Source organism: Muntiacus reevesi, chromosome 4 (assembly GCF_963930625.1).
Source record: "Muntiacus reevesi chromosome 4, mMunRee1.1, whole genome shotgun sequence".
Lineage (NCBI taxonomy): Eukaryota > Metazoa > Chordata > Mammalia > Artiodactyla > Cervidae > Muntiacus > Muntiacus reevesi.
This window is the reverse complement of record NC_089252.1, coordinates 80,686,399-81,165,124: the sequence shown is the minus strand read 5'-3', so window position 1 is coordinate 81,165,124 and position 478,726 is coordinate 80,686,399. Positions and strand designations below refer to the sequence as shown.

General features: G+C 43.6%; 1 protein-coding gene, 2 long non-coding RNA genes and 1 other non-coding gene across 15 annotated transcripts; 2 read left to right on the top strand and 2 right to left on the bottom strand.

The window, feature by feature from the left end:
- The first annotated feature begins 11,589 nt into the window (after nt 1-11,589).
- ITPR1 (inositol 1,4,5-trisphosphate receptor type 1) lies at nt 11,590-357,344 on the top strand. 6 transcript variants are annotated; one of them, XM_065933257.1, is made up of 59 exons: nt 11,590-11,812; nt 12,684-12,759; nt 39,711-39,818; nt 44,226-44,296; nt 138,904-139,019; nt 148,050-148,136; nt 150,147-150,305; nt 152,123-152,221; nt 153,447-153,530; nt 153,629-153,775; nt 158,601-158,696; nt 160,641-160,685; nt 165,256-165,410; nt 171,480-171,579; nt 172,734-172,894; nt 173,566-173,707; nt 175,473-175,631; nt 178,269-178,441; nt 179,710-179,829; nt 180,558-180,752; nt 183,035-183,286; nt 183,953-184,094; nt 184,660-184,813; nt 186,580-186,767; nt 190,180-190,318; nt 190,959-191,017; nt 193,630-193,791; nt 193,907-194,077; nt 194,807-194,872; nt 196,008-196,145; nt 201,246-201,371; nt 203,913-204,113; nt 205,619-205,870; nt 207,726-207,851; nt 210,374-210,502; nt 218,877-218,997; nt 221,178-221,362; nt 225,241-225,389; nt 226,299-226,410; nt 245,199-245,331; nt 247,449-247,639; nt 276,414-276,594; nt 278,515-278,768; nt 285,679-285,879; nt 287,734-287,844; nt 290,275-290,370; nt 293,398-293,520; nt 294,855-294,959; nt 297,984-298,176; nt 303,592-303,714; nt 310,574-310,749; nt 314,959-315,123; nt 320,999-321,194; nt 322,730-322,822; nt 323,879-324,018; nt 324,596-324,761; nt 327,699-327,859; nt 346,674-346,835; nt 355,993-357,344. In XM_065933257.1, the coding sequence occupies exons 3-59, from the start codon at nt 39,727-39,729 to the stop codon at nt 356,077-356,079; spliced, it is 8,130 nt and encodes a 2,709-aa protein (XP_065789329.1). In that variant the 5' UTR covers nt 11,590-11,812; nt 12,684-12,759; nt 39,711-39,726; the 3' UTR covers nt 356,080-357,344. The 6 variants fall into 6 exon arrangements, with proteins under 6 accessions (XP_065789329.1, XP_065789331.1, XP_065789333.1 ...); XM_065933261.1 differs by having other exon boundaries at nt 11,591-11,812; nt 190,959-191,013; nt 193,626-193,791; XM_065933259.1 differs by lacking the exon at nt 12,684-12,759.
- Nucleotides 290,378-298,556, bottom strand: LOC136166668 (uncharacterized). Of its 3 annotated transcripts, none has more exons than XR_010662975.1 (3): nt 298,082-298,556; nt 297,663-297,852; nt 290,378-292,455 (listed from the first exon to the last, which is right to left on the bottom strand). It is a non-coding gene; the product is annotated as an uncharacterized lncRNA (long non-coding RNA). The 3 variants fall into 3 exon arrangements; XR_010662976.1 differs by having other exon boundaries at nt 290,378-291,558; XR_010662977.1 differs by lacking the exon at nt 290,378-292,455 and adding an exon at nt 296,063-296,578.
- On the bottom strand, nt 346,678-386,762 carry LOC136166667 (uncharacterized). 5 transcript variants are annotated; one of them, XR_010662971.1, is made up of 5 exons: nt 386,486-386,762; nt 357,455-357,716; nt 354,005-354,116; nt 350,056-350,530; nt 346,678-346,814 (listed from the first exon to the last, which is right to left on the bottom strand). It is a non-coding gene; the product is annotated as an uncharacterized lncRNA (long non-coding RNA). The 5 variants fall into 5 exon arrangements; XR_010662974.1 differs by lacking the exon at nt 386,486-386,762 and adding an exon at nt 386,288-386,354; XR_010662973.1 differs by lacking the exon at nt 386,486-386,762 and adding an exon at nt 359,127-359,161.
- A 62,251-nt stretch (nt 386,763-449,013) lies between these two features.
- TRNAG-CCC (transfer RNA glycine (anticodon CCC)) lies at nt 449,014-449,086 on the top strand. The gene has a single exon. It is a non-coding gene; the product is annotated as a tRNA-Gly (tRNA).
- The last annotated feature ends 29,640 nt before the right edge of the window (nt 449,087-478,726 follow it).

Sequence of the window (478,726 nt, the reverse complement as noted above, 5' to 3'; positions counted from 1 at the left end):
AGACCCCAGTTTGATTCCTGGGTCAGGAAGATCTGCTGCAGAAGGGATAGGCTACCTACTCCGATATTCTTGGGCTTCCCTTGTGGCTCAGCTGGTAAAGAATCCGCCTACAATGCAGGAGACCTGGGTCCGATCCCTCGGTTGGGAAGATCCCCTGGAGAAGGAAATGGCTACCCACTCCAGTATTCTGGTCTGGAGAATCCCATGGACTGTATAGAGTTGGACACAACTGAGTGAGTTTTCCTTTCACTTTCAAGGCAATGGGGGAGGTTCTATAATGATACAAATTGGACCAATGGGGCAATTGAGTCTTGAGAGTTTGGGTAAATTACTTATCTGGAAAGGGGCCAATACAGGTCTTGCCCAGAGTCATGGGGCTTGTAAGTGGACTACTTGGATTGGAAAGTGGGACTTGGGTTTCTGCAGTGTGATGGTAGCACCTCTGCTATTTGTTACTTGGTGACACTGCCTCAAACAGTGGTGGTGGCACATTACATGGCTACAAATGGCTTGGGATTAGACAAGCAAATGATCAGGACTTTAGATAGTTCTAGATATTGGGCACCCTCAACCTCACTCCCAGGATCTTACTTTCTGTTGAGCATCTCCTCTGCATTTCCCTCTGTTCTCTCTTAGTTCTTTTTGCAAACCTCATCACTTTGATTTACACAGTGCTTCTCCAACCCCTGTGACCTTGAAAATTTAGGTCTCACAGTCATTTACCAATATCTCTCTGTTTCTTTATTTAAATCTAAAGAACATCAGTTTTGGTAAAGATACAGGATACAAAATTAGTATTCAGAAATTTCTGCTGTTTCCATATACTAACAACTGTCAGAAAAAGAAATTAATAAAATAAGCACATATTTAATAGTATGAAAAAGAATAAAACACCTAGGAATAGATTCATCTAAGGAGGTAAAGACCTGTTCTTGGAAAACTGGAAGACAGTAATGAAAGAAATTGAAAACAATCCAGAGGAAAGATCTGTCATGCTCATGAATTGGAAGAATTAACAGTGTTAAAATGACCATACTCTCCAAGGCAACCTACAGAGTCAATGTACTTCTATCAAAATGCCAATGACATTTTTTCAGAGAACTAGAACAAATAATTCTTAAATTTGTATGGAACCACAGAAGACCCTGAATAGCCAAAGCAATTTTGAGAAAGAAGCACATGTTTCTAGCAGGGTATTGCATCCTATGAGTGAAAAGTTTCCCAAACTTCCCAAACAGACTTCTTCTCTATGGGAGAATGAAGGGAACCTATGACCTCATTCCCCTCCCCCTGCCCCCTGCACATAGACTTTTAAGGCAAACTCTACTGTTCCCTCATTTCCCCAAGATTTTTCTGCTCTCACTACATTTTAAATGAGATAGTAACAAAAAATAAGATTATAATTTAAATTATAATTTAATTATATATAATATAATTTAATATTATAATTTAACATTTAAATTAACATTATAATTTAAATTATAATATTAAATTATATTATATATAATTAAATTATAATTTAAATTATAATCTTATATAAGATTATATTATAATTTAATAATATAATAAAGTAAGATTATAGTTATAACTTATAATTTGAAATTATAATTTAATTAAATTAATCAAAATTTAATTACTTGCTGATTAAGAATTATTCCATCAAATACATGACAGTATTTCCCCTCTTTTATTTTGAATGTGGATTGACATGTCACCAAGTGCCACTCTGTGGCTTCAAAACATGGTTCCAAAATAGGTTAGCATTATAAGAAGTCTCTTTTTCTCTTTTCTTTTTTAATATTGGTGCCTCTTCCCTTGTGATCATGTTCTGAAAATAAGTTAAGTGGAAAAGAAATAAAGGCTAATTTAATCTAAGAACCTAATTTCTAATACTGATTTGAGGTCAGAATGTACACTTCTTTTTAAAAAAAAATCAAGGGCAACAGACATAATATCTTTATAACAGCAACTTTTCACCCTACTTCTCAAGCAAAGTGAACTTTTTCAAAACTGGGTGAACTCAGACATTTTGGTCTTTCAGAAGGTCAAATGATCATTCAGTTTTGTACAAGTTAAAAATAATTAGTAGGGACTTCTCTGGTGGTCCAGTGGCTAAGATTCTGCACTCCCAATGCTGGGGACCGGGTTCGATCTCTGGTTGGGAAAATAGATCCCACAATGCCATAACTAAGAGTTTACAGGCTGCAACTAAGAGGCCGGGTACAGCCTAATAAATAAATACTTTTTTAAAAAGAAAAAAACATTAGTAAATCCTTACTGGAATCATTTTTTGGAAAGATCAAATCTATTACTTGTTGCTATATGGAATTATTTTCATGGAGCCATAATATATGTTGTTCTTTTTCATTCAGATAGAAAACAGTATATCTGGAAACTCAGAATGGCCTTGCTTTTCCTATGAATGATATTCTTTTAGAAACAATAATCTTTCTCTTTCACAAATCTTTATTTATTTTTGATTATGGTAGTACTATATGCTTGTTGAATTTTTTGTTCTAGAGAACACTTATCTGTATAGAATTGCTCATTGGCATCAAAGATTGTCAGTTTCATCTATTAATACTTCTCACAGTACCTAAGGTATTGAGTGAGATTTTGACTGCCTCTAAAATAAATGTACTGCTTCCTCCTCATATCCCTAAGTAGCAGTTATAAATGTAATTTAAAGGGTTTGTTTGAGGGAGAGTTGAATAGAGAAACTACTCACAAGAAGCTATTCCTCTCCTTCACTTGTTATATTATATTCAATATAAGTGTTTCCATGACAAAGGATCATCTTGATAATGTGCATATTTATCAAGGGAGAAATATTCTCTTCTTTAATCAGTTCACAATCCTCAATGGTAGTAAAGTAATTAAAGAAGGCCAGAGGACATGGACAGCATCAAGCCAATCTCGGTCACAACTGCTGGGTCTGCAAAATATTACTGGAGAGAAGAACAATGAAATAAATGGGATGAACGACCATCTGAGGGCTACAACTTTGCTTAAAAAGCAGCCAGACTTCCTATTTGTTACCCTCAAATTCTGCCTTTGAAAGTCTGAAATTCCTTTGGAAGGAAGGTAATGATAAAGAAAAAAACAGGGACTTCCCTGGTGGTCCATAAGCTTAGACCCCACATTCCCAATCCAGGGGCCCCAGGTTGATCCCTGGTCTGGGCACTAGATCCCACATGCTGCAACTAAGACCTGGCAAAGCTAAATAAATAAATGCTGCTAAGTGACTTCAGTTGTCTAAATCTTTGAGACCCCATGGGACTGTAGCTCACCAGGCTCCTCTATCCATGGGATTCTCCAGGCAAGAGTGGGTTGCCATGCCCTCCTTCAGGAGATCTTCCTGACCGAGGGATCGAACCCGCATCTCTTATGTCTCCTGCATCGACAGGCAGGTTCTTTACTACTAGTACCACCTGAAAGTGAAAGTGAAAATCGCTCAGTCATGTCCGACTCAGCGATCTCATGGACTGTAGTCCATGGGATTCTCCAGGCCAGCATACTGGAGTGGGTAGCCTTTCCCCTCTCCAGGGGATCTTCCCAACCCAGGGATGGAACCCAGGTCTTTCACATTGCAGGCGGATTTTTTACCAGCTGAGCTACAAGGGAAGTCCAAGAATACTGGAGTGGGTAGCCTAGCCTTTCCCCAGGGGATCTTGCCAACCCAGGAATTGAACCACATTGCAGGCGGATTCTTTACCAACTGAGCTATCAGGGAAGCCCCCAAATAAATAAATAAGTAAATAAATATTAAAAAAGAAGAAAAGCAGACAGCAAAACACTTTGTATTCTACTCAGTTTTTCCCTCCCTTCTCAATGCCCAGGACAGAACTCAGTAGATAGATTATGTGTGTGCTCAGTCGCTGAGTCATGTCCCACTCTTTTGCAACTCCATGGACTGCAGCCCACCAGGCTTCTTTGTCCATGGGATTCTCCAGGCAAGAATACTAGAGTGGGTTGTCATTTCCTCCTCCAGGGGATCTTCCCGACCCAGGGATCAAACCCATGTCTCCTGAATTGGCAAGCCTGTTCTTTACCACTGAGGCACCAGGGAGGCTGGTCCTGGAGTACCCATTAAATATCCGTTTGGTACTGACCGCCAGCTACTTAAGCAGTCAATAAAATGTTTCTGTATAAATTCCTCTATTTGACCCCCATGCCTCCAATCCCACTTCCCTTGGCTGACCCCCCACCTCACTGACCTGTTTCATAAAGGATTAACCTCAAACTCTCCATCTTAGTTGAACTCATGATGCAGACTACCCGTATCCTAAAACTACAATTAGAGGAAAATACTACTTTAAATCTGGGAACAAAATTAAGTGGGAACAAAAGGAAGTAGTTACTCTCTTGAGTCTGGATATGCTGATGCAACACAGGAAATGCAAAAGCTGCAGGTTCTGCTTGATTGGTAACTAAATTAAGTAGATTTCAGTACTTGCTTTAGTGACCAGGTCTATTGATCATTAAATAACTTTCCCAGGACAAGGGAAAAATGAAGCCCATAAAAATTCTTAAGTTTTCCACTTCTCTTTTCTTATGCATCATTTGCTTTGCTTTCCTGGTTGACTTGAAAAAACCCTAGGAAGGATATATTGCGATGAATTACTCATAATTTGGACACCTTTGACACCAATTTGCCTAGTTATAGTAACTAACTTGTTTTACATTTTACTTAAAAAGCTAAATGGAAATTTAAAAATAATTTGTTGCACTTAACTATCACCTTCAAAGGTATGAAACAGTTTTCCAGCGTAACTGTGAAATGATAGCAGAATGGTCATAGAAATAGCTAAAATTTGGCAAGATTTTAGATCATTTTTTGAGTAAATAGACAAGCACAAATATATAAACATGTTTTTTTTTAAGATCGCATAAATATGTATGTTTTGAGAGTAAGTTTCAGAGACCATAAAATGCCACTTTTAAATACTCTAGGGTACATCTCCTAAGGACAAGGGCATTCTCCTCTATAACCACAATACCATTATCACACCCAAGAAAATTAGTAATTCCACATGCTCAGTCACTTCAGTTATGTCTGACTCTGCAACTCCAGGCTCCTCTGTCCATGGGATTCTCCAGACAAGAATACTGAAGTGGGCTGTCAGGCCCTCCTCAATAATTTCACAATATTCTTTTTTTTTTTTCATTTATAATATTCTTTAATATACAACCTAGATTCAAATTTTTCCAGTTGCTGAAAAATATCTTCCATAGATTTTTTTGTTTCTTCCAATTCAGGATCCACTCACTGGTGACATGTTGTATTTAGTTGTAGTATTTAGTTGTAATATTTGTTTTAGTCTTTTAAAATCCAGATAGTCATCCTGCTATTTTTTTTCCCCATGACATGGATTTATTTGAAGAGGTTAGACCAATGGCCTTGTGAAATGCCCATATCCTGGGTTAGTTTGACTGTATGATGAAATATTTTGGGCAAGAATGTTTCACGTGTGATATCATGGGCTTCTTATAGAACCATATCAGGATGTAAATAGTGTTTGCTTGTCCCAGTATTTTTGATAGTAAATTTTATTACTTGGTTAATGTTGGGCGGTTGCCATATTTCTTCACTATGAAGGTTCACCTGCATGCATGTGTGCTCAGTCATGTTTGACTCTTTGCAACCCTATGTATGGACTGTAGCCTGCCAGCTCCTCTGTCAATGGGATTCTCCAGGCAAGAATACTGGAGTGGGTTGCCATGCCCTCCTCCAGGGGATCTTCCCCACCCAGGGATTGAACCTGTGTCCCTTATGTCTCCTGCATTGGTAGGGGAGTTCTTTACCACTAGCGTCTCCTGGGAAGCCCCAAAGGTCCACTTACCCCTTTCTAATTACTGGATAGTGCGGAGGCTGAGTTTTACGGACCATATGAATTTATTTTTCCCCATCAACATTTTACCCAGGAAGTTTGGTATTTATTGATACTGCCTAAACAGATGTTTACTGCAGAAGCTGCAAAATGGTGATTTTCTAATTTTATTATTCCTTCTACATGTATTAGCTGGATACTTCTATAAGGAAGAGCTTTCTGTTTTTCTTTTGGCAAACAGATTTCCTTTCAGTTCAAACACTAGGATAAGATAATAAGGCCTTTCCTAAGGTTTCTTCAGGTCCCGAGATCTAACTTGGCTACCAGAGTAGTTTAGGATAATAGTCTTGCAGATGGGAGGCGGGAGACGGAGGGAAATGTCTGAGTTGATAATAAAGCCTTTTTTCTGCATGTGTCACGGGAAGATAATGGGTAAGAAAGCAATGGTGCTTTTGATTTGCTCACAGGGTTCTTGATAATATTGGCAGCAATAATCTGAGATGGTATAGCTTTCACTTTCATATAGTTTAAAGTGGTAGTAAGTACTTCATTTTTGTGTTCTATAGCTATAATGTTGCCTCCTGGATTTTATATCATTGACAATTTGCCCATATTCCCTCCACATGCAAGGTTACTGACAAACAGTAAACTTATATATGTATTTATTTGTTTGCCTTGGATCTTAGTGGTGCACACACGATCTTGCTTGCATCACGTAGCATCTTTTGTTGCAGCACACAGACTCAAGTTGTGGTGCACAGGCCTAGTTGCTCCATGGTATGTGGAATCTTAGATCTCAGTTCCCTGACCAGGGATCAAACCCATGTTCCTTACCCTGCAAGATGGACTCTCAACCTCTCCATCAGCAGGGAAGTCCCCAACAGCTTCTTTTAAACTCCAGAGATAGGACAGCAACTATAGGGCCTCTTCCAGTTCGTCCCTTCTCTTAGCCTCAGAGGATGCCCAGAGCCTCAGCCCAGGAAAAACATTTTGCTTTTCCTATAGCTCCATGCTTTCATGGTGGCTCAGATGGTAAAAGAATCTGCCTGCAATGCAGGAGACCCTGGTTCGATCCCTGGGTCGGGAAGATCCCCTGCAGAAGGGAAGGGCTACCCACTCCAGTATTCTTGCCTGGAGAATTCCGTGGACAAACGAGCCTGGTGGGCTACAGTCTACAGGGTTGCAAAGAATGGACACAACTGAGCTACCAACACTTTTTTCCTAGCTCTGTACCAAATTGTTCTCTCTCTTGCTCTTGTCCAAATGCCAACTGTACTTTTTCCATCTCAGATAGGGCTGCTGTGTGTTTCTGGGTCATTTCTTCTGGCCATCCTTATGGTTTCAATAGTGAATTAGCCAGTAAATGCTGAGCACCTACTCTGTATGCAAAGCTGAGGTAGATGCTACCCAAATATAGGGATCTGGTCTCTGTCTTCAAAGAGTTTATCTGGTTGGAGAGACAATGTCACAGAAAGATGGAGTTAAAAGCCAATCTAGTCTTGCAGGAATATCTATGAATGAGTGCGGGGGGTGGTGGAGGCGGTGTTGCTATGAGGAATTCCAAGAACTGGTGCTAAAATTGTGAGCATTTGTGTTGTGCTGGGGCAAATGTCCGTGGGTTTTGAGATTCTCAAAAAGGGCTGTGAGTACATCCTTCCGCCACAAAAATAAAGTAAGATGCTTTGATAAAACCCAAATGAACTTTTTGGCCAATGCAATACAATCTTTTACCTGGGAGAAAATGGGGACTAATATTGCCCTAATAATCTGAAGTTTGGTTTGGAGGTGAGTCCTGTTTCATCACAATCAACATTTTCTCCATGCTTGTTGACAACGTTGTCTTGGTACAGCTAGGGTGAGCTTGCAAAGCCACTCATGTCCAATGACCTGTGTGATCTGGTGAAGCTGGCAGAACAAGAATCATTGGCTTCACTCTATCAAAATAACTGACCGGCCACAGTTACATGCAGCTGGGGGCCACACCCTTTTTTTTTTTTTTTTTCCTGATCTTTGCTTTCTCCAGCATATCTTGCTCTCTTAATCAGGGTAGCATTTGAAGGTGGGCTTCTACGAAAATTAATTCAGTTGCAGTTTTTAGCTAAATGCCACTGACGAGAATCTGTTTCTATTTGTAGGGTTTCCCTGGGGTAGCTGGTGTGCTAGTTTTGGACGTTCTTCAGATGTCTGCTTAGTCTATCAAGGTATCCTTACTGCAAAGCCCTCCTACATCCCCGCATAGGGCATTTTCAAGGGCAGAGTCATAAATGACAGCTTTCAGGGCTGGTCGTCATCTCAAATTGGATCTTGAGAATCAGATTCTTGGTGCTCTAGACCAGCACTGTCCAGCTGCGTATGATATAAGACTTATGCATAATTTTGAATATTGTAGTAATATAGTAAAAAAGTTTAAAAGGAAACAGATGACATTCATTTTTTTATTTCAAATAATGCTCTAGTAAATGTATTCGTTTAAATAGAATTAAATATCTAACATAATTTTAAAAAATTGAAATATAATTTATATATTGTATAACATTAAGGTATACAATGTGAGGTGACATTAGTTTTAATAGTTACTTTGTTTAACACATATCCAAATATTATCATTTTACCATGTGATCAATATAAAAATACTGATGAGATATTTTAATTTTTTTGTCGTATGTGTTTGAAGTTTAGGGTGTATTTTACACCTTCACATCTCACTTACAAATAGCTACATCTTAAGTGCCCAAATGTCTAGTAGCTACTGTATCAGAAAGCACAGATCTAGAAAATTTTTCTAGGAAAAAATACAACTAAGACTAGTAAGCCCCCTTACCTCTCTGGATAGTGGAGGGTGAGTTGGGCGGTGGCCCTTTTATTGTGATATCAATCACCAGTCATACACCATCACAGAGAACTTCTGAGCATCATTGCAAATTTATTACAACTACCTTCTGGTGACCCAGTAGCTTCCCAACTTGCGGTTAGTTGCATAATGTTGAAAAGGACTATTCATACATACAGGTAGAGGAAACAGTCTGTGACGCAAACGGGCTACAAGGTCTGTGCCCAGAAAATATGTTCATCTAGCTTGCCACATGCCTGCCACACCTCCTGTCAAAACACCTTTTTAGAATGAACATTTTTTTTTTTTTGGCATATGTAAAAAATACACAAAGGACCAAGGCTTTCTGAGTTAGGGATGGTAGGGAATACAACCATGAATAAAAGATGGTCCCTGCCTTTAATGAAACTTGTCTTCTCGATGGGAAGACAGTGAAGATAACAGTTAAAGGTCAGGTGTCCACAATATGGTGAGGATGAATATTACCCAACTCCAGTCCTCAGACATGACCAGGTTTTATTAAGAAAACCCACTTTAAAATCCCACTGTTTTTCTGAGTTAGAAGCACAGGAAATAATCACCCTTTAAAATTTACCAGTTATGTTAGCATAGAATGATTTGTTGAATTTAAAACATAGAGCCACAAACCATTTAGAAATGGAACAGATTGTTTTCATGAAGGAAAAGAAGAAAAGGGAACAGATATGTAAGGTGTGGATTCATTTTTTGTGACAGGTTGGGGGAGCTTCTTGCTGATGGGACTGGTAGCTTGAGGCTTGAGGCACAAGGCTGTGGTCCAACAACCAGAGGATGATGTTGAAAAAGAGGAGGAGACAAGAGAGAAAGTGATAACCATTCCTGCCTGATTAAATGCTTACATGAGCAGACGAATACAATGTGTATGTTCACATTGGGGAAGCTGTGGATGGCAGTAGTTAAGAACCAAGGATTGGGAGACTTCCTTGGTGGTCCAGTGGTTAAGAATCCCTTGCAAATGCAAGGGACATAGGTTCAATCCCTGATTGGGAAACTAAGATCCCATATGCCACAACTAAGACCTAAGGCAGCCAAAAAAAAAAAAAGAAGAAGAAGAACCAAGGGTTGGGAGTCAAGACAGGCTACCCCCCTATGTGACTTTGGGAAAGTTACTTAACCTCTCTATGCCTCAACTTTCTCATAAGTAAAAAAAAAAAATGTTCATTATTAGGATTTGATGAGAGACTGTACATGAAGAGCTTAGAATAATGCCTGGCACATGGCATGAATCCAATAATTAGTATCTAAATTATTATTATCCAATAATTATTTTAGTTTGGGCATTATTATGTCAGTAATAATTATTAGCTATAGTGCTCCCCTAATTTGTTCCTGAAGTCCACAAGCATGTGGACCCTGTATCAAACAATCCTGACAGAAGATTGGCAAATTCTAATGATTTTTCTCCCTCTCCGATGGCAAAACTAGGGCAAAGAGATAAAAAATGACTTGCCCAAGGGCTCAGAGGCTGCTCCCAAAATAGGGAGAGAGGCCATTTAAAGTAGTACTGATGGATTTCCCCAAAGACAAGGAATTAGTACACTTATAGAGAATTATACACTTATAGGCTGGAATTGGAATCCAGGCTGCACTACTTAACTGATGGTGTCATCTTGGGAATTTATGTGATTTCTTTGAACCCTCAGTTGTGCCTCTGTCAAATAGGGACAATAAATAAGCCAGGGGTTGTTAGAACTCATGAAAAGTGCATGTGGACTGGGCTCAAAAAAGTCAAAGTTCTCAATTATTATTATTGCTGTTGTAGCAGATCCTTTGCGGTGGTAGGCAGTGCCTATCCGGAACACCGTGGAACACTCAACACCATGCCCCAGTGCCTGGTACCCAGTACACTCTCAGGAAATGTTTGGAGAATGAACGCACATCTGAGGCTCGACTTGCCCACCTTCCCAAAGCGGGAGCCTGAGCAGGTAGCCCGGGATGTCCAGGCATCACTTAGCAGTGAGCTGAATCCCCTTTGTCCCCGCAAGCCCCTGTAGGACCTGCTGGAGGGCGCCTCGCTTGGACGTGCATCTTCTTGTGAGCGGCTCGCTCCAAAGCCCTTATTTTTCTGGTTTGCGGTTTATTTACTTAAGCATTTACAGCTCCCGGGAGCAGAGGGGCTGCTTGTAGCAGGGTCAGGACTGAGGTCGCGATTCGTTTTATTTTCTGCCCCTTAATCTCAGCGCTGGCAAGTCACAACCTGGCTCCTTTATATGTGCACGGAGACGCTTGCGTTTCTTTACCTCCTTCGGGGCAAGGAAAGACACGCGCAGTTTGGGTTCAGGAAAGCGCTCTCAAGCCTCTTGCCTGTGTTCCCACTTGCGTTGCTCCCAGACTTAGATTTCTGTGCAAACCCGAAGAGAGCGGAACAGCTTAAATAAAGACAACCTCACGCCTTTAATCCTTGACCGCAAACACTGGAGTTTTTGTGCCCTGGATTTCTGAAATTCTTGGCTGGGGACTCAAAGCGGGGGAAGGGTGGGTAACAGCTTGTAAAAACTTCCCAAAGCAGAAATCCGAGCTCCTCCCCGCCCCCTGCTCCCAATGACACCTGGATTCTAGAGAAATGGGGCAGCCGAAGGAGGAGCGTCCCCAAGGGCTGGCGGCGCCCCCCACGGGTGGTTTTGAGTCGCGGGTTCCTAAGCCAGCGGGTTCTCGGCGCCGAGCCGGGTTTGAAGCCCGGACTCCCTGCAGGACGCCCCTCCCTGTCCCCGTGCGCGTCTATTTAGAGCCCATGGGATTCTGGGACTTGTAGTTCACCTTTGCAGCCCCAGGCGCTGCCACGACCCCGGACTCGGACTACATTGCCCAGGGAGCTTCCCGGCCTATATAAGCTGCCAGGAGCTGCTTCGAAGTGCAGTAACCATGTGGATGTGCTGCTGAAGCGTTTCCTCTAGCTCGCTGGGGTGGGAGGAGAGAAGGAGGAGGTGGTGGTGGTGGAGGAGGAGGCAGAGGGTGGAGAGAGAGAAATCGCACGCCGAGAGGAGGTGTGGGTGTTCCGCTTCCATCCTAACGGAACGAGCTCCCTCTTCGCGGACATGGGATTACCCAGCGACTGCTAACCCCCTCTCCTCGCCCGGCTCCGCCAAAGTGGCGTGGCTCCCCGGGCACTAAGGTAGCGGCTGGGGCCGGGCAGAGGGCGCGGGGAGTTGGTACTGTCCCCGGGAGCAGAAGTTTTTGCCTCGCTCTCTGGGAGTTCTTGGTGGATTTGCATGCACTTGCATGCATTTTGGGGGTTCTTTTACTGAGGGCATTTTGGGGGTGTTCATTTGAGTTTAAAAAAAATTCTCGATTCCATCGACTGGCTTTGAGGCTACTCATTCTGGGTTGTAAAGGCATTCCCCCAAGTTGGAAACTAGCAGCAGCTGCAGGAAATAGTGTTGTTTTTTGGCGGGGGGGGGGGGGGGGGGGAGGTGGAGAGGGAGGTGGTGGAGATGTCCTATGTGAGTAGGCTAAAGGAAACAATCTTTCTTAAAATGTAGCCTTCCGTTGTGCTGCAAGGGAGAGGAATGCATATGTGGGGGCCCCAGTGGGGAGGTTTTAGAAAAAAACGGAAGAAAACACGGGGAGCGGTGAGAGATGAAGTGTGGACGAAGCTCACGCCCGATGGGGATGCGGGCTTCGGATACTTGGCCTCCGCTCCTGGAAGCAAGTGCTTTGGGATCTGCCAAACACTTCTCTTAGTTTCAGCCCCCCGGCGCGTTCGAAGTTTGTGCGTAGTCTCCCTTGTCAGCTGTATATTGGAAACAGATGAAATGACCTGTAATCTTCACCTAAGTGAACCCACCAACCTGCCTGTCAAATTTTTGGTGGTGGCGGCGGCGGCGGCGGTCCTGCGTGTGTATGTGTGTGTTTTGGGGGGAGGAGGGTTGTCTCTCCAGGAAGGCGGCTAACTGAAAGTGGAAGTGTAGAATTTGAAAATTTCTATTAGGGACCCACTTCTGTCCAGTCTCGCGTTCAGCTTGCTTTCTTTCTCAATTACTTAGGAGCTGACCACGGGGGAGCAGAACTCACACCCCTGGCTGGGCGTGTTTTGGCAACTGAGTGCCTGACCTGGGTCAGGTGAGTGCGGAAGCCTGAAAGCTGTAGTTAATAATGAGTTTTGGTTCTAAGCCTATTTTAAGTTCTCACTAAGAAGTCATGGAGATGGGGAATAGGAAGAGACAGGAAACTCCATGCTGAAGTCTCTGAAATTTGTCGCTGCCTGTGGTAAGGGCTTTAGGGAATGTATGAGATCCAGGGGGCAGTCCTGCCTGGTACTTTTGGCCCTGACTCAGAAGTGAAGCAGCCTGAAGCTTTATGGGAGCAGGGTGAAAAAAAGAATTAGATGGAACGGTAAAAGGGATGCCCACTGATGACCTCAGAATTGAACTTGCCAGGAGGTGTGCTGATTATTTAAATTCTGAAAGATGCAGTGCATTTCATCTGCCAAGATACATAAGCAAAATTTATCTGCTTCTCTCTTTCAAAAATAGTCACTTTCCTTTTTTCCCCCCTTATACTGTGAATATGTGTTTAATCAGAGTAGGTTGTGTGGCAAGAAATTAAAGTGGTTGCTGGCAAATTGAATTTGAAAAAGGGAAGTTCTTGAAGCATCACATAGTAACATCCAATCCTTGATGCCACTTGAGCATCAAGGAATCTGGTGGATTCCTCTGGTTTAGGTGTCTGTCATGGGATATGAGCCGAGAACGCCATTTATCTGTAAACGCAAGCATCTCTTATGTTTTCTCCTGCAAATGTTCAGACTGCACTTCAAGAGAGGGAGGTTTTACCAGGTGCACAAATGCCCATTGCTGCAGATTTGAACATCACAAGCTTTTTCTTCTGAAATGGTCAGGGACAGGATAAACAACAGGGTAATAAAGGTGGGTGGGGCCTGGGTCTTCATAACTTATTTAACATTCTAAATATTTAGCTGTTCCCTGGGCTACAATCTTTGGGCTTTTCTAATTAGAAGAGAAGTCAGACACTTCATTATAGTAGTATTGTGCTTTTGTTTCCTGTTGATAAGATCCTTCGGAGTGCTAGTGGAGTGGGAAGTATTTGGATGTGTGAGGTCCACTTCCTTTTTGGAGTTCTCTTGACTCGCATGGCTATGTGGGCATTCATAAGGCCAAGGATTGGGTTCAGTTCTCTTCAGAGGAAGCTGCAGGCAAGGAGAAAGTGATCCACAGAATCTTCTCTCTGGTTGCTAAAAATGAGAATAATACACATGAAGTACTTGTAAGCCAAGTCCACAGCTATACATCATAGGAAACCTGTTGAGTCAGGTACAGGTGAAGAAGCTGAGGTGCAGAGAGTGAAATCACTTGTCCAGTGGATGCAAGCTATAACCCCAGGCTTTGGGACCTTGCCATTTCCCACAAATGCATCTCAGTTGAGGGGGAATATGAGGGTAAGTAGGAAAAATGGTAAATGTATTGCTATTGAAGAAATAACTCTTGATTGTGTCCTACCAATGATAAAGGAACAAAGTGACCTTGATGTGGGAAGAAAACAGTGTAGCCATAGGTGTAAAATGAAAGACTGGGTTTTTGAGGAGGTCTTAGGTATTGTACTGAGTTCATTTTAGAAAGCTGTGTGCTGAAAGCCTACATGAGGAGAATAAAAGAACCCAAACTACAGGTAACATTGTTTAGATTCAACATTTGGTTTATTTCACACCTGAAATCCATCTTGATCGGTTACATCAAGGCATCTGAGTAGGTTACAAGAATCAGGTGTTGCTCTGTTGGAATAATTTGTAAGTTTGAATTGCAGTGAATCTGAACTGTGAAATGTTGATTGTCTTCTCATATACTCTTCAGTTTGCTTTGTGGCCAATTGCGCAAGAACACTTTTCTTTTTCGTTTCTTACTTTCACTTGCGTGTGTGTATGTGTTGAAAGTATAATCTGCTTTTTGAATAATTCAAATTGAAACAATATCCTATCAAGATTTCCTTCTTATCAGGCAGGCAAAGTTCTTCATGCTGTAAATGAAATACTTCTGGTCTCCAGGAGCATTGAGACTCATAGAAGTTCTTTGGGGTTGACAGTGGTGTTACCTATTTAAACAAAGTGGTTGCCTTCTGGAGAGAATTAGCATCTTTAGGAAGGAGAGGTGGAAAATTTGCTTAGAGAAGAGAAAGGTGAACTGAAATCAGATCCGTTGCTTTATATCTCAAAGTATTTTCAACCGAGGAAGACCATGGTCTTAAAGAGAGAAAGAAATTTCTAATACCATGGTGTGCAACCAACTGACTTGCACAGCAAAAAATCGTATGGCTTTTTAGTTCATCTGTAATGATCGAATGGAAAATCTGATTTGTTTATGAGCAACTCTTAAACCAAAGTGAAACAACAGTCACCAAATTTGAACAGTAGAAAAAACTCAAAATATTAAAATTAGGCCTGTAGTTAGGTTTTCAGGTAAAGCTGTCCTTGCATACATCTGATTAACAAGCCTATCTAAGGCCAGTGTCGGTCTTCTTTGCTGTTGGTTTGATCTTTTAAAATAAAACACATTGTTTTCACAGGCTGTTTATTAACTAAGTATTACTACATAGTTGTTGTTGTTGTTTTTTTTCAGTTCATTTAGGCTGTTTTAAGTTTTTGCCTGACTCTTGATGAAATCAACTAAGGCTTGAAGTCAGTGACATGAATGACATAATTTCCATGATTCCTACCAGTTGTCATAGTGTTTGTGGTTCTGAGGCTATTGCTAATGAGGATGAGCTGAAACCACCATCCACTGAGCTATTCCTTGTATTGAACTATGTCTGATTCTTCCCTAAGCTGGACATAGTTTAAGGCACTTGGTGTGATAAATCTTTTCTAGCAATTCTAATGCTTAATAAAATTATGGTTAAACTATTTTATTCCTTCATTCAAATTTTTTGAGTACCTGCTATGTGCCAGGGTGTGTTCTAGATGCTGAGGTTACAGCAATAGAAGTCCTATACCTTTTAAGTTTATTTTTTACATTTTGGCTGCATTGGGTTTTGTGATAAACGAGCTTTCTCTAGTTGCAGCATATAGGCTAAGTTGTAGGTGGGATCTCAGTTCCCTGCCAAGGAATTGAACCCTCATATCCTCTGGAAGGAGAGGCAAATTCTTAATCACTGGACCACTAGGAAAGCCCTTGAGAGTCCTATTCCTAAGAGATCTTAAATCCTACTTCAGGGGAGTCAGCCAGTGTATAAAACAAGTATTATAGTATGACAGGTAGTAAATGATTTGAGGAAAAATAAAGCAGAGTAAGGAGTAAGAGAAAACAACAGTGTTGGTGAAGAAGTGGATAAATTGGGACCCTTGTGCACTGTTGGTGGGCATGTGCAATGTTGCAGCTGCTGTGGAAGACAGTATGGCTATCCCTCAAAAAATTAAGCATAGAAATTACCAGATAATCCAGCAGTTCCGCTTTTGAGTATATACCCCAAGGAATTGAAAGCAGGAACTTAAACATATTGGTACAGCCATGCTCACAGCAGCATTATTCATGATAGCCAAAAGATGGAAATAACCCAAATGTTCACAGAAAGATGAGTGGATAAATAAGATATGGTATATCTGCACAGTGGAATATTATTAGGCCTTAAAAAGCAATGAAATTCTGATACCTGCTGCAACAGAGATGAACCTTGAAAACATTCTGTTAAGTGAAATAGAAAGTAAAAAGCGTTAGTCATCACTCAGTCATGTCCGACTCTTTGCGACCCCATGGACTGTAGCCCACCAGGCTCCCCTATCTGTAGAATTCTCCAGGCAAGATTACTGGAGTAGGCGGTCCTTTCCTTCTCCAGGGGATATTCCCAACCCAGGGATCGAACCCAAGTCTCCTGCTTTGCAGGCACATTCTTTACTGTTTGAACCCCCAGGGAAGCCAGATGCAAAAGAGCAAATAGTATATGGTTCCACTTTGAAGAGGTCCCTAGGGCAATCATATTCACAGAGGCAGAAGGCAGAATAGTGGCTGCCCTGGGTGGGGGTGCTGGGGAATGAGGAGGTTAATGGGCACAGACTTTCCTTTTGGGGAAGATGAAAAGGTGCTGGAAATGGATTGTGGTGATGGTTGCAGAACAAAGTGACTGTACTTAATGCCTCTGAATCATGCACTTAAAAATGGCTAAAATGGTAAATTTTATGTTATGCGTGTATATTTTACCACAATAAAAAGGAAGGGTAATAGCAACAGAACAGGGTAAAGGGGATCTGGTAGTACTGTGGTAGGGGTTGGGAACCGGGAAAGAGCTCATTAGTGGAGATCTGAAGGAAGCGAGTGGGTGAGCCAGGTAGGTGTCTGGTGGGGGATGGGTGTTCCAAAGGGCCAGAGCCGCAAGTGGCAGGTCCCTAGGGTGGGGGCAGGTGGGGCGTGTTAGAGGAAAGGCGAGGAGGCCAGAGTGGCTGCAGCTGAGGGAGGGTGCTCACGTTCCCGCCAGGGGGATCAAGGACAGAATGTGCAGGGACCAGGTTTTTGCTAGTTAGCCGTGATTTGTTCCCTGAGGATTTCTAAACTCGCGCAGAATTCTCCGTGGTTCTCGGCATCACTGAACCACCTTGTCCTCTCCAGAGAGACTTCGGGAGGCTGTCAAGATCATATTGGAAGTTGATGTTGGGGGGTAGGTGGGTAAAACCCAGATTTTTAGACTGTCTAGTTAATCACCCGATATGTGTGGAACTGTAATTCACTTCAGGAGGAGAGGCATCTTTGATAAAATAGGCGAAGTTACAGTTGGCTTAGAGAACAAAAATGTTCTAAGAACCTAATGATATTCCTGGGGATTTATCTGCGTTATGAATCTTTTTTGCCCCGTGGCCACCCTACAGTCAGTCTAGTTTCATTTTAAGGAATTACACAAAGAGGATTCATGCTCTGCTATCTAATATCCTTGGGGAATATGAAGTTCCATGTAAGTGATTCTCCTTGATGAGTGACGTCAACCCCTCCATGTGTACAAACTTGTAACAAGGATATATGTCATTACTTATTGCATAAGATGTACGTATTCAGTTGTAAAACATTAGGGTATATAAACAAAAACAAATATAAAAAACCCAGTCACTCCTAGTCCCACCAGCTAAGATGAAAATTTCAGAGTTTCCTTCTAAGTACAGACATAAAATTTACGTGTATGTTTAAATTTCATTAAAAAGGTGTCATGCCTCCTGTTTGGTACCTTGCCTTTTGCACACTCTATTGTGAATGTCTTTTCTTGTTAAGGAATAGATGTCTGAGTCATTTATCTAAAGGTACTTTTGATGGGATTTCATTGGAATGAGGACATGTATGGAATCATTAGGGTAGAAAAAGTATATCTTTCAGGTTCCATCACCGTGATAGAGTCCAGGTTTTCTCATTCATTTTGTACTGTTTTTATAACTGATTCACTTTGGTGTACACCTGAAACACAACTTTATATCAACTATGCTGCTGCTGCTAAGTCGCTTCAGTCGTGTCCGACTCTGTGCGACCCCATAGACGGCAGCCCACCAGGCTCCCCCATCCCTGGGATTCTCCAGGCAAGAACACTGGAGTGGGTTGCCGTTTCCTTCTCCAATGCATGAAAGTGAAAAGTGAAAGTGAAGTCACTCAGTCGTGTCCGACTCTTAGCGACCCCATGGAGTCCAGCCCACCAGGCTCCTCTGTCCATGGGATTTTCCAGGCAAGAGTACTGGAGTGGGCTGCCATTGCCTTCTCCGATAAATCAACTATACTCCAATGCAAATTTTTAAAAAATTAGGGAGAAAAGAATTTAAGAAGAAAACTAAATGGGAGGTAGGGTACTATTCAAATGTCAGTTTTCATATTATGGAGATAAAGGCTAGTAATCTTTCATTTAAATAAGGAATTTCTCATTTGTTCTCATTTGGTGTTCAAAGTCACCAAACCCTGGGAGGGGTTAGGGCCAGGCACTTAAAAAAAAAAATTATTTATTTGTCTGCATCAGGTCTGAGTTTCAGCACAGGTGATCTTTGTGCATCGTGTAGGACCTTTTGTTGCAACACTGGGACTGTTTCCTTGTGGCCCCAGGGCTCCGGGGCACTCAAGCTCAGTAGTTAGGGCTTGCGGGCTTAGTTGCTCCACAACATGTGGGATCTCAGTTTTCTGACCAGGAATGGAACCTGCGCCCCCTGCATTGCAAGGCAGGTTCTTAACCACTGGACCACCAGGGAAGTCCTCCAGGCACTCTTGTGTTTGTTGGCACGTAAAAGGAAAACTGTACTGTAGAAAATTGGAAACACAGGTAGTTGTAGCAGTCCTAGTATTATGAACCCCTCTTTACTCTTGACTCTTCACCCACCCTTCATAGTTTATCAGTTCATCACCCATCTTCTTTTACTGCATTCTCAAACATCCTCCCATCTCTTCTTGGATGCCATTGAAGGAGATCTCAGATATACTAGTTCATCTGTATTGTAGTATATATTGCTGGCATTGGGAGTCTTTAAAAAAGCATAATCACAATACCATTATCTATCTCAAGGGGGAAGAAAGCAAATTTTAAAAACTAGTCTGTGTTCTCACCTCTTTGATTTAAATAAACTTATTATTTCAACATGCATATAACAGATATTGCATATTTAACAGTTTGTTTGAATAAGGTACCAAATAAGGTCAATATATTACAAATGATTGATGTCTCTCTTAATTTGTATATTTCCTTGTTACCTCTTTTTCCCCCCCGTGCATTTTTTGGTGGTTATTAAAGAAACTGGGTGATACCATTTCCTACAGTCTGGATTTTGCTGACTGTATCAGCATGATGTAGTTGAATATGTTCCTCTCTCCTGTATATTTGTTATGTTTAATTTTATAGAAGTAGGGGCTTGAGACAAGTGCTCAGGGCTGGTGCACTGGGAAGACCCAGAGGGATGGGATGGGGAGGGAGGCGGGAGAGGGGATCGGGATGGGGAACACATGTAAATCCATGGCCGATTCATGTCAATGTATGGCAAAAACCACTACAATATTGTAAAGTAATTAGCCTTCAACTAATAAAAATAAATGAAAAATAAAAAGAAGTAGGGGCTTGATCAAAGTCACTTGCACCCACCAAGTCTGTTTTGTGAGCTCACTCAGGGGAGTGTGTGATATGTTTGGATATACTTTCTTGTGATTAACATCAAATGATGCTTACTGCTTCAACCTGTTAGTTCAGTTGAACTGTGAAGCTTCTATTTTTATTTATTAGCTGGAATATTTTGTGAAATGAAACTTTCTCTACTTAGTACATTGGCCAAAAAGTTCACTCGGATTTTTCTATGTGATGTTATGGAGAAACCCAAACAAACTTTATGGCCAACATAATATTTACTCCCCTAGGGCATGTTGTTGTTTAAGTCCCTCAGTCATAGCTGACTCTTTGTGACCCCATGGCCTGTAGCACACCATGGGAATTTCCAGGCAAGAATCCTGGAGTGGGTTGCCATTTCCTTTTGTAGGGAATCTTCCTGACCCAAGGATCGAACCTGAGTTTCCTGCATTGGCAAGTGGATTCCTTACCACTGAGCCACCAGGGAAGCCCTCCCTAGGGTATAGTTAAAATATATAAACAAAAGATCAGTACTTCCGCCTCCCTGTGTGTTTTACCAGTTTGCAAAGGTAGCGAGTTGGTTCCCTAGCATGATCCATGGCAGTGGTTCTTCGTGGGGGACGTGAGGCCATATATGGGGACATTTTTGGTTGTCGTAACTGGGGAGAAGGTGCTCCTGGAATCCAGTGCTTAGCGACCAGGGATGCTACTCGGGTGCCTTCATTCCATCTCACAGCCCTGAAGGAACCAAAGGATCCATTCCGAAGTATCAGCAGTGCCCCTGTTGAGAAAGTCTATACCAGGATGACTGATTTGTGTGGTTTTTTTAGTATCATAGTGAACTCGTGGATTTAAACATGTTTCCTATGCTTCATTTTGTGTAGTTATCCTTACTGATACTCAGATTATCCATCTCTGCTCAGTAAGAGAGAGGGTCCTCAAATCGATTAAAAAGACACCACCCCAGTGGTCTTAGACTTCCTGCTGCTTGTATGAAGAGATGTTCCAGGCTCATTCCCTGTATTCCTTGGTGCAGACCTGTCATGAGTCGTTTATCCAAGAAGCCCTAGTTCTTTTGAGTTCTCTTCTCGTTCTCATCATATGGGTCAGAAAATAAAATGAAGGAAACTTAAAAGCTGAACTTTTGCTTTTTAGATCTGATCATCATTTGTTAGTGTTTTATTGGAGGATAATTGCTTTACAGTATCATGCTGGTTTCTGCCCCACAGCAACAGGAATCAGCCTCAGGTATACATACGTCCCTCCCTCTTGAACCTCCCTGCCATCCCCCATCCCATCCTGCCCCTTTAGGATGTCACAGAGCACTGTAAAACCTGAGCATTTTTATTTTTTAGAATTTATTTATTTTTAATTGAAAGATAATTGCTTTACAGTATTGGGTTGCTTTCTGCCAAATGTCAACATGCATCAGCCTTAGGTATACATATGTCCCCTCCCTCCCGCCTCCTTCCCCATCCCACCCCTCTAAAACCTGAACATTTTTAATGAAAGCTTTTCCAAAATGTAATTGATACATCCTTAGCTTTGGGAAGAAGAATTCTAAACACACTGTTTGCAAATTGGTCTCAGTTTTAGTATGCTGAGGCTGAGATTCATTTCTCCCCGGACAAGCAGGAATGTTACTCTTTCTCTACATCCATGTTTTTCAGACTGTGGCCCCATTAAGAAGTTGTGACATCTCTCTGGTGGACCTTAATAGGCAGTTTCTTTGACAAAGTAGACCAGAATAGAAAACATCAAAGTATGGGTACTTAAAAGAACTCTGTGTGTGTGTGCGTGTTGCAACAGATTTCTCGTTTTCTGTACGCACACAGCATACACACACAGAATAAACATTGGGTTGTTAAGTTCAATGTATTTCTCGTGAGTCGCTGCCAAAAGTCTGAGAAACCCTATCCAATGTCCTACGTCATGATGGCTCCATTTGTGGCCGCCAGACCTGCATCACTGGCTTCAGACTGAGAATTTGTTAGAAATGCAGACTCCGAGGCCCCACCCCAGGTCCACTGAATCTGAAACTGCACTTCAGCAAGATCCCCGGGGGATTCTTAACGCATGTGAAAATATGAAAAGATCTGTGCCGGATGGCGCTTGGCAGCCCTGTGCTTTTTCAGAATTTATTTTTGCAATTAACTTTGTTTTTGCATGGCTAGCTTTTACCTGTTGAAACTGATTTTTGTCCTTTTCCCTCACAGCCTTCTCATGTGCAGTTAAGAGGAAAAGTAGGTAAAATGACCAACTTAGGTGAGTGTATGGAAGTCTGGCAGGATTCTTGATAGTAAAAATGGGAGCTTTCGGTGCTTACATTGAGACAGTTTTTCAACTGGCTGTTCAGACAGAGGTAGAGACCAAAAGCTGCACATAAAAGCTACTTAGGATTGTGAAGCTGTAGATATAAAGAAAGTTGTATTGTAACCGGTTGTTGCAAACTTTGAAGAACTTTCAGTTTATAATGTTCTCTGACCCTTAGAGTCAGCAGAACTTCTAGACTGGTATAGTGTTGCTCATCAGAAAAAGATGAACAGATGAAAAAAATATTACTAGCCTCCAAGTTCTTCAGTGTTCATTTGCATTTCAGGAGCAGTTTTATCTGGGAAGTGATTTTGTTTTGCAAAACCAGCTTGAAAAACTCCCCATAACCCCTTGACTTGCACGTATTTCTGAACAGAAAAAGCTAATTGAACACCCAGACTTGGGGACATTCACCTATTTGCCTGCCATGTGTACAATCACATCCTGTCTCTGCCTTTCCCCATGGGCTTTCTGCCGCTGACCCTGTCCCCGTCCCCAGCCCCTCTATCCACCTTGCCAGATGCTTCTCTTCTCAGACAGCTCTTCCTCTTCTGGGAAACCTTCCTTGAAACTTCAAAGTCTTTGTCATTTGTGGGACTTCCCTGGCAGTCCAGTGGTTAAGATTCGGTGCTTCCAATGCAAGGGGCTCAGGTTTGATCCCTGGTTGGGGAACTAGGATCCTACGGGCCAGGTGGTGCAGCAAAGAAAAAAAGCAAAACAAAACAGTCTTTGTCATTTGTGAGGCCTTGGCACTTTCTATCCGTGGGCCTTTTTGATTTTGATTCCCCCACTGGAGTACCTGAAACTTAGTAAGCATTCATAGTTACTTGTGAATGAGGTTATTTATCTACGTTTTATCTCCCTTTGAAGGTTATAGGCTACTACTTTTTTTTTTTTAATTAAAAAAGTTATGTTGGGGCTTCCCTGGTGGTCCAGTGGTTAAGACTCAGAGCTCCCAATGCAGGGGGCTTGGGTTTGATCAGGGATCTGGTCAGGGAACTAGATCCCACATGCAGCAACTGAAAATCCCATGTGCTGCAACTAAGACCTGGAGCAGCCAAATAAATAAAAATAATAATTTTAAAAAAAATGTTATTTTTTTATTTTGGGCTGGACTGGGTGTTTGTTGCTGCAAGGGCTTTTTTTCTAGTTGTGGCGAGCAGGGGCTACTCTCTAGTTGCGGTGCTCGGGCTTCTCATTGGGGTGGCTTCTCTTGCCGCAGAGCACAGGCTCTAGGGCACTCAGGCTTCAGTAGTTGTGACCCATGGGCTCCATAGTTGCAGTTCCTGGGCTCTTAGAGCACAGGCTCAGTAGCTGTGGCACATGGACTTAGTTGCTCTGCAGCATGTAGGATCTTTCTGGAACGGGGATTAAACCTGTGTCTCCTGCGGTGGCAGGCTAATTCTTTACCACTCAGCCACCAGGGAAGCCCTGTAGGCTACTTCTTAATCTAATTTTTTGTATCCCTCTCTTGATGACGTAAGGGTTTCCCAGGTGGCTCAGCTGGTAAAGAATCCACCTGCAATGCACAAGACCCTGGTTCAATTCCTGGGTCAGGAAGATCCTCTGGAGAAGGGATAGGCTACCCACTCCAGTATTCATGGACTTCCCTGGTGGCTCAGCTGGTAAAGAATCTGCCTGCAATGTGGGAGACCTGGGTTTCCTCTCTGGGTTGGGCAGATCCCCTGGAGATGGGCATGGCAACCCTCTGTGATATTCTTGCCTGGAGAATCCCCATGGACGGGGTGCCTGGTGGGCTACAGTCCATGGGGTTGCAAAGAGTCAGACACGACTGAGCGATTAAGCACACACTTGATGACCTATTTCCTGAGTTGGCCTGTTGCTTTGAAAAACCCCATCTGCCATGAAGAGTAAAGTAAGGACAGGGCAGAAAGGTCTTCAGCAGTTCCTTGGGTTGGCTTTGAAGACTTGTTCAGCGCAGCTCCCTGGAGGGCGTTCGGCTTGGGAGGTTGGTGGTGGTTACTGAGGGGAGTGGAAGTAGGAACGAGGCAGTGAATGAGCTGGTCTCAGGGTGAAACGGCGCTGCCTTGCTCAACTGAGGGATGGGGACTCCCAGGGACTGGGTGTCACCTGCCTGTTCAGTAGAAGCAAAACATGTGACATCTGTGCATCTGTTTCCTCTTCTGTAGCATAGGTGTAAAAATACCTGCTTTGGGGCATTGCTGCCAAGTTGTAGAATAATAGATGGTTGCACATGATCTCAGAGATCAGAACAAAACCAAACCTTTCCAGCAGAGTGGTTCAGCCCCCAGGGGACATTAGGCAATGTCTAGGGACTTTTTTTGTTGTCATGGCTGAGGGGGAGAGGTTGCTAATGGCTTCTAGTGAGTTGAGGCCAAGGATGTCCCCACACATCCTACATCCTATAGTTCACAGGACAGGTTCCCCCACAACAAAGAAATTTTCTACACCGCCCCCCCTTGCCCGCCCCCCACCACCCGGCCCATGACAATAGCCTTGAGACTGAGAAAGCTTGTCCTGGAGTGATTTTTCCCAGACTTAGTGAGACTTTTATCTCACTCTAAGGATATTACCCTAACTTGCTTTTTTCTTTCTTTCTTTCTTTTTTTTTTTTTTCTTTCTTTCTTTTTGTGTGTGTGTGTGTGGTTCAGTCTGTGGGCAGAGTGGGGTCTTCTTAGGCCAGGACTGACTTTAACTTTTGAACCAAATAAACACTCTCCTCATCCCTTCCCCCCAAGCACTGCCCTTGGTTCCCAGAGCCCTGTGATCTGCAGGCTTTGGCTACTAATCGGATGTGTGACCTCCATGAAATCACTCAGAAGGTGTTTGTTTCCACCTATAAAATGACTAATTTTGGCTAAGTGACCTCTCCGCACCAAATGTAAAGTGCTCTGACTGCCAACTTTGAGCTCTCAATGGCCTTCTGTTACGTTGGCCTTTAGGAATAGGCATGGAGGTGCGTGTCAGCACTGACATCTTTTCTGAAAAATAACTTTGTAGATCAGGTACCGTTTTTGGGAAGAGTGTATTTAGCGGACATGTCTGTGAAAAAGCAGGTAGGTTTATCTCTGTGTGCGTGTCAGACATCTGAAAGAGCAATATTTAAACTAGAGAATGGCTCCGAACTTCAGATTTATGACTGTTACTTCTGAGATTGTCACAGAGGGCCCTGCTGAAAGTCGAAATCTCTGAGTCGGTGACTTCCTTTGGGACTGGCTGAAAATGAAAGCACAAGGCGATTTTCTGTGCTCCGGGGAGAAGGGCTTTGTGCAATAGAATAAATTATCTCTTGATGGGGACACGCTGCGTGTCTGAGGGACAGTCTGATTAGCCGCTAAAGGGAGAAGAAGGCAAGGAGGGGGCTGCATGGAAATGTGGTTGGTGGCGGGTCATCTGTCCAACTAAAAAACGGGGTGCTGCTCATCCTTGTTTCACAATACAGATGATATCGGCAAAATAGCTTTGCTCAAAGGAAGTTCCAAAATTAACTGTGAGATTCCCCAGTAACAGATGCAGAGGTGATTATAAAGAGAACCTCTTCTTCTCTTGCAAGAGTCCACAGTGAACAAGATAGGTTTTCTCTCCCTCACCTCCTCGCCAGATTTACAGCCGTATTACCATATATGTGCCTGGGCGAGGGTGTCTCACCATGACTTACGCCTCTCTGGAGGGAGCGTCCTTGGCTACTAGCCAGAGGTTGATCAAATGCTCGCCACTCTTCATTTTTCTGGGCATACTGTTGCTTTTCTTCTGAAAGCCCTCGTGGTTTGCCCAGCTTTGCCCACGGTGGGGGACTGCTTGACCTAAAAGTGTAGTGATCCCTTTTTGTGTTGGTGGTGACTATGGTCCCTCACGTTTCCATGGGGCCGGCTGCCTGTGACCTCTTGGATCTCCGGGCATTTTTCAGTCTTTGTACATGAGCCCTCTTCTTCATAGCCTGACTTTAAAGGGGGCTTCCCTCGTGGCTCAGACAGTGAAGAATCTGCTTCAAAGGAAGCTTTATGACTTTATTCTTTTTAAGCGATCATTTTTAAAGCAAGCAGCAATGAAACCAGTCCTGAAAGACTTAGGCAAGAGCCCTTTGTTTTTAGGGGGCGGAGGTGATGTGGATATGCCAAGAAAGGGCAGGAAGGGCTGGTGGATTTCCATTGGCTGCATTTTTTCAGCGGAAGAATGACTTTCCAAGAGTATGGTGCTTTGGGGCCAAGTGACAAAACTTGGTGATGCCCCGGTGGATGGAGAAGGATTTTGTGGGTGTCGTGTAGTCGTCTGCTCTTCACCTGGTGGTGCCTGGGTGGTTCCGGTCTTACTTGAAATAGCTGGAGAACCTTTTGCTGAAATCGGCATTGGCATATTCAGATAAACGCCATGTCTCAATGTGTCCCCTTGTCTACGTTCATTTGGACTTGCTGGTTGATAGGCTGATTGTCAACTGATTATGAGCCCTAAAAAGTTTAATATAAGTGGTTTATGAGAGTAGAAAAGAGAACAGATCAGAAAATGTTAGGTAGCATAACAGCAAATAGAAATGTTTCCTTTGTTTTGCGTCCTGTGCCCTTAGTCCATTTATTTCCTTTTTCTCATTTAATCCTCAACACAATTTTATGATCCCCATTCTGTAGATGAGGAACTCGAGGCCCAGAAAGAGTAAGTATAATGATTAGGTCAAGGTTACAAACATCCCATCACAGTTGTAATAAAGTCACACATTTTACCCTGGTTAAATCCCACTGGAACTGGCTTCTTTTTTTTTCTCTAGCCTTACCCAGTAGTTTCCATCCTTTCCCCATTAATGCTCTCAACTTTGTGGCTGGTTGTCTGTTTCATGAACTTACCAAACACTGCTCTGCTATAGGGCCTTTGTACCGTACAGAGCTATTTTCTCTGCCTGAAATGCTCTTCTGCCGGTTTTTTTTGCATGACTGCCTTTGTCTTGACTTTCAGGTCCTACTTGCAAGTCTCAACTTGTCCTCTGACCAGTCATAACTGGGTGACAGTTTTAATTCTCTGCATAATACTTACCACTGTTTGACTTGATTGTTTTATTTTTTGTTTACTGTGTTCACTAAAATATGCATGTCATGAGAGCCAGGGACCTTGACTGTCTTATTTGACCTACATCTTTAGCATCGGCTACTTCTACTGTTAAGTCACTTCAGTCATGTCTCACTCTGTGCGACCCCATAGATGATAGCCCACCAGGCTCCCCCATCCCTGGGAGTATCCAGGCAAGAACACTAGAGTGGGTTGCCATTTCCTTCTCCAGTGCATGAAAGTGAAAAGTGAAAGTGATGTCACTTAGTCATGTCCGACTCTTTGCGACCCCATGGACTGCAGCCCTCCAGGCTCCTCCGTCCATGGGGTTTTCCAGGCAAGAGTACTGGAGTGGGTGCCATTGCCTTCTCCGTCTTTAGCACCTCGAGTAGGGCTAATATGTAGTAGGTACTCCATGTGTTGAATAAAAAGGATTTAGGTTTCAAATCAAGGGATCCTGTCTAAAGCCCTGGCTATTAAGTTGTATATTTTGCATTTTTATCCTGTTCTATCCAGTTTTTCATATTTATGCTGTTTGATTCCTCACTGCACAGCCAGCCAGTGCCAGAGTAAATCTTAAAATTGGTACAGGCATTTTTTTCAAACTTTTGCATTTTGATGCTTAAAAATTAACTGAGGATATGTTGAATTGGTTTTCAGGTCTCCTGTATCCTACCTCTCTGTATATTCATTCTGTTAATTTTTGAGAGTTTGATACTGAAACTCCAGCTAAAGATCTTATCTACTTAAAAATAATTATAGTGGAACTATATGTAACCTTGTTCTGTATTTTCCAAGTCTCCTGTAAATGTGTTTTCATACTTTCTTAATGTAAGAAAAAAATAGGTGAGGACCGCAAAGAGCTTCTATTGACATAAGTTATACCAATTTGTATTTATAATATTCAGAATGAACACTTAGAAAATTCGCACAGATAATATGAAAAGTAAACTTATTTCACATTAATACAGTAACATATTTTTTTATGGGCAGTAATTATATTTTCCAAAACAAAAATTCAGCGAGAAGAGTGTCATTATTTTACTTTTTTTTTTTTTTTTTTAAATGCTTTTGTTGTTGTTGTTGTTTAGTTGCTAAGCCGTGTCCAACTGTCTTGTGACCCTATGGACTGTATAGCCCGCCAGGCTCCTCTGTCCATGGGATTTCTCAGGCAAGAAAACTGGAGTGGGTTGCCGTACTTTCCTCCAGGGGATCTTCCGGACCCAGGAATCAAACGCACGTTTCCTGCATTGGCAGGCAGATTCTTTACCACTGAGCTACCAGGGAAGCCCAAATTGCTTTTAGATCTAGCTTAACAGAAGGTAACTGAACTCAGACTTGCCTCTGCCTCCAATTGTTGTGACATCACATGTCTTGCAGCTTCTGGAGATTTCCACTGTGCATGAGAAAAGGCAGTGACACCTTGGTGTTCTTACGAAAATAGTTTTGACTTTGAAGATCCTCTGAAAGGGTCTTGGGAGCTCTTAGGAGTCTCTGGGGCACCAGTAAAAGCCACTGGTAGGATAGGTAACGTAGGTTTTTCAGAAGGTTGGGTGGTGGCATGGAGCATTTGAGAGGGGAAGCTGAAAGCTTAAGTGGCAGGATGCAATTGAATGTCCCTGTCTGGGTATTGTATCAGAGCTTTCTATTCAGACATAAATGCACGGGAATGCATTTAAGCTGTCCTTGCAAAAGCAAAGTTGCTTCCCAGCTAAAGCTCCTCCTGCATTGCGAAGGGACACTGAGAACTTGGAAGGCAGTGGGGCTCATGTTCATTATTTTTATTTATTTATTTTTTTATATATGTATGTATTTTTTTTTTTTTTTTTTTTTATTTTTCATTGGGTTTTGTCATACATTGATGTGAATCAGCCATAGAGTTACACGAATTCCCCATCCCGGTCTCCCATCCCACCTCCCTCTCCACCCGATTCCCCTGGATCTTCCCAGCCCAACAGGCCCGAGCACTTGACTCATGCATCCCACCTGGGCTGGTGATCTGTTTCACCACAGATAATATACATGCTGTCCTTTCGAAACATCCCACCCTCCCCTTCTCCCACAGAGTTCAAAAGTCTGTTCTGTTCTTCTGCGTCTCTTCTTCTGCCCTGCATATAGGGCCATCGTTACCATCTTTCTAAATTCCGTATATATGTGTTAGTATACTGTAATGTTCTTTATCTTTCTGGCTCACCTCACTCTGTATAATGGGCTCCAGTTTCATCCATCTCATTAGAACTGATTCAAATGAATTCTTTTTAACGGCTGAGTAATATTCCATGGTGTATATGTACCACAGCTTCCTTATCCATTCATCTGCTGATGGGCATCTAGGTTGCTTCCGTGTCCTGGCTATTATAAACAGTGCTGCGATGAACATTGGGGTGCACGTGTCTCTTTCAGATCTGGTTTCCTCGGTGTGTATGCCCAGAAGTGGTATTGCTGGGTCATATGGTAGTTCTATTTCCCATTTTTTAAGAAATCTCCACACTGTTTTCCATAGTGGCTGTACTAGTTTGCATTCCCACCAACAGTGTAAGAGGGTTCCCTTTTCTCCACACCCTCTCCAGCATTTATTGCTTGTAGACTTTTGGATAGCAGCCATCCTGACTGGTGTGTAATGGTACCTCATTGTGGTTTTGATTTGCATTTCTCTGATAATGAGCGATGTGGAGCATCTTTTCATGTGTTTGTTAGCCATCTGTATGTCTTCTTTGGAGAAATGTCTGTTTAGTTCTTTGGCCCATTTTTTGATTGGGTCATTTATTTTTCTGGAATTGCGCTGCAGGAGTTGCTTATATATTTTTGAGATTAATCCTTTGTCTGTTTCCTCATTTGCTATTATTTTCTCCCAATCTGAGGGCTGTCTTTTCACCTTACTTATAGTTTCCTTTGTTGTGCAAAAGCTTTTAAGTTTCATTAGGTCCCATTTGTTTATCTTTGCTTTTATTTCCAATATTCTGGGAGGTGGGTCATAGAAGATCTTGCTGTGATTTATGTCAGAGAGTGTTTTGCCTATGTTCTCCTCTAGGAGTTTTATAGTTTCTGGTCTTACATTTAGATCTTTAATCCATTTTGAGTTTATTTTTGTGTATGGTGTTAGAAAGTGTTCTAGTTCCATTCTTTTACAAGTGGTTGACCAGTTTTCCCAGCACCACTTGTTAAAGAGATTGTCTTTTTTCCATTGTATATTCTTGCCTCCTTTGTCAAAGATAAGGTGTCCATAGGTTTGTGGATTTATCTCTGGGCTTTCTATTCTGTTCCATTGATCTATATTTCTGTCTTTGTGCCAGTACCATACTGTCTTGATGACTGTGGCTTTGTAGTAGAGTCTGAAGTCAGGCAGGTTGATTCCTCCAGTTCCATTCTTCTTTCTCAAGATTACTTTGGCTATTCGAGGTTTTTTGTTTTCATTATTTTTAGATGAGCAAGATTACACCAGCCAGTCCAGAAGTTCTGTAGTGGGGGGGGGGTCATTAAACAATGAGAAAGCGTGGGTTCCTCTCCGTGTCTGAAAACAGTCTCTTCAGATGCAACTTCCTCAATGGCTGTTACTCTACAACCCCTTACGTGGTGGCGGTTGAAGCTTCTGGATTCAGATGAAGTTGTTTTGTAGGATAGAAGTTAGATTGTCTTTAAGTTTTATTGCCCATGGGTTCTCTCACAAATGGTGTTAGAAGTTTCAGGGTGAAGCTGTTAGAAGTACATAAGATACTCCGTGCTAGCCAATTTCAGTGTTTAAGAAGGGCAGTGAAGTGAAAGTCGCTCAGTTGTGTTCATGTGCAACCCCATGGACTATACTGTCTATGGAATTCTGTGCACCAGAATCCTGGACTGGGTTGCCTTTCCCTTCTCCAGGGGATCTTCCCAACGCAGGGATTGAACCCAGGTCTCCCGCATTGCAGGCGGATTCATTACCAGCTGAACCACAAGGGAAGCCCTAGATGAGTGCAAACGCAGGCCTCTGGGGAGTAGGTTGCATGTGTCTTGGGTGATGTGTATAAGATTGTCACATTTAAGGCGATTGGGCAATACAGCACATGGGACAGGTCATTAGGAAGTGAGTGATGGAAGGAAGAGGGCCGGCAATATGAGGGAGTTTCTACCTGACACCAGAGCTTGGAAGGGCCAGACTTTAATTAATTTATCTTAAAATTATAATTGAGTATAGTTGATTTACAGTGTTGTGTTAGTTCAGGTATATAGCAAAGTGAATCACTTATACATATATATCCATGTTTTTCTTTGAAGATTCTTTTCCCATGTAGGCTATCACAGAGTATTGAGTAGAATTCCCTGTGCTATATAGTAGCTCCTTGTTGATTATCTGTTTTATATATAGTCATGTGCATATGTTAATCCCAAACTCCTAACTTATCCCTCCTGTTTTGGAAAGACTGAACTCAAGGGCAGTGTCAGTGGGTTTCTTTTTGTCCCCTGATGACCGAAAGGCTGTTTAGTCCCAAAGATCAGGTGGCTTCATCTTAGTGAAATAGGAAAGACTTGCTTCTGCAGTCAGTAAAAATGGGGGAGTTTGTGGTTTGGGGGTCTGTTCACTGCTGTGAGGTCAGGATTCTGATTTCCTCTTTTGTCCATCCACCTTTGAGGTTTAAGTGATAACCTTAGTTCATTTCTTGGTTAATGAAAGTGTTCTAGTTTGGTCTCATTTCAGAAGTTGCTAAGTTTTCAAGTCTTGAGTTGTGAGTAGGCGAAAGTTGAGATTATTTTTTTTTTTTTTAGAAAAATGAGTATAAGTCATTAGTTAAGTGTGTACAGTAGAAATAGATGGAAGAAATGACAATAAGTGAGTTTCTACCACAAAGCTTTTAGCAAAAAAAAAGAAAAGAGAAATCCAAATCTATCTTGAACTGCTTAAAATGAAATAAACATACTTCTTTTTGGATGAGGCCTGTCTCAACACCAAAGTGGAAGAAGGTTCTAAATATTGAATTATCATTCCTTTGAAGAGATTTCCACCCCCACCCCTCTTCCAGCAGGGGCCTGGTTTGATGTTAGAGGAAGGGGAAGCAGAGTCGAGGTCCGGCTGTCTCAGGTATTTTGAATCTGGGGGCCGAGAAGCAGGACCTTGGATGACCTGTCTGAGTGTCAGCCACCTGATGGGCCTGCAGAGGACTTTTTTATTTCTGGGACTTGTGTTTATTCGGGTATGTTTCCAGCAGTGCTGACAGAGTGAGAAGGGTCTATCAAGTAGGAGAATCACAAGTTACAGGCAATAGGGAGGGAAGACTTCGAAGGAAGAACAGTGAATGTTCTCAGTTCAGTCTCACTTGAAAATAAAAAAGTGAGCCCTTAGTAAAGGCCGGGTATTGGGCTGAGCACTTCGTGCGTGGTTGTTGGTTTGTCCTTGTGATGACCCTGATGAAAGGCAGGGTCCTGATGAGAGATAGGAATGCTACCCTCCCCCCCCACACACACACACTTTATTTTTTTAACCATGCACAAGGGAGTTGAAATTCAGAAGTTATATAAGTTGCTTAAGCACACACAGCAGGTAACTGATGAAGATGGAATTTGAATGCAGGTATTCTAGGTTGATGTTTCTAGCCTTTTTGAACATCCAAGGGATGGTCAGTGGGAGACAGGTACTTCTTTCCAGGGATAGACATTAGACGTTTTGTCTCTGGCTCCCAGCGTCTCAGAAATGTGGTGGAAAGAAAGGGCCAAGAGGCCTTTCTTCTCTGTTTTTGATCCAACAACATAAACTTGGCTTTAATTAGTTTTAGAAAAACAATCCCCTAAGAAACAGCGTAATTTGTTTTAGGCAGCAGATAAGTTGTCGCTCTAGTACATTGAACCCAAATTTGAGTGCTTACATGGCCCGGGCAATGTGCACGAGGCTGGGAAGCAGTGGGAGCGAATAATTCTGCTGCCCCGGCCCTCACGGCTGGGCTGTGCTATGCTTACTTACTCAGTCGTGTCTGGGCCTTCTCCAGGCAAGAATACTGGAGTGGGTTGCCTTGCCCTCCTCCAGGGGATCTTCCCAACAGAGGGATCGAACCCAGTTCTCCCGCGTTGCGGGCAGATTCTTTACTGACTGAGCCACCAGAGAAGCCCTGCCCTCCTGGACTCATGGTCTAGTGGTGAACACAGGTAAACTAGCAAACAAGTGAATATGTGATTTTCGCACAGTGGGAGTGGGCCCAGATAGTGTAATTGAGAAGCGATATAGAGAAATGTGTTGCCAACATAGAACTCAGGTTTGGGGTGTCAGAGAGGGCTTCCGGGAGGCAGTGACACGAACTGGGACCGTAAAGGTGACTGGGAGTTAGCCACAGGTGGGGGCCAGAGGGAGTGTCAGGCAGCTGGAGCAGCAGATGCCAACACCCGGGGAAGAGACTGTGTACACAGTATGTTTGGGGAATCTGGAAAAATGCGTCAGCGCTTGAGGGTAAAAGCAGTGAGGAGTGTCCAGAGAGATGAGGAAGAGATAGACAGGGACCAGATTATGGAGCGCCCTGAAGAAACTTGGGAAGGTTTTAAGCAGAGGAATACATGGTCTGCTTTATGCTTCTAAAAGGTCATGCTGGCTGTACGTGTAGAATAATGGAGGTGAGAGAGAGGAATAGGATAGATGATACTATTTGCAAAGCAGAAGTAGAGACACAGACATGGAGAAAAAATATATGGCTACCAAGGGGGAGAAGGTGAGATGGGAGGAATTGAGAGATTGGGATTGACGTATGTGTTTTTGGTAATATATATAAAGTAGATAACTAGTGAGAATGTATTCCCAATGTGTAGCACTGGGAAGTCTACTTAAGGTACTGTGGTGATGTTAATGGGAAGGAAGTCCCGATGGGAGGGGGTGTATGTATACGTATAACTGATTCATTTTAGTGTGTAGTAGAAACTAACACAATGATGTAAGGCAAATATACTGTAATAAAAATTTTTTAAAAATGAAACAATAAAAGATCAGAATGAAGCCCAATTGAGAAATGATTTTGCCTGAGATTTGGGGGGTGGGCAGAGGAATTTTTAAAAAGTAGAGGCTTCAAGAAATATATCCAAGCTTAAAATCAGTAAGATTTGATGTTCATTTAAATGTCATCATTTGTATATTTGACATATTTACTAAGCACTTACCACGTGGTCAGCACTGGTGATAGTAATGCAGTGGTATGCCAAACAGATCCCAGACCGATCTGGACTTTTATTAGGGCAAGAGATGGAACAGGCATGAGTGTATTCTGGATCTGAGGGACCAGCACGGGCAGAAGTCCTGTGACAGGAATAAGGTGAGAGAGGATGGGAGGTGCCCCCAGACTTTGTGGAGGCCGATGATGTGAGTGTGCAGGAGAAGAAGCAGATTGGGCGGAGGGGTGAGTTCTTCTTGGTCCATTGAGATGCTGTGGGCATTTTGGAGCTGAACCCCACTAGGTCTCGGCCAGGAGATACAGACTTGTGGCTCTTCGTGGTACAGAAGCCACTGGGGGCAGCAGAGTGGACAAGAAGACCAGGGAGGTGTAGGAAAGGCTGAGAGCAACACAGGCTGTGTGACCTCGGAATCGGAGGACCACCACCCCGAGTTTCTCTTCTGCAAGGGGATCTCTGAATTGGTGCATTTTTATTCCTACCTTTCTTAACGCATAGAATCCAGCATCCTGTTTCTTTCCATTCTGCTCAGGGAGCAGTTTCAGGGGACAGTGAATTGAAGCTGGGCCAGCGGGCAATGTGAGGCTCAGCAAACCTGCCACAGCTCCATCTGCCTGCGGACAGCACAGAGGCTGGAGTGATCCACCTTTCTTCACCCCAGTCAAGCCTCTCTGGGAGAAGCCTATTTTAGGAGGTGCATTAACTGGTCAGAGCAGTGGCGGGAGGTGGAGGTGGTCTAGAAATATTGATAATTTTCATAGATGGCATGATTTAACTTCCTGCCAGATATCAGGTTGGCCAGAAAATTCACTCGAGTTTTTCCATAAGCACTTATGGGAAAAGCCGCATGAACTTTTTGACCAACTCAGTACGTGCATTATAAAGGTGATCTCACGGAGCCTTATGACCACCTGCTGAGGGAAGCACTCTATTTGTCCCCCTTTTACAGATGGGAAAAGTAAGGCTTAGGGAAGGTGTGAATCTGAGGAAGCCCTACAGAGGTGAGGGTTGGAACCCTGGCTTCTGAAGCCAGGAGGAAGTGTCAGGAATGCGGGAGGATGCTGACAGGGAGCCACGTCTCAAGGAGAAATCAGAGTGTTCATGTGTTCAGAGGTCTTGGAGCATCAGAAGACAGATCAGTAGCAGAAATTCTGGGAGGCGCTTGTCACCGTGTGGAAGGAGTGGGGACAGGAGTGTTTGCCAACTACGCTGCTTGAACCTAGGATAGGCCTCATTGCTGGTGTCCACACGGAAGACACGACCATGCCTTAAGCGACGTGGTGGGGGTGGGGGTAGTTCTATTATTGGGCGAGACATGGAATTACAGGGTTTACAGGGTTGCTTCCGACCTTTATTCTATGATTTTGTATATTTGGAAAGTTCAGAACGCTCTGTGGTTGGGAATTTTAGTATAATTCTACATTGTTCAGCTTTTTCTCAAGGGGTGAATTAGGCAGGATAATTACCTTCCTTAACGTAAAAATACGTCATCATAGGACACAAAAGAGTCCATTTGTGTGATACCCTGCTGATTTCTTATGTAGGAGATCCTTTCCTTTATTAAATTTGATTTTTTAAAATTTATTAATTTTTTCCAGTTTTTTTGAGATATTTGACATGCAACATTGTATAAGTGTAAGGTGTGCAACGTTGTATAAGTTTAAGGTGTACACCATAATGATGTGATGTGTGTATCTATTACAAAATGATCGCCACAGTAAATTCAGTTAACATCTGCACCACAATTATACATTTTTTTTCCTTGTGAAGGGAACCTTTAAGATCTACTCTTGATAACTTTCAAATATACAATACAGTACTATGGCCTACACTTGTCACGTTGTACATTGCATACCCAGAAGTTATTTTCTTAAACCAAACAGGAGAAATTTAATATAAAGAATATTTTTAAAAATTGAAATGTAGTTAATTTGCAGTATTATATAAGTTTCAATTGTACCACATAATGATTCACAATTTTGAAAGCAATTTGAAGCCCTAAAATCAGGCAGAAATAACAGCTAGTAGACAGAGAAATGGTTGGAGCTCTGGAGCTGACCTGGGCTTGTTGTCATAGATGTCTGCTGACCAACTGCGAGTTTCTTAGCAGCGAGCCCTAGGTGTCGGATGTATCAGGGTCCTGCAACTCAGGGGCACGGTGGCACCGGCTGTTCTTCCGTTAGGTGATCCCCAACCTCTGTGTGAGTGACACGGGCGCCCTGGGTACAGTGATGAGGAGTTCAAAGGCACCACGGGTCCAGGCTCTCCCATGCTGCTTCTGAACAACAGGAAGTTATCCAGAGGATGGCTCCCAGGATGCCTTTCTACCTCCTCCCCTCCAGACCCCAGAGGCCTGTTCTGTTGACTCTCCTGGTGTTTAGTTCCAGGACATCCCTGATGGCCGTGCCCCTCCTTCCTCCCTTCTACCCCCTCCTCATCCTCCTCCTCCTCCTCCGCTTGGCTAATGGTAGGTGAGGGGAAGCTTCCAAAGGCTTCCCACCAGACCAGAGAGGGTCTGCCTGGTCCTTTGTGAGGCTACTCATTGTTTGGGACCCTGGGGAAGAATCTGTCCCTGCTCCACCCTCCTCTTTTTTAACTGGGATGCCTGGCAGATTGCTTAGTTGAGGACCATTAACTGTGGTGGATGCATTAGCCCACGTTTTCAGGAGGAAATGTATGCCTGAAGTTTATTTGTTCAACTATCTACTTAATAAGAATGTTGATTAGGAAGAAGAAACTTCATTTCCCCCCCCCTAACTTATCAAGGTATTATGTGGCAGCAACAGAAAAATTAGGAAATACCAAAGAAAAATTAGCAAATAGATTGTGCACATAAAAGAAAATCAGTTCTCCTTAATATTGTCACCAAGCATAAGAATGGTTAACATTAATCCATGCTCCAGGCATCGCCAGTGATGAACAGAGTTATAACTCTGGCCTTCCTACTTGTTGATTATATATGTCTTGGGCATCTTAGCCTTTTGGCAGCTCAGTTTCCCAACAGCAAAGTGGTAATAGTGGTAGTTCCTGCCTCATGCTGTGGTCCTGAGGATTTGAGAAGATTTGTAAAGGTCTCAGCCCGGTGGTGGGCATGATTATGCTTGCCAAATGCTAGCCATTATTATTAGAAATGGTGGCAGTGCAGAACTTTGCTGCATGGGCCTGGCGCCCAGACTTCTGTTGTGATTATCAACGCAGGCGATACTGAGTATGTCATGCTTTGTCATTCCAGGACACTGAATTGTGTCCACTGCTTCCCGTTCAGGACCTGAAGCTTCTAGTAAGGTGACCAGGTTGTGATCAAAGTTCAGAGGCTAGTAGGCATGCTGCTGTTTCCCAGCCTGGTCTCCCCTGGGGCCAAATACTGATTCAGAGGGCCAGGGGAGACTGAGTCACAGTGGACAAGACCGTTGCCCTCCTCCCGAGCGTGTATCTGCTCACCTGCGTTCATCCCTGTCCCTGGATCCTTCTGGAAGTTTCTAGTGTGAAGACACAGGTTTGGTCTGACTCAAAATTCAAACAGAACTGGTTTCTCAGTAATCAGTCCCAGAAGTACACTGACTTCCTTACCCTTTATAAGACTTTTAAATATAAGCGCAGAAGGGAAATACTAATGTCCATGAGTGGTTTTGTTCTGGGTGCCTTTTTGGGATGTTGTTTAAAACAGGGGTTCCCAGCCTCCGGGATCTAATGCCTGATGACAAATGTAATAACAATAGAAATAAAGTGCCCAATAAATGTTATGTGCTTTGAATCATCCCCAAACCATTCCCTCCTCTCCCCTCCCTGCTCCATGGAAAAATTGCCTTCCGCAAAACCAATCCCTGGTGCCAAAAATGTTGAGGACCACTGTTTTAAAACATCGGTTTGCCTATAGGTGTGAAATACACAGTTAAGAAGAAATGACAGGATGACAGGTTCGATTTCAGAGAGTGAGATGTGGCGAGCTGTGTCTCTGCACGTTGTCTGTGTATCTTTCCCCAAGGTCTAGAGATGCTGGCTGTTTCGTTTTGAGAGCTTGTATTTCTCAGTTGCGTGCAATCTCTCTGCATAAGTTCATGTTCAACGCAGTGCTCTTTATCTCTTGCAGCATCTTGGCTGCTGGAAGGATAAATGAGTTTTTCCTCGCTGTTTCTCACAAGCAGCGAACTGAGGTTCTTTCGTGGTTTGTTTTCAATACCTGCCACTCCTGCTAAGGGAGGAGAAATGCTTCTTGAGGCTTCCCACTGATCACTGAGGCATAATTCTTCTGAAAAGAAAACTTGGCACCCGGAAAGCAATTTCAGGAGAGAATACTTTTCCACGCCATTCCAAGTCTTGTGGCGTGGTGGGGTGAATGCTTTCTGGCAGGGAAACTGGAGTAAAGAGATGGGCAAGGATGTTTAAGGGGCCTAGGTTCGGAGGAGAGGTCTGAAAAAGACCGAGGTGACCCTAAACATCTATACTCCAGGTGCCTGAGGAAATGATGAGGAACTACTGCAGTTCATACCAGCACACACTCTTGGCACAAAACTGAGCTTGTTTTTTATTTTTACTTTGTGACTACACCGTGTGGCACGTCGGCTCTGAACTTCCCCAACCAGGGATCGAACCCTTGCTCCCTGCAGTGGAAGCCCAGAATCTTAACCACTGGACCGCTAGGGAAGTCCTTGAGCTTGTATTGTAAATGTCAGTTTAGATTTCTTTATAATTGACTCCCACTCCTCAATATTTAGGGCCCTGATGAAAGCTCTTTCTTTGAGTCATGTCAGTATTTTTGTTGATAATTTGTGTGTGGTGTTTGTGTGTGTAGTCATTACTGGGCTGTGCAGAGATTTACTGAATTTATGAACATATTCTAGCACTGTGTGTGTTCCTGACCAAGCTTCTTAAGGGACTGCAGCCTCCTCCTTAGCTGCATCGGAATGGTTTGGACCAGGTGCTGAGAGTCTTTCTCCCTCTGCATGGGTTTTGTGGTGAAGGAAGAGAAGGAAAGACAATGGAATAGCATTTGCGTGAAGTGTATAGGTAGTTGAATTCTTAAAAGGCCTCTAGAGCTTTGTGGTATTTATTACTAGGTTTCCTCATATTAATTCTGTTCCTTTGGTACCTCAGCCCCAGGCCCGGCCGGACCCAAGTTTTATACCAGGTGTTTCCTTCTGCCAGAACACTCCCTGAGGCAGATTGAGCATGTTAATGTTTCCTAAGTCAGACTTTCCAGCTCCTGATCATTGCAGAGCTCTTGGCAGACTTCCCTGCAGTCTTTCTATTCACTATTTATTATTGAGGGTCTTCAACTTGGAGAGTTGGATTCAGTCATGGTTTTGTTAGAAACAAGCCTTACTGTGCTTGGAATACCCTGAAATGGAAGGATGGATGGGGGAAAATGCGGCTGCATATGTCCTGCTTGGCTCAGCGAATTGCTTGCCTGTCACACACTGATTTAAATTTGACTTTTAAGTAGAATGCTTTGGAAAATTGAGCTAAGCCAATTCTCAGTGACTATCCCACCCCCCGTCCCGCCCCGAGCATTTCTTTCCTTCTAATAATGTTGCATATTTTACTTTGTCTAGGATTCTCAAGAAAGACATGTCTGACAAGATGTCTAGTTTCCTACACATCGGAGACATTTGTTCTCTGTACGCCGAAGGATCGACAAATGGATTTATTAGCACCTTGGGGTAAGAGCACCTGGTTTCTTGTGTGGCAGGGTTTGTTTAAGACATCAGAACATCACCTTCAACACTGGGATTTTTCTAGGACATGCATGTTCCCATTTTATTTGAATTTTCCAGCAATGGTTAGAATCACAAATATCAGATCTCTTAATAGCCAGGTTTAACCTCTTATACAAAAATGCCATTTGCCCATCACTTTTGCAAGAGTGAAATCTCATCAGTTAGGACTTAATTCAGAATTATTATAATCGCCTCTTCTTTCATATGTCAGAGGGAAAGTGCTAAGTGTGTGGGATGAATGTTCATATTAGTATTTACGGACCCCAGGGAAGTGCTTTCGCTTTGTAAAAGCTCTTATTTTTAAATGGTGACTTGTTTGTTGTACAAGTAGAGACCAGAACTTCTCAGGTGTTTCTTTCTCTTCTTTGAGGCAGAACTTTTTCCGCTTCACATCGCTGTGTGCATCTGAAAGTTACAAATGGCACCAAGTTCTTTAAATCAGATTTCTGGTGTTCTGTTCTTTCTTCAGTTGTTTTTTCCCCCCAAGTCTGTATAAATACTGTTCCTAATGTATTCATTTGATTATCTTTTGCCTCCTCCTCCTCCTCCTATTGTCTGGAAGAGGAAATGAGAGGTGAATTAGTCCCGAAGGGCAGACACAGGCAGAATGGGGAGTGAAGGTGGTTATCTCTGTAAGGGTTGTACCTGGTCTGTAATGTCTTTGCATGAAAAGGAGTGGTGGGTGGCATTGTGGTGTTTGGCAAGAGCTGGTCTTAAATGTGGGGGCGGGGGAGGAAGGCAACAATTTCTCTAAGAACCTCATTGTCACAGCAGCCAGAACCATCCTTTTAATCAGACTTCCTATTTAAAGTATGCTGATTCTCTGGTATTTTGTAAAGTGTTTTCCCAGGCGCTCATTCATTCACTCCAGCCTCAAGGAACAAGTTATTTCAGGTAAAGAATTCTATAGCTCAGCTGGATCTCTCTGAATAAAGATTTTATTTTCAAAAGTCATCCAGTAAAAACGAGTGATCTGAAGCCTTTTTAAAACCTCTTTATACTAAAGACCCACCCTTCACAACATACCTTCTGTTGTGGTTCAGTCACCAAGTCGTGTCTGACTCTTGGAGACCCCATGGTCTGCAGCAGACCAGGCTTCTCGTCCCTCACCATCTCCTGGAGTTTGCCCAAGATACCTTCTGTAGCTTTTGGCAGAGTCCTGCTGTCTGTGCCTCTGTTTTGTCCTTCTTTTCTTCTTGGCTGATTCCTTGCTTTTTCCATCTCTAGTTGAATCTTGCATCGTCTTATTTTTCTGCAATAATAAGTAGCAGCGGTAACTCCCTATATGAATCCTGTCAGTGTTTATAGCTCTGTGCTATGTACTGTACATCCACCATCCCTTTAATCCCCAGACAGCTTTTTACAGTTAGCATTATCATTACTGCTATTTATGGGGGCAAAAATCTCTGAGCATCAGAAAGGTGAAGTCCCCCACCAGGGTTTCACAGCCACAAAGACTGAGAACTTCACGACCAGCGCTTTTAACAGTTGCCCTTGGAGGGGCCAACTTCCCCTTCCCAGCTTGGCTGACCGCGCCTCTGTGGCTAAATTTGCTCACCCCCATCCTCACGGCCTGCCCACAACTCTTATCTGAACACCTTGTTAAGCCTCAGACCCACCTTATGCTCCATCTCTGGTCCGTGGCCCTAATTTCTTTTAATAGTCCCGCTACCTTTCCTAGGCTCACTTCCTGTCACTTGCTGAATCCTCTGTGCCAGCCCCTAAAATCTTAGTACCTCTTTTTCTTCCAGAGCATCTCCTCTTAGATTTCCTATGAGGTACAGAGCTTTGGAAGAGTTTTCCGTAAGTATTGTGAACAAATTGATAATAAGGTTTTCCCCTTTAACATGAGAATGACCCCTCTTTTTTTTATATTAAGTTTTGGGCTCTAGTCTTTCCTTTAGATGAATATTTTATTCCCTTGGTTCTCTGCACATACTTGAGGATAACTGATGTAGAAATGGATTTGGAAAATAAAGTTTGACCTCTTTTTCCTTCTCATATTTTTTACATTTATGGAGCGCTACTTGTGGATGACGATGAGTGACTGCCAATTTTTGTGGAATCAGCATCCAGCGCTATTTATGTAACCCAGCCCCATTTATATAGATGGAAGTTACCTCCAAATGGCTTTATTGACTCACTGAACTTTAAACTCACCTAGGGCCTTGGGAAGCCCAAGTGTGTGGCATGCAGTGTCAAGAGAAGTACTTCTCGATCACACGCGAAACTTGTGAAAAATAAAGATTCTTGGATCCCGTCCTGGAACACGGCTTTAGTAGGCCGGGGGAGGATGGGCACTTGGTATCACTATATTTAAGAAACAAAAAGTCTCATGCACATCTCCCTACTTGGGAATCCTTGAGACCAACTCTTCGATTTTTACAGATGAGGACCCTGAGACCAGCAGGAGTGAAGTGGTACAGTCCGTGGCATGCTGCTAGCAGGTGGCTGAAGTTCATTTTCTTCTAACCTAGACTGGGACGCTTTCTCCTACCCATACCTCCTTGTCTGAGAACTTGATTAATTTACCAAGCCCTACGCTGACTTCCAAGACACGCCACTCTACTCCCCACCCCTACCCCAGCTCCTGCCTACACATATTAGATCTGGTGGCGTTTCCTTATTTATACTTGGAGGGGCCCACGGTTTGTAGGGGTTTATGTATACACTCTCTGCTCTTGATTTGTGTGTGAACGTTGAGACTGTGACCACACGGTCCCTCTTGTTAATGAAGAGAGCCTTTGTCTTAGAGCCGAAGGAGGCAAGTTGCTGGCAGACTATTCTAGATACTTCGATTCATCCACTAAATAGATACCAAGTCCCCAGCCTGGTTAGGAAGTGTGCTGGCCCTGGGTGAAGGGTAGAACCTTCTGGTCACACAGCAGGCAAGCTTTCTGCCCTCAAGGATCTTGTAACCTAGTGTATCATTTGTGTTTCAGCCTGGTGAGAAGGGGAGTGGTGGGGAGGGACAGAGGCCAGGCAAAGAGAGCTGGGGCAGGAAGGACCTGGGGACTTCATGAGAAGATAGGGATTCTGATTTAGGATCTTGAAAGATGTGTGAAAGAATTTTTAGGATGTGTTGGCAGATTTTGGAAAAGAAGCAGTGAGAGTTAAGGCTGGTTATTTAATGGTAACTTGCCTTTAGGATAAGACATAGATTAATAGAAGAACCCTTGGAAAACCATATTAGCTGGTACCAGGTTTTGTGACCACTTGAAAAATGAGATAATCCTACCAATACCAGTTCTAGGAACTTGGAAAAGTCATGTGAACTCCTCAGAGCTTCAGTTTTCCTCATCTGTTCAAATAAATTTCTTTCTGTGTTTTTTTTTTTTTTTTTTTTTTTACAAATCAGTTCTTCTAAAGGCGTTGTACAAGTCAGATTGATCAGTTGGGATTTTAAACATGGGGTCTTTATATGTAATTTGAGGCAGGCTATTTGTCTGTAATTTTGTGCACTTTCCCCACTAGTCCTTTGGAAGCTCCAGAGTCCTCTCTTACTCCCATGCCTGTGTATGTAGGCTTCCCTCCCCTTGAAAACGCTCCCTTCTTCTTCATCCTCCGCCTCCATTTTTGTCTCCAGTAATTCCCAGTTTGGCCTCTTGCACAGGCAGCTTCTCAGATAGCCTCAGGCGCAGTGAGTTTCTGGCCGTATTTTGTCCTCTTCTCTTAGAGCCTGTAGGTTATATGCTCCTTGTCAGTTTGTCTTTCTGGCTCCCGCATGAGCCAGCCTTGAGCTCCTGAAGGGCAGGGACCTGCCTCCCACCCATGTTCACATCCCAGGGCCTAGCTCAGTGCCTGGCGTGGAGTGGGCCCCTTGGCTACCATTGCTTGGGTGCAAGGACCTTTTGCTGTGCCTCCGACCTGAACTTTAGCACATGCTGAGCTTACATCGGGGCTTTCCAGGTGTCTCAGTGATAACTCGTCTGGTGATGCTGGAGATGCAGGTTCGATCCCTGGGCGGGGAAGATCCCCTGGAGGAGGGCATGACAACCCACTCCAGTATTCTTGCCTAGAGAATCCCAGGGACAGAGGAGCCTGGTCGACTACAGACCATGGGGTTGTAAAGAGTCGGACCGATTGAGCATACATATGCTGTTACACACATGTTCAGGTCTCTTCTGGATGCGGTTAAGGGAAAAGAGCCACAGAAAACAGTAGCTTAATATGTCCATTGCAGAAGCAGAATCTTGGGCTCTTGAAGGAGGTTTCACACTCTGGCTGGAGACTAGGGCAGCCTAAGTTTTACATAGGAACAGCCCTGAGTATTTGAGTTTTGCCTAATGCTTAGGGTTTTATTTTCTTAGACTTGGTTTGGTGCAACATTTATCTTTCTTCTCTTTGCAGCCTGGTTGATGACCGTTGTGTTGTGCAGCCAGAAACCGGGGACCTTAACAATCCACCCAAAAAATTCAGAGGTAAGTTGGGGACCATTCCAGAGTGGGTCCCTTGCCTCATTTGAAAATTCATGAAGTCTGTTGCTGTGTGTAGATATAGTTGTTGGTTTTATTTAAGTCAGTCATAGGTTTATTTGCCTACATATTTTTAAGATGTATGAGGCCAGTTTCAGGCCTTCTGAACTCTTAAAAGGCATAAATAAGTTCATTGTCAAGATCAAGAAGGCTTGTATTAGGACCTTCATTTTTTTTCACTTGAATACATGCTGGTAAGCACGAATTCAGTTTAAAGCCTTATACTTGTGTTCGAACAAGTAGGATTTATGGATTGGGTCACAAGGAACATGTGGTATTTCATCGGAACTTGGTGTTCCACTGGGACCTTTGCTGTCCTTATTATTACACTTAGCTTTTGAGTTAAAAGGCATAGGTGGGGCAGTCTTCCTCCTGATGGCCTTGCACTGTTGACTTTCTTTAGGGACCTCTTGTGTTCAGTGTCTTCCACGGAAGGTAGATTAGTGTATTGCTGCTGCTGCTGCTAAGTCGCTTCAGTCGTGTACAACTCTGTGTGACCCCAGAGACGGCAGCCCACCAGGCTCCCTTGTCCTTGGGTTTCTCCAGGCAAGAACACTGGAGTGGGTTGCTATTTCCTTCTCCAATGCATGAAAGTGAAAAGTAAAAGCAAAGTCGCTCAATCATGTCCAGCTCTTCACGACCCCATGGACTGCAGCCCACCAGGCTCCTCCATCTATGGGATTTTCCAGGCAAGAGTACTGTAGTGGGTTGCCATTGCTTTCTCCTAGTGTATTGAAGGAGGTGTCTAAAATATAGTTGGTATCTTAAAATGAAAAACATTTTGTTGTTATTTTTTGCTGCTGTTGCGGTTAGCGCATCTCAGCTCTGGCTACGTAGTAGAATTATCTGGGAGAGATATTAAATTATATAGCTGCCCAGGGCCCCTCTCCAAACGAGTTAAAGAATCTCTCAAGGTTGGGGGCTAGGCACTGGCATTTTTAGGGCAGTGATTTTATTTACAGCCAGGGCTGAGAACCCAGTGGGTTAACTATTTGACTGATGGCCTCTGTCCCAGAGAGTTTTAAACCTTGCTGTTTGCAGATTGTATCTTTTGAGTCATGACTTCTTTTTGTTCTTACGTGATTTAGAAACTGTTTGAGGTTTTTGAATAAAATCTCCAGAAATTAGAATAAAATAGGAGACGTTTGGTCAGATGGAGAGAAGCCATTTCGAAGGTGTTCGGCGTTGCGCTGCATCCAGTTGGCATGAGGCTGCCAGAAGCATGTTTTCACCTGGGGGAGGGGGCTGGTAGGAGTCCGTTTAAGAAAAAGAAAATCATTGACATAAACCTATACATTTCTGTTGCCTTTTTCTTCTCAGTTCCTGCTCCATGTCACCTTCCAAATCAGAATCCTGAATGCAGCAGAAAGATTTGATCCAATGATCATAATCCCATCACTCACTTGTAGAATTAAGCCCTTCCTTCTGAATTATATAATGTGCTGCAGTTTTACCATTTAAAAGAGCCAAGCATGAGGGACTCTGTGCCAGCATTGAGTGTGGCCACACTCATACATACTGTGCCGAGGGCTCTGCCAGCATTTCTAGGGGGTCTGCTCCCCCTGGGAGGGGATTGAAGCCCTCGAAGGTGGAGGTTTAGTAGCTTGTCTGGAATCATAGAGTTGGTGATGGATGGGGTAGGAGGTGGGATTCTCAACTTGGGCTGAGAAATCACCAGGGGGACGTTCAAAAACACCCACTTTTGAGTTCAACCTCCAGAGATTCTCATTTAATAGGCATTTGAGATATTTTGAAAACTCCCTGATTGAGGTCTCCCTTGCAGCCTAGGTTATGAACCACTGCTGTTAGGGCCTGAGCTACAAACCCGTGGGTTTATTATGTAGCAGGAAGCTGGTCCACACAGTGCTTTTACAGTTGGGACCAAGTGGAAGTGATGTGGAGCCTATTACCTGGGTCCAACGTGAGCTCCTATCCTATTTTGCAACCGGGCTCTGGGAGCTGGGAAAGGAAGCTGAGAAAGATGTTAGCATACTGTTTAAAGTTAACCAGTGGCTATCTGAATATAAGTTTAGAACATTACAATAAACAAGATCATAGCCAGGGGAAGTCAGAAGAGATGTGTGTTTTCCTAGCACTAGAATAAAAATGCCTGGTGCTTAGATGTATGTCTGGTGACCAATTGAAAGATTTTTTTTTTTTTTTTTTGAGATAAAAGTGACAGTCCTGTAGAGGCTATTTGGAAAGAACCAAACTGGCAACCCACACCAGTATTCTTGCCTGGAGAATTCCATGGACAGAGGAGCCTCGCGGGCTTGGGGTCTCAGAGTCAGACGTGACTGGGTGACTTTCACTCACTCAAACTCTGTTTATGGCCTGGCTTGGTTCCACCAGTGGTCCTGTGACAGAGACTTGATTTGTTGACTGTCTTTCCCCATAAATTAAAAATAAAGTGTTCTAGGTTGTGAGGTTTTGTACTTGTGGGAAATCTGGTTCAAAACATGCTTGCAGCAGGCTTTGTGAATGTAGGTCACGGCTGCCTAAATTCCTCCTGGTGAGTGGGAGGCCGTCTGCACACAGGTGTGGGGCCCTGACCCATCTCCCGTTGCAGCCACTGGAAGGTCTCTTGCACCCTGGAACCTGGGTGGTGATTTCCAAAAAGCAGCCCTTCAATTGTGGTGTAGTGTTTGAAACATTTCTCTCTAAAATAGAGAGAAAGATGTTTCTTTTGAAAGGTATTACTGCCTTTCCAAATACAGATCTGTTTTGAAGGTTGAAGTCATTTTGATGTTTAGAAATGGTGCGTTGGGCAATTGGGTGGCATTTCTGGTCCATTTCCTTGCTGTACCAATGCACCCTGAAATTTACCAGACACATATGGAAAAGTGAGATGCTGGCAAGTGGCTGGTTAAAATGATGGAGTCTTTACCTGAGCGATCAACCAAGCTACACTTAGTCATTTGAGTTTGCTGTTGCTTCATTGCCAAGTTACTTCCTATATTGAGAGCCATTTCTATCATAAGTAAATGGAAACCAAAGGCCTATTGATGTAATACTCCCTGTGGCTTCTGACTTGGGGTTTTAATTATGGGAGCTTCTCTTAAAATCTGTCAACCTAGCAGTTAATAACGTAGGCTGCAGGATTGGGCTTCCAGGGTTCAAATCCAAATTCTGCAATTTTTTAGCTCTGTGACCCTGGACAAATGGCATAACCTCTGTGAACCTTGCTTTTCCCGTCTGTGAAATGCGAGATGGTATTAGTCCCTTGCTCAAAAGGTTATTGTGACGATTAAATGCGTCTTCCAAATTTAGTAGGTCCTTAGTCAAGGGCTTGGGAAGCCTTAGTTACTCCTGTGTTTTCATTCCCAGTTTTCAGTACAGAGCCTGATCCTCATAGGTGGTAGCAGAAGAGACAGAAGCTGTATGTGAATAATGATAAGAGAATAATTATATGTGGTTCGTCTTTTTGTCTTTAAATGCTTTGTGGGTAGCAGTGTGTACATGGACCACATGGGCCTGGATTCGAGGCCCAGTGTTCCATATACAAGCTGAGTGACCCTGATGGATTACTTAAATTTCTGAACTTATTTCTTTGCTTATGAAATGGAGGGAAAATAATTCCTTCCTCATAAAGATATAGGAAGGAAGGTAATATGGCTAAGGAGCCAAACAGAGTACTTGGGTACATGAGGCTTGCTCAGGTGACTGGAAGCTGTTATTTTTTCACGGTAGATGCTGATGAGTTAAACTGTTGAACATGCTTCTTTCGGATGAGTAAAAGTACACTTCCAAGTGAATTGCTTTCTCTGAGATTCCTTTGAATGTATCTCCTGCCCCTGATGTTGTTGTTGGTAGGAAGATTGGCTGCAGCTCTGTTTCATGGAAGCCAAGGCATTTTCATTATCTGAATGAATTTTGGACCATGTCCTTGTCCTCTCAGTGATGAGAACTGATGTGTAGAATCATTCAATTACTTTAGTCCTTTTGTTAATGTGGTACCATTTTAAAGCGCCCGTGTCAGTGGAAGGTAAGGCAGAATCTCTTTTCTTCCTCATGGGGGTCATTTTGCCCATAGTCTGAAAATAGAGAAGGCAAACATCAGATTGAAACTGGGAATAGAAACTTTGTGGTTAGTGATTTCCTTTCTCTGGATTGTCTTTTCCTTTTCATTCCCACCCATCCCTTCCCTGTCCTAAATACGCTGGTATCTTCTACAAAGAGAAGATGGAAGCTAACAACCACCGTCCATTTCCATCCTAGAAGGTCGCTGTTTTAAGTTGAACCTCTAGTGTTGTTGGAGTAGAAATAACTGGGGCTTCTGGGAAACAAGATCAGCTTTGGTGGTGATGATGATGACATTTATTGTGTAATCCCTTTTTTCAGATCGGGGAAATCTTCTTGCCCTCAAATCTTGATCTTCTCCATTTAGGTCAAGAGGCTAACTTTGACCTCACGTTCTTGATCTTGTACGGAGGCTATGCTGTCAATGTTCCCAAGGTGTGAGAGATTTTTAATCTTGTAGTTAAACCTTTAGTTTTAGAAGAGAAGCTGTTTTGAATGGTAACTTGGAATTAAAGATGTGGGGAGGAGCTTGGGCAGGGAAAGGTGAGGAGAAAGGAAGCATTCTGATATTGTTTGGTGGTTCATAGGAACTGAGAAGAGCTCAGATATCAGGCTGAAAGTGTGCATATTCTAGATCAGCATCTCCCTTGTCCTCTGTGTTTCCTCTTTCTCTCCTAATCAAAGTTGGTTTCAAGTGCAGTAATCCACTGTGTTAATGTGTTGTGAAAATGAGTCAAACATTGAGGTCCTTCTGTGTTCCAGCTGCTGGCCTTGATGATGAAGAGAGGTAAGATGACTTGAACACAGTCTCCCTGGCTTTCAGGAGTCTTTACAAGTGTCACAGAGAAATAGACCCACATTATAAATAATAGTACCACATTATAAATAACACTAGGGGCTTCCCAGGTGATTCATTGGTAAGGAATTCACCTGCCAATGCAGGAGATGGAAGAGACATGGCTTTGATTCCTTGAGTTGGGAGGATCCCCTAGAGAAGGAAATGAGAACCCACTCCAGTATTCTTGCTTGGAAAATCCCATGGACAGGGGAGCCTGGTGGGCTGCAGTCCCTGGGGTCACTGAGAGTTGGACATGACTGAGCACGTGTCACATCAACGTTGATAGAGCATTTACATTGTGCAAGGCACTCCCTGTGAATTCTCTCTTTTAATCTTTGTAACCTTCCTCTGAGGTACAGATATGGGTGTTCCCATTATACAGATGAGGAAACGGAAGCCCTGAGAAACATGGTCAGTTAAATATCCCTTCTTAGAGTGATTGTTCTTCATTCCACAGACATGCCTCCTATGCACCAGCCGTTTATACTCCAGGGAAGAAAGATCCATTCTCAAGGAAGTCAGTGCCAGTTCATAGTTAAAATCTTCAAGGAACGTGTTGAGAGTGATTTGTTGTCCACGTGACAGCTATTTATAAGGGAGTGGGGGCCCAGCTAGTGAAATACCCTTCTGTAAGTTATGAAAGTCACCCCTGTTATCTAGTAGTTCTTTGGGGCAAAGTAGATGATGCCACTTGATGAGTGTTCTCTCCTGAGCTTTGCAATACCTCCTCAGCCCAGGGTGTCTGTTTTATGCCTGATGCCTTTTGGGCTGACGAGGTGGAGGAGCTGGCGCAGCATCACATGACTTGTGAGTGTCAGAGTCAGACCAGAACTCCCTTGCAAAGGCCTGAACCCAGGGCTTGGTTCTCCCTCTCCCCGGCAGACCCTTCCCAAAGCACCAGGGTTCCTTCAAGCCATGGTCCTGTTCCCTGCCGTCTCTAAATGAGAACAGATTAGGTTATTACTTCTCTGCTGTCTGTCCAAGCTCTTTTTAACTTTAATTTAGGACCGTATGAATGAGGAAGATGGAAGCCTTGGATGCTTTGATTTAATGCATTTTTAAACTTTTTGCCTGTCACTGGGGCAAACTGTGGGGTATGCAATCTGTGACCTGCAGCATTCTTTGAATTCTATTTGTAGTGCAAATGAGGGTCTGTCTCCTGAATGAAATGTTGGCTGAAGACTCCTGATAGCTCAGTATGTGTGCACTTTAAAACAAGGACAGCGTAGGAATCATGGTCTCAGATAATACTAGGATGAAGAAGAGTGTGTTGGTTGGCTATGATAAACCACTCTGGATCTAAAGGCATGGCTGTGAACCTGAGAATCAGACTTAAGGTCTTTTCATTTTCATTGGACTCTTCTGTAGTCGTAGAACACTTGCACAGTCAGCCTATCTTTTGGAGGGCTTGTGGATTTATTTATCTATTTTTGTCTGTGCTGGGTCTTCATTGCTGCCTACGCTTTTCTCCAGTTACGGTGAATAGGGACTGCCTCTCTAGTTGCGATGCGTGGACTTCTCATTTCAGTGGCTTCTCTTGTTGCAGAGCATCGGCTGTAGGGCACATGGGCTTCAGTAGTTGTGGCTCATGGGCTTTAGAGCACAGGCTTAGTTGCTCCAGGATATGTGGAATCTTCCCGGACCAGGAATTGAATCCATGTCTCCTGCATTGGCAGGCATATTCTTTGTCACTGATCCACCAAGAAGCCCCTCCTAGTAGCTTTGAAGAGGGGCCTCAAATAAGAATGACATTTTTCATGATCAAGTGATGAGAAGTATTTGCATACCAGCAACCTACTTATCTTACTTACCTTACAAACTGCCGCACAATTGCACTCATCTCACACACTAGTAATGCTCAAAATTCTCCAAGCCGGGCTTCATCAATACGTGAACCGTGAACTTCCAGATGTTCAAGCTGGTTTTAGAAAAGGCAGAGGAACCAGAGATCAAATTGCCAACATCCGCTGGATAATCAAAAAAGAGAGTTCCAGAAAAACATCTATTTCTGCTTTATTGATTATAGCCTTTGACTGTGTGGATCACAATAGACTATGGAAAATTCTGAAAGAGATGGGAGTACCAGACCACGTGACCTGCCTCTTGAGAAACGTATGTGCAGGTCAGGAAGCAACAGTTAGAACTGGATGTGGAACAACAGACTGGTTTCAAATAGGAAAAGGAGTACGTCAAGGCTGTATATTGTCACCCTGCTTATTTAAATTATATGCAGAGCACGTCATGAGAAATGCTGGGCTGGAAGAAGCACAAGCTGGAATCAAGATTGCCAGGAGAAATATCAATAACCTCAGATATGCAGATGATGCCACCCTTATGGCAGAAAGTGAAGAGGAACTAAAAAGCCTCTTGATGAAAGTGAAAGAGGAGAGTGAAAAAGTTGGCTTAAAGCTCAACATTCAGAAAACTAAGATCATGGCATCTGGTCCCATCACTTCATGGGAAATAGATGGGGGGAAAGTGGAAACAGTGTCAGACTTTATTTTTTTGGGCTCCAAAATCACTGCAGATGGTGATTGCAGCCGTGAAATTAAAAGACGATTACTCCTTGGAAAGAATGTTATGACCAACTGAGATAGCATGTTAAAAAGCAGAGACATTACTTTGCCAACAAAGGCCCATCTAGTCAAGGCTATGGTTTTTCCAGTGGTCATGTATGGAGTGAGAGTTGGACTGTGAAGAAAGCTGAGTGCCGAAGAATTGATGCTTTTGAACTGTGGTGTTGGAGAAGACTCTTGAGAGTCCCTTGGACTGCAAGGAGATCCAACCAGTCCATCCTGAAGGAGATCAGTCCTGGGTGTTCATTGGAAGGACTGATGCTGAAGCTGAAACTCCAGTACTTTGGCTACCTGATGCGAAGAGCTGACACATTGGAAAAGACCCTGATGCTGGGAGGGATTGGGGGCAGGAGGAGAAGGGGATGACACAGGATGAGATGGCTGGATGGCATCACCAACTCGATGGGCATGAGTTTGAGTAAACTCCGGGAGTTGGTGATGGACAGGGAGGCCTGGCATGCTGCGATTCAGAGGGCAGAGTCGGACACGACTGAGCGACTGAACTGAACCTACTTCTGTGATGATAACCTGACCAGAGATTTAGGGCGAGGTGGGGAGTGGGTCCTGTAGGAAAGATGTAGGAAAACCAGTGGCACTGAAGTAAAGAGCCCACCTAACCTGAGAGCTAGCATCTGACCCAGGCTCTGCCACCAGCCGCTGTGACGCCGTGGGGGAAATCACCGCCTTTCTCCAGGCTTTGGTTTTCCTATCTGTTCAGTGGGCTTCAGCTTGAAGCCGTGATCAACACCAGAAGCAGGCTGGTTACCATTTCACAAGGCAGCACAGGTGTCCAGGAACCTCATGCTGTCCAGAAATAGGTTTCTGTTTCTTTGGAATTATAGGTCTTCTTTGTCAAGAGAAGACAAGTGGATGGAAGCAGCCAGGTCTTATTCTTAGGCCAGGTGGGGACACGGCCAGGATCTTGGGTCACAGGGTCACCTGGACTAGGGTGATGGTAACAAACTCGGCACTCAACTTTCTTTCACATGCGCTGTGCTTTGCTGCCCGTTGTCTAATGTTGCTAAGCAACATTATTTCTGCTTTTTTTTTTTTTCCTTTTCTTTTGGCAAGGCCTTGAAGGCATGATCCGGTATCTTATTTAGTGTTTAAATACCCACACACCAAGGGGAGGGCCGCCCTTAAATTTTGTTTGTTCTTTTGATTGTAATCCATGACGGGCCTTTCGCAGTGGGACTCTGCTTCTGCCTGTCGTGTTAAATAAGGCCGAGAAATCAGTCTATTTAAGGTGCTTGTCAAGTATATGCCTTGAGGCACATTCAAGCTTTTGTGTGTGCGCGCAGCTGCTTTGTGGGAAAAGGCTCTGGCAACTGGTTCCGTGTTCACAAAATCAATTCAAATTTAATAAAAAGATTAGTAGGTTTTTTATAATCTTCATTTCAGATTTACCCGCTTATCCCAATCTTGCACCAACAGACTCCATCTAAAGGGAATAACACTGTAATTTAAATCAACTCCCCAGGAGACATAGAAGGCTCCCAGCATGTCACACAGTCACTGGTGTGATGCCTGCCGCTTGATTATACTGGAGTCCCACACACTGCACGTGGCCCTTGCTGGATTCCTGCCTACTTGCTCAAAGCTTTGAGATGCTTGTCTGAAGGCGCTGGGTGTCCTGCGCATGGGCAGAGGGAAGCGTTTTGCTCCGTTGCCTTGGATGGCTTTGGTTTTGAATAGCTGAGTCACCCCTGGAAAGTAGACCTTAGACCCCTGTTATATATTCGTTGACTCACAATAATCTGTTCGCTAATGGAGAGCACATTTCAGCTCAGCATGCATAGAGTGCTTCCAGAGTAAGGGATCTGTTTTCTTTGTCATCTAATTGAATCTCGGGTCTGCTGTTGTGGGTCCTCCATTGAGGGCAGAATTAAAGTAGACAGGGAGCACGTGTAATTGGGTCATGTTTTCATACTGTTGTACAGTTCTCCTGAAAGCACAGCCTTGTGGTTGATGAAGGACTTTCTTTTGGCAAAGGCTTCTATAACCTGTCTTCAGAGCGTTGATGAAGATGTGCAGTGAATCACTTGAGTTTCTGGTAGCATTTTCCCTTCCTTTTTCTTTTTTGACATTTGAGGAAATGAAGGAGATTTAGGAAGTCTCCTGGGGTCAAAAAAGCAATTCCATGTCAAAGTTGGGCTTGGGATACACCTTGGATCTCTTCCCACACTGTCTTTTAGGCTGTTATGTTTGAACAATGGATTTAAAAAAAAATTTGTGTTCTATCATCTAGTGTAAATAATGATAATCTAGTTTCTATAAGTGCAAATAATAGTGAATACCATGTATTGATATAGTGATTACATACGTTAATGAAATTTTATCTATTTAATTTTGATAGTTTCCTTTACGTACATTATTTAGCCCTCATTACAACCCCATAAGGCAGCTACAGAGCCATGAAGTCGTCCCCTCTTATAGATGAACTGATATACAATAGGTTGAGTGGTGGTCCAACTTACATAGCTCAAAGTGGCAGAGCCAGGATTTGAACCCAGACAATGTGACATCAGAAACCTTCTTTTTAATACCTACTCCAGACTATCTTTAGAAAGAGATGGGCCTTCGAGTATTCCTTTGCAAAATTACTGAATTCCTTCTTAATCGGTTTCTTCCTCTTTCTTGTTGTTCAGTCACTCAGTCATGTCCAACTCTTTACGACCTCATGGACTGCAGTATGCCAGGCCTCTCTGTCCTTCACTATCTCCTGGAGCTTCCTCAAATTCATGTCCATTGAGTCGCTGATGCCGTCTCACCTTCTCATCCTCTGCCATCCTCTTCTCCTTCTTGACTTCAATATTTCCCGGCATCAGGGCCTTTTCCAATGAGTCAGCTACTACTGACTCTACTTCTGCTTCCTCTCCTACCCTGAAACATGACATTCTGAGATCTGCTGCTGCTGCTGCTAAGTCGCTTCAGTCGTGTCCGACCCTGTGCGACCCCATAGATGGCAGCCCACCAGGCTCCCCCATCCCTGGGATTCTCCAGGCAAGAACACTGGAATGGATTGCCATTTCCTTCTCTGTCTGAGATGTGCTACACAGGAGCCAATGTCCTCATACGAGAGGTACAGGCTAACTGCCTACTTAGCAGTCTTGAGTATGGTGTTTATCACAGCTGTCTCCTGTTTTTGTCTCTGCAGCTAGATTTTGGAGCACCTGGAGGGGCCAAATCTTTTGCCCTGCCCTCCTGGCCCAGTGCCCAGCATAATGCCAGTCTTTAGTTAAAAGCTGGTTGAAAAGAATTCCATGCTTGTTCTAAAATGGTTTTCACTGTTCCCAGCTCTTGCAGTGTTTTTGCTGAGGACATTTTAGGTTAGATGAAGGCTGATTTTTTTTTTTTTTTAAAGCAAGGGTGCCTGATGCCATCCTATAATCTCTCCCCAAAGTACCTGAGTCTGGAAAGCTTTCACAGATTTCTTATAGTAGACTTGTCTTCTCCCTGGAATGTGGACTGACTTCATCATCTGAGGGTATCTTCTTCTTGACACCCCCCACCCTGCCCCCATCCAGTGTTGGATCTTTTTTCTCTCTTGTGCTTATAGTTTTGAGATTACCTGACTTCATTCAATACATGATCATGAAAAACCATAATTCCCTTCCTTCTTTGTGCCTGGCCTTCTGGCAGAGTCATGGCACGCCTTTGCTCTTGACTGTTGGAGCATCCCTGTGGCGTGGTGGTGTATCATCCCCATTTTACACTGGGTACCCTGAGCCCAGAGAGGGTTAGTAACTAATCTGGACTAAGCTGGGGTTTGAACCCATGTCTGGAGGGTTCTTGACGGTGTCTCTACTCAAGCACTTGAGTGAATTAGTAGAGTTGTGCTTCTCCAGACATGTCTGGGGCCGCTTAGCACCTGCTGGGGTTCCACATTTAAGTCATACTGCTCCGTGGGGAAAGGAGGGATAACCAGGAGGATAGGATTCGTCTCAAAGTGATGATGTTCACACTGAACTGCGAAAAATGGGAGAGACCATGAGGCCTTTTAGACTAGTTGGGTGACAATATTTCTCGCCTAAGTTGCTGCCGTGGCCTCCTTGCTGGTTTCTGCACTTGCCTCTTGATCCTTTGTGTCTGAGTGTGGGGCCCGCCCCATCTGTTCCCCATGGCCATAGGAATCAGTTCAGGTCTCATGATGTTACCTGGTTGCTTGCCACCCTCAGTGGTTCCCCACTTGTGCTCAGAGTAAAGGACATGCTTTTGGGGTTTACAGGGTCCTGCATGAGTCACCCCGCTTACCTCCCAGCCTCACCTGCAGACCCCACTCCATGTTCTCTGCTCCAGCCACACTGAGTCATTTCATCCTGGCAGTCAGGGAACGTGCTCTGCACTCTGGGCGTTTCATGTCCTTTATCTTTTCTCTGAAATGATCTCCCCATCTCCATCATGCCTCCTGGGGCCCCCCATCTTCCTCAGTCCCTGGAGCCGGACAGCTTGGGTTTGACCCTCAGCTCTGGTTTTTGCTGTTCATGTCACCGTCAACCTCTCAGTCTGTCCATTTTCTCATATGGAAAATGGTAAGATTCTTGTTTGTGTCTCATGGTGTTTTGATGAGAATCAAAAGAGCCAGTCCATGTGAAACACTTAAGGAGTACCTGGCCCATATCAAATGCTCTAAACAATTGGCTGTCATGGCTGGGTTTTGCCTTCATTGCCCCATTCATTGTGAGCTCAGAAACCATGCCTGTCTCCTCTAAGGCTTTGCACAGGCCCTGGCCTGCACTAGGTTCTTCCATATTTGTAGAATGAGTGAGGAAAAGAATGTGCATCCAGGGATCTTGCTAAAACTCAGGTCCTAATTCAGTAGGTCTGGATGAAGCCTGAGGTTCTGCAATTCTGACAAACTGCCATGCTGATGCAAGGCCCTAAGGGACAACGGCCAGTTAGATTCTCTCGCTTTAAGACTGTCACGTGGACAAGGGATGTTCAGAGCCCAGAACAACAGAGAATTAGGGCCAGCAGAGGCCAGTGACCAGAGGCAGAGTTTCAGATTTTAGGAACATGCTTCTGACTGTCATCAGTGCTGAGTGATTGCTCAAGGAAGAGGCCCGCTTCAAAGGACTGGTTTCCCCCCATTCACAGGAGACTAAGCATTTGTCAGAGATGTTGGAGACAGTTTCTGCTGTGGGACAGAGGTTAGGTAGATGATCCCATCTGTCTATGTTTTCCCACCGAAGGATCCAGCTGTTTCTTCTCTTTCTGCTTCCCATGGAAGCACTGTGTTTGGGGACACTGGGTCAGCAAACAGCTGGGGAGAGTACAGGCATGCTGTCCAAGTGAGAAGCTCTCAGAGAACCAACTGTGTTCCTTTCATTTTGTTGAAGACCATTGGTCATAGTGGAAAGATAGGATTATTGAATATTTGAAAAGGTGAGCAAATATAAAGAAACTTACCTGTCTGAATCAAAATCACCCCTAATCTGATTTAAATGAATAGGTAAGATGTATTGGGGGGTGGGGGGTGATTGTTGGCCTTGTGGTTAAGAAGTTCTGGCTCTGGGGTCAGGTTTGGGTTCAGGTCCCTCTGCCCCGCCTCTCATGAGCTGTGTGACTGGGCAAATCTGTTAACCTTACTATACCTTAGTTTCCCTGACTGGTAAGTATGGTTCATAACAGTACGGAACTGATGGCATTATTTTAGGGTGAAGTGAGGCATGTAGGGAACACAGCCGACTGCCTGCCTTGTACAACCTAAGCACCTAGTAGCTGAATAGCTGGTGTGACTAAATTTGCAATTGCCAACTTTCAGGACATCTCTTAGGAAGATCAAACACTGCCCTTCAGACGTTGATATATCTGTTTTAAAGCTTCAGGATGTGGAGTGTTCAGAGGTATCCACTGCCAGACACACTTTAACCTTTTTGAATTTTTTATACTTTATTGAGCGAGCTTATGATCAAGAGGCGCTCGAGAGCTGTAGCCTTTTGAAGAGGAGCCATCAGACCTGTCTCTGCTTGCACAAGCCTCGATCACAGCCTCAGTTACTGATGGGGCCTTTGCTGGAGATGGCAGGCCCATCTTATGTATAAAATTACAGGCCCAGCCGAGAGGAAGTTGTGTTTATCTTCACGCAAGCAGCAGGCATTCCGGCCACTCTTGACAGACGGGAGGCAGATATTGCCAATCTGCTCTTTTCCTGAAACTCCCCACCCCACTGTGTGTTCTTTGTGAGTTCAGAGGGCTGCCTGCCACTTGGCCTGCAGGGGGACATTTTCTACCTGGCTGCGAGCACAGTTGAGCTCCCTGGAGAAAGGATGTCCAGTGGCTGCTTCCTCGGTACTATTGGCTGAGGCAGGGGCCAGCGTGGCTCCCAGAGAAGGCAAAAATTGTGCTTGTGTCCTCTGATTTGGGGAGCAAAGTGGAGAGTGGCCACAGGTGTGGGGAGAAGAATATGTCCCCTTAGAGAGTCCCATCTTTATCCCCCTGACAAAGCCATAGCTGGAGGTCAGTGCAGAAAAACTTCAATAAGAGCAGTTGCAATAATTGAGAAAATAAGTTGAGCAATTATTTCTCTTATTGACATTTAGAAGTTCCTTTTTTTTGGTCTGGTATTTTTCCGGGTACATTTGAGTTCCAATTTGGGTGCTTCTGAAATGTCTGGATATTTTGTGCTGCTAAAATTACATGTGTCTAAAAATGTTATCAGCGATGACACTTATGTATAAGCTCATTTGGACTTCTGCTAGCAAGTTTCGGAGACTGAGGTCACCCCCTCCCCATAGCCATTCTCAGAAACATGGCATTTTCAGGTAAAGGTAGGAAACAAAATGATCCAGCCTGGTTTAGCCGTCAAGTAAGAGGCCTGCTCTTGAGAACTTTGCTTCCTTCTTGTCTACAAAGAATACTGGGGTTTTGTTGCCATAGTTTCAGTGAAAAATTTGACCTTAGCTACAATAACATACAGTTAGAAAGAACTAGCTAATCGGTTTTCTAAAATTAGTGTTCTCTAGTACATAAACCAGTAAGAACAGAGTATTTAATTAAATATTACACAAGGATATAAAAGCCCAGGGGAATTGCAGTCACTTGATCGGGGCAGAGAGAGGAAGGAAACCCATAATCGACCTTTACTGGTCTCTTGCAAGCTAGAAGAACTTTTTTTTCTTTCTTTCTTTTTTTTTTTTTTTTAATGTTAGCATTGACTATTTTCAGATCTGTTAGGAATGAATATATAAAGCTGAGAGAATGAAGCAGAACATTCAGCATTATTTCCAGTTGTCCTTTGTGGGGTACAGACTCGCAAGGAAGAGCTGAAAAGGATGTTGGGCCATGATTTTCTCCAGGACACTTGCTGGTGGTCTCATAGTCAGCTTGGAAAGGAGAGGCATGTGGAAGGTTATTTACTGTCTGAATTCTTAGCCACAGGGTTCTAGACTTCAGTTCCTTTGAGTGCTGAGTGTGTGATTAGGGGACCAACACCCTTTGTTCTGTCTACCCCACAATTAGCCTTTGACTGATTGGGCACCCCCAAAATGATCTGTATGTAGATTATGCAAGATTTGGCATTTCTCGTCACCTACCTATTAAGACCCCTGCCTTAGCTGGTCTTTTGGTGATGGCTGAAAATGTTACTGATACTGTGTCAATCCAGAAAGCTGTGTTAGCATTTCTGGAGTGAAGTAGGTTTCAGGTTCTGTGGTTTCAGGACATTTATTGGGATCTCTGGGGCATCCCTGTAAAGTGGTAAAGAATGCACTCAGTGGTGAAGAATCCACTGGCCAGTGCAGGAGATGCGGGTTTGATCCCTGGGTCAGGAAGATTCCCTGGAGAAGGAAATGGCAAGCCACACCAGTTTTCTTGCCTGGAAAATCCCATGGACTGAGAAGCCTGGAGGGCTACAGTCCAAGGAGTTGAAAGAGTCAGACATGACTTAGTGACTAAATAACAGTAATAACATTTAGATCCCTAGTTGACATTCTTGTCTAATTTTTCCACTGCCTGCTGTGGATGCTACAGAGGTGCAATTGAGTTCATCTCTTTGCCAGGTTTGTTACTGGTTGAAAACATGGTTCACGGTTTTCTGGAACTTCCATTGTTGCATCTTCTTATCAATAACATTGTGATGATTATTCTCGATCAGTTTCATTTTTATGATTTCAGCCTTTTCTACCTGAAAAAAATTCCTGTCATAGAATTTGAAGCCTAGGCCATATTTAAGGGGCTATTAAATATAAACTTTTTCCATTTGATTTTTTTTTCACCATTTTGCGTGTTTCTGTATTGGTATCTTAACTATTACAATGGAAAATATGTCCTTGGCAAGACTCTTAGAAACGTAGTCTCAAAGGTCATTGGATTGTGCAAGCTTCTTGACTATTTACGAGGTCATCTACCTGAACAAATAGAAATGGTCCCTGCCCTTAAGGAATTTGCAATCTTATGTAGAGAGATGAGTGAGGACTGCTTTAAGGATTATTCTTGGAAAATGTTGAATCGTAGATATGGTTTTTATTCCCGTGATGTTCATTGTTTCCATCAGATCAGTATGCCCACATCATTTGATTTCATCTTAATAATAGCTTAAGAAAAAATGCAGTTAGAGAGCTTTCTGAAAAGTGACAGCATAGATTTTAAAGTACTTCCAACTGACCTAGCTTTCACTACCCATGTGTTCTCAAGCCTTGTCGTTAATGTGGATAGCTGAATTGATGATAGTTAGCAAATACACCCCACTCCAGTACTCTTGCCTGGGAAATCCCATGGACAGAGGCGTCTGGTAGGTTGCAGTCCATGGGGTCGTTAAGAGTTGGACACGACTGAGCGACTTCACTTTCCCTTTTCACTTTCATGCATTGGAGAAGGAAATGGCAACCCACTCCAGTGTTCTTGCCTGGAGACTCCCAGGGACGGGGGAACCTGGTGGGCTGCCGTTTATGGGGTCTCACAGAGTTGGACATGACTGAAGCAACTTAGCAGCAGCAGCAGTAGCAAATACCATTGAAGAAGTTGAGTGCCTGTTCGGCTGGCGGAATGGTGAACTAGTCAGAACTCTTGGTTGTAAATAATAGAGCCAGCTTGGATTAGCTCAACATAAAGGGGCTTCCCAGGTGGCGTTAGTGGTAAAGAACCTGCCTGCCAATGCAGGAGACATAAGACTCCTGGGTAAGGAAGATCCCTCGGAGAAGGAAATGGCAGCCCATTCCAGTATTCTTGCCTGGGAAACCCACTGACAGTGGAGCCTGGTGGGCTGCAGTCCATGGGGTTGCAAAGAGTCAGACACAACTTACCCGCTAAATAACAAAACAAAGGGACTTTTTACTGGCTTAAATAGCTCCTTCATTGCATGAAGGGCCAGGGGTACGGCGGGGGCTCAGAAATAGCCCCATTCAGGCCCTGAGTACCTTCAGCAGCCGCTCCTTGTCTCTTCCTCTCTCTGCACATCAGTTACTTTGTTCTTCCTTGTCCTCATCTCGTTTTGGTGTCAAGGTTATACTGTGCTACTGTAACACATTGTGCAGTGTTCCCTGTTTCTCAGTTCTTTGGGAGAGATTGTGTAGCATTGGAATTACCTCTTCCTGGAAACTGTAAAATCCTTTATGTTTTCTTTATGGCAAGATAAACAACTTACCAGTAGACCATTTCTTTATGTCCCTAAAGGGCTGTTTCTCCTTGGGTCAGTTTAACAAGTTGTCTTTCTCTAAGAATGCAGCCATGCCCTCTCCATTTTCAAACCTATAATATCCTTTTATTGTCTTGTTCATCCCAGAAGTGTCTGGTTTGGTCCCTGCGGTAGGTTTAACCGTCTCCCTCTCTCTCGTAATGTCCACTTTGTCATCCCCGGAACCCATGGATATTGTACCTTATTTGGTAAATGGAACTCCACAGACATGACTACATTAAGGATCTTGAGATGGAAAGATTATCCTGATGCAGTCACAAGGGTCCTTATAGGAGGGAAGCAGGGAGGTTGGGGTGAGCAGTGGATGATGTGAGGATGGGGTCAATAGGAGCTTGCCTGACTATGAACCGGGGAGTGCAGGAAGCTGGAAAAGGCAAGGAAGTGGATTCTCCCTTGAAGTCTCTGGAAGGGATGCAGCCCTGCTGAGGGTTTTTTGTTTTTATAATTTATTTATTTTTTAATTGAAGGATAATTGCTTTGCTGAATTTTGTTGCTTTCTGTCAAATCTCAACATGAGTCAGTCATAGGCATACATATGACTCCTCCCTCTTGAAGCTCCCTCCCATCTCCCTCCCCATCGCACCCTTTTAGGTTGATACAGAGCCCCTGTTTGAATTTCCTGAGTCATACTGCAAATTCCCATTTGCTGTCTATTTTAGATATGGTAATGTAAGTGTCCGTGTTACTGTCTCCATACATCCTACCCACTTCTCCCCTTTCCCCATTTCCGTAAGTCTGTTCTCTGTGTCTGTTTACTTTTAAATTTCATGATACTAAGAGCATAGACGTGTGTTACTCTAAGCAACTAAATTTGGTAGTTTGTTACAGTATCAACAGGATTACTATAATAATATTCCAATATTATATATTTATTTGCTCTCTTTTCTGGATAAGTATTGGCATGTTTGGGCTTCCCTCATAGCTCAGTCAGCAAAGAATCTGCTTGCAATGCAGGAGACCTGAGTTCGATCTCTGGGTCAGGAAGATCCCCTAGAGAAGGAAGTGGCAGTCCACTCCAGTATTCTTGCCTGGAGAACCCCATGGACAGAGGAGCCTGGCAGGCTATAGTCCATGGGGTCGCAGGAGTCGGACACGACTTAACGACTAAACCACCACCACCATTGGCATGTTTTACTGTTGCATCAGTCATCAAAGGGGCTTCCCTGGTGGCTCAGATGGTGAAGAACCTGCCTGCAATTCAGGAGACCTGGGTTTGATCCCTGGGTTGGGAAGATCCCCTGGAGAACGGAATGGCAACCCACTCCAGTAGTCTTGCCTGGGAAATCCCATGGACAGAGGAACCTGGCAGGCTGCAATCCATGGGGTCCAAAGAGTTGGACACGACTGAGTGACTAACACCTTGCACTTTCTTAGTCATCAAAAAAACAGAGTTTGGCGTTACTGATTCTATAATGGGTTGGCCTTGAAGTTCATTCATTTCTGCCCCTTATTATTGTCTTCTTTCTACTGTCTTTGGATTTATTCTGCCCTTCCCTTACTACTCTCTTTTTTAAAAATTTATTTTAATTGAAGAATAATTACAATATAGTGATATTTTTGCCGTGCATCAACATGAATTGGCCACAGGTATACATGCATCCCCCGCTTCCCACCTCCCTCCCCTCCTTGTCCCTCTGGGTTGTCCCGGAGCCTCGACTTGGGGTACCCTGCTTCCCTTTACTGCTCTCTTAGGTTGGGTAAGTAACTCCAAGTCTCGAGCCCTTCTCACATTGTAATTCAAGATCTAAAGCTGTAAATTTCCTTTAAGATTACTTTAGCTGTATCCTACATGTTTTGAGATGTAGTATTTTTTACTTTTATTGAATTTTAAATACTTTCTTGGATCTACTATCATTTCTTACACCTGAGTTGTTTAGAAGTATTTCACATTTTCAGTTATATGGGGGATTTCTGGTTCTGTCTGTTTAAAAAAATGCTTTATGATTTAGTTGTATGTTGGTCAGACAATATGATCTGTATACTATCAGTTCTTTAAAACTGGAGAGCCTTGCTTTATGGCTTAGCTTGTGACCTATTTTTATACTTATTCCAGTGTGCTGGAAAGAATATGCTTTTTCCAGCCTAGAGTGTAATATCTATTATATGAGTTCATTAGTTTTTTGGGGTTTTTTTCAGTTGTTGTTTTTTGTCTTTCATCTTTTAAGACAGTTGTTAAAATTTCCCACTGTTAATTTTCTGGAGTTATAGAACTACTCTACATCCTATTTGTATTGGTGATTATATAATATGTGTATATGTTGAAACTTGTAGAACTATATGCCAAAAAAAAAGTGAATTTTACTGCATGTAAAAATTTTAAAAGGTTTAAAAATTTCCCACTATTACTGTGGATTTGTAATTTTGCATTTTGTTGTAATTTTTAAGTTCTTTTGGTTAGATTTTTTAGTTTTTAGTTTAGTGACATTATGTCAGTAAAGGCTAACACTTGTAAAATTGTTATAACTTCCTGGTGCGCTAAGTGTTTTATCATTATGCAGGGAACATTTTTATCTGTTTTATGTCTTGAGGTCTGTTGTTGTCTGTTTCTAATAAACCCACACCAGAGTTGTTTTAGTTAGTATTTATTTGGTATAACATTTTAAATTATATCATATGCTTTGGAGATGTCTCTCATAAGCTGCACATAAGGAGATTTTTAAAACTATTCTGACCATCTTTGTCAATTAATTAAAATGTTTAGTCCATACACATTTGTTGTAATTACTGATGGTTTTGGATTTACAAACTTAGTTATTGTTTTTCTTTCTTACCTCATTTTCTTTCCCTTTTTTTTGCCTTCTCTAAATTTCATGGAAGGCTTTTTATGTTATCCATTCCATTTTTTCCCCTCTGCCAAGTTGAGGGTTATACTTTATTTGTTTATTGTAGCAGTTACTCAAGATAGTTTAATGTGTATCTAATTAAGCCTAATGTTAATAACTATTGCTATTTTCTGCTACAAGACAAGGACCTTGGATTTTAGAACATTTTTATTTCTGTCACCCTCTCTGAGTATGCTCTTTCTAGTACCTTATGTTTTATCTAAGCTTGCATATTAGATATGTTTTTTATATTGACTTATAAGTCTTTTTCACATGGACTTATATTTTAGAATTTATCAAACTGTCTATCTGGGGGTAATTGTCTCTCTACCTCAGAAACATTCTATAGAATTTAGAGTGTATTTTAATAGTAAAATCTCTTATTTTCTTTGAATATACTCATTTTTTTTGGTTTGTCTGAAAACTTGGCTTTTATTGTCAAGTGATAGTTTTGTTTGGTATAAAATTGTAAGTGGGTGAGTACTTTGTCTTAGCATTGCTTTTTTTTTTTTTTGAAGGGGGTTCCATTTTTACTGTTAAAACTAATTGGCAGAAACTTAGTATTTTTCTCTCTGATTGACTTTAGGATCTGCTCTGTCTTCACTTTTTGGAAGTTTTTTATTGGTTTAATTTCAGGTGTTGATTTTTTTTATCCTGCATAATACTTGTTAGATTCCTAGATTGGGGTTATATTTTTTATAATAATTGTTGAAAATTCTGAGCCATTTTCTACTGGAATACCTGTTATCCCACTGTCTGTTGTCTTTTGGAACTTCAGTTGGATTATGTTTCTTAACCTCTTCATCTTTCCATCTTTGCTTTCTAGCTTGTACTCTGAATGGTTTTTTTCTGCTCTGTCTTTGCTAATTCTGTTTTATTCTAATCTGTTTTTTTGTTGTTGTTCTTTGAGAGTTTGATTTCAGTTCTGTCAATATTTTTCACTTCTGAAAGCTCTCTTTGTATCTTCTAAAAATATTTAATCATTCCTTCATATTCTGCCATATTTTCCAGCCTCTATTTTACTTCTGTTGCATAAAAAGCAGCATAGGTTGTTTTGTAAAGACAATACTGAATTTTTAAAATAATTGTATTTAGCTTATTTGTTTCTTTTTGGCTATACTGGGTGTTTGTTGCTGTACAGGCTTTTTTTTTTTTTTTCCCTCTAGTTGCAGAGAGCAGGGTCTATAGCAGCAGTGTGCAGGCTTCTCTTTGGGGTGGTTTGTTGCAGAATGTGGTCTCCAGGGTGGGTGGGCTTCAGTAGTTGCAGCGTGTGGGCTCAGTAACCGCATCCCCTGGGCTCTGGAGCACAGGCTCAGGGGTTGTGGCACATGGGCTTAGTTGCTCTGTGGCTTATGGAATCCTTCCAGATCAGGGATCCAGCCCATGTTCCTTGCATTGGTAGGCAGATTTTCTACCACTGAGCCAGCAAGGAAGTCCAAATCATAGTTTTAAAATATTAGATCTCTAAAAATTGTAAGAGGTGAATTCTCTACAAGTCTTAATCTATTTTCCATAGAGGCTGGTTGTAAAACTGATATCTTATTTCTCTGTATGTTTTGTGATTTTGACTATTGCTTCTGTTTCTTCCCCAGTATCCTGTTTTCATCTTATTGGTCAGTACTGGATTCTATACTATTTCCAGCTGCAAGGAATTTGGGGGAAGCAGCCTGGGAAATAGCTAGGGTAGACAATGGGACTTGTATAATGTGATATGCTGATTGCAACAGAGGGCTCCACATGGTTTTCCTTCCATCTGATTTTTATTGTTTTTGGTGGTTAAAGAATACTGACTTTTATCAAGAGTAAATATTTCAATGTATCTATGTATAAGAACAAAGTTTTTTCCCAGTTGAAGTTAACCTTGTAAAAGCATCTTAAACGGAAACAGGCAACCAAGTGAGTTCACCAGATGCCAGTATCCACCGTTAATGGTTTGATTATTAATGAGAGCAGATAACTTAATGAGTGATAGCCATTTGATTTTCTTTCTTTTTTTTTTTTTTTTTGGCTGCCATATGAGAGGTATGCCCCAAGTGAATAATTTTTTTTTTCTTTTTGTTCGTAATTCCTTGGTTCGGGTAGAAGAGTGGGACTAGGTGAAGACAAGCTTTTCATATACATGACTGGGTTTACACTGGCCAAGTCTGGGGGCCATCTATCTCAGTTATTTTGGAATGACACTGCCAGTTTGCAAAGGGAAATGGATAGTCATAGATCTTGTCGCCATCTGTCATCCCTCTTATGTGATGGCGATGTTGGAGGGTCATTTTGTGAGCTTGCCTTTTGGTTTGCTTTCGTTGGAACAGGTTCATAGGGACCAAAAGCTTACTTACAGTATCCAAAACAATTTGGTCTCGGATCCTCAAAAAGATTAAGCTGGAGAGAAAAACCTAAAATAAATTAGATGATCTATTTCAAGTTCAGTGTGTTTTTCTTTTTTCAACTTGAGGAGGAAGTAATTTTTCTTGGAAAGCGGTAGGGAAATCTTTCCTTTCTCATTTCTAGTACTTATGTATGGAGGCTGCATATGGTATAGAAAAGAACTTGGCTCTGGAAGCATCATTATTGGGTTCAAATCCTGATGAGTATGTGATCTTGGGCAAAGTATTTAATTTTTCTGTCTTGGTTTGCTCATGAGTAAAATGATAACTTTAGAGGGTTTAGGAGACTCAAGGGTATAAGAAGCACTGAGAGCAAAGCCAAAGGCACTATAAGTGGGTACCCAGCACTCAACATTATTATCATGATGATGATAAGGGTTCCCCCCTCCCCCTTATTTTTGAGTTCTGCTTCTGAGTTGGGAAAGGAATTCTCCATTTTTTGTGGAAAATAGAGTTGGAGAGCAAAAGATACCTTCTGAAGGCACCATAAGAACACATTAGAATTTCTTGTGTCTGAGTGTGCATATACTCAAGCCTTTCATTCACCTTTGTATGTTCTGACCATCATCTCAACTCGGCAAAGATGATACATTATAATAATTTTCTAGTTGAGGGAAGATGCCCGTATAGGTTATAAAACTTGCCCAAACTCAGAATTTTAGCAAATAGTACATATAGCATGTCTTGCTGCTAAGAGGGAGCTCCTGAACCTTTCCTCCGCTCAGAAGTTCTTGCCTCAAGGCTCTGCCTTGACTCAGGGTCTCACTTGAACTGAGTTCTTCTGTCCATTCAGTAGCAAATATGTGTTTGGCCTTCAGCCCACGAGTCTGCACACTGTATTATGCTTTTGGTTGTTTCCTCTTAGCCTTAATCTCCACAAAAGGATTGCATGTCTGAAGACAGTACAGATAATTCAGTGGCAGAGAGGTAGAGTGATGCTTAGGAGTCAGTGAACTAAGCTAAGCATTAGGGCAACTTTGACTCTTCTCTTCGGAATGACGTGTGCTATAGCCTGCAGTACTGACCCTCCTGCAGTTCATGTCATGTGAAGAAATGATGCGCATAAGACATAACCAGGGAGTGAGGGGGCTGCCTGGGAGTGTCCAGAAAGCAGCCTGGAATTACGAGTCAAGGGACCCGAGTCCTGGCCTTTGCTCTGTCCCTGACTATCAGCGTGGCCTCAGACGATGCTCTTGACCAGTCTGGGCCTTTGTTTCTTCATCTGTGACGTGAGAATGCTGGCCAGGAGAACGAAATGTGACAAAATTTTATTGAGTGGCAATCCCATGCAAGGCCTGAGCTAGGCACAGTTTGTATTACAATTGTATTTACAACTTCTTAAATCACTCAGGTCCCCTCTATGTCTCTGATTGCTTTTAATCTCTAGTTGATGAAAAATTAGGCCTAACATTTTGTTCTTGTATCTCGGTTGTAAGAAGCACGTACCAATCCCTCCGGTTTATCACCTGTGATTTCTTAATGTGGATAAACCCCATATATGCAGTTAAAAAAAAACACGTGGCTAAGAAGTTTTAGCAGTGTCTCAATTTACCCAGAATGGAAAGCCTTAACTAATAGAAGCAGTGAAAAAACTGATTTTCTTATATTATGTTTTCTGGGTTCCCTACTTCTGTGTTCGCATTGTTGACATGGATTTGCCTCTCTTCCTTGTGCTCTGGTCCAGTATGACTTCAGAGGACTTGGCCATGTTGGTACATGGTGGCATAGTGGTCATAACAGAGATTTTACAGTGGAATCTGGGTTCAAATATTAGTTTTGCCATTTACTATGTGCTGGTATCTCAGGACTCAGCTACTTAAGCTATAAAATATAACTCATAAAAACCCTCATTTATTGAGCACATATTATATGCCAAGCCCTGTAGTAAGTACTTTCCCATACAATTTAGTCCTCACAATTGGCCCATGAGATTTATTCCTGTTTTACCTTTCAGAAAACTGAGATCAAGTGTTAGTCACTTTTCAGTTCAGTTGCTCAGTCATGTCTAACTCTCTGTGACCCCCATGAACTGCAGTATGCCGGGCTTCCTTGTCCTCCTCTCTGTCAGAGTTTACTCAAATTCATGTTGATTGAGTCAGTGATGCCATCCAACCATCTCATCCTCTGTTGCCCACCTTCTCATCCTGCCCTCAATCTTTCCCAGCATGAGAGTCTCTTCTGATGATTCAGCTCTTCGAATCAGGTGGCCAAAGTATTGGAGCTTCAGCTTCAGCATCAGTCCTTTCAGTGAATATTCAGGACTAATTTCCTTTAGGACTGACTGATTTGATCTCCTTCCAACCCCCTTCCTACCCAGTCACATTGGGATATAAGTCACTCTCCCAAATCCATGCGGTTGAGCTTCAAATGTACCAGTGTCATCTTCCTCCTTCCTACCCTGCAAAGATTTAGAGTTGTAGTGTGGTGGGTGGCATATGAAACAGGTTACCAGACCATTTCTTGGCAGGAGAGCCTGAGATATCATTTAGATAATTTTACTTCACTCTATTAAAGTCACATTTTCTTCTGTACCCACTTCTGACGCACATACAAGCCTGGCTCTGTCTGGGGGCCTGCCTGTGACAAAGTCATCCTACTTCTTATTTCCCATGTTGAATCAATAACCAGACCCTTTCTTAACTTCAGGCACTGGTCAGGGTCATGCAGGGTGATTGAGTGAGTACTGGTCCAGGGATTGTTAGAAAACATCATGTTTTTATTCCTTTAAATGAGATCTGTCCCCCGTCCTGCCCAGGTTTATCTTCAGTAGTAGATAAAGTTAATAAGACCTTCATCTGACTGTAAATGGCAGACACTGCCAAGATTCAATTGCAGTTGAATTAAAACCAGTGGAACTGAATTTGCTTAATTAATTGAGAATTATGTCTCAGTTAGTGTTCATCATCGGTTTTCTGCCTCTTGATTGTGCTGCTTTCAAAAGCCAAGTTTGAAATTCCTTTTCCATGACATGTTCTAGCCACATGAGTCAAGAATTTGAAGTAAAAGAGAGGTATGCCTGTGAGTGAAACTAGGGTATTCTCATCTTTCTAGTAGACACTCAGTACTTTACCTCATTTCTCGGATGGCACATCAGTTTAATATAGTTCATGAAGGTTTGCTTTGATTTCCCTCATGCGGAAAATAAATCTCGGCACCTTTTCCTGAAGCCCGTATTTCTTCTCTGGAAATGTACAGGTAGCGATGAAGGAAGCATTTGACCTGTTAATTGGAGTTGTGCTACTCACCTTTATACTGGTTACTTCCATCTTTCAAGGTGACACAAAAGACGTTATTGGGGGAGGAGGAGTGTCTTGCTCAAGTCATAAATTTCTTTTGGGGGCTAATTTTGGGGCTAATGATTAATATATCTTTTCATCTTAAAGTAAAACTTCCCAGGGAGCACAATCCAGTGTCACAACCTTGAGGGGTTGGGATGGGGTGGGAAGTGGCAGGGAGGTTCACGATGGGAGGAGACATATGTATACTTAGGACTCATTGTTCTATGGCAGAAACCAACACAACATTGTAAAGCAATCATCCTTCAATTAAAAATAAGTTAAAAAAAAAAAAAAACTTCCCAGGACCCCACATTCCCTAAGTCAGAGGGAGAAGTTTCAGGGAAGTGTTTGTTTTTATACACTTGGGGTAAAACTGCTCCAGTTCTCACCTAATCTGTAAACCCTATTAAGAAAATCTAGGTTGTTAACTCGCTTTTCTCAGCAAAAAAAGAAAAAAACGTCTTCTTGAAATGGAAAGCCGATGGGTGGTTCTCGTGTTTCTAAGGAATCACTTTTCAGGAGCACATGGCTTGTTTTTCTTTTTGGTCACAGAGGGCAAGTAACACAGAACACCCTTGGTTGTCCAGTTAGCAGAAAAAAATTCTTAGTTTCTCTGGATTTTCTGATTTTTAGAAATCATTGGTTTAAAAGAGAATTCTAACATGAAAATATTTTTTTAAAACAGTTTTCAAACACTAACTTTCTCAGTAGTAAATGTTTAAATATGGTGGTTTGCTTTTTCATAATTGACAAATGCACTGACATGGCTATATACTAATCTTTCTGTTTTATTCCAGTAGTTTTTAAAATTGAAGTCACACTTAAGACTCACCAGAGCTGTTTAAAGCAGAGGTGCGCGAAATAATTTTTCTCTTGCAAAAAAGAGAAAAAAAAACTTACAGGTTTCTGAAATCCTGACAGTTCCATAGCAAAGGAAGGATTCAAGTGCTGTCTTCATTTCTCACAAACATCTCTACTGAAGTTGGAGAGATCTTTTTTTTTAACCTGAAACATTATGACTTTTTTTTTTCCTCCAAACTCTATCTTGGATTGCTGAGATGTAGCAAATTGTCAGTGTTAACTATTGGTTTCCTTCTCTGGACCATTTCTCTGCATTTTCTCTTGTGGAGTTGAATCTGGTCTAGTCCATGCTCTATACCATGTGGGCATTCAAAGGAAGGAAATGGAAGAAGGGAAAGGAGGTGGCTATTTTCTACTAACTGAAAAGCCAGCGGTGGTGGCTTTTTCCCTGCCCCCAAGGAAAAAAAAAATCAAGATTTTCTTCTTGAGACATCCCTTCAATGCCCGTGTTTTCTTTGCGAGGCCGTTTTTTCTTGCTGATGAAATCACTGTCTGCAGCATTTCCTGTGCCTTCCATCTCTCTCTCTCTATAGTTATAACATTCACCTGTCTTTGAATCAGCTAACAGCTTGGCACATATCAGGTAGAAAATTGTTCTTGGGGAGTGGGTTGATTTCTGGCTATTAAAAATTCCCCAAGACATCATCATTCTCTGAATAGGGCCACCTTGGAGTTTTCTGGTACCTGTGTTATTAATATTTAGACCCTGCTCCAAAGGGCCACAGATAGCTCCTTCTATACAGTTGGAGCCCATTGAGTATAGACGCCCCAAGCCCAAGTGACAGCGTAAAGACACTGATGTATCTGCCACCTGAGTGCAGAGTAACCATCTAACCCACTGACACGCTGGCTGCTACCTCACAGGGTTGCAATGATGATTTTATTGGCCATTGCAGATAAATCATTTAGTGCCTGGTACATAATAAATAATTGAAACTATTGGGTTTCTTGGGTCTGGTGCATAATGTTCCTAAACTGTTCAAAAGCAAAATAGAAAACCTGAGCACGTTAGCAGACCAATTATCTTTCAGTTAGATTTTATCCATGATATGAAGACAAGTGACATGCTTTGCCAACATGGGCTTGAAGTATATTTGAAACATTGATTTGGGGACGTTTGAGATGACTCCCTTGGGAGCCAAAATTGCTGGAGAAAAAGAGGACGACCGAGACCAGAACAGGGCTGTCTGGCCTTGTGTTTACATCTTACACTGAGCGGTTTCCCCACTGTGTGGAGCAGACAGCGCTGGAGGGCTTGTGTGTATGTGTGTAAGGGGGTGGCGACTTGGCAGAGGAGATACCAGCTGTGGCGTCTCACAGCAGAGGTTTGGAGGCCAAGGACGGGGCTCCAGGGAAGTCCCTCCACCACCGAGTGTGTTTTTTTGGTTTTGTTCTGGCCTTGGTCTGCACACAGAAAGAAAGGAAAAAAGATAGAGACCAGCTGCCGGAGTCTAGAAGGGAGTAGTGGGACTGGGGAGAGTGTGTTAGAATCAGCCAGCATCGTCGTTTTTGGGGGATGAATCTCTTACTTGCCCCTGCCTGTTGCTGAGATTGAGAGATGGGAAATCATGGGACAATTCACAAATGTCTCCTTAGAAAAACACTGTCTCCTCATCGCTTCAGTGTACAGGGTGTTTTGTGAGGACAGAGCTTTCTAATCTCTCAAGCACTGCCAAGAAATGCTTAGGCTTCTTATCTAGAGAGTTTATTCCACGTCTTAATTATAAAGGATTGAGTAGATGTTGCACAATTGACATTGGTCCTTGCCCTTGATAAAAGGTCGTAAGAGAGCTAGCCCCAGCCTTGGCCAGTGATTTAGCACCAATGCAATAAATACTTCTCCAGTTCTTGATATATTAATAATATATGTTAATTGAAGTGGGGTAGATAAAAAGATAATACTCCATGTGCAGTGCTTTTATTAGTTTCTAAATACTTATTCTCTTATATGAATGCAGAGTTGGAAAATCAAAGAGGTCAGTTCAGTTCAGTTTCAGTTCAGTCGCTCTGTCTTGTCCGACTCTTTGCGACCCCATGAATCGCAGCACGCCAGGCCTCCCTGTCCATCACCAACTCCTGGAGTTTACTAAAACTCATGCCCATCGAGTCGGTGATGCCATCCAGCTATCTCATCCTCTGTTGTCCCCTTCTCTTCCTGCCCCCAATCCCTCCCAGCATCAGGGTCTTTTCCAACGTGTCAACTCTTTGCATGAGGTGGCCAAAGTATTGGAGTTTCAGCTTCAGCATCAGTCCTTCCGATGAACACCCAGGACTTATCTCCTTTAGGATGGACTGGTTGGATCTCCTTGCAGTCCAAGGGTCAGGTCGAAGTTATATCAGTGGTAAGTCAGAGTTACAGCTGCTATTATCCTATTCTTTTTCTCTTCTGTCTGAGACATGTTCCCTACTCTCAATCAACTTAACTTTTAATAGAAAAGATAATTTGGCAGACTCCCGTATTTAAATGTTTACAAAGTACATTCTGGAGGTACCGTGTTGTAACAGATTGACTGTAAATCTGGATCTCAGTATAGCAGCAGCAATCCTATTTGTACTTTTTATCTGTTTTTAAAGGGTACTTATCACACTTTTAATGAAAAAATAATTTGAGTGATGATTTATTCTATGTGTACCCTCCGTGGCTACACCATGGCCAGAGGTTGATCTTTCTTGTTGACCTGAAGATTCCCAACTCAAAATGGAGTATGGAACAGGTCCTCAACAAAATCTTACTGAAATCTGTAAAGAACATAGAGGAGGTACTATTTATTGACGTATCAAGTGCCATGGGAGCATAGATGAAGTGTGGGGGGAAAGGGTTATTGACAAAAGTAGGGAGACTTTGAGAGAAGACATGCTAAGCTAGATGATGAAGGATGGATGGGAGTCAGAGATGAATGGAATGACAGGGGCTGCGGTACATCGAGGGGAGAGGCATCAACTCTCTCAACTCTCTCTCATAAGAGCACTAACCCCATTCACAAGGGCTCTGCCTCATGACCCAGTCGCTCTGCAAGTCTGTCAACATTGGGTATTAGGTTTCAACATACAGTTTTCAGGTGATACAAACTTTGAGACCACGGTAGTCTATGAACAGCAGAGTTGGCGATAAATTGCATTCTCTTTGGTAGGAACGACGACTCACTGTTGTCCATGAATCTGGCATTTCTCAATAAGGATGGGAGCAATACAGCATTCTTCCTATAATCAGAAGAGAGTACAATGTTTGACACATTACACATTTTCCAGGGTTTGAGAGAATAAATTTTTGCCCAGTTATGTAATCAATACTTTCCTTTAGGAACATTAATCTGGTAATACGAGGTATTGGCTGAGTTAATAGATTTGTGTGTGTGTGTGTGTGTAATAGCATGAATCAATTAATACTTTTGATGCCTGCTGTGTTAGGCGTCATGGTAGGAGCTGGGGATATAGAGTGATGAGCTCGTTCGTGGGTTGGGCTGGGGAGACAGAGGGCTGTAGGGAGGTAAGAAAGCTAGATGGGTGAGATCGCAGGTCTCATCAGCGAGATATATGGAGAGTAAAGGGGACTGAGGTTCGGGTCCACTCACTAGTGACCATGAATCATGACTAGTGTCAGTGACAGAGCGTTTCTCTCATTGGTCATTGGGAGGGTGATGGAAACGTGTCCCTGATTTGCAGTGGCAGAGGCGTGTCCTCTTGTTTGTGGGTAGATTAATTGGGTCACATGTGTCTGTAAATATATTTCTGATTACAATCCACAGAAAAAGCAAAGATGGCAATAAAAGAGCTGTTGCTTGTGTATCAGTTGATAGAGCAACTCTCTCTCTGTAAGAACACATGGTGCTTGTGTGGGGGCTGGGAGTGAAGAAAGATTTTATTACCAAGAGCATGATCTAGGGATGGAGCTGAACCCACACAGAGTGTGTTTCCATCTGGCAGGGGTTGTGCTTTTGAAACAATGTGCCCTGTTCCATAGGGTTTTTTTTGATAAATACTGAGTAGAGTGGAGTATTAGAGAATTCAGTGTTATTATTTATAGAAAGCTCCAGAATCCCAGAAAGTCAAAATCAGGGGATTTGAGGGCTGGGAATTGATTGCAGAGATTGCTGAATCCAGTCATCCCTCATTCTCCCTGTCTTTTAAGTTAAGGAAGCTATTCTTGTGTGTTTACTAAGTTAGGTGGTATATCCAAGGTTGTACAACTAATTATTATAGCACCTCGACCAGAACCTAGGTCCTCAGAGGTAATGGATCACTCTTCAGCAGTTCAGTGTCTATCCTTCCAAAATGTTTTCTGTCCTTTGAAAAGCACATACAGGTATATAAACTTGTACCTTTTTATGAGTTGTCTTCAAGTTGTAATTATTCTTCTGCAACTTGATTTTCTCACCTGGAAGTATTTCTTTAACCCGTATTTTTAAAAAGTCAGTGCCTATTTATTTTCAACTGTTGAGGATCATTCCACAGTATGGATATGTCAGAGCATGACTAAGCATTTGCTGAATGATATATCTGTATCTATATGAATAGTACTGCAATTTATGTATCAAAAATTTATACAGCCCACCCTCTGTGTCAGATGCTCTACTAAAATTAACTAATTTAATCTTTTAAGTGCCTCATGAGGCTTATCTGTTTTACAGATGAGGAGACTAAAATAGATAAGAAATTAAATAATTTGCTTAGCACTCATGGCTTGAAGCCAGGATTTGAATGAAGGCAATCCAGCTCCACAGCCTGTGTTTTTAACCACTGCACTGTGCTGCGTCTTACATCGCTCTGTGTTCACATACACAACTATTTCTGTGCATGAGTAGCATAGAAATAGAATTATCAAAGCAACTTTTTTTATGAAGAAATGACCAAACATTCAGACACAAGATGGCTTCTGAGTTTTTTTATTACTGGAGTATAATTGCTTTACAATGTTGTGTTCCTGCAGTACTAAGAAGTGAATCAGCAAAGCTTATACATGCATCCCCTCCCTTTAGAGCTTCTCTCCCACCCTGTGCTATTTTTTAAAACGTATTATTTTTTAAATTTTTTGGCTGCGTCATGTGGAATATGGGATCTTAGTTCCCCGATCAGGGATTGAACCTGTGCTGCATGCGATGGATTCTTAACCACTGGACCTACATGCTTTTTATGACCTCACTACTCTTAGTCCCCACAGCACCTAGTCAGACAGAATCTCTTACTTTAAGAAAACTACAATCTGGTAAGGTTTTTATGGCCTCAGATCACTCAGTCGCTCTTTTATTTTTTCAACTTTGTTGACGTATATTTAACGTAAAACATTGTGTAAATTTAAGGTGTGTAAGTTTAAGGTGTACAACCTGTTGACTTGATAGGTTTATATTTTACAAAATGTTACCACCATAGCCTTAGCTAACACCTGCATCATGTTGCACGATTACTATTTGCTTTTTTGTGGAGAGAACATTTAAGATCTTACTGCCTAGCAACTGTCCATTATATAATATAGTATTGTTAACTGTCATCACCCTGCTGCACATTGCATCCCCAGAACTTATTCATCTTACAGCTGAAAGTTTGTACTCTTTGACCAACATCTCCCCTTTTCCTCCATCCTTTAGTCCTAGTAACCACTATTCTGGTGTCTATTTCTATGAATTCAGCCTTTTTAGATTCTACATATAAGTGATATCATACAGTATTTGTCTTTCTTCTTCTGATTTACTTCACTTAACATAATGCACTCTAGACTCATCCATCTTGTCCCAGATGACAGTATGCCCTACTTTTCCATGGCTGAATAGTACTCCATTGTGTGTGTGTGTGTGTGTGTACATAGAGACATACACACACTACATCATTTTTATCCATTCATAGATTGATGGACACTTAGATTGTTGCTTTATGTTAGCTATTGTGAGTAATGCTGCAGTGAACATGGGAGTCAAGATAACTCTTAAACGTAGTGATTTTGATTCCTTTGCATATGTACCCAGAAGTAGGCTGCTGGATTGTGTAGTAATTTTAAATTTTTTGAAGAATCCCCATATTATTTTCTGTAATGGCTGCCTCAGTTTATGTTCTCACCAACTGAGATCACCCATTTAGTGAGTGACAGATGGTGGCTTGAACCCAGGTTTCGCCAACTCCAGAGCCTCAGTTCTTAATACTGTTTAATTTCCTTTTGACTGTGGTCATTTGCGCCTCCAAGTGATGAAATATTTTGGCTAAAGCTTTGATTTGACTTTAAAATAGTCATATGTGCCTTTTTAGCTTAATTTTTTTTCTTTCTTTTGCATTTGAAATTAAGCTTATGAAGTAGGAAATGGCAACCCACTCCAGTACTCGTGCCTGGAAAATTAAATGGACACGAAAGCCTGGAGGGATACAGTCCATGGGGTTGCAAAGAGTCGGACACGACTGAACATGCACACCCTCTCTTATGAAGTGAAATAATTCTGTTTGAGATTTCTATTTCCTACAGATTATTTTTGCAGATTCAGTATTTTTCCCCTCTTTCAAAGTTATAATGCATGGGTACGACTCATAAGTTTGGATGAGGGTAGGGTTGTTCTCTGTTACTCTAAATGTAGACATGAATCAGGAAATTCATGTGAATATACTTCACATCTCTAAAAATGCAGTGGTTTCAGCATTCATTGTAAATTCACTGATGTTCATAAATGCATGGTGTGAATCCACTGAGTTTTAACATAAGCTTTGCTAGAACTGCATAAGCTTCTCCCGTCGCTCCCCACCTCCTCACCTATAAGAACATTTTCTGCCCACTCTGAATAAGTTCATAGATAAGTTTGAACAGTCCTCAAGCAAGTGAACTTCTCAGTTCAGTTTAAAAATGGGGAAAACAGGCTTTGGAACCTATTTTTTGAGTGAGAATTTCTTCTTTCATGTGACAGATTTAGTGTGTATAAAACATAGGAAGAAAAACATCTTAATTGGAATTAAAGCCACCCTGTTGAATGCTTGATATGATGGTTTGAAGAAAGGGAAGGATATGCTAAAGGCAAATCGTGTGAGAAAAAAAGAAAAGCGGTTAGAAACTCCCAGGAAAAAGTAAAACTGAACTGAAAATGAAATATATTCATGCTACTTTATCTGATACGCTTTGAACAATATTTATATGATCATAGTAATAAAAACACAGAGTCAGTCTGTAGGCAAAGTAGAAAGACCATGGTTTAAAAACATTATCACTAATTAATCTTGGTGAGGTAAACATTATATAAGGTAGATGATAAGAGATGGAAAGACACGGAGGAGCACAGGAATACAACAGGAGACAGTTAAGAGCTACTGAAGGTGGAGCAGCAATTAAAAGGGGCTACATTTGAAAAATAAGTTAAACATCCACAGGCAAGGAAATACTGAAATAGTCTTTTTAAGAGAGAAAAACTACTAATAAATAATAAGCAAAAAGAGTTAAAGAATGCTTCCTATCTGAGAGACGTTTAGGGAGGGTGGCTTCTGATGAAAAATGAGGAATTTTTGCTTTTCCTTAGGATTTTTAGAACTTTTTTCTGGTGGAAACTTCCAAATCCCTCCAAAATAGATACAGTAAATCCTCTGAACCTGTCTGCCAGATTGAACACTCCATGTTTTACCATTTTTATTTCATTTATCTTTTTTGTTTTTTTTTCCTTTTTGGCTAGGATACTTAAAGAAAAAGTCAGGCTGTTTCACCTGTAAAACAGTTGTATCTCAAAATAAAAATGATATCTTAGCACAATATTGTTACCACACCTGATACAACTAACAATTTCTATTACCTTATTTAATTTTCTGATTTTCTAAAAAAAAAAAATGTTTTAATAGTTACAATGTTCAAATGAGGTTCTGACAAGGCCCCCTCTTGTACATGGGCATATATCTTTTCAATCTCTTTCTAGTCTCTTAAGACTAGTTCGTTTTTGTTTTTTTACTATGCAGTTGACTTAATGAACAATATTCAATATTAAATACATGTGCCTGAAGCACTTTTAGTACTTTGGCTACCTGATGTGAAGAGTCAGCTCATTGGAAAAGACCCTGATGATGGGAAAGATAGAGGGCAAAGGAGAAGGGGACGGCAGAGGAGGATATGGTTAGATAGCTTCACTGACTCAATGGACATGAAATTGAGCAAACTCAGAGAAACAGGGAAGCCTGGTGTTCTGCAGTCCATGGAGTCTGCAAAGACTTGGACATACCTGGCAACAGAATAGCAGCAACATGAAATTGAGTCAATGAACAATATTTGACATTAAAAATACGTGCTTGCATTAATTTGACAACCTTAAAGCTTTATATATTTAAAAGCCTTAATATGTTCTCCTTAACTTTGAGTCTATTTTTAGTAAAAATGCCTTTGTAATGCTTAAACATCTCTAATGCAGGAGCGTTTATTTAGCAACTATTTTGGCAGGATTCTTTGCTTACAAAAGTGAATAAAAATAATTTTTTTCCTCAAGGATTTTCAGATTAGTCATCGAGGGCAGTTTGTGGACATCCCTGCTGAGGCATTTTGCCATATGGAATTGTAATTATTTTTTTAAGCTAATAGCTAATGGGCTCCTTACTAGGTGCCAGCTACTAAGTGCTTTAAATATATTATTTTATTTAATCTTTACTCTACTCTTTGGGAGAACCCCCAGTGTATAGACAGTGGACTTGAGACCCAAGGGGACTGAGTAGCTTTGTATGGGGTCATCTAGGTTAGTTTGTGATTCAGACTGTATATAAATAAAGTCTTTCTGATGCTGGGCCCTGAGCTTTTAATCCCTACATCATGCGGGGCCTCTTAATTTTGATGTCCTAGTCACCTCTTCTAACAGACCGCATCATATATTGGTTTAAAGTATGGGTTTTGGAGCTAGACTGCTTGGTTTCCATCTTGGCTCTGGTACTTAATAGCTTTCTGACCTTGAGTGAGTTACATAATCTGGGTCTCAGTTTGTCCATCTGTGAAATGGGGATAATAATCCTGCTCCATAGGCCATTATGAGATTTAATGACTTCTTATTTGTAAAAAACCAGGAACAGCATGTGTCACATACATAAGCAAAAAATTAAATAACTGCAGCTGGAAACACTGTGCTTGACTGAGCGTGTGAATGGAGAGTTGGCTGGTGGAGGACAAATCAGAAAACGGAGAAGCAAGTAGTGGGCAGTATCGTCTTACAGTTATCGCATCAGGGAAGGAATCTCTTAATGTAATGAGCTTCTCTGTTAGATTCATAATATTTTGTTGGTAGATTTCTTGATACTTAATGTTCCTGTCAGTTTTTCTAACCATTCCTTTTCCTTTTGTTTTTGTCTTCTTCTTTCAAATCATTTGAATCATCAGGAAGCATAAAAGGCAACTATTATGTTAAGCTTTTGGTGGAAGGAGAGAGAATGGGGTTTAGATTTTCTTGTCAAAAAGAAAGAAAGAAATCTTAGTCACGTTACAGAGTTGAAGTCTCAAATGTTCTGGAGGCACAGATAAGCTATAGTGTCTGGAGAGCAGATGCAGGTGGTTGGCCTCTGTACATCATCTGTCCCCAAAGTCTCCTGAAGGGGAGCAGTGGGTTACAATGTGACTAGGCAGGTAAGGACCACTCCAGAACTCCTTACTTGGTTTGACTGACCTTTTTAACCTGTTGAACTTGGCTAAAGCGTAGTTGTTTATCATCTGGAAGACTAGAGCAGTATGGAGACGAGTGAATTGTTTCTAAGACGGCACTTTCTGTGTTGCAGATGTAGGCTGAGAGGACTTTAGGTCACGTGTGGATTCTGTTGGAGGCGTACACAGAACGAGGTGGAGAGGCTCGTGTCGAATGCCTCCTGGTCCGTTTTCAGCAGCTGACCTGGGTGCTTGTGATGTGCCGATTACTGTTGTGTAATAGGTGCTGCTGCCGCCAAGTCGCTTCAGTCGTGTCCGACTCTGCGCCACCCCATAGACGGCAGCCCACCAGGCTCCTCTGTCCACAGAATTCTCCAGGGAAGAACACTGCAGTGGGTTGCCATCTCCTTCTCCAACAGGTGTTAGTGAACATCAAGTATCTTTTGGATACATAGTGTCAGATGGAGGGAGGCAATCTTTTCGGTCTAGTAGCTGATTGTTCCTGAAATTGGTAATGATGTGAGTGAAATTGGTAATGACGTGAGTGAAATTGGTAATGACGTGAGTGAAATTGGTAACGACGTGGGTGAAATTCTATCTTAACAGCGGCAGAAAGTGACCTCATTGGGAAGGACAGTGTGGAATTTCCCATTGCCCACCTTCATTCTCCAAATGGCGTATGACCAGTTCCTGTGGCCATAATGGTCCTGTGACTGAGTGGTTAATGATGGCTCCAGAAATCTTGTCTTGACTTGACTTTTTTTTTTCCTAACCCCTTGAACCTTGCCTAGTACATAATTGTTTAGCATTTGTGTACTTATCAAGGTACATATTGCTTCATGCTTACTAATATCTTTGAGTCTAGTGTGATAAACTGACCAAAACAGGAAAAAAAGAAAATAAGAATGTATATTAACTTTGTCTCTGATTTTTGGATCTGGTGTGAATTTGGGACAGTCTTATATTTGCCAGGTGGCCAGTGGTAAAGAATCCACCTGCCAAGCAGGAGATGGCAGGATGTGGATTCAATCCCTGGGTTGGAAACATCCCTGGGAGATGGAAATGGCAACCCACTCCAGTATTCTTGCCTGGAAAATTCCATGGACAGAGGAGCCTGGCAGCCTACAGTCCATGGGGTCGCAAAGAGTTGGACATGACTGAGTGCATGCACTTGCCTAAGGGTTTCTTTGTTTTATTCATGACACTGGTTTGTAATATTCATGGTTTAGCCTAAATGACGTAAAGGTTTATTAATTTTTTTGACTGTAGCTTTAAAAGACATGAGTAATAGACTTGCCAATAACTATTTTAAAATAAAACAGATAATTGTTTTTCTATAAAGGTCACATTCAGGACTCAGAGCTTGTGACTCTGAAGATGGCTATTTTTCTTAGGACAATTATTTGGCAAGTTGAAATGGATAGCTCCTAAGTCACTGACATTTATTCCACTTTGATTTTAATGCTCATTTACTTTCTGATTGTATAAAACATTGGAATTTAGGTGCATCTTTTCAAGATGTCATGATCTATATTTCTTTAATTGGTGTTTTTAGAAGAAAAACTCTTAGGTTGAAATATGGTTTCAACAAGTAGCTTTGCCCTTTGAGTTATAATAATCCCTAATTTTATTAAAAGCTTGTTTTATGGTAATCATGAAGTGAAGTGAAAGTGACTCAGTTGTGTCTGACTCTTTGCAGCACCATGAACTATATAGTCCATGGAATTCTCTAGGCCAGAATATTGGAGTGGGTAGCCTTTCCCTTCTCCAGGGGATCTTCCCAACCCACGGATAGAACCCAGGTGTCCCACATTGCAGGCGGATTCTTTACCAGCCAAGCCACAAGGGAAGCCCAAGAATACTGGAGTGGGTAACCTATCCCTTCTCCAGCAGATCTTCCCGACCCAGGGATCGAACCAGGGTCTCCTGCATTGCAGGCAAATTCTTTACCTACTGAGCTGTCGGGGAAGCCCTGTGGTAATCATATATATATATATATATATATTTTTTTTTTTTTTCTTTTAACTTGATGGTGAGTGAAAAAAAATACTGAGTGGGTGAAACAGTTAGACTAATTATTTAAGCTGAGATTACTTAGGATATGTGATGTGTTTATATTACCCTGAGCAAATTGTTTATAGGAGGATCATTTAAATATACATTTCCAGTATCTTAGCTTTTACATTTGCCAGCTCTATAGATGTTGAGACTTTCCAGAATCTTATCATTGTACCAGCTAGTGGTTCTCCCTTGAATAAACTGCAGGACTTTGCACCTCACTGAAAATAATTCACCTTTGAAGGCAGTACTCAATTATTCTTTCAAAAAACGTTAAGTGCCTGCAAAGGACTGTGTGCTGTGTTTATCACTGGGAATGTAATATTGAATGAGACAAGTCTCTGCCCTCATAGAACTTAGATTCTAGTGGGGGTGAGATTAACACCAGCAAGTAAGCAATAAATAATAAACTAGGTACACAGGAGACTGCTAAATGCCATAAGGAGTATAACATAAGATGGTAGAATGCACTGTGGCCGGGATGGAGTGGTGTGGCCAGCCCTGAATAGAGTGGAGAGGGAATCTTCTAGAGAAAGTAATGTTTGGGTTGATATTAAGAGGGACCAGCCACGTGAGCTGATGAGAGATGGTGTGCCGATACCAGGAACACTGAGGGTGAAAGCCATGATTTAGGTGCTAACAACGTTGGAGAAATAGTTAGAAAGCTAGTTGTCAGGAGTCCATCACCACCACATCCTAACTGATTTCCACTAATGGGAATGGGCAGGACCCTTGTTGCTGTGTTTAGTCACTCAATCATGTCCAACTCTTTTGAGACCCCATGGACTGCAGCCCACCAGGCTCCTCTGTCCATGGGATTTCCCAGGCAAGACTTCTAGAGTGGGTTGCCATTTCCTTCTCCAGGGTATCTTCCCAAGCCAAGGATCAAACCCATTCTCCTGCATTGGCAGGCAGATTGTTTACCATTGAACCACCAGGGGATCCTTCACAAGACCCTGCAAGAAGTAATTTGATCCTTACCCAGATGTTGAGAAGTATTGGGTTGGCCAAAAAGTTAATTTGGGTTTTTCGTAAGATGGTATGGAAAAACCTGAATGAACTTTTTGGCCAGCCCAATATTATGTACATGGAGTTTTGCTAAGCCTTACAAAAGTTCAGGTGACTCAAGTTTGATTTCCTACCTAACTGGAGGAGCTTTTGCCCCCACCCCCCAAGTCGTGTGGATTTCCAGCACCCCGTTTCCTGTTTGGCTCACTGTTTCTTTGGCGAGGGAGGAAACGGCACCAGATTTGTTCATCCATTGTGCTTTGGGTAACTGTGAACCGACAGACCAACATACTTGCTTTCATGGATTGGTGGGTTCATGGTTGTTTGTTTGTTTGTTTGTTTGTTTTTTAACAAATTAGAGCTTTTAAAGAGCGTATGTTAGTTTACTAGCACTGTTGTAACAAAGCACCAAGAAACATACTGCTTAGACAATAGAAATCTATTGTCTTACTTAAATTAAGGTGTTGGCAGCTTTCTGAAAACTGGGGAGGAAGAAATCTGTTCCCATTGCCTTTTTCTCCTGGCTTCTGGTGGTTTGCTCTTTGGTATTCCTTGGCTTCTGTTGTAGCACCCTGCTCTGTTCCTTCATCACATGGCATTCTTCCTCTGTGTGTGTGTGTCCCCAAATATCCCTTTTTTATGAAACGCCAATCATACTGAATTAGGGCCTACCCTGCTCCGGTCTGACCTCATCTCTGCAGTAATCCATTTTCCCAAAAAGGTCACATTCAGAGGTGCTGGGGGTTAGACCTTCAATGTAGGAATCTGGGGCAGGGGACACAATTCAGTCCTCAACAGGGCTGTGTATAGTTTGCCTGAGTTCACTGTTTCTCACAAATGGAAAAATGAACGATGTCTGCAGATTTCCTGAAGCTGTTTAACCCATTTTTCAGTTCAGGCACTGGGAAGCCATGGCTCCTTTTTGATTTGTAACAGCTTAGTGTTTATTGGGCACTCACCAGGGTCCTTTGTGCTAAGATCTTGATGCGTGTTGCCTTATTGAACCCTTGTACACACTCTGGAGGTGATTCTACAATCAACCTCACTTTCCCTGGAGGGAACTGAGGCTTAGTTGTGTAAGGAATCTTGGCCTCTGTCGCCACAGCAGCTCTTGTTTCACCGCCATTTTTCATACTCATCTTTTAAAAAATATTTATTTGTTTATTTTTGGCTGCACAGGATCTTCCTGGCTGTGCTGGGTCTTCGTTGCTGCACATGGGCTTTCTCTAGTCATAGTGAGCGGGAGCTGCTCTCTAGTCTCGGTACTTGGACTTCTCGCTGCGGTAGCTTCTCTTGTGGAGCATGGGCTCTAGGCATGCAGGTTTAGTTGCAGCACGTGAACTTAGTTTTCTTGAGGCATGTGGGATCTTCCTGGACCAGGGATCGAACCCATGACCCCTGCATTGGCAGGCATATTCTTAACCACTGGACCACCAGGGAAGTCCTTTCATATACAACCTTAAACTGCTAGCCTTGGTGGAGGACTGGGAGCCACCAAGAATGCTAAGAACACTTCTAGGTAAAAGGAGTTTCTTGTCTCCCTCATTCTATTCTAGGTAAAAAGAGTTTTTTGTCTTCCTCATTCTATTCTGCAGCTGTTCCATGCCTCCCTTGGTCTTTATACTTGAAAGATCTTCTGTCATTGTGCATCAGGGCTGTGAAGATTAATTAGTTAATATTTGTGAAGCACTTTGGAGATGAAAAGCTCATGAACGCTAAGTAGAATTAAATTTGGTCTCCTGGTGCCAAGAAATAAACAGCTTTTTCTTGCCTGCTTGGGGTCAAGGGGTCACCTTTAGATGCAGGAGAGCCTGTCCAAACATTGAACAGCCTGTATTGATTACCACTCCCCACCCGGAGGAGAAGGTCTGAATGGTACCCTGATTCCCTTTGAACCCAGATTGGATTCTGCAGGCTATTGAACTGTTGCCTCTCGGGAAAATAAAAAAGGTGATCGATATTGAAACAGGTTTTAAGTTTTAACAATTTAAGGGAGTTAAGTTGAGTGCAACCCCAGAAATTCAGAGATAAATGTCCAAGTAGTGTGAAGAGTGATTAAGTATATTAAGGCTGGAAGTGACACAGTTCAGAACATGAGGTTGCCATTGTTTCTTTCTCCTTTTCATTTGTTACAACTTTGGCCCAAGGTGTGTGCCAGAGAGTTCCGAAGTCTAACCCTTAATGATTTGAGTGGCTCAGTGTTGGCCCTGCCTTGCCCGTTGTCCTCCCTGGTAGCCAAAATCCTATACAACAAACTGTAACGTATCCTCAGATGAACTTTGGCAAAGAGTGTTTGGCGATGGAGGAGAAGATAAATTCACAGAACAAATAACTATAAAAAGGCATGACTTGTAAGAATTTATAAGCCACATTAGGAGACAAACTGGAAACTGAATCTTGGACTTGTAATGACTATTCTTTCCTTCTCCTGTTGGATAGATCTTCTGAGCACTGCCCTCAATTTAGGTATTTAACAATTGCTTTTCCAAAGGACAGTGTATTGAGTGAGCCCTGACTGTTTATCAACAAGCTTTATTTATTTATTTATTTATTTTTTGCAAAGGATCTGTTTTCCCAGAATATATTGACCTTTATTTCAGTGTTCTCTATGAGCAAGCCTCTGTCTGTTGAATTCAGCTCCTAGAACCTCAGCTTTGAATGAATAAATAGGTAAGGTGAGGAATCAGTGACTCAGTTCCACCAATGAGACTGGATAAGGTCAGAGTTGGGAGTGGAGAGAAATAGCCAGTGGTATTTGGGTCAAGAGACAGACAGATACACATACACATACTGACTGCACAGGTAGAGCTATTTCCCAGGTTCTTCACCTCCTGAACCCAATAAGAATGGCTCCTGTTCACTTTCCCCTGCATTTTTCCATCTGTCTAACCTGTGTGACTCTGCCCTGGTTTGGGCCACTACTAGATGTTCTCCATGGGTTTCCCTGGTGGCTCAGTGATGCCTTTGAATTGTAGCGTTGGAGAAGACTCTTGAGGGTCCCTTGGACAGCAAGGAGATCAAGCCAGTCCATCCTGAAGGAAATCAGTCCTGAATATTCATTGGAAGGACTGTTGCTGAAGCTGAAGTTCCAATACTTTGACTGTTTGATGCTGAGTCATTGGAAAAGACCTTGGTGCTGGGAAAGACTGAGGGCAGTCAGGAGGGCAAGAGGAAAAGGGAGTGTCAGAAGATGAGATGGTTAGACAGCATCACTGACTTAATGGCCATGAATTTGTGCAGACTCTGGGAAATAGTGGAGGATAGGGAGACCTGGAATGCTGCAATCCATGGGGTCACAAAGTGTTGGACGTGACTAAGCGACTGGACAATAGCAATAACAGATACTCTCCTGGCACCCACAGCAGGTTGAGACATTTTTCTTCGCTTAATTTCTCCTCGGGAGACTTGCATGCTCATTAGATTGCTTTCTTATCCAGTCTTCCCTCTGTTCCCAGTTCAGCTCTCTTTCTCCTATATGTGTATTTTGAGAGGTAATTCGGGATAGGTGCAGATTACCTGAGTTTGAATCCTGGCTCTGCCACCTGGAACATGTATGTAGACTTTGGGGAAGCTATTTAGCCTCTCTGTCTCAGTTTCCTCATCTGTAAAATGGGGATATTAATAATACCTATTTGATTACAGGATTAGATGAGATAATGTGTTCAACTCTTAGGGTGTGACTTGTAATGTATTCAGTTAGTGTTAACTGAAGAGAAGGTATATTGTCCTATTTATTTCCTTCAATTCTTACCTGGGTAACATTGGACAGTCACTATCTATTTTGCTTTTGTGGTTTAGTCATTAAGTCATGTGTGACTCTTTGTAACCCTAGAATGGTAGCCCGCCAGGCTCCTCTGTCTATGGAATTCTCCAGGGAAGAATACTGGAGTGGGTTTCCATTTCCTTCTCCAGGGGATCTTCCACATCCAGGGATCGAACCTGGGTCTCCTGCATTACAGGCAGATTCTTTACCAACTGAGCTTTAGTTCTTCCTTTTTTATTTGTTCCTGTACCACTGGTGATAAGAAGAAAAGTCCTAATTGCTGATAGATCAGTTCCTTGTTGAAACTTGTAATACTCCAGGTTGAAAGTGAAAAGGTAAAGCACAATAAGATAAATTCTCTTTTCTGGTAGCTTAGTGTATCAGGAAAAGATACACAAAGTGTAGAAAGTTCTGGACCCCAAGAACAAACCAAGATTAGAGGCAGAACAGAGGAAGACAGTGTTGAACTATATGGAGTAGATTTGGGAGCAAGGGTTGATCATGGAGGGCTTCACTGAGGATTTGACACTTGAGCTAGTTCTTTTTTAAAAATATTTATGTCTGGTCACACTGGGCCTTCTTTGCTGCATGTGTTTTTCTCTGTTTGCAGCGCATGGGCTTTTCATTGCAGTGGCTTCTCATGTGAAGCTTGGGCTCTAGGGCGCACAGGCTTCAGTGGCTGTGGCATGTGGGTTCAGTAGTTGCAGCTCCCAGGCTCAAGAGTTGTGGTGCTTGGGCTTAGTTGCTCCGAGGCATGCGGAATCTTTCCAGATCAGAGATCACGCCCATGTCCCCCGAACTGGCAGGGGGACTCCTCACCACTGAGTCACCAGGGAAGCCCTTGAGCTAGCTCTTAAGGGAGGAAGAGGCATTTTCTAGTCATGCAACAGAGGAAGAATTCCAGGAGGAAGGAGCTTCACAAGTAAGACAGTGGAGATACAAAGAGCATTGGGAAGACTTTATACAAGCCACAGTGATGTATGTGGCTGGAGGGAAGGTTGTGGGGTCATGCTCCAGGGAAGGTGAGGCTGGGCGATCAGACACCCAAATCATGGAGAGTGTTGTGGGCAGGAAATCAGCTTGGCCTTTACCTTTAGTCAGGGTTGCAGTTAAAGGACTTTGGCAGAGGAGTGAGTCTGCATTTATATTTGCATTTTAGGTGGACAGCCATACTAGCATTATGCATAGGCTGTGTGGGGGAGGAATGATTTAGAAAGCCAACAACTGTAATCTTGCTGTATAGTATGAATGAGAGATGGTGAGGGACCTGGGCTGGCTCTCTCCTGTGGAGAGGAGAGAAATCAAAGAAATACTTTGGTGCAGGACTCAGTATCTGATGGGTGTGAGTGCTGATGGAGAGGGAGCCTCTGGAAACATTTCCTGAGTTTCTGCCCTGGAAGCTTGGTGGAGTGGTATGCAGTTCACACCCGAGGGAGCGTGGGAGGAGAGGAGGAGGTTGTGTTTAGGGTGTGTGCAGTTTAGGTTGTGTTCTGTAACCAATAGGCAGGAAAAAGGGGACTTGGGTGTGAGATGGGGCTGAATTCAGGCACACGTTCAGAAGTCAGTAGCAGATGATAATCACAAATTTGGGGGATAGATGAGGTGGCATTGATAAAAGAAGGGCAGAAGAATAAAACCTGGAAATTCAAGAAATAGCAACATCTGGGGGAAGTAAAGAGAAAGGAGGGGAGAAAAACAACCCAGGGGCAGATGCAGTGGGGGAAATGCAGAGCATCTGGCAGAGAATGAGATCCTGGGTGCCAGGAGGGATCAGAGGTTCAGTAATGAAGGTTCAACACCATCATCACCCCCGCACACCAAATACATTGAAGTGAGAGCTTCCCATTGGATCTAGCAGATGTGTGGTCACTGGGAGTCTGTGGCAAAGCCATAGCAGGGCATGGAGTGGGAAGAGCAGGATGTTAAAAACTCTATATTCTTTTTACAAAATTGGGCCATGAATGTGCGGGTCCTTACTCTAGAGTTTTATATGGAAACTTTTGGGTACAAGTGATGTTTTAGGGAAACACAGAAGACACAAAACCATCATAAGCTTTGTGAACTGAGATACAGTGAAAACTAGCCATCCTCTACTCCTGAGGTCCGTACTGTTCTTTAGGACCTGCACCTCCTTTTGTGTTTATTTCTTGTCTTTTCCTTCTCCTCCCTCCCATTCCACAGACCTTTGTTGAATACTGATTATATGCCAAGTACTGGGAGCTGCCAAACTGAGTGGAGACAATAGCCCTTCTCTGGAGGTCTTCTCTGAGGGTGAAGATAGTGATATGCATTAATGGCGATGGAGTGTGTCTTGGGCTAAGAAGGGTGGTGATGGCTTCAGTTGGGGTAGGTCTTGCAACATGGGTAGATGGTAATCAGAGCACATCAGCAAAGCCAGTCGAGCCTGCAACATCAAGAAGATTCAAGAGGCTAGAGCTTGAGTGAAGAATGCGGAGTTGTGTGGCTGGAGTGGAGGGTGCTTGGCTCTCAATGTCAGGAGTTGTTCCAGATGAGGCCGAAAATACTGATGAGGGCTGTATGGGGCAGGTTCTTTTATGCTCTTTTCAAGACATGAACTTTGGAAGAATCCTTAAAAACATGAAATTGTTTAGTCAGAAAAAGTCTTAAAAATGATTACAGTTTGGCTTAAAGAAAGTTAATTCTGGTGATAATGTGGAAGAGGTGTTTTCTTACATTCAGTCTTTCATATAAAATTTAAAATTTGATTTTAAAAATGTTTTGTTTCGAGCATTATGATAGTTTATATGTATATGTGTTGGAGAAGGAAATGGCAACCCACTCCAGTATTCTTGCTGGGATAATCCCATGGACAGAGGAGCCTGGTGGGCTACAGTCCATGGGGTCACAAAGAGTCAAACGCGACAGAGCAACTCACACACACACACACACACACCTATATATGTATACATGTCTATAAAATGTATTTCTTATACTGTCACATTATAACATTATAGCAATATTTTTATACATATTTAAACAGATGATATTCTAGGTTTCTATAAGCAAAGCCATTTTTGTGACCACTCTTTTTCTATAGAAAAATGAATATGAATGTCAAAGGACAAAACTTTGTGAGAACCATAAGCTAAAAGAGCCTAATTTCAGATCTCTGATGTCTTTTAAAAATGTTTACCTTTCTCTCTGTGTATTATGAGAAATTACAGAACTCATGATCCCTAAACTGGAAACCTATGGTTCCATGTGTTTGCCAGCATAGGTAACAAAGCTGTATTATGGATGCCTTTCAAAGGTTGCATGAATGTTTGGATATTTAAGGAACAGGTCTTTGAGCTTGTCATGGAAGTCGCATAGTTTTAGAAACCAGTTTTTAACCTTAAACTTTGCTCACATTGAACTCTAGAATACTGTGGTTTTTGAAGACCAGCTGCTGAATGCATTCAGGCATATTTAAGTTTTCTGAATGGCTATTAAAGACCTTAAGACAATCAGACTCAGGTTCAAGGAAAGGACTTCCTGTGGGAATTTAATATTTTTAAACTGTGGGCTGACCACGGACTGGTATTTATTGGCATTCTTGACTCCAGGAGTCCCAGGGATAATATCTAAGGGTTTTGTTGCTATTTATTTTTTCTCTTCTCCCAGCTCTACAGTTGAGCTACCCTTCAATTTGAAACATTGCATGTTTTCACACTTCAACTTTGAGGCTTACTATTTCAGTGTACAATACAAATAGTTACTGAGGGAAAATGACAAAATTTCAAACTTGATCTGAGGCAAATAAGAAGTTGTTAGTCGACCTTCTTTCAATCTTCATAAGTTCTTGAGCCTCATGACGTTATCAGAATAAAAGTATGAACTGTTGAAATATTAATTCCAATTTATTGAGAATTTTTGTACTTCTTATAAAAAATAGGTTTATGTATTTTATGTTCACAACTCTATGTACATAATTTCTTACAGTCTGTGAATATTATTTATGAGAGCTGTACTAACTTGAGTTTCCTAAAATCATTTTCTAATGTTTTTGGAATCGATGTACATTTTGACGTAACAGTACAAATAGACCGTGTAACCACTCACTGAAGATAAATGATGTTTTTATGCTGAAAGAATGAAACTGTTTCTTGTGTTTTCAGCCATGTGTATAGCAAATCATGAGCTGAAGAGTTTGAATACCTCATAGTCTTTTTTTCTATTATATTTCTTTAATGGAGCTTTTCTGTTTCTTTTTTCTTCATTTTTTAAGAAAAATTTTCAATGGAGGATAATTGCTTTTCAAAGTTTTGCTGGTTTCTGCTGTACAACAACACAAATCAGTCATAATTATATATATATATATATATCTCCCCTCCCCTGTGAGTGTCCCTCTTTTCTCCTGTCCCACCCCTCTAGGTCATCGGGCCCCCTGTGTAATTCAGCAGTTTCCCATTATCTGTCTGTTTTGCAGTTAATAGTGTACATATGTCAGTACTGCTTTCTTCCACCCTTCTTCCCCTGCTGTGGCCACAAGTCCATTCTCTACATCTGGGTCTCCATTCCTTCCATGCAAATTGACTCATTAATACTATTTTTCTAGATTCCATATATATGCACCAATATACAACATTTTTCTATTTCTGACTTATTTCATTCTAGATAGCAGGCTCTAGGTTCATCTTCCTCACTACAGCGGACTCAAATTCATTTTTTTTATGGCTGAGTAAGATTCCATCACATCTTATTTATCCGTTTACCTGCTGATGGACAGCTAGTGAATACCTCACAGTCTTTTATATTATTTTATTTGTTTCTCTCTTTATTTATGCCATTTCTTTTGCCATGAACTGTAAAATCATAGGTAGTTCTCAAGTAGTTGGGGGTAGATCAGTCAGATCGTGAACCACCTAGATATTTTCAGAGGTCCTTTTTTGTTCTGTCAATTACTTTTTGTCCATATTTGGCCATACTGGGGGCCAAGTTTGTCCTCATTTATCAGTGGTGATAATTGTGAATAGAAAATAAGTCAATCCAGTCCAATTAGCGTTATTGTCTGAAAGTGGAAGTGTTCGTTGCTCAGTGGTGTCCTATTCTTTGCAATCCCACCAGCCCATGGGAGCCCATGGGACTGAGGCCATGTAGGCTCCTCTGTCTTTGGGATTCTCCAGGCAGGAATACTGGAGTGGGTTGCCATTTCCTCCTCCAGGGGATCTTCCCGACCTGGGGATTGAACCCTGGTCTCCCACATTGCAGGCAGATTCTCTGCTGTCTGCACCATCAGGGAAACGCTATTGTCTATGATGTATCAGTTATCTTTACTACATAGTGACTTGCTCCATAGCAATTAAAAAGCCTTAGGGGCACACAGGGCTTCCCAGGTAGCAAGGTGGTAAAGAGTCGGCCTGCCAGGGCGGCTGATGCAGCTTCAATTCCTGGGTTGGGAAGATCCCCTGGAGAAGGAAATGGCAACCCGCTCCAGTGTTCTTGCTTGGAGAATCCTGTGGATAGAGGATCCTGACGGGCTAGAGTCCATGGGGTCACCAAGAGTCAGACACAACTCCACAACTAAACAATAACAAGGAGCACACAGCAGTAAGTGTTGACTGCTCATGTGTCTGGTGTCCCAGAGGTCCTGCTGATCGGGTGAGTTGCCTGTGTGCCTAGGTTTGGCTGGCTGTAGGATGGGGTGAGGTGACTTGGCTCTGCCACACCCATCTCTCTTCTCCATCAGTCTTGGCAGTAACAGTGGATCTAGAGAACCAGCCCCAGCGTATAGATCCGTAAAGCCTCTGCTTACATCATGTCTGCTCGCCAAAGCCCATCACTCTGGGCTGGGCCCAAAGTCAAGAGGCAGCCCAGGGGCCAGCCCACCCATGGAAAATGTGCCCTGCAAGGTTATAAGGCAGAGGGCATGGCTCCAGGGAGAAGTGAAGAGCTGGGGCCAAATGTTGCAATCCGTCATGTAAAATATAGAATTTTTGATTGAGACCAATTGGTTTTACGTCTTATCCATCACATATATTGTCTGCTTGCTTTAACATTTTTTAAAAACATATTTATTTGGCTGTGTTGGGTCTTTGTTGCAGTCTTTTCTTGGGGCATACAGGCTCTGTTGCTCCACAGCAGGGCTCTTAATCCCCCAACCAGAGATTGAATCCACATCCCATTCACTGCAAGGCGAATTCTTAACCACCAGACCCCCCGGTAAGTCCCCTTCCTTTAGGATTACATCAGGGATTATTTGGTGGTAAAGAACAGAAACTCATTCAGGTTGCCTTGAAGTTTACTGCAGACAGAACAGGCAAGCTCACAGACACAGAAAAATAGAAAACCAAGAACAAGCAGTTCTCGCAGGTACTGTGACGGCTAAAGAATTTGAGGCCATTTTGTCTGTGAGAGCCTGAATAGCTTCTCTTCTCTCTGTTTCTCTCTTGCTCATGACCCATCATGGACTCCTCAGTGCCAATTTTGTGGCCTTTCAGTTCAAGCACCCATCATATCTCTGTCTGAATCTGCCAGTCTCAAATTCCTCTTCCGGCCTCCTGCTCATGGATTGGTGGTTGTTGGGTCTACTCTCTCTGTCTCCCAGGGCTGAGTTCTCAGATTTTTATCTCTGTCTTCACTCCTTCACCTACTGAGTTGGTTTAGTCCCATGACTGTAAACACTGTCACAGTGCTGATGACTCATACATTTCTGTTGCCAGCCTGGACTTCTCCCTTGAACTCCAGACTCACGTAGACTGTATCTTATTCCACATTTCCACCTGGATATATCTTACAGGCATCTCAGACTTAGTCCACTTGGTTTTCTCCTTATAAACCTGCACTTCTCAGACTTTATCAGTAAATGGTAATTGCAGTTTCCCATTTGTTTAAGACTCTTTTTCTTGGAATTTTTTTTTAATGTTTGGTCATGTATTTATTTTTATATGCATACACTACAGTTCTAATATGTATATAGTATCTATATTATAAAAGGAAGCAAATTTGCAAACTTAATATGATACAGATGAAATCTGAGGTCTTGTTCTTTAGGATGCTTCGTAATTTCATTTATGGCTATCTTAAACACAATAGATGTTTATGTGTGCCTTAAACATGAGTTTCATTTTTCATTTTGTGGTAGTTTACACTTAATGTAAACTTTACCCTCCTAACCATTTTTATGGGTAATAATTCTGAAACTCTGTATCCATTAAACAAAGATTCCCCTTTTTTAGCTCCTTCAGCCTCTGGTAAGAACCACTCTACTTTCTGTTTCTATGAATTTGACTACTTTAGATGCCTCATAGAAGTGGAAACATTTTTTTTGTGACTGACTTCTTGACATACTGTCTTCAAAGTTCATTCATGTTGGAGCATGTGGCAGCAATTCCTTCCTTTTTAAGACTGCTTGATATTCCACTGTAGAATAGATCACACTTTGTTCACCTATCCATGAGTGTGCGGTTGCTTCCGCCTCTTGCATACTGTGAATAGTGCTATGAACATGGGTGTGCAAACATCTATTTCAATTCTTTTGGGCATATATACCCAGAAGTGGGATTGTTGGATCATATGGTAATTCTATTTTTAATTTTTTGAAGTACCTCTGTACCATTTTCCGCAACAGTCACCCCATTTTACAGTTCTACCAACAGTACACTAGGGTTCCAGTTTCTCTTATATCCAATAATTGGAGTCTTTGTTAACTGTTCCCATCTTAATCTATGTTAGATGGGTAAGGAAATCTATCAGCTAATCCTTCTGGTTTATGTTCAGAATATATCCCCTGTCCAACTCCTTCTCATCTTGTCCATCACTGTCACTTTTTCTCTAATCACCATTGGCTCTTGTGTGGACCACTGTAGTAGTCTTCTAGTTCCCCGGCCAAGGATGGAACCCGGACCGCCTGCTTTGGGAGCTTGGAGTCTTAGACACTAGACCCCCAAGAAAGTCCCCAGAATGGTGATTTTAAAATGTAAGCCAGGTTTTATCACGGCTTTTTCTCGTAACATTTGCATGGCTCCTATCAGACTTTGGATAAAATCCAGAGTCTCTTCCTTAGTGTATAATGTCATAGAAATGCTCATCCCCTTACTTACATGGCTTCAGACACACCTCTTACTGTGCCGAACAACACACCAAGACTGTTTCTGCCTCAGGGCTTTTGCCTCTGTTGTGCCCGCATCCTGGGTGGCTTTACTTACAGACAATTACTTGATTCACTTCTTCCTTAATTCAGTTGTCTGCTCAATTGTGACCTCTTCAAAGAGGCTTTCCACAACTCCCTGATCAGAAAAGGCACTCATTGTTGACCTTCACCGAGCACTTAGCACTCTGACATCACGTGTGCTGTGTAGTCGGTTGTGTCTGACTGTCTCTAGCACCGTGGACTGCAGCCCGCCAGGCTCTTCTGTCCATGGAATTTTCCAGGCAAGAATACTGGAGTGGGTTGCCATTTCCTACCCCAGATGACCTCCCCAACCCAGTGATTGAATCTGCATCTCCTGCATTTTTACCACCTGGGAAGCCCCTCTGACATCATACTGTACTTATTTGTGATAGTATTATTAGTTTTCTCCTCCAGGAGAATTTGAGCACTTCTCACTGGGCATCTGCAAGAGTATCTGGCGCTTCAGAGATGCTCAATAAATATTTGTTGAATGAATGAGTAAGAGAACACTCTGTACCCTTGTATCTAAACAGCTTTGGTCATGGTGATAGAGATACCTAGTGTACACCTGGTGTCCTAGTTGGGGGCTTCTAAGGAGAATGCCTGTAGTTTTTCTTCCTTCTCCAGCTGATTTCACCAGCTGTTATCCCCTTGATGACTGTTGCTCAAGAAAGTATAGATAAATGCCTCATGCAATCCCTTACGGAAAAAAAATTCAAGAATTGGTGGGAATTGTTTGCTGCTGTCCTCTTGGCCCCAAATCACCTTTCCTAAGTTGAGTTTTAGTTGCTCTTTATTACCTGCAGTCACATTCCCTGCTGTAATGTGGGGGCAATGCCTCATTTGCACAGTGAATGCCGAAAATGGGTTTTAAAACAGAAAGCAAAGCCAGAAATTCCTCTGCATGGGAGATGGTAGTTTGACAAGTCTTTGAATTACATAATGGAATCTCCTCGTACTCTCTTTATAAAATATATCAAACTGTCAAAAACAATGAGCTTTTCTTCCCAAGTTGTTTGGGATATTCCTGGCACTTCTAGCTGCCATCCTGTCCTAGAGGGGCTCTGGGATTTAGAATTATGTGTGGTACCTTTGTTTTCCCCCAGCTGGGTTTGTGATGAAGTTATTCTGATGGAATCGCTCGGTTGATTCTAAAGGATGTGCACATGCTCGCTGAGCTGAGCGCTTCTACCTTAAATGGTCTTCCATGCTGTGGAAGCGAGCTTCCAGTGCTTCGTTGCAGTGACCATGTCATAGGGTTGGAACATGATCTTTGTCTATTCGCGCCTCCTCATGGCTTTGAGAAGTCTCTTTCAGTCTTACTAGTCTGTTAGAGACACTGATATTTAAACAGGGTCTGTAGGCTCCTGGGGTCTTTGGATAGGTAACCAGGGGTCTGTCAGTTTCGAAAGACGGAAAGATGACTGCAAACACTGTTGTTAGTTTCTCAGTTTGGGCGTTGCTTACGCAGCATGTTCACTTTGTGAAAATTCAGCTCATCTGCTTATGGGTTGTATACTTTTCTGTGTTTTATATTTCAATATAAAGACTCTCTTAAGAAAACAAACCAACCATGCTTCCTATCTGCAAGAATATCTCCTCTTGGTGGAGATATTCAAGTAGATCATCACATACTCAGATTAGTGCTGGGATTAACGAAAGCCTATTATAGGAGCACAAATACAAGGGTTCAGTCTCATCTTTTAATGGGATGGAGGAAAATCAGAGAGAAGATTTTAATGGAATTTATTTATTACCTTTTCTTGGTTTCCTCCATACACGATAAGATTCATATAGAGAAAACAAGAATAAGTTGGTTAGATTCTAGTGCTGTGGTAGCATGCTTAGAAGATAAAATGTTGCTTAAAAAAGCAAAAATTGTGCTAAAAATATCATTTCCTTCAGGGAACTTGTTGATAATCAGTCCTGCTTCATTATTGGCATGGATGAGTGAGTGTTGAAACACTTGACTGTGGGTTGGTTGTCCATTGGTGTGTTTCGTTACTGTGAAATAGTTGGTATTAATGACTAGCAGTGACCCTGTGTTGGAGGAGAGTGGTGTTTGTTAGTGTTGTGTGTGTTAGGGGTAGTGGAGAAATAGTTGACATTTTAAAAATGTTTTTGTTGTTTAGTCATTTATATATCCAACTATTTACAACCCCATGGACTGTAGCCTGTCAGATTCCTGTGTCCATAAGAATTTTTCAGGAAAGAATACTGGAGTGAGTTTCCATTTCCTTCTCCAAGAAATCTTCCCAATTCAGGGATCGAACCCACATCTCCTGCATTGGCAGGCAGATTCTTTACTACTGTTTTTGAGTACTGTTGACTGTGAAAGAGTCTCATCGGACAGAATGTTTTTACTGTTTCTTTTCATCATTATGATTGAACAGAATTGTAAGAGGCAGTACTTAGTCAGCTTTCCAAGGTGATATAAAGCTGATTTCTCAGGTGTAAGTGTAAGTGCTTTGAGCTCATAGTAGGAACTGACAGGCAGAGATTGGAACTATTGGACAATCGAGATCCTTAGAGTAGAGAGCATCCAAATTGGCCTTTGAACAGTGGGCTCCAGACATGTGGGTGCGGAAGAAATGCCTTGTTAATGTGTAAAGTAGATTCCTAGGTTCTGCCCCCAGGTTCTGTGGGTCTCCGAAAGGAAGCCCAGCATTGAGAATGTGTGGGCGGCTCACAGAGGACTCTGTGAGAAGTGATGACAGGAAGTGAAGGTAGGGGGTGAGAGGAGGATTGGTGGAAGGCAAGTGCTTGGAAGAAGGAAGAAAAAAAAACTGTTCAGTGAGGAGGCAGGCTGATTCCCAAGATAGAAACAGAGACTGTTTCTGAGAAGTAAATGTGGCTATAGTCTCTGACTTTGCAGGGACTGATGCTGGAACAGATAATAGCAGTGGAACCCGTCAACCATAGGATGCTACGATCTGTAATTGTTGACTTTATTGGAAGGTGGCTTAAGAATAAGGTTAATATTTAAATGAAAGTGTCACTCTAGAGGAATGTGTGCCTTAAGACATCAGACCTGAAACTAATCTCAGAGTAGCTTCTTGTTCTAACCTATCATTGGAAGGAGGAAAAGACTGGGAGCCCCAGAGCCAGGGAAGTAACTTGGTGGAGAGGTCAGCAGAACTTCGACTGAAATTCAGAAATAGTTTGATGAGGAACCATTCCACTTACTTGTTACACTAATCAGACACTTACTGAGCACCAACTACATGCTCAATCTCCTGGGCAGGGCCCTGAGATTGGGCTGTAAAAGAAAAAATGATAGTCTTTGCCCTCAAAGAGTTTGTAGTCTAGCAAATGAGTCAGTTGTAGAACAACTGACTTTCTTCTGAATTTCTTCTACTGTGGTTCTGTCTCCCATGATGACATTTAAGTAGAGCAAGGTTGTTTTATTAGGAAATAATTTTGCATTATGCAGCCCCCTACTGATTACAGTATTATTATTATTTTTTATTACAGTATTATTGAAATGAGGACCTGGGTACAGAATGAGCCATGCAGCCCTCTCAACAGCTGCATTGTTAGAATGGCAGGTTGCTGCTTGGCCCTGAGATTTTTGACTTAATGCAAGCTTCTGTGATGTAATGGAGTATTATATGGCTCTGCTACTTGAAATGTACCATGCAAGACTGTTACCTGGGTGTCTTGTTAAAAATGCAGGTTCTGTGTGTTGAGAGTGAGGGCTAAGGTCCTGCATTTTCAGCAGACTCCCCAAGGGTGCTGATGCTGGCAGGAGGTGGACCAAGCTGAATAGCAAGAATCTAGAAACTTGGAGATATTTAGAGGCTCTTCTGAGTCACTGAAGAGCTCCTCCAATGTAAGTAGTTGGGTTTTTGTTAGTTTGGATCAACTGTTTTTTTTTTTTTTTCCCTAGCTTGTAATTATAAATAGGTCCATTGTAACTACAAAAATACCTTTGCTGTTGAAATTCATCCAGAAAAACAACTTTATGATGGCAAGTCCTTTCTAACGCATTTTCATTGAAAAAAATTATAGCCTCATTTTGGAGAAAACCAGATTTCTTGAATTCACCAACTATCACATTATAGCAGCACAGACTGTAATTACAAGTGTGACAAATGTTATAAAGTAAATTGGAAGAACCCTGGGGATATCTATATTGGGGTGCTCTATATGTGTGCATTTGGATAGAAGCCACACTCATTTCTTTTTCTGCTCCCCATCTCAATCCTATATTAGTACATAAGTTAGCACATCCTGGTGCAGAAAGTCCTGAAGCAGAATAGCATTATTACCTGAACCTCTTCCAATAGCCAAAGCCAGTGAAACCACACATTCTGTACACATTTTGGAATATTAGCCCTTTCACTTCCGACTCATAGTTTGTTTATAACAAGCAGAAGGAGAAAAATTATTACTCTCAGATTGCTATCATGCTTGACACTATCGGGCTTTTTAAAGGTTGTAAGTGAATAAATTGAGCTTTTGTGTAGGCGTGTTTCTTTTTTTAAGTTGTTTGATATGAGAGCAAAACCTTAATTGCAGAAGATTCTATAGAAAACAGATTCTCTCTGGAATCTTTTTAAGAGTGATTTTCTCATCTTTTGAGCGACAGTATTGAAGAGTACAAAAAATTGTACGGAGATTTTCTGTTTGACCTTCTTAATTAATTTTCTTCCATTGTGTGTTGGCCTCCATGTTCAAATTAGAAATTTCCATGGCTGATTACAGGGGCATAAATGCTGTTGCTATTCCAGATTCCTTTGAGACTTAAAATTACAGAACTTGTCGATATCTTTATAATGAGAAAGGACCTTGGTACTTAACATGGCCCGGTGGTTCAGCAGTCTGTTGTGGGCTCAGCTGTGGAGTGACTGACCTTTGAATTCTGCTTCTTTAAGGATGTCCGTGTTCAGTAACCTTCCAGTCAACATCTGTATGTGAGATTTGACCATATGCCCCCTCCTAAAGACCGTAATGAAATACGTAGTACTTCCAAGGAACGGCAGAAAAATGAGAAAATGACCACATCTCAAAAGGTTTTTCTTGTTGTAGACTTTTTTGGGAGGAGTGCCTTTTACATTTTTCTTGTGTGAGCATGGAGTCCTTATTACTGATCTACGTAGAGACAGACCAAATGAGGTAGATGACAGTGAACCTGACATTGTCATTGAGAGGACAGAACTCAAGGGGTCAAGGTATCTTTTGTTTTGCTTGTAGTTTTGAGGCTTCAAACTACAGTCTATGCTTCTGACTGTAACAAAAATTTGATTCATGTGACACTGCCAGTTTTGATCTATGGAGGTATTTCATTTGGTTCTACCCAATTTTATATTATTCCATGGGTGTTAGACCTGAACATTTTGATGCTAAGACGCTCCATTTGTGCAGTGACTAGGAAATGACTGTCCTGTGATTAGTCACTCAGTCGTTTCCGACTCTTTTCGATCCCAAGAACTATAGCCTGCCAGGCTCTTCTGCCCATGGGATTCTCCAGGCAGGAATCCTGGAGTGGGTGTCATGCCCTCCTCCCAAGGATTTTCCCAACCAAGGGATCAAACCCAGGTCTCCCACATGGCTGGTAGATTATTTTTACCGTCTGAGCCACCAGGGAAGCCCATGAAGTGCCTCCCAGGGTTCAAATTGCCTGGGTTTGATTTCTAGCCCAACAGCATCAGCTGTGTAATATTGAGAAGGTTACTTAACCTCTCCCAGCCTTGGTTTTTTCTTAAAGATGTGTCCCTCTAAGGATGAAATGAGATGATGTTGTGAAGTCCTTACATAGTACATAGAACATTGTAAAGCACTTAATAATATAGTGCTACTGAGCATTTGTTGAACTCTATTAATATTGAACTCTATTAATATGCTTTTTCATATAATACCTTGTTAATATCAATAAATATTTTTAAATACTTGTTTTATATATTATATAATTGTTACATATTATATAGCTTTAATGTTTAGAATAATAGGTTAGCATCTATTAGATCATGTATATCCTGTAACTTGACCAGAGCAGTCTTCATGGAAAACTTGCCTCCTTTCAGGATGAATGGTTGTGGGGTTGGTTGGGTGTTGGCTTGGAAGTGCTTACAGAGAGGAAATATTGGTCAGTCACTGAGTACATCCTTCTTTGGTGTTTTCCCTTTAACAGAAAGTCTGTTACTGATCTGAGTTCCTTTCTGTAGGAAAGTTCACTTTAGACAGTGACATTGAGCTTGAGTTTTTATTTTGATGATAGAGAATTGAAAAGTGGCATTCTCAGAAGGTACGGTGGGTTCTTCCCAGTGTTATATGAAGTGAGGTTTGACACAGACCTTCTTAAAGCGGAATTATTTGCCTTCAAGTACCTCCTGCCTTCTGCAGATGTACAAGAATATTTTGTCTGGATTGGGTAATTAGGTATAACAGCATTTGGAATGTTGAATCAAGCCTTTTTTTTTTTTTTTTTTTTAAGCCATATGATATGTTGCACGACCTCCTGATGGAGAATCTTAACGATAATAAGCGTTAAGTGAAGAGGAAGGGTTAAGGTTCAAGTCAGTTAAATAGAAATAGGTTGGTAAATGGTTCAGAGAAGTGGTTTTCAAATTTACTCATCCAGTTGTTCCTTAGGACCCATGTCATCCTTTCAAAGGGAAGTCAGAACAAGAGAACCCCACAAGTTCCCCACATTTTTCGTTATAAAAACTCCCAAGCCTAATTAATCTGATGTTCGTGGCTGGAAGACTGAAGCGCCACAGGGAGGTTATAGATGAGAGAATGGAGAGCTCACTGCTCTGGGCTTCTGCAGCTCACGGATGTGGTGAGTGAAGGAGGTGGCTTTCACCTTTCTATGCCACTGACTTGTTAATAATCCCCCACAACTGTCTTTATCCCCAGCCCCTCGCAGGGACAGAGTTTCGCTGACTGAACTGATGAGAACCGATTCTTTCTGTGGACAAGCCACAGGGACTGAACTGAGCATGCTCAGCTTCTCCCAGTCCTCTCATCCCCGAGTGGGACCTCCTCCGCCAGCAAGAGAAATCAAGGGGGACTGAGAGAGGCTGCGAGTGTCACCCTTGGGAAGATTCCCCTACAGAGGGAAACACCAGGCAAGAGGAATGAAGGTTCCCACCTTATCCAGCAAATATTTATTGTTTCTCTAAATACTAAGCAGTATGTTAGATGCCAGAGCAGTTCGTTAAACTCTGTACCTCTGGACTCTGTAACTCTTAAGATTTAAATGTGTTGATCCTGGATTATAAACCAGTTCCCTCTCCCCCACAGACTAAACTGAAACATTTCAGAAATACTTCAAATACTCCCTGTTTCAGGCACTGGTAAAAATTCAAAGTAATTCCCCCAAGAAACGTGTAGAAGCAACCCAGATCTATTCTGATAGCCCAGTCATCTTGCAGAGTGTTTTTGTTGAGGCAGCATCAGTGAAGTGCGAGGAGGAATGTCAACTGACAGTCCTTCCTGAGCTCCGGAGAGGTCATGAGATTCCTGTCCGAGGGGCCACCTGTATGAAACTCATCGACAGTGGCACTCTGCTCATGTCCCAAGGTTAGTCTGATTGGAAGGCTCAAAACTCTGAGGAAAGCCTTCTTTGTTGTTCCCAGACTGGTGTTGTATTAAGTCGGTCATTTTTACATAATTTTAGATTGCTTGCCATATTCTATATAAACCGCTTTTAGGAAAATTTAGCTTGGTTGTGGTAGTCTATATTGGGAACCGTCCCTCCTCAGTATTAAATGAGTCTAGGACAACAGGCAACACCCACCCCATTACAAGACTTTTTATGAAGCAAACATCTATTTTTGCTTTGTGCAGACTCCACTGTATGAAGGGCTGAAAATAACCAAATGCTCAGAAACCAGTTGTGATGCAAAGATGACTGTAGGGGGAACCGTGTTGTTCACTGCCCTGGTTATGACTGACGAGTATAGGTCAGAAATTGTGCCCTACAACCAGTTTTGCTAGGTCATTTGGAGGTTTTTTCCTGGTGTTGGAGGGACCTGCAGTTTTCCCTGTGGACCTGAAATGTCATCTTGCCCACATAAACTGTTAGGGAAGCTGAAAATAATTTAGACAGGCAGGCTTTTTTTTTTTTTTTTTTTTATTGCCAAAAAGAAATAATTTAGTATTTGAGTCTTGAAGATTTTTTGAGTTTTTTTTTAAGGACTGAAAGAGAAATGGAAATAAACAGACCACAGGTTAGTGTAATCAAGGACAGGATTGTTAATGCCTTTTCTGATCTTCACCACATTTCCTAAAGCTGACACTGTTTCTTTTTTTAATTTTTATTGGACTACGGCTGATTTACAGTGTTGTGTTAGTTTCAGCGGAGTTTCAGATGTAGATGATGCCGTTTCTTAAGCTCTGCCACGTGCGAGGCTTGCAGACTCCACTGCGCTCTTCCTGGGCCGAGTCGTATCCCCAAGGAGTGTGTTTGCTAGTGTTCTCAAACCAGCATCAGAAATCAGGCTTTGAACACAGAGGATATACGCTTTTGATTTTTTATCAAGAAGGCAAATTCCCTCTCCCCCTAGCAAATATGCAAGCTTTCAGATCCAGAAAAGTTGGAGCGAGCCAAAGGGAACAGCTGGTTATTTTAATGCCTCAAGGCTGTTCCTGCCCCATCTAGAGCACAATTCTCTACCCCCCGCTCGCCCCACTGCCACAGTCTGAGTATTTGCAGGGGGAGCCAAGATGATCCACTTCTCTGGGTGCTGTGGAGAATGGCTACTTGCCAACTCCGTGTCCCCCCTGCCAGCAGAGGTGCCTTTAAAGATGGATGGAGACTTGGGCCCCTCTCTATAGCATTGTTTTTTGTTTTTAATTTTTTTAATTGAAATATAATTGAGTTGCAATGTTGTATTAGTTTCAGGTATATAGCAAAGTAGATCAGTAATACATATACATATATCCACTCTTTTTTTTTAAGATTCTTTTCCCATATAGGCCATTATAGAGTATTGAGTAGAGTTCCCTGTGCTATACAGTACATCCTTATTAGATACCTATTTTATATATAGTAGTGTGTATATGTGAGTCCCAATCGGTTTCTCCCCCCGCCACCTGGTAGCATGTGTTATCTCCAAACTTCAAGGAAAAGAAAAAGATCCCAGTTGATAAATGATTGGTCCGGTTGCATTAGAAGGAAGTGACCACAGAGGACTCACATTCTGGATTTCAAGGGCCTAGATTGGACATGGCATTTTCTCTGAGTCTCTGAACCTTTTCATGACTGTGAAAGTTCCTTACCATCTGTTGGATTTGCATGTGAGATGATGAGCTTTCAGAAACGTAAAGGACTCGAGGAAAGTGAAAGCAATACTAGACATTCTGGAAAAATTTATGGAATGTGTCCTCCTTCTGCCCGTGCTGTGCATAGGGTGGCTGCCTCCTCCACTGTTAAGAAGTCTGTCCGTGAACTTCGGGCTGGTCACCTGAAAAGCTGCAGAAGACAGTGGCAAAGTGTAAATCACAACCCTAAGGAGAATTGTTTTTATCCCCAGCCCTTATCTGAGCAAACGCTGTCTCCAATATTTATTTAAAATTCATCTTTGGCATGTAAAAGACTCATGGTATTAGGGGGGGGAAGAAAAGATTTTATAAAAATCAAGCCATTTCTCCCATAAAGGAGATGTGCTAAGATAGGAAATTGGATTTGGAACTTCTTTGGAAGCAAAGAAAATGCAGTTAAATAAATGTTTAAACACAGGTAGTCTCATAAGTACTTTCACTGGGGGGAAAAAAAAAAAAAGAAATTTCACCAGATAACCTTATCTACAATAATGTCTAATTATGTCAAATTTTGCAATAAAGGTGTTCACATATGACATAGAACAAAAAGTTAGGATTTGAATTACACCAAAGACTTGTTCAGTTTGAGTTCCTTGTTTCACAAGAGGACGTTCAGCCGCTCAGCAAGTTTGAAACTTCTGAAAGTGGCAGAGGCTGGGATCAGTGCATTTACGGGCCTCTCCTTGGCAAAGGATTCTTCCCTCTGTGGTTTCTCTGCATTTTCTCTCTGCATTTGCAATCCGTGCTGTAGGATCGGATCCTCACATTTCTGTCATCCAACTGGCTAGTTTGAGGAAAGATCCAGCTTTAGCCTGCACTTCCTTGGCTTTTCGCTTTCACTTGCCTTATTTGGTAAAGCTGTGGGCTTCGTTGTTCCTGGAAAGGGCTGTTTCACCAGTCTCCAGGACCATTTCCCACTGGCATCTAGCTCAGAGCTGGGAAACAGAGCTTGCCTGCCGCTCTCGGGTGTCTCCAGAGCTGGGGCAAATGCAAGGTTGGCGTGTCCTTAAGAGTCCGCAGTGTATACAGGGCTGGTGGTGATAGATCCCTCACTGGTGAGATGTTTGTACGTAATGTATATAGTGCAGCGTAAACTTCCCTTTGAAAGTGGAACTCCGGAAAGGTGCTGGCTTTCTAGCTTTGTCCAGAGCCTGAGATGGGCACGCCCTTCTAGTTTGCCCCGGTATCTTGTCATCTAGATGACCTTTCCCCCAATTGTTATTTCCGGTTCTGCTTTCTTCCAGTGCTTTTGGGGTTTTTTCCTATCCCTTTTAAGGATAGATGATTTTGCTCACCCGAGAGTGCCACATCCCAGGTTTTAATAGAGTTCATGGCTTAATATTATCTAAGTACCTCTTTTCATGTTATTTTAAAGGGAAACGTACTCTTATCATGTTGGTGGTGTATGAAGTCACGTTCTTAGCACCCCCACCTCAACACCTTCCTTCTGACAACACATCTTTCTCTTGTTTCTAAGTAGTATTGTTTTTAAAAGTAATTAACCTAACTTTTAGAGAGATGAGAAGGTGTGGTTTGGTTCTTGGAGCTTAAGTTTGTTTTGTGTTTTAGCCTAAAAAGGAAGTTTGTGGACCCCTAGTCCTCTGAATGATAGTTACAGTGTTTCTGATAAAAGATGAGGATGGAGCGGGGGAGGAGAGGAAGTAAGGTTGCTATAAGCTTAATCCTTTGCTCTTTGCCAAAAGAACCCTTGATTCTTGTTACTGAAGGTTTTTGTTTTTTTAAGTAGAAGGAAGCGAATTCATTAAGACTTTGGAGTGGGGGGCAAAGGAAAAAATTTTTTTTAAACCTCCTAGAATGCGGAGGCTGCCCCTTAGTGGGAGAAGCAGCAAAACTCCCGAACTGAGCTCACTTTCATTTTCAAGAACCTGTTGGTGCAGCATTTTTTCATCTTTGCTGCAGAAAGGCAGGCTTCTCTTCCTCCTCAGCCTGCAGTTAATTTGGGGGGCAAGTGGGAAAGTAAGGGATACTCACTGCCCAGGGCATCCCAGAAGGCTAGTGGAGAAGCACATTTGTGCCATCTAGACCTTTACTGGGACAGAAAGCCAGAGGGAGGGAACAATAAGGGCAGCCTCTGAATCACCAGAGTTAAAACTGATCTGACCTCGGTCAGAGTATTGCTCTCCTACTACCCAAACAAGTTAAACGGATGTTAATCCCTTACCCTCCACACGGATGAATTCTGGGCTTTTCTTTGACCGGACACTTGTTTTGTTATTTGTTAATTTTTGACTGTGCTGGGTCTTCCTTGATAATTGTGGACTTTCTCTAATTGCGGTGCATGGGTTTTTCATTGTGGTGGTGGTTCTGTCGTTTAGTCATGTCTGACTCTTTGCAACCCCGTGGACTGCAGCACGCCAGACTTCCCTGTCCTACACTATCTCCTCGAGTTTCCTCAAACTCATGTCCAGTGAGTCGGTGATGCCATCTAACAATCTCTGTCGCCGCCTTCTCCTCCTGCCCTCAATCTTTGCCAGCATCATGGGCTTTTCCAATGGGTCGGCTCATTGCGGTGGCTTCTCTTTGCAGAGCCTGGGCTCTAGGGCATGTGGGCATCAGTAGCTGCGGCATGTGTGCTCTGGAGCAGAGAGTCAGTAGTTGGGACACATGGGCTTAGCTGCTCTATGGCATGGGGATCTCTCTGGACCAGTGATAGAGCCCACATCTCCTGCATTGGCAGGCTTATTCTTTACCACTGAGCCACCAGGGAAGCTCCGATCCTGCATTTCCAACAAGAGCCCAGGTGATGCTGAAGCTACTGGTTCACAGTCTTTGTTTCGAGTAAGCGGTGCAGAGACCAGTGCATCTTGACTCTGCTTCCTTTCCTTTTCAGATTAATTGAGTTGTATCTCATTATGGCCAAAATGTGTGGCATCCAACAGCCTACTGGAGGTAATTGCTCCTGGGATAAATCTGAGAAAAAAGGGAGCCAAAGGGAAGGATACTGAAAGAGAAACTGCCTTAGTTGGGAAGGGACTCGAGAAAAGGGCAGGTATTCTTAATTAGAAGCTTAGTATCTAATCTTTGTCACTGAAACCTGCACATCAAGCTGCCTGGAGTCTTCTTGAAGACAGTTTCTAGCTGCAGAGGTTTTTAACACCTCTCATCTAACTGTTAAATAGCCTGCTGGGATCCAAAATAGAAGCTGTGTAGGGAGAAGCTCCCTAAGCATACCTCAGCTGCCAGGCATGCTCTGTATTGACTTTTTTTCCCTTGATATGAAATCAGTCATGTCTCAAAGTCCTCCAAGACATTTGGTTCAGTCTGATATCTAATGTTGACTCCTGTTGAGCATCCCCATCCAGTGATCCCTAGCCCTGACTGCCAGCAGAATCATTTAAGAGCTTTCCATCCTGTATGGAATAGATAACTACAGTTGCTCCCTCCATGAACACCTAAGATATTGATGCAAAGCCTTGTCTCCTTCAATTTACTCCCTTCCTGACCCTAGCTCTTATCGGATGGTACAGATTTTTTCCTCTGTGTTTTCTCACATATGTGTGTATCTTTCTTAAATCTGTTATTAAGTCTGTTATTGAGACTGTATTAAAAGTCTGTATTTTAATATTACACTGGGTTTTTCTTTCTGTTTTGGCCATCTTGCGTAGCATGTCGGATCTTAGTTCCCTGCCCAGGGATTGAACCCACACCCCCTGCGTTGGAACCAGGGAGTCTTCACCACTGTACCACCAGGGAAGTCCCTACAGTGGGTTTTTAAATCTCTATTTAGAGCAATAGTGAAGTCCTTTATTCACCTGGCTTTGCACATACCCTATTCGCCACCTATTATTCACTTGATGATTGCTGTTCAAGAGATCCGAGTGGGAAAGAATAGCTCTATGCCTCATCCAACCTCTTACAGGAAAAAAAAAAATCAAGAATCGGTGGGGATTATTTGCCTAGCTGTACCTTCCAGGTCTCCCTATATCTCCCTCTTTCTTATCATCTTAGTCTGGTCCAGGCCTCCGTACTTGACTCTCGTCTCTTCTCTCCCTGTGTTCATTCTTTCAGTGATCTCGCACGGTCCTGCGAGGTTAAATAGGCTGACCAGTAACAAAATGTTTCTCCATCCCCCATGTACCTCCCAAGGACTGAATATATAACTCCAACTTTCTCAGTGACTCTTCTGTTTGATTGGCTCTCAGAAGCATCTGAAACTTTGAATCTGTCTCAAATAACAGGTTCGTCTTCCCCAGCTCCCTGTGTTGGTGACGCTTCTTGCTCAGACCACATCCTCACACTGTCTATTGCTCTCTGTCCCTCCCACATCAAATCTTAGCAGCAGAGATCTTGCTCTGCTGTCTCTCATATTCCACTCCTGCCTGCTTGCCACCACCTAGCCTACAGCTTCCGTCATCTGTTACTTGCACTGGTGTTTCTCAGGCTTTTCCATGGATGTTAATAGCAAGAAATACATTTTCGCTTGTAACCTAGGGAACATATTCCTATATGTCTGCATGTCTGACTGAAGCAAAAAGTTCACACCATAGCACTTAAATTTACTGTTTGCAGTGTACCCTGACAATTCCTTTTCTTTTCTTTCATGAAAAATAAGGTAATTGAGACCCACTGATTTGATTTCATGACCGAGTTTCAGTTATGACCCACAGTTGGAAAAACACTGGTCTGGATCCTTGCAGTTGGAGGTGATGTGCAGAGCCAGCGACCTTGGCATTTACCAGGAGCTCTTCAGTAATAACCATTTCAGCCCCTCTGCAGGCCCACCAGGTCGTACTCTGCGTTGAAGGGGGTCCCAGGTGACTTGCCAGGCCTTGAAGTTTGAATGGTACCGTCTAGAATGACTGCTCTGGTCTTCCAGTAGCTCTCTGTCTTCCAAGCCTTGCCCATTGCCACCCTCTCCACTGTGCATGGGGCTGGAGTGGTCCATAGAAAACTCATTGGGGTCAAGTATTGCCCCTGCTTACCGGGCTTCTCAGCTCACTTAAAATAGAATCCTACGGGATGCTCCATCAAGCCAGGTTCTCAACCTTGCCTGGAGGCAAGATAGCCTGGAGAAATAAAAAAAGGACAACAAAAAACCCCTTAGTGCCTGGGCAGCATCACTGAAGAGCTGGGTCAGAATATCTGCACGTGTAACCAGGACCGAGAACTGCTATCTGATGGGATCCAGTTCCTGCCTACGTGCGGCTCCCCGGCTCATTCAGCCCTGACCATACTGGCTGTTTTACATTTCTGTGCACACAGTGAGCTCGTTTCTGCCCCACAGCCTTTGTCCTGGAATTTGTGTCTCTCTCCTCTGTCCTGCAGGACTCACACTTCGTTCCATCATGTGTCCCTCATGCATAGATGTCACTACCCCAGAGAGACCTCCCTGACCTTCCTGTCTGATGACCTTGATCCCTTTAGCTGCCTCACCTCTCTTCATGCTTTATTCTTCTTCATAGCAGTTGTTATTCCTCATACTGCGTTTTCCATTGTTTTCTGACTTGTTCACTCTTTTCCCTCTCTAAAATTTAAGCTATGTGAGGAGAGAGACCTTATCTGTCGTGGTCATCGCTGTGTCTCTCGTACCTAGAACAGTGTCTGGTCCAAAGGAGATGCTGAATCAACATTTGTGAATGAATGAGAGGAGAGAAAGTGGATGATGGTGTCATGGTTTTTCTGGCTTTTCACCACTGAATCTGCCCTTGCTGGTTTAAGACCGTGAAGCAAGACGAGTGCCTCTTTTTTGTGACTTTGGTCATGTCCATGTGTTTTTTTTTTCCCCCCAGCATCACAATATCCATCAGTTGACTCTCCATGTATTTTGATTCAGGATGCTGTTTCTTTGATTCTTTCTAAGAAGTGTAATAAAGAAAATGAATGAATGGCAGGATAACCTAATTATTTCCCTCAACTGACTTGACTATGTTCAAATCAGCAGATCTTTGCCTTGAATTGGTTTTGCTTTTGAGGGGAGTGTTTGGAAGAGCTTTTCATTCAACCTGAGCATTTAATTTTTTTTAAGAAAAGCTTATGATGGAATAAGAGAAACCTACAGCACTTACTCTGGCTTGGGTTTGGTGGTGAGATATTTATTTAAATGATGGTTCTTTCGACTTGAGTTTTTAAAATCCTCATTTGGAACAGTGTCAGTTTAATAGATCTGACATAACTCTGTTACATAATCAGACTTTTTAAAGATGCAAATTGAAAAGGCATTGCATTTAGGGTTTAGAACTTCTTTTATGTTACATACTTTGAGGATTGGTCTTCCTGCTTTTGATCTCTTACCCTTGATCCCTCCTTCAGTAGGTTAATTCAGAGCTGGGGCTCTAAAGAGTTTTCAGCTAAAAACAGAACACAGTGAGGATCATGTCTTTGTGTAATAATGATAAAATTTGAGTTGAGGTCAGGGGACTGTATGATTCTTATGTAAACATGGCTGGTGCCTCCCTATCCTACCTGGAAATGACGGTCAGGTGTAGGAGTCAGTCTGTGTACTTAGGTTGACCGTCCTGTCTTTATGTTACATATTTAATCATTCTTGGTCTCTTTTATGCATTTTGTATTTTCATCTCAACACATTGGTAATTCCTTGTACCTTAAGTGTTTGCATCAAATTTTGCTCACTACTTATAAAACATAAAGCCTTCTGTCTACAGTGAGATGCGTTTCTGGTGATTTAAGGGAAGTGGTGACTCTTGCTTTCCTTTCGTGGCCTTTATATGAATCATAATCCTTTAGGATCAGGACAACCGGAAGTCCCACTTGTGTAGGGATTTGTTGGCTGATGTAAGCCAGCTGGAGCCCAGCGGCTGAAATGATGCTGTGTCTTCAGGGACCGTCCTCACTGCTTTCCCCATAGTTTGTCTCTGCTTCCTGGTGTCTTGGCCCCAAGCCCAGGCAGCCTTTTCCTTTGTGGTGTCCAAACTGTGACGTGCAGCTCTGGATTTGCAGGCTTGTCTCAGCTGGGCCTGGGGAAGGAAGATATCTCTCCCCATTTTCTCCAACTGGTTAAATCCCACCCGTCAGAGGCCCGGACTCCTAGCCCTGTGACCAGGGTAGACCATCCCCTCTTTGACCAGAGGCCCATCTTCAGATCAGAGAGGTTGAGTGAGCGCCACCCAACCACTGGATTCTGGTGTGTCTGGAGGCTGGTTCCCCATGGAAATGAATCATGTCGTCGGAAGAGTCGGGGAACGGGCTTAGCTGTGCCTGCTGTGAACCACTGATTTCTCTGGTGTCATCGTTGGAAAGTGACCCATGGTCTGATAGCGTAGGACATTCTGTGTGTGCTGGGGTGAGAGCTTGCTCAAAGCCAGGAGACCTCGACTCTTGTGACCCTTGCTCTGGTACTTGGCACCTGTCTGACAGTATTGATGCATTAGCTGTAGCCTCCGCAAGTGGATTTCGTTTGCATGTTTGTGAACTGAGACATATCATTTCCCTTCTCTGAGTAAGTGTTACTCTTACTTATAAATGACAGGCTGAAATAGGGTCACTCTTCACTCTCAAGCTTTACATCATTTAGACTCCTACCTCCATTTTCAGAGAAGGAATGTGAGAGTCCCCATGAGTGACCCGAGCCAGTGGCAGAGTCTGGCTTACATTTAATACTTGATCTAAGAGCTGAGATTAGAAAGAAGTGAACACAGCAGTGAGGTGAATGATGACAGATTTTTTTGCCTAATAGCCTTGAATTGGATTCAGCATCATAAATCGAATAATTCCGCTTAAAGTTCTGATGCTACTTCCTTGGGAGAGCATAAAAATGAGTATGATGGCCATGCTTCCTTCCATTCAGGCATAGAGAATACTGTAGGAGAGAGGGCGACTCTTCTATCGTAGTTCTATTAGAAGGCATGAGAAAATAAATACACCTCGGTGTTTATATGAACAGGCTTGTGTAATATTTCAGAAGTACGGGGAGGGATAAATTGGGAGCTTGGGATTGACGTATACACACTACTGTATATAAAATAGATAACTAATGGACCTGCCGTATAGCACAGGGAACTACTTAATACTCATCGTGACCTGTATGGGAATAGAATCTAAAAAAGAGTGGATATATGTATAACTTGATTCACTTTGCTATACACAGAAACTAACACAGCATTGTAAATCAGCTCTAAATTAATTTAAAAATTACACCAGGGGAGCCCAGAACAACAGCACGTATGAGATGTGTTATTAAATGATGCACAGGATGAGGTGGGAGGTGAAACTGGAAATGTGGCTTGAGGCCCCATCACTGTGGGTGCTGGTTTCAGGCATTCAGATATTTGCTCTTGGTCTCTGAAAACTGCTGGTAGAGAGAGCTATGGTCAGCAAGTGTTTCAGAAGGCCACGCTGCAGGGTGCGGTGGAGACTGGAGCTGTATTGGCTACCAGCAGAGTCCCCGTGCAGAAGATGGGACTGAAAACCAAGGCAGAAAAAGCCCTGAAGGTGGGGTGTCCGAAGGTGGAAGATACATGCGCTGGGACCTCCTTCTTGGCTTTGGGAGATATGAGGGAGAGAGAGAGATGTTGAAATCATTTAAATATTCTTTCCTGATTGACCAGGAGAAGGCGGTAGAGCTGTGAATGAAGGCAGATGGTGAGGAGAAGAAACAGATTTCGGGTGGTGAGAGGGGCAGGGAGTGGTCTCTCACACTGGTTTCTGTCACCGTGGCCATGAGGCTGATGTCAGCTGCCCGTATCCTTGAAGGAGCCGGATGAGGTGGGAGCAAAGGTGGAGAAAAATACCAGGCACGTGCATTCTGGTCTGAAGTTCAGGAGAGCTCTTTGAGCCGGAGATGGACGTGTGGCTGTCTTCAGCCAAGACTCTGCACCGCTGAGGATTAGGTCCGGCTGTTACAGAGCAGAAACACAAGTCACAGATGGATGCTGTGGTGGCCTGCGTCCCCTGGGGTCCCCACGTGCTCCTCCTCGGTTTTGTGGGCATATGCCTCCTATAGCTCAAGCCCCCAGTTTATCAGGGGAGGAGTGTCTTAAGGCTGCAGGAGCCACTTCGCTCTAAGACATGGAGAGCTCAGAGTATCTGAGAGTCTCTGCAGTTTCCCACCCTCATCAGGGACTGACTGATCCAGAAGAATGAAGGTCTAGCAACCTAGCCTCAGGACAGGAAAACAGGAGGTATTGTTCATACCCCAGGGTTCCTCATAGGATCTGGGTGAAGCCATCCTCTGTAGAACTGGGCTTAAGAGTGCTCTGGGATGCTTTTCTCTCTTTCCCGTCTTGCATCCCCCGCTTCATTATGGGTTTATTTTGGGAGCATTTCCTTAATAAATCATTTGTATATGGATCCTTGTCCCAGTATCTCCTTCTCAGGGACCCAGTCCAAGGTAGGGGCTCATCTTTTTTTAAAAAAAACTTTTTATTTTGTATTGGGGTGTAGCCGATTAGCAATGTTGTAATAGTTTTAGGTGAACAGCAAAGGGACTCAGCAATACATATACATGTATCCATTCTCCCCCAAACTCAGTAGGGGTTCATCTTTATTTCAGGTGAATGAAGTCCAGATAAAGATGTTCCAGGTCTGATGTGGTAGTCATGTGGTTAATGAGAACCAGGCCACTGGTGTCTTTTTACTCTCCCATCCCTAGTATGTGCCTGTCCGCAGATTATCACTTTATCATAAGATGGCTACCCTTGCTCCAGCCATCACATTGACATTCCAGGAAATGGGAGATAGGAAAGGGCAAAAGGAAAAGGCAAAAGGAAAGGGCGCCTACCCTCTAATTGAGCCTTGTTTAAAACCCTCAGTCAAACACCCCTCCCTAAGACCATCTCACTGGGAGGCTGGGAAATGTCTGGGTGTGGTTTTGTGTGTTTGTTTGAATCTGGGTCTATTGCCATCCCAGTGATAAAGCATTCTGTTAGTGAGAAGAAGGGAGTGGTTACTGAGTAAGCAGCAAACAGTCTCTGCTGCAGAAATTAAATTAAAAACTGAGCTTGTAGATGGTATTGCCTAGGTGAGGAGGCTTAATGTACAGAGAGGTTAAGTGTTTGGGCTCTGGATTTAGTCCTGACTGATAGACCTGTCCCCCGCTCTCATGGTTACATGATGTATAACTTGAGCCAGTTGCTAAGCCTCAGGTTCCTCTTCTGAAAAAATGAGGATGGTGATAATAAGGCAGTGTAGCTAAAAAGAGGGTTGTGAGATGTTCTTAAAGTAGATACCGTATATGAAATGTTTCACATAGTACCTGGTATGTATTAGTTATTTGGGGCCAGCATATGTGGGAAGCAGGGACCTCAACTTAGAAATGTTTTTAAGAGGGAAGAAGGGGGTGGTAGTGAAGAGGCCTGAAGAGGAGCAATGAGACAGAGAGAGGGGGCTTGGAAATGGCAAGTGAGTAAACAGTTCCAGGGGAGGATGAGGGAAGGTGTCAGATGAGGCCTGGACTGGGGAGGATGAGATCTGAAAAGTCAGTTGACTTTAGCCTCTAGGTCACTGATGATCTTTGGGAGAATTTTAGAAACGTGGCTGGTGCATAATGTTCTTTTGAAATAGAAGGGCAGGTAAGACCCTCATTTTGTCAATGGTCAGTGCGTGTTTTTCTTTGGAATTTGCTTAAGCATACCCTGCCCTGCCATCCCCCCACCCCAGTGATTACGTTGAAACCAGAAATTAAATCCAGATCCCTGCTTATGAGAGCCTCGCTAGCATGCCAGTTTAATCACTTAAATTGGCACTGGTATCTGTATCTTGCTTGTAGGTAAGTCTACAGTAAAACTCCTTTATAAGCCAAGAGATGAGAACAATATTCTTTAGGTTTTCTTGTGAAGAGTCTACCTTTGTGGTTGAAAACCAAGTTCATAAACAAATAGATAAAATCTTTGTGTGAGTTTTCATTCCTGCTTTTAAGGTATTGCTTTTAATAATGTTTATAACTGCCCTATGTCACCATCTTTGATTACAAATCTCAGACTTAGTAGTCAAGTGAAATGATACTCTCTTATTTGTGTTAAGTGGTGTTTGTACTCTGCTGATCTCGGTTTTATAGGTGGCAGAGGTGGAACATGGGGTTTGTTTATGTTCAGGGGAGTTTAGTCACTGGTCACAGATGGGTTTTCAATTCTCCAAAGCAGGCCGTTAGCCTGCTGAAGGTGTGAAGTGTCGCCTTTCCGGTTTTGGGTTCTGTGGGTTAAATGACTGCCTCTTTGCTAGAATCCTTTTAATTTTGAAAGATGGAAATCTCTCTCCTCCTTACAGTTTTAGCTTCTTGTGATCAGAACTCCTCATTAGCTGCTGGGTCTTTCCACAGTCACCTTTCATTTGCGTACCTTGTCAGGGTTTAAACCCAGCAACTACTCCATGCTTATTACACAGGACAAGACAGAAGTCACTCAGTGGGGAAATGGGAATGTGCTTGAAATTGACATTAAAGCAACTTGACTTCACAGTGTTTCTCTGGGTCAGTGAAAAGCGCGTAACTTTTAGAGGCTGGTATTCTCAGTGTGCTGAGGTGTCATCAAGGGTTTGCACTTAGTTTATTATATTTAGTAAGCCTGAGGGAGGCCTGTAGAGCACTATGTGAGTAAATGAGCTCAGAGACGATGAGGACAGATGAGGAAGTAGGAGGACGTCCTGTCTGAAGGGGTCTTCTCACTCACCTCCAGCCACTTGTTGCCGTGCAGAAATAGGAGAACACGTTGCCAATTCTTGATTTTGTTTGTCTTTTAATAAAAAGATGGAGAGGAGGATTTTTATGTGGAATTGCCTCCTTTTAAAATTGTGGCAATTAATAGGAGTGTTTGAAACACTGAGCCAGCCAGAGAGAACATGGTCCGTGAGCCGGATTTGGCCTGAAGTCCACCAGCTGGCGACTTTGGCTTAGGATAATGCTCTTAAGTGAAGCTACTCTTGGTTCAGCAGATGCGTTCTTAAGTCAGAGCAGTGAGCAGGGTCTTCTGGGGTGGGGAGTGGGGGATATGTAGGTGATGAGATGTCACTTGACCCCTGTGGAGCTCACAGTGCAGTAGATCAGTGAGGCAATAATCCCGGGATGTACCTGAGAAGCGTTGTGAGAGAGAGTGGGCAGGTGTTTCACGGGATTTCCAGGTTGGCGAGATGACTTCCGGCTGGCATCACCAAGGAAAAGGGGCATTTGAGTTCTGTCGGGATGGGCCAAGGAGCTGTTCTAGGTACTGAGGAGCACAAGGAATGGGGCGGACGTGAGACCGAGCTGTATTCAGGTCCATAACTGGGTTTGGCTAGAGGTCAATTCATGATTAATCTTTACCTGGGGGTTCTGATGTGTTCTGATATGGGATCCTGCTTAACTATGCTCATTGCAGGCTGCTCCTCCTTGCTCAGCGGGCCGTTTCTTGCCGTGTGGTTAGACTCCAAAGTACACAGAGTCACAGTGGTCATCTCCCTTGTGTTAATCCCTGTGTTTGGTTTTGCAAACATCTGCAGAGACCCACGCATTGGGAGGTTGATGGTGTTAGTTGACTTTCAGATTGAAAGCACAGTCTCCATAAACCATCGAGCTCGCTGGTCATGTGTTTCTGTGACTGATTCCCGCTGAATCTTCTTTTACTTTTATTTATTTGAAAAATCACTTGTATTTATTTTTAAACTTTGTAGTTTATATTGGAGTATAACTGATTAGCAATGTCATAATAGTTTCAAGTGAACAACAAAGCAACTTAGCCATGTGTATATATATATGTGCATGGATACATACATACATGTATCCATTCTCACCCAAACTCCCCTCCCAACCAGGCTGTCGCATAACATTGAGCAGAGTTCTCTGTGTTACGCAGTAGGACCTTGTCAGTTATGCATTTTCGATACAGCACCATGTACGTGTCTATCCCAAACTCTCTAACTAACCCTTCTCCTCATCCTTCCTGCCTGCAAATGTAAGTTCGTTGTCTAAGTCTGTGAGTCTGTTTTGTTTTGTACGTAACTTCACTTGTATCATTTCTTTCTAGATTCTGCATATAAGGGATGTCATATGCTATTTCTCCTTCTCTGACTTACTTTACTCAACATGACACTCTCTGTGTCCATCCATGTTGCTGCAAATGGCATTATTTCATTCTTTCTAATGGCTCAGTAGTATTGCATTGTATATATGTACCACATCTTCTTCATCCATTCCTCTCTTGGTGTACATTTAGGTTGCCTCCATGTCTTAGCTAGTGAACATTGGAAATCTTTTTATTAGTGAGGCAAATAGCACGACCTTTCATGTCCTAGGTCTGCATGACTGTGTTCAGCCCTGGATAGCAACGAGTGCTAAGCTTAAATTCTCCTCCCGGTTCAGAGGTGTCCCTTTCTTCTCACCCCTGGTTTCAGGGAAGCAAACTCGACTACCACCTGTCATGGCCCTTATTCTGCACACTTCCTATGGATGTTAAATCCTCTTAAAAAGGTCGTGTGATTCTTGAGGGCAGCAGAGAGGTTTTCTCCCTACTTGGTTCTGTGGGTCTGTTTCAGGAAAACTCAGCTGGACCAGAGGATTAAAAAAAATAAAGGTGGAAAAGTTTTAGGAAACACAGTTGTGGTCTACCTTTCAAGATGTTCACAAAACGTGGGAGTAGAGTGAAGGCTCTGTCATGTCTTAATAAAGAAATAGTTTTAACTTTGTCCAAATGAAGTTTTCCAAAAGAATGTCTGAGTCCAGCTGTGGATTTGGAGTGTCTCAGCTCAGGAGTGATCTCACGTAAGGTCCTTAACTTCCCTGAACCCCACTTTCCTCTGGGAACATTGTCAAGTAACCAAGTGTCCTGGTACCCTCTCTGGCTGTATCTCTTTCACTGTGTCTCCTACAGAGCGGCTTCTAAAACTAAAGGTAGTATTCAGGTGTCATCTAATTAGTGCACAGGATCATTAGTACCGAGTTTCTCCCCCCAGCCACCATGTTTGGTGCTATGTAATGCTGATGCATTCAGCTCATATCCCTGTATTGCTGGTATCTTACTTAGTGAATTAGAGTTTGTTCCCCAACACACACAGCTTTACACCTGAATCCGTGTTGAGGTGTGATGAGTTTTGTTTTGTCTCTTCCTCTGGCCTGTTGAAGCCTGTTTGCTTTCACCAGTGTTCTTAAGATCACTCCAAACCTCATGTCATCTACAGCTTCAGTATGAAGGAAAAATCTATTTTTGGAGAAGTCTGTTGAAGTGAGGCGAGCTCTCATTTGGAGAATAATACTGGTGATGTGTATGGGGAATTTTCTAGGTATAAACATTTCATCGTGACTGCACCCCTCAGATGTGGATCCTTGATGATTATTTTACACCCATTTTACAGGTGGGGATCTGGGCTCTTAGGTCGAGTAAGTCACCTGAAGTCCCAGAGGAAGGAGGATTTAGAGCTGGTGCTGAACCCAAAGTCTGTGTTCACAGCGTCTCTGTCCACATTTGCAAAGCAGCAACCTATGGGCTGACTCCTGCTCTCACTAGTTTTTGTTTAACCTGCATGATGTTTTAAAAACTGAGTTTGGGGTTCATAGATGCAAACTATTATATATGGAGTGGATAAGCAGCAAGATCCTACTGTGTAGCACAGGGACTATATTCAATATCCTATGATAAACCATAATGGAAAAGAATATGAAAAATAATGTGTGTGTGTATGTTGAATCACTTTGTACAGTAGAAATTAACACAGCATTGTAAATCAGCTACACTTCAGTAAAATAAATTTTAGGAAAGAAAAAAAAATGAATTAGTTGGTTCACCCTGAAAACAAATTGCATGCTTTACATAAAAACACAAAATTCTGGTTTGGGGGGAAAATTGAGAAGATCCAGCCAGCTTTAATGAGTATTCTCAGGTGGCAAAATGGTCAGAAACTGGCAGTTTTTTTGTGAGGGGGAAAGCATTCAACAGCTTACTAGCATGCCTTCTTTTCCTGTGGTCCTTACCTTCTTAAAATATCTTAAATGGTTCCTGCAGGCTGTTGGGGTTGTGATGCCATACTTCTGCGGTCAAGAAAAGTAATGAAAATTTTCAATTGCAAGTTGAAAATGCAATGGAAATGAAAATTACTGAATGAAAATAATTGACTGAAGCCCTCACCCACCCAGACAGTGGTGGCCATACAAAAGAGTATTTTACAATACAACTTTTTTTTACAGTTGCAAGCCCTCAGGGCCATGGCGTTACTTCCCTGGCACTGGCATGAGTCAGATGTCCTCTGCCCTGAATTGATCTTGGGCTTGACAGTGTCAGATTGGCATGTCAGCATGCACTATTTTGAGCTGGTGGATATAGTTTTTGTGTTACTGTTGTTTTAAATTGCTTTATTGAGGTATAATTGGCAGAAAATAAACTCCACATTTTAAAAATGTATAATTTGCTAAGTTTGGACACATGTGTATACCCATGAAACCATCACTAAACTAAGATATTAACCACCCCTAAAAGTCTCATCCTGCCTCTTTTTAATCCCTGTTCCCTCCTTTACCCCACCCTGACTGCTACCCGTGGGAACTCTGCTTCATCACTGTAGATTAGTGTGCATTTCCAAGAATTTTGTGTTGAAATGACATCATACATCATGTACTCTTGTCCAACTTCTTTTCATAACACCACACCTATCTTAAGATTCATTCATGTTGCGGTTCTATCAAAAGTCTGGTCGTTTTTTTTTTTTTTTTCCCCCACTGCTAAGCACAGTCCCATTGTATACCCCAGTTTATCCATTTAAAGCAGATTTTTGGACATCATGACCCCAGTTTCTGGCCACTCATCCTGCTCCCTCATAGATTGGGATTGGCATCCAGGATTTCTGAGGTCTTACATAATTCTGTGATTCTAAGGAGAAGCCAGCCTTACGGGTGGCCTTGTTGGGGGAATGTGCAGATGGGCTCTTTGAAGGTCGACAGGCTGGAGCTCAGAAAGAACGCCTTCTCTACCGACCTTCCTGTTTTGTGTTTTTTTGAGAAGGGTTGAAATAGCTTCAATTTTTGGCTTCTAAATTGAGAACACTTTCCTGGCATTTGTCAACTATATGTTGCCTGTGTAAAATGATAGTCTGTGGCTGTTTGAAAATTGTAGTGTGGAGATTATGGTGTGAAGGTTGGTATTCTGCGTATATAAAGTTAATGGTGGTGGACACATTTCTTGGAAAAAGGTCAAGATGATAATCAAAAGAGCTAGCTTCTGTCACCCTAAGACTGTTTTGCTCCCCAAGGATGAGTTCAACAGAACCTCAGTAGCCATCACAACAAAGGGATGGAGAAATAAAATTGAGAGTCCCACTTAATTTCTTGGTTGGATAGTACAGCTCGTGAAACCACATCATAATTTTGTGGCCTTTGGAGAAATTCATTCAGTGTTACAAGCAGCGTTTATTCCTGGAAGAGAACTTCATCAAAGGTAACTTCGCCAAGTATGTTGTCATATCCATTGTTAAAAAAGTTATTGACAGTAAAGAAAAGTAGCCTGGGAATCTAATCTCATGCTGCCTTATATGTCAGCGAGACCCATTCTGAAGGCCTTCCTTCTTCTCCCTGTATTTGAAAAGTTGGGTTTTCAGACCCAGTATTTCAGCTCACATTCTTATATACTAAAGTGCAGTATAGCTGGTGTGTATATATGTGTGAGTGTGTGTGTGTGTATGTGTGTGTGTGTATACTCAGTCATGTCCAACTCTTTGTGACCCAATGGACGATAGCCTGCCAGGCTCCTCTGTCCTTGCAGTTTTCCAGGCTGCAGTGGGTTGCCATTTCCTACTCTAGGGGATCTTCCTGACCCAGGGATTGAACCTGCATCTCTTGAAGCCTATATGTGTGTGTGTGTGTGTGTGTGTGTGTGTGTGTGTGTGTGTGTTTAACTTTCAGAGAAATGATGCTAATTTTAGATTTTCAGATGTCTTTAATTGTATTTTTAGACTTTCTTGGTGTTTCTAGAACTTTTTTGTTTTTTAACAAATATATTTTCTTCCCTTTTATTGGTGGTAGTTGAGTGTGGGAAGTGTTAGGTAGGCATTAATTGCCTGTTAGAAATAAAGGAGAAGGAAACCCATGACTGGTGTAAGTCAGTTAATTTTCAATATAGTTACTAAGACCAAAGGGGTAAATGATCAACAACTGGATTCCCAGATACACAGGAATGAAATTGGACCCTTACCTCACACCATACACAAAAGTTAATACAAAATGAATCAAAGATCTGAATATAGGAGCTGAAACTATGAACCTCCTAGAAGAAAACATAGGTGTAAATCTTCACAAACTTGGATTAGGCAGAAGTTACTTGATGCGATACCAAAAGTATAAGCAGCAAAATGAAGAATAGGTAAACTGGATGTCATCAAACTTAAAACTTTCAAAGGACATTATGAAGAAAGTGAGGAGACATACAGAAAGGGAGAGAATGTTTGCAAATCATTTTTCTGTTAAGGACTAGTATCTGGGAACTCTTAAAATTCCACAATTAAAAAAAAACCTCTTAGAACTACATAGCAACAAATCCAGTTTGAAAATGGACAAAGGATTTGAACAGAAATTTCTCTAAAGAAAATATACAGATGGCCAATTAACACATGGAAAGGTACTCATATCATCAATCATCAGAGAAGTGCAAATGGAAATCACTAGTATGACTAAAGTCAAAAAGGTGGACAGTAATAAGTGTTGGGGAGGATGAGGAGAAACTGGGACCCTCATACAGCTGAGACTGAAAATCACGCAACCGTTTTGTGAAATAGTTTGGCAGTTCCTCAAAAGGTTGAATATAGTTACCATAATAGCCAGCATTCCACTTCTAAAAACATGCCCAAGAGAAGTTAAAAAAAATACTTGCATAAAAACTTATAACTGAATGTTTCTAGCAACATTATTCATGATAGCTAAAAAGTAGGAACTGCTCAAATGTCCATCAACTGAATGGATAAACAAAATATGATATAGCCACACAGTGGGCTATTATTCAACCATAAAAAGGTTGACTTTACCAACAAAGGTCCATCTAGTCAAAGTTATGGTTTTTCCAGTAGTCCTGTACGGATGTGAGAGTTGGACTATAAAGAAAGCTGAGTGCCAAAGAATTGATGCTTTTGAACTGTGGTGTTGGAGAAGACTCTTGAGATTCCCTTGGACTGCAAGGAGATCCAACCAGTCCATCCTAAGGAAATCAGTCCTAGGTGTTCATTGGAAGGACTGATGCTGAAGCTGAAACTCCACAACACTTTGGCCACCTCATTCGAAGAATGGACTCATTTGAAAAGACCCTAATGCTGGGAAAGATTGAAGGCGGGAGGAGAAGGGGAAGACAGAGGATGAGATGGTTGGATGGCATCACTGATGCGATGGACATGAGTTTGAGTAGGCTCTGGGCGTTGGTGATGGACAGGGAAGCCTGGAGTGCTGCAGTCCATGGGGTCGCAAGGAGTCAGACACGACTGAGCAACTGAACTGAACTCAAAAAGGAATGAAATACTGATACATGCCACAATGTGGATGAGCCTTCTAAACATTATGCTAAGTGAAAGAAGCTAGTCACAAAAGGTCGTGTATTTTATGATTCCATTTATGTGAAATGTCCACAATTCATAGAGACAGAAAGGAGACCAGTAGCTGCTAGGTCCTGAGGGGGGGAGAGGAGAGTGGACAGTGACTGCTAATAGGTTTCTGAAATTAGACAGTGGTGATGGTTATACCAACTCTGAATTAGTAAAAAATAAATCAATAAATAAACTATATACTTTAAGGGGGCTTCCCAGGTGGCACTAGTGGTAAAGAACCTGCCTGCCAGTGCAGGAGATGTAAAGAGATGTGGGTTTGATCCCTGGGTCGGGAAGATCCCCTGGAGGGGAGGGCATGGCAACCCACTCTAGTATTCTTGCCTAGAGAATCCCTTGGACAGAGGAGCTTGGCTACAGTCTGTGGGGTCGCAAGAGTCAGACATGACTGAAGTGACTTAGCATAGCACGCGTGAACTTTAAAGGTGTAAATTTTCTTGGCTATGAATGATATCTCGATTTTTTTAAATGGGTACATATTGGTATAAAACATTCAAGCTTTCTAGTAATGAAACATATGAAAAGAAAATAGAAATACTAAATGAAGTAATAAAGTATCAAGTTTTGACTAAACAAATGAAAAAAAAAAGAAGTAAAGGAGATGGAAATAAGGCAAAACCTACTTTTCAGATGACAGTTTTCAAACGTGTCTGAAGATGTGTTCTAGGGGGGAGATACATTATAACTCAACAGTGGTTGTGGAAGGCACATGTGTCTGCTGGGCCGTTTGGGACACAGTGATGAATAAGCCCCCAGACCTTTGTTCGCAGGCATTTGCAGAGTTATGGAGGTGGGAGGTGGGAGGCAGGTCAGGAGACAGATGAAGTCAGAAGTCTGCCGAGGCACTGGGACAAAGGAGGATGCATTCCTGTTGGGGGGTCAGAGCCTTTGTAAAAGCATTAGCTGAAAAAAGTTACAATGGATTACTTGGAGAGTTGGGTGTGTGTCTCCTCTGCTTGGGGAGGGGGTGGGGGTGGCTGACTCCAGCCAGGGAATATATGGGGATGAAAGAGGCTGTCTAGCTCTGTTGACAGTACAGTAAAAGAGCGTTTCTACTATATCGGCATCATTTCCCTGGGCAAAGAAGGAGTGATATTTCCATTGGGCACATAAGGGCCACGTGTGAGTGTGTTGGGGGGAGCTGATGTAGGGGTTGTCTGAGTCAGAAAGGGGGCTCCATGGAGGAGAAACATGGGTTGATGGGTTGGGTCTTCAGTGGCTGGAAAGGGGTTGTGACTGCCCGAGGAGATGCTTTTCCCCCTGAAGAGGGAATACAGAGGAGGGATGTCAAGCAATGGCAGGCTAATCTTCAAGGTTCCTATTAAAGTGCCAACCAGAGCAGATGGATGCCATGTGTCACCAGATGTCGCCTTAAGAAGCCCACAGCATCTCTTATGCAGAACTCCAGCTAGAGTTGAATCTTGAGGAAACATCGGACAAATACCTATTGAGGAATACTCTATTTTTTAAAGTGGGGAGTTGTGTTTTTGAAAAATGTCATGATCATAGAAACTGAAGAACAACTGTAGTCACATCAGAACTAAATGCAATCCCTTGTCCTAAACTGGACTCTGGACTGGGTCAGGAAGTGCTGAGCAGGACATTATTGGGCCAAATGACAAAATGCAAGTGTGGACCATAGATGAGATGCAAGTACAGGACCAACGTTAAATTTACTGCAGTTGATAATTGAGCTGCAATCATGTTAGAAAATATCCTTAGTCTTAGGGAATGGACACTGAAATAAATTTAAAAAGGGCAATAATATATGTAACTTACTCCCAAGTAGCGCAGGAAAGTATGTCACAGGTACAATATATACCATACGTATGAAATATTATATATTATATGTGTACATACAGAGAGAACATGAGTGATAAAGCACATGGACAAAATGTTAGCAGTAGGTGACTTTAGGTGAAGAGTAGTCTATGTTTTATTACTCTTGCAACTTTTATGTAAGCTTGCAATTATTTACAAATAAAAATCTAAGAGGAAGTGCTCGTGGAAGAAGCAGCTCTACATATCTGTCGATCATGCAGGACTGGAATGTGATGCCAGCTTGATTCTTCCAGCTAAGGAGGGACTAGTCTGCTCTCCTTGTCCTTCGTCTCTCTCCAAATCCCCTGCATCCACCATGGGGGGGACCAGAAAGTGAGGTGGGCACGATGGGGATACAGTGGGAAGGACGGGGGTGTAAGTGAAAAGCCTGGCTTGAAATAATACTGGCAGCTTTAACCATTGTAAGTGGTTAGGTACTGTGAATTTCTGAATTGGTACTGTTGGCAACTGGTAATTGTCGATGTCTTGCTGTTTTTTAAAATGTGATTAGTTTATCATTTTTGGCTGCACTGGGTCTTCATTGCTGTGCATGGCCTTTCTCTAGTTGCGGTCAGTGGGGGCTACTCTCTGGTTGCAATACACAGGCTTCTCAGTGTGGTGGTTTTTCTTGTTGCAGATCATGGGCTCTAGCGCATGCTGGATCGGTAGTTGTGGCACATGGGCTTAGTTGCCCTGCAGCATGTGGAATCTTTCTGGACCAGGGGTTGAATCCATGTCCCCTGCACTGTCAGGCGTATTCTTAACCACTGGACAACCAGGGAAGTCCTGTGCATGTTTTTTTTTAATATCTAGGGACAGAGGAAATAATTTTTCCCACTGAATAGATGAGTCTTTAATGTTCCACGCACCTGCTACACAGGTCATAAGGGGAGGAGAAGGGGACGGTAGAGAATGAGATGGTTGGATGGCATCACCAACGTGATGGACATGAGTTTTAATAGGCTCCGGGAATTGGTGATAGACAGGGAAGCCTAGTGTGCTGTAGTCAGTGGGGTCACAAAGAGTTGGACACGACTGAGCAACTGAACTGAAGGGAGAAAACATTGGGATCCTGGAGGAAGGAGCAATGACAGCATCATGGTGTGGGGGTAGGATAGCGAACAGGGAAGCCTCCTCTGGGGACTTGGGTGCTTTGAGGTGAGCTGAAAGCGTGAGGGATGAAGAGTAGGCTAGTCAGAAAATGGCCATGGTGCTGACGCAGTTAGTGACCTGGGAATACAATTTCAGGCGGAGAGAACAACTTGGTAAAATTACAGAAGAGTGACATATGGTGCATGTTTGTGAGAACTGTGTTTTGGAATGGTGAGAGCTGGGTGCTGGTGGAGGAGCACTTTAAAGAAATGAAACTGGGGAGATGGATGGGCCAAGCGAACGACCACCCATCCTCAGCTGATGTCCTTTCTACCACACTGACATCTGAGGCATCTGAACGCTTTGTTGCCAAACACCTTGAAGGATGTACTGGCAGGACTGGGCATTCCCAGTGGCTGGCAGTGACTTCAGGCTCTTAGAATGTTGCCACTCAGAGCGGCCCCCAGGCCGGGAGCTTCTCAGACCCCTCCCCACATCCATTCAATCAGTGCCTGCATGTCAACAAGATGTTCAGATTATTGGTCTCCATATAAATGTTTGAAAAATGCTGCTTTGAGAATTAATTTATTCTATGTGTTGGTGTTCCCCAGGGTACAGCTGGGGACAAATCACATTAGAATCACCTGACTGATTTCACATAGTGGGCTAATCTCTTGGTCCATCCATATTGTTGCAAATGGCATTATTTCATTCTTTATTATGGAAGTAAGTCAGGCAAAGGCAAATATTATATGGTATCATTTGTATGTGAAGCCTAAAAAATGATGTAAGTGAACTTATTTACAAAACAGAAATACACTCACAGACATGGAACACAAATTTATGATTACCAAAGGGGAAAGGAGGGGGAAGGATAAATAAGGACATTGGGATTAGCAGATACATAACTATATATAAAATAAAAAGCATGGACCTACTGTATAGCACAGGGAACATCTTGTAATAACCTATAAAGGAAAAGAATCTGGAAAAGATACACATGTGTAACATATGTATAACTGAATCACTATGCTATACACTTGAAATTAACACAACATTGTAAATAAACTATACTGTCATAAAAAAACAGAAGAATCATTTGGAGAAGAATCACAAAGAAGAATCACATTGTTAAAAATAGGAATTCCTTGGCTCCAAACCTACAATGTTGTATTAATTTCTACTGTACGGCAAAGTGAATCGGCCATATGTATGCATATATCCCCCCATTTTTGGATTTCCTTCCCCTTTAGGTCACCTGACAGCACTGAATAGACTTCCTGAGCTATAATGAGTAGATTCTCATTAGTTATCTATTTTATACACAGTATCAGTAGTGTATGGAGAATTCCCTGGTGACTCAGTCAGTAAAAAATCCACCTGCAGTGCAGGAGACCTGGGTTCGGTCCCTGGGTCAGGAAGAATCCCTGGAGAAGGAAATGGCAACCCATTCTAGTATTCTTGCTTGGAGAAATTCTGTGGATGGAAGACAGTCCACAAGATCACAGTAGTCGGACAGAATTTGACAACTAAACCACCACCATCAGTAGTGTTCAGTTCAGTTGCTCAATTGTGTCCGACTCCTTGCGACCCCATGAATTGCAGCACACCAGGCCTCCCTGTCCATCACCAACTCCCGGAGTCTACCTAAACTCATGTCCACTGAGTCGGTGATGCTATCCAACTATCTCATCCTCTGTCATCCCCTTCTTCTCCTACCCTCAATCTTTCCCAACATCAGGGTCTTTTCAAAGGAGTCAGTTCTTTGCATCAGGTGGCCAAAGTATTGGAGTTTCAGCTTCAACATCAGTCCTTCCAATGAACACCCAGGACTGATCTCCTTTAGGATGGACTGGTTGGATCTCCTTGCAGTCCAAGGGACTCTCAAGAGTCTTCTCCAACACCACAGTTCAAAAGCATCAATTCTTCAGTGCTCAGCTTTCTTTATAGTCCAACTCTCACATCCATACATGACCACTGGAAAAACCATAGCCTTGACTAGACGGACCTTTGTTGACAATGTAATGTCTCTGCTTTTTAATATGCTATCTAGGCTGGTCATAACTTTCCTTCCAAGGATCAGTAGTGTACATATGTCAATTCTAATGTCTCCCCTTCCAAGTCAGTTTTAGAAAGAGAGCTCTAGCCATCAGGTAGAGTTTCATATACAGCAAGCAAAGAAGGTGGTTTCATGACATGAAAAGAGTCAGGAATGCTTCCCTCCCCACCACCTACTTAGTTCATTTTGTCAGTTTGGGTCACTTGAGCACATTGATTCTTAAGAAGAAGGGAGAGGAAGGTTTAATCCTGTGGTTCTAGGGGTGTGGGGGGAGCATTCTTGACTGTAAGACCTGGAAGATGGTATGCTACAACACCTGGAATATAGAGACCACAGATGCTGCCAGGGTTCTCCCAACAGAGAACTAGAGATGATGCCCAGAGTGTCAGGACTGGCGCTGAGAAACCCTGGTGTGATTGTTTTGAGGGGAGGGGTCATCTTGAGGTGACTTCCTGGAGAATCGCTGCTCTAATAAGTCACTATTTTGCATGGAAATGTGTCATGTCTTTCAGGCAGGTGTTCCAGAGGAGAGAAAAAGCCCAACAGTCATTTTTCTTGAGATATTTTGACTTGAAAAGTCTGTTTGATGGTAGGCTGTGTTTGCTAGGATTAAAAATGTAAGTCAAGAAAACATAAGTCATGATATAAATGAAGACAGTAGGTTTTTTCCTGTATCTAGGTTAAATATGTGACATCTTTGAGTGACTCTTGATTTGTTTTATTTAGTTCCTTTTCACTGAATTAGGGTGAATGAAAGGATCCCTTTGGAAGCAATCTCTTCACTGTGGGTATGCTTTAGTATGAAAAAAAAAAATTTTGTTTTAAATATATGTATCTAGGGAGTGGTCCATCTGTTGCCTGGAAGGGGCTGGGTGTTGGAAGCACAGAGGGACCCAGAGCTGGGTCACTAGGTCTGCAGTGGTAGACCAGGAAAATAAAGGTAAGAGAAATGGGGCTATGTCTTCTGTTGGTTGTTGGTGTCCACTTGCCTTCTTGCCTCTCTGTGGAGAAATGAAAACAAGCCAGCAGTGACAGCTTTGCTCAGTCGGCTAAGGGTGCCTTGAACACCACATGGAGAACATGGGCGGGAGGGCACGCGTGAGGTCAGGGTGATGGCTTCTCCCCCGGGTGGGGGCAAGAGAAGGACCGGCAGGTTGGCAGTATTAACCTTTCTCTTCTAGATCATGGACCTGGTCAGGAAGTCTGACCCACTTCACAGAAAAGCAGGTTAATTCTGGGGGTGATGTGGTTATACATTACAGATTTCTCCAGCTTCTCACTCTTCCTACATCATCCATCCCTTTTCCTGCCCTGCCCACTGGCCTGAGCAGTAGATGCTTCAAACACCCTGCAGTTACCTGTCAGCTCTTCTGTCTTCCTGAGGACCCTCAGGGACCAGGTTTTCCAGCACACAGAGGCTTAAGAAATGTTTGTTGAGTGAAATAGAAATCAAACTCGAGAGAAACATGTACAGTTTCTTCATGTTATGGGAATTTCTGATGGCAAAAGTATTTTTCCAGGAGGATCTTGGAATGACCAACCCAACAGCTTATGTAAATCTTTTCAGACCAGATGTTCAAGACCTTCTGAATGCGCTTTTGTAGATGTGACATATCCTCAGAGGTTCACACGTGCTGTAATTTTTGAAATAGCCAAGGCTGTGCACCATGAGATTGTGTTTTCCTCGAGAGAGACTGAGCATGTAGAGTTCTACACGGCAAGGTTTGTAACCCAAAGTCCCCAATTTTGTTGATTCATGTATCTAACATAGAGCTGGTCATCGTCTCTGTTTGCGCATTTCTTAACTTTTTGACAAGTCCATCCAGCTGGTTACTCATTTCCAAAATATACTGGTTTTCAGATAGGTTGAAAAATTACACCAGATTCCATATAGAACAGGCTTTTCTCCTCCCCCTTTCCTTTCTTTTCTTTTTTTCTCTTTCTCTCTGTCCCTCCCTCTTTCCCTTTCTTCTTTTTTTCCTTCATTTCTTCTCTCCTCTTAAAAGTAGCCTTGTTTTGAACTTGGTGAATATTTGATGGAGTTTTGTAGAAGGTTCACACCTGAACATACATTTCATAGATGATTTTGAATATACAAAAATATATTTTATTAAAAAAACATGTAAAGCACATATACAAATTGAGAGAATAATAGTTTGATGAACCTCCATGTAACCTCTGCTGTTAACAATTCATAGTTCATCTCATGTCATCTTTCTCCTCCCAGCTCACTCTCCCCAATTATATTGAAGCAAATGTCAGCCATCGTGGCCCTTCATTACAGATTACATTTTTCAGCTGCTTCCTATTAATGGTTTAAAGCCATATGAATAGAGCAGGGCATCAGTGGGGGAAAACCAGAGTCCCTCTGGGCATCAGGCTTGGGGCCAGGGAATGCTCACTGCCCTCAGTGTCCAGAGTGGCATGCAGTGAACAAATAACGGAGGCCCTTTGGGGAACCAGTGATGTCATCTCTCTTCCGCCCTTCCTCGTCTCCATTATGTACCAGCAAACACCCAGCCCCAACCCTGGCAAAACAAAGCATGTTTTCACAGCCACGGAAGTCAGACACTATTGTTGACCTTTTACATGAAGGGAAAGCTTGGTTTTCTATTATCAGCAAGACCATCATCCTCCTTATTGTGAGAACAACCACTACTTCATTTTTTTCCCCTTAAGGTATTATACACACACACACACACACACACACACACACACAGATGCACAAATCTTAAATCTGAGCGATGCTCAATTTTTAAATCCAAGTGTACCCCCATGACCCTCATCTAGATTGAGATAGAACATCTCTAGTACCCCAGAAAGTGCCCCTTCTCCAAAGGGCACCTCAGAAATACCCCCCTTCCAAAGGTAACTGCTATTCTGACTGTCTAGCTATTGATAACTTTTGCCTCGTTTTGAATGTCATGTGAATGGATTCATTCAGTATAAATGTATTCTTTTTGCCTTGGTTTTCTTCATTCCAAATAATGTTTGTGAAGTGCATCCACGTTGTTCCGTGTAACAATAGCTTGTTTCTACTGCAGCATAACCATCCAGCATCGCACTTTTGTGTGAAGACGTAATGTGTTTATCCATTCTGTCTTGGCAGCTAATATTTGTTCACTCTGTGCCATGATCTGTACTAAGTGCTTTAAGTGAAGTAGTTAATCTTTTAGGTTAATTTGTGTTACGCATTATGACTATTGCCCTTGTATAGGCAAGAGATGAGCTAATTCCCCCAGAGTCATACAACTAACATATAATAGAGCTGTTTAAACCAAGTCGTCCAGTTTCCAGACCAATGCCCAGCTCAGTGCTTCCGTGTTGGGCTTTCTGTGACTTGTCTGACGTGATCTGTAAGCTTCCACAGACTAGAGCAGGTCTTCGGGCTCTGTGGTCCTTGGCGATGATCTGTTTTCTAGAGGAAGACCTGTGGACACAGAGAGCTTTAGTAACCTGGCCATGACTGCTCAGCTAGTGAGTGGTGGAGCCAGGGCTGGAATCCTGGTTTCCAGATTCCCTGTCTCTTATTTTTGTTGGCATTTGCTTATTTATTTCACCAGCAGAGTGCAATATGTTTTATCACTCGATGGGTCAGCTCACACTTTTGATTGCAAACAATAGAAAATGACTAACCTAAGCCAAAGAGGAAGTCATTGGGAGAATATTGATCACTCGCAGAGTCAATAGGGCCACAGGGAACCAGGCCGAGGTGCTGAGAGAAGCAGTCTCTTGACAGTTCCCCGGACATCCGGCCCTGCTCCCACGAGCAGTCTTTAACTTGCGCTGGGATGTCGTATCCATCTGTGCAGGTGCAGAGGCCAGGACAGAGGCCCTAGCTGTCTAAGTGGAGACAGCTGCCTGTGTTCCCTGGAAGGGATTGCTGGTCCCTTCTTTCAACCACAATGGGAAGTGGCCTTGCCTTCCCCATTAATTTTTTACTTTTCTTCTCTGGGTTAAAGTTGATCTATATTCAGTAATCCTTGCAAAAAGGTAAATCAAAATTGAATTGGCCAAGCTCAGTGATGACCTAGATGGGTGGTATGGTAGGGAGGTGATATATGTATATATATGACTGATTCACTTTGTTGTTCAGCAGAAACGAACACAACATTGTAATGCAGTTATACTCCAATAAAAAAAAATCTTTAATTGGCCAAGCCAAGGAGGTCAAAAAGGGAAGTTTCTCCCTACATTTCTGGTTTTTTAGTGTGTTTATGAATGATGGTTCTGCAACCAGGAAAGATGATAAAGTTTACAGGATAGTAACCGTGGGTGTCCTCAGTCTAAAAAAACATCTGGTCACTTAACGTGGGAAAAAATTACCTTGTTGTCCTTTGTCCCTCAGGAACAGTGTCTGTTTTCTGCAGACAAGTAATGGAAGGTTGATTTGGCAGTTCCATTTGGAAAATGTCACCAGACTTCAAAGAGCCGCTTCTGTCCTGACTTGGGAAATGTGGTTCGCATGCAACAGGCACAACATTGTGCTGTGCTGGCTTCCTCTTTAAGTGAAGTGGACTTAATTACTTGTTTGTGGAAGGCTTTTGTTGGAAGTAAGAGGTTTTCCTTTTGTGAACTGCCACTGAAGACTGTTCTTCCACCTTGAGTATCCACTCATTCATTCATTGATCCTGAATTTACTGAGTACACTTGAGACAGGATGATACAGAAGTCTGCTAAGATGATACAGAAGTCTACTAAGATGATAAGTCGTGAAACTGTTGGTCTTGTAAGTCGAGTTGGGAAAGTCCTTAACACCCAACAATTCTTGTTTTCCCCTTTCATTGCTTTTTTGGACTCTTAACTCCCTTGGTGGGAAATTAACATTCCCCTTTCTCTTTGTTGATCACACTGTCAGTGCCTTCTGAAATGTTTATTCTGTTGCCTCTTAACCTTTTTCAAAAGAAGATATGTATGATCAACACTTAAAATTTTTCTTATTTGAGTTCATGTAAATTTACCCTTGATTTCTCCCTATATAAAGTTGCATTTATGTATGCTGGTTGAATTAAGTTTTTTGTTTTTTTTTTAAATAGCTTGTTGACTGTTGGTCTCTTTGATCAGTGAGGTGGGTTACAAGAGCTCAGATTCTTTGCAATAAGGGACTGTGTTTGCCTAGTTAACTGCCACCACGTCAGCCAGGGGGTGGGGTAAGAGACAGCGAAACGGATGCTTGGCAAATGAGGACAGACTGCAGCAGGGGTTGGTTCCGTCTTTAGCAAACTCATTTCTTCTTCCTGAGCATTCAACTGAAGTGCATTTCTTAGTTCCTGGATCATGGCGGGGTAGAAGGGTCGTGTGATTGGTTATCACTGATGACCTGTGAGCACGAGTTTAGTATTTCTTTCAGGCCAATGAGCTCAAGAGAAGATGTGCCTTTTCATGAATCTTTTTCCTAGAGAATCCTTCCACATACCGAAGTGTGAGATCTGGTGACCTAGGAGAGATTTCTCAGAAATGTTATATCTGGCAGAGAGTTGCTGGATTATATTGTAGATTATATGTTGCCTTTTGTCACCCTGTAGTGTAAAATGATATCTCAGTATGATATTGAACAGTGCTTTAGTATTAAAAGGTCATTTATAAAAGTTAAAGACTTTCATGGGTACATGGGTTGGAGGAGGAATTGCTTCATAGATACAGGTTTTCCTCTTGGGAGTGATTAAAATGTCTCAGAACTTAGAAGTGGTGATTGTACAACATTGGGAATGCATGGAATGCCGCAGAATTGTTCACTTGAAACCAGTTAATTTTATATGAATTGAACCAAAAAAGTCAAATATTGATAAAGTGCAGAATAAAAATAACACTCCTATGTCTGGCACCTCACGCCTTCCCACTTTGTAGAGGCAACAACTTAAAACATGTTGACATTTTCTTTTGGTATTTACCACTGTATTTCTGGATGATGTGTGTCTCTTCATGTCTGTAGATTAATCTCTTTTAAATATCACCTGTTCATGCCCTGTTATTATAGATGAGGGTGGCTTCTGACATCTCCTTGTGCACCCTCCATCCTCCAGGTAAAATTATATCACATCTTCTGGCTAAATTTATATCTAGTGTTAGCTTTTTATGACTGTAAGTGTTGTTCACTATTGAGCTAAAGACATACTAGATTTTTTAAAAAGTCATTGAAGTATGGTTGATTTACAATGTTTTGTTAGTTTCACGTATATGACAAAGTGACTCAGAGATACGCACATACACATATTCTTTTTTAGATTCTTCTCCATTATAGATTATTAAAAGGTATTGAATATATAAACAAAGATGGAAAGAGGATCCCTCCATCGATTGAGTCCACCCATCCATCTTCTTTCTATGTTCATTTATTCCAACTTGGGAAGATGTATTTACGATTCTTAGAAGATGAACTTGCATTTTTTTGTTTTTAATTTTCATTGTATTGGGGATTTGTTGGGGGAAGGGGAAAAGGAGAGGGAATGTCTTTATTCTGTCCTCTGAAAACTAACTTCGTATCAAGTTCAAGACTTTGTAAGCCTCAGTTAACATATTCTCTAGGTTTAGTTACATCTCCCGAGCCAGAGTGGGTCACTGCATTGTATTCGTCTTACTGATTTCCTCAACTCTCCTCTCCTCTCTCTGGCACCCCATCCTTCCTTCTCTTCTGCCCCCATCACCTTAAACTACTGACTGGCCTGTATTTTCAGTTGACGGACGGCCCTCTGAACATTTCAGCTTGGTTGTCTCATATGCATGTCAAACCAAGCATAGCCAAAAGAAGATTCTTGACTTCTCCCCTTCTCCTCTAAATCCACCCCTTCCCAGCTCTCTCTTCATGGTAGGCACCATGACCAGGAAGAAGGCTCCCATAGAAACATAAATCAGGTTCTTCTTTGCTTAAAGTCCTTTGCTCCTTTCCCACTGCTTTTGCAGGACAGGCACTGCCTCCCCGCGGCCCACCTACAGAACAAATACAAGTGTCTGCCGTCAGGGACCTTCCATTCTAGAGTTCAAGGTTGTGGAGGACAGTGAGGACCTGGGTTTCAGCTGTTCTTCCGGCAGACTTTATTTTCTCACTAAGTCTGATGTGTGTTCCCTCCGAGGTTGGCTGCTTTGCCTTCTCACCCCACCCCGGGACCGCTTACATTAAGGTGGGCTCCAAGCACCCTGTGCTCCCCTTACTCCTGTCTTCCCCAGCCGAGCACCACAGTCTTCGGGTCACGGTTAACACATCTGCTAAGCAGTTGAGTGTTCTCCCTCCTGCTGAGTTCTAGAATGCTCCCTAAGCCATGGAGGACCACCTCTGGCCCCTCTCCAGGCCACGCGCCCTCTAACACTTACCCCAGCCCTTCCATTCAGCTAACTCCTCCTTTGCCGGCCCAGTGTGTGGCATCTGCTAAAACATAGGAATATTCCAAAGTAATCTTTTGAAAGCTGAGTTTAGTTTATTCTTCAAAGACCTGAAAAAAAAAAAACCAAAAACACTTGTCACATAAGAGATCTTTGTGACATTTCTTTGGGGCGAAATCAAATTGCAGAGTGTGTATGTGTGTGTGTGTGTACATGCAGATATATAGACACACATGCATACTTGCTTCCCCCAAATAGGTACAACTCTTGCACTGGATTTCCTGTATTTATGCATTTCTATACTTAGCACAGTATTAAGATCCAGCAGAACTTTCATTTCGTCCTGTTGTGCTGTCCAAATAGCAAAGGGCAGTACAGAGCCCCTGAAGTGCAGAATTTCAGGTTACTTTAACATCCCATTTGAATTGCTTAATTTAATTTTCACTTTGAATCAGTTGCTAAGCAACTGGGAAGGCAGGACCAAATCAGCAAGGCTAATTTGGTTCTGTTACTAGTGTGTTAGCATCGCTTGTATTTACATAGATGGTTAGTTGTAAAAATGCTTAACCCAGTACAGTGCTCTGTTTTATCCAAGAAAAATAGTTGCTTTGGAAGTTACAGAAAGACTTTGATTGGATTGATAGTGCTTCCGTTCACATTCCCATCTTAGGTGAATGGGAAATATCTGAAATTTTGAGCCTGTTGGTAGTCCATTGGTTTGTTAAGTGGGGTGCTTGACTTGGCTGTACTATGAACAGTTGTAAAAGGATGCTATCCATTGCATGTTAATTCCCTGATATTATAGATCCGGTTGATCCTCAAATCAACTTAATTAAATTATTGAGAGGGTGGTAATGCATACCGTTTAGCTATCATCATATGAATTGTTTAAGAGGAAATAAACAGACAATTTTCTCAGTATCTTCTTACTGATGAAAATTGAAATTATTAACCTCAATTGACCCATAAAGTAAATCATATATCAAATATGAATGCTGGTGACTTAAATGTTTTGAATGTTTTTGTATGATGTCATACGCTTATCAAGGAAGTCGCCATGGCCCAGTACACATATGCCACCCTCTATCCTGTGTCAAAGATAAGACGTTTAATGCTGGCCAGGGGTCTCATGGTTGTGTGTTATTGTTCTCAGGGCAAGTGGAGAGTTCACATAGTTCAAACTGGTAGAAAAACTGTCATTCAGTGATGTTATGAAGTTGCCACTCATAGAGTAAATAACAATGACCTGTGACTTTCATTGGAGATGGAGAGAGCAGTGCTATCTTTTAAACCAGTTTCCTGGCCTGCCCTTTGTTCTGTAAAGACCTGGATAGCGTCTTTCACATGTAGATGAATTGTATTCTTGATAAAGATGGCTTTTATATTTACCTTATAGCTACTTGTGACTACGTAGAAGTATGTAGTGAAGAAGGAGATTTGTAGAAATAGGAAAGTACCTTCTATTTCTACAGTTGCATGATTTCAGTTTTTTTCTGAGTGATGTCACGTATTTGTACTGTGCTTAGTAAAAGTTCATTGATTCCAACTAGAAGAAAGGGTGGTCTGAATTAGAGGAAAGTCTTAGTGTCTATGGGCTTCCCAGATGGCTTAGTGGTAAAGAATCCACTTGCCAATGAAGGAGACACAAGAGACGTGGGTTTGTTCCTCGGTCCAGGAAGAGCCACTGGAAAAGGAACCCACTCCAGTGTTCTTCTCTGGGAAATTCCACATGAACAGAGGAGCCTGCTGGCTCCAGTTCGTGGGGTCACAAAGAGTTGGACATGACTGAGCACAGATACTTAGTGTCTATGTATTTGAGAGCAAATAAGTATTTCTCACTTTGAGATCGTTGTTTGGCTAACACAGTAACTAGGTACTTACTTATCCTGTCAGAAAATGTTTCTGTGGACAGATAAGAATTAGTGTACAGTTAGACTGAATTTCTTGAAAGGCTTGGTCTGATCTACTTTCTGAGCACAGTTCTTCCAGATCTGGGTGTTCATTCCAAATTTATTTACTCTATAAATACCATTTGAAAATCCTTTATATTAAATGATAGAATTTTTAGGAAGTGAGTATAAATTTTAATATTAGTTTTTTAGAAGTTATTTTAAAACTTTTTTGATGGCATATCCCTGTGAAAAATGTTACACAAAAATATCCCTAAACTTTGTGTATGTATGTATGTTTAAAAGTTATATACATGTGTTACTGTACTAATGTATACTTTATAAAAACAAGCAGGAAAATAGACAATGAAAGAGATTACGATTAAACAAAATAATGTGGTGTCCTCTTAATCATGATTAGCGCGTTATCAGATATACCTTAAGGCACATGAATGCCTTGAGTAAAGTTTATCATTAGAGGCAAAATGTTAAGTATTTTAAAACAACTTTTAGTATCTGGGTGTCTTTTTTTTTAGACCTCCTTAGATCATCATTATTTTTCCTTTTTCTTGTTTGTGGGGTTTGCACTGCTAGTGTCTTTGATGTTTTTATTTCATTGCCGGCATCTTTTGAAGCCGCTAGTCCATTTTGTGAGTTGGTTCTACTGTATGTGCTAAGTTGCTTCAGTTGTGTCTGACTCTTTGTGACCCCATGGACTGTACCCTACCAGGCTCCTCTGTTCATAGGATTGTCCAGGCAAAAATACTGGAGTGGGTTGCCATTTCCTTCTCCAGGGGATCTTCCTGACTCAGGAATTGAACCCGTAACTCTTATGTCTCCTGCATTGGCAGTTGGGTTCTTTACCTCTAGCTCCATCTTCTACTACATAAAACAGTGTAAAAAGTCACAATCCCAGGCATCCCTAAGCGGAAGCATATCACTGTGTACTGAGAGAGGGACAAGGTATAGAATGTCTGCGTGCAAGTTTGTCTAGTTTCTTCCTAGTCCCCAGAGAATTAAAACAACACTCAAGAAACCATTGCCCAGGGAGGTGCCTCCTAATAAACTTCTATTTTTCTAAAAATTTTGTTGAATTGATGAGAGTTGGATTTATATCCAGAAATGCTTGTATATGCTGTTATTGCATATGATGCAAAGAGCTGAGTTACTGGAAAAGACCCTGATGCTGGGAAAGATTGAGGGCAGGAGAAGAAGTGGGTGACAGAGGATGAGATGGTTGGATGGCATCACCAACTCAGTGGACATGAGTTTGAGCAACTCTGGGAGATAGTGAAGGACAGAGAAGTCTGGCCTGCTGCAGTTGATGGGGTTGCAAAGAGTCAGACACAACTTAGTGACTGAACAACAGCAGCTGTTGTTGCATGTAGTGAGAATATTGCCTTTAAATTTGTTCATTATAAGGGAAAAGAGATAACTCTAGGGCAGCATCAAGAGTCCTGGATTTGGACTCTGAGTCCCAGCTGTGCTACTTACTGGCTGTGTGACAACAAACAGTTGACTTTCTAAAAGTTTCATTTTCCTCATCTCTGTTCTCACATGATGGTGATGAGAATTAACCATCAAAGGAGAGGTTTGTAAAAGGGCTTTGTAACTTGTCACTTGTATTTACATATAATTTATAATGCTTTAATGAAATAGGAGAAAGTCTTTTCCATAGGTTGAGTGCATATACATACGTCCTCAGTGACAATTTTTTGCTTATTTGTTTCACTTCTAGATTGCCTGTTTAAACTATGTCCCATGAATCGCTACTCTGCCCAGAAGCAGTTCTGGAAAGCTGCTAAGCCAGGAGCCAACAGCACGACCGACGCAGTGCTGCTCAACAAATTGCATGTACGTACCGGGGTGGGCCTGTGGCGAGGTCTCATGAGCTGCCATATGCTTGTGTCTGGGTGGAATGGGTTGGGAAAAGGAGTTTTGCAGCCCTTCAGCTCTGGATACTGACTTCATATGTTCTTTGATAAAGGGATAAAAGAGATCCTCTGTGATCCTAAGGAAAGGTGGGTCTTGGTCATCCTGAGATGTCTTGAGAGTTACTTTTCTCGATCATTTCTTTTTTCTTTTTCTCAGCCATTTCCTTTTCAGAATGGCTTTAAGTAGAGTACTGGTCATGAGCACAAGCTCAGCAAGCGAACTGCCTAGATTTGAATGCTAGCTCCACCCCTTACCAGCTTGTCGTCTTGACTGAGTTACTTGGCTGTTTTGTGCCTCTGTTACCTCATCTGTAAAATGGGAATGATAATAATATCCACATCAAGAGGTTGTTGTGAGGATTACATGAAATGAACCATGAAAGGTTCTTGTCAACAGTGCCTGCCACATGATAGGTGCTCACTAGATTTTAGCTACTATCATCATATTTATCTTGTCTATTGGTTGGCATATCAAAGAGATGCTCACACATCCACTGTGCTGTGTGACCATAAGCAAATTTTTGAGCCTCTCTGAGCCTGTTTCTCCTCCTGTCAAATGATGACATGATTCTTCTAGTGTCTAGATGACCTAATTCTTCTGTGAGGCTTATCTTTGTGGAACTTCTTTGCAGTGTGGAGAAGAAAGATATGACATATATCCAATGTGATATTATTGAAATTTCAGTCCATTCCACATCCCCCTATTCTGCTTTATTTTTCTGCTTGTCACTTCCCATGATCTTTCCAATTTATTTATTAGCTGTCTACACCGACTAGGATATAAACTACACAAGGACAGAAATTTGTGTCCGGTTCACTGTATCCCTCTCCCTCTTGTCTGCAACATGTGGGGCACTCAAATATTTGCTAACTGGATTTTTAAAAATCTTTCTCGGGCGATGATAGTCAAGGACGTACAGTATCTGTGAGCACGTGGGGCTCATGCCTGCCCGGTTTGCGACCAGTAAGTGGCAAAGTCACGGCCAGCTGCACTGGGTGAGGTGGGACTCACGGAAGGGACTCCTTTACTCAGCATATGGTGTGTTAGATGGGGCTGAGGGCTCTGGGCATGATGAGAAGGCCGGGTCCCTGATCTCCCTGAGCTGAGCCTCTCGTGTGAGGACACACACGCACACACTGGCTTTAAAGTGAAGTGCAGACCTTGTGGCTGCTGTGCCCTCTGAGGCATCTGAACTGTCCTCACTATACTCTGGCCAGACTCGCTCTCTTTCCTTCCGTTGCATTTGTTTTGAAGCACAACAGACTCTTACAGTCTCAGGACATTAGCACTCACAGCTTATCCTGTTGAGAACGTCCTTCTCCTGACTTTGCCTCTGCTAAGATCTCTGCCTCCTTCGTCTCTCGGAGTCTCTCTCCACCTCCTCATCTAACCCTTGTCTTACTTGCTTCCCTGCTTCGTGCACCCTGTTTATATCTTTCTCGGCACTGATCACAGTCTGCAATTATGTTTAATAGTCCCCTTAATTATCATCTGTCACTCAGTTGAATGTCAGCCCCACAAGAGGAGGAGCAGTGTCTGCCTGGTCTCCCACTGTATCCCCAGTGCCGTGTAATAGCGTTTGGCGCATAGTAAGTGCTCATGAAATATTTCATGAATGGATCAAAATGACACTGCTCAGTGACGGTGGTAAAGCTCTGGCAGTGTCTTACCTTCTGGGAGCTTAATAGCTGACTAAGAAATAGAGGTAGTGACACAGCTGTGGCTAATACTAATATAGGGCAAACCACCAAAGCTTTGTGAGCACCTAGAGAGAGCTTCACTCATGGCTCAGTGGTAAAGAATCCACCTGTGATGCAGGAGACGCAGGTTCGATCCCTGGTTTGGGAAGATCCCCTGGAGGAGGGCGTGGCAACCCACTCCAGTATTCTTGCCTGGAGAATCCCATGGACAGAGGAGTCTGGAAGCTCCACAGTCCATAGGGTTGCAAAGAGTCAGAAATGACTGAAGTGATTGAGCATGCAGAAGGAGCTCCCAAATCCTCTCATGTGAATAAGGGTGAGTGATATGGTAGTCAGGGAGAACTTCCTAGAGGAAGAAGAGGTGACAAGTAAGCCTCACAATGAGGCATCTTTGGCACTGAGACGGTAGGAGAAGGAAAAAAAGCAGAAGACCGAGATCACTTGGGAGGCTTCCAGCACTGCATCATTATTTTAACAGTTTTAAGGCAGATATTCTCAGCCTCAGCAGACCCATTTCTCTCTCTGAATAGCAGATATTATTAATATGTAACTGTATGAACAGGAAATAAAATTTATAAGTAATATAGCCTCCCAAGATACCAAAGTTTGAAAATGAATTGTGAAGGTAAAATGAAAGGTATTTTATTAAGTTCCTGCTCAGGCACAATCATTCTAGAGGACATAAGAAAATAAATGCTTGTACCTGTCTGTATAAACCCCGTGAATAAGGCAGCCAAAGACTGTGGCTGATGTAGGTCTCTAGTACCGGTGGCCCAAAAAGCATGTTTTCCATAATGTGATTTTTCAAAATGGTTAGCAGTTCTTCATAATGTTACGAAGAATGCATAGCACACTCTTCTCTTTATTAAAGAACACTCCCATTTTTTGAAAATTGTTAATAATAACTTTAATTAAACCATGCAAAACCGTGCTTTGTGTGAATGTGTAAAGTGGAGTTAGGAACTTGGCTCAGAAATGGCAGATAGCCGGGACTTCCCTGGTTGCCCAATGGTTAAGACTCTGCCTTCTAATGTGGTGGGGTGCACGTTTGATCCCTGGTCAGGGAACTAAGACCCCCCACTTGCCATATTGAGCAGCTAAAAACTTTAAAAAATAAGTAAATAAATAAAAAGACCTTACAAAAAATCAGCTTTTTTAACTCCTGTGACTATCCACTGGAATACCAAATTGTGTGGGAGGAATGATGCTGCTTCCTTGAACGAAACTGCGCTATGCATTTCTGGCACGCGGCATCCCTGGCTCTTGTCCAGAGTACCAGTAGCGATCCCCTCCTCCTCTAATCTTTGTGATGATCCAGGGTGCCCCCATAATTTGTCCTGGGAGCATGGGAATCATGTTGAATGGGTAGGAAGGGTTGCCCAATTCTGTATATCTCTCAGGAGAGCTATTTAGCACGCACGCCTGTGGGATTTTCGTGGTGGAGACAGTGCATGACTTTAACTGTCCTGGCTCTCCTTTTCTCTAATAACAATGATTATGTTCAGTGAGTTCTTGCTGTTGTTGTTTAGTTGCTAAGTTGCATCCGACTCTTTGTGACCCCATGGACTGCAGCATGCCAGGCTCATCTCTCTGTGGAATTGGATAGCCATTTCGTTCTCCAGGGGATCTTCCCAACCCGGGGATAGAACCTGCGTCTCCTGCGTTGGCAGGCAGATTCTTTACCGCTGAGCCATCAGAGAAGCCTGAGATCTCCTCAGTACATCTCAAACTGTTTCTTCTCCTGCACTATTTACAGCAAGGGTTGTAAGTTGAGGTTCCTCGTGGCCAAGCAGGAAACCAGTTGGAACAAAGGGGTCTTGGTGGGCCAGCTCGCTCAGTGGCTCGTGCCTGTATGCAGGTCTGGGCACACCTCCACCTCCCAGCTGCTGCTGCATGGGAAGGTGGGCCTAGAGCTGCCGTCACATATCAAGAGAAACTAAGGACCCATGCTTTGATGTGTTCTCTCTCAATTTTTAAAAAATGTTGGCAGCTAATTCCATTAAAGTTTAAAACACACATTCAACACCAACACCAGAATGGCTCGGGCAGGGTGATGTTCTTGGCCACCCATTCGCAGCCTGTGATACACGTGTTGTTTCATCAGCAATTCCTTTTCATGCTTCTTCCCACAAATGAACCCTGAAAAAAACCACACAGTTGAAAACTGCAATCCTAAAGGTGACCGAGAACTTTGAACTCCTTACTAAAACAAACAACAAATGTTCTCTTTCATGCTGTTCTTGCTTTAAATAGATTTTAAAAGGAAACCAGCGCTGTCCTCTGATTTAGGATTACTGACGTGACTTTTGGGTCTTAGTTACTCTGTGCAGTTCCTACTTTCCTTGCTTAGTTGGATATTTTTTGCCCCCTTGTGTCTGAAAGTCATTCACATGTTCTAGTGTCGTCATTAAAATGCTGTATTTTGGGAAGCCACTTGCCTTTGGGGGTGGATGGCTGGTCTCCAGGGGGTTTTCATTTTTATTTTTGTCAACTACTGTGGAGCACCCCAATCAAAGGTCAGATTATTTTAAATTAATGCCATTTAAGGAATTAGTTGTCTAGACCACTTTGACTTCCTTTTGCCTAGGCTATGCAGCACGCCACCAGCTCTCTGAAGGACAATGACATCTAGTGGCTGGTGGCTGTGTGTGTCTGTTCTTTCAGAGAGGACTGGATGCTAACCCCCCTGGTCATGATTTCCCAAGACTCTTGGCAGAATGAGGTTCCCCCACCCTTCGCAAATCATGTCATTTGTTCTTCGGGCCTTGACTACATTTCCTGACAGCGTTTTTGTCTGTTACCTTGAAATAGCACCTACATTGTTTTGGTTCTGAGAAATGATCTGTTACTTTAAGCTGGAAAGAACCAGAGGAGTGATGGGTCTTTATTGTCATCTGAAGCCTGGGTCTTGCATTGCTTATTTTCAGAAGGCTTAATTCAATATCATGTTATGTAATTCAGAGTTTTTTGACCTTAAATACCCTTCTCCCCACTGCTCCAGTGACCTCTCTGTGGTAATGTAATCATGGTTTTTCTATTTCTGAAATAAAATAACAGGTGACTGTGATGGGATTGACCTTGATGTTGCTTAGGGAAACACGGTAATGTCTGTTTTGAATAATGGTGGTAGAGAGCATAGCATAGAGTGCCATTTCTTCCTTAGAAATTCGGAACTGTCCTGAAGTCATTGTGCAAGGAAAAGAGCAATAGGTACTTGTTTTATTGAGATTCTTAAATATTGAAAGGGTAACACATTTAAGGTGGCTTTTTATTTACTTTTATTTTTAAATTAATTTTTATTGGAGTATAGTTGCTTTGCGATGTTATGATGGTGTCTCCTGTAGAGCAAAATGAATCAGCTATATATTTTCATATATCCCCTCTTTTTTGGATGTCGTCCCCATTCAGATCACCACAGAGCACTGAGTGGAGATCCCTGCTGTACACAGCTTCTCATTAGTTATCTGTTTTATACTTCGTAGCGCATATATGTCAGTCCCACTCTCCTCCCAGTTCATCCCGCTGCGCCTCCCCACCCTCGGTGTCCATCCGTTTGTTCTCTGCATCTGTGTCTCTATTTCTGTTTTGTGCGTAAAGCTTTCTAAAAACCCAGGCTTCTTGCCATGGAGATAGGATGAAGATACTTCTGCAAAAATGACATGTGAGTATTGTAAGAAGTGAATTCCAAAAACACATGAGTAAGAAAAGGGGAAAAAAAATGGTACACTCTCTAAATCTTACCCCTCAAAGATAATCTTGGTTTTACATTTGGTGTGTGTCCCAGGCTTCAACCCCCTATTACTCCTGTGTCTCTGTATCTTAAAGTATTAATGGGGGCATGCTGTCTCACTTCTCTTTCTTTCACTTGCTTGTTTCCCCACTTACTATGCCATGAATAAATAAATAGCTCTGTATTTTTCATGGCTACTTGATAACTCCATGGTATAGCAGGACTGTAATTTTAGAGAGCTAATCCCTATGGAGTTCAGAAATACTTAGGATCCTGACAATTGTTTTCCATTCTGGGGGGAAAAAAGTGGTTATGGCCTCATGTGGCCTCTTACTTCTTAGAAGAAATTCCTGGAAATAGGATGGCTAAGTCAAAGTTATGCCCATTGACCAACTTTTTGGTGAATATTGCCAGATTATTCTTCAGAAGGGTGGTACAAATCTACTGTCTTAAAGTGTGGACTCATCTTTAGAATACACTTGATCAGTGGGCCTGGGTATAGGTTGTACCTGACTTCCTTTTTATCAATCTTTTGCTTTACCTGTTGAACTAAAAATCGTGATGGATGTTTTTTTCTGAAAGCCAAATTATATGTCAGTTATATCCGTAAAACTGAGGAAAGGGAACTAATTTATTTCGTGGAGGGAGGTACTTAAAGACTGACTTGTGAACTCAAATGAACACATATACAGTGTTTATGCGCTTAGTAAAAGAGGACATGAATGGGAGAGTTTTCTCCTTAAACAAAGAGCCCTTATAGCAAAACTGAATTCTTAGAATGGTTCATAAACTTAATTCATGGAATGTTTACTTAGTAGTTATGTGTGGGCTTGGTGGTCATCATTAAGTCTTTTAATAGAGTTTCAGATATGATATTTGATATTCTTAGATGTTTATTTTCCAGTTGTATATTTTCACTTCTGATTTTACCTTTTATATGTTTTTAGGGAAATACCCTTTAATCTTTAGAGCTACTGGTGTTTAATTAGTCTTAAATATGAAATCTGGGCCTTCTTGGTGACTAATCTGACATTTTCTTTTAGATATGCCGGTAACCATTGGATTACCACTTTTATTCTTAGTCTGAGCATAGGCAGGAACTTAATATTTTAGATTAATATTTCTTAGATTGAAGCCACTGGAAATCCTTGAGAGTCAGAGGAATATCCATGAGAATATTCCCTCTTAACCAGGAGCCCTTACATTATTTAAGTCCAAGAAACACTACTTTAAGATCCTCTAAAGGTGAATCCTTTCAGTGTGACATGTTGAGCAGAAAGGAAAAAAAAAAAAAAAAGCCTGTTGGGAAAATGTTGTTTTATTTTTCTTAATTCATTGATTTTTCCACCTTTGATATGTTTTTTTTCTTTCTCCAATTTCCTGTCCTTATTAGCTGAGAACTGCTTGGCAGAAAGAATAAATGGCTTTCTCCAAAGTATAAACCTGCCCTCTAAGTAGATTCAGTCCAGTGGTGTTTTTTTCTTTGGAAACTACCTGTGGTTACTGTAGAGCTCTCTGGAGAGGGTACAGCTCAAGCATGAAAACAGGGAGAAGGGAGGTGGGAGGAAGTGAAGGGAAGGTGTTTGTGGAGAGGAAGAGAGAATGGGGTAGGACCGTGCCCAGGGCAGTTGCATGCCAAGGATGGCTATGGTGTCTGCACTGCTATTGTTTCTGAATGTGTCTTGAAACCAGTGAATATTATCTTTGTGTACCTGAGAACAGCAGACTGGTAACTAATTCCAAAAGAGCAAGAGGGAGCCTCTGAATAGACCATTGTTTTAAAGGGTTGAGATACATAGGGTAAAGTTGTAGTCATCTATACGAACATAGGCAGACCCTTACCTTCTTGTAATGTAGCTTCTTTCTGGTTAAGGATTGCTGCCTGCAGCTTATTTTTCTCAAAATATATGCCTTCCTAAAAATACCTATCTTCCCGGTAGAGGCGGAGTAGATGCTGAGCTTAATGGAAATGGGAAGATTCTTCATCCAGCCAACTTCCCACTTTTCAAAATTTACATCATTAGGACATTACTTAGTTGCAGAAACTTGTGCATAACAATCATGCTTAAAATGTATTGAATGCCTGTTTGGTGTCTAGTATGCATTTTCTCTCATCTCCATGATGAGAGAGAGGGGGGGTGCGGGGGAAGGCTTATTTTGTCCTCATTTTGTGGATGAGACTGCTGAGTGAGGCTCGGTGAGATTAAATAACTTGGCCAAGATGGTAAAGTTGGTCTTAGGTGGAACCAAGAGCAGGCTTGAAGGGTCCTCTGGGAATGGGAACCTGGGAAGGAAGCCCATTACCCCGTGGTATCTGCTAGCATCTTGTCTCAAGGCCAGGAGGAGACTCTAGGAAGAGAACATTGGAAGCGGTTCTGAAGGATACTGCTGGTCATCATCATGCATTTATCACCCATCAGATTAGAAGAAATCCCTGTTATTTTACTTTGGTTTTACTTATTCTGGGCTTGGGAGTCGGGTTGTAACAGCAGTTTAATTGCCTAGGATGAAACTAGCTCCCCTTGAGCTTGGTTATAACATGTTAACAGTCCTTACTGAGTTCTACAGGGAAATGAAGAAAGAATGACTGTGAGGGTTGGTGGCCTTGGCCGACTGTTTTGGAAACCCTCTATTCTTATCATGTTCCCTAGGCTGCCAGGGTTGGGGCTAGTAATATCTCCAGCATCATTTGTGACTGTATCAATCTGGAGTTTACCCAAATGTGGGTGTGAGATTGTCTCTTACTTAATAGCTGTGTAATTTTTTTTTAATGACAGTATTAAGCAAAATTTCAAATATACATGGTAGTAGAGAAAACAATATAAACTCCTTTTGTAGCCATCATTCAACTAACTGTGCATTGTCAACCAAACTTTTTCATCTCTCTGAGTCTGTTTCCTTCTTATTAAATTAGAATAATCATCTTCTCCTCAGGGAACTACCATGAAAATTACATAAATTATAATTGGTATATAACAATAAAAATTAACACTCCATGAATCCTTCTGTGATGAGATACTGTGCTAAGTGATTCCTATGAGATGAGAGTGCTGTTTTTATTTTCATTTTACAGAAGAGGTAACTGAGGCTCACAGATATTAAATAACACATCCAGGTCAGAAAACCAGTATTTAAACCCTGTTTTATTTTACTCCAGAGCTATAAAGACAAGCTTTACATATCATAAAAGGGCTATGCAATTTCCCTTCTAACCTTACCCTGTTTTCTTTAAAAATATATAAACTTTTGACTTAGTCTTACCCTAAGCAGATTATCTATGAAGTCCTTAAAAGAAAGAACACATTTTTGAAAAGTCAAAAAGGCCAACAAGCCAAGGCATAATGGGTTGGATTGTTAAACCCCTTGTTCATTGCACTTAGCCTCTGGGTGTACTTAGGTATTAATATTTACTTATTTCTGTGGTTCCTGTATGAACTGGCTATGTTGGTTCTGCATCACAGCAGAGAAATGAAACCCATTGTTGCCTCTTTGTGACCACTCTTCCTCCTCCGTAAACAGCATGCTGCAGACTTGGAAAAGAAGCAAAATGAGACCGAAAACAGGAAATTGCTGGGCACCGTGATCCAGTATGGCAACGTGATCCAGGTAGGTCAAAACCACGCTTCTGTCACGGAGCTGGAGCCTTACAAAGGGTGAAATGAAAAGCAAGCGCACCAAACCCTTGGGACCCAAAGAACTCCATGGAGACAGCCAGTTTATTGGAAAAGATCTGGCGTTTCTTCTGATTGGGCTGGGCTCTTGGGTTTTTCAGTTGGTTCTTTTTCAGTGTGAGAGTCCACTTCTCTCCTTGGAAGCTGTTAATTGAGGCTGTCCACATTTTTTAGATGGGAAGCTCCTATCTAAAAGAGGAGCCTGACTGTTGAGGTCTTGCCTAACTTGCATTCCTTGAAAGTTCCTCATATTTGGAAAAAACTGATTCAAGGACTGGTCACCAGAAGTAATAAGAGCAATTCTGTATCTTCAGGTAGACTCTTTGATGAGTCTCAAGTCTTACCTAATGGGTCATGAGGTTTACTTGTTTATCTCTGGTACCTTTAAATTTGAAAGGATTAGACACAATTTAAGAAATAGCTACCACAGGTTTTGCTGGGAAAAAAAAGGTCCACCTGGGTCTGTCCTTGCAGAAAACAGTCTGTGAGGAAGTCCAGTGCCAAATATGGCTTTTAAAAAACCATTAAAAAATTATAGTTAATTTTTGATGTTGTGTTTCAGGTATATAGCAAAGTGCTTCAGTTATACACATACATGTATATATATATCCATTCTTTTTCAGACTCTTTCCCATTATAGGTAATTACAAGATATTGAATATAGTTTCCTGTACTGTACAGTAGGTCTTTGTTGTTTATTTATTTTATATATTGTAGTGTGTCTGTGTTAACCCCAAACTCCTACTTTCCCTCTCTTTACTAATGCTAATATTAAATTTACAACTGACAGAGGAATTCCTTCCCGCTTTTTATCCTCTGAGATTTAGGGCAAGAATTCTTGCCATGCCTCAGGTGTCTTACTAGCAAATGGTAATAATAATGGTGTCTACTGCCTATAATGATTGACAGGTACCTGTCACAGAGTATCCTCTGAGCACATATTACCTAATGTTTCTTGTTTCCCCAAGCCTAGGTCTTGACATCCACCAATAGGTAATATCTGGTTACAAACCAACCAAATCCAACACCTCAGCAGGTGCATGGAGGATCAGGGCTACTCATCAGAGTAAGAACGAAGGCTTGGGAATGTATTCATTTCCCCTTGTGTATCATGGCTAGGGGGTGTCGGAGGCTCATGGATCAGACAAGTTACTCCTCTACTTCCAGTAACTCTGGCAGTGTTTGTAAACCTCCTGGGAGTGTTCTAGAAACTATCTGTGAACCTGGAAAGAGGGATATTGGCACTTTGCAGTGGTATCTCCTGCTAGTCTTACCATGTCTCCAGAGACTGGACAAGCTTTCATATTCCCTTTCATCTTCTCTTACAGCCTGTTGAATTGGGAAGCTTTGGTCAACTCTTCCTGGTCTAGACTTACTATGGGACATTTCCCATCTAGATCTTCAGTCTTTCCATCCCTTTCATGTACCCACTTGCCAAGTAATTAAGAATAGAGTGCTTAGAAATTCAAGGTGGAAATCTGTAACAGTCATGTTTTTTCAAATGAATTGACGATCCCCCTAATGGGGTCCTCTATTAAACTGAACGGTGTCTCTTGTTCAGAAGTGCCCTTCCTTAGCTCCACCTTTGTGTCAGGGCATATTCAGACTGCAGTTCTTTAGACCCTTTACGTGGGGTTAGACCCCTTCCTGCTAACCAATGGCAAGAATGCTATTCTATCAGACAGCATCCTTACCTGAGTGACATCCATCTCGTCCCACGCTGTTTTGGGAGGAAAATAATTTTCTTCTCCTCTTCCTTCTACTCCCTTCGCTCTTCCTCTTTTTCTAGTCATCCCCTTGCCCTAGGCACTTCTGTGGTTCTCTAACTTCACAGGCAGCTCAGTGGTGGGAGGAGTGTTTGATACATATTTTATATGGCTGAGAGAGAAATGGTAAAGATTCAGAGACATGCTGACAGGCACCTTATTCTCCTGGTGGTTTTCAGCTACTGCATCTGAAAAGTAATAAATACCTAACTGTGAATAAGAGGCTTCCGGCCCTGCTGGAGAAGAATGCCATGAGAGTGACATTGGATGAGGCCGGAAACGAAGGGTCCTGGTTTTACATTCAGCCATTCTACAAGCTGCGATCCATCGGAGACAGCGTAAGTGCACGTTCCCAGCCCCGGGAGTGCTCTGTGCCAGGCCTCCGACCATAACTGCATGCTTGAGTCAACTGGGAGAAATGTAACGTTGGAGCCAGAGACTTATCCTGTAGGAGGAGAAGGGACTCACTATGGAAACCAGTGTTTGGGAAACAGGGAAATTTGGAGTGAAGTGTGACCTACATGCAGTAGCTCTATTTTTCCTACTGGGCTTCTGAAAAAATTCACACGAGCAGCCCATTACCTCGATAACTTGACCACAAAAGCTGGTGTCCTGTATTACCGTCCTGGGGACTATCCCCTTCTTCTAGAGCAGTGGTGGAATAGAAATGCTTTGCTATTTAGGAAATAAAGTTAGAACAGAGGATGGAAAAGAAGTAGATTGGTCAGAGAAGGGGAGTGGATTTTAGGATTAGCCTCAGTTGCTCTTTGTCAGTAACTCTGCGGGTTCTTCATTTCATTTCAGTGACTGTGGTTGGTTTTGAGCTGCCCCTCTTCTGGGTAAGGGAGGTCATTAAGTTATAAAGCCCCAGAAATCCTTTCCAGGGCCACTTAGAACCGTTCTGATACTTACTGTCTACCTTACCGTGCGCTTATGTGGTCGTATATTTACCTATCACTATGTATAAATGCTATTAGCAATATTTCTAACCTTGTTAAGATTCTGAAATAGTTGTTTCGACCAAAAGAAATAAGTGTTTAAACTGTGTGAAATCTTACCAAAATGCTCAACTAGCCTCCACCTGAAACTGGGTTTTGCCATTTTTTTTAAAACTTAAGTATACAAAGTCTGAGTAGTTTCAAAATGTTTTACTTTATATGTATGTGTATTAAAGTATATACAATATACCTGAAGCATCTAGTGCCAGGACACGCCACCCACCCCCACCCCAGGCATTTGGTATACAGTAGTGATCATCAACTGAATGTAAAAGAACTAGTCCAGAAAAGCTTACATTTCAGCTAAAGGTTTGGATTTTTTTTTAATGTATTTAGCATAATTATATTGATTTGGAGGTAGAGACAACTTGGTAGTGTGTCTTCCCCAAATGTATCAAACTGAGAAGAGATGGGTTTTACATCTTAGGAAACCGTCCTTCCCATTCTTTCTCCTTCCGGTTCCACAATGAAAGATAAGGAAGGGTGCTTTGTTCTGAACTTCCTTTCTAGCGTGTCCTTTAGAAAGTGGAATAGAATAGATAGTATCAAGCCATGTTGAACATAATGGGGATAAGATTGTTTGGTGTGGGTAACTTTTGTCTTAGATAAATAGATACGTATATCTGTGCATACATGCATATATGTATGTATACACACATGCATATACATATATATCTACATAAGTATGTATGACCAGGTCATAATAGAAAACATATTTCTTAATATGACTTTTCAAAAAAGTCTAAAAGTCATTGCTTTATAAATGTATAGCTTTATTCTCTCAAAGGTAAAGACTTACTTCAGCAAATATTCTGCTTCTACCCCTAAAACTTAGTTAGAGCTTATTTATGCAAGTGCCTTAACTGAATCTAACAGAGGTAGGACTTTTTTCTTCCTGCTTAGACTAACTTTGAAAGCATCTGTGATAATCAATGACAATTGTGGGCAAAAATTTACCTTTAGTCTTGTAAACATCACCCGCTCCTGGTCAGGGTCAGGCTTTTAAAACTGTGCCTTTATGCCAAATCATTCTACCTGCTAGAAGCTGGGCCTTCTGCTATGCAGACACTTACGGTTTCTCCCAGGACTAGCCCCTGCTCACTCCACAACTCTGACATGCTTTTTGTGAAACGCTCTACGGGTCCTTTCCATTTCAGGTGGTCATAGGAGACAAGGTTGTCCTGAACCCCGTGAATGCCGGCCAGCCCTTACATGCTAGCAGCCATCAGCTGGTGGATAACCCAGGCTGCAATGAGGTAAGAGAAATCCAGTTACTACTTGTGAGTAGCGTGTGCTCTGGGAGCCCTCAGCCTTCCTGGGACCAGAGGAGCATGGGTGTGCTGACAGTGACTTGAGCCCTGACTCAGGACAGTGTACCCATTTTGCAGGTGAGGAAACCAAGACTGAAAGCCAGACTTGTCCCAAGAGGCTGTGCAAGCCAGCTCAGTCACTGGGAGCTGATAGTCACTTCAGGACTCAGTTTGCTAAGCTTTGTATCACTGGGACACCATTTTTCTAATTTCTTAAACCAGAGGAGGCTCCCTTGTACCTATTCGTTTTGGCCAGAAGAGCACCCTTTTCTAATTGGTCTTCTAAAGAGAGAGCCTTTCACTAATTCCCCTACACTGGCAGCTACGAACACCCCTGCAAGAGAGACATCTTGCTTTTGGCAGTACATCTACTTAAGGTAATTGGCAATTACAGGACACAAGGACCGTAGCTTGATTGTGACATGAATATTTTCTTAATGATGGAGGACACAAGGTCTGGAGTCAGATATTTTGGATTCAGATCCTGGATCTGTCCTTCTCTACCTCTGTGACTGTAGATTCATTACTCAGCCTTCCTGGGCATCAGTTTTCCTACCTCTGAAATGGACGTGATGGTCATTGCTATTTTTCAGGGTGGTGGTGGTGATTGTTTACCCACTAAGTCTTGTCCGACTCTTTTGTGACCCCCTGGACTATAGTCCACTGGATCTTCATCTGTGGGATCTCCCCGGCAAGAGTACTGGAGTGAATTGCCATGCCCTCCTCCAGGAGATCTTCCTGACCCATGGATCCACCCTGCATTGCCTGCACTAGAAGGCGGATTCTTTACCACTGAGCCACCAGGGAAGCCCTTTTAGGGTGTTGCTAAGGATTGAATATATTAGTGGATGTTGACTCGGTGCATAGAGTGTCTTTAGTGTACAAACAGTGTCTGCAAACAAAGAAGATGTCATTCTGGAAGCGTGAGAAACTTAGTTCCCTTAGCCACAGCTGGAATATACATAGTGATTGGTAGAAATTATCCATTTATTACCAGAGACTTCTAACAGGTCAATTGAATGTGCAAGTTCTATGGTCTTAATGATGCCAGTCTTTAGGCTTGGAGGACTGAAGGACAATCTTGTTTCTTGGACAGAGATGAGGCCCTTTGGGGCAGGAAGATACAGTTGTTGAGGGATATGTGAAAAAATAACTCTAATTTTCTTTCTAGGTCAATTCCGTCAACTGCAATACAAGCTGGAAAATAGTCCTTTTCATGAAATGGAGTGACAACAAAGATGACATATTAAAGGGGGTAAGATGGATTCGTGACTGGCTGGGCAGCTCTTGGCTCGTCTTCACTTCTCTCTTCAAATGTACTGTCCTTAACCTCCTCTGTGTGTCGTCTTTCAGGGTGACGTGGTGAGGCTGTTCCATGCTGAGCAGGAGAAGTTTCTCACCTGTGACGAGCACAGGAAGAAGCAGCATGTCTTTCTGAGAACCACCGGCCGGCAGTCTGCCACGTCCGCCACCAGTTCAAAAGCCCTGTGGGAGGTGGAGGTAAGGCATGGGGCAGGGCGGGCAGGGAGACAGGACTCGTGGATTTATAGGAACAGTCAGATCCAGGTACTTCAACCCACCTGTTCCAAGGACAGGGAATGACTTGGGATGACTTAGAGAAACACACACATCACACCATATCAGAAGGATGCAGGGTAAGCCAACTCCCAACTGAAAATTTCCAATTTTCTTTCTCTGGGTCATCCTATCCTCTCTTGCTTCTGTATTTTTCTTTCCCTTGCTTAGTTACCTATCACAGCAACAAGTGCTCGAGTGCCTAACCAGCATGAGAGTAGATGACTGCATATTGGTGACAGGATGAAAAGATGCACATCTGATAACTGGATGGTGAAGGTGATGGGAGGCACATTCCTTGTGGTCTGGAGGTGATGAAGGAGTTTGAGGTTGGGCAAGGGTTTAAGAAAGACTTCCTGAAGGCCCTAGCATCTGAGCTGCTACTAACAGGATGACATGCATTTCAGAAGGAAGAGATGAATGGAGTAGGTCACTTCTTGTAAGATACTAATGTGGACTTGGAAATGGGAGGCAACCTTGGTTTAGAACTCAGTAACCTCATTTGAGGAGGAGCAGAGAATTGTCCTACAAAACAAAATAGAAACCGTTTCAGAAGACCAGATCCTGAAAGGCAATATATCCAGGCTGTAGGAAATTGGGACTTGATTCATAAATCAAAAAACTATTAAGAATGTTAGAACCCTACAGAAGTACTTTAGAAACTTAAAGTACTGCATCTTCTTCACTTGCAAATTAGTTGAAATGAATGAAACATGCAACCTTTTGAGGAGAGTTTCTGCAGTATAGACTTTGAAAACTTTGGGTACTTACAAGTCTGCTTCAGAACATCTGTATTTTTTCTTCTGAGAAGAAACAGCCGTCTTAATTTTTACTCCCCCCAAAACATTTTCCTGCCAATATTCCCTCTGAATAGCCTAGGGAAACACTGAATTTATTCCTTTTTTTATTTTCTTCTTGAAGATTTTAGAAACATGAGTGCCCCTTCACAATAAAAGAAGGAAGACACCACCATGCATTTTATATTCCTCATCATGATTTGGGGTTTTCATTATACATCTTCAGCATATTCCCTGTCAGTTTTACATAGTGTTAATCTTTTCCCATGTGAGGTAAGAACTTTACAATGGTATACAGTTGAATCTTGAACAGTGTGGGGTTAGGGACACTTGCCCTCTGCGTGATTGAAAATCTTTGTATAACTGATAGTCGGCCCTCTGTGTTGGTGGTTCCTCTGCATCGTGAATTCATCCAACCATGTAGAACTGTAATATTTAATCTTGAAAAATCCATGTGTAAGTAGACCCATGCAATTCAAACCAATGTTGTTAAAGGGTCAACTCTACTTCTCTTTCTCCCTTCCTGTCCTTTTGGTATTATTCTCTTGTGTTTTACCACTATATGTATATATATGCTATAAACTCAATAGTGCATTTTTACTTACTTTGCCTTGTTTAAGGAGTCATTTGTATGCTAAAAACATGAGAAAATGAGAGATTAGGAGTCTTTTATCTACATAGTTGGATTTCCCTTGTGGCTCAGCTAAATGAATCTGCCTGTAATAAGGGAGACCTGGGTTTGATCCCTGGGTTGGGAAGATGCCCTGGAGAAGGGAAAGGCTACCCACTCTGGTATTCTGGCCTAGAGAATTCCATGGACTGTATAGTCCCTGGGGTCGAAAAGAGTCAGACACGACTGAGCGACTTGCATCCACATAGTTATCATCACCAGCACTTCATTCCTTGGTGTAAATTGAGTTTTCATCTGGAATCATTTTCCTTCAGCCTAAAGAACTTCTTTATCATTTCTTGTAGGGCAGGTCCACCACTGGCCAATTCTCTCAGCTCTCATTTGAAAACAAGATAATAGCTTTATGTTTGTCTGCGGAGATACCTTTATTTCACCTTAATTTAAAAAAGAATTATTTTTCCTTTTTTGAAATAAAGGCTGCATGGAGATACAATTCATACATCACACAATTCACAAATTTAAAGTGTATAGTTCTCCATGGCTTTTACTAGATCCAAAAGCAGCCCTGGACTCCTAGCAATCACACCTCATTTCTCTTCAGACTTGCCCGCTCCCCACTTCTGGTAACCACTGCTTCACTTTCTATCTCTGTAGATTTGCCCGTGTTGAACATTTCGTATTCATGGTATCCTACAATATGTGGTCCTTTGTATCTGACTTCTCTTACCTAGCATATAGTTTTCAGAGTTCATCCAGATTACTGTGTATATCCATATTTCATTTCCTTTTATTGTCAAATAATCTTCCATTGTATGGTTATGCCATTTTTACCATATTTTTTTTTTCATTGGCATTTGGATTGTTTCTTCTTTGGGGCTGTTGTGAATACTGCTGCTGTGAACATTCATGTACAAGTTTCTTTGGGGAGTTTCAGTTCTGTCTGGGGTGGAATTGTGGGGCGTATGGTAACTTCGTTTAACCTTTTGAGGAAAGGGTACACTGTCTTGTTGACACTATTATATGTTCCAGACTGCAGTGTATTAAATTCTCATTTCTTCATACTGCCTTCATTCACAAAGGGTATTTTTGTTAACCATGAAATTTTATGTAAACAGTTTTTTCTCTTCATACTTGAAGATGCTAATCCATTGTTGTCTTGCATGCATTATTTCCTGATGTAAATTCACTGGTGTTCTTTTCTTCTTTGTTCCCTTTTGTGTCTTTTTTTTCCCCTGAAAGTGAAAGTCACTTAGTAGTGTCTGACTCTTTGTGACCCCAGGGACTGTACAGTCCATGGAATTCTCCAGGCCAGAATACTGGAGTGGGTAGCCTTTCCCTTCTCCAGGGCATCTTCCCAACCCAGGGTTCAAACCCAGGTCTCCTGCATTGCAGGCAGATTCTTTACCAGCTGAACCACAAGGGAAGCCCAAGAAGACTGGAGTGGGTAGCTTATATCTTCTCCAGCAGATCTTCCCAACCCAGGAATTGAACCAGGCGCTCCTGAATTGCAGGAGGATTCTTTATCAGTTGAGCTATCAGGAAAGCCCTAGCTTTTTGCCCCTTAGCTACTTAAAAAAAAAAAAAAAGCCCTAGCTTTTTTCCTCTAGCTACTTAAAAATTTTTTTTCTTTTTATTTCTGGTTTACATTTACCTTATTATTATGTCTTGATGATTGTGTGAATGTGTATATGTGTATTTATGCTACTTTGAAGTCGTTGACTTTTTTGAGATCTGTGCATATGTATCAAAATGGGAGATTTGAGGGTTACTATTTCTCACGTATTTTTCCAGCCCCCACCAACCCCCATGGACAAACCGGATTCTTTGATATTGTCTGACAGGTCACACTTTCCTGGTTCTTGCCTGTCCACTGCCTTATGGTAATATACCACACATTGCGATGTCACTGTGTTGAGTATCTGGATTCTGTCGCCTTCCTTTAAAGAGTATTGAGTTTTGTTTTGTCAGACAAAGAAAGTTCTGGATTGCTTTGATCCTTTGGAGGTTTGTTTCAAAGCTTCATTAGGTCATGTGTACTGTAGCATTTGTTTTGGGGGCTGTACTAGCCCAGCTCCTAAGATATGACTCTTTCAATGTCTATACTGAATATCCCAGGTGTTCAACTAATCAACGCTCTAGCTGAGTAGGTCAGAAACCTTCTAGCCCTATGTGACCTCCCAGATTGTTGAGCTTACAACTTCCCTCTCATTGTATATTCAGCCTTGGGCGGGGAGGGGGAAAGTCTCTCTGTACACACATGCAGCTTGATGTTCAACCAAAGACTATAGGAGGCCCCGTGCAGATTTCTGGAGCTTTCTTTCTGGGGAGCTCTGTATTCTCCCCTCAGTCTCCTTGAATTCCAACGTATCTACTCAACTCACTGAGACTGGTGTGCTCTGTGTGAGCTCTCCTTCCTGATGCTTCCATCCGAAGAAGACCTCCCAGGCAGAAACTGGAGCGGTCATGAAGATCACTTCTTTCCCTTTCTTCAGAGAGCACAGTTGTGAATTCTGTGTCATCCAGCATCAGTACCCATCTGTCATCCAGCATCAGTACCCAGCTGTCATCCAGCATCAGTACCCAACTGTCCTCCAGCATCAGTACCCATCTGTCATCCAGCATCAGTACCCAACTGTCATCCAGCATCAGTACCCAACTGTCATCCAGCATCAGTACCCAGCTGTCATCCAGCATCAGTACCCAACTGTCATCCAGCATCAGTACCCAGCTGTCATCCAGCATCAGTACCCAGTTGTTTTGTGTATTTTATGCAGTTTTCTCATTGTCTGCGGCAAGCCCCTGTACTGTGTGTAGTGTCTAATTATGTATGGCACCAACTCCCATTGCCAGTATTCCATCCTGAGCAGACACTAGTTACATTTATTGTTATAGTAACTTGTTCCAGGCACTGTGAGTGTCTGGCTTCAGAGCACAGACCTGGGCATGTGTCACAGTGCACGGGTGCATAGATAGGTTGCTGTTACTATTTTTCATGAGATTCATTTTTGTTTGCTTTACCTTTTCTGGGTGAAGTCCAGAATCTTAACTTCTTCCCTATAATCAAGGCAAATGATTTGAAAACCAATTGAACTTTGTTTTACAACTGTTTCATGTTAATTAGGGGACTCTACTTCTCCTTTGGAGAAACATTACTTAAAATTACACGAGACACTTGGAGCAGTTTTATTGGAAGATAATAATTGTTTGTCAGCTAGTAAACATCACTCCTGAACTATGACTTCTGTGTAATATCTCAGATTCCGTGTCATCCTTACATGGGCTGATATTTCTTCACTCCTGTTGATCATTTCTTCTCTTGCAGGTGGTCCAACATGACCCGTGTCGGGGAGGAGCAGGGTACTGGAACAGCCTCTTCCGTTTCAAGCATCTTGCTACAGGGCATTACTTAGCAGCAGAGGTAAGTGGCAGCCCTGTGGTTTTTCTCTTTCCATGGTAATCCACTTTTTTCTCCCCACTTACCTGTAGCCATTGGGTCGTTAGAGGCTTAGGGTGCTGCTCTGTTACCTAGCTTTTCCTTCAGTTTCTCTGTTTCCTTCCACCTCGTTTCCTTGCTTATGGACAAGAAGCAAAAATAATGAACACATTTTAACACTTGACAGGGATTCTAATCAAGATGTGGGGAGAAGATCAGTTAGAAAACAATGCTGTCATGAGAATGTCATGTCCAACATGGTGACTAGAGTTAATAATACTGTATTGTATATATTTGGCTCTTGAATGATGTGGATTTGAACTGCACAGGTCCAGTTACCTGTGGTTATGGCAGCCCATTCCAGTATTCTTGCCTGGAAAATTCCATGGACAGAGAGCCTGGCGGGCTATGATCCATGGAGTCACGAAGAGTCGGACATGACTGAGCGACTGAGCACATTCTTCAGTACTAAATGCTGCGTAACCAAACAGTCTGTGGCTGGTAGAATTTGAGAATGCAAAAGAACTGCAGCTGTGGAAGAACCGCAAATTTGGAGAAAGTGAAAATGTTAGTCATTCAGTTGCGCCAAGCTCTTTGCAACACCATGGTCTGTTGATGGAAATTTCCAGACAAGGATACTGGAGTGGATTGCCATTCTCATCTCCAGGGGATCTGCCCAACCCAGGGATTGAAGCCGGGTCTCCTGCATTGCAGGCAGATTCTTTACTGTCTGAGCTACCAAATTTGGAGGGTCAACTATAAATTATGTACCCATTAACTTCAGCCTTGTTCAAGGCTGAGATGTATTTGAAGGTGGCTAAGAGAACAGATCTTAAAAAAAAAAAAATCTGGCTCCATTTTGCTCTTGCATACTATTCTCCCCACATCTTATTGTTTACCAACCCCAATCCTAAGGTAAATGACCAAGACTTGGCTGTAGTGAAACATGGTATGTAAAGCTAGAAGCATTAAAATACATAAAGAATTGGGTGATTTTATAGAGCTTGCTTACTCACAGGATCAGTGGATTTTACAGGATCCTTTAGTTACAGGAATATAAAACATCAAGGAAGTGTGTTTTAAATGCCCATGAAGGATATTTGAGGAAAGGCAAGACTCAACGCTGAAGCATGGGAGGAAATTTCCTTTTAATTTTTATATTAAATTAAGGAGCCATCTTATTGTGTGACAGCTGTTGCACTTTACTCTGATCTGCTAGAAGATGTACGATGCATATTCATACCAGATTCTAGCCGTACATCAAAAGACACCTGCTGTTGGCTGGTACCACTGGTGAGACTGCTCAAGAGATTTGCAAGGTGATGTGTGGGCGTCAGACTGTGGCAACTGACCTCAATCTAAATGTGCCAAAGCCTCTGGGATGCCTGACACTTGTGTGAACTGATGATTTTGAAATACTGAAGAGCCAAAGATTAAGACTAAGTTGAAATTTATAATGGAGCCTTAGGAAATGGACCCAGCTAACCAACTCTGAGATGTTGATGACATGGTTTGCCAAAGATCAATGGTTGTTGCATTATCTGTTATGTTCTGGGGTGAATGTAACTCTTGCTGAAAGCCAGACCTTTTTTTTTATTTCTAACTTGAAATAAGCAGGATTATCAATGACTGGATACTGATCTTTTATTTATTTCAGGCTTTTAACTGTTGCTTTGCTAGTGGATTCTTTGTGTTCCTCTGTCTACACTTGAGAGCCATCTGTTGGTTACTGGTAGATTGTTGTTCCATATGTGTTGTAATCATGTGCCGTGTGTTGTTGTTGTGGCATGCTGGTTTCGGGAACAGAGGGAAGGGCCAAGTTCTTAGCTGTCCAAAGATGTTCACAGGCCTTGATGTCTCCTGCAAGCAGGGCCGCGTCCTTGAGAAAGCAATGGATGTTTTAATTTCCTAATGATTCTTTTTCATCAGGTAGACCCTGACTTTGAGGAAGAATGCCTGGAGTTTCAGCCCTCAGTAAGTATGGGCAAGAGCCTTCTTGTCTTCATCTGGTAGGGTGAGGCCATGTGATCTGGAACCCCATGTAAGAAACTGCCCCCTGTGGTCACTAAGTGCTGGGGAAGGGGAGACCTACACTGCCCTAACAGAGGGTCTTGTTCTGTGCTTCCCTTGAGGGCAGTCATGTACCCTTGTGTCCTGATTGGTCCAAGAGACTGTTGGTCATGATATTCTTTCTGTGTGCTTAGCAGGGGGTTTCCATCTCTAAGTTGCAGAAGTTCAAGGTATCTCTTGGAATACTGCTAGGTTGAACACAGTGATGGTCTCTGTAGAGCCAGCCTTTTTTACATGAATGTTGTGTTGCTCTCGACCTGAAGCTATGACTCGCTCAGATTTCTTCAAGGCATGAGCATGTAGGGTAGACACTGTTGTTCAGACCCTGGAGGTAACACATGAGGCTTTACCTCTGGTTGGGCACTCAGTGGTCTAACTCTCTGTCCTCTCTGCAAAGTCAGAAAGAGATCTTGTTACATGATTTAGAATTTTAGTGCTGGATCTTTAAGCTGGATCTTTCTTTGGAGGCCATATTGCCAATTAATCCTGATACGGAGAGACTTGGGGTTTTGGTGTCCACAGTGTGAAGCGGGCAGTGGTTGTGTTAGAGGGAAATGATGGTTGTTATTAGTCATGGAGTTCTCTTGTGGAGTGCTTCATTCTGGCCTAAGATGAACAAAACAGAACCAAAACCAAATAGTTGCGGCTCTGTTTGACATTGTGTGTCCATGTGATCATCTTGATGATGAATACGGTAGGTGGTATTAAGGGTATTATCTTTCAGTACAATTCTGAAAAAATTGGATGTCAACATTGTGCATTAATGAAGGGAGTTAAGATATAGATAACACACAATGTAGCTGTCTTCGAAAGGGTTGTGAATTCTGCAGTAAGCCATGAGCTTTCTAGTTAGCTTGGAGCAGAGGTTAGCTTTTCGAGAAACGCCGAGTTCTTGGTGAGAATTCCTGCCCTTAGTTAGTTCCTGGACTCGCTGGCGGAGTTCATCTTCTCTTTCCACTCCTATGGGAGCACCGGAGGGCCCTGTTCCTGCCGTTCACGCCCTTCACCCTCGCTACTGGAGCCCATTTGGAAAGCTGACCTTCCATAGCTGCTGTGAGCTGGACAGAACACTGACCCAGTCGCGCTCTCCACCCCGTGCAGGGCAGTCTCTGCGCATCATCCCCGCATGGTCCTCACCGATCATTGCTCCAGCACTTGGACTGGAAGGGGCCTCCGTTTTCAGAAGATAATTCATCCTGGCACCTTTCTTATTTTGAGAGTCAAGATGGTCTTTGGGTCACTCGCCTCCGTGGGTCTTGGTGGTGCCATCTGAGGCTGCTCAGAGTAAGACTCCCCTTGGAGGTGACTTTGAGGGGGCCCTGTGGCTTCTTTAAGTGTGAGCTGATGTCCAAGTGAACCTTGAGATCTGTGGGAAACGGGACTGCTCTCCCAGCCTGTTCGTGTGTGAAGGAAAGACAGGCATGTGTGCAGCGTAGAGTGATCGAAAGTAGGGCGGAAGAGAGAGACAGACTTGGGTTTATTCATTTCTATCTTGTTTGTTTTATTTGTTTGGCTCTACCGGGTCTCTGTTGCTGCCTGGGTTTTCTCCGTTGCGGTGTGCAGATTTCTCCTTGCGATGCCTCCTCTCGTGCAACATGGGCTCTAAGGCGTGCAGACTTCAGTAGTTTCAGTTCCCGGGCTCTAGAACTCAGGCTCAGCAGTTGTGCACAGGTTTAGTTGCTCCGCGGCATGTGGGGTCTTCCCAGACCTGGGATGGAACCCATGTCCCCTGCATTGGCAGGCCGATTCTTAACCATTGGACCGTCAGGGAAGTCCCAGACTTGGGTTTCAATAGCAGTGTGCATGCTCTGTTGCTCAGTCATGTCCAACTCTTTGCAACCTCTTGGACTGTAGCCCACCAAGCACCTCTGTCCTTGTAATTTTCCAGACAAGAATACTGGAGTGGGTTGCCGTTTCCCACTTCAGGACACACTGCTTGTGAGCTGTATGGTTCTGGACAAGTTACGTTCCCTCTTTGAGATCAACTTCCCTTATCTGTACATGCGGACAGTACGCTCGTTGTAAGGATGAAGTGAGATGCTATGCAGATGAAGTGTCTGGCCCCAGTAAACACTTGGCATATTTGTGAGTTGCAGAGGATAATAACCGTTTTCAGTGCCTTTCCCCCACCAGTTTGTCTGGGCTGCCCAGCAGCTCCACGAAGGAATTAGAAGGAGTTAGAGCAGGTCTTTCCATCTTCGTTTGATGCATGAGGAAGCAGGAAGTGGTCCTCACTGGCCACATGCCTTGGGGTCTCTGGGAGTGCAGCCAGCTATCTCCTCTTTCGTGTTCCTCTATGCCAGGGCAGTGCGATGTGGCAGAGGGCCTGGCTGCAGATCTGGACTGCATTGCTCCGGCTGCTCAGGTTGTTGCATGAGTGGGGGTCCTCATGTGGAGACGGGGTGCCGGGGAGCTCATGGTGCACCTATGAGCTCCTGCCTCTGGAGGGGAAGGTGTCCACGTCGGGAGGGTCCTTCACCCTCTTCTTGGCTGGGACACTTGGCATTTGGGGAGAGGAAGCTTCTCATTCTGCTTATTGAGTGTGTATTTCCTGAGCCTGGTACCCCAAACCTGTGGTCTTACCTGGGACTGCACTCAGCCTTGTCGTTCTCCTCTTTCTGAATCCAGTGGCCTTCGAGCCACAGGCTTGATGCCACAGGGACAGAAGGAACTCCCCGAGGATGGCTGTGGTCTGCCGGCCTTGTGCACATGCGCCTCTGCCCCCACTAGGTGGCAGACGCCGACCGCACACAGCCAGCACGGGGACGCCTGGCTGAGCCGCGGGCCACGGGCAGCGGACTGACTCATTGCAGCTGTCCTCCTCCTCTGGATGTGTGGCCGGTCTGCAGATTGACTGCCAGCCTGTAGCTGAGCCCCATGGCTCACACCGGAACCAGCTCAGGGTTTTTTCTGAGAGAGGTGTTTGCAGCACTGGTTAGAAGAGGACAGATTCCATTCAAAGTGACTTCTCGTGAGTGGGGCTCGGGGATGCTCTGGTGTCCTCCAGCCGATGTTTGTGTGAGTGTAGATAGAAGAACCACTAGAGGGTTTGTTCAGATGGAGGTACAGGGCGTGAGTGCTTCCCAGGTGTCTCACTGGTAAAGAATCCACCTGCCAGTGCTGGGGACTCGAGTTCAATTCCTCGGTCTGGAAGATCCCCTGGAGAAGGAAATGAAAACCCACTCCAGTACTCTTGCCTGGAGAATTCTGTGGCCAGAGGAGCCTGGAGGGCTACAGTCCATGGGGTCATAAAGAATCAGACATGACTGAGCGACTCAACAACAGCAACAACAGGGTGTGAGAGCAGGGATTGTGAGCGGGGGGAGACAGAGATGTGGGCTATTAGAAGAGCTGTTTGCGTTTTCTTTTCTTTCTTTCCTTTCGTCCTTAATTCACTCCTGTATCCCTCCCTTCTTTCTTTCCTTCCTTTTTTTTTAAACAGGCAAAGGTTGGTGCCTCTGATGGACTATAAAAGCAGACTTGCCCAGAATACTAGAACTCAGGCCCCATGAAATGAAATTCTCTCACACTCTCTTCTTTGCCTGTTAGATTTGCTTTTCTTTTCTCCATTCCGTTTGGAGAGGAAGCAGGACCTCAGTTCAGCCCAAGCAAAGCAAGACGGAGACAAGGGAAATGTGGTTTTCCTAGTAGATGCTGGTGGATACCGTCATCTTGCAAGGATGTTAAACTTCAAAAGTAATCTGGTGCAGAGTCACAGGGCAGAGTGCGACCTTGGGAAGCCTGTCAGAGCAGACACCAGGCTCGGCATATTACTGCAATCTTCTTCGGCAGATGGGCTTCAGAGACTGGTTGCATCTTCACAGTTTTGTGGGAAAGCTTTCATCGTTGTTCATCAGCCTTCGTTGTCAGAGATTGTCTTCAGTCTCTGCCATCTCCCGCACGTAGCAGGAGAGGCCCCTTTTCTCCCTGGATGGTCCTTGGCCATTGATTAATTAGGAACACTTTTTCAGGGCTAGTCTGACATCTCAAATATTTCTCTTGGCCACACGGGGATAACTGCTTAGGAACACTTGGATTCAGGTTTATTTCATTGTATCTTTTTTTCCTGGGAAATAACTGTGTCATCTTCTTGCTAGACATTTCACTAGAGGTTAACACCACCACTCATAAACCACACCCACAGGCTAAGTTTTCTCAAAGTGTTTCTCCTCTCTCCCACCCACTGCCCAAGGGTGTACCAGGTACAGCACTCTGCCCATGGACAGTTATATAGCGTTGCAACACCATGTTGCTTGAGCGTTTTTATTGCAACACAGTGAGGCAGGGTGTAAACATTCTTGGCATGGGTGGCCAGCTCTCATCTTTGGTGACCGCTCTGAAGCTGTGGTGCTTCTCCTGACAACTGCTGATGTTCACGATCGCTTCTTCCCCGTTCCTGTGGCCAGTGCAGTGGTTGTAGTGAGGCAAGGGTGTGGTGTGCAGAGTCCTTGACTTGATGACTTTTCCTCCCCAGGTGGACCCTGATCAGGATGCCTCCCGAAGCAGGTTGCGAAATGCCCAAGAGAAGATGGTGTACTCGCTGGTGTCTGTGCCTGAGGGCAACGACATCTCCTCCATCTTTGAGCTGGACCCCACGACGCTCCGTGGAGGCGACAGCCTCGTCCCGAGGTAGGAGTCCAAAGAGGCTTATCACAAGTGAGTTTGTGCTGCCTGACTGGGTTTCTTGGAATCCAGAACATCATCTTCTTTCTTGGAGCTTTCATACAGGATTTGGTATAGGATTTGTTCTGGTTGCCCTCTGAAATGATACCTGATATTTTTTTTTAAGCGGCTCATTGGTTGTAAGTTCTCAGTAGTTGCCTGAGATGTGCTATGTTTAGGTGAACAAGCAAACCCTTAAGCTCAGGTAGCTGAATATTTCTAGTTTTCTTTACTCTCTTGCTCCTTTTCCCAAACCTGAGAGATCTCCTGGTGAATTGAATAAACCCTTGAAAAGAAATTCTAGAAAATGGAACATTTGAAATTTACTCAGTCCATAGTAAATTTTATTGGAGATATTGAGAGGTCAGGTCAGTCTTCTTCAGTTATTTTAATTAACTTTTAGTTTTGTTGCATAAAAATGCATTTCTAGGGGGAAATAACTGGACCATAAATGGAACAAAAAACATACTCTAAACAAAATGAACAGAAGTATTAATAGTGGCTAACACTTGAGTGCTGACTTCATGCCATTTGTAATGCTAAATTCTCATATATATAATTTCATCTTCATCAAAACCCCTGTGAGATAAGTAATATTATTTGCCCCTTCTAAGAGGTGAAGACAGAGGCTCAGAGAATTGAAACAGCTTAACACAAGTAAGCGAGCCCCATTGCAGAGCCCAGAATCTTAAACAGTTAAGACAGACAAGGCTGTTCTGGCAATTCTGACTCTTCCACACATTCTTGGGTTGAGGAGGTCTCACTGCCAGTGGTAGGTTGTATACAAGGCCTGTCTCCCTGAGAATTCCCATGTGTTTCATTATTCCTGTGTCGTTGCCATTTAATTGTTCAGCCAGAGTTGGGCTGTGAAAGTGTTAACTGCAGCCTGGGTGCTGTTGGAACTGGAGGAGAGGCTTCTCTTGTCCTGGGTCCTCTTCCTGTCCCTCTCGGGGTGATACACTGAAACAGTGTCCACACAGAAGAGACCCTCCCAGGGAGGCCGTTGATTACCATTCGGTACAGTGATCACTGGTTCCTGCCCTCTGCTGGGTCATGAACGCCTTGAGAATCTGGGGAAAACTGAAGACGTCCTCCTATTAGATCCCAAATATGTGCACAGCTTCACTTACTCCCAAGTTTGTCCCGATGTAGACTGCTTCTAAAGAAATGTAACAGATATATTAAGATACAATTCAGGTATCATACAACTCACCTGCTTAAAGTGCTCGATTCATTGATTTTTATTAGATTAGCAGAATTGGGCAGCCATCATCAGAATAGATTTTAAGAAAAATTTCATCACTGCAAGAAGGAACCCTGTACCCGTTAGCCGTCATGCTTATTTCTCCATCCTCCATTCCCCAGTCTTAGACTAAGCTACATTCTGTCTCTATTGATCTACCTGACATTTCATATAATGGAATCGCATGTGGCTTTTTGTGACTGACTGTTTTCACTTAGCATTGTACTTTTTTTTTTTTTAAGATTCAACCATTTTGTAGCATGTATTCACTTCATTTTATTCTTGAATAATATTCCATTGTATGGTTATGGCACATTTTATTGATTGACTTATTAACTGATGGCCATTTGGGTTATTTGCCTTTTTCTGGCTGTTGTGTGAATACATTTTCTTTTCGCACGAGCCTGTAACCTAGGAGTGGAATTACTGGGTCGTGTGGTAACTGTATGTCTAACCTTTTGAGGAACTTCTAGTTTTACATTTAGGGTGTTGTGTTCTCACCAGCCATGTTTGAGGGTTCCAATTTCTCTCTGTTTCTCTCCAATGCTTGTTTATGTCTTTTTTTAAAAATATTTGAGCCATCCTAGTCAGTGTGCAGTGGTATCTCGTTGTGGTTTTGACTTGAATCTCCCTGATGGCTAATGATGTTGATAGTCTTTTCATTTTTTCATGTTTTATTGGCCATTTGTATTGATATATCATTTTTGGAGACATATCTGTTAAGATCCTTTGCCCATTATTTTTTGCGCTTAAAAATGGGTTATGTCTCTTTTCATTATTGTATCAGTGTTCTTTATTCCAAACCCCTTACCAGATAGATTTGCAGGTATTTTCTCCTATTCTGTAGATTTCTTCACTTTCTTGATGGTGTCTTGTGAACCCCAGAAGCTTTTAATTTTTAGTCGAAGTCTAGTTTATACACTTTTTCCTTTGCTTGCTAATGATTTTGGTTTCTTAAGAAACTGTTGCCTAATACAAGGTCACAAAGATTGATGCTAGTGTTTTCTTCTGAGAGTTTTATAGTTGTGCTCTTTTCACTTAGGTCTTTGATTGATTTTGAGGTCATTAAAAAAATATGGTTTGGAGTAGGATAGATAGCTTTTGTAAAGTGTCCTTTCTCACTGACTGCCTAGATAGAGATAGGGACTGTAGAATCCCGTTGCATTTCTGCTAAGTACTTTTCTGTATGTTGTATTCTCTATTCCGGAAGTTGTTGAGTGGATTTTTTTAGGCACCTGGAAGACAAGGGAATGACTTTTATTTTATTGGCTATGTGTTTTATTTTGTAAGGGATAGCAAAGAACAGAACCATGTGATATAAAATAGCCATCAAATATTTCATGACATCCCCTTGGTGAATAGGAATCAGGTGCTAGTTGGCCACATTCCCCAATGGGTTGGAAATCCCCATGATCCCATGGGAAGGGGAAATTTGAACTTGGTCAACAGGTCAGCTTGCCAAACAGCTTTGGTTGGCTCTAGACCCCTGCTGCTCTATCCCTTTGATTCATTACTGTTTCTCTGTTGGAAAACATTCTTTGTGGGCAGTTGTCCATAGACAGACTGATTGTAAACTCTTAAGCAAGGGAAACCTTGTGTTCTCCCTGCAAAAAGTGTCTGGCATGGTCTACGAGTGTGTTCATTAGCAGTTTGATCTTGCACTTGGTCTTAGCTTTCCAAACTTTTATCTGTTCTTGCTTGGCCACCAATCTCAGAGCCAGAAGTGAACAGGGCCTCTTATTCGCTGATTCAGGGCAGTCATAAAAAACTGTTTGTAGGAGTACACACTCATTTCCCTTCATCTTCAAGCAGTGCTAAATTTTATTTTTTTGAAGATCAGAAAGTCTGGGGCTAGATACATGAAAGTACCTGAAATATTACCAGTAAAGAACTTTTTATGACAGTCATTGATTAAAAAAACCTTCCAACCAAAATAAAAGGGATAGTGGCAAATCCTGGATGTAATAAACAAGATAATAAAATTGCAATATATGCAAATGAATGCATTAAATAAACATTAGGAGAGCATCCAGCTTTGTGGCTCTTTTGAAATTGTCCTGACTTTTGAACTAAAGATTAGGGATGAGACTTTAAATGAATAGATAGAATGTCCTTGGTATTTTACATGAACTTTGACGTACAACTCTAGAATGTAATCAGTCATCCAATTAAAAGCTAAAACTCAAGCTTTGCTTAAACTTTGAGAATAAGAAAATGAATCCGAGTTCCTCAGAAGAAAAAATGCAACTCTCTGTCAAGTTTCTTGTGCATGTTGTTTAATTTATATTCATGCTATTCAAAGTCAGTATCGCTTGTAATGTTCAAGACAGTTAAAGTGAAGAAAGGCAGAGAGTCCACTAAAGAAATGTGATTGCTTCCACATGCCTCTTTCTTGCCTCTTTCCCAGGAACTTGGGATGCTATTGTTTAGAATTTTTTTTAATGCAAATCACTTCCATGCTCCCCTGCCTGCCCTGGTCCCTCCAGTATTTTAAGTTGCAACTTAAGTTTCCTCTTAAAAGAACTGTGTATTCCATGACTCGAAAGCCTCCTTAATGTCTTCCTTTAAAAGTCCTTCAGTACTTACCTTGACTCTTTCCCATTTTTTTTTTTTTTTTTATTCTTTCCCATTTTAATGCTTTTTAATGTCCGTCTCCTGTTACTTACATTTGTTTGTTGTGCTTTCATCTCATCTCATTAATGCTACTGTGGATTCCTTAAGTGCATGATTACTTCTTTAAAAGAGAAATTGTGAAATGATTCATGCTCACTGTAAAAAGAAACAACACACTACTCTATGTAAAATAGGTAAGTAATGAGAACCTAATATATAATACAGGGAACCCTACTCAGTTCTCTGTCATGACCTAAATGGGAAGGAACTCTTAAAAAGGGGAGATACGTGTGTGTGTGTGTGGCTGATTCACTTTGCTATGCAGCAGAAACTAGTACAACATTGTAAAGCACCTATGCGCCAATAAAAATTAATTAAAAAAATACCGTATAAGAAATAACAAAAAATATTTTTAAATATTTTAAAAATTATTTTAAAATCTCATGGAGAACCAACTGGGAAGTTAAAAAAAAAAAAGAAAAACTCACCTAAAATTTAGCCATTCAGAGATAACTGCAAGAAATATTTTGTTTCTCTGTAGTTTTAGACAGGTCTCTGGACACACAGATAACCTGTATATTATTTATCACAAATGAATCATCAGCTATTTTTAGCATTTTTTTTTCCTTTGAACAATATGTCCTGTTCATATATCCAAGTAAATGAATATCAATTGTAACCATTTTAAAGAGTGTACTATTCTGTCTTATATACTATAATTAACTATTTCATTACTGAAACATTGGGTAGTTCATAAGTTTTTGGACTTGCCAGGTGACGCTACTCGTAAAGAATCCAGCTGCCAATGCAGGAGATGCGAAGATTTTACTATTATAAATAATGCTTTCTTGAATATCTTTATGCTTCATTTAGTACCTGTGCTATAATCTCTTAAAGAAGAAATATAAAAATGAGATTGCTAGGTGAAAAGATAGATGCATTTCAAACATGTTATACAAAGTGCCAGACTCTCTTCCAGAGTTTAAAGTGTTGACACTCTTCCCATGAATGTAGAATTCATCTTTCTAAGCACTGGGGGAGATTCAAACTCCAAGATCTTTGGAATATGATACAATAAAGTGATATATTGTTTTAATTTGTATTAGTTGAGAAAGTTGAATGTGTACTTGGATGTTTATTGGTCACTTAAGTTTCTTTATTAAATTACTGGTTTGTGTACAGGTTCCATTTTCATTTCCAGTATTCATGATTGTTTTTCTTACTATTTTTCAAAATCTCTTTATATATCTGGATGAATACTCTTTTATTCTGTACACTCATCTTTTATTTTCCCAGGTCATTTTTCTTTCAGTTTTTTTCATGATGGGTTTGAAAAATTTAAACTTCAAGAAATTTTTGCTACATGTAAAATTTAAACTATGTAATAAGACATATCCATCTTTTACTTTTGAGGTTTAGAAATCTTGTTATGTGCTTCAGAAGACTTTCTGTCACACAAGATTATTACATTTTCATTTATATTTTCTTTCACACGTTTTATGACACCATTTTTTCCTTTATTGGTGCATATGAGTAGCTCCATTACTGCGTTATCTTTCATGATAAGCACTAATAGACACTCAGTAAATACGTCCTGTTACTCTTGTCTTATGCTCAGTTCGTTCTGGGATAGCCATTCATGGGGTGTAATTTTATGCACAGCATACCTCAGATGTTGTAGATTCAGTTCCAGACCACTGCAAAAAAGTGAATATCACAGTAAAGTGAGTCACACAAATTCTCGGATTTCCCGGTGCAGTCGTATATGAAGTGTGCAATAGCATTATGTTTAAAAAGACAGTGTACATATCTTAATTGAAAAATACTTTATTGCCAAAATGGAACCGACAGACTTGCATGATGAACAGACTGTGAATTTGGAAGGAAAACACACACACACACACACACACACACAGAGTATCTGTGAAGGGCAAGAAAACAAAGTGCAATAAAATGAAGCATGCCTGCATTTAGAAATACAGCACAACCCAGTCACATGAGAGTCATTATGAATGATGTGCACTTGTAGATACATCGGAATGTATAGTGGACCAGAACCATTTGCTCTTAAGTTTATGTTGTCCACTATATGTAGGAGAAAACCGTTTTGGTATCCTTTCTTTATTCTTATAGGATGTATTCTAGGCCACCGTCCCTGAAGTCCTTTTTCTTCCCTTTAGAAACTCCTATGTCCGACTCCGACACCTGTGTACTAACACCTGGGTTCACAGCACAAACATCCCCATTGACAAGGAAGAAGAAAAACCCGTGATGCTGAAAGTAAGTCCACGAGCTTGGCTGTCTCTCTTGGTCTCATGATTCTTGATGAAAGGGCTCCTTTGAGGGCAGACTGGGGCGTATGGATCCCTGAAATAGTTGTTGCTTTGGCAAGAGTGTGGTTGTGGACAAACTTGTATGTGATGAAAGAGTTCTTTCCAAGGGACCTGGGTAAAGCAGGGCCAGGGCTTTGAAATAACTAGAACCTTTTCTTTTATTTCATGGCTTCTGCCCTAAAGGTTGAGCAATTGTCTGGATTTCTTGTCTGTCTGGAGCCTGATTTTGGCTGAGGGAATGTTTGCTTGTACCTTGAGGTACATCACATACCTAGTTGGTTTCCTCCAGTCTTTATTATTTATTTCTTCATGTATTTATTTTTTTTTCATGTATTTAAATATGCACTTTTATTTCTCAAAAGTTCCTCCAACCTAATTTCTCTCCCCCTGAAGCCTACCCCTCTTTTCTGACCTTCTCTAGGATCGTAGAGCATATATTCACAGACATAGGGTTTTTCTGTTTAAAAAATGAAATAATACTCTCCCATAATACTTTCTGGTAATGGGGAAGATTATTGGAATTTTTTTCTTCCATTTCCATGAACATTGTGATGTATATAGAAAAGTTGAAAGAACAGTGCAGCCTCTACCCTTAGAATACTCTCAGGATCAATAATTACCATTTTGTATATTTGCTTTTTCCCTATGAATATATAAGTATGTTTTTAAATTACAAACATCTCAGATGTGCTCTGTAACAAATGAAGCATAAAATCATAGTACTACCCCATTTCCTGCCTTACTTTTCTTCCTATTGCAAATCTCTAGAGCTAACAACTGTTGACATTTTGAGGTTCATCTTTTCAGGTGTTTTTCTGTGTCCAGTTTATTTAACAGCAAGAGAGCTCCAAGTTTAATTGCCCAGAGTTCCATAAATCTATCATTTGAGTTTTATCTTCCCCTCTCAATCCAGTAGAAAGTGAAAGTGTTAGTCACTCAATCACGTCCTACCCCTTGTGACTCCATGAATGGTAGCCCGCCCGGCACTGGAGTTGGGCTGCCATGCCCTTCTTCAGGAGCTCTTCCCGACCCAGGGATTGAACGCGAGTCTCCCGCATTGCAGGCAGTAGACTCTCCCACAAAGCCCGTCTTTCGTTTCAGATTGGCACCTCTCCCGTGAAGGAGGACAAGGAAGCCTTTGCCATAGTGCCAGTCTCTCCTGCTGAGGTTCGGGATCTGGACTTTGCCAATGACGCCAGCAAGGTGCTGGGCTCCATCGCGGGCAAGCTGGAGAAGGGCACCATCACCCAGAATGAGCGAAGGTGAGGGCTCCCTGCGAGAACCGCACATGCTCGTTCTCACCCACCGTGGATTTTAAAATCCCTGGTGGAGAAAGGAGTGCTCTGAAGAGCTCTGTGGGAGAGCTCCAGGCCTTAGCCCTTACGGGTGGCTTCAACTTGTGGTTTTCAGTAGTTGCTCTCACTATTCTGGAGGTCTCTAAACAGTACAGGTCTCCTTCCTTCTCTGTTTTCCTGCCTCCGGCTTGGTCTTTGGAACTGCCTTACTAACTGTCAGTGGTGGAGGTTGTGTGTGTTGGTTGCTCAGTCATGTCCGACTCTTTGCAACCCCATGGACTGTAGGCCGCCAGGCTCCTCTGTCCATGGGATTCTCCAGGCATGAATACTGGAGTGGGTTGCCATTTGCTTCTGCAGGGGATCTTTTCTACCCAGAGATTGAACTAGGGTCTCTTGGTTTATCTGAGATAAAATATAATGTCTAATATTTTGTGAAGGCAATCATCTTTTTGTGGACAGTGAAATATTGTCTCTGTTTCAGTTACTGGTAACTGGCCTTAATTGACAATTTCAAGGAAACTGGGAAGAATGGGTTTCCTTCTCTGTGACTGGTTGCTTAAGCCTGAAATCGTCCATGGTGGTTTTGATCTGTTAAACATCAAACACTTACCATGTCTAATTGCTTCTTTCCTCCTAAGATCTGTAACCAAGCTGCTGGAAGACTTGGTTTACTTCGTCACTGGTGGAACCAATTCCGGTCAAGATGTTCTTGAAGTGGTCTTCTCCAAGCCCAACAGAGAACGGCAGAAGCTCATGAGAGAACAGAATATTCTCAAGCAGGTCAGTGAGAGGTGACATACCAGCTTGGCTCTAGGAAGAATCCATATTATCACTGGTCTTATAAAGGAATGTAGATGATTTCTACTGGGGAGCCTTGATCTATTGACTTAAAAAAAAAAAAACAGACAATTTTTTAGAGCAGTTTTAAATTCACAGCAAAAGTGAGTAGAAAGTATAAAGAATTCCCATACCTCATACACACATACAACTTCCGCACTTAGTAGCATCCCCACCAGAGGGGTGCGTTTGTTACAGCTGATGAAACTGCACCGACATACCACAACTGCCCAAAGTGTATAGTTTCCATTAGGGTTCACTCTTTATGTTGTACATGCTGTGAGTTTGAACCAATGTAGTACGGTACAGTCCATCACCATCATATCATCTAGTTTCATCACCCTAAAAATCCTCTCTGCTTTGTCTATTTGTCCCTCCCTTCCTCCCAGCCCCTGGCAACTGGCCATTGATCTTTTTATTCTCTCCACAGTTTTGCCACTTCCAGAACGTCATATTTTAACAGAATCATAAATCATACCCTATGTACCTTTTTCAGATTAACTTTTTTTCATTTAGTAAGTTTCCTTCATCTTGTCACAGTTTGATAGTTCACTTGATTGTTAACACACACATTGACTATCAGCTGTGTGCAAATTTACCTTTTGGGAACTCCAACAAGAATTGCAGTTGACAGGTTTATTTTCCTCACAAATAATACCAAGGGCAGTGCATCCTTAAGATTATTTAATATATCTGGAAGATTTGGAGTGTATGATAAACTCAGAAGGCCTTTAGAGGCTCTTATAAGGACCACTATAAATCACCAAAGAATCCTTCCATAAAGAATGAGTAGAAAACGAAGTTAGTTCACAGAAAATACGTATATGATGTAATTTGGTATAAATTTAAATAAACTAGAGTATAAGGGAATTAGAGGGAGGAAAGTAACAGATCCAACGTGGATGAAACACACAGAAGTGTATACCATGTAGTTCTCTAAAACTGTTGGAGATGGGGCCGCAAGCTTGGCTTGGAAATTGCTGGCCACTAGAGCCGAAAGAAAAACATGTTAGTCATAAGTCCTATAATTATCCATAGGAACTTGGATTTGAGATTTCTTTCTCCTTTTAAACTATGGTTGGACCAAATTCATTAATACTCCATCCTGTTTCAACAAGAGTTTCAAGTCTTGAAATGAGCTATGCTCTGCTGTTTGATGTGATGACTCCCAGGTTAGACCTCTGGCTTAAGGCTCGTGTGGTTTTACACAATGGTGATACCTGTAGGGTCTGAAACTGTGACTCAGTGGAGGAGCCTTTATCCAGCACTGGTGGTGAGCATATACTCATGAGCTGACGGTTACTATCTACTTTCATCATTATAACACCCTTGTGAGCTAGGTATTATTCTCTCCATATTACTGCTGGGAAAACTGAAGGTTACCTTGGCCATGATGCATACCTGTGGAAAAGTAATAAAACAGTGTAATTTGGACCTAGAATCTACTGATTCCAGGGTCTGTGTTCTCAAGCACTGGTGGGAACTCCACATTTTCAAGTATTTGAGAACCAGTTACATTCAGGGAGACTGACTTCACCGAGGAGCCTGTCCCAGTTGACGGAATGAACACAGATGTCAGGTTCATGCGCATTTAGACAGAGAGACTTTCCTGTGTAATCCACTCACCCTTGAGGTTCTGTTCTTTCCACAGGGAGGCTTAGCCGTGAAAACAGTAGGTGACGGCAGTTTCCGTTCTTTTCACCAACAGATCTTCAAGCTGTTGCAGGCCCCGTTCACAGACTGTGGTGACGGCCCGATGCTGCGTCTGGAGGAGCTGGGGGACCAGCGGCACGCGCCCTTCCGGCACATCTGCCGCCTCTGCTACCGCGTCCTCAGACACTCCCAGCAGGACTATAGGAAGAACCAGGTGCGCGCCGAGGACCCGGGGTGCCGGGCAGCGTCCCCCCTCGACTTCACTTACTTCCTCCATGAGTTCTAAGTGTCACGTGTATATATTTATTTAGTGGCTGGAGACTAGTTCATTGTTCAATTTGCTCTTCAAAAGGAAACATTTTTTGCAAGCCTGGGAAGATGTGTGAATTGAGAAGGATTCATCAAAATTCTCCTTCTATAGCACCCTTGGAATGAGATTTTTTTTTTTGACATTGATATTACAAGTAAAATGTTGTTTTTTTTTTAACTTTTATTTTATATTGGATTATAGCTGATTAACAATGTCGGGATAGTTGCAGGTGGGCAGCAAAGGGACTGAGCCATATATGACATGTATCCCTTCTCCCCCAAACTCCCCTCCCATCCAGGCTGCCACATAACATTGAGCAGAGCTCCCTGTGCTATACTGTAGTAGGTCCTTGTTGGTTATCCATTTAAAATATAGCAGTGTGTACATGTACAGTATCTCTTACGGCACTTTCCTGGAAGGTGTAAGGGTGCAATGAATGGTTCCATGTGCTTTTATTGGAAATTGAGTGAAATCTTTTCTTCCTGCCCCATCCATTCCCTGCATCTCTGCTGGTAACTTCCTCTTTGCTTTGGTTCTGGCTCGTGTTTTAGACATTCTAAGTCATCATCTACTGTCATCAGACTAAACACCCAAACACAAACAATATAGTCTCTCTATGAATTAAACCTCTGTGAGGGTTCCAAACACCTGGAGATGCTGAGGAATCACTATGTCAGTGGTTGTTAACTGGGAGCAATTTCGCCACCCCCCCCCACCACCCCACCCTGGGCCAGGAGGACGTGTGGAAATGTCTGGAGATGCTATTGAGTGTCACAGCTTGGGAATGCTACTGGTGTGAAATGGATAGAGGCCACAGATGCTATTTAACATCTGGGCAAGCCCAGCCCAGACCCCCACCCAGCAAAGAATTATCTGGTCCAAGAAGTCAGTAGGTACTGCTGAGGTCGAGAAACCCTGCGTTCCATAAACTACTGTAAGTGCACGGTAATACTTCTTATAATACGGACTCCAGTCCCTGCTGTGTGTTACAAAAGGTTTTGTTTTTAAGTTTTGACCGCCACTATATCTGGCCTTTAAATTTAAACTGTTCTCTGTAGTGAAAGTTTTTTGTATGTCATCATAAAAACAGTGTTGGTCCTAAGCAGTGCTCTGTGGTATTAGATACAACTTCCTTAGCAAGTATTGGGCAGGCCAAAAAGCTTGTTTGAGTTCTCCATAAAACGTTATGAAAAACCTGAACAAAGTTTTGGTCAACCCAGTATTTCTAAATCATTCACTTTGCCTTTGCTACTGTTTAGATATAAAGCATCACACACTGGTGATGCTGTGTTTATTCGTTAGCATAGATTGCATTGGGCACTGTGGTTGGTTTAAACCCACCTCTCGTGTGAGTACCATACGTACACCATACTAGTGCTAAGGAGATTTCATTCTCTTCCCGTGACAATGCGTCAGAATCTATAATGTGTGACAGGACCTTTGGCTTGTACATCAGAGGACTGGACCAGTCCTTGTTGCTGTTGTGATGCGTGTCTTGGCTTGGTTTTTTATGGACCCTGTGCCTTTTGGCATTAGTACTGACATATCCCTGGGGACTGATGAATTCTCAGACATGCATCCTTACTGAGTGAGGGCTGAAAAGTGGCCCATGTCTACTCTGCTAGTCCTTAGTCACTTTTAAGATTTTGAAATTAATGAATTAAAATGAAACCAAGTTTCCAGGGCCTTTTGAACTTTGAGTAAGCAGTCTATCTTGGACAGGGAAAATATCTTTGAGTAACAACAAAGTATTTATAAGGGGCTTCCTGGCATTCTGAAATATTTCAATGGGACATCATACCTGATCCCAAAAGAGAAGTCAGAGATGTTTTCATATGTTCTGTGAATGTAATTGACTGTTTTACATATTCCTGGGCTTCCCTGGTGGTTCAGCTGGTGGTGAATCTTCCTGCAATGCTGGAGACCTGGGTTCAATCCCTGAATTGGGAAGATCTCCAGGAGGAAGGGAACAGCTACCCACTCTAGTATTCTGGCTTGGAAAATTCCATGGACTGTATAGTCCAAGGAGTCACAAAGAGTTCGACTCAACTGAGTGACTTTCACTTCACTTCTTCACATATTCCTAACTACCAATCTGACTTTAATTTTCATCCCAGATAAGGAAAACACAATAGAGTAATAACATTGTTCAAAATATCCGGGTAGACTTAACCATGTTTATTCAGCAACACAGGGCAGTGAGGCACAGTTTAATCCTCTTGAATGAGTAATAAAATCAGAGCTGGAAAACAACTCTTGACCTTTAGAAAAATAAGTCACCACGTTAAAATTTATACTGTGGACTTAATAAAATGCCCATCTGTAAATTCAGGACACATTACTTAGTGATACGTGTGTGGCAGGTTTAGTAAACTAAAGGATGTGAGAGAGTTTGCGGCTATCGCCGTGGGTTGGGAAGTTGGGGAAGGACGCTCCCCTGTGATTTTCCTCAAGGGGGGCAGCTGCTGCCCCTCCGTTACTCTGCGCCTCACCACACTGCCTCCAGCCCTCCTTGCTCACCTCTCTCCCCTCCCTTCGAAGGAATACATAGCCAAGCAGTTCGGCTTCATGCAGAAGCAGATTGGCTACGACGTGCTGGCCGAAGACACCATCACCGCCCTGCTGCACAATAATCGCAAACTCCTGGAAAAACACATCACCGCGGCGGAGATCGACACCTTCGTCAGCCTGGTGCGGAAGAACAGGGAGCCCAGGTGAGGCGGAGGTGGGCTTGATCCGCAGAAGGTGTCCCTGTGATTAGGATGCAGGCACTGAGCTAGTCACGGTGTGGTTTGTTTGTTTGTTTGTTTTTTAATTAGATGTCCTTTGTTTGGGCCTGCTGGGCCCCAGGTCTTGATTGAGCAGGTCTTGAGAGGCACTTTGAGTCATGGAAAGAGCATGGTGTGGAAATGAGACCAGGGTAGAATCCTGGCTCCAGAGTTTACCAGCTGGCGACCTTGAGCTTTAACCTCCTCATCTGCTAGATGAGTTGTTATGAAAATTATATGAAGATAAATACATGTCAAGTGCCTGGCATTTATATGTAAGTGACAGCTATCGACCCCTCATTTACTCTGTAGCACCCTGTGATGACCAGTCAGAACTTCCCCAAATACCAGTAAGTCTTTTGCACACCTAGTTGTTACCTGAGTGTGTGTATTTAAAGTAGTGAATTCTGTCAGATATTGCATTCTTACAGATCCCACTCTCCTGTACACTTTTCTCTCTCTTTTCTTCTCCTTTTAGTTAAGATCCACCCCATGTCAGGGGAAGTGGGAAATAGTTTACAGTGTGGATATTAGAAACAGTGATGCTAGAGAGCTGAAGGTGTTACTATGAAACTGACTCCTCCCACCTATAAAAACAGCTAACGTCTTATAGACCCTTCTCATATGCCAGGGACTGAACTGAGTAAGCACTTTACATGAGTTAGTTCATTTAATCCTCAGAAGAGCCCTCTGGGGTTAAAGGTTACCCATTTTTATCGATGAGAAAACTGAAACATGGTTAGGTTAAATAATTTCCCCCAAATAACAGTACATCTCAGAATGTGGCGGGATATGAACAGGAACCAGGATTCTGATTTAGGCCTCAAACATCAGACCTGTTCCCACTCTGGGTACCCAGCGTCATCACCATGTCTTCCTTATGTGATCTTACTTGGTTGGTTCTTCTGTTCATTTTTGCCTCATCACCTCTTCCTCACAGCAGTCACTCCCATCCTTCTTCTTGTGCTTTTCTTTTTTGCTTTTCCCCTCCTTCCTCCCCTCTCTCCTTCCCTTCTTCCTTTCTCTTTCTCTTCCCTCCCTCCTGGGTCTGGGTAATTGGTGATACCGTGAACACAGATGCTAAAACCCAAAGCCTCTCTGACTTGTGGTGAAGGTAACTTGGGTCTATCCTCTGGAGGGAGAGCCACGTCCCCAAGACCTAACCCTTGCTCTGGCTACAAAAAGCATTTGGTTTGGTTTCTGTTTCTCCACAGATTCTTAGATTACCTCTCTGACCTCTGCGTGTCCATGAACAAATCCATTCCAGTGACTCAGGAACTGATATGTAAAGCCGTGCTGAATCCAACCAATGCCGACATCCTTATTGAGACCAAGTGAGTGGGGGTCGGGGAGTGAATATAAAGGTGAGAACGGGATTTAGATGGAGAGCGTGTGCCTCAATGGTTGTCTGTGCCGTGGGGAATTAAACCCAGCCCCTTGGTTTCTGAAGTCAGGTTGGCTGGCCTTTGATTGTCTTCATGCTAACATCTTGGTTAGAGGAGTTACTGGATTTGCTTTGGCTGTGGTGACCTCCTCTGTATGGTGATGTCACTTACTTTGCTTACTGATTGGAAAGTGATGTGGGCTACTGGGGAGCATCTTACACACCCTTGATTTCATTTTAAGAGTTGAAAGTTCTCCAGTTAGGATCATCAGGTTTAATTTTAAAGGAGATAATTCATTGTCAATATTAAGACATTGTAGGGAGGAGCTTGTGAAATTACCACTATTCAAAAAGTGTTCATTGGTCCATGGAAGTTTGGAAAGTAGTAATTGATTCATTTGTAGCAGGGGAGCATATACTGCCAGTAACATATAAATGTTAAAAAAAAGAAATGTTTTTTAAAAACACTAAATTATGCCCTAAACTTGTGATTTGTGGGTGGGGGGAGGGTCTCATGCTTAACTTAATTTTGAGCTTGGGCTGAATGCTAACTTTCTCAACCTTGGCCTTTGACATTTGGGGCCAAGTAGTTTGGGGCCAACGCACAAATATAGTTGATTAGCGACAAGTGAGGATTTCAGACATAATGAGTTTTCCTGCCTCTTCCTACGTTTTCAGGTTGGTGCTCTCCCGTTTTGAATTTGAAGGCGTTTCTACCGGAGAGAACGCTCTGGAGGCAGGAGAGGATGAGGAAGAAGTATGGCTCTTCTGGAGGGATAGCAACAAGGAGGTTCGCAGTAAGAGCGTCAGGGAGCTGGCGCAGGATGCCAAGGAGGGCCAGAAGGAAGACCGAGACGTCCTTGGCTACTACAGGTGCGCGGGCCCGTGCACGGGCGTCCTGTGACGCCCTCTCATGAGACAGCCCATCAGAAAGACACGTGTGTATTTCAGGAGTCTGTAGAGTGTAAGCTGTCATCGATACTTACGTAGCAGGGCAGTGATACCGGGGCGTGGCTTGGTCACAAGGAAGCTGAGTGGCTGCATTAGCCCCCTCTCACAGTTGTTGGTCCCTACACAGTGTAGAACGTGGATGTAGTTGGTAGTAGTTACGAGTCAGGCTGTCGGATCACCTCTGTAGCTGATTAATAACATGATAGTTGCATCACTGTCAGGGACTCAGCCATGCATGTACATGTATCCATTCTCCCCCAAATTCCCCTCCCATCCAGGCTGCCGCATAGCATTGAGCAGAGTTCCATGTGCTATACAGTAGGCACTTGTTGGTTATCCATTTGAAGTATAGCAATGATACGTACTAACTTTTTGACTTTGGTCCAGTTATCCACCTCTATGTCCCAGTTCCTTTATCTGCAAAACAGAGACAGTAATGTCAACCTCATGGAACTTTAACAGGCAGAGCTAGGAAATCTGTATGTGTATACACACATCTGTTGATGTCTCTGTCTGCATACACACACACATTTGTTTCTGTATTAATGTATATGAGTGTAATAAAAAGCATGAGTTCACATCACTACTTTGAGCTCCACCCCAACACCCTAGGGTTATTCTCACCTTCACCCTCTGTATCCACAACTCCTTCTTTGGACAGTGAGAGCCTGGCGGTACTATCCCTGCCGTGTTGATTGGTTTCCACCTCCATCCTGGTGTTACTTGGTCCCAGCTGTAAGACCTGTTGACTCTGCCACCTCAAGGGAAGGGAACCAGTAAACACTTTAAAAAGAAAAGAAAACAGGAGATGGACGGAGAAGTGCTAGCAGCATTTTTTAATGAAAACAAAACTCTGCAGTTCCAATGCCCTTTGTGACCCTCCTATAGTTTGTTCTCTCCATTCATGCAGGTGGTGGGTGACCTTCCACACTCTATGTATGTTTATATTTTACATTTCTGTGCATTCATAAATAACACATAGTATTTTACTGAGCCTTAAAATTTTGTATAAATGGTTCCATACTCTGAGTTTTGCTCCGAAACCTGCCCTTTTTATTCAATATTGTGTCTGAAATGGATTCATGCTAATGGTGGTGGGTCCATTTCTTTAATTTTGACTGCTGAATGTTACTGCATTTATTACTATGCCAGCATTTTCTTCTCTCTTTGAATTCATTGTGTGCCACAATTTAGTTTTTCGTATCAGGGAACATCATTGTTCAAATCGGTGCGTGTATGTAGGAATTTCCATTCCACACCAGGAAATTATGAGATCGGAGTGTATACATATTTTAAACTCTTTAAGCAAGCAATCCTAGATTGGATATTTTGGTGCACACTCTCACTGGTTGTAAATGAGAACTTTCGTTTCTCTTTGTCTTTGAGCTCTCTGAATATTGTGATACTGTTTAATTTTTGTTGATGTTATGAGCATGTAATAGACCAATTTGGAACTTCACAGAGATCACATGCAATTGGGTCAGGAGGAAACCTTAACACATTTCGAGGAGTCCCCTACTTTTTCCACTATGTTTTTTACATGTGTGTGAAGTCAGAGAGCAGAGCTGTATGAGATGAGACCCCGAAAGTGTCATAAAATTTCTAAGTAGACTCAGTGAAGGTCTGAAACCTTTACCATTTCCTTTGTGGTCTTTAATGTGTTGTATAAAAGCCAAACTAAAGTAGGGCTTCCCTGCTGGTCCAGTGGCTAAGACTCTGAGCTCCCAATGTGGGGGGCCCGGGTTCGTTCCCTGGTCAGGGAACTAGATCCCACAAGCCGCAACTAAGAGTTTGCATACCACAGTGAAGACTAAGAATCCTTTGTGCCCCAACTAAGACCAGGCACAGCCAAAGGAATGTTTTTTAAAAGGCATAACTAAGGAAATAGATAATCATTTTCACCCTAATGAAAACGATTTTTCATTTTTTCTCCCCCATTTTATAAAATAAGGGCAGAATGGAATCAACTAGCCATGTAGGTACTCCCACACAGGGTAGACATGTGTGACTATTGGCATGGCTTGAACTGTTTATTTTTCTGCCGGGTATAGAAGTCAGACTTACGTGTACACAAGCAGGTGAAGAGTGTTGATGTATAAGTTCACGTGGCCATATATCACTCTTATGAGATCTGGGCCCCTCCTCTGACTCTCCTGCTGTGTGTTTCTGGAAGTGTGAGCTCTGTGCAACTTTCCTTTTCTCAGGTACCAGCTGAACCTCTTTGCAAGGATGTGCCTGGACCGCCAGTACCTTGCCATCAACGAGATCTCGGGCCAGCTGGACGTGGATCTCATTCTCCGCTGCATGTCCGACGAGAACCTGCCCTACGACCTGCGGGCGTCCTTCTGCCGTCTCATGCTCCACATGCATGTGGACCGAGACCCCCAGGAGCAGGTCACCCCTGTGAAATACGCCCGCCTCTGGTCTGAGATCCCCTCCGAGATCGCCATTGATGAGTGAGCCTGGCTCCTTCGCCCTGTTAAGACCTCGTGTTGCTTTAAAATGTCTTAGTTGCAGTGTTCTCTGTAGCAAAAGACAAAGGACTTAAGGTCCAGGTTAAGTCTAGTTCAATCAGAGAAGAAAGACTAAGTCTTTTTTTTTTTAATGAAAATGCAATTAAGGGTAGCAAGCTTTATTTATTCCCTCAAGAAGGTAAAAGATGGTATGATTGCCCTTTTATGCTTTGTTTGTCTATTTTATTCAGCAAATACTTAAGTGTCTCCTGCCTGCCAGGCTTAAAGAATCTATCTGGGAATAAACAAGAAAACTATGTTGGACTTCCCTCATGGTTCGGTGGTTAAGACTCTCAGCTTTCAATGCTGGGGGCGCAAGTTTAATCCCTGGTCTGGCAACTAGGATCCCACATGCTGTGTGATGTGGCCAAAGAGGAAAAAAAAAGAGAAAACTATGTTTACGCTTGTGGGGAAAGACAGACGATAACTAAGATAAAGGACTGAAATATATACATTAGTGATGGTTGCTGAGCAGGGAAAGTAAATAGGGACAGGAGAATGGAAAGTGTTGGGGTGAGTGGTTCTGGCTTTAGGGGTTAAGCAAACAGGGAAGGCCTCACTGGGAAGATCTTGACCTTTGATTGTCTTTTCTTTCTCCTTTCCTTTTAGCTATGATAGTAGTGGAACCTCCAAAGATGAAATTAAGGAGAGGTTCGCTCAGACCATGGAATTTGTGGAGGAATATTTAAGAGATGTGGTGTGTCAGAGGTTCCCTTTCTCTGATAAGGAGAAAAATAAGCTTACGTTTGAGGTAACTCATGGCGAAGTGATCTGTATGTTTTGTAAGAAACATACATATGGTGAATGAAATCATGTAAAATGATAGAACATTATGTATGTGCTATATGTTGTATTAAAAGTGACAGGAAAGAAACCAGACTGTGCTTAGGATCTGTCATAGATTAATCATTTGAGGGACAGAAATGCTTATCACCTTTCAGTTGAATATTTCTCTTTGCAACCACTTTGCCTTTTTAGGGGTTAGATTTCCAAGCATTGCAATGTTATCTGTGTCCTTATTGGGTGAACCTTGGCTTGCCCTCTATTATCTTTGGAAAGCTATACAGACCCAGTGATGAAGTTGGTTTTTTATTCACCAGTCATCAGAACAGATCAGCAGCTTTGCAGGTTTTCATTTCTTATTTTTTCTCCTTATGAAACAAAATGAAATTTGATCAGAAACTGCAAGTAAATTAAATGCCTTCTCTTACAGTAAAGGTCAGAATCAGTCATTTATAAAATAGTCCACCTGAAATGGAACTGAAGGATACTATTTGATTAATCCATCTTCCCCCTCTCTCTTTTAAATACAATAGGTTGTCAACCTAGCTAGGAATCTCATATACTTTGGTTTCTACAACTTCTCTGACCTCCTCCGATTAACCAAAATCCTCCTGGCCATATTGGACTGTGTGCATGTGACCACAATCTTCCCCATCAGCAAGATGGCGAAGGGAGAGGAGAATAAAGGTGAGAACAGTGTTGAGACGCTGAGGAGGGGGCTCTGCTGGTGCCCACATGTGGGACGCACTTGCCCCGCCTCCTGCCTCTGTCATGCTTACCGCGAGATGTCGCATTACCGCGAGATGTCACATCCTTTCTTCGTCCTTTTCTTCTTGAGTTTTCATGATGAACATTTTCAGATATAAAGAAAAGTGCAAAGAATAGTGGAGTGGACACCTTTGGACCCATGACTCAGAGTCAACGATTATTAACACTTTACTGTAATTTTTGCATTTATATATGAAGCTGCGTATTTCACTGCACCGTTTGAAGGTTGCCTCGCAGCGGAATGCTTATGTGCTTTCACTGCTCTTGATGTGCCGTGATGTTCTCAGTGTTATGTTAGTATAGGAGTAAATGAAGTCCAGACTGTGTCTGGGTGTCCTGTTTCCAATTTGTGAGTAGGAAAATCCGCCTTGATGTATTTTTCCCCTCTGTTTTAGTGTTGTAACAGACACACGCTAGGTACTCAGGTGTGGATTATTGTTCACCTGGTCTCTCCAGCTGGAATAGAAGATGTGCGTTTGCTTGCATCCTACTGTCTGTGAGGGCCGGTGCTCAGTCACTTTGCCGCTTGATCCTGTCAGTTGAGCTGTGTTTTCTCATTTTATCGAAGTTGAATAAAGTGACCCTCGGGGTGGCCCAGTGCCCTCAAGATCAGCTGGCTGTTGGTGCAGCACCAGACGTGTGTCTTGTTAACTCCTACATTTCTAGTTCCGTGCACAGCAGCAGGCATGCAGTGGGTGGCCATACAATTGGGCAGGTGAATTAACACATAAAATTGCTGCTTTGGGCAATTTCAAAACCCACGCTCTTTCACCTACTTCCTTAAACCCTGCATTTTTTTTTTTTTTGCCACTTTTTTTTTAATTGAAGGATAATTGCTTTATCACAAAATTGCTTTTGTGGCTTTATGTCAGACATCAACAAGAATCAGCCACAGGTACACCCATGTCCCCTCCCTTCCATCTCCCTTTCCATCCCACCCTTCTAGATTGTCACAGAGCCCCAGTTTGAGTTTCCTGAGTCACACAGCAAATTCCTATTGGCTATCTATTTCACATATGCCAATGTAAGTTTCCATGTTATTCTCTCCATACATCTCACCCTTTCCTCCCCTCTCCCCATGTCCATAAGTCTGTTCTCTATGTCTGTTTCTCCATTGCTGCACTGCAAATTAATTCATCACTACCATCGTTATAGATTCCGTATATATCTGTCAGTATTTGATATTTTTATTTCTCCTTTTGACTTACTTCACTCTGTATAATAGACTCTAGGTTCGTCCACCACTTTAAAACTGACTCAAATGCATTCGTTTTTATGACTGAGTAATATTCCATTATGTATATGTATCAGAGCTTCTTTATCCATTCATCTGTCAATGGACATCTAGGCTGTTTCCATGTTCTAGCTATTGTAAATAGTGCTACGGTGAACTTTGGGGTACATGTGTCTTTTTCAATTTTGGTTTCCTCAGGCTATATGCCTAGGAGTGAGATTGCTGGGTCATATGGTCATATGGTTTTATTCCTAGTTTTTTAAGAAATCTCCATACTGTCTTCCATAGTAAGCCCTGCATTTTTGATAGGGATTAACCCATCAGGTTCCCAGGGTCATAGAATGTACTGGGACAGAGACTTGTGTGATGACTTGTCCTGAAGAGCCCCTGCCCCTGGCCAGGTGTGCTCCAGGGGTCTTTTGTGACCGGGGTCTGTCCTGGCCCTTCCTAGGCAGTAACGTGATGCGGTCCATCCATGGGGTCGGAGAGCTGATGACCCAGGTGGTGCTCCGGGGAGGAGGCTTCCTGCCCATGACGCCCACGGCCACCGCCCCTGAGGGCAACGTGAAGCAGGCTGAGCCGGAGAAGGAGGACATCATGGTCATGGACACCAAGCTGAAGATCATTGAAATACTCCAGGTAACCATGGGCCTGAAGTGGGGGCAGGAGTGTGCTTCACAGGGGAGCATCTGTGTGCAGTGTCCCTGCTTTGATGGAGCCCCCAGCTTTCGGGAAGAGAGTGGAGGCAGATTCTTAGCCTCGGGTGCCATTTCTGAACCAGCTCTTTTACTGCTTCTGCTGCCATCTCCTGTCCGTCCCCAACATGCCCTGTCCTGCCAGCCACGCCAGACTTTCAGCAGTTTCCCTCGCTTTCCCTCCACATTGGTCTCTGTTGTCAGCTGTACTTTTCATTTGCTCAGAATTCACTCACAGTCTGTCCATAGCTGAGATCCCTGCTTTTTGTTCATAACCCAGTTCAGAGTCCCATAAAGCTTGTAACTCCTCCCTCAATCCTTCCCTTCCTCCCTCCCTCATCCATTCATATATTCAACAAATACTTATTGATTCCATGCTGAATACTTTGAAGCACTGAAAATCCAACAATGAGCAAAATCATTCCTGCTTACATTTTGATAGGGGGCATAGGTGTATCAGGGCTTCCCAGGTGGCACTAGTGGTAAAGAACTCTTGCCTGCCAAAGCAGGAGACAGAAGAGATGTGGGTTCGATCCCTGGGTCAGGAAGATCCCCTGGAGGAGGGCGTGGCAACTCACTCCGGTATTCTTGTCTGGAGAATCCCATGAACAGAGACACCTGGCGGGTTATAGTCCAAAGGGTCACAAAGACTCAGACACGACTGAGGCAGCCTAGCACGCCCAGACACATAGGTGTATAAAAATGTATATACCATGGATGTTAAAATATAAAAGGGAGTCAAGACTGTTTGGAGGCCCTTGGGGCATGCTTTGATGAGATTGTCAGAGAAGGTCTTCCCATTCAGAGAGCAGTGAGGGAGCTCGTATTTAGGGAGAGAGTCTCTGAGACTCTAAGAGGGAACAATAAATGCAGAGACCCAAGGTGGAAGCATAGTTGGCAAGTGTGGGAACAGGTCAAGGTCAAGAAGGAGAAGATGAAGTGGGGAGTTAGGGCATGCAACTGTTTTGAGTGGATTTGCTGTAAAGATGCACAGAGAAAAGGGGGGGGGGGTGCTGCAAGGTGATCGTTGGTCACATTTAAGTTGAGGGATATCGGCAAGATTGTATGCTGAGTGGAAGTGATCTTGTGGAAAGGGGGTACTTACTGACGACGAGGAGAGAGGAGAGATAATTGCAGAAGCAAAGTTCTGGCCCAGGGAAGAGGGGATGGGAGCCCGTCTGCTGGAGAGGGTGTGGTCTTCCTATGAGAACCTTCCAGGCTTCCAACAGGTCACATTTTCCTCCTCCTGCTCCCTGGAAGTTTTTTAATCATTAGGAAAATTAGCTGTTCCTTAATGAAAAGAGTGCTGTAGTCACCTTTCTCTTTTATCCCACACTGACAGATCTCAACCCCAGAAGGAGTTGAGGATGGAGGAGATGAAGAGTTAAGATGGAGGAGAGAAATATGCATGTTTACAGATGGAAGGATTTTTTAAAAATTCTAAAATCACAGTTAACTGATGGTTTGAAAGCATCAGTGGGACTCCTCAAAATAATTACTGAAGCCAATAAAGAATGATTAAAGGAAACTCATTGAATTTATGTCTGAGCAAAAGTAGAGAAAAATTTCAAGGATTTCAGGCCATGGCTTTCAGGTCCCAAGTATGTGGATATCATGTGTGTTTATCAGAATTGCTGTGATGTGAAAATTGGTTACATCTTGAGGTCTACTCACTGTAGTGATTACTGTAATAATCTGAGAACATTTAATTGATGGATTCTTTCAGCAAATACTTACTGATCTACCATATGCAAGGCGCTTTGCCTGGCTAGATGAGGGGCTGTATGAGGAATGCACAGACAGTTTGGACAGGGTCTCTGTCTACAGGGTGTTTAAAGTCTAATAGGAAAAGGAGGTGTGATGAAGCTGTGTGTACATGGAAATAAAGCCATGAGAAAAATGTTCTCCTGAGATACAGGCGGGTCTGGTGATCCCATTTAGTAAGGACCAGAGGAGATTTTAAAGAGGAGGTAAGATTTTACCTGAGCCTTTAACCATGGACAGGTATTGTGTAGGACCATGGGAACGTTCTCAGATGGGTGGAGTGGGTTGAGCCAGAGCATCATTGCTCAAGGTCAGTAAGCCCTTCTCCTTGGGAAGGGGCATGGCATGTTATCAGAAATGAGGTTGGAAAGGCAGACTGAGCCGTGCTCTGGAAAACTTGGGGTGCCTGAAGTGTTAGGACTTGATACTGGGGGAGCCTTTGACTGTTTTCAAGCGGGGAGCTAACCTAAGAATAAATACCTTTGGGAGGTAGACCTGGTAAATCTGGTAGTAATGGCTGAGGTGGGATAGAGAGGCTGTGAACGGGGTAAACGACCGCAGGGGAGAGATCCATGAGGCGTGGCAGAGGCTTAGTCATTGATGAGACCTGTGTGTGTCAAGGAAGATCCTGAGATTTGAGGCAGAGAGAAGCCAGGCAGAATGGACACTGTTAATTTGGTACAGTCCTGAGTTTGAGACTCTGGGAAGACACTGAAGGGGGATGCCCATTAGTCAGTTAGGAAGTGTAGACCAAGAGTTTGAAAGATAGGGACTTCCCTCGTGGTCCAGTGGTTAAGACCCTGAGCTTTCACTGCTGAGGGCCTGGGTTCGATCCTTGGTCAGGGAACTAGAATCCCACAAACTTCATGGTGCAGCGGGGGACAAAAAAACTTGGAAGATAAACCAAGAATTTGTTGCAATCTCGGAGAGGTGACCACAGTCCCAGAATTGGGTAAACTCACCAGTAGGGCGGGGCAGAGATAGAGAGAAGAGGCTGTCGGTAAGGTCCTTTTACAGTTCCGAGTAGTTGACTGATCTTTCTCTTCTGGCTCCAGTCACAATCATGGAAAAAGCATCCTTGCGTTGGAGCGGATGGGGAGGGAACACAGGGAGCAAAAGAAGAGGGAGCCCAAGAGTTTGCATCTACATCAAAGAAAACAGTCATTCATAGAAAAGAAAGAGCCAAGCTAGTTCTCAGTACTGAAAACGCATTTTTCTCTGTCAGTTCACTTAAGAGCAGCCAACTTCACCCTTCTTCAGGCTCAGAGTCGGCATTCGATACTTGCTGAAATAAAGTAATGTTTTATAGAGGATGGAGTGGGGAGTGAGTGATTTATTGTTCTGATTATTAAATTAATTGCTGGGACGCTGAAGCTTTTATTAGAAGCTTAGGTGCTGCGGGCAGAATTGATATATCCCATGCAAGTCTTTGAAGAGTGTTGAAATCTGAAGCCAAATATTTGGCTCACTTAGTGTTTAAGGTAATTGATGCAGCAGATACCAGGCCCAGCCAGAGTGCAGTGGTTTGGCGCGGTGTTCCAGGTGGTATGCTAATGTAACCAATCTGTTTCCATTTCCACTTGAATCTCTAGTTTATTTTGAATGTGAGGTTGGATTATAGGATCTCCTGCCTCCTGTGTATATTTAAGCGGGAATTTGATGAAAGCAATTCCCAGACTTCGGAAACATCCTCCGGAAACAGCAGCCAAGAAGGACCAAGTAATGTGCCAGGTGAGCGATGCCAGGATGGAATTTCTGCTGTAAAATGGGACCCGGGTCTACTGAAAGCCGAAAGTCCGGAGAGTATGTTCTAGAACAAGGATAAAATGTGAATATATTTGAAGGTGACTGTATTTTAGAATGACATCCTGGGAGTTACCCATTTGGGACAAACAAATAATTGCAAGAGCCCAGATTCCTTCTGGAGTAGATCTTATTTCTTCCATCTTTGAGTGTCTTAGTCGGAAGACAGCTGAGCGTTCTAATGTTATGGTTGTGTGAAATACCGGGAAAAAAAACACCCCAAAACAAAATTCTCCAAGAAAATTGACTGTCCACCGGTAGAAGTTTTTCCCTGCCCAGAATACAGGATAAGAGAAAGGTAGTAGCAGAAATAAACCCACGTAGCAAAGTCTGAGCCTCCTTGGAAGGAGGTAGTGCCTCTCACAAGGGGTCATGCACCCAGTAGAAACCTGGAGCCAGTGGACAGTGTGATCCAGGTTGACCTGGCTTCAGAGCTTTGCAGTAAAAGATGCTGGAAAACTTGAGGTTAATCCATGAGCAGAGGCAAGGCTGTTTGGGGGGGAAGTTCATAGGAAGCATGTTTTCATACCTTCCTGCATCTGAAGTTCAGTTCTCTCTAACTCTTCAGGTGCTCTTGACTTCGAACACATTGAAGAACAAGCTGAGGGCATCTTCGGAGGAAGGAAAGTATATTTTCAGTTTCTGTTTTGTAGGTGGTTCTGAGATGGAGGAAGCTCCTCTCTATTAGCTCTCAAAGACTTCTCCTTGGACTAGGAAAGGTTTAGTCCTTGGGTTTGAGTTGTTTGCCTGCTCACTTTATAACTTCTAGAACTCAGGTCAGAGTGATCTTAGTTGGCTTCATATATGTGTGTTTCCTGCCTACAGTAGAAAGAATTGAAGGAGATTTCCCAAAGTATACACATTACAAGACTTTTTTAAATGGTGAGGAAATAGGGTTGAAAGAAAGAGGGGGCTCAAAACAGAGTGCAGATAGCCTACTCATTGGTGCTACTAGGCTGCAGTCACCCCCAAGCTCTTTAGAAGCCAAGCAGCAACAAGAATAAAAACAGGCATACAGTTCTTTCATTGTCTGTAACCTGAAATTACTGTATGAACCCTTTCCTAAAAGATGAGATTGCTCATCGTTGACTGAAAACATTATGAGACTCAAATACCTATAAGGTTCAAGCACCTGCAAAATTGGTATAAACACCCTGTATGTATAACTCTTGGTATATACACATTTGCTTTGGTTATATATTGCTTTTGACAAAACTTAATGGATTAAGGACTTCCCTGGTGGTCCAGTGGTTAAGAATCCATCTGTCAGTGCAGGGGATGCAGGTTCAATACCTGGTCGGGGAAGTTTCCACAGGTGAGAGGGCATCTAAGCCCATGTGCTGCAGCTACTGAAGTCTACTCTCTGGAGCCTGAGAGTCACAACTACTGAGCCCATGCACCCTAGAGCTCATGCTCCACAACAGGAGAGGCTGCCACAATGAGAAGCCCATGCACTACATCTAGAGAGTAGCCCCTGGTCACCACAACTAGAGAAAGCCTGCATGCAATAACAAAGACCGAGGGCAGCTAAAGAAAAATGGATTAAAACAGTCATTTTATTGCCTGTCACAACTCTGTGGTTGACTGGGGCTCAGCTAGATGGTTCTTCTGCTGATCACTGTTGGGTCTGTCATGCAACCATAGTAGCTAGTGATTGGGCTTGGCACATCCATGTTGCTTTCTTTGGATTTCTGGCTCCTTGGAGGCAATGCCTTTAAGGCTGGGACTTCGCTCTCTTTCTCTGTACATGAATATTTTGGGCTTCTGCATAGCTTGGTAACTGGCTCTATGAGCAAAGGCCCCAAGAGGCTAGACCAACAGTGTACAAGCACTAAGCAAGCCTTCACTTGCATCATGTTGCTAATGTCATATTGGTCCAAGCAGATCACTTGACTGAGCCTAGTGTCAGTGTGGGAGGAACCTACATGAGGGTGTTTAGACCAGAGAGGGTGAACTGTTGTTCATTGTCTTAGCGCTTAATGTAAAACCTGTGAAATTTGAATCAGCAACATTATTTACTCTACAGACGAGATTGCTGCTCTGAAACTCAGGGAGTTTTGAGTTTAGCATGGTGCCACCTCAGTCTGCTGGGTGGTGTCCTTGCTTTCTCTGCTTTCCTGGTGTTGAAGGGCTGTGAAAGCTTCTTCACACCTTTCTGGAGCACATGGCACAAACAGAGGATTTATGTACTAAGTCCTATCGATGCCTCCCTTGCTGGTCTGCAACCATGAAGGTCTCAGCATTTGACGTTCATTTGATTGTAAACACAATACAGGCACAGAATTGAGTGACAGTGCTCAGGTTCGCGGTGGCCTGCCATTAGCTCCAGGACTTGCTTATTAAATTTTTGCTTGTGTAAGCAACACACAATCAATGTAGTGTAGATATTGGGAGAAGCCTTGACAACATACTGATTAACCCCAGCTAGGAATCTAGAAAAGCACTGAGTGGGGATGATTCACACCAACGCATCTCAAAGTGGGGCCTGTGGGACCAAACCACTTGCTGCCAGTTGGGGACAAGATAAGTGAACCTTTGGGCAATTGGGGGCTTCCCAGGTGGTGCAGATGGGCTTCCCTCATAGTTCAGTTGGTAAAGAATCTGCCTGCAATGCAGGAGACCCGGGTTCGATCCCTGGGGGTCGTGAAGACCCCCTGGAGAAGGAAATGGCAACTCACTCCAATATTCTTGCCCGGAGAATTACATGGACAGAGGAGCCTGGTGGGCTATAGTCCATGGGGTCTCAAAGAGTTGGACACGACTGAGCACACACACGTCTGTTGGACCCTGTGACCCCATCCACGTGCACGATCAGGAATATGGTACAGGCTAGACCTCACAAACCTGGCCCTCCACCACAGATGGTTTCTTGGCACTAGCATCTCAAATAAAAAACGAACTAGTAACTCGGGAGAAACACAACTGCATGCGGCTCTGAAACCGTGGGGGTGGCCCAGCAACAGGACACCTGGCGGGAGAGTGGGTGCAATGCCAGGCCTGTCCCTGTGGGAAGGTGGGGACTTTGGTTAAACATTTGGCAGCTGTGACACCGTAACTGTCCCATCCCCTCAGAATATAGTTGAAGATGAAACCAGATGGTATTGTTAAAGGAGTTATTTAAGAGCCAGGTCTGCTGAGGTTGGCCCTAGAGTTGGGGAATCCCACTAAGTGAGGTGTGTCTGGGCCTGTGGGTGTGGATGGGGACATCTGTGGCTCATGTGACCTCTCCCCTCAGTGAGGAGAACACCCCGCTGGACTTGGATGACCACGGCGGCAGAACTTTCCTCCGAGTCCTGCTCCACTTGACGATGCACGACTACCCACCCCTGGTGTCGGGGGCCCTGCAGCTCCTCTTTCGGCACTTCAGTCAGAGACAGGAGGTCCTCCAGGCCTTCAAACAGGTAGCGTGGGTGGCCGTGTGCACGCGCACATGTGTGCGTATGTGTGTTATTGGTGGTGGTGTCGTCATCTGTCTGAGAGGGTGTTGAGTGCCACTGGTCGGTTGCATTCGTTCAGGTTCAGCTGCTCGTTACCAGCCAAGATGTCGATAACTACAAGCAGATCAAACAAGACCTGGACCAGTTGAGATCCATCGTGGAGAAGTCGGAGCTCTGGGTGTACAAAGGGCAGGGCCCCGACGAGGCCATGGACGGCGCATCCGGGGAAAATGAACATAAGAAGACAGAGGTGGGTGACACGCAAGTTAGGTTGCTGGAGGAGATGTGTGGGCTGCTGGAAACAAGTGAACGTCCTCCTCTGGTTTCAGGTAAAAATGCAGATGCTAGGTTGGGCTGGGACCTCAAGAGGTCTGCCTGTTACCTGGGTGATAGCCATTCTCCCAGGAAGTGAGCTACAAACACCAGTTCAGGGTTATCTCTCCTGCTGCGTTGGCCTGTGTAGAACAGGCTTAGAGTGATTTAGCACCTGGTGCCCCTTGCAGGCTCACCTGGGAAAGAACCTGTTCTCCAGCTATGCCTGGTCCACCATCCTCTCCCAGTCAGTGAAACAGCATCCATCACGGGGAGCTGAGTGTGAGCCAGTGATTGACTCGGGCGTAAACCTAGCGTGACAGTCGGCTGGGGCTGGTGCTCACTCAGTCGTATCTGACTCTCTGCGACCCTTTGGACTGCTGCCCACCAGGCTCCTCTGTCCAGGGGGTTCTCCAGGCAAGAATACTAGAGTGGGTTGCCATGCCCTCCTCCAGGAGATCTTCGCCACCCAGGGATCAAACCCACGTTTCATGTGTCTCCTGAATTGGTAGGAGGATTCTCTACCACTAGCGCCACCTGGGAAGCCCCAGGATGGCTGAAAAACACTGCAAAATTCCTATTCCTTCCGAGACTGTGGTCTCACCCTAACAAATGGACAGGAACCCAGAGTTGTGCAAACCCCAGTCATGTTCATTTTGGTTCCTAGGAGGGGAATAACAAGTCACAGCAGCATGAGAGCGCCAGCAGCTACAACTACAGGGTGGTCAAAGAGGTATGTGCCCTCCCCTGAGCCTTTCCCATGGTGGAAGCTTAACAGAAAGAGGACCTCTGAGGTCAAGTGCATAGGTCTCAGTACATCACGTGTGTGTCCTCACTGCCTCACCTTGTATGGGGACTGCCAGCACCTATACTTCTGAAGGTTTACAATTGAAGGAAGAGTTAAGTGGTAAAATTATCAATGATTTATCTTGATTGCTGACACGTAGTATCACCAGTGAGAACCGTAGTTCTTTAGAAATCTTTGCATAGGATGATTCAAAGTGGAGAGATTGGAAGCTTGGTGTTTTTTTTTTGTTTGTTTGTTTACCCCAGAACAAATTCTTCCCAAGTTTTTGGCAGTGAGGCTGAGTCATACCTTTTTTTGTTGTTGTTGTTTAGTGGCTAAGTCACGTCCAGCTCTTTTGCAGTCCCGTGGACTGTAGCCCACCAGGCTCCTCTGTCCATGGGATTTTCCAGGCAAGAACACTGGGTTGGTTTGCCATTTCCTTCTCTAGGGGATCTTCCTGGACCAGGGATTGAACCTGTGTCTCCTGCATTGACAGGCAGATTCTTTACTGCTGAGCCAACAGGGAAGCCCCCATACCATTTTAGGATACCTGAAACCTTCCCACTTGCTGATGGAGCCATAATCCAGTCATTCATCTTAGCCATATGTGGATTTGGTTCAATACAATCAGTAAGGATCCTACAAGTTAGAGAACTTTCCCTCTTATTATGTTCTTCATGGATTGTGATCCCTTTTACCTTCCTGCCCACATCATCCCCTCGCAGTCTTTTTTCCAGCTACGCTTCCTACTTTTCTGAGATTGATTTTTGTTTCTTACAACTGTTTTATTTTTTCAAACTTTGAGGTATAATTGACCAAATTATAATATACTTGACAATGTGATAATTTGATATATACATAGTGAAATCATTACCCCAATCAAGTTAATTAACACATCCATCATTCACAGAAGTAACTTTTGGAGGATGGTAGGGGGAGGTAAGAATGCTTAAGATCTGTTCTCTTAGCAAATTCCATGTACGCAGTGAGGTATCTGGAACTGTAGGGGCCAGGCTGAAGGTTAGATCCTCAGAAAAGAGATGTGGGTCGACGAGAAACTTTGATCCTTTCTTCCTACCAGATTTTGATCCGACTCAGCAAACTCTGTGTTCAAGAGAGTGCATCCGTGAGGAAGAGCAGGAAGCAGCAGCAGCGCTTACTCCGGAACATGGGCGCCCACGCCGTGGTGCTGGAGCTGCTGCAGATCCCCTACGAGAAGGTGGGCATCACCCCCTCCCCGCAGCCTGGCCCCACGGCTGCTGCTCCTAGGGGGTGGGTTCCTGGGTTTCCCCAAACCCTTCACACTTGGGAACGGTTGGTGAAGAAATGAAGCTGATGTGTGATGACTGTCATTGTGAAGCAAAATCTTAGGTAATTGACATGAAACAAACAGAGCATCGTAGAAATACAGTGAACCCCCCCCCCCCCCATGACCTTCCTCCACTTTTAAAACTCTATAAAGAAGGAGGAGTCTGCTTGTTCTCTCCTCACTCCCCTGCCACGCCAGATGGGGGCAGCTTGGTCTGAGTACGAAGGTCCAGTGGACAGAGCTGTCTCTGCACGTGGACTTGTACACTTGTTTTCCTTTTTTTTAAAGAGTTGTAAAAGCTGTTTTTTATTTTGAATCCAGTATGTTTTAGAAGAGCTTATGACATAACCATCAATAACCCCCTACACATGTATGATTATGAAATCAAATTAGCATAAATGATGAATTATGAACACCCCACAGTCACAGGACCACAGTTTTCTACTTTCAGAGCAGGGGGATGAACTGGTGAGTTCAAGAGGGCCAGAGAAAGCTGTCCTCCCACATCAGAGATACTGGATCACCAAAGCTTAAAAAATACGTGCTGTGCAGTTTTGTCCGCCTTGTTAACTCAGCCGTGGAAGCAGTACAGACTATGAGATGCATGTGAGGACACAGGACTTGCCCCCTCGAAGTCCTCACTGTGTGCTGACAGCTGATTAGGTTCGATCTGTTGGATTCTGCTCAGTCTAAGTCTTCTTTTCTGCTGATAGAAATTAAGCTGCAACTCTCATTTTTCGTGTTAGCATTTGGCATTGCTAGTGATGGGATGGAGGGAAGCAGGATAGCATAGATCTGACAGGGCACTTCTAAAAGCGTTCATTTGGGACTTGCTTAGTGGCTCAGTGGTTAGGAGAATTCTGTTCTTTCACTCTAGGGAGCATGAGTTCAGTCTCCAGCTGGGAAATTAAGATCCTACATGCAGTGTAGTATGGCTAAAAAATAGTAATAAATAAATACAAAGAATAATGATGTCCAGCAGAACAAAATGAAAGCATTCACTCAGGCTTCTGAAACCCGGTGTGGTGCTCATGGTGTTGCCACTTGATGGATGAGGGGACTGAGGCTGGGGAGGTTTCGAGTTGAGACTTAGGTGCTGAGCTGTTGAATTGCCCAGAGGTTCCCTAATGAAGAGTCAGCTGAAGGAGGTTCCCTGCCCACTGCCTGCCGGGTGCCAGGCCCTGTGCTGAGGCCTTTACATTATTCTCTCATTTAATCCTCAGGACACCCGGAGGAGATAGGTGCCCCATTTTAGATGAAAGGACTGGAGCCAGAGAGGTTTAGTAACTTGTCTGGAAGGTCCAGCTGCACACAGCAGAGCCTGCTCAGCTCATCTGTGGGAGCCTGGGCCTTGGACGGCTCGCCTTCACCCCCCTCCTGCTCCTCACCTTTGCCCGCTACCCTGCACCTTAGGAAGTTCCCTCCCGAGGCCGTCTCCTTAGTCACGGGGCCTGTGTGAATCCGATGCGTCAGGCTTTTCACCAGCCACAAATAAAAGCACAAGTTTAATCCCTTCAATAGATCAGGTGCTTCAGTAACTTGGAATTAATATAGATGGATGTGGGTGTCATCCAAACTTGGCCGATGTTTGGACTCGAACCAGCCTCTGTGTGAAGAATGTCAGCAGAAAGGTTGCTGGCCTTGGCTTTGCCTCATAGTAACCTGTTTCCTAAATGAGAGGCATTCATTCTCAGAGCAGTGTTGGAGGGATCTGTAGGAACCAGATGCAGCTGGAATTGGTGACTCAAAGGCAGAACATTGTGTGTGTGTGTGTGTACTTTGTCTGGTTTTTGGATGGATACAGCCATCGCATTGTGTAAGAACAGCGGAGGGGCTCTTACTAACAGGTACATTTGTGTTATGTCTTTATGAGCTCCTTGCCCTGTAAAAATCTGCTTTGAAGGGCAGAAGCTTTTAGTTAGCTTGTCTGCCAGCAGATCCCTTTCGTAGGTGAAGAGAGGGAAGAACGCACAGTGGTTCAAGGTTGCTGTGGTTTCTGTCACAGACCCTCTGATTTCTTAGAGCTTAGAAACTTTGCCCCTCTCTCTGTAAATGAGAGACAAATGCAGTACCTGCTCTGTTGTTCTGAGACTTGGTATCAGCGTCCTCTTTAAATCTCCTGGTCTGTTCAGTTGTCACCCTGGGAGTTTGGGTTCCTTCCATCAGTGTTCCCGCCAGAAGTGTTCTATTCTCTCACAAGGCTGTGGTCTAGATCAGACTGGGCAAACTGCAGACATGGATCACCTCCAGCCTACGGCCTGTTTTTATATAGCACTGGAGACAAGAATGGTTGCTGTGTTTTGTTTTCAATTTTAACTTCATTTACTTTTAATTGAAGGATAATTGCTTTATAGTATTGCATTGTTTTCTGCCAAACATCAACGTGAATCATCCATGGGTACACATATGTATGTTTTTGAATAATTTTTAGGGGTTACATAGGTTTGTGCATAATGTCCTCTCTTTTGCCTTTTGACCCATAAAGCCCTGAAGTATATATCTGGACCTCTAGAAAGGTCCAGAGAAAAAAGTTTGCTAACATTTAATGAGTCGCTATGGCCTAAGCACCTAACATGAATTTTCTCATTTAATCTTCATAATCACAATAGGAAGCGAGTGCTTTATCAGCTCTTTGTTACAGATGAGGAAACCGAAAGGTTAAGTCCCTTGCCCAAGGTCACACAGCTCAGAAATTGTTCGTCTGGCCTGAGGGCCAGGCAGCCTGGGATCAGGACCTGCATTCCCAATGGCAGCGCTCTCTGCCTCTGGAATGACGTGATGTATGTGAGGTGACTGAGGAAGATGACGTGGGCTCTACGGATATGAGGGATGGTTTCCATTTGGGGAGGTTTTGTGTTTACTCTTTTAAGCGGTGGCTTGTGTTCAGTTCAGTCGCTCAGTCGTGTCCGACTCTTTGTGACCCCATGAATCGCAGCACGCCAGGCCTCCCTGTCCGTCACCAACTCTTGGAGTTTACTCAAACTCATGACCATCAAGTCGGTTTGTTTAGAACTGGGTAAAGTAGCAAGTAGTACGCTTACTCCTTGGAAGGAAAGTTATGACCAACCTAGACAGCATATAAAAAAGCAGAGAAATTACTTTGTCAACAAAGGTCCGTCTGGTCAAGGCTATGGTTTTTCCAGTGGTCAGGTACAGATGTGAGAGTTGGACTGTGAAGAAAGCTGAGTGCCGAAGAATTGATGGTTTTGAACTGTGATGTTGGAGAAGACTCTTGAGAGTCCCTTGGACTGCAAGGAGATCCAACCAGTCCATCCTAAAGGAGATCAGTCCTGGATGTTCATTGGAAGGACTGATGCTGAAGCTGAAACTCCAGTACTTTGGCCACCTCATGTGAAGAGCTGACTCATTGGAAAAGACCCTGATGCTGGGAGGGATTGAGAGCAGGAGGAGAAGGGGACGACAGAGGATGAGATGGCTGGATGGCATCACCGACTCAGTGGACATGAGTTTGGGTAGATTCTGGGAGTTGGTGATGGACAGGGAGGCCTGGCGTACTGCAGTCCATGGGGTCGCAAGGAGTCGCACACGACTGAGCGACTGAACTGAACCGAACTGAAAGTAGCAAGAGGTTTCTTTGTTTTTAAATGTCTATTTATTTGGTTGCACTGGGTCTTAAATACAGCACGTGGGATCTTCAGTCTTCATGGCAGCATGCAGATTTTCATTGCAGCATGTGGGATCTAGTTCCCTGACCAGGGATCGAACCTGGGCCCCCTGCATGGGGAGCTTGGAGTTGTAGCTATTGGACCACCAGGGAAGTCCCAAGAGGTTTTATGTCATTGTCTTGTCATAGGCCTCTTTGTTGTTGCTGTTGTTTTTGAGTTGCTCAGTCATGTCTGACTCTTTGAGACTCCATGAACTTCTGCACACTAAGCTTCCCTGTCCATCACCATTTCCCAGAGTTTGCTCAAACTCATGTCTGTTGAGTCGGTGACGCCATCCAATCATCTGGTCCTCTGTCTCCTCTTGCCTTCAGTCTTTTCCAGCATCAGGATCTTTTCCAGTGAGTCAGTTCTTCCCATCAAGTGGCCAAAGTATTGGAGCTTTAGCATCAGTCCTTCCCATGAGCATTCAGGGTTCATTTCCTTTAGGATTAACATAGGCATCTAACTCTTTACAAATATCGAGTGTATTTTTTTGAAGTGTAGTTGGTTTACAATATTAGTTTCAGGGATGCAGCAAAAGGATTTGTTATCTTTACAGATTATGTTACATTAAAAGTTGTTGCAAGATAATAGCTATGCTTGCCTGTGCTATACCATGTATTCTAGTTGCATCCTGAGTATGTGTTTTTGATACATGACGTGAGAATCTCTAATCAGCCATGTGAAATGCCTGAGACACACATTATGCTGATCGTGTAAGTAGGGAAGCTGAGTCTTAGGTTAAATCATGTGTCAGGTGACGGGGAAAGGAGTCAAGACAGGTACATTTGCCCCAACTTAGAATCTAGAGTTCCACTTTGCTGTGTTAACTGCTGCCAGAATTTAGGGTGTCCGTAGGTTGAGGCAACTTGAAAATGTGTGCCTGAGAGTTGGGAGATGTGCTTATAGCCAGTGATGAAGTTGGCCCCTGCTCTGCTGTCCATCCGTATTTTCAGAAGTAGGGGTTTAGAAATTTCAGCAATTGCTAGACAGTGGGATCTCAGAGACTTCCTTTTAGCTTTCATTCTTGATGTCATTTTTCCATGATAAAATCATTTCATTTGGCTGCCCAAGGCTAGTGGGAGAGAATTCCTTTTCCTCCGTGAAGCACAGACAAATTTCTGACTTCTCTGCAAGAGTAAGCGGTGCAGCACCCCCGCCCCCAGTGTTTTTATGTAGCCAGCCCCTTGAAACACCCCCAGAGCCCCACATTAGTCGAGGGGATGGGGGCATCATGGAAGCTGGCCTCCTAGCCTAGAGATCGCTGCTTTCTCCATTTGACCTTCTCTTGCCAAAGACATAGCCAGGTCTTCAACCTGTTTTTCGTCTGTCTTCTCCCTCACAGGCTGAAGACACCAAGATGCAGGAGATAATGAGGCTGGCTCATGAGTTTCTTCAGAATTTCTGCGCGGGCAACCAGCAGAATCAGGCTCTGCTCCACAAACACATAAACCTGTTTCTAAACCCAGGGGTAAGCCTAGAGGCCTGTCTGGGCCTCTGCAGGGAGGAGGACGGTGGGGGGTGGAAGCAGGAAGAGAGGAGAACAGCTTGTTCTTTTGCTGTTGTGGCCACTGGGACTTGTTATGATGCAACCTTCATTCCGACGGGGAACATTCTGATCGGCTCTCAGGAGGACGTAAATACTTTATGAGAAAAAAAGGTAGGAGGAGGGAGGAAGAGGTGGTAGATGCAAGATAAATGTATTTTCTCTTAGTAGCATTCCTCATTACGTCAAACTCCAGCTGTAGCCAAGTACCAGTTCTCACCGTCCAGCCCCATCCTCTTGAGGTCGTGCATCAAGTTTTCTATGTTCACACAAAACATAATGCATCCGTGTAAAACACAATTATGTTACATTTTAATTATATATGTTTTTAATATGTTACGTATGTGTTACGCTTTTTTATAGGAAAATGGTGGTACACTGTACACCTAGTTTTTGTATTTTGTCTTTTTCACTTACACATCTTGGCTATCTTTGTAAGTCAGAGATATATACATTTTTCTCATTGATTTTCATGGCTAAATACTTCCCCGGTGGCTCTGTGGTTAAAGAATATGCTTGCAGTGCAGGAGACATGGGTTTGATCCCTGTGTTGGAAAGATCCCTTAAAGGAGGAAATGGTAACCCACTCTGGTATTCTTGCCTGGAGAATCCCATGGACAGAGGAACCTGGTGGGCTACAGTCCTTAGGGTCGCAAAGAGTTGGACACGACAAGCAACTGAGCACACACGCACAGAATGGCTGTAACTTTTTTGAAACCATTTCCTTATTAAGGGACAGTTCGGCAGTGTCTGATTTTTGGCTCATGAGCAGTACTGCAAAGGACAGCCTTGTACATTAACGCATGCTCACATGCACACACACAAACACACATAAATACTCATCCATACTGCTGGAGCTTTCCAGAAAAAGAACTGCTGCATTGGAGAGTCATATTCCATCTTTGTCATGTTAGCAGAAAGAAAAGGCAAAAGGTGAAAAGGTTAAAGCCCCTTACCTCACACCAGTCATTAAACCTAATAACTCAGTAAGTCTGGATAAAAAGTACAAAATGAAGCTTCTGAACGAAAACATGAAAATATCCTCATGACCTTATGGAAAGGAACTTTTCTCACATTGAATGCAAAGAGCAATAGTCATGCAGGAAAATATAAATAAATCAGACTTTTTAAAAAAAATTAAGAATGCGGAACTTCCTTGGTGGTCCAGTGGTTAAGCCTTTGCCTTCCAGTGCGGGGGCGGGGCGGGGGGGGGGGGTGGGTTTGGCCCCTGGTCAGGAAGCTATGATCCCATCCACATACCTCTTGGCCAAAAAATCAATACATGAACAACAGAAGCAATATTGTAACAAATTCAATACAGACTTTAAAAATGGTCCAAGATAAAAAATCTTAAAAAAAAAAAATTAAGAACTTCTAGTCATCAAATGAGACTGTAAAGAGTAAGCAAAGACAAGCCACAGAGAGAGAGAGAGCGTTCACGATGGTCACGTCCAGGAGCAACTTCACACCCAGTAGAAGTAACAAACTTCAGAAGGTCCGTGAGGAAAATCACAGCCCACTTTTTCAAATGAGCTAGAAACTTTAAAATGGGTTGCTCTGCCATCGAGATTATCCAAATGGCCAGCAAACATCACCAAGCCCTCAACATGGTTCGTCATCAGATAAATGCAAATCAAGGAAGATACTTGCAACAAAATATGAAATTAACAAATGGACACTACTACTCAGTATTGGCAAGACTATGGAGGAGCTGTAAGGTAGAAAGTAAATTGTTAATCTAATCTGTTTCAGAGCTGTTTGGGAGTATCTTCTAAACCCAAATGTATTTGAACTCTGCAACCCAATGATTCTACTCCTGGGTATAAAGCCAACAGAAATGCATACATTTCATTTATCAGAAGACATTTAGAAGAATGTTCAGAGTGACACTGTTCATCACATTTGTCACAAGAATTGTGTCACTACTTACCCTTAAGACTGGTGCTGGTGGTGGTGATTGAGTTGCTAAGTCACTCCCCCAAATGCCCATCAGCAGTAGAACAGATAAATGCATGTGGTATATTCATGCAATGGAATGTATGTAGTAGTGATAGTAAATAAGCTATTAACACATACAGCAACACGGAGGACAGTATTGCAGTTTGAACAAAAGAAGGCAGGTAGAAGAGGATGCTTGAGGTTCAAGTGGGCAAAACTAATCTGTGGTTGTGGAAGGCAAAATAATGGTTTAACTTGGAGAGGGTGGGCCATAGAGGGGTCTATTTTGTTTCTTGATCTGGGTGCTGAACTTCCCTCTGAAATTCATTCAGCAGAAAATGAATGATTTGTTTACTGTCCTGTGGTTTTATTACATGTGACTGAAAAAGTTAACAGGAACACCATACAGAAGGGAGAATGGGGAACGATGCTTTCGCGGGGTTGGATGCCCTCTGCCTGTGTTGGGGTGACTCTCTCTCGCCTTGCCCTTCCTTTGACCATGTCTGTGTGCCCTTGCTCTCACGTCAGATCCTGGAAGCCGTCACGATGCAGCACATCTTCATGAACAACTTCCAGCTGTGCAGCGAGATCAACGAGCGGGTTGTCCAACACTTTGTCCACTGCATTGAGACTCACGGTCGAAACGTCCAGTACATCAAGTTCCTGCAGACGATCGTCAAGGCTGAAGGGAAATTCATCAAGAAGTGCCAAGACATGGTCATGGCCGAGGTGACAGCTGTGTATTTCTAAATACCTTTATCTGATCTTCTGCAGGAACTTACAAATTATTTTATTTGTATGACCTGGCACCCTGTCCAGGGGCCATTAAAAAATAGAAAGTAATGTGTGTGTGTGTGTGCGTGCAAGTGTGTGTGATCTTGTGTGTGTGAGCTTAAACTGTAGAAACAGCCAAAGTCCAATCAACTTTTTCATAGCAATAAATTTGTTTTAAGGATCATTGGCTAGGATTCTTCTGAGAGAGTAAAACACCCCAAGAAAATTGAACCAAAATACAGTGAATCCAGGTTAAATGTGGATAGAATTCTTTGAGTCAAAGAAGTTCTTCTTGTGAATTCTGTGATTTAAAAAAAAAATTATCCACCTAATTAACTAGCTGGGAATATTGTTGTTGATGCTTCATGAGAAGCTGGTCAGTAGAATCAGGGCAAAGTCCCCTGGGGTCTCTGTGAGACGTCGGTGCCCATGGATGCCATCTGTCCTGGCGGGGGGTCCTCTGTCACCCTCGGGACTTCAGCTTCTGTAGGTGCTTGCTGTCATCTTTCCACCTTTAAAAAATAAGTGGAATCTCAAGTAAGTCCAGCTAACTCTTGGAGTTATGGTCTTATCTACATATATGATTTCCGTGAAAGATGGTATAGTGTCATTAAAAGTATTGGCTTGACCTGGGATACGAATATCTTCTGTTCCATGTCGCAGGCTGTATGATTCAGGATTGAGAAACTTATAGGCTAGTTAAATGAGATAAAGATGACAATGATAGCTACCATTTATTGGAATTGCTGCTCTAGTTGGTATTGTAAGCTATTGTGGGAACATTCTCAGAGTTCATAAAGGTTAGCTGTTTATTAAATGAATAATATTGACCATATTTATTTTGACTTCTGTGTCAGCCCTTTTTTGATCTTCCATATTTCATGCAGTGCTGAACAGTTTCAACACTTAATTCTTAATTAATGAGAACCCCCAGTCCCCAGCAGACAAGTTATGAATTGGAATGCCTTGACTCTTTGAGCGCTGAAAGGAAGGGTGTATCTTACTTAGAATTGGATTATTTGTGATTGTGAAGAAATAAGGCAGTGTATGAAAGAGCTGTAAGAAAAATACTTAAAAAGCCTAAAAAGGAGATGGGAACATTTTTAAAAAGAAAAAAATCATAACCCAATTATTAGGGGAAATACAAGGGCAGGCTTAAAATCTACATTTTTGCTTGATACATGAATGCTGGTATGTAGACTTTCTCTTCCCCTAATAGTGCTTTAGGACTGCTGTGATATTTTTATATCTGAATGAAAATGCTGCTGCTGAATTTTTTACTTGTTTAGTAATAAAAATGAATGAAGTGTGGATGAGTTCAGTAATATAAATGCAACTGGATTTGAAAGGTAAATGCTGACAGAACATCTCTTTCTGTGTGAATAGATTTCTTTTTTAATGCTTCCCCCACCCCGGCAAGCTTATGCTATAAACAAGTCTCGTTCTCTCACTGACCACAGCTGGTTAATTCAGGAGAGGATGTCCTCGTGTTCTACAACGACAGAGCCTCCTTCCAGACCCTGATTCAGATGATGAGGTCCGAGCGGGACCGGATGGATGAGAATAGCCCCCTCATGTACCACATCCACCTGGTGGAGCTCTTGGCCGTGTGCACGGAGGGCAAGAACGTCTACACGGAGATCAAATGCAACTCCCTGCTCCCGCTGGATGACATTGTCCGCGTGGTGACCCACGAGGACTGCATCCCCGAGGTGAGCGGCCGTGTCCCCAGGGAGGGTGGGCTCTGCTCGTGTCTCTCCATATGGTGGGGGGGTCGTGGCTGCATGGGAGCTGACCCAGGTGGGACCTCACGGCTTTTGACACCCGTGGCTCACTCAGCTGTCAGACCTCCAGTGGCCAAAACAGCCTCCTCTTGAGCCTTGATTTTGTGTGAGAGGAATGACCGGGGAAGTAAGTCTTTCTTTTTGTCTCCTTGAGGAAGAGCAGGAAACTGCGGTGGGGTTTCAGCTCTGGAACCAGTCATTTCACCTGTTGAAACCGGAGCATTGAGCTGAACGGACTTCTCAGAAATGAGATGAAGGGTGGCTAGAGAGACAGTTCACACCAGTGTAAAACTTAATAGGTGTATTCTTTAAAACAAAAACTTGCAATGCAAAAATCATGAATGACAGCTTTAAAATATTCAGGAACTGCTGGTAACCAGTAAGAAATGGAAAGTAATCTATAATTTTACTGCCCATAATAAATACCTGTAAGGTTTTTGAAGTAAATCCTTTCAGCTTTTGTTTTCCCTATTCATATACATTAACTAGTAACAACAACAAAAAAATGGACCGTGCAATATATGTTTTTTCTTTGTGTTTTAAAATATATAGTATTTATATTATTAGTATATATACATATGCATTTATATATATGTGTGTGTGTGTATAAATGTATATATATTGAGAGAACATGCACATATGTGTGCTTCCTTGGTAGCTCAACTGGTAAAGACCCCGCCTGCGATGCAGGAGACCCTGGTTCGATTCCTGGGTTGGGAAGATGCCCTGGAGAAGGGAGTGGCTCCCCATCCAGTGTCCGTGGGCTTCCCTGGTAGCTCAGACAGTAAAAAATCCACCTGCAATGCAGGAGCCTGGGTCCAATCTCTGGGGTTGGGAAGATGCCCTGGAGAACGGCACGGCAACCCACTCCAGTGTTCTTGCCTGAAGAATCCCATGGACAGAGGAGCCTGGTGGCTACAGTCCCTGGGGTTGCAACAAGGTGGACACGACTGAGCGACTAAACACAGCACAGCATGGATTACGTAGTATGTAGTAAATATGTGCTGTTTTTAGACTGCTCTTTGGAAAAGTTACACGTTTTTGCAGGTGAACACGCAGAAGTGCTGTGTCATGCACGGTGCCTTTCTTTCTTTTGACTTGACGGGGTGAAGTGCCTCCCAGCAGTTTTTCCTCAGCTGCCCCTCACCACAGAGCTCTTACCACTCCTTCCTCCAAATTCTGCCAGCTCTAACTGTTACCTTGTCCTTTGTTATTTATTATTTTTCAGTCTATCGGGTGTATAGTGATATCTCATGGTGGTTTTAATTTCTGTCTTCTTGATTACTAAATGAGATTCAGTGCCTTTCCATATATTGTTTTTGATATTTGCTATTCCTTTAAGTAAATATCAGATCACGTTTTTTGCCCCCTTTTTCCTTGGCATGTCCATCTTACACGCACAGATCTATAAGAATTCCTTGTGGAGATATGCATTGCAAACAGCTTTTCTCCAATTGTGTCATTTAACTCTTGTAACAGAGCCATTTCATGAGTAGAAACTCTTAACTATAATGTAGTCAAACCTGTCCATCTTCTGTGGTCACAGTGTTTTTTTCCATTCTTTACCTGGAGGTCGTGAACATTTTCTCTTCCAAAACCTTTGTTTTCACATTTCATCATGGTGGATTTTGACCATCAAAAGCCATAGAAATTCAGTGGTCACAAGAAAATTGGATGGCTATCTTGGTCTGTCCTTGTCATTGTTAATTTGAGGGAACTAGTCAGTCCCACATGTACTATGAACAAGTTGATTTTTACAGAAAAAACTGTTTCTCTTTTTCAGGTTAAAATTGCCTACATTAACTTCCTGAATCACTGCTATGTGGATACAGAAGTGGAAATGAAGGAGATTTATACCAGCAATCACATGTGGAAATTGTTTGAGAATTTCCTTGTCGACATCTGCAGGGTAAGGCTTTCTGGAACTGAGGAGACGGGTGGGTGTGTGTGGGCATGAATCTCCCTGTGCAGGCACACGGGTGACGGTCACGTCAGTACAACTTGCTAGTTGGTGGCACAAGGAGGTACCTGGCTCTTTCACTGCGTCTCATTTCTCTTGATCTTTTACTCCTAGCTTGAAAATAGATTTTATTCGTCAAGGTTCCAGGAAGGTAGATTATTTCTGGTCTTCATTTCATCCTTTATGGATTGATTTGGGAATGATAATATGGGACATATTAAAATCAGACGTATAGAGTTTTGTCTGCTTTCACAAGGAGTCTGTCCTCGAAGGAAACCTTCCTGAGTGTTAGCATTTATCTCCTCAGGTCTGGTGTCAAGGATCCTTCAGATCACATCACTTTCCCACCTGTTGCTTTTCTGACCCAGCCTTTGGGGTGGCTTCAGTCTTGATTTGGTTTTGCAGTGAACTTAATATTTGTTTGAAAGTCATGGGAATAGACCCTCACAAGGCACATCATGGATTTAATAGGAGTTGTGTGGTGGTCAGGTTGGGGGAAAGTAACTCAGTCCTTCACAGAATAATTGTGAAATGAATCCCAGTTTCAGAAACATTGGGATGCTAAAAAGGAAAAAAAAAAAGTGCATTGTAGAATTATAGAATGTGGCATTTTCTCCTGACTGTACAGTTACCAGCATAAAACAAGGAACCTACCAGAACTTAATTTCCTTCTAATCAAGGGCTATGTTTAATAACACTCCAGTGTTGGCATCACAAATATATATTGTTCAGTTGCCCAGTCATGTCCAGCTGTTTGCGACCCCATGGACTGCAGCACACCAGACCTCCCTGTCCCTCACCATCTCCTGAAGTTTGCCCAAGTTCATGTCCATTGCATCAGTGATGCCATCCAGGCATCTCATCCTCTGACACCCTCTTCTCCTTCTGCCCTCGATCTTTCCAAGCATCGCATCAAGTGACCAAAATCCTGAAGCTTCAACTTCAACATCAGTCCTTCCAATGAGTATTCAGGGTTGATATATATATATATATATAATTTAAATATGTGTATATTTTAATCTCAAATTCTTCCTAGTCTTTTAATCCCATAAATCTGAGGGCTTGGCTTGAGATGGAAATCCTGCTTTGCTTCTTTAAATCAGGACTTGACAAGAGTTTTCTGTGAAGACCCAGATAGTAAACATGTTTGGCTTTGTGGGCCATGTGTCTCTGTCACAGCTTCTCAACTCTGCTCTGGTGGCGTGAGAGTGACCACATTGGTATGTAAACAGATGGGCATGGCTGGGTTCCAGTAAAACTTTATTTATAACAACAGCCACCAGCCCCTAACTTGGCTCATCCCTGCCTTAAGCTGTTCAAAAATGCTTTAAAATTCATTGCTAACTTGACTTTTGGATGTGTCTCTACCAAGTGCTCATCACTGGACTCAAAACATGACAGTTAATAAAATTTGATGGTTTTACCCTTCACTTCATAATTTTTAAAATTATATATGTGATTTTGTATCTCAAATTAGAGGGCTAATGAGTTTGGTAATAAAATGGATGTTAAATATCTGGGGAGAATGCCTCGGTAGTTCAGTGGTTAGAGCTCTCGCTGTCACTGCCAAGGGCCCAGGTTCAGTCCTCGGTTGGGGAACTTAAATCCCGCAAGCTACGTGTTGTGGTCAAAAAAAAAAAAATAATAATAATAATAATTTCTAAAAAAAGAAAAAAAAAAAGAATTTCTTAAACCTGTTCTTCTAAATGTGTAATTGTATTCTAAGCAGCAAAGTTATCTAAAGTCCAGGTGAAACCTGAAGTCTCCCTCCACCCCTAAACTTACACAGATAGTTATTCTGAGTCACAGCCCACTCTTTTCAGCAGGACTGTGGCTCAGTAGAGTTTTCAATGAATGGGGGAGTGTTTAGGTTTGGAGAATATCATGCCCAGTGGACCTCAGTGGTAATACTTGATTAAGTATCTTGATTATGTACATTAGTTACTTATGACCTAGAGAAGATGAATGACTTACACAGTTTACTTTTAGGACACCTAGAGGCAACTGTAGGTATTAAGCCTATTTTAGTGCCTTTTGGGGCTTTAGATTGGCCACAAGTTGGTAGGAATTAGGAAGTGATGGCCTTGTAGGTCCCATGCCAACTTTAATGTTTTATAATTCTTCACTGTGATATCCAAGCTGATCTGTTTCTCTTTTTCCATGATTCTTTTCTTTTAAATCATTGCTCTCTTTTATTGTTTCATTTATTTTTATTTTTTGGTCGTACCACACAAGGCATGCAGAATCGTAGTTCCTCGACCAGGGATCAAACCCATGCCCCCTGCATTGGAAGCATGGAGTCTTAACCCCTGGACCACCAGGGAAGTCCCTAATTGTTGAGAAGCACTGACTTGCAGGCTTTTGCCTTTGCTTTGTTAAGGGTGATTAGCAGAAACCGTCACAGATTTCTTAACTTTGCAAGGAACTTGCAAGTTTTGGTACAGTGTCTAAAGCTTTGGCTTGTCCTGCAGGCCTGTAACAACACAAGTGACCGGAAGCACGCAGACTCCGTACTGGAGAAGTATGTCACCGAGATCGTCATGAGCATCGTCACCACGTTCTTCAGTTCTCCCTTCTCAGACCAGAGTACGACTTTGCAGGTAAGAAATGCGGACAGAGATGCAGGTAATTCCCAGGAGCTCCTCGGCTGATGGGCTCGGTGCTGATTCTGGAGTGAGCGCCTGTGGACGAGCCAGCCCTCCGCCGAGCATTAATAACAGATGCTTTTCTCTTCGCGGAGAACGGTTTTTACAGGAATTGCGTGGATAATGAAGTACCTGAGAGTGTTATTCTGTACCAGATGGTTCTATGGTTGTTGATTTTTTTCCCTGAAAATGCCTTCTTTTTTTTCCCCTCCTTAATCTTGATTCCTTACCTCCAACCTTAGAAAGACAAGCAGCTTTCAAATGAGTGGTAGCATGTTAACACTTTAAAAAAAAAAATTACATATATTTTTATTTTTGGCCACACTGGGTCTTTGTTGTTACACGTGGGCTTTCTCTAGTGGCCGCGCTCGGGCTTCTCATTGTGGGGGGGCTTCAGTAGTTGCAGCGCGTAAGTGCAGTGGTCTCGCCTCCGGGGCTCTAGTGCATAGGCTCAGTACTTGGGGTGCACAGGCTTAGTAACTCTGTGGCATGTGGGATCTTCCCAGACCTGGGATGGAACCCCTATCCCCTGCATTGGCAGGCAGGTTCTTCACCACTGGACCACTAGGCAAGTCCAACACTTAATAAAACATGTCTGGGAATCTCCATTATAACCCCAATGTGTGCCTACAGTTCATCAGAAGGGGTTACGTGGCCAGCAGGACTGAGACGTCCTTGAGCCTTGATACTGTGGCTACCACGTCCCACCAGCCCCAGCACGTGCTGATCACTGGCGCCTTCTGGAGTTGTGCAGCAGCCCTGCAGGCTGATTGCCAGTGTACTTAGAGTTTCAAACGTGTGAATCCCTGGACCTGGGAGATGTTTTCATTACTCTTGGATAAGTCACTCTTATTTCTGTAACTGAGGTCTGGGTTGTTGGCTGTGGAAGTCTTACTGCAGGTCCGTGTACACAGCCTGCAGAGTGAAAATAAGACTTGGTCTCCCATGGCCGGAGGAGCAGAGTAACCATCCTTGTCAAGCATATAGATGGAGGGTGTCCTGGGGTTGATGCATGGTCCAGGCTGGTTGAATTGTAGACAAATAACCTTAATTAAGGTAAATTCTCCAAGAGAAGAGTGATTCACGGTCAGTATGATATCACTGGTACGTTCTTTAGATACTGCTATTCTGTTACTCGTGCAGAGGAGTTCGTATTAACTTAGTACTCATAGTATTATCCCCATTTTGCAGGTGAACAAATTGAGGCTCAGGGGATTAAATTACCATCCTCAACCATGGTCACCACTGCTAATTGGCAAAACCATGATTTCAACCCAGATCTTTCTGACTCTTAAAACTTGAATTCTGGAGTTTTCAGTGAGATATGTTTTCTTAGGAACTGTTGGTAACCTTCTACCTAATTTAGCTTAAGTGCTAGCCTTTGGTTATCTCTAAAGTATCATAAAGTTAGAATACCACCTTTAGCACATGTCTGTACATGGTTTTTGAGTCATTGGGGAATAAGAACTTGTCAGACCCCAAGCACGTGAGTTGCTAGAGGCCAAAATGTGTGCCTTACCGAGAGCTATTCTACTGAGAGCCAACTGCTTTGGTTAATCAGGATGAACTTGCTTCTCTTGTAATTAAAAGTGACCATTGCTATGAGGCAGTTCCCATTCTCCTAGAGATTGTGAAACAGTATTGCAGAACCAGATGTCAACGTCAGCCAGTCAAAGTAATTGGAAACCATTAAACAGGAAATTTTTCTTTCCGGTTTTTGGTCTTGGTCCCTGCTCCCTCCTTCCGTTACCCTTGCTCTGAAACCATGTTTAACCCAATTATTAGGCAGGAGTGACCAGAGAAATCAACTCCAACCTTTTATGTCCAGAGCGAGGCCCCGGTTATCCAAGTATATTTAAAGTACATGGTCTAAACTGGATTTCTAGAATAATTATTTTGAAGGAATACTGTTTTCGAAGCTGTCCTAAGCTGTTTTTCCTAACCTGTCTTATTTATCTGTTGAAAAGCCTACGTCTTGTTTCCTCAGCTAGATTTGTACCTTCGTCTTTCCTTCCTCCATGTTTTGTATCTTTGCTTCCTTTCTTTAGCCTGTGTTTCTGGGGGAGGAGAGTGGTGGACTTGCAGTTTTGTTGCATTTAAGGCCCCAGTGGGATGTCCGAGGGGCGGCTAGAAATGTGGGTTCTGGGAGGAACGACAGAACTCTGAAGCCTTTTGGAGCTTCCCTGGTGGCGGTGTGGTCAAGAATCTCCCTGCCGGTGCAGTAGACGTGAGTGCCATGCCTGCTCTGGGAAGATCCCGCACGCCGCGGAGCAGCTGAGCCATGCGCAGCTCGTGAGCCTGGGAGCTGCAGCTGCTGAAGTCCATCCCCCTAGAGCCTGTGCTCCGCAAGGAGAGAAGCCCCCCCAGTGAGAGGCCCATACACCACAGCTAGGGAGTAACCCCACCTGCTGCAACTAGAGAGAGCTCGGGCAGTGACAAAAAACCAGCACAGCCATAAATAAGTAAAATTATAAAAAAAAAAAAAAAAATCTTTGGAGGCTTTTAAAGCAGGACAGAGTTGGGTTCCAGTCCTTCCAAGTTCTGTGAACTTGGGGAGATCTCACAGCTTCAGAACCCTTTTATTACATGTTAAACAAGATTATAGTATGACTGGGATGATGACCCAGTATTACCTGCGGATGACTGGGAGAATGAACGTTCATGAATATCTAGCACAGTGCCTGGTACACAGTAGTTGCTTAATAATCGGCAGCTTGTACTGGGTCCTGCTAGACTGCGAGCTACAATGGAGTGGGGTGAGCAGGGGGCAGAGACGTGTCTCGGATACTGTTTTATCCTAAGCACCATGCCTGGCCCCTGGGAGGTGCTCGTTTGTTGAGTGAGCAAGTGAATCGTGTAGACTCAGGAGAAGGGCACCGTGAAGTCCAAGTAGAAACGCTTGCTAGTGCACGTCTTGGCAGGAAAAAGAAGCGGTAGGCTAGACAGGACCTGGGCAGAGCACAGATAATTAAGGACAGATGATGCAACAGGCCAGAGGGAGATTAAGGGGTTATCTTGCCCTCAGGATGGAATCCATGAGCAAAACAGAGCCCTGGGAACTAAGCAGGGGAGAAGCTCAGACAGAAGGTACTGGGCAGACACGTTCATTAGCCCAAGAGGTTTCGTGAGCTGGTGCCCCCAGATTGGCCGTTAGAATAGGAAATTAGGAATCAGTTGCTCTGGCTGATTGACTCATCTTTTGTTGATTCAAGTGCCAGATGGGAACAGAGCAGATGCTCAGTAGATGTTGGCTCAATAGAATTCATTTAGTTGAAGGATTCTTTTTCCTTTAAGTTAGGCCATTGAGTCCCCATCTCAAGTTCCATCAGAGGGGACCAAGAACTGCAAGTCCAAGGCGGCTTCATCGGCAGGTACATCCTCCCCAGCTCCCTCAACCCGAGCACGGTCCAGCCTTGGGACCCAAGCCTGCTCAGGCTCCAGAGATGTGACACTAGCCCGGGTCACTGAGGTTTGATGGGTTCAGAGGAGGACTTATTTTCATTAATTTTTATTTTTTCTCTTGTAGTACAGTTGATACGCTATGTTGCGTGTGTTTGAGTTCTCCAGCAACTTGATTCACTTACTTAGCTCTTCTTTTTCGGATTCTTCTCCCACGTAGGTTATTACAGAGTGTTTAGTAGAGTTCCCTGTGCTTCCAGTAGGTCCACCGTGAACATCAGTTTTATGAGTATCACTGTGTTTATATTAATCCCAACCTCCTAATTTCTCCTTACCCCTTGTCCGGCTTCCCCCATTAACTAAGTTTCCTGTCTGTGAGTGTCATTTTGATTTGAACATCGCTTCACTGTGATCCGTTTTTAAATGTGATATGTAAGTGATACCTGATGTTTGTCTTGCTCTGTCTGACTTATTGGACCTGGTGTGATCATCTCACAGTCCATTCTTGTTGCTGCAAATGGCATGATTTTCTCCTGTTTTCTGGCTGAGTCTTAACCCATTGGGTGTATGTAGCGTATCTTCATCCATTCATCTGTGGATGGACATTTCAGTGTTCCCAGGCCTTGGCTGTTGTAAATGGTGCCACAGACATTGTTGGGGCACCTGTGTCTTTTGGAAAGATGGTTTTCTCTGAAGACATGCCCACCCAGGAGTGAAATCTTGGAATCTCATGGGAGCCCTATTTTTTTTTCTTTTTTTGAGGGGATTTCTATGCTGATCCCCCCGTAGTGATTGTTACCGGTGTACATTCCACCAACAGCGTAGTGAGTTCCCTTTTCTTCAGGCCCTCTCTAGCATTTATTCTGTGTAGACTTTTTAACGACTGTTGCTTGGGAATAACCTCCTCCTCATTTTGATTTGCATTTCCCTAATCTTTAGGGATGCTGAGCGTGTTTTCATGGGAGTTTTCTTTTTAAAGAATTTGAGGATAATTTAGCGCTTGAAATTGGCTTCTTGAGAGTCGGCGCTGTTTTAAATTCATCTTTAATGACTTCCCACAGAGCATTTCTTGAGGGCAGAGTAAGGTCCCAAATTCAAGGGTTTTCACGTTGTAGTTGCGGGAAGCGTCCACAAGGGGGCAGCACGTCTTCATTCCCCACTGATGTAACTTGTGCAACCAGAGCCTTCGAGAAAGTCATGTCTCTGGGTTGTAAGTTAGAGTGGAAATTGCCTGAACAGACACCCAAAGACTTGTATCTCGTTACCTTTCCCCACTTACCCTTGCTCACCACCCCCAAATAGATCCCAAGCCCTGCAGAAGTGCTGTGCTGAGGGTGCAACAGGTAGATGGCAGGTAGATGGGGCGGCCCAAAGGAAGGAGGCTGGAAGTGGGAACCCCACCAGCAGGATCCTGGAGACCAGGTGAGTGTGCAGAGGTCTTCCTGCCCAGCAGGTCCACCATCGTTTGCAGGCACTGGGTTTGACTTAGGTCTAGGAGGGCCAGCCTGGATCTGGGGATGGTGGCTCCATCCTGGGGGGCCCAGTCTCTACAGCTCCAAGGCAGTCCCTTGGCTGGTGCATCCTCCCCGCCTCCCTCAGCCCCAGCACAGTCCAGCCTGTGACCCTAACCCGCTCAGGCTCCAGGGATGTTCCACCATTTCTCTTCCCAGGACTGTGATAGGCGTTTCTTTCTTTTTAATTTTTATTTTTCCTTTGCTGTATGGTTTTTATGGGCTTCCCAGGTGGCACTGGTGGTAAAGAACTCGCCTGCCCATACTGGAGACATAAGATACGAGGTTCAGTCCTGGGTTGGGAAGATCCCCTAGAGGATAGGTTATAGACACTGCTGTGTTTGTGTTTGTGAATTTGATTCCCTTATATATATCCACATATCTGCTTTTTAGACTCTTCACTTATTTATGTTATTTCAGAGTGCTAAGTGGAGTGGAGTTCTCTGTGATATATAGTAGGTCCTTGTTGATTCCTATTTTATTAAAATATGTTTATATTACTGTGTATATGGCATGCCATATTATGCCATATTAACATGCCAACCTTCTGATTTATCCCTCACCCCCTACCTTTACCTCTGGTAACTGTCAGATTTTTTCAAAGTGTTCGAATCTATTTTGTAAAGTGGTTCATATGAGTCAATTTTTAGATTCCATCTCTAAGTGATATTTTATATTATTCTCTTAGTTTAGTTAGTATTACCATCTCTAGATTCATCCATGTTGCTGCAGATGGCATTATTTCATTGTGTGTGTGTTTTTTTAAAGCCTGAGTCATATTCCATTGTCTGTATGGACCACACCTCTGGTGTCTATTCACCTGTCGCTGGCTATTTTGGTAGCTTCCTTGTCCTGACTATTGTAAATAGGATTATAGTGAAAGTTGGGGTGCTTGTGTCTTTTTGAGTTAAGGTTTTCTTTGGATACGTGCCTAACAGTGGGATTGCTGGATCATTTGGTAGCTCTGTTTTTTTAGGATTCTCCCTGCGGTTCTTTGTAGTGGCTATACCAATTTCCGTTCTGTCGAACAGCATGAGGGCACCATTTTCTCCACGCCTTGTCCAGCATCTATTCTCTGAAGGCTTTTTGAGGATGACCATTCTGAGTGGTGTGGGGTGATACCTCAATGTGATTTGATTTGCATTTCTCTTAATAATTAGTGAAGTTGAGCATCTTTTCATGTGTTTCTGTTTTTCTTTAAACAGTGTAGGATTTACCTCTTGAAATAGGGTTCTGGAAAATCTGCCGTTTTTTGAATTATTTTTCGATGACCTACACCAAGGTATTTCTTGAGGTCAGATGTCATTTATAGCCCTGCAGGGCTTGAATATTCAGTGGTCATCCGCACGCCTTTTAAAGTTGTTACGAGAAATGGCCACACGGCGGCAGCATTTCTTCGTGCCCAACAGGCTTTGTGTCTATTCGTGCCCATCAGCACACGTTTAAAAGTTGTTGTTACGAGAAACGGCCACACGGCGGCAGCATTTCTTCGTGCCCAACGGGCTTCCTTGGGCAGGCAGAGCCTTAGTAAGAGTCAGGTTTGTGGCTTGTAAATTAGACACAGGAGCTTATGTTTCCTTACTTCTTTCCCGTATTTTTCGCCTCCCAGACAAAACCCAACCCTTGCAACACCGCTGTACTGAGGGTTCTGTCTTCCGTGGGTAGGGTGACTCTCAGGATGGAGTCTGGCGGTGGCGACCCCACCTGGAGACTTGGGAGGCTGTTCTGAACTCTTCCAGTCCAAGGGATCTGACTTCCTTTGGGTACTCTAAGCTTTGTTTAGCTATAGGTGGGCCTACCTGGATCTGGAGATGGGGGAACCGGGCACCACTGCTGGTCCTGAAGGGTGGGTTCACCTGCCATCACTTCCTCCCTAGCTGCTTCAGCCCCAGGACGGTCCAGCCTCGAGACCCAAGGCTGCCCAGTCTCCAAGGATGTGACACCAGCCCGGTCACCAGGACTTGACATGCCCTCAGGAATACTGTGCTGTCCCCTCAGTAGAGTGGACATTTGTTTGCTGCTTCTGTTTTTTTTTTTTTTTTTTTAATTTCACTTTTATTTTATATTGGAGTATAGTTGATCATTTGTTTCAGATGTACAGCAAAGTGATTCAATTATCCATATACACTGTCTATTCTTTTTCAGGTTCTTTTCCATTGTAGGTTACTATAAGATGTTGAGTATATTTCCCTGGGCTATATGTACCCTAAGGCCTTGCTGGTTATTTATTTTATATATAGTAGCGTTCATATTTTAATCCCAACTCCTACTTTATCAGTCTCCCCTTTGGTAACTGCAAGCGTGTTTTCTATTTCTGTGAGTCTACTTATGTTTTTTTTTTTTTTTTTTTAATATTATTTTATTAGTTGGAGGCCAATCACTTTACAACATTTCAGTGGGTCTACTTATGTTTTGTAAATAAATTCAGTTGTATCATTTTTTTTAGATTCCACATATAAAGGATCTCATAACCCATTTTAATTTCTTACAGTGATCTTCCTTTGCCCCTAGCACTTTACACTTGGTTTCCTTTCGTCTAAGAAACTTCTGTAGTATATTTTCAGTACTTTTTTTCTTGGCTATATTAAGTCCTCCTGTGTTTCAGAGGGGATATGCAAGTACATCCTCCTAAAATTGCAGGCCAGTGGAGTAGTGTACCATCCACAGTGACCTTTGCCATGCAGGTCTAAAGCTACCCTGATGTGGATAGCTTCAGATGGAGACCAGAATTACAGTTTGCAGATGCCTTCAGGAAGTCAGTGTCAGATTGCTAAAGTCGTTGTTTGAGTTCTTTTATTTTAAAACAAGTACAAATTTATACTATCATGGAAAGGGATAAATCCTCCTCTGTAGTTAACTTGCAAGTAGTCACCTGTGGCAAATGAACACTTGTGCATAGTCACCATGAGAACCACATTCTCCTTTTATATTTGGAGACACTGCCTGAAATAAATGAGTATTCTAGGTGAGATCCACTTACCAGTTTATCAAGGCTGATTAAAAAATATGGGTTCTACTCCTATAATATCTGAAAAGAACTCCGGGAGTTCGTCAGCCTCAGTCTTTTTATTTTATATATTGCATGAAGTTAAAGGTCAGAGAAGTAAAGTGACTTGCCTACAATCACACAGCCAGTTGGTAACGAGACAGGAATCCCAGCGTTGAGGCTGTGATTCTGCTGCTCCGTCCAGTGGTCAGACTTAGCATCAAGTTTGTGCATTGCCTTAAAATACTTCTGACTTGGTCTCTGTTGGCCTTGGCCACTTCTGGAATCCCGTTCATCACCGGCCACCCCCTCCCACTCTGGCCTAAGGCTCTGTGAACCTGTGGTTCAGGGCAGTGTCTGCTGCTGACCGGTGTCTCGGTCACTCACAGATGAATGTCTTCATGCGGCCTCCTCCCTGTCCTCATTCTTACAGACTCGCCAGCCCGTCTTCGTGCAGCTGCTTCAGGGCGTGTTCCGGGTTTACCACTGCAACTGGCTCACGCCGAGCCAGAAGGCCGCTGTGGAGAGCTGCATCCGGGTGCTCTCCGATGTAGGTAAGACTCCGCCTCGGTTTGGATTTCACACGTGGAGACGGGCCACCCAGCAGGGAGCAAGGCCACCCTGGAGAGAGCGCCAGCTCCATAGCTCGGCGGAGCTCCCTCACACCGGAGGCTGCAGACCCAGGGCTGGAACCGTGATCTTCTTGATTCTTAAACCTTCCTTTCATCTCTCCAAGCCAGCACCTCCCAAAGTTCAGAGCCAGCAAGTCCTAAAGAAAGATAAGCTTTGAAAAGCCAGATTGCATGGTTAAATGTTAGGCAGCTCTTGGCGAGTTCCAGCGTGCTCAAGTGCATTCATGGGCCTGGGAAGCCCCTCGTTCGGGAAAGTCATCTGCTGAATCCAGTAAACATAGTTGACCATATGGGAACTTTTTTTTCATGCAAAGCGCATGTCCACCGCCGGGGAACACCCTTTGTCAGAGATGGTGGACTGCTCCCTCCTGCCTCTCCGTGGTAAAGCTTCTCCATCCCTTGCCCCCTCCCCTCCTGCTCCCCACCGCCCCTTGTCGGCAGCTTTGAAAGGAAGTTGTGACCATTCCTTCACCCTGATTTTGTCGGTCTCTGTTCCGCTGCCCTGTTCCACCCCCTCCCCATAAACACTATGAAAAGGGAAAGCCTTCCTTCCTCAGTTGAGAAGGGTTATCTGCCTTTAGATCCCTGGAGACACCAGAGGAGACGAATAGGCCTCTTAGCGCTGTTGAGCAGTTGTGTTCCGTTGGGCCTGTTGCAGTCTTCCCTGCCTAATTCCCTTTATACGCGTGTGACAGGCACTCGTGTCTTTTTATTATTTCCGTGGCACTATTTCACAATAAGATATTAAGATTTTGAAAGGGTGTATGTTATTATAGGTTCCTGATGTGATAAAATAGGACTCTGCGATGGGATCCCCACATAACCCCAAATTCTGCCCATGTATGATGGTGCCTCTTGAGGTTGTTGGTTAAAAGTGGGGCAAGTTACTGAGTTTGCTAGCTCAGTGATCATCAGAGAGAGGAAATGTTTTAACAGTCTTGGCAGTGATGAGAAAAGGCATGGAGCGTTGGTGTTTGTGAGACAGTAGACCATGAAGACTGCACAGCCCATGAACCCCAGCACTTTTGTGCTTCTGCTGGCATGGAGCTTTGAAGACAGGCAAGAGTTGTCTTGCTTTTTTTTTTTTTAAATGTTGTTGGATCTCCCAGATAGAAAGAAGGATTGCTCGTCTGGCTATCTAACTTAATTTTTAAATTAACTTTTCATTTGGCAATAGATTTAGGCTTATAAGAACACTGCCAGGATAACACAGAGTTCCCAGGTACCCTTCACCAGTCTCCCCCGCTGTCTGCATCTTACCTTACCAGCCATGTTGCTGTGAGCTAAACGTCCGGACTTGGTTTTCAGCCCTTTTCCACTAATGTCCTTTTTCTGTTCACAGTGCCGTGTAGGCCACCACATTGCTTTTAGTTGTCTCTGGTCCGTGACGGTTGCTCATGTGTGTGTGCTCATTCATGTCCAACTCTGCGATCCCACGGACTGTAGCCTCCCAGGCTCCCCTGTCCATGGGGTTCTCCAGGCAAGAATTCTGGAGTGGGTCCAGATGTTCCTTATTTTCTGTGACCTTGACCGTCCTCAGGTGTCCTAGTCAAGTTATCTATAGAATGTTCCCCCTTTGTGGATTTGACTGGTTTTCTCGTGATGAGACTGGAGTTGGCGTCTTTTTTTTTTAAGGTGGTTAAAAGCAAAACAGCCGCCTGTATGGATAGAATAGCTTATTCATAGTAGATGTTGTCTTCTGTACTATGTTTGGCTTAAAACAGCATTTTGTAGGTGGTTGAAAGAGTACGAAACTGGAGAATTTTTCGAAAAGCAGTTTACCGGTCAGATGAGTTCCCTGTCTCGATAATTCTTAAAATGTATAGATATATCTGAGCCCCTAAGAAACCATTCGTTGGAGAAACCCATTGGACTTGCCTAAATCGTATGACCTCAGAGCATGTAACTTCCCTCACAGCTGCTGGTCTCAGAATTCACATTGGAAAACCCGACCTCACAGATAGTGAGGTGCAGCTGAACTGCGTATCCATGCTAACGTTGTAGGCGTGGACACGGCTGCCTGTGGGATGTTGGGGGGAGTTTGCCTCTCTGGGGTCTCTCATCAGAGCTGTGGGCTCACAAGCCCTGCCTCTCCCCTGCAGCCAAGAGCCGGGCCATTGCCATTCCCGTGGACTTGGACAGTCAGGTCAACAACCTCTTCCTCAAGTCCCACAACCTCGTGCAGAAAACCGCCATGAACTGGCGGCTGACGGCCCGCAACGCGGCGCGCAGAGACTCTGTCCTGGCCGCTTCCAGGGACTACCGGAACATCATCGAGCGTCTGCAGGTAAAGCCCAGCGCTGATGGAAGCCCCCCATAACCCAGCCCGAGGCGGCTCCCCGCACTCAAGGGCTTCCTCGGGCAGAGAAAATCCAGGGTTGGCCCCAGGGCGATTATCAGTGTGATGAGTGGGTAGTCACATGCAAATATGTGTGTTGGGCCAGGATTGCATAGCTCCTTGGGACCCAAAAGAACTCCCGACAAAGTCATGGTCCTTAGAGGTTGTGCATGGATTTACAAATCTCTTTTTCAAGAAGTCCGTTGTCACTTATTAGGAAAGAATAAATCAGTGTTAGAAGAGGATGTTTAGAACAGGAGTGTAACAGCTCCCGTTTTTTCCCACCTCATCTTGGGATTTTGGCCTCTTGAATCAGTAGGTAAACAAGTGTAATCGTAACTGAGAGAGTTTTGTATCAAATGAGCCAAATGAAAATAAAAGTGTTCTAAATTCTAGCTAGATCCTGCTCCCCTTACTTAGTGCCTGCAAAGAGCCGTGCTCTTCTTTTGTTAAGAGGGAGAGTAGTGAGGATTAGATGATGTGAAACATTTAAACACATGTCGTAATATTAGCTTCTTCCTTTGGACAAGCACCTCAGGTGATTTCCTCACAAATGACACGTGGACCATGGTTAGAGAATCGCAGATCCTTCAGATGAGCGTGGTGCCCAGGTGTAGAGTGTGATCTCAAGCCAGTGCCTGATCGTGGCTCCGCCAGTTAGAAATGCATAACCTTAGGGGAGTTACTTAATTTCTCCAATTTCCTAACTTGTAAACTCATCTGAGAGTCACACCTACGTCACGGGGTTGATATGAAGATTAAGAGACTTAAGACATTCCAGTAACTTGTGCCTGCCTGAGAAATGACAATAGCGATTATTTTCTTCTTTGACTCTTGTGGAGGTTACAGGGCTCAGCAAGGTGTTTCTTGCTCAGGTTCATTCATGCAGTTGCAGTCAGATGGTGGTTGTGTTTGGACTCATCTTGAAATCTCACTCATTCACGTGTTTGGCAGTTTACTGATTGTTAGTTAGGACCTCAGCTCTCGCCTAAAATATCTACAGAGCCTCCTCATAGAGTATGGGCTTCCTCACAACATGGCGGCTGGGTCCCCAGATAAGTCTGGAGAGATAGATAAGTAAAAGCCATATTGCCTTAATGACCTGGCTTCAGAAATCACATGGCATCCTTTCTGTCATATTCTTTGGGTCAAGATAGTGACGTATGTCCACTTAGGTTCAAGGGGACAGGACATAGACCACCGTTTGATGAAGAAGAGCTTGCAAAATCGTTTATGCTGCAGTGTTTGCACAGCAATGGAAAATTCAATACACTTAAAGCACAAAGAACAGAACCTGGCCTGTAGTGAGCTCGGTCACCTGATCAGTGATGAGCTCTTCTTATTAATATTAGTATGGTCATTATCCTTATGACCATGATATTATCATTAATAGGTGAAGTAAATGAATCTCTGAGGGTTACGCAAGTTACCTAAAGACAGATCAGTTCATTGATGCATTCATCAGCCCCACCCTAGGCACAGGGGATACAGCAACCAAAGCCAGAAACACTCTTGACCTTCATAGAGTCTCCAGTGTTGGAAGGGAGAGACACAATGAGCAAATCACACGGATGAAAGTAAAATGGTAAGAGAGACAAACACTGCAGAGGAGTGAGCAGTGCTGTGAAAAATACTGATGAGGAAGCTCATCTTGCCTGGAGCTGGGGGTGGTGGTTAACAAAGGCATTGCTGGGGAAGGAACATTGGAACCAAGGCCAGGGTTTATTATGCATAATAATAATAAACAGCATAATAAACAGGGGCACTGACTTGAAGAAGGGAAGGGAAGGGAAGAGCTTGTGAGGAGACCGTTGTACCGGGGAGAATATGGCACAGAGACCTAGGGAAGGTTAGCTTGGCTGGAGCCCGCAGAGCTGGGTGGATGGGCAGGGCTTTTGCAGGTCAGGGAAGGAATTTCAGTCTTGTCATGACAGAGCCACTTCTTAAACAAAGGTAGCATGGTTCCCTATGGAGTGTTTCCTGATCCCCACTATGGTTTAGAAAGAGGAAGGTCACTGTGTTGTAGATTCGTAACTGGGTGAACACACAGCATTTTCTCCTGCTCAAACTAAATGATCTGTGGCTTAGAAACACACCAGTGATCTTCTTAGATCATTATGTATATTCTTGGGTAACAAAATAAAATACATAAGTTTAGGCAGTGCTTGTTTTAAAGACTTGGCCAGTAACCAAAGCGATCTTCATTTATCTAATGAGCTATTGTCTGTCTGAGTCCCTGCAGTTACGAGATTGCTCAGAATGGCAAAAGTTGTCATAATGTGAGAACATGAACTTGCAAATGGAGTGCTTATATAATTAACCCCCATTCAGACATCCCCCTCACTTAACACTGGCATCTCCCCCTGCCCATCGCTTCGCCATCCTTGTCTGTTGGTCTCTCCCTGATTGCCGAATGTTCTACATTTGACAATACAATGCAAATCAATTGCAATGTGAAGTTCCAACCTGGCAAAAGATGCAAGATTGCGTGAACACGATACCGAAGAAGTGTTTCAATCTTGTACAAAAGCTGGAGACAGATAACGAATTGCCAGAGTTAGGACCAGTCACTGTTGATGAAGAGGAAATTGGGTGCTTTCCCAGAGGGAACTGTTAGGGAAACTGACAAAATTCTCAAAGAATTTTGCCAAAGCGACCCTCTTGCTGACTGAGGCGTGAAAGTCAATCCAAACTAAGGGATGTTGCAGTGTACTCATAATCTTTTTGGGAATATTGCCCCCCGCCCAAAGTAGTTTGATTCATTCATGCATTCTTTAATGCATCCTAAATATGATTGAGTGATGACAAATTCTGTTAAATGTAAGATGAAGTAGAATTATATTCGTAAGTTTTAGTTTCTGGATAAAAATCACTCAATTCTTTGTGAATTTGGGGCCTGTGAAATTTGGGTCCCTAATTGAGATGAATGCAATTAAAGTGGGCTTTCTCCATGAGCTTCTTGGTTAATTATCTGATCTTCCCCAGCGTGTTGTGTTCTGCCCTTCTTAGCCAGTTTGTTGGTAGCTTGGTTCTCAGTTAGCAAGCCAGACGGCAGACGTTAGCATCTTTTGGAGATAATCTCTCATCTGTTTCCTGCCATTTGCCTTTATATGGTGTTTGTTGTGTTGGTTTTGCTGCTCTTTCAACTTCTCTCTGTTTTCCTTTCCTACAGCTGTGTGTTTTGCATTTGAAGACCATCATGCTATCAGGGTACATGTATTTAGCATGTTGATACAGCATGTTCATTCATTTGTGTTCTCATTTTTATATGATATTTTATTATATGAATAATTCATGCTCATTGAAAATAATTTGACAATACTCACAAGTACCACTAAATAGAAAACTGGAATCACCTGTAATCCCGCCTCTCAGAGAAAACCACTAATGATGTTTTAATGTTTGCTGCGTATCCTTTAGACATTAATGTTGCTGATAAAAAGTGGATCATAGAGTCCATACTATTGTTTAGCCATTTTTTTTTTTTTTAACACTTGTAATGTAGACACCTTTCCATGTTGTCGAATGTACTTTTTGCATCCTATTTTAAAATAAATGGAATGATTCCTTGGGTAGCATAAGGATCATCTCACAGAGCGGGTGGGAAGGATGTTATGTCTGTGTTATTTCTCTGTTTTCCGCGTCAGGGTCTAATGCTTCAGGTAACCGTTGGGCAGTGTCTAATAACTTGAGGCACATACCAGACGGCGCTGAGGTTACTGTAACCCAGTAGCCTGTGGTCATGCCTCAGGTCAGAAATGAATGTTCCCACCCTCCCGCCGTCGCCTCCGGCCCGGCTGCTCACCGGGGCTGCGCTTCCGTTCCAGGACATCGTCTCGGCCCTGGAGGACCGCCTCCGGCCCCTGGTGCAGGCCGAGTTATCTGTGCTGGTGGATGTCCTCCACCGGCCCGAGCTGCTCTTCCCGGAGAACACGGACGCCAGGAGGAAGTGTGAAAGCGGGGGCTTCATCTGCAAGTAAGCAGCCCCTCCCGCCCCCGTGCTCGCTGGGGCAGAACCCCGATGCCCAGCCGCAGCACCGGTTCCCGGGGAAGGCGGGGCTGGCCTGCTCTTGGAGGAAGGCAGCAAGGTCTAGTGCGGGGGTCCCTTCTGACCGTTCTAAAGGAAGTGTGTAGGTGCGGTCCTACTTACCCACCCTGCTGTTTGCTGACAACTTCTCCTTTGAGAGCTGCACGCCTGGGCGCTCATCTTCCACTCACCACATGCGGGCAGATGCCCAGCGTGGACTGGCATACAGACTCCAAAAGCCATGGCCCTCGAATCCTCAGAAAGCTCAGACCTTCCAGGGCCTCACAGTCTTTTCCCAGCAGCTTTGTAGCTTCTTGTTTTATGCCGTGGGGCATAATTTAGAAGAAGCAGCTGGTCCCATGACCAGAGATCGTTGATTTTCACCCTAAGGTTGGATGGTCGGTTAGCTTGAGCGTGAACTCTGCTGCTTTTTTATTTTTCTGGGCCCGTCAAAGGGTAAGACGGGATAAATGGAACGATGTGTCTGCCCCAACCATCATACTCTTGAGGTTCTTTTTTGTTTGTTTGTTTGTTTACACTGCTGGCATATTTTTTTTTTTCACACCACTGACATATTTTGGCCACATCACTGGCAGTCCTCAGTGGGTAAATAACTGCACTCCATAAGCAGCAGTTTTGAGTGGGCCTCTGTCTCCCTTCGGACCTGTTTGCTGCTGCTGACCAGCAGGTGTCGCTATTGAGACACCGACCGGCTGTTAGTGAGGGGACTGCCCGGAATCTAAGTTTGGGAGCCTTCGGTTAATATTAGTTCATCAGCAGACTAGTTGCAATAAGCTTGTTTTTTTTAATATAAAGGTTGTTTCAGGGATGTCATCCGTGGTTCTCCCCTCCATTCAGGTTAATCAAGCACACTAAACAGCTGCTGGAGGAGAATGAGGAGAAACTCTGCATTAAGGTCCTTCAGACCCTCAGAGAAATGATGACCAAAGACAGAGGCTATGGAGAAAAGGTACTGCCTTTTATTTTCGCGTGAAAACCAGGTGTTGCTATGAGATAGAAGCAGAGTGGGAGCACTTAAAGTCCACCTTAGTTCAGGCGTATTGACTGGAGGGATAACTTAAAAAAAAAATCTATTCATCTTGCCCTGAAGGTAATTAAATCATATGACTCTCTCTTTAGAGTCATATACACTTAGGTTTCTCTTTTAGGCTGCTTGCCGTACAATCTATATTCAGGAAAATAGGAACAATAAGATTTTCCGTCTGTTTAAATTCCCAGTGAGAATGCAGATGCCTCTTGTGTACCAAGGTGTGTGTGTTCCTGAGTTTTGGGTTCCAGCTGAGCATACCTGTGGGTTTACTTGCTTCTTTCTGGTGAGACGTTACACAATCCTCCCAGTGTATGAAGAAACTGCCTCCAGGTCTAACTGGAATGAAGACGGACAGACATGTCACCTTTTCTAACTGAGATTGGGAAATGGACCATCCCTGGGAGCTGAGACTTCTGAGCACATGCAGTGAGCCATGATGTACAGAAAACAGCCATCACACCTCTGATTTTGGTCCAAATGGGATAAAAAGAGTCCCATTGCCCTTCCTTTCTGCCCCCAGTGAAAAACACGGCCTGAATTTAAGTCTCACCAGTCTTCTTTGAAGGCAATAATTTTCATTTTCTATCTGAAGCCACTTTTATCAGCATTATATGAATAGGTAAATGTGCTGATATCATTGACTTATCAAATACACAGTAAATAACTTTTATTCATCTCTGTGAAGAAGGCTTGATAATTAAATCACAGCATCCCTTCTCAAAAGAGATGGTGACTAGATTCTTGCAAGTCTAAAACACTGTCGGAATCTTGCTTTCTAACCTAAGCAGTGTCTGTCCTTAATATTAGAGCAATTCAACATGTGAGGATCTTTGGATAAGAGCAAATAAAACAGAAAGGTACACAGTCCTTTTTGCAGTTTACATTCCTCCACTGGCCCCAAACCACAATGCCTTTAAACATCAATCTAAACTTGTAAAATGTACAAATTCAAACTTGAATACATGTTACTTAGAAAATAAGTATTTATAACTCAGAAGGAATTTCGTGGTGGAAATATGCCAGAATAGAGTTTATAAATATAAAAGCAAGGAACGCTGGTACAAATGGGAAGTAATGAGACGACCCGTCTGCACTGTGTAGACACCCAGGTAGGTCTTGCCCTTTATAAGGTGAGGAGGACAGTAAGAGAGAATACACTTATTAAGTGAATAATAACCATTTATTCCACAGGATGTTTGTTTTTCTTTGAGTGAACTTTAAGAAGTGTTTTTAAAAAACTGACTCTAGTTAAAGACATTCACTTTCCCTAATAAGATAAGCTCTACCAAAGGGCCCTTAACCAGCTGTGAATTTATATTTGTACCTTGGGGGCAGAAAACACGATTTGAAAATGTGGAGACCACTGTTTTCTCCTCTTGAGAATGTCTGTTTCTTTCTCTAGCCAAGATCCTTCAGGTAAGCTTTTGTGTCAATACTCCAGTGAACTTTGTAAGCTGTGCTTATACTTTCAAGTTGGTTTTCTTTTTAGAACATGGAGAGTATAAGTATAAGGAGTTGGTTGAGAGTCTGTTGCTGGGCAGAGAAGTGCTCGGGGGTCTTCAGGGCTGTGTGGAAGGGGTGCACCCTGCTGCCTTTCCGTCCCCATGGGGGGCCAGCAGTGAGAGCACCGTCATGGCCCCTGGGGGCACGCTCCAAGATGCTGTCCCCCTGCCTGTGAGAAAGCTTGTGGAGGGCGATAGAGCCAGGGCTTCGAATGCAGGTCGTTGTGAAAGCGTTACAAGAGTTGAGAAGAGCTTCTGAGGTTGCAGCTCAAATCCCTCCTCATCTGGTGAAGAAATTAGTCACCTCCTAGCAGAGAGAGGCTTGGAGGCAGGATGACAGTTCCTTCCCGTTGGGCTGGAGCTGTCATCCCCCTGGTCAAAGTGAAAATACTAGAAGCAAGTACGAGAAATGCTCTGCCACCAAGGAAGACATTCTAGAAACCTGTGCTAGTCAGCAGCTCTGCAGCGACCGCACAGACACGCCATGCTTCTGGCCCCAGGCTCGGACTGCGGGAAGAGGCTGCTTAACCCTTCACTTTCAAAGGGGGCAGGGGGGTGTTAAATGATTTGTGTGTGTTCCAGTTTCGTTGTTAGTTTACACTCTGTCCTGTTTCACTAAGGCTTTTGGAAAATGCCTTTGATGGGTCACTGGCTGCCACTGTTTGAGTAAAGAGGCACAACATACGGGATGAGCTTTCAAGGGTGGGAGGAACCCAGATCCAAAGAACTAACCTTTCTTAGGCAAACCAGTGGGGGGTGTTGCTCAGTCGCCAAGTCATGTCTGAGCCTGCGACCCCATGGACTGCAGCATGCCAGGCTTCCCTGTCCCTCACAGTGGGTGTTAGTCGATGAAGTAAATGAAGTCTCCTGTGAACTGGGTGCTCGGGACAGAAAGGCAAGTGTGAATGCCCTTTCTGTCATCTTGGCCTACTTTTCCTATTTGTTGCCTTTTAAGGGGAGCTTGTCCCATGACTAACACCCTTCTGAGATGTCCAGGGTTGTTCTGTTTCCCCGCCCTCGCCTGAGTCTTCACAGTCATCTGTTCTGGTCTCTGGGGCCCTCACATCACCTGTGGTTTGGGTCAGGCCTTAAGAGTCATGTCTGTGAGAAGCCAGTGGTCAGTCCACTTGTCCCGGTCCTAAGACGTGCCCGTCCAAGGACTGTGACATGTGCTGGAAATGTGGGGGCTGGGCAAAGAGGATGGTGACAAAATTTAAATCATGCTCATTTAGAAATTAAATAAATTATCTTTTACTGTTGTGTCTCCAAATGGACCAGCAATATTTACCAGAGAATGGTATTAATATATAATATCGGACAGTATAATATAGTGGAATATTAAAAAGGATCACCAGAATAATGATAGAATACATTTTCATGTGATTCTTATGTCTTTCTCACCAATGTATTCAAAGTCAATAAACTATAAAAGCAGGGCTTTGCAACCATTCTGTGTGTGCAAGGCCTAGCCAACTCTGCTTTAAATCTACAGATTTAACCATGTTTAAAAAAAATAATTACCTCCCATCGCTAAACATCTCTAAGATTTAACCTGATTCTCTCTATAATTCATAGAATATATTCATGGCCCTAGACCCTGCTTGAAGAGAAAGCATAGTTATTTTATATATTGGCTGCTCTATTACCTACTGTACGATTTTTATTAAGATATTTTTGATTTAAAAGTCACAGAATTTTGGAAAGAAATTCAGAGGCCAACAGTTAATGTGAAAGAATATCTCAATTTATTTAAAATCCATTTTTCTTCTGAATAATGGTACCTGTTAAACTACTAGAGAGGTTTTGACCTCAAGTAATGTCAGGATTTTCATTCCTTATGAATTGTCAATCCCCTGTTAATTACTGGTGCTTCTTTTCTCTAGGCAAATAGCCTATTAACATTTTCAGCTACCACTGTTTCTAGTAGGAGTTTAAATTCGGAAAATGAACTAAATATTAATGAAACAAAAAAATCAAGGATCCTCCATCTATCATTAAACATGCATAATTGTCGTTAATCCTCTTGTTTTTTCTTTCTCTTGAACTTGATGCTAATAAATCATTTCATTGTTCCTAATATCACTCAGGTAGCCACTAATCACCTTGGAGGAATCTAGTCTCTTTAATGAATAGTATCAGGATTTGGAATATCTGGGCTGGGGAACATGTTGGTCTCACAGATTGCTTAAATTGAAGCTGGGTCTGATTTATCCCACTGGTAGTATGGATGCAAGACCCCCCCACAACCCCCATTCAATGGTATAATGAGTCCAAGGAGAGAATTTTCTCCTAAGCTGAGTTGATAGGGGTTTAGCTTTTAACCCAACTCTGTTCCATCCTTTTCTGAAAGGACATGGTTCTTGATCGGGGATCTTGCCCTCGTTCATAGCTCAGTTCAAGAGTTTTCTCTACAAGGGAGTACAAAGAGCCTTTCAGGGCTCTTGGTTCAGTGACCTACGAGGTTTTTTGTTGGTTTTTTTTCCCTTGGCCACGCTGTGTGGCATGAGGGATCCTAGATCCCCAACCAAGGTTCGAACCCATGCCCCTTGTATTAGGAACATGGAGTCTTAACCACTGGACCACCAGGGAAGTCCCGACCTGCGAGGTTTGATACCTGGCATGTAAACAAAGTGTGGCAGCATCCTGCCCGAGATGTCAGGGTGCAGTGGTGTCCGGAATGCCCACACCTCTCAAGACGGTTGCGTTCTAACGATACTCCAACCCGAGTCAGCGATGAGAAATACAGTGACAAAGCTTCTAACACTTAGCTTGCTTGTATTTCCTGTTCTAACATTGCCTTCTTTTTCTCCCCCCTTTTTTCTTTTCCAGCTCATCTCCATTGATGAATTGGATAATGCTGAGGTCCTAATTTCATTTTTTTTTTTAAGTGTCCCGTGGTGATGTGTCCATGACCCTCTCCCAGCGAACTCTGTGACCTGTCCCCTAGTCTAGCAGCATCTAGTATCTGACTTTGTGTAGCATGCCTCTGGGAGTGAGTCAAGTCCTTCGTGTCTGTGTTAGCGTTTCCCATGAGTTTGTTTGCCGTTTGTCCTTGGAGCCCATCTGAGTCTAGATAAATTTTCTAAACTGTGATAAAATTTCGATCATTCACTGTCTAGAAGCTCAGCTGAATTTGTGGTTGGCGCTGGCTATTAACAGATCTCTGAGACTCAATGTTGATACTTCTCTGTCAGTATGTGAAGCACTCATGCAAAAAGAAGTAACTATGGGTATAGTTTGCAAGTAGTGAAAGAAAAACACAAACCACTGCTCTCTCGGTCTGCATGTTGGAAAGTGTTAAGTGTGAGGGGGTCATAGAAAATTTTGTCAAAGTGCAGAGCGAATTCTACAGCGATCTCAAGACTTTTCAGCTGCTGGCTTGCAATGGAATTAAGAATATACTATGTTCTTGGCTTCTCAATTCTAGGAAAACCACCTAGAGATCGAGAAACTGAAATGTTATCTCATGGTTTCTATACTTAGGTATCAAATTAGTTTCATTTACTCAAATTACCCTGGAGACTCACGAGTGGCCATCTTGTTTGGGATTTGAGGGCCTCCTAAATATTTTCTCTCTTGTAAATATTTTTCAAGATTTGCATGTTTGGTAATTGATAAGAGAAAGGATTAATTGGGGGAATTAATATATGTAATTGAGGGAGTCTAATTGCTTAGGAAAGGGAGGCACATTGGAAAAAAATTTATCTGACTTTTAAAAATTAATTTTCTGGTCTACTTCTTTAGATATCTGTTTGTTCTTTTGGTAAACCAATGGATACCTTCTTTTGATGGAATAGAATACAAAAATAGCTCTAGTAGCTACCACCAGAATTTCAGAAATACCAAGAGATGGTTCAGATACCCCTAAGGTGAATTTGAATCACAGACTTTAAAAATGAAAGCGACATGAGTGGTTATGAATTTGGTCAGGTCCCTCAGGAATGGAGGAGCTCAGAGAGGTTGAGTGAGTGGTCTTAGTTCACACAGCTAGATAGCCGGCAAGGCAGAGCTAGCACTGTGGGCTCAGCTGCCGGCCTGGAGCGCTTACTGCTCAACCACAGGAGATTCTGTAAGCTCGGGCTTTCCCTTAAATCGATCAGCATGAACAGGTGAGGAGGCCATGCTTCTCTGGGGTGAATAGAACGTGAGAAAAACAGCACGTTGTCCAGGGGTTTAACCCCTTTAACTACAGTGATTTTTGCTGCTTCCTGTTTAGTCCTCGTTCTTCCGGGTTATTTGTTTGCCAGCAAAACATCTAATGCTGAATCTTCATTTTGGCAGCCTTCGACTCTTCTTCTTTCTACCTAAAGTTGTAAAGGCTTCCATGATTTGAATTTTTCCTCTAGAATATTGAGGTTGTGGTCCTATTTGTTTAAATACAGATGAAGTCAGGAAAGGAAAGCCTTCCCTTATCGGAGTCTGCAGGGTTATTAATACACTGTTTTGCACCATAGTAATCATTTGATGTGTTTGCTTGCTCAAGATAGAACTTGGGTCTCCTGGCTGGGAGTTTATTGCTCGCTTATGGAAAGATTCCACAGTTGGAGCAGGTGTGTTTATAATTATACGCTAGGAAATAGAATACTGTCTGTTTATAAAAGAAGAATGTTCTGGCAGCCCCTTGGATTCTTTGAAAATTCCCTGAGGAAGCAACTGTGGATCCCCTCTCTGCTGTTACCCCGGCAACCATCAGTGCCCTGGGGCATCAGCACTGTCCCCAGGCCCTCAGGCTGTTGGGTCTGGCCTTCTAAGCAGAGATGCCTGACCGCCTTTTATCATCCCTGGCTGTTCTGGAAATGAGTGCAGTTCCCGAGGTCTCCCCTGCCAAGCCTTCTGTCCATGTGTGCGGGTGGAAATCAGCAGCCCACAGCTGGAGTTCTGCAGCAACTCCATTAAGAAACTCAAGGAGAGTTCACGCTGGCCCACGTTATGGGCAAGGCCTCCAACCTAAAAATTGTAAACCAGCACTTCAGACTTGAACCCTGCCGAGGAATAGCCCCTGAGCCAGGGTATGACATGTCTGGAAGAGCCGTGATCCCCGGGATGGGGAGGGACCACTCCTCTCCAATGATACAGGCCTCTTGGACATTGTCAGAGAAGAGGCGCGGTGAACTGCTTGGGAAAATAGCACAGCATCTTCTGAGTCTCTGTGTGTGCTCTGAGAAAGGGTGAAGTGAGGACAGAGTCCCTCTCTGAAGAGTGCACGGAGGAGGCCTCCTCGGCTATCTCCTGGAGTGAAATTTCATTTGAAACCAGAGAGAGGAGGGTTTCCCTTTTTGTTTTATTATGATGATCATTATTTTTGTTGTTCTTGCAAATCAAGAGGCAAGGTCTCCATCATTACCACCTGATTTTCCCTTTTTCTTGGGGTACAGGAAGAGGACAGATGTGAGGGGAGAGGTATAGAATGTTTCTGTCACCCCCAGAAAGAAAACACCCCACGACCCATTCTTGGCTTTAAACAGACACCGATGACTGCTCAAGACACTAGTTTGTCTAACATTTGAGTGCCTGTTCCCTTCCAGGTGCTTGGCTAGGGCTTTTGGATCCAGCGGTGCCCCAAGTAGGCACAGTGTCTGCCCTCCTGGCATTTATGGTTTTGCCAGGGCAACAGACAATATTACGAGCCAGTGTTAACTGGGACACGTAGGAAGGTGAAGTACAGGGAAGCATGTTGTTGTCATTGTTCAGTCACTAGGTCAAGTCTGACTTTGTGACCCCATGGACTGCAGCATGCCAGGCTTCCCTGGCCTTTACTATCTCCTGAAGTTGCTAAGATTCATGTCCATTGAGTCAGTGATGCCATCTCTAACCATGTCATCCTCTATCACCGCCTTTTCCTCCTGCCTTCAATCTTTCCTAGCATCAGGGTCTTTTCTAATGAGTTGGCTCTTCACCTGAAGTGGCCAAAGTTTTGGAGCTTCATCATCAGTCCTTCCAATGAATAGTCAGGGTTGATTTCCTTTAGGATTTGGGTCGTGAGAACATGGGGTCACAAGAATATGTAACTTAGGGACTTGTACCTGAGCAAGGAGGTCAGTTCACACCGGGCGAGGACCACTGGCAGGTGGTCTTAGTGACTCACTGCAATGGAGAAGCGAGATTGGTGCTCCCACTCCTTAGGGTGGCTGCAGCCTGCCTGTATCTGCCAGGTTTGAGTCCTCGGCTTCTGCCACCATGCCACCAAGAGCTGCTTCTGCAAGCAAGGGTGGGCCCTGTCAATAATAAAATTCAGCAGGGGGGCGAGGGGGGAGAGAGAAAACAGAGAAGCACAAGAATTATTCAATTTCACCTTCAGGGGGCGTTCTCATGACGTCCAAGCCAGAGTGGAGGTGTCCTACTTTCTTACATCGCTGTGAACTGCTGGGTTGGGCACCTGCCAACATTCAGGCGGCAGTTACATAAGAGCTTCTTTTTTTCCTGGAATTTAGGCTCGCTGCTGCTGTGTGACCTTCAACAGTAATTGCCAATAAATGCAGCGGGGCTGTTTACTGTTAGACACTGGCAGCGCTGGAGCAAGCGAGCTCAGCTCGGAGCGTACAGAAGCTATTGCAGAATCTCGGGAAGTTTTTTGTTTTTTCCTTTCTTTTCATTTTTTTTTAATGCTGAGATGATTCCATCCATAATGATAGAAGTTGTGTAATTCAATCAAGTCAGAATGCATTTTTTAAAAAATGATTTTCACTTTTGGGTTCAGTTCTGATGAACTTGTGTAAAATATAGGTGAAACTGCATCATCAGGGCCAAATAATGTCTATTTCTTGTTTCAAAAAGCCAGTGCCATTAGTAAATGGTATTATGCCAGCTGATGTGAAGATTCAAAGTTGTCCTGCTAAAATGCTAGGTAACCTCTCTCTGCTCAGTTTTCTTTCAGATGCTCTGTTCTCTTAATGTGATTTGCAAAGACTTGTGAAAGGCAGCAGACATACTTGCAAGCCCATTGGCTGTTTGTTTATTTTTTCCCTCCTCTGAGATGGAGTGGGTGAAAAGGAGCTGAAGACTGATTCATGGCGTTGGAGATGATAAATCCTCTTTGCTGTGCTGAGAATTCGATCTATAATACAGTCTCATTTCTTTTTTGTTGTTGTTGTTTTTCTTGTTGCTTTAGGTATAAGGTTGGGTTGTTGATTGGATGTTCAGTCTCATTTCTTGAACTGTATTCAGTGTCTGCTAGGGGTGGTCCACGAAAGGAAGACATCTTATTTCAAAGGAAGATTCTAGAAGCCTCGGGGTAGGATCCTTGTTGATGACAGCAGGAAACAGAGTGTCTAAGTGGCTCTGTCGTGTGTTGGCCTGTATCGGGCACACACTGATGTCTGCATGTGTGTATTTGCGGTATGTACGCATGTGAGTGTGTGTGCCTGGACACACGCCACAGATAGGAACCCTGGGAAGCCTGCGGGCTTCTTTTTATTTAAGAATGACAAGATATAACTTCCCTTCATTTGTGGTAGAAATTTATCCTGAGTAAAACGGAAGGTACATCATGTATAGAAAGTGAGTGTTTCAGCATCTCCTGCATGAATCTACTAATGCTACTCCAGTGCAGTAGTCAGGATAACCAGTTGGGATTCTCTGACTTGAGATTCATTTTTTAATTTCTGCTTCAAAGCCAGTCATTTGAAATCTTTTTTTCTGTGAAATTTGATCTTGCTAGCCTTGTCTAAAAGCTATGGGAAGACTTAAAATCCAAGAAAAAAAAAAATGTGAAGAGGCAACAGAGGGCAATAGTCAGTTTCTAAGTTCAAAATCAGATAGAATCAGATCACTGCCAGTCAACTGTTGGTTTAGAGAGACTTCACCTTGACTGGAGCTGTCAGCATCTCAATATACTGACCGATCCTGGGGTGAGGTGGTAAAAGACAAGACGTGGGAAACACAGGCATACTCCTTTTCTCAGAACAGTCTCCATTACCATAGGGTCACTGAGCGTGATCTTTCATGTTAAAAAAAAAAAAAGTTACTTTGATAATAAAAATGTGCCGAGAAAATCAGTTCATTCATTTACCAGAACTATCCTTTGCTTTGGGTAGTATGTATATGTATTTATGCAGCTTATGTAGTTATGATTTGAACATATATGGCTTTTTCCAAATTGTGACTGACCGCCATAAAGAGCCAATCCTCCCAGAAATACAGCTGAAATCCTCTTAGGAGGAAGTGCTAATAGAAGCTGTTGGTTATTTTGCCAAATTATATGCCCGGCTTGGTTTGGCCTTTTCCATGCCTGAAATCATTCTGTGTTCTATTGGGTTGTGTTATTTAGGGAACTTAGCTGTTTGATATTACAGAATAAAGTTTACTGAAAATATACCAAGCATAACTTAATGTTTTAGCTGGAAGGAATCCTTATAATAACTGCTCCAGTCTCCTTGAACTACAGGTCAGGAGATGGAAGCCCAGAGATGTTCAGTGACTGGCTGAGGGTCACACAGCACCAGTCCCTGCATGAGCCACCATCAGGCAATACCCGTCCATTGTTCTTGATTTTTCCATTCTCTTTCTATGAATGGATGACATTAAAAAATTGTCCTTCTGTGTAAATAGTGGTTCTCGAAGAAGCAAAAATTTTCTATTGTCTCAGAGGTCTTCCTGGAACGTTCTAGGAGAAAAGGTTGTTAATCTTAATTTTCATTTCAAAAATTAAACACCAATATGCCAGCAGTTTAGGGAGGCAGTTGAGTACCAGTACAATCATAAAACATACCAGAAACCACTGGTCTCTTGAGTGCTTAAGAAACAGCTCTGTGAACATTCTGAAAGGATTCAAGATGCTTCTTTAGACATAAGGGATATCAAACTAGAGAATTTTAAAAAGACACGAGTTCCACTCCATCTTGTTCTTTAACTATTATTTTGATTGGCAACGCCGTAAGAGGGTAGCTGCCTGGCTTCCTGTAGTAAATCCATGTCTGTAATCCTTTTGTTCTGATCGTATAGAATCGGTGTGAAGGATATGTTGGTGGAATGTGGCCAAAGCTGACTGTAAATGATAGTACTTTTCTCCATCTGTGTCTCCGACTGCTCCAAAGCACATGGGAACTTGCCTTCATTCTTCTTTTCCTCGTGTGTCCTTTTTGCACTAAGGGGCAGATGGCACGTGTGTGCACAACTTTACTTCTTCAGCCTAAAGCCTGCAGAACGCAGGGGTGGAGTTAAAACGCAATCTTGGATCATGATATCATTTGTATTATCTGGAGAACACATTTCCCTGAGCCCTGGTTTTGTTCCCCTCACCACACTCAAGTCCTCTCGTAACACCCTGTGCCTCCCGATCCCAACAGGAGGCTAAACACGTTGGAGAGAGAGTTGCTCCTTGAAGCAAGTGGAGTTGCACTCACGTCTGAGGGCTCTTCTGTCCAGAACTGAGTGAGCAGCTCTCCACATCTGCCTCTTCATCCTTCATAAAATAATTTAATCTTTGTAGTTGAAGAGATCCCTTATACCTTTACTTCATTTTACCTGTTGGCAAATAGAGGGGGAAAAAAGAAATAATTAGGTTACAAGATAACAGTCTTATATTAAGAGCATTTTTTCCATCTTGGGGATCACACCATGAAAGGGGTATCTAGTGTTGAGCTGGGTTGTGACCCCACGAGATTTCCGAGCTCCCACCCCATCCCACGCTTTTAGCACCTGCTCCAGCTCCCCGCCGACAGCCGCACTCTGGCCTCGGGAGAGGTCTGCTGTGTCGCTGGAGCCCCGCCGAGGGAGGCCAAGGTCACCCTGTGGCAGTGTGAGCCTTGGCTTCCCTCCACGGCCCCAGACTGCACCTTGAACCCGCCAGCCATGCCTGGTGCATGACCGAGGCCCAGGGCGGGGTCCAGCAGTTCCGTCCGACATCCGTCTCTGCCCCGAGCACGTGCCCTTCGGCGGCCAGATTCGCAGAGCTGCCATCACGTGGAGCTGTGGACGTTTTCAGCCGCTACACACATCCTTTCCTTGGCCGGTCCTTTTCCTCGGGGCCGTCATCTTGTCTCTCGTTTGTGGGTTGGGCATAATGAAGTTCAGGAGTCGTCAGAGGTGTGGGGTGTCCACGGGTATGGCAGGGGCGACCGGGGAACCTGGTATCCCTGGAGCCCCGAGAGAAGTGCGTGGAGGGAGGAGAAACCAGCCAAGAAAGCTGCAGCCAGGAGCCTTCCTTTCTCTTCCCAGAGCCACAGGAGGGGAGAGACTTTTTCAGTCCCTAAGCCAGAGCCTGGGGTGTCGCCCTCTGATGCAGTGCCAGGATGTGGGGAAAGGAGAGGCTGGGAGCACGCATGTGTCCACTGGAGAAGCTCATCATGGGCAGGTGGTGGTGCAGATCTTGCGGGGGCTTCGAGCCCCCTGGAAGGGGACTGCGCTGGAAGCCCCTGTGGTCGTCACCCGCCCACCCACCCTTCCCTGAGCCCCCAGGGGCCGTGTGCTAGATCACTTTTCCTCTGTGGACAACCAGAACATAGATGTGCAGTACCTCTGCCTTTGACATCTTTTATTATTTAAGATATAGTTCCTTCTTGATCAGTGCTAGGCTTTTTCTTTCTTTCATTTAGATGTGTTTCCCCATCTCAGGCCAGTCATCTCTCCCAGCGCAACCACATTAAATTCAGTTTAGAAGTGAGGGTGTCTTCTGCCCTCCGCAGATGAAACCCCCTTCAGTGGGTGTGGCAACCCGGTCATCTCATCGTCAGTTTTGTCCCCAAGTGTTGGTCTCAGGACTTCTTTGTGGTCACCAGATACATGTGCTGTAACTAACCTGCTCCCTTTTATTCCCAACTAGCTTCCCCAAGCTCCGGATTCTGAGAACTCCACCGAGGTGTGTGTCGCTCCCCTGTATCTGCGATGCCAGCAAATACAGGCGCTTGTCAGTGTTGCCGGTTGGGTGTGAACTGTCATGGTGAAATGTCTGTCTCTTGGGAAGGTGCAGGAGGAACATGTCTAGCCTGGCTGGGACCTGATCATTGCTATAATTGGGTGGCCCTTGGTGTAGAAAGTTCTGAGGAGCTTAAGCCACAGTGTCCTGCTGGTGAGGGCTCGTGACTTTCTGAAGGTTTTTGCACAAAACCCTTCGTCTCCTCCTTGGAACCTTTGGCCGAGAAACTCTGGACGGTCCAGACCTTTCTGCTGTTATACAAAACAGAACTTTGGGTCCTGCGCGGAGATGAAGGAGATTTCAAGTTCAGGATATCTGTGTTATCTTTTGGGTGGCGCTGTTGATGAAGGTGTAGTTTCACGGCACGCTGCTTCTGTTCTTCCTGTCGCTAGCTCAGCTTGCTAAATGTGGGACTAGAATTCATTAAGGCGTCTAAAGTTACCAAGAAGCTTTTTGGGGGAGGCATCCTTCCAAAGATCAAAATTTACTCTCTGAAAACTGTTCTAGAATCACAGGAGTCAGAGCTAAAACGTGCGCTCGATCTGAAAGGAGATGTTAGAAATGAAACTGATGATCAACAAGCTGAGTTCCAGTGGGCATGCTTTGTAATGATCAGTCCTCTAATATTCTAATCAGAGCTCTTCAGCATCAGTAGCCTTGATTAGAATGCCGTGGGCTGGGGCGAAGCGTAGGTCTCACGTATGTGTTGGGAGTGTGTGCCCTGACATCCTCATGCATGTGCTGAGCAGTAATCCATGCATGAGTCGTACAAGGACCTGCCCGGTTGCATCTTGCATTACAGCCCCTTTTGGGTTCATGTAAATGTACAGAACATTGAACTTCATTTTCGTAGTGTTTGTGGATAAAAATATTAGCCAGACATTATTGGTCATGTGCCTGCTCGTTTCACACGGTGCTCTGGGGTTGGGGATGGGCCAGTAGTTGAGTAGCAGCCGTCGTCATGAGCCCTGGTGTCTGTCTGGGGAAAGCCAGCCTCGGGCCTGCACTCCTTCTGTGTCAGTCCTCACTGTGTGCGCACTCTGTGTACTTCATTTGTGACCGACCCTGAAGATGAGGGTGTCCTAGTGTCGTACTTAAATGGGATTTCTGCCTGCTTAGCAGGAGCTCGAACCGAGTCCACCGCTGAGGCAGCTGGAGGATCATAAAAGGGTACGTAGTCCTGGGAGCTGGGGGCAATGACCACTGTTCCGCCCCCAGCCATACGCTCTGATGGACAAATGGGCAGTTTTTGTTGTCGTCGTCATTGTTGCAGCGTTAATTGGCTCAGAACCAGTCACAGCCTTTTGTCTAAATGAAACTAACTGATGGTCCTACATATAATCTACCTCTTCACACACTGCTTCCAGCCAGTCCCCAAATAACAACCAAGTCACTTGTCACATCTTCTCTTCTTTTGCTGGGTTAGATATTTCCTTATGGGTAGCATTAAAAAAAAAATTTTTTTTTTGTAAGTAACTGGTGGTCATTATGGGTAATGTATAGTAAACAAAAAAGTATAATGTAAAACTGTCCATAATTACACTACCTGGCTATAAAGCTGCTAAAGATTTACTGTTTCCTTCTGCCCTCTTTTTTGCACACATGAGAATATGTGCCAACACACACACATACTTTCATTGTCACTGGGGTTCTTTCAAGTGTACAACATTTATTCCTTGCTTTTGTCATATGATATCTGAGTATTTTCATTAACAGTCCTTGAAAGTTGACAGCTGCCTAAAGTTCCGGTGACTAACAAGTCTTTTGTAATATTTTGCTTCGAGGGAATGAACCGGTGTGTATACATGTGGATAGACACATAAAAGGGGAATTTCTAGGCCGAAGGGTCGATACTTTCTTATAGTGCTAAACCATTTCCCAGAAGGCTACGTATACCATCCACATGCTGGCTACTGATGACGTGTTTTACCCATCTTTGGAAAATACTAGATGTTCTGGTTCTCTGGGTGTCTTATCATGTGCCAATCACTATGCTAAGACTTTTACACGTGTTCACAGCGTAAATGTTTATAAAGGCTGACAGTGACCCAGTGACAGAGCCTGCAGCCCCATTTCACAGATGAGGAAACTGAAACCCAGCGAGCTTGCATACCTTAGCCAAGTCATGAGGTTAGGAAGTGAGCAGTCATGACCAGAACTGCTGTGAAATTGTAGTTATCAGCGTCCTGGAGAATGTTTGCCTGGGCCACCTTTGTTAAGCTCACAAGTTTTCAGTACCTGCAGAGTCCCATCGCTTCTTGGATCCTTTCCTTTTTCTTGCGATGGTTCTTTCTCAAATGATAGCCAAAGATGTGCTTCTAGGAAATTGATAGTCAGCCCTCCCCCACTCCAGCTCCCAGTGCCTCCTGCCATTCATTGATCAGGGGCACCTTGCCTTCCTGCTTTTTCCACCCCTGCCTGTTCCTCAAGAGTTGTCCTGGGTCTTAGAAGCAGCCAGTAAAGGCACATAGCTGTCCCTTGTGCCCTGAGTTGGATGTTGCCCCAGGGCATGAGCTTTGGAATTAGAAACTGGGTCAAGCCTGCTTTTGCCAGGTGCTCACTGTGTGATTTGGGGCACTTTTAACTCAGTTCCTCCTGCTGTAAAATGGGGACAAGAGTCTCCGCCCTTTACTGCTCTCTGGACTCTTCTCCAGAGCCATGCACTTGAGGCACTTAGCAGGGTGGCTGGACCGGGAGAAGGGATTTCAATGACCCCAGTGGTCATCTTGCAGACTGAGATACGGCCGTGATTTGACAGAAAACAGGGGTAGGAAGAGGAAGGTATTTTTAAGTTGAGGTACTGCCCTAGTGCTGACTAAGGTGTGAGAGGCTCACTGCTCACGTGAGCGACTGATCTTCCCTGAAGCACCTGACTTTTAAGTGGTTGGAACCTTGGAGCCCAAAGGTCACTTCTTTCCTTCGCGATCTTAACTCTTGGTGCCCTGTTCAATGCTGGGCTGTATATTTCCACACAGTTTATTAGTCACTAGTTTAATGGACAGAATGAAACTCGTGACTTGCAAGGCAGGAACTTGGTTTCTTGCCTCCACATCACTGACCTGCCATTTTCACCATTTTTCCCTGAAACTTAACTGCCAATGAAACTTTGCCTTTCTTTTCTCAGTCTTGGGTAATCATGCGTGTGGGGTTTCTTACCACGACACAAACATCTGATATTTGTTTGCATACTGTAGGTGTAAACTGCTGGGGAAGAAAACTAGTCTTCTTTTGAAAAAAAGAGGGGGGGGTGCTGCGTGGCCAAATGTGAGAGCTGGAGATGTGATGTTGTTTAGGAAGTGACATTTTTTGCTTCACTACAATCAGCTCTCTCAACCCAGTACTCTGTGAATAGCTTAGTGCTGTTGAGTAATTTATATTAAGATGATTAGGAATGCTTTTGTCTGTAGATTTTAATTTTTCCCAAATTAAACCGCGAGCTCAGAAAAACAGAATTTGCCTTGAACCTAAGTTTTCACACTAGGATTCACGTTGCTTTTAATGATGTTTATCCATTTTCTGTCTGTCCCCCCTTTTTTTTAACCTAAAATTTTCAGTCTTTATTCTTTCAGAAAAGAAACAATTCTCATCTTGTTCTTTATTAAAAACAAAAAAAAAGCAAACCCCACATGTTCTCTTTTCCCCCCTTGCCTTAAAATTTATTTACTTTTGGAGAGAAGGTGAGGTACTAGTGTGCCAAAAACCTTATAATTAAGAGGGAAGAATTAGAAGTTTGTGGGGTGGAGCGTGTATGTGTGTGTGTTTCCATAATGAGTACGTGTTATGATATTCTTTTATGGGGGAAAATGTACCATTTGATGCATCAGTTGCTATGGTAACCGCTAGGGTTTGTCTGTGCAAAGAGAGGCAAAATGGTAATGTGGGATCCCTTGGTAACTTCAGTTCGGCATCCAGGCTACACAAATGTGAAGTTCCTGTTCCTGAAGTCCGCGTGTTCCTGGAAGGCACCTACTTCCTTCCCTACCTCCTGCTTCCTTGATTGCAGATTCACCAGGGTCTCAATGATGCGACCCTCAAAACCTGGAGAAGCAAAAGATCTGAGCGAGTCCGGTCCTAGCTAGAATCCTAGGGTGAGGGCTCCGGTTGAGTCTTCCTTGACAAGTACGTCTGTCGGCAGCTGACGGTCATTCAGCTTTTGACCATTCAGCCCTATGATCTTCCAGATTCTTGCCACGATGGAGAGCTGGACTGTTCTCTGTGGCTGAAGCTCACTGGTCTCAGCCCAGTCATTTAGCTCTCAGACAGTATTCTCGTGGTGCCCCAGAGGATCCCATAGAAAGCTGGGGTGGTTTCCTACCAACCATCCCTCTTGGGAGAACTCAAAGTCTGTATCTCCTGAAAGAAACTCCAGTAGATGCATCACTGAGTTGTCAAAGGGACACGGTATTTAATACACTGTTATATTCTCTGTGGAGGTGACCTTGTCGTTCCTCCTCTTCTTGACCATTCCTTTGACATCTGTGTTTCTTCTGTGAAGTCAGCCTTTTTAAATCACCTGTCTCAATGACTCTTTTAGAGAGTGTTGACATGTTTGTACTAGTGCAAAGCTATGTCCTAATACCAAAATGTGGTTTTCTAAGCCATTAAAGGATATTATACTGAAAATAGTTTATTTTGAAAGTATTTTTTAAGGATCACAAATAGCTTCCCCATTGAAAGTTCTCTGGGAATTTTGAATTTACTGATGGTCAAGGTACGAAGTGATTTTCTTATCCTAATGAGAATTCTTCTTTGTTTAACTACAGTGAGATGTGTATTTGTGGATGTAATGGAGAGAAGAAAGACAAGGTTTTTTTCTTTTCTGAACTTTTTCATTGAAAAATCAGGCTTGCCTCCCTGCTTCTCTCGCTTTTCCTATTTACCCCATCTCACCACTTATCCCTGGAGTCTTTGACCAGCAGCATGAATTTAACCAAGGAGAAAAGCCAGCTGGGTCACCTTGGGACCTCATATCATTTTGACAGTGGGACTGAGTTTTCTGCTTCGTCCTTCTTCCCTGGTCCTGCCTCCTCAGGGTACCCCTGGTCTCCACCATCCTCAGGACGTCCTGCTCCCTCCCATCTTGTCTTGCAAACACCTTCCTCGAAATCTCCAGACCTGTTCTTGAAGCTTATTAACAGATCACTTTTAAGTTCTCCTGACTCTCAGTACAGTCTCAGGTCTCTTCGATAGAATGCTGGAGTCCCTATTTCAGAGACCAGCTGTATTGCAACGCATCTTCCCTCTGCTAACTTCTCACTTAGCTCTTTCCGGGATGTGCCAGAGGAACTCCAGGACTTACTCCTTTGTCCCTCAGAAACAGTCCAGGAAAATCTGTACAGCCTTTAACTGGTAAAAAGTTCCAGATTGGCGGAGTTGGGGGTGGGGATTGGGTGGTAGTCCCTCAGCAAGACTGCCGAGAGTGAATCCTGCCACTTTGCCAGTTTGCGAAGTGTTTGGGAACAGATCAGAGTGGTTTCTTTGCTCTGTTTTGGTTGGAATTGTGGAAAGAGTTGTTTTATCCCCTGCCCAGGATTCTTTTAATATTTATATATTTTTTAAGTTTTTTGTCATGGAAATGTTTTTAAAAAATCCCCCAAATACATGTTTTGAAGAGTTTTGAGAACCCTCATTCATAACTCAGATTCCATGACTATCAGCTCATGTCCGCATTTATACCCAACTAGGCCCTTCCTCCCATATTCTTTAAAAGAAAATCTCAAATGTCATTTTCATCCATGCTACTTGTTTGTTGATTGACATGTCTGATATCTGCCAATAATTTATTTTCTGTTGCATTTGTTTTCTTTACCATTTGGCTCATTGACTATTTCTGTAAGAAAGGCTTACTTTCAGCTTATGATTTTATTACTCTGATATCATAAGATCTTAGAACAGTTGGAAATAAATTCTGTGGTTAGAGTAACATTTTCATATTGCTGTGCATTTTCATATTGCTGTGTGGAAGTTGACCTGTAAATTTTTTAATTTGTCTGAATCTTAGTGACTTACCTCAAAGGGACTTTTTTATTTGTTTTGTTGTTTTGTTAATCCTAGTTATCCTTCCAAATTCATGTTCTATCTTTATCAGTGTGAGAGAGTACTTTCAGATATTTAATATTTTATATTGATGCTTTTTTGTGATCTGATTTCCTGAGAAAACATTGAAGAAGTTAACTTTAGAAATTTCCAAGTGCTCTTATTAATAATTTATTTTTTCACGGAGTGAGACTGAGCCAATTATAACTGGGTACCCCTGTGTTGCTTTTTTTTTTTTCTTTTTTTTTTTTTTTAATGTGAGTCGCTCATTGTGCATTAAATTCAGAACCTGATTTCATTATCCTGTTTGAATTAAGGGTGAGGCCCTCAGGCAGATTTTGGTCAACCGTTACTATGGAAACATCAGACCTTCGGGAAGAAGAGAGAGCCTCACGAGCTTTGGCAATGGCCCGCTGTCGCCGGGAGGACCCAGCAAGCCTGGGGGAGGAGGTAGGCCCCGTGGTGTGCTAATGAGCTGCACGTGTGAAGCGAGTGTGCCCCTCCAGAGCTGCGTGTTTCTGCTGAGCAGGTTGAGACTCTAACAGATGCATTTGGGCTGCTAGTGTGTTATTTTAGCAACTTGTTTTGTCTTTGGTCTGCCATCAAATTGGTGTCTAAAAATGTCCCCCTGCAATGTGATATTGGCTAAGGCTTTCCCCCTCTTTCCCATGCAGCGAACCTCTTGGGGATACTTGAAGGACTCAGTGAACTGAACTTGATCTCACATTTTCTCGTGGTCATTCAGACTCATGTTTCCCCATAAAATGAGGGTGCTGTTGGCAGTGAGGAGGGTGAAAGCTATCTTTTATAATACATGTACCCTGGCGAGGGCTTTCCCAAGCATTTTACCTCCTTCATCTCCTTTTCTCCCATACATTACCCACTATCTGGTATTGAACAGAGGAAGGGGAGCTTGCTGGTGACTGGACGGTAATTTAAAGCAGGTATATCTAATCCTAGTGTCCATGCTGTGTGCCTCCCCAAGTCTTAGGGGACTTTACACAGACACACACACACACAGACACACACACACACCCCCTGTATTATTTTTGTTCAGTTGCGAAGTCATGTCCGACTCTTTGCAACCCCATGAACTGCATGCCGCACACCAGGTTTCCCTGTCCCTCACTATCTCCCAGAGTTTTCTCAAACTTATGTCTGTCAAGTCGGTGATGCCATTCAACCATCTCATCCTCTGTTGCTCCCTTCTCCTCCTGCCCTCAATCTTTCTCAGCATCAGGGTCTTTTCCAGTGAGTCGGCTCTCCTCATCAGGTGCATCCCTGTATAGAACTGTTTTAGAACACATCCTGAAAGGTGTCCCAAAACATTGTAAGCACAGTAACAGGTAAAAGCTGCAAAAACGTTGAATTCAACTGTGGGTGATGGTGTTGGTTTTAAGGGGGCTGGTAGCTCCGTGCTTGAAGCACAGATGTGAGTTGCATGATTCCTGGTCTGTGGTGATGACTCTTGAGAACGTCTGGTCCTTGCTGGGTTCTGCTCACAGCACAGAAACACTCAATGCTTAATAAATTAATCCCAGCAACCTCTGGGGAGGAATCTTGGGCTTCTCACCAAATGAAAATGTGGAGCAGATCCGCTCCCAGAGAACCTCAGAAACAGATCTTAGCTTCTCATCCAGAAGTTCCCAGTGATTGTCGAGCAGCTGTTTCCCCCACAACGTGTCAAAACTATTTGCCTTTAAGAAGCTGTCAGAGAAAAGACCTGATACCCCATGTCCACCTTGGATGATAGGTGCAATAGATTCTAGGCAGTCGAGGACAAGCAACAGAAAGGAGGTGGCATTTGAGTTGACCCCTGCAGGGAAGGACGGATGGTTTTCTGTTTTTCAGAAACTGACTGCCCCATTTCCGTTAATATTTCAATTTTTTTGAATAATAATGTGAAGCTCTTCAATCATGTGAAGTTCTCAAGCTTTCTAAATCCAGCTGGAATCTGTTCCACCAAGTGTCACAGGCCCTCTCTTCCTAAGTACATTCATCTGAAGCTCAGTGAGGTGAACTTTCTTTGCTTCATTCCCCTACCCCCAGCTCTTGACGCCATGCCAAGCTCTGAGTCAATAGTGAATGAATGAATGGGCAGATGCAAATTATGTGAAAGGATGAATTTGGGGCCACTGTGGGTTTCTTAAAAAGAGGGCTAAAGTGATCAGTATAGGCTATGCTTCTTAAGAGTGCTTAAGTTCAGTTTGTCTCTTAAAATTGGGTCAGTTCTTAATTCTGGCCCAGGTCATGGTATTTTGATGTAAGGGAGAGTCTTGGCTGGATGGCTTTAGGTCTTTTGCTCAGAATGTATTACTCTTCCTTCATCCACTCTGCCTGCATTCGAGTTCCATCTCTGTTACTTACCAGCTGCGCTGGGTGTTGCTGGACACGTGACTTCATCTTGGTGCTAATAATGAGTACCTGCCTTGTGGGCTTGTTAAGAAGGTTGGGAGAGATAGTATCATTCAACTGTTGAGTGCATAAAATGTTGGTATGCAGTAAGTATGCAATAAATGTTAGCTGCTCTGAGTGAGGTTGATAAGAGCAATGTTCCATCTTTCCAGGGGGAGGCTCCGGATCCAGCCCCATGAGCAGGGGTGAGATGAGCCTGGCCGAGGTTCAGTGCCACCTTGACAAGGAGGGCGCCTCCAATCTGGTCATCGACCTCATAATGAACGCATCCAGTGACCGAGTGTTCCATGAGAGCATCCTTCTGGCCATCGCCCTGCTGGAAGGAGGCAACACCACCATACAGGTAGGAGGCGGTGTGGCTGCCGGGGAGGAGCCAGCGATGGGTGGCGCTGAGAGAACTCCTTCTTAGGGCACAAACTTCTATTGTTCTGCAAACCGAATTCTGTTGCTTCCTTGCTGTGGTCATTCAATCATTATTCAGACTTGGTTCTCATACATGGGTTACATTCTGAAATGGCTAAAATGCTGAGGATGTGTAAAAGAAAACTGACTGGGAATTTGGTGCGTCATAGGTAATCCATAAATGTGTGTTCAATGAATGAATGCATTATATTTATTTTGTAATCCAAGATCACAGAGGATCCCATCCCCAGATGACCAGAAGGAGTCTGAACTCTGTGTACTTATTATATCCGTGAATGTTACAGCTCTTGCTAACTGTGTATTTATCTTGTAAATGAAAAGCTCAATAAAACTGAACCAATTTGAACTAATACATGCAAAGAGGGGAAAGCCAGGCTAGGTTAGTCAGAAATAAATGGATGTTTTTTTATTGGCTGATGATGATGCATATTTTAAAATAATAATGGTAGAATTCTTAGGCATAGTCCTTAAAGAAGCAATTTTAATAATATATACATGATTTTCATATAGACATGGCAGTGAAAATGATTCTTTTAAATATTTTAAAATATTTGTAATACTCCCTTCATACATTCTTCATTCTTTGTTGGCTCTGAATAAGGGTTTACTTAGCTCTGTGTATGTGTTGGTACATAAATATACACACACATATTTTGGTAATAACTTTTGATTGAGATATAATGTATATTCCACAAAATTCCCCCTTATGTATATATTTGACTTGGCCTTTTATTTTTGGTCTTGAATTTAAAATCGGCATCTGGATTAATGACGTTCTGGTCCTTTGTGCAAATGTATTAAGGGCTTTTCTTCTCGTGGGCCTAAGACTGGGCGCCTGGGTTTCAGCCCGGCTCCTCGCTCAGCCTGGGCCCTGTGCCTGCGCGGTGGCTGCGGCCGCCCCCTCTCCTCACCCTCCCCCACACCTTCCCCAGCATACACTTGGGACGTTCACTACGTGTGCTGCCCGAGTTGAGGTTTGCACCGTGGGAGGGTCCGCTGCACTGCGGAGCTGCCCCCGGGCACCTGTGGCCTGTAACCTGCGGGCGGCCCATTGATTCTCTCCCGCGTGAGTCTGCCTGTGCACCCATGGGTGGGTCCTCTGGGCCCCTGGGTCGTGAGGACTTGTGCGCCCACCGCCGTGGTCCTGCTGTTTGCGTGCTTATGCTGGCGTGGGAGCGGGGCTGGAACACCCCTGGTCTCTGAACCCAGTCATTTCCAGGGATGAGAGCAGTCAAACTAGACATCTACTGAGCACTTTCTGTACACGGTTCTCCACTAGCAACTCCCAGGCCGGGGTTCCCAGACACTGGGGCCAGTCAGTCTCTTGAGAATTTTCTCCAGGCACAGGCAAGTGTGGAAACGAGGGCAACGTGGTCAGTTTCATAAATCAAATGTATGAGTTTGAAGGACCATCTGACCAGTTTATTCTGAGGTTATATCCTGTCCAATTTATTTTAAGCTCTGATGTCTTTTCTCGGATGAAGTGGTGTTGATAGTGGTATTTTTTTTCTACTGGCCACATCTGAAGTTGGAAACCCTAGGTTATTCCATCCCCTCCTAAAAAGCAAAGAGCCAAAAAAAAAAAAAAGCTGTGCTAATTTGCTGATCCCGGAAGCTCAGTTTTCAAGCAGTTGAAATCTCGCAAGGGTATAAGACTTCGTATCCTTGCACATAGGAAGAATGGCGTGTGGGGGCATCCAGGAAGCGGGAAGGATACCACAGACCCTCCCAGAAAGAAGTAACTACAGCTGTGTGAGGGGGTGGTGAAAGGCTTTTTGATGACCTGGGCTCTGTTGGATGGGTGTGGGTCTGAAAGTTGGAAATTGCGCCAGGAGCTGGGGTGTGGGGGGCTGGGTCACATGCGTGGCAAGGAGGCCCAGTGGTGCAAGGGTGGTCAGCACACTCGGGACAAGGCTGGGTCCTTCGGAGCAGCCGAGTTGGTGGAGGAGACAGGACTGGGGATATATTGGGAGCAGGCAGCCCCCCAAGGGGCCTCAGAGCCGTAACGAAGGACTACAAATCTGACAGATAAATTGAGCAAAGCAGAGTCTAGAAGGAATCCGATAATTGAAAAGAAGCACAGTCCAATAATTTAAAAGTTAATCAGAAGTTATTTGGAGAGAGCTAATGAAAGCCTGAATTCAAAATGAATGTGTGGTAGACTTGGTCATATCGCGAGAGAGGATATGTTTTAGGAGGTGCGTGAGGGGATGTTTCGGGGTGTTGGAGATGTTCTCCAGTGTGGTTTACCTGTGGTGGTTATGTGGGTATAAATCTATTCTAACAGAACTGGTGTGCCTTCCTATTCCAAAGTTCTACCTCAGTAGCAAAGGAAAAATGGGGAGAAAAAGTACCCTCAGCCTGCTGAGGACAGGATGTCACGCCTGGAGGCTCTGCACCTCCCGCCTCGCAGCTGGCAGCCTAGACTCGTGTGTAGCTAACGCCTGTTGGCCGTCGTGTCACTGAGGGGATGCTAGAAGTGAGAAGGTCAGAGGCTCCCTGCCCCATTGGCTGTGGAGGTTTTTACTGCGTCTCGATGACGAGACGCCATTAAGTAAGGGCTAAGGAGGCCTGGGGAGGGCTCGAGGGGCTGAGCCCGGCTGGCGTGGCAAAGTCTTGAGTTACTGGCGCGCGGCCGTGTTTTTCACAGTGTACCCCTGATGGTGATGGCGAGGCACACAGAAGCTGTTTCTCCGTCAAGTTCTTTATCTTGTAAAGTAATTATGAATATTAGTTCCATGTTTTCACACATTCATTACTCATATGCTCAGCCTCCAGATGAAATGCCACGGTGGAGTTCCAGGACCAGCCTCGGAGGGAGTCGGGCCGCCGTCTCTCGGAGGAGCCGCCCACGGGCTCCTGGGCGGGTGGGCCTGGATGGGGTGGCCTGCGAGCCCCCCGCTGGGAGGGGAGGGCACGGTGCTCGGCATACGCTGGTTCTCCCCTGATCCCATCTCCCTCTCCTTCTGCGATCTCAGGGGTTGCTGGGAAAATCTCACTCACCGTCTCATTAGAAATCTGTGGCTCCGGGAAAACTGATTCTAGCCTGGAACTGACTTGTGAGACCCCCACCTTCGCCCCAAGCTTCCCTTTCTCTGGAAAGAGTAATCTGGAATTCAGGTTGTCCGGGGCCACCCTGAAGCCCGTGGGGGGTGATTTCAGTTGGTCTTGCTGTGGAGAAGCTGGTTCAGGGTAGTCAGGGAGCAGCTGGGACGTGTGTGAGGGGGCGCGGGCTGCAGTGTGACTGCTAATGATGGCTGCGGGCTGTCGGCTGTGACCGGCAGGCGGCTTCCAGCTGGAGCTGCCCCCGCCCTTCCTGTCCCCCGCGCCGTGTCCCCGTCCCAGGAGGGGGAGTCGGGCTGTGGTCAGGTGGGCTCCCCTGGGTGCCTGCTTCTCAGTGAGAGGCGATGGACAGGGCCGTCACAGGGCAGTGTGCAGGGCTGTCCAAGAAGACGGCTGCAGAAGAGCTCTTACCTTGACCAGCGTCTCTTCCCAGGATGTGAAGCAAGCGTCACATGGAGAAGAAGGGGAGGGAGACCCGCTTTCCGAAAGTCATCCCTGGGCTTGTGTCCTCTTGTCCAAGCATGAGACACACAGGCAGGTGGACTCCTGGCTTCCTTACTGCTTTGGATCAGGATTTTTTTTTTTTTTAAGCAATTTAGATATTTTCTTAAAATCCAGCAGTGATGACCAGCTGGCTCCATTTCTGAACTCTTTTCTTCCCTGACTTGTGAAAATAGTGATTTAAAGTATGGTGATTGGACCAACTGTGGTATGTCCTTGCAACAGACTCCTACTCAGCAATAAAAGGGAATGAACTATTGATAAATGGGATTACGTGGGTATACCTTACAGGCCTTATGCTCAGTGAAAGAAGCCAGTGTCAGAGGTGATGCCCTGGATGGTTCTGTGCCAGTGACATTCTCAAAGGACAAGGCTGTGGCGAGGGAGAAGAGACGGTGCTTGCCAGCATAGGGCTGAGGGCAGACTCTGACTTTAAGGGAACAGCGCGAAGGAACTTTTTGGTGATGCCACTGTTGAGTGTCCTGCTTTGGACACACAGATCTATACGTGTTTGAAAATGTGTAGAGCTGCACACCAAAAAAGTCAGCGTGGTCATTAAAAAGAAGTTGAAGTGAAAACCATAATGATGACAATGACCAGCATTTATTAAGGGTTTCCTGTGGACCATGAACTATGCTTAAGTGTTTTCTCTTCTACCATCCCATTTAATCCTCACAGTCTCCCTAGGAGGTAGGTGTCTGATTATCTCTTTTTTTAGATGAGGAAACTAAAGGCCTGAAGGGGGAAGAACTTGCCCCTCATCAGAAAAGCAGGAAGTAGCAGAGCCAAGACTGGCGTCGTTTTTAGGGCCTGGACTTGGAATGCTTGGTATTGCCACGTTCTGCTGGTGCAAACCAGCCGTGAGACCAGCCCAGCCCCGCAGGGAGAGAGAAAGGGTTGCACCTCTCGCCGTGAGCTGACCGCATGCACTAAGGAGAGAGGGGGTTGTGGAGGGCCACCCTGGGCTACTGGCCCCCCAACACCCCTGCAGCCATTAGCTGACCACCTGTCGTGGGTCAGTCTGGCCCCTGAGTTGGGTGCTGCAGCTGCAGGAAAGAGAGGCACCATTGTCTCTGCAGTTGGAGGAGCTCAGTTCTCCCTGGAAGTTCAGCCCCATTTCTGCAGAAGTGTCAACTCCTGACCTTCCCCTTTTGATTCTGAATGAAATTCACCCTTGTCCTAAGGATGCGTCACCGGGGACCAGAGTTCTTCAGAAGCTCTAAACTTCATTGTCCAGACCTCAATGGATTCAGTTTATAGGAATTCAGAACTAAGGACCTAGCTGCCGGCTAGGAACCCTGCCAGGGAGAATTTGCTCTCTTGTTCTGAAATCTTGTAATCATCATTTAAGTCCTGAAATGCCCCAAAGCTGAATGGAGGGTGGTTCCTGGCCTGGCATAATGGGCTCGGAGTCTCCCAATATCTTCTGTCCCTGCCCCGGCTTCTCTGATGGTAATAATGTCTGAAGATAACGTCTCCAAAACTTCTACCTGGGTGCCATCCGAGTGGCTCAGGCTTCACGGCAAACCCTCTGCTCACAGGCAGTGGCGCCTCTGCCCTGGGGCTTCTCCAGGGACGGGTGGTACCGGGGAGCCCTGGGATCAAAAGCTTCTCTTCAAGAGAAGCTCCTTCTGTCTTCCTGCCCTCTCTCGTGCCACCTTGCTTCCTGCCAGCCCCCAGAAGAGATCTTTCCTGCTTGATGTTTTGTAAGCGAGTGGGAAACTATGAAATAAGCATTTGCTTATGAATTAATTTTTGGCACACACGGGACTCAGCAAGTCTCATGGCACCCGCACATCCGTCCTTCGAGTCCTTGCCAGTTTCTGCGTTCCTTCCTCCTGAGATGTTCCCACCAGCTCCCGGAGGGTGCTCCCGCACCTCCTCTTCTCTGAGGGAGGACGGAGCCTGGCCTCACCTGGGAGCAGGAGGAGGAACCTTTGCGCACACCCAGTGTTTGCATTTTTTTTTTTTCTTTTAAAGCACATGCAGATGTTCAGGAATCTATGTGCTAACATGACTATAGAAAACCCCACAGCAAATAAACAGGACAGATTAAAAAAAATTTTTTTTTTTTTTGCTTAATTGCTTCCGGTTGCAGAAGCACAGTGAATTGTATGTATCAAATGGCTGCCCACGGCTCTTCCTATGCCAAGTCTAGCCTACAGACACACCCAAAAAGGATTTTCTTTTCCGCACGTACATAGCGTGAGCTGGAAAATGTGAGAAGCGCTGTTGGGAAACTGGCTGTGGGTTCAGCTGAGAGAGCTCCTTCGTCTAGTGGCCTTTCCGTCACCACACACTGATTTATTTTTTATCTTTTTATTTTTTGAAGTTGGCTTAAGACATCATCCCAGGAGCCAGTTTAAGATAGGAAATCTCCCATTCCCTCCAGAAGAAGTCACTCCAAGAAGGCCCTGGGGGTGGGAGTGGGGGACCACGTGATCTGGAGGCTCACCCTGACCCCAGCGAGTGGAGAGGAGGGTGAGGAGGGCGGTTTCCTTAGCCTTTGCTGGAGATGGAGGGCCAGCTGGTGAGGACGATCAGCCTTGGTTTGACAGAGCCACCACCCCAGGAGGAGGAGGAGATTGGTGTGCGTTACGTAAAAGGGTGTTGTATTTGGCAGAGGAGTGAGAAATGAGTCACTGGTGAGCGGTGTTTTCTGACCTCGGGTTTTATCAACGTGGGAGGAGAGCTTGGCCAGCAGTGGAGTCGGGAGACTGCTGTCTCCCCGGCCTGGGGGGGGGGGGGGGGCGGGTGTGGGAGCTGTTGCCATGACAATAAGAGGAAGGCAGGTGGCTCGGTCCCCTCTGCCCTTCAGCTGAAGCCACGCAAGGTCTGGATGGCGAGGCTTCCCATCCTGGTTCAGGGAGAAGCTGCAGGCACTGCCAGTCGGCCATGCTTGGAGAGTGGGTGGTGTGGGGTCAGGGAATTTGAGGGACATCGCCCAGAAGGGCGGGCAGAGAAGGGAGCTTGGCCTCCACGGTGGAAACACCTGGGCCAGAGTCCCAGCCTTACCCTCGCCAATGGGGTGACCTTGGACTTTGTCAGGATGCTCAGAAACTCGGTTCTCTCTTCTGGGAGTTACAAGAACTGAGTCCCTTCCTTACGCAGTTGTTGAGAGGATTTCACGGTCACGTAGGGCTGAGACTGCACGTCCCAGTTGAGCTGCAGGAATAGGACTGCTGGCGCTGGTTTGGTGGAGGAAGGAATGCTGATCTACCCCGTCTCATCACCTCCCACCGCAGGGCTCAGGGCAAAGTCCTGGACCTCCCCGCCCAGCTCCTTCACAGGAAGGGGGACAGTATCCATCCCCACCTCACAGGGCTTCTGTGGCGGTTGCAGAGGGTGATTCACTGAAAGTGCCTCACTCAGGGCCCAGGTCATAGAAGGACCTCAAAAGGAGGTGGTGATTATTTATATGAATGCAGTCTTTACTATTTAAAATGAACTTTGTTTTATTCATTTTGTTTTCCATCAGAAATCCAACTTCTGTCTAGTGCTTGACGATCCAGTGGGCCTCGGGAGGGTGTGCTGTTTTATGTTCTTCTCACATACAGTTCACTTAAGTCCCTCTCACCATGTCTGTACTTGAGATGATTTTAGAGATCCAGGACAGTGGCAGGCTTCCTTGCCTTGCGTACTAGATACTTACTCTGCCAGACATTCTGGGTGAAATAGCAACGGGCAGTCCAGTTACCTGCTCCCTGACCCAGGACTTTTTTTTTCTTCTCTGTTTTATTATTATTATCGTTACTACTTTTTGGTCCTAATCATCCTTGGACATGGGCCCTTCCTCTCCATTCCCAGGAAAGTGACATGTCATTGAACGAGACTCTTTCGGGATTATTGGTTTAGATAGGTGTTTTGAGGTGAAGACTCAGGATCCACAAATAGTTCCCACTGTTGGGAATATAAGACTTGAATGAACGGCCCCCCACCCACTGTCCAAGTGATGGGGCCTGGATGCTGTAGGACCTCCTGTGGTTCAGGGCAAGACATCATTGCACAGAGCATCAGCATACGCCTTTTCACTTGGATTGGAAAAGCTCCGTTCACGGGTAGGATATGCATGCTGGCTTGTGCTTGTGGAAGAACTAGAGACCCAATGTTATTTTTTTTCTTTCCTGAGTAGCAAAGCCAGCAGTGTAGGCAAAAGTGGACAGTTCCACACAGCTGTTCTCCTGGCCTTCCCTAAGTGAGGGGACTGCAGTTGACAAGTTTTGGGAGAGATCTTTGGATGGACTTCCTAGGTGGCGCTAGTGGTAAAGAACCCACCTGCCAATGCAGGAGACATGAGACTAGAGTTCGATCCCTGGGTCAGGAAGATCCCCCGGAGAAGGGTGTGGCAATCCACTCCAGTATTCTTGCTTGGAGAATCCCACGGACAGAGGAGCCTGGCAGGCTACAGTCCATGGGATTGTACAGAGTCAGACACAACTAAAGTGACTCAGCACACACGCACACATTTTGGATGCAAAGTGTTAATCTTCTTTCCTACAAAATCCACAACCAGTATTAGTTTCTAAGAGGAGATGTCTTCAGAAGACCCTTTGGATTTTCCACGGTCTCCAAAATTTGACTAAGAAGAAAAAAATGTCAGAAAATTTCAAAAATGGTTTGTTCCTTCATTGTATCCTGTTAAATCCACAGCAAGTCTCAATCGCCCTTCTTTCTTTCTCTTCCTTCAGCTCTAGCAAGAGATCCTTCCTAACTTTCCCCAGTGCCTTCCAAGGATGGAGTTCCTCTTAGAAACTTCTAAGCCCACAACCAGCTTCTTCTCTGTTGGCTCATGATACCTTAGTCCAAGGCTTGGCAAACTATGGTCGACGGGTCAAATCCAGCTGGGTGCCTGCTTTTGTAAATAGTTTTATCGGAACTCAGCCAGCCCTCTGGTAACCTTTAGTGTCATCTCTGGCCACTCGCATGCTGCTGGGGCGGAGCTGAGGGGTTACGCCAGAGACAGAATGGCAGCAAATCCTAGAATATTTACCATTTGGCCTTTTACAGAAAGCCTCTGCCAACCTCTGTGTTTTTTTAATCCTTGCTGACTAGATAGGAAGCTGCCTAAGAAAAAGAACCGTGCCCTTTTTTTTCTTTCTTTTTTTTGTTTGGCTTTACTGGGTCTTTGTTGCTGTGCCCAGGCTTTTTCTAGTTGCAGGGAACAGGGGCTACTCTCTAGTTGCGGTGTGCAGGCTTCCCTTTGTGGTGGCTTCTCCTGGTTGCAGAGCACAGGCTTTAGGATGAGCGGACTTCAGTTCTTGGGTTGCATGGGCTTAGTTGCTCTGCGGCATGTGGGATCTTCCCAGACTAGGAATCAAACCCGTGTCTCCTGCACTGGCAGGCAGATTCTTTGCAACTGGATAAACAGGGAGACCCAAAAACCATGTCTTAACTGCTTTGTCCTATGTTCTTCACTCCCTGGTAGAGCAGTGGTTTGCAGTAAATATTGGCCAGGTGATTGATATCCTAAGGACCCAGACAATTTGGCTATTTACTCAACTAATAAATGGAAATTCAGGGAAAGAGAGGCCTCTCCTTTTTCTTTCCTGTTTTAATCAGTGGGGAATCCCCCAGTTCCCTTCCTTTCCTCTAAAGGCATATATTCTCTACAAGAATATATTCCATCATCCTGCTTACCACCTTTCAACACAGATTTGCAGGGCAAGCTCGGGCAGCTCCTTCCCCGGTGATATGTGTGTGGCTCAGGAGTCCTGAGATTTCATCTGAAAGCCCTCTCTGACCATCCACCCCAGGGCCCCAGGTTTCATGTCAGTCGCCCTGGTGGCCTGACACTGTCTGATTTCTATGTCTCCTGCAGAGGTTTTCCTTGTGGTGAGCACAGGGACTCCTTGAGACACATATGGTTAACCCTAAAATATGTGAGGTGCTGGCACCCGGCCTAGGGCCTCTTTGTCATCTTTTTCCGTCAAGTTCCCTGGGTGATCTCCTCCATCTCTGGCTCCCAACTATAGGCTGTGCCAACCGCTCCGGGCCCCACCTCCCCGCCCGTCTCTCGATTTTTGCACACACCCCTGCCGGGCATCTCCACCTCTGCCAGCTGTCAGTTCACATGACCCCAAGCCCGCACGTCCCCTCTGGTCCTCCACCCCGCTGCCTTCCTGTGTCCTGTATCGAGGCCAGTGGACTCCCCACCGCCACCCTGCAGTCACTCACCCGAGCTGGAAACAGTGACATAATCCATCTCCTCCCTCCTGATTTCCATCAGGAACTCATTCCGCTCCCACTCTGCCTCGCAGTGTTCTCATAGTTGGGACTTCGTTAGGACTTGTCACGAGCCAGACAGTCGACACCCGGAAGGTACACGCGACACGCCCCAAGTGGCCCGGCTGGGGCTGGGGGAGCTGGGGTCAGAAGCAAAATGTTCTGGCTTCAGAACTCCTGTTTCTGACCAACGTCCTGCACCCCCTGCCGGCTCAGGGCCATCTGAGTTCTGAAGCCTGAGATGGGCTCTTCACAGCCTCCCTGCTTCAGGACATTTCTGTCTGCCACGCTGCAGCCAGCCTTGCCTGGACCACCTGGTCCCCTGCCACGGAAGATGGAATCCACGGGGTGCTGGGGTGATGCGCCGGAGCCTGAGTGCCCGGTCCCCTCTGCTTCTCACGCCCACCCCCGAGCTCATTGTCCTGCGGCCGCACCTGCCGGTTTGCCAGCCCTGAGCCCGTGCTGAGATGCCTGTGCGCCGTGTGGGACGTGCCCAGTTTCCCTCTACCTGGCATGCTCCCCGGGCCCTGTTTGAACTGCCTCCTGGTCTGAAAGTGTCTTAATCCCCTGAGGCAGCGGCAGTGGTCTCTTTGTGTGGGCAGTTCATTTACTTAGCAGTCAGCACACTTGAAGTGGAGGCTTGTTGTTAGACAGGGGGAGGCAGAGATCAAGTCAGCCTTCACCCCCAAGTTCCCCAGGGAAGTCTCTGCATGTGTCGGCCGAGGGGAACTCGAGCTGTCCATAATGAGTAAATGCAACAAACCCTGCTCTGTAGGCTCATTCTGAGGGTTATATGAAAAAATATATGGGGGAAAAAAAGAGAAAATATACGGAAAGCCCTCAGCTCAGAATGCTGCCTAATACGTACTCCTTGCTTATGGTTACTTTTTTGGTTATCTGTCTTCCCTCTCCTCCCCTCCCCTCAAGAGTGATAATTTCTCCCAAGATCAAACTTTGGTCTTACTTCCTCCGCAGCACTTGGACCATGGTCAGAGCTCAGTGAATGTTCCCTCAATGAATCAAAAGCCTGGACCCTATGTGGACACCATGTTAACATTCGTCTACTTGTTCTTTCCTGAATATCAATGTGAGGATGTGAAATGTGAAGATGTGTTGCTGACAGTTATCACCATTTTAAAGGGGCACCTTCTTTAAGCATGGGAGGGAGTGAAGTTTATTTGAACCCAAGGAAAACACATAATATCAGTGTGGAGAACTCTTCTTCTGATAACAGAGATACTTGCTGGGTCTTTTCTTCCTTGTAATAACTATAGATGGTGGTAATTGTGTGTGTGTGCACGTGTGCACATTCACACACACGCGCACATTCAGTTGTGTCAGACTCTGTGACCCCATGTATTTTAGCTCACTGGGCTCCTCTGTCCATGGGGGTGCTCCAGGCAAGAATACTGGAGTGGGTTGCCATTCCTTCCTCTAGGGGAATCTTCCCAACCCAGGGATCGAACCCACGTCTCTTACGTCTACCTGCTTTGGCAGAAAGATTCTTTATCACTGAGCCACCTGGGACGCCCGGTGGTGATCATAATGGATACCAAAGTCTGAGCACCCACGTGCCAGAAGCGAGGCGCGATGCCCTTTATGCATGGTCTCACTTACTCTGTGTGATGGTCATGGGTGAGCAGGTCCTGCCTGGATCTGTTTTTGCTCGGTGGGAGATAAGAGGATCCAAGAGGTCAGAGTACTTGCTTAGGGTCACAGTGCTCACTGGTATCTGGGTCAGGCTTTGTTTCCTGCTGGAACCTGAGCTCCCAGCCCCTCTGCAGGGCTGCCTCCTATATGAGAAGCCTCCAGCAGCCTCCCTGGCATGGCTGCTCCCTAGAGACCAGAGAGATGGGCCAAGGGTTCCCCTGGCAGACCCTGCTTCTGTTTTTTGGGCGCATTAGAATTGTGGCTTCTCTTTGTTCTCTTTTTGTTAATATACTCATTTTGGAGGGCAGTCTGCCTTCCAGAGAAGCCCCAAGATGGCTTGTGTGTCTTTGGTTTGGTTGTATCACTGGCCTGTGAATGACAGAGGAGAGAACCATGAAGGACTTCACTTTCAGGCTGGGTGTCTCACTTGCCAAATAAAAATTATACACATCATATATGCTGCTTCCCCTCTGGTGGCTGCCCGGGTCTCAGGTCTCTGCAAGTTAATGGGAAGGAAAGTCTCTTGCATGACTTCCTCTCTGTGGAGACAGAGGGCAGCTCATTTAATGGGGCTCCTAAGAAGAGTTAGATCATATTACTACAGTTGTGAGGGTTTTCCTGCCTCTCAAGGAGCATGTGTAGTTTGGTGTAATGTGAGGCTTATTAGAATTCTTGCCCATTTTGCATGCCCTGGATCCTCCCCCTGTTTGAGTCCGGGGTAGGTTGAAGGATATTTGTGTTTTTGCAGAGGGAAAAGGAAGTGATTGGTTGCCTCGATTTAAGTGCCTTCTAGGGCAGGCACAGTGCATGGAGCCTCTGTGTACTTGATCTGGGCTGGGCGGGGGATAACCGTAATTACAGATGGGAAAACTTGAGTCCCGAAAGATCCAGGGGGTCCTCCCCACAGTCACCTAGTTAGCAGAGCTGAGACATGGCATCCAGGTCTGTCTCTCTCAAAAACCTCTTGACTTTCTACCACACTGGATCGCCTTGCAGTTGCGTGGGTCCAAGACCAGGGAGCTGATGAGGACCCCACATCCACGGTGGTGTTTTTCTTATTTATTTATTTATCATGGTGGTGTTTTCCATCTTCCAGAGTAGCATCTGCCTTGTTATTGATGGGGCAGGGCAGGAAGCGCTGGTTATTTGGTCAGAGAAGCAAGTGGTCACTGCTTGGTTATGCAGTGATTTCTCAAAGGCGACTTAGGAGCCACACAGTGAAAGTACATTCGGCCTTATAACAATGTCTGAACCCTTCCGTAATTTCTATCTGTGTTCTTTCTCTGGTCAGAGGAGAACTTGCCTCTCACATAGTAGAGGTTCTGGCTCAGTTAGGTTTCTGTGAGTTTTCTGGAATCCATGTTGAGGGCGCGGAGGGGCAGGAGAGTGAAAGCCCGGGTGCACTGCATGTGGCTGTAGCAAACCCCTCTACTATTTCCAATTAGCGGATGCATGTGTGAGTTGTATGCCTGTCTTCTATTTACAAGAGGAAATATCCCATTTAATTTTATTTTCACACCGAGAGCCCAAGTGTTAAGAGAACATGGTGTTCTAGCACTCCCTCGGTTATCAGCTGCAGAGCGGAGGTTGTATATTGTCACATACAGTTTTCCGAGTGTATTTCTACATTTGTTACCTGGCAACCTTGCCACGTCGGGACAGGAAGATGTATGGCTTCCTACCAGATCCACGCTGTTTATATTGCAGAAGGTAGGTGGTGTCTTCCTCACGGGAATATAGAAGAGGAGAAGGCTCAGGCTCACGGGGTTCAGTTGAAAGGCTTGGGCTCACGGGGCTGAGATGTTTCGGTGGCTGACCCAAGAGCAGGGCTCCAGTGGGAGGATGGCTCTTGTCCTGCTTGGAGGGATGACTTATTGTGTCCTTGACCACTTCTCAGTTTTGATGAGAAAGGCAATTCCCAATAGAGGGATGAGAGGCAAGATATCCCCTTTCGAGCTGCTTATAGCCCTTCAGGGTCTTCTGTTGAGTGGATCAACTGCATGGAAAGCACTGTGGCATGGAATTTGCATGCCAAGTGGGGCCTCAGGCCATGATAGCATCCCGCTCCCCACCTATGCCCTGTGTCATTAACCTGCATCGCAGAAGATACTTGTATTCAAAACCCTTGCAACCTCGGTTTGGAAGTCCTCTGGGTTGAAGGCACATGTTCCAAGACCCAGGGAAAAACTTGCTGAGACCAAGGACCATGAATTCTCCAGCACCTGTAACATTGCTTGAGAAATGCTTCAAAGGGAAAAATTCCCACGGTAACAGTTTTTTGAAAGAGTCTTGTGGCCTCCATAGGTTAGACAAGATAGCAGAGTGGTGGGACCTGGCGGCATAGCCCGTCTTCACATGCTCCTTTAAGTCTCCCTCCTGGTGACGCCAGAGCCAGAGTCTGTCCGCAAGGCCCACAGCACTCACCGGGTTGAGTGGATCCCAGGGCTTCCCACTGGTGTTTGCCTTTGCAGTTCTTCCCTCTGTTGGCCTCCTTAATGAGGAGGCCTTTGCGGTCCACTGGACTCTTAATGTCTTGCCTGTTGCGAGAGAAGAAGACAGCTGAGTCCTCCTGGAGGTGTTTAGAAACCATCAGTTAGCTTTATTATTTCTTTTGACTGTGCCCTGTGGCACATGAATCTTAGTTCCCCTGCTAGGGGTCAAACCTACGCCCCATGTGTTCTAAGTGCAGAATCTTAATCGTTGGACCACCCGGGAACTCCCCTTCAGTTAGCTCTCAGTATATGTATTTTGAGTGCTCCAACCTTCTTTAGAAAACTCAAGCTGTTTATTTGGTTTCACATGGTTCTCTGCTCTTGGGTATTAATGTCATTCCTGGTATCATCAGGAAATGGCCTGAGAGGAAGCCACAAGATTCCTTACGGTTTTATTCTATAGCAAGTGGATTTTTTTTTTTTTTAATACCTGAGGAGGACTTGATCCCTGAGGGTTCTGAACTTGGACAATCATCCTGAGTGTCCTTAACGTGGAAATCTATATCCTACTGTTTAAACTTTAAGATGATCCCTAACTGGCTTAAAGTCCTCAACACACAGCGGAGGAAAATGTTGCAGGAAAAAAAAAAAACAAGGTCATGCTGCATTTTTTTGGTAAGCACAGGAATCAACATAGAGATGTTATATAACTTCTATTTATATCCTCCTTGCTCACTATCTGCAGGCAGACAAGAGTCGCTGAGAAGGGATTTAATGAGCTCTCTGGGTTTGCTCACCTTCCTGAGCTGGTAGGAACCAGCTTGTTCTCAAGTGCGTCAGCAAAGAATCTGCCTGTGGGTGGGCGGCCGGGGTAGGTGGACAGACTTGTTTCCATGGTGTTCTTTAATTCCCCTGTCTCTCAGCCATCTCACTCCCCCCTTCCCTGACTCCTTCCTCTCCCTCCTTTTCTCCTCTTTCTTTCTTCCCTCCCCCTGCCCCAGTCTATAAGCTTGCTTGTTTCTCACACCTAATTCAGGATTCTCCGAGCTATCCCCAGGAAGAATATTTTCCTTTCCCCCTAAGAATTCCCCTTTGTGTGGCTCTAAGACATCAGAAAGGTTTTACCTAAGGTGTCTTTTCCCCCACCCTCACCTATTTCTCTTCCTAGGATATTTTTTTATTACCAGCCCCTTCATTGTAGGCACCTATCCTAGGAGTCTTCAGGCTCAAGCAGTAGGAGCTTTCCTGTAGCTATCGGGTTGCCCATGAACTGGGTGGATTCCATTGCTAGTTGCCCCAGAGAAGGAGGGCGGTCGGCATTTCCATCATCCCCCTTTGTGCTCTTGGCCTGGGTTGGGTGTGTCTCCTAGCACATTATTAAGTGGAGCCGCATGAAAACGAGAGAATGTGTGTGTCCCACAGTTGATAATTCTTGGAGCTCGGGCAGCATCTGTTACCTGAGGGTTGCGATTACTCAGCCTGCCTTTTAAGAAAGAAGTGGCTGCTCCATCCAGTTCTCAGCAGGGAAGCAGACTGGCCTTCTGAGAAGCGCCAGGGGTGCCCACCTGCACCCGGCTGCTCTGATGGCTTCGCCTGTGGGTCACATTCTCACCAGAACCTAGGCATCGAAAAGATGTGCATTCGGGAGGTTATAATGAAATGTTCTTAGAAAAGAGTAAGTAGTTCCCATGAGGACAGGCTTAAAAAAAAAGAAAAGCCAAAACCCACCCCTGCCTTGCCCAAGAGTTGTGCAATCCTTAATAGCAGTAGCCTGTTTGAATAATCAAAGGCGAGCTGACTTCCCCTTAGTAACTTCTGTTAGAGACATCTGCATAAAATATCCCCGGATTCCAGACCAAGAAGGTAACTTTTTTTTTTCCCCTCTGAGTAACTGGAGGGACTTTCCCTTTGGAAGGCTTCCAGCAGAGTTAACTTCATGGTTGAGGATACTTTCTCATTAGAAACAGCCAGGGGCTAGAGTCCTGACATGGGGTATTACAGACACATCACACGCAAGCCGGGACCCAGAGCTTCTGAGAACCTCCATGACTTCCGTAGCTGGCTGCGACCCTTGGGCACGACCCTCCTGCTCCCTGAGTGATCTGTGCCCATGTGCACTTCCTCCACCCTCTGAGTTCCTTTGTGAAAGTGTCAGAGCCTCCCTGACGGCTCTCCCAGTTTCCTTTGTCTGGGTTTTACACTTGTCATCAAGATGCCCCAGACATCGAAGCGGGGAGAGTCCTGTAAACCATCTGACGTCTTCAAGCCAATTGTTTCCTCTTTGATTCCAGGACTTAACTGGTTTTTTTTTGTTGTTTTTTAATTGCTGTTGGAGGAGGCTGGTGCTTCAGTTGCCCTCACCATATGGTGTTTGAGAAATGTGTTTTCATTAGCCCACTTTGCAACACAAGCCCGCAGACTGTTCAGCCCTGGGCTCGTAGCTGTGAAGTCAGGGGCGGGAGCCAGGTTGTGAGATGGCAGGTCCAAGAAGGATTGTCCTTCCGACCCCGCAGTTAATAATGCAAGTGTCAGCGGGGCAGAGCAGTTAACAGTTAACTAGATGGATTAGGGTCAGCAGCTTCCCGAGCCCATCACAGAGGCCTGGGCACAAACCTGATAAGCCTCTGAGAGACTAGAACGCCACATCAGCCTCCTGCTGGTCTTTGGCATTCGGCGTTTTCCCCACTTGGCAGGACTTTGAGCTTTCACGGACAGGGACCTTCTGGTTATTGAGTTAAACTTCAGCTGCTGTGGCTGCACAGCTCACCTTGATTTCAGCCTTTCAGGACTGTCCCTCCCTCGGAACTCTTGGGCATTCACTAAGATAGCAAGTCTTGATGGAGGATGAAGCGGCCGTGAGACAGTCCAGACCGAGGTCACGTGGGCTTGCCCTCAAGGAGGTTCCAGTCTAGCAGGGGAGATGGATTGTAAGCCCATTAACAATGAAATATGTAAATTGAGAGACGTGCGAAGAGGGAAGCAGCCAGGGTGCAGATCATCACAGGAAAGCCACTTAGGATGATCAGGGGAGGTTTCTGTAGGGAGTTGCATTGATGCCCAGACCTAGCGGTCAAGAAGAGCCTGAGGGGTGTGAGGACCAGAGGGCAGGAATGTTCAGACAGACGGGTTGGCATGGGCTTGGCATATTGCAGGAACCGAAGGAGGCCAGTGTTTTGGGAGCATAGTGCTGGGAAGGGATTTGGGGTGCACACAGGGCAGACCGCTGCTTGACCCAGTACCACACTTGTCATCGGGTGAGCGGCTCGATCGGGGGGTCTCAGAGGCCCCTGCCAAGCCTTGTCCGTGCTTCTGAAGGGTCCCAGTTGGCTTGGCTGTGATCTACTTGGATACATGTCACTGATGCCAGAGCCCTGATCTGTGAAGCAGCACTTAGCACAGATGAGCGCTGGGTACTCTCATCCCGCCATCCCCATCCGTCTGGCCCTCTGTACGTTTCACTTGTGGATCCCCAGGATGTTCTCTGCTGCCATATGGAGGCTCCCTGATGGGCCAGTCCCCAGTGAAATGGGCCTGCAGGTTTGGGAGGAAGGGAAGCCCTGGAGCGTATGCTTTGGGGTTGTGACCGGAGAGGTCATTGGATGGAGCAGAGGACAGCAGGTGACAATTGGCTTTCCATCAGGAATGCACTCGCGTGGCTGGGTGTTTTGCTGTTTGCCAGCCATCATCTTTGTCTCCAGTGGGCCAGGTGTATTTACTTCCTTTTGGATTTTATGGTCCAGTGGGGGTGTCACAGTTGCATTTCTTGAGAGCAGGGAAGGGAACGTTTCTGGTGAGAATACCTACCAGGTGCAGCCCCCGTGCTGGGCTTCTGCCATGGTACCTGCTAACTCCATCCTCCCGGCCTCTCGGTGGTACTTCCCCTACTCCTTCCTTGGTTACAGATGAGGAAACCGAGACTGCAGCTTAATAAATGCCATGTCTACACCCGCCCAGTTTCTCCACCAGCTTCATCCAGCTGTTTGGACCTGAGTGTACAGGACACGAAGTCCTTTGTCTGAGTCTCTGCTGCTCTCCGTACAAACACAGAGAATGGGTGTGCAAAAGATGCTTCTTGACATCAACAGAAGGCTCAAGTTGGATGCCCTGGGGAACCTTGGTGCTTTTAGGGCAGGAAAAGTCGGTCAGTGTTGATTCATTGGCCTGCAGATACCCAGGTTGGAGATCAGACCAGAGAGCGAAGGTCCTACTCCGTGACCTGTACGTCAGTTCTTTCTTTTCTTAATTGTAGTATAATTGCTTTGCAATGTTGTGTTCATTTCTGATGTACCGTGAAGTGAATCAGTCATATATATGCGTATATCCCCTCTGTCTTAGACCTCCCTCCCAGCCCCTCACCTCCTTCTAGGTCATCACGGAGCACCACACTGAGCTCCCCATGCTGGGCAGTAGCTCGCCAGTAAGTTCTTCCTTGCTAACACAGATGAACCCCCAAGTGAAGTGGGAAGGCACAGTAGCAGAGTGGCCACCAGGCTCTGGGCGGGGGACCCCCCGAGCCCTCCTTGGCTGATGCCCAGGGCGCGTTTCTTGGTGACAGAGTCTGTTCAGCACCTCTTGCGTCATTCTTTTCGGGTCTCACAATGCACATTGGAGGCTCGCCGAGAAGGCCTCCGTCCCCCCAGTCACAGACCCCGCGGTGAGGCTGTCGGCGAGCTGACACAGGCTCAGGGTGTCACCTGAGCCCCCATGGGGCCCTTTGGTTGCATCATAGAGTCACCCCTGGGGGCACCCTGGCCCCAGACACACACTGGAGATGGGTTTTCTCCATCTCTAGTTGAGTAGAGGTCCATGGAACGAGATTCCAGAATGTCTCTTGAGTGCTTTCTCAAGAGTCCTTCCTGGGGTCTCCCCAGAGTCTCGTTTGCTTCAATGCCTTCCTTTTTATAAGCTGCACATTGACTTGAAGAGTAACCAAAACACTGCCCCCCCTGGCAGATTCCCAGGGATGTCCCTGCCACACTCTCCGTCACTTCAGGCAGCCTGGGTTGCATCTGTCTCCTATCCCGCTGTTGTTTGTTGTCATTGTGGTTTTTCTCTGGAGGCTCTTTCGCCCCCCTGTCTTTTGCTGGAAGATACAGACAGCGGTGCCAATGCACTCCATGAAAGAAGCCAGCCTCTGGCTTCTGTCAGCAGCTTTGAGAATGGAACCCAGAGAAAATCTGGAGTCCTCTTACTGCTTGTCCCTGGGTCTTCTAGGATGAAGGCTGACCTGCCTCCTTGGCATCTCTGAGATTTAACTCTTCATTATTGCTAGAGATATTACTGCTGAGAGTTTACCTACACCTGCAGGGGCTTGGTAAGATAATATCTTCAAAATTTTGTTTAGGAAGTGCAGTTTGTTGGTTGAGGTGACATGGAGGAATATGTGAGATGCAGTCACCATGGGGTGAGGATGAGGGACCAGACCGCTTAGCAGATCGGGCAGACTTTCTGGCCAATGCTGTTTTCCATGGGCCCTGCAGGACAGGAAAGGAGAGATGTTAAGCTCACAGGTCTCAAAAGAAAAGTGGCTTTTAAAGGGAAAAGATTGGACTTTGTTGCTTGCTAAAACCGAATTAATTCACCTTGAAAAGCATGATGAAGATCCAGTGCTTTGGTCTTGACCTGGGAGCCCAGGCCCTTCCCTGAAGCCCAGTGACCAGATTCATTTGAGTGAGGCCCTCCCTGTCCTCCAACCCCTCTCTTAGGCCTTGAACATCAGCCATGAGCAGAAGATGGCCTTTGTCCAGCCTTGGCAGGTCAGAGGAGTTGAAACATGCTGTTTATCTCTGAGTTATCAAGAGACGGCTCGACAGTTTGGACAAGGGAGCAACTTTTTTCAGAAAAATGAAGTGTGGATGTCTTTCCAACCCATGTTGGTGAGCTGAGACTTGTAGATATTTACCAGTTTAAACCCATCAAGCCTTGCTAAAAAACATTCACCTTAGAGTGAGTAGTCATTTATACCAGGGGTATGTTTGATTCTTAATGTCCACTTCACCATTATTAGATTCTTTTCAAACATCATACTTTTTCTGAAGTGTCAAGCACAGTTGAAAATACTAGAAATACCATTCATGTTGAAAGATTTAGGCCCTTCTGGGGGGTGGAGGGCGGTGTTTGACACCAAGTTTGTATTCTGCATTTGGGCGTACTAAACTTGGGGAAGTGGAAACTAAAACATTTATCTGTGTGCCTAACAGAAGCTGAGTGGCTTCTAGAACAAGTGAAATTCCAGCTAGATTTTTTTTTTTTTTTTTAGATTTTTTTTTTTTTTCCACTTCCTTCATTGTGATGGTCATTGGGAAATGCTCTTCAGTGTGGTTTTACTGTTATTCTGCAGGCCGTCTTGACCTACCAGTCCCAGTTGGGATTGATTACCTTTGGATGTTTTGGGGACACTAGACTTCGGTCATCACATAACACCCAGCACATGAGTCAATCTACCTGTCTTACCTGCTAACTTCTCTCCTAGGAAAGTGGTATTGATAGATTCCATGCCTCGTACTGGAGTAGTTTCCCATAGTAATCATACTGCGTTTTACATTGTGTTTCATAACTGCAACCTTGATGGACCCCAGCCACGTGAGGCACACACGGCAGGTGGTAAGAGTCATGCTTTTCAGATAAGAAGCCCAGGGCAGAAATGCAGGTAAGCAACTTGCCCAAGTTCACCTGGCTGGGTATCAGGGAGCAGTGGCTAAAATTTAGGTTTCCAGACTTGCAGTTCTCCGGGCTCCTCTGCCTGCAGCACATGTGTTTTATCACCTCGCTCCTGGTGCATGATCTGTGGGTTTTGATTGTTGTCAAGGGTTTCTAAGAAAAGGATTCAAGACCTAGAGTGATGACAATAGTTAGGTGAACAGTCTATAACGCCCAGCTCCGGCAAAGCTTCATCTAGCAGAAGGGGCTTGTTTCGGAGCCCATCTTCACAAGTGCATCCGGCCTCGCAGGAAACACAGGCATTCACACGTGTTCCTACCACGGCTATTCTTTACTGTGAGAGGAGTCCGTGTCTGTGCAGCTGAGAGACTTGGGGTGGTAGGTGGGGAAATAGATTATAAAAAGCCAAAAGGTGTTTGGAGTTTGACACACTCCTGCTCACGGGAGAGATGCTGAACGAAGCAGGGGAGCTGAGAGCGTGGGCTGAGGCGTCAGACCAATGGGGCTTGAGTCCTGGGCACCATCACCACTTCCCAGCTGTAGGACTCGGCGAGTTACTTAGCCTTTTTGAGCCTCAGTTTCCTCATCTGTAAAGTGGGGAGAGTACTTGTAAGGGTTAAATGAGATACTGTGTACAGAGCACTTAGGCAGTGCCAGGCAAACCGTAAGCCTTAAGTTACCGCTCACTGTAATTTACAGATCGGGGTCCCCAGGAAGTGATGAACTCTCAGATGACCACGGGGCTTGGAAGAGAGCCCCGCAAGGTAAACCCCACACCTGGGTAGCCACTGATGTCTCTCTGTCACCTGTAGGACGTCAGTTTGAGCTGGACATGAGTGGGCTGCTCTGTTTGGAGACCCCAGGCCCGAGGCTGAGGTGCGCATGTGCCAGAAGCATGTGGAACAGAGAGAAATCTGATTCCAGGGAGGAATTTCCAGCAGCCCTGGGAAGCGCAGCGATTCAGCATTGTTCATCAGTCACATTTTTCAAATTTTTGCCCTTAGCCTGAGAACTTAATTCATTTTGCAGCAGATAAGTGAGCACCCAGAGTGAAAGTCATGGGCCGTGTCACTCAGGGACGTGGCCCAGGCAGTCAGATAGAAAAGCTTGTTCTCTGGAATCTCTGAAGGCTCGGTGGGAGGGTTTCTGGAAGGTGGACGATGCAGGGTGAAATGCTTTCCTTTGGGGAAGGATCTGAGTCTTGAAGCTGTCCCAGGAGTACAGGGGACGGCTCCCCCTAGACCCTCCCCCACCTCCCCCAGGCCCAGCCTAAATCACATGCACCTCTGTTTCCTGCCGCTTTCCCTTCCTTTATCTGAGATGCTCATAAAGGGCTCCTCCCATGTCCCTGTGAACTTCCCAGGTGGCTCAGTGGTAAAGAATCCGCCTGCCAATACAGGAGACGTGGGTTCAGTCCTTGGGTCGGGAAGATCCTCTGGAGGAGGAAATGGCAACCCACTCCAGTACTCTTCCCTGGAGGAGTCTGGCAGGCTACAGTCCATGGTGTCACTAAGAGTCGGACACAGCTGAGCAACTGAGCACACACACGTGTCCCCGCAAGTGCAGGCTGGCTGGCTCTGGGTTCCAGGGTCTGAAGACTGTCTCCCCCACCTACCCCCGCCCCACCCCAAGTCTCTGAACTCTGGGGAAGGTGACTTTTCAATAAGGTGCTCAGTCGCTCACCTTCCCTGGTGTGTGTCCAGCACCTGGGGAAGGCCCGTGTCTCCCCTTCTTCTCCCCAGACCCCATCCTGCACAATGCGGCCGGGGCCGTGACCTCTTGGATCTAAGAAAGGAGTGCCCCACCCTCCTGGCCACTTCCAGCCTATTGTCTGGTGGAGCTGCCAGTCCTCTGCTGGTCCCTAACTTTGGGTGGCCTCTGGCTTCAGAAACTGGGAGGGCTTGTCATAAATCACACCCTGTTTCTTTGCAAGAACTTGGCCGGGCATAGTAGGTGGCTGCCAGACTCATTAAGAGATGTCATTATTTTCAAGAGTGATCTGAAAGGGCGATTTCCTTATTATTTTCAGCTTAAGAGCTCATTCCTGAGTCCCATACAGCTCAGGCAGCTCGAGGAGGGCAAACTGTGTCCACTTGACTTTTATCCCAGAGTGGGCATGAAACTCAGGCCAGGTGTCACCCACCCACCCCCAAGCCTGGTCAAGGGGACTGACTTGAACTCAGGAGACGTGGTTCTCCATGTTCATTTTCCACTCTGAGCCTCAGTTTCCTCCTCTGTAAAAGATGGAGGGCTGGACTAAATGGGTAGTTTCCAAACAGTATTCTGTGGAACCCTGGAGTTGCAAGGAGGATTCCAGTGGTGAGAGGGGGTCCTCCCTGCTCTATCTCAGGCTGAGCAGTTGTGCCTGTATCTCTCTAATACCTGTCCTTACCCCAGTGTTAGGGGAGGGAGGAGGAGCAAGTTTCCTTGGTGGGAAAAGCATCTGGAAGTGGCTGACATAGGGTGCTTCCACCTTTAACATTCTCTGATCTGTGGTTTCTTCTTTGTGGTAGTTGTTTTTAAACCTGGCTTACAATGGCCACACCTAGATCCCCTCCCCTCCTCTGACCTCCAGAATTCCCATGTAGGTAGTCACTTTCTCACCTGGTCCAACCCCGACTACCTTCCCTCAAGCCACTCCAAACATGTACCATTGTCTGTGATGTTGGCATTGGTGCTGGGTTTGCCCCCAATCCAGTCTTCGCTTTTTTGGAGTTGCCTGCCAACCCTGGGGCTGGTGTCCTGTGTGATCATTAAGAAGGTAGGTAGTGGAGATGGCCCTGAGCACAGGGGCAGGGAGCCAGCGAGGCTCTGCCACCTGTCAGCTGACCTCTCCTGACCCCAGCTGTCCCGCCTCTAAAGTGATGGATTTATGAATGATGCTATCTATCTTGGCAATCTCCTAAGACGCTGATAAAACAGCTTATGTGAAAAGGGCTCTGGAATCTAATGTGATTTGGAGATCTCATGTGATTGGGAGGGGGGAGGGTGGTGGTGAAGAGAGATGGGCTGTGAGGGTGTCAGACTCAGATCCCTCTGCTGGGGAAGGTAGCCTCTGAGGGTGGTTCCGGTCTGGATCACCTTGACCAAGTTCTCTAGCCTTCTGGAAGCAAAGCAGTTTTTTCCTTCTCTCTTTTCATTGTGATATGACTTATATACAATCATATGTATAGATTTTAAGTGTGGAGTTTGATCAGATTTGACAAATACCATCAGATTTGGTCACATTTGTTTTGTGTCGCTGCTGTAACAAATTACTAAAAATAACAAATTACTAAAATCTTACTAAATTACTAAAATTACTAAACCTTACAAATTACTAAAATTACTTTTAGCAAGAAATTACTAAGAATAATAAATTGCTAAAATCTTAGTGGCTTTAGACAGTCCGATATTTTATCTTACAAGTTCCACCTGAGTCTTAACCAGACTAAATCAAGATGTCAGCAGGGGAGGGAGCACGGGGGGTGGGGAGGAATTTGTTTTCCTGCCTTTCACAGTTTCTAGAGGCCACCCCGCAGCCTGTGGCCCCTTCCTCATCTTCAAATTTCAAAACCAGCCACGCTGAGTGGAGTCCTTCTCATACTGCATCACTCCACCCTCCTCCTCTACATTTTTTCCTTTTTTTTTTTGGCTACACCACGTGGCTTGTGGGATCTTAGTTCTCCAACCAGGGATCAAACCCGTGCCCCCTGCATCGGAAGTGCAGAATCCTTAACCACTGGACCACCAAAGGAGTGGTACCCCTCCTCTTCTACTTTTCAGCACCCTTGTGATGACACGAGCCCTTCTGCATAATCCAGCATCATCTCCCAATTTTAAGATCAGCTGATTAGGAACCTTAATTACATCTGCAACTTCCTTCCCCTTTGCCATGTAAGCTGGCATATTTATAGGTCCCCCAGATGAGAGTCTGGACATCTTTTCAGGGCTGGGCGGCATTCTTCTATCTGTCACACCTGCGCATCCTCCATCCCAATCAAGACATTGCCTTCACTCCAGAAAGTTCTCTTGTTTCCCTTTTGGTCACTTCTCACTCGCCACCCACCCCGCTGCCCAGAGCAGCCAGTTTTGCTTTCTGTTACTGACGACTCATGCACTACACTAGTTTTATTTGGCAGGGTTACCTCAAACCTGCTGGGTGGAGTGCAGTGAAGTTTGGGGAAGTGAAACAGTCTCTCCGTGACTCTTGGTTCTAGGTTTGGGGAACAGTGGGGGAGGGGAGAGCAATTCACTGAAACACATTCAAGGAGGGCGGTGGACAGGTAGTCATGCAGAGCCTGAGGGGATTGGGAGCCAGTCCCTGCCTGCTCTGGTCCGAGGTCCCACCTGCTTCCGGAAAAATGGTCCAGAGGAGGGCGCCCCCTTCCCCTCCCAGGCCCTGTGAGGCCCTTGTGACAGGAGGAGGTGGAAGGAGCAGGTCTGTGAACTGTGTGCGGGACCTGGGCTCCCCGCCTCTGGGTGACAGCAGGCACAGCCTACCCCAGGGAGGCAAGGGGGGAGGTCTTAGCTCCTCTGCATGCCATGGTCTTCACTTCTCCTGTACAAGGTCCTGTCTTTCCAGCGTGTCTGCTGGGCTTCCCACTCAAGAGACCTGGAATTTCTCCGCTGTCCTTGCTGATCTGCCGCGCCCAGGGCCCCAGCGTCCTGGTAAGATGCTGTTTGTCACAGCACCGGCATCTCAGGGGTGCTCCCCACAGGAGGCACATTATCTCAAAGACCCAAAAGCGTCTCCTGATTTCCGAAAGAAGTGATAATAACAACCTCTTCATCGGAGCGGGGCGGTGGGGGGTGTTAGGTGACAGGCCCGGAGGTTCACCCATGCTCCCAGCACCTCGTCAGGTCAGCGATCGGGAGTGTCACTGTGATGAGCTCGCTGGGTCTTTGTAACCATTCGTGAAGGGCGCACCCTGTTACGATGCTCATCTTGTAGATGAGAAGATTTGTGTTTCAGAGATGTCGTCACTTTCTAAGGTGACCCTGGCTCATGAGTGGTGGGGCCGAGGCCTGGTCTCTCTGACTCTGGAGGTAGTTCTCACCACTGAGCCCCTCAGGTGATGCCTTTGCTGTGGCTTCTTCACAGTTAATGGTGGTGCAGAACCAACTCATTCTATGGGCACTGTGCTAAGCGCTTGGTGTACACCTCAGCAGCCTTTCCGTGTGGATGCTGAGAGGTTGAATTACTTGCTCAGGGTCCCAGAGTTGGTGGGTAAGGGACCCCAGCCTCAAACCCAGGAGGTCCAACTGGAAAGCCTGCCCTACTAACCCTCCATTGAGATATGTTTCCTTCCTCTGAGGCACTGGTGTGATCTCGCTCTTCTCAGTTCTTGCTACAAGGCATGATGGGGTTTGCCTGTCTTTTCAGTTTTTTGATGTCCAGTGCCCAAGAATCAGCTGTGTCTCCTTTCGCATCTTCTAGCACCATCCTTGTTTGATATCAGTTTTCTGTGCTTATTTGTGTCACTGTACCCCACCGTCCACTTTACCATTTCACTGACCACATTTTGTTTACAAAGCAGCATCAAATCCTTGAGGGACTGAGGACTGTTATAAATAATGCAAAATAAATACACTGGTCATTGCAGAAACACATATAGAAGCGTGTAATCTTCCCTGCCGTGCCCTCCTCTCATTTCGCGAGAGGCCTCCTTGCCCTGACCCTATCCAGTGACATCTGGCTGGATGTGAAGCACTGTGTTTGTAGCAGGCCTTGGGTGTGCACTGTTACACTCTTATAGATGACAGAGGGTGGGCTTTGGCTATTCACTTACTTAAAGTGCATTTGATTTCTTGAATGACCAGATTGCCCACGGATGTTTTTTAAGTTGCCTCCATACCATCGAAGACAAATGGGGCAGCAACTGAACTTCATTGCCCCGAGCTGCCACCTTCCCGCAGAGTCTCCCCATGACCCCTGTGGCTGAGATGTTGTGTGACGTCTCTGGGAGGAAAATGTCATCACTGTGTTTGGGTGGCTGTCGGTTGAGGTCTTAGTCCCCCGCACATCTCCTTTTGTTTGTCTGCAGACACATCGGCTCTCAAAGAAGTGAACAAATAGAACTTGCTTTTTCACGTGTGAGCAATTTTCCAGAGTGAACGTATGTTTTCCTTACCAAGCTACCAGTTTCATGGGGCACAGACTCCTTTTTGTTCATTGTTGTTTCTCCTCCAACAGGCATAATGCCCAACTCATGACACGTGTGCGGTAAATAGTGGGTGGGCAGATGGAGGGATGGATGGATGGAAGGAAGGAAGGAATGCTGGTTGGATGGATGGGCAAAAGAGAAACCTAAAAGAAAGTAAAGGCAAGTGGAGGGCTTCCCTGGTAACTCAGCTGGTAAAGAATCCATCTGCAATGCAGGAGACCCCAGTTCGATTCCTGGGTGGGGGTGATCCCCTGGAGAAGGGGTAGGCTATCCACTCCTGTATTCATGGGCTTCCCTGGCGGCTCAGTTGGTAAAGAATCCACCTGCAATGTGGGAGACATGGGTTCGATCCCTGGGTTGGGAAGATCCCCTGGAGGAGGGCATGGCGACCCACTCCAGTATTCTGGCCTGGAGAATCCCCATGGACATAGGAACCTGATGAGCTACAGTCCATGGGGTCTCAAAGAGTCAGACATGACTAAGCGATTAAGCACCCATGCGCGCATACACACACACACACACACACGCACGCACGCACGCAGCGGTGGAGCACATGAAAGCCTGGGGCTTGTTTCAAAGAATGGGAGTGATAGAGGGTGACACATAGAAGGATAAGGCCAAGCAGGAGGCAGGCCCCGAGTTGTAAACTGGCATTTGGGAGTGGTGAAGAGAAAACTCATGGGGTCACAAACAGTCGGACACGACTGAGCGACTGAACTGAGCTGGAGATAAAATGTTAAGGCCAGGGGGGCACAGGTAGGAAGGCTGTATCCTGTGTTGTCCGTAAGAAACAACCAGAGGTAAAGAACAGGGAGGGGGAGAAGAAAGGGCAGGATTGGGCAGGTGACATGGACATTTGTCAGTGTAGCATGTGGCTACAGCATGTGGCTGGAAGAGGGGTCCCAGTGGCTGAAGTTGCGTGTCGGCAGACGGAAACACAGTGACTTTCGGGGCGGGGGGCGGCGGGCTGCTCAATCAGGCTCAGGGTGTGCGGGGGTGAGAGGTGGTGGAGTCGAGGGGCTTTGTGAAGATGGTAAGAGTTTGGTTTTTTCTGGGATTGCAAGCTTAGGGTTACCTTCTGTAGGGAAGTGCCATCTCTCCAAATGGGGGAGGAAGTGAAATTGGCAGAAATCTCCAACCCGGAGAAGCAAATACATTGTTTGGAGCTTTGTTTTATTCCTCTGGAAATTGACCGTATTGTATTTTTATGTAAATAATCCACAACAGCGTGGTATTTGCAAAGGGGTGAAAAGAGAATGCTCATAAATGAAGTTGAGACACCATATTGTGTTTTCACATCAACAATGTATACTATTGCTTGCAGTGGGTCCAAAAAAAACAAGTGCGTTTCCAGGAGGCGAACTACCTGTTTATTGTAAGCTTGTTCATCTCTCCCTGCCCTTTAAGACCTCCTTTGAAAACCACCTTTTCCATGAAGATCTTGGGATCCCTCCAGACCCTATGTTATCCTTGCCAGCTCTGAACATCTACAATATAATTGTCTTTGTAGCTTCTGGAGCACTTTTTACACGTTTCAATCTTCCTTACAGGCATGTCATCGTAACCTGGTGTGGAACCTGAGAGGGGCGGGTCGCATGTCTTACTTATCTGTATATATTCATAGGGGTTTGCGAAGAGGAGGGTTCATAGATGTCCTTAAATATGAATGGCGGTGCAACAGTCACCAAAAATACATTCTGCTTTCATTGTTACTGGAGTTGATATCTGTGTGTGTTGGGAGTTGTGCTTAGTTAGCTAAAATCTGGCCACCACCCCTTAGCAGGCTTCTCAGGCTGGTATGACTTCTTCAGCCAAGACATGACAGTTTTCTCTCAAAGTTCCTTGTAGACAAATCGAGTGAATGACAGTACAAGAAACAGTGCTGAACCTTGGACCCAGCTGAGAGAGGTTTTCAGGTTTTGTGTCTGGCTCTGATCTTTGTGAGGTTTTGGTGTCCTGAGTGGGATTCAGTAACTGGTGTGTCACAGTGTTGAAGAAAACCGTGGGTTTTCCTTGGCAGCACTCCTTTTTCTGCCGATTGACGGAAGACAAGAAGTCGGAGAAATTCTTCAAGGTTTTCTATGACCGAATGAAGGTGGCCCAACAGGAAATCAAGGCAACAGTGACCGTGAACACCAGTGACTTGGGAAATAAAAAGAAGGATGATGAGGTGGACCGGGATGCCCCGTCACGGAAAAAAGGTAAACACTCCCCTGCTCACAGCTCTGGGATGAGCTGGATTGCAAACATGGGAGGAGCCCTGGTTTTCCTTTAATTTTTACATGACTTCTAGACTCCCAGATGGATTCTGACTGGGGCTTTCAGAAGAATAAAACCAGTCTGGTTGTGACAAAACTCTTCCTATGTAACCTGGAAGAGTGGCTCAGTGGTAAAAGAATCTGCCTGCAGTGCAGGAGACTCAGTTTTGATCCCTGTATTGGGAAGATCCCCTGGAGAAGGGCATGGCAACCCACTCCAGTATTCTTGCCTGGGAAATCCCACAGACAGAAGAGCCTGGCGGGTTACAGTCCATGAGGTTGCAAAGAGTCGGACACGACTTAGTGACTAAACAACAGCAACAACATGTAACCTGAACTGAATTCCTGCTGCTTGGGAAACTCCTAATGTTTAATAAACTAATACTTTCTTGGTCAAACTCAGGGTTTTATTGGCAGGAAATCCACTGATAATCTTTTCCTGTAGTGTTCATTTAATGTCCCAGAAAGTTGAGGAAGATACACACTTTAAAACAAAAGGCATTGTCTAATCCTCTCTTATTTTCTAAAATATTCGAAAGTTCATGAAACTTTTTATCCATTATCTTCCTTGAATAGAAGTAATACTGGGGAGTGGGTAGACTCAAAAGTGCTAGAGTCAGATGGCCTTGAGCAGGTCTGAGCCTTATTGTTTTAAGTTTAGAGCTGGGTTTCTCAGCCACAGCACATGGGACATCTGGACAATTCATTGCTATCAGGGCCGTCCTGTGCGTTGCAGGCTGTGTACCAGCATATATGGCCTCGACCCAGTAGATGCCACTGCGTGTATGCTACGCTGCTTCAGTCATGTCCGACTCTCTGTGACTCCATGGACTGTAGCTCGCTAGGCTCCTCTGTCCTTGAGAACTCCAGGCAAGAATACTAGAGTGGGTTGCCATGCCCTCCTCCAGGGGGTCTTCCTGACCCAGAGATTAAACCCGCATCTCTTATGTCTCCTGCTTTGGCAGGTGGGTTCTTTACCACTGGCCCCACCTGGGAAGCCTGTAGGTACCAGTAGCCCATCTCCAACTTGAAATCTCTCCAGATATTTCCTGTCATCCCCTGGGTGGAAATGGGGTCAAAATCACCCCTGGTTGGTAACCACTGGTGTAGAATGGGGATAAACAGAAGAAAAAGAAGGAAGGCTTACATTTACTGAGTACTTCCTATGAACCAGGCACTGTCCAAAATCCTTTACATGTGTTACTTCATTTAGAACTCAAGTCAACACTGTAAAATAAATTATTTTACATCCCTTTTACAGAGTGATAATTAACTTGTTAAGAACATGGAACTAGTAAGCATACCAGAGTCAGGATCTGAACCCAGGCAGTCCGGCAACAGAGTCTAATGCCCCAACTCTGGTGCCTGGTTACCTTACAGGGTTAGTGTGAGAATTCAGTGAGATAATTAATACACATCAAGTGCTAGATCACAGTGCCCTGGGGCTCCGTAAAAGGTCCCATCAATTGTCATACAGTTACAGTAATTACCATTTGCTTAGTTTATGTTGACCCTCTTGGGAACACTCTCAGAGAGACTTAAGTGATGTTATCCCCATTTTACAGATGAGGAAGCTGAGGCCCACAGTCATAGGTGTGTGAAGTTGGCAGAACCTCTACTACTTTTCCTCTAAATGAGAGCAAGCTGAGGTGACGCCTTAGAGCCAGGAGTGAGCCGGCAGAGCCCGACTCAGTTTTAATTCTAAGGGCTGAGAGAAGATGGTGGCATCTTGGAGCGTTTTGGCAACCTTGAGGGGCTCTCTGGTGATCCCAGAACTTAGGTCTCTCTGAACATTGTCTCTGGCATGGTGAATAGCGTTCCCGAGAATTCGGCAGCACTGACCATCTCACATTTGCGTTCTAGCCAAAGAGCCTGCGACGCAGATTACGGAAGAGGTGCGGGATCAGCTCCTGGAGGCCTCTGCCGCCACCCGCAAAGCCTTCACCACCTTCAGGAGGGAGGCTGACCCCGACGACCACTACCAGTCCGGGGAGGGCGCCCAGGCCGCGGCAGACAAGACCAAGGATGACCTGGAGATGAGCGCGGTCATCACCATCATGCAGCCGATCCTTCGCTTCCTGCAGCTGCTGTGCGAAAACCACAACCGGGACCTCCAGGTGAGGGCGGGGCGGGGGCTGGGGAAGGGGCGGGGCGGACGTGAGGTGGGGGCGGGGTGGTGTGGGGGCGGGGCTGGGAGGGGCGGAGCGGACATGAGGTGAGGGCGGGGGTGTCAGTGGGGCGGGGCGGGGGCGGGGCGGACGTGAGATGAGGGCGGGGGTGTCAGTGGGGCGGGGCGGGGCGGGGCGGGGCGGGGCGAACGTCAGGTTGGGGCGGGGAGTCCAAACTCCTCACAGCTCCGCTGTGACGTGGGCTCCTCTCGCTTCAGCCAGTCTCCTCCAACTGAGGGCCCAGCCTGTTGACCTCTGAAGCGTTTCTCTGTCTCATCTTCCCCACCGTCTCCTCAGGGACAAAATCTCATGCTCACCTGTGTTGTTGCCACTGCTCCATATATATATTTGTGGTGTGTGTGTGTGTGCCTGTGTCTGTCTGGTAGCCTGCAACTTTTTGGTGTTTAGGTGCACAGGTAAATCTTGACTTGGTGGTGGGTTGGGTGATTAAATATACTGGACTTAGAGAATCTGGTACATGGAAAGTTCTAATCGATATGTCTTGGTTGAATGATAGAAGTGGTCTTCTGGTATTTTACATTTGTTGTTCAGTTGCTGAGTCGTCTCCGACTCTGCGACCCCATGGACTGCATCATGCCAGGCATCCCTGTCCTTCACTACCTCCTGGAACTTGCTCCAACTCATGTCCATTGAGTTGGTGATGCCATCCAGCCATCTCATCCTCTGTCACCTCCTTCTCCTCTTGCTCTCAATCTTTCCCAGCATCAGGGTATTTTCCAATGAGTCAACCGTTTGCTTTAGGTGGCCAAGTGTTGGAGTTTCAGCTTCAGCATCAGTCCTTCCAGTGACTATTCAGAGTTGATTTCCTTTAGAATTGACTGGTTTGATCTCCTTGCTGTCCAAGTAACTCCCATAAATGTTCAACTCCCATAAATGTTCAACTCCCATAAATGTTGAACTGATGATTCCAGAAATCCTTTGTTCACTTTTTGTTGTTGTAACCAAGGCTTATTGGGCACTTAGATGATTCTGGATGCTAAGTGTCTCCTGTATTGTTACACTTGTTTTATAGATGAAGAAACTGAGGTGCACAGAACTCACATTTGAGCCCAGGCAGTCTGGTGGGTAGAGTTTGTGCTGTCCACCACCTCATTAAGATAGAGGCTGTTTTCCTTGCAGAGTTTCTCCAACAGCAAAGGAAGGGCCAAGGGTGGCCAAGATTCACTCTTTTTTCTGAGTGGACGCAGATCTGTGGAAGCCGTCACTCCCCAGAAGCGTGCTGGAACCTGGCTCCTTGGCTATTACCTCGTTCTGCTGCTGATTGTTGGGGAAAATACTCCTCTCTGCCTAAAAGGGATGAAGCTGAACCAAAAGAGTGTGCCTGCACTCCTCTAAGATAGAATGTTTCCTCCTAAAGTAAATAGATTAGCAGTGGTAGTTTTATTTGAATCGTGATGGTTTGAAAAGAAAATAGTTCTGGGAACTTCAGTGGTGGTCCAGTGGTTAAGACTTCACTTCATTGCAGGGGGTGAATGTTTGATCCCTGGTCAGGAAGTTAAGATCCCACATGCCTCATGGCCAGAAAACCAAAGCATAAAACAGAAGCAGTATTGTAACAAATTCAGTAAAAACGTTTAAAATGGCCCACATCAAAAAAAAAAAAAAAAAAAAAAAAGTAATAATTGTAGTCCAAAGGGGAAGGGGAAGTCCATAGCAAGGGGAAGGTGCAGCCTTGAAATGTTGCATTGTTGACTTGACCCTCCATGTGGTTTGATGACTTTTCGTGTGTTAGCTGTAGCCAGACCATTTGGTGCCACAGCTAGAAATGGCTCTCCCTTAAAACCTGCTGCAGACTCTCTCTACCTAGGTAATCTGAGTAATGAATTTAATTGTTAAACAGTAAGAAGAGTGAGATGGTACTGGATTAAGTCTTCAGTATTAATACCATCTGTACTGATTTTTCAATCCAATGGGTCTGAAGAGTCTGGGCTTTGAAAAAGCATTCAGATCCAAGGTCATCAGCCAGCCAAGTCTGGCCCATACTTCAAAACGAAGGGGTTTCTGTCAGCCAGGCAGTGACTTCTCGGCTTTGACGCCTGCTCATCTCCTCCACTGACATCCCCAGCCTCATTCCTGTCCATGGCTGAGTGTGAGATCTTGGCTGTGAGTCTTCTTTTTCCTGCTTGTTGCTCAGACATTCCTACTTTGGACAGAGACCACGTCAGCCCTTGGCGCACTGGCCTGACGCCTGCATGCTGAGCTCAGTGGGTGGACAGAGCTCTCATGACCCAGAGGTCAGGGTCTGGTGCCTGTCTCCTTGGCTGGTATTTCTCTGCTTGAAGGCAGACTGTTTCCGCTCCACCTTCCGGACCTGCACCATCCATCATGGAGGAGACAGGCCAAGGGAGTGTGAGTGACACCGTGGGAAACCCGGCTGTCCCACCAACAGGAGAAAACAAAGCCTTCAGCTCGACTGTGGCGTGTTTGTGGATAGGGGCCCTGCCCCGCTGCTGGGGTGATTTCTAGGCTGAACTTGGTGGCCATTGCCCTGTACCAGAGTCACTGGTCTCCACCAACCTCAGGCTCTGAAGGAAAAGGAGATTAAGACTTTGCATGTGTGTTTTGATGTCCTCATCTCGGCAAGGACCTGCTCTGTGCCCTGAGCCAGGGCGATGGAGACCCCACCCCTCTCCCCACAAAGCAGGAGCCCCTGATAAGAGGGAGATGGCCACGCAGCATGCTGAGGGCTGTTGTGCCATCTTAGGGGATTTGTGGATTCAGAGCAGGAGAACCAACACAGTGAGCCAGGTCCAAGAAAACTTCTCAGAGAAGCTGATGGCTGCTGAATTCTGAACTAACCAAACCCAGAACCTACCTTGAGTAGAGTCCGTCCATGAACGTCAGAGGGGCGGTCCCAAGGTGCTTGTTTCCTGAGTGTAGCTCTGGTTTCATGGATCTGTTCTTCCTCCCCTCCAACCCCTGGAACTCCCATCTTCACTGGGGAAGCAGAGGGAGGCCCTCATTGTATGAGTTCACCCTTTCTTGTGGGGAAGTTCTCACAGTTGTTGTTTTGTACCTTATTGTTGTTCAGTCGTGGCCGCCATGACTGAGCCTGCAGCATGCTAGGCTTCCCTGTCCTCCACCATCTCCCAGAGCTCGCTCAAACTCATATCCATTGAGTCAGTGATGCCATCCAACCATCTCATCCTCTGTGGCCCCCTTTTCCTTCTGCCTTTAATCATTCCCAGCATCAGGGTCTTTTCCAATGAGTCGGTTCTTTGCATCAGGCGGCCAAAGTATTGGAACTTCAGCCTCAGCATCAGTCCTTCCAATGTATATTCAGGATTGATTTCCTTTAGCATTGACTGGTTTGATCTCCTTACTGTCCAAGGGACTCTCAAGAGTCTTCTCCAGCACCACAGTTCAAAAGTATCAATTCTTCGATGCTCAGCTGCCTTTAGCTCTTAGCACAACTCTGAATTAATTCTCTAAGACCCCCCTGGGCAGGAGCACCTTTTCATGAGTCCTTCTAAAACTCCATTCTCCAATATACTGATCTGCCAGAAACAGCAGTATTGTGGGAGAAGGAGTGTACAGTATAATATATTTTAAAAAAAAAGAAACCTAGCAATTTAACCTTTGAGGATACCATAGCGCCAGTAGTTTTAAACTGTTTAAGGCTGCAGAATTCTTTGTTTGAACAGCTCAGAAGGTACAAGGTAAAGCAGATGAAAGCAAGGCTGCTTTGTTCATAATAGAAACTACAGAGTGCTAGAACTTTCCTTTCTCATCTATAAGAGCCCTGAGACATGGGGCATTCCCGAGGTCCCCCAGGGTTTTGCAGGGCCCGGCTGGCAAACCAGCAGTCTGGACCAAGGGTTTAGAAGGATGAAGGTTGCACTCATCTTTACAGACTCCTGCTAAGTCAGACACCCTGAGCTAGTTAATAAAATTGCTCTGACAAGAAGATGCTTGTAGGAATCTGGCTCTCAAAATGACAGCTTTAAGCGGGATTCAGCAGCTCTGAATGCCATCCTCTTGGCAATTTTCTAGATCCAATGGTGAATCTCTGGGTCAGGGTTTCCTCTTGGATCTGAGGGAGAAGACATTTTCACGAGGAAAGAGGGACCAGATCCCTGGTAGAAGGAAGTGCAGATAAGCCCAAAGAGGGAGGGATTCTGGCCTTTTGAAGTTGCCCAGAGTTTCTTGTCATGTTTATAACCTTAACTCTCCTGTTTATAAATATTTCAGTAGAGATAAAGCCACCGAACTTGACTTTGCCAAATGGGCAGTTGCTGCCTTAAGCAAGCTTTGTTCACAGTAGCAAGAACCTTGATGGGAAGGACTGTTTTTGAATCATTTTTCCATTGCTTTTGAACCTTCCCCTGAGAGGCTGGCTTTGCCTTTGATCTGGGTTAAGGAATGCAGATCCTGATTTCTGTCCACTGAGGTCTGTTTAAGCCCAGACTTAAAGTCTTTGATTTCCTTCATCTTCCCATCCTGACTTGGTCCCTGGCACTCCAAGGAAGACCACAAAAATAACAGGATTTTTCTAGCCTAGGCAAGGTGAGGTGAGTGGTATGTGCTAAGGGTAAACTGTATTCCTTAAGCATGGAGGGAATTCCCATGGGCCTTTAGCAAGTGGCACAGCAAAAAAAAAAAAAAAAAAAAACCTCTGTTTTTGTAGGGAATAAGAGAATGTGGATGTGAATTAAGAGGGAGAAATTCTTGGTGGACACGCTATAAAGATCATGAGAAATAGGAAAGGCTTTCAAGAAACGGCCGCTCACTGTCCTTCCTGGGCAGTTTGGAGCATGTCAGCCTTGATGATTCCCCAAGTCCTCTTTCTTCCATTCATTCAACTTAATTCAGATACTCAGCCAGTGTTTGTGAAGACCCTGGCCCGAGCCAGTCCCTCTGCTAGTGGTCTGTTGCCAGTGCTGGTACTCCGATCTGATTGGAGTCAGGATGGAGGGCTTCCTGGAAGAAGTAACTTGAGACTCCATCCTGAAGGAAGAGAAGTTAATCAGAGTGGAGACAGGGAAAGAGTGACAGGCAGAGGAAATAGTGTGGCTGAAGCCCCAGAGGTGAGAGAATGAAGGGTGCTTAAAGAGCAGAAAGAAGTTCATTGTTCCCAGACAGAGAAGAGCATGGCGGGAGAGATGATGTCCCTGAGCAGAGGTAGGGGCATGGCAGGAATGATGACACAGGAGATGGGGACGAGATTGGACCTCAAGAGCCATGCTGTGCATTTGAGCCTAGGACAGTCTGGTCCTCCCCTGTCCCCTTCTTGAATATTCCTCCACCCCACCATTGCATGGCATGGGGTTCAGCCGGGCTGTTGACAGGTAGAATCTTCTTTGAGGGACTGGAGCCAGAAACGGCTGTGGAACCCTCCTCTGGCTTCCTGTGGTCCTTAGAAAAGTAGTCCCATGCAAGCGCATCTGCTCCTCAAACATCTGTCCTTCCCCCACCTCCCACCCAGACCAGAATGATGGCTCAATTTTTAGACTCGTCAGAAAGGCTTAAGCATAAGGGACTGAGCTTAACTTGGGGTTGGGGTGACAGTGAGGGCTGGTTAGCTTGTTGACAGGTCAAGCATTAAACTTGATTACCAGCTTTTAATCTGTGCTTTTGTAAATGTTTTAATTATACAAGGAATATATGAATATATTCTTTCTATGAAGGTTTGAATGAAAATAAGTGTTCAGTTTTTTGTTTGTTTTTTTTTTAAAAAAGGTCCCTCTTCCCATTCCCGCATTGTTTTGAACTGAATCCTTCCTGTCCTTTTCCTCTATATTTATATGGGAGCACTGGATCCCTGTTAATCTGCTATTTGCCCTTTTTGTTTTCTTAACTCAACAGTGTATCCTAGAGATCTTTCCACATTGATACATACAGACCTGCCTCAGTGTCTCCAACTTGTAACAGTACAGAATGTTGATGAGCTATTTGTTTGTGTCCCAGCTGATGAGCCTTCTGGTTGTTTGCACTTCTTCTCTGTCCCAAACAGTGCTGTAGCGAACATCCAATATGTACTTCGAGAATAGTAATAGAAGTGGAATTACCGGATCAAAAGTTACATTCGTTGTATCTTCTAATTATCTTTTTAGAAAGATAATCCAATAAGATAATTTTCTGATTTTCTCCAGCAAACATATGTAGCTTTTATAACTATGCTCAAAAGTATTTGTAGTTAATCTTTGCTTCTTTTTAAGAAGAGATTACTGGAGTCTATGACCAAAAAAAAAAAATCTCTGCATGAAAATAGACACTGTATTATGAGGTGGTTGAATATGCCTTGGTTTACTTCGTTGAGAAAGTATCTGCTCTTAAAACTTTTGTTAACGTTGTAAGTTTACCTTGAGAATACATACTCGGGCACGTGCATACAAGCATACACACATCTATTCACTTTTGTTCCTTCCTTTAATAATGGAAGTGACCCAACGAGGTAATCCAGATCCCCACCATGGCCGTGGGCGTAAGTCCTCCTGTGACACTTTGTGCTGTGATGATTTACCCTCAGTACTACGCTCTGAGCATTCAGCAACCACCATCATCTTTTCAATAAAACCACTGTCCTTGGAAATGTCAGAAGACTCTGAACTTAACATGTGGTGGGCGGGGAGGTGGGCTGGAGCGGGAAGGAGAGAAATCAGAATCAAGGGTCTCGGAGTCTGAAGTGGGTTGTCAAAGAGGAGCTCTTCTCCACTGCATCCCTTACGAAAGCCAAGTGTTCATAGCTGTTGCCAAGGCCAAGTCCATGGCTGACCATCGTGGGGGCTGACTCTTCTAACCAACACAATCCTGTGCCCCAACTGACTGGCAGGCTGAATGACCGTTTCCCTCTCTCTTTTGCCTCTGCTCCCCAAACCCGGGGACTCCCCAATTGCAGAATTTCCTCCGTTGCCAAAACAACAAGACCAACTACAATTTGGTGTGTGAGACGCTGCAGTTTCTGGACTGTATTTGTGGAAGCACCACCGGGGGTCTTGGTCTTCTGGGACTCTATATCAACGAAAAGAACGTGGCCCTCATCAACCAAACCCTGGAAAGCCTGACCGAATACTGTCAAGGTCCTTGCCATGAGAACCAGGTAATTCCATTTTTCTTTGAGGGACTGCGGAAAAAGAAAAAAAGGTGGATCATTTTGAAGCCTTGTTGACATGGACTAGTTCAGAAGTCATATAGCATGTGGCTGTAGACCTTAGGAGTCAGGAGAACCAGAGGCCTCTGTCCAGGAGTGAGGAAGGAGCCAATGGACTTTATTATGTTTCAGGACATGACCTGATCACAGGCATTAGCGGGCATCCTGGTCTATGCCCAGCTTGATTTGGTTTGAATGGCCCAGCTCTTCACTTTGCTGGGAATACGTGGTAAAGTTGGAGGTAAATGAATAAGACCGAAAGATTGGGTTCTATTTCAAATATTAGGGAAGACGCGAAAAGGGACCAACCACCTCACGGAAGGAGGTTTCACCTTAACCAGAGAGAAGAGCCTTCCTGGACATGAGACCATTTGAAAATAATATGGAAAAAACATACGGTTGACATTCAGAGAAGAGGAAGACCCATTAGTCTTTTTTAAAAATAATTTCTGTTTATTTATTTATCTTTGGTTGTGCTGGGTCTTCGTCACTGCAAGGGCTTTCCTCTGGGTGCTGTGAGTGGGGGCTCCTCTCTGGTTGCAGCACACAGGCTGCTCATTGCAGTGACTTCTCTCGTTGTGGAGCATAGGCTCTAGGTGTGCAGGCTCAGTAGTTGCAACTCCCCGGCTCTAGAGCACAGGCTCAGCAGTCGTGGCACATGGGCCCAGTTGCCCCGCACCATGTGGGATCTTCCTGGATCAGGGATTGAACCCGTGTCTCCTGCGTTGGCAGGCGGATTCTTTACCACTGAGCCACCAGGGAAGCCCAAGACCCATTGGTGCCTCTCAAGAAGTATATTTTTGGAGTGGAACCCAGTAGTTTCTTGAATAGAGTCATTGCTTACCCATGACATCTTATAGATTTTGTGAGGTTTTGCACTAATGCTAGAATGAGTATCGTTTTTAACTCAAATTCTAGCTGTGTCCTAGTTGGAGGGGGTAGGCCAGAGCTTAAAATAGCCCATGATAGACCCAGTGGCCAGGGCAGGTATGACATGCCATGTTACTTGGGAACCAAAGCCAGAACCTTGGCTCAGAAGAGAAGCCTGGCTTACAAGAGGGACCACTCACTGTATATTGAGAATCTGATCATAGTTGTCCATGATTACAAGGCTAACATTTTGTTAGATTCACTTTCCTCTCTAGGTATCCTGATGAGACAGATGGTATATTCTGAGTTAAAGTGAAAAGAAACAAACAAACAAAAAAATTATAACAGGCTTGCGGGGAGAGGTTTTATCTGACGTCTAAGTGAATTTCCTTATAACCTCAAGTTAGCTTTTCTGCCAAACTGAGGTCTGTACAAAGGAGCATACTGGTATGAATTCTGCTGCAAATGGGTATCTTACCTGGGGGAAGGTGATTAATTCTGATATTACGTGAATTAAAACTTGCTTTCTAAGCTCGAGCCTGAAGCAAAAGTGTGCGGTACGAAAACCGAGTGATGTAGAGAGAATGGAACACACCTTTCAAGGGGAAACCGGTGCTCAGAACCCAGAATCAGTCACACACCATATTTTCCCTTAAGAACAAAAGCCCACTGCGCTGTTTGGATTAGATGCGGCCAATTTATCAGTTACAGTGCATGGGGACTTTCCTACTGTTTACTGTTAATTCTGAAACTAGAGATTTTCATCTGTCTTTTATTTTTACCACTTTCTCACGGAAAATTTGCTGCCCTCCCCTAGAGACATGACTGGGAGTGGCAAACCTTGTGTTGAAATAGCAGTTCAGCCTGTTGGCCTTTGACGTCTGATCTATGACCAGCGTTTGTGGCAATGTCTGCCTGTGCCTCTTTTCTCAGAACTGCATAGCCACCCATGAATCCAATGGCATTGACATCATCACGGCCCTGATCCTCAATGACATCAACCCTCTGGGAAAGAAGAGGATGGACCTTGTGTTAGAACTGAAGGCAAGTAGGAATTGAAAGCAAAAAAAGCAGTAGCATTTGGAAACTTTGTTGTGTGTTGCCTGTGCATGTGATGTGACGTGGTCACTGCCGTGAAACTCAATCCTGAAGACAGTTGTTTTACACTGAATGAATGATCCACATTGCAAGTTCTGAGTAAAAGGCAGAACTTCGGTTTTTCCCTTCCAAATAAGGTCTTGGGAGAGGATATCAGTTTTTCAACTCACAGGTCACATGGAATGGGAACTCACCACCCAAAGCTAAGAGGCAAATTCAAACAGACTCTGAGAACTAACAACCTAATTCTGAAAGGTTCAGACAGAGAAACAGTGGAAACTCCATTCCCTCTGTTCTCTCTTATTCTCCCTTCCCCCATTGAGGAAAAGGGCCAGTTGAAGAATAGTACCACTAAAACTATTGAGGACCAAAAAATAATGCTGTATGTTGATAGTACTAGGGAACATCTTTTTCTCTTTCATGGTTGATACAGCAGAAGGGAGGTTCATCATTGCTGGGTTAACGTAAGGAAAGTTAAACTGGCCAGTATTGTGCCTCCCGGCCTCTGATGAGTTTCTTTGCATCCTATACAAGCAGATGACTGATAAGGAGGCACCTTTGGCATGCTCACTGCCTGTGAAACCCAAGTAGTTTTACGGAGTGAAAGCAGTTGCTTCAAGATGCTTAAGCCACTGGGTTTACAAGCTAGCTTGTTGAATATTTGAGAAGCTGATGGACGACTCCTGATGTTGATTTCTTGAATGTATGAGAAAATTAATTAAAAATAAAGTAAAAACAAAAGAACAAAAAAACCCTCACCCCTGTCTTAGGGGTTCCAAAGATTCTCTGAGTGCAAAGTTTCACTTTTGAGAATTGGACTTGCAGCCCAGCCTGGTGTCTAAAGTGTGTTTTGAAATGTTAGCCTCCCTGAGCACATTTCCTTTTTAACTGTTCCCGTGTTGGGACAGGTTGAGATCTGCCCTCCGTCTCACCCCCGCATGGAGCACCGGGCGCTTTGTCACTGTCATGGGAGAGCCTGGGACCCACAGGGTTTAGCTGTAAAGCCAATCTGTATTTATGGCATCAGTGGTGCCAGAGGAGAGGTCGTTAGGGAAGGTGGTAACACGGAAGCCCACAGGAATCACCCAGTTATTTTTATTTTATTTTACTGTTTCAAACCGAGAGTCCACGCTAATAGATAGTTTGGGTCTATGGTTTAAGTGGATTTGTTTCTTTGGGCTATTTTTAACTCCTTTGACAAATCCTATTGTCAAAGGATTGCCTCATTCAGGCTCATATCCGTGGCTACCATTTACCAGGATATCTAAGAGGAGTGCCTGAAATAAACTGAGACTTTCAGGGGCTCCTCATCAGCATTTCAGTGGTGTTTTCAGCTAGTCCAGTAACCTGAAGGTTATTAGAGGCATTTCTGCTCTGTGAAAAGCCATCTTTTGATGGCATAATGACCCAATGGAACTGCTGTGATCTGTGCTTGGGGAGAAGGAAAAAAAAAAAAAAAATACTGCCCCCTCTCACAAAAACAACAGCCTTTGAGTCCAACAGACAAAGAAGCATGTGGATTATCATAGTCCTGGAACCTAAAAGCTGAGACATGCAGGGAGTGGTTGTGTGAAAACTTTGAACATGGTGGGAAATGATGGTTTCATATGCGTATGATGATCCCTTTGGGTCCCTTTTGTTAACTGGCATTGGCTGTACTCTCATGATAATATTAGGGGCTATGAGAGCTGATAGTGCTATTTTAGGTCAGGGAAGTATAACTATTAGTCACTCAGTTGTGTTCGATTATTTGTGATCTCATGGACCACAGCCCGCCAGGCACCTCTGTCCATGGAATTCTCCAGACAAGAATACTGGAGTGGATTGCCGTTTCCTTCTCCCTTTGGTCAGGGAGGAATTCCCTTAATTGTCAGCCTTCTTTGACCTGCAAGGCTGAATCACAGTGTTGATAACCACCCCCTGCCCCTGAAGGCATCTGGATCTATGTCTCAGGGGCTTCCTGACCACTGTCATCATCAGGGTCCCAGTGTATCCACCAAGCTCCCTTGTTTAACTGTCCCGTGTCCACTAGGAGTTGGACAAGTGACAGTAAGTGTAAACTCTACCCAAGCAAACAGGTGCCTCTTGGACCATCATCTGTTCCTGTGGATGTGTTTTGGGGGTTGAAAGTGGCACCTTCTCGTCTGGTGCAGATGGTTTTTGATATATCGGGTTGGCCAAAAAGTTTGTTCGGGTTTGTCTGTATTCTCTTATGGAAAACCCCAAATGAACTTTTGGGCCAACTCAGCGCGGGACCCACACCCTCCCAGGGAGTAGAACATTTGCCAGGATGTGGCTCCCGATCACCCATGGTTCAGGCCAGCCACCCCCTGGCAACTCCTCCTCATTCCTTCCTCCGTTTGTGTCTCTGATTAGAACAACGCGTCCAAGTTGCTCCTGGCCATCATGGAGAGCAGGCATGACAGTGAGAATGCCGAGAGGATCCTCTATAACATGAGGCCCAAGGAGCTGGTGAGTCGGATGACTGAGCCCCTGGCCGTGGCGCGGAGCAGCAGCAGAGCTTCGTGGGTGCCAGAGCAGAGTATCTACTTCCTGGAGCTTTCTTCATGATGCCAGCGATCAGAAGCACAAAGAGAACATTCCATTCGGGCCACTGGCCAGGGCAGGGAGGTGACCCCTGTATGGAGTAGGGGGCCTCTGCCTTCAGCACAGCCCCCAGGGAGAGCCTCCCCAGGCTGTTCTCCTCGGGGAAGGCGGCACAGGGGGGGCGTGGGAGCCTGGAGTTCACATCCACAGCTCTGTCCTTCTCTGGGTCACCTTGGTGACTCTCTGAGCGCCACTTCCCTGAAGGGAAAAGGATGGTGTTAGCTGGTCCAGAGGGTTACCAGAGAGACTAAGCAGATGGTTCCTGCAGGGCTTTGTACAAGGTGCCCGCCCGCGGTCAGCTCTTCCAGATCGCGCTTATTCACAGCTGCTCTCTGCTGTGGCTCTGTCCAGGGATCAGGAATTCATATCTCTTCTTGGTATCGAGAATCTGGGCAACAGAATAGTGTTGTTTTTCTGTTTTTTTGCCGGGTGGGGGTGGGGCAGGAGGGCGGTGCTGGTGTTTTGGGTCTTTCAGAAAAGAAAGCACACTTGTTTATTTTGGGGGGTGATGTTAACAGCTGGCTGTGACTTCCAGGCCGGCAGTCAGGGCTGTAGACTGTGAGACAGCAACTGGCAGAGATGCTGAACCGAACTGAGGACGGAGTTCTCTATTTGGACTTTTTCCCACGCAAATAAACTGTAACTGGCAGACCTAAACGAGGGCACGAAAACTTCCCTGCCGCCCGGTGACCCAGTGTGTGCCTGGGGCCGGCTAAAGTCCCTTTATGTGTCCCTTTAAATAAAGTTCACAGTGAGCCCAGCACTTTGATCTCTGAGGCCAGGAGTGAGTTCTCAGCCTGAGACGGAAGTCCTCTCCCAGTTTACGTAAGGGCTTATGTAACTGGAACTGGGGGTTGGGGAGACTGGGATCCGTCACTCCTGAGTGGGGACGGATGACTGGGCAGGGACCCCACTCCAGTTCCCATCAGTCAAGAACACACTGCATCCTGGATGGGGGACGTGGCAGCCCCTCTGGGTACCACCAGCTTCCACGTCGCCCTCTTGTGGCTGAACAGCTTCATTCCCAAATCGCAGGGCAGAGTCAAAGGCTTCCTGGAACAAACGCAATTCTGAGAAGGTGTGCAGCAGAGATACCCTAATGTTGGGAGCACGTGTGCACATATGTGTGTGCACGCTTACATGTTGTGCATTCAGGCTCTCATGTCCTGTGTGATACGTTGTCTGTTCGGTTTGTTTTTAAAGAACCGACAGGAAGACAAACTCAGAGAGTGAGGGTGTTGTCGCCACAGTTGTTTCCAGGGCCTAACCTGGTGTCAGTGCAGAAATGTGTGGCCCTCTGCGCGTTGGGTCTTGGACAGTGAGAAGTAATTCACAGTATTGTACTTGTGGCGATGCAGGAGGCGGAAATGTCTTCTGAGTCGTGAAAGAAAATGATCAATTTTTAGTGCAAATTAAGGATTGAAGGCATTGTGTTCTTATTCTCTGAATGATTGATTCTTGATAGGTTCACCTGATAAACGTTGACTTGGCCCTGTTTTGTCCAGGGCGTCGTACTGGGTTCCTGGGAGGAACTGAGAAAGGGGCAGAACCAACCCTACCCCCTCACAGGGAGCTGAGGCCAGCAGGTGGGAGCAGGAAGGCTGGCACCCAGATGCCCTGGGAAGCATGCTCTGGGCGTGAGAAGATCAAGGTCAAAGCTCAGCTCTCGTGTGAATTTTGGCACGCCCCTTTGCCTCTCTGAGTCTGCTTCCTCATCCATAATCAAGGGGAATCTTTGACACCTCATAAAACGTTGATGAGCCTTCACGTTTCTGAAAGAATGAAGATACTAAGCATAGTGCTCAGAGCATAGAAAGTGCTGGTAGATGTCATCTGTTAAAGAGCTTTTCTTCATTTGGTGTAGGCTGCGAGGGACAGGGAAATATTTGAAGCCAGAAAATAGTTTCATCAGCCATTCCTAAAGGCGAATGGTTTTCTTTTCTGTTTTTCCTGAAATGGCAAAGGTATTGGATGGGGAGAGATGACAGGAGGAGATGAATAGATAGAACAAGACTGGCTTCTAGCCTTCATTTGTATCATGTTATTATTTGGGTGCATATTTTTTTTAGCCACCGTCCCTTTCTAAAGTAGAAGGTCATAACAGGAAACTCTGTTGAATGTTATGGGGCAGCCTGGGAGGGAAGGGAGTTTGGGGGAGAATGGACACATGAATGTATATGGCTGAGTCCCTTCTCTGTCCACCTGAACCTATCACAACACTGTTTATTGACTATGAAAAAAAGTGAAAGTCGCTCAGTCGTGTCTGACTCTTTGTGACCCTATGGACTACACAGTCCATGGAATTCTCTAGGCCAGAATACTGGAGTGGGTAGCCTTTCCCTTCTCCAGAGGATCTTCCCAACCCAGGGATCGAATCCAGGTCTCCCACATTGCAGGTGGATTCTTTACCAGCTGAGCCACAAGGGAAGCCCAAGGATACTGGAGTGGGTAACCTATCCCTTCTCCAGTGGATCTTCCCAACCCAGGAGTTGAACTGGGTTCCCTGCATTACTGCAGAAGGATTCTTTACCAACTGAGCTATCAGAGAAGCCCATTTACTGGCTATGCCCCAACACAAAATTAAAAGTTAAAAAAAAGGTAGACAGTCATAGATCAGCCACAGGATGTCTGCTGGTTTAGGGAGAATGAATGGGTTTCCTCCTCCTGTCAGTGGAGGCTGATGGGGCATGACTGCCTGTGACTTTGTTAAGAAGGATTCTCAAAAAAAAAAAAAAAGGATTCTTAGGCTGTGTCCACACCTGGAGGAAAAGTGTACTGAGTCTGGTGGGCAATGTCCGTCCTAGGAGGGGAGATCCCGTGTGTGTGCTGTCCTTGCCCGTCCTGTGTGGGTTTTCCTGAGACAGGGGCTCTGTGCCGTGGCCCTTCTTGCAGGTGGAAGTGATCAAGAAAGCCTACATGCAAGGTGAAGTGGAGTTCGAGGATGGTGAGAATGGCGAGGATGGGGCCGCCTCCCCCAGGAACGTGGGGCACAACATCTACATCCTGGCTCATCAGGTGCGCCCCCTCCCAGGCCCCCCGCCCTACAGTCAGGCCCAGCATTCCACGCATGCGCCCTCACAGTTGCTTTTCCTGCAAGGACTCAGCCCGAGGTTGCTTGGGCGCGTGGTAACGTGGCTCACGGGTACGGCCAGCCACCTGACCCCGAGTGTGAGGTCCAGGCTGCCTCCAGTGTTCCGTTCCCGCAGGGTCATGTCCTCGGAAACCCCCACATTTCTTAAAAGCGTTCCCACTGAGCCGTGACACTTGGATAGTTTATGACTGTGTCTCCAGACACTTGAAAGGAGTCCTAGTCTTTTCATAAATATTGATGAGTCTGTCTTAACCGTCTCAAGAAAGAAACCTCATCTGCCTGGCCTATCGCACTTGGAAATCTTTGGGAACTTGTCACTCTGCCTTGTCTTTGTTTGCTTTTCGGGGGATGGAGTAATACTTCCTACCCTGGCACCAGAATGCCCTGTTTCGTAACTCGCTTCCCAAGTGGCTGGGCTTCTGAAGACACTTCCTCTTTCTGGAGGTTGACGTGCTTGGAGCAGGCTGAGGTGTGTGGGCAGCCGGGAGCTCTGGTCCCTTCCACCTCTCTTAGATGGAGGCGTTTGATAGAAAACAATGATGCGATTGGGCTGGAGGTTGATAAGTCCATGTTCCTTGTCTCCTCCATTCTTGGCATTTAATTTAGCCCCTGGGAGTTTGGGAGGGTCACGTGCACACTGCTATGTTTAAAATAGATAACGAACAAGTACCTACCGTATGGCCCTTGGAACCCTGCTCAGTGTTACGTGGCAGCCTGGATGGATGGGGGATTTGGGGAGAATGGATACATGTATATATGTAGCTGAGTCCCTTCGCTGCTCACCTGAAATTATCACAGTATTGTTAACCTGCTATACCCTAATACAAAATAAAAAATTTAAAGTTGAAAAAAAAATTGTATGCCCAAATCAGCTTACTCAGTCTTAGTGAGCAAGTACATACTGATAATTAAATGATTTAAGTTTCAAAAAAAATGATAATATAGCCCCTGTGAAGTTTCAGGGCATTCCAAAAGGAGGCTCTGTAGGGTTGGATAGAAAACCCCACCTCCCTCCTGCCTGGCCAAGGAAACCAGGGCAAAGTGGGCCCTTAAGTGGACATGCGCTCTCCATGCCACTCTGCCAGGCTCCAAAATAGCTGCTGTGCAGAGCAAGCCTCAGTGGGGTGCAGGGGGCCCCCCTTCGCCCTCCAGCTTGCTGCTTATTCCCATGCATCTTTTCTACCCAGAGCTAGAAAGCAGCTGTGTGTTGCTGTTGCAAACAGAACTGAGTCCCGTGTTGTCTGCACTTGTCTTCTAGTTGGCTCGACATAACAAAGAGCTTCAGACCATGCTGAAACCCGGCGGCCAGGTGGATGGAGACGAAGCTCTGGAGTTTTATGCCAAGCACACGGCCCAGATAGAGGTAAAGGCCGGGTACACTTGGGACCCAGGCTTGCGTCGAGGGCCTCCGCAGTGGGCGCCCTGGGCTGGGGCTAACATGCCAGTCATTGGTCTGAGTGGTAAACAGGTGGTGGGCAGCTACAGTGCCCCAGGGCCTGCACTCAATGCTCAAAGCCATGACACCCAAGGTAGTGGGGAGCAGACACCGAACCAGGCCACACGAGGAGACTCGCTGTGAATTCGGACAAGGGTGTGAGGACGACCAGAAGGTATCATGAGACGGTACCGCAGAAGGACCTGCGCTGGGTTGTGGCGGTCGGGGTGGCCTGTTCTGAACAGTTACCTGAGCGCAGACCTTCCGAAGGATGGAATGAAGGGGCACAGCCCGGAGGCTAGTGCTTGACAGGCCCCGAGGTGGGAGGTGAAGGTGAGGAGGTGGGCTTTAGTGAGCAGGAGTGAGAAAACAGTGGATGAGAGGAAAGACAGACAGCCCCAGGTCCTGCAGGACCGCATCCAGCATTGCCGGGAGGAGTCTGGACTTTACACTCAGAACTCCACCGAGGAGGAGTAATACAACCAGATCTGCACTTGAAAACACACACCCACACACTCACACAAGAAAAGAAATCATCTCCATTTTGCAGATGGGACAGCACTGAGAAAGGACTCGGAGGTTGCATCACTCAGAGAGAGGTCCGGTTCTCAGTGTCAGGGCTGACATTCTCATCCATGTCTGGCTGACCTCAGAGCCCATGGGTGTTTTTAATGTTCCTTGCATTGTCTCCTGGGGCCCGAGAGAGCCCAGACCTGCGCCTGCAGGCTTCAGGCTGTAAGGGATGGTGTGTCCTGATCAGCTAGTGAGGAGGTGCACAAATACAGTATCAGTGTCAGAGCAAGGATTTTGAAAGACTAGCAGACTCCTTTGGGCCATATGAGACTCGCAGGATAGAGACGTGTTAGAGGATAATCTTACCCGCTGCCTGGGGTCTCTGGGCTGTCCTCATAAAATGTGTCATTTCACCGATCGCTTGACCATGACAGTGTGCATGAGCACGTAATCTCAATTGATTGAGATTGATTGAGATCTCAACAGATTGATTCTGTTAATGACCAGAAGTTTGTTCTCTGGAGCGCTTAGGAGACAAGCTTCAGGTATTTGCGGTGTGGAATGTCAGACAGGAAGGAACCTTGGCAATGGTCTGGTTGAGCTCCTTGGTTCACCAGGGAGCCAAAATTGACGTTCGATCAGGTGCAGAGGTGTTAACAAGGTCACCCACTCTGTTAGAGGTGGGGAAGGGCTGGGATAGATTTTGATTCCCAACTGTACATTGACTGAAAGAGAAGCATGAATCGATCTTGAGTAATGGAGAGAAATGGCCAGGCAGGGCCCCCTGAGCTCTTGAAATCCTGTTCCTGGGCAGCTGCTCATTCCTTCCAGTCTCGCAGGACAGAGAGAGCTGTCACTCCCAGGCGCCCACAGACCCGCATCCCATCGCTCTGGTCCCACGCGCAGGTCGCCCTGAGATCTGAGTACCTGTTCTTGCCAGGAGACCTGCTGTTTCTCCATTGTCTCCTGAGCACAAATCTTCTCAGCTCGTGTTGCTTCCGTGTAAGGGGGGCTGACTCAGAGCCCCCCGGATGCTGTAAAGCAGGATGGCCATGGGGGACTGTGGACGGTGTATGCACCCGCATTACCAACACCCGCCCCACCCCCACAATCCCAGTTAACGAGATTGGCTTATGCACCAGACTCAGTAACATGATCTCCAGTTTGATTTGGAAACCCCTGGTCTCCAGACGACATCTCTGAGGATTCAGGAAGGCCGGGCTGTGGGAACCTGCCTCGTTTCAGAGTTTCCCACTGCAGCTTGACCTGAGTCATCTCTCCTGCTGTGCTGGGAAAAAAAAGCACTGGGAGATTGGGAACCAAAACTTCTCAAGGAGGGCATGGCTGGGCCTCACCTGGCTTGTCCAGCCCCTGGGGAGGACGGACACAGGGAGGCCTCGCCCCTCTGGTACTGCGCCCCAACCCCTTTGAACTCTCTGCACCCCCGCCCCAGGACTGTGACTCAACGCATTGTTGAAAAATTTGAACAGTCTCCCCCGAGACAACTCTCTAGGGCCTGAACCTGTCTAGGAAGGGCACGGGGAATATCTGTGAAGTGTCCACCCCAGGAATCAGCAAAGCTAGTTATAAAAGAGCAATGAGCATGATACCAGTATTAAAAGAGCCTATTGTTTTATGCATCACACATGTTAGATGCTCTGACAGGTCAGAGGTTAGAGGTCACTGCATCTGTGAAAACCGAAGATCTCCTTTTTGAGTTCCTATCTAGGGAAAAGAACCCACCTTTGCAATCTGCGAAAGGCTCTTAGGTGAGATTTGTACCGTGGCCTAGCACTACGTGGTACAATAGGATCACCGCTGGCTGTGTCTGGCTGTTTACATTAAAATTAAATAAACCAGTCCTCAGCTGTGCCAGCCACATGTGCTGGTCCTGAGTGCCCGTATGTGAGTAGGGACTCTGGTCTCAAAGGGGCAGACACACAGTTGCGGCATCATTTCATCATTCCCGTTTTCATCATTCCAGAAAGTTCTGTTGGACATCTGTAGCCCCAAGCCTCACATGAATCTGTACACAGAACACATTTTGAATTGTTCCAGATAAAACTTCATCACAGTATAATTCATGGGTCTGAGGTTAGAAAAATATTTTGACTTTACCGAAACGGTTTTATGCATAAATCTTATGAGATACAGCCCAGTCTGGGAGTTACAAAATCCAAGAAGACTCCGGGTCAGGTCTGTGTTATGCTTGATCTTTAATTCTGAGACGGGACTTCCCTGGTGGTCCAGTGGTTAAGCGTCCAATCTTCCAGTGCAGGGGGTGTGGTTTCAATCCCTGGTCAGGGAACTAAGATCCCACATGCCATGTGGTATGGATAAAAAAGAAAAAATCTAGGCTGAATACTGAGCCTGTGGCCTGTGCCAAGTCCTTAGTAAAGGATTTTACTAAGTAAAGTCCTCTCCATTTTTTCACCCTAGATTGTCAGATTAGACCGAACCATGGAGCAGATTGTCTTCCCTGTGCCCAGTATATGTGAATTCCTAACCAAAGAATCAAAACTACGGATATACTATACCACAGAGAGGGACGAGCAGGGCAGCAAGATCAACGACTTCTTCCTGCGGTCCGAGGACCTCTTCAATGAGATGAATTGGCAGAAGAAGCTCAGAGGTGGGTCAGCGCCTCCAGGTGCTGGAATTGTGTGATTCTGGGGGTCTTGCACGCTGGGGTTTGATGGAGAGTGTGTGGACCTCCCCATAGGAGCAGAGCTGGTGGGGTTCAGGATTCTGTCCCCCTCTGAGCACCAGGACGACTGAGGCACCTTGGGAGCTGGTGAATGGGCGCCAGCCTCCGGGAGGCTCTAAAAAGCCTTCCTTCCGGCCGCCTTTGAACTGATTCGACTGGAGAGCTCCCAAAAGGACTTAAAATGCTCCTATTTTGATGGAGAAAATTAAAGGGATGGAGAACAGACAGGCCTGCTGCTCACAGGATGGCACATTTGAGGAGGAGGTTGAGAGCTCGTTGACCAGCCCACCTGCTCGGAACACACTGGTCTTCCCCCTTTTATGGGGCAGTTTGGACTGTAGACCCTAGGGTCATTTTACAGGCAGTGGAATCACTGGCCACAGAAGATGCGTCATTGCTCACCAGCGAATCCCAGTGCAGGGCCCAGCCAGGCTGGCTCCATTTCCTCGTCTAAAACCCTTCACAGGGCTGCCCTGGTGGGCTTCTCTGCGTCCAGTTTTCATTAGGGTTTTAATGTGATCCTTCATTGCCCACAGTACGCTGGGCACCAGCTGTTGTGACCAGTTTAGAAAGGATGCTGCTGCATTCCTGTCGTTAGTCAGGAGTTCGGGTTTGTATTTGAAACCCTGGATTCCAGCTGCCCTTGTGATCCACTCCAGCTCCTGCTGAGGGGCGGGGCTGCGGGAGGGGAACTGGGCTGGAGGTCAGGTTCTGGGTGCTCTGGTCCTCTTCCTCCCTCACCGGCCTGAGCCGGCGCAGACCTGCCTCGTTTCCTGCTGCCCCTGCTCCGCTCCGCTCCGCTCCCTGCCTGCCTGGAATCGGTTAGCGGCAGAAGGCGTTGTGCAAGCAGGCTGCCTGCCAGGTGCTGGTCTCGCCCCACCCCTACTCCTTTCTCTCTCATTTCTAAGGGACGCCTCATCGACCAGCACTTTAAGCATTGTCACATGTTTTGCTGCACCAACCCAGTTGTCACCCAGCCCCACGCGAGGTGTCTAGCTCACCTTTAAGAGAACAGCATGTGTGTCCTCCACGGTGTGGACCTCAGAATGCTTTATGGACAGGTGGCCCCACTATCATTGGTTCTCGAAGCCACCATGGGCTCCATCCAAGCTCCTGTAGCTCAAGCATCGTGAGTCGTGTTGAACATCCTCGCAGCACCGTGCTCATGTAGTCAGATAAGAAGGATACCCAAAAAGGTAGACAGAGACCCTATGTGTATTCTTGTCTTCTCAGCTATGGCGTTCAGTAGAAGGGAACTTCCTCTTTGTTGATTTTGCTCTTCTTTGAAATAGTCCATGATGCCCACTTTAGGAGATGATCCTGAAGTCACGGTTTGCTTCATCCAGACCTCCATGATGGTTATTAGAACAGTGGTTTTGGACTTCCCTGGTGGTGTGGTGGATAGGAATCTTATCTGCCAATGCAGGGAACATGGGTTTGATCCCTGGTCTGGGAAGATTCCACATGTGGGGAGCAACTACGCCCACGCACCACAGCTACTGAGTCCGCGCTCTAGAGCCTGCAGGCCACAGCTTCTGAGCCCACGTGCAACAAGTACTGAAACTTGAGTGCCCAGAGCCTGTGATCTGCAACAAGAGAAGCCACCACAAAGAGTAGCGCCCAGCTGCCACAACTAGAGAAAGCCCACGTGCAGCAACGAAGACTCAGCACAACCTTGAACACGTGAATTAAAAAAAAAAGAGTTTACCCTTTCTAATATATAGGTCTACTAAGTACTGATGCCAAGACTGGTCAGATTTATTCATTCTCTCTGAATTGTGTTATCCAATAGGTAATAGGCTCTCCAGGGGGCTTATGAATTAAAAGAAAGATTTTCATCTTTTATGATGAGGTAAGAGACCTTGTCATCCCTCTTTCTGAGATGTTGTCTTCAGCCTGGCAGAGTAGGGAGACCTCAGCTGCAAGAGGTGGGGATCTCTGAATTGGTTCTCCTTCCATCACCCACTGGCTTTGTGGCCTGGGCAGATGACTAAACCTCTTCTAGGCCCTCACCTAAAAAGTGGGGAATTAGGACTGCACGATGGATTGGTTGATCAAGGAATGACCAACTCATCATTCCAGGTTTTCTATTGCTTTGTAGCTAATACCTTCTCTTACTTGGTCTGTCTTTGTTTCAAAAGCAGTTTTTGTTTCAGTGAAGCTTAAACACAGCTACGGTTGTCAACTGAGATTTTAATTGGCTTCATAGCTCTGCTGGTAAGAGAAAAATTGAAAGTAATAACTGAATTAAACATGATTTGCATATTTAGGAAGAGGAGAAATGTACTCATTAGAAGTGCAATTAAAATGAAATACATTTTCCCCTCTAAGTAGCTTATTTCTCTTCTGATGCGTCTGCAGAAAAGAGTTCTCTGACTTGTTTATGAAGGTGCTTTACTTTTTCCTGAAAGTGTCACCGGGAATCATCTATGCCTTGGAGAATCTGTAGCTGGGGCTCAGATATACACGGAGGTGTGTCTGAGACACATGTTGCTTCATCTTTTCTTCTTCAAGTGTTAAGATACTTAGTTCCTATATTCTCTTGAAACCCTCTTCCCTGCTTTACTCAATAGACACACTCACACACACACACACACACACACACACACACTTGTGTGCATTCACATCCTCCATCCACGGTGTCTCTCTGATACATTCTCCTGGCCCCAGGGATGAGAAAACTCTGGGCTAAGAAAACTAGAAAGTAGTGAAAGGAAACTGAGGCAGAGCTGCAAAGGCTGACAATTTGTCACTTGGTGTTATGTGGTGTTTTGTTGTTCAGGCACTCAGTCCTGTCTGACTCCTTGCGACCCCATGGGCTGCAACATACCAGGCTTCCCTGTCCTTCACCCTCATGATTTATTCATTGGAATAGAGTGGGAAGTTCCATTGCTCTATATGCACATGGAGTCTATGTCTTCAGCAAGCCCCAGTTCCTTAAAAAGAAAATAAACTAGGATAAGAGGGTTAGCAGAAGATGCCCTGGGTGCAGTTACTTAAATCGCCTGCCCTTCTGGGATCATGGTACCCTGTCTTCTTGCACCTGTGTGGATACCCAGTTGCCTTAAAGGGTTGAATATTTGTTCATATTCAGAGTGACACCACAATTTAAGTACAGTGTTAGCCTTATAAAAGTCAGGTTTGGGAACTGTATGCCAGAGTTGAGGAGCATTTATTAGAGTCATGTTAAAGCATCAAGCAATGGCTATTCTTACACTTGGTTCGGGTTGAGAGCTCCCCCTGAAGAGAATCCTGGCTTACCCCTCACTGATTTCTGCCATTTCCTGCCTTTTTAGCTTTTCACTTCTTGTTAGTCTGTTACCCACACACTGGTGGGGGGAGGATGTTGTAAATTCCCATGTTCCCATCAGTCAGCCCTTGGCCATCCTTGCCATTGTTTCTTCTATGCTGTTCAGAGTTTTCATATTCAGATCAGGAATGGGCTTTAATCCCAGAAAAAACACCAACAGTTATTGTCTCCAGAGCAAGTGGTTTCTCATCTTCAATTGGCTTCAGCAATTATTAATAGCTTATAAAATAAAACAAACTCCGGGAAATCAGGTTGACTGATTACTGGGCGACTCCTCTGCTAAATGGTGACATGAGCCCCTTAACTGTGTCCTTGTCATTGAGCCCAGGGGTCTCTGAGATGAGGGGATGAGATTGCCAAAGCTTCTATCCTCGGCTGGGCCTCAGTTTCCCTCATTTATCAAATGAGAGATGTTAAACCAGATGCTGCTTATAGCTCCAAAACTCAGCGGTTTGGAAACATGGCCTCTTACCAAGTGCGAGCTTGAAAATGAGCAGTTATTAAATTATCCAGGGCTCTGTGTAATTGCGCCATAACTTTCTTTTGGCTAGAAGCTTGTGAAGGCTTGGTTACTGCTATAGGCATCGTTATAGAGTCATCGGATTTGTCACTGGCTGCTGTCCTAGAGTGAAACGGTGACTTCATCGGGAAAGAGAAATAACACGCTAGACACCCATTTTCACCTACTCCACATTTCGCTTTAGAGGAGAATTATGTTGAATGAGCCTATCTTCTGGAAACTTTGCCTCTGGCGTGAGATGGAAATTATTCCCCCCATAGCTATTCTTAAGCATCTTCCTAAGTGTAAGGTGCCACCGAAGAATTCAGAGGAAAAGGAAGCACCCGTGCACACAGTGTGGCCACCGGCTTGTCCTCAGCTGAGATGCAGCCAGTGTGGTGTCACCTGTCAGTAACAATGGGATAGGACGGTAGCACTGCCTGAGACCTGATGCTTTCAAACTGGGGTGCTGGAGAAGACTCTTGAGAGTCCCGTGGACAGCAAGGAGATCTAACCAGTCCATCCTAAAGGAAGTTAACCCTGAATATTCACTGGAAGGACTGATACTGAAGCTCCAATACTTTGGCCACCTGATGCGAAGAGCCGACTCACTGGGAAAGAGCCTGATACTGGGAAAGACTGAGGGCAAAGAGGAGAAGGGGACAACAGAGGATGAGATGGTTGGATGGCATCACCAGCTCAATGGACATGGGTTTGGGCAAACTTTGGAAAATAGTGAGGGACATGGAGGCCTGGCATGCTGCCATCGAAGGGGTCACAAGGAGTCGGACATGACTGAGCAACTGAACAATAACTGCCTCAAGGGTCTCCTGCCCTTTGGGAGGGCTTTGGGGCCCCATCCTTTCTCTACTGTAGCCTTTGGAAATGGAGCTTGGCTGCTGACCATCCAGGCAGAGCTCCTATTTCTGGTTCCTCTTCTGGAAAATGGTGGATGACTTGGTGGTGGGAAAGGGGCTATTGTCTTGCTTTCAGGCATCAGTGACTCGGTGAAGAATTTCAAGCAGGAAGGCGTGTGGAAGTGGTAACATTCCTAGCCTGGGGCCCAGCTGGGCTGACTCTGAATGCTGTGTGTGCCCCCCCCACCAGTACCCCCCACTTCTCAAAGGCTCATTGAGTTCTCCAGTCTCCTTGGGCATCTCCTCCAGTCCCAGGGCCCCAGGGGGAGCTGAGGACTTGGCACGTGAACCCTGGATAACCCCCCAGATTCCATAACTGATGATGCTGACGGGGGCATGCGGGGTTTTTAGATGCTCCAGCTTTTCCCCTTTCTTCTCTTCCTTGTCCCCCAATTCCTCTTCTGTTCCAGTAAGGACTCCCAACAGAAACAAACCCATCTGATGTCGTTCTGAGCTTATGAGTCAGCTTGAAAACAAGTGACCATTTTTAATGTTTGGTGAAAACTGGGAACAAAAGTGGGCTTGTAGGGGCCGAGCGGGAGGAGGGCCTGTGGAATGGCGGCGTTCTGGCTCGCAGTCTCGGACCTCATGGGGTTCCCTCTTTGTTTTCACAGCCCAGCCCGTCCTGTACTGGTGCGCCCGCAACATGTCTTTCTGGAGTAGCATCTCATTCAACCTGGCCGTCCTGATGAACCTGCTTGTGGCGTTTTTCTACCCTTTCAAAGGAGTCCGAGGAGGTACTGCCCGAATCTTTTAATTTCAAGGAAACTTCTAGAAACAGCAGGATGGCTGTGACTTGTGTCTTAAATGGGATCCCTGGTAGTACTGGTGCAATTGATGGGATCCTAGTTCCCTGTTTTCAGACACGATGAGAGTGTAACTTCTACCACGAGTTTATCTTTTGCTTGTTTTTTGTGTTTTAACTTTTGCAATGTTGTGTTGGTTTCTGCCATAAGCAACATGAGTCAGCCATAATTAGATGTCCATCCTCTCCCTCTGGCACCTTCCTTCCCTCCACATTGTCGTCCCTCCAAGTCGCCACAGAGAACCAGACTGGGCCCTGTGAGTTCCACAGCCGCTCCTCGGCAGCTGTCCGTCTGATGCCTGATAGTGTGGACAGGTTGATGCTGCCTTCTCCATTCACCCCACTGTCTCCTTCCGCCACTGTGTCCACAAGCCCCTTCTGTACATCTGCAGCTCCATTCCTTCCCTGCAAGGAGGTTCATCAATAATACTGTTTTTCTAGATTCACTTACATAGGCGTTCGTACACTGGATTTGTTTCTCTCTGACCTACTTCACTTTGTATAACAGGCTCCAGGGTCATCCACCTCACTAGAACGGACTGAGATTCGTTCTTTTGTATGGCTCGGTAATATTCCACTGTGTATACATACCACAGCGTCTTTATCCATTCATCTGTCGGTGAACGTCCAGGTTGCTTCCATGTCCTGGCTATTGTAAACAGTGCCGCTGTGAACATTGGGGTGATGTGTCTCTTTAAATTATGGCTTTCTCAGGGCATGGGCCCAGTAGTGGGGCTGCTGGGTCACACGGTATATGTACTTCTATTCTTTTTAAGAAATCTCCATGCTGTTCTCCATAAGGGCTGTGTCAGTTTGCATCGCCACCAACAGTGTAGGAGGGTTCCCTTTTCTCCACATCCTCCACAGTACTTACTATTTGTAGATTTTTGGTAATGGCTATTCTGACTGGTATGAGGTGATACACCATGGTTTTATTTTTAAATCTAATTTGAAATCATATAAACTGTTTATCCATATTTATTTGAGAAGCAATATGTTGTATTAAAACAGTAAGAGATCATCTTAACCTCCTTGTTTTGTATGTCAGGAAACTATGTATCAGAGAAGCTGAGAGATTTAGCCAAAGACACACAGCCCCTTAGCAGCTGAGCTAATCCTAGAATGAATGTAGATAACTTTGATGCTCAGTCCAGTAGATTTTTTTCCTATGCCATACTTGTGGAATTGATTTCAAACTAAAGAATTTGTAAAAAATAATCTCTGGAATTTATTTATTTATTTGGCAAGAGGTAACAGGAGACAGAGCGTGAATGACTTTAGACCACACATCCTTGGCTTTTTAGTCAATTAAGAGCTGCGTGCTATTGTTCACATAATGAGACATGCTGTCCATGGTCTTCACAGATTTCCTTACCCCATCTCCTGGTCATCTGGGTGCATATTCTACACATTTTCTGGAGAAAAGGCAAACCACTTAGGAAGAGCAGTTTTCTGTTTGGGGCTCCTCTGTTTAACAGCCCTCTGGAGACATTTACAATTGTGGAGTTCTGGGGGCTCCCCTTCTGTTAAACTTCCATGGCCCCCTTTTCTGACACCTGCGACTGCCTCCTGGGAGGCTGACTTTTCAAGTCAATTTCTCATCAGAGCTTTTTGGCAGATCACTTCCCTTGTGTTTGTCGCAACCTGGCAATAGCTACCTTGTGTGAAACAATGGGATGAAGAGCCCCAAAAAGTAACAGAATAAAAGAGAAGAAAAAAAAAAAAAAAAACAGAGGTAAATCCAGAGCAAACTCTGCTCTGGAGTTTAATAATGCAGATGTGTACACAACTGAAGTAAATTTAAGGTCCAATTTAAAAGTGATTGTGTGTTCTATGGTATATCTAACTTACTCACTTAAGGCTTTACCTTTTCAGTTGAGCCTGAAGCCTTGTGGAAGGCTTCATTGGAGTGATGTTTTCCGCCCAAGGCAGTGCTTAAACACAAGCCCAAGGGGTATGTTCCTTTAAAATGCACTGTCAGGATTCCTGGTGTCCCTGTCTGAAGAGTTGGGCAGGTCCACAGCACTTCATGGTGTTCTTGTGGGGAGTGTCTGCCTGCGCTGGGCTGCCAGTCAGCAGAGGTGGAAGTTTAGTGTTCAGCTAACGGGTCAGGTGGAGGGGACGGAGCCCTCTTCTCACCTCCAGGGGGCTATCACATCACAGCAGATTCTTCAGCTGTTACTTTGGGGGTATGTTCGTTTTCCCCCTCCACTTCTTTAAAGAATATTTAAAACTGATTGTTGTTCTGTACCTTGGCCATTTTCTTCACTGGTCACTTAGGGCAGTTTTGAGGTCACTGTCTGGGGACAGTTCATTGATAGCTCCCTCCTCTTCAGTGATAAGCCTCATCCAGTGGAACAGCTAGACCTACAGAGTCTGGACTTGGTGAACAGGCCTGGCCCTAACATTCACCTGCCACATGACTCTGGGCAAACCACTTCAGTTCATCCTCCTTGTCCTCCCTAATTAAGCAGTGCTTAGGTTGAGTCAGTAGTTGTGACACCTAGGTGTGGATTTGGAAATTCCCATAGTGGTCAGGAGAAAATAATTTTGACCCAGTCAGGATCTCTGGAGCATCCTGTTTCTTACCCATGATGATTGTTAACGGTCCTTCCAGCTTTACAACGTAGCATTCAAGGTGGCATTGACCCTGGATCTATAGAAATCTAGCCTTACTGTTTTGGCAGTGTGGGCTTCAGAACTTTGGTCGATGGACTCAACAGAAAACATAATTAGATGTCCCTGGAGAGAAGGAGATTGATCTGACCTAAGAAAGTCCTTTCCATTATACAGTGACAGAAATTCCCCTCAAACACATCAACTCACTGAGGGATTTATTTTTTTCTTTTAAACGTATTCTGGGGACATCTATACTCACTGTTGACCATCTTCAGGAAGAAGGTTGTTTCAGCCCTGTCTAGAAACAAAATCTGATAGGTTACCTGAAAGTATGTTTTTAAGAGAAATATTTGTTCTTGTTGAATCCTGAAACTAGGGTTTCCAAAATGTCCCTCCAGCAGGAGTTTATTGACCTTGCTGCGTATACCAGTGTGGCTTTCTGACCTAAAAGGCTTGGGGCTGCCGAGGACACTGTGGCCTTAAAAGCTCCTTTTCAAAAGTATTTTTTCCCCTTTAGTTGAGAACTGAGAGTCACACAGTCTTTAAAAAGCATGAAAATTTGGCAGCTTCAGTATTCTTAAAGAATTTGTAAGCATGCCATGGTGATTAAATCCCATAAAGTACTACTTTTTAAACTTTCTTACTGTTGGAATTTTCAAATCTGTACACAAGTGGAAAGAAGAATATAATAAACTGCCATGTACCCATCGGCCCAGCTTTAACAACATTTTGCCTGTTTTGTTTTATTTATACTCCTGTATTTTCCGCAAGATTTTCAAGAAGTCTAGACATCTTGTTTCACTGTGCATCTCTTAACTTCAGAGAATATTTTTAAATGTGTATAATCACCATAGCATTCTCATATCTAAAAAACCTAACAATATATCATAAAACAATAAATAGCCTGTCCCCATTTGTGTTTCTCCAGTTGTCTCAAAGAAATCTTTCTATAATTGTTTCTTTGGAATCTAACATTAATGTTTTTCCAATAATTTTTTTAATTGGAGGATAACTGCTTTACAGTGTTGTGTTAATTTCTGCTATACAACCTCATGAATCAGCCATATGTGTACATAAATCCCCTTCCTCTTAGGTCTCCCTCCTACCCTCCCCAATTCCGTTACCCATGCCTAGGTCATCACAGAGCACCAAGTTTAGCTCCCTTTATTACACAGCAGCTTCCAACTAGCTATTTATTTTACATATCTAGCAGTGATTTTTAACTCTGCTTTTTTAGTGGGAAGACAGCAGATTTTTTATATTGTCTCTTTCAGGATTTGGGTACATGTGTTGTACTGGTCACATTTATTATACTGGGATGTTAAGAGGTAATTTAAGATGATGATTAAGTGCTTAAGAAAATGAAAGGTAAGCCACAAGCTGGGCAAAAATACTTAAAAAACATGTCAGACAAAAGGCTTATATCTAGCCTATAGGAAGAACTCTTATAACCCAATAATAAAAAGACTACCCAATTAAAATAATGGGCAAAAGATTTGATCAGATATTTCACACAAAAAAAGATATATGAGTGGTCAATAAGAACATAAAAAGATATTTAAAAAAAAGAAGATATTCAACATCAGTAGTTATTAGAAAAATGCAAATGAAAACCGCCAAGATATGTTACGAGAAACCTACTCGAATGACTAAAATTAGAATGACTGACAGTACCAAATATTGGTGATGATCTGGAACACTGCAACTCCCATATGTTAGTGATGAAAAGGGAAAGTGTAGCATCAGTTTGGAAAATAGTATGGTTAGGTCTTCTAAAGTTAAATATATCCTTAGGGTTCTCATTTCTATTTCCATGTTTTTGTCCAAGAGAAGTGAAAGCATATCCCTACCCCAGAACTTGTACTTGAAGTTTCCCAGTAGCATCTTTCGTCATAACTTCAATCTGGAAACACCCCCACTATCCATTAATTGTTGAGCAGATAGATAAATGACATGTTATGGTCCGTGTTATGGACCACTACTCAGCAATAGAAAAAACAAGCTATTAATATGCACAATAACATGAATGAATCTTAAAAATTTTGCTAAGTGAAAGAATTTTTTTAAAACCACCTACTAATATTATTTTTCCAGTTTTTATGAAATTCTGGAAAATGCAAAGCTGCAGTGGTAGAAAGCAGATCAGGTGTTGCTTGGGAGTGGACACGGGGCGAGGCGTCAGCTGCCAAGGGCGCAAGGAAACCTCTTAGTGTGATATGATATTTATGTCTCAATTGTGTTAGCAGTTACATGTGGTTAGATGACTGTGTAACCTGCCCACAGTCATGCACTTAAAATGGATGGATTTTTTTTTTTTAATGATGGTTAAGGACCATCACTGGGGCTTCCCTTGTGGCTCAGAGGTTAAAGCGTCTGCCTGCAATGCGGGAGACCTGGGTTTGATCCCTGGGTCAGGAAAATCCCCTGGAGAAGGAAATGGCAACCTACTCCAGTATTCGTGCCTGGAGAATCCCGTGGATGGAGGAGCCTGGTGGGCTACAGTCCATGGGGCCGCAAAGAGTCGGACATGACTGAGCGAATTCACTTCACTTTCACTAAGGACCATCAACTCTGGTGACATGTATATTCGTGGTAGATTCTGTGTCACCTTAGGTGAGGTACGTAGCCCAAGACTCCCATTTCCTCTGGGGTAAATTGGAGGTGATCATAGTACCCTCATAGAGTGCCCAAGAGGAGAAAATAAATGCTCATCCACATGAAGGGCTTGATACCACATCCTACAATTGTTAAATGCACAGGAAGGGACACACCTGACCCTCGTACCTACTTCTTCCTGCATTTCTGAAAAGCTTCTGCCTTTCAGTGCCCATCCCTGATCAGATTCTCCTTTGGAAAGATATCAAAAGGGAAGAGGCAGGTGGCTGGGGTTGGGGGACAGTTCTCAGAGGGAAGGTGAGTCTTGGCAGGTGTGGACAGACTGAACTAGGGCAACCCACAGGCCGGTGGGAGAGCCTGGGACCCGCAAGGACGTCGCTTTCCCAGGCGGTGCGGCCATCCAGGCAGCTCTGGAGAAGTGAAACTCCTTTATATAAGCAGCCTTAATCATGTAGTGTTGCTTGTTTACATCTGAAGGGAACTCAAAATGTGACAGCATTTGAAATAGGGGTGTTTTTTTTTTAATGAGTGTTTTACAGAACCTTATTTTTAGCCCTGTTGGCTCATGTTATATAACCGAGCCGTCTCGTGGGACACTCTAAATAGAACTTGCAATAGCAAGAGATGACAGAAACTGGTATAAGCTCTTTGACTACAAGGATAATCTAATTGTAGGATGATGCTAATGATACGGAAGTTGCTTTCCTCCTTCCCTTGAAGAAATCTGATGCGGGCAGGGGACCTGCAATTTTCCTTTGCATACTTTTAATAGAAATTAGAAGTCTGTTCTTCCAGTTCGCCTCCCTGAAGAGTGAAGTGTGACACATGGATGAGTTTTGCTTATGGAACAAACCTATTTGATGGGTGCCTGCTGGGTACTCAGTGCTTCCCTTGGGGAGGTTGGAGTCCAGTGGGGATGGGGCTTGGAAGAGGGGGCAATGACTGCTAGGAAACAGTATCCCACAGGGCTGAGCAGGGATACCGAGGGTCAGAGACAGAAGGAGCACCTGGCCTATTTTGTGAGGAGAAAGGGGGTGGGGGAGGCTTCCTGTGAGAGGTTCGTGCGTGCGTGCGTGCTGAGTCACTTCAGTCACGTCCAACTCTTTGCGACCCCATGGACTGTAGCCTGCCAGGCTCCTCTGTCCATGGAGATTCTCCAGGCAAGAATACTCGACGGGGTTGCCATGCCCTCCTCCAGGGGATCTTCCCAACACAGGGATCGAACCCACGTCTGTTTATGTTCCCTGCATTGGCAGGCAGGTTCTTTACCAACTCGTGCCACCTGGGACGCCCCCTGGAAGAGGTGACATCTAAGCTAAGACCTCAGGTGAATAGGAAAGGGAGAGCATTTCCCAGGGAGAAAGAACACGCCGAAGGCTTAGGGGTAAGACAACATGCACGTGACTGGTTATGTCTGGGGCAGAAACCTGGAGGTCCGGGTTGGGACAAGGCACCCCAGAGAGCTGGTTGAAGCAATTGCCACTGAACCCGCTCCGGTGTGTCCCCTGTGTGAGGGGAAAGCCCTGACCTCTGAGAGCTCTGCCTCCTGGTTGCAGGGACCCTGGAGCCGCACTGGTCGGGGCTGCTGTGGACGGCCATGCTCATCTCTCTGGCCATCGTCATCGCCCTCCCCAAGCCCCACGGCATCCGGGCCTTAATCGCTTCCACGATTCTCCGGTTGATATTTTCCGTCGGGCTGCAACCCACGTTGTTTCTTCTGGGAGCTTTCAACGTAAGTGCGAATCCCTTCCTTGCCATTTTTTTGTTTGTTTCCACCTGAGTAGGAGTGCCTTCCATTCTCCCTGGAATCTTGGCCTGTGCCTTAAGTGCAGAAAAATATATCCTTGGGGTCAGCTGTTAAAACAGCAGAGGAGAGCTTCAGATGGCCATCACCCTCTTCACCTTCTCACGGGACAGCGGACCCCTTCATGTGCTCTGCAGACACTGGCAGTCTCATTGTCAGGGAACATTTCTCTTGGAATTAAGCAAAGGGAGAGAGATGCTGAGATTTGGGTTCATCGTGCCCATCGGGTCATAGGTGTGCTAGGATGAGAGGTTCTAGTCAGGAAGTCAAATGACTGCACGTGAACACAGCCCCCATTTCCAGTGAGGACCGCAGAGAACAGAGCAGAGAGGCAAGAGGGACTGTTCAGAGAGAGGGAGCAGGTGGAACGGTCAGAAGAGAAGCCAGAGGTCAGGAGGGTTACCGCAAAGTCAGTAGTGACGTTTGGAAGTGCCGTTTCAGTGCTTCCAAAGCTTCCAGTGTGCTTCCAGGGTGCAAGGATGGACGCCGACTCCCTCTGTGGAATTCTTAGAAAATGGACATGACTGATAACCAAGCCATAAATTGGAGAGGTTTCCTGCCAAAAAGAAGGAACAAGTTGGGACCTGTGGGCATCTAAAACCACTTTCCAGAGGTTTCTGCCCTGAGCATATAAGGAAACTGAAGTCACTGCATAAAAATGGAAGTGATATTGCAAAATAGGTTAACGCCGTAATTTAGGGCAATGATAAATGTCCCCAGATGGGGACAGATGGCAGGGGCAGTAAGGGTGTGAGAGGACAAGAAGCGACTTTAAGCTGACATGCTTAAGAGGAGGAGGCGGGATTGAAGTTTTGGCTCAAAGAATGGAAACCATCAGGCCAGGAGGCAGGGACTGGGAGGAGCATTCTCCCCACTGGTGGAAGCAGCCAGGAAAGCCCAGACCTTCTCAAGGGACAGCCAACAGTTGAGTTTTGCCTCCTCAGTGGTTCATGTACTGAAGTATAGGGCCTGATTCTGGACAAGGAACCTGAACCCGAACTTTGGGAAAACCCACTGGGGCTCCATCCTCCAGGTGGGCCTGTCCTAATTTGATAAATCTTGGGTGAAAAGGGACTTCCTTAGTCAAATTAATGTGGGAAATGCTGGATCAAGGAAAATGCAAGGTTTTTTACTGAAAGATTTCTGAGACTTTAACCTACTGATAACGCATGAGGGCTTCTCTCATAGCTCAGCTGGTAAAGAATCCGCCTGCAATGCAGGAGACCCCGGTTCAATTCCTGGGTCGGGAAGATCCCCTGGAGAAGGGAAAGGCTACCTACTCCAGTATTCTGGCCTGGAGAATTCCATGGACTGTATAGTCCATGGAGTTGGAAAGAGTCGGACACGACTGAGCAACTTTCACTTTAACGCATGATGAATCTCTAAGAAGGGAATACCAGGTCTTCATATTTCCCAAACTTATTTGCCCACGTGTTTTGTAAAGTGTAACTTGGAATTAGTGTCATATGGAGTATAGGTTGGGAAATTCTATTCCCAATACTGGTAAGTGACTCAGGGCTTTTTGATTTTGTTTTAAAGATTTTTTTCCAATGTGGACCATCTGCAAAGTCTTTATTGAATATACCACAACACAGTTTCTGTTTTATATTTTGGTCTTTTGGCCGAGAGACATGTAGGATCTTAGCTCCCTGGCCAGGGATCACACCCGCACCCGCTGCATTAGAAGGTGAAGTCCTGACCACTGGACCACCAGGAAGGTCCCTGACTCAGGGTTTTTGAGCAGAGAGGTGGCATAAGCAAAGTATCGTTGAGAAAATTCCCTTGGTAGTGGCGTGAATATATATATGGATTTGAGGTGGGGGGACTGGAGGCAGGGGGACCCCTTAGGGGGCCATGTCCCCCTTACATGAGACAAGCCTGCCTCTTGATCATAGTGGAGAATGAAGATACAGATGTCAGAGCTTTGGAGGAAATGGTGACACATGGTGGGCATAGGGTCTGAACTTTACGCCTGAAAACGGTACGTGGCTTCATCTGGGTCCTTTTCTCTAGGCAGCGAAGGTATTCCTGTCTTCACTGGGTGGTGAAGCAGGCAAGAATAACTGCAAATTTTCAGTCACGGAAGACTGGGAGAGGAATAATGCAGCCAGCTACCCTGAAGTCATGCAAGACCTGGTTTTCAGGGTGCAGATAGACCTGAGTTGTTGAGTGACTTGACTTGAGGTGACAAGACAAGCTGTTCGTGTTAGGCCTGGCATTTAGAAATGCATGACCAGGGTGAAAGAGACACATAAGTGCCAAAGGAGGGAATGCAGGCTTCACCTGCAGTGAGCGGAACTTTCTTAAGAAACAAATACAGAAGACACAAATAGAAGGAAAAAACATTATTTCAGAGGTTGTCTTCTGTGAGTTAATTCTTTGGTTTCTCTGGCCTTTAGTCATTCCAGAGTGTTCTCTTCTGTAACAGAAACCAGTTGGGAGAAAGACTCCATGTAGATAATTGATGACCATTCATAATAACATTAGCCCCAGGAGGAGAACTGAAATAATAAACAGTTATTTAGAGGGGATTTTTAAAAAAGAATACTTACATGAGCAATGGGAGAAGTAAACGTAGCTGTGAGAAAACTGAGCAGAAGTTAAAGAGGAGGGCAGATTGAGGTAAAGCAAATTGCTCCGTTGTTACGATTGTAGGGCATGACATGCTGGAGGTCCTGGAATGCCAACCAGAGCATGGCCTTTTTTTCCTCTCTTGGAAACCTCAGCACAGTTCATTCAGAATCAATGATGTTTTCTCACCCTAAAAAAGATCTGACACTGGCAAAGGTTAGAATATTAAGGAAAGAGAGACCTGGTAGATTGAAAGTCGAGCCTGTCTGAGAAAGCCGAACCTTCTCCATGGGTGTTGGCTTCCTCCCTTATCTGATTGCTGAGAAGCTCACTTGCACTGACCCACCAGATTAACTGGCAGCGTTTCCCTAGCACCTGTGGCCAAGCTAGCTCGGGTGGCAGGACATGGTTTTACAAAGTGCAGCCAAAGCGCATTCTCTCTGGCTTTCTCCTGACTTAGGTTTTTCTAGCAACGTGTTGCTAAAGGCAGACTTGCAAGCTTGGGATTTCTATCAGAGGTGGGACTATCTTAGACAGTAGGTCAGCCTTCAGTTGCAAGGGTCAGAAAACCTACTCCATGCTAATAAGCAAAGAAGAAAATGTGACTGAGAATCAAGAGACTGGCTTCAGGTGTAGCTGAATCCAGGAGTCCAGACGATAGCATAAGGGCTCAGTTCCTCTTGTTTGCTTCTGCACTGCTGGTCCCCTCGGGCTCTGTGATAATGCAGGATGGATGCCAGCAGCCTCAGAGCTCACTTTCTCTCAGGTTCAAGGTCAGGGATAAAGAGCAAAATTGTCTTAGCTGCAGTCCCAGCAGAGATCTCAGGGGGTGTCATTGACTCCTTTTGGTCACATGCCCATCTCTGAGCCAATCATTGTTGCCAGGGCAATACAGTACTCTGATTGGCCAGGATGGAGCCCCACCCAGACCTCAAGGACCAATACAAAGGAAGGAATGGATCCCCAGAGGTAAAATAGAAGTTATTTCCGGAAAGGGGGGCAGGGGACTAGAACTCGTCCTGAAGTCCCCTATTTCCCCTACCACCCCAAGAAAGCTGTTTTTCCATGTAGAATTAGGAGCAGTGGATAACAAGAGCTGGATGCTTCTCATTAGATTGCAACACTCTAATGCCTAAAATGTAACAGGAATTCAGAAAACACTTTTAATCATGCTAATCACAGGGTTCGTGGATTGAGGTGACTTCTGTGTTTGACTCACTCACGTTAGAATGTTAGAAATGATTCATATCTCATCTTGAAAATCATAATTTCAGTATGTGCAAATTTTGTTTTTGTCATGTACAAATGCCACTTGATTAGTGTTGCACATGGAGTTACCTGACTGTCACATTAACTTGCAATATGCCTGAAAAGCAAAGTAATGAAATGACTGAGATCCACAGAACCATTCTTGGTGCATCCGGTGGGCACTTGGTGCAAAAGGAAGCTTCTGTTTGGGGCGAGGCGCCGAAAGATGGTTGAGGGCGGGTCGCTGTCAGTTCTCACCAAGAGTCTCAGGTCTGACTTGGTCCGTGCTCCTCTCACTGTGGCTGTCATTGTTCTCAGGTCTGCAATAAGATCATTTTTCTGATGAGCTTTGTGGGCAACTGTGGGACATTCACCAGAGGCTACCGGGCCATGGTTCTGGATGTCGAGTTCCTTTATCATCTGCTGTACCTGCTGATCTGCGCCATGGGGCTCTTCGTCCATGAGTTCTTCTACAGTTTGCTGGTGAGTTACTGGTGTTGAAAAATTTTACATGCGGGAAACTAAGAGAGCGTGCTCTGTTCTTCCTTCTCATCACAGATCGCTGCTTTTCACGGTGACTGGTGTGCCTGGTCTAAAGAGGCAGTAGGCCCCTGGATGCAGTGTTCGGGGCATGAGGAAAGGAAAGCTACTCCCAAGAGGAGGTCTGGCTAGAAGCAGCCCAGGGTGTGTGATCACACTGCCTGCGTGCACACCCAGCCTGTTACTTTACAGTGATAGACGATGCCCGCAGCCTGGATCAGGAGATGTTGCCTCCACACACCGGCCCCACCCCTTTGTTTTTCTTTATTTCTTGGGCTCAGCCAGCACTTACCAAGAGAATGTTTGTGTGACTGTCACCTTCTGATAGTTCTCACGGGATCCATCTTCCAGTGAAAACATGTAGTAACAACAAGAGCAGGAGCTGTTTTCAAAGACCCAAGACCCCATGACAGTGAACTTGATAGATTTATGGATCCAGAAGACCTTTTCAGCGGAAGTTGTCATGCTCCAGTCTGAGCCGAGTGGTTAAATGTCTTGACCCTATTATCTTCCTCCTGAGCAGGTTTTTAAGTGACAGACCACTGTCTGCTTATTCTCCTGTCATTACAGGGAATCTTGAACTGTGGAGTTGTAGATAAAAAACCATTTCCATGTACCTACGTCAAATGATAGGAAGGGTAAAATTGACCTTTCTGCCAGCAAAACCATCCATAAAGGAAATAGAAGAAGTATATTAAAATGTTGCTGAGAATAAAAAATATTCAAAGTCTAGGTGTTGAATAAAGATGAGGAACTTGGGAATTCCCTGGCAGTCCAGTGGTTAGAACTCTGTGCTTTCACTTCCAGGGGTGCAGTTTTGATCCCTGGTCGGGGAGCTAAGATCTTGCAAGCTGTGGTGAGATTTAAAAAAAAAAAAAAAAAAAGACGAGGGACTTATTTACAAAAGAAGGCAGAACAAGGAAAGCACTTTGAGGAGGTGCAGTCCACGTGGTCTCCAGGCTGGTGGCCTAACTGCTCTGTGCTGCTCCCATCTACAAAATGGGAAGAACAGTCCATTTCCCCACAGGGCCGTCATGGGGATTCTCCACTACTGCGCGTGTCAGTCTGAGACTAGCCCCACAACAGAAATGCTGAGCCAGGGCGATTATTACTGTCTCTGTCATCCCTTCTCCCGTCCAAACACCGTAAAGAACGCCAGGACTTGCCCCTTCCATTAGCGGTGTGTGCTAGCAGACAAAGATATGGATTCTTTCCCTTCTTTTTAAAAATAGGTCTGACCAGACTTTGAGGTTTTAGGCAAAGAGGTCTCTGGATCCACTTGTGATCCCATTAGTTGCCCTATTTTGGTCACTGTCTATCAGAGGCCTTTAGAGTTCTGTGTATATTTCTAAGCCTTTTTGTCTCACACAGTAATCCGTGGAGGGGGTTCTAGCTTGTGAATCTGGGAGACCCAGGTTCAGAACCCAACAAATGCCTGGCCTCTCTGAGCAAAAGAGGCAGGGTTGAGTCGGGGGGCTCTGCCATCCCTGCTGTGGGGGTCTCACCCGTGAGATTGGAGAATCCCCTTTAGAAATGCCATGTCGCCCAAGGAGAGGGTGATTCTTGCTACTGTCTACTGTTTGAGGGTGAAATTAATAACTAACATTAAAATGTATTGGTTGATGGAAAATTATTATTAGGGTTAGGGTCCGTTTCCGCTTTGTTCATGGAAAAGCCCTCCTCTTTTGTTCACTGGCAGTACCACCTGGTATCCGAAGCCAGAGGGTGTCGCAGTGAGCCTGGGCAGTGTCGTCCCAGCCCTCCGGGGCCTCCCAGTGTAGAAAAGAGCTGTTACTGTCAGTTACTGACATGCCCCGTGGGCTCCTTGGGCCCCCTGTCACGGGCGGGTCTGCCTCAGAGGTGGGCGATCTCTGCATGTGATCCCCGGCGAGGCTGGGCCTGGTGAGTCTGGTCACCTGCCCGGAGCCCCACGCGAGTCAGGGGCAGAGAGGCGACAGCTCTGCGGCCCCGCTGACTCCGGGTCTGAGGGTTGGAGCCCGGCCCTGAGCTGCCTTTCATTCGAGCCTGTGAAGAAGTCGCTGCCTCGGTGAAGGCGGTACTTCACGGCGCCATCTGCAGGCCCGCGCTCCCGGCTCTCAGCTGTCGCAGGAAGATCAGAGGCGCTCAGAGCTCGCTGCGATGTTGCCTGGGCCCAGTGCACGTTGAGAGGGGCCTGCAGGATCAAGCGAGACCGTGGCTGGATGCCGCTCCTCAGTGCTGCCGGGGGATTTCTAAACCATCTGGGCCTCGACTTTCTGGGACATCAAGTGAGGTGTTCCTTTTGGTGTCAAAAGCAGCATTTGTCGTGTCTGTTGAGAACCGCAGGCAAAAGACTGAAACTACACTTTATTCCACAAATGAGGAAAGCCTGTGAGAGAAAGGAACTGGAGGGAGACCGGGAGCAGGAAAAAGCCGCATATCACCGGCTTGTGAATGCTCTGTGCCAGCAGGGCAGAAAGGCAGAGCCGGTGACTGTGGTCTCATGGAAGTTCACCCCAAAACTGGCTGAACCTGGTCCCCAGCCGCATTCAAGCCGTGTCCTTAGAAAACTATTAACATCCCGAGATGAGTGTGCAGAGTTCATTCGCAGGCAGGAAACAGGAGGAGAAATGCATAGTCAGTAAGTGTGCGGGTGTTCTAATGTCAAACAGCGACATGCTGATGAAAACACCAGTGTGATTCCATGCTGTACCCATGATGGGATAAATTGGCATAGCCTTCAGCAAAACGTGTGTGTGTTATAACATTTGACCGAACAATTCCATGTTTAGAAAGTTGACGGAAAGAAATAACTGGATAGGGGAGTATAGAGGCACGTATATACAGAAGTGTTCATCACAGCATTACTCTTAATGATATAGAATTGAAGCTATCTTCACTGTTTGAAACAGAAAAAGATGAGGGTTGAGTAGACAGTGAGTTTTCAATACACTGGAATACTAGGTGAACATTTTTGTGTTTGAAACCAACATGAACTTTATGATTTTTCTTCCTCAGGTCGAAATCAGAATAATTATAACAGAAGCAAAGCTTATGAAGCTTTGTTCACAAAAACATCATGAAGTAAAACTTGCCTTAGTAAAGATCCATGTGCATAAAATGAAAAAGCTCTCCAAAATCCAAATAGATCTAATTGTTCTTTTTATTAAATATAGACATAGATAGCAACTCTGTTGCCCAAATTCAAGAGAGTATATGCATGAGACAAGTGCTCGGGGCTGGTGCACTGGGATGACCCTGGGGGATGAGATGGGGAGGGAGGTGGGAGAGGGGTTCAGGATGGGGACCACATGTAAATCCATGGCTGATTCATGTCAATGTATGGCAAAAACCACTACAATATTGTAAAGTAATTAGCCTCCAACTAATAAGAATAATTGGGAGAAAAAAATAAATAAAACTTTTTAAAAAGAGAGTATAAATACCTCAGGATGATATTGAAATAATGTCTAATATAAAATGAATGAATGTGGAAGTAAGAGAGAAAAGGTATTTCCAGAAAATTAGAACACTGCTCATTGTTAACCAGAATTGTGTTGATACTTATTCATTTAAATTTGAAAAAATGATACTATTTTAGGGACTACCCTTGTAGCTCAGCTGTGAAGAATCCGCCTGCAATGCAGGAGACCCTGGTTCAATTCCTGGGTTGGGAAGATCCTCTGGAGAAGGGGTAGGCTACCCACCCCAGTGTCCTGGGCTTCCTATTTGGATCACACTCTCCCAGAGATACTGAGTCTCTTAGTCAGGCTGTCACCTGGGCAGGTACTTTAAATGTGTGATCTTTTTTTAAACCTGAAAATACTCATGATTCTCTTAGGAAGCAAGCTGACTATATGCCAGGTTATGGTATAATACTTTTATAAAAATATATATGCATAAGTTACATTTTTTTTCAATTGTAATAAGGCCAGAAGAAAAGAACGTATTGAATAAATGGCTATAGATAATGAAATAATTAGCATTTTTTGTTTTTCTTTTTCCTTTGTGCTTTTTTTGTGTTTTCAGAAGTCTCCTCCATTGAACTTGTCTAATTTTCTAGTTAGAAGAAAGCTTCTCCTTATTACAAAGCAATGCATGGCTATTATTTTAAAATCAGAAATTACAGATAAGTGGGAAGAAAAAAAATCACTTGTTATTTCAGTGATTTGAGGGCTGTATAACCTCTACAGTTCTTACCCACAAAAAACAAGTGTCATTTGTTGTCTGGAGTTGCTCTTTCTTGCTGTTTCATAGTGGCTTGCTAGAAAATATTTAACCAGCATTAACAGCAGCATTAGCCTTTTGTACTCTTAGATCTGAATTAAGGCCTCTTCTCTGCTTCCTTTTAAGTGTCCTCCTTTACCTAATGCCCTTAACTGGCCTCAGGACACGGACTGGCCTTCTGGAGGCAGAGGGCTAATCGAGCAGAAAATGAACTCCGATGTCAAATTCTGCATGGGAAGGGACTCTGAGATCAGCTAGTTCAGTCCACTAATTTCACAGATGTGTAAACTGAGGTCCAGGAAGGTTTCACAGCCCGATCAACATCTTGCAACAAATTAAAAGCAGACACATGCCTGTCCCCAGACTCCCTTGGCTCTGCACTCATTCCCTGGAGCTGTGGTAGAGGCAGGACTCTCAGGAAGAGATTGGATGTCATCAGCAGGACCATATTAAAACTAGCTCCCAGCTCCAAAATAACCCCATTCAGCCCTTCTCTCCTGGCTCCCCACCATTTCTCCAGCCAAATATCTGAGATTGTGCTTCTTAGAAAACCAGCCACTGGTCTCCTGTACCTCTGAGTACCTGTGGGGGGCCTCCATTTCTCATGAAGCCAACTTCTTGCCGAGCCCAGGCCCCTTGGCAGAGGTCAAGCCGAGATTATGAGCACGTTGTGAACAGCAGGTTGTCTCAGCCCCTCCCAGTGGGATGAGAGGCGGTGAGGCTTCCTGGTGTGTTACCACCACCAGCGTCCCCGCCACCGTCTGTCAGGGTGGCCTTGGCCCAGGCTCTTCATCAGGAAATTAGTGATTACCATTGGTTGTGTACTTAGCACGTAAGTATGAGTGTATGCTAAGCACTGTATATACAGTGTCTCTTTATTCTTCATTGGTACTCTGTCTCGTCCACTCTGCAAATGGCAAGACTGAGGCTCCCAGAGAAGAGGTTAGTAGCTGGTCCTGGTGACAGCAAGTGGTTGAGCTGAGGTTTGAATCTCTGTCCAAGACACTGCCCCCCCAGCCTGGCCCGTAGCAGCTCATGGACCTGTGGTCAGGGACCAGGACTTGGCCAGTCCTGTATCCGGAGTGGCTGACCCTTACCAGAAGCTCCATCAGATGACCCTAAATTAACACACAGCAGGACCTCATCCCCTTCCTCTCCCTGTCCTCTGCAGCTGCCCGGTACAGGCCTGTGTTTTGTCTAGTCCCAGGACCTTGAACCTGTATGTAGACAACTTGAAATCACTATTGTTTCCCACCCTCCTCTTCTGTATTTGTTTGTCCTTGTTTTTGCAATCTCAGTTTTCACTATTAAGAAGGGAAAGTGTAACATATTAAGAAAAGAGTATAATGCTTTTTTAAAATTTATTTATTTTTAATTGAAAGATAATTGCTTTACAATCCTGTGTTGGTTTCTGCCATACATCAACACGAATCAGCCGTAGGTATACATATGTTCCCTCCCTCTTGAACTGCCCTAGAGTAGAATGCTTTTGAGTTAGCCAAAGGGTAGGTTCTTTATAAATCAAGTTGCGCTTAGGGGACATCGATGTCCGTCTAATAGAGATGCTTCTTAACACTGTCCCCTTGTCGTCCTTTTTTTTTTGTTTTTAAAGCTTTTTGATCTAGTGTACAGAGAAGAGACTCTGCTCAATGTCATTAAAAGTGTCACTCGCAACGGCCGGTCCATCATCTTGACGGCGGTTCTGGCTTTGATCCTGGTTTACCTGTTCTCAATAGTGGGCTACCTTTTCTTCAAAGATGACTTCATCTTGGAAGTAGATAGGCTGCCCAATGAAACCTCTCTTCCAGGTGGGTTTGGACCTTCTGATCTTTTTTTTAATGTTAAAAGAATGTTTCCTGACTACAACCGAACTAAAAATGATGACTTTGGCAGTGTAGGTATTTCCCTAACACTCAAAAGTGTGAATTGAATACAGGACTTCGATTTCACTGCATTCAAAGGGTGATATGATATGTCAGATGCTAAGTGTGAGTGTCCAGATGCTACATTTATTTACTCAATTTCTATTTTAAACTTGTACAACATTTTCTTAAAAGTTTGACCAGTGTATATTGAGAGTATGGGAGTAGGCATCGCTTGCCTTGGTAAGTCTATTTCTAGCAATTTATCCTTTAAAAATAGAACTGTAGAAGCAGGTGTTCATTGCAGTGTGAAATTGGAAGCAATCTCAGTGTAAGGGAGTGTTTCATTAGAGTATGGTTCATCCATGGTGTGGTGAACCCTGTGGATATGGTACGTCTTTATAAACCTTCATGGAAAAGTACCCAAGATATGGTGGGAAACTGCAGAAAAGTAACTACAATAGGATCTGCGTAGATATTTTTTTTAATGAAAAATCTCACACCTGCGCTCAGCTGCTGTCATGTTCGACTCTTCTGTGACCCCATGGACTGTAGCCCGCCAGGGTCCTCTGTCCATGCGATTTCCCAGGCAAGAATACTGGACTGGACTGCCGTTTCTTTCTCCAGGGGATCTTCCCGACCCAGGGATTGAACCCATGTCTCTTGCATCTCCTGCGTTGGCAGGCAGATACTTTACCACTGTGCCACCTAGGAAGCCCCTAAAAAGCTCATATGTATCTTTTAAACTATGGAAGAATATGCCCCCAAACCGCAATAGTGGCTGTCTGTTGGACCTTTTTACAATATGCAAGTTTTACACTGAGCTCATATGATTTTAATTTATAGCAAAACCAGGAGAGATTTCCTATTACGAGAGAGAGACAGTGATCATACACTTGAGTGATCCCCAAGTGCTCGTTTCCCTCAATTAAAATACTTGACACTAGTAAGTGAAATATTACTGGTTTTTCTATTCAGGTAGCCAGGCGCCCTGAGTCCAAGGAGCAAACTAGAATTGTGACTAAGCCAGACAAGCTTTTCTCTCCCTCCCAAAGGCTGCATTCTTGGCATGTAACCCCAGCCTCCAAGTTGACATTCACTGCCAACCATCTTAGGGTTCTGAACTAAACTGATCTGATGCCATTCCTGCTTCTCACGCAGACTTGGTCTAAATCTTACTGGAGTCTGTGTGTTCAGTAGTATCTGTCAGGGAGTTTCAGCTGTTTGTCTTTAAAGTTGGAGAGGTGCTATTTAAGTGTGATATTTCTAGTAAGCTTACAGGAATTGACATTTCTGGCTTTTTTCCCATCCAGATCACCCAACGAAAGTGTAAATTGCATCTCTGCTTTGGATTTATAGGCAGGATTTGGAGGGTGTTATTTATGTAAAGAATTGTTTAATCAGCCGTGAATTTGGGACTTCAAACATTTTAACCATATGCTGCCAGATTGTTCATCATAAAATTGCCTTCTCTCTCCCAGAAGCCAGCGAGAGTTTGGCAGGCGAGTTCCTGTATTCTGACGTGTGTAGGGTGGAGACGGGGGAGAACTGCTCCTCTCCGGCACCCAAAGAAGGTAGGACCTCGCAGCCTGAAGCCCTATGTTAGTGCCAGCCTCCCCACAAGGCTTAGGACGCACGTGACATTGGAAGCAGATGAAAGGCAGGGAGAGGAGGGGAATGAAGTGGGGGGGAAGTCTACATGGGAATAAAATAGCTGCTGAATTGATTCGCCCAGTATTTACAGAGTGCCCACTATTTGCCTGGGACTGTGCTGTGTTCTATTGATGTTAGTCTCTAAGTCGTGTCTGACTCTGCCTTGGAGGTAGAATACAGCATGACTAGGGAAGGGATCATGAGGAAGAGGAGTAGGAAGAAATGAAGCCAGAGAAGTTAACAGAGGACCAGATTATGAAGGGTCTGCAGGTCAGGCTGAGGAGGTTAAAGCTTCCTCAAGGTTGATCCAGGTTGTTGAGAGGGGAGTGATAGGATGAGACTGGTATTTTAGCAAGACCCTTCTGGCTGCTGCTGGAGAAAAGAACAAGCCAGTCAAAACATCCCCCGCCTCCCAAGACCAGTCTCCAATTTAAGGTGTAAAACGATTTGTCCAGAGGACCAATTGTAGAAGGTTGCTGTTGTAATTGTTACGCAGTTGCTAAGACTCTTTTGTGAGACTCTTTGACCCAGTGGACTGTAGCCCACCAGGCCCCTCTGTCCATGGACTTCCCAGGCAAGAATACTGGAGTGGTTTCCCATTTCCTCCTCCAGCGGATCTTACCAGCCCAAGGATAGAACCCATGTCTCCTGCATTGGCAGGCAGATTATTTACCACTGAATCACTAGTGAAACTCATAAGCAGCTATCTAAGTTGCAATGTCTGTTCAGTGCTGGGACTGGAGTTGAAAATCTGAAAAGGGCACAGTATTTTAGATTGAATAGAGGTAAGGGCAGTTTTGGGCTTGAGAAATGAGCAGGGCTTAGTGATGAACACAGTGATGACAAAGGAAGCCTTTGACGCTTGTCCGGCCCCTGCCTGTCCTCTGGTGAGACGGCATTCGGGGAGCATGATCTGGAAATCCTGGCCTGTCTTGCCGCTCACGTTCTCACTCTCTCCCGACCTGCCGTGTTCGCAGAGCTGGTCCCTGCAGAAGAGACAGAGCAAGATAAAGAGCACACGTGCGAGACGCTGCTCATGTGCATCGTCACGGTGCTGAGTCACGGGCTGCGGAGCGGGGGCGGAGTGGGCGACGTGCTCAGGAAGCCATCCAAAGAGGTAGCTGCGCCCCGGGGGAGGAGGGGCAGGCGGCGGGGAGCGCGCGGTGCAGGGGGCTCCAGTGGAAACTGCAGACGCGGGGGCAGCGCCAGCGCCGAGAGCGGTGACGGGCAGACGCCCAGAGCCGGCTGCTCAGGGCTCCTTTTCGCTCTGGTTCTCATCCGACTGTGCTGTTGGGCGGAAGCCCCCCGCTGTGGAAAGGGGCAGCTTCCGCCCTCCCCTCCGTCTGCTAAAATGATTCTTTCCTTCAGACGCGTCTGGCCTTCCTGAACACATTTGCAAACCCTTTAGATCCCAGGAAGTGGGCAGGTGCCACATGACACTTGGAGAACTCACAATATACCCAGGGGGTGTGAAAAGAGATGGGGTTGTGGCTTTTTCAGCTTGATGCCCAGTGTGCTGGTGGGGGTGGGGTGAGCCAGCGGGCTTGGGACATCTGATTGGGGTGCATTCAGTCCCCATCCTCTGCCCGGAGGTCTGCAGACCCAGGGGTTGGGTAGGGAGGTACCTGCCGACAGGTTACACCACCTACATCCCCAGCATCCCTATCCCTCCCATCCCTGCTCCTCTTTTCCAGGAGCCCCTCTTTGCTGCTCGAGTGATCTACGACCTCTTGTTCTTCTTCATGGTCATCATCATTGTCCTTAATCTGATTTTTGGGGTCATCATTGACACCTTTGCCGATCTGAGGAGTGAAAAACAGAAGAAAGAGGAGATCTTAAAGACCACGTGCTTTATCTGCGGTGAGTGGTGCACTCGGCTTTTGCTGGGGGGTTGGGATGGGGTGCTCTGGCCCTCGGTGGGAGGGGCGCCTTCTCCCGTGTCCCTGTCCTTGACTTTCTGTGGGCCTCCTGCTCTGTTCTCCTGGGAAATATCTGGAGTGCCACGAGTTAGTCCAGCAGCTGCTGGTTGGTTTTAAGAAATGAAGTTTGGGGTAGCAGAAACATCATTGTGCATTATTTGAAATGTCTGTGTCTTTGGGCCTCTAGGTGGTTGCACTGCCAGACTCTCTCTTGTTCCCATTCTAAGTAATTAGAATGGAGCTCTTTCATTCCACTCCAGCCTGTGGATGTCTTCATTGTAGGTGGTGTCAGGTTTCCAGTGGAAATACAGCCCTCTTAGAGCACATGGTGGAAATGCTCAGAGCTTGGGAGTCAGACTTGTGTTCTGATTAAGCCTCTGACACTTAAGAGCCATGTACCCATGGTACAGTCACTTCACTTCTCTGAACCTTTATTGCTCATCTGTAAAATGGGTACAGTAATGGACTTCTCTACATTATCTTGGGACTTAGTTGAGGTAGTTTATGAAACAGTTCTAGCATAGAGCCTACACAGTGGTAGACACCTACTAATAAGTAGTAAACTGCTATGTAAGAGAGGTGCATGGGGTACCACAGAAATCATTGTCAGTCTAACTCCAAGGAAATACCTGTAAAATGCAAAGTAATCATGGAGGAATTTGGGAGCTAAGTAATCATTTCAGGATTGTTCCTAATATATCAATGGTTACTAAATACATAAATTTCTTACCAGTATGTATACTCATAGTGATCACGTTTCCATTTAAAAAATTAAGATCATAGCTTTTTGCCCCTTAAAACCATTTAAACCTTTTCATTTCGACAGTTCCAGAGTTTCAGAAAAGTCACAAGAATAGTACAAAGAATTTTTGTGGACTCTTCATCCCAATTCCCCACATATTGAAGTAACACTTTAATATGTTTATTGTCATTTTCTTTATTCACACACACACTGTTTCTCTGAGCGGTTTGAGAGTGATTGACATGATGCCCCTTTATCTCTATTTCAATACTATATATGTCCTAAAGCTAGGCACCTTCTCTTACACATGCAATATAATTATGAAAAGTGGGAAACTAGCAAGGATGTCATACTCTTAATCTACATATTCTATTCAAAGTTCACACTTTACCCTAATAATGTCCTTTATTGCAAAGGTAAGTCCCAGGTCGTGTGTTGATTTCATTGACATTTTTGAAGAATTTAAAAGTCACTTACCTTATCCAATGTCCCTTGGTTTGGGACTGTCTGATGTTTTCCCATGGTGAGATTGTTATGGATTTCTTATAGGAATATCAAAGAAATAGTGTATTCTCCTCAGTGCATAATATCAGGAGGTGTTAGTCACTCAGTCGTGTCCGACTTCTTGCAACCCCGTGGACTGTAGCCCGCCAGGCTCCTCTGTCCATGGGATTCTCCAGGCAAGAGCACTGGAGTGGGTTGCCATTTCCTTCTCCAGAATATCAGGAGGTACATGATGCCAGCTCCTCTTCTAACTGGTCACACTAACGTCGGTCACTTGGTTAAGATGGTAATGGCCCTGTTTCTCCATGGAACTTACTTTTCTTTTTTTTGTACCATTGAGAACCATTTTATAGGGCAATCCTTTGAGATGACATAAATATTACATTAATTCCCAAATGTTGACTCATCAGTTTCTGCATCCAGTTTTTGCCTGAGTCTGTGACTGTGATGGTTGCCAAATGATAATTTTTTAATTTACTTTATTATTATTTCTACATTTGTTTATTGGCTTTTTAAGAAATAGCTTTCTCTTTTCTCCATGTATATTCGTACTTTGTGACAACGTGGATTCTTGTGTTTTTATTTCATTCAGTGGATGATAATCCTTTACTGTCATAATTTCTTTTGATGCTCACATTGCCCCAGATTTGAGGGCTCCTTCAGAGCTGCTGTCTGTACTTTGCCACATCACCATCATTTATTACAGACTTCCGTAGTGTTTTTAGCACCGTGAGGCATCACGGGCTGCAGCTCACCTCGTACCTTCTCGCACCCAGCGCTAGTATCAAAGATTTCTCCAAAGCGCCCTCGTTCTGTTCATTGGAGAATGATGTTTAGAGTCCAAGATCCGGTCACTGGGTGTGCTCATCCCTGTTGGTGTGCTGCTGCTCCCAGGGCTAATTAGGGCAGAGATCTCAAGGATACATGTATCCACACAGTTTTGTGTCTATTTTTACAAACATGTGAAAAAGGATGAGGTCATCCTCAGACCTCTAATTCCAGTTCACCATCACAGGGTTTATTCTTTCTCCCTTTCCATATTTGTGCTCCATATTTCTCTAACAGTCAGATATCTGGCTCTCAGTGTCACCATATATTTGTTTGCTCAACCTAAGAATACACAGAAACTAGTTTCAGAATTACTCACCCAGACCTCTGCAAAATATAAACCTACCAGCTAGAGTTCAAAATGCATGTAAAGTTCCTTTTGTCCTTACTCTGCCTCCTCAAAAACCTTGTAACATGTCTACATTTTGGCATTTACCTGGGAGAGGGGACTCCCAATCACTGGTTGCCTACTGTGTGTGAGCCTGTCACACTCACGCTCAATTAATCCCCACATACTCTTGGAACCTAGGCGGTGTCTTCCCATCCCCTGCAAAGGTAGCTAAGGCACACTGGAGACCAAACAATGACTCGTGAGTGACAGAGGTGGACATCCAGCCCAAGTCCATCTGACTCACAGCCTGTGTTTTCTTGCTATGATACAAAAGTGAATGCGTGTGTAAGGCCAACAGAACCCAACTCTTGATAAAGGCAGGAGTGAACCCACAACCTCCGCTGTTGGGGCAGTTCCTTCATGGGTTTTTCTGCAGCATGGCCACTCACTCGGGGCTGTCTGTCTCTTTTTAGGGTTGGAAAGAGACAAGTTTGACAACAAGACTGTCACGTTTGAAGAGCACATCAAGGAGGAACACAACATGTGGCATTACCTGTGCTTCATCGTCCTGGTGAAAGTGAAGGACTCCACGGAGTACACGGGGCCCGAGAGTTACGTGGCGGAGATGATCAAGGTGAGCGGGCAGGGCTCCTGGAGACAGCTCACCCTGGAGCTTTCAGGCCTGGCTTCCCAGCTCGGAGCACAGTGCTGGCAGCCAGCAGGGATGATGATAGCGATGTCTGCTCGTCCTTTATCATGGGCCAGGCATCAGGCTCTAGAACTCCGTGTGTCTTCACATTTAAGAAGCCCCAGTTGGGGTGTCATCTCCATTTTAAAGGAGGAAATACTGATGCTCAGAGAGATGAGCACGTGGCTATCTAATAGGACCAGGGTTTGCCCTTTTATCTCATGCAGTAGCCTGCCTTCCATGTCTATGTACTCGGCCTTTTTTTTCCCTTTATTTTTGATATTTATTTATTTTTCACTGTACTGAGTCTTTGTTGCTGCTTGGGCTTTTCTCTAGTTGTGGCCAGCAGATGCTACTCCTGTTGCAGTGCTCAGGCTTCTCTTGTTGTGGAGCTCAGGCTCTGGGCGCCTGGCTCAGTAGTTGGCACCCAGGCTTCGTTGCCCCTCCGCGTGTTGGACCTTCCCTTGACCAGGCATTGAATCCGTGTCCCCTGCATTGGCAGGTGTATTCTTAACCTCTGGACCAGCAGGGACGCCCACTTGGCCTCTTCTCTTGATGATGGAGCCTTGTCTGTTTTTTCTCCTTATATAAGACCTGGTCTCTAAGTGGTATGTTTTTAAAATGATCACTCTATGGCATTCAGCCTGGTTGGTCCATTTGGCCTCAGCCTCACCTTTCTGGGAGACGCTCTGCTCATCATCAGGGAGGGATCATGTGATGGAGGAATTTGAGTCCCAAATTAATCCCAAATTAATCTTCTTGCTGATGGGTCCCGGGTCCCAGGAAAGGGGAAGCCAAGCAGGTATGCAGAGCACTTTTCCCAGGCCGGACACTGTGGAGGTGCCAAACACATGCTCTGGGGCTCCCAGGCTAGCTGTCCTTTCATACCCGTGGTTCTGAACTTCATTAAAGCATTCGGGGGTGTATGGTCAAGCAAAGGAGGCATGCAGTGTTAAGTTTAGGGGCTCTGTGATTTACACCGCTCGCTCTGCGGAGGAGAGCCATCAGCTGTGGCAGTTCACACAGTTCACTGATGCCCTTCATGCTGCCGAGGACTGTACCTCTGCCCCATTATGTGTATAGCACTGTGCTGTGGTCAGCTGTGTCCAGCTCTTTACGACCCCATGAACTGTAGCCCACCAGGCTCCTCTGTCCATGGGGATTCTCCAGGCAAGAATGCTGGAGTGGGTTGCCATGCCCTCTCCCAGGGGATCTTCCATCCCTACCCAGAGATGAACCACATCACCTGCATTGGCAGGTGACTTCTTTTGAGCCTTTGTGTGTTTCTTTTGCAGATGCAGTCATAATGCTCTGTATATAAAAAAACTCCAGCTGAGGATTGCTCAGTGGCAGTGGGCGTGGGCAGGCCAGCACTCACATAGCCCTAGTTCTTCAGCACCCAGGTTCTGGGGGGCTTCCTGGGGATGCCGTCCCCAGGAGGCCCTGAAGTCTAACTGTGTGCTTCTCATAGTTCAGTGTACACGTGAGTCATACCGAGAGCTGGTTAGAATTCAGCTTTTGATTCAGCAGGCACTAGCAGAACTTGAGATTCTGCATTTCCAACCAGCGTCCAGGGGATGCCAGAGCTGCTGGTCCGTGAACCACACTCTGAATAATAAGAGTTCAACAGAAGAGACAAAATAGACACTACTGTAAGAAATCATCCTCCAAGCTGGTTCTGTGAGTGCTGAGGAGAAGTATTCCTTCTTCTATGGGTTGAGCCGTCTGTGGTCTGTGAACCTGTCCCGTATCTTTTACGCGTTTAATAAAGAAAACTACCAAAGTGGGGAGCCAGGAAGGGTGAACTCTGGGGATGAGGAGGAAAAGATGGGGTTTTACCCCAGAGATGACTGTCTTAAAGGTTTTAAAAGAGAGAAGGGTATGGGACTTCCCTGGTGGTCCAGTGATTAGGACTCCATGCTTCTGCTGCTTTGAGTGCGGGTTCGATCCCTGGTCGGGGAACTAAGATCCCACAAGCCACCTGTCACAACCAAGTGAAAGAGAGAGAGAGAGAAGGATAAAGAGACAGAGTGATTAGAGTAGGAGAAGGGAAGGAGAAAAAGTTAGAGAAGGAGGAGGATAAAAAGACACAAGGGTCGTGGGTGTCCTCTTCTACAGATGAAACTTGGGCTTAGGGTTAAGTCAGTTGCCCAGGTAGCGCTCAGCGGCTGAGCTGGGATGCAGGCCCAGGTTTAATGGACCGTACTCCGTAACCTCCACGTTGGGTGAACACAGCAAGGCTGCTGGCAGCTCTGGGCCAGGCAGAAGCAGGGTCTGTTCTTATGGAGACTGGACATTGTGGTGGTTGCTGGCGCAGATGTTCACAGGTCAGGTTTCCAGGCTTGAGACACATGAACTGAAAGGTCTTCAGGTTCTTTCTTTTCCTCCTGGTGTTGATAGTACTGAATTAAACCATCTTTGAACATTCATGCTAACACATACCTATCTGTATTGTGTATAGCAGTCTGCATTCACATTCAATTACTTCATGTTTAGAAGTGGTGGCTTGTAGTTTTCACCCTGTTCACATCTTCCTTTTCTCTCCCGCCCCACTGTGTCTGCTTCTCTTTATAAACTATTCGAATATGCCCCATCTGTAAATCTTTTGGGGGCCAGTTTTGAAGTTTGCTGTTAATCACCTTACTTTACCGTCACAGAAAACTTCACAGTGCTTTTGGGTTTCTGTCTTGATCATAAAGACTTAGTAGGAGCCTTGTGAGCAGTCACCTGACGAGGATTAAGGACCAGAAGTCACCCCCAGCCAGCTCCCCTGCCTGCCCAAAGCCCCTGCATTCACTGAGCTTTCCCAGCCATGCCATTCTTGGTGGGAGAACTTCTTGTCACACCTTCTACAAATCTTTGCATCAAGGAATTCTTACCTCAGTGTCCGAGTTGCTGAGAAACCAGATGTCTGTCTCATGCGCTAGCAGAGGGCCCAGGAAGTGTTGATCCACCAGCCACAAGGCAGTGCGTTTTTGCCAACACCATTCCTAGCAGAGTCTGGCTCTAAAGCCACATGAATCCCTGCTGGGGGCTCCCTGGAGAGCGCCAGCCCCTGCAGGCTGGAAACAGGGGGTGCCCAGCCAAGTCACCCCGTGGGAGGCCACCAGCCCGGGGGAGCTCGATCCGCGGTGGAGCAGGCAACCAGCCCCCATTGTGAACCTACTGAGAGGCTGCAGAGGCACCGCAGCCGGTGGGGGGTGGGGAGCAGTCCTCTCAGCATCCTTTCTCAGGAGGCGGGTGTCTGTCTGGGAGGAGAAGTCAGGAGACCTCTCAAGGAGACCAATGCTGGGAGGCTGAGAGGACTCCAGCGTTGAAGAGGGAGAAGGGCAGTGGATGAGCAGTGTCAGAGATGGAAGGAGAAGTCGTCCAGGGGCCCTGTGGCTCCCATCGGGTCCCAGGGCTACTCAGGAAAACCACCTCTTGCTTCGTGGCTGGAGGCTGGGGGTGTTGCCTTCCTCAGTTCTCCTTAGCCCGTTGATTATGATCCCAGAGACTTCTAAAGAACGGGGGCATCACCGCTGCCAAAGGACCACCTGGCAGAACCAAATGGGAAAGGTCCCCCAGGGTCACTTGGAAGGTGGGGGAGCTTCCCAGACACCCTGAAAACAGCCACTTTGCAGATAGAGTGTCAGGGATGGCAAACAGGTTTTCACCTCAAAACCCAGCAAGTGCTTCGTGGAACCCACCAGGGACTCTGATGGGAGAAGGGTCCTAAGGAGACAAGCTGACTCTGAAAGCGTGACTCCTGAGGCTGTGGTTCCCACAAGAACCAGCTGGAGGTCAGGGAACCAGGACGTCTTCTTTCTAGAAACAGATGCGTCCGGAGGGAAAGAAGGCACATCGGATGCTCTGCCTCACAGTTGGGAACTTAGCAGCCAGATGTTCACCCACAAATTAATTCTCATCCAAACATAACAGGACACCATCTCCCTCTCCTCCTAATCGTCCCCTTTCCTTTCACTGGAGATGAAACATTCCTTGCAAAGCCAGGGTCAGGCTGCTGCCCCCCATGAAGCTGTCATACCCAAGAGTGGGATCCGCAGGCAGAGAAGCGAAGGTGTGAGTTTTGGCTCTGGCCCATCCCAGCCAGGTAACCCCAGGCAAGTCACGGAACATCCCTGACCAGAGTTGCCGGCTGTGGATCGGGGTTAATACCCCTTCATGTGTCCTTGGGGTGGTGGAAAGGAGGGGAATATGTGGGCCCTGGGGTGGAGTGGTAAGTGCTGGGGGACGGAGGCAGTGAGAGATGGAAGGGCCAGAGGAGCCTTGACCGGGTGGTAAGCAGAGGGGCTGCCGTGCTGATAGCTGCCGCGAGCGCGTCTCCTGGGTGCCCGGAAGCATAAGGTCCTGTGGCTGTTGGCACACTATTGCTAAGGAAAGTCAGAGTGGGCATCTTGACTCTGAGAACCTCCTCCCATGGGAAATTCCTGTGGCTTCTCTCTCTTAAAGCTGTTGAAAGTGAGAAGAAAGTGTTAGTCCTTCAGACATGTCTGACTCTTTGTGACCCCATGGACTGTAGCCCACCAGGCTCCTCTGTCCATGGGATTCTCCAGGCAAGAATACTGGAGTAGGTTGCCATTCCCTTCTCCAGGGGGTCTTCCCGACCCAGGGATCGAACCGGGGTCTTTTGCATTGCAGGCAGATTCTGTACCCATCTGAGTCACTAGGGAAGCCCTTAAACATTGAGACAGGACAAGATTGACATTGTCACTGTCTGTCTGTGGAGTGGGTCACGGGTACTTGTGACTTCGCTCTGTGTATTTAGGGCTGTCCTCCACTCAGGCTCACTGCCCAGGACCAGGGGCCCTGGCACCGCGGGGAGTGGGCCCTGCAGCCTGTGTGTGAGGTTCTGTCACCAGCATGGACACCAGGTTCGCTGTGGGTTTCTGTGCCGACTCTGCACACACGATGGGCGGCGGTGCTGGCAGCTGGTGGCCGCGGGGCGCTCAGCCTCGGCTGTGACTCCCAGCGCCACCCGGTGTACTGCAGATTTGGTCTCAGATTCGTTGACTCAGGCCCCAGACAGGGCTGAACTTTCAAAGAAATGTGACTACAGGGTGACCTCACTTAGCCCTGGCAGTTCAAGGCAGGAGGAAAAAAACTCCGAGTCCCCTTCTCCCTGTATGAACTTGAAGTTTGGTGCCACCACGTAGAGTTTTGGTGATAGCCCTTGTAATAAGCAGACTGTTTTTTTAACCCTGCCCTACCCTTCAGTTTTCATGAGATTTTATATACCACATGCCTTTGTTTGAGAGATGTTACCTTTTCTCTGGTGCCAGCTGATATGAAAATGTGTGTATGTCTGTATATGATGGTTTGATTGGCCACGCAGTTGGATGTATTTAACCCAAATAAGTAGGAAGTTAGTTGTGAGTGTCTTTGCCTGAAGGAATTGCAGTACTGCATAGTGGGTGCATTGTAGGTCAAAGATCAAATATGTGATTCCCCTCAAGGACCCAGGAGCCCAATTTTCCGTGACAGTGAAGCTCAGGAGAAGAGCTCAGTCCTTGGTAAACTGACTTAAATTAACTCTTTTCAAGTTAGAAACTCAAAAAGCCTTAAGAGGGAAGGTTGGTAAAGAAGACCAAATGCTAACTGAAATAGAAGGCATGTATGTATTTTGCTAATGAAATAGAGATTTCCCTCATGAAGCTTGGAATTCTACCTTGTCAACCTAAGGTGTGTTTGCAGAGGTGTGTTTTGAGTTAATTGCAGTTAAAGACAGAGTGGCCAGGTGGAGTGCTGCGCACCCCCATTCCCAGGGGCTGCTCTGGCCCCTCCTCTCCGCTGGGACAGTGTGTGAACTGACAGGGGGACGGAATGGAAAACCTCCTTCCATGCCAGCCTGATCCCACTGCAGAGGGAGCAGGCTGTGTTGTACTCTGCCCTGACCCGGGCACACTGGGTCATACCCTCGTCACAGGTCTGGTTTTACTGAGCAGGTACGGAAATCAGTGCTCCGCGTGCAGGATCTTGTTTGGTCTCCGTGGCAGCATTGCAGGTGGTGCCATCACCATCTCCCAGGCAGGAACCTACATAAAGCCCCAGAAGGCTGAGCCGCTTCTCCAGGGTCCCAGGGCTGGGCAGTGCCTGGGCCAGGGTTCACATGCAGGTCCGCCGCCGAGCGGCCACCCTGGAGGTGTCTTGACACGTGCAGTGGCTCCTTCTGTGTTTGCACACGCGCCTCGGTGTCCATGTGTCGAGAAGCTGGCCGTGGTCCAGCTCGGCTGCGGGGGGTTTTCCTGAGGAGGACTGGCTCATCTCCCACCTCCCCTGAATTAACTGCCTTCAGAGGAGGCAAAGCCCAGAGAAAGGAATAGGAGGAGGAGCAGGAAGGAGGATCCCCTAGAGAAAAGCACCAGTGACACGGTGGGGTTAATTCCCTGAGCTGCTGCTGGATCCACCGGTCACAAGGGAACGGCAGAGAACTGCTCTTACAGAGGGAGTATCCGAAGTAGATGTTGGTTTAGATGTGCGATAATCTGATAAACTTCATTGCCCTCAGCTAGGAATGGGGGATGAAATTTCCTTTGGTGACCATATTTGGGGAGAGAGAGTGGTAAGTTAAAGGGGAAGGCCGGTTCACCAGAGCCACAGTCAGACTTGGGCTCCCACACCCAGGTGACTCATCCGCATGGTTATAACTCCCTGATAATTAAACATTGGAGCGTCTGATCCATCATCCCTTAAGCCTGGTGCTGACTTTTTCTCACAGAGTAGACAGCCTTCTCCCGCTGCCCACCCACCCGCCTCCACCCCCACCAACACACACACTAATCCACTGGACATTTTCCAGCTTGTTCCATCTTTTATTAGTTCACTTGACCTCCTCAGAGACTCACAATACAGGGACATAAAAACAAAGCGATTTTCCAAGTTAAAAGTAGTATCGTGGTGGCAGTCAGAGGGGTACACTTAGAAGATGGTGGGGTGTGTGGTTTATGCATAAGAGGGGAGAGTGCATTCCCAGAAAATGCTCTGGTGAAAGCCCTTAGAAATTTGCATGCAAAAAAGTCACATAAGGGAAACCTTTTTTTTTTTTTGCCTGAAAATAAGCTCCTGGGCCAACTTTCCAAGCAGATAAGTTCTATTAGCAAAGTAAGCACCACTAAACATCTACTATGAGGAAACAGACTAAGAGTCACACGCAGGAGGAGGTCTGGCTTCAGCATGCGTGCTTATCTGTATTTGATAAGAAAAGACAGGAAGCAAGCGCAGACAGAAAGCAGTGTGTTAGCAGGGGCTAAAGATCAAGACGGGAACTGAGTACCTGTCACTGCCTTCTGCTTAAAAGGGACATCGACTGGAGTCTTGCTCCTTTCCTGACCCAAGACACAGCCTGGTGCTTTAGAACCCACCCATAGGCGCTCCCCAAACGAGCACTGCAGCTTCCTGCCCCCCAGGTGGTCCATGGAATCGGGGAGTGGGGCGGGGCGGGGAGTGTAACTCAGGACGGAAGTGGAGGCTGAGAGTTGCGTGTGGATCATAGTCAGATCAAAGTCAGGCCCTGCACATCCACGTAGGACTTTCCTGATGGCTCAGTCGATAAAAAAGCTGCCTGCAATGCAGGAGACACGGGTTCGATCCCTGGATCAGGAAGATCTGCTGGAGAAGGGAATGACAACCCACGCCAGCGTTCTTGCCTGGATAATTCCATGGACAGAGAAGCCTGGCAGGGTATAGTCCATGGCGTCACAGAGAGTCAGATGCGACTGAGCGACTTGAGCACATACCCGGGCAGCAACTAAACAACAGTAAAAAGGAGCTCCAGGGGCAGGGTGGTGACAGCGGCGCCGTGAGCAGAGAAGTGAACACAGAGATTCACATGGTCATCGCGAGGGGTCTTAGTTCAAGGAAGTCCCTCACAGATAGGACTTAGGGTGCAAACGGAGGGGCGTGCACCTAATGATGCAACCTCCCCTTCTGCCCCCTCTCTGCATCATGTAGATGGGTCTGGCAGGCAGCCCGTGGCTACTGCAAAAGTGGCGTGGAAACCCTCTGCTTCCACGCAGATGTGAAGTAATGGGCTTGGACTTTGACCTAGAATTCCAGAGAGGATGCTGGGAGAAAGGGTAAGCATGGGGTGAGGGTGGGGTGGGGTGATAAGTCCCCGAGATGGAGATATTTCAGTGTCAGTCATGCTGTCAGCTCTTCTTTCCCAGGGTATTTTCTGGGAATGCACCCTGCCCTCTTAGAGAAACAGCACCGCACCACCTCCTCCTCCCTCTGGGAGGCCGCGGCCTTGGTTAAGATGCTGCCCGGGCTCCGTAAGCCCTCAGCGGCGGGCGGGTGAGGATACAGCCGGTGCTGGCCTCTGAGCCAGCTCAGAAAGCTCTCTGAAGTTAGCTGACACTGCGGCCGAGTTCAAGCATGTCAGAGTGAGGGAGAAGCGCGCAGGGATTTGGCACTCGCCTGCGGGTGGCTGGAAAGAGTGTGTCAGTATCATGGATGTGCCTCCCGGCCGGCCAGGCATACTCTCGCCCCCACCCTCGGCACCAGAGCTTTGGTTCGTGTCCGCGGCAGCTGCACCGAGCAGTTGCTCAGCTTAAGTTTCCACACCCGGGCTCAGGCCCCGTCCTGCCCTCCGATGATCTGGAGGGTATGAAGCCACCCTCGCCTGAGTGCGCTTCACAGGCAGCTTCCTTCCCTTCGGAGGCACTCGGGCACTGGGAGATGGGTCTATAGGGACCTCCCAGCCGTCTGCTCGGAGTTCCCCATGTTGTCACCTCCGCTGAGGAGTGCTCAGCACTGCGTGTCACCGTTAGGGGAGCTAAGCTGTTATCCACTCCAAAGGAGCTCGACTGCTCAGGCGGGTCCCCGGGACCCGGGTCCCTTGAGGGTGCGCCTGGCACGTGGTGGATCCAGCACCTGTGATCGCTTCTCCCCCTTGGTTCATTAGTCCACGGGCGAATGCAGCGATTTACATGTTTGTACAGGCTTGTATATGTGTGTAAGATGTTTGTTTACACCCTCGTTTCCCCCAATTCAGCAGATGTTCTAAACTCCCAAGAACACATTTTTCTCCCTTCCATGCCTTGGACTCACCTCCTGTGCCTCTGCCCGCTGCAGCCCCCACTGGGCCACCCTTCTGACCCCTCAGCCCCAGGCTCCATGTCCACCCGGTGACGCCCCAGCCTTCACTCTTCCATCTCTCCTCTGCTCGGAACACGGAGAGTGTCTGACAGAGCTGGACACAGCCAAGAGGCGTGTGACCCCCTGGCCTTTACGAAGATGTTCTGAGTTTATTTTTATCATGTACAAGTATTCAGGGTTCTTTAACATGTATCTCTTCTGAAGGAAGTCTAGTAGCACGCGTCTGGGAATATGAGAATGAGGAAAAGATCCTAGCAGTTAGGCACGGCCGTTCATAGTTAAAGATTATGCACGTGGACCAAGCTCATGGCGTCTTCTTTCTCAAACCTGCTTTTCTGCAGGGCCCCCATGTTACCACCTAGAAAATGAGGAGGCTGAATCAGAGGGTCTCTTGGACCATCTTTAGCTCCATAATTCCACTCTCAAACAAGTCCCGAGGGTCTGTGTCAGGAGTGGACGTGGGTGTCAGGAGGGAGACGGGAGGCCCGCATGGACTCAGCAGTGAGCTTTGGGGTAAGAGTGCAAGGGGGCAAGTTGGTAACATGGGGCGGCTGGAAAGGAGTGAGGAACTTGGAGACTCTGTGCTTGGCAGATCATCTCTCCCTCCCAGAAGTGTTCAGACTGTGGGCACCTTGCTTCGAAACCCCTTTCAGGTCAGGGTGATGCTGGCAGCCTGCCCTGAGCTCTCACTGAAGCCATTCGGTCATCTTCCCATCACCTGATCTCATGGCTGGCTTTCGGTCCAGAGGAGCCGCCTGGCACACGCTGCCCGACAGCGACACAGCTACAGGTGAAATAGCGGGGCAGGGAGGCGCGCGGGTGTGCATAGGGCGTGTGTTCAAAGACAAACACCAAGTATTTTGCCCTGAAACAATAGCAAAGAACTTTGGAAAGCCTCTTAAGTAGGCTAAAAACAAACCAACAACAACAACAAAACCATTGTTGTATAAAAAAGAGACCAAAGTTTAAACTCATGGGATCCAAAAGGGAGTAGAAGAAAAACCAAGAAAAATTGCCAAAACCCTGTGCGTGACCACAAGGAACCTTCTGGTGGATTGCATAGCTAACTGGACGGGCCGGGGAGGCTGCCTGAGCAGAATGTCCTGAGCCAGCCGGGGAGGAGGGCGGGCTCGCCTGGAGGTTCTTCCTGAGGAATCTCCAGCCGGCCTGCCCTGCCCTGCCCTGCCCAGCGCCGCCCCCCCTCACCCCCGCCCTGACCTTTCTCCCTTCCTCTGTCATCCCGGGCTCCCTCCACCCGGCAGCCCGGATACCCAGGGCCCAGCGGTGCCTCCCTGACTGCTGGGCGCTGCCGTCTCGAGGCCCCAGTGCAGGCCCAGCATCCCTTCACCTGAGGGTCGACAGTGACATAGAACGGTGGCCCTGCAGCTGGCCTTGCCTAGGGATTTCATCAGAAATGGGTGCGGTCCTCGCTCTGGCAAGGGCCCGGCTCTGTTACACTGTATCATCCAAGAACAACTATTAACCACGTCTGGGAAGGGTGAGTGGTCATTCCAGCCCAGCTGAGGATTATATAACGGGGCCTGTCTGGGTGATGTCGGCTGAGACGAGCGCAGACCGGGCTCATGCCTGGACTCGGGGCTGGCCTGGGCGCCCTTCACATGGCTCCTGCAGGAAGAGAGAAATCCGTGCGTCTGAACTCTAGGAAAGGAAGAACTCACTCAGGTGGGACGGAGCGCTCCACCTGGAGTCAGCATCTCAGACGACAGACCACTCTGAGGCCTTGGGCTGCTGACACTGACCTGCAGTACTTCTGCATCGTACTCTCCAGTTGACAGACACATTCCTGCAGCCGTTTGATTCTCACATTAACCCTGTGAAGTAGCTTTCAAAAAAAAAAAGGGAAGCAGAGACCCGGGTTGGTTGGCTGACTTGCCCAGCTCGCTGTGATCGCTCTGGGCCTCTGAGCTTCAGTTCCTGACTCCAGGACATGTCTCTTCTCGTTGACACTCTGAAATACAGAGACCTGGATCCCTGAATTAGGGTCTGCCTTCCCTCGTAGCTCAGTTGGTAAAGAACCTGCCTGCAATGCAGGAGACCTGGGTTCAGTTCCTGAGTTGGGAAGATGCTCTGGAGGAGGAAATAGCAACCCACTCCAGTATTCTTGCCTGGAGGGATAGAGGAGCCTGGTGGGCTGCAGTCCATGGGGTCCCAACGGTTGGACATCACTTAGCGACTAAACCACCAACAAATTCCAGGTGTGGGATCCTTTTTTTTTTTTTTTTTTAAGAGATTTTACTTTTTTATAGCAGTTTTGGGTTTACAGAACTGCTGAACAAAAAGTCCCGAGTTCTCTTGTGCCCCCTTCTCCTTACCTTGCCTGCTAGTTCCCCTCTTAGTAACTTTTGTTTGCTGTGGTGTAGTTACAACAATTGATAAACTAATATACAGTAATTATTAGTTAAAGACGGTAGTTTACACCAGGGTTTGTGCTTCTGTTGTGCTCTGTTCATTCATCCCTACCGCCCCCAACTGCCACATTTTTTTACCTTTGGGATTCATTGTTTGAGTTTTTTTTGTGTGTGTCTTTTTAAATGTATAATAGATACTATAAGTGGCAATTTTGGAGTCATTGAGCATAGCGATCATTATCATTGTTTTTCACCCAAAGTAAGAAATTGTGGTGTGTGTTTGTTTTCTCTGATCTTAGGAAAGAGAGCGCTAAAGATTATTTTCTTCCTCTTTAACACAAATAATCACCTTAACTTGGGCTTCCTAGGTCGTGCAGTGGTAAAGAATTCACCTGCCAATGCAGGAGACTCAGGTTCTATCCCTTGGTCAGGAAGATCCCCGGGAGAAGGGCATGGCAACCCACTCCAGTATTCTTGCCTGGAGAATCCCATGGACGGAGGAGCCTGGTGGGCTACAGTCCACGGGGGTCGCAAAGAATAGGACATAGCTGAGCACACACACAGTCACCTTCGCTCACAAGAGAGGCAAGCATTTAAAGTTTATTGAGTGTAATATATTCCTGCTGTAGAAAAGTTAAGGGTTATCTTTGGCCTTCCTCCTCCACTCTCTTCCAGGCATTTTCTGGGGGCTTTGGATACATGAAGCCAAGAGTCTGTTTCCAGGCTGCCCCGCCCCCTCTCGGGGTCACTCTCGTCATCCCCAGTCACTCTGGGAAATCCTGTCTGTCTTGCTTGGTAAGAGAAGGTGCAGTGCCTATGACATGTGCTTTGAAAGGACCATCTCTGCACGCCTGAATCTTCCCAAGGGGATTCTGAAGGGTAGAGGAGACTCTGTGGCTTACAGGTCTATCTTCCCAGGACTGATCTTCTGGCCCATGACCCTGTCTTTTATCCTCATGACCCCACCAAAAAAAAAAATCGCAATTCTTTAGTCTACCTGTGAAAGAATAAGGGGTTTAGCCATAAATGCTGCGTTGTTTACGTGGTAAACAAAACTCTACCACCAGTGGACTTTCTCTGAGGAGGTAACTGATGATCTCAGCTGTCTTTCTTAGAACTGCCTCTTCAGTTGAACCTGGGAAGAGGGAGAAAAAAAAACACACTTCTCAGAATGATTAGCATTTGCATCATACAATCCAACTTCCTCTCCTCCTCTCTCTCTTTCTCTCTCTCTCTCTCTGTGTTTCTCTCTCTCTCTCTCTCTCACACCCTCCCTCTTTCCAGTCAAGAACGTTTCAAGAGGTCAGTGCCGCCCCCGTGTCTAAAACTTCAGTGTTTGCTTTGCAGGGACTTTTCCAACTTTACCTAGAAAAGAACTAACCAGAACCATAGCACTTGTGGTCAGCGTGCTTCCGGCTGTGGCTTGAGTCGGTTTGTCTGCTCTGACAGAGGAAGTGCTTGCTGTGACGGGAACCGCGCTGGCTGGATTGTAGGAGGACCGGGGCAGACAGTGCCTAAGGACATTGGTATGTGAGGTGCCAGCAGCCAGGAGGGCAAGGGAGGCACAGAGGGGCTCCCAGACCCAGGGCGACAGATGTGGCCGGGCGACAGATGTGGCCGGCCGACAGGCGGTGGAGACACCAGCCCTCAGCCAGCCCCCTCCTGACCACACACACACACCCGCCAAGATGAGTTCATGCATAAACAACATGTCTTCACTGGAGATGACTTTCTCAAAAATTCAGGGGAAGCTGGGACACTGAGACATGTTTTTGACCTGGGATTGACATGAAGGTGGGAGTTTTGCAAACGTTCAGAGACCTTCAGAGTCTGGCTGGCTGGAGAGGCAGGGTGCGCACTTCATAGGAGTCACTGAGCGCTCTAGCCAGCTCAGCGTTTGCTGTGAAAGTCTGAGCTAGATTGAAAGTCACTTCTCTCTCTGCTCCTCTGCTAAGGCTGGGATAGTCTTAGGATTTTTCCTGTAGAGATTCAGATCTCTGTGTGGCCAAGTCGTGCTGGTAAGGAGCCTTCACATTGCATTGGAATTTACCCTACTGTACAGGATGTAAAACCCAGTAGAAATGGAGAGCACAGTTTGGCCAGGATAGCTAATTTAAACTACTAGATACTCGTTGGTAGTTTGAGATTTGACTTAATAGCCAGTAAGATTATGTAAGTAAAATACTGGCTACACTGAGGATCTCAAATTTTTGGTACATACCCATGTCAGGGCAGAAAAGCTAATGACACCCAGTGGCCAGAGTACTCAGGTTCCCTTGTTTGGGGTTTTAGTGGGGCCCCCAACTCTGCTTCTTACTGTTAGATGTAAATGTTAGAAGAGTGCTATAAGGGAGAAGCTTGAAGGTGGTCACCAGGAAGTGTCTAAAACAGGAAATCCTGTCCTTCCATTTGCACTGAAGACTCTCATGAGATAATGAAGACTCATCACTAGGATCCAGGCACAGGGTCCAAAGTGACCTGTTGAAAGGATGACGTTTCTGTAAAATGGGGTTTTACCTTTAAATCTGATTCAATTTCATGTTCTGCTCCAGGGCATATTTTGAGGCTAATGTATTTTCAATCGTTTAGCATTGACTAAGATGGAGATTCTAATCAGATGTGTTATTTTTGTCTGTGGCTTTATGTAGCCCTTGGACAGGGTCTTCATCCCTGGGAGTACAGGGAGCCCACGTACAGAAGCACAGAGAAAGCGAAAGCAAACAGTATCAGAGTGCATCTCTTGACCTTGAGGGGAGGAGCACAGATGCCAGTAGCGGCCGCCTGAGGGCCAGGGGAGCCCGTTCACCGTTCCGGCAGACACTCACTGGGCGCCGAGCGCTGGGAGCTGAGACTGCAGTGAGCCCCACGGAAGGGCAGCGCCATGCCCTGCAGCCCCATTCCTGGCACTCCTGCCCCTGGGGAATAGACGGGCCTTGCCGTCTTACCTCTAGACCCTCAGCACTCAGCCCTGTGCCGGGCACAGAAGTTATCAGTGGTCTGTTCAGTAATCAGTTGTTGGATGGGGTCTGTGTATTTTGCATTTGTCAGAGGCCTTTCTGAAACCATTGCTTAGGAGTCACGGGATCACATCACACACCCCACAGAAGAAGGCAGGAATCCACTGTGAACAAAGTCTCTTTCCCCTCTATAGTTGTTTGGTCACTTGCTCTTTAGAATAAGAAACTGTTCTTTAAGGTACGTGCAGACTTTGCACTGATTTTCTGTATTCTTTGAAGGCCTGTTTAATGTGGATTTTGTTTGGAAAGCTGTTTTGTTTTTGTGGAGGACTCGCTAAGCCACTGCACATATGAAAGACCTGAGAGCCAGGTTTGAGATGCACCCTCTGGCCGTTTTCAACAGCTGCAGGTTCCTCTGCGCGTCAGGCAGCGGTGACTGTGCTCAGCCTCGCCCCGGCGCCTCACCAGGCGGGGCTCCAGGTCACTCTGCCCCTCCTCACCCCTGCAGGCCCTGCTCCCTCCCTGCCTTACCGGTCCAGCTGTCCGGCCACCATCGCACGCGGGCCCACCACAGTCCATCTGCTCTCTTCCCCGGCTCGGACCACTCTGGTTTCCGCCTGCTCAGTAGCCCTCACGCTGACCCCTCGTGTGGCCAAGTGCAAACCTTCCCCGAGACCCAGGCCTGCCAGGAAGAGGACACCAGCCACTCACAGCCCCCGCAGTCACGTCCGACCGTTGACCTGACTCTCACTCCCTTGACACAGCCTGGCTGCTTTCTTCACTTCTGCTTTTTAACAGAAACATCCACTTTCCTTAACTAAACTGCAGGCACTCTGATGGGTGGAACCCTGGTTCATACTTGGGTTTCAAAGCCATGACCACCTTCTCGAGGTCCAGCAGGCAGGGACCAAGTGCAGAGGCCTCGCTGCTGGGTCGCCAGCACCAAGTATGTAAAGAAGCAGTATGAAGCAGTTGTATTTCTTAAACTGTTTTCTTCCGAGAGTGCTTATGCTTTTGAGTTGAATCCAAAGAACTAGCAAATATTGCTTCCAGATATACTCAGCAATAGCAGCTCACAGTGTATAAACACCAGGTCATTCTCAGGGTCTCCTATGAAATACAGGGATTTCCTTCTTCCCTGCCCTCTACCGGTCACCCTCTCTTCTGGGGCTGGGTTCTGCGCTGCCACCTTGGGACAGACAGGGTGTCTGTGGTATCCCCGTGGATGGTAAGTCTGACGGCTTCAGGGGGACTTCGGGGCTTCCCTCTTCCCCTCGCTTCCTCGGGAGTCAGCGTGCAGACGTGTAGCCGTCCCCGTGGACGTCCCGCCTCAGGGGCGTGGCTGGCCTCCTGCAGCTGTGCTCGTGGTCGCCAGCCTGGCCCACCCATCTCTCCTGTCCCGGGGCTTGAGCTGCCTGTGAGCATCAGTGACCCCCAGACACCCGTCCCCTCCATGTGTCCTCTCCTGATCAGCCAGGCCGTTCCCCCTGGAGAGGGACAGAGGGGGAAGGCGTGATGACGACTCGGGGTGGTGAGTGTCGTCAGTGACGGCTGACCATATGCGTTTCAGCATCGCTACTGCGCTTAAACATTTCCAGATGTCTGCTCTCCTCTTCTTCGCTGTAGACACACAGCAGAGAACCGATTGCAGCCATGGCAACAGTCCAGCGTTCTAGGCTGGTCATCCTCAAAGTGAAATATATTTGTCAAATGCTCTTTTGCCTACGGCTCTGTCTGTGGAGGGAAGCTGACGAGAACGCATGGAGGCTCCTGTCAGGGCACGTGTGAAGGGAGTGTCGCTCACGGCGTGCGGCACGGGCAGGGGGACAGTGTCACATTCCTCCTCCCACAGGCATTCTAGACACCTGAGATTCCCCGTGTAAGCTTAGTTACCAGGCCGCCCAGCAAACAGTGCGTTTACCATTCCTTGCATCCACAAGTGTTTATCAAGGGTCTGCTGTGTTTAGTCCCGGTACTGAGGTGGTTCCTGGGCTCAGGATGCGGGCAGGCTGGAGACTCCCCACGTCTTACACAAACGCTTTAAAGTAGATGGGACAGCTTGTGCCGCTGCGGTGCCTTCTTTGTGATGCTGCCGACTGGTTCTTGTTTGGTTTCTGTATTGCTAGATCACATTAGGTCAAGACGCGGTTGTCTTGCTTTTTAATATTTAGACACGTCTTGTGGGATCTTGTTCTTGATTTTGAGTGTGTTGATGCCTTGTGTTGTGTATGACAGGTTGGCAAACTCCGGCCTGTGGGACAAAGTGGGCCTTCCGCCAGCATTTGTGAAGTTTTTTTGGGAAACAGCCACCCCGTTCGTTTGTGCACTGTCTACGGCTGTTTGGGGGCTACATGGCGGATTCATTGTGACAGAGTCCGTGTGGTCCAGAAAGCGAAAGATCCTATCAGAAAATACTACCCAGAAAGATTCTGCTGACCTCTGGTGTACGCAAAGCACCAATAGCAAATTCTGCATGTGTGTTGGGTGGGTGGGGGTGGGGTGGTCATGCCATGTGTTAGAACGCTTATTAGAATTTATTCCAATGAGATCGGAATGGCCCAGATGAAATGTGATAGCGTGTGCATGTGGGAGGAGCAGGTTTTCCTCCACTTGCCTCTGCTGATGAAGCTTTTCTGTGGTTCACTCCTACCTTTCCGTACAGCTCATCTATAAAGTGTACTTTTTAGGATAAATGGGAGAAAAGCAGATGTGGGCAGGAAGAAGTGAGGTGGGAGGAAGAGTCTTGTCCATTCTGTTAAACTGCAGTGAGAAATGGTGTTTATACTTAGCTGCTGCTAAGTCGCTTCAGTCGTGTCCGACTCTGTGCGACCCCATAGACGGCAGCCCACCAGGCTCCCCCGTCCCTGGGATTCTCCAGGCAAGAACACTGGAGTGGGTTGCCATTTCTTTCTCCACTGCAGGTATGAGCAACAGGTATTAAAAGAAAGGGTGGACCTCTGACTTATTTGCAATAATGTCTTTGTCACATTAAAATAACAAATATAAATCTTTTCCTTGATGTGTCAATGCACAACCGATATTCTTGAAGTACTTGTTATGAATTCTAAGCTGCTCATATAGTTGAGCTGAACACATGTTCATCATCACAAATTTCATGTAACCCCTAACAGTATCCTTTTGCTTTCTTCAGAGTATATATGTGTTTTAGTCCTAAAAGTCCAGTTCTCTTCAGATACAGGAGCATTAAAAGGGATATCTGTTTCTCTTTCAAGTTTGCAATTTGATTGCAGTCACTAACCGTTGAATCTACCTGGCCTACCCTTCAGGTAATATTGACAAAGGGACGAAAATATCACTTAGACTAAGGGACCAATTTTGTGCTGGTAAATGTTTGGGAAAAGAGGGGGAACTGATTTGTCGTGTTTGCCACTTTGAATACTAACACCATGGCCATTTCAAGTGACCAGTGTGATGTTACTGAAAGCAGAGTTGTAAAGAGTTATGCGATAGGACCCTATTACAGTGTTTCCATCATACAGACATGATAGAGGTGAATAACCTCAAGAGCATGGATAGAAATAAAATGTGGTAAATGAAGAAAAAAGAAACGGTGGAGGTGGTGAGGGGAGGAGACTGAATGGGTCTTTCTTACACCAACCAACAACACAGGCCAGCCATTTCAGGCATGGAGGAGCAGGAAGCAAGAGTGAAGGGTGGTGTTCGTATGTTCACAAAGAGGGCAACTGAACCTACTCTCCGTTTGCAGCCTCCTGACAGTTGTCTACCAAGAACACACCCATACACATAGCTGGTAAATCCCACAACACTCGGGATCTTAAAATTCACTTACTTCTAGAGTGTTTGTTTGCAAATGATTTTGGAGTTTAAGTTGGGGAAGATGTAAAGGATCCCTGAGGGTGGCTGATGGTGATGGTCGCACAGGAGAGTGAATGTTCTTAATGCCACTGAACTGTACACCTCAAAGTAATTAAAATGGTAAGTTGTATTGTGTGTACGGGACCACAGTTTTAAGACTCAGATCTCATTAGCTCTGTAATTTGCAGAGATCACAGATGGAATGGCAGTGTTAGTATTCAGAGTTGAGAAACTTTGTTTGGCAACCCACTTTGACCCATGTGTAATTTTACAGTGATTTCTTCTAGGAATTAAGAGAGTTTCCTTATACTCAAAATTACAAAGATATTTACTGAATGGTTTCGTTTTTGTTTTTTCAAATACACAGTGCAGTACGTTAGTTCTGTAGCAGGCAGAGACAGCCTGATGAATGATGCTGCCAAGTCCAGATGGCATGGGAGGAGTGCCTCTGTGGTCTCCGCTGGTAGAAGTGACGCCCTCTTTTTTCCATCTGGGTTCTAGGAAAGAAACCTAGACTGGTTCCCGAGGATGAGAGCCATGTCCCTGGTCAGCAGCGATTCAGAAGGAGAACAGAATGAGCTGAGGAACCTGCAGGAGAAACTGGAGTCCACCATGAAGCTTGTCACCAACCTCTCTGGACAGCTGTCAGAATTAAAGGATCAGGTAAAGAAAAGAACCCTACCTGCCTACACACATACACACACCACTACAATACACACCAAATTTGGTGAGGGAGGAAAATAAAAAAAAGGAAAACAGCAATGCTCATGTTACAATGCTGAAGTTTATCATCTGGACAAAAAAGGAAATGGGTGATAAGCCCATTCAGTCCATCAGTTTCCTCTCCGTTTCCCCCTCACTGCCCCTTTGACAGGATAAGCCCAGGATACCACTTTCATTGCTGCTCAGGACGAGGTTTTAATGTGAAAAACAAAACCAGAAAATGAGAAAATGCAAACTACTTCAGTGAAGCGCTGTCCAGAAAAACGCACTGTATAAAACTGCCCTGTCTTCTTCACTGACAGATGATGACAAGCTGTTTCTGGCTTTTCTTTCCAGCCCTCAGAACTATCAACTCCTCCCCCCAGGTACTTACATTCAGCATCCAGGGCATAAACCCTAGTCCAGGAAGAGCCCCCTCCTCGCTGACTGGCTGCCATCGTCCAGGCAGTGAGGCAGGTGCTGGGGTGGGAGAGTAAGCACTCTGAACGCGCCCCTGCCGTCACCGAGCTTAGCCGTCCTCACAGTGCTGCTGCGTCCTGCTCCCTGTCCCTAAGATAACACCTTGCCCCTGTAACTAAGCCGGGGGAAGGCGGCATCCTTTTTATCCCCTCCTAGCCCCCTTAAAACAAGCACAGTCACCAGGTGATGACCTCCGTGCTGGGCCAGCCTGCGCTCAGCCACATTGATTGGGATCCCCCTGCACACCGTGCTGAAAGCTTTTTAATCAGTTTCATATACGAGATTATACATTTTATAGAGCAGTAGTTACCAGGCCAGGCTGGCCCGGAGGTAAGTGGTAAGGTAGACCCACAGCTGCTTGATTTCTCTGGGGAACATAATAACTAGTGAAGACTCTGCCTAGAGTCGACTCTTCTTGGAGGTGGTTTCCATGGCACTTTAAGCAGTTCTACTTTGCATTATGTTTCTTTGCCAACTAAATTATTCCAAACTGAACCTCAAGATAGTATCTGGCCTCAAATTAGTTTCTTTCACTTGTATTAAGGTGCAAATAAAAAGACTAATGAGAGGAGAAAGCCTTATTTATGAAGGCTATCTCTGGTGCTGAGCTGGGTAGCCCCCTAAAATGACTAACAAACTGCATAAGTAAAACTTAAAGAGATATAACTAGTTTCCTTTGCTTATTGTTTTATTGAGTCTTTAACCCTGCTGTGAAACACTGGTCCCCAGGACTGCCTTGATGCACGAGTCCCTCTCCTGAGGCTGCTTGTGTTACCCGCCCCCCACCCGAGTGAGGCGAGCTCTTTAACGCATGGAGCAATGCTTGAGCGCCCTCCCTCTCCCTTAGAGCTGTGGCTATAAGAATCGCCATTAAATCAGGTACTTTAAATTAGGTGCCAAAAACTCGTAAGAGAAGTTGATCTAATACAGACCTAAATAAAGGAAGCAATTAGCTCTCTATACAGTGCCATCTGTAAGCACGCCTGAAGCTATTATTGGGTAGTCTGTGGTAGTCAATGCCATGCAAGTAGGCCCAGCCTGTCCTCTCAACACTAAGAATCCGGGGTGTTGAATTGCTCCCTGAGGGTAGTTCCCAAGCTGCTTCGGTGATGGACACTTCGCAAAGCAGTGAACTTGGCCTAAGGAGTGAGTGTAGCCGAGGAACTCACCCAGAATCATAGGTGTATGAGGTACCCAAGACCCCAGGTGGCATCGGACCCAGTTCCATCCTTTTGTTTGTTGAGGATACTCAGATACACAGCAGGCAGGAGCTCCTGGTCTTGCAGGCTAGGCCTGTTTCCCCTGTTTTGTTTCCTCACTGTACCCTGTTTGCCTTTCATGGTTGACTGTTTCAATTCTTACTCTTTTAAAAGTTAGAGTTTCAGGAGTCACATCATGTATCAATACTTAAACATTATGAAGGATACATTCATTGCCATGTTACATAACTGATCACAATAGAGACTTGGCATCAGGATTGTTTCTATGAAGCCAGAATTTTGGCTTGAACAACCTATATAAAACTATGATTAAGTATGAACTAAGATTCATTAAGTGACATCAAAACCAGTGTGGTTTAAACTGCTTGGTTTCAGCTCTTTTTACATTTTTGTTTTAAAGTGAGCCGTTGGAACCACCCTTCAGAAACCCTTACCCTTATGAATGACTTTGAAATTGAACCACTTTTTCCTAGAAGATGTTATAGGCTGAAAAGAAATAGGAGGAAACCAGTAACTTATTCTAAAGTACCTTTACCAGGATTGATCTGCTTAGGTTTTAAGGTGTCCAGAATTACAGGAAAAACTCAGCATTGCTGCTTTTACTAGGGGAAACTTGGTTCTTTCAGAAGGAATTAGTCAATAGTTTCTTTTGACTTTGTAGCAAAGCTTTAAAGCATTTTTTGGAGAATCAACTTGTTGAAAAGATTCACATTTTGTTAATGTGGTGTGTAACAATCCTCAAGATTTCTTAACCTTTTCTGCATAAAAAGTCGTGCAGATAGGCAAAGAACTGCTGGTTCTTAAATGGTAATTGTGAGAATTCTTGCTCTCCAAAGGGAAAAAAGTTTTGAATTAAAAAATAAAAAGCCCACAAATGATTAATGAACGAGAAACTCTGTGATATTTTTTAAACCAGCTATGAAAGAATACCATTCAGTAGTAACAATGCTGGAAAATATAAAAATTGCTTCATCACTTAGATATTTTTTTCAGATCTTCTGGTCCAAAAAAACAGCATAATTGAGCAAAGATAGTTGAATGTCTTTGGCTTTAATCTTTATTGTTACTGACCTCTCTGGTGCTGGTTTTCTTCAAATACCAGTTTGAGAAGAAGTTCTTATCAAGGATACTAGTAAAAATCCGCTTAGTGGCTTTTCTATTACTGTCAAAAACAGTTAACTAAAATTGCTATTCTAAGTGTGAGTTCATGATGCTGCTCATCTTCAAGTTTCCCCTCCCGAGAGATTCTGAATACAAATGTGATTCTAAAATGTTATGGAAAAACCCAAAAGAACTTTCTGGCCAATCTAGTAGTTGTTAGGAATACTAGTTGTGCTTGAAATTATTATCATATTAACATGGTACATTGTTTGGCGTTTTTCACGCAAGAGGGTTGTTATCTTGTTAACTACATAAAGAAGGAAGGGATAACATGATTAGAATAATTCCTCACAGTTGGAAAATGGGATAGTAAACCTTACCTGAAGGTCTGTGTTCCTTAGCCTGTGTTGGAATGACAGAAGAGGCCCTCTAGGATACTGGGATCTGTGCAGAAAGCAGCAGACCTCTAACAACAGGATACAGCAGGAAAAGGACTGGGGCCTGCCCGCCAGAATGCAGCCCGTCTCACGGGGCCCACGAGAAGCAGGCAGGCAGCCCCGCGCGGGGCCTGGGGCGTCAGAGGAGTTGAGCTCCGACAGCCTGACGAGGAGGAGCCTGACGAGGAGGTGACCTCTGAGCTAACGAGGGGATGCAGCAGGGGCCAGCCTGGGAGGGGAGTCAGCATGGGCAACGGCATGAAAGTGCCTGGCGCCCAGCAAAGGCGTGTGCTGGGGCCCTTCCACTTGTTCTTCCGGCCAGCGTGTACTAAGCACCTGTCCGCCAGCTATGCAGCCCCAGGGACTGGGGTTACAAAGGTGAGCTAGGCCTCTTCTCCTCCTTCAAGGAACCAGGAGTCTGGAGTGGGAGACAAAGAGGTAAACAAATTAGAATTCAACATGGTAAGTACGTAACGGAGATTTGAAAGTTTGCTCTGGCAGTAAAGAAAAAGGCAGCACTTCATTCTGCCTGAGCTGAGGGAGAGGATCTGAGTCACTGCCGCGGAAACCTCTCAGAGATGGTCGTGCAGGAGCGTGAGAGTCGGTCTGTCAGGGGAACTCGAGAGGACCACTACACTGGGGACCAAGAAGGTGACTAGCTGTGTGTTTATAGTGAGTCAGTATACCTGCCTTTGAGAGAGGCTTCAGCTGTTCTTTTCAGTATTTTAGGCTTGTTCTTAGGAACATGACTGATTTTATAGGACTGTGAAGATCAGTTAGATCAAAGTCAGTGAAGGTGATGGAATTCCAGTTGAGCTATTTCAAATCCTAAAAGAGGATGCTATGAAAGTGCTGCACTCAATATGTCAGCAAATTTGGAAAGCTCGACAGTGGCCACAGGACTGGAAAAGGTCCATTTTCATTCCAGTCCCTAAGAAAGGCAATGCCAAAGAATGCTCAAACTACCACACAATTGCACTCATCTCACACACTAGTAAAGTAATGCTCAAAATTCTCCCAGTGAGGCTTCATGAACCGTGAACTTCCAGATGTTCAAGCTGCTTTTAGAAAAGGCAGAGGAACCAGAGATCAAACTGCCAACATCCTCTGGATCATCAAAAAAGCAAAAGTTCCAGAAAAACACTACTTCTGCTTTATTGACTATACCAAAGCCTTTGACTATGTGGACCAGGACAAACTGTGGAAAATTCTTAGAGATGGGAATACCAGACCACCTGACCTGTCTCCCAGGAAACCTGTATGCAAGTCAAGAATCAACAGTTAGAACGGCCATGGAACAACAGACTGGTTCCAAATCGGGAAAGGAGTACGTCAAGGCTGTATATTTTCACCCTGCTTATTTAACTTATATGCAAAGTATATCATGAGAAACGCTGGGCTGGAAGAAGCACAAGCTGGAATCAAGATTGCCGGGAGAAATATCAATAACCTCAGATATGCAGGTGACACCACCCTATGGCAGAAAATGAGGAAGAACTAAAGAGCCTCTTGATGAAAGTGAAAGGAGAGAGTGAAAAAGTTAGCTTAAAATTCAATATGCAGAAAACTAAGATCATGGCAACTGGTCCCATCACTTCTTGGCAAATAGATGGGGAAACAGTGGCAGACTTTATTTTGGGGGGCTCCAAAATCACTGCAGATGATGACTGCAGCCATGAAATTAAAAGACTCTTACTCCTTGGAAGGAAAGTTATGACCAACCTAGAGAGCATATTAAAAAGCAGACATTACTTTGTCAACAAAGGTCCATCTAGTCAAGGCTATGGTTTTTACAGTAGTCATGTATGGATGTGAGTTGGAATATAAAGAAAGCTGAGCACCGAAGAGTTGATGCTTTTGAACTGTGGTGTTGGAGGAGACTCTTGAGAGTCCCTTGGACTGCAAGGAGATCCAACCAGTCCATCCTTAAGGAGATAAGTCCTGGGTGTTCATTGGAAGGACTGATGTTGAGTAATGTTGAAACTCCAATACTTTGGCCACCTGATGCTAAGAGCTGACTTATTTGAAAAGACCCTGATGCTGGGAAAGATTGGGGGCAGGAGGAGAAGGGGACGACAGAGGATGAGATGGTTGGATGGCATCACTGACTCGATGGACATGAGTTTGGGTGGAATCTGGGAGTTGGTAATGGACATGGAGGCATGGCGTGCTGCAGTCCATGGGGTCGCAAAGAGTTGGCCACAACTGAGCAACTGAACTGAACTGAAAGATCAGTTGTGGTGACTGGAGTTTCCAGGCTGCTTAGAATCTGAGTAGCCACGGCCTTACTGTGACAGGAAGGCAGGCTGCAGCTTTTGTGTGCTGTGGATGAACTTTCTCTGCAGTGCCAGCCCTTAATCCTTTACACTGGTAGAGCAGATTTTGCCCATTTGCAGTCGACACTATTTTGACGAAAAATCTTTTAGACATTTGGTTGCTTCTGACCTGTAAAGCTACCATATCATTTGCTTTCTGTTTAGACTGAGTCAAAAAGAAGACATACAGAAATTCAAGCTAGTCTCTATATAGTTTATGAAGAAGAACATTGCTTCAAATGTTCATCTTTAGCAAAATGTGGATTTTGAGGGTTTTTCAATGTATCTACTACAAATGGGACATTTTGCACTAATCAAAATAGATTTTTCAGTATTAAAATGTTGAGTTGTTGCCTTAGAGCTCAATCTGATGGATATTTTTATCTAGTCAGGTTTGTTTCAAACGTCCAGAGAATGTGCTAAGGATAGACTTTGTTTTGATATGGGTAATAGTAACAGATAATCATGATGCCTTAAATGAGATATATATAGTGTATGTGAATCTATGTAGACAGACAGGTAAGTAGGTTGAATTGAGCTAATAAGGCCAGGAATTATGTGAAAATGTATACCAAGGGACCAGGGAAAACTTACCTGGTCAGCAGTGTTGAACTTGGTTTCCTATAGGCCAAATTCAGTCCCAGGGTGGGGTCTGTTTCACTGACTATCTCAGAAATAGGCCAAGATCAACAGGAGAGTTACATTTTCATGTACTTGAATACTTTGAAAAAAAATATTCAAGTGTATGAACTACTTGGTTTTCTTTCGTTACTGTTCCCATATAATTATCACTGGATGAGGATCGTGTCCAAAGGGCCAAATACTTAAGCAGCTGCCCCTGGTACTTTAACACTGATTACTCACTTAGATGACGCCATTCTGTCTACAAGGCCACGGTTGATGAAAACAGAATTCGGGCAGTCAGATTTGTGTGCCGACCATGTGCTCAACTGCAGAGAATCATCCCTGAGATCTCATTTTGAGAAAATATACCCAAAGTACTTTTTAAGTATTCCAGTATACAAAAATGTAACTTTTCTAAGGATCTTGGCCTATTTCTGAGACAGAGAAATGCTCTTCTAGAGCAGCAGTGTGGTCCTAGATCCACAACGTTCTTTGGAACCTGCTGGCAATGCAGATTCACCGACCTTACCCTGAGCCTCCTCAGTGGAAACTCTGTGGGCCCTTTGATCTGTGTTGTAACAAGCCTTCGGGGTGCTTCTGGCACATGCCAAAGTTTAAGAGCTATTATTCTAGGGAAATAGGAAGCAAAATTAAGTATGTGCTGAAAGTGAAAGTGTTAGTCGCTCCGTCAGGTCTGACTCTTGCCCCCCCGCCCCGCCCAACTGTGGCCCGTCAGGCTCCTCTGGGATTCTCCAGGCAAGAGTACTGGAGTGGGTTGCCATTTCCTTCTCCAGGGGATCTTTCCCACCCAGGGATGAAACCTCGGTCTCCTGCATTGCAGATGAATTCTTTACTGTCTGAACCACCAAGGAAGAAGCCCCAGGAAAGTATGTGCTAGGTTCTTGAAAATACCAGGTACAACCTCTGCTTGAACAAAGGTTTTGGCCACTCACCTCGATAGGGAGCTTCAAGGTCAGGGACTGAGGGACAGTGATGTGATCGTTATTTTAGGAAGACAAACCTGGAGAATTAGAGTCAGACCACGTCTGAGTTATCAGGTGATACCTATAGAAGATATATAGAAGATATCAGGTGATACCTATAGCCAATAGATTGAAAAGTCACAGGAAGCTGATTAGACACACAGGCATGAGGCTACAGTAACATAGAGAAGATCATCTCAAATGTAAGTAGAAATTTATAGAAAAATTTCAGGAAAAACTTCAGTGGCCAACTTCAACCGTGGAAAAATCTCAGCATCTTTAAATGGAAGCTTTGAGTACCCATCAGTACGAGTTGAGCCCACCAAGATTCCTAAATCATGAAAATGCGGAGATTATTAAATTTTGTGAGTTCTGTTGGAGTCCTTCTCAAGGCTACCTGCCAAGGGACTAGTTTGGGGGTGAAAGTCTGGGCTGAGTATGTGAAGTATTGGGCAGTGAGATAACTGACTGCATCACCATTTAGTTGTCAGTTTATTCCATGAGTCACAGAAGGCTCTCCTGCAGCTGAATCTGTGAAGTATAGTAGAGGATTGTGACACCTCCTTTAAAGATTGGTCACTCATCTAAGGAAACTTTCAAGGCTAGCAGAATACCCCTAATTCAACTCTTCATAAGAGGCTTTGTAAAAAGTTACCTTTTGAAAATACTCCTTGTAAATCTTCTCTCCTAAAATACAACTGAAGGCATTTCATAGGAGTCTCAACATAGTATTTTGATATGAAAGGAAAACTGCTGTTTCAAATAAGGCAAAATAACTACTATAAAATTGAACTGAGGTAACATATTCTCATTTTACTTTCTCTCAGGGTATTTTGTACCAAAAATTAGTCCAGGTGAAAACAGATAGAAGCATCTACAATGTGACAGACACTATTAGAAAATTTACATACATCCTCTCTATGAGGTCGGAATTATTACCCTCATTTTATATGAATGAAGAAACAGACTTTGAAAAGTTACAACAACATAAAACTTTATGGAAATAGGTCTGATTCCAGTGCCCACATTCTCTATACTAATACTGCTAAACCCTAATTCCTCTCTGACTTTAGGAAGCCAAAAATCTAGAAGCAGGATCTAAAACCACTTAGAGATAACAATTTTATCCGATATTTCATATAGCTTTTTTACCTTAATTGACCTAAATGCCCAGCATCAAATCCAGAGTTGGGATAACTGGGTTAAGAAAAATCTAAATACAGGGAGTTAATTATGCCCTGAAATAGGCAGAACTGAGCCAGATACCTGTCAATATGAGAACTGGTTTAGTTCAGCAGCCAAATAAAAGGTCCCAACTTCTTGTTTGCAGTTTTGAAAACACGGTTTCATTTGAGCAGCCTTAAGAAATGGTCTTTCCTGGCCTTGGTGTGCGTAGGGGGTGAGGACTGGTCACCACTGCGTGCCAGGCCATGATTTATGTTATTCAGTCGCCCTGGACCTGAGGTGTTAAGGACATTCTCATCTCCCTAGAAACGCTATGTGATTTCTTTTTTCTCTCAAAACTATCCAAGAACCATTGGAGAATAACTGAGACACCCTGAAGATAATGGACTCAATCTGTCTCAAACCTAGAGTTCTAAACACATTAGACAGTTTCTTGAGTGCTTAGCATGTTGTATCTCTCATACAAAGCTATGCTTTGGACGTAGATTTGGGAAACAAGAATCTTGTGCTTTAACTGCTTTTTGTTCCTTTGTGAAACAAGTAGCAAGCAGAATTTCTGAATGTCACGTTGCATGACGAGGGCACAGAATTCCCCACTTTGCCCAGGTAGATGTCCTTTTTGAAGCTGTGTGTTTGATATACTAACGGTATGCTATTTGTAGAAAGTGGGTTTCAGTATAAACCATAACCACAGAGGTAAGTCTATGGTTGAGTATACGATTTGACGCACAGGAAGTGTCTGGGTCTAATGATGAAACTTTTTAACTTTCCAGATGACAGAACAAAGGAAGCAGAAACAAAGAATTGGTCTTCTAGGACATCCTCCTCACATGAATGTCAACCCACAGCAACCAGCATAAGCAAATGAACTAAAGGCATCGTATTTACCTTTTTAAATTATTTTTAGTGTGGGTCTTGCTAAATTAGTTCTGATTCACCCACAGAGGTTACATTTATGCTTAGTATATTTGTAAATACTCAGTTTTATACTGTATGTATATGATTGCTACTCTCCAGGTTTGGATATATGTATTGTAATTAGAATTGTTGGCAGGGTGAAATTTCATTTGTGCCAAAAAAGTATTTAAAATGCCTTTTTGGGAAGGACTAAAGAAAGCACCTGACTTGCACTTGAACCACATTATAGATTTAAAAGTATATGACATGTATTTTGTATTTAAATCTAGAATAACCAGTATTTATGTTTTTTATAAAACTGTGCAATACCAATTATGCAATCACCATAAATTTGTAACTCCTGTGTATCCTAAGGGGAGTGCACATCTTTAAAGCTGGTGTGTGAATAGTATGTAACAAATGGTTAAATGATGCTGCTGCCAAAACCAGATTACTAGTGAGTTTCGGGCCCCCAGGCGTTTTGCGCCGCACAATGACCCACCCGGTGGTGATAGCAGTTCTCGTTGCTAGCGGCACCAGTGCCTCTGTCTCCTGGTGACCGTGCTCCGAGCCTCGACTGTCAGGTCAGCATTCATTTTAAGAAAAGCAACTTTAGTCTCAAAGATACTTTTAGGCTTCTGAATTGATCATTTAAACTATGTCTTTTAAGTAAGAGCGCTAAAGTAGAGGCTCAGACTTTAGTTTGCCAAGTTAATGAATTTTTTAAAGGGACATTTCTAAGCCACGTTTGAGGTAAATGCATACTGCTAGCCCATCAATGTCATCTCCAAGGTGAATTTTGGTGTCACTTCATAAAGAAATGAATAATTGATGGTCTCTAGATGATCTAGTCCAAACAGTTGATTTTTTTTTCTTCATCAGAACCAACATGCTACAGTAGCTAAGAAGTATTAAACTATAGTCATCCTGATAGAGATGAAATATGATCTATCCCATTAGAACTCATAGTTTGAACACTGACATGTTATTCTTGTGAACGAGCCACATTTGAGTTTTTTTTCTTTGTCACATGATTTCTTTGCTTGATGGATGAAAAGTATGAGAGGAAACTTTTATATCTGTTGCCTAGTTTTGTACATGGATCTCATTTTACAAGAGACTCTCTCTACCAAAAGACGTTTAAAAATGTATTGAAAGCTGAGTTCTGAAATGAGTAAAGTTTGTAAATGCATATATAAAAATATTTAATAAATGATGCAGAGTAAAATACTGTGACTGAGTGATAGCTTTCATTTAGACGTTTCTGTACGTCATCACAGCTATTCCAATTATATATTTTCTTTAGGACCAACTTAAAAGTATAAACGGCTTACTTACCAGGTTGATTCTGAAAGTGCTTCCCTGAGGAATGAGAACTGAGAGCTCCTGAACAAATACAGGGGAGTGTTCAGTCCAGTGGCCATTGGTTCTTCTCGACGGGTGATGGCCAATCAGACTGTCACGGGTAACGTGGGCACACGTGGTTGAGTCCAGAAGCTGGTTCAGGCTCCCACTCCTGCACTTTCTCTGGGGGACCTGGAACTTGTCATCTGAGCAGCGAAGTCAGCTTTCCTTCAGTGGTCAGAGGCCTTTGTAACAGCTGGAAATGTTTGACAAATCTAACTCATCCAAAGGCAGAGAAAGGCGTCCCCCCCTTAGAGCACTGCCTGCCCTGGTTGCTCTTGTAACGCTGATTTTCTCTGTGCTTTGCTAAATAAGAATAATTACCATCCAATGTCAGAAGCTAGGTTGGGATTAAACTCCACTTAAATGACTAACTTCAAAACCAATGCTTCTGCGTTATAAATTTGGTAACTTAAAAAACAAGTGAATCATTTTCCAGTCAATACAGCATATCTCCATAGGATTTTTCCATAATAAAGTCAACCCAAGATAGACACGTACTTGTGTCTGTGAACAAGCCACCCACACGCCATGCCAAAGCCCGCCCCGTGAGCCCCAGCCCGACGGAGACTTGCTCCCCTTGGCCCTCCCTCTGACCTCCCGAGCTGCCCAGCCTGGCGAGGCAGTCTGCGTGGTTTCTCTCCCAGCCCCGTCCCACCTCGTTCACCGCCAAGTTCTGCTTTGACATGTTCAGGTGGCGGCTTTTACAGGTTTGTCATGTTTCATTTGATTCCTGTCACTTGATACAGATCTTCATTCGGTTCGCCAGCTTCAGCAGAAAATAAATGGAATTCTTCTCCACCCCACATGCAGTAGATTGGAGTTTGGGTGTGAACACAAAGCTGGTACAACTGAAACAATATCTGAAATTATAGCTCCCGTGGCCTTTGATGTATAATTGTGATTTCACCTTTCTCCAGACATCGCTTTTTCAACACTTGTATTTCAAGGTCCAAGTCGCCTTTAAAGTTACTCAGTAGCATGGAAACTTACATTGCCATATGTAAAATAGCCAATGGGAATTTGCTGATGACTAAGGGAAATTAAACAGGGGCCCTGTGACGTCTAGAGGGGTGGGATGGGAGGGAGATGGGAGGAAGTTTCAAAAGGGAGAGGATATATGTGTACCTATGGCTGATTCATGCTGAGGTTTGACAGAAAACAAAATTCTGTAAAGCACGTTATCCTTCAATTAAAAAATAAGTTACTCAGGTGAAGAATCAGTGCTATTGGACTAACAAATGTACAGCATAGCGCTTTCGGCTCTGATCATTTAATTTTAAAAGTTTGCTGTAGCACCAACTGAGATTTCAAGATTTTGCCAGTTTCCTTAACGAAACCATTTGTTATGTCAAAGGGTCTGGGAAACTCCATTCCACTGTTCTAATGTTTATATTATCTTTCCCATTTCTACTTATGTCCCTAAAATTCTGTAGTGATAAACCTTGTTTCCTCCTACAAATAAAGCTTCCATTCTTCTGAGTCCGAAAGCTTTATTTGATATTCCACCCTGTACAACTGTTCTTAGAACTGTGTAACTCTATTCACACACACATACAAAATACAACTCTTTATTTTGTATTTTAAAAAATATGATTCAACCTACCTGTTTTTCTTCGGTTGGTTTCATTTGGTTCTACTTTCTGAAAATGAATTGCTTGATTTTGCGCTTGTAAAAACTGCTCTTTCACCCTGTTTAAACATTTCCTAACGTAAATTATAAAGCAAGCAAACTTTATTTGTGGGAGCTAACCAGCAACACTGTCTTTGCAACCTGAGCACAGTGTTACTTGTGTGCTAATGGGGAATTACCAAGTTCTTCACGGTAAACTAAGGAATTATCACATTAAAATCTCAGTTACTGATTTCTCTATCTTCCTCCCATGGTTGGTTTGGATAATGTGCTAATGAGAGACAGCCTGAAAGTTTCTGCTAGTTGTCTTAAGGCTAATCATGAGAGCTTTCTGGGCTACACAGATGGAAATTTAGTCTTTTAAGACTATTAATTATGAAAGAAGAATAAGTATGTGCTTACACAAGTAAGTTTTTGCTAAAATAATGTTTTCACAGATTTCAAAAAACAAAATGTGCTTGATAGCAGGCTTAATTTATATGACAATAAAACAAGTTTACACAAGACAGGGTGTCATAACAAAGGACTCCTACTGAAGGCTCTTGAGACAGTGTGTTCCTATCTGCCACAGAGCAGGAGGGAAACTTTGCATTTTTAATTGGAGAATAATTGCTTTACAATGTTGTATTGATTTCTGCTGTGTGACAATGTAAACCAGCTATAATGCATATATTCCCTTCCTCTTGAGCCTCCCTCCCACACCCCATCCCACTTCCCATCACAGAGCACGGGGCTGAGCTTCCTGTGCAAACAGCAGCTCCCCCCCAGCTCCTATTTTACACTTGGTAGTGTAGTGAAGTCAGGGCTACTCTCTCGATTTGTCCCACCCGCTCATCCCCTTATTGTGGCCACAAGTCTGTTCTCTATGTCTGTGTCTCTCTTCCTGCCCTGCAAATAAGTTCATCAGTACTATTTTTTTAGGTTCCGTATATATGCTTTAATATATGGTGTGTGTTTTCCTCTTTCTGACTTATCTCACTCTCATAGGCTCTAGGTTCTTCCACCTCACTACAACTGACTCAAATGCATCCCTTTTTTATGGCAGAGTAATATTGGAAGTGTAAATTGATACAGCCAGTATGGAAAAACAGTATGGAGGTTCCTTAAACATCTAGGAATAAAGCTACCATATGACCCAACAATCCCACTACTGGGCATATACCCAAAGAAAACGATAGTTCAAAAAGATACATGTACCCCAATGTTCAGAGCAGCACTGTTTTCAATATCCAGGACATGAAGGCAATCTAGACGTCTGTCCATTGATAGATGAATGGATAAAGAAGCTGTGGTCCATATATACAACAGAATATTAACCATGAAAAGAAAATTTTCATTGTAAAGGTAAGAAATTGAGCCTTAGAGTGGTAAAGGAACTTGGCCAAGGACCTAAGTCCAGAATAAACGAAGGCCCCCTGACTCGGCCAAACAGGAGAGAGCTCTCACACCTACCATTTTCCCTCCATAAAAGGGCTATAGTATCTTATTAGTAGCAGTTTCCCATAATGGTTCTTCCTTTACAGGAAGTCCTTATGCAGAACTGTATTTTGTCCAATACAAATGGATTTCCTTTTCAAACCTACGAGGATCTCCACGCTAGAAAGTACTGAAGGTGATTACTTTGTCAAGAGTGAAAACTTTGTGGCAAAGATAAGAAGCTTCTAAAATCTCTATCTTTTACAACTACCCATCTCATGTCAATACCTCTTATTTAACTGCATTTTTCAACAGGAGAATCTGTTTTCTCAGACAAGGTGGCTTTCTCCACGTGAAATATTCCACACAGCCTGGCATCCTTTGTACCACAGAAGTCGGTGTTGATTGGCCAACTCTGCTCTCCTTTCGTTATACTGATCACTTGTTCACAATCAACTAGAATGTTGGAAAACCCCCATAAAGATTTCGATTTTACAGAAAGTACCCAAAATTCCGCCAGTTTTGCATCACAAAGTAGTGGTTAAAGTAGAGTTTTGAGTAAAATGCCATGCGTGTGGTTTTTGTGGGTGGTTACAGCTCAGAGCGACTCTTGGGCCTCGTCAGTAATCTCCAGGCGACAACGAGGCTGGCTATTACAAACTAAGACGATTCTGATCGTCGCAGCAAACGTTTCTCCGTCTTTGGTATCCTATGCCACCTTAGGCAACTCACAACCTCAAGGCTGATTCAGAAGCATAACTAGCCTTCACGTCCAGACCTCAAAACCCACCCAGTGGAAGACAATAAAAAGACCACTGGTGGGTTTTTACACTGGGTTAAGTTTGACAATGCTCATGGGCTATGAACTCCCCAGCTGCTGGTGGTTTAAACTCATTTGGTAAAACAAATCTCTAGCCCACTGGGGTACTACATTAAAAAAGAAAGAAAAGAAAAAAAAAAAAAAAAAAGAACCCAAGGAGAAACTAAATATTTTAAGGTCATGACAAACCAGTGTGAAAGAGAATCCTAACACCTAGAAGTGAAACTGCATCATCCACCCAGCCTGGAAAGAAAAAAGAAAGCTAAAAACCACGATCGATTAAGAATGCCGAGTCTGAGAAAACCCCTAAGGTGAATTCTGAACAACAACAAAAAAAAGAGTCCCACAACACAAGAAGTGCATACTGTATGCAAGAACTGCTAATGGAAAGAGTTCGCCAGCATTTCTGTAATGACCTCACGAAAGACGACTGCTCCTAAGTAAATGAAACTGTAGACAATCCAGGAATTTAACCTGTCCATTTCAGAACTGAATTAAGCTAGTGATTTAATCTTTTTGACATACCTTGTCATCTATAGCATCTCATGAAGACTTGTCAGAAAGCTCTGTAGAAGAAAAACAATCTAAAAAGGCCACATACTATATAAATCCAAGTAAATGACATTCTGGGAAAAGTAACACTATGGAGACAATAAAAAGAGCAGTGGTTGTCAGGGGTAGGAATGGGGCATGGAGGAACGAGAGAACACAGGGGATTCAGGGCGATGAGACCGTAAAGGTGGAAAGATGTTATACATTTCCAAAACCCAAAGGACGTAAAAAGAGAGTGAGCCCTAAAGTAAGCCATGGGTGATCACGATGTCAATGTAGGTTCCCTCAACCATAACCCCAGTGCTGAGGGATGCTGGCAATGAAGGAGCGGGAAAGGTACATGGGCGTTCTCTGTACTATCTGTTCAATTTTGCTGTGAATCTAAAAGGGTTCTTAAAAAGAAAAAATTAACTAAACATTTTTTTCAAGAAAACAAAAAATGGTTGGATAAAATACTGATGCATGCAACATTTATGACCCTTGATAATTTTATGCCATGAAAGAAGCCAGTCATAAAAGACCACATATACTATGATTTCATGTATATGAAATGTTCAGAAGAGGCAAGTCAAGTCTACAAGAGACAGAAGATAAATGACTGGTTGCCCCGGGCTAACGGGGGTGGGGTGTCAGAAAGAAATGGGGAATGACTGCTAATGTGGGCTAAATTCCCAAGTCTTGACATGACATGTTTGGGTCATATCGAGTCATTTTTAAAAACTGTTGTCTTTAACATCCAAACTGTGTTTACTATCCATTTGAACTGAATTCATAAATAAAACTATTATAGAGCTCACAACTCCTGGATAATTATTCTCATATTAGTGATCAGTGTTGAATTTAAGTCTGACTTCCTTTTTACAAAACCTTCAGAGAAAGATATTTATTTTACCTAGGGGTGATGATGTATCTCTTTAGTTTATGAAGTACTTTTATCTACATTTTCATTTAAACCTCCCAACCCTGTTACGTAGATATTATCCCTGACATGTGCATGGTCCTATGTTGTACCATCTTTCACATTCAGATGCAAGTTTTAGATCGTATCTCATATAACTGTGTGAAGCCCATGACTTTCCTTAACAATTGCAAGGATTCTAAGGTGAGTGCTCACAACTTGGTAATGATTCCTTGTCACTTTTTGATCCTAAGTCTTGATTGTAACCTAATTCTCATCACCTCCCCTCTCTCTATTCCACTCCACCCTAGTGTAGACACAGCTGGCTCTACCCTATGGTCTAAAACACATGAACATCCGGGTGTTGTGAAAAGTGGGCCTCTTTAGAGTGTAATACTAGGACCCACTTTCTTTCATCACCCCTGCACAAATAAAGGCAAAATAAAAACAAAATTAAAAAAAAAGTTTCTTCCAGCTCCAACTAAAAGCTAAAATTTGGGACTTCCCTGGCGGTCCAGTGTCTAAGGCTCTGCACTCTCAATGCAGGGGGCCTGGGTTCCATCTTTGGTCAGCTAACTAGATCCCCCATGCCACAACCTGACAAGCCAAATAATTAAATAAAAATAAATATTAAAAAAAAAAAAAAACCACGAAAAAATTTTACTTCTTTTTTATGCAGAACAATTTTAGCCCCCTGGACCCAACCCTCCCATTGAGATTAGCCCTTTACCTTGACCAAACAAAAAAAGACCATAATTCATCTGTTTAGCTTTCAACTCAAAGAGCAACTAGCTTTTAAGTAGCTTTTTTCCCCCACTTCCAGATACCTCCTTATCTTAGAGAAGAAGACATCAGTTTGGAAAGGTGAAGCAATTTGACTAAACTAGAACATCAGACCTGGGATTTAAAGGCAGATCATGTGATCATATACACTCATCCTGTGGGATCCATGAGGAACCCATGGGTAGTAAAATTTGAGGACACTCAAACCCCTTAGGTGAAGAGTACAGTCAGCCCTCTGTTGCCATGGGTTACAAATCCAGAGGCTCCATATCCAAGGACTGGAGGACTGACTGCAGCGCACATGCTCCTCGCTAGGCCCGTGCTCCACCACACCGGGGTGATCCTGCCGATAAGGTGCTGGCCTCCAGCTGTCCACCTGCTCTGGTATATACCAGGCCAGAGTTCTCAGAGAGGCTCAGTAAGAGTTCTTAGGGTAAAGACTGTAACTAGTCAATTTCATTCAGTACATAGCACAATTCCTGCCAATAAAGGGGCTCAAGACATTTGAGGGGGGAAAAGATTGTGAGCCTTCCCTTATGTCCTTGGGGGTTTTGGAGCCAGGGCCAGGTAAGAGTCTTTCATTCAGGAAGGACTATTTAGCAGTCCTTAGCAGATCTCTACAAAAAAGATCTTAATGATGTAGATAACCCCGTTGGTGTGATCACTTGCTTAGAACCAGACATCCTGGAGTGCAAAGTCAAGTGGGCCTTAGGAAGCATCACTACGAACAAAGCCAGTGGAGGTGATGGAATTCCAGCTGAGCTATTTCAAATCCTAAAAGATGATACTGTTAAAAGTGCTGCACTTAATATGACAGCAAATTTTATGACAGCAAATTTGGAAAACCCAGCAGTGGCCACAGGACTGGAAAAGGTCAGTTTTTATTCCAAACCCAAAGAAGAGCAATGCAAAAGAAATGTTCAAACTACTGAACAATTGCACTCATTTCACATGCTAGCAAAGTAATGCTCAAAATTCTCCAAGTTAGGCTTCAACAGTACATGAACTATGAACTTCCAGATGTTCAAGCTGGTTTTAGAAAAGGCAGAGGAACCAGAGATCAAATTGCCAACATCCACTGGATCACAGAAAAAGCAAGAGAGTTCCAGAAAAACATCTACTTCTGCTTCACTGACTACGCTAAAGCCTTTGCCTATGTGGACCACAACAAACTGTGGAAAATTCTAAGAGATAGGAATACCAGACCACTTTATTTGCCTCCTGGGAAATCTGTATGCAGGTCAAGAAACAATAGTTAGAATGGCCATGGAATAACAGATTGGTTAAAAACTGGGAAAGGAATATATCTAGGCTGTATATTGTCACCCTGCTTATTTAACTTATATGCAGAGTACATCAGGAGAAATTCCTGGCTGGATGAGGCACAAGCTGGAATCAAGATTGCCAGGAGATATATCAATAACCTCAGATATGCAGATGACACCACCCTTATGGCAGAAAGTGAGGAAGAACTAAAGAGCCTCCTGATGAAAGTGAAAGAGGAGAGTGAAAAAGCTGGCTTAAAACTCAGCATTCAAAAAAATGAAGATCATCGCATCCAGTCCGATCACTTCAGGGCAAATAGATGGGGAAACAATGGAAACAGTGATGGACTTTATTTTCTTGGGCTCCAAAATCACTGCAGATGGTGACTGCAGCCATGAAATTAAAAGACACTTGCTCCTTGGAAGAAAAGCTATGACCAACCTAGACAGCATATTAAAAAGCAGAGACTTACTTTGCTGACAGAGGTGTGCCTAGTCAACGCTATGGTTTTTCCAGTAGTCATGTATGGATGTCAAAGTTGGACCATAAAGAAGGCTGAAGGCAAAAAAAGAAAAAGAAAAAATTAAAAAAAAAAAAAGGCTGAAGGCCAAAGAACTGATTCTCTTAAACTGTGGTGTTAGAGAAGACTCTTGAGAGTCTCTTGAATGGCAAGGAGGTAAAACCAGTCAATCCTAAAAGAAATCAATACTGAATATTCATTAGAAGGACTGATGCTGAAATTGAAGCTCCAATACTTTGGCCACATGATGCAAAAAGCCAACTCATTAGAAAAGACCCTGATGCTGGAAAAAATCGAAGGCAGGAGGAGAAGGGAATGACATAGGACAAGATGGTTGGATGATATCACTGACTCAATGGACATGAGTTTGAGCCAGCTCTGGGAGATGGTGAAAGACAGGGAAGCCTGGCGTGCTGCAGTCCATGGGGTCACAAAGAGTCAGACACGCCTGACCGACTGAACAACAATAGTTTAGCAGTGGCCCAAAAGGAGTTGCACAGACAATAAAAGATCAAGTAGTCACCACTCCTTTTGCTGCAGACCATTGAATCTTATAACTAACCAATACTCAATGAGTCCTGCTCCACAACTCAAAACATCCCCTACTGTTCCCTCTTTCTATGTGTGTTAGTCGCTCAGTTGTGTCTGACTCTTTGTGACCCCATGGACTGTAGCCCACCAGGCTCCTCTGTCCATGGAGTTCTTCATGCAAGAGTACTGGAGTGGGTTACCATTCCCTTCTTCAGGGGGTCTTCCTGACCCAGGGATCGAATCTGGGTGCTCTTGCATTGTAGGCAGATTCTTGGCTGTCTGAGCCATGATTAGGCAACCATGATCTTCCCCCCTCTTTCAATTCTTGAAAAAGATAAACCTATAACTGTGTTCTCTGCATGCACCTGTCCTCTGGACCCACCTGCACCTCCACACCCTTCTCTCCACCTGACTCCCTCAGCCAACCAGGCTAAAAGACAACCCCTTAACCATCCGGGGACGATTATGACACCTCTCAGATCATACCAAAAGAGACAAAACACATCAAGAAATTATGGCCAGGACTTCCCTGGTGGTTCAGTGGCTAAGACTCCAGGCTCCTAATACAGGAGACTTGGGTTTGATCCCTGGTCAGGGAATTAGATCCCACATGCCACAACTAGAGATCCTGCACGCCACAGCTAAAAATCAGCACAGCCAAAGAAATACTTAAAAAGAAAATTATGGCCATTTTGGGTAACACAGAAGTATGGTTTCTTTACATGTGAACATACATACAACGTGGATGAATCTCAAAAGGATTATGTTAAACAAAGTAAATCAGACTCAAAAGGCTACATGGTGTGTCATTCCATGGATATGACATTCTCGAAAAAACCTGCAGGAATGGAAATCAGGTCAGTGGTTGCTAGAGACAGGCGGTACAGAGAGGAAATTTATTACAAAGGGACCCAAGTGAAACATTCTGGGTGATGGAAATAACCTCAGTGTATTGGCGGTTACCTGATTATACAAACCTTTCAAAATTCAGAGTGCTGTAACCTAAGAAGGGTATATTTTGCTATATACAAATTATACCTCACTAAACTTGACATGGAGAAAACTAGTGGAAAGGGGTAAAGGTCCAGGCCTGAAGTAACCTGCTCCCCAGGAACTCTGATGCAGGCTGTCCATGGCCCATATTCTGAGAACTGCTAACGTCTGGGTTGTGTCACAACGCCTTTGTCCTTAGCACATGCACTGTACTTACTTTTTGAGCTGAGTATCATTTCACAGTGATTAGGAGGATCTGGGTCAGAAATGTGCCCACTGGGGAGTCTAGGAGGGCTGGCAGTGAGACTCAAAAAAAAAAAAAAAAAAAAAAAGGATTTTTTTCTACTTTTAAAGAAATGCCTGTCTTTTAGAACTTACAAACAACAGTCCTATAGATACACTGCATTTGTTTTCTCTTGCTACTATTAACAAATTTTCCAAAACTTTAAAATTACCTTAAGCTTATGGTTATCAAAGTCAGGGTCAAAGCCTTCAGGATGCCCTAGGGGAGATTCATTTCCTTCCCTTTTTCAACTTCTAAAGCTGCCTGCATTCCTTGGCTCCTTGCCTGCTCCCACCTGCAAAGCTAGAAATGGCTGATCAAATCCCTCACAGCCTGTACCACACTGACAGTGATGCTATTCCTTCCTCTTCTACTTACTAGGACTCTTATGATGACACTGGTCCCATGTGACTAATCCAGGAAGTCTCCCTATCTCAACATCCTCAACATAACCACATCTGCCAAATCCCTTTTGCCATGGAAGGTAATATATTCACAAGGCTTAGGCATTAGGACATGAACATCCTTGAGGGGCCCATTATTCCACCTACCACGTTTGCCTAAGCAGAAACCAGGCAGTTGCTCATGTTTAAGACAAGACAAGAAGAACAAATCACCAATCTGTATTCATGCCTGATGGATTTGAATACAACTGGGAAAGTCGTATCTTCTTCTGGTCCAAACAGGCTGAACAAGTCAGTTAATCAGCATGACCGTGTAGAATGACGAAGCTACTACAAAGGATTGCCAAGACAGTCTGCGGCTTCCTTTTATTTTCACTACTGCTACTCTTGGAGAACCAGAAAAAACTATTAAAAATGTGTTTACTTTTAGACACACACAGACACACACACACACACCTTATTAGAGTTTTTACTGACTAGGGTTTTACCTGTAAGAATTAACATTTCAAAAACAAGTTAAAATTCATCAAGGTACAAAGAGAACAAGAGTGAGCCAAAAACATCCCACCCAGATAACCCTTGTTTATTAAACAAGCAAACAACAAAAGATGTGTAAGATTAGAACATTTAAATAATACGCCATTCATATCTTCTACAGTGAACCATTTTTCCAAACTTATTGCTCACTTTTAAATTTCTTTGATATTACTTAACTTTGAAAAAAATTTAAAGATTCTGGTTATCAGTTCAGTTGCTCAGTTGTGTCCAACTCTTTGCAACCCCATGGATAGCAGCACGCCAGGACTCCCTGTCCATCACCAACTCCCAGCGTTTACTCAAACTCACGTCCATTGAGTCGGTGATGCCATCCAACCATCTCATCCTCTATCAACCCCTTTTCCTCCTGCCTTCAATCTTTCCCAGCATCAGGGTCTTTTCAAGAGAGTCAGTTCTTCGCATCAGGTAGCCAAAGTAATGGAGTTTAAGCTTCACCATCAGTCATTCCAACGAATATTCAGGACTGATTTCCTTTAGGATGTATTGGTTGGATCTCCTTGCAGTTCAAGGGACACTCAAGAGTCTTCTTCAGCACCACAGTTCAAAAGCATCAATTCTTCAGGGCTCAGCTTTCTTTATAGTCCAACTCTCACATCCATACATGACTACTGGAAAAACCATAGCTTTGACTAGACAGACCTTTGTTGGCAAAGTAATGTCTCTGCTTTTTAATACGCTGTCTAGGTTGGTCATAGCTTTTCTTCCAAGGAGCAAGTGTCTTTTAATTTCATGGCTGCAGTCATCATCTGCAGTGATTTTGGAGGCCCCCAAATTAAAGTCTGTCACTATTCCCACTGTTTCCCCATCTATTTGCCATGAAGTGATGGAACTACAAGCCATGATCTTAGTTTTCAGAATGTTGAGTTTTAAGCCAACTTTTTCAGTCTCCGCTTTCACTTTCATCAAGAGGCTCTTTAGTTCTTCCTCACTTTCTGCCATAAGAGTGGTGTCATCTGCATATCTGAGGTTATTGATATTTCTCCTGGCAATCTTGATTCCAGTTTTTGCTTCATCCAGCCCAGCATTTCTTATGATGTACTCTGCATATAAGTTAAATAATCATGGTGATAATATACAGCCTTGACGTACTCCTTTTCCTCTTTGGAACCAGTCTGTTGTTCCACGTCCAATTCTAACTGTTGCTTCCTGACCTGCATACAGGTTTCTCAAGAGGCAGGTCAGGTGGTCTGGTATTCCCATCTCTCGAAGAATTTTCCACAGTTTGTTGTGATCCACACAGTCAAAGGCTTAGGCATATTCAATAAAGCAGAAGTAGATATTTTTCTGGAACTTTCTTGCTTTTTTGATGACCCGACAGATGTTGGCAATTTGATCTCTGGTTCTTCTGCCTTTTCTAAATCCAGCTTGAATATCTGGAAGTTCACGGTTCATGTACTGTTGAAGCCTAACTTGGAGAATTTTGAGCATTACTTTACCAGCGTGTGAGATCAGTGCAATTGTGTGGTAGTTTGAGCATTCTTTGGGATTGCCTTTCTTAGGGATTGGAATGAAAACGGACCTTTTCCAGTCCTGTGGCCACTGCTGAGTTTTCCAAATTTCCTGGCATATTGAGTGCAGCACTTTCACAGCATCATCTCTTAGGAGTTGAAATAGCTCAACTGGAATTCCATCACCTCCACTAGCTTTGTTCACAGTGATGCTTCCTAAGGTCCACTTGCCTTTGCATTCCAGGATGTCTGGCTCTAGGTGAGTGATGACACCATCGTGATTATCTGGGTCACGAAGATTTTTTTCATGTAGTTCTTCTGTGTATCCTTGCCACCTCTCCTTAATATCTTCTGCTTCTGTTAGGTCCATACCATTTCTGTCCTTTATTGTGCCCATCTTTGCATGAAACGTTCCCTTGGTATCTCTAATTTTCTTGAAGAGATCTCCAGACTTTCCCATTCTATTGTTTTCCTCTGTTTTTTGCACTGATCACTGAGGAAGGCTTTCTTATCTCTCCTGGCTATTCTTTGGAACTCTGCATTCAGATGGGAATATCATTCCTTTTCTGCTTTGGTTTTTGCTTCTTTTCTTTTCACAGCTATTTGAAAGGCCTCCTCAGACAATATTCTGGTTGTCAATTCTTTAGCAAATATGTTTTGAAAATATTTCTTTCCTAGTCTGTGCCTTTTCACTTTCTTAGCAGAGCTTTTCAACAATCATAAATTTTTTATTTTGATAAAAACTAATTTATCCATTGTTTTCTTTTATGGTCACAATTTTTGTAACCTAAGAAATCTTTGCCTAACTACAATCCCAAAGATTTTCTCCTATGTTTTCTTCTACAACAGCAGTGTACAAGAGTGTATTCTGTGGTGAGAGAAATATGCTGAAATCTGAACTAATCAATACAACAGCTTTAGTTAGCCACACATGGCCAATGAGGACTTGACACGTGGCTGGAACAACTAAGAAGCTCAATTGTTAAAACGTATTTAGTTTTAATTCTTTAAATTTAAAATAACTACACGTGGCTAACATATAGGACAGGAAGCTCTAGAAGAGCTTATAGTTTTAAATTTTACATTTTGGTCTAAGATACATTTTTAGTTAATTCTTGTATATGTACAAGGTATGAGTCAAGGTTCTTTCCTTAAAATATAGATGTAAATTAATCTAGCACCAAGTTTTTAAAAAGACTATCTTTACCCCCAATGAGTTATCTTCACATCTTTGTCCAAAGTCAATTGACGATGTTTGTGTAATCTATTTATGGACTTCTTATTCCATTCCACTAGCTTATGTGTCTTTCCTATCACCAGTATCACATCGTCTTCATATTTGGTCGGTTGATCTTCAACAAACATAACAAAAATACATACTAGAGAAAGGATGAGTTCAGTTCAGTTAAGTTGTTCAGTCATGTCCGACTCTTTGCATCCCCATGGACAGCAGCATGCCAGGCCTCCCTGTCCATCGCCAACTCCCAGAATTTACTCAAACTCATGTCCATTGAGTCGGTGATGCCATCCAACCATCTCATCCTCTGTCAACCCCTTTTCCTCCTGCCTTCAATTTTCACCAGCATCAGGGTCTTTTCAAAAGAGTCAGTTCTTCGCATCAAGTAGCCAAGGTATTGGAGTTGCAGCTTCAGAATCAGTTCTTGCAATAAATATTCAGGACTGATTTCCTTTAGGATGGACTGGTTGGATCTCCTTGCAGTCCAAGGGACTCTCAAGAGTCTTCTCCAACACCACAGTTCAAAAGCATCAATTCTTCGGGGCTCAGCTTTCTTTATAGTCCAACTCTCACATCCATACATGACTACTGGGAAAACCATACCCTTGACTAGATGGTCCTTTGTTGGCAAAGTAATGTGTGCTTTCTAATATGCTGTCTAGGTTGGTCATAACTTTTCTTCTAAGGAGTAAGCGTCTTTTAATTTCATGGCTGCAGTCATCATCTGCAGTGATTTTGGAGCCCAAAAAATAGTCTGTCACTATTTCCGCTGTTTCCCCATCTATCTGCCATGAAGTGATGGGACCAGATGCCATGATCTTAGTTTTCTGAATGCTGAATTCTAAGCCAACTCTCTTGCTTTTTTGATGATCCAGCAGATGTGGGCCATTTGATCTCTGGTTCCGCTGCCTTTTCTAAATCCAGCTTGAATATCTGGAAGTTCACGGTTGACATACTGTTGAAGCCTCACTTGGAGAATTTTGAGCATTAGTTTACTAGCATGTGAGATGAGTACAATTGTGTGGTAGTTTGAGCATTCTTTGGCATTGCTTTTCTTTGGGATTGGAATGAAAACTGACCTTTTCCAGTCCTGTGGCCACTGCTGAGTTTTCCAAATTTCCTGGCATATTGAGTGCAGCACTTTCACAGCATCATCTCTTAGGAGTTGAAATAGCTCAACTGGAATTCCATCACCTCCACTAGCTTTGTTCACAGTGATGCTTCCTAAGGTCCACTTGTCTTCGCATTCCAGGATGTCTGGCTCTAGGTGAGTGATCACACCATTGTGATTATCTGGGTCATGAAGATTTTTTTCATATAGTTCTTCTGTGTATCCTTGCCACCTCTCCTTAATATCTTCTGCTTCTGTTAGATCCATACCATTTCTGTCCTTTATTGTGCCCATCTTTGCATGAAACGTTCCCTTGGTATCTCCAATTTTCAGGAAGAGATCTCTAGACTTTCCCATTCTATTGTTTTCCTCTATTTTTTTGCACTGATCACTGAGGAAGGCTTTCTTATCTCTCTGATATTCTTTGGAACTTTGCATTCAAATGGGTGTATCTTTCCTTTTCAGCTTTGGTTTTCACTTCTCTTCTTTTCACAGCTATTTTTAAGGTCACCTCAGACAACCATTTTGCTTTTTTGCATTTCTTTTTCTTGGTGATGGTCTTGATCCCTGTCTTCTGTACAAAGTCACCAACTTCCGTCCATAGTTCTTCAGGCATTATGTTTATCAGATCTAATCCCTTGAATCTATTTCTCATTTCCACTGTATAATCATAAGGGATTTGATTTAGGTCATATCTGAATGGCCTAGTGATTTTCCCTTCTTTCTTCAATTTAAGTCTGAATTTGGCAATAAGGAGTTCATGATCTGAGCCACAGTCATCTCCCAGTCTTGTTTTTGCTGACTGTACGGAGCTCCTCCATCTTTGCCTTCAAAGAATATAATCAATCTGATTTTTGTATTGACCATCTGGTGATGTCCATGTATAGAATCTTCTTGTGTGTTGTTGGAAGAGGGTGTTTGCTATGACCAGTTCGTTCTCTTGGAAAAACTCTGTTAGCGTTGCCCTCCTTCATTCCGTACTCCAAGGCCAAATGTGCCTGTTACTCCAGGTGTTTCTTGACTTTTTACTTGTGCATTTCAGTCCCGTATAATGAAAATAGCATCTTTTTTGGATGTTAGTTCTAGAAGGTCTTGCAGGTCTTCATAGAACCATTCAACTTCAGCTTCTTCAGCATTACTGGTCAGGGTATAGACTTGGATAGACCATGATACTGAATGGTTTGCCTTGGAAACAAACAGAGATCCTTCTGTCGTTTTTGCGACTGCATCCAAGTACTGCATTTTGGAATGTTTTGTTGACTATGATGGCTACTCCATTTTTTCTAAGGGATTCCTGCCCACAGTAGTAGACATAATGGTCATCTGAGTTAAATTCACCCATTCCAGTCCATTTTAGTTCGCTGATTCCTAAAATGTTGATATTCATTCTTGTTATCTCCTGTTTGACCACTTCCAATTTGCCTTGATTCATGGACCTAACATTCCAGGTTCCTCTGCAGTATTGCTCTTTATAGCATCAGATTTTGCTACTATCACCAGTCACATCGATAACTGGGTGTTGTTTTTGTTTGGCTCCATCTCTTCATTCTTTCTGGAGTTATTTCTTCACTGATCTCCAGTAGCATATTGGGCATCTACCAACCCGGGGAGTTCATCTTTCAGTGTCCTATCTTTTTGCCATTTTATACTGTTTATGGGGTTCTCAAAGCAAGAATACTGAAGTGGTTTGCTATCCCCTTCTCCAGTGGACCACATTTTCTCACAACTCTCCACCATGACCCATCCGTCTTGGGTGGCCCTCCATGGCATGGCTCATAGTTTCATTGAGTTAGACAATGCTGTGGTCCATGTGATCAGAAGGGTTAGTTTTCTGTGATTGTGATTTTCAGTTTGTCTGCCCTCTGATGGAGAAGGATAAGAGGCTTATGGAAGCTTTCTGATGGGAGAGACTGACTGGGGGGAAACGGTCTTGTTCTGATGGGCAGGGCCATGTTCAGCAAATCTTTAATCCAATTTTCTGCTGATAGGTGGAGTTGTGTTTCCTCCCTGTTATTTACCTGGGGCCAAACTATGGTGGAGGTGATGAAGATAATGCGATCTCCTTCAAAAGGTCCCATGTATGTACGGCTACACTCAGTGCCCCCAACCCTACAGCAGGCCACCACCAACCCACATCTCCGCTGGAGACTCCTGACACTCCCAGGCAAGAGTGGGTCAGTCTCTCGCGGGGTCACTGCTCCTTTCTCCTGGGTTCTGGTGTAGACAGGTTCTGTTTGTGCCCTCCAAGGGTCTATTTCCCAGTCCAGTGTATGTGAGAAAGGACAGTCTCCAACAAAAGAGGCTGGGAAAAGTGGATGTCCACACGCAAAAGAATGAAACTGGACTATACACAAACATCAACTTAAAAGGTATTAAAATTTTATATATAAGACCTGAAACTGTAAAACTCCAAAAAGAAAACATAGAGGAAAAGATTCATGACATTGGTCTTGGTGCTGATTTGAATGCCAAAAAGGACAGGCAAGAAAAGCAAAATAGATGAGTGAGGCTACATCAAACTAAAAAGCTTCTGCACCGCAAAGTAAACAATCAAGACTCAAAAGGCAATCTATGAAAAGGAAGAAAGTATCTGCAAACTGATAGGAGATTAATATTCAAAACATATAAGGAACTAGCATAATTCAACAGCAAAAAAGAATGAATAACCTGGTCAAAATGGACAAAAGATCTGGGAAGACATTTCTCCAAAGAAGATCTGCAAATAGCCAACAGGTATATGACAAGATGCTCATCATCAGGAAAGCGCAAATCAAAACCACAATGAGATATCACCTTACACCCCTCAGGATGGCCATTATCAAGAAAACAAAATAACACGTGTTGGTGAGGCTGTAGAGAAACGGGAACCCTAGTGCCCTGATGGTGAGAATGATGGATGGCACAGCCACTATGCAAAACGGTCTAGAGGTTACTCAAAAATAAAAAATAGAACTACCATATGATCCAGCAATACCAACCTCTTGGTATTTATCCAAGAGAAATGAGATCAAGATCTCTAAGAGCTATATGTATTCCCATGTTCACGGAAGCACTGGTCACAAGTGCTAAAAGGTGGAAACAACTATTAGTCAACAGATGAATGGATAAAGAAAATATGGCACACACAGACAGTGAAATATTATTCAGCCATAAAGAGAAGGATATCCTTTTGTATGCTGCAAAATGGATGAAACAGGAGGGCATTACACAAAGTGAAAAGGCCAGCCAGAACAAATATTGCATTTTCCACTTATATGAGTTATCTAAAGTCAACTAAGCAGACGGAGTAGGGTGGCAGCCAGAGTCTGAAGGAAAAGAGGAAATGGGGAGTCGTTATTCAATGGGTATACATTTCCAGTCGCGCAAGATCAAAAAGCTCTAGAGATCGGCTACATAACATTGTGCTTGTCGTTAGCACTGTACGTTAATCTATTATGAGAATAGGTCTCACCTTATGTGTTTTATGTTCTTACTATACTTAAAAAAACACAGGATGGGGGAAGGGATAGTTAGGGAGTTTGGGATAGACGTGTACACACTGCTATATTTAAAACGGATAACCAACAAGGAGCTACTGTATAGCAGAGTTTCGCTCAATGTTACGTGGCAGAATGGATGGGAGGGGAGTTTAGGGGGGAATGGATATATATATATGTACGGTTATGCCCCTTCGCTATTGACCTGAAACGATCACAACATTGTTAACTGGCTATACTCCGATACAAAATGTGGGCTTCCCAGGTGGTGCAGTGGTAGAGAACTCACTTGCCAATGCACGAGACACTAGTGGGTTTGATCTGTGGGTCGGGAAGATCCCCTAGAGAGAGAAAACTCTTGCCTGAAAAATTCCATGGACAGAGGAGCCTGGCAGGTTCAACTCCATAGGGTTGCAAAGAGGTGGACATGACTGGGTGACTAAGCACTCACACAGTACAAAGTTACATGTGTATGCATGGCTGAGTCCCTTCGCTATTCACCTGAAACTCCCACAACATTGCTAATCCGCTATATCCCAATACAAAATGTTTTTGGTGTTAAAAATAGATAAATAATTTTTTTTTTTAAGTTAAAGGACGAAAAAGAAAAAGTCAGCAGCCCAGAAGGTTTGATTTTGGTGGCAGTTCTGGTCTCAGCTCACCCAAGAGCAGAGAACCTGCACTGTTCTGCATTGCTTGTGCAGTGAATTTTGGGCGGTTTCTCCTGGGTTAGGGTGATGGATACAGAAGCCAAATTATGGAGTCCACTAAAAATATTAAGAAATCCACAAGAGCCTACTGGAATCTTCACTCTGGGCCATTTCTGATGCTTAGCACACCCCAGATCTCTGGCTTTCTAGTATACAAGAACCTCAAGGTTACTCTGAGTGACTACAGTGGACGTTCATCTTTAAAGAGGACCCAGAAAACCTCATCAGGAGCCACCACAGGGTTTGGAAAACACTGGAAGGAGCCTATTTAATAAAAGCAATTACAGACTGAGATAACAGTGGGACTGCAGACAAGATGGAGGAGCAGAAGGACTTGAACTTACCTCCTCTCATGAAAACCACAATTAACTGCTGAACAACTATCAACAAAGAAAGACTACGACCTACCAATAAAGGATATTCTACATCCAAAGACAAAGAAGCCACCACAACCAGACTGTAGGAGGGGCAGCTTCACAATACTAGCCAATCCCTACCGACCTATGTGTGAGTGCTAAGTCCCTTCAGTCCTGTTCAACTCTACGGATTGAACCCTATGGACTGCAGCCTGTCAGGCTCCTCTGTCCATGGGATTCTCCAGGCAAGAATACCGGAGTGGGTTGCCATGCCCTTCTCCAGGGGATCTTTCTGACCCAGGGATCGCACCTGCGTCTCTTACGTCTACCTGCACTGGCAGGCAGGTTCTTTACCACTAGCACCACCTGGGAAGCTCACCTACTGTGTGGGTGATCCACAAACTGGACAATAATTATATCGCAGAGGGTCTCCAGCAGGAGTCAAAGTTCTGAGCTCCACATCAGACTCCCCAGTCTGGGGGTCTGGTATCAGGAGGCATAGCTCCCATTTGGCTTTGAAGGCCAGCAGGCTCGAGAGTAGGAGCTCCATGGAATTGGGGGAAATAGACTCCACTCTTGAACGATGCACACGAGGTTTCACATGCAGTGGGAACCAGGGCAAAGCAGTGACTCCTCAGGGCTTTCCTGATGACTCAGTGGTAAAGAGTCTGCCTGCAATGCGGGAGATACAGGAGACATGGGTTCAATTCCTGGGTAGGGAAGACCCCTGGAGGAGGAAATGACAATCCACTTCAGTTTTCTTACCCAGAAAATTCCATGGACAGAGGAGCCTGGCGAGTTACAGCCTGCGGGGTTGCAAAGAGTCAGACACGACTGTGCAACTGAGCATGCATGCCCCAGAAGTCTGGGCCAGATGTACCTGCAGGACCTGGAGAGCCTCCTGGCAAGGCAGGGGACAGCTGTGGCCCACTGCAGGGCCAAGAATACTGGTGGTAGAGGACCCTAGGGACTACTTCTGGAGGGAGCTTTCCTGGAAGTCCTGTCTTGGCACCAAGACCTGAACCCACTCAACAGCCTGCAGGTTCCAGTGCTGGGACACCTCAGGCCAAACAACCAACAGGGTGGAAACACAGCCCCACTCATCAACAGACAGGCTGCCTCAAGTCATCCTGAGCCCACAGACACCTCGAGATATGCCCCCTGACACAGCCCTGCCCACCAGAGTGACAAAATCCAGCTCCACTCACCAGTGGACAGGCACCAGGTCCTCCCACCATGAAGTCTAGACAAGCCCCGGAACCAAACTCACCCACCTGGGGTTAAGTATTAGAGAAATGCAAATCAAAACTACAATGAGAAAAAATAAAAATACAATAAGGTATCATCTCACATTACGCAGAATGGCCATAATCAAAAAATCTACAAACAATAAATGCTGGAGAGAGTGTGGAGAAAAGGGAACCCACTTGCACAGTAGGTCAGAATGTAAATTGATACAGCCACTATGGAGAACAATATGGAGGTTCCTTAAAAAAATTAAAAATATAGAACTACTAAAGACCCAGCCATCCCACTACTGGGCACATAAAACTACTAATGACCCAGCCATCACCCAGAAGTGAAAGTGAAAGACACTCAGTTGTGTCCGACTCTTTGTGACCCCCTGGACTATCCATGGAATTCTCCATGCCAGAATACGGGAGTGGGTAGCCTTTCCCTTCTCCAAGGGATCTTTCCAATCCAGGGATCAAACCCAGGTCTCCCGCATTGCAGACAAATTTTTCACCAGCTGACCCACAAGGGAAGCCCAAGAATACCGGAGTGAGTAGCCTATCCCTTCTCCAGCGGATCCTCCCAACTCAGGAATCGAACCAGGGTCTCATGCATTGCAAGCAGATTCTTTACCAACTGAGCTATATAGCCTGAGAAAACTAATTCAAAAAGACACACGTGTCCCAGTGTTCACTGCAGCACTGCTGACAACAGCTAGGACATGGAAGCAACCTAAGTGTCCATCAACAGATGAGTATGTCATACGTATATACAGTGAAATATTACTCAGCCATAAAAAGGAACAAAACTGGGTGATTTGTAGAAATGTGGGTAGATCTAGAGACTATCATACAGAGTGAAGTAAGTCAGAAGGAGAAAAACAAAACTAATGTCACATATTAACACATGTAAGTGGAATCTAGAAAAATGGCACAGACGAACCTAGTTCCAGGGCAAGAAGAGAGACATGGAGGTAGAGAATGGACATGTGGACACGGCATGGGGTGAGGAGGGTGGGATGAACTGGGAGGTTAAGACTGGCATTCGTACACTACCAAGTGTAAAACAGATAGCTAGTGGGAACCTGCAGCATAGCCCAGGGAGTTCAGCCCTGGCTGAACTAGATCAGCCCTAGCCGGGGGGGATGAGATGGGCATAGAAGGGAAGAGGAGGTGGGAAGGCAGTCCAGGAGGGAAGGGATATATACACACACACAGCTCATTCACTAGAAACTAACACTGCATTGTAAAGCAATTATACTCCAATAAAAAATAAAATAGCTAGAAGGATATACTGTACAGCACGGGGAATACAGTCAATATTTTATAACAACTTTAAATGGAGTATAATCTTAAAAAATATTGAGTCACTATGCTGTGTAACTGAAAGTAATATAATATTGTAAATCAACAAACTTTCATGTTAAAGATTCAAGGTCTGCTGTTGGCGGAAGTGTAAACTGATACAGCCACTATGGGAGACGGTATCAAGATTTCTTTAAAAACCAGGAATAAAACCACCACAGGACCCAGCAATCCCACTCCTAGGCATATACCCTGAGGAAACCAAAATTGAAAAAGACACGTATTCCATTGTTCATTGCAGCACTATTTACAATAGCTAGAACATGGAAGCAACCTAGATGTCCATCAACAGATGAATGAATGAAGAAGCTGTGGTACACAACACACACAACAGAATATCCAGTTCAGTCACTCAGTCATGTCCGACTGTTTGCGACCCCATGAACTGCGGTTTACCCAAACTCATGTCCATTGAGTCAGTGATGCCATCCAGCCATCTCATCCTCTGTCGTCCCCTTCTCCACTATTCAACCATAAAAAACGAATGCATTTCAGTCAGTTCTAATGAGGTGGATGAACCTAGAGCCTATTACGCAGAGTGAAGTCAGTCAGAAAGAGAAAGATAAATACTGTATCCTAACACATATATAAGGAATCTAGAAGAATGGTACTGGAGAACTTATTTACAGGGCAGCAATTGAGAAACAGACACACAGAATAGACTTACGGACATGGGGAGAGGGGAGGAGAGGGTGAGATGTATGGAAAGAATAACATGGAAACTTACAGTACCATATGTAAAATAGATAGCCAACGGGAATCTGCTGTATGGCTCAGGAAACTCACGCAGAGGCTCTAGGGAGAAGGGAGGGAGAGTCTAAAGGGAGAGGATATATGTATACCCATGGCTGATTCATGCTGAGGTTTGATAGAAAACAACAAAATTCTGTAAAGCAATTATCCTTCAATTAAAAAATAAATTTTAAAAAAGTGCAATAAAAAAATCTCTGTCAAGATTCAAGGTCTGCAACACGCCAACTTAAGTTTTTACCAATTATGTTCTAGAATAATAAATCTTTTTTTAAAGAAAAACATTCTACTCATATTTCTTCAATTATTTCCCCTTTTCCATCCTGTTTATCTGCCATGTCAGTATCCTTTGCAGGTACTGAAAACCACCATGTCTTACCTGGACTTCAGCAATGGTCTCTTAATGGCTGTTCCTCCTATTTACACTCTTGAAGTGCCCAGGTTTCTCCTATCCTACTTTCCAAAATCTTGACTCACAGATTCAAAGTCCTTTGACTCCTTCTTCCTTATCTATCCTCATCTTTCACACTTTCTCCCTTCAACAAAGCCGCTGCCCCCAACACACCCATACATCTATAATGATTAACACTATTCTCCAGGTAGTAAAACAATGAATGCACTCCGCATCCTCTTCTCACATGCTGCTCCTTTACTGAGAATGTCCATCTCCTCCTGCCTTCACTTGCCTTTTACTTATCCTTGAGACCTCAACTAAGGTATCCTTTTCCTGAGAATCTTTTCATGACAGTCTAAGCTAGGCTATGTGCTCTTTATCCCTTACCACACTGAAGTTATTTTGCTCTCTGCTACTCCGTCTAAATTGTAACTCCCATGAGAGCTGGGGCTGCTTTACATCTTTTTCACCACTCTATTCCTGTTACTGTTAAATTCAGAAATCCTTATTTTAATAATAGAAACAGGTACAAATCAGAACGGAGGAGTCAACACAGAGAAAGAAGTGTAATTCAGCTATACTGACTGTACTGACAATTCAGTTCAGTCGCTCAGTCGTGTCCGACTCTTTTGCGCAGCACACCAGGACTCCCTGTCCATCACCAACTTCTGGAGCTCACCCAAACTCATGTCCATCGAGCTGGTGATGCCATCCAACCATCTCATACTCTGTCCTCCCCTTCTCCTCCTGCCCTCAATCTTTCCCAGCATCAGGGTCTTTCAAATGAGTCAGCTCTTCTCATCAGGTGGCCAAAATACTGGAGTTTCACCTTCAACATCAGTCCCTTCAGAGAACATTCAGGACTGATGTCTTTTAGGATGGACTGGTTGGATCTCCTCCCAGTCCAAGGGACTCTCAAGAACCTTCTCCAACACCACAGTTCAAAAGCATCAACTCTTTGGCGCTCAGCCTTCTTTACAGTCCAACTCTCACATCCATACATGACCACTGGAAAAACCATACCCTTGACTAGATGGACCTTTGTTGGCAAAGTAATGTCTCTGCTTTTTAATATGCTGTCTAGGTTGGTCAGAACTTTCCTTCCAAGGAGTAATCGTCTTTATAATTTCATGGCTGCAATCAACATCTGCAGTGATTTTGGAGCCCAGAAAAATAAAGTCAGCCACTGTTTCCACTGTTTCCCCACCCATTTGCCATGAAGTGATGGGACCGGATGCCAGGATCTTAGTTTTCTGAATGTTGAGCTTTAAGCCAACTTTTTCACTCTCCTCTCACTTTCATCAAGAGGCTCTTTAGTCCTTCCTCACTTTCTGCCATAAGAGTGGTGTCATCTCCATATCTGAGGTTATTGATATTTCTCCCAGCAATCTTGATTCCAGCTTGTGCTTCCTCCAGCCCAGCGTTTCTCATGATGTACTCTGCATTTAAGTTAAATAAGCAGGGTGATAATATACAGCCTTGACGTACTCCTTTTCCTCTTTGGAACCAGTCTGTTGTTCCACGTCCAATTCTAACTGTTGCTTCCTGACCTGCATACAGGTTTCTCAAGAGGCAGGTCAGGTGGTCTGGTATTCCCATCTCTCGAAGAAATTTCCACAGTTTATTGTGATTCACACAGTCAAAGGCTTTGGCATAGTCAATAAAACAGAAATAGATATTTTTCTGGAACTCTTGCTTTTTTGATGATCCAGAGGATGTTGGCAATTTGATCTCTGGTTCCTATGCCTTTTCTAAATCCAGCTTGAACATCTGGAAGTTCATGGTTCACGTATTGCTGAAGCCTGGCTTGGAGAATTTTGAGCATTACTTTACTAGCGTGTGAGATGAGTGCAATTGTGCGGTAGTTTGAGCATTCTTTGGCATTGCCTTTCTTAGGGATTGGAATGAAAACGGACCTTTTCCAGTCCTGTGGCCACTGCTGAGTTTTCCAAATTTCCTGGCATACTGAGTGCAGCACTTTCACAGCATCATCTTTTAGGATTTGAAATAGCTCAATGGGAGTTCCATCACCTCCACTAGCTTTGTTCACAGTGATGCTTCCTAAGGCCCACTTGACTTAACATTCCAGAATGTCTGGCTCTAGGTGAGTGACCACATCATCGTGATTATCTGGGTCATGAACATCTTTTTTGTATAGTTCTGTGTATTAATGCCACCTCTTCTTAATATCTTCTGCTTCTGTTAGGTTCCTACCATTTCTGTCTTTTATTGAGCCCATTTTTGCTTGAAATGTTCCCTTGGTATTTATGATTTTCTTGAAGAGATCTCTAGTCTTTCCCATTCTGTTGTTTTCCTCTATTTCTTTGCATTGATCACTGAGGAAGGCTTTCTTATCTCTCCTGGCTATTCTTTGGAACTCTACATTCAAATGGGTATACCTTTTCTTTTTTCCTTTGCTTTTCACTTCCCTTCTTTTCACAGCTATTTGTAAGGCCTCCTCAGACAGCCATTTTGCTTTTTTGCATTTCTTTTTCTTGGGGATGGTCTTGATTCCTGTCTCCTGTACAATGTCATGAACCTCTGTCCATAGTTCATCAGGCACTCTATCAGATCTAGCCCCTTAAATCTATTTCTCACTTCCACTGTATAGTCATAAGGGATTTGATTTAGGTCATACCTGAATGGTCTAGTGGTTTTCTCCACTTTCTTCAATTTCAGTCTGAATTTGCCAATAAGGAGTTCATAATCTGAGCCACAGTCAGCTCCTGGTCTTGTTTTTGCTGACTGTATAGAGCTTCTCCATCTTTGGCTGCAAAGAATATAATCAATCTGATTTCGGTGTTGACCATCTGGTGATGTCCATGTGTAGAGTCTTCTCTTGTGTTGTTGGAAGAGGGTGTTTACTATGACCAGTGCATTCTCTTGGCAGAACTCTATTAGCCTTTGCCCTGCTTCATTCTGTACTCGAAAGCCAAGTTTGCCTGTTACTCCAAGTACTTCTTGACTTCCTACATTTGCATTCCAGTGCCCTATAATGAAAAGGACATCTTTTTTGATGTTAGTTCTAGAAGGTCTTGTAGGTCTTCATAGAACTGTTGAACTTCAGCTTCTTCAGCGTTACTGGTCGGGGCACAGACTTGGATTACCGTGATTTGAACGGTTTGCCTTGGAAATGAACAGAGATCATTCTGTTGTTTTTGAGATTGCATCCAAGCACTGCATTTCAGACTGTTTTGTTGACTATGATCGCTACTCCATTTCTTCTAAGGGATTCCTGCCCACAGTAGTAGATATAATGGTCATCTGAGTTAAATTCACCCATTCCAGTGTCCATCTTAGTTCACTGATTCCTAGAATGTCGATGTTCACTCTTGCCATCTCCTGTTTGACCACTTCCAATTTGCCTTGATTCACGGACCTAACATTCCAGGTTCCTATGCAATATTGTTCTTTACAGCATCAAATCCTGCTTCTGTCACCAGTCCCATTCACAACTGGGTATTGTTTTTGCTTTGGCTCCATCCCTTCATTCTTTCTGGAGTTATTTCTCCACTGATCTCCAGTAGCATGTTGGGCATCTACCAACCTGGGGAGTTCATCTTTCAGTGTCCTATATTTTTGCCTTTTCATGCTGTTCATGGGATTCTCAAGGCAAGAATACTGAAGTGGTTTGCCATTCCCTTCTCCAGTACTGACTGTGGTCTCAATCAAAAATATTCATTGCCCACCATGTCTTTTTATACTGTGTACTATAGGACTTGGACTCAGAAGAGCCGGGGCATTTTTCTTTTCTTTCTCTGATTCTTTTTTTCTTTTTTGAAATTTTTTCTTATCATCAATGGCCTAAGCAAGACTTATATCAAAATATTAACCAAGATCTATATCAAAATGATATTAAGCAAGACCTATATCAAAATGATATAGAAGAAGTGATGAGAGGAGATAAAGTGAAAAAATTTTGTAAATCAAACAGTACATACACATATAAATATCATCATATACATATATGTATCATTAATTAACCCATGTTGCTCAAAGTCTAAGGGCTTATTTTTATCCATCAGTGCTTCCTACTACTACTAATTCCTTATATTTTTAATTTTTATTTTAATAAAGCACAGGATAGACACAAATTTATCTTTCCTTTTCTGAAGTCTACAATCCTTGTCATCTAATATCAATTTTATGAGCAGATTCTGAAGTACTTGCTATTTATTAAATTAAAATTCCTGACCCCTTTATTAAAGTATGAAATAATTGACTTTGGCTAAGGGCCACACTAACATTGCAAGAGTTGATCATTTGAAACAAAGAAAAAAACAACAAAAATGTTAAAGGAGACTACTCTTTCTCAATGCAATATTATAAATAGTCTGGATTTCTACTGCAATTAAAAGGCTTCACTTTTCAGAAAGACTCTTTTCTGTTAAGAAAAATAGAGGAAACAAGTCATAAACCTCCTGAGATGAAAGAACATAAACACTGTATTACTCCCCAGTCTCCAAAATGGTGAAATAAAATGGATATAAATGATAAACATAAGTATTAAATGGAAATGGTACATTTTCAATGACTATTTCTTATGATTGTTGCACTTATTCAGCATACTGTACTCTCAGTTAAATAATACATGTTGAATTGGAAAAATAAGACCAAGGACAACTAGCTTGTTGAAGCCAAATTCAAGAAACTGTACCATCAGCAAGTAAATTCTACAACTGCTTAAAATATTGAAACAAAAAGAAGAAAATAAATGAAAAAATCAAACTCTGGACTCTATCATATGCTTTCAATAGTATATTTTTAAATTATCAAATCATAGATAATATCAACCAAATGATCACTTTTTCCAACAAGGAGCCACTGTGTAGGCAGACCATTGACTTTCGCAAACATTTGTCAGTCATTTAAGGGGCTTTCCTGGTGGCTCAGACGTCAAAGTGTCTGCCTGCAATGTGGGAGACCTGGGTTCGATCCCAGGTCAGGAAGATCCCCTGGAGGAGGAAATGGCAACCCACTCCAGTATTCTTGCCTGGAGAATCCCATGGATGGAGGAGCCTGGTGGGCTATAGTTCACCGGGTCCCAAAGAGTCAGACACGACTGAGCGACTTAACTTTCACTTTCTTTCACCTGAAGGGGGTTAGGATCCATCAGTTATTTGTATATATCTTAGCAAGGCATCAGAGATCATGTGTAGCCACTGGTAGGCTTACAAAAAGCTAGTCACATTCTCACAAGGCAGGTTTTATGATAAACACACCACAAACAGAAGCTACCACAGGCACTCAGGGGCAAAATCCAGCTGGGTTTCTTTATCCCTAATCCCAGTTTGAGCTGCAGGTTTTTTCCAGAAAGAACAGTAGTTTGATTTACTCAACACTCAGCAGACGTCAGGGTGTGGTCATCCTCCTCTAAATAATATTACAAATGGATTTTCCCTAACTCTTGCAGCAACAGGATCTTAAAGCAGTTACTGGTAGGAAAAGGTGAGATTAAGGTCAGAATGTCCAAAAAAATTTCAGAAAAGCTTTTAAAGACCACCCTAGAGACGATGGAGGCAGGGGCATTACTAAGACCAAGAAGGTAATACAGCACAGAACATGAATATTTTTCAAGCTTTCAACATGAAGCCCCAGTAACTGTTGAACATCTGGTTTTGCGAGTTCCCCTGCTGAGTGCTGACAATTTCACCCCGAATTAATCCAGTACACTCATAACCGCTTCAGATACAGATCAATCACATTTGCTTCATCACCACCATCATTGCAACAAGACTAAGGGTAAGTAAGCATCAATGCAGAACCAGTGGTTTCCAAAACACTACCAACTAGAGAGATCGGGAAAATCACATCCAGGAAGACTTTCAAGGCAGGGCTAACCAGGAGCGTGTGCAATAAATTAGTAACTGTATCCCTTCTCCCGGGCTATCGGATAGAGTGTTAATTGGCCTCTATCTGCTGGTATGCAACCTGGCTCGTCCGGTCTGTTTGCACTCCACCACCCCCTCCCCCGCTCCACCCCCGCCCCATCCTGGCTACTCAGAAATGAACTTTACATAAACGCCCACACCTGGGACTCCAGTCATGAACGTGGGTCCACACTTCCTTCTTGTTACCTTCGAAGCATATTCTGTGCGCTTACGAGGAAACGAAGGTCCAAGCTCACACAGGGGCCCTGGCACTAACCCGCCGTGTAACTTTCATCTTGCTCAGCGCGGGCCCTTGCTCCCTGAGGCAAGGGCGTGAGTCGGGTGTTCTGAATACTCACTAGGCAGGTAGTGATTGGGACGTGAACTCTTTTCTGCGTGGCTACTCGAGGCCGCAAGCCTCTCGAAGAGTGGGGAAACAGGCCAGGCTAAGCGACGCCTGTGGTCACAGAGCCGGTAGTTGGCAGAAAGGAGCCTCGAAGGCCAATCTGAAAATCTCAACCTGAGTCTATAACACGTCCCTGAGCTTCCGCTTGGTTTACTCTGCCCTAAAATCCCGCAGACTTTCAGGGTGGAGGGAATCTGGGCGGGGGCGCTCCCTCTCGGATGGTTTTTCCCGTCAGCAGCCTCGGTCGACAGAGGAAAGCGGCGGCCCCACCCACCGCCAGCTGCAGGGCATTGCGCCAGGCACATGTTGCCTGTTCCCAGGCACTCCCTCCTCCGCGGTCACCCCTCTGCCACCTCCGCCCTCACCCCACCTCGGCCGTGCGCCTGCACGCCCCGCCCTTGGCCCGCGGGCCGGCTGGGGCCGGCTGCTCACGTGGCCCTCCACCTGGGCAGGCGGCAGCCAATGGCAAGGCGGGGCCTCGCCTCGCCACGCCCCTCTGTGCCACGCCTCCTGAGGGAGCAGTGGGTCTGCGTGCACCTCCGCCCCTGCCGGTCCTTACTGCTTTGCTGCTACGTGGGGGTGGGGGCGGGGGTGGAGGTGAGGAGGGTCCAGGCAGGCCTGGATGGAGGAGGGGGCGTTTCCTCGGAAAAGGAGGGAAGTGTGTGTCACGGTCTGCACGCTTGGGGATTGTTAGAATGAAGTCAGAAAGAAATGCTCCAAATTTGCCCATTTAATGTCTACACGCTAATCTCTGGGACCTTCACTTACTCCTTCGTATCACCATGAACCTCAACAGTTCCTTCAGAGCAGCACACCCACTCTGGGGGCCAGCTGTCTTCCAGTGGGAATGGCAGGCTCTTTGAGATGCTCTCGTCTGTCCAAGGGCACCCACCTGGCCACCCTTCTGCCTTAGAGGCTAGTCCAGGGCACGCTTACAACTCGAGTGACACTTTAACTTCTTCTATTAATGTAATATCACAGGTATTCTTGTGCAGTTTTCTTGTGTACGGTTTTATGAAGGGAAGTATAAGGCTACATGAAGACCTCGGTATTATACTCAAAACCTGAAATATGTGCCTTATATCAGTTTTGTATACTTTTACTCGGACACAACTGAGCAACAGAACCACAACAATGCCATGGGTCCCTCAGTTAAGTACATGTCTGCTGAGAACTAGCTTTTCGTGTTTGTTAATGTGGACTTTGGTAAGATGGAGCATTCCTGATACAGGACTTAGGGAAACATATGTCCCCCATATTTAGCAACAGAGAGTTGTGCTTGATTATGTGATCCGGTAGACAGTTGATACCTGAGTGCAAATACTATGGGGAAATGGCTGTATCCCCAAGTTTCATTTTCTTGTTAATCTAGAATGGCAAAAGGATTAAGGAACACTGAGAATTGAACAAATAACAAAAAGCGTTACTGCTTTGAGGTCTTAACATTCTGGTTCCTCTTTGCCACAATCTCCCCCTCAAAGATTTTAGAAGTCAATGACTGTTCATGGATTGATTTTTAAGCACATCTTTCTTCATAACAGTTGAAAGAATGTCTTTCCTACATTTGGATTTATATGGCTGAAACTAAAATTTTGGCAGAATGGAAGCACTGGAATAGGTTGTGGGGGGAGACAGAGTGGCATAATAAGGAAACAAGGATAAGAACATCCTGGTTAGTGGATATAACAGGAAGAGCTTAGAGAAAGAATGAAGACCAAAAAAAGAAAAAAGAAATGCACTGGGTGGCAGATCTCACAGATGATTCTGATAGTAATGATAAGCTGCATTCTTGAGCATGAGGATCTTACACTGCTTGAGGTGACCAAGAAAACATTACTATTTTCTCATCTGAGGAGTCCTGAGAGTTCTGGCAATAAAGTAGAAAATTTGTAGGGAGGGGGTGAGAGTTGAGATCCACAAAGATCATCTGGGATCCAGCAGACCTAAGTGCACATTGTTTTAGTGTCTGCACCCTACCCCCAACTTGCAAAATCAAAGACTATGGGGAAGGAGTAACTGCGTAAGGTAAGCGGGACTCTGCCTGTATCTGGATGCTGTTCTGGAAATTCCTGGAGCAGGAAGGAAGGACTTCCACAGCCAGGAAGGACTCAGCTGCTGTGTCTAATTAGGCCTGCAAATTGGAAGGCTCTCGGTAACTTCCTGAATGATGAGATCCTCAAGGTAAAGACCCTGTGTACCCACCATCCTGAACCTCCCAAATAAGGATCAAAGATCTAGTTTGGGGGGAGTCCTTGTGGCTACCTGTAGCTCTCCTAAAATCTCAAGTTTTTCAGACTACTTGCTGAAGGAACTGTATATTTCTGAAGTATAAAGCCCATGGTTGAAAGTTTTCAAAAACACACAAAAAAACTTGTTTTAGTTCACTCTGGGGTGGGGTGGAGAGTCTCTTGCAATAGATACAGACTGTTCAACACAGAGAGGTATTCTGAGAGAAGAACTCCACTGGATACACTATTTTGTCAAATCCTAGTTCCAAGATTCCTATTCCAATTCCCTTCAGAGCCCTAATGCTTCCTACTTCCTGTGAAACATAAAAAATTCACCATAAAACTGAAGAGCATTTTCATTTTCTACCCTGTGAGGCTGAAAAGGAGGAATAAGTGGAAGGGAAAGGTAGGTTGTAACAGAGAAGGTAGAAGAGTAAGACTTGAAAGCTGAGATTCTAGGATGATTGATTAGGGGGACGTCACAGTCTAGTTAGCCTGTGCAGAGTTCAAGGTTAAGCACAGACGAACAACAGCCCAGAAGAGAACAATCGGATAATTCACTAATTGTGTTTCTGTTTATATACCCTCCCACCCTCGCTTTATAGGCTACTGTAGGTTCTGTCCTGATTAGAGGCCAATTTCTGGAACTAGACAGGATCTTGGAGCTCATTCTCCTTATCTGGCATGTGAGACAACAGGTTGAGCATTAACAGGTGACGTGGCCAAAACCACGCACAGCTAACTCGTTGGCAGAGCGAGGATCAGAACCACTGTCTCCCTCTTTGGAGCCCATTACTCTTCCTGTTTGTCTCCAAGACGGCCAACATTATTTTCCCACCCAGCATGTGCCCAACACACCATCTGTCCACAGGTAGAGTCTTTTTTCCCCTGACTTGGTTGCTGACTTCATTTACCCAGTAAGACACAGTGGATATGACCTGCTTGGACTTCCAAGCTCAAGCTCTAAGTGGTCTGGCAGCTTCTGCTTCCCGCTCTGGGAAGGCAGCCTCCATGCATTGAAGAAGCTGGGGTTACATGACTGAGTGACGAGACACAGCACACAGTGGCCAGGCCATGTGGAAGAGCAGGAGACACGTGAGGGAGGCCTTCCTGGACATTCCAGCCCAGTCCGGCCACCAGCTGGAGGCAACTGAGTGACCCCCAGCAAATCACACGGAGCAGAAGACCTACCAGGCTGAACTCTATGCCTTACCTTATCCAGAAAATCATGAGAAGCAGCCAGCTAAAAGACCCCTCCATCCTTTGCCTTACTCTAGTCACTTAATTATCATACTTAAGCAATCAGGATGTTAGACTTATGGTTAGGCTTAAGAATTTCAGGGAAACTGGTCAACCAAACACTTGTATGTTTGTCAACAGCTCTTTACCAAACCAAGTGGTTTTCTGCTTCAAACCAGATACTAACACTGTAAATTGCAGTTTATTAATTTGCTGGTCAACCAACCCTGCTATAGGTATATTAACTTTTACTTATCGTTTAAGAAAGTTTTCTCCAAGTCCTAATGTTCTGATCTCTAATGATGCACCACAGACCACCAGAAAACTTAGTACCATAAGGTAACACTACTTTGGGGAACTTTGCTGGTGGTCCAGTGGTTCAGACTCTGTGCTCCCAATGCTGTGGGGCCTGGGTTCAATCCCTGGTGGGGGAACTAGGTCCTACATGCCACAACTAAGAGTTCACATGCCACAACTTAAGAGCTGGCAACTAAGGCTCAGCACAGCCAAATGGATAAAAAAAATTTTTTTTTATTTAAAGTAACACTGCTTTGCTCAGTACTTTGCAATTTGGGCTGGGCTCAGTAGCTCCAGCTGCCTCTGCTTCATTCAGCATTAGCTAGGGATGGTCTCTCCAGCAAGGTGGCTTCAGGCTCACTGGTACTGTCATAGGTGTGTCTTGGGGATCTCAAGAGAGAGTTCCGAGAAAGGAATCCCAACAGGAGCTTTGTCATTTTGTAAGACTTGGCTTTCAAAGTCAGGTGACACCCCTTCTGCCCTGCCACTGACCCATCCATATTCCAGGAAATGGGACAGAGAGGCCCCACCTGTTGACAGAGGAACACCATCGTCACACTGTTGGATGAGCATGTGTTTGGAAAACACAACTCCGCCTCACTCAGCGTCTAACTCTGCATCTCAGTTTCACCCTAAGGATAAAAGCTTGATAGAAAACTAACTCTAGGAGCCTTGACTTTTAAAAGTTAGTTCTATTTCCAACACCAATGAAAGTTAATTCACTTTTCTTCCAAATGTCTTGGTTTGGAGGCTCTAGTTTATTCTTCTTTCCCAGGTTTTTTGGAGTACAACTGGGGATAGGGGACAGTATGAATAATCTACTATTATGGCTGTTTTGTAAACCTCTCACCTCTTAAAAATATCGATTTATTGCTTACAGTTGAAACAAGTAGGATATTCATGGCAAGGTTGAGACATTATGAATTTAATCTGGTTCTGGCAACCACATCTTTTAAAGAAAATTCGTGTTCTATGCTCTGTAGCACATTGTGGATGAAGACTAATAACTTAAATTTCTCCATCCACATCACATGCACACAGGCACACAAACCACAGTCATTCAGTATCTTTAATTCCTAATGGATTTCTAGCTTCTCAGCTCAGCTTACCTGGGATCTTTAAAAAAAAAAAAAAAAAAAAAAAACCTGGGAATGCCACACCAAAGGAATGTGGTACCTTTTAAACTGTTGCCTAGCAACACTCAAATGCTCAGGACAGGAAGCAGTGTGTGCAATTTCTCACTGTAATTCTGGTAGGAATCATACTGTGCCTAAGACTTAATTAGCCAAATTGAGGTTTTGTGCAAACAGCAAAACTAACATTTCTATTATTGCAAAAACATGCCTGAGGACATATATCAATCAGAGAAGAACTGTTATATTTCTATGGCATTTTATAGTTCTTTGGAAACTGTTAGAAGGAAAAATAAATATTCAGTAGAAATTATCTATATATTATTTGCAGATTATTATGCCTATATTAAATACTTTTCTATCTATGGTCTGACCTCTAAACCTAGTTTTTCCAGCTCCTTATTCTAAACTATGTTTTCATTATTATTCAGATATATGATTTCATGAAGCTTCTAATGTTAGCTTTTCAGTCTATCTCTGCTGATTTCACTTTGAGGTTTACTGAATATCTGCATTACCAAAATTTTGATACATATCAAATGTTTGCCCTTTAAATTGTCTTTTTGACAAGGTAATTTCAGAGATTTTGCTGGTCCACTGACTGGTAACATGTCATTCCTATAAATTAAAGTTACCACTAACAGGGAACAAAATATCTTTAACAATATGAATTATTACCCTTGAATTACTTCTTGGGAATTCTTCACTGACATAGTTTATCTCTCTTAAAGCTGAGCAGACCAAGAGTATTTTTTCAAAAAGCACAATAGAATGAGGGGTGAGACTGTTCCTAGACAAAATATCTTAACATTTCAGTTGATTTTAAAAGAAATGAATTTGTTTTTAAAACTATATTTTAAGAAAAAGAAAATTGGGTTACTTGCCCAAGAATGCTAAAAGAGTGCTGTGAGGAGGTAACTTTAATCTTGTAAAAGAAAGGAAACTGCTAAGGCGAAATCACAGAGTGCATCTGTGTCACAAGCTCAGGACATTCATTACTTTTCAAGTAGATTTAAGAGAGGAGCCCTGTCTCACATAACGTTGCTGGATGAACACAGCTGCCCAAATAAGGCAGGGGCCAGTCAGTACCCACAGCTGGTTCCAAGCCTCTGTGTGTCCCTTTTGCAAAGCCACTTTAACCAGGGCAGCTGAGTTTTTGAAAGTAGCTACACACTCACAGAAATTCTCAGGCAAGTAAGCTTCATTTAGAAATCAGAAGGTTACTGAAACTAACATAACTTATTCCTACCATCTCCCCTCAATCCTCACCCCTGCTGCCCCCAAAAGAGTGAAGAATGATTTGAATCTGCCTTCTTAATGTTTGGCTCAAATTGAACTTGGGTCATTTCTCTGTGACTCTGCAGACATCCGACAGGGTCAGATCTGCAGGGGTTCTCTTAACCCCACAAGAGTGGTTCAACGGGTATTTCAGGTTCCCTGTGTGTTGGCTCCACCCTAGAGAAAGGTCCCAGTGAACTCACTTGATGGCCCGTTTCCAGTCCTGGCATTAAGACTGTAATTGAAACTCAGTTTAAAAACTGAAGAATTGCTTGTCATTTTAGCTAATCTCTCTGAGCACCATTTTCCTCTGCAGTAAAATGAAGATAATCTTCCATGCCCTACTCTTTTTTTTAAACTCAGTTTTGGGGGTAGCTTCTATTTTATTTATATAACTAAGTTAATTAATTTTTTGGGCTTTGCTGAGTCTTTGTTGCTGCGTGGGCTTTTCTCTAGTTGTGATGAGCAGGCTTCTGATTGTGGGGGCTTCTCTTGTTGCAGAGCATGGGCTCTAGGGCACCCCAGTTTCAGTAGTTGTGGCTTAGTCGCTCAGTCGCTCCGTGGCATGTGGGATCTTCCCAATCAGGGATCGAACCTGTGTCTCCTGCATTGACAAGGCAGATTCTCTACCACTAAGCCACCAGGGAAGCCCCATACCCTACTTTTTTTTCACAAGAGTTTGGAAGGATAGGAGTGGTAATCAGATAATAAGTAATATGAATTGAACATTTCCCATGATCTAGACCCTTTTCGTGTGTTCTAAGCGTTGTCCCACCAAATCCTCATAATGACAGTATGAGATAGGTCCAGAGATGAGACTGAGGCTTAGAGAAGTTCGACACCCAGACCACACCATGTCAAGATGTGAACCGACTTTTAACTACTAAGCTAGTCCACGTGCAATACAAAATTTGTGAAAACAACTATTAAATGATAAAACAATAGGTCAATGTCAAAGATTACTATTATCAAAACTCCCAGTTGTGAACATTTCTTTAAAAGTTAAGTATATGTGTGTGTGTACATTTCCCTATATTATTTTTTAAAGTTTCTATCTTTGTCAATTTGGAGGTGGAATGTTGTTTCTATTCAGATGAGTTTTCAGAGGGCAGCAATCTATGATCAGTGTAGAAATGTTGGAAAATGAAGAAAAGTCTTAAGAAGTCCAAATGTGATAGCAAGTCACATATAGAAGTGTATTAGAAGAGCAACAAGTCTCATTTCCCAAAAAAGAAGTAAGGCCATCAGAGAGCCTTTCTCAAAGGAAGAAGAGAGCATTTCAGTACCAGCACGAAGTTAAAGCTCTGATATTTATTAAGTGAGAGACAGGAAGACATACTGTCCACAGCAAGTTGTCATAGGTTTTCAGCTATACTTAGATCAGACAAATCAAAAGAATTGCTCACTAAGCAAAATGATTCAACAGAGGTAGGATTTAGCAGACACCTGGAGACTGTAGATTTGCTGAGATCCCTGAGAGAAACATTCATTTCTAGAAACTCCCAGTCTAAAAGAATGGTTTTGGCAGTACAGCAGTCTGCGCGGGGTGATAGAGAATGTACTTATTTGAACGAATGACCTGGACATTGAAAAACACACCAGAGCAAAAGGTCAGGGAATTCCTAGAATTTAGAGTTGTACCTTGGACGTTAGAGGGACATTTGAGGCAAGCATGTGTGCTGGAAGCAGAAGACTGGACTCTGACCATGAAGGGCTCTTGCAAAGGAGGAGGTTAATACTAGAAATGAATAGTCAGGAATGTGTGACTGTGCTTTTAGGTAATTGTGGGAAAGAAGAGATCTAAGGCAGAAACTGGAAGATGCCACAGGGCTGGAAAGGCTTCAGGGGAGCCTGTATTCAGAGGCAGAAGAATCTCATCATCATGACAAATGTGAGAGGTCATTCCATTCCCCTATCTCCATTCCTATCAAAACCGGAGGCGTTTTGTCTTTCCCTGAGCGATCTTGAATTCCCCTCTAAAGTCAACCTCACGCACACCGAGAGGGATGACATTTTCATATGGTGTCCCCGGCCAGGTTGTCATCTACAAGGCCTTTCCCCAGGTTCACGGGCTGCAAGGAACCCTCCCAAACCACCACTTTTTCATTCAAATCTAATTCTAGCTACTAACTCAGTAAACAGAAAATTCCAGGGAAAAAATGATCATGGTGGGGAACTTACACCCTCAAAGCTCCCCCAGTGACACATTAAACACTTTCCGGAAGAGTCTGCACAAAGTTCCTACATCCTATTAGCTCTTTGTTCTTCTGTAAGCATGAGCAATCCAATTCTCTGATTCCTGCCCAATTATAGGCCACACGTGGAAGGAGAGAAAGACCTGATCTTAATCTCTTTCAGGAAAAGTTTCCTGCACTGATATTAATAGTTCATGGAGTATTCTTTCTGAAATTCTGTGACCCGAATCATCTTAGAAAATGTTCAGCGACAGATGAATGGATAAAGGAGATGCGGTGCATTCATACAATGGAATATTATTCAGTCAAAAAAAGAAATAGAATTAGGTCATCTGTAGGCATGTGGATAGACCTAGAGTCTGTCATACAGAGTAAACTAAGTCAGAAAGAGAAAGACATATATTAACGCATATACATGGAATCTAGAAAAATGGTACTGATGAACCTATTTGCAGGGCAGGAATAGAAACGCAGATGAAGAGAATGGACATGTGGACATAGGGCAGGGAGAGAAGGGGAGGGTGTGATGAATTATGAGAGTGTACACTACCATGTATATGTACCATGTACATATATATATATATGGTAGTATATCTACACTACCATGTGTAAAACAGCTAGCTAGTGGAAACCTGCTATATACCACAGGGAGCTCAGCTCCACACTCACTGGTAACCCAGAGGAGTGCAATGTGGGGGTGGGGATGTGGGGGGATATGGGTATACATATGGCTGATTCACTTTATTGTACAGAAAAAACTAACACATATTGTAAACCAATTATACTCCAAAAGAAAAAAGAAAAAAAAGACAGTATAGATTTAACTTAACATTATTTTACCAACAAAGGTCCAAACAGTCAAAGCTATGGTTTTTCTAATAATCAAGCAAGGATGTGAGTTGGATGATAAAGAAGGCAGGCTGAGCACTGAATAACTGATGCTTCCAAATGCTGATGCTGGAGAAGACTCTTGAAGTCCCTTGGACTGTAAGGAGATCAAACTAGTCAATTCTAAAGGAAATTCAACCCAGAATATTCATTGGAAGGACTGAAGCTGAAGTTCCAAAGTTTGGCCATTTAGCGGGAAGAACAGACTCTTTGGAAATAACCCTGATGCTGGGAAAGACTGAAGGCAAAAAAGAGATGGGGGTGGCAGAAGATGAGATGGTTAGATAGCATCACCTACACAATACACAAACTGGTTGTCTGAGGAGGACTTACAAATAGCTGAGAAAAGAAGAGAAGCAAAAGGCAAAGGAGAAAAGGAAAGATATACCCATCTGAATGCAGAGTTTCAGAGAATTCCAAGGAGAGATAAGAAAGACTTAACTGCACAATACAAAGAAATAGAGGAAAACAATAGAATGGGAAAGACTAGAGATCTCCCAGAGAAAATTAAAGATACCAAAGGAACATTTCATGCAAAGATGGGCTCAATAAAGGCCAGAGATGGCAGGAACCTAACAGAAGCAGAGGAGATTAAGAAGAGGTGGCACAGAAGAACAATACAAAAAATGTCTTAATGACCCAGATAATCACGGCAGTGTGATCACTCACCTAGAGTCAGACATCCTGGAATGTGAAGTCAAGTGGGCCTTAGAAAGCATTACTATGAACAAAACTAGTGGAGGAGATGGAATTCTAGCTGAGTTATTTCAAATCCCAAAAGATGATGCTGTTAAAGTGCTGCACTCAATATGCCAGCAAATTTTAAAAAACTCAGCAGTGGCCACAGGCCTGGAAAAGGTCACTTTTAATGGCAATGCCAAAGAATGTTCAAACTACTGTACAACTGCACTCATTTCACTAGCAAGGTAATGTTCAAAATCCTTCCAGCCAGGCCTCAGCAGTACCTGAACCAAGAACTTCCAGATGTACAAGCTGGATTTAGAAAAGACAGAGATCAAATTGCAGAAATCAAATTGCCAACATCCAATGGATCACAGAAAAAGCAAGGGAATTCTAGAAAAACATCTGCTTCTGCCTCAATGACTAAACTAAAGCCTTTGACTGTGTGGATCACAATAAACTGTGGAAATTCTTTAAGTGCTGCGAATACCAGACCACCTTACCTGCCTCCTGAGAAATTTGCATATAGGACAAGAAGCAACAGTGAGAGCCAGACATGAAACAATGGACTGGTTCAACATTGGGAAATGAATAAGGCAAGGCTGTTTACTGTCACACTGCTTATTTAACTTATATGCAGAGTGCATCATGTGAGATGCTGGGCTGGGTGACTCACAAGCTGGAATCAAGGTTGCTAGGGAAAATATCAATAACCTAAGATATGCAGATGATACTACTCTAATGGCAGAAACTGAAGAGGAACTAAAGAGTCTCTTGATAAGGGTGAAAGAGGAGAGTGAAAAAGCTGGCTTGAAACTCAACATTCAAAAATCGAAGGTCATGCCATCCAGTCCCATCACTTCATGGCAAATAGATGGGGAAACAGTGGGAACAGTGACAGACTTTATTTTTTTGGGCTCCAAAGTCCCTGCAGATGGTGACTGCAGCCATGAAATTAAAAGACACTTGCTCCTTGGAAGAAAAGCTATGACCAACCTAGACAGTGTATTAAAAAGCAAGGATATTGGTTTGCCAACAAAGGTTCATCTAGTCAAAGCTATGGTTTTTCCAGTAGTCATGTATGGATATGACAGTTGGACCATAAATAAGGTTGAACCCTGAAAAATTGATGCTTCCCAATTGTGGTTCTGCAGAAGACTCCTGAGAGTCCCTTGGACAGCAAGGAGATCAAACCAGTCAGTCCTAAAGGAAATCAACCCTGAATACTCATTGGAAGGACTAATGCTAAAGCTGAAGTTCCAAAGTTTGGCCACCTGATGGGAAAAGCTGACCCATTGGAAAAGACCCTGATGCTAGGAAAGATTGAGGGCAGGAGGAGAAGGAGGTGGCAGAGGATGAGATGGTTGGATAGCATCACAGACTCAATAGATTTGAGTTTGAACAAACTCCAGGAGATAGTGAAGGACTGGGAAGCCTGGAGCGCTGCAGCCCATGGGGTTGCAAGGAGTCAGACAAGACTTAGTGACTGAACAATTCAATAGACACAAATTTGAGCAAACTCCAGGAGATAGTGGGGGACAGAAGAGCCTAGCATGCTGCAGTCCACGGGATCGAAGAGTTGGATATGACTTAGCAACTGAACAGCAACAATAATACACTTAACCATTAACATTATGTACAAGCAAGCATAAACTGTCACTCAAATGAAATAACTTGCTCAAGAAATAGGCACCAAGTCTTACCCCCTTAAGCAAAGAATATGCTTAATATATCCATTAATTAAAAATAAATAAATAAATAAATCCTGGCATGTCTGGAATATCAGGAAAGAAATTTTCAATTAATATAATTGTTTTCTACTATACCTCAACCAAACAGTAATTTGACTTTACACCAGTCTTCCTTTCTTTAAAAAAAAAAAAAGCCTTTGCAATTTCCATATCTCATAGTCAGTTTGAATAAAGAACCACTAAAAAGGAATCAAACAGGAAGATTCATGCTACCCAAGCAAACAATGGAATCCATACCAGGCACTCAAGGTTATAAAGAGAAATAAAAGCTGTAATCCTTGCCTTCAGCACTTTCCCACCAAATAATCACTGGTCTCCACAGCGTCATTCATTCTCTGCCTCATGCTGGCAACTTGACAGGTGCTCTCTGCTTCCCTCTTATTCCAATAATATGTTTATTTATCAATGGTGACCACATATTTGCTTCTTATCAACTGCATACTGACCATAGCATTATCATAAGTAACCTTTCCTATAGGTTGTTTCACGGTTGTATCAGTAAGTCCAGTTCAGTCGCTCAGTTGTGTCCAACTCGTTGCGATCCCATGGACTGCAGCACGCCAGCCCTCTCTGTCCATTGCCAACTCCCAGACTTTACTCAAACTCATGTCCATTGAATCAGTGATGTCATCCAACCATCTCATCCTCTGTCGTCTTCTTTTCCTCCTGTCTTCAATCTTTCCCAGCATCAGGGTCTTTTCCAATGAGTCACTTCTTCACATCAGGTGGCCAAAATATTGGAGTTTCAGCTTCAGCAACAGTCCTTCCAATGAATATTCAGGACTGATTTCCTTTAGGATGGACTGGTTTGATCTCCTTGCTGTCCAAGGGACTCTCAGGAATCTTCTCCAACACCACAGTTCAAAAGCATTGATTCTTTGGCACTCAGCTTTCTTTATAGTCCAACTCTCACATCCATACATGACCACTGGAAAAACCATAGCTTTGACTAAACGGACCTTTGTTGGCAAAGCAATGTCTCTGCTTTTTAATGTGCTGTCTAGGTTGGTCATAGCTTTTCTTCCAAGGAGCAAGTGTCTTTTAATTTCAGGGCTACAGTCACCATCTGCAGGGACTTTAGAGCCCCAAAAAATTAAGTCTGTCACTGTTCCCACTGTTTCCCCATCTATTTGCCATGAAGTGATGGGACCAGATGCCATGATCTTAGTTTTCTGAATGTTGAGTTTTAAGCCAACTTTTTCAGTCTTCTCTTTCACTTTCATCAAGAGGCTCTTTAGTTCTTCTTTGCTTTCTGCCATAAGGGTGGTATCATTGGCATATCTGAGGTTATTGATATTTCTCCCGGCAATCTTGATTCCAGTTTGTGCTTAATCCGGCACAGCGTTTCTCATGATGTACTCTGCATTTAAGTTAAATAAGCAGGGTGATAATATATAGCTTTGATGTACTCCTTTCCCTATTTGCGACCAGTCCATTGTTCATGTTCAGTTCTAACTGTTGCTTCCTAACCTGCATACAGATTTCTCAAGAGGCAGGTCAGGTGGTCTGGTATTCCCATCTCTCGAAGAATTTTCCAGAGTTTGCTGTGGTCCACACAGTCAAAGGCTTTGGCATAGTTAATAAAGCAGAAGTAGATATTTTTCTGGAATTCTCTTGTTTTTTTGATGATCCAGTGGATGTTGGCAATTTGATCTCTGGTTCCTATGCCTTTTCTAAATCCAGCTTGAACATCTGGAAGTTCATGGTTCATGTATTGCTGAAGCCTGGCTTGGAGAATTTTGAGCATTACTTTACTAGCATGTGAGATGAGTGCAATTGCACGGTAATTTGAGCATTCTTTGGCATTGCCTTTCTTAGGGATTGGAATGAAAACTGACCTTTTCCAGTCCTGTGGCCACTGCTGAGTTTTCCAAATTTGCTGGCATATTGAGTGCAGCTCTTTAACAGCATCTTTTAGGATTTGAAGTAGCTCAACTGGAATTCCATCACCTCCACTAGCTTTGTTCACAGTGATGCTTCCTAAGGCCCACCTGACTTCACATTCCAGGATGTCTGGCTCTAGGTTGGTAGTCACACCACTGTGATTTTCTGGGTTGTGAAGATCTTTTCTGTATAGGTTCTTCTGTGTATTCTTGCCATCTCTTCTTGATATCTTCTGCTTCTGTTAGGTCCATACCATTTTCTGTCCTTTATTGTGCCCATCTTTGCATGAAATGCTCCCTTGGTATCTCCAATTTTCTTGAATGGATCTCTAGTCTTTCCCATGCTATTGTTTTCCTCTATTTCTTTGCATTGATCACTGAGGAAGGCCTTCTTATCTCTCCTTGCTACTCTTTAAAACTCTGCATTCAAATGGGTCTATCTTTCCTTTTCTCCTTTGCCTTTCACTTCTCTTCTATTCACAGCTATTTGTAAGGCCTCCTCAGACAACCATTTGGCCTTTTTGCATCTCTTTTCCTTGGGGATGGTCTTGATCCCTGCCTCCTGTGCAATGTCATGAATCTCCATCCATAGTTCTTCAGGCAGTCTGTCAGATCTAACCCCTTGAATCTATTTGTCACTTCCACTGTATAATCGTAAAGGATTTGACTTAGGTCATACCTGAATGGTCTAGTGGTTTTCCCTACTTTGTTCAATTTAAGTCTGAATTTGGCAATAAGGAGTTCATGGTCTGTGCCACAGTCAGCTCCTGGTTTTGTTTTGCTGACTATATAGAACTTCTCCATCTTTGGCTGCAAAGAATATAATCAATCTGATTTTGGTATTGACCATCTGGTGATGTCCATGTGTAGAATCTTCTCGTGTGTTGTTGGAAGAGGGTGTTTGCTATGACCAGTGCATTCTCTTGGCAAAACTCAGTAAGTTCAGTAAGTCCAACAAAATGCTATTGTTAAGCAGAGAAGTTCATTTAGTTACACAGAGCATTTAAATTATTGAGTCTTATAATTCCAATTTTGATATGCCTATATACTCTCAGAAAAAAAATTCACACATTGGTCTATCATTTCACACAAGAAAGGGATTCAGCGCTCATACTGAATAAACTTTCTTTAGAGGAAATTTGAATATTTTCTCCCTTTATGAAAAATAGAGTGCTGTCCATTTACTATGTTTAAAATTAATTCTGACTTCCTATATTTATATTTACATATGTTGTTAGTTATGGGCAATGACTTCATATATTTACATTTACATACCTGTTTGTTATGGGCAATGACTTCCTATATTTATATTTGCATGTTTGTTCATGATGGGCAAAAACTATTCAGTGTACAGTTAATAAGACATGTTTCCCAAGTGATTTTATTAAGTTTCCAGTGAGGAGACTGGATTTGTGTTTTTGATGTGTTGATTTAAATTTCAGGATGAATATTCTGAAGAAGAAAAGATATATTCTGACACAAATTTACAAAGTAACTTGGATTTCTTTTTCTTTGTGCTTTTATTTAACTTTTTTTTATATGGAAGTACAGTTAATTTACAGTGTTGTGTTAGTGTCAGGGGTACAGCAGAGTCAGGATTTCTTTTTTTTATTTCCATGTCTTAAAAGAGATCAAGCTAAGACTAAGCTCTCTACATCAGATAGGAATGAAACTGCTTCCTCTTTTTTCCTAGCATACCATGTCATTCTTTCCTGATTGCCAAATAGACATTTTATTTTTATAAATAGCCATGTCTATATTAAACCCAAGTTATCTTTAAAAATTTTTTAAAAATACTGTGAAATGCTTAGGTGGATGTCTTCCCCAGGAAGAGTCAGAGGGTTGACCCAAGTTAGGACCATTTATGGTGACGACTTAGCAAAATAATCAAGAAGGAAAAGGATGCCAAGTTCCTGTTCTAGTGATTTCATTTACGGAATGCCAGCTGGTTTCAGCATTTCCCTGTTTATATGAATACTAATTTCAAGCTTTTCAAACAGACCTTATTTGATTCAGTCAAGTCAGGAATAGGACATGTGCGGGTGGTCCAGTGTCTAATGCAACCTCTGTGCCTCGGGTTTAAAACCAACTGGTGAGATTCCAGTGTCTGTGGAGTGTCTATGGGATCTCTATTCTCAGTTGTATAATCTTCCAGATTAAACCAGTAATAATCTGTATGTACCCCCAGAGAGTAAATAATCAGACATAGCTCAACTCTTCCCCCCCTTTCCACTCACACATGACTTTGCATGTGATTATCTAAAGCCTGCAGGCCTGATATTTTCCCCCAAATCCTGCCATTACAAGTATTATATAACCAGCCCACTGTTGTTTCCAATTTAAAAATATTTTTAAAAAGTGACAAAACCAGCCTGCAATAAATGTGATTTAAGGATAAGTCTCTAAGTAACCTCACTGAGGGATTCTGAGATAGGTCTAAAATACTTTCTTCTAACTCTTTGCCCAGTAGATTCATCTTTAAAACATAAAATAATAAAGATCTTTATATGTATAATAAGTATTTATACATAATAAATGTATACATAGTAAAGATTTATACATAATACATTTCTGATCTGAATTTATGGAGGTTTCCTGGGACAGAGAAAAGTTCACTTGAAATAGATTTTTCTTTTTCATGGAATTTCAGGTTTAGCAGAATTTGTTCTGATGCAAATAATATTTTCACATAATTGCAAACACATTTTTCATTCTCTGTAACTTTCTAAAGATATTGCTCAAGGAAGCAACTAATACAAGCTTTGTTAAGAGGAAAAAGCATATTTAAAATAAAAAAGAGTAAACATTGAAGTTACCTAAAATGAGCTTCAACACAGACACAGCATGGGAACACTTTTAGGGGTTGAAATGTGTAAAAATATGTATAGTTTTAAAAGTTCAAAAATTGATCCAAATAGATATGAGATTAAAATGACATCATAAACAGTGTGGATAGGATATGAGATAACTGGGTAGCATTTTGGGGAAAATTCATATCCTACGCCAGGAAAAATTTCAAATGGATAAAAAAAAATTTGAAGACAAACAATGAAAAGTATTCAAACCCAAGAAGAAAAACAGGACGTACTCTTAATCATCTTCAAGTGTAGTTACCCTTTTCAGCAATGAGTCCAATCCAAATGCCAGAGAAGAATATATTGATAAACTCAATTACATGAAAATTAAACTTTTGGGCAAAAATCATCCCCAGCAATTAAAAAAAAAAGAGAGATGGGAAGGTGAGATAAAAAACATTTGCAACACATATATCTAATGAAGATCTTACCTTCCTAATATAAAAGGACTTTTGCCAATGAGGGAGAAGAAAAAGACTAACAGTCCAATAAAAAATCTTAAAAGAGAGATAAACAATGAAAAAATGAGATACCATTTTTTCCCACTCATTCACCAAAAAAAAAAAAAAAAACAAGAAAAGAAACCCTAAAAGTTTGATAACACCAAATGGAAAATATACATTCTCATATATGCTGATAGAGGCATAAATTAGTACAATCTTTAAATTAGTGCAAATGTAGGGCCTTTTCCCAATAGCTACCAAAATGGCTAATCGCTGTATCTTTGACTAACAATTCTACCTTTCTGGGTATACTTGCGAAGTATCACTCACAAGGCTGTTCACTGCAGAACTGTTTATTAAAAACAACCCAATGTCAAATAAATTATGGTAATCCAAAGAGTGTAATATGATACAGCTGTTTCAGAGAAGAAAAACAGAAGTGAAAGGATTTGCATACTGAAACAAAAAGGATCTCCAAGAAATAAGTGAGAAAAAAGTGAAGGCTCAACCGTGTGCTCAGGACTTCACCTTTTGTGTGAAAAGAAGCAAGACCACATGGAGATTTGCTGATAGTGCAAAGAACTTGTGTATACACACACAAGTAATAATTACTTCCAGGGTGTGCTGCCTGTGAGTAGTCTACAATGACTGAGAACCAGGTGGATGGAGATCAGTATGGGAAGAGGGATATTTAATTTTGGAGTTTCTTCATTTTTTTGCCAATAAGGTACATACTAACTATTCAAATAGTAAATGTAACTTAATCTTTGTACCCAATCTAAGTCTAGTAGATGATTTCATTTACTTTACTTCTGGTTCTATATCTGTTTATTGACACATTTTCTAAAACTGCATGTTGTGTTAGAAACTGAAAATTAATTAGGTTTGGTTGAAATTTATTATTGAAAGAGTAAATCGCAAAAATCATTTAAATTATATATTTGACTTTTCTTAGTCAATTTAGGCTTTCTTTGTACAACTCTATCCTTATGTCTCAGCTTCAAATATAATCATTGCATTTTGCTTAGAAATATGTGAGAACAGCCACAGATCAAGGAGTATAACCTTGTCACTGAAGAATTTTAATCAATTTGAAGTTTTTATAAACATATAAGCAAGTTAAAGTGTTTTTTTAATGTTAAATTTTACATATTTTTAATCATGTGCATGAGGTTTGACTGAAGAAGTTAATTGGCCATCTGTATTTCTTATTCATTTTTCCTCCTTCGTAAGTGGAATATAATAGCTTACTTTTACCCTAAGATTAAAAATCATTCCTTCATGTGGTAAGAAATTGTCTTCAGCACGTGTAAGGATATTTTCCAGCCTATGTAAGACTATCACCAGGACCTCCCTGATAGTGTAGTGGATAGGAATCTGCCTGTCAATGCAGGATCCCTGGTCTCGGAAGATCTCACATGCCCTGGAGCAACTAAGCCTGCAAGCCACCACTACTGAGCCCACAGGCCACAACTGCTGAAGCCCTGCAAGCCGAGAGCCCTGCTCTCAGCAGCCTCAATGAGAAGCCTGTGCACTGCAGTGAAGACCCAGCACAATCAAAAATAAATAAACACATTTTAAAAAAAAGATTAGCACCAAATTACACCATCTTTCTCTAAGAGATCTTTTGACTCTTTATCTTTAAATATAAGAATTTTCCCAACTTGACACAATTAAGATTTTATCCTAGTTCATTGCAAACACAATTTAAACTTCAAAAACTCACTTAAAATGAAACTTGTTCCTCCATCCAACTCCAGATATCTGCCCTCAACCCACCCCACAGGTATCTTCTGAAACACAATTTTGTTAAATAATTAATGTATGATTTATTGTTTCATGTTTTATCTCCCTGATAGAATACAAGGATATAAACCATATCTCTGCTATTTGCCACAGTATATTCCCCAAAGACAGTGTAACCGGGGGCCTTGTACACAAGAGATTCTTAATATACATTTGTTGAGTAAGTGAACAAGTGAAATGGCCTTTGTTTCTTCCCCAAATCTTTTCATCTGTTAGAAATCTAAGCTCCTAGAGGTTGAAGACTGTCTCAGAGGAGTTGGTAAGTACAGCACCAAACCAAATTACATACCTTATTCATTTATTACTAACGAAGCAACTGTGTATTAGTGGAAACATTAAAACTGACAGATTCAAACTCAACATCCTTGAAATACTAGAACTTGGCTGACTTGCTTAGAAATAATGCTAAAACTTTCAAAATATATTTTGCACCAATAATCCTGACAACTGTATTGCTTACACTTTACTCAGAGTATTAACTCAAGTCATGAGGTGTGACTTACCTCCAAAGGTAGGTTCTAGATGGAATCCAGTTTACCTCCAGCAGGCAGGTTCTTTTTCTTCCCCCCCAGAAAGACCAGCAACATTGAGCCAGCACTCGACATTAAAATTATTCACAGAATGGAATGTCCCTGTTGGTCCAGTGGCTAAGACTCTGGATTCCCAATGAAAGGGGCACAGGGTTCGATCCCTGGTCAGGGAACTAGATCCTGCATACTGTAACTAAGACCCAGTATAACCAAATAAATAAAAATAAATGGTAAAAATATATTTACATTGGGTACAAATGGAAGGCGTATCTTCCATTGAAAATGGTTTAATTTTCCCTGGGTTGTTATAATGACAATTTCCTTAACCTGATAACAGATTTTTTAAATGTAATCATGTATTTATTTTATGGTTTGCACAAGATGTACCTTTAGTACATCCAGATTTTCATAACCCATCAAACAGTTTTTCAGTATGTGTTATGGCAGGATATTCTAGAACTGCCAAGAAAAGTAAATTCACAGAGCTGCCTGCAACTCACTAACTATAACAAATTAGCATAAGCAGCCCCATTTTAGAAGGAATGGCTTTTACAAGTTACACAGAAAAATAATGTGATTTTTGCATTTGTATCATTAAAAAACTGTCCATGTGAGTATATGATTTATCGTGAATATTAAACACAGCCCAGATTGGTTAACATAGCCAGTTTGTCTATTTGAAGTGGAAATCCTTAATGGAACAGAACTAGTTATGATCTTCAGAATAACTAGGAGAACTAACTAAAAAGTACCTATTTTTACGGATTTTCTCTACTTTAAAAAAAAGTGCATATCGAATAAAACCTTTCAACACTTGTCAGCTCTCCTGTGAACATACCATATAAATGGACTGGCACCGACTGCCAGGAAAAACTAAAGGCCAAATTACTCTCTTCCACCCATGCTGTGAAGTTCAGAGAGAAATCTGTCCGAGAGCCGTACCATACAGACAGGAGACAATGAACCATTTAGCAACAACCGAAGGATGCATAAAATTCTTCAGATTTCCTGGCACCATAGCAAAGATCTTATTTTCCTAGTCACCCTCACAATTTAAAATGCCTGTGGCTGGTGGTTCACAGCACAAGACAAAGGTGCATGTTTTCAAATATCTAACTTGCTTCAGCTCTGTTGAGTCCAGCAAAAGGAATTAAAAACTGCTAATGGCAAAGGAAACTATGGCTGCAGGGTTGCCTTATTGCAGACAGATCCACAATGCAACCAGATGTCCGTGCAATACTGATAGAGGTATCATCAGCACCCAGGGTAAATGAAAAACCAGAGAGAGTCAAATCTGTTCTGTACACTCTTCTGGTAAACATGGGGCCATTAGGGAATGGTTTATAACCACCCTAAGAGGATTTTCTTTTTACAGAACCTAACCTGCCAGCTCATGAATTTTGAAAACAATAGCAGCTTATAAAACAGGACCATCCTTCCAACCCCCCTACTCTGAAGGATGCAGAAGGGAGGAGAAGATTGATGATTAGTGTGCTTTAGGAGGGGTGAAGGGACTGTGGCAAGAAGGGAAAAAGCAGGGGTAAATGCCGAGATGCAAACTAAGTAAGGTTTACAGAGAAATTAGGAAATGCCTGGCCGGCCACTGACCACCGCCAAACGACTCGTTTCTCCACTGGACTCTAGACTTTAATTTAGCTCTTCTTTGACTTCCTCAAACTCAAAATGTCAAACTCTCTCCTCCTTGCTCCCAAACCCCTTTTCTCAGAGCGCTTTCGCACCTGTGTCCCTGATGGAAGTGAAAACAACTGAATACCCATTCTAGAAATCTGGGGGTGTGCCAGATGCCGCCCCTTCAATCAATCATCCAATGTTTTGTTGTTTACTCACTTATGTGCGCTCAGTCGCTCACTTGTGTCTGACTCTTTGTGATCCCACAGACTGTAGCCCATCAGGCTCCTCTGTCCATAGAATTTCCCAGGCAAGAATACTGGAGCGGATTGCCATTCCCTTCTCCAGGGGGTCTTCCCGACCCAGGGATGGAACCCTGGTCTCCTGCGTTGCAGGCGGATTCATTACCGTCTGAGCCACAGAGAAGCTCCTATTCAGTCTCTGCAGTCTGTGCTCAGTCGCTCAGTCCTGTCCGACTCTTTGCAACTCCGTGGACTCTAGCCCACCAGGCTCCTCTGTCCATGGGGATTCTCCAGGCAAGAACACTGGAGTGGGCTGCCATCCCCTCCTTCAGAGGATCTTTGCCACCCGGGGATCAAACCCAGGTCTCCCACACTGCAGGCAGATTCTTTACCTTCTGAGCCACTAGGGAAGCCCAAACTAGGGAAGTTTCATCACTGAGTAACTTCAAAATATCTCCTGTTTCTTTTTTCCCTCCCTACCACGGCCATCTAATTCAGGTCATTCCTGTTTCTTTTGACAACAGCCTCTGAAACTGTCTCCCTGCCTCCTCTAGCACCCTCTTTTGATTGATTGCTTAAATATACGCTGTTCTCTTTTTTATTGCAGTATAACTGCTTTACAATGTTGTGTTCGTTTTTGCTGTATACCAACATGAATCAGCTGTACATATACATATATCCCCTTCTTCTTGGACTCCCTCATTCCACCCATCTAGGCCATCATAGAGCACCAAGCTAAACTCATTAAAAAAAAACAACAACAAACAAAACACTGGTTTTATCATTCCCAAGCTGAATACCTGACTTTCAGCACTGCCATACTTTTCCATCTTATTTTTACCCAAGTTTACCTGCCTCATTTTATCTTGAGCTTCCCCTGTATAAAACACTAAAACGCTTTACTTTTTGGTTACTGAGAGCAGCATGCTGGATCAAAATTTAAAACCCTTGCATTTTTCCTTTTCTCTCTGCCAGGAATACTTTCCTTCTCCATTTGCCTGCTCAGCACCACCTCATCATGCCCTCCGCCTCAGGATGGAAAGCCCTTCCTTCAGGAAGCCCCCCCACCCTCACTTCCAAAGCCAGCGAGCTGCTGTGACCCCTACACACACCTTCCTCACTGCACTCAGGCTGTTTCCTCCATCGGATTGTGAGCACCTGTGAATACCTTCATTGTTCACCACTGTCTAGGCTCCACACATAGTAGGCCTTTTAAATGAACACACTAGACAGTAAAGAATCTGCCTGCAATGCAGGAGACCTGTGTTCAATCCCTGGGTTGGGAAGATCCCCTGCAGAAGGGAGTGGCAACCCGCTCCATTATTCTTGCCTGGAGAATCCCATGGATAGAGGAGTCTGGCAGGCTACAGTCTATGGGGTCACAGAGAGTAGGACATGATTAGGCAATTAATACTTTTCAAGTATAACATCCAGGATAGAATCCAACTAAATGCATTTCATAGAACTCAAGTGTAACCAAGTGAAGTTCTCTAGTTGTTTCAACTATGATAGACCAGGGTGTCCCAAACACACCAGATTATAAGAATGACCTGAGTCACTTGTTAAAATGACAGAGACCTATCTCTGAAAGAGACATGCAAGAAACTGGTAAAAGTGCTGGAATCTGACTGAATCTGAAGAAAAGTGGAGATCAGGACCACAAATGAACTGGCTTTTCACTGTATGCCCTTTGGATTTTTCTTTAAAACACACACACACACACACACACACAAAGTAAATATATTTATCTTATATGTTTTATATATTCACATATTCCTGGAAGAATATACACATACTAAAAAAAACACACAAAAAAACGGTAACATTGATCACCTCTTCCAGGAAGGTGAATTGGGATGTTGGGAGGACAAGTTTGGAAGAGAGATTTTTCAATGACATTCTTTGACATCTTTTGGAATTTCTAATCATGTTCAGTGTGTGACCTGGTCGAAAAATTTAAAAGTTAAGCAGAAATACAGGTTTTTTTAGGTCCCTCGCTAGAGAGGGATCTATTTCATAAAGATAGAAAAGGAGCCTGGAAATCTGTATTTTTAACAAACGTCCCAGGAAACACCAAGTAAATGTTGAGGAAAGTTTGGGGAACAGGATTAAGGTTGCACTTGACCTTGGAGATCATCTAATCCAGTAGTTCCCCAATCTGGGTATCATCCGTGAATTAATCAGAATGTTGGGGATCCGTTTTGTGCTAATGAAGAGCTGTGCATTTGTCCACTGTAGGCCCAGTGCTGGCATTTTCCAGCCTAATGAAACCTCTCTCTGATCTTCCCTAGAAACAGAAGGCAGGAGGGTTATACCTGACTGTAGCTTGTGACGCAGGACCTGTCCACTGTGCTCTGCTAAACCCTAAAGCCAGACCTGAAAATATTGATCTCTGTGTTGAGCAAGAGCTGGGCAACCTGATTTTCATCTGGTGAAGTGTGTATGTGTGACATCACAGTATCAGAAAGTGTATTCCATACGCAATGACCCGCCAAGACCCAGGAGCACTTGGAAAGGAGGCCAGTGCCCTCTCCTTCCTCGATGTCACCTACAGGAATCACATGTCATTTCCCTAATGCATTTCAGCCACAGACCTAAAGATGTACACTTCCCTTATGCCAGTTCTTCCTCTCTGTGCCAGTTTCTGACAGTTATGGTCACTTGACCTAGATCTGAGGGGACACCTCATAACTTAAAAATCTAAAATTGTGAAACTCACTGGTGTGACTCTGCTTGCACAGAAAAGCAAAAGTCCATTCGCAGAACATCAAAAGGAATTAGGAGAATGTGGGCTGCGTGCCGCTTGGGGTTGCCTAGCAATATGGTGAGGGCATAGGAATCACAGAGAGGGTGAGATTCACACCCACAAGGAATCATATTATTCATAAACACACATACTCATACATACACATGTATCTGATGTCCCTGAAGAATGTTATAAACTATAAGTACAGAACTACAGTCACAAGTGGAACAGTCTTCAGAGCTCTATAGGATAAATATACTAGGTGGCTGTGTGCTTCGTCACTCAGTCTGACTCTCTGCCCCATGGACTCTAGCCCACCAGGCTCCTCTGTCCATGGGGATTCTCCAGGCAAGAACACTGGAGTGGGTTGGCATGCTCTCCTCTGGGGGGTTTTTCCAACCCAGGGTTCAAACCCAGGTCTCCCACAATGCAGGCGGATTCTTTACAATCTGAGGCACCAGGGAAGTCCAGGTGATCAATTACTTATGCTTAAACGTCTTGGGGAGTATATCTATCACTTAGAGGAAAAACTATTGTATGTCTGTGAGTGGAGTTTACAATGAGCCTCACTGATGTGAGCCCTGTCAATGAAAGTAAACTTCACATTTTAAACATATTAATATGTAAAATGACAGGAGGAAGTATTCAATATACAGAAACAACTTTAACCTCTTTGCTCATCCTTGTTTCAAAATAATGAGGTGTGCCCTTAATTTTCATAAGAGCTGGGTGTATGATCATCAAAGGCAGACACTTGATTTCAAATCCAGACTCTGTCTTCTGCCATCTGATTTAATCCCCCTAGACCTGACTTTCCTCATCTATGAGTTGAAAATAACAGCAGTATTTACCTTATAGGGCTGTTGTGAGGATTACAATAAGGGAATCTGAGGGGAGTGATAAATTAGATGATTGGGATTGACAGAAAACTAATAAGGATCTCTACTCAATACTCCAGGAAAATAATCTAAAAAAGAGGGGATATATGTATATGTATAACTAGTTCATTTTATTGTAGAGCAGAAACAAACACAACAGATAAATCAACTATATTCCAATAAAAATTGATTTTAAAAAACCAATAAAATAAAATATAGGAATCCACGTAAAGGACAGAGACAAGAGTAAGCACTCCATAACTTTTCTGCTCCTCATTAGTGTTATTATGCAAAAGGTTCTTGATCACCTTTCAATAAATACAGAGACAGAGAGTTAACCCAAGCAATAGTATCAGTAGGATTTCTGCCTAACAGGATGCTGTTCAGGTGTCAGGAAGAGGAGATTGTGGCTTCCACTTCCTCTCCTGCCTGGAAGGAGAGATGAGAAGTCACCCTCCTCTTTTCTCTCATGGCCCAATCAGTGATTATTCCAAAGTCAGAGAGCCAACCAACTCAGTTCTAAGAATGACACTCAAGATTCAAATGCAGTCACTCACTAAAGAAAAACTCCATCCTAAGGCCAATAAAGGTCTATCTAGTCAAAGCTATGGTTCTTCCAGTAGTTATGTATGGATGTGAGAGCTGGATCATAAAGAAGGCTGAACACCAAAGAACTGATGCTTTTGAACTGCAGTGCTGCTGAAGACTCTTGAGAGTCCCATGGACTGCAAGGAAATCAAACCAGTCCATCCTAAAGGAAATCAGTCCTGAATGTTCTTTGGAAGGACTCATGCTGAAGCTGAAGCTCCAATACTCTGACCACCTGAAGAGCTAACTCATGGAGAAGACCCTGACACTGGGAAAGGCAGGAGGAGAAGTGGGTGACACAGGATGAGATGGTTGGATGGCACCACTGATTCAATGGACATGAGTTTGAGCAAACTCTGGGGGATGGTGAAGGACTGGGAAGCCTGGCGTTCTACAGTCCATGGGGTTGCAAAGACTCAGACATGACTTAGTAACTGAACAAAGGCCACACAACCTAGAAACCCTGCAGGCTCCTCTCCCAGAACAACTCGCTCCCCCATCCTGCACCTTCCAGGGTACCAATCTGGAGGTCCTCTAAATGGACTCCCCTCTGTCTTCTTTCCAGCTGACCTTGAAAATGTTCTCAGATTTTTGTAAAGCTATGATTTCCTGGATACATATTACTTCCCCAGGGCATGCTGAGGAGAACTGGCAGGTGGGGAAAGCAGGGAGTCATCATCCATCTCCACTGCTTGAGTTTTGAGCACTCTTCTCCAGCAGTCTTTGTCTCTTAAGATCGAGGTGAGAAAGAACCAGAAGAGCTGAGCTGCCAGCCCACCCCTGGGGAGAGGTACGTAATTAGCAGAGCTCCCTGAGCATCATTGAGAAAAACAATCTGTGTATCCTCCTAGGCAAAAGATGAACAGTGAGTGATTTGTGAGAACAAGAAAATGATATGGATTCTATTTATTCATTTTATATGTGAAGCAATAAACAGTTTTGAACAAATATTTTAGTCTGTTCCTAATATCCTTTGACTTGTATGAATTTGGGATTTTTTTTTTTTTCTGTTTTGAACTATTTTGAACAGGATTGAATTACAAATGTTATGGTTACTTATTATGGTTTAGAAAATTCTACTTACTGAGATAAGAGTAAGTTTCTCTTTGGCTTTTAAAAGCCCTTGAAACAACAGTTAGACAATATAATGGAAGAAAGGACCCCATTTGTCTTAGCAACTAAAAGATTAAATTCCTAGGAAGTTTGTTCTTCATGTAAGAAGTGAAGAGTTATATGAAAAACACTTTAAAAGCCACTGAGGTTCAAAAAAAAAAAAAAACTTGAACAAATGGAAGGATATCTATGATATTAGATAAAAGGCTTTACAAAAATGTGATTCTCCCTAAATAACCTATGTATGTAAAAATTTTAATTTAAAAAAGGTTTTTTTAAGTATTACAAATTGACTAAAATATTAATATGGAAAAATAAACAAGCAAGTGTATGAATGAAAATTCTAAAAAAGGAAAGCAAGGGTTATCTAGCTGTGTTAGATACTAAAATGTGAAGCTATAGTAATTAAAAGGCATGGTACCTGAACAGACAGACAGCTCAATGGAACAGAAACGGACTCAGATACAAAAAGACATTCAGTATGAGATAAAATGGCATCTCTTATTAGTGGAGAAAGATGGTCTATAATGAATGGCCGATAATGAACTAAGCAGTCCTTGGAGAGGGGGGCGGGGGTATTAAAGTTGGATCCAAACCTTATACCATGATATTTCAGACAGATTAACATTTTTAGAAATAAAATCCTGAGCATACCAGAATAAGTTGTTATATACTTTTCTACATAATCTTGGAATACCATAGACCCTTTGAAATACAGAATAAAAGCCAACATCCATAAGAAATTGATTTATACACTACAGTCAAACACTTCTCTATGGCAAAACAACAAGAAACACTGGCATAGTTGAAAGACAACAAACTTTAAAAAACTGCATTTCTTATAACAGATAAAGGATTCCTACAAATTCATAAGAAAATAGCAAAAAAGACAGTTTGCAAAAAAAGAAATAAATGGGGGAAATCTCCACTTCACTTATAATAATGTATCTTTTTCACTATCAGATTAGGAAAGATTGAGTGCGATTTGTTGTTGGATCTAGCATGGTTAAACAGGTACTTCAGTTTTACTGCTCAAAGTTTAAATTCCTGCAGCACTATCGTGGGTGATTTGGCAGTATATATATAAACCATAAATGGACATATACTTTGATCTAGCAATTTCACTTGCAAAAATTTATCTTGCCATTGCTCAAGCATGTGTGAAATAATCTGGATACTAAGTTGTTCAAAACATATTTTTCTGTATTTGTAAAAAATGAGGAACAATCTAAATGCATATCAGTAAAAAATCGTTAAATAAATTGTTGCTACATCTAAATAATGGAATATTATACAGCTGTTAAAAGGGATGGGGAGGTATTTTATGTTCTGATGTAAAATTATTTCCAAGATCTATTACAAAGTAAAAAGTAAATGAGGGTATCTTCCCTAGTGGTCCAGCAGGTAAGACTAACACTCCAAACTCCCAACACAGGGGATCCAGGTTCAATCGCTGGTCAGTTAGATCCCACATGCCATAACTAAAAGTTTGCATGCCCCAATTAAGACCTGGCACAGCCAAATAAGTAAATATACACACAAAAAGTAAACAAGGATCTGCAGTCATCAATTAAAAGACACAAATAGGAAAGATTTTCACCACACATTCCTTTATCTTCAGAAACAGAAACCCTGTGAACATAAAACTTAGTCCAGAAATAAATAGATAAAATTTAAAATAAAAACCTTTGCCATTTTGATTGCTTTTATGTCAACAGTTCAGTGTTTCCTTTGGTATTTTGACAATCCTGCGACAGTAAATAGCTAAAGATCTTTTAGGACTTTTAAGTTATCTTTGTTTTTATGGAGTTGGGTTTTAAATAGTTCTTCAAGTGAGGAGAGTACCAAAGAAAGCCCATTTTTTCTGAATATGTAACTTTCTACTACCTGATTCTATTTCTATTACCTGATTTAGTTTTTCACGTTAGAGCTGTTGGCAGACAGAACGCTGAGATGGCCCCACATTCACATAAGCTTTGTTAGACCAAAGTCATGCTTATGTGGTCACATACTGTCTGTGGCTAGCCATAGAGTTGAGTAGTCTTGACAAAAAGCCACATAGCCTGGAAAATCTGCAATCTTTACTTACTTAGTAAAATAGTAAAAACCTCCCTTTATTATACAGAAAAAGTTTGCCAATCCCTGTTTAAACCATTTAGAGTTGAGGCGTCTAATATTTGCAGCCTGAAAGCATTCACACAATTTTGGTCTCTTTCATTCTGATGAAAAGTGAAATAACACTAAACTATAATGGATAATAATGACTATGCAGGTTCTTAAGTAAATTTCTATGGACATAGAACATGCATATATACAAGTTTACAAATCATTACTGTACCACTTAATGAGTTTCACAAAGCAAAAATATTTACGTAACCATTACCAAGGGCTACCCTGGTAGCTCAGCTAGTAGAGAATCCACCTGCAATGCAGGAGACCTGGGTTCAATTCCTGGGTTGGGAAGACCCACTGGAGAAGGGAACAGTTAGCCACTGCAGTATCCTGGCCTGGAAACTTCCATGGACTGTATGGTCCATGGGGTCGCAAAGAGTCAGACACAACTGAGTGACTTTCAACCATTACCAAACCCCAGAATCTTTCTTGTCTCCACCCAAAGACACCTCCTGTTCAGATTTCTATCAGAATAGATTTCCACAGACTAGCTTTGACTGTTTATAAGCTGCATATAAATGGATTTATAGTACGTGTCCTTTTGTGTCTGACTTCTTTTGCTCAGTCTTTTGTTTGTGAAATTTATCTATGTTTTTGTAAAGTAGTTCAGCCATTCTCATTGTTACATAATACTCCATGGTATGTCACAATTTATTTATTCATTCTACAGTTGATGGACATTTGTTTCCAACTTTTAACAATAATGAATAGTGCTAATGTCAATATTGTAATTTTGGGATGCATATATACACACCTAAATATGTTACATACATGTATATGTTACATCTATAAGTTATATGTGTATATGTCACATATATGTGTGTATAACATATACACTGTTAGAGTAAAACTGTGGGTCATACAAACACGATTATTACTATATATCTACAAGTACAATCCAATGTCAGAAAACACATAGTTTCATTGAACAGAAATTGATTCTGCTTCAATTTTACTATCCTGGAGAAGGAAATGGCAACCCATTCCAGTATTTTTTTTTTTCATTTATTTTTATTAGTTGGAGGCTAATTACTTTACAATATTGTAGTGGTTTTTGCCATACATTGACATGAGTCAGCCATGGATTTACATGTGTTTCCTCATCCCGATCCCCCCTCCCACCTCCCTCCCCATCCCATCCCTCTGGGTCTTCCCAGTGCACCAGCCCCGAGCACTTGTCTCATGCATCCAACCTGGACTGGCGATCTGTTTCACACTTGATAATATACATGTTTCGATGCTCTTCTCTCAGATCATCCCACCCTCGCCTTCTCCCATAGAGTCCAAAAGTCTGTTCTGTACATCTGTGTCTCTTTTTCTGTCTTGCATATAGAGTTATCGTTACCATCTTTCTAAATTCCATATATATGTGTTAGTATACTGTATTGGTCTTTATCTTTCTGGCTTACTTCACTCTGTATAATGGGCTCCAGTTTCATCCATCTCATTAGAACTGATTCAAATGAATTCTTTTTAATGGCTGAGTAATATTCCATGGTGTATATGTACCACAGCTTCCTTATCCATTCGTCTGCTGATGGGCATCTAGGTTGCTTCTATGTCCTGGCAATTATTAACAGTGCTGCGATGAACACTGGGGAGCACGTGTCTCTTTCAGATCTGGTTTCCTCAGTGTGTATGCCCAGGAGTGGGATTGCTGGGTCATATGGCAGTTCTATTTCCAGTTTTTTAAGGAATCTCCACACTGTTCTCCATAGTGACTGTACTAGTTTGCATTCCCACCAATAGTGTAAGAGGCTTCCCTTTTCTCCACACCCTCTCCAGCATTTATTGCTTGTAGACTTTTGGATAGCAGCCATTCTGACTGGCGTGTAATGGTACCTCATTGTGGTTTTGATTTGCATTTCTCTGATTGTGCCACTCCAGTATTCTTGCCTAGAGAAACCCATGGACGGAGGAGCCTGGTGGGCTACAATCCACGGGGTTGCAAAGAGTCAGACACGTCTGAACGACTTAACTAATTTTCAACTTTACTATAACATCAAGGTTAATTTAGCAGAGTATCAGGTTCAAAAGACCATATACAACCAGATGTATAATCAATTAATTGAAAAATTATAACAATCAGCAACAAGCTGATTTCCCCTCCAGAACCTACACTGTTCTGTTACTTTAAGTATGTTTCAAGCTGCCTGCTTAGAGGTTAATTCTTTGAGCAGCTGAGTTCAAATCATCGCTTCCTTTGGAACACTGGGAAGGCTCAGATGACGTTGGCACTTTGCTAAGTCACAGAGGTGCATTTTCTGGGACATATTCCTTACTTTGAGGAAAAAGTGATGAAAAGTTATAGATGGATGAGGTGACAGGGAGCCTCAATAGATGGAGAGCTCCAAAAAAAAGGCGGGGAGTGGGGGCAAAGTTGCTATAATTTCCAGCGATTTTCCTACTTATGAAAAAGTCACAGAAAATCAAGATTTCATTAAAGGCCACTTCCTCCTATTCCAGCCACCCTTGACTGGTACTTCTGCCTTGCTGTTCCCTTTGTCACTCAGGCAACACTCTCCAGGGGTTTGAAAACAGTGTCTTTTTTTTTTTTTTTTTTTAAAGCAGCACCCAAGGATTGCATGGATAGCTCCAATTGAGTTCAGTTCGGTTGCTCGGTGGTGTCCCACTCTTTGCGACACCATGAACTGCAGCATGCCAGACCTCCCTGTCCATCACCAACTCCTGGAGTTTACCCAAACCCATGTCCATTGAGTCGGTGATGCCATCCAACCACCTCATCCTCTGTTATCCCCTTCTCCTCCTACCCTCAATATTTCCCAGCATCAGCGTCTTTTTCAAATGAGTCAGCTCTTCACATCAGGTGGCCAAATTATTGGAGTTTCAGCTTCAACACCCGTCCTTCCAATGAACACCCAGGACTGATCTCCTTTACGATGAACTGGTTGGATCTCCTTGCAGTCCAAGGGAATCTCAAGAGTATTCTCCAACACCACAGTTCAAAAGCATCAATTCTTCGGGGCTCAGCTTTCTTTATAGTCCAACTCTCACATCCATACATGACTATTGGAAAACCCATAGCCTTGACTAGACAGACCTTTGTTGGCAAAGTAATGTCTCTGCTTTTTAATATGCTGTCTAGGTTGGTCATAACTTTCCTTCCAAGGAGTATGCATCTTTTAATTTCATGAGTGCAATCACCATCTGGAGTGATTTTGGAGCCCCCAAAAATAAAGTCAGCCACTGTTTTCACTGTTTCTCCATCTTTTTGCCATGAAGTGATGGATAGCTTACTGTCTTACATATACCAGGAAAATCAAGAGAACCAAGAAAGAGTCTAAAAAGGCAATAAGGAGAGTGATTATTAGGGGTACTCATTTAACCGAAGTTTTTTCCACTCATCAGGTGTTATCAAACCAATAGAGAAGATTCAATCTGATAATTATCTAGATGAGTCATCTATAGCCACAAAGTACTAGGGTCAAACTCAGGGCTTTGTGGTTTTGAGCTGATGTCCTCCCAACAAGACAGCAAAGTGCAAGTTGAACTCTCTTGGCCTCTTTCTCCTGTTTGGCCAACTCTAAGGTACCGATTTCTTTAAGCAACAAAGGAAATGAGCAGCGGGGGGCAGACAGTGAGGGGAAGGAGAAGGATGAGGGAGAGGAGGAACAGGATGAGAGGACAAAAAGAGTGAGCATTCTCTGCAGACTCCTAGAAATATTTTGCCATGAACTTTCCAGAAAAGGGCAGCTCTGGTCTTCTATCCCCAGCCGTCTGCTCCAGGTGTGGCATGGGCATACCTTTGGGTGGGTCCTTCCATTTTCTTTAGAAACTTTAGTATTTTCAACTTGATAGCATCTCCCTCCATGTGCAAGGTGATACGGTGCCAGCTCTGAGGCAGCCCTTATGCCCCTAGACCCGACCTCAGTCTCTCTCTAGGACAGATTATGAAAGTCTGAAGAGAAAAGAAAATGTACCTTCACAAGGGAATAAGACACAGGAGAACTGGGCTGAATATTCCGAGCTCTGAAAGTAGATACTGCAGTCACGTGCAGCCCTCTTCTGCAGGGTGGTGCTGTCTGACAGTATCTTGTCCCACCCTAAACCCAAACAATTTCTGCCCTCACATTAATCGAGAGAACACTGTCACAGAACCCTCCTGCTGGTCTAGGAGTACCCTTAGCCATCTGTAGCCTCTGTTTCATCCATCAATGATCTTTACTGTGTTGAAAAGCTTTTGACTCTTAGAAGCCGTAAACAGTGACCTATTGTGACTTTTAAAATCTTTTTTCCCCCCTCTTGAACTCTTGAAAGAGAACTCTTCCCAACTCATTTTCCAGGAGCACTTATCTTGAAAGCTTTTGGCGGACGTTTATTGCGCTCCGTCCCACTCCTGCGAGGTGGCGAAGGTCTGTTATCCCCATTTTATTACCAAGGCAGCTGAGATAGAGAGGAGCGCTTTGCCGAAGTTCATGCACCGAGTCAGGGGCGCCCTCAGAGGCAGGACTCTGTGTTCCTGGCAGCCTAGGCTGCCTCGCCTCTGTTTGAACTGCCTTAAAAATAAGACTTTCAGGAATTCTGATGAGAAGATTGAAACTCGGCAGTGCTTTGTTAATGGTGACTTGGTAACTGCATATATTAACGTTATTCATTGACTTACAGCCAAAAGCCATTCATTTACTGGATCCTCAGCCTAGGAGAGCTAGTTCCCCTGTTTGTCACTGATTACAATCCAATACTTCCCTGGAAGAATAGGAGAATGCAGTTACATCAGACACCCATGGAAAAGCATGAATTGTTGTCCTTCAGGCTTCTAAGAGAGTGAATCTCTAGATTTCTACCAACTCCTTACCCTGGCCTATGCTATGCCCTTGCCTCAGTTTCCCATCTGAGAGGCCACCCTCCAGCCACCTGGGTGCCTTTTAAAGTAAGTCACCCACTAGTTCCAGAACACCCCTTACATTGTGGTCTCTCTGACCCCCTCTTCACTTCACCCACCTAAAATCTCTTACCAAGATTCATCTGAATCACCTCCCAAGAAGCCACTCCCACCAAACCTGGTGTCTCTTCCTTCGAAGCCCTTATCTGATGCCATCTTCTTTAGAATCAAGCTTACTGGCCTTGTGCCCCTTGAGAGTAGATTATAAAGTACTGAGAGGCAGGGAGATTTTTACTCATCCTTGCGTGGTCTGCTGGAAAACAGCACAGAGCGTGGTCTGCTCACAGCACAGAGAACTGCTTACTCCAGGGGTGGGCAAAGTATTTCTGCTGAAGCTTGGTTAAATATGTTATGCTTTGCTAGCCATGAAGAGTCGTTATTGATTTTCTTTGCTTTCTTTGTTACAATTCTTTGTTTAAGAATTTTATATTATTTATTTCCTTTAACTCTTTAAAAATATAAAAATCATCCTTGGCTCCCAGATCAGCTAGGGGTCTGGATTTGACACTCTGGCCATGGTCTGCCTGACCCCTGGCTTAGAAACGGCAGTATTTCTTGGACAGTCATCCATGGTCCTGAATTATGTTGGAATGCACTTATTTTGTATCTATGGAAATTTTAACACAACTGATGGCTTTTGTAGTGGTTTAAAATGATAGTATTTGTAATGAGAATGTTTTCTTTCATTTTTCTAATATCGTGAAAGATCAACTGTACCACATAACCCAAATACACTTTTATACTCTTAACTTTTTGTACTTTTAAAAGAAATTTCATACGGTAGTATCTGTATTTATTTTAAAAGTCAAACAGTTCAAATATGGGTGAAGAGCTGCATTTATCTCTGTGGAAGTATAAACCTGTAAAATTCATGTGTGCATCTTTTTGCGACATTAAAGGGTCAAATTCCATCACCTTCATAAAGATTCTGCCAGAGCTACTGGGGCCTCTTGGCTTTTTTAGGAAGTGGGATAATAAAACTAGCTCTGCAGCACTGAAAAGATTTTTTTTTTTAATGGTGTTGCAAAATGTTTCATTTGTCCTGTCAATGATTGCTCTGAAGCAGGATCTTGGACAAGTTAATATTTATAAAGCCTTAAACTCTAGAAAAGAGGACAAAGGAATGGTCCCTTTTCCAGTCTCACTGACCTGGGTCCCAGTTTAGTGCCCACACAACACCATCCCTGCCACCTCCCTGGCCCCAGGAATACTGCAGAATAATAAGCATTAAATATTTAGTCATTTCCTGCATCACGTTTGTCAGACATCATCGGTTCCCCTATTAACATATCTAACTGAGTTAGAGTTCAAACAGCCGGTTTCCATATCAGCAGCTGTTTGGTTTAATATCTTTTCAACAAAGGTGCCATAGGGAGCCTTTTGGAAAGCCTCCTGTTAATACTTCAGCCTGTTTTCCTGAGAAGATCCAGCTGAGAACAGTGTTGACTCTGTATGGCTGATAATTTGCCAGTGTGTGATTTGTGAAACTTCTGCAAATGAAATGGTCTTCAAGATGTCACTTCTGAAAACCTCTGAACCTCACTGAAATTTAATTGTGTGTTGAAGGGCATGTCTTGATTTCATTAGCATGCTGAAGGTCAGTCTGTCCTGGGAGGGCATGTATGCCCTATAATAGAGGGTCGCTCTGCTTATAGGAAAGAAAGATGGACAGAAGCATAATAATTCTGGCCATGAAGACAGCATTAATTATAGCCTGTTGACCTCTCCCTTTTGACAGGGAAGCCGTAATGCTTCAAAGAAAGAGTTCCGTTAGCTAGGTTATCAATTAAGGAAGCAGGAAGTAGCAAGAAGGAAGGCATAAAATTATCTTGTAAAAATACTCTTTGATATTAGAGCTACTTAACACATAATAAGAATATATAGTCTAAGGTAGTAGAGGATGTTAAAAATAACCTTGTCCTGTAAAAGTGAAGCTGACCTTTGGTAAACTTATCTGTGTCTCATTAAAAAGACAGTGGGTTTTCATGCTAGAAAAAGCCATAATTTTTAAAAATGTGTCCTTGTGTTTTATATTTAGAAAATGCCTTTTCCTGTATCTACAACGGCTTTTGAAGATGGAAAATGCAACAAACCAAAATTGTGCTTGATTCATTGTACTCTCTAAACTTTGAACAAGCCTGGTGAATCACTATTTCTATTCTACTCTAATTTTTTGTGTTTCATATGTTTTGGAAGTAGGTGGGAAGAAGCAATAGAAAATATAGTCTCTTTGGTTTTCATTCCTGGCCTGGATGTGTCTGGATTAATAGTCTATGAGGTTGAATCATATGAAATTGCCACTTAAGTAAAAAAAAAATCATCAAATATTGGTAATTTCATAAGTAGTTGCTGGCTACCAGTTTGCTATTTGGGCTGGCCGAAAAGTTCATAAGCTCTGTAAGATGTTACAGAAAAACCCAAACAAACTTTCTGGCCAACCCAATATTTCTCTTTTGTTATCCCTGTGATACTGTCTTTGACCCTTGAAAATTGGGAGAATTTTTAATCCAGTCAAAAGGGAGAATAACAGAATAAAAATTTAGTCTTATATAATAGACAGTATGAAAGATGATAACAGATAAAAGGTAACCAATAGAAAACAGATAAGGATAGAAAAAAGATATATAGATGATAGATATATGACAAGAATTGATAATAGGTAGAAAATAATATATGACAGAATTTCTGGTTCCAAGCATTGTGTATCTGTAGAAGAGTGTTTTGGCTCTTCCAGTCACTTGGAAGAAACAAGAGGAACTTCCTCTTTTTCAAAGTATTACAAGCATTCTTTTAACCTGCTCCAAGTCAGGGATTCTGAAGTCCTTCTTTACTTTCCTCAATGAGCTGATCATAATGATAACAGTCACTAACATTTATTGAATATCTCTTATGTGCCAGTGTCTATCATAAAACCTGTACATTTTCTCATGTCCTCCTCAAAACAACTCGATAAGGGAAGTATTAGTATTATAATTCCTGTTTTTTAAAGATAAAACTTGGAGGAGAACATCACAGCTCTTGTTTTCCAGCCTACATAGTATTTGATTATGTGGAGCAAGGACCTGAGAGGTGGAGAAAAAGCTAACCAGTCAACCTGCTTATCCTTATGTCAAATAAACACAGCCTTAGTGTCGAAATCAGGGAACCTTTTCCGATGTGGTTTGGTAACAAATCATGCTTCTGATCCTTAAATTTGAGCTTTAAAATCTTCCTTTGTGGCATAGCAGTGTGACACCAGGACTTAGTCAATTGCTTAGGACATCATTAACCTTATCAATAAAATAACATAAAATCTATAAAACAACATAAAACCTCAGAGAAGCATTAAGATTTCCACTGATATCTGACATACTCAGATGAAGACAAATACAAAGTAGCACAACCTGTTCCAAAACTAGAGATTATTATTCTGGTTATTCTGCTTTGATAATAATTGTTATTTCTCATTTGTAAGTTTGTGACAACAGATGGACAAGAAAAAAAATTGACTCCAGAAAAAACAAAATCTATAAAACATATCCGCTTTATAGATTAAAAAGTAGTCTCTTTTCCTAAACTGTGCTGTTTATCAAAAATAACAAAAAGTCTTTTGAATCAGAAATGCATTTTTAAAGGTATAGAGCATTTCAGTCATTCAAAGCCCCTATACATCCTCCACATTCTGGATTACAAAAAATAGGAACGAAAAGGAGATGGAATTACTGCGACTCTTCAAAGAGGAGTAGGTTCTTTCATGGAAACCTTGCTACAAACCCTAATCAGCCATGGGAAATGATTTACCTTTCTGAAGACTGCACAAGAGTCAACAGCCCAACAAGACAATGCTGTTTTAATTCTCCAGGTTGCAGAATTATCCAAAGAAAAAAGAGCTGATTTTTTTAAATGATTGCTAAAGCTATCTCTGAAGACAGTCGAATCTGGGTTGGCAAGGCAAAAAGTCAAACAGCAGATCAAAACAAGAGAAGAAAACTGTGACTAAAATAAAAGTGATGATATGTTCATGCAAAGGAAACATTCAAGTCTATGTAAATGAATTACAGAATTTTCTCTGCAAGGTTCTGATAATTTCTCACCCGTGTTAGATAGACCAAATAGTTTAAAACAAACACTCTGTAGGGGCTGAGTTAAGACCCGACTTTTAAAAACACTATTAGGCAGATGGTGATAAAAATGATCACAAAGTAATGATTACGGACACAGCTAAGTCTAGCTACCCAAATGGTGTTACCCATTCTTGGCCTACTTTCCATGTCTCATCTTACCTCCCATGCCCACCCGTGGCCCTGACATTTCACAGATCTTTCAGCTAGGGACAAGGTTGTTTATATAGCATAGCTGACAAGCAGGTACACTAGAAATTTAAGGCTCTCGGGGAAAGAGTGGGAGGGAGGGATATATTGGGAGTTTGGGATTGCCATGTATACACTGCTGAATTTAAACTAGGTAACCAATAAGGACCTGCTTTATTAGGAACTCCGCTCAATATTCTGTAATATCCTAAAAGGGAAAAGAATTTGAAAAATACTAGATACATGTGTATGTACAACTGAATCCCTTTGCAGTACACCCGAAACTAAAACAACATTGTTTTGCTGATTAATCAGCTATACTCCAATATAAAAACATTTTTCAAAGGTACACTGTATATTAATGCATATATGTGGAATCTAGAAAAATGATATAGATGATTTTATTTGCATAAGATAGAGACAAGACACAGAGAACAAACATATGGACACTAGGTGGGGGCATGAACAGGGAGACTGGGGTTGACATTGGGGTTGAGATTGGGGTACTATCTATAAAAGAGGTAACTAATGAGAACCTACTATAGCACAGGAAATTTTACTCAGTGCTGACCTAAATTGGAAGGTAAATCTATAAAAGAGGGGATTTATGTGTACATATGGCTGATTCACTTTGCTGTACAGAAGAAACTAACACAATATTGTAAAGTAACTAAATTCCAATAAAAATTAATTTTAAAAATTTTAAAATGGTATACTGGAAGAGAAAAGAAAACCTAGGGAGATGGACACAAGCATAAACACACATTCCTAAAATTCCATCACCATATGCATCATTCACATATATGCACCCCAACCCTCAACTCTAAAGATGCACTTTCTATGAAAACATAAAATTACTATGATTTCAAGACTTGTTTTTTCAAATTAGCTAAGCTCACATTTCTTTAGCTAGTTTACAAAAGAATGTCATTGATTAGTGAAAACACAGACTTGACTAATGTGTGAACTCTGGGAAAAGGCTCCTGTGTATCTGAGAAGCTTTAACTCACAGAAATAAGTTGGAACAATGCCTCTGGCTGGGAAAAGAACAAAGATGGAACAAGCAGTTGCCTAGGGTAGTGAATTACCAAGGGCAGCAGACGTTCAAGTGGCTTCCGTGGGAGCAAAGGCAGCCTTTGAATTTGGATGTAACCCACTTTGCTTGGGGTAGGAGAGGGTGTGGATCGGGTATTCACTGGAGAAATTAAGCAACCATTCCACTGGGCTCGTGGGTGGTGGACAGATGGATGTTTTTAAAAGTGAATATTTAGAGTTCAGGGTGCAATTTAATGCTTTCACTAGTACAGCTCCCTAAGAGTATGCTCCACTGGCTGGAAGCCAAGCTTGCCTTCTGCCTCTTCGCTTCGGCCCGGCACAGGCTGCTGAGTATAAACCAAATGGCAATCACCAGGTAGTGAAGACTTGTCTTTGCTCTGGCTTCTAGAAAGCTTAGAGTCTTTATTTATTTTTTCCTTTTCTTTTTTCTCTCACTGCTGGCAACTGAGTTGGGCTATTGGGTGTATATATATATCTATCTGGCAGTTTATCACATTTCCTTATCCATATTTTTTTCCTTTCCCCTAACTCACTCCACTTTGTTTTATTCTTGGACAGAGCATATATTTGTATAAATTGCTTCAAATCCTTCTGTGAAAGTGGCAAACAGACAAACACATAGATAGAATGTCAATATGGTAGATCACAAGATATCATAGTCCTTCTGGCTGAGGAAACAGATCATTTAAATCATTAACCCAGGAGACCAGCTAAGTGTGAGTAAAAACCTCTCAAGTATTCAAGCTGCAAGGTTCACAAACTCGGGAAAGGAGAACTGGGGACAGGTCTGAAGAAGAGGATGATGTGTTGAGGTTCTGTACTATTAATGCAAGTCCACTAGAAATCATTTTCATTTCCTTAACTGAACTTCCTAGTCATTCTTTGAGTGTTTCTCTTTCCTTTAGCTAAAAAGCCAAACAGTGCTGGGAAACCGATTTTAAAATGGACTTCATTCTTTTAGATTGTTCATACTGATCTCTCTTGGCATTTTATATAATGTTTAAGAGGGATGCTAGAATCCAATATTCATTATGCTTCATTAGGTAGTTGTTGAATAAATCGAGCAAATCTGGTGGCTGTTTTGAATGTAATGGAGCGTCTATCCTGGAGGTCAAACCTCACCATTCTCAGACAGGGGCTGGTCTACCTGGGAAGATATTCAGCTTCTCCCGGCTCCCTAATCTTTAAATTGAGGAGCATGAAAGACTGTAGAAATCACCCTCTGCGTTTCACAATCATTAGCTCTTTTGATCTTCATAACAACCCCGAAAGGTAGGCAAGGCAGTTGTTAGTTTAACAGACAAAGAAATAGAAACTCAGAGATTAAACAAAGTGTTTAAGATCTTCGAGCAATTAAAATAGAACACCTGAGACCAGAACACAGTTCTAACTCCAGAGATTCACTATATTGTAGTTTCAGCATCTCCAGTTCTATTACAATCTCCTACCTACCTTAATACGTGGGAAGAAGAGAGAAAAAAGTAACTCAGTGCAAAGACACCAGGCTAAACACACCATAGCTCTGACCTCTTTGGACTCGTTTTTGATCTTGTCAAAGAATGTATACTCTAACTCAAGTGAGAGCCAGATGATTGACAGCTGGGGGTGGCGGGGACGTCACAGGTTTGGGGGGAGAAAGCATTGAACCAGCACTGCCTTACTTTAGGTGGAGTACTTAGCAACGATGCTACATCCAGGTGGTTCTACACTGCAGCATATGCGCAACCTTTTAGTAAAGGCCACGGTCTTATTTAAAAACAAAACATCCAAAATGTCTATTATGAGCTTTCTAAAGCCCCGTTCAATGAAAATGCAGCCTTTTCCTCACTCTTCTTCCTAGGTTGACATTTTAAAATACCATTTTCCTATTTCTTTTCCTATCTTTAGAGAGGAAATTATGTGTAATGTATCAGAAAGAACCCCATTCGGAATTCAAGAAAACTGGGTTCCCAACTTGCTCAACTCAGTTCTGTGACCTGAGGCAAGTCACTCAGCCTCTCTGGACCTATTCGGGCTCAGGAAATCTAGGGGGTTTCCTATCTAAGCTTTGAGATCTCTTTTAACTCTCGAATTCTATGAATCATTTTTAACTTAGGTTTTTCTTATTTAATTTTTGCTATTTGTTCCATCGGGTATTAATTCCTTCTTATAAGTCTAGTTTAATCTCAAATTCATAATATCCCTAAAATTGCACTCCATGATTGCAAGTAACAGGATCCCCTCCCTGACGGATTCTGTTTTGTTCTTCAGCATAAACTTTATATTATTTATCATATTCTGATAAGTGTTGTAAGTATCAGTGTCCTTATCAACTACATCTGTTAGAATGAAAAAAAAAAGTCAACTCAAGCTACCCTAGACAATAAAAAAAAAAAGGTCTGTTGATTCATAAAATTAAAATTAAGTATGAGTATAAATTGAGGCAAGGCCTGATCAGAGCTCTCTATCCATTTCTCAGAGATTTTGATTGACTCTGCTGATCTTTGCTCACCACTTCCATTCTCAGAAAAATAGCAAGCAGCTGCAGGGCTTGTGGGTCTCCTACCCGTACTCAGCTGGGGCCCTAGGAAGAACACCCTACTGTCTATTCTCTGTTTTAGGAATCAGGAAACGCTCCCCAGGGCCTTCAGAACACTGGTTTCTGTGTCTCTTGGACTAAACTGGGTCACAAAATCATTCCTGAACCAGCCACTGTGGCCTGAGGAATTTCAGACTTAAGCCTAGGGGGTCTGAACCATTCCTCAGGGAGGAGGCGGAGCTACCATGACAGGCTTAGACCACTCAGGGGCCACCCCTGGAACTGAGTCCAAACTACTGGACTACATCATGGCCTAATATCCTGGAGAAAGAATGCTGGGCAATCTGTCATTATAGCCTGTCTATTCAACTCCAAAAATGTGGAGGCTGATATTGTATCTTTTGACCCTTGGGTGCTGGGCACCCAGTTAATATCTGTTACACTGAATTTAATTTCAAGTATTGGTGAAGACATGAACCAAAACAGAAAATAACACACAGTTCCCCTTACCTCTTCCTCCCTTTTCTATTCTTGTAATGACTGTTTCATCTTCCCTAACTTTCCCCACTATTTATATATTACCCCTCTTATTTTTAGCCATAAGTTTTACTAAGTCTGAAGATAACCAAATATTTCCTGAATAATATGTCTCTGAATATGCATATTCTCTAAATACGAATATAAGCCTATTTGCAAATCTAGCACTTAGATTTAGAGTGTTGTTGGCAGGACTCTGAAAATCAGTTTTTCTTTTTCTTTCTTTTTAATAGAAAAATGTACTACATCAGAAAGATTTGTTTTCCACAAAGCAGAACCAGCTTTTTTTATTTCACTGATTTTGATACATATGTGTGTGTGTGTGTGTGTGTATTCAGAAAATATTAAACAAATAAATAACAAATCAGACCTTACTGATTACATAATCCTCTGCCATTAAAAACTGAACTTCAGGACTGACTCTTCAGAAAAGAGAAAGGGTGTGGAAGGGACTGGACATGCTTTTCTAAAAATCCAGGCATCCAACCAAGGCTGGAGAACTGGGGTTTATTCAGCCCGTCTCTCCCATTCCAGCCCCTCTGGCAGCCCAATTCTCTCAGAAGACTCACAGAGTACAGGGGTCTGGCAGGAGGTAACCTTCAAAATGACAAGGAGTAGGGAGACCCCTAATGCAGGCAGCACCCCTCTCCCAAAATAAGACTATGACAACTGCTGGCTCAGGTCTGTAAATCGAGGGATGCTGCATCTAGAGGTATGGAGCGCACCTCTGTCTATCCTTTACTGAGCACATACGCTATCAGGTTCAACCTCACAAGTCCCTGTTTTTGAGGCGGGAAGGTGGACCAGAAAGCAGTCCCAGTTCAGCAGGGTAGAATCAGTGAAAGCTCTAACACATAAGGAGAGCATGTGCATCCTGCAATACAATTCCTGGTCACATATCCGAAGAAAACCATAATTTGAAAAGATATATTCGCCTCCATGTTCTCTGCAGCACTGTTTACAATAGCCAAGACACGGAAGCAACCTGAATGTGCATCAACAGCAGAAAGGGTCAAGAAGATGTGGTCTTTACACACACACACACACAATGGAATATTACTCAGCCATACAAAGAAATGAAATGATGCCATTTGTACAAACATAGATTGACCTAAAGATTATCACAGCAAGTGAAATAAGTCAGAGAAAGACAAATATCATATGTATCACTTGTATGTGGAATCTGAACAAAAATGACACAAATGAACTTATTTACCACACAGAAAGAGACTCAGATGTGAAAACCAAACTTAGTTACCAAAAGGGAAAGGCGAGGGGAGAAATAAATTAGGAATTGGTGAGTAATACACACACATTACTATCTATAAAATAGATAAACAAGGATCTGCTGTGTAGCACAGGGAACTATACTCAAGATTTTGTAATAACTTGAAAGGGAAAAGAATGCAGTTATGCAATATGGCAGCCTGGACCCACATCCCATCTTAGGCTGATAGAAAAGGCTGTCCAGAAGGGATATTCAAGCTGAAGTTTAAAGGAAGGAATGGGAGATTATCTGGACAATTTGCTCACACCAGTTTCAGCAGGGTGCATGCTCACACATACTGTAAACATCCACCTAACCCTTAAAGAGATACGGGAACACACGTCTTCCAGTAAGCAGATGGAAAAGGAACCCTCCCATCTTTGCCCTCTCCTATTGCTGGGTCAGAAGAAGGATGTGGTTCTGGGTTGCTGGAATGTATACAAGTCTGGGGTCTTTGGGGAACTAGCTGATACTTCACCAACATTGTCTTCTTGAGTCTCTGCACATCTCCTAATACTGGAGAGTTTAGAGGGAAAAAAGTCTAAACCCAGGGTATATCTTAGGGTGTCTTCATACAGATTGTCACTGTGAACAAAGCAGGAATAATTCACTATGTTAAATAGTTAATCTTTCCCCATCTTCATAAAGTTTCACCGAGTTTGTATTTGGCAGGCCACACTAGCCTTAAAATAATGAAAGAAGTGGATTACAGACTGTTATACAGAGTAAGTCAGAAAGAGATAAACAAATATTGTATATTAACTTATATATGTGGAGTCTGAAAAGAAATGGTATATACAATCTTATTTACAAAGCAGAAATAGACAGACAGATGTAGCGAACAAATGTATGGATACCAAGGGGAGGAAGGGGTTGGGATGAACAGTGATATTGGAACTGACATATACACTACAGCGTATAAAATAGATGACTAACAAGAACCTGCTGTACCACACAGGGATCTCTGCTCAGAGCTCTGCGGTAACCTAAATGGGAAGGAAATCCAAAAGAGGAGAAAATATGTATAACTGATTCAATTTGCTATACAGTAGAAAGCACAAGATTATAAAACAACTATACTCCAACAAATATTTTTTTTTTAAATATTTTTTAAAAAAAGAAATGGATTAATAAATACCAAAATACTTCTGTTTCCCAGGCATATGAACTTGAGAAACCCATTATCATAATTCAAGAACCCAATTCAGCATAGGTTTTCAGAGGAGCACTTGGCTCTAAGCAAAATCAAGTAAGTGGAACAATGTCTGATATACACTGATACATGTCTTGAATAATCTGAACTGACATATATGAAAAGAGATCATAAAAACACTGGCATTTTTAAAATGTGTTATTTATGCCATTTTTGAATCAAAACATTGTAATATTGTATCATTACTAGGAAATCTAGAAATAGATTAAATTTGATTACTGGTTATTATCAGGTTGGTAACATTCACAGTCCTGTTTCTATCTCTGTGGGGTTTGAACATGGAGCTGCAGAGCTGGGGTCTTAGGATGCATACTTGAAAAGACAAATCCTGGACTATGGGGTCATTTTTGCAACCATTTGTGAGGTAAGAGCTGATGACACCAGAAGCATCCCTAAAGAAAGGACCGTTTTTAATGAATTCATTTTACCCTTGGATGAACGCTTCCTCCAATGTTTATTAGAACTTCCATGAGACTGGGTGAAGGCAGTATTTTAGGTTGATCATGTCAATGTTATGTTCTTTGGGCTCGCAGAATTTCATTTTGGTTTCCATCAGTTTGTCTTTCTAACACTGTGAATCTGAGGGTGAGATTCTGAAATCTCTGTTCTTTCTACACCACCACAGAAGTTGAGACATGTGTATAATATCTGGGTAATGCTTTTTCAGTTCCAACTGTGTGCCTAAGTAAACCATTCTAACCATGAGGGTAAGAGTTTGGTAGTGACTCTGTGGCTGCTGGACTCGGCTGACCACAATGGTCTTTAGGATGAACACAAGTTTCTCCTTTAGCACTAGTCACTTTATTTTTTTATAAAACAGAACTATTCCTAAACCTTTATTTTTGCACGATGGGCTTCTTTTCAGGTAGATAAGTGCATTCTGCTTACATTTACAAGGGCATTAATTGCAGACATGCAGATATACTTGAACTTCTACTCATCAGTGAAATTAAAAATCCCATTCTTGTCCCTTTTTTATTCATATCCATCAACTCTCTGGTTAAGTCTTCTGTTCTTATATAGATTATCTTAGTATATAATTTAAGACATGGACAGTTAAGTTTTCTTACAACAAAAGTCAGACCTGTTTGTTCCATTTGCAAGATGATTTTGTTATTAAATAACAATCACTGGTGAAAGCTTATGTCAGATTGTCAACCTTAAAAGGTCATGTTTGAAAAATTCATGCCAGCACTAAGTACTTCTGCTATTGTTTAGGTTAGATTGATAGCATTTTATGAACAGAAGAACCAGAGTGATATCAGGGCATAGGTAAGGAAATTCCTCCAAAGGAGAACAAACAAATCATTGTTGGAATAGATGAAGAAATGCTCATAAAACCACTAGATCCATAAAGTTTTCTGAAGACACTCATCTGAACCAAACAAAAGTATTTTCTACTTTAAAGGTAGTGCTTTTAAAAAATGTGCTTTTAAAACTTTCTATTGAAGTATAACATGTTTCAAGAGCTGCACATTCTAAGATTATGGCAAAACTTGAAAATGAATGGAAAATTTTAGAAGATCATCTGTATTTTGCAGACAAATTTTCTACTTAACCAGATTCCTTTATACTGTATCTTTTCATGGCTGCTATCTTGCTATATATAGGAAATGTGAGCAATTATTAAGATTTTTACTCAAAAGTCTGATTATAATTTTTTTATTGGGACGTGACCATATGTATGCTGAAACAACTAGGATATTTAAATTCAGTCAGAGAATAATGAGTTCCAGTCTGTCTCCTTGGTATCAAGAGTCAGAATCTATTGAAAGAATAAGGCTGACATTTATATACACATGCCTGAGAGTACACACACGTGCAATGTACAGATGCACAAAACCTACTAGAGACGCATTAGCAGTAAAGTACCCCATGAATGGTTCAGATAATGTATTTGGTCTGAGACAGCATTTGCATGAATACATACATATCTTTCCAGCCTGGTTAAGAGTTCTGACATTTGCACAACAGAAAAGCCTGTGGGAGGCGGGAGAAGGGGAGAGATAACTTAGGAGTTTGGGATTCACATATCCATACTACTATCAATAAAATAGTTAAACAACGATGACCTACTGTATAGCACAGGGAACTATAGTCCATATCTTATTATAACCTATAATGCAAAATAATCTGAAAAAGAACATTCATATATGTATGAATCACTTTGCTGTACAGTTGAAACTAACACATTGTAAATTAACTATACTTCAACTTCTTAAAGAGATTTTTTATTTTTTTAATTTACTTTTGGCTGTTCTGGGTCTTTGTTGCTGTACAGGTTTTTCCCTAGTTGTGGCAAGCAGAGGCTACTCTTTAGTTGCAGTGCATGGGTTTCTCCTTGTGGAGGCTTCTCTTGATGTGGCGTACGGGCTCTAGGGTGCGCAGACTCCAGTAGTTACGGGACATGGACTCACTAGTTGTGGTGCGTGAGCTTGGTCACTGCAGCATGCAGGAGTCCCCCGGACCAGGGACTGAACCTGTGTCCCCAGCATTGGCACATGGACTGCCTCCACTGAGCCACCATGGAAGCCCTACACTTCAACTTTTTCATTAATTTTCTTAAAAAAAGAGAAAAATCTGTGATTTACCTACTTTTCCTATAGGCTATTATAATTCCTCAAGGAACTGATTGCCGGATCAGGGATACCACATATATCCATTTGCTTAAGGCACAGACATTTACTCTCACAGTTTGGAGGCTACAAATCCAAGACTAAGGTGTCAGCAGGGACTGGTCCCTCTGAGAACTGTGAAGGAGAATTTGTTCCAGGTCTCTCTTGGCTTCTGGGGCTTTCCTGACAATCTTTGGTATTGCTTGGCTTATAGATTTATCACCTCAACCTCTGCCTTCAGTTTCACGTGGCATTCTTTCTGTGTATATGTGTGTGTTGTCCACATTTTCCCTTTTGAAGAGAACACCAGTCATACTGGATTAAAGCCCACTCTAATATCTTTATTTTAACTTGACTAATAACATCTACAACAACCCTATTTTCAAAAAAGTTCACATTCTGAGGGACTGGAAAGTCACAATTCAACTGATAGGACAAAGAAAAAGTAATCTAGCTGCTCAACAATTTTCTTGGGTCATGGAGAAGAAATGCAAACAATAAAAATAAGATATAATAAAAACAAAACTCCACTCATCAAAACTACTATCCTGATTCACAAGAACATTTACTGAACAGCTATACGGAATAGGTATTCCCTTATCGTGGGATCAATTGAAATTCCCAAGTTTTTTAATTTTGGGGAGAAATAAAAGTTCCCTCATCCAGTAAATGTGATCTACTATTTTTCACCAAGTGAAATGGAGTAAAACCATAGAAACCTCAGAGCCACAGGGAATGCTAAAAACCATCTGGAGTCAGGGATGAATGAACTGGAGCCCAGAGAATTTAAAGGATTTAAGGTCACGTGGCTAGTTCGTGGCCGATTAGAGATTCAAATTGTGATCCCTAGTTTTGATTTCAAATGCAATGAACCTTCCACTGATCCCAGAGTAATGGGCTAATCATGCCCTACTAGTCCAGGTTATAGAATGTTACCTGATCTATTTCATGCTTGCCATCAGAGTTCTATCTGTAACTAAAAGCTGTCTAAACCACTGTTTGGAACTGAGATATATAAAAGAGAAAAGAAGCAAATAGATTTCCACCCCCTCTCTTCCAAACCCGTGTCTTTGACATTCTCTAATGATTAAAGGAGTAACTTTCAGAGTTTAAAAGGGGAAATTGTACCTTTTCAACGGAGAATTCTAAAGGATATTACTTTTAAAAAGTGATAAGACTAAGCATCATTAATAGCAGAATAATGATGTCATATGACTCCTGATAGGATGCCACAGTATATAGATTCACTCATTAAACGCTGTCCCAAAGATAACTTGTATCTTCAGGATTAGCCTCTAAATTTACAGAAAATATTGGGAGTAAACAAACAGTAAATAACACCATGACAAAAAATCAGACAAAGTCAGAATGTGGGACATTCGTCAACTATCGTAGTCTCTTCAAAAAGTCACTATAAAAAAAAAGATGCAGGAACTGTTCTAGATAAAAGGGACTTAAGAGAGACAACAACCAAAATGCAATATGTAGACTCTGATTGGATCTTAGCTAAGAGAAAAATGAAAAAACGTGAAAAGACGTTCTGGGGACAGATTTTAAAAACTGAATATGGATCAACTGTTTGATGATATTTAAGAATAAACAGTTAAGTTTCTATGTGATATAATATTATGGTTAAGTAGAAGAACATTTTATTTTTAGGGCTGAAATATCTAGAACTTGCTTTCACATGACTCAGCAAACAGAGCAAACAAACACATTATCATAGATAAAGATGGCAAAATGTTAACAACCGGTTCATCTAGGCAATTATTATTTGAGTTACCTTGTACAATTCTTTCAATTCTTGCATGTGTTTGAAATTTTAAAAGTTGGAAGAAATACAGTCAGGAGTTTTTTGTATACTTTTTTTCTTTTGCTCAAGTATTTATACAACAAAAGTAGGAAAATGAGGTGAATGAAAGGTCCTATTTTCTTCAATAATTTTTGTCATGCCCTACACAATGTGGCTCAGCTGGTAAAGAATCCGCCTGCAATGCAGGAGACCTGGGTTCGATCCTGGGTTGGGAAGATCCCCAGCAGAAGGGAACAGCTACCCACTCCAGCATTCTGCCTGGAGAATTCCAGTCTGTATGGGGTTGCAGAGTCGGACACAACAGAGCAACTAGGGCTTCCCTGATAGCTCAGTTGGTAAAGAATCCACCTGCAATGCAGGAGACCCCGGTTAGAATCCTGGGTCAGGAAGATCCGCAGAAGAAGGGAAAGGCTACCCATTCCAGTATTCTTAGGCTTCCCTTGTGGCTCAGCTGGTAAGAATCTGCCCACAAGGTTGGAGACCTGGGTTCGATCCCTGGGTTGGGAAAATCCCCTGGAGAAGGGAAAGGCTAATCACTCCAGTATTCTGGCCTAGAGAATTCCACGGACTGTAGAGTCCATAGGGTCACAAAGAGTCAGACACAACTGCGTGACTTTCACTTTCACTTCACTTTCACACAATAGAAGGGGTTATTAAATAAAAGATTGCTGATTTCGAATTTTGTATGACCAGTACTGCTGAGAGTTGGATTATCCTTCAGAGGACTGATTAAATAAATAATGATATATCCTTACAATGAAAAAACTAAATAAACAAGATTAAACCCTTTACTTCGTATTGGAGCATAGCCAATTAACAATGTTATGATAGTTGCTAGTGAACAGCGAAGGGACTCAGCCATACATATACATGTATTGATTCTACCCCAAACCCGTCTCCCATCCAAGCAGACTTCTCTGTGCTATACAGTAGGTCCTTGTTGATTATCCATTTTAAATATAGCAATGTGAACATGTCCATCCCAAACTCCCTAACTATCCCTTTTCCCCATCTTTCCCCCTAGCAACCATAAGTTCATTCTCTAAGTTTGTGAGTCTCTTTCTATTTTGTAAGTAAGCTCATTGCATCATTTCTTTTCACATTCCACTTATAAAGGATGTCATGTGATAGCTCTCCTTCTCTGTCTGAGTTACTTCTGTCACCCCTTGCACCCTTGGGCACACGCATGTGTACACACAGACACTCTCATCCTTGAGCCCCATTCATGTTGCAGACAAGCTCTAGGTCCATTCATGTTGCTGCAAATGGCATTATTTCATTCTTTATAATGGCTGCATAATATTCCACTGTAAATATGTACCAGACCTTCTTTATCCATTCCTCTGTCAATGGATATTTGGGTTACTTCCATGTTTGGCTATTGCAAATGGTCAAGCAATAATCTTTTTCTTTAATTAAGAAAATCTTTAAGTACTAATTTAGAAAGATCTCCAAGGTATATTGTTAGCTAAATAATGCAAAGTACAGATCAGTGTATACAGGTTAATAGTTATGTTAATATATTTTCTCATACGTGACTATACTATCCCTAAAAGAATACACACAAACATTGCTGCTGTATGTATGAAAAACCCACAGCTAACACCAGATTCAATGAAAGATTTCCCACTATGATCAGGAAAAAGAAAAGGGTCACAATTTCTATTCAACACTGTGCTGGAAATTCTAACTAATGCAATTATGTACAGAAAAGAAATAAAAGACATTCAGACTGGAAAACAAGAATTAAAACTATATCCATTCACAGAAAACATGATTTTATATATTGAAACCACTAAGAAAAATCTGCCAAAAAACTATGAGATATAAAAAAATCAGCAAAGTTACAGGATACAAGATTAATGTATTAATATAAAAATCAGTTGCTCTTCCATATACTAGCAACGAAAACCCAGTAGGAAAGCAACTAAAAAACAAAAACATAAAATAATGAGTGTTGGTGAGGACACAGAGAAAGTAGAACCTTCAAACACTGCTGGGGGGGCGGGGGAGAGGAAATGATACAGTCACTGTGGAATAAATCAGTAGTTCCTCAAAAAGTTAAACACAGACATATCATTGGCCCAGCAATTCTATTCATCCACACACAAACTTGCACGTGAGTATTCACAGCAGCATTATTTAAAACAGTGGAAAAAAGCAAACACCAGAAATATTCAGCAGTTGATGAATGGATAAACAAAATGTGGTGTATCTATGCAATGGAATACTATTGAGTCATAAAAAGGAATGAAGGTCTGATATGCTCTACAACATGGATGAATTTTAGAAACATTATGCTAAATTAGAGCATATTATATAATCCTACTTATATTAAATGTCCACTGCAATGGTTGCGAGGGAGTTAGGGGAGTGGGAATTGGGAGGTGTGTAAAGTTTCATTTTGACATGATGGGGCGTTCTGAAATTAGATAGGATTGATGTTTACAAAACACTGAATCTACTAAAAATCGCTGAATTATACACTTTAAAATGGTTAAAACAATGAATTTTATGTTTTATGTAAATATGCTTTACTTCAATTGAAAATTTTTTTTAAAAATATTGGGCCCCAGGAAAGTGAACTAAATGAAGGGAGGAAAAGGAGGGAAGTATTCACTTTGTACCTTCTGTCCCTTTTGAATTTTATATGATGTGAATTTGTGAAACACACAAAAAATGTGAAAATCAAGAACATAAATTGTTGGGCTTCACTTTTTACTCACAAAGGTAGTAAATTCCAAATTTGGAGATTAATGGATGGTTAAACAGATTTTAAAATTGCCAACTTTTAGAGCCTTTAGAAATAGGATAGAGACTTCTCTGTGGTTTAGTGGCTACAACCGCATGTTCCTAATGCAGGAGGCCCAGGTTCAATCCCTGGTCAGGGAACTAGATCCCACATGCTGCAGCTAACAGTTCACATGCTGCAACTCGAGATTCCACACGCCAAAACTAAGACCCAGCACAGTCAAATAAATAAAAATGAATTTTTAAAAAAGGAAGAAATAGGCTAGCTTCTCCTATGTTTAGGCAGACCTGATTGTCTTTGCCTATGGGTCAGATCATCTCTCAAAGCCTCCTTTCCATTCTAGATTCTAGAAAATCAATACTTCTGAGTGATGAGATTGGTAGTATAATTCCCTTCCTCAATCAATAACAAAAGATAGTTATACATTATAAAGTTAAACCCATTTATCTGTGCCATATTGCCATGTGATGTGAATACCAGGCTGCTTCCACCAGCATCCATTCGTTGCTCAGCTTAACTGGATTGGATTGTGTGTATGGGGTGGTGGGTATGGGGGTGTGTGTGTGAGAGAGAGAGAGAGATTTTCAAAGTCACTAAGACATTTGATGAAAACATGAACTACTAGACCACACCTAAACACACTGAATCAAAATCTCAGGATCCATGAGGGCAGGACCCAAGAATGGGTATTTTAAACCACTGCTGGAGTCAAAAGAAGTGCAATGTTATAAGCAGGTGCAAGGGGTTCAGAGTTGGGAGGTGACTTACTTAGTTAATATCCACAGACCCGAGATTTCTTCCTCTAGGACAAGGAGTCAGCCATTTACTAGGGGGGGTCTTTCCCAGAACCATATCTGCCTCGGGGCTTAAATTTCTTCATTGGAGGGTGCTACTCCTTTGGGTTAAAGCAAAGTAAACCACTAAGAAAATATCAGTTACTAAGGTCTCAGACCAGGAACTGACTGTCGATCAGATCATGAACTCTTTATTGCCAAATTCAGACTTAAATTGAAGAAAGTGGGGAAAACCACTAGGCTGTTCAGGTATGACCTAAATCAAAGCCCTTATGATAATACGGTGGAAATGACAAATAGATCCCAGGGATTAGAATTGATAGACAGAATGCGTGAAGAACTACAGATGGAGGTTCGTGACATTGTACAGGAAGTGGTAATCAAAACCATCCCCAAGGAAAAAAAATGCAAAAAGGCAAAATGGTTGCCTGAGGAGGTCTTACAAATAGCTGAGAAAAGAAGAAAAGCAAAAGGCAAAGGAGAAAAGGAAAGATATACCCATCTGAATGCAGAGGTCCAAAGAATAGCAGGGAGAGATAAGAAAGTCTTCCTAAGTGATCAGTGCAAAGAAATAGAGGAAGACAATAGAATGGGAAAGTCTAGAGATCTCTTCAAGAAAGTTAGAGATACCAAGGGAACATTTCATGCAAAGATAGAACGGTAAAGGACAGAAATGGTATGGACCTAACAGAAGCAGAAGATATTAAGAAGAGGTGGCAAGAATACACAGAAGAACTATACAAAAAAGATCTTCATGACCCAGATAACCATGATGGTGTGATCACTCACCTAGAGCCAGACATCCTGGAGTGCAAAGTTAAATGGGCCATAGGAAGCATCACTACGAACAAAGCTAGTGGAGGTAATGGAATTCCAGCTGAGCTATTTCAAACCCTAAAATATTATGCTGTGAATGTGCTTCACGCAATATGTCAGCAAATTTGGAAAACTCAGAAGTGGAGTTTTCTAATCCCAGGAAAAGGTTTGGATTGGAAAAGGTCAGTTTTCATTCCAATCCCAAAGAAGGGCAATGCCAAAAAATGTTCAAACTACTGCACAATTGCACTTATTTCACACACTAGCAGGACTTCCCTTGTGGCTTAGCTGGTAAAGAATCTGCCTGCAATGCAGGAAACCTGCGTTCAATCCCTGGGTTGGAAAGATCCCCAGGAGAAGGGAAAGGCTATCCACTCCAGTATTCTGGCCTGGAGGATTCCATGGACTGTATAATCTATGGGGTCTCAAAGAGTCAGACATGACTGAGTGACTTAGACTTCACTTCACTTCACACTGTAGCAAAGTAATGCTTAAAATTCTCCAAGCTAGGCTTCAACAGTACGTGAACCAAGAAATTCCAGATGTACAAGCTGGGCCTAGAAAAGGCAGAGGAACCAGACATCAAATTGTCAACATCCACTGGATCATAGAAAAAGCAAGAGAAATGCAGAAAAACGTCTCTGCTTCATTGAGTACACTAGTCTTTGACTGTGTGGATCACAGCAAACTGGAAAACAGTGACAGACTTTATTTTCTTGGGTTCCAAAATCACTGCAGGTGGGGACTACAGCCATGAAATTAAAATATGCTTGCTCCTTGGAAGAAAAACTACAACAAACCTAGAGAGCATATTAAAAAGTGGAGACATTACTTTGCCAACAAAGGTACATATAGTCAAAGCTATGGTTTTTCCAGTAGTCATGTATGGATTTGAGAGTTGGACCATAAAGAAGGCTGAGTGCCAAGTGATTGATCTTTTGAACTGTGCTATTGGAGAAGACTCTTGAGAGTTCCTTGAACTGCAAGGAAATCAAACCAGTCAATCCTAAAGGAAATCAGTCCTGAATATTCACTGGAAGGACTGATGCTGAAGTTGAAGCTCTAATACTTTAGCCACCTGATGCGAAGAGCTGACTGATTAGAAAAGACTCTGATGCTGGGAAAGACGGAAGGGAAGAGGAAAAGGGGACGGCAGAGGATGAGATGGTTGAATGGCATCACCTACTCAATGGACATGAGTTTCAGTAAGCTCTGGGAGATGGTGAAGGACAGGGAAGCCTGGTGTGCTGCAGTTCATGGGTCACAAAGAGTCAGATATGACTGAACTACTGAACAACAGCAACAAAAAGGTCTCTATGAATTAAAGTATGAGTTTGCTTTCCAGATCCATTAACTGACTGTAAGGCTCATAAAGGCCAGGCCACAGTATAGGTAAGTTTTAATATGAGGTTAAGACAGTGATGGGATCAGCGGAGCGGTGCTGTTTTCTGTTTGTGTTTTTTTTTTTTTAATATTTGGCTGCACCCTGTGGCATATGGGACCTTAGTTGCCTGACCAGGGGTCAAAACTGCACCCCCCGCATTGGAAGGCAGAGTCTTAAACACGGGACTGCTAGGGAAGTCACAGCATCACTGATTCAGCCCAAAAAGCCAGAGAGATGCTTGAGAGTGTGCATGTGATGTAGGGGGTGGGATACAGGTGTCATGTTGGAGAGTTTGAAGGAATTTTACTTATACACTCTGTGTGTAATAAACCACCCTAAAGTGGTGGCTTAGAACAGTGGTTTAGTATTTCTCTCAAGTCTGTGGGTCATACTGATGTCACTAAGCCTTTCACTCCGGGATTCTTCTTAGTCTGGTGGTCGTAGGGCATTGTTCCAAGAGACAAAACCAGAAGCTGAAAAGCCACTTGAGGCTCTGGAACTTACACACAATCACTTCTGGTACCTTGTGTTGGTCAGTAAAAGTGCCTAGACGAGCCCAGACTCCAGGGGTGGGCAAATGGTCTCTACCTTTTGATATGTGTGTTAGTTGCAAAGCTCTGTCTGACTCTTTGCAGCTCCATGGACTATAACTTGCCAGGCTCCTCTGTCCATGGGGTTCTTCAGGCAAGAATACTGGAGTGGGTTGCCATTCCCTTCTCCAGGGAATCTTCCCACCCCAGGAATCCAACCTGGGTCTCCCTCATTGCAGGCAGATTCTTTACCGTCTGAGCCACCAGGGAAGCCAGAACTTTTGATGGGTATCTGTCAAATATCTCTGCCATGCTTTTCGATCTACAACAGGAGGCAGCATGAAGACCCTAGACATCCAGAGAAGAGACTTCAAAGATGAAGAGGGGAAGTGAGAAAAGATTACTAAGAAGAGGTTCAAAGACATGAAGGTGAACAGTGCCTAATTCAATCCTTTTCCTTGGACTCGCCAACTGGACAAACATCCTTAAATGCATAGGAGGGAAGAGACAGACAACACATTTCTCTGCCTTTCAATAAATGTAAAATAGCAGTTTCCATTTACTAGTAAGGAAATTTGAACTTCTATCAACTCCTAACTGATTAAGTCACATACCATGTAGAATTCAAGTGGCAAGAGAGATTGCTAACTGGTTAAGAATGGTGATGGTCTCATATAGAGTCTAAGCACCTGCAAGTCCTAATAGTCATCATTCTGGCTCCATTTTTTACAGTGTTTTGCTTTTCACATATTTTATCTTTTAACCTCTGCCCTATGACAAAGGTACCATGATGGGTCTCAATTTATCAATAAAAACAAGGGTGAGGGAAGCTAAGAGAGTTGTTTAAGGTCACTTGAGCCAGTAAAGGCAAAGCCAGCATTCACAGCCAGGTAGGCTGAACCAGCTTCCACTCTTTTAATCATGACACCATCCCCTCTGCATTTAGAGGTGTGTGTTCTTGATGATGATAACATGATGGTGGCCATGGCTTTGCTATTTCAAACACCAAGATATAAAATGGTTTTTATTTTGCTTCTTAAAAAGAAATGAAAAAATAAAAATAAATAAATGACTATGGAAAGAGAAAAAATATCCAAAGAAATCAACACTCCCTGAACTTCCCTGGTGGTCCAGAGCTTAAGACTCCCAGCTGTTACTACAGCAGGCACGGGTTTAATCCTTGGTTGGAGAACTAAGATCCTGCATACCACATGGTCAAGAAAAGTATTTGTTGGACTCCCCTCGTGGTTAAGTGGTTAAGAATCCATCTGCCAATGCAGGGGACATGGGTTCAATCCCTGGTCAGGGAGGATTCCACATGCCACTGAGCAGCTAAGCCTGTGTGCCCCAACTACTGAGCCCCAGGGCTGCAACTACTAAAGTCCATGCTCATGAACCTGTGCTCTGCAACAAGAGAAGCCACTGCCGTGAGAAGCCTGCACATTGCAACTAGAAAGTAGGCCCCACACTCCACAACTAGAAAAAGCCCTTGCACATCAGGGAAGACCTAGGACAACCAAAACAGTATTTGCTGAACAGGAAGAATATATGAGGGGCTTCCCTGGTGGCTCAGGGGTAAAGACTCCACCTGCCAATGCAGGAAACTCAGGTCTGATCCCTGGACTGAGAAGAGCCCCTGGACAAGCAAATGGCAACCCACTCCAGTGTTCCTGTCTGGAGACTCCTTGGACAGAGGAGCCTGGCAGGCTGCAGTCCAAGGGGTCACAGAAGAGTCAGGCATGACTGAGCCACTTAGCAATGATAACAAAAAATATATTATCTGAACATTCGTCAAGGTAAAACATAAAATCCTTACCGAAAAACAAAAGAGTGAGAAATTTAAAAAAAGAAAAGAGAGAGAAAGAAAAAAAGAAAGAGAAAGAGAAATCAACACTGCCAAACCGCTACCAATAGGCATTTTCCACGAGAATAAAGAAAACGCTTATGGAGGGCTTCCTTGGAGGCTGTCACTAGGAGCTTTTATATAATACATTGCTGTTTTTAAGGTAAATACTGTTGCAGGGTATAGATAAGAGGGAAAATAGAGGTACTTAGAATTACTCAGGGTCTTAATTCTTAGGTTTTCCTAACGTGTTACTTCTCAAAAGGACTTTTGTAACATAGTTATTATTTTGCTAACCATACCCTATAAACTAAAGTTAATTTGAAGAAACTTTTTCAAAAATGACCAATCACAGGATTTTAGCAAACGGCAGCCAAGTTTTCTTAAGGAGATTTCCTTCTCATCATATGAATCAGAAATTTTTAAGCTTCTCTGAGAGTTTAAAAACCAAGTTCTTCCAACACTTTATGCCACCAAAAGTGAAACATTCAGCAGTACTCTGAGATAACCAGTTTATGTGGGGACAGGCATAACACTTAAGGGAAGAGAAATTATTTCACATCTTAAGTCCTAGGAGGAAAAGCTAAAGGAAATATGAATTGCACAGTTACTAGGAAAAACTTAGGTAATTATGGTTTTTTAAAAAACGACTTTAGAGACTTTAACTCCCTTTAAAACAGAGGGACTGAGAGCCTTTCAAAATGTAATTGTCACATACTAAGCAAGACATATCAGCAATATTAGAACAGATTATCCTTCTCATTCTGCTCCATTAAAAGGTTTTAATATTGATCCACCTGAAACTTCTATCTTCCAGTGAGCATTAAGTATCAGCCTCTATCCAAGCTGCTGATCACATGTCTAACACAGTATAAAATTCATTTGTATCAAGTGTATAATTCGACAACTTGGGCTTCCCTGATAGCTCAGTTGGTAAAGAATCTACCTTCAATGCAGGAGACCCTGGTTCAATTCCTGTGTTGGGAAGATCCCCTGGAGAAGGGAAAGGCTACCCACTCCAGTATTCTGGCCTGGAGAATTCCATGGACTGTATAATCCATGGGGTTGCAAAGAGTCGGACACGACTGAGCGACTTTCACTTCAATTTCACTTTAGTAACTTTATCAAGTGGTACAATTATCACCATAAATCAGTTTAAATCTAGTTTTATCTCCCCCAAGGAGATCTCTTGCAAGTGACCTCTGTTCTTAGTCCTAACTTCAGACAACTAACCTAGCTTCTGTCTGTAAATTTGCCTTTTCTGACTATTTCATGTACATACAATGCATGCCTGCTTATGTGTGACTTCTCTCACTTAGCATCGTGTTTCCGAGGTCCTGACATAACACGGATCAGTAGTTTGTTCCTTGTCGGAGCTGTAAAGTTTTCCACTGCATGTACCTGCCACATTGTGTCTATCCATTCATCAGCTGATGGACAATTAGGTGGTTTCTAGTTTGGGACTGTTATGAGTACAGGATCTCTGAACACTAGGGTGGGATTCTATGTGTGGACACATGCTTCCATTCCTCTTGGGTAGACACCTAGGAACAGGATTGCTGCTCACAGAGTAGTTTTATGTTTGACTTCTTTGAAAAAAATTTCTATTTTCCAAAGAGGTATGACTGAGTTGTGAGATGAGAAAGATCATTTGCTGGGAACTGGTCTAAAACCCAACTGCTATCGCTACTCGGCCCCAACCAAATTCACAAGGCTGTTCAGCGAGCTCCTCTCTCTTATACATGTGAGGATAAGGTTTAGGGACAGAACTGCTAGAATCACTATGGTAGCTTTCTCGGGGTGGAAAGACCTCTCTAGGGAGACTTTGTAAGAAAAGTCATAATGGGTATGCAAAATCTAAAGGAACAGAAAATGATTCCCACACAAAACAGCCTGCAGTAACTACTTACTGGATACAGAGCTTTTGTCTGGGATGATGCAAAAGCTCTGGAAATGGATAATGGTGATGGTTGCACAACATCACAAATATACTTAAATACTTAATGCCGCTGAATTGTGCACTTACCAATGGATACAATGGGGCTCCTTTGGTAGCTCAGTGATAAAGAATCCACCTGCCAACACAGGAGATACGGGTCCGATCCCTGATCCAGGAAGATCCCACGTGCGTTAGAGCAACTAAGCCCGTGCACCACAACTATTGAGCCTTAGAGCAACTAAGCCCGTGCACCGCAACTATTGAGCCTTAGAGCAACTAAGCCCGTGCACCGCAACTATTGAGCCTGTGCCCTAGAGCCCAGGAGCCACAGCTACCGAGCCCATGTGCTGCAGCTACTGAAGCCTGCACGCCCTACAGCCCGTGGTCCACAGCCAGAGAAGCCAACGTAATGAGAAGCCCGTGCGTCACACTAGAGAGCACCCGCTGCTCACTGCAACTAGAAAAAAGCCCAGGCAGCAATGAAGACTCAGCACAGTTAAAAATAAATAAATAGGTAAAATTATTATTTTTTTAACAGCTACAAGTAAACTTTTATGTTACATATATTGTACCACATTTTTTTAAAAAGTTAAGAAAAGCATTGGGTCACATCATTCCTATGCACAAACTACTCATTGTCCTCCCATCATTCAGAATAAAATTCAAATTTCTTCCCAAGGCTTATCTAGCTCTCACCCCTCTTCCACCTGTCTTGTGCCTCTGCCACTCTTTGTCACTTTGGCCTCCTTTCTCTTTCTTAAACCTTGAGCTAAGAGGCCGTTCCCAGTTCTCCTGCTGGACCCAATCTCATCCTCCAAGCCTCAACTCAAATTTATCTTCTCAGAGTTGTTGCTGTTTAGTTGCTCAGTCATGTCTGACTCTTTGTGACCCCATGGACTGTAGCCCGCCAGGCTCCTCTGCCCGTGGGGTTTCCCAGGCAAGAATACTGAAGTGGGCAGCCAGTCCCTTCTCCAGGGGATCTTCCCGACCCAGGGATTGAGCCCGTGTCCCCTTCTTGGCAGGCAGACTCCTTACTGCTGAGACACCAGGGAAACCCTTCTTCTCAGAGAGACCCTCCTTAAGTAGCCTCCCCAAGTCTGTCGTCTCTCCTTCCTCCATCCTGTTTATCTCCTCCCCAGTGCTTGTTACCGCAGTAATTATCTTTTACTGTTTTACCGCCTGCCTCCCCAGGAGGAGTAAACTCCAAGGTGGGAGCTCCTTCTCTGTTTTGTTCACCCTCTACGCCAAACACAGGTATACTGCCTTGTACAGAACAAGCCTCTGAAAAATATTTATTGAATATGATAAATAAATAGAGCTCTCTCAAGTGTCAAGAAGTGAAACTTAATTGCAATTTAACTACATTAAGCTTGCATTTAAACATTCATTTTGCAGTTGGTTTTCTAATAAAAAATAATAGCCTTCATTGGCCTAGTTTCATACTAATGATTTTTACAAGACTCTTTCCCACATGGAAGTGTGATACAGAAAAAAATAATCTGGGAAGACTTGTTTCCCTCACATCAATGATCACATTTTTGGTTGTTTTTGTTTTTTAAAATGTTTCTTATTTTATTCATTTGGTTGCTTAGTTGCGGCATGTGGGATCTAGTTCCCTGACCAGGGATCGAACCTGGGCCCCCTGCATTGGGAGTGTGGAGTCTTAGTCACTGGACCATGAGGGGAGTCCCTCAGTGATCACTTTTTAAAAACCATTTATAAGAGACAAAAAAACAAAAAAAAGATGGAGATATTTCTTAAGCTCCTTTACACACAAATTATATATTTTTGAAAAAGATCAGACAAGGGAATCTTACACCCTTCTAACTAAATATTTTCCAGAGCAAAATTAACTCCTTTGCTTAAAGTCAAAAGAATGAATGCTAAATTCTAAAATTATAATAGCGAGCGGACAAAAAAAATTTCTGAGAGAGATGGAAGAAAATTGAATTCACAATTTATAATTCTGTAATATCTATGGAGCCTTAACTCTTGTGTACTGGCTACATGGTAAGTTTACTATTTGTAACAAAAATGATGGTCAGAATTATCTGTCCAATGTCAAAGCCCCTATTGGTCCGAACTGCAAAATATAAAGAATCCACTCTCATTCTGATCCTCTGTCCTCTGAGTATTCAACACCTGACCTCTATAGCACCCTGTCCTGAACCATCTTCTAAAGAATCACCCCATCATCCTATCCCAGTTAAAACCCACCTATGCTATGCTCAATTCTTCAAGCCAGCATTATAGGCAGAGAATCTGATCAACAAAACCATAATAATGATGTGTTTATGGAACCCAAAGCATTTTAAGGGCCAGTACAGATTGTCCACTAACACAAGTTAGCAATGGCCTCTTAAAGGCAGAGCCTTTAATAAGAGGTGTGGCCTCATGACTTCAGTAGTGAAATACATGGAGTGCAGGAGGAGATGAACATTGTAGATGATAAAGGGCAGCCTGAGGCACCCTCAGCACAATGAAAGAGGAGAGGACCAGTAGACCTTTGGATATGTGAGACTGAGACTCAAGAGATAGATTTGGGCTGGAAAAATTAGACTTGAAAGCATCAGCCCATGAATGATCACTAGAACCACGGCAGTAGGAGGACCTCACATTGTTCAAGAAAAGTGTCTCGAGTGGGAAGAGAGAGTTGCTCTTCTTGGTTTCTATCAGCTCCCTTTGGTCGGCCTCTCTCTCAGAGCCTGCTGCCATTCCTGCCATCTCCATTCTTTCTCAATTCAGTAGCTGGAGTGGCCCTTTTGATGACCGATTCTTTTCCTCAGAACTCCCCAGAGACTACACCCATCTCCCTGAGAAAAAACCAAGTCATGGCAATGGCTTACGAGGGCCAGAGGATCTGGGGCGCATTGCTTTTCTGACCTCAAATCCCAGGGTTCGCTGCAAACCACCATGGGGGCCTTCTCCTGTCCTCAAACACCCCAGGCCGGCTCCTTGCCTCTGGGTCTTTCTCAGACACGCTTTGCTAGGAACCCACATGTCAGTTTCTCTATATTTTTAAAGGCTTTGCTCAAATATCTCAGAGAGGCCTACACTGATCTATTCTTCCTTTAAATTCCCACCACCCCTTCCCCATACTCCCTACCCTCCTGCTCAGCTTATTTTCTTTTCTAAAGCACTTATTAACATCTAGTTTTATAATGATTTGTTTTATTATGTGGACACTTAAAATTTCCTCTAAGAGAAGGAAGTTTTATCTGCTTTGTTTGCTAATGTATCCCAAGTACTTAGAACAGTGACGGGAATATAGTAAGCTCAATATATATTAATTAAATGTCAAATGAAATCTAGAGAGAATCCTAAGGAATTTGAACATTAAATGATAGGCAGAAGATCAGATTACTCCTAAAGAAATTGATAAAAAGCTTTCTAAAACACAAAAGAAAATTTGGAGATTATGATTTAAATTAATAAAAAGGAGAAAAACTTTCAAAAATGAAGTGGTCAAGAGTGTCTAATGCTGCCCAAGGGCCAAATGAGATGAAGACTAAAAGACATCTAGTGGAATTAGTAACAAAGAATGTATGGACCTTGGAGAGAGAAGTTTCAGTCACATGTGGCTAAGACACATCAGAAGAATTTCAAGAGTTTACTACAAATTCAGAGAAAACGTACTTCCCTGGTAGTCCAGTGGCTAAGACTCTGCACTCCCAATGCAGGAGGCCCAGGTTCAATTCCTGGTCAGGGAACTAGATCCCACATGCTGCAACTAAGAGTTGGCATGCTGCAACTAAAAAGATCTCACATGTCACAACTAAAGATTCTGCACAGAGATAGACGATCTCACATGCTGCTATTAAGACCCAGCATAGCAAAATAAATTAAAAAGAAAAAGCAGATGTTGACAACATTTCTAAGGTTTAACTCTGGAGGCATGGTTTACTGGAGGCTACCACATGTAACAGACAACCACACAACTCTGAGTTTACTTTATTAAAATTGTGCTCCCTTCCATATTCTGTCCAGAGACCCCCATCGAAGGAAAAGACAGTGACTTATGAAGCCATGTTTTCCAGCAACAATTCTTTCAAGAGTTTTTCTTTTATATATCAGTTGAAAGTATGTATGACTTATTATTTTAAATCAGCTTCACAGGGGTTTCTCTGGTAGTCTAGTGGTTAAGCATTTGCCTACTAATGCAAGAGATATGGGTTTGATCTCCGATCTGGGAAGATCCCACACGCCACGGAGCGACTAAGCCCATGCACCACAACTACTGAGTCAGTGATCTAAAGCCCACTAGCTACAACTATTGAGCCTACGTGCTACAACTACTGAAGCCCATGTACCTAGACCCTGTGCTCCACCAACAAGAAAAGCCACCTCAACGAGGAGCCCAAGCACTTCAACAGAAAGTAGTAGTTCCCAATCCACACAATTATAGAAAGCCTGTGTGGAACAGTGGAGATATATTGCAGCCAAAAATAAATTTTAAAAAGATATTTAAAGAATATTTAAAAGAAAAATTACTTCCTTCCCATTAGCCTGAGAATCTCTAGGTTTTCTGACACCCACCATTGAAAATGCAATTTCCAACATACTGTACTTAAGCTATGAGGTACCATAATCCATTAAACTTAACACAGTAAAAAATACTTAAGTCCCAAAGCCAGCTTTTTATTTAATTGGGAAACATTAAAGACATTCCCACTAAAGTGACATATATGGCAAGTATGCCCACTGTCTCTACTACTACATATTGAACACCTTGTTGGAGGTATCAGCCAATGCAATCAGATAAGAGGAAGCAATTAGAGTCGTAAGAACTGGAAAACAAGAAGGAAAACTATACTTGCAGATGGTATAATGATATAGTGGCAAAAGCCAACTGATTCAACAATAAAACTAATTTAAACAATAAAATAATTCAATAATACAGCAGGATATAAAATTAACTTACAGAAATCAATAGGCTCATATACGCAAACAATGACCAGTTAAAAGGCACAATAAAAACAAAAAGCCATTTACAATGGTCACAACAACAAAGATAAAATATTTAGGTATTCAGTTCAGTTCAGTTGCTCAGTCATGTCTGACTCTTTGTTACCCCATGGACCACAGCACGCCAGGCCTCCCTGTCCATCACCAACTCCCGGAGTCAACCCAAACTCATGTCCATTGAGTCGGTGATGCCATCCAACCATCTCATCCTCTGTCATCCCCTTCTTCTCCTGCCTTCAATCTTTCCCAGCATCAGGGTCTTTCCCAATGAGTCAGCTCTTTGCATCAGGTGGCCAAAGTATTGGAGTTTCAGCTTCAGCATCAGTCCTTCCAATGAACACTTAGGAGTGATCTCCTTTAGGATGGACTGGTTGAATCTCCTTGCAGTCCAAGGGACTCTCAAGAGTCTTCTCCAACACCACAGCTCAAAAGCATCAATTCTTTGGTGCTCAGCTTTCTTTATAGTCCAACTCTCACATCCATACATGACTACTGGAAAAACCATAGCCTTGATTAGATGGACCTTTGTTGGCAAAGTAAGTCTCTGCTTTTTAGTATGCTGTCTAGGCTGGTCATAACTTTCCTTCCAAGGAGTAAGCGTCTTTTAATTTCATGGCTGCAGTCATCAACTGCAGTGGAGCCCCCCCAAAATAAAGTCAGCCACTGTTTCCACTGTTACCCCATCTATGTGCCATGAAGTGATGGGACCAGATTTATGTATTAATTAACAAGAAATGTGTAAGTCATATGAGGAAATCTCATATAAGCACTCCTGAAATATGTATACTTCATGGAAAGATAGTTCTTATTCTTGGAAAGCATAACCCATTATAAAGATGTCACCTACTCCTAAATTATAAATGTAATGCAATTATAATAGAAATACCAATAAGTTATTGTTCCTGGAGCTAGACAAGTTGATTCTAAGCTTCATATGTATTTTTAAAAATAGAGTTCACAAGTTCAAAAAGGCATGAGGGAAGACTAACTCCAATAGATATTAAAACATACTATAGAATCTCTATAATTAAAACTGTGCAGTACTGGAGCATAAAATAGACAGACTAGCAGAAAAAATAGGAAGTCCAGAAATAGACTCAAGTATATATGGAAATTTAGCATTAGACTATATATTCAGGATAAATACCCAGAAGTGATGAGACTGATGAGGCAAAGGGGAAACATAACTATTTTTAGATTATTATTGCCTTTTTTCTCACAGGTTTACCAGCAGTGTGTCTTGTCAAACTTTTGAATTTTTACCATTTACATGAAATGAAAGTGGCATCTCAGTGCAGTTTTAATTTGCTTTCTCTTATTATGAGTGAAATTTAATATCTTTTCATTTATTCAAGAGCATTTTGTATATTTTTATATCATCCTTTTTATGAAGGTGTAATTTACAAACAAAATGTACAGATCCGAAGTGTTCAGTTCAACGAATTTTGAAAATTGAATATACCTCTGTAGCCATCACTCAGAACAAGATCTAGAACATTTCCATTACCCCAGAAAGTCCCCTCGAGTTACTTTCCAGTCAGTCCTCCTACTCCCTCCAGAAGCAACCACTTTCTGCTTTCTCTCACCATAGATTAGTTTTGTTTGTTCTTTGTCTTTGTATAAATGGAACATACAATATGTATATCTACTATGCGTATGTCTCTTAAGTATTTTGCTCAACTTCATTTTTCATTTTTTGATTCATCCATTAATCCACATTGAGCATTAGTTCATTTCATTAGTTCATTCCCAGTTATTATTGAATAGGATTCCATTCTATGGATATAACATAACATTTGAAAAATTAAATTTTATCTTCCATATGATTTCTCACTCTTGAAGAATAGAGTTGCAAATATGGAAAGGGGGAAGATCAGCATGAATCCTGCCATATTTGATTGGAATTGGAGCTGCTGGTGTGAACTTACAGCTCTTAATACGTACAGCTAGACATAGAAATGACTTCAGGTATGTGTAGGTGTCCCCTTCATGGATCACGGCCTTTTTGTGATGAAGGGGCCTGCATAACTCAATAAAGCTATGAGCCGTGCCATGTAGGGCCACCCAAGATAGACAGGTCACAGGGAAGAGTTCTGACAAAAAGTGGTCCACTGGAGGAGGAAATGGCAACCCATTCTAGTATTCATATTCATGCAAAAAGATATGACACCGTAAGAGGAGCACCGCCCCACCCCACCCCAGGTCAGATGGCGTCTAATATGCTCCTGGGGAAGAGAAGAAGGCAATTACTAAAAGCTCCAGAAAGAATGAAGTGGCTGGGCCAAAGCAGAAAGGATGCTCAGCTGTGGATGTGTCTGGTAGTGAAAGTAAACTTTGATGCTGTGAAGAACAATATTACATAGGAACCTGGGATGTTAGCTCCATTATTCAAGCTATATTGGACGTGGTCAAGCAGAAGATGGTGAGATTGAACACTGACATCTTAGGAATCAATTAAGTAAAATGGATGGATTTAATTCAGATGAGCATTATATCTGCTACTGTGGGAAAGAATCCCTTAGAAGAAACGGAGTGGCCCTCATAGTCAACAGCAGTCCGAAATGCAGTACTTGGGTGCAACCTCAAAAAGGACAGAATAATCTTGGTTCCTTTCCAAGGCAAATGACTCAGCATCACAATAACCCAAGTCTATGCCCCAACCACTGATGCTGAAGAAGCTGAAGTTGATAGGCTCTATGAAAACATGACATCTACTAGAACTAGCACCAAAAAGAGATGTCCTTTTCATCATAGATTGTTGGGATGCAAAAATGGGAAGTCTAGAGATACCTGGGGTAATGGGCAAGTTTGGCTTTGGAGTATAAAATGAAGCAGGGCAAAGACTAACAGAGTTTGCCAGGAGAACACACTGGTCATAGCAAACAACCCAGGAGACAACTCTACACATGGACCTCACCAGAAACCAGACTGATTGTGTTCTTTGCAACCAAAGATGGAGAAGCTCTAAACAGTCAGCAAAAACAAGACCGGGAAATGACTGTGGCTCAGATCATGAGCTCCTTATTGCAAGATTCAGGCTGAAATTGAAGAAAGTAGGAAAAACTACTAGGTCATTCAGGTATGATCTAAACAAAACTCCTAATGATTACACAGTAGAGGTAATGAACAGATCCAAGGTATCAGATCGATAGACAGAGTACCTGAAGAACTATGGACAGAAGTTTGCAACATTGTACAGGAAGCAGTGACCAAAACCATCCAAAAGGAAAAGAAATGAAAGAAAGCAAAGTGGTTATCTGAGGAGGCCTTACAAACAACCAAGGAAAGAAGAGAAGTGAAAGGCAAGGAAGAAAGGCAAAGATATACCCAACTGAATACAGAGTTCCAGAGAAGAGTAAGGAGAGATAAGGCCTTGTTAAGTGAACAATGCAAAGAAATAGAGGAAACAATAGAATAAGAAAAGCTAGAGATTTATTCAAGAAAATTGAAGATATCAAGGGAACATTTCATGCAAGGATGGGCTTAATAAAGGATAGAAATGGTAAGGACCTAACAGAAGCAGAAGAGACTAAAAAGAAGTGGCAAGAATACAAAGAAGAACTATACCAAAAGAGGTCTTATAGACCCAAGTAACCACAATGGAATGGTCACTCACCTAGAACCAGATATCCTGGAGTATGAAGTCATCTGGGTCTTAGGAAGCATTACTGCAAACAAAGCTAGTGGAGGTGATGGAATTCCAGGTGAGCTATTCCAAATCCTAAAAGATGATGCTGTTAAAGTGCTGCACTCAATATGCCAGCAAATCTGGAAAACTCAGCAAATGGCCACAGGACTGGAAAAGGTCAGTTTTCATTCTAATCCCAAAGAAGGGCAATGCCAAAGAGTGGTCACACTACAATTGCCCTCATTTCATATGCTAGCAGGGTTATGCTCAAAATCACTCAAGATAGGCTTCAGCAGTATGTGAATAGAGAACTTCCAGATATTCAAGCTGGGTTTATAAGGAAAGGCAGAGGAACCAGAGATCAAATTGCAAACATTCGTTGGATCATGAAGAAAGTAAGGGAATTCCTGAAAAACACCTACTTCTGCTTTTCTGATTATGCTAAAGCCTTTGAGTGTGTAGATCACAAAAAACTGTGGAAAATTCTTAAAGAGACGGGAGTACTAGACTATTTTACCTGTCTCCTGAGAAACCTGTATGTGGGTCAAGAAGCAACAGTTAGAACCTTACATGAAACAATGGACTGGTTCAAAACTGGGAAAGGAATACAAGTCTGTATATTGTCAGCCTGTTTATTTAACTTTTGTGAAGAGTTCATCAAGCAAAATGCTGAGCTGGATGAATCATAAGCTGGAATCAAGACTGCCAGGAGAAATATCAACAGCCTCAGATCTGCAAATGATACCACTCTAATGACAAAAAGTGAAGAGGAACTAAAGAGCCTCTTGATGAGAATGAAAGAGGAGAGTGAAAAACCTGGCTTAAAACTCAACATTTAAAAAGATCATGGCATCTGGTCCCATCACTTCATGGCAAATAGAAAGGGAAAAAGTGGGAGCAGTGACATTTTATTTTCTTGGGCTCCAAAATCACTGTGAATGTAGCCATGGAATTAAAAGACGCTTGCTCCTTGGAAGGAAAGCTAGGATAAACCTAGACAGTATTAAAAAGCAAAGACATCATTTCGTTGACAAAGGTCCGTATAGTTAAAGTTATGGTTTTCCCAGTGGTCATATTTAATGTGAACTGATGCTTTTGAATTTTGGTGCTGGATAAGACTCTTTGGAGTGCAAGGAGATCAAATCAATCAATCCAAAAGAAAATCAACCCTGAATATTCATTGGAAGGACTGATGCTGAAGCTGAAGCTCCAAAACTTTGGCCACTTGAGGTGAAGAGCCAACTCACTGGAAAAGACCCTGATGCTGGGAAAGACTGAGGGCAAAAGGAGAAGTGGGCAGCAGAGGATGAGATGGTTAGATAGCATCACTGACTAAATGGACATGAGTTTGAAAAATCCCAGGAGATAGTGAAGGATAGAGGAGCCTGGTGGGCTGCAGTCCATGGGGTCACAAAGAGTCAGATGTGACTTAGTGGCTGAACACCAACAACAAATATGTAGGTACACGTGTGTATGTACAGATATACATGCATTCCTTGGCTTTGACAGCATGGGAACAGTGGCTTTCCAAAAGTAATGAGTACTCCCACCATCTATACCTTGGTTTCTAAATATCATTCTTTTTGAAAAAGAATCAGCACTCTTTAGGAGAAGTGGCTGATGCCAGGGCTGAGGCAGAGAAGTACAATGTTAGTCTGGAACATCTTCTGCCAGACAGTAAGAATACTCTCAAAAACCAATGTTACTGTCTCAAAAGGACAGAGGAGGTGGTGTGAAGGAACTTTCACTGGCCAATTTTAGATAATACGAGCATCAAAATGCATAAATACAAGAAAGGATTATAACACATTTTAAAAAATCCACAAGTCCCTATTATTACTAAAAATTAAAAAAAACAAAAAAACCCCAAAAAACTAATGTTGGGTAGAGGGAAAGGTTTTTTAAAAGAGAGAATAATATCAACTCAAAAATGTAAGAAGAGGGACTTCCCTGCTGGTCTGGTGCTAAGACTCCACACTCCCAATGCAGGGGGCCTGTGTTAGGTCCCTGGTCAGGGAACTAGATCCCACAGGCTGCAACTAATGGGTTTGTATGCTGCACCTAGAAGACCCTGCATGCTACAACCAAGACCCAGCACAACCAAATAAATATATATAAGAACAAATGATGGAAATAGAAAAATCACCATTTTACAATCACTTGGGGAATAACTAATTTTGGCAAAAGTCACCATGGTGTAGAAGACCGCCGGAAGCCAGGACATTCACATGAACTCATGTGAATTCTTTATTAATTACACAAGGGAAATGGACAGTTATAATGGTGGACTCAGCAGGCACCATATTAACCAAGTGATGAAAGTAAACACTGCCCGTAATTGCGCACACTGATAACATGTGTCTCTGAGGCGATGCGCTGAGGAGTACATAGAAATCCATCCAAAAATGCTGAATCTCATCATAAGGAAAGAATTAGAGAGTTCCAAATTAAGGGACGTTTGGCAACTGGAGTTTGGGCTCCAAAAATATCAGTGGCATGAAAGACAAAAAGAGGAGACTAAAGAAATAAGACAACCAAACGCAATGTGTCATCGTTCACTGGATCCCAGAGCAGGGGAGGAAAAAACCAACACTTTAAAGAACAGTAGTATTGAGATACTTGGGGAAATCTGAATATGGGCTATATGTTAGGTAATATCATTGCATCAATGTCAAATTTCTTGACTATAATAATTAAATTGTAGTTATGTAGGAGAAATTTTTTGTTGTTTGGAGGTATAACCTTAAGTACTTGGGGGATGAACTGTCATCATACTTGCAACTAACTCTTAACTGGTTTGGGTGTGGGGTGGAGGTGAAGGAAATACCTAGGGTTTATTTGTTTTTTTAATGTATATCTTTCCATACATATCTGTGAAGAGAGAAAAGTAAAATGGATGTGGCAAATTGTTAACAATAAATCTGAAAGAACATGGGTGTTGACTGTACTTTTTTCTCAACTTTCTTGTAGGTTCAAAACAAAAATTGGGGGAAAAAAACATTATTTTTACACACTATTTTTAACTGGATTAGATACAATTCATGGAAATTTCTTCATTTTAAACAGGAGACTTCCAAAGGATGTTTAGGCTGACCATGCTTGCTTTGAGCTATGACTCTAGACACACAGGGAAAAAAAAACTATCTTCAAAGTCACTTCAAGGTGAAAGGTCCTTCAACTGGGGGGGCAGGGCTTTAAGGAGCTTGGTCAAGGGGATAGGATGCCTCCCTTTGGGGCTGTTTGAATGCCTCGGTTCATTAGAACTCGTCAAGGTCAAGGTCATGGCTGGGAGTGGACCTGAGTTTCATCTCTATGGCACCCTTTCCAGTTCTCCTGGCAGTAGCTACCATCCCTTTGAGGAACTGCCAATTCCCAAACTACATGCTTCTGTTGCAGATGCCAATTACAGGTCCTCGTTCCCTGGGCAAAGGATGAATAAATAATCCAAGACTGGCCAATCCAGACCCCAACATCAGGGTAACAGCCTGGTGGACCCAGCCTAGCCCAAGGAAGTGTATGTGATCTAAGCTGGGTCCAGAGCTCTTATCCTGTTTTATTAATGGATGTTCATCTTACTCTGGGTTCTTTTGGACATATTATAAATCTGGAGTTGTCTGTAGCCAGTAACAAAAAGAATTAAAAAAAGAAAGAACTTCAGACTATGACACTTAGGAGCTGTGCTATTAGGACAGTGTGGAAGTTGCTCAGTTGTGTCTGACTCTCTGTGACTCCACGGACCGTAGCCCACTACGCTTCTCCATCCATGGGATTTCCCAGGCAAGAATACTGGAGTGGGTTGCCATTTCCTTCTCCAGGGGATCTCCCTGCCCCAGGGATCAAAGCAGGGTCTTCTGTATTACTGGCAGATTCTTAACCATCTATAGGATAAGCCGCTGGCAAACTGGAAACAGTCAGCTTTGCTTCGGGGTCCTTCAAGTCACTGTAGCTCTGTGATTACAGTTCCCTCACAGACCTTGTGGCTCCTGGGTCACGTGGCCTTGAATTATAGTCATCTAGCCTTCCACCAACTTAGTTACCCACAGTCAACTGTGACTCGAAAATACTAAGTGGAAAATTCCAGAAAAAAAAATTTGTAAGTTTTCAATCACATGCTGTTCTTGGTAGTATGATGAAATCTCACGCCACCTTGTACCATCTCGTGATGTCTCTCCCAGAATGCGAACCATCTCTTTGTCCAGGGTATCTCAGCCACTGAGTAGGCATGTTGGTTATCAAATCGACTGTTGATAGTACTCATGTTCAATTGACCCTTATCTTACTTAATAATGGCCCCAAAGCACAGGACTAATGATGTTGGCAATTCAGATAAAGCTAGAGAGAAGCCACAAAGTTCTTCCTTTAAGTGAAAAGGTGGAAGTTCCCCGCTTAATAAAGAAAAAAACAGAAATCATCTGCTGATGTTGCCAAGATCTACGCTTAGAATGACTTCCATGGGTGAAACTGTGAAGAAGGAAAAAGAAATTCGTGCTTAGTGTGGCTGTCAAACCTCAAACTGTTAAAGTTACAGGCACAGCGTGTGCTGTTTAGCTAAGATGGAAAAGGTTTTATATTTTTCTAATAAGATATTTTGAGAGAGAGAAAGAAACCACCTTCACATCATGTTTATTACAGCATATTGTTATAATTTTCTGTTTTGTTTTTAATTATTGTTATCAAGCACTTACTGTGTCCAATTTATGAATTAAACCTTATCATAGGTATGCATGTGTAGGGAAAAAACATTTATATAGGGTTTGCTACCAATATATGTGCAGTTCAGGTGTCCATTGGGAGTCATGGGATATATCCCCTAAGGAAATGGGGAGATTATTATACAGGCAGCATCTCATGCCACAGATTGAGTTCTACTTTGTAGATAAGGTGTCCCCAAACTCCAGGATCTCATGTTTTATTATCTGAGGTGGGGCTGATACAATAATAAGAGAAACAAAATGCGTAATAAATGCAATGCACTTGAATCATCCTGAAACCATCTTGGCTCCACCCCAGTCCATGGAAAAATTGTCTTCCATGAAACTGGTCCCTGTGCCAAAGAGATTAGGGACCACTGTGTAGATCACACGGCACATAAGCATGTGGGCGCATGTGCACACACACTTTCCTGAAAAATGCCTTCTTATTTGCTGAGTCCCCACCCTCTCATAGGGCTTTCCTGGGGGCTCAAATGGTAAAGAATCTGCCTGTCAATGCAGAAGACACAGGAGATTAAAGTTTGATCCCTGGGTTGGGAAAATCCCCTGGAGAAGGAAGTGACAACCCACTCCAGTGTTCTTGTCCCGACAATTCCATGGACAGAGGAGCCTGGCGGGCTATAGTCCATGGGGTCACAAAGAGTCAGACATGACTGAGAATCTAACACTCTCACTACTTTACCCTCGTATAGGTCATTAGCTCATTCAATAAACATGGAAGACCAACCATGAGCAAGCACGGAGCACAGCGCTATGGGATGGTGCATTCCAAGCACCACCCTGATTGCCTAAAATCCCCCAGAAAGGCTTGTCAGCATACCTCGGCGGGTCCCATGCCTAGAGATTTTGAAGAGACTCTGTGTACTTAACAAGTCACCCAAGTAATTAGAATCCTTGTTCCCATGTAGAAAACACTGCGCGGGGGGCAGGCAGGGGAGACAGGGACATCCAGGTGAAAATGGCTCAGAGCTCTTCCTCGGAGAGCAACTAGATATGTGGAAACAAAGGCAATTCAGCTAATTTCCTGTTGCAGCAGTAATCAGTGAGGTGTCCAAAGTGAACACTGTAGTCAGCTGAGGAATCTAAAGCTAAATGGAAGAAGGTGCCACAGGGTCTCGCTGATAGGTGCTCAGGGGGTTTCTCTTTTAGTTATCTTGCCTGTTGTGTGTCTCAAAGCAATGTCTTTGAAGGACTCAGCCTGACTATCTCACAACAAGCTCACACTGGAGACCGGATAAATCAGGCCATTTAGGGAGCTGCTGCTGGCGCCTTTCATGGAGGTGGGTGGGTGGGGGATAGGAGGAGTGTGTGTGTGTGTGTACAGCCTTACTTGGGGCTCTTGACCTACATGTGTTCACGACAACCTTTCAAACACGTGTCCTCAGCAAGGGGACAATGGTGATGGGGCCGTATAAAACTCTAAGTGAGCTTTTTGCCAAATCAGAGTGTGCCATTTAAGGTAACTTTTTGGATAAAAATCACAGCATATTGTAGTCATAATAACTGCAGTTTACTGGCCAATCATTACATGCCAGGGAACATAAGAGCTGTTTTTTTGTAATTCTCATTTAATCCTCTCAAGAACCCCCTGAAATTAGTACTATTACCCTTATCTGATAGATGAAGAAATGAAGCTTAGGAGGATTAGTACAACCTTTCGAGGTTATAAAGAAGTATGTTTGTAAGTGATCCTTGTGTGTATTAAGTTGCTTCAGTTGTCTTCAACTCTTTGCGACCCTATGGACTGTAGCCCGCTAGGCTCCTTTATCCATGGTATTCTCCAGGCAAGAATACTGGAATGAGTTGTCATGCCTTCCTCCAGGGAAAGTGATTCTTAAAAGATATTATAATCTAACAACAAACAACATACCCAATTAAGTTGCAAGACTTTTCCTCAGCTATTATTTATTAGACATACACATTGAATACCCCTTATGTACATAGTCCCTGCTAGATATTATAGGAAAGACTGAAAAATATCATAAATAGCTCTTTTGCTTGACAAGCAGTCCATTTGGTCTGGAGGTAAAATCATAAAAGGATAAAAAATATGAGCTGTTTTCCTTATTTGTGTTGCACTTTTACAGAGATTGTACTTGGACTGTAATTGTGTCAGTTACTTCTCCTTAGCCTCCAGGCATAAGGAACACCACTTCACTCACTTTGGTATTCCTAGCACATAGTAGGTACCTAATCGCGTTGGCTGAATCAATAAACTGTTAATCTGGGGGTTGGAAGGCATGAATAAACATTCTAATCCTTTCCTTATTCAGAGGCTCAAGGGTTTCATGCAACTTGCAAATTAACCCAAACTCAGAATAGAACACAGCTATTATTCAGCAAAAAACAAGTTTTCAAAATAATGAGCATATTCCATATGCAACCATTCTGAGGTAGTTTTTAACCAACTTGCCTAAATGTCCCATGAGATGCTAATAAGTTTTTCTTTAAAAAGAAGAAATAATTCCACAGTCAAATACTTTTGGGAAAAGCAGGGCTAAAGAGGATTATAGGATTGCTTTTCTACAGGAATAATCAGAGCCTGTAACAGACTACTGTGCACTGTGTATACACCAAAAGATGTAGATGGGATATTGAATGATATTTGGTATATGATCAGCAATATTTTCCAAATTTCATTGACAGCAGAGTGAGGAGAGATTAAAAAAAAAAAAAGAAGAAGAATTAACTGCCGGGCTGGAACTAGGGTAAGTGAGTCAGATGCCTAGGGCACGACATTTAAAAAAGCCCTCACACGGAAAGTAAGTTGGTGCATCCTCAATGGGAAACAATACAGAAGTTCCTTAGAAAACTAAAACTAGAACTACTATATGATTTAGTAATCCCACTCCTGGGGATATACCTGGACAAAACAGTAATTCGAAAAGAATCACTATGTTCACATGTTCCCCTATGTTCATAGCAGCGCTATTCACAATACCAAGACATGGAGACAACCTGAATGTTCATCAACAGATGAATGAATAAAGAAGATGTGATACATATATACGACGGAATATTACTCAGCCACAAAAAAGAATGAAATAATGACATTTGCAGCAATACAGATGCAATCAGAGATTATCATACTAAGTCAAGTAGGTCAGAAAAATAAATACAAGTATCATATGATGTCACTTACATGTAAAATCTCAAATATGGCACAAAAGAACCTATCTAGAAAACAGATACAGACTCACAGATATCAAGAACAGATTTGTAGTTGCCAAGAGGGAGGAGGAGGGAAAGGGCTGGACTGGGAATTGGGGGTTGGTAGATGAAAACTATTATCTTTAGAATGGATAAACAACATGATCCTACTGTATAGCACAGGGAACTAAATCCAATATCCTGGGACAAACCATAAAAGAAAAAAAGGAGGAGGGAGGTTCAAGAGGGAAGAGACATAGATATACTGAATGACTGACTCATGTGGATATATGACAGAAACCAACACAATATTATAAAGCAATTATCCTCCAATAAAAAAATAAAATAAATTTTAAAAAAGAAAGAAAGCAAGCCCCCACCTACACAAAAGCACTTCCACAACTTGAGAGTGAGCTCCTCCTTCAGTTTCACATCCTACGTGCCTTACTGCATCACCCAAGCCCTAATCAGAAAGAATGCCTGATACGACCACTGAAAGAACTCTGCCATAAACACAATTAGAGAAATGTTCTCTGTCTATCCCTCATCTGCAGTATCTAGTCAGGGATCATCATCATCATTTTGAAAATGACATAAACATTTCTACACCTTCTTCAACCCATTTTATAGCAATTCTGGCTCAGCTTAGGGGTTGTGGACTCTTTTTCCAGCCCTTCCCTGGAGGCAGAGACTTCTATGGAGGTCAGGCCAAGGGCACCAGAACCCAGCTGGTGTTCTGAGAAGAGCCAGGCTGCCCCTTTGAGCTGGTCCAGGGAGAGGAAGTCCAAGTGGAACTGGTCTGTTCCATACACCAGAAGTCACTGGTCGCTCTGTTTCTTTCATTTTTGAAAACAGCAGAGATGAAGTGAAAGTCAATAAAAGATTATCTAATGACTAGGACAATGTCTGGCACTCATAAATGGAATGAATGAATGAACAAGTGAATGAATGAACACATGAGTCAGACAAAGGTCCCTGCCTTCTTTTTAGCCTCTCTTCTGAGCCAGATGTTCTGCTTAGATCTTTTGCTGTTTTCCATTTGTACACCCTCTTCAATTTCCTTCCCAATGTAAAGCACTGTTTGATCTTAGAGCTAATGACTAAATCTGGGTGGGGCAGAGAGCCTGAGAACAAATTTTCTGTTCAAGAAAGTGTGTACATTCTACAAACTTCTTTCCCATTTTCTTCCTGCCTTTTTTTTTTTTTTTTGACACACCACCCAGAATGAGGGATCTTAGTTCCCCAACCAGAGATCGAACCTGTGTCCCCTGCTGTGGAAATGCAGTCTTAACCATTGGACTGCCAGGAAGTCCCTCTTCCTTTTCCTTTAAATCCATGAAAACAATCATCTTTAAAGGCTCATAGTGACGGACACTCAGATACACTTAATATACTCATGAGTTTAATGTTACTTTAACTCTTACTCCTTTTCTTGATTTAAGGGGGGGGGGGGGTGGGGAACAAAACAAAACTCTGGGGTAAACCCAATCCAAAAAATGTAGTAAAATATATGACCTTTAAGATGGCATTCTGAAGTGTCAGATAATAAACAAAGCTTTGCTTAGTTATCAATCTAATTAGACTCTTATACAAGCAACAGATATTGAATAGTTGTACATTATAGTCCAGTTCACAGAGAAATTAAAAATCAGAAAGGGCGTATTTGCAGAATTAAAACAGTTAGTGTATTCACTAAATATCTATGTATCCCTGGGCAAGAACTTGAGTTTGCTGAAAGTCCCATTAGGAGTTTCACACTCCAGGTCTAGAAAATAGAAAGAACCACTGTGTTTCTAATGACTTAATCTGACTCATTGGTGCTATGCCTGTGCTGGTTCATGAAATGATCACTTTATCATGCCCCTCATACATTTTCAAATATTCCTTCCCTTTTCAGTATTTGCCTTTTATGAGACCAGATTCTTTCAATTAATAATATACATTTTCCCTTGGTGACTAAACTTTTCAACTAGCACTTAAGATGCTAACAATACATTCAATACTTTTATAATCACCTGGTTGAACTGTTGATGAAAAAGGCAACATACCCAGCCCACTACATCTATCAACTTTGTATGCTGTTTTTGCATTTTATCTTTGCATGTTTTTCAGGAACCATAGAGTTTGGTTTGATTTTAAAGGGTATCCTTCTAGGTAAAGTGAATGAAGGGAGTTGATTTATCAACAAATATTCTACAAAACTGTATACTATTGAGTTTAACTCATAACAAGTGCGAAGGTACCAAAACCACCTAGGTATTAATATTAAATAAACTACAGATAATCCAGCCCTTGGCCGCCAATTCAACCTCTTATGTCACTCATCCTTCTATCATGACCATCAAATCACAGTGGTTGTGTAACTGGTCCTAGAATATAGCAAGTCCCTTCTCATCTCAGGTCCTTGCAGCCCCTTCTGTCGAATGGCCTTCTCCTGGCTAGTCTCTGATGGTGGCTTCCTCTCACTCCTCAAGTGTCAGCCTGAACATTCCATCTTGAGAAGAGCCAGTGGACTCCTCATCTCTTGCCTCATTATTTTTCTAGGTACCTTGTCCATTTCCTTCATGGCAGTCACCACATTCAGAAATTAATTGACTTTGTTTACTCATTCATAGTCGATATCCTCCTTCCAGAAGGAGAGATTATATTTACATTTTCAGTACCAAACATAGGAAAGTACTTGCTATGGGCTAAACTGTGTCCCTCCCAAATTCATATGCTGATGCTGCACCCTCATGGTGATAGTATTTAGAGGTGGGACTTTGGAAGGTAGTGTTCAGATGATGTCATGAGGGTGGGGCCCTCATGATGGGATTAGTGCCCTTCTAAGAAGAGATATCAGAGAACTGACAGATTCTTTCTCTTTATCTCTCTGCCATGTGAAGACACATCAAGAAGGCACCTATCTGAAAGACAGGAAGGGAATTCATGCAGGGTCCCTGATCTTCGACTTCCAACCTCCAAAATAAATTTCTCTTGTATGAGTCACCCAATCTATAGTATTATATCATGGCAGCCCAAGCAGACCAATACAGTATTCAATAAATCTTTGTTGATTGAATGAATATATGATCTCCTGTATGTAATCAAGAGTTAACTACACTTTATAATCTGAATGGTTATGGGATGATTTTTAAAGTGTCAGTTGGCTAGAGTTTCATACTCTATTTTTTAAGCCATTGTGATGTAGAACTTTATTAAACACGCTTGTCTACTTTTCTTTGTTACTCTTATCACAAGTTCCTATTACTGCTAAATTTTATTGAAAGATATATTCAGGCAAAGTCCATTTGCACAGCTGGCCACCAGATCAGATGTCTAAATCAGGCTTATCTGTCAAACAACTTTTATTTTATTTAAAAAAATACTGGACAATTGTTTGAATTGTTCAAAATTTTCAGCACCATGTAGACAAAACCACAAACTCTGAACACCTCCATAGAACTGCATGAATCTTTGTGGGATGAATTTATGCAGGTTAATTCTAAAAATTTCTATAACTTTTCTTAGATTCTAAAGGAAGGTAATTTCTAATGAGTCTCATTTTTTTTCTAGTCATCACTAGAAAATCACATCATCAATTCTTATAAACATGAATTCATATTCCTCAGAATCTACTTATCTTTTAATATATTTTAAAAGCTGAAACTTAAGATTTTATCTACTTATTTAAAAAAACAAAAAACACCTGTTGGGTTATTCTAGACAACATCACCATACTGGGGAAGGGTGACATAGGTCAACGTTACCATTTTCTGGGTGAAAAGCTAAGGGCTCTAAAATTGCTTCCTGGCTTGCCGGTCCAAAGAGCAACCAACAGTTTGTATAGAACATACATCCAGTCTTAGAATCTGAGGTCACCTTCAGTACATTTTTCAGAGAAAATGACTGTAGTACTAATGTCCGAATTATATCTATGTGACAAAATGCCTAGATGTGCTATGCCATTGTGCAAGTGTGCTCAGTTGTGTCCAACTCTTTGCAACCCATGGACTGTAGCCCACCAGGCTCCTCTGTCCATGGAATTCTCCAGGCAGGAATATTGGAATGGGATGATAGTTGCTCCTCCAGAGATCTTACCAACCCAGGAATCAAATCCACATCTCCTGTGTCTCCTGAACTGGCAGGCAGATTCTTTGCCACTGAACCACCTACTGGCATTCTACTAAGAAAAATAAATAGTATCAACAAATATTAATAGAGTCATTACTATGCGCCAGGCACTGTCATCAGTATTTTAAACACATTATCTAGTTTGATCCTCAGAATGACTCTGAGGTAGCTATTATCATTACCCCACTTTACAGATGAGCAAACTGAAACTTTAAGTAAGTCAGTTACACAAGTCTATCACATCCGTGTCAGTCTCACTGCACCAAAGGACTGGCTAACCTCTAACAATACTAGCCAGTTTTCTTGGGCCTTATAACTTTATTTATCAATCCCTGTTTAAAGAAAGCTTTACTCTTTGAGAGCCCTGGTCAGTCACAAACCTGTCCCTGTCGTGGTAAAAAAGAAAGGGTACTACTCAAGAAAACAAACAGTATGAGTGAGGTCTGAAGAAACTTGATTTAAGTACTTAAGACAATAAATTATTTTCCACTTCAAATGGACTTGTTTGTAGGGGGAAAAAAAGCATGATCATTTTGAGTAATTCTGTCTACTCATTGAACAGTTGTCCAAAGGAAATGCATGCAATATTCACCTGACCTAGTTCAAGTTTCTTATATCCTTCAAAGGAATAAAATCAACCATGAGAACTGTAAGCTTCTTGAATCCAGTCATGACAGTTTTGTTCACAAAGCATGTGTCTGGTACATGGAAAATTCTCAGTACAATCTTCCCTCAGAATCCACCAGGAACTTGCTCTAGGATACCTCCCATCCAGACGAATAACAAAATCTGAGGAACCTCAAGTCTCTTATATAAAATAGTGTGAGTGAAAGTGAAAGTCGCTCAGTCGCGTCCAACTCCTTGCAATCCCAAGGAATTCTCCAGGCCAGAATACTGGAGTGAGTAGCCTTTCTCTTCTCCATGGGATCTTCCCAACCCAGGGATAGAACCCAGGTCTCCTGCATTGCAGGCAGATTCTTTACCAGCTGAGCCATAATTTGCATAAACCTAAGTACCTCCTCTTGTTAATTTTAAATCATCTACAGATTACTTATGACACCGAACACAATGTAAATGCTGTGTAAATAGTTGCCAGTTAGAGGCAAATTCAAGTTTTGCTTTTTGGAACTTTCTGGAATTTTGAGGGATGTGTTGAATCTGCAGATGTGAAACCCACAGATACAGAGCTGATTGCAAATGTTTTTGTTAAATAAATACTGCAATCCCTTAAATTTTCTTTAATTAGTGGCTTCCCTGGTATCTTAGGTGGTAAAGCATCTGCCTGCCATGCAGGAGACCTGGGTTTGATCCCTGGGTCAGGAAGATCCCCTGGAGAAGGGAATGTCTACCCACTCCAGTATTCATGCCTGGGAAATCCCATGGACAGAGGAGTTCATGGGGTCACAAAGAGTCAGACATGACTGAGCAACTAACACACACACACACACACACACACTCAAACCTCAAACTACCTCCCTCTGTACGTCTATGAGTGGTAAAGCTTTATTAATTCTTTTTCTTCAGCTGGTTTGCAATTATTTTCTAGATTTCTCCATGTTTTCTTACTAACAAGATGGTACGGACCCTAATCATCTTTGATATCAGTGCTGCACTGCTAAACAGAAAATGAGAGGAAAATGTCTCTTTCCTGTTAATGCATGAATGCGTTCTGTATATAATGTAGGATTGCTAGCTAAAATCAGAGCTATAAAATTTCAATTGGTAAGTCTCTTCTGGTACATAGAAAAAAACCTGGTCATTGGAAAGGGTGGTGGGATTCAGACGCTAATTTATAACCATTGTCTGCTATTGTCATTGCTGGAACTACTCAGATAGGCAAACTTGGCTGGGCTCCCTAATGCTACCCAAACCCTCTCCCCACATCCTCTCCCTATCCTTCCCTCGCTGCGGAGCGGGTGCTCCAGGGACTTACGCAGGTCTGAGAGCAGAGCTGTAAAAAGTGTGGTTCCTCACGGCAGTGAACTGCCTTTGACCCTAGCTTCCAGCATGGCAGCTGCCCACTTCAAGGAAAACTTAAACCTCCACCAAAGAAGCCACTTTGATGAATTACAAGCTGCCTCTCACACATTTCCTGAATACTAAAATAACACTTTTCTCTATACCTTGCATGACTCTAAGTTCCATTTTTAACACCAAACCAAAAATGAAGGTGTACATTCTCTTGTTGTTTAGTCACGAAGTCGTGTCCGACTCTTTTGCAACCCCATGGACTGTGGCTCGCCAGGCTTCTCTGTCCATGGGATTTCCCAGGCAAGAATGCTGATGTGGGTTGTCATTCCCTTTTCCAGAGGTTCTTCCCAACCCAGGGATCAAACCCACATCTCCTGCATTAGCAGGCAGATCTTTACTCCTGAGCCACCAGGAAGACCTTGCTACTCACATATCATGAGTATGATGCAGGAGCTTCATTAGATGCAGAAACTCAAGCCTAACCCCTGACCCAGTAGGAGAGAATCTGAATTGTAACAAGATGTCCAGGAGATTTGTATGCTGAGTAAAATGTGAAAATCACTGCCCTAAGAGACATATGAGGGAGAGGGATATTCTCTAAAAGAAGAAAACAGCTCACTTTGGTGCAAGTCCTTTCTCCAAAATAAATGTCACTTGTTGGGTGCCCAAAGCACCTCTTCAACTCTCTTTCTCTCTCTGTGTGTGATTAGCACACTAGCACCTATTTGACAGGCTAGAGGACAAACCTTTATTATCCTTTATTTTGTCAACTGCCTGTACTGGCTTTGTCTTTCAAATCTTTGGTAACTACCAATTGGTTTCTGCCTTCTGATCCCTACACACCTTTTCATCTCTAGTAAGAGGCAGTTCTCAGGACTTCCTTGGTAGTCCAGTGGTTAAGAATCCGCCTTGCTATGCAGGGGATGGATTCAATCCCTGGCTGGGGAACTAAGATCCCACACGCACAGAGCAACTAAGCACAAGCACCACAACTACTGAGCTCGCAGGCCACATACAGAGAGTCTGTGTGCTGCAAGAAAAGATTCTGCAGGGCACAGTGGAGATCCTGCATGTCACAGCTGCGACCCCATGAAGTGAAATAACTACACAAATAAAATAAAAAACCCTCACACTTTGGAGGGGAAAAAAGAGACAGTTATCTGGGGGATTTCTGCTTATAGACCAGATGTGTAGGTTTACAAGAGACTGTCATTCTCACCCTAACAATCAAAACAAACCAGGAAAGCCCAAAATAATCATCAATTTTTAAAACCCATCAGAGAATTGAGGCCACCAATTAACCTAAATGAACTAAACTCAAAATGACGAGCTCTACACGGGAGAGAAGAGGCCCAGAGCCATTTTGGCCTCTGGTGAAATGGCAGAAGGAAAAAGAGTTTGTGACCGGTGGAGATAAGGAGAATTCAGCTGAAGCTTCACCAAACTGGCCACGGCTGCCCAATGGACTGGGCAGCTGTAGCCACAAAGCTAATGTACACCTGCCTATCACCCGGCCCAGGAGACATCACACGGGGATAGAAGTGGTTCACCGAAGCTGGTAGCAGGGAAGCAGGGCTAAGAAGGAATCCCTGAGGCTTTCATAGAAACTAGGGAGCTGCTAAGACCTACAGGGAGAAAAACTCTGGAAGACTTTAGGGGTGCAGAAAGCAGGAGGCAAAAGTCAAAGAGAAATCAAGAAGCTAGCAGTTAGGCAATAAAGCAAAGAGTGACTTTCCACAAGTCTGAAATCTCCTAGCTTGGTTTTGAAGAATAGGCAGGTCTCAAGAATCTTGTCAGTGCTCAGATCTCAGGCCCTGATGAAGGGAAAGTCCTATCTCACCCTCAAAACACTTGAAAGTGGTAGTGAAGTGAATCAAAGTAAAGCTACAATTAAGCCCAGATCCTGATCAAGTACAGGTCACACTGACTCAGCCTCTCATAATAGAAAAGAATTGTTTTGGGAGGTTAATATTACTTACTTTGAGGCTTCCCAGGTGGTACAGAATCTGCCTGCCAATGAAAAAGACTCCAAAGATGCAGGTTCAATCCCTCAGCTGGGAAGATTCCCTGGAGAAGGAATTGGCAACTTGCTCCAGTATTCTTGCCTGGAGGATGACAATCCATGGGGTCACAGAGTCGAACATGACTCAGCACGCATGTGCACACACATTCACTTTACTTTGTACTCTTTTTTTTTTTCCTATAAATATTCAACATGCTATAAGAAACTCAAGATCTATGGGAAAATAAGAAAATGCATCTCAAGGTTAACATAGAAGAGAAACAATAGAAAGATCCAGAGACAGCTCAGAGGTTGAAATGATCAAACTAGTATTACAGCACAAAATTCCTATGATATACAACTATCAGAAGATCTCATGGAAAGGAAGGCAACATGCATGAAGAGAAGGAGAATTTCCTCAGAGTAATGGAAATCAGAAAAAAAGAACCACACAGAAATGCTAGAAATGAAAGACATAATATCATAAATAAATTCATTATGTAAGTTTAGTTGCTGACTCAACAGCAGAGGAGACTGAGCATCTGATAATGTTTGGGCAATTTTCCAACAATTCAACATACATGTAAATAGTGAAAAGAAATAAGAGAAGAGGGACAACGTGGCAGAAGAAATCATTGAAACTTTATTGTCTAACACTTACCCAAACTGGTGAAAAGTATCAAGTCACAGAACCAAGAAACTCAGCACACTCCAAGTAGAATAAATATAGAGAAAACCACACCTAAATAAATCTAGCCAGACTGTTGAAAAGCAACAGCAAGAGAAATCTGAAAAGCAGCCAGAGGGGAACAGAAGACATAAATTTTAGGCTAAAGATATAAATAACAGGTGACTCTTGAGTAGAATCAATGGAGGCCAGAAGAAAATAGAACCTCTTTAAAATGCTAAAAGAATAACACTGTCAAATTCCATATCCAGTGAAAATATATTTCAAATATACTTCAAAAATGAAATAAAGTCATTTTCAGACAGAAAATTTGGGAGAATTCATCTCCAGCAGACCAACACTACAAGAAAAGCTAACATTTGCTTTTCAGAATGAACAGAAAGGAAACCAGAAGGAAACTCATATCTGCAGGAAGAAGTGAAGAGTATCAAAAAGGATAAGTACATGGGTAAATGTCAAAGACCTTTCCAAAGTAATATGCTTTCATCTTTGTCTGTCTGTCTGTGTATGAAGAATATTCTAGACGACTGCTGACTGTTTTGGGCTTCCCTGATGGCTCTGATGGTAAAAGAATCTGACTGCAGTGAGGGAGACCCAAGTTCGATCCCTGGGTCAGGAAGATCCTTTGGAGAAGGGAACGGCTACCCACTCCAGCATTCTCGCCTGAAGAATTCCATGGACAGAGGAGCCTGGTGGGCTACAGTCCATGAGGTCACAAACAGTTGGACACGACTGATTGTTTAAAGCAAGTAATAACAGGGACTTCCCTGGCGATTCAGTGGTTAAGACTGTGCCTCCATTGTTGGGGACACAGGGTTCGCTCCCTGGTCAGAGAGCTAAGAGACCACATACCACAAGCATGGCCAAAAGTCAAACAAACACCAACATTTTGAATTTATAGCATATTACAGGTAAAATGTAAAATAACAATAGCACAAAGGCCAAGAGGAAGTATAAAAAGAAGTGAATTGTTGTAAGATTTTTACACAACTATCAAGTTGTATAGAAGTACTCTGTAGTATATTATTTGAAGGTAGGCTGTGATAACTTAAAGATACAGAGCATAACCTTTAGAGCTGAAATTTCCATCTTCAGCATCTGAGAACTTATCAGACAAGCAAACTTTTGAGCTCTATCACAGACCTACTGAATAAGAAACTGCGGGTATGGCCCAGAAATCTGTGTTTTAATAAGACCTCCAGCTGTTTCTAATACAGGTAAAATTTAAGAACCACTGCTCAACAATAGCCACTAGAATATACCATAAAGAAGTGTGCTTAAACACGGGAGATAAGACGGAATGATTAAAAAAATTCAACACATCCAAAGGAGGCAGGAAAATCAGAATAGAAACAAAGCATAAATGAAATAAGCAGAAAATAAATACCAAGATGGGGGATTTAAACCCAACCATATTAATAATTATCTCAAATATAAATACATCAAACGCTCCAATTAAAAGGCAGGTTGTTAAATTAATATAAAAGCAAAATCCAACAGTAGGCTGTTTACAAACATACAGTTCAATTATAAAGACACAGGTTGAACTTCCCTGGTGGTGCAGTGGAGAAGAATCTGCCTGCCACTGCAGGGGACATGGGTTCAAGCCCTGGTCCGGGAAGATTCCACATGCTGTGGGGAACTAAAGCTCATGTGCCACAACCACTGAGCCCCTGTGTTGCAGCTACTGAATCCCGTGAGCCTGGAATCTGTGCTCCACAACATGAGAAGCCACAACAGCGAGAAGCCTGTGACAGCAACAGAGAGTAGCCCCTTTCACTGCAAAGAGAGAAAGCCAGCACGCAGCAACAAAGACCCAAAGCAGCCAAAAATAAATAGTTGTTTTTTTTTTAAAAAAAGACACAGGTTGAAAGCGTAAGGGGAGAAAGAACATACATCATGCAAACACTAAATATAAGAAAAAGTAAACCTATATTAATATCAGAAAAGCATACTTCAGGACAAGAATATTACTGAAGGGACTTCCCTGGTGGTCCAACAGTTAAGAATCCACCTTGGAAAGCAGCAGATTTGAGTTTCATCTTTGATTGAGAACTAAGATCCCACATGCCATAGAGCAACTAAGCTTGAGAGCTGTGACTACTGAACCTAAGCACCACAACTAGAGAGAAGGCCATGTACCACAATAACAAAGCTCACATGCTGCAACTAAGACCCAGCGTAGCCATGAATAAATAAATATTTAAAAAAGAGTATTACTGTAGAGAAAGAGGGAAATTTTTAATGAAACAATAAAATTATCAAGAAGACACATCAATCTAAAATGTGCAGGCAACTATGAAGAAAGTTCCAAGATGTATAAAGCAGAAGTTGACAGAAATGGACAAATCTACAATTATAGTTGGAGAGATTTTAACACTTCTATTTTGGACCAAAAAATCAGCATAGAGATATCTTTGCAACTCCATGGACTGTAGCCTGCCAGGCTCCTCAGTCCATGGGATTTTCCAGGCAAGAATACTGGAGTGGGTTGCCATTTCCTTTTCCAGGGGATCTTCCCACCCCAGGGATCAAACCCGGGTCTCCTGCATCACAAGCAGACTCTTCACCATCTGAGCCACCAGGGAAGCCCTTAATTTGAACAACACTATCAACCAACTTGACCCAAAGGCCTTGATAAAATATTGCACCCAACAACTACAGTATACATGATTTTTTCAAACCCACAGGAAACATTCATCAAGCTAGACTATGTGCTCAGAAATAAGAGATAGCTTAATAAATGTCAAAGAATTAAAATCAAATTGAGTATACCTTCTGACCCAAAACTAATAAATTAGAAACCAATATAAAAGGATACCTGGCATCACACACCTATTTGGAAAAGCTAAAATTTAAAATGCTAGTTGCTCAGTCATGTCTGACTCTCTGCAGCCTCATGGACTGTAGCCTACCAGGCTATACTGTTCATGGGATTCTCCAGGCAAGGATGGAGCAGGATGCCATTCCCTTCTCCAGGGGATCTTACCAACCCAGGGATGGAACCCTGGTCTCCTGCACTGCAGGCAGATTCTTTACCGTTGGAAGGACTGATTTTGAAGCTGATATGAAGAGCCAATTCACAGGAAAGGATGGTGGCAAAGACTGAGGGCAGGAAGAGAAGGGGGCAACAGAGGATGAGATGGCTGGATGGCATCACTGACTCAATGGACACTGAGTTTGAGCAAACTCCGGGAGATAGTGAAGGACCCGGAAGCTTGGCGTGCTGCAGTTAATGGGATCACGAAGAGTCGGCCATGACTTGAGTGACTGAACAACAAGTCAAAAAAAAAAAAAAAAACAATTGTGACAAGACCAAATACTGGTTGGGACACAGAGAAACTAGATCTCTCAAACGTTGCAACTGGGAAAGTAAAATGGTACAGCTACTCTGGCTAGTGGTTTGTCATTTTCTTAAAAACCAAATGCACATTACTATATGAGGAATTATACTCCTGGGCATTTATCCCAGAGAAGAAAGCTTTTTTTTGTCTACCCAAAAACATGTAGGAAAAGGTTCACAGTAGGTTTACTTCTAATAGCAGAAAAAAATGGAACTCAAATGTCCTTGAGTGGATGAATAATTAAATAAATTGTGGCACATCTACAGCATGGAATATTACTCATCAATAACAAGTGGGAGTTCCTTGGTGGTCCAATGCCTAAGACTCTGTGCTCCCAAGGAGGGGGCCCGGGTTCCATTCCTGGTCAGGGAACTAGATTCCATGTGCGGTAACGAAAATATCCCACATGCCACAACTAAGACTCGGCACAGCCAAATAAGTAAATGACAAAAAAATTAATTTTTTTTTTTAAAAGAGACTTAATATTGATACACACGACCTCTTGGATGGATCTCAAGAGACTTAGGCTGAGCAGAAAAAAAATCAATCTCAAACAGTTATATACCACAGGATTCCATTTTTATAACATTCTTAACATGATATTACAGATAGAGAACATTCTAGTGTTTGCCAGACATTAGGAATGGAAGAAGAGAAGGGAAAAGGCCTGATCATAAAGTGGCAGCAGCTGGGGACTTTGTAGTGATCTGACAGTTTTGCATCTTGATGAGGTGGTTGTTATACTAACTGATACATGTGATAAAATTGCATAGAACTCTATTACACACACACACACACACAAGTAAGTGCATGGAAAACTGGTAAAAACTGAAAACTCTCTGTAGTTTGTACATATGTTAATTTCCTTGTTTCAATATTGTGCTATAGTCATGTAAGATATTACCACTGGGGGAAATTGGGTGAAGGATACATGCAACTTCTCTATATTATTTTCATAACTTCCTGTGGCTCTCTATTTATTTTAAAAGAAAAAGTTATCTGGAAAATTTACAAATATTTGGGAATTAAACAATACCCTTCTAAATAACCTGTGAATCAAATAAAAGTCACAAAGACTAATACAACATATTTTGACATGAATGATAAGGAAAATACAAATACTAAATACTGTGGGACTAATACAACATATTTTGACCTGAATGATAAGGAAAATACAAATACTAAATACTGTGGAATGCTGGGAAAGCAGGGCTTAGAGGAAATTTTCTAGCTTTGGATATTTATAATAAGAGAGGTTTAAGATCAATGATAATATTTTACATCTAAAGAAACTAGAAAAAGTAGAACAAGTTAAATATAAAATAACGAAAAGAAAAGGAATAAGAAAATTAAGAGGAAATTGATAAAATATAAGATGAACAGACAGCAGAGTAAATCAATAAATTCAAAATTCTGGATAATTGCAAAAATTAATATAATTGATAAGTCTCTTCGTAAAATGATCAAGAAAAAAAAAGAGAAACTAACAAATACTTTAAAAGAAGTAAAAAAGATTTGTCACTATAGATTACATAAACATTAAAAGGATAACACTATCCAATATATTGACAACCTTAAAGGAAGTAGACAAATTTCATGAAAAAAAATTACCAAAGCTGATAAAAGAAGAAATAAAAATTTTAAATAGTCTAAAATCTATTAAAATGTATTCATGGTAAAAGCATTGCGCCCACAAAAACCTCTAGGCCCAATGAGCTTCTCCTACTATTTAAGAAAGTAGTACCAACCCCACTTAATATCTTTCAGAAAAGAGATAGAATATTTCCCAAATTGTTTTATGAGACTAGCATTACTTTGATGTTAAAACCTGACAAAGATTACCAAGAAAAAGAAAAACTACAGGTAGTTACCCTTCACAATCATAGACATGAAAATCCTTAATATCTATTATTAGCTAATTAAATCTAACAATAAAAATAAGGATAACACATTGATCAAGATAGGCTTACCTCAGGAATTCAAGGTTGACTGAACACTAAAATTGTAATTCATGATATTAACAGAGTCAAAGAGAAAAGCCACGTGACTGTTTTGTTGGATGCAGAAAAAGTGTCTGACAAATTCAACATCCTTTTATGATAAACTCTCTGAGCAAACTAACAATAGCAGAAAACTTCCTCAACTGGATGAAGGAACTACAGCTCACCAACACATAACATGATGCATGTCAACACAACTTTGAATATTTTACTCCTACAATTGAACATGAAGCAAGGATGTCCTGAAAGGATACACCATTTGAACTCATTCATTTGGATACACCATTGAACTCATCCAGGACCAGCAGCTTTATTTAACATTTCTATAAGTGATCTGGAAGATCCACAAGTGTGTAGCTACCATTGATGTCTTTCCGGTGTGGATAAGCTAAACTGTCAGCGCTCTCTGTACTGCAGAGCATGTTTCCAAATTGTTGATCAGGATGTATTGGTGAATCGAAAACTCAATTTAGTAAGTAAAGACCAAAGTACTCTTTAAAATTTACTAGACAAGACTAGAAAACGTTAGGATGAATATATCAAAGGGAAATTATTTTGTAAATTTTTTGTCTGAAATCCATTAGGCTGGCTTTTCCCCAAATGGTTTAAATTTTTCCTTCAGTGAGCAATGACTGCTCAGAGTATGGGAAAGAGAATAGTGGTCGCAAATATTGGTAGCGATCCCAACCAAGCCTTGGCTGCCCGGTGTTTCAGTATACTTCTGGGAGTGTGTGTGAGTGTTTGTACATGTTGAGTCATGATGTAAAATGTATTTCTGACTGTGAACTGTGGTAGAAAAAAAATTGTGAGACTTCATCAACTTGCAAAAAGTGATGATGTATGTATGTGTGGATATATGCAGGGGTCTGTGGGCTCTAATTTCCTGCTAGGAAGGACCTACCTAACTATTTCCAACACACAGCATCAGACCACCAAAATGCTGAGCCTCACTAGTAAAGAAAAATCTTGTCCTGACTTGTCCAAAATTATGCTCTCTGTACACCGAGAAGAAACAAAACAGAGGTGAGTCCAGGGCTGCTGCCTTGCAACACTCCAGAGGATGCTTTCACACAGACAGAAATGTGAATGGCTCCCCCTGGAGTTGAGCAGTGCACAACCCAAAGAACCCTACCAGGCAGCCTCAGGTATAGTGATTAAGAGCTCAAGCTTTGGAGTCCAACAAACCTGGGGTTCAACTCCAGATCTAATCTCGGGCTATATAACCTGAGGCAGGTAATTTAACCTCCCTGAGCCTCAATTTCCTCAAGAGGACACATTATATATTCCTGGACTTAGTTCAGTGTCCAGCACATTGTGGTTCTCAATAAATGTGTTAAATAAACATAGAAATGAGCTAATGACTGCCCAATGAGGTGGTGGTGAAAAGTAAATGAACATGTACAATGTTTTTACATTCAGTCTAAAAACTAGCAAGCACTAAACCAACCATCTACAAAAGATGACATCCTCAAATATTAAGATTCTTCACGATGAAAAGATGCATGAGGAGAAGGAATTCTTTTAATTCAATAAAAAAATAATCATAAGCTTTGAGAGAAGAGAAACATTAAAAGTAATATAACCTGGGTACCAGTAGCACTTTGGTAAGGTGGGGATAATCCTTGATGCCTGAGAGTACATTTGGAACAAACAAAACATAGGAAATGATCCATTTTGTTATTTCCCACTGTAGGTCAGGTAAGGGCAAAAAGTATAGATAACTTCAAAGCATTCTAGGAATGATACTGAGGTCTGAGCCATGGAATCTGAACCGTTTGGGTTCACTCCTGGTTGGGGGGGCGCTGGGGGAGAGTGACCGCTGGGGGGACATGTGTTCCATCCTTCCCCGGTACTTATTTCCTGGTGCAACTGTGGCTCAGACGCAATCATGACAACTCTTCATCCACTCCTATTAAATTCTCACAAGGGAGCAGGTCGCCCTCGACCGAAAGCTCCAACCCAGCACCGACTCCTGTCCCCTCCTGCCGGTGGTCCTGCTCGCCCCCTTCCTCGCAGGAAGCCGCATCACCTCCAGAGAGAAGGCTAACACAAGCCAGCAAAAGTACATTCCCGGACAGAGGGATGCTGAGCCCCCAGGCGAGGTCACGCCAGTCAGCACTTAGAAAAGGAGGCGCTTCTCACACTTGCTAATGAGTTTGACGCTTGTGAAACACAAACAGGAAGTGGGAGCTCTCCAAAGCGACCAGAAGGAAATCCACTCCCAGCTTGGTCAACGTGTGAATCCCAGATCTCTAGGTTGTCAAGGACACTGCCTATGAAAGCTGAGCCCACCCCACCCGCCCCTCCACTGCACCCGAGGCTGATCTTCACCAGGTCCCAGCACTGACCCCGTTTTTTTATTGTTGTTGTTTGTTTTTTTTTCAATCCTTCCCACAGCCAGGTCATTCGGCGGCGGGGTGACTGACCCGAGGCGCGGTGGGAAAGGCTCACAGTCATCTCTCAACTCCCCGAACTTACAGGGCAGGGCAGCACAGAGGTCAGTGAAATCCCCAGCCAGGCCTTATTTTAGTCATGAATTTCCACTGGCTCCCTCCTCTGACAGCATCAGCGCTGCTCACAGAGCGAGCGGGCTTGGAGTTTCAGCTGTTTTCCCTGCTCCAGGCAGAGTTAGAAGGTCACAGAGGCCGGACTTTTCCGGGGGAGTAGGTGGGGGCCTCGGGCGGCCTCAGTAAGATTGCAGAGATCTGGGGCCGCCTGGAGGAAGCCCTTCTGCCCCAGGCTCCGGGCGATGGGTTAACGTCTCCCCTCTCCTCTCC

What these genes read in the sequence shown, in the direction of transcription:
- ITPR1 (XM_065933259.1), top strand. Translation starts at nt 39,727, where the DNA reads ATGTCTGACAAGATGTCTAGTTTCCTACACATCGGAGACATTTGTTCT. An exon ending in TCCACCCAAAAAATTCAGAG is followed by an intron (nt 44,297 to 138,903) that starts GTAAGTTGGGGA and finishes TTTCACTTCTAG; the next exon opens with ATTGCCTGTTTAAACTATGT. An exon ending in AAGATGACATATTAAAGGGG is followed by an intron (nt 153,531 to 153,628) that starts GTAAGATGGATT and finishes GTCGTCTTTCAG; the next exon opens with GGTGACGTGGTGAGGCTGTT.